Source organism: Puma concolor, chromosome F2 (genome assembly GCF_028749965.1).
Source record: "Puma concolor isolate L17-30 chromosome F2, mPumCon1.1.hap2, whole genome shotgun sequence".
Taxonomy (NCBI): domain Eukaryota; kingdom Metazoa; phylum Chordata; class Mammalia; order Carnivora; family Felidae; genus Puma; species Puma concolor.
The window spans coordinates 64,747,972-65,311,756 of record NC_141684.1 but is presented as its reverse complement, the minus strand read 5'-3'; the positions used below and the strand labels follow the sequence as shown (position 1 = coordinate 65,311,756).

Below are 563,785 nucleotides of genomic sequence, written 5' to 3'. Positions count from 1 at the left end.
GCAGATAATTTTATCATCAGATTATGTTATCATTTAGGATATACCAGCCTAAGGCAAAACATCTGTCGTGTAATAATGACAACACAATAACAGAAATAATGTGTTTATTCAAGTGATGCCTATTATCGTGCCATGCTATGCACTTCACTGTGCCAGGATGGGGGGCTACCGGGATCAGTGAAAACAGGAATTCTTGCTCCCGTGAGGGAGATGGCAACTGCGAGAGTAAACTCCTCAACAGCGAAGACAACACCACAGAGTGGTAAGTGCTTTGAACACTATACAGCCTGGTAAGGAGACAGCGGCCCAGAGAATCGCTGCTGGTTTGATAAGAGCAAGAGCAACGATAACTGTGATCACCAGGCCAGGTGGCTTGTGAGGAGCAGATCTTACAGGTCTGAGAATGTTGGGGTATTTTACATGGATGATCCTGTTTCCTTCTCACACCAAACTTATGGCAGACCTTTTCTTCTCTTCATTTTGCAGGTGAAGCAGGTGAGGTTTACAGAGGTTTAAAAACTAGTCTTTTTAAAAATCTTATTAAAATTGTATTTTTTTAATGTTTATTTATTTTTGAGAGAGAGAGAACGCACACAAGCAGGGGAGGGGCAGAGAGAAGGGAACAGAGGATCTAACGCAGGCTCTGCACAGACAGCAGAAAGCCCAAGGTGGGACTCGAACTTACGGACCATGAGATCATGACCTGAGTTCAAGTTGGACACTCAACCAAGCCACCCACGTGCCCAAATTGTGTTTAAAATACACATATAAAATTTACCATCGTAACCATCTTTAAGTGTACCGTTCAAAAGTGTTGAGCACATTCACACCGTTGTGCAACCGATCCTCGGAATTCGTATAAAACCGAAAGTCTGCACCCATTAGACACTATCTCCCCTTTCCCCCTCCCCAGCCCCTGGCAACCATTACTCCCCTGTTTCTCTGAATTTGATGACTCGAGGTACCCCCTGTAAGTGGAATCATACAGTATTGTTTTTTCGTGACTGGTTTATTTCACCTAGGACAACGCCCTCAAGATGTAGCATGTGACAGGAATTCCTTCCTTTTTAGGGCTGAATAATATTCCATTGTATGTATCTGCCATGTTTTACCTCTTCATTTATCTGTTGATGGACACTTGGGTTGCTTCCACCTTTTGGCTATTGCAAATAAGCTGCTAAGACCCTGGGTGTCCTAATGGCTCTTCTTGCTTGTTTTCAAAAGCACCAAACTCACCAAGGCCCTTCTTGCCCCAGGGCATCATTGTTGTTCTCTCTTCTAGGAAAGCTCTTCCTCAGATAGTCTCACAGTTCAGTCTGGCACTCGGCTCAAATCTCTGCTCAAATATTACCTCCTAGGGGAAGCCTTCCCTGATAACCCCATCTGAAATTCTGCTTCGTAGGCACAGCTCACTGTGCCCTTCCTTACCTTGCTCTATTCTTCTTCAGAACACTTGTCAGTACCTGGCATTATATTATGTGTTGAATTTATTTGTTTGTAGCTTGTCTTCCCCTTTCAATATAACCTCAAAGAAGACTGTTCCTATAATGCTCTATCTTCTTTGCCTAGGATACTACCTGGTAGTGAGGAGGTGTAAATATTTATGGATGAATCAATGAATGATGGAAGGAAGGAAGGCAGTGGTGAAATCTGGATTTGAATCCAGACCCTCTGTTTCCAAAGCCCTTACAGGGTTGCTGCCTCACCCAACCCCAGGGGTGCTTAAGTGTCTGATTGGATAGATAGAACATGGGAATGGAGTTTCTGGGTGGAAGAAAACTTGTGGTGGAGGAGGGTGGGAAGCAATCAGTGTGAAGTTCTAGAAATATTATCTGGATGCTGAAGGTAGAAGAAACAAGATCCAGTCATAACTGAAACAAGGTCTTTATTGGGATGAGTACTGACCCCCAAGAGATATGTCCATGTACTAACCCCTGGAACCTGCAAAAGCAACCTTATTCGTAGAAAGGATCTTTTTTTTTTTTTTTTTTTTTTTTTAGTGTTTACTTATTTTTGAGACAGAGCATGAGCATGGAGGGGTAGAGAGAGAGAGGAAGACAGAATCCAAAGCAGCCTCCAGTCTCTGAGCTGTTGCAAAGAACCTGACACGGGGTTCAAACTCACAAGCCATGAGATCATGACCTGAGCTGAAGTCCGACGCTTAGCCAACTGAGCCACCTGGGCACCCCTGTAAGAAGGATCTTTTATTTTTTTTTATTTTTTATTTTTTTAAATATATGAAATTTATTGTCAAATTGGTTTCCATACAACACCCAGTGCTCATCCCAACAGGTGCCCTCCTCAATACCCATCACCCACCCTCCCTCCCTCCCACCGCCCATCAGCCCTCAGTTTGCTCTCAGTTTTTAATAGTCTCTTATGCTTTGGCTCTCTCCCACTCTAACCTCTTTTTTTTTTTCTTCCCCTCCCCCATGGGTTCCTGTTAAGTTTCTCAGGATCCACATAAGAGTGAACACATATGGTATCTGTCTTTCTCTGTATGGCTTATTTCACTTAGCATAACACTCTCCAGTTCCATCCACGTTGCTACAAAGGGCCATATTTCATTCTTTCTCATTGCCACGTAGTACTCCATTGTGTAAACCACAATTTCTTTATCCATTCATCAGTTGATGGACATTTAGGCTCTTTCCATAATTTGGCTATTGTTGAGAATGCTGCTATAAACATTGGGGTACTAGTGCCCCTATGCATCAGTACTACTGTATCCCTTGGGTAAATTCCTAGCAGTGCTACTGCTGGGTCATAGGGTAGGTCTATTTTTAGTTTTTTGAGGAAACTCGACACTTTTCCAGAGCGGCTGCACCAGTTTGCATTCCCACCAACAGTGCAAGAGGGTTCCCGTTTCTCCACATCCTCTCCAGCATCTATAGTTGTAAGAAGGATCTTTTAAAGTGTAATTAAGTTAAGGATCTTAAGATGAGATCATCCTGAATTTTGTGGGTGGACCCTAAATCCAATGATCCATGTCCTTGTAAGATAAAACCAGAAGGATATGTGAGACAAGGCAGCCAGGGAACTTGGGGAGGGGGGAGGGGCACCAGAAGCTAGAAGTGGCAAGGAAGGACTCTCCTTTAGAGCCTTTGGAGGAAGCACACCCCTGCCAACTCTTTGGTTTCAGGCTTCTGTCCTCCAGATTTGTGAGTGAAAAATTTCTGTTGCTTTAAACCACCAATTTGTACAGCAGCACCAGGAAACTAATACCATGCTAAACTTAGCAGCCAAAAGAGACAGGAGAGAGGGCTAGAGTTTGGTGTTCCTGCTAGATCTAGGGCCCAGCTTAGACGCACTGAAGACACATGTTAGGGCACAGGGTGTTCTTACAATCCCAGACCCCTCATATGCATCTGGATCGGCTCTGGCACTGGTCAAGGCTACATCGGGCAACATCATCACTGTGTGCTTCTGGGTGGGGTAGGGTGTGGAAAGCCAGCAAGGGCTGACTGCATCATACAGTGGGCAAAGCAAACCAGATGGTAGAGAATTAAAAAATGCTAAAGATGCATAGCAAGTAACAAAATATTGTGGGTATTGGGAATACCTGCCCCCAAAATTTAATTCTTGTCCAAATGATAAAAAATGTTTCATTTCTAAGCCTTTATCAAATATACCCAACACTTTGCTAAAGGAAGATAGAGACTTTCTGTCCTTTTAGAGACTCTGAAGAAAAAATGTTTATTGGGATGAATTTAAATGAAGTCCTATCCCAAGGCTGGAAGATGAATTTAATAACCTACTATATGGTCCTGATAGCCTTATATTTGTAAAATTTTCTCCGTGCCCATTTGTCCTAAACCAATATTTTATATAAAAACTAAAGGCTTTTCAGAGCTGTAATCACATCAAATAAAGCTGTATATCTTGTACATAGTCTCGGTATTTCATGTAATAACTTTTAATTCCCAAACTTTATATTTACTATTAGAATTAAATTTTAATTTCCTTTTACACTTACATTATTTTAATAATAGTATTGGGATTATAAATCAGTAGCAAAAACTCATTACAATTTTTATTTTTATTCTCAGCTTGTGAAATTCTCCCAGCTTTTTCCTCTCTGTCCAGCCCTTGGGTTTGTATCATGGCAGTTTGCTGTAGACTGAATGCATCTCTCCAAAGTTCTTATGTTGAAACTTAATTCCCAGGTTTTAGAGGGAGGGCCTTTGGGAGTTGATGAGGTCGTGAGGGTGGAGCCTTCATGAATGGGGTTAGTGCACTCCTAAAAGAGACCTCAGAAATTTCCTTCATCTGTCTGTCATGTGAGACGCAGCAGGAAGAAGGCCATCTATGAGCCCGGAAGCAGGCCTTCCCAGACAATCAATCTGTTGGCTCCTTGATCTTGGACATCTCAGCCTCCAGAAATGTGAAAAATAAATTTCTGCTATTTCTAAGCCACCCATTCTATGGTATTTTGTTAAAGCAGCCTAAATGGACTAAGACACAGTTCTACTTGGTCAGGGCCAGACACACAAAGAAAGCCTTGCCCATTACCAACATAGTTCCCATATTGCCCATGTTGGTTCCTTGGGAAAATGGTCTATTTTGCATCTTCATGCAGACACTGTGGAATAGTGGAAAGAACAAACATACATAAATGCATTTGACAAGAACTGTCAGCCAGCACTCTCTACTACCAACTAACCAGATACTTTGGCCAAGTCTACCTCTTAAACAGACACTGAATAAATGACATAAATGACTTAATTCTTGGCACATAGCAGCATTTAATACATGCTACTTTGCTCTAATACATCCATTTTCCCTTTTCCATGATAATTTCATTGCCCTTTTCAACTTCTGGGAGAGTAAGTTGTATTCTTACTTATTTGTATATGAGGGGTGTTTTCAGGAAATCCAAATTTTAAGTCTTAGCCCAGACTTTCATTTAATATCAGCTAAGTTCTAACTTCTTGTTTATCAGCAATGTCTAGACTGTCAGCCATCCCCATCTTAGAACTCTAGTTGTACAGCATTAGCAATATTTCCTCTATTTTCTCCACATAGTTAAGTTTCAGCACAATAGGTAGCAGCAAAAGCAAGTTCCACCAACCCCAAAATATCTATGCTTATTCATGCTGTTCCTAGTGCAAGGGTCCATCCATCTCCTACGATGCAGCAGATGGAGCAGTCACGGTGGACCGATCTGAGTAGGAATTTTTCTGAGTCAGTTGTGAACTTGGCTGGGGCTTGAAAGATGAGTATGATTTTGCTAGATGTAAGTTGATAAGGAAAAGCAGACAGGATTTATGCTAAGATGTTCAGAAAATATAAACAGTAAGGCTCTGGTAGAACAATGCTGCCTTGACTCTTGTCATTATGTTCCCTTTTGTAAGGGGCTCTGAATCAATCTTTGCTAATAATGGCACATGAACAACGAAGTATGTTAACAAGTTAAAAAATAGAGCAGGCAGCAAGGTGGTAATGGGGACTTGGAAAGTACTGTGGGGGTCATGGAGAAAACATACTGCTGCAGAAATGCCTCTTCAGCCTTTATTAAATGCTTCTACCATAAAAGCTGTAGTTTAGTTTAGAAAAAAGCTTCTCTTTGGAGATTAATGTCACCATGATGTAATCAGCTTTAAAGTGCTTTACAAAAAAAAAAAAAAAAATCTAGAATCAGGGTGAATATATCCAAGTTGCAGGACAGTAAGAAATGTCTTCAAATATTATAATCATTAATACAGATGTATTTCACTGTAAACATCTGATACACGAATGCCCTAATTTATCAAAATATATATTCATATTTATATTTATATGTATATGGAGAGAGAGAGAAAGCATAAGCAATTCCTTATTGAAAGTTTGACAGTAGTTTGAAGTTCTAAGTATCCCTACTGTGATCATTTATATTTACTAGCATATCCATACATCCATCAGGTGAGTTAGAATTCACAGCTGGAAATGGTGAAGTTGGCCATCTACCTTAGGAAGGTGGCATTGTCCAGGAGAAAGAACACAGGAGACTTGCCTTGTAGGCTCAGGTCCTCCACTGAGTAGAGTCACCCTGGGGGATGCCCTACATGCTTTGGAGCCCTGTTTTCTCATGTTGAATCAGAGAGTTGGATCAAATCAAATATAAGGTAGCTTCTGGTTCTAACACTATATAAAAGAAAGTGATCTAATGTTCAGGAATCCCAAATGGGATGAGAAGACAAATGCTTCCTAGAGAAGGTAGAATTAGAAATAGACAATGAAGGATACATAATGGAAATCAGTTATATTGGGTTTGCGTTCTGGGGAAACAAGTCTATAGGTATGAAAGTTGGGAAATTTGGAGCCTTTAGAGGAATAACAAGTGGTCTAGTTTGGCAAGAACTGGAAGGACAGGTAGAGAACACATTGAACATGCAGATTGGGACCATACAGTTTCTTTATTCAGCAAATATTTATTAAACACTTAATATGTCCCAGACACCATCCTAAGTATAAGATACAATGGTGAATATGGTAGGCAGCATTTCTTTAGGGGAACTTATAATCTTTTGGGGAAGAGAGACTATTTAACAACTATGTTAGAAAAGCATATGGCAAGAACATCTAATCCAGTCTGGAGTGGGACAGTCTTTGAAGATGTCATATTTAAGATGAAACCTAAAGGTTGCATTGATGTCAGCTAGGTACTACTTGGAAGACTGTTCTAGGGAGTGAAGTACCTATCTTCTCTTTAGATCTAACCCTTTAGATCTAAATTCTGTTATCAGGGGTGCCTGGATGGCTCAGTCAGTTAAGCGTCCAACTTGTGGTTTCAGCTCAGGGCATAATCTCCTAGTCATGGGATCAAGCCCTAATCTGGCTCTGCACTTGGTGTGAAGCCTGCTTGGGATTCTCTCTCTCCTTCTCTCTGTCCCTCCCCCTCCCTTATTTGTGCTCTCTCTCTCTCTAGCAAACTAAGTAAATAAACATTTAAAGAATGAAAAAAATAAATCCTGTTATCAGATTATGCACCATGTGTTCAGTAGCAAATATAAATGAGTCACTGACACTCTAAGCAATTGAAGTTGCAATATTATACCAGATATAGCAAAGCGCCTCTTCATTGTTAAACACAAAAGTAAACTTATAGTTTAAAAGGTCTCACAAACGTGGGGTACCTGGGGAGCTCAGTTGGTTAAGCATCCAACTTCAGCTCAGGTCATGATCTCACGGCTCATGAGTTTGAGCCATACGTTGGGCTCTGCACTGCAGAGCCTGCTTGGGATTCTTTCTTTCTCCCTCTCTCTCTCTGACCATCCCCCACTTACATGCACACACTCTCTCTCTGTCTCTCAAAATAAATAAATAAACTTTTTAAACAAACAAACAAACAAATAAATAATAAAAGCTCCCACAAACAGTATTTGTGAAAATGAACAAATAGAACATTAACAGCAATCTATTCATTTAAGCTCAGCCAAATTTTAATAAAATCAGATAATTTTAAAAAATAATAGGTGGAACTTGTGTGGTAAAACAGTTTGTGATTATATGTTCAATGCTTGATGAAAACCCAGAGGTAGGAGGCTATAAATTTTAAGTTGTGAGTTTCTGTATCAAGATTAACCAGTTGGAGTATATAATGAAAAAGGGCTATTGGTTGAATTCATCCAAGGCTAAAGTTTGACAGACAAAAAAAGAATGACAGTTGTAAGAAGGGGTGTAGGCAAGATAAAAAAAAATGATAGAAAGTCAAAGGGCTGCTGACCCAATGGGGGAAAGGGAACTGACAGTCTCAGTATGGATGAAGAATGCGTCAGGAGTGAGGGGAGACAGCAGTGAAAGTGGTGAGGGAGTAGGATACTGAAATGTAAAATGTCAGAAAGGGGGATGGAAGGTTTAAGGTGTAGTCACGGGAGTAGGGGCTGAAAGAAATGGAAAAAAATAAACTAAGAGGCCATGATTTTGACTGAATGTTCACATGGATATTTAAGTCATCCAGAACAATAATGAGAATAAGAGTGGGGTCAAAACTTCAAGCCCTAATGCCAACATTTTCAAAGAATGTGGGTAATTTTTATCCAACCTGGAAACAAAAGGGAAGTAAATCCCAGTAACACCTGCAATCATCAACCTAAAAGCCCTGGGGGATGAGGAACAAGAGACTGTTGAGGAGTGATAGAGTGTGAGGAATACAGCCATGTGCTCCAGGATGACCACGTGTAGAGGAGGAGAGGTGAGGTGAGGCAGTGGATTGAAGAAGAGTTAGATTATACTAGTGGTGGGATTTTGGTGTGAGTATGGGACAAAGAGGTTAAAGGTGTAAGGTGGGCACAATGGAAAGAAACAGACATGATCAGGATGTCCTGAACATGAACTAACAAGCAAGAACAAAGATGGGTTTGGGAACTCAAGGCTGAGGATGAGAATTCAGAAGTGGGAAGGCTTGGACTTAGGACACTAGTGAGCGGCGGCAGGGATAAAGGTCTTGAGCTGATGTTAAAACTCTTGCTAGATTTTGGATGAAAAGATGTTTCCCGCTGATGCAGGCCAAGAGCACTCAGTTATGCCTGAGGCCAGACAACAATCTCTGCCCTGTGGCTGACTTCCTTAAAAGATCTTAAAAGATCAGCTGCCCTAGTTGAAAAGGTAGCATAGCCTGGGCGGAGCCACCATGACCTCACTCAGAGTTCTTCTGTGAAGACACAACAGGCTTATGGGGAATAAGAGTGGCATCTTATTTACAGATTACTAGGCAGGGTGAGTGTTGGCATTAGCTAAAGCAGTTGGGGTTCACAGGCTTATCCCAGTTAGAATTCAGGACTGGCCTCTGTGCTCAGCATAGAGCTGGGATGGAAGCAAAATTGACCCATCAATGGTAAAAAGGGGAAACTTGGAGTGCAGAAAGGGAAGCTAAATTGTCTTGCAGCTTCTTGCTCAACAGGACACTAAGACTTCCTCTAGCCATGGAAAGTCATACATGCAGGAACCAGAGTCCTGGCACTTTGGGCAAGATTTCCTTCAGCATTTCCAAGTGTAGCTTCCTTTGATTACTAACTGGGTGTGATGCAACAGGACAAGTGAATCATGGACCAACCCAATCATGGCTGTGGACACATCGAGAACGGAAGCCACTTGAGGGCAAAGCCCTTGGAGGATTACTTGTTAGTCAGTACGTGAATGTCAATGACAGGTTATGGAGCAAAAGAGGAGCAAGTTCATCCCTCCTCTGGAAAGTGAAGCCTAAAGCAGACATGTTTTACCTGTCCTCCTATATGCTTTCAAGAGCAATCTGAAAAGGCTGGGGGTGAACAGCAAATGTGAGCCATGTCCTGAATCAGATGAGGACACATGAGTGTTGTTTTCAACATATACATCAGTAGGGTCATCAAGACACATCTCTTTGAAGCATCCTTAGGATGGGTTTTCCACTCGGCGTAAAATCCATCAGAGCTCAGCAAACCAAACAAATGTCCTAGCTAACATTTCAAGAAAGAAAGGAAGGGCAAACCTGAAAAAAACTTAAATCAAAATTGACTTTGGAATCTAATAAAAGCTGAATGTGCAATATAAAGGCTAAATATTAAAGATGCAAATAGCAACCAATTGTTACCCTCTAGAGGACATTGGCGTCTGATATTAATAATATACATAACAGACTGGGAACTTAGGTCAGGTTTTCTTTATGAGAAGTGATTTTTTTCTTGGCTTTTATAATGCAAGAAGATGAGTTTGTAATTCTGTGTCTCGATGGTAGCTTTTCTTTCTGACTTAGTCGTTTAAGGCAATCTGCACAGGTACCAGTATTATTCCACCAATATTTTAAGTAGTAAAAGATTGGTGGGAAAAAGATGTGATCATAAAAGTCCAATAGTTGATGTCAGAATAAAGTTCACTTTCCCTTTTCTGGGACTATCTGTAGCTTTTAAATTTCAATTCATATTTTGGCTGTATGAAGTTTATTTTTTCAAACAAGAATAAAAGTATGTAGAGAGCTTTATGTTCTCTCTCTCTTTTTAAGTGTAAACTGAGAGAGGAAAGGCTCAAGGAAAACACTGAAGGGAGAAGTCACCACTTCTCTGTGCTCCTCCATCGTTTTTTTTTTTTTTTTTTTTTTTTAATTTTTTTTTTCAACGTTTATTTATTTTTGGGACAGAGAGAGACAGAGCATGAACGGGGGAGGGGCAGAGAGAGGGAAACAGAATCAGAAACAGGCTCCAGGCTCTGAGCCATCAGCCCAGAGCCCGACGTGGGGCTCGAACTCACGGACTGCGAGATCGTGACCTGGCTGAAGTCGGACGCTTAACCGACTGCGCCACCCAGGCGCCCCTGTGCTCCTCCATCTTGTAAGGTAGCTGACTTGCGTCTCCCTGCCCCCACCTGTCACTGCCCTTAAGATGGGCTTTCACTAGAAAAACTGGAACATCTTAGTGAAGTGAAATGAGGGTGTGGGTCAGGAGAGGTCCTCGGTCAACAAATAGGATGGATATCTGCCTTCCAAAGTTTCAATTCTGTGCAAAAAAATTATGGCAGCCAAAATTCTGACCCATTTTAAAACATTTCCATGGAAATGTGTTAAATATACTTCATATATATAAAGTTAAACATGCTTTATTTCATACAGAAATTTTCCTATATTTAATTTATATACTTCCTTCCCCTTATTCTTAATCATTTTAACCTAGTTCTTCCAGATGCAAATGAAGTCTATTTTCCTCTACTTGGGTAATTAGAGAAATTTCCTCTATGTAGGTAATTTGAAACAAGAAAACACTGCCAATGTTTCCTTCCTAGACTGCACATCTTTACTTACCAGTTTTTTAAATAATGTGAATGAGAACTCAAATGGGAAACTCCGCAAACACAGAATATTATGTGCTAACCTCAGTTTACTTCTGATGCATTACTCAAGTCTCTGTTTTTAAAATGTCAGTTAACTTAGAAACTTGAAAAATTAGTTCTAACTTCTATCAACTCTCAGCAAGGTTGATGTGTTAAGATCCACTGAAGCTAACGTTTTGACTACACAGATTCAAACGTAGCTCAATCAGACCATTTGATGCTTGACATAAAACTTTATTTAATACATTTTCCTTTTCCTACTGCCTCTTACAGTGCTATTTATTTTGAGGTCTTCAGGGATCTCAGGCATGTGTACTCCAGGCCCCAAAGCTAAGATATGCACTAGGGTTGATGTGCTTTTTGGAGACAAATCTTTTCTAAAGTCTGGCTTTATCCAAGATTCTTTGCTCCATGAAGCTGTAATCATGAAATACTTTTTCCAGTAAAAAAATCCTACAGTTATGTATCAGGAGTTTTACCACAGTTTATTACTATGGAAAGAGGTCATTGAAATCTAATAAAGCACCATCTTCACTTAATCTCTTTTATGATGAGCTGAGCTTAGCTATTATAAAATTTCTTTCCAAGTTTGCCCTTAAAAATAATTATGCAAACAAATAAAGATAGACCATTGGATAAGAGCATGGGATTTGCATTTAGAAGGTTTGAATGTCTCTTCTTTTCTTTACTAAGCTTCCTAAACTTGGGAAAATTAACTGTTAACTTCTCCCACTGAGAAAAGGAGGCCTATGGAACACCTAGTGGTACTTCTGAGGAATAAATGCCAAATGTACATAAAACACCCAGTGCAGCAGCACTGCAAGCCCCCATGGGGGGGGGGGGGGAACTCTTTGTATTAATTGAGTTATATGAATTTGCAGTTGCAACCTTTCCTCTTCTTTCCCCACTTCATTTATAAAAACAGGCCCATGCAATAAGAACTTAAGCAATGAAAATAGGAAAGGTTACTCTCTGAATTTGTAAAAGAAATCAAAAGATAGGATATTTATTATTTTATTGCATATTACAGACAATTATAATTACATATTTTACACATACATATTTATGTGTAATATATTAATAAAATTATAAATTTTATATATTTAGATATGTAAATGGTATGTTTTATTTAGCCCACAGCAATGTATTGATATTCAATTAATTTCCAAGTGGCTTCTCATAAATCAGATGACACCATAGTACTTCCAATTCATAATACATATTTTACATTTAAGATTTTCTGGACACAGAGTATGAAAACAAAGTAATAATCCTATGTGCCCAAGTTTGTACAAATTACAAATAGATAATTGCCCAAGACGTAAATGAAGTTTTCTAGAACATTGGAATTATTTGCATTTACCTCAAGACTCATTATTACTATGATAATCTGTGCTTCCCACAGCCACATGGATTGAAGAGATCAGGAAGCAAACTATAGCAGCTGAGAAGGCAGAACGCATGCGGTGGCTCTTCAAAAGTTCTCCCACAACCCCACACCAGGCTTTCTTGCTGAGATATCTGGGAGCTCTACTAGGGAGTGCTGGGGGTCAAACCTGGAAAAGCAAAATCTGTAATCAAATCCAAAGGGTGAGGTGCAAGCCAAACGGAGAGACCAAGGCTAGTGAGGGTTAAAAAATGAGCACCAGGAATGTGGCAATGAACAAGGTCAATTTGAACTTATCGAGTCCAGTCTAGCAAGCTCATTTACTGTAAGAAGACTGAAAAGCAACTTGCTTTTTTATTTTTCATTTTTTCTATACAAAAATTAAAAAAAAATTTTTTTGAAGTCGAGTTGACATACAATGTTACATTAGTTTTAAGTCTACAACATAGTGATTCAATCCCTGTATACATGGTGCTACCCTCACCACAAGTGTAGCTACCATTTGTTACCCTACAACACTGTTACAATACTATTGACTATACTCCCTGTAGTATACCTTTAATCCCCATGACTTACTTATTTTTTAACAGGAAGCCTGTATTTCCCTCTCCCCATTACCTATTTTGCCCAACCCTCACCCTTCCCCTCTGGCAATCATCAGCTTGTTTGTATGAATGGGTCTAGTTTGTGTTTTATTGGACACACTGCATGTTGTGTAGTGACACAGGGCTGCTCTTAAGGTAGACACTTTCAGAAATGCTCATCTGGCATCAAAGTATAGTGGGCTCAATTTCAGGCCAAGGTTGCTCGGTTAAAAGCAATAATTCTAGAGAGAAATAGTCAAAGGCTGACTCAGGGAAATAAATATAGAAATGGAAAAGAAGGGAAAATAAGGAAATTTATCTTCTTAGTAGAATTGGCATACATCGACAACTGGTTCGATATGAAAGATTTCTGATTAATCTATTTTTTCATAATTCTTAAAACCACATCCAGTAATTGTGAAATATACTCTAGGAAACTTTTCATCTTTTACCTGTTTGGCCAAATGCTCCCCTTCCGGTTTTGAGCCAAAAGCCAAGACTCTAAATTTTATGATATTGCACTATGGCCAGGTGGTAAGTATGCCACAGGTATCAGATACACAGGTATCAAATGCCATCAGCATAGAAATCTAGAAAGAACAATCAACATAATACACAATTTAATATTAAGTCAACAAAGTATATGTAGTATTTCCTCTATTTCCCCCTCCCCTTGCCACCACATTTTTGGTTTTGTGATTTATTTTGACATCATTTGGGGTGCCTGAGGCGAGAGCCAGCTTTCCACTCTGTTTTTTCAGCATTCCTGTTTACTGTCCATATCGTCACGGGCTCTGATCCCCACAACTGAGACCCACAGCTGTGCAGTTTCTAACTGATTTCAGCCGTGTCTCTCCAATACTTTAAGACACCACATGAAGCCCTTGCCAGTTTCTGACGTTGTGAGCAAAATGGTATCCTAGTTTTATTTTCTCATCATTGCTGTCATTTCTCCACCTCTCTCTGTGCAGCTTTTGCCCTTGGGGATGGAGTCTCTTCCATTCACTTTTCATAGATTTTGACCCCATTTAAGCTTTCAAAGATTTCTCTGCCCATAAACTCCATTCCCACTTCTTTCTAGCCTATATAATTCTTTACCACACTTAAAAGTAACCGTTCTCCTCCCCCCCACTGTCCCCCCCCCCCAACGCCCCTGCCATTTATAATAGTTTATCAAGCGCCATTTGGTTTTGGAACTGAAATCAATGAAAAACATGTCCTGCTTCATAGGGAAGTGAAAACCAAGTTCCAGGTTACTTAGAGGATGTGGTCCAGGGAGCTGGCCGTCCCCCAGGAAGGCAAGGCTGCAGGAGGCCAGAGGCAGCCTCCTGCCATTGGATCGGCACCTCTGTGGATGGTTATGTTGCTCACAGATGGTGCCTTGATAGATGCATGTTCACTGTGGTGTTGAAAATGTTGTGGGCACTGAACCACAGGCAAGTTTTCATTCTCCTTATTTCCAAAACAATACTGGAGATCCTTTGAGACTAGTTCAATCCAACTCTGACCACTTTAGATTTTCACTCTTAAGAAGTGTAACTACAAGTTTCAAGAGACCATTTTCTCTCCTCCCCATCCCTTCACCCCCCGCCCCCGTCTCTAATAATTTTGGGAAACCACAATACAGTTCTATTTTTATTATAACATTTGGCCTGTGGGATATTTTGTTTCCTAGGTGAATGGAAAAATGAGAATAAATGCATACATACTTAAAATACGTAAAGACATCATTAGTAGTAACTGGTTTGGATTGAAATGTAATTTCTATGGCCAGGAGCAAATAACCACCTGTCTCAAAGAAGTGATACCAAATTCTATTCTAGCAGAAATAGGTAGGGAAGCCTAAAGATGTATAGCTCTAAAATAGAGTTTATTTTCTTTGTTCCTTCCCAAGGAGAGCAGTTTGAAGAAGGAAGGGTTGGGCAACAGAGCCCAGGTCTTTTTCATTTGAAATATTTTGTGGATATTATTCTGCATAAAATTTGTTTCTCAGACTTCTTTTAAAAAGTTTTGGCAGCATGGGGCACCTGGGTGGCTCAGTCGGTTGAGCGGCTGACTTCGGCTCAGGTCACGATCTCGCAGTCTGTGGGTTCGGGCCCCGTGTCAGGCTCTGTGCTGACAGCCTGGAGCCTGTTTTGGATTCTGTGTCTCCCTCTCTCTGACCCTCCCCCGTTCATGCTCTGTCTCTCTCAATCTCAAAAATAAATAAACGTTAAAAAAAAAATTAAAAAAAAAAAAGTTTTGGCAGCAAATTATGGAAGGAGCCTAAATGTCTATCAACTGACAAATGGATAAAGAAGATGTGGTTTACATATACAATGGAATACTACTTGGCAATGAGAAAGAATGTAATCATGCCATTTGCAGCAACATGAATGGAACTGGAAGATAAAAGGTATTATGCTGATTGAAATAAGTCAGCCAGAGAAGGACAGATATCATATGTTTTCACTCACATGTGGATCTTGAGAAACTTAACACAAGACCATGGGGGAAGGGAAGGAGAAAAAACAGTTACAGAGAGGGTGGGAGGCAAACCACAAGAGACTCTTAAATACAGAGAACAAACTTGAGGGTGGATGGGGAGAGGAAAATGGGTGATGGGCATTGAGGAAAGCATCTGTTGGGATGAGCACTGGGTGTTGTAAGTAAGCCAATTTGGTAATAAATTATATTAAATCAATCAATCAATAAATAAAAATTTTTGAAAAGAAAAAAAATTGGCAACAGGGGCGCCTGGGTGGCTCAGTCGCTTAAACGTCCAACTCTTGATTTTGGCTCAGGTCATGATCTCATGGTTCATGAGTTTGAGCCCCCCAGGGGGCTTGAGATTCACCCTCTTTCTCTGCCCCTCCCCCACTCCCTCATTCAGTCTCTCTCAAAATAAATAAATTTTAAAAATTTGGTAGCAGCATAGTGAAGTATTTTATTTTTGCCTTCAGAAACCTTGGAACAGAATAAAGAAAGGATCAACAACTACAGATTCTGCCCCTTTGTAGCTTTATTGTTTATTTTGGGGAGTGTGGACCAAGTTCATGCATGTCCCAGAACTTTCTTCCCTCTCATCTGTACATAAAATGTTTTGTTTCTGCATCAATATTCTTTTAATGCTTCATACACATAAGATCCATCACATCATGTCCCAGTTATCTGCTTATACAGAAGAGCCTAACTAACTGCTTCGTGTAGCATGGAATTTATAAATGAGATAATTCTCTAGCCTTAAGACAGTATCCAAAATAATGACAGGAAAAACCATTTTTTATCCAGGGTTCAAGACTACTAACTGGCATTTGTCCATTCAAATTTGACTATAAGATGTGACATCATTCACTGTTAAGATATATCTATGATTTTAAGAGCATTTCTGTCCATTTTATAAAGTAAAGCACATAATTCAGAATTGACATCTGCCCTATAATACTGATTTGAGATTTATTAAAGAATCTCTATCACAAATAACTGTAGTTTCACCTGAAGAACACTAAAGTCAGTGGAAAAACCTGAATCCAAATCTCAGTTCTTCTATTTTGTGGCTTTGTAAGTGTGAGTGAGTTCTTGAGGCTTCGTTTGTTCACCTTTAGAAGGAAACAGCCATAGGATTAATATAGGGATTACATGACTTGACAGAAAGTGCTTAGAAACATAAAGTATTATACAAGTATTTGTTGTTAGAGCAGCTGAATAGGCATGGGTCTTTGCCATCATGCTTTGCAAAGGGTATCTAGCTCTTAACATCTCCTATGATATGCAAATAAAGTTAATCTTTCAGGAGACTACATCTCCAAAAAATAATTATTTCTTTACTCAGAAAAGTAGATAGAATTTTCAGAAGTAGTTAAGGGAATGTCAACTTTATTAAAATTACTAGGTAGTTGTGATAATTCAATGATTTATATATTCTACCTGTAGTTTTCTGCTCAGTTTCACATCCAAGCAGATATTTAGAAAAATGGAAGTATGTTTTTGTTTGGTTTTGTTTGTTGCTTTGGATTCTGTGTCTCCCTCTCTCTCCACCCTCCCCCACTCATGCTCGCTCTCTCTCTCTCTCAAAAATAAATAAACATTTAAAAAATTTAAGTATACATTTACCAAATTCAAAATCAAATGGTACCATAACTAAGAATCTTTCCTTAGGCATTCTTGGCCGAAAATGGATTTTACTATTGTGTGTGTGTGTGTGTATATATATATATATATATATATATATATATATATTAATTTGAATATGAGTGTCATTGTTAAACTCACACAATATCTTTTGTCCCTAAGCTCATCCAAAAGAAATGCTATTTGATTTTCATATAAAGATATAAGCCAAGTGGAAAGTGATTATTTTGAAATTATGTTTACTTTTAGTTTTGCTTTGTTTCATTCACAGCATTGGGGTGAAGGGCGTTCTTTTTGTCAGTTCAGCCTAATATTACTCTCCTTCAGCCTGGTCGATTTGCGGTGATGTGCTGTCTTTCTGTCCTCAGCAAGAGGGTGAAGAGCAACCACAAATTGCTCTTATTCAGTTTATAAAATGCTCAGTGTTGCTCTGAGCTAGGAATCAAATTACAAAGAACACAAAGACCTTCAGGAAAATTCTAGGACACAGAGCACAGTACCAGCACTGAACCAAAATGAAGCCCCACCCAAGATGCTAAGAGAGGATCCCATATCACCATGGCAATCTGGCGCCCCCTTTTCCAAGGTGACCACTACCATCCTAGACCCCTCCATCTGCAACCTTTCTCAGTCTTTGTTGTTTCTGATTTCCATGGGATAGGGCACTGTGGAACAACCTCTTTTTTTGAAATGACTTTGTCAGTAATCTTGCTGTGCATAAAGCTTAAACTTTTGCCTCTATGAAGACTTCCAAATCAAGCTGTGAGCTCCTGGAGAACAACTTCAGGGGGATAATTTTAAACTATAGAGTCAGAAATCAATGTACATAGTTTAGCACTGAGAAGTGCACATGGTACAAATAGTAATAGCTATAGCTCTATAAATTGTCACAAATCAAAAAGAGAGTTGCTAAGTACAAATGGCCACAAATCAGAAGATGATTTCTGTGTACAAACAGTGCTTACAGCTATTCTTCTGATTTGTCTATCAATAGTCATTTTCAAACACAAAAAAGAAGCCATATTCTTAAATGCTTCAGAGTGAAGGAGTGTTTTCTATCTTTTTATCCTAGGCCCAAAGCATAGGTTAAGGTCAACTTTTAGTATGAAGCCCAAGTTTAACTGATGGTGGGTCAGGGTGTTCAGTCGGTAACACACACAGAATATCCAACATGCAGATATTTTGTAAGATATTCTTTTTGTAATATGCTCCATGTGACACATATCTGAGCTCACAGAAATGATCTAGCTCTCTGACTTCTGACTTGAACTGAAAAATGGAAAACTTTTAGAAAACATAATATTATTCCCTCCAACCAACATAAAAATCCCTGTAATTGTGATCGTTTAATTAATATATACTATGTGGATAAATTCTAGCAACTTATATTTACAAGCTATGAAATTTTTAATGCCTTTAACTGAAAGGTTTTAAAATGCTGTTGGGACTGAAATATTCTCTGAACTATAATTCAGTTAGCTTTGATTGTTTATGTAAGGAATGTTGAGAAACTAATTATCAACCCAGATAATGCTTTTATCTCTAGGAAAGCATAAATTCCTTATTATTAAGCAACTGGAAACTCGTTTTATGTGTTTAATGATGTGGCTGTTGTAAAACTAGATTGAGTAAACTGCCCATGGTATGTTTTCTTGTGAGGTGGTTTCATTTAGAACAGTTATAATTGTGTGATGATGTGATCAGAAATGGTTCTCATTCAAATTAATTGTGAAGTGTTTGAGTAACATACTATTGGGGGGCATGGCACCTATATTAGAAGCCTGAGTTACCAGTGCTGGATTTTAAGCAAAAATATTTTCATTATGTCTTAATTTAACTTTGCATCTTTAACTTTTTCTGTAGTGTAGCATTTTTGAATTGGCTTTTTATTGGAGATGTGAGTTCTGAAAATCTGTGAGCTGCAAGTTCAAACTGGCCTTCAACATTAAGTAAATCTCCTATTTTTTTCTTCCACCAAACTCCCTCTCTCATTCCTCAGAGCTGTCTTTTCAGGACATCACCATTTCCTCAAGTTCCCTTTTCACTCATTCTTGTGCCAGTAGTTTGGTGCTTACTTTTAACCCATTTTCTTTATATTTAAGGTGTATATTTAAAGTGCAAGTTGAATCTTGTTTTAATTTTTTTATCCAGCGTAATAATTTGTGTCTTTTGAGTGTTTAATCTACTTACACTTTAAGTATTGATATAGTGTGGTACCTGGGTGGCTCAGTCAGTTGAGCATCCAACTCTTAATTTCAGCTCAGGTCATGATCTCACCGTTTGTGGGTTTGAGCCCTGTGTCGGGCTCTGTGCTGACAGCACAGAGTCTGCTTGGGATTCTCTCTCTCTCTCTCTCTCTCTGCCCCTCCTCCACTTATGGTCTCTCTCTCAAAATAAATAATCATTTTTTAAAAAGTATTGATATAGTTGGTTTAATTCTATTTTCTGGCTATTTGTTTTCTACTAGTTCCATCTGTTCTTAAGTTGATGTTGTTTATTTTTCTTTTCCTGACCTCTTTTGGATTAATCAGGTAGTTTTTAATTATTATCCTTTTTTCTCTACTGTTGAATTTTAGTACTACTTTTTTGTGCTTTCAGTAGTTGAATATACATTTCAAGATGCATCCTTGACTTACTGCACTGTACCTTAAGTAAATGCCGGTACCAATTCCTGAATGATACAAGAACCTTATGACAGTTTCTCTTCATTTGTTTTCTTTTGCCATAACTGGGGCGCTTTTGAGAGTAGAAACGTTCACTGTTAGTAATGACGTTGCCAGAATTGGCATAAACTAGTTGGACCAGTTCGACACATAGGAAGACCCTGTTTATGTAGCCCTTCTCTTCCTAGAACATACTCCCTCCGAAGCTGCTGCTGTTTAAAAAAAAAAAAAAAAGGCAGTGCAAGGTAATGATTAAGGAGAAGGCTCTGGGGGGTGGGGGGTGGGTCACAGGTCATGGGCCCAATCCTTGATCTGCCACTTTCTAACTGCATCATTTTTGGCAAATTAATTAAACTGCGCTGTCTTAGTCTTTTCATCTGTATAAAACAGAGGTAAAACTATGATCCAATGAGATCAAATTCATATGGATGTTATGAGGATTTAAAAACAAAATGCTGGAGGGCACGAGATGCTGCCTGGCATATAGTAGTTGCTGAAAAAAGAGCAGTGATTATTTTTTTTCCCATAATTTCCTTCAAAAACACACGCTTGCCTTGGCTCAAGTTTATACTTTGCGGTTTTTTTGAGAACCTTTTCTGATGGTTGCAATAGATGGAGGGTATCATCTCACCATCTTTGCAGGAATGGCCTCAGTCTGTCCCTGCAGCTAATCTTTCCAAATGCATGTGGAGCATTCCTTCAGCCTGTAAGTCTTGATGGTTGGTGATCACCCAAGAATCAAGTCCAAACTTATTAGCATAGCAAAGAATTTCCAGAGTCCTTCCCTTCCACTCCCTCAATACAGTCCCTTTTCTAACCCGTTCAACTCCTTGCTACTCTCTGCTCAAAAAAATCATGGCTTAGGGCCTTTGGTCAGGCTGCCTGCAAAATGCTTATTACTTCTTTACTCATCCCTTCTTCATTGTTTACGTTTCTCTGGTCTTTCACAATTGAGTTAAATTTTCCCTTTTTTTGTGTGATAACTTGCTATGTGTCAGCAGCTGTGAGCGCAGTATAAAGAGTATTTTAAGAGTTAAACTAATACATGACATCAGCATGACAAAAAGACTCTATCTAGAGAGAACACTTCCCCAACCAGAATAACGAAGAAACACAACAGTGGTTCTCATTCCCAGAGGGACGTTGAAAACATTTGTGGGATGTTTTTTGTTATAGCAATGACTGAGCATGCAGTCACTTCTGCTATAATGCCTGTTTTGAACCCATGAATTTGTTCCAAGACAATTAATATATCAGGGAACAAACTGAGTATAATGCAAATTTTGAGTTTGCTTTTTGCAAAATTTCATCCTCAGGAAACACTAAGGTGAATGCAGAAAACTGGGCCGAGATGAGCCCAACTGTGTGAGAATACACAAAATACGCCACTCACTGGGGGAAGCAGAATACACCACCACCACCCCCCCCCCCCCCGGAATGTGCCACTTTGCCTGTGTGTTATTTTGAGCTAAAGACTATCAGTGCCCATCAGACTAAGGAAGAGCTTTTTACCTCCCCATTAAAAGCCTAAAATGCCATTAAATGCCTAAAAGAATTTAGATAGGTGGTCTGTTCCAGGAGGAGAGCTATTAGGAGAGATAACTTTTATATCCACAAAGACTTATCTGTATGGCAAGGCAAACTTTTGCTTGCAAAACATTTGCTCTTTTCATCTTCCTATGAATTGTCTCCCTCCCTTTTGAAGCCTCAGACACCTACCTCCTTCCACTTAGCTCAGGATGGTATATAAACCTCAATACCTGACTGCTGGGGAGTCTCATATTTTTTAAAATATTTTGTTTATTTTTGAGAGAGCACAAGTGGGGAAGGGACGGGGGGGGGGGGTTGGGGGGGTGGGGACAGAGGATCCGTAGTGGGCTCTGCACTGACAGCAGCCAGCCCAATGTGGGGCTCGAACTCACAAACCACGACATCATGATCTTAGCTGAAGTTGGATGCTCAACCGACTGAGCCACCCAGGTGCCTCGGAGTCTTGTATCTTTATGGGGCTCTTGTACTTATGAAATTTGTTTTTCTCCTGTTGATCTGGCTTATGTCAATTTATTTATTAGACTAGCCAAAGAACCTAGAAGGGAAGAAGGGAAACGATTTCCACCCCACAACACTCTCTTTCTCTCTTCAAGCTATCTCAGCCCTTGGTGTGTGTTATCCTACAAAGTTATGTTTTATTATTCTTTTGTATTTGTGAAATTTTATACCTGAAACAAAACAAAACACTTATGCCACATCCCAAATCTATTTAAGAATTCTGGTTCAAAACACCAAGTAGTGCTTAGAAAAGAGAAAGCATGGAGGATCCTAATGGAAATCATCAAATCCTTCTAAGGATCCTTTTGGTGCTAGTAGTATCAGGTTTGTGGTGTCTAAATGGGGTGTATCTTGGTTGGATGGAGGCCCCAGATGTGGGGCGATGATGAGGTAGGAGCCAGAGGTGTGGGAGGTAAAGGAATTCACTTAAGCCAGAACAAAGGAGATGGGAGTTTATTGAATATGCCGCAAGGGAGTGGCAGGCAGGACAGCAGAAGAGAGGCTGTCTGCCAGGAGCTAGTGGGAGGGGGCTGCTTCTAAGGAGGGAAGGTGAGGAGGTAATAGCAACATATGGAATTTTCCCTTTTTTGGTAACCGTGCCTGGTTGTAAGTAGCCCATTGGTCAGTCCGGGCCTGTGGATATTTTGAGGCGGGTCACCCGATGGGCCTGTCTGTATTTAGCCAGGTGGGCACTGTGGGCCCTTTCTACATTCCGTTGCTCAAGCCTGTTTTCCTGAAAGTGGCCTCCACAAGGTTTAGTGGTTTCCAACATCACTACTATTTCCAACATCTTCAGCCACCAGGTGAAGCTCCCAATGCAGATGGGAAAGCTGAAAAAAAATGTCCAGCAGCGAGGCGGACGTTAATTGAAGACTAAGGTTACGCTATTGAATCAAAATTTCAATTTTGATGAAGTAGGTATCTAATATAAACGCATGCTCCGAAAGATCTACATTTCAAAGGAAAAGGACATGCCCCGGGGAAGTAAGGCTGAGAGAGATCACCAACAGGAGGACAATGAGTCATACTCATCCACACTTGATATTACAAACCCTCCCCCACCCCATTTTCAGAAAACCTTTCTTTGATCACTTCATAATAACTTGAGGGCTAAAGCCCTTCCCACCCTCACTTCCCCAAGCAAACTCCAGGTCTTTTGCAAGGCTAAGTGCCGTATTTACCCTAGAATGTATATACTTACTAACACTGAACACAGTTAAAATTTTGCTACCATTTTTATTAGGTTTCAATGTCTTTTTTAACACATTGCTGACAAAATTTTTGAGTGTATTGCCTCTAACTCCATTTTCCCGTGCCATAAACCCTGTGGTTTTTTAATTGCAGGACAGGTGTTTTTAGGAGTATGTCACAATCCAGAACTGACTCTACCACTGTGTTTAATGGGCTGGTGCTAGGAATGCTAGGCAGTGCCATGCGTGAGAAAAACCAAGAATTTTCTTATGTTGGACATTACTTTCCATGTCTCTGTTGGCATAAACATAGAAGACAAGCTATAATTAGCTAAGCCTAGAATCCAATTCGGTTTTACACAGAGACTCAAAATGTTTTTGAACGCTTTATTATTGAATATATACTGAAATCTCAGGAAAGGTCATTACCATGCAAAATTTTTTTCCTAAGAATTTTGGGGAAGGTAATCCCCTGGTTACAATGCTAATTAGGATATTCTAATCTCAAAAAAATAAATAAATAAACCTATACAAAGAAGTAATAAATGAAAAGCCCTACCAGCATCAGTCTGCTCTTATGCCATTCTCATAGTGATTCTATGTATTCATGCAAAGATCTGATCACTTCATTACATCTTCTAGTGTAGTCATGCCTGAGCATCTGTATATTGAAATACATACTATAAATCAAGTTCTTTTAATATTTAGGGAACAATGTTGTACCAACCGTGTCTTTCCATTTTCTATATTCTAAGACAGAGGGTCTTGCTGACCCTATTGGGATTGCCCCTCTCTGGCTTAGCCAATCGCTAGAGATAGTAAACACTTTGCCTGAAGGCATGCTTTTCAAATACAAACCAGCCAATTCCAGAGCCTACACCCCAACCGTCTCCTTTATAGGCTCTCCCACTTCAGGTCACTATCCATCTGCTCTAATCACCCCAGGACCAGGTACCAGACAACTAGGGGAGCCCCTGTGCTCAGGAGTCTGCTGAAATTATTCAAACTAGCCAGTCCTAAGTCTGCTTACCCTGCCTCACCTTTTCTTTCCTGTGGAAATAACAGTAAAGGCTCTTTCCCATAGTTCCCCACCCTCCACTTTCCTCTGCCTCCTTATCACACTGGTGCTCCCTGTGTGGCCCTCCATGACATTGTATGCCCCCTCCTCTTGGAAACTATGAGTAAAACGCTTCAGCCACAATTGTCTCCTGATCTGTTGGTCTTACTGTACCTTAATTTTCTATTAATGTGCTATATATTAAAGCAAGTATTTATTTTAAAGTATGGACAGAGTTTGGCTTTATTTTTCTATGTGTTTTATGATTATAAAGGGAGTATTACAACTAATTATTATAAAATAGTAGCATCACATCTGATGAGGTTGAAGGCTACCTAACCAGTACTCAACTACCTTATGAAGAGTATTAGCATAGTTTTAGAAAGACTATCTCAATCAGAAGTTAGTTAGCCAACTTTGAGGTGAAACAAATGGCACTTTTTTTCTGTGTCTCAGCAGGGTGAGTGGAATATTTTGACAAGCTCACGCAAAGTCTGGCTTTCTTCTGTGGCATATAGGGTGCATCTGGTGGAGTACAATACAACCAAAGACTCAAATCAGAGCAGTGACTCTCTCTGTCTGGGCTCCAGGATTAAACTTACAACATTTGGCCTCAAATATAATGTTTCATCAGAGAGAAAAAATGACAATCAGGAATGAAAATTCTTATTTTTTGGCAATTAAAATTTTCTATATAAATTAAAAGCTACAGTTGTGATTTAGACTTCTAGTCCTTGAGCTTCTCTAAAGAAGACATCCAGATGGCCAACAGGCACATGAAAAGGTGCTCAACGTCACTCCTCATCAGGGAAATACAAATCAAAACCACACTGAGATATCACCTCATGCCAGTCAGAGTGGCTAAAATAGACTTCTGGTCCTTGAGAGTCTAGTTAGCATAAGTCAGCTCCCCAAATTTGATAATCCCAAGATAGTACCAAAGCCAAGCAACTAATCCTAAAAGCCTTTGTCAAACTTTTAGGGGAGACCTAGACCTTTTAAATTTACCAGAAGACCTTGGGGCGCCTGGGTGGCGCAGTCGGTTAAGCGTCCGACTTCAGCCAGGTCATGATCTCGCGGTCCGTGAGTTCGAGCCCCGCGTCAGGCTCTGGGCTGATGGCTCGGAGCCTGGAGCCTGTTTCCGATTGTGTGTCTCCCTCTCTCTCTGCCCCTCCCCCGTTCATGCTCTGTCTCTCTCTGTCCCAAAAATAAATAAACGTTGATAAAATGCTTAAAAAATAAATAAATAAAATAAATTTACCAGAAAACCAGAAATAAATCACAACTGATACTGGAATTGTAATTCAAGTTCATATGTCTTCTTTTAATTTAAATTATCATTTTCTTTTGTTGATGTGTTTATTTTTTAAATTTAAATGTTTGTCTATTCTTGAGAAAGAGAGAGAGACAGAGAGAGAGAGAGGGAAGGGCAGAGAGGTGGGGAGACAGAGGATCTGATGCAGGCTCTGCGTGGACAGCAGAGAGCCTGATGCCGGGCTCAAGCTCACAAACAGCGAGATCATGACCTGAGCCAAAGTCAGAGGCTTAACCAACTGAGTCACCCAGGTACCCCTTGTTGATATGTTTCTAATTCTTATTATATTTACATAGCTACTATTTGCTCTGTTCAACAGCAGATTCTTGAAATTGTACCTTCTCTAGATTTAGATAAACATAACGCTTACTGACTGACAAATAGGAAGTGTTGAATGAATAATGTAGATAAAGCTATCAAGTTATCAATCATTACAGCTTCATTACTGGGAAGGCAGAATAACATATTGAATATCACTATGTCCTCCAAGGCTAGATGGTTCTGAGGTCAAGACCCAACATTGCCACTTAACAGCTGTGTGTTCTTGAGTATGTTCTTTAAAGTTTAGTTTCAACATCTCTGTAAACTGAGAATTAACATATCACTTACAAGGTTCATAATTACTTAAACATGTAAAATGTTTAATGAAAGGCAAGGTTTCATAAGTTGTCAGTAAACTTTAATTTTCATTACTATTATTGTTTCTGTTTTAATTATTCTTAACCCTTTTATCTTCTGTCTCATCAGAACTGATAAGCTGAATTATTTTCACCCTTACCTTTAGAATATGTGTAATGCAGAAAGTAAGACTGATAATTTGGATCTGGAATCTAGCATCTAAAATATTTAATAACAACACCAAATTGCCTCACCTCTGCTCTATTTTCTCAAATCTGATCTTTGGGGAAAATGGCTTTTGCCTGACATGATACTGTTTTAACTAAAGGAATTTTGTTCATATCATCTTGATAGTTTTGACTAAAAGGGTTAGCCATATGGATAATGAAGGATAATATTACATTATGACTTGATAGTAACCTAACTAAATGGGAAAATATCAGGTATGGCTTTCAGAGGAAACTTAATGAATAGAAGACTCAAAGGTAAATCACTTAACTACATTCATGTGCATAAGTGTTCTCCACTAGGATCTAGCTCTTTTCCTTCATTTATTTCTTCCTTTTGGCTCTAAGCATAGAAACAATCCATGGGAACAAAAACTTCCATGAATTCCCAATTCTAGGATTACTTAGGTAAAACAGAAGCATACAATTTGTGTTATTACAGAAAAATGTTATATAGGGACAAGTATTTTAAAATTAAGAGAAATTTACATGCCAGCAACAAAATTTTGAAACTTTTAGTTTCATATATTCACTGGAAGAGCACAAAGTCACAAATTTTGATTCCTGCTATTCTCTTAAACCACAGGGCCAATTTCCCTCTATTATATTCATTAAAGTTTAATGTAGGCTCAACAACAAATTTGGAGTTCTATGCCAGCATTTCCTAGTGGTGCTACAAATCAATTCCAAAAAATAATTATGTTGGAAACACAATAGTCAACACAAGCACAATCCAATATTCGCTGGTCATGTTGGCAGGTTTCCACATAGAAGTACCCTGTGAGAGTGGGGATAAACTTCACTGCTAAGCAGTCATTGGTCATTTCAGTCATTAGCTTTCAAATACTGTGACATATTGTAGAGAGAGATCCCCAAATTAAAAAAAAGGGTGAAAAAGACCTCAAAATATGGAAACAAGTGGAATACTCATCTCTATAACCTCCAATAAAATAACGTATTTCTGTTATACAGTGAGAAGAATCATGACCATGTGAGGTCAAAAAAAAAAAAAAAAAGTTGCCATGTCACTAAGGTTTTTGGTTGATTTCCTACAGCTGGTACATTTGTGATTTAAACCCTTTCCCTGGCCACTTAAATTGTCCAGGCTCTCAGTTTTTGTTTTTGTCTAGTGATGTTGGTGGAACACCTCTTAGATTCAGGAGGATCAATGAACTTACCTGAGCTGTTCCTTCTGTTGCTTAGACTGGGTATCAGGAAACACCAGGCTTAGGTGACTTTCTTCTGTTAATTATGGGATGAGGCCATTGTGTTATTCCTCCAGTCATGGGGGTCCCAAACCGGTTCTCCTTCCTCTTGCCACCTTTCAGAGTTCCCCTTTGGCTGCCTATTGTATTCTTTCTGGGGTTTATAATTGTACTAAGTCAGGAGGAGCAGAGAAAAATGAAATCTATGCCATCTTATCTGGGCTAGAAGTTCTAAACTGACTAACAGCATGAATTTTAAAATTTATGAGTGTTATGTTTCCAAATTAGGTGGCTTTCTGTGAGTGTGTCTCTTTTTGCACCCTATTTTGTTTCATCGCTCTGTGTTCTGATTAATCAAGTTTGCTTCTGTTCTTCATCGGTGCAAGTTATGCCTCTGCTCACTGCCTTGTGAAACACCGAGTTACAGTTTAGATATATTTTTGCTGCTATTGCTGTTGCTTGTCTATATTCAGCTGATATGTTCTTGAACAAATCAAATTGTTAAATTGTCTTCTGGCTCATTTTCCCATCTGTAAAAATAGAGAGATTCATTGAAAATATGTCTCTGAAAACCTGTTACCCAATAAACTACTGAGGACATGAAAAATGTAAACCAGCAAATGAGGCAAAGACTCTCATGAGAGTGAGAGTTTAAACTAGAGATTTCTTCACGTTTATTAAATAAATAAGTACTTGCTTAGAATGTTTCACCATGTGACTTTAGGCTTGGCACTTTCTCTCCTTGTTAATTTTCTATTCTGTAATTAAACTTTTTTTTTTTTTAATGGATCTCCAAAGATTCTTCCAGTTTTCTTTGACTCTTGTAAGCTCTATTCTGGGCATTACATTGGACACAATGATTGAGATAATCCTAGAAGTGTTTGAAATATAGTTACAGACGTACGATCTATACCTGTAAAAATATAACTACCAAGACATATTATTAGAATCAAAATATGATAGATTTACCCTATGACCCAGCACTAGCACTGCTAGGAATTTATCCAAGGGATACAGGAGTACTGACACATAGGGGCACTTGTATCCCAGTGTTTATAGCAGCACTCTCAACAATAGCCAAATTATGGAAAGAGCCTAAATGTCCATCAACTGATGAATGGATAAAGAAATTGTGGTTTATATACACAATGGAATACTACTTGGCAATGAGAAAGAATGAAATATGGCCCTTTGTAGCAATGTGGATGGAACTAGAGAGTGTTATGCTAAGTGAAATAAGTCACACAGAGAAAGACAGATACCATATGTTTCCACTCTTATGTGCATCCTGAGAAACTTAACAGAAGACCATGGGGGAGGAGAAGGAAAAAAAAGAGAGGGAGGGAGCCAATCCATAGAGACTCTTAAAAACTGAGAATAAACTGAGGGTTGATAGGGGGTGGGAGGGAGGGGAAAGTGGGTGATGGGCATTGAGGAGGGCACCTGTTGGGATGAGCACTGGGTGTTGTATGGAAACCAATTTGACAATAAATTTCATATTAAAATTTAAAAAAATAAAAATTAAATAAAATCTTAAAAAATTAAAAAAATAAAGATAATAAAAGCAGTAAAAACAAAAAAAAAAAAGAATCAAAATGTGGTCAAATATGTGAATGAAAGCCTGCTAGAATATAAGCTCCATGAGAGGAAACGCTGAGTTGATTTTTATGCACTATTTATCCTCAGTGTCTAGAGCAGAGGGTCAATGAATATTCATTGAATTAATAACGGGCAGCAGAAATAAAATGTGAAAAGTTAAAAATTGATATGGCATAATTTCCAGTGAATAAAAAAATATAGCTATGATCAATCAGAATGGATGCTGGCTGGTGTGTGGCACCATTGTGTGCTGAGTATGACCCGTGGATGCAGATTTAGGAGAGGGAGAGATTGTTGGGTGGCTGGGAGAGGTGCCACTGGAGCGGATCAGTGCTTCAAAAATTTGTAGATTTCAAAGAGGTGGGGAGGGGAGAGAATATTTAAGTGGGGGAAATTATTTGAGTAATAGTGCCAATGGGTGAGTTCTAGAGAATAAGAAGCAGACCCATCTGGCTTATTGGAAGAATAGGGCAAGGAATTTTTAAGGTTACTTATTTATTTATTTAGAGAGACTGAGAGAGAGCAAGCTCACATGAGCAGGGGAGGGGCAGAGAAAAAGAGAGAGAGAATCCCAAGCAGGCTCTGTGCCACCAGCACAGGGCCCAATGGGGGGCTCAAACTCAAGAACAATCAGACATGAACTGAGCTGAGGTCAAGAATGGAACACTTAACTGACTGAGCCACCCAGGCACCCAGGACAAGGAGTTTTTAAAAGTAGTTTGAAGTCCAGGGGCATCTGGATGGCTCAGTCAGTTAAGTAAGTGACTGGCTCTTGATTCCGGCTCAGGTCATGACATCACAGTTCTGGAATTTGAGCCCCATATTGGGCTCTGGGCTGCTGACACAGCCTGCTTGTGATTCTCTGCCTCCCTCTCTCTGCCCCTCCCACACACTCTCTTTCTCTCTCTTTCAAAAATAAATTAATTGATTTTAAAAAAAGTAGTTTCGAGTCTGGATATCAAAGAGTCTAATGGTTCATTTTTTAAAACTCATGTCTAAATATACAGGGCTCTTTTTTGCTTCAAAAAATAATAACAATAAAACAAAAATATCTGAGTATATTTTTGTGTCACCTTCCCTTTCATTATTATTCGGTTAACTAGTTCCACATAATTTTTAGTTTAGTTAAAACTAAATGAACCATTAACTTTTAATACATAGCATTAAAATGTAATAATGACAACAAAATGTAGAAATAACTTCATGCATTATAGCAATGTTTAAATATTCTCATAAAATCAAATGAAACCTATCACTGATTGATATTAAAAAAATGGAAAGAAAAACAAGGTATATCTTGACCGTATTTTTCTTGGAGCCTGTGTGTTTGGTTAAATCTTTTCTATAGGAGGAAATAAAAACAACTAGTAAATTTTTTATATGGCATGAGTAATCAGAAGAGCGAGAGGGTCACCTTACATGTGCATAAATAAATCATATTAAGATTCCTTCATGTGTCCTACAGCCTTCCTCCACCCTGTCCTGATCTGCGAAGCATTGATGAAAACAGGGAGTCAGAGCCATTATTTAGTTATACAAAAGAAAGGCTAATAAGTACTAAATCCACTACTCGCCTCTCTTCTCTCCTTATGTTTTCTCAGCATTATTTACTGGGACCCAGACTGTCTTCTATCAGAATCCGGAAAAGTGAGGGAGATTTAATTTCTGATTAAAAAACATGTATCTAAAGGAAATATTATTATTATTATGGAGAAACAGACAAAAACACACATTTTAAAATTTGATCGGAGCCTCGAATCTCATCTTATACACTGTGTCTACTGACAAAGAATGTATGTAACAATAAATGAGGTATCAGAATGCCATTCTGGCTTAAGCCACAGACAGGAAGAGATTCTAAGACCAGACCACACTATTGTGTTTACTCCACCCAATTGCGAAAAGCCTTCCTTCTAGGAAAATAAAAAGATAAAGGGATGCCTGCCAATGATGAAAATGCATATATGATATGAAGTCTTACAGAAACCTAAATTCCCTTGTCTTACATTGGCAAAATTTGACCCACTAACATAACACAAAGCATTGACCTTGAGAATTGGTTTTACACCTTTAAAATGTTAATTCATCACCTCCTAACTAATTCAACTTCTCCCTCTGAAGGAACATTGCAATTTATTGAAGGAGCACACCGAAACATTTAGAAGCCTCCCCTTCATTAACTTTAAAAGATGCTAATCTCAATGATCTCCATAGGCCAATTTGTTAAAAGAAAAATTAGTTTAACACTGGGTGAGTGGAACCTCAGAGTCTAAATTAATCAGTTCAGCACCGATGTCATTGTGGTGGGCTAATTGCAATCGTCTTCCCTTTTAAATCCTTCTCTTATCTCCTGTATCTTCCCAAAGCTCTTTAGCATTCTGTGATTTTCCACTTTTGGTTCATCCTTTCCTGCGTCCTTATATGCACTACCTGAAAACTTACGCGGCTCTTCATGTCGTGGTTACTTTTTAAATTTAATCATATTTGTATTTAACTAAACAAACCCCAAATCTTAATCATGTTAAAATGTAATCCACATAAAAATGAGTAATGTATTTTATATTCTTGATTTGGACTGAGTGTTCAAAATCCAGTTATAATTTTACATTTACAACACATCTTGATTTGAAAGTTAAATTTTATCAGATGTATTTCATCTGTATTTCAATTTTATTTTTTAATTTTTTAAGTTTATTTATTTTGGGAGAGACAGAGACAGCGTAAGTGGAGGAGGGGCAGAGAGAGAGAGAAAATCCAAAGCAGGGCCCATGTTGCCAGCACAGAGCCCGATGTGGGCTTGAACCCGCAAAGCTGTGAGATCATCACTTGAGCTGAAACAAAGACATGGACGCTTAACCGACTGAGCCACCCAGGTGCCCCTGTATTTCAATTTTATAACATTCACAGTTGAAAAAGAATAGTCACCTACTTAGGTTGTTCCAAAGATACCTTAAAATTTTTCAATAACTGAATCAAATGTCAGTTTTTAAGGTTCAATTTACACTAATGAAAATTAAATCAAATAAAAATTCCATTCTTTTTATTGCAGACTAGTATCCCAGTGTACCAATGGGCTACAGTTTGTTTATTGATTCGTCCAATAAGGATATTCAGTCTGTTTCCAGATTTTGGCAATTGTAATAGAGCTACTATAAATACTTGAATATAGGTTTGTGTGTGGGCATAATGTTTGATTCTTCTAGGGTAAATATCCAACAGAGGATGCTGGTATATGGGTAAGTCTATGTTTAACCTCATAGAAAATAGTTTTCCAGGATGGTTGTATTATTTTGCATTCCCACCAACAATATAGGCGTGTTCCAGTTGCTTTGGAACTGGAACTGGAACTGGAACATTCTCACCAGCCTTTGGTTTGGTGAGTAACTTTAATTTGGGCAATTCTAATGTGTGTGGTGTGGTGCATTTCCCTTATGGCTAGTGATGATGAACATCACTATGGGTTGAACTGCCTCCCACATATCCTCCTTGGTGAAGTGTCTGTTGGAGAGTCTACTCAGATTTCACAATTGATAATTTGCATCCCTGTAGGAAATAACTTTGTTAACTAGAGTACAGTGCTTTTGTGGAGGTCCCTTTGCCTTTGATCTTTCAGACTATTGATTTTCAAACTTACTCAGGTTATCTGACTTGTTTCATACATTTCAATCCCCAGTGAGTTTGTTTCATACATTGTAGAACTGTTAGACTGAGGCATATTAAACATCTTAAGAGTTTATTTGAGCAAAATCCATTTGAATTGGGTACTGCCAAACTGGAAATGGTTGGAAGTGGTTGAAAGTGCTCCTCCAACAGGAGCCAGGGAAACACTTGTATAGTGATGAGGTGGAAGCAGGGGCTCCTGGGTGTCTCAGTTGGTTAAGGGTCCGCCTCTCGGTTTCAGCTCAGGTCATGATCTCAGGGTTCATGGATTTGAACCCTGCATCCAGGTCTGTGCTGGCAGTGCAGAGCCTGTTTGGGGATTCTCTCTCTCTCCTTCGCTCTCTGCCCCTCCCCTGCTCCCTCACACATGCCCGCTCTCTCTCTCTCTCTCTCTCCCTCAAAATAAATAAACTTTAAAAAATAAAAAGAGAGATGAGGTGGAAGCAAAGCAAGGAAATGATTTGATTGCCTGTAGCTTAAGCAGTTGCCTTATTTGGGAAAGCCCAGTGGCTGTTTGTGATTGGTTGTCCTTAGGTTTTGATTCCTGAACCTTGAGGCATTTCAGGCTTAGATTTGGGCTTGCTGCCATGGGCTCCTAAGATGTTAAAGCCACCTCGGTTTAGTGGCCTCCTTGTTTAATTAATTTAACATTTCAGTTAGATTATTTTGTCATCATCTACATTTCATTGTGAGATCTCTGAACTGCCTAAATCATTTTCTAAACTGCATATAGTAAGGTGTGTTCTTTGGGCTGTAAAGTTCTAATAGGTTTTGACAAACATACAGCATGATATGCCCACCATTATATATCATAAAGAATAGTTTCACTGCCTTAAATAAATCTGTGCTTCACCTCTTCAACCCTCCACAGCCCCCATCCAAACCCAACCACTGATGTGTTTACTGTCTCTATAGTTTTGACTTTTCCAGAATATCATATAATTGAGATCATAAAGCACATAACCTTTTTGTACTGGCTTTTTAAACTGCGCAATATGTATTTAAGATTCATCCAAGTCTTTTTGTGCTTCATAGCACATCGCTTTTAATCATTAAATAGTATTCCGTTGAATTGATTGAAGAACAGTTTAATTACTTCTAGTTTTTGGCAAATGTGAATAAAGATTCTATAAACATTTGGATGAAGATTTTTGTGTGGACATAAGTTTTCAAATCAGTTGGGTAAATACCTAGGAGTACAATTGCTGGATCATACGGAAAGACTGTGTTTAGCTTGGAAAGAAGCTGCCAAATGGTCTTCAGAGTGGCTGTATCATTTTGCATTCTCAGCAGGAATTAATAAGAGCTCCTATTGTTCTGCATCCTCATCAGCAATTGGTATTGTCAGGCTTTTTTTGGATATTAGGCTGGAGCCTTACTCTGCTAAGAATGCTGTCTTCATAAGAAGAGGAAGAGACACTAGGGATACATGCACACAAAGAGAAGACCACAGCCATCTGCTCCCCAAAAGGAGAGGCTTCAGGCAAATCCAAACCTACCAACACCTGTTCCTGGCCTTTCAGCTTCTAGAACTATGAGAAAATAAGCAAATAAATAAATAAATAAATTTCTGTCATTTAAGCCACCTGATCTGTGGTATTTTGCTTCGGCAGCCCTAGCAAACTAATCCACTAGGTTCTGTTGGTTTTTCTCCTATGTTTTCTTCTAGAAGTTTTATATTTGTAAATTTGGTATTTAGGTCTATAATCCATTTTGAGCCAATTTCCGTGACAGGTATAAGATCTTTGTCTAGGGTTTTTTTTTTTTTTTTTTTTTTTTTTTTTTTTTTTTTTTTTTTTATGGATGTGGAATTGTACCAGCACCAATTATTGAAAAGACTATTCTTTTTCCATTGAATTACTTTTGCATCTTTGTCAGAGATCAGTTGACTATTTCTGTGTGGGCTTATTATTATTTTAATATTCAAATAAGTAAACGTGAATTAAAATTTAAAATTAAATATCTCAAAATACAGTAATGATCTACTTAGTTCAATATTGACTACAAGGCTATAAACTGATCTGTATAACTTATTGAATCACTCAACCTACCTTGATTTTTTTTTTTTTTTCAAAGAGAAGGTCAGACTGATCTATTCCTTAGAAGAGAACATTTTAACTTAGTACCAGTTATTTAGATTGGCATTTGGGGAATCTAGCTTCAGGCCAAAGTTTTATATGTGATCTTCCAGGTCCCACCGTAGGTGGCTGCAAAGCCCTTACCTGAGACACTTTATGGGAGAAAACTGCCCTCCCCACACTAGACTCTGGTGCACAGCCAGCGCATTCCGTCTTAAGGGGGTTGCAATCAAGGACTTGGTCAACGCCCTGCCCCCAATCCTGCCTCCTGATAGCTACCCACTTACTATATCTGCATATGTTCACCAATACAAAACTTTAGCATGTTATAGTTGTTTTGATCATGTTTTAATCATTTTTTCCTGTTTCTTTGATTCTTCAGATTCCATCTGGTTAGGTAAACATTCTTGTGGTTTTAAATGTTCATTTTCTTCACATGGGGTGAGGAAATTTGTAAGAATTCTCAAAAAATTAGTGGCACACTTATTTTCAGAGAAGTATTTCATTCGAGTGTTATGAAATGTACTAGATACATTTAAAGTGAAGACAGATTCCTTTATCATTTCACTTTTGTTTATTTCCAGCATGTCTAAAGTTGCTGCTTAATGTAATCTTATTACATCTGTAAGAGCATTGTTTTCTTTATCATGTCACATGTCTTGATATGATACGAGGTATTGCATCTATTCACAATCCTCAAAAGCTACAGAATTTTAAGCTAAATTTACTTGGAGAATATTTTTTCCTAATTCTTCAGTAGATTCACAGAACAGCTGCTGGGCCCTCCTGAAAACAGTTTAGTAACATGAAGATCTGGAAAAAGTGCTGCTCAGGGCCCACTCTATATACCAGGTCTGGGGTTTGTCACTTACAATTGAAACATAAGCTTCCGCAGATTATTTTATAAGCAGTGATTCCATGTCTATTGTGTAAAATCTATAATACTTAAAAAAGCTGTCCTATAAATTTATCCAGCTGACACCTGCACACATGAATACACAATATTCAATATTTCAAATGGAAACATTGCAAATTCACTACAGAAACAATCATCTCTCTTATATTAAATTTCACCATAGAAATCATAGTAGATAAAAGGGCAACAGACTCTGTGCTACCTGTAATGCATACATTTGAGTTTGCAGAATGAGGCTCTAAGTTTTCATGGGTTAGAATTTAAAATACTCGAATATAAAATAGCTCTAGGTAATACTTTTCTAAAATACTGATAATGACACACATACATACACACATGGCCACACGTGTGTGTGTGTGTGTGCATGTATTTTTTAACTAAATGCTATTCCATAATAAAAGAATAAGTTCTCATCTGGGGTAAATTGATTCTTGCCACAGGACAATATTAAATGTGATTCAGTATTGCGGACCTCTTTGGTCATTAGTGGAGATGCTGTTAGTTGGTAAGATGATTTCATTAAATCATGTGAGTTGTTGACCACATGGAGTTATAAACTAGTAGGGGAGACATATAAACAAAGTTATTAAAACAGAAATTAATAAGTATTTTAGTAGAGGCAGATGCACTGTTTCAGTTAGGTATAAAAGGGATGAAGAAGTCAGAATGTACATTCTGGAAAAGTCAGAGGTCTCACAGAAGAGATCACTATACTGGATATTGACGGAAAGTACCAGTTCCGCAACCAAACAGAGAGAGAAAAGGAACATTTGAGGAAGAGAGTGTACTCTCTGTCATGAAAGTCATGAAAGAGTGAGAGAGTAAATTCTGTTTGAAAGAATATAAATACTTTCGGTTGGTTGTAACATAGAATGCTTGTGACAAAGCCTCTCCTGCTGGAGATGAAATAAAATTCCTAATGAAAATAAGGGGTGATTGGAATATGATGCCATCATCCAGCACTTAAGCCAAACTTTTAAGATTTGAGGGAGTTCTGCTTGCCTGGTTTTTTTTCCTATGTAAACTGAAATATTTAATACAGCATTAGGCAAGTGTTCACTGAAAAAAGCACAAGAGAGTACAAGTATATTATATTATAAAGTATATTATATTTGAAGAAAGAATTTTTAAAGATCTATGTCTATATGATTGACTACCACCTGATTAATGTATTTTCAGAATGAAAATGATTTCTAAGATATTTGACTATATCACTGACCAGCCCCAAAGGAAAGACACGTAGATATGCACATTTGTTGGTCCATCATCAAAATGATGAAAAAATCTTGACAAAGTTACCTTTAGGGAAGTACAGCCAGCCACCAGTGTGGATCTTCTAATCTGCCTTTTAGTGGGGAACTGGGTGGCTCAGTCAGTTAAGCGTCTGACTTCAGCTCAGGTCATGATCTCATGGTCCGTGAATTCAAGCTCCATGTCGGGCTCTGTGCTGACAGCTCACAGCCCGGAGCCTGCTTTGGATTCTGGGTCTCCTTCTCTCCCTGCCCCTCCCCCACTGGAGCTCTGTCTCTCTCAAAAATAAACATTAAAAAAATTTTAATCTGCCTTTTAGCGTGTCACTGTTAAAAAAGAAAGTGCAACTAATGGTTAGTTAAGTACAGTTTTAATGTTGGGGCATGTGGGTGGCTCAATTGGTTAAGTGTCCAATTCTTGGTTTCAGCTCAGGTTATGATCTCATGGGGATCAAGCCCTGCAAGGGGCTCCACACTGACAGTGCAGAGACTGGTTGGGATTCTCTGTCTCTCTCTGTCTCTGCCCCTCCCCTGCTCTCTCACTCTCTCAAAATAAGTAAGTAAACATTAAAACAAGAGACGAAGAACAGTTTTAATGTGAAAGAAAGGGACCTAAACGAATAATGGAAGAATTCTTAGAAGAAAAGAGGGAAGTTAGAGAACAGTAGGAAACTTCAAAAATAAATTACTGGGGGCACCATTTCCTTTCCACTGACAAAATATGAGAAATAACTGTATCACTAACTAATGAGTGAATGAAAGCAAAAAGATTCTGGAAGGAAGTGGGCATTTGGAAGAAGGGACTCCTCTGTTTTAAAATGGCTTTTAGCCTACGAACAGCCTGAAGTTGGCACCACATTGAGTGGCTAAGATCCTGAGAGAAAACATGTACTTTTTCTGTCCTGAATAAATGAGAACAAAGTTCAGAGCTACCTGAGACAAAGGAGAGTCTTGGAGGCAATCCTGAAAAGGTGAGAGAAAGGGAGGGGGATCCTCTAATTTTGTGTTTAAGCTTTGCAGAAAATTCCTGGCTGAACCTTATCCATGTAAATGGGTAACAGACTCCAAACAGCATTGAGTTCAGTAGGAGACCAGCCAAGTTAATCAAAACAAAATTCGGAGAGGGAAGATGGTGGCGTAGGAAGACGCTGGGCTCACCGCGCGTCCTGCTGATCACTTAGATTCCACCTGCACCTGCCTAAATAACCCAGAAAACCACCAGAGGATTAGCAGAACGGAGTCGCCGGAGCCAAGCACAGACGAGAGGCCCACGGAAGAGGGTAGGAAGGGCGGCGAGGCGGTGCGCGCTCCACGGACCGGCGGGAGGGAGCCGGGGCAGAGGGGCGGCTCGCCTGCCAAGCAGAGCCCCTGAGTCTGGCTTGCAAAAAACGGAGGGGCCTGACGGACTGTGTTCCGACAGCAAGCGCGACTTAGCGTCTGGGAGGTCATAAGTTAACAGCTCTGCTCAGAAAGCGGGAAGGCTGGAGGACAAAGGGAAGGAGAGCTGCTGAGCCCCCGGACGACAGAGCTCAGTTTGGTGGGGAACAAAGGCGCTCGCCAGCGCCATCTCCCCCGCCCATCCCCCAGCCAAAATCCCAAAGAGAACCAGTTCCTGCCAGGGAACTTGCTCGCTCCGCGCAAACACCCAACTCTGCGCTTCTGCGGAGCCAAACCTCCGGCAGCGGATCTGACTCCCTCCTGCTGCCACAGGGCCCCTCCTGAAGTGGATCACCTAAGGAGAAGCGCGCTAAGCCTGCCCCTCCTGCCCCTGTGCACCTTGCCTACCCACCCCAGCTAAGACGCCAGATCCCCAGCATCACAAGCCTGGCAGTGTGCAAGTAGCCCAGACAGGCCACGCCACCCCACAGTGAATCCCGCCCCTAGGAGGGGGGAAGAGAAGGCACGCACCAGTCTGACTGTGGCCCCAGCGGTGGGCTGGGGGCAGACATCAGGTCTGACTGCGGCTCCGCCCACCAACTCCAGTTATACACCACAGCACAGGGGAAGTGCCCTGCAGGTCCTCACCACGCCAGGGACTATCCAAAATGACCAAGCGGAAGAATTCCCCTCAGAAGAATCTCCAGGAAATAACAACAGCTAATGAGCTGATCAAAAAGGATTTAAATAATATAACAGAAAGTGAATTTAGAATAATAGTCATAAAATTAATCGCTGGGCTTGAAAACAGTATAGCTGACAGCAGAGAATCTCTTGCTACAGAGATCAAGGGACTAAGGAACAGTCATGAGGAGCTGAAAAACGCTTTAAACGAAATGCATAACAAAATGGAAACCACCACGGCTCGGATTGAAGAGGCAGAGGAGAGAATAGGTGAACTAGAAGATAAAGTTATGGAAAAAGAGGAAGCTGAGAAAAAGAGAGATAAAAAAATCCAGGAGTATGAGCGGAAAATTAGAGAACTAAGTGATACACTAAAAAGAAATAATATACGCATAATTGGTATCCCAGAGGAGGAAGAGAGAGGGAAAGGTGCTGAAGGGGTACTTGAAGAAATAATAGCTGAGAACTTCCCTGAACTGGGGAAGGAAAAAGGCATTGAAATCCAAGAGGCACAGAGAACTCCCTTCAGACGTAACTTGAATCGATCTTCTGCACGACATATCATAGTGAAACTGGCAAAATACAAGGATAAAGAGAAAATTCTGAAAGCGGCAAGGGGTAAACGTGCCCTCACATATAAAGGGAGACCTATAAGACTCGTGACTGATCTCTCTTTTGAAACTTGGCAGGCCAGAAAGAATTGGCACGAGATTTTCAGTGTGCTAGACAGAAAAAATATGCAGCTGAGAATCCTTTATCCAGCAAGTCTGTCATTTAGAATAGAAGGAGAGATAAAGGTCTTCCCAAACAAACAAAAAACTGAAGGAATTTGTCACCACTAAACCAGCCCTCCAAGAGATCCTAAGGGGGACCCTGTGAGACAAAGTACCAGAGACATCACTACAAGCATAAAACATACAGACATCACAATGACTCTAAACCCATATCTTTCTATAATAACACTGAATGTAAATGGATTAAATGCACCAACCAAAAGACATAGGGTATCAGAATGGATAAAAAAACAAGACCCATCTATTTGCTGTCTACAAGAGACTCATTTTAGACCTGAGGACACCTTTAGATTGAGAGTGAGGGGATGGAGAACTATTTATCATGCTACTGGAAGCCAAAAGAAAGCTGGAGTAGCCATCCTTATATCAGACAAACTAGACTTTAAATTAAAGGCTGTAACAAGAGATGAAGAAGGACATTATATAATAGTGACAGGGTCTATCCATCAGGAAGAGCTAACAATTATAAATGTCTATGCGCCGAATACCGGAGCGCCCAAATATATAAAACAATTACTCATAAACATAAGCAACCTTATTGAGAAGAATGTGGTAATTGCAGGGGACTTTAACACCCCACTTACAGAAATGGATAGATCATCTAGACACACGGTCAATAAAGAAACAAGGGCCCTGAATGAGACATTGGATCAGATGGACTTGACAGATATATTTAGAACTCTGCATCCCAAAGCAACAGAATATACTTTCTTGTCGAGTGCACATGGAACATTCTCCAAGATAGATCATATACTGGGTCACAAAACAGCCCTTCATAAGTTTACAAGAATTGAAATCATACCATGCATACTTATAGACCACAATGCTATGAAGCTTGAAATCAACCACAGAAAAAAGTCTGGAAAACCTCCAAAAGCGTGGAGGTTAAAGAACACCCTACTAACGAATGAGTGGGTCAACCAGGCAATTAGAGAAGAAATTAAAAAATATATGGAAACAAACGAAAATGAAAATACAACAATCCAAACGCTTTGGGACGCAGCAAAGGAAGTCCTGAGAGGAAAATACATTGCAATCCAGGCCTATCTCAAGAAACAAGAAAAATCCCAAATACAAAATCTAGCAGCACACCTAAAGGAAATAGAAGCAGAACAGCAAAGGCAGCCTAAACCCAGCAGAAGAAGAGAAATAATAAAGATCAGAGCAGAAATAAACAATATAGAATCTAAAAAAACTGTAGAGCAGATCAACGAAACCAAGAGTTGGTTTTTTGAAAAAATAAACCAAATTGACAAACCTCTAGCCAGGCTTCTCAAAAAGAAAAGGGAGATGACCCAAATAGATAAAATCATGAATGAAAACGGAATTATTACAACCAATCCCTCAGAGATACAAACAATTATCAGGGAATACTATGAAAAATTATATGCCAACAAATTGGACAACCTGGAAGAAATGGACAAATTCCTGAACACCCACACTCTTCCAAAACTCAATCAGGAGGAAATAGAAAGCTTGAACAGACCCATAACCAGCGAAGAAATTGAATCGTTATCAAAAATCTCCCAACAAATAAGAGTCCAGGACCAGATGGCTTCCCAGGGGAGTTCTACCAGACGTTTAAAGCAGAGATAATACCTATCCTTCTCAAGCTATTCCAAGAAATAGAAAGGGAAGGAAAACTTCCAGACTCATTCTATGAAGCCAGTATTACTTTGATTCCTAAACCAGACAGAGACCCAGTAAAAAAAGAGAACTACAGGCCAATATCCCTGATGAATATGGATGCAAAAATTCTCAATAAGATACTAGCAAATCGAATTCAACGGCATATAAAAAGAATTATTCACCATGATCAAGTGGGATTCATTCCTGGGATGCAGGGCTGGTTCAACATTCGCAAATCAATCAACGTGATACATCACATTAACAAAAAAAAAGAGAAGAACCATATGATCCTGTCAATCGATGCAGAAAAGGCCTTTGACAAAATCCAGCACCCTTTCTTAATAAAAACTCTTGAGAAAGTCGGGATAGAAGGAACATACTTAAAGATCATAAAAGCCATTTATGAAAAGCCCACAGCTAACATCATCCTCAACGGGGAAACACTGAGAGCTTTTTCCCTGAGATCAGGAACACGACAGGGATGCCCACTCTCACCGCTGTTGTTTAACATAGTGCTGGAAGTTCTAGCATCAGCAATCAGACAACAAAAGGAAATCAAAGGCGTCAAAATTGGCAAAGATGAAGTCAAGCTTTCGCTTTTTGCAGATGACATGATATTATACATGGAAAATCCGATAGACTCCACCAAAAGTCTGCTAGAACTGATACATGAATTCAGCAAAGTTGCAGGATACAAAATCAATGTACAGAAATCAGTTGCATTCTTATACACTAACAAGCAACAGAAAGACAAATAAAGAAACTGATCCCATTCACAATTGCACCAAGAAGCATAAAATACCTAGGAATCAGTCTAACCAAAGATGTAAAGGATCTGTATGCTGAAAACTATAGAAAGCTTATGAAGGTAATTGAAGAAGATTTAAAGAAATGGAAAGACATTCCCTGCTCATGGATTGGAAGAATAAATATTGTCAAAATGTCAATACTACCCAAAGCTATCTACACATTCAATGCAATCCCAATCAAAATTGCACCAGCATTCTTCTCGAAACTAGAACAAGCAATCCTAAAATTCATATGGAACCACAAAAGGCCCCGAATAGCCAAAGTAATTTTGAAGAAGAAGACCAAAGCAGGAGGCATCACAATCCCAGACTTTAGCCTCTACTACAAAGCTGTCATCATCAAGACAGCATGGTATTGGCACAAAAACAGACACATAGACCAATGGAATAGAATAAAAACCCCGGAACTAGACCCACAAACGTACGGCCAACTCATCTTTGACAAAGCAGGAAAGAACATCCAATGGAAAAAAGACAGTCTCTTTAACAAATGGTGCTGGGAGAACTGGACAGCAACATGCAGAAGGTTGAAACTAGACCACTTTCTCACACCATTCACAAAAATAAACTCCAAATGGATAAAGGACCTGAATGTGAGACAGGAAACCATCAAAACCTTAGAGGAGAAAGCAGGAAAAGACCTCTCTGACCTCAGCCGTAGCAATCTCTTACTCGACACATCCCCAAAGGCAAGGGAATTAAAAGCAAAAGTGAATTACTGGGACCTTATGAAGATAAAAAGCTTCTGCACAGCAAAGGAAACAACCAACAAAACTAAAAGGCAACCAACGGAATGGGAAAAGATATTTGCAAATGACATATCGGACAAAGGGCTAGTATCCAAAATCTATAAAGAGCTCACCAAACTCCACACCCGAAAAGCAAATAACCCAGTGAAGAAATGGGCAGAAAACATGAATAGACACTTCTCTAAAGAAGACATCCGGATGGCCAACAGGCACATGAAAAGATGTTCAGCGTCGCTCCTTATCAGGGAAATACAAATCAAAACCACACTCAGATATCACCTCACGCCAGTCAGAGTGGCCAAAATGAACAAATCAGGAGACTATAGATGCTGGAGAGGATGTGGAGAAACGGGAACCCTCTTGCACTGTTGGTGGGAATGCAAATTGGTGCAGCCGCTCTGGAAAGCAGTGTGGAGGTTCCTCAGAAAATTAAAAATAGACCTACCCTATGACCCAGCAATAGCACTGCTAGGAATTTATCCAAGGGACACAGGAGCACTGATGCATAGGGGCACTTGTACCCCAATGTTCATAGCAGCACTCTCAACAATAGCCAAATTATGGAAAGAGCCTAAATGTCCATCAACTGATGAATGGATAAAGAAATTGTGGTTTATATACACAATGGAGTACTACGTGGCAATGAGAAAAAATGAAATATGGCCTTTTGTAGCAACGTGGATGGAACTGGAGAGTGTGATGCTAAGTGAAATAAGCCATACAGAGAAAGACAGATACCATATGGTTTCACTCTTATGTGGATCCTGAGAAACTTAAGAAAAACCATGGGGGAGGGGAACAAAAAAAAAAAAAGAGGTTAGAGTGGGAGAGAGCCAAAGCATAAGAGACTGTTGAGAACTGAGAACAAACTAAGGGTTGATGGGGGGTGGGAGGGAGGAGAGGGTGGGTGATGGGTACTGAGGAGGGCACCTTTTGGGATGAGCACTGGGTGTTGTATGGAAACCAATTTGACAATAAATTTCATATATAAAAAAAAAAAACAAAAAAAACAAAAACAAAATTCAACCATTTTGAAGGAATAAAGCAGAAACCAGAGTTCCTAAATTATAGAATTCATGATGTGAGGCTACAATACAGAATTACTCAGCAAAGAAGAAAAGGAAAATATTACCCATTCTCTAAAGACTGAACCCCAAATGTCCCAGCTGTTGGAAATAGCAGACAGGATTTTAAAATGGATTTTACAGCTATGCTGAATAAGGTAAAGGAAAATGTACTCATCACAAGTGAAAAAATAGAAATTATCAGCAGAGATATAAATTTAAATGAAAATTCTGGATTTTGAAATTTAATATTTGAAGCTAAAATTCAGTGACTGGATTTAGCAAAATGGACGTGGCAGAAGAAAAGGCAAATAACCTTGCAGATAAATCAATAGAATTTGTCTAATCTGAAAAAGTAGGAGAAACAGAGAGGAGAACATAGGATGAGCACCTCAGGAAACTGTGAGACAATAGGAAAATATCTAATATACATGTGTAATTGAGTCCCAGAAGGAAACAGAGTATAGGAGATAAAAGCATAGAGGAAAAATAATGGCTGTGACTTCCACTTCTGGCCCATATGGAATAATACAGACCAGATTTACTCTCCTATGAAAAGCAATAACAAAAAAAATTAAACAAGACACATGCAACACTTTTCAAGACACTGGACATCATACAATAAAGGACAATGATGCCTAGTGATAGGAAATGAGGTTAGTACTATGTTTGCTCCAGCTTACTGCCATAAGAGAGTTTCTGGGCTACACTGAGGGAAACAGAACCCAGTTAGGCCCAATCTCTCTGAGTTGATGAGACAGAGCTCAGAGTGTGAGAACAAAAGACTTTGAGTTTGTAAGACAGAATATTAAAGAGGAAAGCGTTACAGAGAGAGATTCCTGGAGATTGCACAGGGTCCTCTTTAGGGTGAGCAGAGAACTGATAGGTGCATGTATGTGGTGAGGAAACTATGTGAGGCCAAAGAAATGATCAGAAAGGGTTTAGAGGGAACAGTGTCCGATACTCACACAGAACCATGAATAGTGTCTGACCTTACCTCTGAGTTATACTCTGAAAAGGAAAAAGATGTTGCTGTGAGAAATTAAGGAAGACCAAAACACATGGAAAGATATGCTGTATTCATGGCCAGAAGACTCAGAAGACTCCATATTGTTAAGATGTCAATTCTTCCTGAATTTGCTTACAGATTCAGTGCAATCCCAATCAAAACCCCAGCAGATTATTTTGCATAAATTGACAGATTGACTCCAAAATCCATAAGGAATGTGAGTACCTAAAATAGCAAAAATAAATTTGAAAAAGAGGAAAATTGGAGGATTAATGCTTCTTGATTTAATGCTTATTATAAAGCTACAGTAATCAAGACAGTATGGTACTGGCAAAGAGATCAAAGGAATAGATTGAAGAGTCCAGAAATACATCCATACATAATTGAATAACTTATTTCTAGAAAGATGCAAAAGCAATTCAGTGGAGAAAAGATCATCTTTTAACATTTTTAATCTTTTAACATGCTGATGGAACAGGTGAATATCCACACATAAAAATGACTTTTTATCCATATCCTTCTGCCATATTGAAAAATTAACTCAAAATAGATCATAGACCTAAATGTAAAATCAAACACTACAAAATTCAAGGAAAAAAACTTATGAGAAAATCTTTGTAATCTTGAGTTAGGTAAATATCTTTTAGATATAATCCCAAAAGCATATTCATAACAACAACAACAACAACAACAAATCAGCAAATGGTATGGTGGTTGCCAGGGGCTGAGGGGAGGAGGAAATGGAGTTGTTAATTAATGGGCATAGGGTTTTAGTTTTGCAAGATGAAAAAGTTCTGGACATTGAGTATACAACAATGTGAATGTACTTAACACTAAATTGTGCAGATAAAAATGATTAAAATGGTACATTTCATGCTATATGTATTTTACCTTACCAGATTTTTTAAAAAGTGGAAACCTAGAATGAATCTAACAGTCCAACAATAGATAGCAGACATGAAATGAAGTATGGCATTGCCATATGATGAAAACCTTTATAGCCACTAAAGTTAAGACATTGTAGGAGAGTTTTTAATGACTTCAAAAACTCATGATTCAGTATTAAGGGAAAAAAGTGGCTTAGGAAACAATGTGTGAACTGGAATCCATTTTTTAAAACAAGCGTTTTATACCATTAGGTTCTTTTTTTAGTACTATAGCATTAGGTTCTTTTATTATTATTAAATAAGAAAAGACCTACCAAATCAAATGTTGATAAGAATATGGAGCAAATGGACTTCTCAATGACTTCTGGTCAGAATGTGAGATATAAAACCTGTTTGGAAAATACCAATAGTTTAGTAATTTTTTAAAAAGGGGTGCCTGGGTGGCTCAGTCGGTTGAGCATCTGACTTCGGCTCAGGTCATGATCTCATGGTTGTGAGTTCGAACCCTACATTGGGCTGTCTGCTGTCAACACAGAGCCCACTTTGGATCCTCTGTTCCCCTTTCTCTCTGCCCCTCTTCTGTTGCACTCTCTCAAAAATAAGTAAACATTAAAAAAAAGTTAAACATACCTCCGTGTGACCCAGCCATCCTAGTCCTAGGTATTTACCCAAGGCAGATGAAAAGATTGTGCATGAATGTTCATGACAACTTTATTTGTAATGGCCCCCAAATTGAAAGAATGTGAATGCCTATTAATAGGTGAATGGATAAATATAAAGCATATCATTATAGTAGATTACTACTCAGCAATGCAAAGCACTGAACTCTTGATACACACCATAGCATATGAATCTCAACATAGTTATGCTACTGAAAGAGCTAGACAAAAGAGTATAAAAAAATTCTAGGAAATACAAAGGAATGTAGAGTGTCAGGAGGGAGATCAGTGGCTCCATGAATGGGATGAAGGTGGGATAAATTACACAGGCAGAAGGAAACTTTCTTGGGTAACAGACATGTTCATTGTTTTGATTGTGTGATGGTTTCTGGAGTATGCATGTATGTCAAAATGTATCCCCAAATGTACACTAGAATATGCCCCGATTTACTGTATGTCAATTATACCTCAGTAGGCTGCTTTTGAAAAACGGGAAAATTCGAAATAAAACTCACCTTTGACTTATCATAATAAAATACTGAATATCAGATACAGAGAGAAAATCTTGAAAGCATCCAGAGAAAACAACACATTCTTTATATACAAACAAGATAGCAAAACACATATTTAGAGTTCTGAAAGAACAGAAAAAAAATCTGACAACTCAAAATTCTATATCCAGCAAAAATGAAGAAGGCTAAATAAAGGCAATTGTAAGTAAGGAAAAGAGAATTTATCACCAGCAGACATGCCCTTTGAGGGATGCTAATGGAAATTCTTCAGGCTAAAGGGAAATGACACCACACTGAAATTCAATCTTCAGGAAGGAATAAAGAGCACTGGAAATAAAGAGAGATTTTCACAATGCCAAAAGAGTCAGTTCTTCAGAAAGACATAATATTCATAAATGTTTTTTTCTCTCTCATAACACCTTCAAAATTCATGAGATAATAATGACAGAATCAAGGGGAAAAATAAACAATTCTATAATCATTGTCGAACTTTTTTAACACTATTTTTAAGCAATTGATAGAACAAAGAAAATCAATAAAGACATAGATGGAGCTGAACAAACTATCAACCATCTTGACCTAAATGATATTTAGGTATCATTTACATTTAGAACACTGGGCTCAACAACTAGTTTCATAATATATATTCAAGTGCACCTGATACGTTCACTGAGCTAGATCATATGCTGTCCCTTCCAACAAGTCTGAAGTACATTTAAAAGGATTGAAAGCATACAGGATATGTTTTATGAGTATAACAGAATTAAATTGGAAATCAATAACATGACATCTCGGAAAACCACTGAAGTTATAGAAAACCCCTCTTATTTCTTTAGTGAAGAAATCACCAAAGAAAATGTAAAAAATTCTGAATTGGATAAAAATGAAGCCCCTCTTATTTCTTTAGTGAAGGAATCACCAAAGAAAATGTAAAAAAATTCTGAATTAGATAAGAATGAAGCATAAAGCCAGAAAGCTTAAAAAATTTTTTTTTACATTTATTTATTTTTGAGAGACAGAGAGAGACAGAACGTGAGCAGGGGAGGGGCAGAGAGAGGGAGACACAGGATCAGAAGCAGGTTCCAGGCTCCGAGCTGTCAGCACAGAGCCTGTCACTGGGCTCAAACCCACGAACTGTGAGATCATGACCTTAGCCAAAGTCCGGTGCTCGACCGACGGAGCCACCCAGGTGCCCCTAAGCCAGAAAGCTTTTAAGGGGAAACATAGGGTAATATGTTTGTGATTTTTGAAAAGCAAAGTTCTGAAATGTAGAGCAATCACCATAATAGAAAAAAATTGATAAGTTTGACTTATCAGAATTAAAAACTACTTAACAAAAGGCATTAATAAACTGAAGAGGCCTGCCACAGATCTGAAGAAAATATATATTGTGAAACATGTATCTGATAAGGCACTGGGATACAAATATATAAAGAGCTCCTACAATTCAATAATAAAAAAAATAGCTTGAATTGAATAGACACATTAACAAGCATATGAAACAGGCATGTGAAACTGTGGTCAACATTATTGGTCATCTGGGTAATGCAAATTAAGACTACATAGACATACCACTACACACACATCAGAATGAAATGATTAATATTAGAAAGATTATCAGAACCAAATTTTGGTAAGGATGTGCAGCAACTGGAAATCTCATACATTTTTGTTGGGAATGTCAAATATGACAGCTATTGTGGCAAAAGATCTAGTATTTTCTTGTAAAACTAAATATACATGAACCTATGATCCAGCAATTCCATCTCTAGGTATTCATTTACTTAGGAGAAATAAAAACATAAATGCATATAAAAAGACTTGTATAAAAATATTCAAATTAGCTTTATTCATAATGGTCCAAAGTGGAAAATATCCCAGAGATCCTAAAATAGGAGAATGCATTTATTCATACGGTGGAATACTACTCAGCAATGAAATGAATCAACTATTGTCAGGCAACAGTATGACTAAATCTCAAAAACATTATGTTTAGCAAAAGAAGCCAGACACAAATTGTACATACTATATTATTTTATTTGTATGAAGTTTTAAAACAGCCAAAATCAATCAATGACGGAAGAAAAGTTGAACAGTGTTTTTCTTGGAGTGGAATTTGTATTGGTAATTGGAAGGGACTCGAATGATCTTTCTGGAGGGATAGTGATGTTCTATACTGATGGGCTTTGGGTTATACAAGGATTTGCACTTTTAGAACTCAGAAAAATCTGTGCATTACATTGTATGTAACTTTTACGTGAAAAGAAAAATAATATTGAACTCTAGTTAATGACAGAAATGCTGAAGTACTTAGGGGGACATACACTTATCTACAAGTTATCTTAAAATGCATAAAAGCATGCAATGCATCAATGTAGGAATAAATATGCAAAAAAGCAGGTATAGTAAAATGTTGACACTAGAATCTGGATGATGGGTATATTGGCATTCACTCTAAAATTCTTTCAATTTTTGTATGTGTTTCAACATTTTGCTAATAAATTTCTTGAAAAAAGTCCTATACCCAAAATTTTGAGAGAGAAGAGAAAACATAGCATTGGGGTATGCCTGTGGGGTGCTGGAGCTGGAAGGGTCTGTTCTGGCGGTTAAGACGATGTTATAGATAGATCTTAGAAGAACTGCCAACATGTCTGAAGTTCAAGAAACCACTAACTGCTTCTTGGATGTGAACCTTCATGAAAGAAACTGGCCTCAGAAGTGAGTCTAAGCATCTGCAAGTCACTAGTGGAGCCACTGAACCTACTGGTTTTGAACAAATGGCTGCAGATGAAATGAGAGAGAAATTGAGCTCATCATACAAACTCTGCAGAAATGAAGTGAGGTATATTCTGACATTTCAGTGAAAGTCTGGCTCAGGCTTATTGTCTGAGATCAGTTGATCACTTATTTGTGATTGTTCATGAGTTTGAAGATTACCAGTTCAAAGAAACAAAAGAAGAAGTGTTAAAGGATTTTGAAGAATTGGCTGGAAGCTCCCATGCTCAGACCCTTTAAAAATATGGAAAATTAACACCAGTTTCAAGGAAAAAAATACATAAAAAGATAAATCAGAATTCAAGTAAAGGTAAGATTGATAATGGATGAGGAGACAAAACAGATGACAGAGATGTTAAAAGAATTCGAGAACACTAGCTTAGATTCACATACCTTAGACTATTATGAAAATTCAGCTATCAAAAAGATACCAACATTAGTAGGTAATGACTTGGCATCTTGCAAAGATAAGACTGATGAAAGCTCAGAAGGAGAAACTGATCCTCAAGTGTTAAAGTTTAGAGTCATATGCAATAGGGCAGGAGAGAAACACTGCTGTACCTCAAATCAGGCTGCAAGAAATTCTAGGTGTGCTGTTCAGGATTAATTGAAGTAGAAAGCTGACATGACCAACTTTGAGGTGGAGATTCTTGAATATCCATGATAACCAAATCTTTGTAGGCATTGCATTGACAGAAGAGAGTGTCCACCGAAGAAACAGCTCACATCTTGGAGCTACAATTCAGATCTACTCTCACCTATGGGATGCTCAGTCTCTGTGTCCTCAACCTACTCATTTAATAGTTGAAAGGATGTATGGAACAGAGGCAATACCAATAGAGGGGGCTACAGAATGGTTTAATGGTTATATTGCCGGTGATAACAATACATTGGCTGTGAATAGGGCTGCCAATAATATCTCTTCTTTATTGACCAAGAGCTGTTCAATGGGATATCTGCAATTCCTCCCTGAGAAATGGCTCTGTGGATATTATTGTAACAGATATGCATTTGGAAAAAGGATAGCCTCCAAGAAGAGAAACTGATCTTTATCCAGCTTGCCTCCAGAGATAAGCGGTATCTGTAGACCTGAGACAGGCAGGGCTATCCTACTTACTCAGGACAAGAAATGCTCTCTACCAGGGCATTATCTCTGAAGTGACATGTGTGGCAGAAGGCACATAGTGTCTGGTTGAGCATAGAGGGTCTTCATGCAGTAGTTTATGTTCTGAAACATCTATCTCAAGCTGTTGATTATCCTTCAGGAGAAGATAGAGAAAGAGGAATTGTCTGGCAATGAAAAGAAGGAGGATGTTTAACAGTATTTGTACTTCCCAACACTGGAAATGTCAGCATCGAGAACTTACACTGAGAGAAAAATAGTATTAACAAAAGTGCAGTTTGTGCTATTTAAACCGGCCTAAGGCTCTTCACCCTGGTTAGCAGAAGATGTGAATGGAATGTGATGGAATTGAACAAAAGCATATGAAGGAGCAGAGCTTTTCTTTGGATCTGTTCTGAAGAGGGAGCTGGGTGTTTAGTACTTTCCTTAAAATGCTTCAAAAATGCCTATAGAAAAGCCTACTAAAATGCTCTGGGATTTGGGTTTAGAACAATTTATTTTCAGGTTTTACAGCAGTGGCTGTTTTCCATTGGCCGGGTAGAAAGCTACCCTGGCCTAAAGGAAAGGGAGAGAATATAATGAGAGCATCTGAGGCCATAGCTCATTGCTTGTGTAGCTTGACTATTTTGTTCCTCAAGTTTTCATTACCTCAACCTTAAAACACAAAGTCCATGACAAGGTGAAATCTCACAAGATCTATGGGAAAGTTTGCCATCTGCCTTGTAAATTAAAATAGGCATCTGTTATTCAGATTAATACAGAGAACTGAAATAGAGGACTGGATTCATCAAAGGAATTGCACACTTTACTGTCAGTATAGGACATTTCCATTTTTAAATAGTAGCAAATGTACTGATAGATGAAGTATGGGACCAATAAGCCAGATTAAAAGAAAATTTATTTTCTTTCAGTAAAAGAAGAGAGAGAAAACAGAATTAAAAAAATAAAGACAAGATGCTATAGACAATGAGTATTCAGATAGCAAAAATCTCTTAAATAGTAGATCCTATCTCCTAAATACAGACAAAATTAACAGGAGGATGGGAAGGATGGGAAGCGATCTCCCCCAAAGACTCCCCCAAAATCTACCCCAAAGTTGGAAAACTAGAACAAAGATAAGAAAATTATAGAATTAGGCAACATTAACTCAGTGGTATTTCAGGCAGTGAGAATTGAAAACATGTGACAAAGGAAATTATCAAAGGAGGAGGAAGAGGAAACGTGGGGGGAGAAGGTGAGGGAGGAGGAGATGACAGAAGAAAATTTCCAATAACAGGTTGAAAAGAATGTGCTTTCCTCAACCGAAAGACTAAGTGCCTAGCACAGTTACTAAGAGAAAAATAAGTTACCACTACCAAGAAATTTCAGAATATTAGGAATAAAGATACGATTTGGAAAACGTCTAAGCATAGTTCAGGGGAGGGGCTGGGGTACGGGATGGGATGAGGAGGGGATCAGAAGAAGTTGTCACAAGCCTGGGGACCACAATGGAATTTGACTCTCAACTGCAATGCTGTTGTCAGGAAATGATGGAATTGTGCCTTCCAAATTCTGAGAGAATTATTTCCAATCTAGGATTTTATGGTCAATAGTCAAGTGGTGAGATTAGAACAAAATATTTTAAAAGATGCAACATATTGACCTTCGTGCACCCTTTCTCAGGAACCTACTGGGTGTTCAAGTAAATTGAATTTGTAGACCAAGAAAGAAAAGATATGGAGTTTGGGAAACAGAAAAACCTAACTAGAGAGCCAGGTGAAGTAAATTCCTAACATGATGGTACAGGGAAATCCTAGAACCGCGGCAGGGAAGCAGGACCAGAAAGCACACTTGCCCAGTTAGAAAAATAACATCCTGGGATTCTGGAAAGATTGTTCTAAGAAACAAAAGAGCCACATTTACCTACTGTTTATGAACATATTCTGGGGAGCTTTATTCACACTAATGGGAGAGAGTTTAGGCATAAATCAGTGGAAGCTACATAAGAAATGAATTAAGCAAAGAGGAGGCATTGATTGAAGTCAGGGAAATAAAGTTACACAAGGAAATGCTTCCTTCATTAATGAGTACATGGTCCAGCTGTGATTATTATATGACAATATTAATGTCAAATTGAATATGAACCTAACATGGTACAGAACCACATTAGATAAAGAGAGAAAGGGTGTATTAGGAAACTAAATCCTCATCTTTCATAGTATGAAGTCAATAGATATTAGTATTGAAAGAGTCACACATTAGTATATGTGGCATAAATTAGGAATATAATGGTAAATGCCAGAAGAAAATGAATTTCATATCTTTCCTCTGGAAAGCACAGATCAGGGGTGAAAAAGGGAGCAGAAGACAATTTTTTTCCATTAAACTCTAAAGTCTTTTTTCCATAAACTCTAAAGTGACTTGACATTTTAGTAAATAAATAATAAAATAAAATTTATTATGCAGTGATATGGAATTATATCATTCAGATGACTCTGTTTTTTGAAAAAATGTATTCCTCTAGGTCAAAATATATACATACAGGACTACTGTATTTCAAGGCCCTTCCCCCCCACCTTTATTGAGTTGGCAGATACAATTATATTTAAAGTGTACATTGGGATGATTGATACATGCGTACATTTGAAAGGATTTCTCCCATCCATTTAATTAACCAGAACATTATTTTATCTTAACAATTAAAAATAATTAAATTCTTTTACCTTAGAAATCAACTGTCTGTTAACCTTACATCTCTTTCTGAATCATGAATGATATGTAGTAGGAAAACCATTGAATTAGTAATTGATGTGTCCATCATATAGATTAAACCTGTTTTGGTAAGAGATTTTTTTTTCCTCTTCATGCTTGAAATAAAGTAATACTCCTCCACTCCCCTGTAAAACTATAAGTGAGGTTTAAAAGTTTAGTCAAGTAGGAGCACCTGGGAGGCTCAGTCTGTTAAGCATCTGACTTCCGCTCGGATGATGATCTCATGGTTCCTGGGTTCAAGCTCCGCATCAGGCCCTGCACTGACAGCTCAGAGCCTAGAGCCTGCTTCAGATTCTGTGTCTCCCTGTCTCTCTGCCCCTTCCCCCTGCTTATGTGTATGCTCTCCCTCTCTCTCAAAAATAAATAAATAAACATTTAAAATAAATAAATAAAAGTTTAGTCAAGTAAAATGTGGGATTGCAAACAATATCGCAAACAAACTTTTCCAGTCAGTCTTTGAGTTATGGTGTGAAAAAAGGAAACAATGTCTTTTATTAACTATGTATTATTACTAGCAGAATACACAGTTTCTGGGCGTGATAAAGCCCATAGTGGTCATAAGGTAATCACCTCCCATCACTGCCCTCCAGAAGAGAAGTGAATTTGGGCCTGCCTTGTGGAGAATGGACACTGCAGAGAACGGAAGCTAACTGGTTGTCATGTTATATTCAAATCCATGTTATTGTGGGATGTTCTTCCAGGTTTGTTGTATGGGCTATATGGTGAGGCTTAATCAGTTTATGTCAATTTAATATGACGTGTATTTTGTATTTGCTTAGTACAAAATATTATGATGTGTGTATGGCATGCAAGAACGTATGACAACACCCAACATAATAGTGGAATAGATAGTGTCACATGGTTTTTTTCTTAAGGTTTCATTCTAGTGTGGGGTCAGATCCCTGAGGCACAGTTTCTCAGAGCTGGAACACCCTCAGACATGCAAATTGTCTAGACTAAGAGACAGCTTTTTGCAGTATTTTGCTCAGATTGCCTCTTTGAACCTAATCAAGCTGAGGGACCTGTGAGCTGAGCAGGCAGGAAGTTGTGTGGCTGAAGCAGGGAGGGCTTGGGGAGTCATGGGGGAGGGAAAAGTCATCCTCCCCCACCCCCTTCTCCCCCAACCCTGCCAGCACTCTGGCCTTGTTCCATGTTGGGAGGAAGAATGTATCTGCATTTCTTTTCTCCTTCCTCACGTTTATTTTCTTCTCCATCTTATCAACTCTTAACATCCTTGCTCACAGCCCATGTAAATGCTTGGTTAGGCAGGTAATTTTTTTCCTGTGCCTGGGGCACAATGGACAATGACAATTTTGCTTGTATTCTGGGGCACAGAGATTCTTTTTTTTAATGATTATTTATTTATTTTGAGAGAGAGAGGAAGAGAGAATGTGTGAGTGGGGGAGGAGCAGAGAGAGAGAAGGAGAGAGAGAATCCTAAGCAAGCTCCCCACTGTCAGCTCTGGGGCATAGCGAGTCTTTTAGGTAAAAACCATTTAGTACTAGAATCATTTTTAAACTTAAAAAGAAGAGCTATGATGTTGGCATCGTCAGATGGTCCTGCTGGGGACTGAAAGAAAAAAAAATCATTATTTAAATATTCATGGGTAATACAAAAAAGAATTTCTAATATTTATTATCCCATTTTTTATTTGTCACATGATTACATGATACATGCTGTGTGTCAGATACAGTTCTAAGCATTTTTATAAATATTAACTCATTGGATCATTATACTAACTCTACAGGGTAGGTTCACTTTACAGATGAAGAAACCGAGGCCCAGAAAGATGAAGTAAATTGCCCAAGGTCACAAAGCTAGTGAGCAACAGAGTTGGGAATCAAACCCAGGTAATCTGTAGAGTCCCTACCGTTTATTGTTATTCTGTGCTGCAGTGTGGTGACTACTGAATACATGTGAAGAGAGTTGAATGGCTCATCATAGTTGCTAACTTGATTTCACTTATTTTATTTATGATGTCCAACATCTGGGAAGTTTAAACTTTAAAGATTGCTCAGGTGCTCAAAATGTTGTCAGGCATATAAGGGTCTGGCAGTACAGATAACCTGAAAACCCTCCAGCTACAAACACCAGGAATTGCTCAATAAATTATAACTAACATCCTTATAAATGCATGGCTGAACTGCTAAGAAAGGCAGGGAAATTGCCTTGGGCCAGAAATGAAGAAGGAACTGAAAATCAGGACAGTGAACTGCGGAGTTAACATTGTGTCTGCCATGGGGTATTTATCGTATTTGATCATATAGGGGCTTGAATTTAATACCAGTACAAGGAGAGAGAGTTGGGGCTGAGAGCCCCATCTTTATGGTGCTACTCCTTCAGTATGAGTGAGGATTCAGGCAAAGGGAACTCTCAAAAGTTGTGGGAAGAATTATAAATTTATACAACCACTTTAGAGAGCAATGTGACAATGTCCCGTGTATTTGAATATGTGCATCTTCATGACCAAGGCAATTCCTTTGCTAGGTTTATATGCTGGAGAAACTCTAGACCATGGGAAAAATCAGACATGGATGAGAATTTTATTGCAATGTTGTTTGCATTAGTAAAAACTTGGAACAGGAGAGTGGATAAATGAATTGTGCTATATTCGTTTAATGGAATGCACAGAGCAGTGAAAATCAATGTACTGTAGACATGTATCATCAGGGATAATTCTCCAAAGCTTCACTTTTGTAAAAAAGAAAGACAAATTGCAGAATATTTGTGGCATTAAACCTAAGAGCTGAAATGCAGAGAGTCAGAAAGGATAAAAAATAAATTGTCATTTTTAACCTCAAGTCGGAGACCAAAAAGGACTTCTCTTAAAAATGAAAGTCACGCCAGCATTGCAGATGTCATTGGCTTCCATTTGGCCCAGTATCTACCTTGCAGACCAGACCTTCCAAACAGGGCCTACAGCATGACAAGAAAGATAAAGTGGTGGCTTTACCAAATAGGAAATATTTTCATATTCTCATTTATTTCACCAAAACTCAAATCAACTCAATATATCTGTAACTCTGCTTTCTCTCCACACTACATCTTTGCCTCTTTCTGGCCTCACCAAGTGTCTCTCATTTCCTGAATCCACACAGAGATGCACATGGTCTCAAATGTGGGCAAAGTCATGTAATTTCCTTCTGCTTTTAAACTTGCATTTTTAGGGGCACTTGGGTGGCTCAGTCAGTTGAGCGTCCGACTTCAGCCAGGTCACGATCTCGCGGTCTGTGAGTTCGAGCCCCGCGTCAGGCTCTGGGCTGATGGCTCAGAGCCTGGAGCCTGTTTCAGATTCTGTGTCTCCCTCTCTCTCTGCCCCTCCCCCACTCATGCTCTGTCTCTCTCTCTCTGTCAAAAATAAACAAACATAAAAAAATTTTTTTTAACTTGCATCTTTAGCCCATCATGCTATTCACCAAATAAAGGCAACCTTTTTAGAATCTGTTTACAACTGTGTGTCTGTTTTATAGCAATATTTTTCTCTGTCACAAACAATTAAGAAAACAAAAACACAACAGGAGTTCAAGAGGACCTTAGAGCCAACAAAATTTAACAATTATTGTTATTCCTTAAAATAACATCTTTATTGAGATATAATTCACGCAGCAAACAATTCACCTGTCTAAAGTGTACATTTGAATGGTTTTTAGTATAATCACAGCGTTGTACAACCATCAGCACAATAAGTTTTAGAACATTTTCATCCCCCTATGATAAAGCCCACATCCACTCTATTTCTGCCATCTACTTTCCCCTCCTCAACCCTACCTCCCCCTGCCCCTCCCTCACTGCCTCCTGTTTTCTCTAAGCCCTAAGAAACCATGAATCTACTTTTTGTTTGTATGGATTTGCCTATTTTGGATACTTCATATCAGTAGAAGCATACAATATGTGGTGTTTTGTGACTGATTTCTTTCACTTAGGGCAAATGTTTTCAAAGTTCATCCATGCAGTAGCACATATCAGTATTACATTCACTTTTATTTTTTTTATTTAAAAAAAAAATTTTTTTTTAACATTTATTTATTTTTGAGACAGAGAGGGACAGAGCATGAATGGGGGAGGGGCAGAGAGAGAGGGAGAAACAGAACCGGAAGCAGGCTCCAGGCTCTGAGCCATCAGACCAGAGCCCGACGCGGGGCTCGAACTCGTGAGATCGTGACCTGAGCTGAAGTCGGACGCTTAACCGACTGAGCCACCCAGGCGCCCCTTACATTCACTTTTATCACCAAATCATATTATAGTGTATGGGCATATCACTTTTTATTTAGTCTTTTGTCAGGTAATGAATATTGAGCATTTGGATAATTTCAGCTTTTTGGCTATTATGAGTATTGCTGCTATGAACATTCTTGTGTAAGTTTTTGCGTGGTCATGTGTTTTCATTTCTCATGAGTATACATCTAAAGGTGAAATTGCTGGGTAGTGTAATTCAATATTTAACCCTTTAAGGAACTAACTGCCAGACTTTTGTAAATTGGCAGCACCCTTTTCCATGCACATGAGCAGTGTACGAGGATTCCAATTTTTCGACATCTTGGCCAACACTTGCTATTATCTATTTTTGTGATTTTAGTATAGCCATGCTCATGGGTGTAAGTGATACCTCCTTGTGGTTTTGATCTGTAATTCCTAAATAGATAATGATGTTAGTCACCTCTTCATTGTTTATTTGCCATTTGTATATCTTCTTTGGAGAAATGTCTGTCCAGCTCCTTTAATCATTTTTTTTTTTTAAACTGAGCTATTTGTCATTTTTTATTACTGAGTTGTAAGAGTTCTTGATACACATCCTTCATCAGCTATATGACTTGAAAATATTTTCTCCCTTTCTGTGGGTTGTCTTCTAAATTTCTAGTAATAGTTATTTTTATGGTTTTAGATCTTACATTTAAGTGTTTGATCCATTTTGAGTTAATTTTTCTGTGTGGTGTGGTAGGAGTCCAACTTCATTCTTTTGCATGTGCCGTCTGTACCAACACCATTTGATGAAAATGCTGTTCTTTCCTTTTTGAATTCTCTTGACACTCTTGTCCAAAATCAATTCACCATAAATGTGAGGCTTTGTTTCTGCACTCTCAACTTTGTTCCATTTATATATATACACACACACACACACACACACACACACACACACACACACATATATATACACACATATATATACACACACACTCATATACATATATATATATACACACACATACATATACATCATATACATATATATATATACATATATATACATATATATATATATATATATATATATATACATATATATATATATATATATATTTGTCCTTATGCTAGTATGGCACCATTTTTATTATTGCAGAGCTTTGTAGTAAGTTTTGAATTCAGAAAGTATGCAAAATTCCAACTTTGCTCTTTTTCTTCAAGATTATTTTTTGTTATTCTGGTTCCTTTGCATTTCCATATAGATTTTAGGATCAGCATGCCAATTTTTGCAAAGAAGGCGGTTGGAATTCTGCTGAATCTGTAGATCAATTGGGGAGTATTACTATTTTAACAATGCTGTCTTCCAACCTATGAACACAAGATACCTTGCACTTTATTTAGGTCTTCTTAATTTCTCCAAACAATGTTTTATAGTTTTCAGAATATTAGTTTTATGCTTTTATTAAATATATTTATGTGCTTTATTCTTTTTTTATGCTAATAAATACAATTGTTGTGTTCATTCCCTTTTTGAGTTGTTCAGTGAAAATTTATTGAAATAGAATTGGTTTTTGTATTTTGAGTTTCAGTCTTACAACCTAGCTAATAAATTCATTTCTTAGTTTCAATAGTTTTTTTTTTTTAATTTTTTTTTTCCAAGGTTTATTTATTTTTGGGACAGAGAGAGACAGAGCATGAACGGGGGAGGGGCAGAGAGAGAGGGAGACACAGAATCAGAAACAGGCTCCAGGCTCTGAGCCATCAGCCCAGAGCCCGACGCGGGGCTCGAACTCACGGACCGCGAGATCGTGACCTGGCTGAAGTCGGACGCTTAACCGACTGCGCCACCCAGGCGCCCCAATAGTTTTTTTTTTTAAGTGGATTCCTTAGGATTCTATATGTCTAAGATCTGTCATCTACAAATATAGTTTTACTCCTTTTCTAATTAGGATAACTTTTATTTCAATTTCTTGCCTAATTGTGCTGACTAGAACTTCCAATACAATGCTGAACAGAAGTGGTAAGATGGTTTTGTTTTTTTTTTTTTTAAGGCTGTGTTTCTCTCTGATTTTTTTTTTTTTCTTATGATTAGTGGTAAAGTACTAAAATCAAAGAGCTTGTGTCTTTTTCTTACAAGCAGTAAGGAAGGAGTGAGTTGGAGGAAATCAAACACTGTCCCATAGCTATTGACTGAGAACAACTAAAAGAGAGAAAAAGCAGAGGTGACCATTAACAATATGAAAGGAAGAGAGCAATGGGCTCTCATGCCTCTTACAAGAACCAAAAAGAGTATGGAAGACTGGTCTGGGCCTGAAACATGGTCTTGGGTATTAACAGATGAAAGCTTGTGGAGGTTTCTTATCAAAGTATACACCTTATTTTTTTTATTTTTGTTGATTTATTTTTTTAATGTTTATTTCTTTTTGAGAGAGAGAAAGTGTGCACGGTGGGGGGGTGGGGGGCAGGGGGCAGAGAGATAGGGGGACAGAGGAACATAAGCAGTCTCTGTGCTAACAGCAGACAGCCTGATGCGGGGCTCGAGCTCACACACCTGGGAGATCATGACCTGAGCCAAAATCTGACACTTAACCAACTAGGCCACCCAGGCATCCCAAAGCTTATTCTTTTCAGAATATGTATCAACGTATGTAGGATTATCACACAATCAAGAGTGCTTTAAAATAATTGGATCTGAAAGTTTTGGCTGGAGGAAAAACTTCATTTAAGAAAAACCCTACACTTCTGTCAGTTGTTTTTGTATACTTCATGTACAACAAAAACCAAATCCATCAATATCAGGTATAAAATGACCTACGTACTTCTTACCTATGACAAGGGAATAGGATATATTGTCTTAAACTAGGCCCAGGCAGCTCATGTTATGTGAATTTTTCTTTGAGTTTGGTAATGAATATATGTCATTTAATAAAAATTTAATAAATATATGTCATTTAATATATTACACTGTCAACAACAAACTTTCAAGTTAGGGCTTGTTTTTTTCTTCTGCATTCCTTCCCTTTCTGTTTTTAATATTGATATTTGAAATCTATTTAAATATTAAATTCTGACTAATAAAAATAGATCATTTAAATCCCTAATTTTTCATAAGTAGCAGAATGGTGAAAGGGGAGCTATTTTAGACTAAAAGGTAAGGTTAATGAGAAAGTTAATTTAGTTTTTTTGGCTAGTCATTGCTTACCTTTAAAATGGGGAAAATGAGGGTCACCTGGGTGGCTCAGTCAGTTAAGCATCCACCTTGGCTCAGGTCATGATCTGACTGCTGGTTGGTTCAAGCCTCACATCAGGCTCTGTGCCAACAGCTCAGAGCCTGGAGCCTGTTTCAGATTCTGTACCTCCTTCTCTCTCTCTCCCCCTTCCCCACTCACACTCTGTCTCTCCGTCTCTTAAAAAATAAATAAACATTAAAATTTTTTTAAATAAATAAAATGGGGGAAATGAAGAGGAGGAAATAGGGATTATTTCTGAAATATCTTCTATTATAATCAACAATAACAATATAGTTAATATTTATTCAGTACTTATTCTTGACAGGTGCTGTGCTAAGTGCTTGACATATTCTCATGGAGCCTCATAACAACCCTATAGTACAGGTTTATTAGTATTGTTGATGGTATGTCTGAGGCAGACGATGCTTAAAATCTACAAAGTATGTACTAAAACCATGATTCAAATTCTTGGAAGTCTGTTCTATGTTCTTTTATGAGATTGTCAGTCAGATGCGGCCACAGGAGCAGACACAGAGAGGCTCAGGAAAACAAAGTTCATTATACTCGCAAGTCCTCAAGACTGGAGGTGTGGCATACCACACAGGGCCCTGTGGGGGTGCCACAGGGTGGTGAGAAAGCAGATAGGAGGAGCAAAGGGAAAGCTGAGGCTAGAACACTTATTGAGAGTTCCAAGGAAAAGTCAAGACAGGACAGGGTAAACAGTTTAGGACTGGCTAGTTTCAATAATTTCCTTGGGGAAATTACAGGGGTGGTCCTTAGTTGCCTGGTAGCTGGCCTTTGGATGGTTAAGGCGGAGGAATATTGCCTCTTGGGAAGGTCTGTGCCAGATTGAGAAGGTCAGGCTCTGGATTGGTTTGCATATCAAAGGCATGCTCCTGGCTGAGCTCTTTGTTATCTAGAAATGAATGGGCTAGCCCTGAGAGGAGCAGTCTCCCCAGGCTGAATGGTTTTTTTTTTTTTTTTTTTAATTCATTTTATTTTATTGTTTTTACATTTGGACATATTTTAAAATTTGGGACAGTAAAGAGAATTTTTTTTTACATTTATTCATTTTTGAGAGACAGAGACAGAGCACAAGCAGGAGAGGGGCAGAGAGAGAGAGAGAGACACAGAATCAGAAGCAGACTTCAGGCTCCGAGCTGTCAGCACAGAGCCAGACTCAGGGCTCAAACCCACAAACCGTGAGATCATGACCTGAGCTGAAGTCAGGTGCTCAACCGACAGAGCCACCCAGGTGCCCCCAGCCTGAATGGTTTTTAAAATGACAAAATGCCATAATATAAAGAAAATAAAAATACATAATGCAAAGTCTAACTCCAAGTCCATATTTTTAAACATTCTCCAACACTGCCTCTTTTATTCTAAAAACAGTTCCTGCAAAAAACTGTATTACCATGCTCAATCACATACCTCTCCCAGTTGTTAAAAAATATGAGTTGATCAGTTGCATTACAAGTACATTAAAAGACATTAATGAATATTTTCCAGGTAGAAAGTAAATAGAAAGCTTTGAAAGTAAAAACATTACAAAAATAATAGAGATAATTGAGGCGTTTACAGGAATTCAAAACATTCAACTGCAGTTGAAACTGGTCCCCAGAAATAAAATGCAAGAACACATGCTTTGGAATAAGATAGACTTAGATTTGTATTTTGGCTTTTCCATCAACTAATATATGTTATCCAACAGCTATTGGCCTTGGTGGTCCTCGTCTGTAAAATGCAGAGTGATAATGACAGGTGATCATGGTCACACAGTTGTCAGTAAGTAGTTGACCCATAGTTTAACTTCAGGTTTGACACCAAAGACAGTTTACCTTTGAGAAATGCACACTCTGAGGGAAACAAAAATGTCAAAGGACACTTAAACTTGTAGATAATACCTCAAATACTGAACAAAGAGACCATTTATCCTGGGGAGAAGATAGGACACATTAGAAAAATTTAGTCTTGCAAATTTCATTTCATAAGGTCCCAGTCCATTACTACCTAATTGTAACTTTTTATTGGAGGGAGATTAACATTTAACATCAGTGAAATGTACAAGCTTGGACATATATCTTCGTTGCCTGTTTGAATTCTGTAATATTCTGTCATTGCTTCATTAAGACTACAAGTTTTTGCTATGATGCTGTTATGCCCAGAATTCATGATCCCCAAAGACCACTAGGGAGCCGAGTCCGATGCAAAAGCAAAGAGCCTTTATTCGAGCTAGCTCGAGCTCAATCCCCTACCTGCACCGATGCAGCGGTGAGATACCAGGGAAAGAGAGCGAGTTTCAAAAGGACAAAGGTTTTATTGGGGCCTGGGGGCAGTTGGTGAGGTAATGGCTATGGCCTCAGCCGATTGGCTGGGGAAGGGTCCTGGGGAAGGGTCGAGTCCTGTTAGGCAGGTGAGAGGGGGTTACTCAAGGGGAGGAGGTGTGGTCAAGGTGAAGGACACAGAACAAGATGGAGTCGGCTGGCGTAGGCCCGCCCTTTCATTCCCCCCTTGTCATGTAGCTTAGGGACCCAATCATGGGACCGGCCGCATTTATGGTGACAAGGGGAACAGAGTTTGGAGGTTTATGCAAAGTTCTGGGAACCAAGTGTCCCTGGGGTGGCTCTGGGACGTCTGATTAAGTATTGTCCCCAAGCTGGTGTCTATGATCTGCCAGGTGATGTTTTGGGGGGCGTGGGGACTCCCGGCAGCATGAGCAATGACAAGCAGTTAACAGAGTTACCAATATTAGGTAGGTCAAATGCGCTGTAGCTTGAGGTTGAGCGGGCTGTGTTGGTCCCGACTGATGGCCCATCGCGTGACAACGTCCTTCCGGATCGAGGAGGGGTCCGCTGGCTGAGCGTGGGTGTGATGGACCCAGGTCGCGATGCCGTCTACCTTGAGAGCGGTGGGGGTTGTCAACACCACGATGTAGGGTCCCTTCCAGCGCGGCTCGAGAGTCTCTCGGTGGTGCCTCTTGACGTAGACCCAGTCTCCCGGCCTGTACTGATGAGGTGTTGCGATCGGGCCAGCCTCGTAGATGGCACGGAGGCGCGGCCAAATGTCCTCGTGCGCCCTCTGGAGCCCGCTCAAGGAAAGAAAAAGTTCTTGATCTTTAAACTCAGCAATAAGTTCAGCTCGAAGGCTGGGAATAACAGGGGGTGGCCTGCCAAACATGATCTCGTAGGGAGTAAAACCCAGAGTGTAAGGAGTGTTTCTAACCCGGTAAAGGGCGTACTGTAGGAGAGTCACCCAGTCCCCGCCAGTCTCCATGGTTAATTTGGTAAGGGTCTCTTTTAGGGTTCTATTCATTCTTTCTACCTGTCCTGAGCTCTGGGGCCTATAAGCACAATGTAATTTCCAGTTTGCCCCCACCGCCTTGGCTACTGCCTGTGTTACCTGCGAGATAAAAGCTGGTCCATTGTCTGATCCTACCATGGCAGGAAAACCATACCTGGGTAAGATGTCTTCTAGTAGCTTCTTAGCCACCGTCTGAGCCGTTTCATGCTTGGTTGGGTATGCCTCCACCCAGCCAGAGAAGGTGTCTGTAAATACCAGGTCCTCGTGTAGTGCCTCGTCGAAGATGGTGGGTGAATTTTTGAATCCCTGAGGTAGCCGTGTCCAGGTGAGTTGCCCATTGTAGCCCTCCTCCGGATCATGCCACTCGAAGGCGAACAAGGGTTGGCTCTGGGGTGCCAACGGCAGACTGAAGAAGGCGTCCTTTAAATCTAGTACAGTATACCAGACCCTGGAGGGCGCTAAGGAGCTCAAGAGAGTATATGGGTTGGGAACAGTTGGGTGTGTGTCCGCGACCCTCTTATTTACTTCCCGGAGGTCTTGTACCGGTCGGTAGTCATTTGTGTGAGGCTTTTTGACCGGCAGTAAGGGGGTGTTCCAGGCAGACTGGCAAGGAACTAGTACCCCTAGGCTTCGTAGTCTCCGGATGTGTGGCTGGATCCCCTTCCGGGCCTCCTGAGACATGGGGTATTGTTTGATCCTTACCGGACTCTTTCCTGGCTTGAGCTCTACCAGGACTGGGGTCCTGTGAGCGGCTAGTCCCATCCCCCCTGTCTCTGCCCAAACCGAGGGGAATTCTCGTAGCCATCTGTCTATATTATCCTCTCTCAGGAGCGCCTCCTGGTGGAGGAGGTATTCATCCTCCAGTTTCATGGTCAGGACCTGGATGGGGTGGCCCTTGCCATCGGTGACCTGAGGCCCCCCTTGTCTGAAAGTTATCTGAGCTCCAATCTTGGTCAGTAAGTCCCGTCCTAACAGTGGGTAGGGGCATTCTGGTATTGCCATAAAGGAGTGGGATACCCGGCCCGTTCCCAAATCTACTGTTCTTCGGGTAGTCCATGAATACTGGCTCATACCAGTTGCCCCTTGTACCCAGGACTTCTTGCTGGCTAGTTTTCCTTGTGGGGTGCGGAGGACCGAATGTTGTGCTCCGGTGTTGACAAGGAAGTCAATAGGGGTCCCCTCCACTTTAAGAGTTACCCTGGGTTCGGGGAGAGGGTCCGAACCCTGACTCCCCTAATCACTTAGTTCATCCAGCTCTAGGACTTTTACTCGATCAGTCTTGCTTCCCTTCCCGCCAGCTCTTTTTGGACAATCTCGGGCCCAATGCCCTATCTCCTTGCAGTATGCGCACTGATCCTTCTGCAGCCTCTGCTTCCCCCCCTTGGTGGTTCCTTTACCTTTTCTTGCATCGTCTGCCAGCTGCCGGAGACGGCGGTCTCGTTCCTCGGGGAAGTCAGCAGTGGTAGCTAGTAGTATTCTGGCCAGGTCTCGAGTCTGCTTACTGCTGGCAGCCGCCATGGCGCGAGCCTGCTTGTCCTCAGGAGGCTCCCGGTTATTATATACCTTTTCGGCTACCACCAGTAAGTCCTGCAGACTTTTTTCTCCTAGTCTATCTATTTTCTGTAATTTTCTCCTAATGTCTTTGGCCGATTGGTTTACAAAGGCCATGATAACAGCTGCCTTGCTTTCCGGAGCCTCTGGATCCATGGGGGTATAGGTACGGAATGCCTCCATGATCCATTCTAAAAAGGCAGCCAGAGATTCATCTTTTCCCTGTTGTACATTTCCTACCTTGGCCAAATTGGTTGGCTTTCTAGCAGCCATTCGGAGACCCCCCATTAGAGTCTGGCGGTAGACCCGGAGCCTCTCCTTACCTTCTGCCATGTTGAAATCCCACTGGGGCCGAGTTAAGGGGAAGGAGGCATCTATCTGAGCCTGGTTGGTGGTGGGATTCCTGTCTGCGCCTGGAACTAGTTTCCGGGCCCCACTGAGGATTCTTTCTCTTTCTTCAGTCGTGAACAGGACCTGCAAAAGCTGCTGGCAATCATCCCACGTGGGCTGATGGGTAAAAAGAACAGAGTCTAATAAATCAATAAGCCCTGCCGGTTTCTCGGAAAACTTAGGATTCTGAGCTTTCCAATTGTAGAGGTCACTAGTGGCGAAAGGCCAATAGTGATGGGGCTGATTCCCCTCCGCGTCTGGGGGTCCGGTGGCTCGCAGGGGCAGAATAGTGGAGTCGGCGGCGGAGGCGGATTGCCCCCTCTGAGCCCTTTGTCTGGTAAAGGGCGGGCTTCCCCCTGGAGCGTTTCCGCCTCCCGCTCTCGGAACAGCGTCTGCCTCCCCCGGAGGGGGAGGATGGTGTTCTTCCGGCATCCTAGAGGGGTTATACGGGGGAGGAAAAATTAATTCTTCTTCAGTACCCCCCTGTAGGACAGGGAAGAGGGGTGCTGAAGGCTGGGTAAGACTTTTCCTCTTCTCTGTCTCCTGCAAAGCAAGAATGGGTTTTGGCTCCGGAGGGAGCAGGGTTAGGAAGGGCTTAAGCCAAGAGGGTGGGTCTTCTACAAGGTCCTGCCAAGTGATAATGTAAGGGAGCTGATCAAGATGGCCCGCCTTAGGCTGAGAGATGATACTCCTGGCTCGGTGGATGGTAGGGAGGTCGAAGGTCCCCTCTGGTGGCCATCCGACATTGAAAGTTGGCCACTCGCTAGAACAAAAAAACTGCAACCGACCCCTTCGGACTTCCACACTGAGGTTGTTAGCTCTTCCCCTCACATCCTTAAAGTGATCAATCATAATACTTAGAGGAGTAGTCTGAGTCTGTCCCATAACGTCCGTCCAGTAAGTCCACAGAACAAAACAGAGAAACACAAAAACAGACAAACAGAGGGCCCCTAGAAAGTCTTTCAACTCCATGGAAGCAAAACTGCAAGCTAGCTTAGACCTTTGAGGGGATTCCACGTCCCTCCAAAACCGATGAGGGGATTCCACGTCCCTCCAAAGACGACGGCCTCACGCCGACCAGCGGGAGCGACCCGCCTCGTCTCAGACCTTTGAGGGGATTCCACGTCCCTCCAGAAGGGAGAATCGGAACGTCTTCCGAAACTCCCGGCCCGTGGTCCTCCAGTGCGTCCACTTAGACCGCGTCGGGCACTACCAGAATTCCAGAAATGAGCTCACACAGAAAAGACAGAACAAACAGACACTAACCGTGGCCAGTCAGGCTCTCCGGGTCGGGGGTCCCTCGGGGTTCTTGGGGATCCCGGGCCGAGCCCCCAAATGTTATGCCCAGAATTCATGATCCCCAAAGACCACTAGGGAGCCGAGTCCGATGCAAAAGCAAAGAGCCTTTATTCGAGCTAGCTCGAGCTCAATCCCCTACCTGCACCGATGCAGCGGTGAGATACCAGGGAAAGAGAGCGAGTTTCAAAAGGACAAAGGTTTTATTGGGGCCTGGGGGCAGTTGGTGAGGTAATGGCTATGGCCTCAGCCGATTGGCTGGGGAAGGGTCCTGGGGAAGGGTCGAGTCCTGTTAGGCAGGTGAGAGGGGGTTACTCAAGGGGAGGAGGTGTGGTCAAGGTGAAGGACACAGAACAAGATGGAGTCGGCTGGCGTAGGCCCGCCCTTTCAATGCCATTTTATTAAAGATAATGACATGAAAAAGAGAAAAATGTTTTTCTTTTGAGAATATTTTTGGAGCAAAACAGTACGCGAGTACTCTCAGTATATGATGAGAGTAAGAAATAAGTGTCCCAAGACATATGAAATCTTGGGTTCAGTGGCAATGATTTGACAATAAAATGTGTCTAGGGATATGACTGTCAATGGCAAGCATTTACAGACAAAAGGTTCTTAAAATATATTTTAAAAACAGGCGTAGCAGAAAACATTTGTTATCAAATCTAGTCAATTGGTTTTCACCGACCACTGACAATTGTTTCAGACCGAGGCTGCAAGATGAACAACATGCTTTAAGATTAAAAAATAATAATAATAAAAGACAAAAGAAGGAAAGTGGCAAATTGAAGAGGAGAGGCTCAAGAAATATGTAAAGGCAAATCAATGCTGCTATCTTATTGAAACACTATATTTAAGTACCTTATAAACACTTAGAAGAATATTCTGTTGAACAAAATCCATTAGACATTATTATGTATGTAGAAAGGGGATTTGATTATAGATGGCCGACAACCTGGTTATTAGATATGCTTCATGGTTACCTAATGAATTACCAGCATTTTATTCTCTTTTTAAAATTCATTTTTTTCTTTCAATTATTCATCTATTCATTCATTCATTCATTCATTCATTTAATTTTTGGTTTCCTAATACTTCCAAGCAAAATTAGTAAGTTTAGCTGTTGTTCCCCATGAACTCATCATAAATCTTAGTGTTAGATATCTAGTAAGTCAGTGTGATTCTTTGTGGAAGCTTAGCATATCCTTAGACATCACAAAATTCTGTCTCAGGACCAAAACTATCCAAAGATTGGAGGGTGGGTGTTATCCAGAGGAAATGGACCAACATTTGCTTTGGAAGGAGAGAACTTGATGACTACTGTTGGGCATTATAGTATCCACAGTGTTTTTGTAGAAAACTGCCATCCCACCTTTTTTTTTTTTTTTTTTTTTTAATTTAAATTCACTCTAGGTAATGGTGATTCTGTAACTGAACCAATGTGAGTTTGTTCCTTGGTGAGTCACAGATACAGTAGGTGTTGTCCCACAAAGTAAACTTTATTTGCAGCCAATGAAGAGATCTCAGGGGATAACTTCCACAGCCTGACTCCTCGGGCAAGGGGGATTCGATTCTTTTTATTTAGGATTAGGGTGAATATTTAGGAAGGGGCCTTATCATCCTATGTAGAGGCAGACATAGGCCATGCATATGTCTTAAGGAAACATGCCTATACATGCATTTTATGTTATGTAAGTGACGCTGTGCTCCTCTTTGGGCAGAGATTTTAGTATTATAATGAGGCAAAGGTTGTTGTTGGTCATTCTAGAGGTCACTTCATGGTCCATCTGAGCAGGTACAAGTCAGGGGTTACATTCAAACGGGTCTGGGTAGTCTGGGCTGGCCGGAGATCTTGTCCGGGCAGTCGTTATGAGTTGAGGGCTGATTTGGGTTTTCATTTGCCTAAGTTAAGAGATACGCTGGAAAGAAAACCTGAAGGCAAAACGAGGGACAACGGTTGGAGAGTATAAACAGGTAGGCAGTAAAAGCCAGGTCAGTTCCACTAATTCTGCTAAAATGTACTTTTAACCTTTAGTGCTGGGGTTGTTGAGATATGCTGCATGACTGAGCATTGGCTGGCATTTACAGAGATGCATGTTTGAGAAATAGGTCCCATGTTACTTACTCCTTGATAGCTAGGCTGGAGTCGTAGCACATCCCGCCCTAGGCCGAGTGCCTGGTTCCCCAGAGTGCCTAAGTAGAATTGTTTCTCCTTACCAGGTCGTCTTTTGTTTGCTTGGATGCTCATATTTTCTCCTTTTTTTCAATGCATTCAGTATCATGCTACAGTATTCTGTAACATTTCTCATCGTTGACGTTTTAGTTTTTTATTCCTAACAAAGACATTCAGTAATTGGGATTAAAAAATCAAGACAGCATCATTTTGGAAATGATAAGCAAAAAGCATGTCAGAGTTAACAGTTTATTGATGATTAATATGAAAGTTATCTACACAGTTTGATCTGTGTAGATTTCTTTGAGTGATTCATAATATAATTCATATAAACAAGTGATAAAAAGATATTGACAAACAGTACTTTAGATGATAATTGCTTATAAATATGCCACACTCTAAAAATTAAATATTAAAACCCAATATTTAAATGTGGAAATTGAAGACAGAGGAATGTCACTTGAGAAAGCTGGATGGTGAGACTTCACAAGCTGGCAGAAATATTTGAATTCTGATGGTCCAGTAAGTCATTAGTGCAGTCAGAATCAGTCCCAGTGTGATTGATTCTCGCTGTTCAAACTCACAAGAAAGACACATACATACAAGCCAGTTTGTCAGTGTATTAATTTCGTATGAGGCCAGAAATTTACCACGGTATCTCCCCCACCAACCTACCACCTTTCCCATATAAACACACTAGGGAAGTAAAATTCGTGGTCAAAATACCTCTTGGTTGAAATGAATTCAAAGCAAAAGGTAATTCAAAGCAAAATGTAAGCCTGGGACATTGGTAGTCAAGGCTTTGGGAGGTAAAATGATGTTTAAGAAGCTACCTTGGCTCCAATATGGACTCTGCTACTTATTAGCTGTTACCTTGTACAAGTTAACTTACCTCTGTGTGCCTCAGTTTCCTTACCAGAAAAAGTGGACCTAATAGTAGTACCTATTTCATGACAATGTTTTGAGAATTAAATGAGTTAGGGCAGTGGATAAAGTGCTTGAAACATACCTGGTATATAGTAGATGCTCTATATGTGCTCATCATTTGCATTGGTTGTGAGAGTCATTTCAGGCAGAAATGAAGAAAACTAACTCTCTGTGACCACCCTCATTCCCCTAAGGACCAGATTACTCATATGTGCTGGGTCCTATAGCTTTCTGTCTTAGGAGACAGGCTTGGATAATCACCAAAAATTTCTATTGTCTTCCATTTTCCAGACTTCATGTACAAAACTTTCTTCCCTTATTATGTAATTTCTTTATGCAGAGTAATACCATCGACTAGATCATTTTATGTTATACTCTATACTTATATTACAGCTCTCTTTTTGTATCTAGAAAACGTCCTTTCAATTAGGGGACTATTAACTCTGTCTTACTGCTTTGATTAGCAAGATACTCTCTCTACCAAGGACGTCTTCAGGTAATTGGTTTAACACAGTTGATGCGAATTTCGCAAGTCTAAGTCTGAAGGTATTGACAATGATGATGGTGATAACGATAATGACATGATGACAGTAATAACAATATTAACACTACCCTTTATTGAATCTTTTACTGTGCCTGGACCTGTACTGATTTCTGCCTGTATTATCTCATGTAATCTTCATGATAAACTGATGAAGTCAGTACCATTTATCTTCAATTTACAAATGAGGATATCGAGGATAGAGAGGTTAAGTAGCTTGCGAAGATTACACACCCAGTAAGTGCAAAGCCTAGATTCTATCCCATGCTAGAACTCCAAGGTCAGTATTCTCAATAATTCATGTACAATGGATTCCCAAACATGTCCCTCTCTTTCCACTGAACTTGAACTACCACCCAAGTAAACAAGAAAACACGTTCTAAATTTTCCTGAGGAGCTACTGAAAAAATAATCAGAGTTAAGGGACACCTAAATGACCCTTCACCCATACACAGATATGAGGCCTGGTGGTAATCACAAATCTAACACTATGTTGAAATTAGTATCTTTGTAACAAAGTATACGATATGAAATGATAATAAATACTCTTGCATTAGCATCAAAATGTATACAGGCATCTTCTGAATTGTTTCCTGAAAGATACATATTGAAAGTTTCCATAATAGAATAGCCCACTATGCTATCGTCAAAGGTGGTTTAAACCATAATTATCATTCATTTTTGACAATTCAGACTTGAAAATCTAAATACGTTAGGGAGGGAGGTCTGTCACTTGGGACTATTCCATGTTCTCACTTTTCTGCTTTATCTCTTCCAGAATCCCCTTTATTTCAGTCTCTGACACAGCCTCTCCACCCAATTGCTCAAAAATAAAAATCCTGGATGGTTCACTGAATTCTCTGTGAAGATACTTGTCCCTGTTTGTCGTAAAGTGGAAAGTGAAAGCGATACAGGAAAGGGGCACATATACTTCAGGGTTAGTAGTCTAAATTCAAGGAACCTGTATACATTTCTCTGCTCTCTGATTTTAATATTTAATTAATTTTAAGGGATTATATTGCTAATAATTCCTAATTAGGTCTACAGGCTTTCACTATTGTTCTCTTGTCTCATCAAAAATCGTTTCGTTAATCGGGCACCTGGGTGGCTACTTCGGCTCAGGTCATGATCTTGTTGTTTGTGGGTTCAAGTTCCACTTTGGGCTCTGTGCTGACAGCTCAGAGCCTGGAGCCTGCTTTGGATTGTGTCTCCCTCTTTCTGCCCTTCCCCTGCTTGTGCTCTCTTTCTCTCTTTCTCTCTGAAATAATACATGAATAAACTTAAAAAAAATCATTTGTTTGAGGAGCTGTGCAAGGTATCTTACAAACAGAGTTTGAAGAGAGCTTTAAGTACATCCCATAAACTGGATTCTGTATATTTGTAAATTATGCTGACAGTCAAAGACAATGGGTGCTTTTCAGGTAATCTTACATGGACAGCAATAGGATATTAATTAAATATGTATTTATGAAGAACATACTGTATGAAATAAATACTATGTTACATGCTACAAAGTGTAAGAGAATTATTAAGATATAGCTCATGATTTTAAAGGGTTTGCAATTTAAAAGAGGGACCAAGATATACATACAGTTAAATGGAATAAAACAGAACATAAATATCATGTATTTGAGGCAAAGTTTAGCCTGAAAGAATATAGCAGGATTGAATAGATCTACTAAGATTTAATTCACTCATTCAACTGCTATTGATTGAGTGCTTACTAGGTGCCAGGTCAAGACATACAGCCCTTCTCACTAAGGGATACTGATGCATGCAAATTAGACTCTTGACTAATTTTCAGGGTACAGGGTAGAGAATGGAAATAGCCTTGGCTTTGGAGTTAGAAAAAACTGAGTCAAACCCTATCCACTAGTCATAAGGTGACTTGGGCAAGTAATTTATAATCTTTTAGTTTCATTGCAGAAATCATAGGGTCATCTTTGATTCTCTCTTTCAACCTCATCCTTCCATATAGTTCATTAACAAATTAGTCTTTAAACATTTCTTGAATACATCCTATTCTCTCTGTCCCTGCATCTGCAGTCCCTAAGCCTGGCTCTCATGATTGCTAATGGATTCTGTAAACCAAATTGGCTTTCCATCTCCCTTTTATTCTTTTTAAATTGATCATGCATCATGTAATCACAGCAATCTTTCCAAAACTTTTACCTCACCATACACTTCTCTGCTCAAAATTCTTTAGTCACTTCTCATTGCCCAGAAGATGCAAATCTACACTTCTTAACAAAGCATTTAAGACTTTTTTTGATGTCTATTTATTTTTTGAGAGAGAGAGAGCAGGGGAGGGGCAGTGAGAGAGAGAGAGAGAGAGAGAGAGAGAGAGAGAGAGAGAGAGAGAGAGAGAATCCCAAGCAGGCTCCCCGCTCAGCTCAGAGCCTGATGTGGGGCTCAATCCCACAACTGCAAGATCATGACCTGAGCTGAAATCAAGTCAGACATTTAACTGAGTGAGTCACCCAGGAGCCCCAAGGCATTTAAGACTTTCAATGAGCTAAATTCTGCTCACATTTTTAACCTCACATGCCAATATTTTTCCATATAGACCCTATGTTTCTCTAACCACCAGCCTGTTGTGTGCTCTGTGCTTTTGCATATGCTATTTTTTTTTTAACACCAAAGCCTGAAATATTACCCCCATCCCCACTCTACCAATCCCATCTGGAAAACTTAAAAATTGAAAACTTAAAAATTTTAGTCTTCCTTTAAGATTTTGCTCAGACACCATCTCTTTTGTGTAGAATTCCTTGAGGATCTCAGAACAGGTAATTTTTACATCATCAGTATGTGTACAGCATGTTTTATATATCTATATTAGTACAATGAATTCAAATGTCTTATTTGTGTATATACCGATTGCCTCAACAAGATTAAACACCTGAGAGCAAAGACAAGGCTTTTCATCTTTGAATCCTCAGCTCTCACGTAATGTCTGCCATGGAGAGTCTGTGCAATAAATATTTATTGTAATAATGAAGTCAGGTTTGGGGATCAGTGGAAAGAACCAAGAAATGCTTTTAGGAGAAGATAGTATGTGAGGTTGGCCTTGAAAAACTTCTGAAATATTTCCTTAATTAAAAAAAAGTAATTTTGAGTGGCGCCTGGGTGGCTTAGTCGGTTGGGCGTCCGACTTCGGCTCAGGTCATGATCTCGCAGTCCGTGAGTTCGAGCCCCGCATCGGGCTCTGGGCTGACAGCTCAGAGCCTGGAGCCTGTTTCGGATTCTGTGTCTCCCTCTCTCTCTGACCCTGCCCTGCTCCTGCTCTGTCTCTCTCTGTCTCAAAAATAAATGAATGTTAAAAAAAATTAAAAATAAAATAAAAAATAAAAAAAGTAATTTTGAGATGTTCAGTGTTTTAACACACATAAGGTATATATCTTCATGATTCTCCCTTTAATATGTAAGTGTTTTGCCAGCAAAGCTTTCTTCTCTTTTCTTTTCTTTGGGTGTCTTCCTTCCTTCTTTTTCTTTCTTTCTTTCTTTCTTTCTTTCTTTCTTTCTTTCTTTTTCTGTCTTTTTTCTTTTCTTTCTTTCTTTTTTTCTTTTCTTTCTTTCTTTCTTTCTTTCTTTCTTTCTTTCTTTCTTTCTTTCTCTCTTTCTCTCTTTCTCTCTTTCTTTCTTTCTTTCTTTCTTTCTTTCTTTCTTTCTTTCTTTCTTTCTGTCTTTCTTTCTGTCTTTCTTTCAATTCAAGGCCCAACTGCAGTTGCTCTGAGCATGTATGTATGTGGTATCAGAAGTACTGGACTTTTTAGCCGGAGCATAGATGGCTCTACACCATACGTTCTAGCAAATAGAAATGCTGATGTTCATTATGTATATTTAACTTCTCCTGAACATACTTGGAAATATATAAGTATACCTTTGATCCATAATGGAAAACACATGAGATCCCAAGGCACGTCACTGCTTCATCCGGGCAGATCACCCAAGTCTGATTGTGAAAGCAATAACCGGGGGATCTTTTCATTGCAAATCCTGTCTGTTTCAAGTTATTGGTGGTAGTGAAGCTTTTAGGAGTTCTGGCAGATTTCTTACATGAATTATTAAATGGAATTAACAGTAACTTCTGGAATCTTCCACTCTTAACTATTGCATGTTTCCACATATGTAGTTCTGCTTAAGTAGTCACACAGAAGAAAAAAACATCGATACAATAAACAAATTATGAATTACAGAAATCCAGAACACGGAAAGAAAACTAAGTCTAGACTGTTGCAGTCTGCTTTAAGTACAACTATTCCCTTCATTCCAAACCTTCATATTTACCAACACAAATCTTTATTTTGGCAGCACGTCATGGTTTAGGAGCCACAGAGATCGTCTTTGGAGGCCTCAGTGCGTTTTTCTTTTCTCCTTCTCCTCTTCTTCTTCTTCTTCCAATGTTTGTTTATTTTTGAGAGGGAGAGAGAGAGAGAACATGACCAGGAGAAGGGCAGAGATAGAAAGGGAGACAGGGAATCCCCAGCAGGCCCCATGCTGTTAGCGCAGAGCCTGATGCGGGGCTTGATTTCACAACGGTGAAATCATGACCTGCGCTAAAATCAAGAATAGGACACTTAACGACTGAGCCACCCAGGTGCCCATCAATGTGTTTTTCAGGAGAACTGTCTGTAGATCTTCAACTTGGGAAATCCCTGGATAGTAAGAAAGGTATTATCTAAATTTGAGGATCTCATGAAGGGTCTAGAGGAAGCATCTTTAGGTGGAATAGAGTAGTATCTGGCGTGTAGCTACAGACATATTAAGAACATGTAGATTGTAATTCACATAATTATACGTGAATCAGGAATTCAGATTTGCAAAGGAGGGCTGGCTTGCTTTTATCTCTTATTCCTACCAAAAGCTAAAGGGTGGCTCCCAACCTTTGGGTGTCTGCACTTAGGGAGTTTTCATCTGGGTTCCCAGCCTATATATGGGCGCCAAGCCAGACATTCTAAAGGAAGACAACTTCATTTTAGCGGCAAACCCTCAGACCCACGCATCTTCCCATGACTCTGCCTTTCTCCGATTCTGAGCTAGTGTAGGCAGAGCACGAGGTGCCGAGGACAAGCTCCGAAGGGGCGGTGGGGACCATCCTTTTCGAACAGCGTTTGTAGCTGCCAAGAGTAGCCAACAAGCACCAGATTTATGTGCACTTTGAAAGAAGCACCTTCACCATTGGCTTTTTGAGCGGCGCTGTCGCTAGGGAGCGGCGGGCAGGGCGAGCACAGCCTGGGGAGAAGCCCGGGCTGTTTGTTCCTGCAAGGGGGAAAGGGGACGCACACAGTCGGGCGCGCGGACACACACGCACGCACACGCACGCTTGCCGCGAGTTCGAGCCCCGCAGCCCCCCACCGCCCGAGGGCGCCCCCGGCGCCGCGCCAGGCGGAGAAGCATCCGCCTCCTGGCTCCTGCTGCTGCTGCTGCTGCCGCCCAGAGGAGAGAGGAACCTGGAACCTCTGCCTCGAATTTCCCCCGGCGCCGCGCGCTGCGGAGAGCGGCGGGGGTGGGCGCCAGGAGGAGAACGCGATGAATGAGTTCTCCCCTCGCCTCGGAGTTGACTGAGTTGGCGGCGCCGCGCCCGGGCTTCCGGCTCTCGGCGCCCCACGCGCTCGCGGCTCCCGGGGCTGCAGCCCACGCCCGCGGCCGGGGCTGTGCCCGCCACGCCGGGGGAGCCGAGGCTCTGGAGCTCCTGTCCCGGCTCCAGTCCGGGGGAAAAAGGAAGGTTGTCCCCTGGCCCAGGCGCACGGCCGCGCGCTCTCCCGCACTCTCCGCGGCCCCTTCTGTCTCTCCATGGCGTCTCATCAACAATCCCGGATCCAGGCTTACCTGGAGAAGAACAAGATCGGTCCCCTGTTTGAGGTAAGGCGCTGTGGAGGAGGGCGGTCCCGTTTGTATCTGGGGGAAGGGGTTCAGAACACCCGGAGGGAAGGAGGGACCGCGAACAAATGCGCGGGAGGGGTGGCCGTGCGGCCCCAGTTCACTGGCATTCGCTCTGCCCGGGCCAGGGGGTCCGGAAACGCGGCCGGGCGGGCACCTTGCCGGTTACCTGGGCGCGGACAGGTGAGCTGGAGAGGGCCCAGCGTCAGTCTGGCAGGGGAAGTTTGAGCGGTCTGACTGTCCTGCATCTCTCAGCCTTATGCACAGGACCCGGACAGGCTGAGACCCACAGATGCACACACTTAGACTGTCTTACACGCTCACACTTTCTTCCTGGAATTTACACCGTATTGCATGTTGGATTTTTTTTTTTTTTTTTTTTTTTTTTTTTTTTAATGTTGGCAGTAGTAGAAGCCAGAAAGGTGGAAGAGGCGCTTAGCAATGGGGGAGACTGTGGTTAACTGGGAGAAAACTGAACTGGTAAGGAGTAGGCTTCGGTAGATGAAGGCGCCTTGAGTGAAATTGTCAAACTGAGACGCTGACATTGATCTCTGGATGAAGGAAGAGTCCTGTGCATTGCAGACCCTACATGTGTTAGGGTGAGAAAGGGGCGGAGAAAGATTCAGGAAAAGCATACACGTATTTATGAGAGGAGACGTGTAGCTCTGAGCTGCTTTCTCTCGCCATCAAAGAACCGATGACAGAAATACAGGAGGAGAAAGGAAGAGCGGGAGGACAAGAGAAAAAGAACCAGAGACTGAACTGGGCACTGGCAAAGCGTCCCGGCGGTAGCCAGCGCGCTGGGCAGATGCTAGTTCCCGCGGGGAGGAATGCCCAGGGTCCGTTCCCAGCCCGGTCCCACCATCCAGCTGGGCACGGGTGGGAGACGATCGGACGGACGTGGGAGGCTCGAGATCCTCCCTCCCCCACCAAAAGCAGCTGTGGTCACTATTGGCGGTTTACGTGTCCGCGGCGTGGGAGTAAGGCTGTAACGCGGCAGGGGGAAAAGATAGAGAATGGGGTTGTTCCCTAGTACTGAGGAGAAGAGAATAACTGCAGAGAGGGGTGGGGGAAGCGAAATAATGCCCTAGCACAAAAAGGGAGAGGTGGACAGGGATGTGATCAGATAGGTCTTTTCTCTGGGGAGGATGGGTTTCAGATAACCAAGATTTGCAAGATCTCAAGTTTTTCTGCCCAACTTTAAGTTAACGTTGTAGTGTCTTGGGAGCTATGGCTACTGTTTCAACTGAAACTCGTTGTATAGAGTCATGAAGTCCTATAATGCATGTCTTGATTCTTGTTTCTGCCCAAGTGTTAGCAGAGGAAGTCCATGTAGAATTGCTGGTGCAGCTAGGTTGTTTTATTTTATTCTAATGATTAGAGACCATGCCTAGTTCGATATCTATCTGTATAAAAAGCGGAAGCATAATAACACTTCGTGACACAGTGTATTAATTGTGTTAAAAGAAACATGAAATACTTTCACAGTGTTTCTACGCCCCTAGAATATAAAGTATAATTTACCAGGGAGATTGAGTTGTTTGTTTTAATAGATTTGTTAATTTATTTTAAAATTGCTGAGACTCTCTCCAAATGATAATGAGAGAGTTTGGAATATGTGTAAACTTTCTACATAATTAGGAAATAAATCCAACTTGATTTTTATCAAGTGCTTATTAAAAAAAACTAGCCCTCTAGATAGTTCTGCATTAATGAATTTTAAGTGAAGACGAAATTGTCTCATAAAATCTTAAGACCTCCTCACCAAAAAAAAAAAAAAAAAAAAAAAAGACAAAATTATATGCTATGTATTTTATTGATTTTTTTGGGTGACATATTACCTACATCCCTATTAGCTTGGATTGCAGTGGTGAGTAATTTTTAAGGGTTGATATGTGCTTTAAACAATTGAAGGGAGAAAACAGCTAAGTTTCTGCTTCTAAAAGCAGGTTTGTATGCAACAATTTTGATCATAACAGAGCTTAGTTTTGAATAGAATTATATATACTTCACAAAATTAGAAAATCTCACTAGCCTGTAGCGTCTGTCTCATGCTAGAGAGAATATAAAATGTATAGTGTTCATCTGGCATTCTCAAAGCCCCCAGGGCTTTGGTCAGTGCTTCTCATGAGAACTGCTTCAGGAGATCAAGGAGGAGCCCAGGAACCTGGACTTAGTAAGAAGTGGCACAAATGATTGTTACATATTTAATTTCTGGACCACATTGTAAGAAACGGTGTCATAAGTTAAACTCTTGTGACTCTTAAGTTTTAATATCTGTGCTATGTTGTGATTTTTTTGTGCCCTGGAGTTGGTGGACATAGGCTTACTTTAGTTTTGAAAATATACAAGACCTGAAAATGTGTTCCCTTTACAGATTTTCTAAGTTAGGAATGTTTTAAGAAAACTTACTGGAGTAAAGCACCTTAAAGAGAGCACAGGAATATTGTTTAAAAAAAAAAAGCAACGATAACATATACTGGTTGAGAATATTTGTATCTTGTTATTTTTTTAACTATACAGCTTAATTACCTAATTTAGTTACTTAGTTTATTTCTTAACTTAGTTTATTTGCTTATTTCTAAATTTTATCACTTGAGAAGTTTATAAAGCTATATACAATATGGTATTGTGAAACTATGTTAGATGAAAATTAATCTTGTTTCCACGTGATTGAAGGTATAAATTTATATTGTCTTTAAATATGATTTAACATGCTTAGAGGCATTACAAAACCATGTCTAGAAATCATTGCATTAGAGCTGGGTAATGATATTTTAATTAAATAATATAAAGAGGTAAAGTGAATATGGTAATAATGACATATCCCACAAACTCTTGAAATTTTTAATACTTTTAGTATTCTCATTGGCTTATTCAGGATAGGCTAGTATCCTGATAGCCTAGGCATCAATCTATGAGGAATGCTTGACATCGCTTCAATAAATTAGCACTAGAATCCTATTAATAAAGATTTCCACATGTAACTCCTTACTTAACTGGCGAGATATGAAATGGTTTGACTTTCACCAAAGTATGGTATTTTGTAGCACACGTAGGCAAGATTCATGGCACAAACACAAGACTTACTTCAACCAACTGCTTAATAGTTGAGGAGCTTGACAGTTAAAACTTTTGAAATTGAATAATCAACTGGCATATATCTGCTTTTTGGGATCAAGTGATCTACTTTGTCTATGTTGTAAGTAGTTAAACTTCATTCCCAAGAAATTGTGTATGTGGAACATCACAGTAAATTCTTTATTTTCAACAGAGAGAAGTTTATACTTTTCAGTTTCTCCCATTTCCATGAAATAAACAGAATAATTATTTGAATATTATTGGTTGGAAGGGTCCTCAGGGCAGTCATATATCTTGGTTTAGGACTGATTATGCTTACAAGAGAGTGAAATCCTAAACTATTAAAACTCAGGATAATGGGGTCCCCATTAAATCTTCATAGAATATTTAAATCTCTGTGTATTCACTACAAATTCACTACATTTTTTTCAAATGTGGTCTGACCCACTCCAAGTAGAATGGAACCACTTTATCACCTTCTCTGTTTAGTTCAAAGTACCTCTACTCACATGGGCTAAATTTGTGTTAACTGACTTGACATATATGTTATGAAGTGGACTCATATCAAATGTGTGGTCAACCATCAGCTTGCATCATTCATACAGTTACTACTGCGCAACTTGTTTTTTTCTGATACCCCTGGCCTACATATTCCAGCCATGTCTGCAACCTTGAACTCAAGTTGGCCTGGAGATTCTCAGGCAGTGGCCTGGCAGGATCAGGAGATTTGTTATATATAAGGTAGAGGACTGTTGAGAGAATAAGTAAATATATTGAAAATAATGCAGTCCAGTTTTCTTGCTGATAGAGACGGGATTCACAAATACAAAAAGGAGAAAATGTAGAATGCACCCTGCAGTGTTGGATTGAAATTGGAGGTACTGGTGTATCTCATAACTTCAAGAATAGAAATAGATATAAATGTAATAGAAGTAAATATGGATTTGTATGTAGTAACATATACATAAGTATATATGCCCACATTTATTTCCTTACTCTGTCTACTGTGATGGCCTAAAAAATAGCAACATCTCAGTAGCAGTGAGCACACCAAGTGACAGATTTTGAGTTCTAAATACCATTCTCCATCAAGTGGAACCAGATATCCTTGGAGAAATGGTTGATCCTAGGCTTGAGTCTGGGAAAGCACAAGATAAACCTGGACCATCTTATGCCAGGGAATAAGGAAGTGGTCAAAGAATTATAGGAACATGTCAAAAGCTTGAAGAGACTCCTGTTAACTAAATCTGGGGCAATTTGAGATTCAAAGTATGATAGTAACAGATTATCATACTATAAAATAGGAGTATTTTATTCCACTACAATATATTGGGATACATGAATGTATCTAATTTATGGGGAGAAGATAAAGCTTTACTTTATAGTAGAATGCCAATTAATAAGAGTAGAAGTGGTGCTGGAATTAGAGAATTACTACTTGGCAACCACTGAGCAATAATTGAGGCAATAAACATTAATTGTTGCTAAAAACTAATGGGTGAAAGTTGGAGGAGGAATGAGATGTTTACCTAATGTCTAGTATCTTTCCACAAAGTAGTTGTTAATTACAAAGGGAAAAGTAACTTTATAGTGAAGAAACCAGGCAGACTGAACTTTACTCAAGTGATGGGACAAATCAATATTGTGTGCTCCTGATAGTATGCAGCTAAAACAACTTTAATTCTTTAATATTTATGCCAATTACACATGACCTGAGCTGAATAATGAGAAAATATCTGATAATTTTGATAGGGAAATTCTGATTTTCTGATGTGTTCAATAATGTATAAAGTCATGACAGTCAAGGAAAGTCTCAAACTGATGGGACAATACAACTAAGTGCAGAATATGGTCCTAGAACTGATATGTTCACTAGGAAGGACATTATTAGGAAAGTTTTGCAAAACTTGAATGGGGTCTCTAGGTAAAGTATATATATGGAGTTATTTCTGCTCTTCATATACTTTTTCTGTAAGTTTAAAGTTCTTTTAAAATTAAAAAAATATTAAAAATAAAAAAGACCATCTAGGAAACAAGTATTTGCAAGTAGTTCACCCATTGGATATTTTTTTAAAGATTAAATTATGTGAACTTAGTTAAGAATTGTATCTGTGACTTACAGATACAATTGAAATCAGTAAGTATTAAGCTATAGTTTTGAGTATAGCTATACTTACAGTCATGGTCAACTAAGCATATGCATTTTCCTCTTCTCCCTCCAAACTTTTATTGAAATATCAACAAAAATGTTAAAAAATAAATACATAAGAGTGCTGGAACACAAGGAAAGGTGCTGAGGCAGAGAGACTGTTTCTCCCATATGAACAGAATTTCTTTATTATGAATGGTGGTATATCCTTTGCACCTATCTATGGTCAAGTGACATAGAGTCAATTATAAGTAGTGGAAATGTTATTTGGAATTCCCTGGAAGGTGCCTTAAAATAGTTGGATTCAGTTTGGACATGTTCCTCATATGCCTTCCTTCCTTATTGTTGTCTAGAATGCCTCTTTGTTCATTCTTCCTTTGTACCCTTCTTTATTCTCTCCACTTCCCCAGGCAACTACTTGTTTCCTTTCTGTTACCGTAGAATAGTTTTCCTTTTCTAGGGTTTTGTATAAATGGAATCCTATGCTATGCATGCTTTTTTTCTGTATATCTTCTTTCACTCAATATAACTATTTTACAATTCATCCATCTTGTGTCATGTATCAGTAATTTATTTCTTTTAGTTTCTGAATAGTATTCTATATGGATGTATGCATTTGCTTCTCTTGGGTAAATACCTGGAATAAATTGGCTGGATCATATGGTAGGTGTATATTTAACTTTTTAAGACATTAGCCACTAGTTTTGAAAAGTGTATGTACAATTTTACATTCCAACCAACATTGTATGAGGATTCCAATTGTTCCACGTTCTCGCCAAAACTTGGTGTTGTCTGTCTTTGTAATAATAGCCATTCTAATAGGTTTGTGTGATATCTCATTTAGTTTTAATTTATATTTACATTATGGCCCCACTCTTACCCCTATATTCTGAGACCAGTGTCAGTGGAGATCATGTGGGAAGCATGGCTTCTCTCACCCCTGGCAGTAATGAGGCATTTCTTTCCCTCCCCACCTGGGTCATGTCAGGAGAGGCCTAGAAAAAGAGTCAGGACTTTCAACATTGCTGAGTGGTAATGAGGCGATTCTTGCCATGAAATCCATGCCAAGATACATTATAGTTAAACTTCTGGGGAAAAAAAAGTCAAGATATATCTTGAAAGGAGCGAGAGAAATGAAATACCATACCTATACAGGGAAAACAATTTGAATAGCAGCAGATTCTCATCAAACCTATGAATGTCAGAAAGAAGTGGCACAATATTTTTCAAATGCTGAAAGAAAGAGTCTAGAGTTTTATAATCAGAGAAAATATCCTTTAGAAATGAAGGGGAAACCAAGAGAATTTGTTACCAATGGGTCTACTCTAAAAGTTTGGCTAAAGGAAGTTCTCTAAACAGAGAGGAATTGATAAAAGAAAAAAAACTTTAGAACATTAGGAAAGAAGAAAGAACATGGAAAGAGAAAAAAATATGACTAAATATAATACATTTTCCTTCTCCTTTTGAGTTTCCTAAATTATGTTTGATGGTTGAAGCAAAAATTATGGCAATGTCAGGTGTCGTTCTAAATGTATGTAGAGAAAATATTTGAGAGTTGTATTATAAGCAGGAGAGAGTAAAGGGGAGAAAAGGAGGTAAGGTTTCTATAGTTCACTTAAACTGGTAAAACAACAACACCTATTGATAAGTTGTGCATTTTTAATGTCATACCTAGAGCAACCACTAAAAAAGCTATACAAAAAGATGCCCTCAAAAACTCTGGTAGTTTAAAATGGAGTTCTCGGGGCACCAGGCTGGGTTAGTCAGTTGAGTGTCTATCTGACTCTTGTTTTTGGCTCAGGTCATGATCTCACAGTTCATGAGTTTGAGTCCCACATTGGCCTCCACACCCTCTCAAAATAAATAAATAAACTTAAAAAATAAATAAAATGGAGTTCTAAAAAATGTTCATATAACTCACAGGAGTAGGAAAAAGAAAAACAAAGCAAAGAACAAATAGAAAACAAAAAAAAATAACATGGCAAACTTTAGTCATAATATGTCAATAATTAAATTAAATGCAAATGGTCTAAATATACCAGTTAAAAGACAGAGATTGTCAGAGTAGATTAAAAAAATATGACCCAACCAGTAGGCAGTATCTAAGAAACTCACTTCAAATACAAAGAAACAAGCAGGCTAGAAGTAAAGAATAGAAAAAAAAAATATGATTGAAACATCCAAAGAAAGGAGGAGTGGATCTTTTAATGTCAGATAAAGTAGACTTCAGAGGATAGAAAATTACTAGAGACAGGAACTGCCATTATGCAGTAATATAAGGGTAAACCTACCGAGAAAAATAGCAGTCAACAGCAGAGCTGCAAAGTGTTTGAAGTGGAAACTGACAGACTTAAGCAGAGAAGTAGAGAAATCTACAACTATAGTTAGGAAATTCAAAACCCTTCTCTTGACAATTGGAAGAAAAACTATACAGAAAATCAGGAATGCTATAGAGGAACAAATGCACATCAAAGGATATAGTCGACATTTGTAGACCACTCAATGCAACAACTGCAGAATACATATTTTTTTTTTCAAGTGACACGGAATGTATACAAAGGCAGACCATTCCCTGAGCCACAGAACAAACCTCAGCTGAAATCATACAACAGGTTTTCTCCATTACAATGGAATAAAACTAGAAACCAGTAACAGAAAGAAAACAGGAAAATTTCTAAAACGCTGTGAAAATATACAGAATACTTCTAAATAATCTACTGGTCAAAGAAGAAATCTCAGGGAAATAAAAATCCATCAAACAATGGAAAGGAAGATATATCACAATTTGTGGAACACAGCTCAAGCAGTGCTGAGAGAATTTTATAGGGTAACATGCATACATTAAAAAAGTGGACTGATGTGATTGGTTAGAATAGGGCCCATGCTTTTTATGTCATTCCTCTGTGCCCTTCCAGTCATAGAGGACAATCTGTCCAGCTAGAGAGAGGGCTCTTCTACAGTGAAGGATGTGTGAGTATCAGTAATCCGCTGACAATGGGTGTTTGTCATGTTTTGTATCCAAAGTAGATCTTCAGTTCTTAAAGGTGGGAAACAAATATCTTGCCTCATTCTTTATTGTGCATTCACTATAGTGTCTAGTGGAGCACAGACAATAAAGCGCAGACAATAAAGGAGTTGATATCTGTTGAATTAAACAACACACAAACAAGACTTGTGTATTTTTTTCCTTCTATGGAAAAAAATACATTTAAGTCACAACCAGCTAGCAAATAGCGTCTTAATATTTATTCCTTTAAGACCTAGAGCAAAATATTCCCCGTCACATTAATTAGCCTTTATGTACAGTGAATAACTTTTAATTATGTACTTAACTATCTAATTCACTTTCAGCTATATTTTTTCCTTTTTAATATCTGCTTTCACGAGAGGGCCTGATAAATTAATCCACACCACTGTATAAGGCTTAATGTATACCCCGCCCCCCAGCACATTTGCATTTGAAGGGAGGAAGTTGCATGACACAGTTATATGGGATGAAGCAGGTGATCTTGGGAAATAATACGAGCTTAGCAACCATTTATTCTCTGCTTGACCCTGGGCACTTGATGATCTCTGTGAACATTAATGTCCTCATCTGCAAGACAATACCTAAGAGGGATTTTATGAGGACTATATGAGATGAAACAAAGTCTAAAGAACCCAATCCAGTGCCTGGCACTTGGTGGACACCCAATATTTTGACTGCCATCTCATTAGATGCTACTACTTCTCTTTTCAACGTTTTTTTTTTTTTTTTTTTTTTTTAATTTTTGGGACAGAGAGAGACAGAGCATGAACGGGGGAGGGGCAGAGAGAGAGGGAGACACAGAATCGGAAACAGGCTCCAGGCTCTGAGCCATCAGCCCAGAGCCCGACGCGGGGCTCGAACTCACGGACCGCGAGATCGTGACCTGGCTGAAGTCGGACGCTTAACCGACTGCGCCACCCAGGCGCCCCTCTTTTCAATTAATAGTAATAACTCAGTGACAGACCCTGTGGAGAGATGCTTTTGAAGGATGGCCTTCTAGTATGCTGAAATTAGAACTAATTCAAAGTGTGGAAAAAACAACAGAGTAAACATCTGCTTTTTAAGGTTGTAGCTCTGATATCTCTGAAAAAGCACTGTGGCACAGTTAGAAAGGAGAGTAGGCCAGTGTGTGTGTGTGTGTGTGTGTGTGTGTGTGTGAGTGTGTGTGTGTGTGTTCTTTGTTCAGCGGTGGGAGAAAGGGAGGTCTTGCTTGTTGCTGTATCACAGAAGTATACTTTACTTTGGCTAAATTTGGAGACATTATACATAATTAGAAAACAATCCAGAATATATCTTATTGTCTCAGAGAGGCAACCTGGATCACTCCCAACTAAAATAGCACACACAGATCCAATGTCCCTGTCACTCTCTGTAGCATGTTTTTTTTATATCCCTTATTGTATTTGATATTGTTTTATTGGCTTTATTCCTTTGATTTCAGTTTATATTCTGTTTATTCCACTAGAGTATAAATTTCTTATGGGAAGATATTTTGGCAGTCTTTGTAACTGTGTCTTCCTGCCTAGAAAATGTCTGGTATGTAAATGGTGTTCTACTAAATAGTTGTCAAGTACATTTATGAATGAAAAAAATCAGGGTCAACCTATCAAATTTGAAAAGTGTGGTTTGGGTATGAATAATCATTTGCCACTAGGAGTCTGGGAATATCTCAGCAGTTTATGAGAGATTTCACTTTCTTTAAAATTCATTATGACTTTGTTATCTTTTCAACAGCTATTAAGTTCTTTGGCACATGATGTTTGGAATGTCATTTACATTCATTTGGTACATATTTATTGGGTGCTGTATTATGTATTAAGAAATATAAATTGAAATAAAATATTTCCTGTCCTCAAAAACTCCTGCATATTTAGAAAAGACTGATAATACTTGGGGCACTCTCAAATATTATATTCTGGTAAATTTTACAGAAGCCTACCTTGGTTTTCTGTTTATATGTTTGGTACGTTTTCATACGTAGCAATACATTCCATTAATAGACTAATAGAAGTAAGAAATTAATATTTGAAGTTCAGATTTAGAGATTGGTTTCCAATAAATTTGCCATAGAATCAAGTATGTAAATTGAATAAGGTAAAGGGTAGATTTGTTAGTTTCTGTTGTTTTTGCTCCTGGGAGTTCTTAGCACCAGTAAGACATCTAAACATGAATTATTAAAAATACCTAAATGATCTGATTGTTGAGTAATGTTCTACATGAAACACACTGACAGTTTTCGGTTGTAAGTTGTTCCTTTAACATAAAAGAGAGAACTTTCTTTTTGAAGTATAGCCTGGAGTGTAAAGGGGTATATAACTCCTGCGCTTTCTTCGCTTTTTGAACATATTGATCTGAAATCAAAAAGTGACAAGCTATATTGAATTGACAGTACATTTGATTTGTCTGCACATTGAAATAATATATCTATTTGTGTGAAGTGAACTATATTGTATTAAGATTTATTGTAGCTGTATATTTCTGAGATATTATTTTTATTTTAATGCTATTTTACTCCTAGGATTCTCTCCAGAGGATCTGGTATTGTTTTGTTGATTTCATTTTTTCTTGTTATGTTTTTTATTTACGATATATAATAATTATTTTAGCATTATATAAAATGGTGATTAAAACCAGCTACAGTTTATTATGCACAGAATATTATTCTATTCTGACTAAAAATACTTATTGAAACATTTCTTATTATCTTTCCTCTTAGTGATATAAGAATGATATGAAAAACACTCTTAAAATATACAGATGACAAATACTCTGCTATGTGGAACCTTAAAGTCTTAGTTTTCCAGAATTTTAAAACTCTAACCCTTTCTTTATATTCAGGTAAGATGTTGAGGTCTGTGTACAATTAGCAACACGTCACTGCCATAGTCTATGGATGGTTAGGGAATCCAATGACAATAGTTCAATCTTGAGAAATAGTGAAGAATTCATGCAGGTCATGTACATCAAGTTCTTAAGTTATTAACAAGTATATTTTTGGATAAAGTTAGTTGAAGAGTGACTTGGGTGCCCATTCAGCTTTAGGGTGACCCACTAAAGAATTACTTTCACTGAGCTGTGCAGTGAGTGATTTAAGAAGCCTTTATTGAGAGTCATTATAAGAATCAGACCATGAAAATACGGTTTTGTCATCTATTAAAGGATGTTGTGGAGGGGCATATTCATTGCATTAGACAGCATCCTCTTATGAGAACTACTGTTCTCTTTTATAATGTCAAAAATAGGTTATGAACCTCACACCTTCAGAATGGCTAAAATAAAAAACACAAGAAACAACAAGTGTTGTCAAGGATGCCAAGAAAAAGGAACCCTCGTGCACTGTTGGTGGGAATGCAGACTAGCTCAGCCATGTGGAAAACAGAATGGAGGTTCCTCAAAAAATTAAAAATAGAATTACCATATGATCCAGTAGTTCCACGACTGGGTATTTACCCAAAGAATATGAAAATACTAATTTGAAAGGATATAGATACCACTATGTTTGTTGCAGAATTCTTTACAGTAGTCAAATTAAGGAATCTTCCCAAGATGAATGGATTAAAAAAGGTGGTATATATGTATATATAATGGAATATTACTTAGCCATAAAAAGAATGAAAGCTCGCCATTCGGAACAACATGGATGAATCTAGAGAGTATTATACTAAGTGAAATAAGTCAGTCAGAGAAAGACAAATACCAGATGATGTCATTCATATGCGGAATTTAGGAAGCAAGGCAAACAAGCAAAAAAGAGACAAACCAAAAGGTAGACTCAACTATTGAGAACAAACAAATGGTTACCAGAGGGGAGATGGGTGAGGGCATAGATGAAATAGGTGAAGAGGGTTAAGAGTACACTTATCATGATAAGCACTGAGTAACATATACAATTGTTGAATCACTATATCATACACCTGAAACTAATGTAACACTGGATGTTAACTATACTGGAATTAAATAAAAGATAAAATAAAAAATAAAGAAAAACTGTTGTATATGAATATTTTGAATTGTGTAATTCATAGCATTCCTTTCCTTTTTTTCTTTGTATAGGCTTCTGGAAAACTCATGGTAGCCAGAATGTAGGTCATTATCATGAACATTTTTTTTAATTGAAATATAATTAACATACAGAGTTATAGTAGTTTCAGGTATGCAATATGATTCAACAATTCTATGCATGTCTCAGTGCTTATGAAGATAAGTGTACTCTTAATATCTTTTATCTCTTTCACTCCTCCCCCTATCCACTTCCTCTCTGGCAACTACTAGTTGTCCTCTGTATTTAAGAATCTGGTTTTTTGTCTCTTTTTACTTTATTTATTTGTTTTGTTTCTAAAATTCCACACATGAGTGAAGTCATATGGTATTTGTCTTTCTCTGACTGAATTATTTTGCTTAGCCTTACAACCTTTAGATCCATTTACATTGTTGCAAATGGCAAGATTTCATCCTTTTTTTTAATGGCTGAGCAATGTTCCATTGTATATATACCACATCTTCCTTATCCATTCATCTATGGAGAGATACTTGGGTTGCTTCCATAATCATGGCTATTGTAAATAATGCTGCAGTAAATATTGGGGTGCATATATCTTTTTGGATTAGTGTTTTTGGTTTCTTTGGGTAAATACCCAGTAGTGGAATTACTGGGTCATAGGTAATTCTATTTGTAATTTTTTTGAGAAACCTCCATAGTGTTTTCCACAGTGGCCGCACCAGTTTGTATTCCCACCAGTAGCACATGAAGATTCCTTTCTCGTGAGCATTTATATCTCCCTTCTTTTCCCCACATTGTCTTCACTTGTTTTACTTTATGTTTCCCTCTACTTTTTATTTATGCTATTTGATCATAATCTATACTTCTTTGGAAAATACTTTAACTTCCTTCTGAAATAAGGATGAATATAAATATGTTATATAAATCATAGAATGACCTAATCTTGTTCCAGATAATTTGGGCATATCATAGGATGTATTGAATCATCTGTTTCCTGTTGTTACATGTTATAGCTGGCTTTCTTTCTGGAAATATTTATTTGGCTCATTCTGGATGTTTAGTGAGAATATGTTTGCAGGATTAGCCTCCCAGGGTTAGCCTTTTGAGTAGCAGAGATGAAGCTGCCTTAAAAGGCAAGCTTTGAGACTCAGGGCTTTTACACAATGTTTTCTCTGCTTAAAGGTTTTCCTTCACATGCCTCACATGGCCAGCTCCTCCTACTGTTCAGATCTCAGGTTTAAACATACTGTCAGAGAGGCCCTCACAGACCACTCAATCTCAGCAGCTTCCCATCAGCCCCTATCACACCATGTTGTTTTATTTCCACACAGCACTCATCAGGTGTGGCCTTTTCTCATTTATTTATTTAGAGATTGGTTCACTGTCTTAAATTAAGCTCCACAAGGAAAGTATCTAATTTGCCAACCTTGTTCTCTGCCATGTCTTCACAATGCACAGTAAGCCCATTTCCTGCAATCAGGTATTCATTCTCATTCTTCTTACCAAACATTCCTTAAAAAGGTTAAACAAGCTTTGCTCTAGATAGGATATTATATGGAACCATTAAAAATGTAGAAAATATGAATTCAAGATTGTATGTGTATGTAACTATGTAGCATATGCAAAAAGATAAGAATGGATAAGAATGGTCTATAGCTTTTATATGAAGTGCTCAGTGGAGGGGCTGTTTTTGCTCCCACAACCATTCTGATTTTCCAAGCTCTCTGTATTACTGTGCTATTGCTTTTAGTATTAAGTCATTTGTTTTAGATCATTTCATCTCCTTGAGGCCCCTACTAACTCCCATATGTGTACTATATTTGCATATTAGTACTGGATTTCTTGTAAACTAAAACCCTAATGGGGCCTATTGGCAGAGGTTGAAGGAAAACCCCTCATTCAGGAGACAAATCAAAAATGATGGTTATGACAAGCTAGAAGCAGGTGTCATGCAAATGAGCACCAGGTGATTAGAAATGGTGCCAGGTGGGCAAGTGGAAAGGCATAAGTCAACATTTTCAAATATAACCTGACTATCATGTTTTACCCACCCCTTTCTTTTTTTTAAACCCTTTTTAAAGAGTTGAAAAAACATTGAGAAGTGTGGACACACAACACACATGTGCGTGCACGCTTACACACACACACACACACACACACACACACACACACACACAGTTTCTCTACTCATTGTGGCCATGCTTCTTAAACAAGAGTATGTATTCATTATGACAAATCCTAATAACTGTGGATGATATTCAAGGTTCATGTACATTTTATTTATTTATTTATTTTTATTTTTTTTTTAACATTTTTTTTTCAACGTTTATTTATTTTTGGGACAGAGAGACAGAGCATGAACGGGGGAGGGGCAGAGAGAGAGGGAGACACAGAATCGGAAACAGGCCCCAGGCTCCGAGCCATCAGCCCAGAGCCCGACGCGGGGCTCGAACTCACGGACCGCGAGATCGCGACCTGGCCGAAGTCGGACGCTTAACCGACTGCGCCACCCAGGCGCCCCTCATGTACATTTTAAAGATAATCAAACTTTAGAGAATTTTCATGCTTGTACTTTGTCACTTTTAGCTCTGCGTCCATCCATCCAGGAGGATGAATTCACAGTCCAGGGTCATTAAAGATGCAAGAGTTTTGGAACATTGAATTATGAGATGAATTCCAAACTGGGGTGGCATTCAGGGTCCTCCAAAATCTACTTAACCATACTTCTCATTTTCCCCACACACTGCCTTCAGTGTGAGCAAGGTACTTTGTCCAATTATCCCAGTACATATAATATCAAGTCTTTGCTTGATATTCTTTCTACATGGAATATTTTCTCTGTTTGCTATAATGTCTTAGATGGGGTTCCTTGGGAGACAGACTCTGAGGTGGAGATTTGCATGCAGAGGGTTAACTGTGGCGTGCTTATGGGAGCAGCACCTTGAAGGGAGTGAAGGAAGTGGGTTTGAGTGGAGGAACAAAGTGAACTGTGAAGTAGTTATAATAGAACTCTCAGACGATCACAGGAGAGCCCTGCAAGTGCAGAGGTCCTGTTCCTTTGCACTTTAGTGATTAGAAGCAAGCTTCCTCCAAAGAATGTGACCTTGGATGAGGCAGCTGCCTTCCTGGAAGGACGAATCTGGACAAGACCTTAGGTGAGAGCCTCTAACAGCCAACACTCCTGGCAGCTGGCAGAATGAGCTTTTGTTTCTGAAGAAAGAATCTGGGCACATACCCCAGAATCTACATTTTCCTGTTTGAGTATCAACCACTCATTAAGGGATAGTTCATGTTTTGTTTCTTTAATTAAATATTTTTGACTTCTCTAGCTACCCTAGATTTTCTGTTTCTGTGAACTATTGCACTTAGGGGCTGTGCCACTCACTTTTGTGGTTAACCACAACGTTACTTAACTACTTTCTTCGTTATGGTTTGCTTTTCTAACTATACTGTTGGCTTATTTTTTTTTTCTTAATGTTCCTCCTAAGTATCTAATTTGTAGTATATGCATCATAAGAATTTAATTAAATACTTGTTGAATGAGTAAATGCATAATAACAGCATGGCTTGCAGAAACACAAGATAATCTTTGCTTTATCACAAAATAGGCTAAACCTTTCCACTACTTCTAAGCTTCATAAATGAAAAATATGCAGAAGATTAAAAGATGATCCACAAAGTAAAAGGAATTAATATCTCTATAGTCTATTACAGGAGTCAGTGGATCCGCTTTTGTGTGTGTGTGTGTGTGTGTGTAAGATGGACCAATTTGGATTTTCTGTTGTTTGTCAGAAAAGAGTCTTTAAGTTATCCATGTGGTTAAAAATATTGTGATTTGTAGGGTGCCTGGGTGGCTCAGTTGGTTAAACATTCAACTTCAGCTCAGGTCATGACTCATGGTTCATGGGTTTGAGCCCCACATCGGGCTGTGTGCTGACAGTGTGGAGCCTGCTTAGGATTCTCTCTCCCTCTCTCCCTCCCTCCCTCTCTCTCAAAATAAATAAACTTAAAAAATATTGTGATTTGTGGAAAGTAAAAACGTAATTATGTGACTCCATTCAATCTGTGCGAGCCTAAGAAAGATGCAGCTAAAATAAATGGCATCCTTTTTTGTGTGTTTAATTGATTGCCTTCTCTCTCACATGGGGTATACATCTGGGATTCTTAGATGGATGGTTTTTTTCTTGATGGCTCATTTTGACCAAATAATCAAGGTTTTTCATAAAAATCATATAGTTTGTAGAAATTAAGTCTGATTTTGAAGTTTTTTTTTTGTTAATACCAAGATCTTATTAAGTATGCAGCAGAGTTTTCATTTGTGAAAAATTAAGATAGAAAAATTGGTCATTTTAATCTTCTCTGGACCAGTTAAGATGCAATAGAGTCTATACGTATTAGTTTACTTTCTACTGTATTTTAATACACTTAAAATGTGATTTTTGGAGGGTCATCTAGCTCAATGAAGTCCTACTCCCAAAAGGTTTCAAATGCCACCTTACTCTATGAAAATGAGGACGTTTTACCCCAGATTATTCTGAGATTGGACCAGAAAGTAGATTTAATTATGATGAAAGGAAATTTATCATTTTGATTTTAAATGTGTGTTGAGAACCATGCTAAATTATCCTAGTTTATTTTTATTTAGCCCTAAATTATTTTGAATTTTTCCATGTAAAGAGCCATATTGTTTGTGAAAAGCACAGTGTTGTTTCTTTTTTCCAGCTATTATAGCTTTTATTTCCTTTTTTTAAAAATCATATGATGATATGATGGCTATTATTAGTGAAAAGTAGTAAAAATGACAGTTTTGTTTCTTTTCAGTGTCAATAGCCTTTTTGTCTTTTTTGAGGAGAAGAGGGACTTTACTCCTTTGGCTAAGAATTCTAATACAGTGTTGAAAAGAAATGGTAATACTTTGTACTTTTTTGAGTGGGTTCTGATTTTAAGAGGAATGATCATTGCAACATTAGTAGAGTTTAAATAAATGGATAACTTATAAAGTTAAAAAAATTTCCTTCTCTTAATAGTTTGCTAGAACTTTTAAAATTAAAACCTGAGTTCACTTGGAGTGCCTGGCTGGCTCACTTGGAAGAGCATGTGACTCTTGATTTCAGGGTTGTGAGTTCAAGCCCCACATTGGGCACAGAGAATACTTTAAAAATATTGACTTCACTTAATATTCAAAGGTCTTATTCATATATTGATATTATCATATGACTTTTCTCCTTTATTCTGTTAATTGGAAGAAGTACATTATTGGAATTTTAAAATGTTAAACCAGTTTTGAATTTCTGGGAGAAATTGATTCTGATCAGTTGCTGGGTTTGGATTGCTAATATGTTATTTAAGACTTCCCTCTTCAAAAAACCCCTCTGACCTCAGCCGCAGAAATTTCTTACTTGATGCATCTCCAAAGGCAAGGGAATTAAAAGCAAAATGAACTGTTGGGACCTCATGAAGATAAAAAGCTTCTGCACTGCAGAGGAAGCAATCAACAAAACTAAAAGGCAACCTACAGAATGGGAAAATATATTTACAAATGACATATTGGACAAAGGGCTATCCAAAATCTATAAAGAACTCACCAAACTCCACACCCGGAAAACAAATAATCCAGTGAAATAATTGGCAGAAGACATGAATAGGCACTTCTCTAAAGAAGACATCCAGATGGCCAACAGGCTCATGAAAAGATGCTCAACGTCACGCCTCATCAGGGAAATACAAATCAAAACCACACTGAGATATCACTTCACACCAGTCAGAGTGGCCAAAATGAACACATCAGGAGACTATAGATGTTGGAGAGGATGCACATCAGGAGACTATAGATGTTGGAGAGGATGTGGAGAAACGGGAACCCTCTTGCACTGTTGGTAGGAATGCAAACTGGTGCAGCCACTCGGGAAAACAGTGTGGAGGTTCCTCAAAAAATTAAAAATATATCTACCCTACGACCCAGCAATAGCACTGCTAGGAATTTATCCAAGGGATACAGGAGTGCTGATGCATAGGGGCACTTGTACCCCAAAGTTTATAGCAGTGCTTTCAATAATAGCAAAATTATGGAAAAAGCCTGAATGTCCATCAACTGATGAACGGATAAAGAAACTGTGATTTATATATACAATGGAATACTAGTTGGTAATGAGAAAGAATGAAATATGGCCTTTTGTAGCAACGTGGATAGAACTGGAGAGTGTTATGCTAAGTGGAATAAGTCATACAGAGAAAGAGAGATACCATATGTTTTCACTCTTATGCGGATCCTGAGAAACTTAACAGAAGACTGTGGGGGAGGGGAAGGGAAGAAAGAAAAAAGAGAGGGAGGGAGCCCAACCGTAAGAGACTCTTTTTTTTTTTTTTAATTTTTTTCCCAACGTTTATTTATTTTTAGGACAGAGAGAGACAGCGCATGAACGGGGGAGGGGCAGAGAGAGAGGGAGACACAGAATCTGAAACAGGCTCCAGGCTCTGAGCCATCAGCCCAGGGCCTGACGCGGGGCTCGAACTCCCGGACCGCGAGATCGTGACCTGGCTGAAGTCGGACGCTTAACCGACTGCGCCACCCAGGCGCCCCAAGAGACTCTTAAAAACTGAGAGTAAACTGAGGGTTGATGGGGGGTGGGAGGGAGGGGAAAGTTGGTGATGGGCATGGAGGAGGGCACCTGTTGGGATGAGCACTGGGTGTTGTATGGAAACAAATTTGACAATAAATTTCATATATATATATATGAATATATATATATATAATAATATATATAATAATATATATAATATATATAATAATATATATAATATATAATATATAATATATAATATAATAATATATATAATAATAATATATAATATATATATATATTATATATATATAAGACTTTCCTCTTCTACTTTTGGAAGTTTCAGACTTAATTGTGTGTGCGGTTTTCCCAGAAATAGTAGGATGCATGATGAGTAATATGTTTACCTTCCTCATGAATAATGCAGTAGCTTTAGAGTGCTTTCCCTCTTGCCACTACTTTTGCCAGCATATATGCTGTTGTTCATTATTTCAATTCATTTTTTTAAATTCCAACCCACAAAATAGACAGGTAACAAGTACCTTAATCTTTTATTCACATTTTAAGATGTTCTTTCACATACTTCTCCCTAGACATCCTTGAAACCAATCTTCCAATTCTGTTATTTTCAAATCTTCTAGCCACACTATTATCCACTGCCCATAAATCAGTGAATCCCTATTTCTGGCAATAGATCAATTACAAGGGTAAGTAAATATTCTTAAAGCTTTAGAGCCTTTCTCTCTTTCTTTCTAGAAGACTTCTTGGTGGACATATAATACCTTAATAGTCCACTTGATTCTATGCCAGTATGTCATACTGGACCAGGTCTAAACCAGTATCAAGTGTTTTTTTGTTTTGTTTTGTTCCTTTTTTTTCTCCTTAGTCATGCATCACTAATGAACTCCCCATGAGGATGTACATATAGGTTGAGGGAGAGGCAATGTAGCAGAAGCACATATTTAAGGAATCTGAGCTACCTGCATATGTAATTTACTGTGCTCTGGATTTCTGCTGTAAATGTCCAATCTTATGGTGTGGTAGTCAGAGAACGCCCAATTCATAACGGACAGCTCAGATCATGTCCAATAATCAGGTGTTCTTCTAGGGCCCAGTAATAAACCAAGAAGACTTCTGCTATCTGGAGAAGCACATAGGACTTTACTAAAATTCTCGTGGGACCTGTGCATCTTCTCCTGTGCAGGCTTGCTGGCCACTCAGTGCAGCATCCCACTTGGCCCAAGCACTTGGACTATTACTGGATCTCCTGGGACATAAGGATTTAGCGCCAAAACAGCATGTACTACAGCTGGATCTGCAGAAGGGCCTGATGTTGCTCTGGACCCCACTCGATAACAGCAGCCCAGGGGTGCCTCGGTGGCTCAGTTGGTTAAGTGTCCAACTCTTGATTTCTGTCCAGGTCATGACCTCATGGTTCGTGAGTTCAAGCCCTGCATCAGACTTTGCACTGACAGTGCAGAGCCGACTTGAGATTCTCTCTCTCTCCCTCTCTCTCTTCCTCTTCCCCACTTGTACTGTCTCTCTCTCTCAAAATAAATAAGTCAGTTTTAACAAATCCCAGCAGCCTAATGGGTTGTTCAGTGTATTCAGGTATTCAGTATGTTCAGTATATCAAAGGCATGCTCCTTTGTAGTGGTAGGTGGTGTGGGTACAGCAGCTTTGGAGAGGATAATCTTGAAGGATTAATGGGCCGTCAGAGACTTCACCTACTTGGGAAATCCCTAAATTTTCATGAGGCCAGACTCTCCATTGTGGTAACTCAAGTCATGTTTCAGCCTTCCACATCCAGTTTCTTTCTCTTTTTGTATAGATTGAGTTGTATTTTGTAGGCTGCCTGTCTGTTCTACTTCTAGGGACACCATGATTAATTTTTAGGCAATATGAAAGACTACTGCTGGTCAGAACATTTTGCTTATCATTTGGTTTCTGTTGCTCATTATCATAAATATGTCTGTCCTGTCTGTGGAAGTTAAGCAGTGCCACCTGAGTGGCTTCCAGAGAAAGCCATCATCCCAGTTGAAAGCAGAGTCTGTCTTAGTGGCAGGATTTTCTCTGTCTTCCCTGGTCTTTAGAAGACAGCCAACACAGAGTTTTTCAAGGATATTCTCTTGGTCTTCTCCCTGATGTATCTCCTAGTTCTTTTTTAAAAATTTTTTAAATGTTTATTTATTTTTGAGGGCGGGGGGGTGGGGAGAGAGAGAGAGCGAGAGAGCGAGCACATGAGTAGGGGAGGGGCAGAGAGTGAAGGAGACACAAAATCTGAAGCAGGCTCCAGGCTCTGAGATATCAGCACAGAGCCTGATGCAGGGCTCAAACCCCCAAGCCATGAGATCATGACCTGAGCTGAAGTCAGACGCTTAACCAACTGAGCTACCCAGGTGCCCCTGTATTTCCTAATTCTTTAGTGAAGAGAATGTCCTCATCCCAGTGTAGAGTCAGGGGTGAGTGGATGTGCAGTTTTCACGTGATAAATTTACTGCACTATTCTTATCTTTCTAAGTCTTTGTACTCTTTCCTTTGAATCATTCTATACTGTAGCGTCTCAACCTCGCTGAATTCAGGACTCTTGAGGCCCCATGTCAGTCAACCAACCTAGCAAACTGTTAGAACATGAAAACTAACACTTTACATAAGTAATGTATAGATTCTCCTGTATCAACCCAGCACAACCCAGTATTTTATTCCATTTGCTCTGATCTAACATCCTTAGAATTCATTTCTATACATATTTTTGCCAAAATAAATTAGGGAAATCTTACAGGGTGTAAGCTATCTCCTACAGGGTCAACCTTTTTACCTGTCTCCCAGGAAGAAGCTGATAGCTGATTCTGGTTATCAGTCTAAAGGGAAAACAAAGGGGTGGTTGGGTGAGTCTTAATGAGAAACGTATGCCATTGCAAGGCAACTTCCCAGGTGAGGTTACTCAGAGCCCCAAAGAAAGAAAGACTATCTCCTTAACAAGAAGGACATGATTTCCATAAAATCACCTAGAGCTTTAAGAAATAAGAGATTGTTTTATGGCTGCTGGCAAAGCTTTGTGGTTCTCTGTGAGTTGAGCTGAGAGTAGAGCTCTGAGCTTGCCATTATTTTTGTAAGCTGTCAGTTTAGGCAGATTCCCCCTTAAAGTTATTACTTGTATTCCTTATGCTCACCATTATTACAATAGTGGTCAAGTGTAGCAGCCATTCAGTTGCCCAAGACAAAGGCTTCTCCAGGCAATTTATCACAAACATGCATGTTAATATTTTAAAGTGTGATGTGTGTACATGTCACATATTTTTAGTATTATAATTCTCACTGGGTTCAAGCATATGACCAAACAAATCATAAAAGTTCTATCTCCAAGGATCTTGATCCTCAGTACTGATTAGGAGCAAGTTGGAAAACAGAAGCCACATTTCATATTTCAACAGAGATAATATATTATGGGGAATTGGCAGGATAGGGGTTGGAGGACTGAAAAAACAAATAGGGAAAAGCTGGGGTAACTCAAATTCAGTAATTTCAGGAAGCAGCTATATGGAGAGTCTTGGGAACAAAGGGAAGAAACATAGAACCAGGGGAGCACCACTGTCCAAGGTTGGGAGAAGGTGGATATTCCAGCTGCAGGGGAGAGAGCAAATTCCCCCTTTCTCTAGCTTTTTGTTCTATTCAGTCGCTCAATGGATTGGATGATGGCCATCTGCCTTGGTCAGGACAGTCTTCTTTATTGAACCTACTGATTCAAATGGTGATCTCTCCTGGAGACACCCTCATGGACACACTCAGAAATAGTCTTTTCAGCTATGTGGACATCTCTTAGCCCAGTCAATTTGACACATAAAACTAGTCATCACAGTATTCAATATGGTTTACTTTTGATCCACTGTTCTCCGCTTTAATGCTTTAGCCAAAATTTCTGAGAGAGCTGGAACTGTCTCATTCCATGTTCTACTTCACTGGTTAATTTGCTAGTAGAATTTATTTCCTTTTCTTAAGTCACAATATATTTCATTTATAGCAGCATATGGCCAAAAAATTAAAATATGTTTTTTTCTACATTCATTTTGAAATAAATATGTATTTTGGAGTTTATTTTTTAGTTAGTAGTCTTGGTATATCAGAGAATTAAAATAAATATAGCCACAGACATTAATAACAAAAGCAAAATGATATAACTCTTTCTTAAAGTACAGCTATACTTAAGAATTTTTTATTTGAAGATTATATTAGAAACATATTTATATGTCTTCTGGTGTGTTAAATAAACCTATAGCAAATACAAGATGCAAACTCTTAATCTTTGATGTTCAGCTTCTCTCTTCATGACATCAAACTTAAAATGAAAGTTTTCTCCCATTTCTGACTATAGCACAACAGATGTGAACCTATTTTATTATTCGTAGTGGATAGGATTTGTTGTAGTTCAAAACTGACCAGACATGGACATTGTTTGAGGGCCCAGCTCTCCACCAAACATAGATAAAAATATTTGAACTTCTTTGTAATTATTCAACTTGAGCTTTGAGATTCAGAGTGAAGCCTTGAGGACACCACGTAGCTCCTAAAATATTAGCCATATTTCTCCCAGTGCTACAAAGAATCCATATGTGAAACATACTAATCAACTAAAGGTAGTTATCTTTATCGTTATCTTTTAAAAAATAAATGATCAAGGCTAACAGAGTTTAAATAATTCGCCCTAGATCATGTCTAAGTGCTAAAACTAGGATTTGCCTTGGGGGAAAATGCTTGGTCTTTGCAATTAAAAATTGTTCAAATACCAATTTCCCCTTTTACTAAAAGTGTGACAGGAAATTACTTAACTCCCTTAACTTTCTTTTAATCAACCATAAAGTAGGGTAAATATTTCCTACCTTAGTGGCTTACTGTGAAGATTAAATAAGGCTATATGCTTTGATTTAGTGACTAGTGTAAAACAAGTCAATAAAAAGTCATTTTCTCTTCTCTCTTCATATAGGAAAAGATGTTATAGAATCAACATCAATAAGATTCTTTGAGATGCTTTCTAACTCTATCAGAGATAGTTCTGTGATGACTCATCCACATCTTAATTGGACTTAATTTTATACCTTTAAGAGAGAGATTTTATTTTTGTGCAGTAAGGTGACACAGGAAATTGAATTTTTGACATGAGCTTTGCCTATATCATGTTCTAACTCAGTAGTTTCCACATGACTTGTTTGTGCAAACCTATTCATAACAGTTGTTTCTTTATGTATCCACATTTATGTGTATGGATGAATTATAGGCATATACAACTGTTTAAAAAAATTATACATAATAAGACACATGTGAACAAAGACCTTTTCAAAAGATGAAATAAAAATAAATCTAAGTAGAAGTTCTAATATTTTCTTCCCATTCCCTAACAGACAGTCATGTACACTCCATGGAGAAACCATGGCTCCAACCATATAGTGGGCATGCACAAGCATTTTTAGAATAGAAACTCATTATATCGGATGTTCCTATGTTCCTTTCTGCTTCTGTTGGTATTCTGGTGTCTTTCAAACCCAGAAAACAAATAGGATGACCTAAGACAAGGTAGTCTTTCAATCATGAAAGATTGATTCATGAAGTGTGTGTTATACAGTGGGTCCCTGAGAGTATTATTTTGTTTAGAAAAAAAAGTACAGACTACCTAAAATACTCACATGTCTTGGCCTGTTGTAATCTAGGAATTAGCATGTGCCAGAAGTATGATTAGATTTGATGACACTACATATTATAAATAATATGTAGATGCATTCAGCAAGATAGCCAAGTAGTTAAGAGGTTGGGCTTTAGAGTTAGGCATATCTAGTTTTTAATCAGGTTCTGGAACTTACACTCCTAATCTCCCTCCATCAATCAAGCCATCATCTACCCTACCCTTCACACTTTATGCAGTGCCTGCAACATACCATTAAGTGTACTAGGTGCTGAGCTGTAGAGGACACACAATATTTCATGAGGCAATGTCAAGATCCCTGTCCTTCTTCTCTTCACATTTGTATCCCCAAGGCCTAGAACAATGCATATATTTGTTGTGGGAAGGAAGGAAGGACGGAAGGAGGGAGGGAGAAGGAAGGGAAGGAAGGAAAGGAAAAGATGGGGAGCACCTGGGTGGCTCAGTCAGTTAAGCGTCCAACTCAGGTCATGATCTCACAGTCCGTGAATCCAAGCCCTACGCTGGTCTCTGTGCTTACAGCTGAGAGCCGAGAGCCTGCTTCGGATTCTCTTTCTCCCTCTCTCTCTCTGCCCCTCCCCTGCTTACATTTAAAAAAAAAAAAAGTCCAAAGAGACTAAGACAGGAATGTACTGTTTTCTTTCGCCTTTTTTTTTTCTTATTTGAAAGTTTAAAAGTTTAAAAGCTGAGCCGAGCAACGCTCATAGAGGTCCACTTATGAGAAAGGCAGAAGCGAGAAGCAAGAGTAAGGAGTTGGTAAGCCTATCCTTAGGAGTAAAAGCATGTGGAAGAAGTCGAGGTTTTTAGTTACAATCTCAGTAAGAATCTTCTAAGATTCTGCTACTCACAATTGTATCAAATGTCATGAGTCTCATTGGACGCTGTGCTGTATGAATTGTGAATCCTCAGGAAACATTGACCTGTCCCCCCTCCCCCCCCACTTATTTTTAAAAGTAATTTAGTGATTAGTGTTTTTTTTTCTATGTCCTGGCGAGCCAATTTTTGCTTTGTTTTGTTTTTCTTAAACCGTATGTGTGAATGTGCTAAGACAGAGAACTGATAACATTGATTTGAAATCACACTATTTGTTTCCTAGTTAATTCATTTACTTGTTTTTCAACAAATATTTATTGATGATTCTATGTCAGTAAATTCTATGTCCAGGTTCTATGCTTGAATGAAATAGACTTCAGAATAAATTCCTTGTCCTCTAAGTTTCTCCATGTCTTGGTTTTTTGGGGAGGGTTAAGATTCTTCTAAGTAGTGGAGAGAGCCTATTTTAGGATGAAGCCCACAGTAGCGACAGCAAAGCAGAGAAGCAGAATGACCAGGTTCTTCCTGGACCCGTCGTGAGATTAATGAGCCCTTCAATCAGTCAACCAACTTGAAGTCTATCAAGCTGAGGACTTTATAGCTACATAAGCCAATCCTACTTATTACTTAAAGTAGTTAGAATTGGGTTTTCTATTACTTGCAACCCCAAACATCTTAAACAATTAGATATATATGATAGGTAAGTTGAGGGCGAAATAATAGAAAGGTTGGGGTGTCTGTGTTATGAGGAACATTTATTTTTAAAGTTTGAACTCTGGATCAATACATAAAGAATGATACTAAGAATATCCAACTAAAAATAGAAACCTGACACTATAAATTTCAAAAAGCAAAGCATTATCTTTGAAATGAAAAGGGACAATGAGGTACTGAACACTTATATGATTTCCTATTATTAAATGAGTCTTAAAGTTCTTTAGGGTTTTCAAAGAAAGAAGACTTGATGTGTGAACAAAGTAAGCACACTTTACATGCACTTATTTATATTAATAAAACACATGTGTTTATGTAAGTTAATTAAATGTAACATTAGTACTAATTTGTAAACAAGAGCCTATAGCTAACCATTGTTTGAAGAGAGAACAAGATGACGGAAGGCTTTAGCTGTTCATGGCTAGTTGAGAATCAGACTTTGCATCTCTGGGACATTCCGGGGTTGCTTCAGTTGTCCATCCCGTGCCTGTACCTGGTGACAAAAATCACTCTTAAGAACAAAACTCCAGAAAGCATCTGTTCCCTTTACCACAAAGGAAAAATGTCTAATGTTGTTTTCACATCATAACAGGGAAACTAACCAAGCAGGAACTTTACCAGCCTCTACCTCTACCTCCCCTGCTCCCTGATAGCATTGACTTGGATAGAATCTATTGGGCTATCATTAAAAAAATTGTTTTAATGTTTATTTTTGAGAGAGAGATACAGAGCATGAGCTGGAGAGGGGCAGAGAGAGAGAGGGAGACACAGAACCCGAAGCAGGCTCCAGGTTCTGAGCTGTCAACACAGAGCCCGACGTGGGGCTTGAACCCACGAAACGCGAGGTCATGACCTGATCTGCAGTCACTTGACAGATTGAGCCACCCAGGTGCCCCTGTTGGGCTGTCATTTTAACCATTGTTGCTACTTTGCTTTTTTTTTTCTGACTTTGGTCCCAAAGTTGCACCTTCATCTGTTCTCTTTTCTTCCATTGCTTAGATCTTTCCTTCATTTCTCTTAGCAATATTATCTGATTCCTTCCATAAGCTGTTGATGTTCAAACAAAGAGACACATACAAAAAGTCAAATAAAATGGAGCACCTGGATGGCTCAGTTGGTTAGGCATTCGACTCTTGATTTCGGCTCATCATGATCTCAAGGTTCATGAATTCAAGCCCTGCCATCAGGCTTCTTGCTGACAGCACGGAGTCTGCTTGGGTCTTTCTCCCCCTTTCTCTGCCCCTCTGCCGTTCTCTCTGTCTCTCAACAAAACAAAGAACCTTAACAATTTTCAAATAAAATTGGGACCCCTGGGTGACTCAGTCGTTTAAACACCTCACTTTGACCTAGGTCGTGATCTCCTGTTTTGTGAGTTCTAGCCCCTCATTGGGTTCTGTCAGCACAGAGCCCACTTCGGATCCTCTGTCCCCCTCCCTTTCTGCCCTTCTCCTGCTTGCTCTCTCTTTCCCAAAATAAATAAATAAGTAAAAACATTCAAAAAAATCAAATAAGATAAACTTGAGCAGTGTAGGCCACTTTTTATAAAATAAAAAATTTCACATGATTATTTTGGCCACAAATGATCCAGGACACCCTTCTGTTCTTCCTGAGCACATACGTATTACCATCCACCCTTTGTCTTGTTGAATGTTCCCCTGAGGCTCCTCTTATGGTTAGAGAAAATATCTTCAGGGTCATTAAGATTTGTAATATGGCTCAATCTGCCTTTAAATTCACTTGCTAAATTAAAAAAAAAAATAAGTAGCTGCATTTTCTCTGACAGGAACAAGATGTACTTGAAAGAGAAATTGAGTTCAGCCCAGAAAAATAAGTTGTAGAGAATGAAAGAAACTTGAAGAGAAATCCAGCATTTAATTATGTTTAATTGTCACTGTGGAAATTTCTGTTTACAGTATTGTCATTTTTAAAATATTTTTAGAAGTGACATTTTGATTAGGATAATTTCCTACTTCCAACATAGTGTGTTTTTATCAGTATTTGACTCCATGGCTGTCAAGCCAGCAAAATTGTTGATAGGTTTTTCAGATTGGATGAATGCAAGCCCCAGATTTCTTGGCTCTAATTGGGGCTTACTGAATGCGTCAATATTTTATTGACATAAAAAGCCCAGTTCATGTGACACTACTTAATTCAATTGTACCCCTTGGTAAATAGATACACACAGGACAGTGATGAGGTCAGCAAATGTTTTATTTGTGCAGACAATTTGGAAAGAAACTCAGGTTGAACCCGAGCTTGGAAAAATATATGTATTACTTAATCCAAGGCAATCAAGATTTATAACACATGCACTTCAGAAAATTCTTTTGGGAAAACATTAACTTCTTTTATGTGTTGAATTATGCCTTCAAGCTACATTTCAACTGAGAGTCCGTATTAATAAATTAGATAATAAAATGTAAGCAGAAAGATGAAAGCTAGTAAGATAAGTTGTCTTAGGGAAAAGAAGGCTTTGAGGTGAAGGAATTACAATTAAGAATTCTACAATAATTATGAACTAAAGCATGAAGGGTTTCAGTTATTTAGTAGAAGAACAGATTAATAAAAGAATACTTAAATATTTTTTTGACTATTTTAAGAAGTACAATAAGAAATTTGACTCTATGGGATTGGCTAGTTTGTCACATTATCTGAAGGAGGAAGAGTGGCTTACGATTCTTTAATAAGAAGGGGAAATGATAAACTTCATGAATTTGTATTCAAAAACCCTGCTCTCAGCTTAAATCTTCCAAAGGGAAGATTTATAGGTTAACTAACCAGACTCTTAATTAGTCCACTTAATCCCTGAATTTCATGTACAGTCAGTACCATAGTTTCCAATTTGCAAATGTTGCTTTTTGAATATTCCATCATCATTGGAAGACCTCCACCATTTATATCCTATGCTTAAAACACCAAAGCATCTGGGGCGCCTGGGTGACTCAGTCAGTTGAGCATCTGCTTCAGTCAGGTCATGGTCTCACAGTTTGTGGGTTTGAGCCCTGCATTAGCCTCTGTGCTGACAGCTCAGTCTGGAGTCTGCTTTGGTTTCTGTGTCTCCTATCTCTGCCCCTCTCCCACTCATGCTTTGCCTCTCTCTGTCTCTCAAAAATAAATAAATGTAAAAAACAATTCAAAAAAATTTAAAAAACCACACATTTATAAGCTGTAATATGCAATTAAAATAGGCAGTTACAAATTATGTATCTTAAGCATGATATGTGTGTGTTCCATTTAAAAAAAACTTTTAGGGGCGCCTGGGTGGCGCAGTCGGTTAAGCGTCCGACTTCAGCCAGGTCACGATCTCGCGGTCCGGGAGTTCGAGCCCCGCGTCAGGCTCTGGGCTGATGGCTCAGAGCCTGGAGCCTGTTTCCGATTCTGTGTCTACCTCTCTCTCTGCCCCTCCCCCGTTCATGCTCTGTCTCTCTCTGTCCCAAAAATAAATAAACGTTGAAAAAAAAATTAAAAAAATAAAAATAAAAATAAAAAAAAATTTTAAATACCATTGATTAAAAATAGAATTGAAAAATAATCAAAATTAAGTTTTATAACCTCATTATCAGAAGTAACTGTCATTAAAATTTTAACATATTTTCCATTCTTTCTTGTGTATATATGTTATTTAACAAAAGTGATTTATATTATACAAACTGGCAACTTGAAAATTTCAATTAGAAATATATCTTGTAGGGCATCTGGATGACTCAGTCAGTTAAATGTCTGACTTTGGCTCAGGTCATGAGCTCGTGGTTCATGGGTTCAAGGCCTGCATTGGGCTTTGTGTGGACAAGTCAGAGCCTGGAGCCTGCTTTGGATTCTGTGTCTCCCTCTCTTTCTGCCCCTCCCCTGCTTGCGGGTGCTCTCTCAATCTCTCTCTCTCTCTCTCTCTCTCTCTCTCTCTCTCTCTCTCTCCCCTTTCTTCCTAGGGTAAATTCTTGTTAATATATTTGCTATGTAAAAAGTTGTGCTCAGTTTAGGGAATTTTACATATATTGCCAAACTGTTTTCCAGATTTACAGGTTACAGTCTCAGCAGTGTTGTAGGCTACACTTTTCTTTATATTTTAGCCTCTATTTCCTTATTTGTAAAATAGGAATAATGATAATAATACAGTCCGTTCCCACTTTCTAGGATTGTTGGGAAGACACATTGTAATGACATGTGAAAATGGTTTCTATAAAGAATTAGAAGCTTGAAGTTTTAAGGTCTCCAGGGAGTTTTCTCCAACACCCTGCAGTTCTCTGTCTTCCTGTGTTTCTGTCAGCCTCTGTGGTTGCTGACTGTCTCTCTCTCTCTCTCTCTCTGTCACCAAGTTCTTATGTGCTAGATACCGAGCCACTCACTTTACCTTCAGTACAAATACAGTGGTCTGAAAAGGTGATATTGTGACCCACTCAATAAGTCAGCTATGCAGTTGCATTTCTTATGTACTTAATCCTTAAAGCTCCACATGCCTTACTAGTTACAAATGACATATCTCCCTCCTGGATTTCCCAGCCTGCTTTGTGTAAGGCCCAGGAAAACCCAAGGGATTATGTAATCTAAATGAGGGGGAGCCATCAGTGCATCTCTTTATGTGCTCTAAATACAAAATGCTTGATTTATAGACTGAGCTTTTTCTTCTGCAAGAGGCCATTCTCTTTGCCATTGTGTGAGTTAACCCCCACATGACTCCAAAGGGTATTTCTATCTATCTGCCCATCTAGAGAAGATTATCTTCCATCAGTCCATGTGGTCCTCTAGTTTCACATAATTTCCAAAATAACTTAATTTTTTTTCTTATTGAGACAATTTATAATGGAATCTCTGGCAGGGAACTGCTGCCATTAGATGACAACCATCACATAATGTCATCTTAGAAGCCATGAGATCTGAGCCTTAGCTTGGAAAGTCCAGAGACTAGCTCTCGATAACCAGCATTGGTGATCAAGCCCTGAAGAAAACCAAACCAAAACCAAACAAACAAACACCCCCCCCCAAAAAAAAACAAAAAAATCCCCAAAACCTCTCATTCTTACTAAAATACATACCGGCCGGGGGAGGACAGCAGACTGCCACATTTACGTTACAAAAAGAGATTGAGAAATGTATCCTGGACCACAATACTGGTGGGTGTGACCAAGAGTTTGTCTGGGAGCCAAGCTTTATGAAAACAAAGTTATTATTCTAATATATTTCATCAATTTTTTTTCCGTAAGAGATCTTCATCACTGGGATTGAGAATAGGCAAACTGTACCTTCCAGAATTTTCTCTCCATATGAATGGAGACTCAGGAGATTCTTTAGGGACATTGATTGGAACAGCAGGAACTGGATGTGTTGGCATCAAGCTAAGAAGTTCCATACGTTAATCTTACAAAAGGAAGGTTTAGTTTTTGCAACAAGATAAATACTTACAGACTAGTTATTAAGATCCTCCCCCCACCCCATGGGGCTTAGATGAGCACTGCCAGTGTTTGCCTCTTGACTCTACTTTTTATACTTCCATAACTGGCCATCGTCCCTCCCAGTGGACAAACTTGTTTCTTTTTAGCTTTGTCAAGTGCAGCCATATAGGAAGGAAGCCTCTTTTTTTTTTTAATTAAAAAAAATTTTAAAAATGTTTATTTATTTTTGAGAGAGACAGAGACAGAATGCGAGTGGGTTAGGGGCAGAGAAAGAGGGAGACACAGAAGCAGAAGCAGGCTCCAGGCTCTGAGCTGTCAGCACAGAGCCCGATGTGGAGCTCAAACTCAGGAGCTATGAGATCGTGACCTGAGCTGAAGTCGGATGCTCAACCGACTGAGCCACCCAGGTGCCCCGGAAGGAAGCCTCTTTCTCTTTTTTTCTTTTATTTATTTTTTACATTTATTTATTTTTGAGACAGAGAGAGACAGAGCATGAATGGGGGAGGGTCAGAGAGAGAGGAAGACACAGAGTCTGAAACAGGCTCCAGGCTCTGAGCTGTCAGCATAGAGCCCGATGTGGGGCTCGAACTCACGGACCGTGAGATCAAGACCTGAGCCAAAGTCGGACGCCCAACCGACTGAGCCACCCAGACGCCCCAGGAAGCCTCTTTTTAGATGACTTTTTATATCTATGCTTTCACCTCTTATGTGTGGTTATTACAGCTTTTTCCTTATTATTTCATTTATTTATCTCATAAGTTTTTAAGGAGTACCAAATCTATAACCTGCAACACTTAAACCACGAGTTGTTTAATGCTTTTAATGATGCTATTGTTTTTATCATGTCCAGTTTGCATGTGAAGGATCTTAGCTTTATAGAGTTGACATAACTTTCCCAAAATATACAGAGTACAATTAGAGGAGATGATATCAACCTGGGATATGTCTGAAGCCAAAGCCTGTACTTAAAAATTTTTTTTTCATTGTTACTTTTTCAGCTTTATTGGGATATGACTGACTTCAGACATTTAAGATGTACAAAGTGTTGATTTTGTATGCTTATATATTGCAACATAATCACCACTATAGTATTAGTTAACTCTAACTACAAAAGGTCGCATAAGTACTTTTTTTCTTTTATGGTGAGAACATTTAAGATCTACTCTGTTAGCAAGTTTCAGGCATATAGTACAGTATGTTAACTGTAACCACAAGCTGTATGTTAGAACTTACTTCTCTTATAAATGGAAGTTTATACTCTTCGACTAGCATCTCCTCATTTCTTTACTCCTCTATTCCAGCGGCCACCATTCTACTCTCTATTTCTAGAAGTTGGGCCTTTTTAGATTCTGCATATAAGTGAGATGATACAATATTTGTCCCTTTTTGTCTGACTTATTTGACTACAATGCCTCAAGTTTAATCCATGTTATTGTAAATGTTGTTTTTCTCATGGCTAAATGATATTCCATTGTGTGTATACACACTACATTTTCTTTATTCATTCATCTGTTGCTGGACACTTAGGTTGTTTCCATATCATATCTTGGCCATTGTGAGTAATGCTGCAAGGAACATGGCCATGCAGATGTTTCTTTGAGATCCTGTTTTCATTTCTTTTGGATATGTACCTGGAAGTGGGATTGCTAGATCATCTGATAGTTTCATTTCTAGCTTTAAATTTTAATTTTTAAATGAACCTCCATATTATTTTCCATAATGGCTGTATCAGTTTATATCTTCACCAACAATGCACAAAGGTTTCTTTTTCTCCACATTCTCACCAACACTTATTATCTCTTGGTTTTTTTGATGATCAAAGCTCATACTTTTAACTACTAGGATAGTTTGCCCTCTGTCTCCTTAGATTCTTTACACTGCTTATTAGCATCCACCACCCACATGTGGCAATTAAATTAAATTAAATTAAATTAAATTAAATGTAATTTAAATTAAATTAAAAATTCAGTCCTCAGGTCTCACTAGCTGCATTTCAAGAATTCAGCAGTAACATGTGGCTACTGTATTAAACGCAATGGACATAGGTTATTGCCCTTGTTGCAGAATAGTTTATTGGGCATTGTTGCCTTAGATTCAGAAGTATTTCTGTTTCTTCTCCTTTCTGGCTTCCCACTATTTAATACAGTGAGATGCCATCTTCCCTGGGCTCGTGAGACACCAGTTTTCCACCTGTTTTTTTTAGGCTATTTCTTCTCAGTCTTCTACCTCTACCAACTCTTTAAATGTTTTATATTCTCAGGGCTCAGTCCTATAGCTCATCCACCTCTATGGAGTCAAATGCTTTCTGTCTGCTGACAATTCTGAGTTTTATACTTTCACTTCATATCATGTCTTCTGATATGTCTACTTTATATCCTTGCTGCTTAGATTTGTTGACAGCTCCATCCTCCCGGGAAGGAAGAGGCTCCTTAGACAAGGACTAGGAAATGACAGCATGGCTCTAGTGAGCAGAAGAAGAGTGGACCAGATACTGAATTCCTATGTGCTCTTAAGTGTAGCAAAGTTGAATGATGGCATCAGGCCAAACATTTGGAAATGCACAAGACAGGGAAGAAGTAGCTGTCATCCTAGGTCCCGTACACACTTGAAAGTAAAGTTATCCAAGGCCATCATCATGACTTTGTTCATATCTGTTTTCTTACTTCCTAGTCTTAGCAAAATTTTGTTGAAAATTCTGAACTTACTTCAACTGTTCTATACGGAACATATTAAAGGAGAGAACATTTTGCCTAAATTTGGGGAAGATTGTTAACCGTAAAATCGTGTCCTCTGTCCCTCCATCCCTTCATCTTCTACTTGAGACCCATGGGATGGTGACCGTGATCATTCACAAGCTGCTTCAAGGATCTATGTCTTCCTTGTGTGGTTTAGACATTTCCCCATCATAAGATTTCCCTTTAAGTATTAACATTGAAATTTGTAGTACTTATGCTGCTAAAAATACAGATCCTCTTCAAACTGTATACTGGGAGGAAATATATTTGGGTCTCAAATGTTCCTTTAAGGTTTCAAGCCCAATATATACATCTACACTTGCAATGTGAAAATGATCAATAAGCTTCTCAGTTATCATATCCAGATTTATACTTCAAGCCGTAGAGTGTACAAAAGCACACCTTTCAGTAAAAAAAAATAAGGGAAAAAACTTCCCTACCCAACACTACAGCCCATCCTGATTCCTTAACTTGTGGTAAGAATTGCTCATTTCTTTTCTATGGCCATTGGCTATCTCCATAAATATTTTTCATCCATGTGCCTGGGAGATTATCTTGGTATGAGGTACCTTAGAGTTATGAGGTACCAAAAGAATATTTGTTGAATGAAAAAATCCAGGTTTGTATCATTAAGCAGTCTAACTGAACCTGTGCATCCTCTCCAATTGGGGGGAAAGACTATTTCTCTTCCACTAAAAGCAATACACAAGACTTTGGGATAGCTATGGGTGTATTTTAAGCAGTCTGCCATTCACATATGTGTTGTGTTTAGAAGAAGATACTTAATAACACTGTCCTTTCTCAGCAGTTATAATGAGAGGGAAAGTTTCACCTTTTTAAAATAACTTGAACTAAAGCTAAATGCTTTAGAGATGGAAATTTGGCTTGTTCCAAATATATTTTCTGAAACTACATTTAAAAAATTTTGTTTGCATCTGAAGTCAATGTCAATTTAGAGTTCCTAACCCTCTTGTTTGAAGTTTTAATAGGTCCTTAATTATAGAGGGAAAAGATACCCACAGCAAAAACAATGGATCAAAAGAACACAGATTCAAGGACTTTTGCCAGTTTAGTGTTCAAAATACAAATATATTGCTGTTTGCATCAAAAAAGATGCTTGGTAGAAGCCAGTATGAATTTACTGCATAAAGGCAAAATTTAGCCTCTGCTGTTGTTGATTACTATCAGATTAGTAGGCTAAAATTGGTTGTTTAAATACATAAAAAATACTTTGACAAGGAAATTGATTCAGCCATTATGTGTAGACATAACTGTTATTTCCCCTCAGCCAAAGGCATTGTTCTCTCTCTGCATATAGTTTGAAAGATTGGAAATGTAGGTTCTAATAATACGATGGCACAAAGCTCATGGTGGGAGCAGATGGTGAAATTTTAACAGATGACATGGAGAAAGTAGAATAATTCAAATTTTATTTTGCTAATATATTTTCTATCAAAGAGGATTATCTTTAAACACTTAAAACAAGATGTTCTTGATTAAGAAGAAGCTGAAGACCAAGAAATGAGAAAAAAATAATGCAATATGCTTTTAATGAGCTGAAAATCTTTTGGCTCAGAGTAGTTATATCTTTGTGAATTTAAACAATTGAGGTCATAGAACTACAGTGTACCTTCTTTAATTACTAAACTGACATCTAACTACAATTACTATGTGCCAGTCACTGTTTTAAGCACTAGAATATTATCTTATTTGATTGTCACAATAGCCCTATGTGGTAATTTTGTTAGTTCCTTTTTAGTGATAAGGTATTGAGGCATAGAGAAGTTAACTTGTCTACGGTCACACATGAATCAAGTGGAGGGACTAAGATTTCAACCCAGGTACTTTGATATCAGTATCCGTGGAGCTGATCCCCATACCTTCCTTGTCAAGCTGAAACACAGAAATGCCAAAAGACTGAAGATAGGAGAGAGATTTTTAATTTTCAAGATAGTAGACTAGATATATTCTGGAATCACCAGAAGACAAGATTAATTGGTCTAGAGTCAAATTATAGAATTTTTTTTGGCAGAATAATGTCTTTTAAAAAATTATTAAAATATAGTTGACATCATGTTACATTAGTTTCAGGTGTACAGCATAGTGATTCAAGAAGTCTATACGTTATGCTATGCTCATCTGTTGCCATGAGATGCTATTACAATAACATTGACTATATTCCCTATGTTGTACTTTTCATCCCCATGACTTCCTCATTCCATAACTGGAAGCCTATTTCTCCCACTTCTCTTTAACCATTTTTGTCCATCCACTACCCCCCCCCCCCCCGCCCCTTGGCAACCATCAGTTCTCTGTATTTGTGGATCTGTTTCTGCTTTTTTGTTTCTTTTTTTTTAAGATTCCACACATATTTTGTTTTTTAAATCCCACATATAAGTGAAACCATATGGTATTTGTCTTTCTCTGAGTTATTTCACTTAGCATACATAATGCTCTCTAGGTCTATCCATATTGTTGCAAATGGCGAGATCTCATTTTTTTTTTTTTTTGGTTCAGCAATACTCCATTGTATATACATTACACACACACACACACACACACACACACACACACACAAACACATACACCGCATCATCCTTATTCATTTATCTATCTATGAACACTTGGGTTGTTTCCATATCTTGTTTATTGCAAATAATAATGCAACACACATTAGGGTGCATTTCTCTGAGTTGTTGTTGCTGCTGTTGTTTTTAATTTGGGTAAATATCCAACAGTGGAATTATTAGATCATGTGGTAGTTTTATTTTTAATTTTGGGGAAATCTCCATACTGTTTTCTACAGTGGCTCTATCAACTTACAGTCTCACCAATAGTGTACAAGGGTTCCGTTTCCTCCACATCCTTGCCAACACTTGTTACTTCTTTTTTTGATTCTAGCCATTCTGACAGGTGGTTTTGATTTGCATTTTCCTGATAAATAGTGATAAATAGTGATATTGAGCATCTTTTCATATGTCTGTTGGCCATCTGTTTGTCTCCTTTGGAAAAAAAAATTCTATTCATGTCCTCTGCCCATTTTTTAAATTGGGTTATTTAAACTTTTATGTGTATTGAGTTGTGAAAGTTCATTATATACTTTGGATATTATCAGATACATCATTTGTGAATATCTTCTCCCATTCAGTAGGTCATCTTTTCTTTCATTTTGTTGATGGTTTTCTTCTTCTGTGCAAAAGCTTTTTATCTTGATGTAGTACCAATAGTTAATTTTTGCTTTTGTTTCTCTTGCCTGAGGAGATCTAGCTAGAAAAATGTTGCTAAAGCCGATGTCAAATAAATTAGTGCCTCTGTTCTCTTCTAGAAGTTTTATGGTTTCAGGTCTCACATTTAGGTCCTTAATCCATTTTGAGTTTATTTTTGTGTATAATGTAAGAAAGTTGTCCAGTTTTATTGTTTTGCATGTACCTACCCAGTTTTCCCAGCACCATTTGTTGAAAAGACTCTTTTTCCTATTGAATATTCTTGCTTCCTTTGTCAAAGATTGTTAATCCATATAACCGTGGGTTTATTTTTGGGCTCTTTGTTCTGTTCTGTTGCTCTAGTATCTGTTTTTCTTTCAGTATCATACTGTTTTGGTAACTACAGCTGTGTAGGATATCTTGCAATCTGAGATAGTGATATCTCCAGTTTTTTTCTTCTTATTCAAGATTGCTTTGGCTATTTGGGGTCTTTTGTGGTCCCCTGCAAAATTTAGGGTTATTTGTTCTAAATTTGGGTTCTTTGAAAAATGCTGTTGGTATTTTGATAGGAATTGCATTAAACTTGTAGACTGCTTTTGGGTATTATGGACATTTTAACAATATTAGTTCTAAATGAGCATGGACTGACTTTCCATTTGTTTGTGTCATATTTAATTTCTTTTATCAATGTTTTATAGTTTTCAGAGTACAGGTCTTTCAGCTCCTTTGTTAAGTTTATTCCTAGCTTGTTTATTCTTTTGGGGGCAATTGCAAATGGCATTACTGTCTTAATTTCTCCTTCTGCTGCTTTATTATTAGTGTATAGAAATGCAATGGATTTCTGTATATTGATTTTGTATCCTGCGATCTTACTAATTTATCAGTTTTAGTAGTTCTTTGATAAAGGCTTTAGGGTTTTTTATATATAGTATCATGTCATCTACAAATAGTGAAAGTTTTACTTCTTCCTTACCAATGTGGATGCATTTTCCTTCCTTCCTTCCTTCCTTCTTCCTTCCTTCCTTCCTTCCTTCCTTCCTTCCTTCTTTCCTTCCTTCCTTCCTTCCTTTTTCCCTCCCTCCCTCCCTTTCTTTCTTTCTTTCTTTCTTTCTTTCTTTCTTTCTTTTTCTTTCCTTCCTTCCTTCCTTCCTTCCTTCCTTCCTTCCTTCCTTCCTTCCTTCTTCCTTCCTTCCTTCCTTCCTTCCTTCCTTCCTTCCTTCCTTCCTTCCTTTTTCCCTCCCTTTCTTTCTTTCTTTCTTTCTTTCTTTCTTTCTTTCTTTCTTTCTTTCTTTCTTTCTTCTTTCTTTTCTTCGATTGCTGTGGTTCGGACTTCCAGTACTATGTTGAATAAAAGTGGTGAGGGTGGACATGCTTGTCTTGTTCCTGACCTTAGGGGAAAAGTTCTCATATTTTCCCCATTGAGTATGATGTTAGCTGTGGGGTTTTCTGATATGGCTTTTATTATGTTGAGGTCTCTATACTTACTTTGTTGAGGGTTTTTTTTTTTTTTTTTACCATGATGGATGTTGTATTTTATCAAATGCTTTTTCTGCATCTATTGAATTGATTGTATGGTTATCCTTTCTCTTATGATGTATCATGTTCATTGATTTGCAAATATTGAATCATACTTGCATCCCAGGAACACATTTCACTTGGTCATGGTGAATATTTTTTAACATATTGTTGGATTTGGTTTACTAATATTTTGTTGAGGACTTTTGCATCTATGTCCATCAGAGATATTGGTCTGTAGTTATCTTTTTTGTAGTGTCTTTATCTAGTTTTGGTATCAGGATAATGCTGGCCTTTCAGAATGAACTTGGAAGCTTTCCTTCCCTTCTATTTTTAGAAGAGTTTGAGAAGAATAGATAACTTTTACTAAAATGTTTGGTAGAATTCACCTGTGATGTTGTCTGGTCCTGGACTTTTGTTTAGGAATTTTTTGATTACTGATACAACTTAATTGCTGATAATTGGTCTGTTCAAATTTTGTATTTCTCCTTGTTTCAATTTTGGGAGGTTATATGTTTCCAGGAATTTACCCATTCCTTCTCAGTTGTCCGATTTTTGGCATAAAACTTTTCATAATATTCTCTTATAGTATTTTGTTTTTCTGTGGTGTTGGTTGTTGCTTTTAATCTTTTATTTCTGATTTTGTTTATTTGAGTTCTCTCTCTCTCTCTCTCTTTTCTTCATGAGTCTGGCTAAAGGTTTATCAGTTTGGATGATGTTTTCAAAGAACTAGCTCCTGGTTTCATTGATCTATTATTTTTTGTTTTTGTTTGTTTTGTTTCTGTTTCATTTATTTCTGCTCTACTCTTTATTTTATTTCCTTCCTTCTGTTTTTAGGTTCTGCTTGTTCTTTTTCTAGCTCCTTTAGGTATAAGGTTAGGTTGTTTATTTGAGATTTTTCTTGCTTTTTGAGATAGGCTTGTATTGCTTTAAACTTTCTTCGTAAAACAGCTTTTCCAAAGATTTTGGATCATTGTGTTTTCATTTTCACTTGTCTCCATTTTTTTATTTCTCTTTGATTTCTTGGTTGACCCATTCATTGCTCAGTAGCATTTTATTTAACTTCCATGTAGTTGTGTTCTTTCCAGATTCTTTCTTTGATTTCGAGCTTCATAGCATTGTGGTCAGAAAAGTTATATATAGTGTGACTTCAATCTTTCAAATTTGTTGAGACTTGTTTTGTTGCCTAATATGTCATCTGTTCTGGAGAACATTCCATGTGCACTTGAGAAGAACGTGTATTCTGCTATTTTAGGATGGAATATTCTGAATATATGTGTTAGATCTCTCTGGTCCAATGTGTAATTCAAAGCCACTGTTACTTGTTGCTTTGCTGTTTGGACGATCTCTCTATTGATATAATGGGGTGTTAAAATCCCCTACTATTGTTGTATTACTATCAATTTCTTCATTTATGTTTGTTATTATCTGTTTTATGTATTTGGGTTCTCCCATGTTGAAGTGCATAAATATTTACATTTGTGAGACCATCTTGTTGCATTGTACCCTTTATGATTATGTAGTGTCCTTCTCTTTCTCTTGTTACTGTCTATATTTTAAAGCCTATTTTGCCCTATATAAGTATTGCTACTCCAGCTTTCTTTCCACTTCCATTTGCATGGTAAATTCTTTTCCATCCCTTCTCTTTCAATCTGCATGTGTCTTTAGGTCTGAAATGAATCTCTTGTAGGCAGCATATAGGATTGGTCTTGTGTTTTTATTCATTCTTTCACCCTATTTCTTTTGATTAGAGTGTTTATTCTTTTTATGTTTAAAGTAATTATTGATAGGTATGTACTTACTGCCATTCTGTTACTTGTTTTGTGTAATATCTTTGTAGTTCTCTGTTCTTTTCTTCTTTTGCTCCCTCACGGTTTGCTGGCTTTCTTTAGTGAAATACTTGGATTCCTTTCTCTCTCTCTCTCTCTCTCTCTCTCTTTTTGCGTATCTATTACTGTTTCTGATTTGTCATTACCATTAGGTTTATATATAACATATGCATATAGCAGTCTATATTAAGTTGATGGTCGCTTAAGTTTAAACCCATTCTAAAAGCACTAAATATTTACCCACCCCCTATGTTTTAGGTATATGGTGTCATACTGTACATTCTTTTATTTTGTGAAGCTCTTGACTGGTTTTTATAGATAACTTAATTTTACTGCTTTTGTGCTACTTTTCTTACTTTGGGTTATTGTCTTTCCTTTCCACTCAAAGAGTCTCTTCTAACATTTTTTTGTAAAGCTGGCTTCGTGGTGATGAATTCCTTTAACTCTTGTTTGTCTGGGAAACTATCTCTCCTTCTCTTCTGAATAGAGTGCTATCTCTTCTGGATAGAATGCTTGGCTACAGGTTTTTTGTTTTTTTGTTTTTTGTTTTGTTTTTTCCATTAAGTGCTTTGACTATATCATGCCACTCCCTCTGACCTGCAAAGTTTCTGCTGAAAAATCAGCTGAAAGCCTAATGGGATTTCTGTATAAAACCGTTTTTATTTTTTCTCTGCTGCTTTTAAAATTCTTTCTTAAATCACTACATTTTGCCTTTTTAATTACAGCGTGCCTTGGTGTAGACTACCTTGGGGGCTGTCTGTGCCTCCCAGATCTGGATGTCTGTTTGTTTCCTCAGAGTCAGGAGGTTTTCAGCTATTATTTCTTCAAATAAGTTTTCTGCCCCCTTTTTTTCTCTTTTTCTGGGATCCCTAGAATGCAAATCTTACTACACCTGATGGTAATGCTGAATTCCCTAAGTCTATTTTTATTTTTTCTCTCTGTCTTGTTTAGTTTGAGTGCTTTCCATTACTCTTTTAGGTTGTTGTGTTTCTTCCAGTTTACTATTTATTCCACTTAGTGTATTTTCAATTTTATTTATTGAGTTCTTCAAATAAATAAAATAAATCTCTGGTTCTTTTTTATGTTTTTATATTTCTTTGTTAAAGTTCTCACTGAGATCCTTCACTCTTGCTGACTTCACTAGTCAGCAAGTATCCTTTTAACCATTATTTTAAATTCTCTATCAGACATATTATTTATCTCTATTTCATTTAGATCTTTTGCTGTGATTTGGTCCCATTCTTTCATTTGGGACATATTCCTCTGTCTCCTAATTTTGTCTAACTCTTTGTGTCTGTTTCTAGGTGTTAGTAAACTCAGCTACATCTGCTGTTGAAAGTAGTGGCCTTTGTCTTTTTCTGGCTGACAAATGCCATATGATTTTGCTCATATGTGGAATTTAAGAAACAAAGCAGATGAACATAGGGGAAAGAAAAAAAAGAGAGGGAGACAAACCATAAAAGAGACTTTTACTATAGAGAACAAAATGAGGGTTGATGGAGGGAAGGTGGGCAGGGGGATGGACTAAATGGGTGATGGATATTAAGAAGGGCACTTGGATATTAAGATGAGCATTGGGTGTTATATGTAAATGATGAATCACTAAAATCTACTTCTGAAACTAATATTACCTTATATGTTAACTAACTAGAATTTAAAGAAAGCTTGAAACATTAAAAAATAGTTTTAATAATAATAATAAAAAAGAAAGTAGTGACCTTATGATGAAGAGGTCCTGTAGTACTCTGCTGTGGAATGTCTCCTGTTTACCAGAACCTCATGCTTCAAAAGTGTCTCCTGTGTGTGTTGCCTACACTCTGTGATTGTGGCTGAGCCGTGTTTGTCCTCAGTGTGGTTATTTGCAATGGCTTTCTTTGCCTATTGCGGGCAAGGTTTGTTCCCTGTGTTGTTAGTGGGCCTGTCTGGGGCTGCCTGGGGATTAAGTTGAGTCAGACTAGGTGTTTACTAGAGATGCAGTAGCACAAACTATAGAAAAATGCAGGGACATGGCACATGGCACCACCAAGGTCCACATCAGTTACTGGGACTGAGGCGGCCAGAGTTGTAGGGGATGGATCCATGGAGGTATCCGGTGGTGGGAGGTATGGTGTTGGCACAGGTTGTTCAGTTAACTCTTGGAAGAAACCTGGAGCTAAGGCCTGGCTGGAGAGGGTGTGCCCGCAGAATATGTATGTTGGGGTGCTCTGTTAGCAAGTTAGGTCATCAGTATTGAGGCAGTATTGTGTTTATGCTGGGGCCTGATGGAGGGTAATGGCATCCACCAGTAGGGAGCTACTTCTTTATTAGTACCAATTGGATATTTCCCAGTAGTTTGTCACAGGGAATACTTGGTTGCTTTCTATTGTTGATGGTTATTTTCCACTGATCTTTTCTAATAGTGAATTCAATGAAGACTGCTTCTGACTTTTGTCCCCAAGACCAATTTTGTTTTTTTAAATAAACAGACGTTCAATTTACTGTTTTATTTTTTCTCTCTTACTCATTATTCCATGGAGAAAAATCTTTACAAAGCTTGCATAAAGGATTTGAAGATTAAATCCAATTGCTTATATTTTGTATTTAGCAACTTCTTTCATTAACCTTGCTAGCCTTATTGTTTTTCATTCCAGAGGCCCAGTGGAGTCTTAAGGTAGCTTTTTTCCTCTCCAGAGAGCATAAAAAGTCTTATCTGATCACCTCAACTATTCAGCTAGCTGGAACCACCCCTCCTCTCAGGTAATCTCATGGGTTACCTGAAACCATTTATCATTCATGTCATTATAGTATGCATTTTTATGTAAATAAAATTTACATCTCCTTGGGAATAGGGACCTACATTCCTTCCCCTCCCATCTCTCTTGACCACAGGTACTTTACCAGGCTAAAGTATTATGGTGTTATGATACTGAATCTACTGAGCAATGAACAAATGGGTATTTATTAAGGTGTTTTTTTTTTTTTTTTTTAGCTTATTCTTTCTTGACACGGGTCAGTAGCTTGATGCCAAAATGCAGTGCAGGCAAAGCAGTGCTACAGAGGGCCATGGGTTGTGCCATAGACTATTCAAAGAAGTAGAAAGTCCTCATATCCTTCAAACCATCTTCTATGGATGCTATTTCACTAGTCTGGTCTAGTCTTTCTCAGAATGTTAGCATATATGAAAATAATCTGGAGAGTTTGTTACAGCACACTGTGTGGTAGGTCCCACTGTCAAGAACTTTTGATTCAGTAGATATGAAATGAGACCCAAGAATCTGCCCTTCCAGCTCCTAAGCATGCAGCGGCAGCTGGTCGAGAGATCCCATTTTGAGAGCGATGGCTCTGAATTGGCTTTAGATGAGTATTATAAGTTTTACATTTTTTTTTTTTTACTGAGAACTGTACTGCAACCTTTTTGTATTGCCAGTTGATAAAGAATGCATGTAAAATACCAATTACAAGATATGGTACCCAGCAGGTATTCAGTGAATTGAAACTTTATTGTTGCTAATCAGATTTGACATCCACATTTCAGTATGCATTTATTCTATAGAGAGTTATTAAATCCCACCCCCTTGTAGGAAATGGAGGTAGATTAGTGAACTGTTGTCCTCATGGTAGATTAGTTAGTGAACTATTATGCTCATATTGAGGAAGAAGAATAATAAGGAGGCAATTATAAAATTTAAGGCATAATTTTCATTCACTGATCAAGCATGATCTATGATCTTGGGCATGCTCCTCAGTTTCGACATCTGTGAAGTAGTGATGATGCTAAAACTCACATAGTTGCCATGAGTTAAATGAGGTATCATAAGTGACTTGTATACTATCAAGGCTCCTTAGATGTGAGTTGCAAACTAAAAACAAAGAACATATATATAGGAGAGACCAAGAGCGATGGAAAGAAAAAGATTCTTGTAATGCGTTACAGTGATGACTTACAGGAACATTTCGAACACGTTCAGTACCTAAGTATACTTGTTACCCATGTTGTTGTACAAGCACATGAGCCTCTTTAAAGGTAAGAATTTATTTTGTAAGTATTGTATTAGATAGGGCATGGGTGACAGTCTCTTTTTGATTGTAGCTTAGGGACTCAGAATTATCAAGCACTCGGAGGCTTATTCATTCAAGGGGTTATATATTAAAAATCTGAAGGTGATACTGAGTAAAAGAAATAAAGTTATCTTTTGATATATAGAAGAGATGATTTGACAATTTCTTTTCTATTTATTTTCTCAAAGCCTTGGTGAATTTGTGTGGAGAGATGTATATTTACTTTTCACATAAGAAGTGAAATCTTGTTTCAAGGACAAGATAGAAATTATTTTTAGGCTTACATAATCCCAGTGATGACCACTTTTCTTTTAACCTGTTTTCTAAGGTGCTTATGTATTAAGGCATATGAGTAAGCATTTTGGTGAGCTACAGTTAGTTTTGAAGTGATCACCATGACCATTACTATTAGTGAAGAGGTGACTCCTTCGTTACCCTGGGTTTATGTATCCTATTTCAAATTTGAGTTTGTTTTGCCTTTTCTCTCACTGTTGTTATATCTTTTTTCCCCTTTTGGTGTGGCATCTTTTACTATAGAAGGGACTAGAAAGAATCAGAATACAATGGACATGCAGTTGGTCAGGGATAAAGATTGGGAGTTCTGTTTCTGAGTCTGCGGGTCTGTCCCCTGGACCAATCTCCGAAAACTTTAGCACATTGGGCTCCATGTTCATGAATTGAGGACCATAAACTGAGTTTATTCTCCTTGGAAAAGAAAAGTTTGAGGGCTAGCTGAATTTAACTAATGAAATTTGTGAAATTTTTTGAACTAAAAGGTGATAGCTGCTTGCTTTCTACGTAAGCCATAAATGGGTCAAGAAGAAATAACTAGCATTAAGATAATACAAATTCTCTGCTGGTGGAAGTTAATACAAATCAGAGGGGATTTTGAATAGAGGCTGTATCTCATAGATTCTTTAAAACTAGAAGAGGCTATCTTTTCATTCCTGTCATATTTTTCTTTTGTTTTTCTTTGGCTATAGGAAGTTTATCAAGTTTTGAATGTTCAGCCTGTGTATCTCCTCCAGGCCGTGGGCTTTGGAAACAGAGGATCTGGTAGAATTAAATTTTACCACTTAATAGCTCTGTTTTTTAATCTGTAGAATGGAGATGAAGGTTTTGAACCTGTGAGTATGTATATTTGTAGTATGTATCACTCAGGGTACTCCAGAGAAACAGATCCAATAGGAATTTATTTTAAGGAATTGACTCATGCAGTTGTAGAGGCTGGCAAGTCTAAAATCTGTAGGGCAAGCCAGCAGGCTGAAACTCAGACAGGAGTTGGTGTTGTAAGCTGGAGACAGAATTTGCTTCTCAGAAACTTCAGTTTTGCTCTCAAGGCTTTCAATTGATTGGATGGGGCCTGCCCACATTATCAAGGGTAATCCTTTTTACTTAAAGTCAGTTGATTGTACATAAAAACCATATCTGTGAAGTATTTTTACAGCAACACCTAGATTAGTGTTAGACTGTATGACTGAGTACGGTGGCCTAGCCACATTGACTTATAAAACTAGTTATCACACAGTTGTCATATTAGCTAAAATATCCTTACTCCGAGCTAAATGTTCACATGGATTACTTCACCTAGTTCTGATAAACATCATAGGAGGAGATTTTATTCTCTTAGAAAGGATAAAACTTGCCACTGTCCCACTGAAATTTGCAAAAGCATGGGAACCGTATCTGGTTCAACTAGCGTCCTGTCACAAAAGTTTTCAAATTCATATTGGAAAAGAGAATGCTTTTCTTTACCATCTCGTCACTCAGGCTGTCCTGACATGCTGGGGGCCATATTCTCCAGGCCATGTAACAGGCTAGTTGAAAAGTATTAGGCAAACGTGCCCAGAAAAGCAGTGATGAACATTAGGGAAAGGTAACCATGAATGTTACAAGAGGTCTCTTCTCTTCTACAGTTTGACCTTGTTAAGTAATTGTTGTTTTTCTTTGCTTAAGTAACTTTGAGTTGGGTGTTTGGCACTTGCTATCAGAGTCCAGTATGATACTGCCACATTACTATCAAAGTGACAGTTAACAAACAACCATCGAATCGCAATAGTTTGAGCTGCAAGTTTTATTTCTTGTTCACATTCTATGCCCATTTGGGTAAGTGGGAAATTCTGGTCTCTGTCATCTTCATTTAAGAGCTTCCACTTTCTGGGGCACCTGGGTGGCTCAGTCAGTTAAGTGTCCAACTTTGGCTCAGGTCATGATCTCACCGTTCATGAGTTCGAGCCCTACGTTGGGCTCTATGCTGACAGCTCAGAGCCTGGAGCCTGCTTTGGATTCTGTGTCATCCTCTCTCTCTCTGGCCCCTTCCCTGCTCATACTGTCTCCCCCCCTCTCTCTCTCTCAAAAATGAGTGCACATTTTTAAAAAATAAAAAAAAAAAAAGAACTTCTGTTTTCTGAAATATGGCTGGCCACCACAGCAGAAGGATGGAAGATGATAGATTGTGCACTGGTTCTTATAGGCCCAGAGTGACATAAGTCACTTCTACTCATATTTCCTTGTCCCAAGCAAATCACATGGCCATCCAAAAAATGCAAGGAACTGGGAAAGTGTAATCCTATCACATCCAGAAGGGCAAAACCAAGAAAATTGATGAACATCTCTAATAAATACTGAATGGTTTGCGTAACTTTTTTTTTTTTTTAAATTTTTTTTTCAACGTTTATTTATTTTGGGGACAGAGAGAGACAGAGCATGAACGGGGGAGGGGCAGAGAGAGAGGGAGACACAGAATTGGAAACCGGCTCCAGGCTCCGAGCCATCAGCCCAGAGCCTGACGCGGGGCTCAAACTCACGGACCGCGAGATCGTGACCTGGCTGAAGTCGGACGCTTAACCGACTGCGCCACCCAGGCGCCCCAAGGTTTGCGTAACTTTAAACTCATGCAAAACACATTGGATAATTTTGTTGGTGGAAGGTAATTATCTGAAGAGAATATAAATTCTAATTTCAAAATTATCAATTTTTTCATTTTTTTGCCATGATTTTTGTTTCTTATCTGCAAAATACTTTTCTTTCATGAGATCATGAAGATCTTCTATTATATTTTCTTAAAATAGTTTTTTTTTTTTCTTTTTTCATTTAAGCATTTAATAGATCTGGAGTTTATTTTTATGGGGTTTGAGTTAGGAATCTAGTTTTATTTTATTTATGTATAGAAAGGATACTGTCCCAATACCATTAATAAAATAGTCCATTTTTCTTCTCAGATATAAAGGATCATCTCTGAAATATATTAATTTTTCATATTGGGTGCATTGGAGATTTTGATTTTCCTTTGCAATGTTCTATTTTTTTATAGTAAAAAAAATCATACCAAACTGCAACAAAAATAATGTATGTTACCTTTGAGTGAGTATAAGAATGTTGCTGGAGTAGTCTTTGTAACTTTTTGTATGTTTTCCCAATTATAAAGAGGTAATGTTCTGCCAAAACTATTATTTTTTATAAAGTTTTTGAAGATTAGATAAAATTTCATTAGAAAATAGCTTTGTTTATCAGATACTTTCTATCCTCAATTATGCTTTACTTTAAAAAAATACTTAATGTGGGAATATTCCAATTTAATATATAAAAACTGGTAGCTGTTCAGAATCCACTTTAAAGGAGATTGACCCTAGTTCATCCTCAATCTGTTCTCAGTTTGAAGAATAGGCCTGTGTTAGGAACTGCAGTCCTATTTTCTTTTATAGGTTATTATGATTTTGAAAAGTGATAACATCATGTTCTTGGCTTCAGGGAATAAAGACTAAGCTTTGGAAAAAGCCCAAGGATTGAATGTTGACCTTGGAAATGTTTTGTAAGGGAATATATTAGAGAAACACATTACTTTCTTAATTTTGTTTGATCCATTAGCCAAAATTTCATTTCACTTGTAAAACAGTGCTGTAGTTCTCACTCATGCTTTAAACTAATTATTTGGGGCTGGTGAGAGAAGGAAATGCTGAAGACTGAGGTACATATATGTCTATGCATGTAGTAAATTTTCTACAACTGAATAGCCTTTTGTGAGTAACATGAGTTGAATTCAGGTATTCGTGGTGGTTGGTCAAGCCTAGCCCAATCAAAAAATGAGGGATAATCTCAGCCTCATTCCATATATTACAAGGAATTTTGTCTATGTTATATGATTTGATTTGATGAAATAAAGAAGTGTAGAGAATTGACACATTTTTTCTCAGCAGAGTTCTTTATTGTCACAGGAAATAGAGCTTGAAACAAAATAAAATTCATGACAATCTCACAAAATTTTTGGTAGCACAAGTCATGAGAATGTTAGCAGGTCAGTGAAGGATGGAGGAGTTTGCATTGAACCTTCTTTCCCACCTTAATGAAACAGTACTAGGTGGCAGTGACAAATTAGAAGCTGTATCATAGCCCCCAAATCAGGCTAATCACATAAGATTGGCATGGGGGAAAAAAATGTAGATCATGGAAAAAGTAGAGAAAGAGGAACCTTTAGAAGGTTTAGCAAAGGAAGCAAACTATTTCAGTGTAGTGTTTGAGAAGAGAGATGTGGAAAGAGATGAAATTAGAGAATTCAGCAGGAATCACTTCATGCTTGCCAGTATAACCATCATTAGGAGCTTGGGCTTGATTCTGAAGGTGATAGCAAACCGTTGAAGAACTTTGAACAGGTTAGTGAAAAAAACAGATGAAAGTAAACGTATACTCTCACTCTTCAAAATCTAGTCATCAATCATCAGTGTGTCATCAGTCAGGCTTAGTATTTGACTGTCTGTGGGAGTAAGGGTGAGGACTCTTTGAGAATAATGGGATAGGTAGTGAAATTGAGTGGGTAGGCATGCTATTTCTGGGGGAAGAAACACACATCCCTGGCAGTTATTGCCTTATTTTTAAGTGCCAAGTATTGTGCAAAGTAATTTTGTTCCTAAATGTATGCTATTTACTACCAATTTAATGATGAATTCTGTCTTGTTTTGGACTCGTGCTTTACAGTAAGCACATAATTTCTCATCTTAAGTGAAGGCAGTTATCTCAGTGCATAACTTAGTACTAAAAATAATGACATTCCTGCCATTGCCATCTAGTGGCCATTATTAGTTATGGTACCTTTCATTTAATTTTGTGCTCAGGATTTCATTTCTTGAATTATATTGCTCTTAGAGAGAAGGCTATGCACTACAGTAAATATTAGCTATTGGAGAATCAGTTTCTTTGAAAATTCAGTAGGAATCCTACAGCTGAATAAATCCTATTATGTAGGGTGCTAGTGATGTGAAGATTCTGTTAAATTTCATAGCATAAATTCTACAGTTTTTCTAGAGCAGAACTTGAAACAACTTACTTTAGCACTTTTGGGGAAAATTTACCAAAATTTTAGCAATAGTTCACATTCTTTCATATCATGTCAGGTAACAGAATGTCCCTCAATGGCAAGTATGTGGAAAACATACAAAGGGGTTTTTGTAACTATCAGTGTGTAAATACCTAGTAGACGGTTTTTGTGTGCCCAAAGATTAATGTTGTCATACTCTGAGGGACACAAATGAAGAGCAGAACATGGGCATTTTCCTGGAAATATAACTTTACTGGGCGAAGATAACAAAATATACTGTTTGTTTCCAGCCCTCTCTGAGTCCAGCTACACACACAGACACACACAGACACACAGACACAGACACACACACACACACACACACACACACACACACACACACACACACTCCAACCAATAATTCAAGATTCTGAACATCTGTAACGGGGCCTCCTATTTCTATTCAGTATCACTGGTCAAATACAAATGATGAGCTCCTTGATGTCAGTAATGTGTTGTGTTTTATACTTCTGTTTGCCTTACCATGTCAAACAAACAAAAATTAAAATAGTAATTTCTTTAGCCAAAATCTTATCAATAGACTTTTAGATTGTTTACAGTCTTTGTTATTTTAAATAGTGCTTTAAATAAATGTCCTTGTTTATTTGTACTTTTTAAATTGGCTAGATTGGGATGCACATTTTTGCTTTTGAAATGCCTTGCTGCATGGTACTGCACTGTTTAAGGCCATTCCTTTTGTCCTGTGAACTATTATTTTATATTTTTTACTGGTTTCTCTTAGTCTATTTTTTTCTTTTATTTATGACATTTTTTTCTAAGAAAAAACACAATATACATACCACAAATAATGCAATTTTAAAACCTGAAACACAGATTTCGGAAACACAAAGATACTAGATTACAGCCTATGATTTTTCTGTAGCCACTTTAACTATTAGAGGTCTGTAGAGCCTCTTAATTAATTTAAAAGTCTAAAAGTTATGCCTAAACAAAGCTCATGAAAATTCCCTTACAGTTGAACCAGTGATTAACATTTGTGAAGACTATCCCATTTATATTAAATGTGTAGTCAGAGGTTGATTAACGTAAGCCTGAGAGAATATGTAAGCAAACAATCATCAGAAGCAAAACATAGTATACTGAAAAAATATTTTGAAAATCTTAGTATTATCACCAAATAGAGTTATTCTGGCACAGAGGAATTCACTTACATAATCCAACATCCCTATGAAAGAAATGATTTCAAAGCAGTTTGAGAAAGTTTCAAGTACTCTTGAGATATTCATTCTATATTTGAATTGTTTTGCTAAATATGCAGTTTTAGCATTGGGGAAATTTACTGAAAAAGCAGTTTACAGCACAGCAGTATCTGACTCAGCATCTCTTAACTTTGCTTTAGAAAGGGCTGGCTCTGTGGGCCTGTGACCTGTGCCATCACACAGGCCCCCACGCTCAGAGGTCTCCACTCTTGGTTTAATGCTCTGCTATTGTTTTCTTAAAGTTCTTAATCATTTTTAACAAGGGGTCCCACATTTTCTTTTTCTGTTCTCCCCAGTCACAGAGAAGCATCAGGCATTAGAGCCTCCTCGATGAGGTTTTCTACTATTACAGGAGTTTCAAATCCATGCAGTTCAGTGCTTCTAAGGGCCAGGTTGCTTCTTGAAGACCCCGATTTGCCCTGCAACAAATATCAGTAAGGAGCTCTGTGGTGTACATTCCTCCCCCCTCCCCCGGGGGAGGCCATTGGGAGGTAGGAGTACCTGAAGACCAACAGCAACTCCTATAGCTGTCAAGTCATGTTGCACCTCCTGTTGAATAGCGGATTCTTCTTACCACTGGCCGCTGTTCTGTTTAGCCCTTTGTGCTTTCTTACCCTATCTTTTGGAAGCCTCAGAGTTACTACACATAACTGAGTCAGTTTGTGTTTTGACTCTGTAGATTGTCTTTTAAATATTTCTTTTTGAGGAGGGCAGGGACAGAGGATCCAAAGTGGCTCTGCACTGACAACAGAGAGCCCGATGCAGGGCTTGAACTCCTGAACCGTGAGATCATGACCTGAGCCGAAGTCGGACACTTAACCGACTGAGCCACCCAGGCACTCCTCTGGTGGCTTTGGTCTTAGTAAACTGAAACGTGGTTTCCAGCCTTCTTGTAGCATATTATCATAGAACGGTAGAAGGATCCAGAATCATAGAGAGGAGTTGAGATGTATTAGATTTGTGACTCCACAGAAGACCATAGGCGTGACATTCTGGGTGGTGAACTGAGAGATGTGTGTCTCTGCCAATGGCCCAGTTGAGAGAAATGTGAGGCATGTCAGGTCCACCTGAGAGCCTTATGGGTGAAGGAAAGTCAACCACTGACATGGCATCAGCAGCTTCTTGGGACAACACTGTTCTCCCCACAGCTCCTGGGGGTGATGGTTGTCAGAGGACTGCTTCATGGGTGGACTACTGCACAAGGGCTGCTAAGACATCTTCCTTCTGGTGGAGTTATGGTCTGGGTGGCTCAAGGAGAGGAAGGCCAACCTGGAGCAGGAGGCCAGGGCTGTTCCAGAAGTAGGGTGTTGAGGAGGGTAGAGAGTGGGGTGTGGAGGCCCTGCCTCTGCCTATGACTGCAGAGCCTTGTAGAGTGACTGTGCCCATAAAAATTAAAAAAGAAATAACCTCTTATTAAAATATTATCCCCTTAAGACTTTACAAAAGATCAAATTCATATTTAAATGTAACTTTTCTTTCTAGCATTTTACCACACTTCTGCATACCTGGCTGCCTCTGATTTTTATATTCATGCATATTTTTTCTTTTCCTTTTATCTTTGTAGAATATCTCTTATACTTTCTTTTATGTAGGGTGTGAGGGAGATAAACTCCTCAGAATTTCATGTCTGAAAGTATCCTTCCCCCTCTCTGACCCTACAGTTGATGATAACCCAACACATTCATAGAATCTAAAGTCATTTTCCCCTCTCATCCAAATCAAGGATCTTAAAAGTACTGCCCTTTCATTTTTTAACATTGAGTTCTACTGATGGGAAGTTTGTAATAGTCAGAATTTCTTTACTTTATGGATAGCATTTTTCCCCACTGACATCTTTTATTATTTTATTTTTATTTATGAGCTTTTTACATTTCATCACAATATTTTTAGCTATGGGTCTTTTCATTAATTCTGAGCTCTTTCAGTCTGATGCTTTGAGTATCTCTTCAGCTTGGGGAAATTTTATTGTATCTTATTCTTTATCTTCTTATTTGCATTATCACTGTATCCTTCTGAAGTGCTTCTTAAAAGGCTGTTGGGACTTCCATATCTCACTTCCATACCTCTTCATATATATCCCCCCCCCCTTTTTTGTATTTTTATTTCACTCATCATTAGATTTCTTAATCTTTCTTTAGGTCACTAAAATTGCCTTTAATTTATTGAGTCCTTCCACTTATATTTTGATTTTAGCCACAGTATTTTAAACCAAACCCCATGAACTCTGAATTTTTCTCAGATTTTTAACTTTTCATGGCAGCGAGTTCCTATTTTATAAATGCTACATTCTTTCCAGTTGAATTTCCTGAAATAGCTCTATTTCTTCTTGGCTCAGTTGAGCTCTTTGTTTATACACTTGTACAATCTTTCCTAAAATTTCTGGTGATTTCTGGTTGTTGATTCATATGTATGAATGAAAATGAGGTTTCTTATTATAGATACCTTTCTCTAGACTTGACTAGATTCCCCTCTCTGACCTCTTCCTTGACTGGGAAGGCAGGAGAGGGGATTGTCTGAGGGTCTAGCAATCAGGCTTCCTTGTATAATGCCAGGTGGAACAGCCAACTGCCTAAACAAGGAGGGCCGTGGTTTGGGGTGTAATATGCTTGCTTGTCTCTCACTCACAGGCATCTGCCCTCACTTTTCATGAGATATGGAGTCCAGTGTTACCTCATATTCTACTCTGCCGCTTCGTGGAGTCCAACACCATTCCTGTAGACTCTCTCAGACAGGTGGCATGGGAAGAGTTCTCTGACCTCATTATGTGGGAAAAAGTCCCAGCTGCCAACAGCACCTCTTAGAAGAGGGACATGGGATCCCAACCAGCCCAGTTGCTCAGAATGCCATTCTTTTATGAATCACAGCAAAGGCTTTCCCTTGGCCTTTGGTTTTGTGTGTTAGCTTGAATGTTCTCTCTAGCCTTCTTGGAAAGAATAGAACTGTCTTGGGCTGTAGTGTCTCTCCTGCTCTGCTGAAACCACTAGTCTTCCCCTACTTGCTTCATTCTTCATGTTAACAGAGTTTCTCAAACTTTCTAGTCCATTGATGGCACCCTTTTTTGCTTTCTCTTGAGAATGTGTTTTCACTCTTTAAATAATATCTTTTCTGTAACTTTAATAGGACTTTGGGGCATGAGGGAAGGGCTAGTCCATGTAAAGATGTATAAGATCATTCCACTATGTTATGTAAGAAACCAACAGGTTTTTAACTTGTTGCATAAATGTCAACCCACATGGCTTCCAAATAGTATTTGTGGTCTGGATTTGGGGTTGAAGGAATACGTTTTTGGTCAAATAAAAGTATATAAGCATACACAGCATATTCCATATGTAAAGCAGTCTCGAAAACAGCTGGCAAGATTATTCATTGCCTTAGCAGAAAATGGATTTTACTGAATGATTGTGAATCTTTCTAAATCACCTTGTGGTTTACCAGCTGCATTGAGCTCACTTGGACTCTGAGTGTTTGTTGACATTGATTGCTGTTTATTGTTCATTAAGGAATTTTAGTCTAAAGCACATGATGTCTGTTTTTATCACAACATATGTAACTAAACAAAACCTTATATAAAGTAATATAAATAGAGTTAAGTACATACATTGTGAATGGGGATATTAGGTATCTGTAAATTAAAAATGTGTTATCAGCAATTGCTGATGACATCAATATACTTTTTTACTTTTCATAAACCATAGGGAATATATGATTGTCAGCATGCTGCTAAATTAATTTATATAAGAATGTCTGTCTATGCCTAATGCCATGACTTTTGCTTTAATGTAGATTTAGTATTTAGTAGCAAATGCCTTATCAATTAGCTTCTTTCTACATCAACTTGGTGTTCCGTGTATTAGGTATAATATTTCTTCTAAAATGAGTACATAAATTTGAATATTAATGTATTGTTTTAAAGTTTTGGATTTTAATAGTACTAGTATAGTTTTTTTCAGCTGAGAAAATATTTCTAATAAAGAAGAAAGATTAGTACTTAACTGTTTCAGACTTGCTAGATTTAAGAGATATTTTAAATATAGTCCTATCTTTCAGCTCCATGTTATCAGATTGTATTGCCCACCACCCCTCATTGTTACTTTTATCTGTAGACCCTCGGGTGGTTCCCCATATTCCTTAATAGTGTTAATTCCTAATCATTAACACTCTTTCTAATACTACACATGTATTCATTCTTCACAGTTTTCACATGCATGTAGATGACCTTTCCCTTATCCTAGTGTTTTTATTAAACTTTTAACCAATGATTTTTACCTGACTTCCTGCCTCTACCACCCCTATTGCCATTACCAGTAACCTCAGGCTCTCCATAGTCTCACTTTCAAGCATCCTTCTCTCCGACCATCTCCTTCTAGCCTTCTAATTCACTGCCTCTAGTATTCCAATCCCAACTTTTCTTTTTTTAAATATTTTTTTTTCAACGTTTATTTATTTTTGGGACAGAGAGAGACAGAGCATGAACGGGGGAGGGGCAGAGAGAGAGGGAGACACAGAATCGGAAACAGGCTCCAGGCTCTGAGCCATCAGCCCAGAGCCCGACGCGGGGCTCGAACCCACGGACCGCGAGATCGTGACCTGGCTGAAGTCGGACGCTTAACCGACTGCGCCACCCAGGCGCCCCGAATCCCAACTTTTCTTTAACCCCACCTGTACATCCAGTCCATTGATCCTACCATGTTTTCATTTTCCCTTGCCTACTTGATGTCCTCACTCTGCTTCCTACTCAGCTTAAATTCTGGAATCTGTGAATGGGACCTGTCATTATAATTGCTCCGTTGCACATACCCTCAAGTGCCTTGCCCCTCTCTCAGTTCATCCTACTTAATTAGCAAAACCATAACCCTTTCTTAATTAAACATTTACCTCTTTCTTTTTTTAAAGTTTATTTATTTATTTTGAGAGAGAGAGGGAGCATGAGCAAGGGAGGTCCAGAGAGAGGGAAAGAAGGCTCCACACTGTCAGCACAGAGCCCAGTTCAGGGCTCAATCTCATGAACTGTGAGATCATGACCTGAGCCAAGATCAAGAGTTGAACACTTAACCAACTGAGCTGCCCAAATACTGCAACGTTTACCTCTTTCATGTCTATACCTATGCAGCTAAACATGGGTGGGAGGGAAACACTAACTTGTCTTGTTTTAAGTTTGTGACCACAAATACCAAGTGGCCAGGTAGCCCTCACAGTCATAGTCCAATCATTCCTATATCCTCCTGGGTCCCTACTTTACAGGTTTCTCTTTTTCCAAAACTCCCAGTCCTCATCTCCCCTGCTCTGTTTCTGCTGTTGACCTTGTTTCCTACCTTCCTAGGATAATTGAAGCAATCTGATCTGAAGAGAAAATCTACAGACCAACACCAGCAACTATAGAACAGGGATACCTTTCTCTTTTGTTCACTGACAATCTGCAACACACAGTGCCCGGTTTATAGTGGGTGCTTACTGGGCACCTGGGAGACTCAGTCGGTTGAGTGTCCAACTTTAGCTCAGGTCATGATCTCACAGTTCATGAATTCGAGCCCCACTCTGCTGTCAGCACAGAGCCCACTTCCATTCCTCTCTCTCCCTCTCTCTGCCCCTCTCTCACTTGTACACTCTCAAAAATAAATATTAAAAAAATAAATTGGTTTAGGTCAAATCCCTATTAAAAATATAAAACCAAACAAACAAAAATCAAATATAGTGGGTGCTTATTAAATACCTGCTGAACATATAAATACCATTGATATTCTAAAGGAAGGATTAAAATATTAACTTAAAAATTGCTATGAGTATCATCTATCTCATCTGTCTTGCTACTTCACAGCTCCTTTTATCAAACTGGCGCTCTTGGTCTTCTGCCCCTAAACCATCCCTGGCTCGTTTTTCCATATCATGGTGAGTGGTACTGACCACAGCTCAGTCATTGAAGCTCAATACCTGGGAGATTCATTCCTCAGGGTGCTTTTACCCACTCCCTCTCCCGATCAGCTCTACTTTTGGAATTTGTGTAAAGTCAGGCCACTGCTTTGCACCCTCAGTTATGCCTCCGCTATAGTAGTCTAGTTGTCCGTGAACAATTCTTCTGGCTTCTCCTCTTGATCTTTACGTAGTGGCCAGAGAACGCTTTTTAGAAGGGTAAATCAATGTCCCTTCCTTCCTTAACAGCATTCATTGACTTTGCACTCCATTTAAACTAATCTATGCCCTAGCTGACAAGGCTCTGCAAAGGTCTGGCATCTGCCTACCTCTTCAACCCACATACTACTCAATCCCTATTGGCATTCTGACAGCTCTTCAAAATGTATCAAGCTTTTCAATGCCCAGGAGACTTTGCATTTAGTGTTCTCTCTGCCTGGAATGTCTGGTTCTAATTTTACCTTAAAATCTTAGATCAAATATCACCTCCTCAGAGGGGTTTTCTTGACCACCCTATGTAATATATCCCACCCCCATTTTTTTCTAATATATTACTCTGCCTTTTTTTTCATAGAGCTTTTCAGAATTCATATTTATTTTATTTATTTATATGATTGTTTATTATCTTACTCTCCCAAAGAATGTAAGTTCCCTAAAGCCCTAGGACAAATCAGTATAATTTATTTTGAGACCCAGAGACTACCATAAATATGTGATATGAAAGTGAAAGATGTATTGAGGGAACTTTTGCTGTCTGTAGAATCTAGAGCATATTATTGTAAGAGGTGAAACTGTTGTTGGGAATGGTTTTTATATGACATAATGTATTCATTTATTCATTCCTTCTTGTAGTAAATATGCCAAGAACTGTTCTTTGATCTTGGGAAACAAAGATGTCTAAGACACGTTTCTTGAACTCTGCAGAGAGTTGCACTGGTAAACACATGATTTAATACAGTGGGATGTGTGTTGTCTAGAATTGTGTTCATAATGTTCTTCATACATTTTCTATGCCTAACTAACTCTGCTTTGGGCTGATCAGAGCTGGGCTATGTTTTCTTTTGTTTTTAAATTCCATGTGGTTCTTATTATGATAGTCACTTCTCTGAAGCTATATTTAGTAGACATCTGAAATATCACTTTTCCACCACTTCCTCTCCTAATAAACTGCCATTTCCACCATCCACATGGCTAGTAAAAAGGCTATGATGTTCTTCATGAGAACCTGATCAATATGTCCATATCTTCTCTGGAAATTTTATATATTTGAGACCCAGAGAGTCAAAGTTCACTTATGTCTGTTGACCTGATGTGTAGGAGCTAAGTTATGTTAGCTATATATGGCCATGTAACACACTACAGCCCCAGAGAACAGTGGGTTCAGAAGCTGAAGGAATTGTTACCCAACATGTGGAGAAAGCCAGCTACAAAGAAAGATAAAGTAAATGGAGAGAGACACGTGTTGAGCTTCAAGAGTCTGCCTCTAGTTGTTCCTGAAAGCCAACATTCATCGCTCCACTTCCCGTAGATTGGTTTTCAACTTGTTCTGGAATCTGTAAGCTAATAAAATGAATCCATATTTTTTGCCCAAGCTAGAGACTTTTGACTGAGTCATACATTTTTGGAGGGCGATAACTATGATTTTTTAGAGTTTTATTGAGATATAACTGACATACAGAACTGTATAAGTTTAAGCATAATGACATAACATATATATTGTGAAATGATTAACACAATAAATTTTGCTAACGTCCAACACCTCACATAGTTACAAAAATTTCTTTTTCTTGATAATGAGAACTTTCAGGATCTATTCTTTTAGCAGCTTTAAAATGTGCTGTACAGTAGTGTTAACTGTAGTCAGCATGTTGTACGTTATATCCCCTGGACTTATTTATCTTATAACTGGAAATTGATACCTTTGGACCATCTTCCCCCAATTCCCCACCCTTGGCCTCTGGTAATCATACTACATGAAATAATTCAGACAGAGAAAGGCAAATACTGTATGACCTCACTTAATGTGTGGAATTTAATAATTAAAAAACCCTCACAGACAGAGATCAGATGTGTGGTTACCAGAACATACATTTTAAAATATTACCTACGGGAAATTCTCCATCTATCTACTTTATACTTTACACAGATTGATCATCAAATACACGGCTTCATCTATCCTCTTAGCAGTGATATTAAGGAGAGTTGTTCTTTAGCATATGCTACAGCAAATGGTATCCACAGCTGCCAACTCTGCTCGAAATGGCTTCTCTATTTGTTCTGTTATATACATATGGAGCCTGGATTACATTCAAAAATGCTTCCTTTTTTAAAAAAATTCTTAAGGAATGGACTTAGCAATTATTTTATATGTATTGGGAAAATCATTTGAATTTTCTCTATCACAATTTCCTAATTCTAACACGAGCAAAAGAATACCCGCTTCATAGGTTACTGTTATGAACATGAAAAGAAATCATGTCTAAGACACCTAGGACTGTGTCTTGTAGATGGATTATTTTCTTTCTTCATTCTTAACTAGGCTGTGTGATTGTAGGGTGGTATTTTTTTTTAATTAAATTAAATTAAATTAAATTAAATTAAATTAAATTAAATTTTAGAGAGAGAGCAGGGAAGAGGGGCAGAGGGAAAGAGAGAGAGAATCTCAAGCAGGCTCCACACTTGGTGTGGAGCCCAACATGGTGCTTGATCCCAGGACTCTGGGATCGTGACCTGAGCTGAAATCAAGAGTCACATGCTCGACTGACTGAGCCATATCAGGTGGTATTTTAAACTTTAGGTTCCTAGTAGGAACGATAATGTTAAGGTTGCAAATAATCTTTAAGCAACTCCCCTAGCTGGTTAAAAACAAATTAACTTATGACATTTTCTGGGTAAAATTGTTAAAACATTCCCATTCCTGGTGCACCTGACCCCTTTCTCTGCTTTTTTTTTCACCACAGTACTCATTACCTATCAATATGTTATATAATTTGTATATTTATTGTCTTCTCCCTACCACTAGAATGTAAACTCCCTGAGAAGAGAGATTTTTGTCTGTTTTGTTCATGTCTGTATTCCAAGTATCTCAGAGAGAGACTGGCACATATCAGGTGGCTCAGTAAATATTTATTGAATAAATGAATGAATGAGTATTTTAGAGTAACATTTTGTCTATTATTTGCTGTATTTGTTAACATCAGTTGTGAAAACAGTTATTCATAAACTTTCATCTTTTGTGTTCCTTAAGTATTACATTATTGCTTTCCCCAGAGCCAACATCTTAAGACATGGGAGAAGGGAAGGATGGAGGAAAGATTTAGGTACCATATGGGAGCAGTTCCACTCTTGATAAAAATGGCTCATAGTTTTTAGCAACTGCTATTAAAGCTACTGTTCATATAAAGATTTAGTATACATAGTAATTCCTGAGATCTTTCTGGAGATCCCAACTGCCATTCTTTTAATTAAAATATTTCTAATTAAAGCTTTAAAAATTAATAGACTTTATTATTTTAAAGTAATAAACCTTATTTTATTAATAGACTAAAAAAATGCCTGATTTCATAGAGCACTTACAGGTTTTTAGAAAATTTTAATAGTAAGTAAAGAGATTTCCCATATACTTTTTTCCACATTAAATTTTTTTAAAGAGGAAGGAATAAGAACATATGTTGTTCTTGAACACATTTTTATAAATAATACTTAAAGAGTTTAGTAATGGTGTACTAGATAATTTGGACCACGCATTCCACTAAGGAAACCTGGAATAATTGGTCAGAATATAGAAAACATCTGTTTGAGAGCCTCAAAAAGCTAACAAATTAGTGAACGATGACTGGGCCAAAATCAAGGAGAAGATAAACATTCAGGGCGGTAAGCCATGTGTTTGGGGCTACTTTTGCCCTGAGAGCCTTGATCCTTTCTAAGAGGCCACTAAGAGGTTGACCAGAAAACCCCAACAGAAACCACCATATAGCTGAGGCACCTGTGTGCAGTTTGATCTGCCAGAAGTGGCATCACCAAAGCTCTAGGCCATTTTAGTCCCTTGCGCACAGAGAGCTAGTGAATCATCTGATGTTCCCACAGTGGCAAAGCTGTAAGCTGACCCAGTCCTGGCTCTACAAGTTGGCACATCAGTAGGCAGTTCCATTCCCCCACACTCTTATTCACTTGCTTTCTACCAAATGGCATAATAAGAACAAGGGCCAGAAGCTTCTTGCCTAACGCCTGACCATGATCACCCATTGATACCAATCAGCTTAAGAAAGAATTTTAGTTTCTACTGATTGCAACACCAGGGATTGAGCAGGAGTGCCAACAGCATTAGAAGAACAAAACAGACTAAATATTACAAGGGCTCCAAACATTAAGTTGTCTTTTAAATGAAAGCCCACAAAAATGGGGCAGAACGCACACACTAAACCTAAACAGGGTGACTACCTGTTAAATGATAGAATATCAGTAAGTAGAATCAAGAGTCTCCTAACATATTAAACAGAATATCCAGGATATATATAATATAACATATATTATAATAATATAAAATATAATAATTATAATATAATATATATGATGTATACATATCTACACACATACATATCTACACACATACATAATATACATATTTTATATATAAATATATATATGTGTATACAAAATCACTTGCCAAACCAAGTACCAAGAAAACCACAATTTGAATGAGGGAAAGATTAATCAACTGAAGCTAATATCAAGAATTGGATGTTGGAAGTACCAGACAAGGATTGGTTTTTGTTTTCCAGATTTATTGAGAAGTAACTGACATACTTCACTGTGTAAGTTTAAGGCGTATAGCTTGATGGTTTCATTTACGTATTTTGTGAAATGGTTACCACAATAGATTCAGCTAACATCCGTTTTCTACTATAGATTCAGTAAAAAGAAAGGGAAAGAAACCATTCTTCTTATGATGAGAACTCATAGGATTTATTCTCTTGGCAATGTTTCTATATATCATAAAGTGGTATTTGCTATAATTGTGTTGTACATTACCTCCCTAGTATTTATTTATCTTATAACTGGACATTTGTACCTTTTGACCACCTTCCTACAATTTACCTTTCCCCCACCGTCCACCTCTAGTAACCACAATTCTGATCTCCTTTTCTGTAAGTTTTTTTTTTTTTTTTTTTTGGTAAGATTCATATATAAGTGAGATCTTATAGTATTTGTGTTTCTTTGACTTATTTCACTTAGCATGATGTCTTCATGGGCCATCCATGTTGTTGCAAATTATAGGGTTTCTATGTGCTTTATGACTGAATGCTATTCTATTCCATATATATATATATATATGTTATGGTATGTGTGTGTATACATATCACACACATACCATAACTTCTCTATCCATTTATCTATTGATGATCACTTAGATTGTTTCCATTGTCTTGGCTATTGTAAATAATGCTGCTATGAACATGGGAGTGTAGATATCTTTTCAAGTTAGTGTTTTCATTTCCTTTGGATATATTTTAGAAGTGGAATTGTTGGATCACATAGTAATTCCATTTTTAATTTTTTGAGGATCCTCTATACTGTTTCCTATAGCAGCTGTACCAATTTACATCCTACCAACAGTGCACAAGGGTTTGCTTTTCTCCACATCCATGCCAGAATTTGTTATCTCTTGTCTTTTGGATGATGGCCATTCTAACAGGCATGAGGTGATATCTCATTGTGGTTTTAATTTGCATTTCCCTAATGACTGGTGTTGTTGAGCATCTTTTCGTGTACTTATTGGACTTTTTTCTTTTTTTTTTTTTTGCATCTTCTTTGGAGAAATGTCTATTCAAGTCTTTTGCCCATTTTTAAATTGAAGTATTTGGTTTTTTGCTATTGAGTTATATGAGTTCTTTATATATTTTGGATATTAACCCCTTATCAAGTATATGATTTGCAAATATTTGTTTCCATTCCATAGGTTTTCTTTTTACTCTATTAATGGTTTCTGTTGCTGTGCAGAAGCTTTTTAGTTTGATGTATCTATATGAAAAATTTTTTTTCCATACACAATTTAGGATGGGTGTGAACCCTTGATATTTTTTGCTGCCGCCCCATGGGATTCTCAAAATGTTTGTCTTTGAAGAATCATTTTATAAGTCAACATAAGTGTTCTACAATTACATTGAACCTTTTGTGGATGAGTAATCTAAATTTTGGTTACATTTTGTTCAAAATCAGTTGCAAATCTTTAAGAAGTGGAGAAACAAAATAATTCACCTTTGAAGATTCTTACAAACTGTAATTATTTTTTGTTTTATCATTTTTAAAAATTTTCTTTAAATCCAAGTTAGTTAACATATAGTATAATAATGATTTCAAGAGTAGAATTTACTGAGTCATCACTTCTATATAACACCAAGTGCTCATCCCAACAAGTGCCCGCCTTAAGGCCCATGACCCATTATAACCCATTTAGCCCATCCCCCAACTCAACACCCCCCCACACCAATCCTCAGTTTGTTCCCTGTATTTAAGAGTCTCTTATGGTTTGCCTCCCTCTCTGTTTTTATCTTATTTTTCCTTCCCTTCCCCTCTGTTCATCTGTTTTGTTTGTTACTTATGCTTTAGGTGTCATATAAAAAAAATGTTTCCAAGACCGATATGAAGGAGCTTTATTCCTAGTTTTATTCTAGGAGTTTTATGGTCTTAGGTCTTACATAGAAGTCTTTAATCCATATGAGTTATTTTTTGTGAGTGGTATAAGTTATGGCTTCAGTTTCATTTTTTCATGTGAATATCCTACTTCCTAGCACCATTTACTGAAAAGACTTTTTCCCCCATTGAGTATTCTTAGCTCCCTTGTCAAGAGACAAGCATTTTAAAGCAGCTGTCATAAAAATGATCTAACAGGATCATTACAGGAGTAATATTAGCAAGACAGATAAATAAGATGTCCTCCATTCACAATCTTCTCAACAACAATAATTTGACATTCATCCATAGACAAAAATGCCTTGGGGGAGCTTTGGGATCCTGGTAGGAGATTGTGAAACTTTGATGTGGTCCAAGACCAAAGAGAACCATTTTGTGAAGGCAGGCTCACACCCAGGCAGCTGACTCACCAACCCTGGTCCCAGCTACAGACCTACAAATAGCTAGGTACTCTCTGAGTATTCACAATAGCCCTATTTGGCTCTAATCCTGTCACCAGTACCTTACACCAAGGCACCCAAGAAGAGTCATGCCTACCCACTACCCATGCATTGGGTAATAGGCATACAGACTTCAGTCTTGGCTGTAGATCCTGAAGTGTGCCATGAGCAAGCTGCATCTTCTCTCTGTTGTGATCTGGGAGCTCCTTGAGATAAGCCTATTAAATTTGATCAGACTATAGATTTTGGAAGACCCTGTAACTGGGTTCCCATCCATTTCAGCTGCAGGCTGTGAAATGTCCTCTGGCATAGGGACCCAGCAGCAGCTACTCCCATCTGTGCCCTCCAAGATCCTGAAAGGGCCCTATATTTGGCTTCCTCCCCCTCATAGCCAAAATCTGCCAGCAGTCCAGTTGGCAGTTGGCACAGGGATCAGGCATGAATCACTAATGTCTGTGCTTCAGAAGATCCTGAAATGGCTCTCTACTCAGCTCCAGTCCTTCCAGTTGTGGTTAGGGAGTGATCAAGCATACCCTGGGACCTCCAGGAGACACACCTATCTGTATCTTCAGAATTAAGTATATAGACCTTAGTCTTGGCCGTGGGATCTGAAGCAGTACAGGGGCTTGGTTCTGGTCCCTCACAGCCATGATATATGGCTCATCCTCCTACCTAGGGACCCATCTAGTGACCTGGCAGGAGCTCTGCTATGAATCTGGTAGGACACACCCATCCATACACTTGGTAATAGAACCACTGTCTGAAGACAGACCTGAGGATCCTGATCCAGACCTTTTCTACAGTACCATCCTACCAAGAAAGGTATAGGAGGCAGTCCCATTTATCCAGGGACGAGGAAAAGATCCCATTTACCCAGGGACCAGACAAGACCCATTTCTGCCTAAGCCCCTGAGAACAAACCTGCCAACATGACCCCAGTACAATCCCGGTGACAGCTTTAAATCAGCTGTAACCCTGAAATTCTGAAAGTAAACTTATCAGCCTGGGAAATTGACAGGAGAATGTCTTTACCTGCCACAACCAGTCTTTATTTATTTTTTAATATTAATTTTTTATATGAAATTTATTGTCACATTGGTTTCCATACAACACCCAGTGCTCATCCCAACAGGTGCCCTCCTCAATGTCCATCACCCACTTTCCCCTACCTTCCACACCCCATCAACCTTCAGTTTGTTCTCAGTTTTTAACAGTCTCTTATGGTTTGCCTCCTTCCCACTTTGTAACTTTTTTTTTTTTTTTTGCCCCTTCCCCTCCCCCATGGTCTTCTGTTAAGTTTCTCAGGATCCACATAAGAGTGAAAACATATGGTATCTGTCTTTCTCTATGACTTATTTCACTTAGCATAACACTGGAGTTCCATCCATGCTGCTACAAAAGGCCATATTTCATTCTTTCTCATTGCCAAGTAGTATTCCATTGTATATATAAACCACAATTTTTTATCCATTCATCAGCTGATGGACATTTAAGCTCTTTCCATAATTTGGCTGTTGTTGAAAGTGCTGCTATAAACATTGGGGTACAAGTGCCCCTATGCATCAGCACTCCTGTATCCCTTGGGTAAATTCCTAGTAGTACTATTGCTGGGTCACAGGGTAAATCTATTTTTAATTTTTTGAGGAACCTCCACACTGTTTTCCAGCGGCTCCACCAGTTTGCATTCCCACCAGCAGTACAAGAGGGTTCCCATTTCTCCACGTCCTCTCCAGCATCTTTAGTCTCCTGATTTGTTCATTTTAGCCACTCTGACTAGCATAAAGTGATATCTCAGTGTGGTTTTGATTTATATTTCCCTGATGAGAAGCAGCGTTGAGCATCTTTTCACATGCCTGTTGGCCATCTGGATGTCTTCTTTAGAAAAGTGTCTGTTCATGTCTTCTGCCCATTTCTTCACTGGATTATTTGTTTCTTGGGTGTGGAGTTTGGTGAGTTCTTTATAGATTTTGGATACTAGCCCTTTGTCCAATATGTCATTTGCAAATATGTTTTCCCATTCTGTTGGTTGCCTTTTAGTTTTGTTGATTGTTTCCTTTGCAGTGCAGAAGCTTTTTATCTTGATGAGGTCCCAGTAGTTCATTTTTGCTTTTAATTCCCTTGCCTTTGGAGATGTGTCAAGTAAGAAATTGCTGTGGCTGAGGTCAGAGAGGTTTTTTTTCCTGTCTTCTCCTCTAGGGTTTTGATGGTTTCCTGTCTCACATTCAAGTCTTTCAGACATTTTGAGTTTATTTTGTGAATGGTGTAAGAAAGTGCAAAACCAGTCTTTAAAGATTGGAAGAGGTGTTTGCTCCTTCAGGTAAACAGACAACAGTGCAAGGCTACTTGAATCATGAAGAATTGGGCAGATATGACACAATTGAAGGAAACCAATAAAGCTCCAATAGCTTATCCCAGTGAAATGGAGATCTGTTATTGGACTAACAAATTCAAAATAATCTTTCAGTGAAACTCAATCAAATGCAAGAGAACACAAATAGACAACTTAAAAAAATTGGGAAAATAGTACATGAACAGTATGAGAAGTTTAATAAAAAGGGACATAAAAAAGAACCAAACAGAAATCCTGAAGATGAAAAATATAATGACAGAACTGGAAACAAAAAGAAGAAAGAATGAAAAGGAGTTAAGAAAGCCTACATGAATTACAGGACACCAAAAAGTGAACAAATAGTCACATCATGGAGACAAGGGAAGAAAGCTTATTATAAGAAATAATAGTTGAAAACTTTCCAAATCTTGGGACAGATATGAACACTCAGGTATAGGAAGCTCAAAGGATCCCAAGCAAGATCATACCAAAGCAGATTACTCTGAGGCACATTATAATCAAAATGTTAAAAGTCAAACACAAAAGAACTTCGAAAGCTCAAGAGATAACTCATTACATACAAGTGAACACTTACAAGGCTATCAGCAGCTTTATAGAAATTTTTCAGGCCAAGAGAGAAAGGATGATGTATTCACAATGCTGAAAGGAAAAAAAAAAAAGGCCTTCCAATGAAGAATACTATCCCTGACAAAACTATCCTTTAGACGTGGAGAGGTAAAGACATTTCCAGACAAAAACTGAGGGAGTTCATCACCACTAGACCATTGTTACAAGAATTGCTAAAGGGAGTTCCTCAAGCTGAAATGAAAGGATGCTAAGTAACAATATGAATACAAATACAAGTATAAAACTCATTTGTAAAAGTAAAGATATAGTCAAATCCAGAATACCCTAAAACTATAATGGTGATTTGAAAAATAAGCTTTATCTCTAGTAAAAAAAAAAAAGTTGTAAAGTGTGACATCCATTAAGATAGAATGTGGATGAGGTGAAGTAAAAGTGTAGATTTTTTTTTAAAGGCATAGAGTTTTTTGGGGCACCTGGGTGGCTCAGTCGGTTAAGCGTCCGACTTCGGCTCAGGTCATGATCTCACAGTTCATGGGTTCGAGCCCTGCATCGGGCTCTGTACTGACAGCTTGGAGCCTGGAGCCTGATTCGGATTCTGTGTCTCCCTCTCTCTCTGTTCCTTCCCTGCTCATGCTCTGTCTCTCTCTCTCCTTCAAAAATAAATTTAAAAAAATTATTAAAAAAAGCAGAGTTTTTTAATGCATTGAAGGTTGCTTGTTATCAGCTTAAAGTAGACTGTAATGTCTATAAGATATCTATAGAGAAAGGAATTTATATTGCTATATAAAATAAATCACAAAGAAAAACAAGAGAGAAGGAAGGAAGGAACAAGAAAAAGTCAGAAAACAATTAATGAAATGGTAATAATAAATCCTTACTTATCTATAATTACTTCAAATTTAAATGGACTAAATTCTCCAGTCAAAAGATAGAGTGCCTGAATGGATTAAAAACAAGATCTAACAATATGGTGCTTGCAGAAGAATCACTTTAGTTTTAAGAACACACATAGGCTGAAAGTGAAGGGATGATAAATGACTATGTTAAGAGAAAAGAAAAATGTCAAACAACGTAACTACACTACAAGAGTTAGGAAAAAAAAGAGCAAACTAAACCCAAAGTTAGCAGAAGAAATAAAGAGTGGAGGAGAAATAAATAGAGACTAGAAAGACAATAGAAAAAAAAAATCAATGAAATGAAGAGCTGGTTTTTGAAAAGATAAACACAATTGACAAACCTTTAGCTAGATTAACCAAGGGAAGAAAAGAGAGAGGACTCAATAATAAGAATTACAAATGAAAGAGATGCTGGTGGTTTAAAAAATTTTTTTTTAAGTTTATTTACTTATTCTGAGAGAGACAGAGACAGCACAAGCGGGGGAGGGACAGAGAGAGAGGGACAGAGAAACCCAAGCAGGCTCCCTGCTGTCAGCTTAGAGCCTGACATGGGGCTCGAACCCACGAAACACGAGATCATGACCGGAACTGAAAGCGAGTCGGACGCTCAACCGAATGAGCCACCAGGCACCCCAATATGCTGGTGATTTTTAGCAAACATTTAAAGAATTAATGCCAGGGGCACCTGGGTGGCTTAGTCAGTTAAGCTCCAACTTCGGCTTAGGTCATGGTCTCAGGTCATGGTCTCGCTGTTTGTGAGTTCCAGCCTGTGTTGGGCTCTGTGCTGACAGCTTGGAGCCTGGAGCATGTTTCGGATTCTGTATCTCACTCTCTCTCTCTAACCCTCCCCTGTTCACTCTCTGTCCCTCTGTCTCTCTCTCTCTCAAAAATAAACATTAAATTTTTTTTTAAAGAATTAATGCCAATCCTTCTCAAACTCTTCCAAAAAATTGAAGGGGAGGGAACACTCCCAAATTCATTTTACAAGGCCAGCATTACCCTAATACCAAACTCAGATAAGGACCCTATAAGAAAACTACAAGCCAATATACTTGATAAATATAGATGCAAAAATTATCAACAGATTACTAGAAAACTGAATTTTGACAGCACATTGGAAAGATTATAAACCATGATCAAGTGGGATTTATCCCTGAGTTGCAAGGATGGTTTAACATATGCATACCAATAAACATGATATACCCCATTAACAGAGGAAGGGGGGAAAATCACATGATACTCCCAATAGAGGCAGGAAAAACATTTGATGAAATTCAACTTTCATGGTAAAAAACTTCCAACAAATGGGGTATAGAAGGAATATACAATAAACTAAGGACTATGTATGACAATTCCACAGCTAACATTATACTCAGTGGTGAAATCACTGATAAGGGTGACCACACTCATCACTCCTGTTGAATACAGTACTGAAAGTCCTAGCTAGAACAGTTAGTCAAGAAAAAGAAAAAAAAGACTTCCAAATCAGAAAGAAAGAAGTAAAATTGTCTCTATTTGCAGATGACATAATATTATGTATAAAAAATCCTAAAAACTGCACCAAAAACCTGTTGGAATTAATAAATGAATTCAGTACAATTTCAGGATACAAATCAATATAAAAATCAGCTGCATTTCTATACACCAACAATGAACTATTGGGAAAAGAAATAAAATAATCTCCTTTACAACACCTCTAAAGTAAAGTATATAGCAATAACTTAACCAAGTGAAAGATCTGTACACTGAAAACTATAAGACTTGGATGAAAGAAACTGAAGAAAACACAAATAAATGGAAACATATCCCACGTTCATGGATTATAAGAATTAATATTGTTAAAATGTCTGCACTATTCAAAACCTCAATAGATTCAGTACAATCCCTATCAAAATTCCAATGTCATTTTTCACAGAAATAGAAAAAAAAAATACTACAATTTGCATGAAACCACAAGAAACCCGAAATGGATAAAGCAATCTTGAGTAAGAAGAGCACAGCTGTAGGTATTACAATTCCTGATTTCAAATTAGACTCAAAGCTATAGAAATCAAAACAATGTAGTATTGGCATGAAAACAGACACCGTAAATCAATGGAATAGAATAGAGAGCCCAGAAATAAATCCATGCATATATGGTTAACTAATATTTGATAAGGGGGCCAAGAATACTCAATGGAGAAATGACAGTCTTTTCAATAAATAGTGTTAGGAAAACTGGTTATTCATACGGAAAAGGAGTACAATTGGACCCTTGTCTTTCACCACTCATAAACTTTAACTTAAATGGATTAAAGATTCAATCGTAAGGTTTGAAGTTGTAAGAGTCCTAGAAGAAAAACAAAGGAAAAACTCCTTGACATCAGTCTTGGCAACAACTTTTGTATATAAAACCAAAAGCACAAGCAGTTAAAGCAAAAATAAAAAATTGGGTCTACTTCAAACTAAAAAGCTCTGTACAGCAAAAGAAATAATCAACAAAATGAAAAGGCAACCTATGGAATGGGAAAAAATGTTTGCAAACTAGATAGCTGATAAAGAATTAATATCCACAATATAAGAAACTCATACAACTCAATAGCAAAATAATAATAATAATATGATTAAAAATAGATGACCTGAAGAGACATTTTTACAAAAAACCCAACAACATACAAATGGACAAAGGATACATAAAAAGATGTTCAGTGTCATTAACCATCAGGGAAATGCAAACGAAACCCATAATGAGATATCACCTCACACCTGCTAGAATGGCTATTGTCAAAAGACAAGAGAGATATTAAGTATTAGTGAGCATGTGAAGAAAAGGGAGCCCTTTTACACTGTTGGTGGGAAGTAAACTGGTACAGCCACCGTGCAATTAAAACAACAATGAGGTATCATTATAAACCTATAAGAATGTTTAGAATCACTCATTTATTGCTGGTGTGAATGTAAAATACTCCAAAAAAGGCTTATAAGTTCCTTTTAAAAGTAAGAATGACCTTAGCATTACAGCCCAACAATTGTATTCTTAAGCATTTGTCCCAGAGAAATGAAAATGTATGTTCACACAAAAGCCTATACATGCATGTTCATGGTAACATTATTCATAATACTTAAAATGTGGAACTAACCAAATGTCCTTCAATGATTATTGATAGTTATTACTGAATGGTTAAACACACTATAGTACATCCACATCTAGGAAATAACACTCAACAATAAAAAAGAATAAACTATTGTTTATTCTTGTGCTTATCAATATAACTTGAATGAGTCTCAAGGAAATTGTGTTGAGTGTAAAAGTCAATTTCAAAAGGATATATACTTCATGATCCCTTTTATATAACATTGTGAAATAACAGAATTGTAGAAATGGAGAATAGAATGTGGTCGCCAGGGCTTAGGTATGGAGCATGGGAGTGGGAGGGTATGAGTATAAAGTGATAGCAAGAAGGAGTCTTGTGATGATGGTGCAGTTAACCATCTCCACATGTGGTAAGATTGTGTAGAGCTACACACATACACACACACACATGCATGTAAACTGGGGAATGTAAGTAAGTTTTACAGATTGTACCAATGTCAATTTCCTAGTTTTGATATTATACTATAGTTTTGCATGATGTTAACATTGCGGCAAGCTGGATGAAGGGTGCATGAACCTTTTTGTACATACCTTTGCAACTTCCTATGAATTTATAGTAATTTCAAAATATACTCCTAAAAACTGCAAATAAGTAATGAAAAGAGGAAATATTAAAAACATCCTTAGAAAATTCACATTTTCTTTAAAGAAATGTGGCTGAATTCTCAAAAATAATAATGGAAACAAGAGAAAATGGAAAGAAAGTAATCCCAATATATAGTTAGATTCAGTGAAAATATCTTTAGGTCTAAAAAAAAAAAGATGGCTGGTACAAAAAAACCCCACAGTATTTGGCACTACTAAAATAAAAGGTATTCCTTATGTTGCTGAGAATGATCCCAGATGGATGGTTGGAGATGAAGGAAGAAATATAGCAATAAAAATAGTAAATATGTGGATACATACAAATGTATGCTAATGCCAGGAGTGATAAATGGAATCAAAGTATTCTAAGTTCCTTGCAAAATCTGAGATGAGGGGAAAGGACCAATGACTTAATGCAGCTAAGTCAGTATTAATTTGTCATCTCTGGAAAGTCACAAAAAGAGTATTAAAGGTGTGTAAGACTTTCAGATTAGCATAAGGAAAAGTTGAATGAATTTTTGTTAATCCAAAGGAGAAAAATGAACAATCTTGACAAAATAAATAGAAAAGTGAGTGATACAAGATCGGATGAATTTTTCCTCAAGCTATCAGAATTTATTGTATAGCTATTAAGATATTGTAATGATGGTGAAGTTTGGCAAATAGATTAATGAAAGAAAAATGTAAGTTCTAGAAATAGGCCACTTGATTTATGACTCTTAGGGTGCTAGAATAGAGTTAGGACTTAACTACGTAGCAGTGTTCACCTATGATAGTCCAATCTATCTATCAACAATTTAAGGTTATGCTTGCCATAGAGACGGAAATGTGTACATTCTTTCCTTAGATGATTAGTTGTAAGAGGAAGTAATGGACACGTACTATTAAATTTTCTCATTATACTGTCATGCTGAAGACTCTGTTTTCGTTACATATTCTTTACAAATGATGAAAGGCTAAAACAAATAAATTCATACTCAACTGAGAGACATCCTTCTTCTTATCATATGTATATACATACATACATACATACGTACGTACGTACATACATACATCTGCTACTTCCATCATGGGTTGATTTAATTAATTTCTTTGAGTTTGGAAGTGCTTTATTATTTCTGCTGAGTATCCCTATATTTTACTCCTACAGCGGTATTTTCAAGTGAGATTCTAGAAATTCCTACCTAACACCAAATAAGTTGCTTTGATAGATGTTTATGTTGAACAATATAATACCCTAACTGAAAATATTTCCATGTGGTATGTTAATATTTTTCACTGGAAACCTTGATATTTTCCTGGAAATTTAATTATAAGCTTGTACTTTTATATGAAGATTTTCTCAAAGTAGATACTAAATACTCAATAATTTAATCTGAAAGGAAACTTGCGTATTAGAGGAAAGATTAGTAGACATTAGACAAAATATTTCATCACTTGTCATCATTCGATAGTTCCACTGGTTAGATTTACTTATTTGCCTATATTATGAAAAGGATTATAAAACAACTTACTTTTTACTTTCCCTAGATTATCTAGATTATATTCCATAATACACAACAAGGCTAATTAGATGCCTTTTATTACTTATTATAAATGAGTATTATAAACCTAATTGTATATTAACTTATATTTAAAAAGGGACAAGAGCCTTTTAAAATAGGAATACAGATTTTCTTTTTCCTAGTCCTGTATTGTTGTGTGTGTGTGTGTGTGTGTGTGTGTGTGTGTGTGTGTGTGTGTGTATTGGTTTGCATTGGTGGGTTGTTGATGAGGGGCAGGTAACCCGAAATACGCAAGGATTTAACAAACACCTTTGTAAAAGTGAACGTACACTAGTTGGGTTGTGCATCTTGTATACAAGCCTTAAATTTATAGTGAATGATTACGTAAAATACCTGACACTTGTACATATTGGATTCAATACATGATAGTTTAATCACTGCTATTCACTTTGCTTCCTTTTCTCTTGAGATCATTGTTCCAATGAAATCTTGGTTTTGATTGGGAATGAGGGAAGTGAGTTTAGGGCAGGTGTGGGCATGGTTCTGAGGTAGAAGAAGGTTGAATGACCAGCAGATAATTTGAGTTCTATGAATGGAAGGGTTTGACAGAAAAACATGAAACAGATGCTTGTCCCCTTCTCACTTGTGCATGGATCCCTAGATGCTGCATTGGAACTTCTTCCTGGCCAAAGGCAAAACTCTTAACAGAGCTTAAAGGTGTAACGAGGCAGGGGAAACAAAACAAAACAAAACAAAACAAAACAAAACAAAACAAAACAAAACAAAAACCTCCTTGTTCTACTTCCATTCAGATAAAATGAAGGAGAGAAAGGAAAGCATGGGTTCCGGTGTGGGTGGAAACCAAATGGGATTTGATCAACTAGGAATGGTGACATCAATTTAAAATGTTTCAGAAAAGTGTTTCTGGGACAACTGAATTTTAAGCGGACATTCTCTCATGAAGTTTTTGGTAGCCCAGTGTCCATTATCTGCCTATATATGACATTAGTTGGGTAGGGGGGTGGAGTCCGTGTTCAAAAGGTTGAGATTTCAAATGCAAATTTTAATAAGATCTAATTAAAAAGAAAAAAATTGAAACATGCAGATTTAGACTTAATTCAACCATCAGATCCTAAAACAGTTTCGAACTAAAATAACATTCTACATATAATAATGTTCCATATAGAATTAATATTTAAAATATTTATGGGTGTTGAGTAAAAAATATATCTGATTGACACCACCTCCATAATGGAGTATAATGTCCTGCATATTTACTGATTTAACAAAAGGACTATATAATGAGAAGGCTAGATTTTAGAAATGGATTTGTTTCTCGATAACTTTCTCCTGAGGTTAAGAGGAACAAAAGTAGTACTTACCTGTTAGGGTAATGAAATAAAATGTAACTTAATCCCAAGGAAGTAATTAAGTAAAGTAATTTTGGGGCAGAATGCCATACTGTCTGTATACTCTGGGACCCAGAGCAAGGATTCTTAATTTGGAGTCAGTGAAACCCATGGATGGATAAACAAAATATTATGTAATGTTATGTTAAATTTGGTGTTTGTGTGTACATATGTGCTTTTCTGTTTGTTTTTTGACCAAGGGATCCCATAGCTTTCATTAAATGAAATGATCTTTTATTAAAATAATTTCTACTATTAGCTGATTACTATTCCATTTTTAATAATGACTCTGTGATGAGCTACCTCCTCACTCATGATTTTGCTTGGACATTAAAATAAATAGTGTTTTGAGATAGTCATCATTAGTATTCATTTTCCAGCTCATTAATTTTGATAATGTTATATATAGTACACAGTTGTCTTATTATTAGTTATAATAGCCCTGAATTCCATTTGTCTTTACATGTTTGCATCCAGTAATTGCTTAATGATCTATGTTCTGTAGTTTTTCAAAATTTTTTAAAAGAACGTTATCTTCCTATGTATATTTTTAAAATTAGTGTATTTGAATTGGTACCAGTAACGAAATTGTAATTAACAAGGAAACAGCTATTAGTGCAGGGGACTGTCTCAATATATAGTATATTCATGAAGTTAAAGACTGTAGTTGATAATAAACTATATTAAGAGAACATCTATTAGTTTCATAACCAGAAAAATAAAGCCCAATAAAAAGATGCAATATGCATATATAGCATCAAAAATGTATGCTATAAAAATGTGATAGAAATGGTAATGATAGTAGTAGTAATAACATATAAACATATAAAATATTATGATGCAAATAGATCAAAGTAATCATAAATGTGAAAATATTAGCTAACACATCTTTTGGGTGGATCATTAAGGGTTCAGTCAGGAAAACAGAAGCCACTCTATGTATCTGGGTCTTACAGGGTTTATGTGATGGTGAGTTACAAGGCGGGGACACAGAGGCCAGGGAAATGCTGCTGCAGGTTGTGTGGCTTTCACCAAAGGCAGGAGGTGGTGACCCTGAAGATCTCTGCGTGGAACACAGAAGCAGGGGCTCTCAAATGCTCGCCTGGAAGCTGCTGCAGTTCTTCAGTATCTTTGGGAGCTTCCAGAGTGATCCCAGTCTGCAGTGGTTTCTACAAACTTGCTGGGAAACTTCTGTGAATCTCTCATCTGCCCCACATATGCTTGCATTTAACTCTGGAGAATAATTTCTTCTGCTTCTCTCTCCTGTTTCCCAAGTCTCCTATGAATTCCTCACACTAGGAAACTTTAACCCAGATCATATAAAGGAGATTCTGGGAGACAGTTTCCAGCCTATCAGTGTAGGCTACATATATCCCAAGAACTTTATGAATGCTTTGCAATCATTTTATTTAATCCTCTTGGCAACCCTATGATCTAGGTAGTATGTATTATCATTTACAATTAGTAGATGAAGTATTGAATGTTAAAGTGATGGTCTTACCCAAAGTCAAACAGCTAATAAGTAGAAGATGACTTAAAGTGTCCATCTGATTTCAAAGCTTTGGTGTGTAATCATTACCTTATCCTGTGTCTTTTGCATTTCGTTTACATTAGTAATATTATTGATATTAGTTAAGTATGAATGAAATCCTCCATTGGTGACAGTTAATACATTCTGTTTGTAACTTGAATGCCTCAAATTTAACTAAGCCTGTGACTGCAAATAGATCACATCAAAATTAATACCTATATTTTATTAATCCCCAGGTCCTTAGACTGAAATTTCCACAAATGTTTTTGTTCCAGGGCAGGAGTGCTATTACCACTTCCATTGTTATTTCAATTTTTATGTGCCCACAACCAACATTTCCCAGGGATCCTTGGCTAAAGGAAGACTTGAAAATCTCTGAAGCAGCAAATTAGGAGGGCGCCCCACACTGTAGGCCAGATTCCTGGGTGAAAAGGGGGCAGGCAAGGCCATTAGTAGAAGAGGCGAAGGCATGCCCTCTCCAAATCTTTTCCAAGTTCAGGGCAGCCATTGAGCTGTCGGCCTGAGCCCTAAGGAGGGCTTTCGTCATTGAGCTGGAAGGTGGGGCCTGGTGTATTGTCCTCAGAGCTGGAGAGCAATTCCACGATGTGGTTCGAGCATCCCCATAGGGTCTGAGGGTGGAGGCTCGCGGTATGTTTGTTGGGCGGGCAGGAGGGGTAGGTTTCTGGCAAGGGGCGAGGCTCCGGAGACACAGGGATATCCTGACACCGTGCAGCCAGCTCTGGGGCTACAGGACAGGGTGGTGGTGGTGAGGCGTCTTCAGGGTGTGCCCTGATTTCCGGCCTTCCAGGAAGCTTGCATCCCGGGACAGGTTTGGGGTGGCTCCCCCAAAAAAGCGTTGTCGGTGGCTCTCCTTTGGGCAGTTGCGAAGATAATTGCATCCCAAGGCAGTAAAGGCGTTATGTTACCCAGGGACTCTGCCCCCTAGGAGCTCGCGCGCTGTTAGGGCTCCCGGGTCGGTGGGTGGGTACGCCCTCGACGCCAGCTCGTCGGAAGGTGAGCGCTGCGGTGTGTCTGGATCTGCGCCTGCGCTGGGCCTCCATAGAGGTAGAGCGCGAAGCTTCGAGGGAGCGCCGTGTGCCTGCCTTGTAGGAGCTTGCGCTGCAGGCTCTCTTGGCCGCCACCCAGCACGGCTCACGGGTGGCCAGTGTAGTGCGGACAGCCAGGCGCAGCATCTCCATCTCGGTCAGGTTCTAGCACCCAGGGAATTTCATGTCACAGCTCTTGCACTGATGGTAAGAATTGTAGCTAAGCCCTGCCCCCCCCCCCGTACCCCTGCTGGAAGCACAGAACATTTCCTCCTCGTATTCAGCCTCCTTACCTGACACCGAATGCTGTTCTGGAATAGCTTCTTCCTTGTGTGAATAATCCTTGTGAAACTTTTCTGCAGTAGGGTTTCTATCTCCAGCCTGACATCACGTGCACGACTCCTTTCTCTTTTCTTCAATCTGTGTGCCCCTCTGTTCTCTTTGTATATAAATCTTGGGTGGAGGGGATCATGGTGGTGATCAACCTTTTTGTTGCCAGAGCATCTTTGCAAATACAAGGATTTAAATTTTCAGGTCTGAGAAGAGAGGTTTCTATCCAGTTCAAGTGCTCAAAATTATTCTTGTTCTTTGTTGGTGGATACATGGATTGAGTGGGAGGCTAATTCCTTTTATAAATACAATAATCTAAAGCTAGGCTATTGTCCAGCCAAGGTACTCAACATACCCTATTGCAAAAATTAACTATTTTCATTTTGTTTATGACTAAATTTATCCTGTGTCTTTACTATATATTCATTAATGGAAATCAAGGATATCCAAAATTAGTTATGAGACTAGTGATATTTTTAAAATTTAACAAGAATTACTTGGCTTATTAAGACTGTATGACCCATCTTCTAAAGACAATATAGGAACACTTTATTTTATTTTAAAAGTAGGAAAATAGACACAGAAACTTTCCATCTAAGTTGAAAGGTAAAAAGGAGTGCATGAGATCTTCAGAGGTTTCAGATTAGAAATTACTGTGGCTTTAAAGCTTTATTATCTGACCTGATTTTGCTTTATCTGAGTGCCCAGGCCTTCTGTGACAAGAGTAATCCAGTTGGTTCTTCTATTTCTTTTTCATTATTTGTAATGTATGATGTATTTATTTATTTATTTATTTATTTATTTATTTATTTATTTTTAAAAATTTTTTTTAGCGTTTTTAATTTTTTTTTTTTTTTTATTTTTGGGACAGAGAGAGACAGAGCATGAACGGGGGAGGGGCAGAGAGAGAGGGAGACACAATCGGAAACAGGCTCCTGGCTCCGAGCCATCAGCCCAGAGCCTGACGCGGGGCTCGAACTCATGGACCGTGAGATCGTCACCTGGCTGAAGTCGGACGTTTAACCGACTGCGCCACCCAGGCGCCCCTGTATGATGTATTTAAATAGAATATGATACATCTATAGAAGCAGAACTCAAAATATTTTACGTTACATTCCACTGATATATAATTGGGGTTTAAATGAACCCTGCATTGCTTTAACCACAGTATAGGAATGACCTCTTTAGTTATAATTAATAATTGAGATCTTAAATAAAAGAAAGAAGACCTGTGCCAACTGGTTGCTTGCTTACTTTTTCAGCGTATAAAAAAAAATCACAGTTGTCTGTTAAATATTTTGCTACATAGTATTTTTGTGGTAGAAATCCTTTGCTTTTTTTAGCTCCAACTCTATGTTCAATCTGCACGTTTTTGAGATACCGTGAATTATTTTATCCCTGTCTCTGAGATCACCTTGGAATCTTGTCATCTACAAGGTCCATTTAGCCTCTACTCGGGTAAATCAGTGTGTTCCTAGATTGTTGGCAATGTGAACAAATATCCCAGAGATATCATGACAGCAGTTTCTTGTATAGGAAATTTGAAGAGTGTTTTCTGCTGGGCTAAGAAATCTATGCATGCTTTAATTGTTGTTAATTAGGATAAAAAGAGACTTTAATTACTATTATGTACCTGGGGTCAGTAAACTAAGAATTCATTTTTTCATTCATTCATTCATTCATTCAGTACCAGCTATGAGCTCTGTAGAGTTATAGGCTCTAGGGAGAGAGTAGAGATCTCTCTACTCTCATGCTTTCAGTTCTGCGGTAGAGGATGAGCAGAGGCAGGCCCAAAAAGATGAACAAATATTAAATGAGATGATTCTGGAGAGTGCTAAATGATAGGAAGAAAATAAGATAATGAAGTGATAAAGACTTATGAAGATGGGTTAGGGTAAGCTTCTCTTAAGAAGATATCATTAGAGGGGCGCCTGGGTGGCGCAGTCGGTTGAGCGTCCGACTTCAGCCAGGTCACGATCTCGCGGTCCGTGAGTTCGAGCCCCGCGTCGGGCTCTGGGCTGATGGCTCAGAGCCTGGAGCCTGTTTCCGGTTCTGTGTCTCCCTCTCTCTCTGCCCCTCCCCCGTTCATGCTCTGTCTCTCTCTGTCCCAAAAATAAATAAACGTTGAAAAAAAAATTAAAAAAAAAAAAAAAAAGAAGATATCATTAGAGACAAATGATGACAAGCCAGGCACCTGAACATCTCAGAGAAGAGCATTCAAGGCAGAAGAAATAGGCCACCAATAAAAAAAAGACAATGGGATGGGGACTTTCCAGTATCCCTTCTGTTAGTACTCCTAATATCTGATCTTCTGGCCCACTCATAAGACCACTGTTTCTCACAGAATCTAAACTCAAAATAACAATTGACAGACTAGAATTCTGGGCTAAAACTAGCAAGGTGAAACGTGACTGATGTGAATGTACAATGGTGCATACAAATTCACAAACCTAGTTACACAGCACAAAAGATATCCACGTGGCTTGGCAGCTGTTCTTATGAGAACAGTTTAATTGACCACAAATTGGAACTTGCTCTTTGCTGTTCCTGACTAGAAAAAAAAAAAAAAAAACAATGTATAGATATCACCCTTCGGCAGCTTTCGGCCCAATTTAAGACATCATTATAGCTACCCCAAAATGGAACAGCCTGCTTCAGCAAGTAGAGAAATCTCCATTGCTTAACTCACTAAAAAAAAGAAGAATGATTACCCATCAGGGCTTTGGGAAAAAGTAAATATTGTTTGGAGACTAGTTTAAGACATTTTTTGGTTTCTGTGAGTCGGTGGCTTGTTAACTTGCTTCTAATGTTCATTCCAACGATTTTTTTTTTCATTTTGGGATATGGTTAAGAAGGAAAAAATAATGTTTGTATATAAGGTATATGGTGAAGTCTACCAAAAGTTTAGTTTGTAATGTATTTCTCAAAATAGTAATCTGAAGTTTAAAATTCTTGGGCTATAATTTAAAAAATTGGTTTTTTATTATGTTTCTTTATTTTTGAGAGGCAGAATGCGAGCAGGGGAAGGGAAGAGAGAGAGGGGGACACAGAATCAGAAGCAGGCTCCAGGCTCTGAGCTGTCAGCAGAGAGCCCGACGCGGGGCTCGAAGTAACAAACCAGGAGATCATGACCCGAGCCAACGTCGGACGCTCAACCGACTGAGCCACCCAGGAGCCCCTTGGGCTATAATTTTTAAAAGAATTTAGATCACAGTTGTAGTATTTCTTTGGCCAAGTAGAATAAGAAAAATAAATGTAAGTAAATATTTCTTGACTTTGTGTGTGTTAGCTGTGTAACATAGTTTACTCTTCTGTACTTCACTTTCCTCACAAGGAGGACAATAGCTTGTACCTGCCTGAAAATATTATCATTAGGATTAAATCATTTGGTGTATATAAAGTAGGTAGAGCAGTGCTGGCAATAGTAAGTACTATGTAAGTGTTCACAATTATTATTAGATACACATATATGCTGTATTTTGCTTTCAGGAATTAATGACCAAATTAATAACTGAGACACCTGACCAGCCAATCCCATTTCTCATTGACCATCTTCAGTCTAAACAAGGAAACCGCGGACAGCTTCAAAGAACTTTATCTGGATCTGCAGCTCTCTGGGCAGAAAGTGAAATAGCAGGTAAGTAAAAAAATATATTTTACAGTTGATTTTGTTACATTTAATTAAAAAATGTACAATAATCTTTCTGATTATAAGATAAATGTAAATGGTTACTAAGGGTTTCATGTATTCATTTGTAACTTAACCCATATGCTAAAGTTTCACTCATGTATGGAATTTAAGAGACAAAATTAACGAACAAATGAAAAAAGACAAAAAAGAGTCTTAAATGCAGAGAACACACTAGTGGTTGCCAGAGGGGAGGTGGGGGGAGGGGTGAAAAAGATAAAAAGGATCAAGAGTACATTTATCTTGATGACCACTAAGTAATGTATAGAATTGTTGAATCATTATATTGTACACCTGAAACTACTACAACCCTGTATGTTAATAATACTTAAATAAAAAAGAAAAAAATTTAATTTTCCATAAGATACTCTTGAATTTGAACATATTGTTATATATTATGCTATGTATCATGCTTCAAGATATGAGAATCTGTATATTCCATTTTAATAGAAGATTCAGATTTGCACAAAAAGGTTTCATTCCATATTAATTCAAACTAACTTTTCTTTCTTTTCATAAAGAATTTGAATTCAGGGCTTATAGCTTATCTGTAGAAAGGTAAACAAAGATTTTTACGAAGTTACCTTTCACTTTGTCCAAACTAATGATTATTCTCTATTTCCCGTGGCGCCCATTGTTATCTTATGTAGTAAGTTCACCCTTACGTGGATTCATTTACTCCGGTCGTTGGGGAACCAACCTTACCAAGTCTGCAATAGCCTCATCTCCCCAATAAGCACTGACTGAGAGAACTGGGTAGATTTGACTTTGATCTTCGCTTATAGAATGTGTCCGACAGTTTTTTTCTTCTACATACTGGCTTGTTGGTTTGCCATTTACTTATGAAACCAAATCCCCTATGCCTGTTGCATCAGTAGGCAACTCCTTGCCTAATTCCCATGGAAATCTGTTTGATATGACTCCACATGTTTTCCTGGAATGACATCTTCTTCACTTCTCTCATCCTTTTCATGCTCTATGAGATCCCATGAAAGGATTTTGGTCTTCTTTGGCTATATTCTCATACTGGTACCTTCTTGAGACCATGTTTCAAAGCCACACTCAAGTGGGTAGGGAATAGGGTATCCTCTGAAAAATGTAGAGCTCTCTGGTATCAGTTATCCATACAGAAGTATCTGCATTATATAGGAAACTAGGATATGAACTTTTGGCATATAAAAGAGAATCCTTGCTTTTTCCTGGCCTCACTTTCTTGGGTTTAGATTTTAAGTAGCATGGGTATATAGGCATGAACTTTGGTTTGTAGGTGCAAAGTTGGCACTCATCATGTAAAGGCAGACTATATGAAACTTACGAGCCCAGTGAGGTCGTATGAGCCCACATTTATAAATTGTAGTATCTGGAGAGATAGTAGTATGTTAAACTCTGCGGTTTTAATCATCACACATTTAGGATCTCATACTTTCCGTGGATCAGAAGTCCATACCTGGAGCAACTAGATCCTCTGTCTAACCTCACAAGGCTGGAAATTAAGATATTGACCTGGTTGCATTCTCATCTGGAGGTTGGAATAAGAAAGACCTGGCTTCCAAATTCATTCAGACTGTTGGCAGCATTAATTTACTTGTGGCTGTATGACTGAGGTTTCCGTTTTCTTGCTGGATTTTAGCCCGGGTTGCTCTCAACTCCTAGATGCAATTCACAGTTCTTTGCCATGTGGCTTTCACATCATGGAAGCTGACTTCCTTAAAATCAGCAAGGGACTTTCTCTTATTCAAGTCTACTGAGCATATATAATATAGCATAATCATAGCATTGACATCCTGTCATCTTTACCATATTCTGTTGGTTTGAAGCAAGTCAGAGGTCCTATCTACTACACTTAAGGGGAGGGAATTATATAGGGCATAATGTCAGGGGCAAAAATAATGGGAGTCATCTTAGAACTCTGACCAGCACAAGTACTGCTTGGAGAGGGTGAAGGAGGGGAGGAGATTTTTATAACCCCCAATTTACTGACATGCATATTTCACAAAGCAAGATGGGAACACAGGAGTAAATTTATGAAGGACAATAATAAGTCCGCTTCCTGTTGATCACTTTGAGTTTCCCATGGGGCATTTTAGTAGGTATTTCCAGCAAGCAGTTAGATATGAGTCTAAAACTCTGGGGACAGGTCAAGGCAGGACTCACAGAGTGGCATTCAGTATGATGCAAGTTATGATAACCAATGGAAGAAATTGTGGTCAAATTTGTAGGTAAAGTAGGAGATGGACTGGGGGAAGCAAGTGTGGGATTACATCTGATACCTAAAATTTTGTCTTTTTATTAAGAAGTGAGATTGTTTGATGGGAGTATTAGCAATCAAAAAGAATGAAATCTTGCCATTTGCAACTACATGGATGGAACTGGAGGGTATTATGGTAAGCGAAATTAGTCAGGGAAAGACAAATATCATATGACTTCACTCATATGAGGACTTTAAGAGACAAAACAGATGAACATAAGGGAATGGAAGCAAAAATAATATAAGAACAGGGAGGGGGACAAAACATACAAGACTCTTAAATATGGAGAACAGAGGGTTACTGGAGGGGTTTTGGGAGGGGGGATGGGCTAAATGGGTAAGGGGCATTAAGGAATCTACTTCTAAAATCATTGTTGCACTATATGCTAACTTGGATGTAAATTTAAAAAAATATATAATAATTTAAAAAACTAAAAAAAAAGAAGTGAGATTGTTTGCTGAGGACAACAGGATTGGGTATTGGATAGGGGAGATTAGAGTGAGTGATGCCAATTGTGAAAAGTCACCAAGGAGAAGAAAACAAGAATTGACAAAAGGAAAAAAAAAGACTATGAGGCAGTTCTGGGGCCTCTCTGAAGTTGAAGACATGAGTTAAACATAGAAACCACTAGCACGGTTGTGCTATTTCTCCAACAGTGCCCAGAAGTAGTGGGAAGCAAACAGGGCAGACAGTTGGAGGGACTGATTGAGAATTGTGGTTGTGGCACGGCAAGGGCGGAGGGCAAAATAACAGTTTAGCACAGCAATTGAGGACGTTTGGGAGCAATTTATGCAAGTGATCGAAGCACAAGGTCTAGTATGAGAAGGTAGTGAGCAAAGATAGGAAAACAATTAGACAAAAAAAGCAGATCAGAGAGCTAAAGACCTTTTGGAAGGCTGGTGCAGTGTAGGTGCAGTGAAAATATGAGAGATGTAGAAGGACAGGGGATTGTGATAGTTGAGATAAAAAAACAGGTGGAATGAGTCCCGATGATGAGAATGTCCTGTTGGTAGCTTTAGTTTTGGGGTGTCTTAATTATTAGGGAAGTGAAGCTTTTAGAGTTAGGGAGGACAGGAAGTATGAGGCTTCATGCATGATTTGTCTGAGGATTAAGAAGATGAAGCCAGAGTTTCATTCAAGTTGTTGAAAAGTTAAGGGAGACTGTGCCAAGGTCTTAAGTCGGGCTGTGGAGTAATCAGGAGCAGAAAGATGGTAACAATGAAGAGTGCTGAATAGCATAAGCAGGCAGCATATACTGCAAAAGAGAAGGGACTTCCCACTTAACATTGTTGGCCCAGGAGAACCCAATCTTTGGTGGGTACCACATGGGACAACGAGCCTTCCATTCCAGCAAGCTGCAGAGGAGGGAGCGCTCTTGTGGAAAGAGTGAGGTGTCTCTTCAGACATGAGGATAGAGAAATGTTTGTTTACCATGGAATGTATGCCCCAGAAGGTGAAAAGGAAAAATTTTAGAGAGAAAGAGTATGACAGGAGGGAGAAGTAAAGCATAGGATAATTCTTGGATATGAATATAAGTGGTGACGTTATAATTTAGGTGACAATAAGTAATGCCAGTTTACATCTTGACTACAGTTTTGAATTGTTTTCTTCTGGTGCATCTTCTAATTAGCAAGAAAATTTGTTAATATTCAAGGTATAGTGGTATAATACCTTTTGAAAATATCTGAGGTTGTCCTTTTATTGCCTTTAAATATATCTAGCAATGTGGGCCACAGCATCATCTAAAAGTCTGTCATTTAGCATTGTTGAGGAGAAACTTGAAACCTGCCTTATTTTTATTTCTTTTTCGATATTCTAATTATTTTTCTTAAATACTTATGGTTTTTTTTCTTTATTTCTGATATTGACAAGTTTTCCTGGGTCTATATCTAGATGATTATCTTGTTAAAAATTTTTATCTTATATTCAGTGAATCTTTTCAATCAGCAAATCTAGGTCTTCAGCCTAAAACTATTTTCCTCTTGTGTACTTAGATATTGCTTCTGTTATATTTGTTTTTTATTTTTTCTTCAGGAAAATCAACTATGTGTAAATTGAGTTTGCTTTACTGTTCTTCATTCCTCCCACTTCATTTCACATTATATTTGCCTTTTTTTATTGACCGACTTCTAGGGAAATTTGTCAAAGTGTGCTCTCTGTGTCACTGACTCCATTTTCTGCAGTATCAGTTTTCTCTTTCTGGCTTTGAAAACAAATTTAAATGGTGGTATTGCATTTTGGTTTATTGTCAGAATTTCCTTATCTTCTTTATCCATTTCTGTCTGAAGTTATATTTTATTGTAGGTTGGTTGGTTAATCTATCGCCTCTCACGTTTCTTTTTGTTTCATACGATCCATTTTCTTTTATTTTTATTGAGAAGGCAAATTAATCACATTCTAAAATTTTAAGGTTTTTCATAGTAAATATTTTCTAAGATTTATTTTTTGGAGGTATCACAATTCTGAATTTTATTTATTTTTTTAAAGTATAATTTATTATCAAGTTAGCTAATATACAGTGTATACACTGTGCTCTTGGCTTCAGGAGTAGATTCCCGTGATTCATTGTTTACATAAACACCCAGTGCTCATCCTAGCAAGTGCCCACCTCAGTGCCCATCACCCATTTTCCCCTCTCCCCCACTCCCCGCCCCCCTCAAAGTTTGTTCTCTGTATTTAAGAGTTTCTTATGGCTTGCCTCCCTCTCTGTTTGAAACTGTTTTTTCCCCTTCCCCCATCATCTTCTGTTAAGTTTCTCAAGTTCCACATATGAATGAAAATATATGAGATCTGTCTTTCTCTGACTGACTTACTTCAATTAGCATAATTCCCTCTAGTTCCATCCACATTGTTGCAAATGGCAGGGTTTCATTCTTTCTCATTGACAAGTAGTATTCCATTGTATATATAAACGATATCTCTTTTATCCTTTCATTAGTTGATGGACATTTGGGCTCTTTCCGTAATTTGGCTATTGTTGACAGCGCTGCTGTAAACATTGGGGTACGTGTGCCCCTATGAAGAGGTACTCCTTTACCCTTTGGATAAATTCCTAGTAATGCTATTGCTGGGTCATAGGGTAATTGTATTTTTAATTTTTTGAGGAACCTCCACACTGTTTTCCAGAGCAGCTGCACCAGTTTGTATTCCTACCAACAGTGCAAGAGGGTTCCTTTGCTCCACATCCTTGCCAACATATGTGGTTTCCTGAGTTGTCAATTTTAGCCACTCTTGACCAGTGTGAGGTGGTATCTCAGTGTGGTTTTGATTTGTATTTCCCTGATGATGAGTGATGTTGAGCATCTTTTCATGTGTCTGTTGTTCATCTGGATGTCTTCTTTGGAAAAGTGTCTATTTATGTCTTCTGCCCATGTCTTCACTGGATTCTTTGTTTTTCAGGTGTGGAGTTTGGTAAGATCTCTGTAGATTTTGGATACTAACCCTTTATCTGACATGTCATTTGCAAATATCTTCTCCCATTCTGTCAGTTGCCTTTTAGTTTTGCTGATTGTTTCCTTCGCTGTGCAGACACTTTTTATCTTGGTGAGGTCCCAATAGTTTATTTTTGCTTTTATTTCCCTTGCCTTTGGAGATGTGTCGAGTAAGAAGTTGCTGTGGCTGAGGTCAAAGAGGTTGTTGCCTGTGTTCTCCTCTAGGGTTTTGACAGTTTCCCATCTCACATTTAGCTCTTTCATCCATTTTGAATTTATTTTTGTGTATAGTGTAAGAAAGTGGTCCAGTTTCATTCTTTTTTATGTTGCTGTCCAGTTCTCCCAGCACCATTTGCTAAAGAGACTGTTATTGTTCCATTGAATACTCTTTCCTGCTTTGTCAAAGACTAGTTGGCCATACATTTGTGGGTCCAATTCTAGGTTCTCTATCTTATTCCATTGGTCTATGTGTCTTTCTGTGCCAATACCATACTGTCTTGATGATTACAGCTTTGTAGTAGGGGCTAAAGTCTGAGATTATTATGCCTCCTGCTTTGGTTCTCTTTTTTCAACATTATTTTGACTATTCAGGGTCTTTTGTGGTTCCATACAGATTTTAGGATTGTTTGTTCTGGCTTTGAGAAGAATGCCGGTGCCATTTTGATTGGGATTGCATTGAAAGTGTAAATTGCTTTGGGTAGTATTGACATTTTAACAATATTTGTTCTTTAAATCCGTGAGCATGGAATATTTTTCCATTTCTTTGTGTCTTCTTTAATTTCTTTCATAAGTTTTTTATAGTTTTCAGCATACATATCTTTTACATCTTTGGTTAGGTTTATTCCTAGGCATTTTATGGTTCTTAGTGCAGTTGTAAATGGGATCAATTTCTTGATTTCTCTTTCTGTTGCTTCATTATTGGTGTGTAGAGATGCAACTGATTTCTGTACATTAATTTTGTATCCTGAGACTTTACATGGAAAACCTGAGTATCATGTTGTCTGTGAAAAAGTGAAAGTTTAACTTTTTCTTTGCCTATTTGGATGCCTTTCATTTCATTTTGTTGTCTGATTGCTGATGCTAGGATTTCCAACACTATGTTACACAACAGTGGTGAGAGTGGACATCCCTGTCGTGTTCCTGATCTCAGGGGGCAAGCTCTCAGTTTTTCCCCATTGAGGATGATATTAGCTGTGGGCTTTTCATATATGGCTTTTATGATGTTGAGGTATGTTCCTTCTATCCCAACTTTCTTGAGGTGTTTATTAAAGAAGGATGCTGTATTTTGTCAAATGCTTTGTTTTTTTCTATTGACAGGATCATATGGTTCTTATCCTTCTATTAATGTTGTGTATCCAGTTGATTGATTTGTGAATGTTGAACCAGCCCTGCAGCCCGGGAATGAATCCCATTTGATCATGGTGAATAATTCTTTTAATATACTGTTGAATTCAATTTGCTAGTATCTTGTTGAGAATTTTTGCATCCATGTTCATCAGGGATATTGGTCTGTATTCTCCTTTTTAGTGAGGTCTCTGGTTTGGGAATCAAGGGAATGCTGGCTTCATAGAGTGAGTCTGGGGGTGCCTGGGTGGCTCAGTTGGTTAAGCACCTGACTTCAACTCAGGTCATGATCTCATGGTCTGAGGTCAAGCTCTGCTTTGGGCTCTGTGCTAATAGCTCAGAGCCTGGAGCCTGCTTCTGATTCTGTGTCTCCCTCTCTTTCTGCCTCTTCCCTGCTCTCTCTCTGTCTCTCTCTCAAAAATAAATAAACATAAAAAAAAGAATGAGTTTGGAAGCTTTCCTTCCATTTCTATCTTGTTGGAACAGCTTGAGAAGGATAGGTATTAACTCTGCTTTATTTTTTTTTAATTTTTTTTTTTAACGCTTATTTATTTTTGAGACAGAGAGAGACAGAGCATGAACGGGGAGGGGCAGAGAGAGAGGGAGACACAGAATCTGAAACAGGCTCCAGGCTCTGAGCGGTCAGCACAGAGCCTGACGCTGGGGCTCGAACTCATGGACCGTGAGATCATGACCTGAGCCGAAGTCGGACGCCCAACCGACCAAGCCACCCAGGCGCCCCTATTAACTCTGCTTTAAATGTCTGGTAGAACTCCCTGGTAAGCCATCTGGCCCTGGACTCTTATTTGTTGGGAGATTTTTGATAACTGATTCAGTTGCTTCTCTGGTTATGGGTCTATTCAAATTTTCTATTTCTTCCTACTTGAGTTTTCGTATTGTGTGGGTGTCTAGGAATTTGTCAGTTTCTTCCAGGTTGTCCAGTTTGTTGACATATAATTTTTCATAGTATTCTCTAATAATTGTATTTCTGTGGTATTGATTGTGATCTCGCCTCTTTCCATTGGTGATTTTATCTATTTGGGTTCTCTTTCTTTTCTCCTTGAGAAGGTTGGCAAGGGGTTTAGCACCCTCGTTTATTGTTTCAAAAAACGAACTCTTAGATTCATTGATCTGTTTTGTTTGTTTTGTTTTGTTTTTGAATTCTATATTGTTTATTTCTGCTCTAATCTTTATTATTTATCTTCTGTTGGCTTTGGGGTTTCTTTGCTGTTCTGCTTCTAGTTCCTTTAGGTATGTGGTTAAATTTTGTATTTGGGATTTTTCTGGTCTCTTAAGATAGGCCTGGATAATAATGTATTTTCCTCTTAGGACTGCCTTTGCTGCATCTCAAAGGGCTTGGACTGTCATGTTTTCATTTTCATTTGTTTCCATATATATTTTTAATTTCTTCTTTAATTTCTTGGTTGACCCATTCATTCTTTTTAGTAAGATGTCCTTTAACTTTCATACATTTGGAGGTTTTCCAAAATTTTTCTTGTGGTTGATTTCACATTTCATAGCATTGTGATTTGAAAATATGCATGGTATGATCTCAATTCTTTTGTATTTATTGAAGGCTGTTTTGTGACCCAGTATGTGATTTCTTGGAGAATGTTCCATCTGCACTCGAGAAGAATGTGTATTCTGCTGTTTTTGGATGAGAAGTTCTGAATATATCTGTCAAGTCCATCTGCTCCAGTGTATCATTCAGGGCCCTTGTTTATTTATTGATTTTATGCCTAGATGATCTGTCCAATGTTGTAAGTGGAGTATTAAAGTCCCCTGCAATTACTGTATTCTTATCAGTAGGACTGCTTATATTTGTAATTAATTGATTTGGGTTTGTTCAAGTTGGGGGCATAAACATTTATAATTGTTAGCTCTTTTTGATTGATAGACCCCGTAATTATGATATAATACCCTTCTTCATCTCTCATTACAACCTTTAGTTTAAAATCTAGTTTGTCTGAAAAAAGTATGGCCACTCCAGCTTTCTTTTGACTCCTAGTAGCATGATAGATGGTTTTCCATCCCCTCACTTTCAGTCTGAAGGTGTCCTCAGGTCTAAAATGAGTCTCTTGTAGACAGCATATAGATGGATCTTGTTTTGTTTTGTTTTGTTTTTATCCATTCTGATACCCTGTGTCTTTTGATTGGGGCATTTAGCCCATTTGCATTCAGAGTTATTGATAAATATGGATTTAGTGTCATTGTGTTATCTGTAGGTTTTATGCTTGTGGTGATGTCTCTGGCCCTTTGTAGTCTTTTCAGAATCCACTCACAGAGTCCCCCTTAGGATCTCTTGCAGGGCTGGTTTAGTGGTCATGAACTCCTACAGTTTTTGTTTGTCTGGGAAGGCCTTTATCTCTCCTTCTATTCTGAGTGAGAGCCTTGCTGGATAAAGGATTTTTGGTGCATATTTTTCCTATTCAGTACATTGAGTATTTCCTGCCATTCCCTTTTGGCCTGACAAGTTTCATTGGACAGGTCTTCTACTACCCTTATGTGTCTACCCTTGTAGGTTAAGTCCTGTTTGTCCCTAGCAGTTTTGAGAATTCTCTCTTTATCTTTGTATTTTTCCAGGTTCACTATGGTATGCCATGGTGAAGACCTATTCTTGTTAAATCTGAAGGAAGTTCTCTGTGCCTCCTGGGTTTGAATGTCTGGTTCCTTTCCCAGATTGGGGAAGTTTTCAGCTGTAATTTGTTCAATTAGTTCATTTCAAACCTTCTGCCCTTTCTTTCTCCTCTTCTTCTTCTTCTTCTTCTTCTTCTCCTTCTTCTTCTTCTTCTTCTTCTTCTGGAACGGAACTCCTATGATACAGATATTATTACATTTCATTGAATCACTTAGTTCTCTAATTCTCCCTTCGTGGTCTAGTATTTTCTTATCTTTTTCTTGGCTTCATCATTTTCCATAATTTTATCTTCTGTTTCACTTATTCTCCCTTCTGCTTCCTCCATCCTTGCTGCCACTGCATCATTTATTTTGCACCTCATTTACAGCATTTCTTTTTTTTTTTTATTTATATATGAAATTTATTGTCAAATTGGTTTCCATACAACACCCAGTGCTCATCCCAAAAGGTGCCCTCCTCAATACCCATCACCCACCCTCTCTTCCCTCCCACCCCCCTCAACCCTCAGTTTGCTCTCAGTTCTCAACAGTCTCTTATGCTTTGGCTCTCTCCCACTCTAACCTCTTTTTTTTTCCTTCCCCTCCCCCATGGGTTCCTGTCAAGTTTCTCAGGATCCACATAAGAGTGAAACCATATGGTATCTGTCTTTCTCTGTATGGCTTATTTCACTTAGCATCACACTCTCCAGTTCCATCCACGTTGCTACAAAAGGCCATATTTCATTTTTTCTCATTGCCACGTAGTATTCCATAATGTATATAAACCACAATTTCTTTATCCATTCATCAGTTGATGGACATTTAGGCTCTTTCCATAATTTGGCTATTGTTGAGAGTGCTGCTATGAACATTGGGGTACAAGTGCCCCTATGCATCAGTCCTCCTGTGTCCCTTGGATAAATTCCTAACAGTGCTATTGCTGGGTCATAGGGTAGGTCTATTTTTAATTTTCTGAGGAACCTCCACACTGCTTTCCAGAGCGGCTGCACCAATTTGCATTCCCACCAACAGTGCAAGAGGGTTCCCGTTTCTCCACATCCTCTCCAGCATCTATAGTCTCCTGATTTGTTCATTTTGGCCACTCTGACTGGCGTGAGGTGATATCTGAGTGTGGTTTTGATTTGTATTTCCCTGATAAGGAGCGACGCTGAACATCTTTTCATGTGCCTGTTGGCCATCCGGATGTCTTCTTTAGAGAAGTGTCTATTCATGTTTTCTGCCCATTTCTTCACTGGGTTATTTGCTTTTCGGGTGTGGAGTTGGTGAGCTCTTTATAGATTTTGGATACTAGCCCTTTGTCCGATATGTCATTTGCAAATATCTTTTCCCATTCCGTTGGTTGCCTTTTAGTTTTGTTGGTTGTTTCCTTTGCTGTGCAGAAGCTTTTTATCTTCATAAGGTCCCAGTAATTCACTTTTGCTTTTAATTCCCTTGCCTTTGGGGATGTGTCGAGTAAGAGATTGCTACGGCTGAGGTCAGAGAGGTCTTTTCCTGCTTTCTCCTCTAAGGTTTTGATGGTTTCCTGTCTCACATTCAGGTCCTTTATCCATTTTGAGTTTATTTTTGTGAATGGTGTGAGAAAGTGGTCTAGTTTCAACCTTCTGCATGTTGCTGTCCAGTTCTCCCAGCACCATTTGTTAAAGAGACTGTCTTTTTTCCATTGGATGTTCTTTCCTGCTTTGTCAAAGATGAGTTGGCCATACGTTTGTGGGTCTAGTTCTGGGGTTTCTATTCTATTCCATTGGTCTATGTGTCTGTTTTTGTGCCAATACCATGCTGTCTTGAGGATGACAGCTTTGTAGTAGAGGCTAAAGTCTGGGATTGTGATGCCTCCTGCTTTGGTCTTCTTCTTCAAAATTACTTTGGCTATTCGGGGCCTTTTGTGGTTCCATATGAATTTTAGGATTGCTTGTTCTAGTTTCGAGAAGAATGCTGGTGCAATTTTGATTGGGATTGCATTGAATGTGTAGATAGCTTTGGGTAGTATTGACATTTTGACAATATTTATTCTTCCAATCCATGAGCAGGGAATGTCTTTCCATTTCTTTAAATCTTCTTCAATTACCTTCATAAGCTTTCTATAGTTTTCAGCATACAGATCCTTTACATCTTTGGTTAGATTTATTCCTAGGTATTTTATGCTTCTTGGTGCAATTGTGAATGGGATCAGTTTCTTTACTTGTCATTCTGTTGCTTCATTGTTAGTGTATAAGAATGCAACTGATTTCTGTACATTGATTTTGTATCCTGCAACTTTGCTGAATTCATGTATCAGTTCTAGTAGACTTTTGGTGGAGTCTATCGGATTTTCCATGTATAATATCATGTCATCTGCAAAAAGCGAAAGCTTGACTTCATCTTTGCCAATTTTGATGCCTTTGATTTCCTTTTGTTGTCTGATTGCTGATGCTAGAACTTCCAACACTATGTTAAACAACAGCGGTGAGAGTGGGCATCCCTGTCGTGTTCCTGATCTCAGGGAAAAAGCTCTCAGTTTTTCCCCGTTGAGGATGATGTTAGCTGTGGGCTTTTCATAAATGGCTTTTATGATCTTTAAGTATGTTCCTTCTATCCTGACTTTCTCAAGGGTTTTTATTAAGAAAGGGTGCTGGATTTTGTCGAAGGCCTTTTCTGCATCGATTGACAGGATCATATGGTTCTTCTCTTTTTTTTTTGTTAATGTGATGTATCACGTTGATTGATTTGCGAATGTTGAACCAGCCCTGCATCCCAGGAATGAATCCCACTTGATCATGGTGAATAATTCTTTTTATATGCCGTTGAATTCGATTTGCTAGTATCTTATTGAGAATTTTTGCATCCATATTCATCAGGGATATTGGCCTGTAGTTCTCTTTTTTTACTGGGTCTCTGTCTGGTTTAGGAATCAAAGTAATACTGGCTTCATAGAATGAGTCTGGAAGTTTTCCTTCCCTTTCTATTTCTTGGAATAGCTTGAGAAGGATAGGTATTATCTCTGCTTTAAACGTCTGGTAGAACTCCCCTGGGAAGCCATCTGGTCCTGGACTCTTATTTGTTGGGAGATTTTTGATAACCGATTCAATTTCTTCGCTGGTTATGGGTCTGTTCAAACTTTCTATTTCCTCCTGATTGAGTTTTGGAAGAGTGTGGGTGTTCAGGAATTTGTCCATTTCTTCCAGGTTGTCCAATTTGTTGGCATATAATTTTTCATAGTATTCCCTGATAATTGTTTGTATCTCTGAGGGATTGGTTGTAATAATTCCATTTTCAATCATGATTTTATCTATTTGGGTCATCTCCCTTTACTTTTTGAGAAGCCTGGCTAGAGGTTTGTCAATTTTGTTTATTTTTTCAAACAACCAACTCTTGGTTTCGTTGATCTGCTCTACAGTTTTTTTAGATTCTATATTGTTTATTTCTGCTCTGACCTTTATTATTTCTCTTCTTCTGCTGGGTTTAGGCTGCCTTTGCTGTTCTGCTTCTAGTTCCTTTAGGTGTGCTGTTAGATTTTGTATTTGGGATTTTTCTTGTTTCTTGAGATAGGCCTGGATTGCAATGTATTTTCCTCTCAGGACTGCCTTCGCTGCGTCCCAAAGCGTTTGGATTGTTGTATTTTCATTTTCGTTTGTTTCCATATATTTTTTAATTTCTTCTCTAATTGCCTGGTTGACCCACTCATTCGTTAGTAGGGTGTTCTTTAACTTCCATGCTTTTGGAGGTTTTCCAGACGTTTTTCTGTGGTTGATTTCAAGCTTCATAGCATTGTGGTCTGAAAGTATGCATGGTATGATTTCAATTCTTGTAAACTTATGAAGGGCTGTTTTGTGACCCAGTATATGATCTATCTTGGAGAATGTTCCATGTGCACTCGAGAAGAAAGTATATTCTGTTGCTTTGGGATGCAGAGTTCTAAATATATCTGTCAAGTCCATCTGATCCAATGTCTCATTCAGGGCCCTTGTTTCTTTATTGACCGTGTGTCTAGATGATCTATCCATTTCTGTAAGTGGGGTGTTAAAGTCCCCTGCAATTACCACATTCTTCTCAATAAGGTTGCTTATGTTTATGAGTAATTGTTTTATATATTTGGGCGCTCCGGTATTCGGCGCATAGACATTTATAATTGTTAGCTCTTCCTGATGGATAGACCCTGTCACTATTATATAATGTCCTTCTTCATCTCTTGTTACAGCCTTTAATTTAAAGTCTAGTTTGTCTGATATAAGTATGGCTACTCCAGCTTTCTTTTGGCTTCCTTCCAGTAGCATGATAAATAGTTCTCCATCCCTTCACTCTCAATCTAAAGGTGTCCTCAGGTCTAAAATGAGTCTCTTGTAGACAGCAAATAGATGGGTCTTGTTTTTTTATCCATTCTGATACCCTATGTCTTTTGGTTGGCGCATTTAGTCCATTTACATTCAGTGTTATTATAGAAAGATATGGGTTTAGAGTCATTGTGATGTCTGTATGTTTTATGCTTGTAGTGATGTCGCTGGTACTTTGTCTCACAGGGTCCCCTTTAGGATCTCTTGTAGGGCTGGTTTAGTGGTGACAAATTCCTTCAGTTTTTGTTTGTTTGGGAAGACCTTTATCTCTCCTTCTATTCTAAATGACAGACTTGCTGGATAAAGGATTCTCGGCTGCATATTTTTTCTGTCTAGCACACTGAAAATCTCGTGCCAATTCTTTCTGGCCTGCCAAGTTTCAAAAGAGAGATCAGTCACGAGTCTTATAGGTCTCCCTTTATATGTGAGGGCACGTTTACCCCTTGCCGCTTTCAGAATTTTCTCTTTATCCTTGTATTTTGCCAGTTTCACTATGATATGTCGTGCAGAAGATCGATTCAAGTTACGTCTGAAGGGAGTTCTCTGTGCCTCTTGGATTTCAATGCCTTTTTCCTTCCCCAGTTCAGGGAAGTTCTCAGCTATTATTTCTTCAAGTACCCCTTCAGCACCTTTCCCTCTCTCTTCCTCCTCTGGGATACCTATTATGCGTATATTATTTCTTTTTAGTGTATCACTTTGTTCTCTGATTTTCCGCTCATACTCCTGGATTTTTTTATCTCTCTTTTTCTCAGCTTCCTCTTTTTCCATAACTTTATCTTCTAGTTCACCTATTCTCTCCTCTGCCTCTTCAATCCGAGCTGTGGTGGTTTCCATTTTGTTATGCATTTCGTTTAAAGCGTTTTTCAGCTCCTCGTGACTGTTCCTTAGTCCCTTGATCTCTGTAGCAAGAGATTCTCTGCTGTCAGCTATACTGTTTTCAAGCCCAGCGATTAATTTTATGACTATTATTCTAAATTCACTTTCTGTTATATTATTTAAATCCTTTTTGATCAGCTCATTAGCTGTTGTTATTTCCTGGAGATTCTTCTGAGGGGAATTCTTCCGCTTGGTCATTTTGGATAGTCCCTGGCATGGTGAGGACCTGCAGGACACTTCCCCTGTGCTGTGGTGTATAACTGGAGTTGGTGGGCGGAGCCGCAGTCAGACCTGATGTCTGCCCCCAGCCCACCGCTGGGGCCACAGTCAGACTGGTGCGTGCCTTCTCTTCCCCTCTCCTAGGGGCGGGATTCACTGTGGGTTGGGGTGGCCTGTCTGGGCTACTTGCACACTGCCAGGCTTGTGATGCTGGGGATCTGGCGTCTTAGCTGGGGTGGGTAGGCAAGGTGCACAGGGGCAGGAGGGGCAGGCTTAGCTTGCTTCTCCTTAGGTGATCCACTTCAGGAGGGGCCCTGTGGCAGCAGGAGTGAGTCAGATCCGCTGCCGGGGGTTTGGCTCCGCAGAAGCGCAGAGTTGGGTGTTTGCGCGGAGCAAGTTCCCTGGCAGGAACTGGTTCTCTTTGGGATTTTGGCTGGGGGATGGGCGGGGGAGATGGCGCTGGCGAGCGCCTTTGTTCCCCACCAAACTGAGCTCTGTCGTCCGGGAGCTCAGCAGCTCTCCTTCCCTTTGTCCTCCAGCCTTCCCGCTTTCTGAGCAGAGCTGTTAACTTACGACCTCCCAGACGCTAAGTCGCGCTTGCTGTCGGAACACAGTCCGTCAGGCCCCTCCGCTTTTTGCAAGCCAGACTCGGGGGCTCTGCTTGGCCGGCGAGCCGCCCCTCCGCCCCGGCTCCCTCCCGCCAGTCCGTGGAGCGCGCACCACCTCGCCGCCCTTCCTACCCTCTTCCGTGGGCCTCTCGTCTGCGCTTGGCTCCGGCGACTCCGTTCTGCTAATCCTCTGGCGGTTTTCTGGGTTATTTAGGCAGGTGTAGGTGGAATCTAAGTGATCAGCAGGACGCGCGGTGAGCCCAGCGTCCTCCTACGCCGCCATCTTCCTTCTCCGACCTGAAATTTGTATTCTTAAATCACTTCCCTGGACACTTCTAAGATTATCCAGCATTTCTTAATTTGTCGTGACTATTTCATAGTTACTTAATCTCTGCAGCAATAGATTCTCTGCTATCTTCTATGCTTTTTTCAAGCCCAGCTATTAATCTTATGGCTATTATTTTAAATTCTTGATCAGATATATTATTTATATCTGTTTTGAACAATTCTCTAGCTGTCATTTCTTCCTGGAATTTCTTTTGAGGAGAATTCTTCCATTTTGTCATTTTGGTGAGTTTTCTGTCTCTTATATGTTTTAATAGCTTGTTATGTGTCCTGCACCTGTGAGTACTACTGTGAGCCTTAAGAAGGGGTCATACCCTCTCCAGGGCCTGGCCCTTCAGGAGGTGTTTTTGGAGTGTGTTGTATGCTGTCTGTTGTTGTGACTCTGGTTGCTTTATCTCCCCAGTCATAGTGGTGGTTTGGACCTTCTACCAGGTGTGATTTGATTTGTTCATTGAAGTAACTCTGGAAAAAATTTTAAAAAGGGGGATGGTGGTGGAAGAAGCCTTATCCCATAGAAAGAAAGAAATGACAGGGGCAGGAAAAAAAAGGATAAATGATCAGGCAGAGAATCAGAGAAACTATACAGCTTAATCCAGAGAGAGAGAGAGAGAGAGAGAGAGAGAGAGAGAGGAAAATAAAGAAGGAAACAGAAGAGATGCAAAAAGAATAGATTAAAAATGTCTACTTAAACAAGCAACAACCAGAATAGAGAAGGGAAGAAATAAGAGGAAGAAAAGGAAGGAAAAAAAATATATAAAATAAGAATTGACCAAGAATCAATTAAGAAAATGCAAAACCACTGGACCAATATCTGATGGTGTCTTGGAACTGGTGGCTGCCCTGGTCTGGAGGAGGGGCCTTCTGGTTCGGTCAGTGTCAATCTTGCTCTGTTAGACATGCAGTTACCAGGCACTGAGGGATGTGGTTTGGTATCAGTGGGTGCCACATCTACTGTGGGCCCGTTTTCCATTCCCTGAAGCCCCACCTTGTTGGGGATGGGTAGAAAAACTGGAGACATCCGAGTCTCTTCTCCCCAGACCGGGTGTCCCAAACCACTCTGTTCAGGCTGCCCTCACAGTGCTGCGCGGGTGTGAGCGGGCCAGTTTGTCCCACTCCACAGTCTCCCGTGCTGCCCAGGTGCTTGGCTGGGATTCAAACCCTGATGTCTTAAAGGGTCCTATTCTGCCCACCCTGGTTCTGGGGTAGTGCCACTCCACCAGCCAGCCAACAAAGAACCTCTGACTGGCTGGTGCCTGAAGGGTCTTTTGTCCTTGGAATGTCTCTATACCTTCTTCTCACAGCACTCAGGGTAGGGGACTGCTGTCTCCCAGTGTGCCTCTGAGCTCACTACCAAGCTCCAGGCTGGCTCCCCTCCTTCCCAGGTGGGTGTACAGGGCAGCAGGCCCCAGTCTGGAGAAAGCCCCGCAACCCTGGGATGAGTTAGAAATTGGTTCTTTCTCCATTTTGTCTATTCCTCAGTTCATGGTTTTTCTTTTGTCCAAATACAATCCAAAATTCCAAGCCTCTCTTTCTCTTCCTTTTGTCTCCCCACGGAAGGGGATCCCTCCGCTCCATGCCTACTCTGCCCATTTTATCTCTCCCAATTGACAATCACACACCTGTGGCCTGCCAAGTTGTCCTCATGAGTCTCTGGAGACATTTCTGTCACTCTGTAGCACGGATTCCTAGAATTCCAAGTCTTCTGGCTTCAATACTGCTGTTGTTTGAGGGACGAGGGAACTTCGGGTCCCCCTACTTCTTTTCAAAAATTTTAGAGCGACAGAACAAATCATGACTGCTACTAAAATTTCCATTATCAGTTGAATTCTATGGGTCTCTGCTACACTCATGAGTAACTTTATGTTTCATCTTGTTTTTCAACTGATGAAATAAGAGTAGTATCATTACTAGATTATTTATGTTAATGTGGATTTTTCTCCTTGTCTGTAGTGGAAAAGTAAAAAAGCCACAAAATCTAATGTGCCATTCCTCCTTTGTTCTTTTTAATCTTTTTCTTTGTATCATAAAATTATGTATTTTATGACCAGGATCCTTTTTCCTTTAGCCATATTGCATTAGAAGATATTACATTCCACGGTGCCTCAGTGGCTCAGTCGGTTAAGTGTCTGACTCTTGATTTCGGCTCAGGTCGTGATCTCACCATTTGTGAGATTGAGCCCAGCTTCAGCTCCTTCTCAGCATGGAGCCTGCTTGGGATTTTCTCTCTCCCTCCCTCTCTGCTCCTCCCCATCTCATGCTCTCTAAATAAATATTTAAAAAAAAGAAGATATGGTCCTAGGATGTACACAAAGACAAATTCTCATTGAATGACAGAAATAGATGTAAGGGGAAGTATCATGGATGCCTAGAAATCTTCCAATTTCCTTCTGATTTTCTTTTGTCTTATTCATATCTGTGGAAATACATCTGTGTTCTGACAGACCACAGACCAGTATTTCTGTTCCTAGAGTTTTAAAATGTCTTTGCTTCTTTTGGTATTCAATGGCATATTGGAGGTGGAAAAATTAGGTAACAACTAGTTTAGTAAAACCTTAAAATATAAATTTGAGGAATCCATATAATGTTTCATGATGTCTAGTTGGTATTTACAAGTGGGTGGCTAGAGAAATATTGATGAGTCATTCATAAAGCTAAGATGATTTGACAGCTTATATATTTAAACAAGAGAGTAGAAGGAAACTCTAAACTCTAAGGAAGATCACATAGATGAAAGAAGATGGAGAAGCAGTGAATGAGACAGAGTAGGAGTAGTGACATAGGGGATATGGAGATGAGGAGAATGTCGTGCCCTGAGAATAAGAAAAAAACATATTCCATAAAGATAGGTATGTCTAAAAATATGAAATGCTTTGCAAAAATGTCAAGAAGGGTGAACTCTTGGAAGTGATTCCCAAATCATTTAATTTGGGAATTGGTATGACTTGGACCACCTTTGAAGGGGAGCTGTGACTTTCAACAAAATTGGCTGAATTACTTTCTTGAATAGAGAAGTGGAAAAAATGACTGATGCTAGAGAAGAAACGTAGGTGACTGTTGGTGGTTTAATGTATCTTAGTGAATAATGGATAGGGTAAAATCAGATGAGTAAAACTTACTTAAATGTTTAGTTGTTTTTATTTACTTTAGAATACAGTGCTTTATTCCATAATACCCATTTAAAGAATGTTATTTTAAGTATTGGTAATCTGTGCCTTAAAGAGTGTTTCCAGAAGCCTTTCAAAGTTTAGCATGATCTTAATCATATCAATATACAAATTGAATCATATCAAATTCAAAACTAAAATTTAAACAAGAAATATTTTTGAATATTTGCATTAGTTTTGATGTGAGATGACCTATAACTTTTTCGAGGTATATCTAATGACTTCATGTTTTTGATCAAACTTGAAAACACTTATTATTGAGTGTATGTATACAGACACAAATATATATTTTGTTTGTTTTAACAGAACATAAAGGAACAAGAAGGGATTTCAGAAGCTATGATAAGCCTTGGCAATTAAATGCAAAGAAGCCTAAAAAGTCAAAAAGTGACCTCGCTGTGTCTAATATTTCCCCACCGTCAGCAGAATCCAAATCATGTAAGGAATTTTGTCATTCAAATGTTACTTAATGTAAGTATGTGTTACTAACAAAATGAAGAAAAGGTAAGAGTTGAAGCCTAACTTTTTATCTGATAATTCTGGCTGTTAATCCTAATGAATGTCATGTTCATTTTAGCAGCAACATTGAGCTTTATTTATATATATCTACTCACTCATATTCTCAAGCATGTTTAATTGGTTTAGAGCTTTTTTAGTATAATATTCTTTTAAAAATGTTAGCTGCTTGGAGCAGCTTCCTTGCCTGTTACAGCATTATATCACATTCAAAGCAACAGTAACCCTATATTTAATAGTCTATAAAAACAAATTAAATCTTTTAGAGTAGAACGAAATAAAGGAGTTTTATATTAAAAAAACTTAGTAAAAATTTAAATGTTAATCCTTCTTTCTTCTGTTAGTACCCTCAGATTCTACTTCCTCAAAAATAATTTATATATTTTCATACCCTTTGAAATAGTTTGCATCTTTTATATCCTTTTCTTTGTACAGACTAGCGTATAAAATATGGGTGAGTTGATTTGCTTTATAAAACTGGTTTTAGGCTATACACATTCTTGAGCAATTTGTTTTTATTATTTTAGAATATACTGTGGATGTATTTCCATGTTAAACTTAGATCTAAGTTATGCTTTTTAATGAATACATGCCGTAGCATGCTGTGAATGTGCCATAATTTATTTATTCCCCCGCGGAAGGACAGTTAGATTGTTTACAGAGTTGTGCCACCACAAACTCTTCACTGAAATAAATGAATATCTTTCAATTTCTGATAAACAACCTTGTACATACATATATAAGTATAGGTGTTCTCATTTCTTCATGATAATTTACCAGACATAAGATCACTGGGTCAGAGGGTCAGTATATTTTTAGTATAGTAAATATTTCAGATTACTTTTTTATTTTATTTTTTATTTTTTTATTTTTTTTTCAACGTTTATTTATTTTTTGGGGGACAGAGAGAGACAGAGCAGGAACGGGGGAGGGGCAGAGAGAGAGGGAGACACAGAATCGGAAACAGGCTCCAGGCTCTGAGCCATCAGCCCAGAGCCTGACGCGGGGCTTGAGCTCACGGACCGCGAGATCGTGACCTGGCCGAAGTCGGACGCCTAACCGACTGCGCCACCCAGGCGCCCCTCAGATTACTTTTTTAAAAGGTAGTAGGAAAAGTATTTCAGAAGTCTGAGATTACCTTTGCTGTAGCATTACCATATAAATATTTTAAAAATTATTTCATTTTATTTTAATCAAAACGAAAATATACATGGTTTGAAAAGTAGTATTACAGGCTTCTAACATGGAACCACTTTGAATTCTTTCAGATGTTTCAGAGCTACACAAGTTTACATATCAAAACATACAAGTCATTTGCACAGTTCCCTTTTACTTTTTAAATTTGAGGCATCAGCTTTTGACCTCCTTGTAAGATTTTGTGACTTCAGACCTCAGGCCCACCTCATCCCCCGAATACAAACATGCAGATATTTCAAATGTTGAATATATACTGCACATCGATATTATTATGGCTATATTAATTAGTCTTTATTCCAACAGAGACATAGATGTCCAACTATTAATTTCTTTCTAGAACTAGTAATTGTTTTATTTTTGTATTTGCTTTGTTTTCTGTGTATCCCTCACTAATCCTTCCTCAAGCCTTGCCTTAAAGTACTGAATACTCAGTATGATCAAATTCTTCAAGTAATCCTAACTTTGATCTTATTTTATTTTATATTTTATATTTTATTCCATAAAAAAAAAAAGTAGAGACCTCTATTTTACAGCCCTGTGTCCTCTTGCTCAAATTTTGGCTTCTTGGTTTTGAGCCTTTTTCTCAACTGTCTTCTGAGACCATCCTTCTCTGCTATCCTGAAGATTCTCTTTTCCTTTCTCTTAGGGAGGGTCACCTATTTCCTGAATCCTAAGTCTTTCCACTTTGGGGTTTATTTATCCATTTTGTTAGAGAATCTCTACTACGAACTTTCTGAAAAAATGATTGGAAGATAAATGGTTTGAATCCTCACAAACTCTAAGAAGTAATTTTCAGTTGGAAATGTGAAGGAATTTCTCCTGTGTCTTCTAGGGCAAGAGTGGCTATTGAGAAGTCTGATGAGAGTTTGATTTGCTATTTCTGTCTCCGAAAGCTTTTCAGATCTTTCTTTATTGCCCGTGTTATAAAATTTTGCCTTGAATTGAGTTGAATTGATGTCTTGAATTGTTCTGGACATTTAATGGATCCTTCCAATCTGAAAAACAAGTTTTTATATCCTATTACCTTGGCATTTGTCTTCCTTGATTGATGCTTTAGTGTTAACTGTTATGAAATGTTCACCTTTTGGGGCATCTCTCCTTGGCATTAGATTTCAGTATTCTCTACTTTGCTGAATCCAGTTACCACTCCTCAGTTTTCTTTGCATCTTCCAAAAAAGATTTGCTATCTCTTGTCTAATAATGTCTTCTCTTCTTGTTCAACTAATTATTTGACAAAAAAATCTTTAATTTTAGTAAGAATTTGGGGGAAGTAAAGCTAGATGTGTTCAGTCTTTTGTTTTATCAGAAGATAGTAAAATTTCTTAAAAATATTTACTAATTGCTAATGAGGAAGTTAGTAATTATTTTTTAAGCTGCTAAAACATTATATAAAACATACTTTGCTTGTATATTTTCCCTAAATTATAGAAATTATTGGTTTTAAATTAGTACCTGAATTTTCTTTTTTTTTCTTAAATATTGTCATACTTTCCTTCACTAGTTCAGTGAAAACATTTCTTAAAACCCAGCTTTGTAATTTCCCTCTGTTTGCCCATAAGAAAACCATATCCAAAACATTTTTATTCTGTACATTGATCTTGACACAATCTCTCACATGATGATGAATAGTAAGTTTTTATCATTATGTAGCATGCTTATGGAGTAATCATTTTTTTTAAAACATAGTGCCAAGGTCAGTAGATCATCCTAAGTGGAACTGGCGAATTAAACCAGAAAGCCGTGATTTTGATGAATTGAACCACATCCTTCAAGAGAGCAAGAAGCTGGGAAAAGCCCTTGAGAATCTTTCTCGAAGTAAGTTCATTTACTTGATTATAATTGAAATTCCTAACCAGTATTAAAGTAGAAATATTTATTCCAATTTCCAGTAACCCATTTCCAACATCCTCATTATAATTACCTGAGAGCTTGTGATAGTGTGTGTGAGATTGGAAATGAGGATTGATCTTGCAATTTACACACATTCCTGGGAATACTGGCATATAGAGTAGGAGGAGCTGTAGACACTCCACCCCACCCTGTCTCTTGCCCTTGCTGTTTGACTCCAGTCTCTACAAGGTCTCTGTTACCCAAGTCAGCTGCACATGTAATGGTCTTACTCATTCTTCTCTTTTGAACCTCATTGTTTTATGTCATCCTAATTAGTAAACATACCATTTGATTTCATGAGTTTTTGATGTCTCTAAACCTCTCAGGGTAGCAACGGGGCAGATTCTTCTTAGAATCCTTTCAGAACCTAGCAACATATTTAAAAAAAAATGATTCTGTAATCCAAGGCCTAGGTTAGAGGTTTTGCTCTGCCACTTATGAATAACCCCAGGTAAATCATTAAACCTCCAGTGAGCCTTGGTTCTCTTGTCTCCAGAGTAGGAAGACATGGTCTGTCTCCTTTTGATAGGTGTGAAAGTTTAAAATTACATATTCCAAGTAAAAAACTTTAAAATATTACTGTCATGAGAATAGGCAATCAAATATTTTGATCTGATAAATGCTTTCTATATATGTAGATATACATTTATACCTTGTGGTTTTAGTAGTAGTGGGTTCAAAGTATTCCTGCCTTCCTCGGGTTCTTAAATATCTCTCAATTGTAAAATTAGGTGCCTTTAGAAGCCCACTAATGCTATGATCTTACTAAAATTTTCTTCTGCCATATGGAATATTAAAAATTCTTAAATAGAAGATAGGATACTAGCACATTCTAGTGGATTCTATTTTAGAATCTGTATGTTTCTTTACATAGCACAGTTTTACTAGCTTCATGACTTGTATCAAAGTTAAAATTGCCTGGGGGGATGAGCAAATTGGGTGAAGAGGAGTGGGAAATACAGGCTTTCATTTATGGAATGAATAAGTCATGGGAATAAAACGCACAGCATAGGGAGTTAAAAAAATTAAAATTGTCCCTTGGTATGTTTGGGGAGAAATAATATGTGTATAGAATATATATGCATTTGTATATTGTATATAATTATATATATTTACACTTTATATTTTATTGTATTATAATTTTACATATAGAGATTGAGTTTTTTTCATACCTCTTAATTCATAGCTCACTAGAGCCTTTTTTGGATTTTTTGTGCAGTGAACCCACATCACAGGTTAATTTGCCTTATCACAGGGTCTTATAAATTTTGAATTAATTTTTAAAATTTTAATTTCAGTATAATTAACATACAGTGTTGTATTAGTTTCAGGTGTATAGTGTAGTGATTGAACAGTACTGTTACTCGGTGTTCATCATGATATGTGTACTTTTCAATCCCCATCACCTAATTTAGCCCCCCTCCTACCTCCCCTTGGTAACCATCAGCTTGTTCTCTATAATTAAGAAGAATCTATATCTTGGTTTGTTTCTCTCTTTTTTCCTTTGTTCATTTGTTTCTTAAATTACACATATGAGTGAAATCATATGGTATTTGTCTTTCTCTGACTGATTTATCTCAGCATTATATTCTCTAGATCCATCCATGTTGTTGCAAATGGCAAGATTTCATTCTTTTTTATAACTGAATAATATTTCATTGTATATATATATATGTGTATACACACACACACACACACACACACACACACACACCACATCTTCTTTATCCATTCATCTGTTGATAGACACTTGGGCTACAGCTATAATTTGGCTATAGTAAATAATGCAGCAATAAACATAGGGATTCATATATCTTTTGAATTCGTGTTTTTGTGCTCTTTGGGTAAATACTCAATAGTGGGATTACTGGATCATATCAGAATTCTATTTTTAATTTTGGCGGAACCTGCATACTATTTTCCACAGTGGCTACACGAGTTTGCATTCCCACCAACAGTACACGAGGGTTCCTTTTTCTCCACATCCTCAACGACACTTGTTGTTTCTTACACTTTTTATTTTAGCCATTCTGACAGGTGTGAAGTGATATCCCCTTGTAGTTTTGATTTGCATTTCCCTGATGATGAGTGATGTTGAGCACCTTTTCATATGTTTGTTGGCCATCCGGATGTCTTTGGAGAAATGTCTCTTCCTGTCTTCTGCCCATTTTCAATTATTTGTTTTTAGTGGGTTTAGTTGTATAAGTTTTTTATATATTTTGGTATGTCATTTGCACATATTTTCTCCCATTCTATAGGTTGTCTTTTAGTTTTGTTGATTATTTCCTTTGCTGTGCAGAGGCTTTTTATTTTGATGTATTAACAACAGTTTATTTTTGCTTTTGTTTCTCTTGCCTCAGGGGACCTATCTAGAAAAACTTTGCTAAGGCCGATGTCAGAGAAGTTACTGCCTGTACTGTCTTCTAGGGTTTTTATGGTTTGGGGGCTCACATTTAGGTCTTTAATCCATTTTGAATTTATGTTTGTGTATGGGGTAAGAAAGTGGGCCACTTTCATTCTTTTGCATGTTGCTGTCCAGTTTTCCCAACACCATTTGTTGAAGAGACCGTCTTTTTCCCATTGCATAGGATCTTATAATTTGCTATTAGTAGAAATTCTCTGCTTGTGATTTAAGAAGACCTTACCTTTGGCTTTGGAAGAAATAATGATAAAGTGAATTTGGCTTATTACTATATTATGTTCATGAAGTAAGTCTTATTCTATTAATATGTCAAAGGTTTATATTAATATGTATAAATCTTACCTCTTTGGACAGAGCCTGTGGCTCTTTATAGTCTCAATTTATCTAAAAACATGAATTAAAAGAAAGATGATTGAAGAATGTGCCCAATTGTGGCACAGATATAGTATTTTTGTTCTTTAAAATATGATTAATTGCCTTATAGACACTTGTTATATCATTGTTAATTTGTAGGAAAACATTTGGCCTGTCCCTAAAGCTTTTTTATTTGATTTTATTTTTATGTTTTTAGAGAGAGAGAGCACAAGCAGAGGAAAAGGGCAGAGGAGGAGAGAGAGAGAATCTTAAAGTGGCTTCATGCTCAGCGCAGAGCCTGATGTGGGGCTCGATTCCAAGACCTTGCGATCATGATTTGAGCCAAAATTGAGTTGGACACTCAACCAACTGAACCACCCAGGCACCCCTAAAACCTTTTTTTAAAAATGTTTATTTATTTTGAGGGAAAGAGGGAGAGTGCACGCTGGAGAGGGGCAGAGAGAGGGAGAGAGAGAAACCTAAGCAGGCTACACTCTCAGTGCACAGCCTGATGCGAGACTCCATCTCGTGAACCATGAGGTCATTATCTGAGCAAAATCAAGAGTCAGACGCTTAACTGACTGAGCCACCTAGGCACCCCAAAAACGTTTTAATAAAGGACTTTGATTGCCTTTCAGTTACATGTTTGCCCAGTTGAGTGACAAAAATATCAAGGTTCAAGCTATGGTCTGTCTCAAGAAAACTTGGGTGTGGCCTTTTCTGAGTCCTGTGATCAGAGGCTATTGGAGGGCTATAACAGGGGACTCATTTAATTCTTTTTTTAAAAAAAAATTGTTTTTAATGTTCATTTTTGAGAGAGACAGAGAGAGCATGAGCCAGAGATGGGGAGAGAGAGAGGGAGACACAGAATCCGAAGCAGGCTCCAGGCTCTGAGCTGTCAGTACAGAGCCCAATGCACGACTCGAACTCGCAAACTGTGAAATCATGACCTGAGCTGAAGTCGTTTGCTTAACCACCTGAGCAACCCAGGTGCCCCAGGTGCCCCAGGACTCATTTAATTCTTGAAGGAAATCTGGAGAAACAAAAATGGCTAGAAGGCAGTCCTTGGTGGGAGAGTAGAAGAGGTACAGATATGGCACATTATTCTTGGGACAAAGTCAGGGCCAAGGAAGCAATCAGGTGAGTTAGTAGCTCAGCCAGAAATAAGGTGTAATGTTCAGCTTCAATGTATATGATGGAGAATTGCTTTTGGCTTCTCTTGATGATTTTAAGAGGGCTTTAATTTTTGTGGCAGTAGTGGTGGGGGGTGGGGTTAGAGAGCAGGTCTTCACATATGGAGGGATTGCTCTTCTCTCCCTTTAAGTGTTTTTGAGTCTCTTTTGGAACAAAATGCTGCTTTCTTGGAATGACCTGACTTTTTGTGATTTTCAATATCTGAGGTTTAATACAAACTTTCTGTCTTCGGCCCAACATGTGACTAACTACTAAGTTATTAGTTTGCCCGAGATGACCAGTGTAAATTAGTAGAAATGCAGCTTTACCGTTTACTGGTGTTTATTTAGCAGTCTGTATGCCCATTATTTAACTATGTAATCACCAACTTAGTTCTTTATCTTCCTGAAGCAGAATGTCATTAATTCTTATTTGATTTTATAATAGCTTCAGGTTGGTAACTCTTTCTCTAACCTAATCTCCCATCTCTAATGATTGTTTTGCATTGTTTTATTTACTAAGACATAGGAAATGGACTTTTTCTTCCAGGCATGGTCAAAGTGATTATTCGGTGTCATGTTATTGTGGACCTTTCTCTCTCCAGTGCCATAGCTGTTGATAGGAAAGTTTGAAAATTTTTAGTGATCTCTTAATTTTTGTAGTTTCTGATAGAATTCTCTCTGGCAAGGTTTGCTTTATCTCAGTTGTACTTTCCAAAAGATGTGACATATTTTGGAAGTATTTATTGTTTACCTCAGACTGACAGCAAAAAATCATTTATATCTCTCAAAATGATAGAATTATCTCAGCTCTGCAGCTGTCAGCTTATCCAGGCTTCAATTCTCTCTCTGTCTCTCTCTTTCTCTTCCTCAGTCTCTCTCTCTCTCTCTCTCTCTCTCTCTCTCTCTCTCTCTCTCTCCTGAAAGGATTTAAATAATAACGGGAAAGAGTAGGTATTCTCTTCAGTTTGCAAATGGGAATTTTGTTTCAGTAACAACTGTACCATGCTTTTTTTTCCTGGCTTTTTGCAAACCTTTCAATGTAATGCTTTATCTTAAAGTCAGTCAATAACTATGACTCTCTTTATGTTATGATTCCCTTAAAAGGTAGATGTGTTAGAAAAACTTGCAGTGTCTTGTAATGCTGCATAGTCATGATATGGTAGGCATAGTGGATTTTTGGTTCCTGGATCCCTCCTTTTGCCGCATTTCCAAATGTTCTTCAAACCTGACTTTCACAATCCAAGAGCCTGGACTCATGCCTTTTCCTTCAAGTGTTGGTTTCCATCTGACTTTCAAGTAGTGAGAAAATTGTTTTTGAATAGGGAAGTTGCAAAGATACAAGACCTTCACATTCCCAAATAATGTATCTCTTTTAGTGGCTGTGATTGAAGGGCCTTAGGGCAGCATCCTTCTCAGTGCATTATATTAGGGCCCATCATCATACTACTGGTGATACTAACCTCAGTCAGTTGGTTAAGGTGGTGTCTACCAGCTTTCACCATTATAAAGTTAATACTGTTCCTTTTTGTAGTTAATAAATATCTTAGGAAAGATACATGAAGCCTTCGAAAATATCATGTTTCTTTTTCACACTTTCACCCAGTAATTTCAGCATCCGTTGGTGACTCTTGCCTAGAACAATTATTACTGTGGTTTTCTAAAAGACAGTTTCTATCATCCCTTTTATTCATTGTAATTCTTCTTTAATGGAGAGAAGGGAAAATGGACTTACAACCACCCCCAACGTAACAGGGGCCTACTTATCTTTGCTTGTGACTGGTCATATTTCTGTTTAATAAATATTTATATATGCATATGGATATTAATGTGGGTATATATGTAGATATGGATATGAATGTGAGTATAGATATAAGCATTTTTCTATAGGTATTGATATAAAAAAAATAAAATACATATCCCAAAGTTAATTCATACTGATTTTTCTTGGGAATCCCAAGTGGGCATTGCACTGTCAGCACAGAGCCTGGCGCGGGGATCCATCTCTCACAGATCGTGAGGTCATGACCTGAGCCAAAATCAAGAGTTGGGCACTTAACTGACTGAGTCACCCAGGCGCCTCCCAGGTTTGAGTATATCATTTGACCTGCTTCCTCAAATTTCCTCTTTTGTAAAATGAAGTAATTTATCCCGGATTACCATCAAGACCTCTCCAGTTTTCACAAGTCTTTGTTTTAATGATCTATAATTTATATTCCAAAGTTAAATGTACTCACGGCTTACGGATTGTGGTTCCTCCTGCTTGCATTCTTTCTAGCTCTTTGTTATCCTCACTCTTGTTCTTCCTGAATTGTGACTTTCAGTACATTGGAGTGTCTGCAGTATATTTGCACTTCATTCTTTTTCATCTCATCTTTTTTTCTTGCTTCCCCTGCCCATACTGAACTATGGGCTTGTGTCACCAATATTCTTGTTCCCTGTTGTTTCCATTCTTCTGCTGTGTCTCTTTGTGAAATTCCCATCTTGGCGTAAGTGCTGCAGTCTTCGGTTCTTCACCAGTAAGGCTGAGAGCTCCAAGGAAAAATGGCAGGGTCCAGCTGAACCCTACATCTAGATTCTTGATTTTCAGCACTGTTACTTGTCTTGGTCAGTCCCTCCCTTTCTCCACTCTTCTGCAACTATGAAAAACCCACACAATAATCTTCACACCCATATTTATTCCCTGCCTCACTGTTTTAGCAATTAGCTTGCCTCCAGCTTCATAGAAAAACTTAATTGTAAAATGTGTAAAATGTGTTCCCCTCTACCCATCTGCATGCGAAAATACATCCACATCTATCCTGCCCTTCTCAATGGAGGAGTTGTTCCTCTTGTTAAGGCTAAGCTTTCCACCCATGATCTTGATCCCATTTCCTTCCCAGTCCTCTGAGATCTGATTCCCATTAATCATTTTGTCTTTTCTGTATGTGGAACTCTTTCTAATTCCAGTCCCACTGATACTGGTTTTATGATGCTGGGAGAATTTCTTAACTTCTCTGTGTCTCAATTGCCTTTTCTGTAAAATTGCAATATGTATCATTAATTATGATTAATTATGATACATAATAATTGCTAATTAAATATTAGATATTATATTTCTACTACCGTGTCACAGGTGACCACAAACTTAGTGGCTTTAAAAAAATACCAATTTACTACCTTATAGTTTCTGTGGCTCGGGAGTACAGGCGTAGGTTAGTTGAGTCCTCTACTCTGTGTCTAGGCAAGCTGAAATTAAGGTGCTGGTTGGTGCTGCGATCTCACCTGAGGCTTCGGGGTCTCTTTCTACGCTCATTCAGGTCATTGGCCAAATTTAGTCCTTGCTGTTGTAGTACTAAGATCTCTGTTTTCTCATTGGCTATTGGCGGGGAATTGCTCTTAGAAACAGAGGCCATTCTCAGGTTCTTGCTTTGTGATCTTCTGGTAATGGTAGTTCACAACTACTTCTTTGAATGCACTGAGGATCATCTCTCTGAAGCTTGGCCTTCTTTTAAAAGGCTCATTTGACTAGGTCAGGGCCATCCAAGATAATGTCTCTTCTGATTTACTCACTGAAACAGTTAGTAACCAAATCATGAGAATGATATCCTTTCATATTCACATTTATAGTCCCACCATGCAGACTCAAAGAGAAAGGAGTACACAATTGTGTACCTTGGGGACCATCTTAGAATTCTGCCTACCACATATATTATAAGTGTATTACTGCTTATCCCTAATATCCTGTAACATGCTCCAGCTGAGCATGGCCCAACAGAAATGTAATGTGAGCCACATTACATTTTATATTTTCAAACAGGCACATTACAATAAAGCAAAAAGAAACCTGTAAAGTTAATTTTAATAAAATATTTTATTTAGTCCAGTGTATCTAAGTTATCCATTAAACTTGTGTTCCATATTAAAATTATTATTGGGATATTTTTTTCATACCAGGTCTTCAGAATTAGTTGTGAATTTTAGTTTATGTCACATCTCAGTTTGAACTAGCCACATTTCGAATATTCAGCAGCCACATGATGAGTGGCTACCATTGGATACCACAGCTGTAATTAATGTTAAAAACAAACACCCATGAAAAATCTTCTCTTGAGTTTGAGTTACCTCAAGACGTCAGAATTTCTTCTTCCTCTTTGATACAAATTTTCAAAAGAAATGATGAACACTCATTATCTCTGCTTGTTTCTCCTCCTTTCTCCCCTCAATGTGGCTCTGTGATTGCACCTATCATTCTATTGAAACCTTTCTCACTGTGGTCACCAGTTGAACCCAGATGGTCAAACTGAATGAACACTTTTCCAGTCCTCATCTTACAAAATTGCTCTGGTAGTTTTAACACCATTGATTATTCTGTCTGTCTTCGGACTCTCAGATCTGCTTTCTGGGCCCAGGCCCTCATTTGATCTTCTCGGATGCCCTTCACACCATTTCTTACAGGTTTCACTCCGGCGCTCCTCTGTCTTCCTGGCCACTTTGAATGCTGTTCCCACAAGTCATCCTTTGTTCTCTCAAATGTTCTGTTTCCATTGTCATCCTCCCTCACAGTTACAGGGTCAGCCCCACACAGCTAACTCAATTGAGTATATTTCCCATCCAGACTGTTTACACTTCGTGGAAAATGTTTGAAGCCTATCTCCATTCGGATATCCCACTGCTGCACAAAACTCGGTGTGTCTAAGTAGATCATACACCTCTCTTCAAACATGGCTTTTCTTCCTCATGCTTCTTCTTAGGTGACAGCACCATCACTTTCCAGTTCTCACAGACTGGAACCTTACAGATTCCTTTCTCTTCCTAACTGTTCGTGAGTAATTAATTACTAAATCTTGCTCATCTTCCCTCTATCTTGGGTTTGATTCTCTTCTCTACCCCTAGTTCATACTCTCAACATCACTGACCAAATAACTGGTTTATCCATTTAACACGTTCTGTTTTGTTTCATTTCATTCCTGCCCCGTGATGGAGAAAAACAGATGCAGTCCCTGCCCTTACTAAGCTAGTGGCTGGCTGGATTGCCTAACCGGTGTTAGGGGAATCTCATGGCCAGAATTTCTGTGGCTGAATACAACGTAAGTATTTTCCCCTCAAAAAGTAGTTCAGTGTGGTGTGGTAGGGATGCAGACTACTTCCCTCCTGTTACTCTGCAATCTTCAGTACATGGCCTCCAACGGTCCTGCAGAAGGGGGAAGTAGATCTGAAGCCTAGAGGCAAAAGTGTAGTGCATTCCCTCTGACCACATTGCACAACTAGCTGTGAGGCTGGGAAATGTAGTCTAGCTTGTGGGTGCAGGAGAAATACAGAAATGGCTTGAGGAATGAACAACCAGTCTTGCCCACACTCTTGTTTCTCAGTTCCTCCAGTCCCTTGCTGTGATCAGTGTGATGGATCTAAAGTGAAAACCTGACACCAAGTTCTTACAGATATTCAGTGTTTCCTTAAAACCTCATAGAATGTGCCACTTGATCTGATCCGGTCTCCTGTATCATCTTTCAAGGCTTATCGTCTAGCCATTTATGCACCAGCGACACAGGAGTTTTTCACACTTATTGAAGGTCCTCTATTTTACATTTTTGCTTATGTTGTCCCTGTACCCTGAAATGTCACCATCACTTCTCTCTATAGATTCCATTTCAGCCAAGCTAAATCCTATTCCTCTCTCTAGGCTCAGCTTAAATATCATTTCTTCCAAAATGAATTACTGTTGCTGTCCTTCCTGGACTGGATTTGGTGCCCCCTTTTTGTGCTTCTATATTTTTCTCTGAACACACTTACTTGCTGTTTGTGCTTATCTATTGAAGGAGTTACACTTAAAAATAAACAGGTAAGTAAGTAGGTAAATAACAAACTAAAAGCTCCCTATTGTATGATATTGGTCAGTAGAATCTTTTCCTTAGCAAAGTTCTGTTTCCAGGGTAGCAGGGCTTCCAGCATTTTCTGAGCCTAAGGCTTTTGCTGCTCTTAGCATTTTTCCCTGAAGTGAAGCAGCAATAGGATGAGTATCTTTAGTCCATCCAGACATCAGTCTATAGATTGCAGTTCATGAGAAACACTGGCTGGAACTTTGCCACGGAAAAGAACCCAGCTGCTGAGAGGACGGAAGACAGATATTTATGTTCCGTGACTGATAATAGCAGTCTGGACTCAGCCAAGAAAAAAATAACAAATGACTTTTTTAGTTTGTTAATCATGAACATACCCAGAAAGTCTTGCCTGACAAACAGCCTGAGGAGTTGGAGAATGACAGCCTGGGAGTGAGAAGGAAGCAGATAACGCAGCAGTTGTTTATCCATTCATTGCCGCACGGATTCATCTGGTCCTCATACATGCCTGTGGGGGTACAAGATGGCTCACATGTGCACCCAGACCTCAAGTTCACTGGTTAGTAAGAGAGATAGGTGTGAGAAGCAGGATTTCAAAGCCTTGTAAAAGGCACCTTACGGGAGCTTATGGGAGCATCGAAGAGCCTCCAACAAGGGGGCTTAGGGCCAACCTGATGGAAACTGTATCTGAATGGAGTCTAGAAGGATGAAATGGTAAAGCTAGGGTGAAAGGAGAGTGAAGATACATCATGGGGAGGGAGGCATGTGTGTAAGAGGAAAGTTATTTATACTGTTGATGCACAAAGGATAAAGCAAGTAAAAAAGGCAATGAAGAAGGAAATCTAGGTGGCAGGGGAGTCAGGGGGTGGCGGCTTCTATGCTACAGGGATCTTGTAAGCAACGGCCATCCCATGCTTTTGAATAATCACTCTGGGACAGTGATTATGGTTCATGCCTCAAGGCAAAGATGAGATGAAAAAAGCCCAAAAAAGCCACGGGATAGAAAAGAGAGAATGGACTTAAGAAAATGTGGATTATTATATGACTAACAGTTTTTGGTTCTTATGAAGGAAGGGTGCACATAAAGAGAGAAGAAAGTGTTTGTTTTAGTTTTTGGTTTTGTTTATAATCAAGGTGCCTGGTGCTGTCTCTAGCTCAAATAAGAATTTGTTTTCTGTTTTGGTTTTGTTTATAATCAAGGTGACTGGGTGCTGTCTCTACCTCAAATAAGGTTTGGGTGTGAAGGAGGAATATTGTTTCACACCCCGGTTTCAGATACAGAAGGCACATCCAGGTGTTGTGGATAGCTCTTCTCTGGTCCCAGCAGACAAGCACATACATATAAAAGTTGCCTATTTGGAGATACTTGATTAGGGGTAAGGATGAGGGGATCTTCAGTGCATAGACAAAGACAACCACCAACATACCCCATCAGCATTTGAGATATAAGTAGACAAGTGATTTAGCTGAGAAGAATGGAAAGGGTGGAATGAAAACCAAGCTAGAATGTTTTCATAAAAATCAAAGGGGGAAAGTATTTCAGGAAACCGAGGTGTCTGAAGTGGCAGACAAGTTTATAAGAAAAAGATGGAAATGTATTCCAAATTGTGTGCTGCTGTCTTCAAGCTCTACTTCCATCGTTCACTGCTGTGAGACTCATAATAGTGAAAAATTGGAAATTAAATATTTTTTATTATTAGAGAAACGGATAAATAAATCATGGTGCATTCACACAATGGTACACTGTATAGCCATTAAAAATGATGTAGAAAATAGCAATATAAAATATAGTTAGATATGCTTTAAATAAAAAGTGGGTAACAAAAGTGTGTATGTTTTGTTTTAATTTTATCATATATATGCCTATATAGACATACAGTATTTATATGTATGCCTGTACATGTGTACAAAATTATTTGAAAGAATTCATAACCAGCTGTTATCATTAGTTGTCTGTGAATGGAGTCTTGTTTTCCTTTTTCCCCGTATTATGTCTTCTATATTTTTCTGTGATTAAGATGTACTGGCTTCATAAAGTGAAATAAAATAGGATCTCTTTTTGTAGTAGAAAGTATTCCATATGATTACATGATCAGGATGTGTATACAGACGTTTCAAGAGAATAGTGGAAGGAGAGGCTAGTATGTAGGGGAAGGAAGGGTTAATGGACAGTAAGGAAGAGATACAAGGAGTATAAACACTTGGAAAAGTTTTGATGAGAAAAGAAAAGGTGTGAAAGAGAACATTATAGTGGAGGAAAGTCAAGGATGTTAGGATTTTGAGTTATTTTGGTTTGGTTTCCTTTAGTTTCATGCACATGTGTGCATGTGTCTATGACAGAGAGAGAGAAAGAAAGATAGAGACAGACAGGGAAGAGGGGAGATAACAGAGTATGTGTGTGGGTGTAATGGGTTTTATGTAATGGGTTTTAGGGTGATCAGAGGAAACCAAAAGAAAGAACTTGCAGATTCAGGACAGAGAAGGAAGATAATAGATGAAGCAAATCCCAGAGAGGGTAGATGAGGACAGAGTCAAGAAACAGGTGTGGAAATTGGGCTTCTTAGGAGAGAGAACATATTGTCCTCTGTGATTAGAGAGAACAATGTAAATGGCTTGGGGAGGATGGGTCAGAACTTCTAAGGAGTTTAAATCTGATAGTTTCAAATTTTTCAGGATATTAGAAGTTGAAGTCCTTTATAGTGAGAAAGTCCTTTACAGTGAGGAGATGGGTAGGGGCCTGATGAAAACTCTTAAGGTTTAGAAATGTCCTTTGAAGACTGATGGAGCCAATAATGAAGGATAAAAATTGGCATGTGCTTCTAGAGCAAGACTCCCTCAAACTCTGACCAAGGATCCCGATCTAGCCTGTGGTCTGTTTTTGTGGCCCATAAGCTAAGCATGTTTCTTACATTTTAAAACATTGTTTAAAAGAAGAAGGATATTACATAGACCACATGTAACTTGAAAATCCTGCAATATTTACGATTTAGCTCCTTACAGAAAAGTTTTCCAACTTGGTTCTTTAGTAACCAAATTGAAGATAGAATCCCTCAGTTGGTAGCAGGAATTCCCTTTGCTCTAAAAGCAGTCAGCAGCCTATCTAAAGAGTGTTTAAAAAATGTTTTTAATCTTTATTTATTTTTGAGAGAAGACAGAGTGTGAGCAGGGGAGGAGCTGAGGGGAGGGAGACACAGAATCAGAAGCAGGCTCCAGGCACTGAGCTGCCAGCACAGAGCCCGACGTGGGGCCCGAACTCGCGAACCTTGAGATCATTACCTGAGCCGAAGTCAGGCGCTTAACTGACTGAGCCACCCAGGCACCCCTACTTAAAGCGTCTTTTAATTGACAGATGGTCAGGGGTAGGTCTGGAGTATCAGTAATGTTCTGTTTGTTGATATGTGTGATACTTACACAGGTATTTGCTTTAACACTATTTACCATATTTTTAACACAATAACCACCATTATACTCAGGGGTGTGCTGGGATGCTAACTCTAAGAATAATCCCTATTTGTAGCATTTGCCAATCTCCAGGGTGTAAATACTCCCACCATGGCTAATTTCAGGCTATCAGTGTGACATTACTGAATGAGGAGTTAGGAAGAATTGTGCAGAATTTGTGAGAACAAATGGTTCTCACAAGCCATTTTGGGCCAGTTTCGGATTTTTTTTCCATAGGGAAAAAATTTTCGAGAAATACCTAGTTCCATTTCATACCATGAGAATTTTCTGACCTACTGTTAGGAAATGAAATACACTGACTAAGCTGTAATGACTTCTGAAAAGTTGCTACTTCCATTTCTTGTAACTACAACTGAATTTGAACCGTAGGGCTAAGCTGATACCTGGGAAGATGAACATCTTGGTAAAGCAGATAGCTGTCGTTTCCTTGAGAGAGCAGAACTCAAATTTGGTAATGTGAGAGCTGTGTTTTAACATAAATTTCTGATACCACTGAGACCTCTTTGGAGATTTGAATAAATGGAAATGCCCATAAGTTGAAGGACACAAAGGGACTCCATCCAGATAGGTTTGCACTACAGCAGAATCAGGAAACCACCTCTGACATGGCTGTGGGAGCCCTTGCCTGTCTCTTTATCCAGAAGAGAAGCTTAGTTCTGCAGGAACTCATTCTCCCCAGTTTCTTACAGGCAGCCCACTTCTATAAGTTGCACACTATTGCTACCCTAAGCCAAGCCTCTTTGGCTACTCTGATAGGACAACGTTTCCTTTAAGGTTTCAGTTTGAGTTTTAGGAAGACCGTGTATCCCAGCCACTACCCACCCATAGTCAAACCCTGAGCCTTCTTTCCTTGCAACAGATTGTAGCAACGCACTATAGTTCTTCTTGTATATTTTCTGTGCCCCCTGCTTCTCAATTTCTGTGAACTTATAAAATATAACTTAAAATATAATGGATTTTAAGAGTTAATGAAATGGCTAAGCTGTACTTGATTGTCATTATAACATAAAGACAACGTCTCTACATCTGTCTTTGCATGTTTGCTCTGCATTTAGCGATCTACAAGCAGTATGTTTACTTGTTTTGTTTTTGTTGCACATTTGCATTGTACAGGCAGTTCATGCTGTAGTTGACTTAAATTCCTAATTTGTTTTTGTTAGTAGAGAAGGATGTACCACAAAGTGGTTAGTCTCCTGTCAGGGAATAGGTGTGAATGCGCTTCTAGGAACTAGGAGGAAAATCCTGGCTCCTCAATAGATACTGTTCTCATTAGGACTTCATGCTTCTGAAAAGGAACATTTCTTTAACATTCTTCCAACTGCTTTTAATCAGTTTAAGCTTTGATTAAAAATAAAATAATGTAAAGTGAAAAATACCCTAATGCAATTTGATATGAGTAATAGCGGAAAGAATTACATGTATAATAGAGGTTTGTCTAGATAATTTCTTAGGCAAAGTCATCAAAATATGTAAATGTTAGGAAAATATAATAATAGATATTTTAACAAAATATGTGAGACCGACCACACACTTGGAATAGTTAGAGGCATAATTCCTTTCCCAAATGAAGTTTCCTATTTAGCCAGTTTGAGTTTTATTCTGGGACCTGTTCCCAATAACCTTATGAAAAAAGAATTTCATAGAGTATTGCTACGGAGAATGTGTCTCAAATATACCTGTGATTCTCGTTTTATCTACAGGGGGAAGAGTCATACCATTTACTTAGATGAAGTAGGGCATCTTTTTCTACTTTGTGTATAATTGATTTATTAGGTCCACAGAGTACCCTGTACAGGCATTCTATACCTGATTGGGTGAGGAGATTTATACTCAGACATTTTCTTATTACTGTTTTCAGGTTCTCTTTTCCAACCCAACTCATTCTTTCTTGGGCTTTATAGTCGCTGAACTTTGGCTTCAACCTGTTTTTATTTTCTCTGTGTTTCCTTTGACTTCAAACCTGAGAACTTTCCTTGTCTCTTGGCTCATTCCACACTGTGATTGGACACCAGCTTCCCTTTACCCTAGGCCCCAAACCTGAGGGCTAGATACTCCTGCTATAGTACGTGGCCAGAGTACCCATGTTCAGCCATAGGCACACCATTGTTCAAAAAAAGGAGAAGTGAGGCAATGGGGGGAGGTAGTCCTTAGCCTGACATATTGAAATTGAAATGCCCACAAGGATTCAGCAAGTAGCTCAGGAAGAAGATCTATGCTGGTGATAAAGATTCACTAGTCATCACCATAGAGAGAAATAAAAATGTCAGTTTTATACGTTAGATTACCACGGGAAGTGTATTAAGTGAAAGACACCTCAGCAAAGAACCCTAGGCATTTCAGGGAAGGACTCCCCCCTCCCCAAAAAAGAGGATTCTTGTGAAGAAGACAAAGAGAATAGAAAAGAGAGGCATTTCAAGAAGGAGAGTGGGGTTAACAGAGTCTATTATCACAAATAAATTAAGGACTAAAACTTTTTACATTTCTGATTTAGACCAATTTTAGAGGAATGGTAAAGAGAAATTAGAGATATACAATGAGAAATATGTGGATTATTTGAAGGAGAACTGGTGAGGAGGAATCATTTATCCATTGACTCAAGAAACTGTCCATCTGAGGGAATAGAGGGCAAATTCCTTACGCTCTATAGTCTGTGTTTTCATCTGTAAAATAAGGAAATTAAAATAAATGATCTCCAACCACTATTCTGCCTTGATATTGAATCACTCTAGGAGTCTAAATCAATTCTTAAGAAGGAACAAAATTGTAACAAGCTAAGCTGTACTTGATGGTCATTGTAACAGACAATATCTCCACACCTGTCTTTGCATGTTTGCTCTGCGTTTAACGATCTGCGAGCAGTGTTGTACTTGTTTTGTCTTCGTTGCACATTTGCATTGTCTGGGCAGTTCATGCTGTTATAGTTGACTTAAATTCCTAATTTGTTTTTGTTAGTAGAGAAGGATGTACCTCAATATTCTGAAGCACTAATAAGAAGAAAAAATAGAATGTAAAATGTGCTAGTTTTACAAATAGAACTTTTATTTTTGTTTCTAACATTGGGTTATTAAAACTGCTTCTAAAACTTTTTTATAAATCTCTTTTGAATCCCAGGTATTGCAATTTCAGATGAACTCGATAAGGTAAGTTGAAAATAAAATGTAGAATTTACATTTTAACGCACTGTCTAAATGAAAAACTTTCCGAAACATAAAGTGTTCAAATATAATTTATTTGGTGCTAACATTTTTAAAACTTTCAGTGACATGCTTTGATTCTTTTATGAAAATTATTGCATGACATACATATATATATATATATATATATATATATATATATATGTATATATATCACCTATTTTTTGGAGTCAAGAGTTTTAGAATTTGGTTAGAGAAAACTGAATCACTGTAATCACTAAATCACTATACTAAAAAAAAAGAAAACATAATATTATATAAAATTTTTTTCTATATATGATGATGATTATTATATAGAAAACACTTGTACTTTTCTAGAACTACCCTTTGTACCTACACCTTACTCAGTAAGTTTTTGTTTTGTTTTGTTTTGTTTCAAAATTCCAAGATGCCAAGAAAATATGGTGCCCCAGCTGGGGTGATAACTGTGAAGGTAGTGAGAAGTGATATAGTTAGGGATATATTTTAACAGTACTGTCAGCGGAACTTGTAAATGTGTCAGATGTGAGGAGTTATAGAAGAAATCAGTCAATGATGAATCCTAGGTTTGGAAGATGAGCAACTAGGTCAACTGTAGTGCCATTTGCCAAAATTGGAAAGACTGGGGAAATGGCAAATCAAGCAGATTGCAGTAGCATTAGGAGTTCTCTTTGGGCTGTTTATTTTGAGTTGTCTGTTAAACATATTTATATGAGCTGTTACCCATCAGAGACTTGATTTAGTTATACATTTAGAAGTCATTGGGATAAAAGTTCATATTATTTTGGACTCAGGACTCCTTTACACTCTTACAAATGACAGAGGAGGACCCCAAGAAGCTTTGGTTTGTGTAGATGATAACTATCAATACTTACCATGTAAGAGATTAAAAACTCAATGTATGTTTTCATTTAAAAAGCAGTGATAAAACCATTACATTAACAATAACATTTTTTATGAAAAATACTTCATTTTCCAAAACAAGATATTTGTGAGAACATTACATTTGTTACTTTTTTGAAAATCTCTTAATTGGAAACTTCTGGATTTTCATATCTGTTTCTGTACTTCATGTGCTATGATAAATTGTCTCAGCTGAAAAAAAAAATCTGACAACAGATATGTAGTTGGAAAAGGGGAATGCACCTAGAAATAGCCATTAATATTTGGTGAGTGTTGGTCCAGATATCTCTCTAAACAGAATGCAGTTGATTTGATGGTTATAGATAGAAAATGATAGAAAGTATTATACAAAAAATGGGGTCCTATAAATCATTACCTTTTGAAATAATGAACTATAATGTAATAATTATAATTTTTTTACAAAAGCAATAAAATTAGTATTCTTCTATTCCAAATAAAATTAGACCTTTTGAATTTTGTACCATAAGAATACATTTCTGTTTGATTAAATATTAGGTAAAATTTATTAATATACTTTTAAGTATTAAGTTAATAGACTATTGCAATATTTAAAAATTAGTTTATATTGAGGTGCCTGGGTCACTCAGTTGGTTGAGCGTCTGACTCTTGATTTCGATTCAGGTCATGATCTCCTGGTTTGTGAGATCAAGCCCCACATCAGGCTGTACACTGAGAGTGCGAAGCCTGTTTGGGATTCTCTCTTTCTCTCTCTCTGTGCTCCCTCCCCTGCTCACACCCTCTTCTCTCTCTCTCTCAAAATAAATAAATTTATAAAAAAATTTAATTTATATCTATACAAACTCTATGCAAAACTAGACCTTGACTCTAAACAATAGCAAGTAGAAAAAGTGGCAGATGTGATCTTCTCGATTTGTCCTGCTTTTCTAGTCTTCTTCCTCTGTGTGTCCATCATTGTCTTTGGCCCATGCTGGTCTCCCTCTTACACCATGACCTTCCTTACAACTTGCAGAAATTACATAATCCGTGCTTCTTTATTCGTTCACTTTAAGTACAAAGCCATCATCTCTATTTCTAGGTTCATTTGTTCCTTCCAATATATTCTGCAAAGCCCTGGCTGCCTGAGTCATAAATTAGCTTTGTGTGGTTCTGCGTGGCCCTCATCCTTCCTTTCTTCCGGGTTCTGACTAGCAGTGGGGCTGTGTCTACACCTTTTTTGGTGAGCTAAAGAATGTACTGATTGTTCTTTGAACTGAAAATAGATTTCACCCTCGCCCTCAGTGGATGCCATGACACTTGGTTAGTGTCACGCTCTGGGTATAGCTTCACCCCAAACCCTCTCTCTTAGGAGAGAGAGTTTCTGTTTAACTAAATTGTATAGACTGATAATTTTTACTTACCAGACATTCCTGTTTTCGAAGACCTCATAGAAATTGCTGAAATTCATTGCACATTTATTATTTTTAATTTTTATCAAGAAGATGTCAACAATTGTCATAAATAAGCTTTTACTTAAAAAATATTGATGTCAGTACAAAGAAATTGTTACCACTCTCATACCCATTTTTTCTTAAGAGTACCAGGTAATAAAAGGCAAACACGGGCTGCCAGAGCCACAGACACCATCCTTTGCCTGCCCGGAAAGCAGCCTTGGTTGAGGAGAGAGTTGGCCCCATAGCGCTCTCTGCTGACCATGAAGCTCACAGTCCTGTATTTTTCTCAATAAGAAAATGTGAATCTCAGGCAGGTATAAAAAAAGCCAAATAGAATAATTTACAATTTGTGTTGACCTGACACCTGTGTCTTAAATGTAATAATAAAAATCAATTCAGCTTTTTCCTTTTAATCTTCATTAATAACTTTGGGGGCTTGCTAAAGATCTGTTTTTCTTAACCTTTATAAAGTACCGTTCCTTTACTCTCATATTCCAATTATATGCAATCATAATTTCATTGAAATGATTTTTTTTTGCAATTTCTAAAGTTAGTTTTGAATGATTAATTTTACTTTAAATGGAAACACTAATAACAGAGGCTGATGTTATTTTTAAGGCTTTATTTTTAGTTGTGGGAATTCTAACAACTTCTTATTCATCAGTTTTGTCCTTTCCTTAGCCAATGTATTGGTTTTCTATTGCTGCTGTAACAAATTAAAATAATGCATATTTATTATCTAATGGTTCTATAGTTTAGAAGTTCAACACAAGTCTCCCTAGGCTAAAATCAAGGTGTTGTAGGGCTGCATTCCTTCCTGAGTTTCTGAAGAAAATATGTTTCCTTACATTTTCCAGCTTCTGTAGTCTGCTCTATTTCTTGGTGCATGGAGCTTTTCCTGCCTCTTCAAAACCAGCAACATCTCATCTATCTTTTTTTTTTTTTTTTTTAATTTATTTATTTATTTTTTCAGTTTAAAAGGAGTTTTATTTTTTTTATTTTTTATTTATTTTTATTTTTTTATTTTTTTATTTTTATTTTTTTTTTCATCTATCTTTGACTGTAGCCAGAAAAAGCTTCCTGCTTCTGGGGGATCATGTGATTAGGTTGGGGCCACCTAGCTAATCTGAGTAATTGAATCTTAACATTTTTAACTTTAATCATGCTAAGTCCCTCTTGCCATGTAATGTAAGATACTCAAAGGTTTGGGGGTTAGGATATGGACGTTCTGAGGAAGCTATCATTTTGCCTCACAGCCACTATTCAAGTTCAGATGATATTACCTTTCAAATCTGTATCTAATTCTTCAGTCTGCTACCATTCCAATTCATCCTTCAAAATGCCATATAGTAGACATGGATGGTGCCTGCTCAGTTACCATTCCCTGCGGCAGTGTGACCAGTCTTTTGAATACTCTGAGGGTTGGGTCCTTATTGGCTCACTCTTCCTGAGGATTGCTTCAATCCATTAGGAGCCATCCTGCCCAGAGATGCCTGGGTTCTCAGCCAGTGATGGACTGAAATAAGACCCTGATTTGTCATTTACATTCTAGAGCTCCTTAGGAGATCAGGTTGTGAGTAGACTTTACCCAAACCCATATATTTGCCTAGCTTTTTCCCTGTCTTCTGCTTCCTTTACTGTCTTACAGGTTTGCTTCAGAGAACATAAGAATATATCACTTTTTAAGCCTTTGGTTCTAGGGAAACTTACTTAGGGAATCCCGCTAAAAATTCTCCGTGACTTCCTGCTACCTACCAAATTAAGTCCATATTTCTAACACCAGAATTAACAGTCTCCATTTTGTCACTCAAATCTGTATTTTATGCTTTGTTTCCCTCTTTTTCTCTATTCAGAGTCTGTGTTGTGCTCAACAAGGAATACTGTAAGGCAGCTAGACTATGGTACCTCCAAGTCACATTCTTGTTTATTTCCACATTTTTGCTCATTATCATTCCTTCCCCTCTCTCCAACTTTTCTATTTCTCAAGCTCCAGGCTTGCCTGATCACTCTTGCAGAAAGTGATCTCACCTCCTCTGAGTACTTAGAGGATATAGCAACCACATCACAAGTGATACTTCTTGTCTCATATTATGGAAATTTTTGTTCACTGCTTGACGAAATAGCCTGATATTTTGGAAAAATCCACAGAGTAAACCTTGTATTGAACCTTTCCTCCTGCCATTTACTAATTATGTGAACTACAGAGAGTTATTTATAGATGCTGAGCTTTAGTTTCCTTCCCTGTGAAATGTGATGGTTTTAGTAACTATTGAAAATAACATCAATTACTCTCCCACTCAAAAATAATTTTAGGTAGATTGCTAAAATATATAAAATATAAAACATTTAAAAGGAATATTTGGAGAAATCATTTCAAGGGGAACAGAGTATAGGAAAAATGTGAGTCCCCTGCACAACATGCAGTCTTGAGGCTCAGTATCCTCACCATAGTTGAGCCACAATTGAGATTTTTGTCATTTGGTATCCTCATCACCATAGGATTAGAGAAAAACAGTAGTTCACAGGAAAACTAACCATTCCTACTACTGAATCTCAAGAAAAATATCCCCCATTTATTGTCATGAAGTACATACATATAATGTATCAATAATATCCTCAAAACATTTTCATACCTCTGTGCACCAAAGGATATAATCAGCAGGGTACAAAAAATAGCTTCCAGATTATGAGGAATATTTGCAAATCATATGTATATGATAAAGAGGTTGATATCCAGAATATATAAATAACTCCTACAACTCAACAACAAAACAAATAATCTGATTTTAAATGGGCAACGAACTTGAATGGACGTTTCTCCAGAGATGATATACAAATGACCAAGCATATGAAAAGACCCCCATATCACTAATCATTAGACATAAATCAAAACCACGAGATACCACCTCAAACCCTCAGTATGGCTACTATCAGAAAAACCCCAGAAAATAGTAAGTGTTCGTGAGGCTGTATAGAAATTGGAATTTTTGCATACTGTTGATGGGAATGTAAAAGGGTGCAGTTACTATGGAAAACAGTATGACAATTCTTAAAACATTAAAGATAAAATTACCAGGTGATCCAGCAATCCTTCTTCTAGGTATATATTCAACAGAATTGAAAGCAAGATCTCAAAGAGATTTACACACCCATAGTCATCATAGCATTATTCACAATAGCCAAAAGATGGAAGGAACCACGTGCCTTTTGATGGATGAATAGATAAACAACACACACACACACACACACACACACACACACACACACACACACACACGCAGTGGAATATTATTCATACGTAAAAAGGAAGGAAATCTTGTCATATGCCACAACACAGATGAACCTTGAGGAGATTATGCTAAGTGAAAAAAAGTCACAGAAAGACCTAATACTGTGTGATTCCACTTATATGAGGTCTCTAAAATAACCAAATTCATAGAGGCAGAAAGTACAGTGATAGTTGCCAGGGGCTGGGGGGAGTGGAAGATGGGATTTGTTCACTGGGTATGAAGTTTCAGTTTCACAAGATGAAAGAGGTCTACTCCACATTGGTTTGCACAGCATCATGAACACACTATACTGAATTGTATATTAAAAATTGTATATTAAAAATTAAAAATATAAAAAATGTATATTAAAAATTTTTAATTAAAAATTAAAAATTGTATAATAAAAATTAAAAATACCACAATGTAAAAAACATATTCTTACAGTAAATAAGATCATTAGTTTCACAGGAGTTGTTTGAATAAAGTCTGCTGATCCAGGCAAATATCATAATGCAAAAGCAAAGTTTAGTTGCAACAATTCCACAGGAAGTCTCAATAGTGAGGTATAGGACAGGGCTTCCTGGTGTTCTGGCTTAAGTAAAAGATACATTTTATTTAGGGTGGTAGACAGTTTGCATATCTTTTAGACAACTTATCAGTATATTCTCTTTAACTAACTTTTGTTACCTATTGAATGATAACTTGAGTTTCTAGTCCTTGAATCTTTAAATAGATTTATTAATAAGAGATATAATAAAAATGGACTATTTAGTGCATACTCTATTCTAGACCTTGGGCTAAGCATTTCTTACAGATTACACCATTTTATCCTAATGAAAAATCTCTAACATTTTTGGAGAACTTACTGCATACCAGGCAGTGTTCCAGATTATTTACCTGCAGTATCATATTTAGTATTTACTAATACCCTGTGAAATTAGGGACTATTATTCCCATTTGACAAATGACAAATTTGGAATGCAGAGAGGTTATTAAACTTACCAGAGGTTATACTAATTCAAAATAGAAGTGGGGCACAAGTTCAGACCATTAACCTCAGAGCCCATGCTCTTAACAATGATGTCATATTCATGATATAGTTACTATTATTTACCAGTCTAATAAATGAAAAAATAGGAGCTCTTAGAGTTTCATATGTTCCCCCTTGGTCCCACGGTAAATGGAAGAACTGGAACTCAAACTCAGCCTGTTTATACTCCATAGTCTATACTCTTAGTCTCTCCAGTAGGTTATGCCAGTAAAGTCCTTATTACAGGCGCCTGGTACAGAATAATCACTCAATTAATAATTGCGATTTTTATTAGAAACTCTTTGTTCGCAGTATCTGCTAAGCCTACACTAAGCCTTTGGGAAATAATTGTGTAATAGCCAGAACTAATCTCTAATCCAGTTTCATTTTTTGTAGCCTTTTACCATATTTCTTACTATCAAGACCTTTCTTTGAGTTATTTCATTATATCAAGAGCTCTAGTTCTAATATGGTAGAAATGTAGAAAGAAGGGTAGCCAGTTATAGTGTTCATGCTCACAAATAATGTTTCAACATGGAAGTTAAATATATATGAGACCATGCAAAAGACTAACTCGGCAGGTACTAACAGATTGTATTTTATCAAGCATATAGTTTGCCAGGTACTGTGTCAGGTACTTTAAGTACACTTTCTTACAAATATTCACAGGAGCCCTATGAGAAAGCTCTTCTGTCCATTTTACACATAGGACAATTTACACATAGCCCACAGAGTTTGTAACTTGTACAAATGTACAGATATAGATAATATGCTGTAGAATTCAGATATGAGTACAAATTTAACTTTAAAACCCATTTTCTTAAATACTATGTTATGTTGCCTCACTAAGAAGTTAGGAAGCTTAAAGAGAGACTGTTGTTTTTGTTTTTATTATTTCAGACTGGCTATATGAATATAAGTAATATTGAAATCTGGTACAGACATAATATGCCATGGGCCTTCTAGCCACTTGATGATTGCCTCCACTAAGTATACCAGTGGAAGGACTGAAAAGTGAACTCCTTTAAAGATAAGGTGTTTTTTCGCTAGATAGACTTGTTTTGCTATTGACTTTTCATTTCTATTCATTTCTCTCCAAACAAATCTGGATTTCATTCTTTGTGTATGTGTGTATGCATGTCTATGTGATTATTTGGAGAATGGTTTTGGGATTTAGGGCATACTTATATTGTTATGATCCTTTCGTGTTGCTTCTGTGTTCCAGAATTTCTTGCCCACCCACATCTGACCTACATGTGTATCACATATTTTTGGCAGTAAAGGGTTATGTTGGTTATATGTTTGATTTATAACAAGCAATGATCCTAATATGCCAGTATGATTGTTCATGTTTTATCTTAAAAACCTATCTCTCAAAAATGAAATGTGGAAGATGACAATCAAAGGAAAATATTTGCAGTTTACGTTACAGGCAAAGCTTAATAACTCTAATTGTAGGGCACTTCTAAAAATAGAGAACAAAAGGCCTAAATTCCACTAAAAATGAGCCATATGAATGGATTGTTCACAGAAAATAAATGAAACTGCCTCTTAATGATATGAAAAGATGCTGGGCTTCATTTAAAGTAAGAGAAATGCAAATGAAGCACCACTGCTTACCTATCAAATTTACAGAAATCCCCAAGTTTATAAAAATATTCTGTTGGTGAGGCTGTGAGGAAATAGGTGGGAATGTACTGGTGGGAATGTGCAAACACTATGGAGGGAAATTTTTCAATATTTAAAAAACTTTATGTGAAATATTTTTTGATCAAATGATCCTAGTTCTATGAATCTATTCCAAAGACACACTGGCAAAAATATGAAAAGACTTATGCATTGTGATTATACCTTGCTGTACTATTTTAATAGCAAAAATTTAAAACAATTAAATGTCCATTAAAATAAAAATACTGGATACATTATAGTATATCCACACAACAGAATATCATGTAGCTGTAAAAATGAAAGAATGTCTCCATAGAGACTTCAGAGTAGTTCCCAGGATATATTATTAAATGAAAAAGGCAAGGAGCAGAAATGTGTTTATAGTATGCTACCATTTATCTTGGTAAGTGTAATGAAAGTATAGATACATATGTGATTATACTAAAGCCAAAACTACAAGAGCAAAATCTGTCGTACTGTGACACACACACACACACACACACACACACACACTCACACACACTCACACACACAATTGTAAAAGTGTAAAAGGGGAAGATACAGAAAGTTAGGAGTAAGGAAAGGTATAGAGAGGAGAGGATAGGGATAGTGGGCTGATTTCTTAGAACTTTGAATATATGCACTTGGAACCATTTAAATACAATAAAATCTTAAAACAGTAGTTTCTAATAATCATAAGTAAAGTGAAACAAATCGGGACAACTGTACTTCACATTGATGGCATAAACACACTGAGATGAATTTATTACAAGTCATTATTAGCACAGTGATTTGATTGTTCTTTACTGGGGTATACTCTAAGGACAGAGGGAACAGCAATACACTTTAAATTGTTTTTGGTAGTCGTGTCATTGATGGATAGTGTTGGTAGTATTATAAAGAGATTATTGTCTATGCTTTGTGTGATATAGCAAAGAAGTAATTATGTTGATATCCTTAAGAACCAGAATTTTTGGCATAGAGGAAAGGAAATACAGATGTGGGACTGATAAATTTAAGCAAAAATCTTATAATCCTGTTTTGAAGAGGAAGTATCGTTAAGAATTCATATTTTTTTTTATTTTGAAAAATAAAATTCATTCGGTGCCAGCACTGAGCACACCTAGAGCCCAGGTATTTTCTTCTAAATATCATTCTCTATTAAAAGGAACCAAGGCTCTTTAGAGAAATGGCTGAATCTAGGGCTGCAGTGGAGAAAGTATGCATTGAGTCTGGAATATCTTTTAGTGCCAGGAAGTAAGATGCAATCAAAGAATGATGGAACATTTCAAAAGGACATGGGAACCTACTTGTGGGAGCTCCTTCTAGGAATGTTAAAGCCTAAGCATCATGATAGTAATATAGTTCATTGAATGAAATAATAATTCATAATCCATACTGATATACCTACTTACATGCATACATACACATATGGAGGTGAAGGAGAAGCTCTTTCTCACAGTAGAGTACCAACAAATAAATTTAGAAGGAATGGTGAAATTATAAAATCACAAGTTGGCAACCATCATAGTAATTGATTCAGGGAAGGGCCTGCAAAGGATGTTAAAATTAGTACGTGAAATTTTGATGAATTACAGGTTATCTGCATAGTTTCAGAGTTACTCCCCAGAAGATATTTAATTATTAACCAGAGAGAAGTAGCAGGTTTACAGTGGAGAATCATGAAAGATACCACCTTAACCAAGTGGCCACGGTTAACATCACTAGCAATAAGACAAGTCAGTATCATGTGCCTTTTGAGAAGAAAGGAATACATCACTTCTGTGTTATTCTTGCCTCAAATGAGTGACTTGACTATAATCATAGGAAACATTGGAAAAACATAAATTGAGGGACCTCCTAAAAAATAACTGGCCCATATTTTTAAAACACATGAAGGTCAGGGGCGCCTGGGTGGCTCACTCAACTAAGCCTCCAACTTTGGCACAGATCATGATCTCACAGTTCGTGAGTTCGAGCCCCACATTGGGCTCTGTGCTGACAGCTCAGAGCCTGGAGCCTGCTTCAGATTCTCTGTCTCCCCCTCTCTCTGCCCCTCCCCTGCTCATCCTCTGTCTCTCTCAAAAGTAAATAAACGTTAAAAAAATTAAAAGAAGTAAAAAACTTGAAGCTCATAAATGTCAAATACTGAAAACTGTTCTACATTAAAGGAGATTAGGCAACAACAAGAACATGAGAATTGAATCCCATATGTGACCCAGGATTCTTTATTGCCATTAGCAACTTGATTCAAATAATTGATGAAATTTAAACAAAGTTGGTTATTGGTATTGTATTAATGTTATTCTGTAGCTGCATAAGAAAATGTCCTTTGACATTTGATAATTATTCTGTGACTGCATAATTATTCTGTGGCTGCATAAGAAAATGTCCTTCTTTGTAGAAAATACACTCTGCAGTGTTTAGGGATAAAGAGTATCATATTTGCAACTTACCTTCAAGTGGTTCTGGGGAAATTTTATATATCAATGTGAAAGACAGAGAAAATGATAAAGCAAAATATCAACCACCAATGTTGACATTATTACCTTAACAACATTGGGTAATCTGGATAAAAAGTATACAGAAATTCTTTTTTTTTCTTTTCTCAACTTTTATAAGCCTGAATTATGTCAAAATAAAATATTTAAGACATACATATTTCTTAGATCTGTCCACTCTTACTGGCTCAAAAATAATGAGTATACCCAGTGTCCAGAATATAGTCTTAAAATATATTTCCCACTAAAATGAATTGGAATAATGGCTGATTCTGGGTTGGAAGCAAAATGAATCTAAAATATCTTGTCATGCCAGAAAGCAAGAAGAACATGGGAAAGACCACTTGGCTGTGTCACAATTGATCATGAACCAACTTTAAATAGTTTCCCTCTGGAAAGAGTTGAGAAAATTTGAAGAATAAGAATAATAACTACAGTGATTTATATATAACATTTAAACATTTTTATGTTAATCCAAAAATTAATCATCTTAAGAGTATGTTAGGAGGCCAAAGTTATTATTTTCAAAAATCTGTAAAGGGGAAAGAATCAAACATTTAATTTGCCTTTTCTATATAAATTGTACTTCAGGGTAACCAAATATTTGAGAAAGTTTCTCTTTACAGAAGTTTTACAGCAAATAACAGAATTCCAACAAATGAATTATAAAATGAGACAATCACCATCTGGCAATCTTTAGTGAATTAATGGATCTAAGCGATAATCATGAATGCTGCCAACATCAGTAAAGAGTCGTCATCAACAGGACGTTATGTACCTCCAGATGGAACTGCAGTCATCCCTTCCTATCCATGGGGAGTACCTTCCAAACCCCAGTGGATACCGGAAACCATGGATAGTACTAAACCCTATATATATTATGTTTTTCCTATACATACATACCTATGATAAAGTTTAATTTATAAATTATGTACAGTAAGAGATTAACAGTAATATATAATAATAAAATAGAAAAGTTATATGAATGCAGTGTCTCTCTCTCTCAAAATATCTTATTGTACCTGTACTCACCCTTCTTCTTGTGAGGTTTTGAGCTGTTAAAATGCCTGTGTGATGAGATACAGTGAGGTGAATAATGTAGGCGTTGTGATGTACCGTGAGTCTACTATTGGCTTTCTGACAGTGTGTCCGAAGGATCAACTGCTTTTGGACTATAGTTGAGTGCGGGTAACTGAAGCCACGGAAAGCTAACCCACAGATAAGGGGTGGGGGACTACTGTGTAACCATTCTCTCAGAAGCAGTGTTGGCAGCAACAACAACAACAGCAACAAAAACTTTATCCAAAACTAACTACTAATTTCCAGAAATTACAAAGGGCAGAGGGACATTTCAAGCCACATCACAGGGATGTAAAGGGGAAAACCAGACTGTGGAAAACTCCCAGGAAGAACAGTTGAGGTTTTCTGAACAGCAGCAGCCAACAACAAAATTACAGGAGAAAAAATGAGACAGAGGAGGAAAATCTAGAGATTAAAAGAGACAAAAGTCCGTCACAACATGTTAAGTGTTGTGTAGAGTCTGACTTGTACAAACAGATAGCTTCCCTGAGACAGTCAAGGAAATTTGAAAACTAATGAACTTTTTTGATATTAAAGGATATTGTTACTTTATTGTTAAAAGTAATAATGGTATTTGTTTACAAAAGTGCTGTTACTTTTTAGAGATACGTACTTGACCATTTACAAATGACATGATACAGTGAATGGGATTTGCTTTGAAATCATCTGGGTAGGGGGACGCCTGGGTGGCTCAGTGAGTTGAGCGTCTGACTTCGGCTCGGGTCATGATCTTGCGGTTTGTGGGTTCAAGCCCCACATCAGGCTCTGTGCCGACAGCTCAGAGCCTGGAGCCTGCTTCGGATTCTGTGTCTCCTCCTCTCTCTGCCCCTCCCCTGCTCATGCTTTGTCTCTCTGTCTCTCAATAATAAATAAACGTTAAAAATTTTTTTTTAATAAAAAAAAGGAAATCATCTGGGTAGGAAAGAGGTGATGTGGAAGGGATGTGGATGGAGGTAAGGATGAAGTGAGTTTACCCATAAGCTGATAATTGATGAAAATGTGTGAGACTACAGATGGGTTTATTTTACTCTTCTTTCTACTTTTGTAGAAAATATCCATAATGAATAAAATGTTTTAGGTCACCGATAGTAGGGTGCAGAAGATAGTGGAGGAAAGGAGGAGGGATAACGTTGGCCTTTATTAGGGCTGGCAGGCATGCTAAGGCCTTTTTGATGTTATTTAATTTAGTTTTTGGACCAGTTCAATGAATGGTTGTATTTTTCCTGTTTTAAAGATAAGGAAACTGAAGGTAGAATGATTAAGTGGTTTGTTGAAGGTCTCAGAATTAGTACTTGGAGCTAGAATAAATACTTCCTTCTGGCTCATCTGATTGTTCATCTGATTCCAAATTCATGCTTTTCCCTTACTACTATATATTGTACTCCACCATGAAAGAAGACAAGCTAAAATAGGTTTAGTGTATTATTTTGACAACTTTATTGGCATAAATATTCCTATAATAAAATCTTCCCCTTTAAAGGGGTACAGTTTAGGGATTTTTAGGATATTCAAAGTATATTACCACAACCTAAGTTTAGAACGTTTTCTTCATCCCAAAAGAAACCTTGTACCCATTCCGCATCCCTCCCCCCCAGCCCCTCTGCCCCAGACAACCATTAATTTACCTTCTGTCTCTATAGATTTGCATATTCTGGAAATGTCATGGGAATGCAATCAAACAGTTGTCTTTTGTGACTGTCTCCTGTCACCGAGCGTAATGTTTTCAAGGTTCAGTGATGTTGTAGCTTGTATCAGTACTTCATTCCTTTTCATTGCTGAATAATATTCTATTGTGTGGAGAGGTCTGATTTTGTTTATTCACTCATCAATTTGTAGACATTTGAGTTGTTTCCACTTTTCAGCTATTATGAGTAATGTTTCTATGAATATTCACGTGTAAGTTTTTGTGTGGACCTGTGTTTTCATTTCTCTTGGGCATATATGTAGGGAATGGGAACACTGGATTATCTGTTCCTCTAACTCTTTGAGAAACTGCCAAACTATTTTTCACAGTGACAGCACCATTTTACATTCCAATCAGCAAGTATGAGGGTTCCAATTTCTCCATATCCTTGGTAGTCCTTGCTCGTCTTTTAGCTTCTAGTCAGCCTCATGGGTGTGAAGTAGTATCTTACTGTGGTCTTACATATTCTAATGACTAGTAATGTTCGATAATGTATTATGAGCCACTGAATCATATGTTACCTAATTTTGTCATTCTTTTATTCACTGTGCATATAGAGTACCTTCTGTATGCCAGAAAAAAAGAAATGACAGTTCATTCTTTGTAACTGTAGACAAGAATGCTCGTAGCTGGTAGGGTTTTGATGAAAAGATAAACCAATTCTCTTCTGATTGCTTTCATTTTCCCATTGAAATAAGAAGCAACATAATCCGCTAAGAATCAGGAGAGAGATAGGAAATGTTGAAGTTAACTGAGGAATGAAAATGTATCTGAACTGAAAGAAGAAAAAAATAACCAAATGAACTTGAATGAATCTATCAATGTGGCATGTGCATTTTTCACATTTCATAGATAACGCAGAATTTCTCTCTAAAGGTTGTATCATTTACACTCCCGCCAACATTTTGTAGTATTTTTTGTTCCTGATCCTTGCTCACACTGGCTGTCATCAAACATTTTAGTTAAAAAAATGGTTTCTAATACATTCAATTAGTGATTTTATAATTTTCAATAAGATTGAATGCCTGCCTGTCTCTTTTGCCCATATTTATTGTCATTATTTTTTTCTTTAGATTTGTGGGTTTATTATATATTCCAGACGTCAACTCTTACTGGTTATATATTGTCTCAAATATATTCGCTAAGTCTGAAGCTTGTCATCACTTTTTAAATAATGCTTTCTATTAACAGACATTTTTAACATTAACTTGTAATACTGTTTTAAGAAATCCTTTCCAGGGGCGCCTGGGTGGCGTAGTCGGTTAAGCGTCCGACTTCAGCCAGGTCACGATCTCGCAGTCCGTGAGTTCGAGCCCCGCGTCGGGCTCTGGGCTGATGGCTCGGAGCCTGGTGCCTGTTTCCGATTCTGTGTCTCCCTCTCTCTCTGCCCCTCCCCCGTTCATGCTCTGTCTCTCTCTGTCCCCCAAATAAATAAAAAACGTTGAAAAAAAAATTAAAAAAAAAAAAAAAAGAAATCCTTTCCTAGTTGACATCATGAAAATAATTGTTTTTTTATTTTCTCCCAGAAGTTCTATTTTTCACATTCAGGTCTTTCATCCACTTGAAATTACTTTTTTAATATGGTAAGAAGTTGGAACATATTTTCCTCCACATGGATGATATATTTCCTATAACTGTATATTGAAAAATTCATCATTTGTCCATCAGTATGCATGTTTCTGTCACTTGTCCTGTTTCTGGGCCCTCTTTTTTCTTCTGTTGGCCTATTTGCTTATTTCTGTTATTCCATTTGGTTTGCAGTTGTATTTTAAATTGATTTGAGAGGATTGACATCGTTAACATTTCTCTGTCATCCTATTGTGAACATGACATATTTCCATTTAATTAAATGTTATGATGTTTTGTGATAAAGTCATATAGTTCTATCCAGTAAAGCCATGTAAGTTTTGTTATATTGATTCCTAGATACCTTGTACTTTTAGCTATTATTATAAATGGTCTCTGTTTTATAAATTACATTTTAAGACTTGCTGGAATATAGAAATGAAAATTATTTTTCTAATTTTATCTTAAATTCCATAAATGTACCAAACCCATATATTATAAATTGCCTCTGAATCCTCCTGATTTTTCTGTATGGGGAAACATATGTGACTGATGATAGTTTTGTTTCTTCCTTTCCATTAAGTGATAGATGATATGGGGTAGCCACATTAAGTATTCCCATTAGAAAGGGAAATAATGAGAAGTTTATAGAAATTACTGATTCTTCTTTAAAATTTTTGAAAATTTATTTTGAGAGAGAGAGAGAGAGAGAGAGAGGCAGAGAGAAAGGGAGAGAAAAAAATCCCAAGCAAGCTCCGTGCTATCATCGCAGAGCCTGACATGGGGCTTGAACCCACCCACCGTGAGATCATGACCTGAGCCAAAATCAGGAGTCAGATGCTCAACCAACTGAGCCACTGAGGAACCCTTATAAATTACTGATTCTTATGGGCACATATCATTAGGTCTTCCTATCCAAGGGGTTGGGAAGTGTTCCTTAATTGGGTCCCACTTCTGTTTTGTGGGAGTGGGAACTGTGTTCCCTGGGAGTCTCCATCTTTTATTTGCCACAGCTCATGGCTTCATCCTGTGGGAGTTTCTTTCTTTTTCGTTAATGTCTTTGGCCACTTCTGAAGAGGGTGTTGGAAGAGATACCTTTGTGCAACTTGTTTTTCAGCTTCTTTTCCTGTAGAAAAATTGTGGCCCAAAGGAGTGTTTACATCTTGTAGTCTCAGTCCCTTTTACTTCAGATGCTTTTTGCCAATTCAACTGTCTTAAATAATTTTTGGATTTCCTTTGTATCTGATCACTCTCTCTTTCTTGTGCCAAAAACCACATCCACAGTTTTCTTTCAGGACATGCCTCTCTCTAGATTTAATTAGTGGTATTTCAGGTGTTGTGAAACATCCTTAATAGGCACCATCTTAATTTTTTAGAAGTCTTAATGAAGGGCCTTATAGCCACATCTTTGATTTCTTTTTTAACCTGAAGCTCTGTCTTTCTGACAGGGCCATGGATTTAATATTAGTATAAGGATTATCTTAATTTAAAAATCTTGAGGTATCAATAAATGCTGGATATAAAAAACTCAGCCAGACTCTTAGTATTTTTTTCTAAATTTTGCTTGCAAATTGTTATTTTTTCTACTCATCTATTTCTTGAAGAAACTTAGTATACAGCTAGAAGCAAGTAGGTAATATTTACATGATTTTTCCTAGAGAGCTTCTTGCCCAATTTTCAAACTTTCTACCTTACCATCACTTTCTACCTTACCAACTTATCAGAGATGATAGTTTTACTAAATGACTAACACCACGTAACACTGGCCTCCAGTGTTTCTGGCCTCTTATAATAATCTCCTCACCATTTTTATAGCCAATACCTGTCACTATATCCCAAGACCAATGACATATGTTTTAAGTTTTTATTTAGCAGTACTTTACTTCTAGGATCAGTTTGTTTCAGTTAGCTATAGCTGTGTAACCTTTTACCCCAAAACTCAGAGGCTTGAAACAATAAATATTTTTCCTGATTTTCTGGAATTCAGCTGACCTACACTGGATCTTGGCTAGATGGGCTCAACAGATCTCAACTGGAGTTTCTCATGTGGTCTAGAGGTTGGCTGTTGTCAGCTGATATAAGGTGGACTTGTTTGGTGTCATTCAGATCTGTTAGAAATGTTTCTTATCTTCATTTTGGGTTAGTGGACTAGCATAGGCATATCTTTTTCACGGGGATGGCAGAAATAGTAGAAACATGTAAGGTTTCCTAAGGCTTCGGCTTATAACAGGCATACAATAACTTGTGTCTGTTTCATTGGCTGAAGCAGGTCACATTTAGAGGTCAATATGTCCCACTTTTATTTTTATTCTTTTTAAGTTTATTTATTTTGAGAAAGAGAGTGCTTACATGTGGAGAAGGGGAAGAGAGAGAGAGAAGAAGAGAGAGAATCCCAAGCAGGGATGCTGTCAGCCCAGAGCCCAGTGTGGGCTTGATCTCACAAACTGTGAGATCATGACCTGAACCAAGATCAAGAGTCAGACACTTAACCCACTGAGCCACCCAAGGGGCCCCATATGTCCCACTTTTAAACTATAGGGGTGCCTGGGTGGCTAAGTTGGTTGAGTGTCCAACTCTTAATTTTAGCTCAGGTCCTGATTCCAGGATTGTGGGATTGAGCCCCATGTCGGACTCGGTGCTGAGCATGGAGCCTGCTTGAGGTTCTCTCTCTCTCCCTCTGCCCCTCTGTCACACTCACATGCTCTCTCTCTCAAATGATAAACAAATAAATAAAATTAAAATTAAAAAAAAAGAAAGAAACTTTAAACTCACATGATAAGGGGCATGGACACAATGAGGTTAAACATTTAATGATTAAGGGTCATCAATGCCATCCTACCATAGGGTAAAGGCATGATCACTAAGCCAAGAGGTGCAGGCTATTGGGGATCTGTCAAAATACTCGGACATACTTCAGTTTTACATAGTTTTTGAGAAAAATGTTTGCTAATATATTAAAGACTAAAACAAAATTTTTTGAATACTCCTTCCAGTTGCTGATGTACTGGCTTTCAGCAGTTTATACTGATTACTAAAGAGTCAGGGCTACAAAGTTAGCAGAAGAAAGGAAATAATAAAGACTAGAGCAGAAATAAGTGAAATAGAAAACAGGACAATGATAGAAAAGATTAACAAAACTAAGAGTTGGTTCTTTGAAAAAATAAACAAAACTGAGACACCTTTAGCTTGACTAACCAAGATAAAAGAGGAATCAAATAAATAAAATTATAAATGAAAGAGGCAATATTAACTAATACTACAGTAGCACAAAGGATCATGAGACTACTATGAACAATTAGTGCCAACAAACTGGTAACATAGGAAACAACTGGATAAATTCCTAGAAATATATAACTCACCAAGACTGAATCATGAAGAAACAGGAAATTTGAACAGACCAATAACAAGATTAGAGCAGGCATCAAAAACCTTCCAACACAGAAAAGTCGAGAAGAGGTGATTTCATTGATGAATTAACACTATCTTTCTCAAACTCTTCCAAAGATCTGAAGAGGAGGTAAGACTTTCAAATTCATTTTCTGAGGTCAGCATTACCTTGATACCAAAGCCAGATAGGGACACTGTAAGAAAAGAAAACTACAGACAAATATCTCTGATGAATATAGATGCAAAAATTCTCAACAAAGTACTAACAAACTGAATTCAATGGCACATTAAAAGTAGCAGATAACAGGATCACAATTGTCTGAGATTTATCTCTTGGATACAAGGGTGGTTCAATATTTACAAATCAATAAATATGATACATCACATTAATAGAATGAAAGATAAAAATCACATGATCATCTCAATAAATGCAGAAAAAATACATTTAACAAAGTGTTACATACTTTCATGGTAAAAAACAAAAACTTTCAACAAATTGGATATAGAAGCAATATAACTCAAGATAATAAAAGACATATATGAAAACCCTCAGCTAACATACTCAACAGTGAAAGGTTGAAAGATTTTTCTCTAAAATCTAGAACAAGACTAAAGGGCCCACTCTCACCACTCCTATTCAACAAAGTACCAGAAGTCCTAGCCAGAGCGATTAGGCAAGAATAAGAAATGAAAGGCATCCAGATTGGACAAGAAGAAGTAAACTTGTCTCTGTTTGCAGATGACATATTCTTATGCATAGATAACCTTTAAGACTCAAGCAATAAGCTGTTAGACCTAATAAATGACTTTAGTAAAGTTACAGGATACAAAATCAACATACAAAAATCTGTTGCATTTCTATAAACTAACAGTGAATTATTATAAAAATTAATAAAACAGTTCTGTTTACAATAGCATCGAATACAATAAAATAGATAGGAATACATTTAACCCACCAGGTAAAATACCTGTATACTAAGAAATTGAAGAAGACAGAAGTAGGTGGAAAGATATCCCATGTTCATGAATTGGAAGGATGAATATTGTTAAAATTTCCCTACTACTCAAAACCATCTATAGGTTCAGTGCAATCCTTATCAAAATTCCAATGGCATTTCCCCAAGAAATAAATAGAAAAAACATTCCTAAAATTTGTATAGAATCACAAATAGCCAAAGCAATCTTGAGAAAGAAAAACAAAACTGGAGGCATCATATTCCTGATTTCAAACTGTATTAAAAAGCTAGAGTAATTAAAATACTATGGTGCTGGTATAAAACATAGACCAATGGAACAGAATTAAGAACCCAGAAATAAACCATGCATACTTGGACATTTAATATTTAAAAAGGGATCCTAGAATGCTCAATGGTAAAGTATAGTCTTTAAGAAGAGGTGCTGAGAAAATTAGATATTCACTTGCAAAAGAATGAAATTGTATTTCTGTGGTATCTGTTGCATTGTTTTCTCTTCCATTTCTCATTTTGGTTTTGAATCTTCTCTCTTTTTTTAACGTAGTTAAATCATTGCCAATTTTGTTTATTTGTTTTGGAAAACCTGGTCATTACTTTCAATGTTATGTATGTTATTGTTTATTTTGGTCTCTATTTTATTTATTTCTGATCTTTCTTTGTTACTTCCTTTCTCTACTAAATTTCAGATAAATTTCTTCTTTTTCAGGCTACTTGTTATGTAATGTTTATTTGAAGAATTTTCTTAATACAAGCATTTATAATATTAAAAATTATAAATAGAATCATAAAAGAATGAAATTGGACACTTATTTCACACCAAGTACAAAAATCAACTCAAAATGCCTTACTCAAACTGTAAAACTCCTAGAAGAAAAATCTCATTTACATTGGTATTGGCAGTGCTTTAAAAAAATTTTGGGTGGCGGGGGGAGGTTTCCTGGGTGGCTCAGTTAAGCGTTTGTCTCTTGATTTCAGCTTAAGTCATGATCTCACAGTTCATAAGTTCGAGAGCCCCATGTCAGGCTCTGCACTGACAGTGCGGAACCTGCTGGGGATTCTCTGTCTCCCTCTCATTCTGCTCCTCCTCTGCTTGCTTTCTCTTTCTCTCAAAAATAAATAAACATTTAAAAAATATTTTGAAAGAAAGAGAAACAGAGTGCAAGCAGGGAAGGGGCAGAGAGAGAGGGAGACACAGAATCTGAAGCAGGCTCCAGGCTCTGAGCTGTCAGCACAGAGCCCCATGTGGGGCTCGAACTCATAAGCTGTGAGATCATGACCTGAGCCAAAGTCAGACACTTAACCTACTGAACCACCCAGGTGCCCCTAAAAAGTGCAAGCAGTAGGGGCGCCTGGGTGGCGCAGTCGGTTAAGCGTCCGACTTCAGCCAGGTCACGATCTCGCGGTCCGTGAGTTCGAGCCCCGCGTCAGGCTCTGGACTGATGGCTCGGAGCCTGGAGCCTGTTTCCGATTCTGTGTCTCCCTCTCTCTCTGCCCCTCCCCCGTTCATGCTCTGTCTCTCTCTGTCCCAAAAATAAATAAAAAACGTTGAAAAAAAAAAAAAAAAAGAAAAGAAAAGTGCAAGCAGCAAGTGGGACTACATCAAACTAAAAAGCTTCTGTACAGAAAAAGAAAAAAATCAGACTGAAAAGGTAACCTGTAGAATGGCAGAAAGTATTTGTAAGTCGTATGTCTGATAAGGGGTTAATATCTAAAATATATAAGAAACACAGCTCAGTAGTAGAAAAAAACAAATAATCTGATTTTTCAAAATTGGGCAGAGGACCTGAATAGACATTTTTCCAAAGAAGATAGATAAATGGCCAAGTATGTGAAAAGATGCTCAACATTACTAATCATCAGGGAAATGCAACTCAAAACTATAATAAGATATCACCTTACACCTGATAGAATGTCTCTCATCAAAAAGACAGGAGATATCAGGTGTTGGCAGGAATTTGAAGAAGAGGGAACCCTTGTGTACTGTTGGTGGGAATGTAAATTCATAGGGGTACTATAGAAAGCAGCATAGGGGTGTCTCAAAAAATTAAACATGAAGCTGATTCAGCAATCCCACTTCTGAGTATATATCTGAAGGAAATGAAGTCCCTATGTCAAAGGGAAATCTGAACTTCCATGTTCACTGCAGTATTATTTACAACAGCTGAAACATGAAAACAGCCTAAGTGCCTGTTGATAGATGAATAAAGAAAAATGATTTTATATATAATGGAATATTTTTCAGCCATCAAAAAGAATGAAATCTAACCTATAGAAAGAGAGAATAGAGTGGTGGTTGCCAGAGGTGAGGGCGGTGGGGGAAATGGTTGCAAGTGATCAGAGGTTACAGACTTCCAGTTATAAGATGAGGAAGATCTGGGGATCTAATGCACAGAATGGTGACTAAGGTTTACAACACTATATTGTATACTTGGAAGTTGCTAAGAAAGTTCTTACCACACATGTACACACACGTGCGCACATACACACACACACACACACACACACACACACACACACAATGTTAATTATGTGAAGTGATGAGTATGTTAACCTTATTATGGTAATCATTTTGCATTATATATGTATGTCAAATCTTGACAGCATACAATGTAAACCTACATAAAATATATCAATTATATCTCAAAGCTGGAAAAAAATTAAAAAAGAGACAGTAGGAAAAAAGCTTTTAAGTATTACTTACATTACTTCCTTTAAACTCTAATTCAAGTTCAATGTGTGGATTAGTTTAACAATGGCTATTAGATTAAACATTTAATATGTAATTATGTGTTTCATAATTTTCCTTTTGTGAATTGGTAGGATTAAAATAATTTACTCAAAAGCTTGAGAATTTGTACAGAATATTTAATTATTTTAAATCAGTCACATCTTGTAGACTTTATGCTGAAATGGCTTAAAAATATATTAATCAGTGTTGTCCATGAATCATTTATACGACTTTTAGTTAGACATAATGATACTTCATAATTTGTGATATGACATAATACTTCATAATACTACCAACATTTGTATTGGTTTTCCTTCTATGAATTTTTAAAATTCACTTAATACAAATTTTATACTTATTTTATGAAATAATTATGCTAGTTATTATGGGGAAAACCAAGGAATTTAAGATGTGATCCCAGCCTTTCATGAGCATCTTGATTTATTAAGAAGGGAAAGCAGACTTCTGGAGAAGATGGCAGAGTAGGAGGATCTTAGGCTCACCTCATCCCACAGATACATCTAGATAATACCCACATCACTGTAAGTAACCCAGGGAACAACCTGAGAACTGGAAGAACAGACTCTTCACAACGGGACTTAGAGAAGAGGCCACATCAAAAGTGGTAGGAAGGGTAGAGACTTGGTCAGGACCAAGCTAACTCCTAGAATTTTCCATGGCGAGGAGAGACCATAGACACGAGAGGGGAAAGGAGCAGATCCTGTATCAGGCACCCCAGGCATGGGGGACCCACCCTGGGAAGATGAATAGCCATAACATTTGGCTTTGGAAATCAGAGGGGCTTGACTTTGAGAGTTCTTACAATCAGTAGCGCTAAACACCTGGAACTTTAAAAAATCACTGGGCTTGGCTCTGGGAGAGACAACAGATGATAGGAAACTGAGTCCCACCCCAAAAGAGACAGAATAACTAACAGCCCTGTTGAGGTACAGCATAAAAGCAGCAGTTTGGAAAATGCCTGAGATTGATTTGCTAGTCTCAGAACATGTGCTGGAGAGGCAGGGATCTTTAGGAGACTTCTCCAGGAACAAAGTTGCTGGTAGGAACCATTCCCTCTTCCCCTGTCCCCTCTCTGGCCTAGATACATGGGAGCCAGCAAGAACACTCTCCACCTAGCTTGCTAATAACACTATGCCCTGCCCTCACATTCTCCTGTGGACACATTTCTCCAATTCACCCTCGGCAGAAGTCCGTGCAAAGTAGTGCCACAAGCCTGTTAGTGTGCAAATAGCCTTGACGAGAGCCATCACCTCTCCAACATGACTCCAGCCCCTGGGAGAGGGTAAGGTAACCACAAATACTAGTTTGACTGCAGCCCCAGCAGTGGGCTGGGGGTAGACCTCTGGTCTGACTACAAGCCCTACCCACTAACAAAAGTTTCTCAGGAGATAACACAGGGAGAGTACTCTGCAGTTCTGTGTGACCACAATTCTGGCAAACACAAGCCCAAGGTGACCCCACACTGCCCATTACCAACACAGGGACCAAACCCTGCTCACAAAGGGCAAAGAGAGCCATTGCACATGACAGGACTGAAGGCAAAAATGGCTCAGCCACAATAGAATTAAAAAAAATTTTTTAAGTTTATTTTTTGAGAGAGAGAGTGTGCACACAAGCAGGGGAGCAGCAGAGGGAGAGGGAGACAGAGGATCTGAAGCAGGCTCTGTGCTGACAGCAGACAGCCTGATGTGGGGCTCAAACTTACAAACTCTAAGATCATGACCTGAGCCAAAGTTGGATGCTTAACTGACTGAGCCACCCAGGCACCCTGTCAGCCACAATATTAAGGCACATGCAGCACACATAGGAGACATCCCTGAAGCGCCAGGGTCTGGTAAATAGGAGACATTGTACTACAGGGCACTGCAGGACCTCTCCTTCATAAGGCCACTATTTTGAAGAGCAGAAGATGTAACTGACTCTTCAGGCACAGAGAGACAGACAAAATGAGGAGACAGAGGGATGTGTCTCAAATGAAAGATCAGGACAAAAAAGCAAGACCAATCTATATGCTGCCTCCAAGAGACTAATTTCGGAGGTAAGACACATGCAGATTGAAAGTGAAGGAATGGAGAAGCATTTATCATGCAAATGGAAGTGAAAAGAAAGCCTGGGTAACAGTAGTTATATCGGACAAAATAGACTTTAAAACAGACTGTAATCAGAGACAAGGACACTATATAATCATGAAGGGAACAATGCAACAAGAAGATATAACAATTATAAATATTTATGCACCCAATATGAAAGCACCCAAATATATAAAGCAGTTAATAACAAACATAAAGGAAGTAACTGATAGTAATACAATAGTAGTTGGGGACTTTAACATCCTGCTTATATCAGTGGATAGACAGCCAAACAATCAGCAAGGAAACAGTGGCTTTGAATGACACATTGGACAAGATGCATCTAATAAATATATTCAGAACATTACATCCTAAAACAGAAGAGTACACATGCTTTTCAAGTTCATATGGAACATTTTCCAGAATAGATTACATGTTAGGTCACAAAACAAGTCTCAACAAATTCAAAAAGATTGAAATCACATCATGCATCACATCTGATCACAATGCTATGAAACTAGAAATCAACCACAAAAAATCTGGAAAGACCACAAGTATGTGGAGGCTAAATAAAATGCTACTAAACAATGAATGGGTCAACCAAGAAATAAAGAATGTATGGAGACAAATGAAAATGAAAACACAATGATCCAAAATCTTTGGGCTGCAGCAAGAGATGTTCTAAGAAGGAAGTTTAAGAAGCAAGAAAAATCTCAACATTACCTTATACCTAAAAGAGTTGGAAAAAGAAGAACAAACAAAACCCTAAACCAGTAGAAGAAAGGAAATAATAAAGAGTAGAGCAGACATAAAGAAACTAAAAAAAGAACAAAAAACAGTAGAACAGATCAATGAAACCAGGAACTGGTTTTTTGAAAAGATCAATAAAATTGATAAAACTTTACCTAGACCCATAAAAAAATAAGACAACTAAATAAAATCATAAATGCAAGACAAGCAATAACTGACAGCATAGATTATAAGTGAATGTTATGAAAAATTATATGCCAACAAATTGGACAACTAAAAAGATGGATAAATTCCTAGAAACATATAACTTCCCAAAACTGCATCTGGAAGAGAAAGAAAATTTGAACAAAGTGATTACCAGCAATGAAATCGTATCAGTAATCAAAAAGCTCCCAACAGACAAAAGTCTGGGTCCAAATGGTTTCACAGGTGAATTATACCAAACATTTAAAGAAGAGTTAATATCTGTTATTCTCAAATTACTCTAAAAGAGAAGAGGAAGGAAAGCTTCCTAATTCATTCTGAGGCCAGCTTTCTTCTGATACCAAAACCACATAAAGACACTACAAAAAAGAGAACTATAGGCCAGTAACCTTGATGCACATAGATTCAAAAATCCTCAACAAAATATTAGCAACTGAATCCAACAGTATGTTAAAAAAATCATTCACCATAATCAAGTGGGATCTATTCCTGGAATAGAAGGGTGGTTCAATATTTTCAAATCAATCAATGTGATATATCAAGAGAAAGGGTAAAAATCATGTGATAATTTCAATAGATCAGAAAAGTATTTGAGAAGGCACAACATCCATTCATGATAAAAATTCTCAACAAAGTAGGTTAGGAGGGAGCATACTTAAACATAATCAAGGCCATATGTGAAAAACCCACATCTAACCTCATACTCAGTTCTGAACAACTGACAGCTTTCCCTTAAAATCCGAAACAAGACAAGGATGTCCACTCTCACCACTTTTATCCAACATGGTATTAGGAGTCCTACCCATAGCAATCAGACATGAAAAATGAATACATACATACATACGTACATACATACATACGTAAATAAATAACTCATCCACATTTGTAAGGAAGAAGTAAAACTTTCCCTATTTGTAGATAACATGATACTGTATATATAAAACACTAAAACCTCTGCAAAATAACTACTAAAACTGATAAATGAATTCTGTAAGGTCGCAGAATACATCAATATAGAGAAATTCATTGCATTCCTATACACTATGGACTAATAACACTACACTAATAACAAAGTGGCAGAAAGAGAAATTAGGAAAACAATCTCATTTACAATTGTACCAAAAATAACAAAAGACCTAGGAATAAATGTAAGCAAGGAGGTGAGGAGACCTGTACTTTGTAAACTATAAAACATTGATGAAAGTAACTGGACACAGAAAGATGGGAAATATTTCTTGCTCATGGATTAGAAGAACAAATATTGTTAAAATGTTCATACTACCCAAAGTAATCTACAGATTTAATGCAATCCCTATCAAAATACAAACAACATTTTCACAGAGCTATAACAAATAATCCTAAAATTTTCATGGGACCACAAAATAGCCAAAACATTCTTGAACAAAACTGGAGTAATCACAATCCCCAATGTCAAGATATACTACAATTCTGTAGTAATCAAAACAGTATAGTAAAGGCACAAAATAGGCACGTAGATCAATAGAACAGCATAAAGAACCCAGAAATAAACCTGTGATTCTATGGTCAATTAATCTTTGACAAAAGAGGCAAGAATATTAAATGGGAAAAAGTCAAGAAATGATTTTGGGAAAGCTGGACAGCAACTTGCAAAAGAATGAAACTGGGCCACTTTCTTACACCACACACAATATAAACTCAAAATGGATTAAAGACCTAAATGTGAGTTTTTAAACCATAAAGATCCTAGGAGACAGCTCAGGCAGTAATGTCTTTGACATCATGTGTAGTAACATTTTTCTAGATATGTCTCCTGAGGGAAGGGAAATAAAAGCAAAAATAAACTATCAGGACTACATGGAAATAAAAAGCTTCTGTACAGCGAAGGAGACAATCATCAAAACTAGAAGACAAGCTATTGAATACAAGATATTTGCAAATGACATATCTGATGAGGAGTTAATATCCAAAATATAAAAACAGTTATACAGTTCAAAAAACCAATAATCCAATTAAAAATGAGCCGAAGATTGAAGCATGAAAAGATGCTCAACATCACTCATCGTCATGGAAATGTAAATCAAAACTACAGTGATACCACCTCACACCTGTCAGAATGGCTAAAACCAGAAACAAGAAACAAGTGTTGGCAAGGAGGATGTGGAGAAAAAGGAATGCTTGTGCACTGCTGGTGAAAATGCAAACTGGTGCAGCCATTTTGGAAAATAGCATGGAGGTTTTTCAAGATTCAAAATAGAATCACCATATGACCCAGTAATTCCACTGCTGGATATTTACCTAAAGAACATGAAAACACTAATTCGAAAAGGTATATGCACCCCTGTGTTTACTGCAGCATTATTTACAGTAGCCAAATATGGAAGCAACCCAAGTGTCCATCAATAAGATGTGGTATATATAGATAGATAGGCATATAGTGTAATATTACTCAGCCATAAAAAATAATGAAATCTTGCCATTTGCAGCAACATGGATGGATCTATGGGTATAATGCTAAGTGAAATAAGTGAATCAGAAACACAAGTACCATATGTTTTCACTCATGTGGAATTTAAGAAACAAACCAAACAAAAAAAAAGACAGAAAAAACAAGACTTAAATATAGAGAACAAATTAGTGGTCACCAAAGGGATGTTGGAGGGGGAATGGACAAAATAGCTGAAGGGATTAAGAGTACACTTATAATGAACACTGAGTAATGTATAGAATTTTGAATCTGTATTGTATTATACACCTGAAATGAATATAACCCTGTATGTTAATTACAGTGGAATTAAAAAAATAAATAGTTAAAAAAAGGAGAGAAAACAAATAATGTGGAATATGATCACATGTACTGATAACCAGTGGTGAGAGCAGTTGGATTCATTGTGGATTAGCCAGTGGGAACGGGCTACTTGGACAGAGTAGGCCTGGTTTACTGTAACTTCTTCTTGGATAGGTTAGCTTTCTGCTGATTGGAAATACTAAGCAAATTTGTGATCTTGGGTGAATTTTTGGCCATAAATGCTTTTCTTATTAAATTTAAACAGACTTGCTTAAGAATCTCAACTCTAGAGACTTCTGATCTTAGGGAGGGCAAAGGAATATGTACTTATACATTTAGAAAAAAAATTTTTTAACATTCATTTATTTTTGAAAGACACAGACGGAGCAGGAGCAGGGGAAGGGCAGAGAGAGAGGGAGACAGAGAATCCGAAACAGGCTCCAGGCTCTGAGCTGTCAGCACAGAGCCCGATGTGGGGCTTGAACTCACAAACCGTGAGATCATGACCTGAGCCGAAGTCGGATGCTTAACCGACTGAGCCACCCAGGTGCCCCAGTACTTACACATTTTTGAGGAATAATTAGTATTTACATTGTTTAGAATTGACATTTAAATTATTTACCATGTACTTAAAATATTTTCAAGAACGTACTGCTTTTAATGTGCATCTTAAAATGTCTTTTGCTATGTAGTGATATTTGTGGTACATTGTATGTAGTGTTAAGAACTGCTTTCTTCACTGAAATCCTTTCATAAAAATTTATGTTTATTATGCTTAATCAAATATAAGTGATACATCCAAGGAAAATTTGCTGTTTTAATCTATTACAAGTAGATAGGTTACATTCAAGAATTTTTATAAATGTAACATTTTAAGAAGGCATAGATATAAAAAGAGCTTTGATCATTCTAATAAATAAGAAAAGTAGAGTTCCGGTTTTTTCACTTGTAAAATGCTAACTTCCTAACTCCTCTGACCTTCTTTGCGGCTCTTTGTATTTCTTTGCCCATCAGCTATTTCCCACCGAATTTCTGCTTTCAGCTACTGTTAAAACAATTTATCCTTCTCTCAGTGCTCTACTCTCCACAGCAGTGACATCTATCATTTTATTTAATTTCCCAGTAAGCGACCAGGAAGTTATTTCTAGAAAATTCTCTGCAGCTCTCAACTTTTGATCACACTCAACTCTAAATTCTATTTCACATTTCTCATCGATAGTGCCCAAACCCACACCTTTCTCTTGCCCCCATTCTTCTCTGTTGAGCCTATAACATAAATCTCCAAGCCCAATTCTGCTTCATTACATAAATGCAGTTAATAACACTGAACTAATTATCCAACCTTTTTAATAGTCTATCTATAAAATAAAACTTCATAGGATCAAAATTTGCCCCATCAATCTCTGTTCTGTTACTCCGCGCATTTTCACAACCAAGCATCCACTCTTCCTCAACTTGCTCATTCTTGCTGTTCTTTTCACCTTTTGCTTCACATTTATATCACAAATATGGAAGTGGTTTTAACGTAGTCCACATCCTTAAATAATCGCATCTAGCATATGTACAGAAAACTGTGGTTTAACTGTGCTACCTACTAATTCATTTGATACAGTGGGTTTTGTAATACCCATCTGCACTGTTTTACATTTGGAGAAAGTGAAATTCACAAAATAAATAACATTTCAGACGCATAGATCAAAACTGGTTCTGAGGCTGTGAATGTATTTATAATTTTTTAAAATTCTAAAACAGAACTTTGCCTCAGCTTGCTTTTAAAAACAAATACAGTTTTAAAATTTAACAATATTGCTGTTAATTTTAATTCTTTTGCTTCAAAGCGTATTAAATTGTTATACCTGAATGTGCCTTTCTTGTAGTTTCAAAACAGTAATTTGATTACATGATTTCACAGTTGACAGCCATAATAGTTCCTTGATTTCCTGACTATGGGAACATAAATACAGAAGGAATTCTGATTATTTGTTAAATTACTAAAATTTATCTGGTATATTTTTATGTGAGCTAGAGAATCAATATTAAGATATATAACTACTTTCTGTCCCTTTATATCACTTGGATATTCATGAAATATGTCCTAATCATATTTCACATGTTGCCTTTGGTATTGTATTCGCAGATTAATTAATATTACATTGTATATTGTTATGCCATATTTTTATTGTATTATATTTGTATAATATTTTGGAGAATTATAAAAACTCAGAAGGCCAGGTCTGCATCTTTAAGAAATTATTCAAAACTTTTGTCATACTAAAAACTATAGCAAACATAATTTAATGCAAGCCTGTTTCTCAGATCAGGATATTTTTAATACTCATTCTTTTGGCAATGAGTTCCTATTAATCATAATATTGCAAAGACATGGAAGGAAGCACCCAAAGAAGAAACTAAAATTACCTGTAGTTCCTCTTTTTAGATAAATCCACAAAATTTTGGTCTTACCATTGTTTCCCCAACAAATCAAGCTGTTTCAGGCACATAGTAGGTCTTAATAAATATAAGAAAATGAATAAATGAGTAGGATTAGTGTATGAATGATGAATTATAGTATAAACTCTGACAATTGGTTTTATTTTTCCTTTTTGTAATGCAAATGCTGTACTTAAACCTTGATTGTCAAAGTGTCCACTTCAAAGATGACTGTCTCCAGTAAACACATTGTCAGTCACAGTAGACTAGATAAAGAGCCAGGCCACCTCCCCTGACTGAAGCTCTTTGGTGTTAGAGATCTTGGTTGATTTCAAGTACTGACCATTTGGGCCTCTTGTTTTTTCTCTCCTTGTGCTTTAAATTCCCATTCTTCTGTTTTAAATTCACCAATATAGAATGAGCCCACAAAACCCTAGGCTTCCACCCTCAACCCCAATAAAAATGGAACCCCAACATTCTGCTAGCTCTCTCTCTCATCAACCTGTGACCTCACAGTGTGGCCCCAGGTGTGCTGCGTAATTTGCAGGCCTTATAAACAATAAACTTTTAATTTTTCTGAGCTTCCTGATGGTTATTGATGAAGGGCATCTTGCAATCATAATAAGAACCACAACATTGGTTATTGATAGGCTGAGATCAGCACAAAACATTGATATACACCCATATGAATTTTTAAAACAAAACTAAAATCATAGAGTAGGCACTGCTTTTAACTGGCCTTTTTTTCTCACTTACTGAGATATCTCTAGCAATGACTCACATCTAGTATTTGAGTACCTTTCAAAGGTTATTAATTTATTTTTAGAGAGAAAGAGAGAGTGAGAGAGAGAGTGAGCGCACATGAGTAGGGCAGAGGGAGAGAGAAAGAATCCTAAGCAGGCTCTGCATTGCCAGTGTACAATATGTACAATAGACTGCACAGAGCTCCAACCCAGAAACTGTAAGAGCATGACTTGAGCTGAAGTCAAGATCTGGAATCTTAACTGAGCTATCCAGGCATCGCTTTTTTAAAATTTATTTATTTATTTTGATAGTAGAACCTTTCAAAATATTAAATGATTTAAATGGTTAAAGTATCATTTAAAGAGCCACATCATACCCAAGTCTATGAAAAAAGATCACTTTAACGTGTTTTGTTTAGCTAGCATACCTGTTATTGATTTTGCCCTGCTTCTAACCTACACTGGATGGCTCCCAGTCCAAAATGTTTCACAGTTGGAGACAATCCATCCTTCCACTGCTGTCTCTTGACTTTATTCCCTTACCTCACCCCAGTTTCCTCCTAAGAAATTTTTATCATTTCCCAGTAACACTAAGCTCTTTCACTGTGTGCGCCTTACTGCACACTTTTCTTTCTGTCACAAATGCTAGTCTCAGCTCGTCCTTCCTGAGAACACACATGCAGCCTTCTGATTCCAAATAAAAGATTTCATTCCTGGATCCTTTGTCACGGTGACCTAAAGGAGTCAGCACAAATTACAAAGAATAAGTCATCTAATAAAAATGGAAATTTTTAGTCAATTCAGAAAGAAAAAGAACATTTTGATTTACGGAAGTAGTTGAAACTGTAGACAAAATTATTTCCCTGCCGTCCTATTAATAAGAATAAGTGATCTGAGTCAGTATATTCTTTTCTCCTCTTTAGGAAACAGTGGCATTTAATTCTTCTCTTCTGAGACCCCGTGTGATTGGAGAATGGATTGGTCGAGAAGAGAATGATGCTGACCCACTAGCAGCTGAAATGCTACAGCCCCCAGTTCCAAGAAGTAAAAATGAACAATGGGAAAATGAAGACACTAGCTCCAGCCCTGCAGGAAGGTGAGATGAGATGCTTTCCAGGATTCTGAATTTGGTTAATCGTTAAAAGCTAAAGGGAATATAAATCCAGGTGCATGATTTTGACGATAACTTAGCAATTTTGTATAGAAAATTATGTTGGGTTCCACATAAGATAAAAGTTAATTTCTCTGTTTTAAAATTAAAGTTTTACTAGATTTGCTTTTAGATTTTGGTTTTGATTTTTTCTTTATATCTAAGAATGTCACCATCTCTTTGCTACTAAGACCAAATAGAGAAATAATTTGAAATACATAGGCTGTCAGCCGAGACCCACTATAATGCTGGGCAGGGAGTGACTGATTGTTAAGAACTGGAGATGGAGGGCTTCTCATTTACCAGAGAGATGTAGTTGGTTATTAGGGGAAATAAAATTATTAAATGTACAATAGACTGCACAAAGCAGAAGAGAAAATACAAGAGAAAATACAAGAGAATACAAGAGAAATACAAGAGAATACAAGAGATATTAAATACAAGAAATTTACAATACAATACAAGAGGAATACAAGAGAATACAAGAGAAAAACCTTAGTTTAGAGCCACTTAGGTTTGGAGCTGGTAACTATGTTTGAACATAATTCTTTAAAAACATTTTTTTTATGTTTATTTCTTTTTTGAGAGAGAGAGAGAGAGAGAGAGAGAGAGAGCAAGCTGGGGAGGGGCAGAGAGAGAGGGAGAAGGAGAAAATCCCAAGCAGGCTTTGCACTGTCAGTGCAGAGCCCAATGTGGGGCTCAAACCCACAAACCCTGAGATCATGACCTGAGCCAAAACCAAGAGTTGGAATCTCAACTGACTGAGCCATCCAGGTGCCCCTGATTGAACACAATTCTTTTCATTTGCTGTGTTTAATTTTTGAAGTATTTATCATTTGTAAATTTGTAAGTCTGTATTTCACTTACTCAGTCCTATGATGACTCAAAATGGTGGTGGGAGATTTGCCTTAACTTTCCATATGCTAGTAGAAGTAGGGTAGTTTTGACACCTGGGTAGTCCAGATTATATTTATTAGAAAAAGTGCATTCAGAACAACCTTTTTTTTTTTTTTAATAGCAATTGCAGTGAATAAAACCCGAAATGAAAACTTCCACTAGGAAGTTGGAGTGAAAAAGCATTATGGAGGCAAGACTTACACGAGACTGAGAAAACAGATTTAAATACTCCTGAGTTAAAATGTGACAGAGCTAAAACTTTCTTTGGGTGCTACTAGCTGACCACCACAGAAGAGATTTTCCTATTGATAGCATGGCCACAGTAACTTTGTATTTCCTACATTAAATTTAGCAGCAACCAATAACTATTCTTTCTCAAGGAGAAAATTGTATTTTCTACAATGTAATAGCTTTCAAGGGTTTTTTATTTTGACTTATCACTTGACTAGAAGGAAGGAAATTCAGAATTCTCATTAATGTGCTTCAAGGCATATAGAAAATTGATTCTATTTCCATGAGAAATAACTTTTAAATTATTTAAATAGTCCTATATAAGGAGAAGGAAACCATTTTTAAAAATCCATTTACCTTCTTTTGTGAAATGCCAGATCAATTTCACCTGTCAATGAGGGTAATTTTATTTTTAATACCAGACTTATGAAACCCACTAGACCTTTATCTTTATTCGTTGCCAGGTCTTTAATGTAAACTAGAGAAATGTCAACTTTCATTTTGCTTTCATTTAGTCATAATAATAATCGGAGCTATTTATTGCAAATGTTAGTGCTTCTATTTTCTTCCCAGCTTCAGTGAGCTCCGATTCCCTCTTGAATACCCAATAAAGGGGAATCTTTCCTTCAATACTAGTCAAATTCCTTACCCAGAAAACTCAATCCATGAAGCTCTCTTTCAAATATTTGTTATGAAACGTCATGTTTAGTTTTATTATTCTCTGTTTTTAAATTATGAGTTGAAGTATTACCTGTAAAATGAAGAAAGGTGAAATCCTGCCCCGATGCCCCAGCAGAGCAGAAAGAATGCATGTGTGTCTGAACTTGGCTTAAAAAATAGTGACAAACTATGGGTGGGAAACTATGTCTCTCCTATCTTCTAATACAAAACAGGATTTTGAATTTATACCAGGAATTCACATAGCATTAGATTTTATTTGGAGGAATAAAAATGGATTGGGGGAAATTTTTTAATGACTCTAGAGGCTATAACTAGAGTGTTAGCTTTTGTTTTTAGTAATGAACTTGTAGTATAACTTACCAGTCTTAAACATTAACAGACTAAATTATATTATAGACTTCGGTAGGAGATTTAATTTTCAAAGATGACTTCTTCCATTTTTCTCTCCCCTACTGGGCCTGGATCATTGTCATTGCCAGTAGACATCTGTTATGTGAGTGAAGGAGGCACATAGAAGGCTGTTAGTAGATATCTGCTAAATAAAGCTTATTTATAAGAAGGATTGTTTATAGTCTATCTGAACTTTTTGCCCCTTCCTATCACAGTTTTTCCTGTTGTTAATTGCTCAACTCTTATTTGAGTGGCTGTTATTATAACACTCTATCTTTAGTACATAGCCAATTTTTTTCCTAAGGTCCTGCATACAGAACATTGTATGAAGGGGGTTAGCAACTTTAGCATACACATTTGTCACCTGAATGGTTAAGTTGGCGAAAATATGAAGGCAGTTATAAGGGCAATATGGAGAAACTAATAGGATAAGACAAGAGCTACCGACCTGGAGTTCATGACCCCTACATGGTCTCTGATGGACCCAAGAGATCTGTGAATCTCTTTATATTTGAAAAAAATTAATGTTTATTTATTGTTAAGAGACAGAGACAGATCGTGAGCATGGGAGGGGAAGAGAGACAGGGAGACACAGACTCCGAAGCAGGCTCCAGGCTCTGAGCTGTCAGTACAGAGCCTGACGTGAGGCTCAAATCCACAGACTGTGAGATCATGACCTGAGCTGAAGTCAGACACATAACCGACTGAGCCACCCAGGTACCCCTGTGAATCTCTTTAAATGAAATTATGTGGAAAATGGGGGCACCTGGGTGGCTCAGTCGGTTAAGCGTCTGACTCTTGATTTCGGCTGAGGTCATGGTCTAATGGTTTGTGAGATGGAACCCTGCATCCAGCTCTGCACTGACAGCGTGAAGCCTGCTTGGGATTCTCTCTCTCCCTCTCTCTTTCTGCCCTTCCCTGCTTGCATGCGTGCTCTCTCTCTCAAAAGAAATAAATAAATATTTAAAAAAATAAATTATGTGGAAAGTGTTCTGTGTATGTGCAGATGGGCATTTTCTTTCTTAGATTCTCTAAGGGTCCTATTAAGGAAGGTTAAGAAACAAATTAAAACATCTGAACAAGAAAAGGAACAGGGATTTATAAAAGAGAGAGGTGAAGGCATTGGGAAATGATTGAAGGCTTTCTGAGATTGTTAGATACTACCAGTTGGCATCAATTGTTATGGCTTGTCTAACCATTTAATGGGAAAGCCTATGTGTTGATTGCACATTTAGAGTTATTAAAAAATAATCACACATTGATAATACAGATGTAAATAAAAATTGAATGTAATAAACATATAATTGTATGTTAAGCCATTTTAATTAAACGTTGCAATAGCTGGGTAATGGATTTCCTAAAATTACTAGCTAAATCGTAACATGCATTTGTAAATAGGCTTCTCAAGCCTTGAAAGCTTAATGAAACTCCTCTGAGCTGAATCACTTTATTAAAACAAGAATATCAATACATATTATAAGATCTGGTAAATTGACTTTGTTAAGTGAACATTGCTATCAGACGGTAAATATGCCATAAAATGAATAGAAAATCTTACAATTTAGAAATATATATTAAATATTTTTTAAAAAGCTAAACTCACTTTCCATTAAGAAATGTTTCTTTTCATTAAAGCTCATAATTGCTTGTGAGATCTCTGTTAATGAAGCCTGAAAATGTTCCCTTCCTCTTGGAGCTTCCTCAATTGGCAGCAAGAGACAAATAATAAACAAGTAAATAAGTATAAAAATATGTACCATACGTTCAAGCAGTGATAAGTGACAAGATGGAAAATAAACCAGAATAGGAAGGAAGAAAATGGACAAAGGACACTCTTTTTCATGAGAAGTCCAAGAACAAAGAAATAACCTTAATATTGTCAGATTTTAGCTGTTGTAGACATGATAGAAAATATGTAATACATATGTCAGAGACTAAGTCAAGCTTAGTAATTTAGGGATATTCTAATGTAAATTTTAAGCGGAAAGAATGTTGATTAATGGAAAATTAATCTTTCAAAGGAATCAAAAACAGAAGCCTTAAAAATACCTAAAACAAATGTACCTTATGACTCACTCATTTCTTTTTGAAAGCCAAAATGGCATATAACTAAATCACACATTTATTACAGAATGTTGATAGGGCATTTTGATAAGTTCAAAATTTGTTATTTCTCATTTATTTAGGAATTCATTCATTTATTTCTTTAGGAAATACATATCCTAACTCAAGTTATTCTTTTATGAAACTCATTACTAGTCACCTGTGGAATCATAGACTCATTGGTGGACTCTTCCTAGGCAGTCAACACGTAATCAGTGTCTGGGATTCATAGCCTAGCAATGTCTTCATGACCAAACCATGTATTTTAATAAGACTAAAGGAAACACTTCCTTCAACCTTTATGAAAATTATCTTGGTCATTGTTGTGTTGAATAGGAATTACACATTTATAATCTGCCCTTTGTTCCTCATCTTTGACAGCCCAATCTACGTATTTTTCCTTATCCTGTTTCACTACCAATATATTTCCTGGATTTTTGTATCTCTCAAGTTGGAAGACTCCTATAGATCTGCTTAAATTAATTCTTACTTTATTTAGTGTGTTTAAAAATGGAGTTTAAAAGAAAAAGTGATTTATTATTTATTGAGCATTAACACAAGGTAATGTGCTAGATACTGCATGAGACCAATATGAAAAAGAACATCTTAGATTCAAAATACAGGTATTTACTTTCAGATGAGTAGAATGACAAGGAAATGTGTTTTATTTCTGCAGCTCAGCACCCACAGTGCCTGTGTATGTATATATATATAAAACACTTAGTGTCTGCTAAAGTAATTATGAAAACTTCATATAGGGGCGCCTGGGTGGCTCAGTTGGTTAAGCATCTGACTTCGACTCAGGTCATGATCTCATGGTTTATGAGTTTGAGCCCCATGTTGGGCTCTGTGCTGGCAGCTCGAGCCTGGAAGCTGCTTCGAATTCTGCATCTCCCTCTTTCTCTGCCCCTCCCCTGCTCGTGCTCTGTCTCTCTCTCGAAAATAAATAAACGTTAAAAAATTAAAAGCATCACATCTAAACATTAAAAAAAAAAAACAGAACTCTTACGCATAAGCCAAAATGCGACAATGAAGTGTGAAACTTTTTATGATCTCTTCAACAACCTGGACGTTAATGCAAAGAGAGTCCTTTAATTTCTGCCTAGAGACAAGAGAAAGGGCACAGATTCTGCCTGCGAGGCTATAGTGGCGAACTAAAGAAGCTTAGGAGGTAGGTTAAGAGAGGAATAATCTTTTTTTTAATTTTATTTTTAATTTTTTAAAATTTACATCCAAATTAGTTAGCATATAGTACAACAATGATTTCAGGAGTAGATTCCTTAGGGCCCCTTACCCATTTAGCCCATCCCCCTTCCCACAATCCCTCCCATAACCCTCAGTTTGTTCTCCATACTTAACCCTCAGTTTGTTCCCCATCTTCTGTTTTGTCCCCCTCCCTGTTTTTATATTATTTTTGTTTCCCTTCCCTTATGTTCATCTGTTTTGTCTCTCAAAGTCCTCCTATGAGTGAAGTCATATGATTTTTGTCTTTCTCTGACTGACTAATTTCACTTAGCATAATACCCTCCAGTTCCATCCACGCAGTTGCAAATGGCAAGATTTCATTCTTTTTGATTGCCGAGTTATACTCCATTGTATATATATACCACATTTTCTTTTTAAAAAAAATTTTTTTTTTCAACGTTTATTTATTTTTGGGACAGAGAGAGACAGAGCATGAATGGGGGAGGGGCAGAGAGAGAGGGAGACACAGAATCGGAAACAGGCTCCAGGCTCTGAGCCATCAGCCCAGAGCCCGACGCGGGGCTCGAACTCACGGACCGCGAGATCGTGACCTGGCTGAAGTCGGACGCGTAACCGACTGAGCCACCCAGGCGCCCCATATACCACATTTTCTTTATCCATTCATCCATCGATGGACATTTGGGCTCTCTCCATATTTTGGCTATTGTTGATAGTGCTGCTATAAACATGGGGGTGCATGTGTCCCTTTGAAACAGCACAACCTGTATCCCTTGGATAAGTGCCTGGTAGTGCAATTGCTGGGTCTTAGGGTAGTTCTATTTTTAGTTTTTTGAGGAACCGCCATACTGTTTTCCAGAGTGGCTGCACCAGCTTGCATTGCCACCAACAGTGCAAAAGAGATCCTCTTTCTCCGCATCCTCGCCAACATCTGTTGTTGCCTGAGTTGTTAATGTTAGCCATTCTGACAGGTATAAAGTGGTATCTCGTTGTGGTTTTGAATTGCATTTCCCGGATGATGAGTGATGTGGAGCATTTTTTTATGTGTCAGTTGGCCATCTGGATGTCTTCTTTGGAGAAGTGTCTATTCATATCTTTTTCCCATTTCTTCACTGGACTATTTGCTTTTTGGGTGTTGAGTTTGATAAGTTCTTTGTAGATTTTGGATACTAACCCTTTATCTGATATGTCATTTGCAAATATCTTCTCCCCTTCTGTCGGTTGCCTTTTAGTTTTGCTAATTATTTCCTTTGCTGTGCAGAAGCTTTTTATTTTGATGAGGTCCCAGTAGTTCATTTTTGCTTTTGTTTCCCTTGCTTCCAGAGACGTGTTGAGTAAGAAGTTGTTGCGGGCAAGATCAAAGAGGGTTTTACCTGCTTTTTCCTTAGGGATTTTGATGGCTTCTTGTCTTACATTGAGGTCTTTCATCCATTTTGAGTTTATTTTTGTGTATGGTGTAAGAAAGTGGTCCAGGTTCATTCTTCTGCATGTTGCTGTCCAGTTTTCCCAGCACCAGTTGCTGATGAGACTGTCTTTATTCCATTGGATATTCTTTGCTGCTTTGTCAAATTAGTTGGCCATAGCTTTGTGGGTCCATTTCTGGGTTCTCTATTCTGTTCCATTGATCTGAGAGTCTGTTCTTGTGCCAGTACCATACTGTCTTAATGATTACAACTTTGTAGTGTAGCTTGAAGTCTGGGATTGTGATGCCTCCTTCTTTGGTTTTCTTTTTCAAGATCGCTTTGGCTATTCAGGATCTTTTCTGGTTCCATACAAATTTTAGGATTATTTGTTCTAGCTCTGTGAAGAAGGCTGGTGTTATTTTGATAGGGATTGCATTGAATATGTCGATTGCTTTGGGTAGTGTCGACATTTTAACAATATTTGTTCTTGCTATCCAGGAGCGTGGAATCTTTTTCCATTTCTTTGTGTCTTCTTCAATTTCTTTCATAAGCTTTCTATAGTTTTCAATGTATAGATTTCTCATCTCTTTGGTTAGATTTATTCCTAGGTATTTTATGTTTTTTTGTGCAACTGTAAATGGGATCGTTTCCTTGATTTCTCTTTCTGTCATTTCATTGTTGGTGTATAGGAATGCAACCGATTTCTGTGCACTGATTTTATATCCTGCAACTTTGCTGAATTCATGAATCAATTCTAGAAGTTTTTTGGTGGAATCTTTTGGGTTTTCCATATAGAGTGTCATGTCATCTGTGATGAGTGAAGTTTGATCTCCTCCTGGCCGATTTGGATGCCTTTGATTTCTTTGTGTTGTGTGTCTGATTGCAGAGGCTAAGACTTCCAATACTGTGTTGAATAACAGTGGCAAGAGTGGACATCCTGTCTTGTTCCTGACCTTAGGGGGAAAGCTCAGTTTTTCCCCATTGAGGATGATATTAGCATTGGGTCGTTCATATATGGCTTTTATGATCTCGAGGTATGCTCCTTCTGTCCCTACTTTCTTGAGGGTTTTTATTAAGGAAGGATGCTGTATTTTGTCAGATGCTTTCTCTGCATCTGTTGAAAGGATCATATGGTTCTTGTCCTTTCTTTTATTGATGTGATGAATCACGTTAATTGTTTTGTGGATATTGAACCAGCCCTGTATCCCAGGTATAAATCCTGCTTGGTCATGGTGAACAATTTTTTTAAATGTATTGTTGGATCAGGTTGGCTAATATCTTGTTGAGGATTTTTGCATCCGTGTTCATGAGGGAAATTGGTCTAGGTTCTCCTTTTTAGTGGGGTCTCTGTCTGGTTTTGGAATCAAGGTAATGCTGCTTCATAGAAAGATTTTGGAAGTTTTCCTTCCATTTCTATTTTTTGGAACAGTTTCAAGAGAATAGGTGTTAACTCTTCCTTAAGTGTTTGGTAGAATTCCCGTGGAAAGCCATCTGGCCCTGGACTCTTGTTTTTTGGGAGAATTTTGATTACTAATTCGATTTCCTTACTGGTTATGGGTCTGTTCAAATTTTCTATTTCTTCCTGTTTCAGTTTTGGTAGTTAGTGTATATGTTTCTAGGAATTTGTCCATTTCTTCCAGATTGCCCATTTTATTGGCATGTAATTGCTCATAATATTCTCTTATTATTATTTTTATTTCTGCTGTGTTGGTTGTGATCTCTTCTTTCATTCTTGATTTTATTTATTTGTGTCATTTCCTTTTTCTTTTTGATCAAACTGGCTAGTGGTTTATCAATTTTGTTAATTCTTTCAGAGAACTAGCTTCTGGTTTCATTCATCTGTTCTACTGTTTTTGTTTTTTTTTTTTTTTTTTGGTTTCGATAGCATTAATTTCTGCTGTAATCTTTATGATTTCCTGTCTTCTGCTGGTTTTGCGTTTTATTTGCTGTTCTTTTTCCAGCTCTTTAAGGTGTAAGGTTAGGTTGTGTATCTGAGATCTTTCTTCCTTCTTTAGGAAGGCCTGGATTGCTATATACTTTCCTCTTAGGACCACCTTTGCTGCATCCCAGAGGTTTTGGTTTGTGGTGTTATCATTTTCATTGACTTCCACATACTTTTTAATTTCCTCTTTAACTGCTTGGTTAGCCCATTCATTCTTTAGTAGGATGTTCTTCAGTCTCTAAGTATTTGTTACCTTTCCAAATTTTTTCTTGTGGTTGATTTCGAGTTTCATAGCGTTGTGGTCTGAAAATATGGACGGTATGATCTCAATCTTTTTGTACTTACTTCGGCCTGATTTGTGTCCCAGTATATGGTCTATTCTGGAGAACGTTCCATGTGCACTGGAGAAGAATATATATTCTGCTGCTTTAGGATGAAATGTTCTGAGTATATCTGTTAAGTCCATCTGGTCCAATGTGTCATTCAAAGCCATTGTTTCCTTGTTGATTTTTTGATTAGATGATCTGTCCATTGCTGTGAGTGGGGTGTTGAAGTCTCCTACTATTATGGTATTAGTATCAATGAGTTTATGTTTGTGATTAATTGATTTATATATTTAGGTGTTCTCACATTTGGTGCATAAATGTTTATAATTGTTAGGTCTTCTTGGTGGATAGACCCTTTGATTATGATATAATGCCCTTCTGAATCTCTTGATACAGTCTTTATTTTAAAGCCTAGATTGTCTGATATAAGTATGGCTACCCTGGCTTTCTTTTGTTGACCATTAGCATGATAGATGGTTCTCCATCCCCTTATTTTCAATCTGAAGGTGTCTTTAGGTCTAAAGTGGGTCTCTTGTAAACAGAATATAGATGGATCTTGTTTTCTCATCCATTCTGTTACCCTATGTCTTTTGATTGGAGCATTGAGTCCATTGACGTTTAGAGTGAGTACTGAAAGATATGAATTTATTATGATGCTTGTAGAATTGGAGTTTCTGGTGGTGTTCTCTGGTCCTTTCTAATCTTTTGTTGCGTTTGGTATTTATTTATTTTTATATATATATTTTCACCTTTTCTCCCCTCAGAAAGTCCCCCTTAAAATTTCTTGCAGGGCTGGATTAGTGGTCACAAACTCCTTTAATTTTTGTTTGTCTGGGAAACTTTGTATCTCTCCTATTTTGAATGACAGCCTTGCTGGATAAAGAATTCTTGGTTGCATATTTTTCTGATTCAGCACACTGAATATATCCTGCCACTCCTTTCTGGCCTGCCAAGTTCTGTGGATAGGTCTTCCCTTGTAGGTTAGGGACTTTTTTTTCCTTTGCTGCTTTCCCTATTCTCTCCTTGCCTATTTTGTGAATTTGACTATGATATGCTTTGTTGATGGTCTGTTTTTGTTGAATCTAATGGTGGTCCTCTGTGCTTTCTGGATTTTGATGTCAGTGTCTTTCCCCAGGTTAGGAAAGTTTTTCGCTATGATTTGCTCACATAACCCTTCTACCCCTATTTCTCTCTCTTCCTCTTCTGGGACCCCTGTGATTCTGATTATGTTCCTTTTTAATGAGTCACTGATTTCTCTAATTCTTAAATTGTGCTCTTTTGCCTTAATCTCCTTCTTTTTTTCCACTTCATTATTCTCCATAAGTTTGTCCTCTATATCACTGATTCTCTGTTCTGCCTCATCCATGCTTGCTGCCACTGCATCCATCCGTGATTGCAGCTCAGTTACAACATTTTTAATTTTATTCTGGCTATTTTTTACTTCTTTTATCTCTTAGAAAGGGATTCTAATCTATTTTTGACTCCAGCTACTATTCTTGTTATTGTGATTCTAAATTCTGGTTCAGACATTTTGCTTGTATCTGTGTTGGTTAAATCCCTGGCTGTCGTTTCTTCGTGCTCTTTCTTTTGGGGTGAATTCCTTTGTTTTGTCATTTTTAAGGGTGAAAAGGAATTAATGAGGTAGAAAAATTAAAATTACTAAAATAAAAATTAGAAAAATATGAAAATTAAAAAATTATACACACACACGCACACACACAAATCGAATAAATGATGCTAGATTCTAGGTGTGTTTTGATCTGGGTGTTGAAAGTGGTTTGACAGATTAGAGAAAAAATGAGGGGGGGGAGAAAAAAAGGGAAATAGTTTGAGAGTTTGAAAAAAATGAATACACTGAAGTAGACTAAAATGACATGATGGGAGTAAAATAGAATTTGAGAAAATATACACAAAAGTAAAGAATGATGTGGAAAATAATTAAAGAAAATCAATGAAAATTAAATATAAATTTGAATCTTTTTCTGTATTCAAGAAAAAGAAAAGAAACGAAAAAAGAAAAAAGAAAGAAAAAAAGGAAAACGTTTGAGAATTTGAAAAAGTGAATACACTTTGGTAGACTAAAATAAAAGGATGGAAGTAAAATAGAATTTGAAAAAATTTACACAAAAGTAAAAAATATACTAATAAAATTAAAGAAAAATATTTTTAATGAAAATTGAAAATAAAAATGAGTTTTTTCTTTTTCTGTATTCAAGAAAAAGAAAAGTGTAAAGAGAAAAAAAAAGAACATTGAATAGGTGGACCTGCTAACAGATTGAAGTAGGACTGAAATTACTTCATTTTCCCCTAGAAGTCAGTCTATGTAGCGCTTCATAGTCCATAAACTAAGCTGGTGGTGAGACTTGTGTCCTTGAGGAGGGAAGTTGGCCCAGTTGGGTGGGGCTCAGTGTAATGGCTCCGCTCTCCAATAGATGGCGCTGCTATCCTGCTGGGCTGGATTGTTGCGGCGCTGGTAGGTGCATATGCGCATGCGTGGGAGCCGTTAAAATGGCACCACCCAGCTATCTTGTCTGCTCTCCTGGGTCAGCAATCGCTCACCCATCCTCTGTCTTCAGCTTTCGTCTACTCACCGCTTTTTCACCGTTTGTGACCAGGCCCCAGGCAGTACCTTTCTCCCGAGTTTTGTCTCAGATGCGGCTGTTTTCCCCGGCCCCTTGCTTCTGAAGGACTGCGGCTTTGACCCGTTCCGTCCCTCTGTGGGAGGGTCTCACCGAGCATTCGCCAAATATCAGCTGCACCCAGGAACGCTTGCTAGACCCTGCTGCTGCCGGTGCCCCGAGACTACGGCCAGGTGCCAGCCCGCCCCAGGAAGAGTTCGCGAGATACTGTAGCAACAGCATTTCAGGGATGATGGAAAATCACAACACACATCTGGCACCAGGCTTCAGCCTTAAGGACCTTGTTCCAGCACCAGCGAATGTGGCTGTTTTCTGGGGTCTGCTGGGACCAGGTGGCTTCAACAGTCTCTACCAAATGTCCTTCCGCTTCTCCCCGTGTGTCCCGAGAACCTCCCGGACCCCACTCTGTTCCTGGGGATTCTCCCCTCCCACCAGAGCACCACCAGGTATCGAGCTGTGGAGTTGCAGCCTTTGCGCTCCCCTTGTTTACAGTCTTAATGGAATTTAAACCCTCTCCTTTCTCCTTTCTCCCTTTTTAGTTTGGTCCCTGCGGCTGTTTCCAATTTTCCACTTTCTCTCCAGCTGCTTTTTGGGGAGGGGTGCTTTTCCCGTATTCCGCCCCTCCCCCCGCCCGAACTGAGCTCTCTCAGCTCAAAAAAGCACCTCCCTTCCTGCACCTTCTCACTCTGCTCCCCAAGTTCACTTCTCTGCGCTGCGTACCTGCTGAATTCTGTGGTTCAGGTCGTGAAGATTGTTGTGTTAATCCTCCAGTCAGTTTTCTGTGTGTAGGATAGTTTACTGTTGGTCTGGTGGTATTTCATGGACATGAGACACACAAAAAACTTCCATGCTATTCCAGCATCTTGGCTCCTCCCCCCAGGAATAATCCATTTTTCCACCAAAGAGAGCAAGCACATGGGGTCAGATAAAACTAATACCAATCTTTGTCCAGAAACAAGCATATAAAATGCGATGCAGGAGGGTCAGGCACCCAGGGAAGGGTGGGGTCAGGAGGAAGAGAACAAATGGTAATTCAGAATACAGGCCGTCAGGACGGGAAGGAAGGTTCCACCTGGAGAGAGAGGCTGAGGGAGGCAGGTGGCCACTTTAAGCCATCCTTTTCCCATTGATCTGGTTTAGAATTCATCTTTTTAAACCAAAGTAAAATGGAGTTTTGGAGTATATTAACATCTCATTGAAGTATCAACTGTTGTTCTTTTTCATAAAGCCTCTTTGTGGTTCCGTTTCCTTCTCTGTGGGATGATCCTGCTGAAGGAAGCATGCAGATATCCAGGATGCTGCCTGTTGTATTCTCTGAACACATAATGGTATTAATTACTATTTAGTGACTGCTCCAGGTGCTTTATACCTCTTAATTCATTCCATCCTCATGAAAACATTATTATCTGTAATTTAGGAAAGAGGAAACTAAATCCCAGAGTAGTTACGTCACTGTCCCAAGATTGTACAGCTATTAAGTAGCTGAGCCAGTCTGTCTTCCTCCAAATTCCATGCACTTCAGTGCTGTATGCAACCTCCCTTCAGGAAGGACTTCTAAGAATCCCCTTATCATTCAGGTTTAGGTTCGAAGTCCAGAGTAGAGGGGGCCCAGGACCCTACATGCTGTCAGAAGGACCCTAATCCCACCTTTCCCCATCTCAGTCACCACTTGTCTGCATTACGAGCTCTGCTTCCCAGTAGCAGGGTACTCTTTTCTCTCTAATGGTGCAGTTTTCACTTCTGTAGTCTATAGGTTATGGAGTTGGAAAAGAGGAAGGTGTCATCCTTGCTCCCCTTTCGTGCTTGCAGATCTTGCTGTCTCCTTTCCCCCTAAAAAAGTCTCCAGTTCTGTATTTCTTGTTTCCAAACATGCTAATCTTACACCACCTCTCATAGCAATCATTTACCAAATCCCAGGTCATTCCTCTTTTCCTAGATAATGCATGCATCTGGCTCATTGTCACATTCCCCAGCCCCCTCCCTATCTTGGTGAAGTTAGTATCCACATTAGTGATTCTTTCCCAAACCTAGCCTCTCCTTCCTTAGTCTGCTCTTCACCACTGATCTTGAATTCCACCCTACTTTAGTCACTTATCTTCTCTGTCCTATCTAAGCCTCATTATTATTAAGTGCTAACCCATAGTGTCAATTTCAGGTATTTCACTCTCTGACTATACCTCCTATCTTTCTAGTTTGTTCCCACTAGTACCCAACTTTAACTGGGACCTAGATATACTGGTTCCACTCAGTTTTTCTTGCCCCTCATCCACCTTGTTTTCCTCATTTTTCTCCTTATACAGCTTCTGGCTTGGACCCATTATTGTAATCTATTTATTGGGTATAACCCTATTTCCCCTACCTCTCTTTTCCTTTGTTTTACTTACGTGGTAAAACTCTACCCTATTTAAATCTAACTCTGACTATTCCATGGCTGAACCGGCACAGGCTAGAGAAGAACACATGGCCACACCGGCTGGTATCACTATGAATCCATGACCACCAAACTCTAGGAGGTCACTGGTCCTGCCCAAAGATACTCTGGGTTCATCCAGTCTGTTCACATGTCCACACTCCTCAATGACGATTGCATGCCTTGTCTTGTCTCCTCAAACCTCCATCCTTCCTCCCCAGTCCTTCTGTTCAACTGATGACACTGCCAGGAACGTAAAGGTTCTGGTCACTCTGGAAAACAGTTTGGGGGTTTTATATATAAAACTAAACATGTAAATACCAAACTTGTCTCAGGTAAATGAAAACTTATCTTCACACAAAAGCAAGTATATGAATGTTCATAGCCAAAAAACTTAACCCCTATGTCCTTCAATATCTGAATGGTTAGACAGATTGAAGTACATGCATGCCGTAGCAAAGAAAGGGAATGGACTCTTGATACATGGAACAGCATGAATGAATCCTTAGGTAATTAGACTGCCCGAAAAAAAATACTAAAAGGTTACATAGATACCCTTTGTATAATATTCTTGAAATGAGAAAACTGTAGGAATGGAGAACAGACTCGTAGTTGCCAGAGATTAGGGATGGGGGAAAAAGGGGTATGGAGTCTGGTGGGAGTGGCGGGAAGGGCAGGTTGAGGGCACCTGTGGTGTTTGGAATGTTCTGTTTCTTGATTCTGGTGGTGGATACATGATACGCAAATCTACACAAATACTGAAAATATCGGGAACTAAATACACACGCAGAGGCATACGCACACAAATGAGTACAGTTAAAATGGGAAATCTGAGTAAGATTAGAGAATTGTATCGTTGTCAGAAAACTATTGTACAGTAGTTTTAGAATATGATACTGTTGAAGGAAACTGTGGAAAGGGAGGGTGCACAGGATCTCAATGCATCATTTCTTAGAACTTCATGTAAATCTGTAATTATTTCAAAGCAAAACAAATCAATTAAAAATGTTAGTAATCTGTTAAAAACACCTTGAGATTTTTGACAGTCCGTCTCCCCCCAACTATCTTTCAGCGAAGGGCATTAGTATCCACTGATGGGCCTTGCCTGAACAGTTACTGTGTTGGTGGTTGTGAAATGGTGATTTTGTGATTCTACCATTCCTTCTACATTTATTAACTAGCATTAACCAGGACAAACAAAAGGCTTTTCTCTGCCCCTCTTTCCCCTGACCTTCTCTTTCATATCCACCCTAACTTTGAGGTGAACCAATGGGGTGGGACCGATTGATCTTTGCCCACTGATGACCTACAAAGTCATTTTGCTGTTTCCATCCTCTTCTTAGACAATGTCGAACCTAGTACGGCTGTTAAGAGAACTTGAAATGTTCTGATCTGTGCCATGAAATTTATCTGGTTGGTTCTTTATTTTTGTTTTTTTACCACACTCCTTCTACATTTTGGCCTGGTGGCAGTGGGGACCAGGCATGTAACCCACTTGCCTTATGGACTGTCCTTCTGAATACCTTTAGAAAGGTTATGTTTTCAGCTTGCCTGGGAGAGATTTCCTCTACATCATGTGTTTTTCTTTCATGAAGAGACATTTGCCATTTCCTTCCTTTGGGCAATAATATGAAAAGAAATTGGATTATAGAGAAAAGATGAACTTTGGAACAATTTTTTAACTATATGTGATTGTTGTTTGGACTTGTAAGTTGTCCAGTCAGATACTGTCTTGAGAAGTTGGGGGAGAGGGAACCATGAAAGACAGAGAATTTACCCAAAGGAGCCTGGCTTTATGACAAAGAAACTCCTCCAAATTTACAAAGACTCTTTAAACTCAAAGAAACTGAGAAACATTTAATTGCCAGTTTTGGTTTCATCTTTTCTTCTACCTCATCCTAACCCCACATCTAGGCAGCCCGATAGGAATAGTGAGGAAAGTTATTTCAGTTATAGAAACTAGCGTTTTCATTTTAAAATAGTCTTGTGATAGTATAATAGTTATCCCGTTACATGTGTTTTGCTTGACATGCATTTGTTCGTAGATCAGGGATTTTTACATAATAATCTGGACTTTCTGCCTCCTCTTTTTAAAAAAATCAGAAAAAAATGCATCAACAGTGGGCTTTAATAGTGACATGGCTGATTAGCACCTCCTCCCTTAAAAGGGGCAGGAGTTACAGTTTGCCATGTTTCTCACCAATACCTACTTGGAAGATTGTTTATGAGGTACCGAAGGATGTCTAGGAAAGAAGATAGTCTATATTTCCCTCATCCTTGGGAAAAATTTTACTAATATGACTATAATTTTGCATAGCAAAAAATTGAATGAAAGTTTGGTTGCAGATTTTCTTTATTTACCACAGCTAATTGATAGTGTTGTCATCATTGAAAACTAACATTTAAATATTTCTTCAGCTTAAAGGTGGAGCCCAAGACTAAAGGATTAAAACAGCAGCAACAGCAACATAAGAAACTTCTGGCAGCAATGCTCTCTCAAGATTCTTTTGAGTCTCTCCATAGCCCTACCCCATCTGTAACAGAAGAAGATATTGATAATGAAGATGATGCAATGGAATTGCTGGGTAATTTTAAAAATTAATAATTTCTCTCTCTCTTCTTCTCTGGCATTGTAAAAATGTGTAGTGATTTAGAGATTTTAAAGTTTTTGAATAGTTTTGTCCTGGGGAAAGACACCATTTAACACATATTTTATTTACATTAGACTTTCATGAAGTTGCATGTAAGAATGAAGTTGAAATGACCTAAGCATGTGAAGTATTTATTAGACTGTATTTTGTCTTTGTATATGCAGCACTTTACCTTCTGACTCTTTAATCAAGCTTTATTCTGTGTGCAATTGTGATAAAAATTCAAGTCTGTCTGCTTTATTCTCTGATTATGATTGCCTTGATCACATCTTCTGTCTATAAAATATATCCAAAATACATATTTCAGCCCTCATTCCAGAGTGTCCCCTATTGTTTCAAGGATGTTTTGGAAAAATAGAGTAAAATTTAAAGGGACAGATAGTAAATTAGTGTTTTGTGTCTTCCATAAATGACAGGAAAGTTTGCAAGATTTCAGTGTTTTTATAGGCTCGTTACTTTCATGAAAACCTTATTAGTGTTGTATATGTAGGGAACCCTTTATATCTTAAATGAAGTAAATGTATGTTTTTATTTCACCATAAATCTCTGGATAGTAGTTTTTTTTTTAACTGAACTTTCCTTTTATCCTAAATAATTAGAATAATTTTTGAATACTTTGTAACCATATACTAAAGTGAATAAATAATGTAATCATTCAAAAATTGCAAATAAATTTAACATAGAATAAGGAGTCTCAGAAACATACAGACATTTAAAATTTTTTTTTTTCTAAATGAGCTTCCTGGGTTTTAAGTGTTCATGGCAGCAAAATACTATGATTTAAAAAAAAGATATGTCTCCTTGCATATACCTACAGAGGTGTTACTTACTCAATGATGGCAGGTTCATCACTGTTTTCTGATAATACTGAATTCATTCCAGCATTGAGGAGACTGTCATGGCATTTTCACTTTATATTGTTCATCTTTTTTTTTTTTTAAGAACAATTAAGTCTGAGTATTTTTTTTTCAAGGAATCTCATCTCCCCACCTCCAAATCATTGATGTGGCAGATGTGCCAGATGTTGTGGTACCTTCCCCAACTTCAATTCAGGAAATGTTTTTCTAAGCATTTGACCTCATGCTAGGCACTGAGCTCTGTCCTAGGATCATAATAAAACAATCATGGATTCTGTTTGCAGGAACTTTGCATTTCTTAGTGTTTGAGATAAAAAATGTAACTACATTCATGTAGTTCTTGCTACAGGTGCTAATGTGATTAAGCACACAGTTTAAATAGGGATAACACTTAATGCAGAGGTAGAGGATGATGATCAGGGAATGTTTCATAGAGAAGCTGATTCTAGCGGGGAGTTGAGTCCTAGAGGACAAGTGGATGGAAGTTCAGCAGGCAGAGTGTAGTCATTAGCCTTGTAGGTTTGCTCTTGTACAAATGGACTCTTTTGCAGTTGTGCTCCATGACTGAGCTTGTAAATTGTTCCTTTGCTTTGGTCGTTAACAGTGAAGGGGGCAAGGCCTGAACAGTGACTGTCACTGGCAGGGCCAGGACGTTGTTCATATAACATCAACGTTGGCTTTTTGGTACATTGACGTTGAATAGTACAGGTATTGTTCTCTCTCCCATCCATTGCGTGACTGACGGCTCTTGATCGGTTGATATCCACAGGAAAGAAATTATACTTACCTTGCAAAGATAATCTTTTGAAGAAATCTAGGCATGCTCAGAATCACTTTGGATTTCCTGATAGCATTGGGAGTATCATGTTAGAGTGGAGGAAATCATAAACTTCAGTGACGATTGAGGGGTTCTTTAAGGAAACTCAGGTGTTAGTGCTGGTACATCCTAGATCTCAGCTCCTTAAAGTTTCTAGTCTCCCAAGCTGAAGACCAGAGGGTTGGGTTTTTGAGACTATCTAATGTGAGCCATTAATAGCTGGTCCTCATGGGTTTTTTTTTTCATTTAGAGGTTGTAGCCTGTGGTCTGAGCAAAGTGAAGAATGAAAACTAGTTGACAGTTTGGGCTTTCTCCATGGAACTCCATATATCTTAGCATAGGCAGCTGGTAGTGTACTAATGCTGGTCTCTAGATTATGAGATTTGTCTGCAATAACATGGAATGTTGCAAGTGTGCCAGGCTGTCCTCCGAAATAATGCCATATGCAATCCTGTTGCCCCGTTGTCTCAGTGAACAAAGGTCATGTAGCAGAAAATTGTACCTGAACGATTGTTTTACCCAGAAGTTCATTAATTACGTAAAATGTTATTTAGATATGAAATATTTGTCTTTAAGACGCAAATACACTTATCCATTCAGTCATTTAGAAAATATATATTTAAAATAGAGACTCAGTTTTCTTCAAAAGTAGTGTGCATAAATTCATGACTTACAATGTTACATGTGCCTGTATCTAAGATGATGGTTCATCTCTTATATGAAATCAAACCAGGTGTACATGAAAAATTTCAGTTGATGTAAGTTACAAATTTTTTGCAGTCGTGATGTAGTAATGGATGAACTATTAATATGGATGAATATGGGTATAAAATAAATTGATAATTTAGTTATTCAGTTTTAAGACTTGACATCTTCAATAGCCATGTATGTCTCTCTTAATATTCTGTTAGATATCAAGTCCTACACTAATCAATTGATGTGATGCTGATAAATCAATTTAGACACTATAATACTTACTTTTCCAGTCCTTTTAATATTAGATTTTCATAATTTTGTTTATTATTGAAGAATTTTAAGACAATATTTTTTGAAACCCTGATCCTAGAAAAGCATATTATATGTATATATTTGAGGAAAATACAAATGCTGAGTTCCTGAAAATTTATTTGAAATCAAATTTTAGTACATAGAGTCATTGTAAAAGGCAAGAGACTATTTACAATATCTTTTGCACATCTACAACATTGTATAGAATGAGTTTGCTATAGCTTATGTGGTTTCATTGTCTTAACTTGTTTTCTATATCAGGGATTAACTGGCTGAAAAATCTATATGCATGAAAAGTAGTATGTATTCTTTGTGAAGTGATAATTAAATGAGAAGTATAATTATTAGTTAATATTAATGGAAACAAAGGATTGTTGTTAAGTAAAATTGGTTGAAGGGGAAGGGGGAAAAGAGCCTTTTAGTTGAAGAAGTAGAGGTCAGTAAAACTTCTTACCTTAATTCATTTGTAAAGGAATCTAGCATTATTAATACATACTGATTAATATTTAACTCTCCACAGTTGTTTAATTGTATGTTGTTAGATTTCTACTCCCAGTATATTGACATGTGAAAATATAGTACATACGGCATCTATAAGTTTTTAAGTAGATTAAATATTTACTGTAAGATTGCTTTAAATCCTATTTGTAAATTCATAGCACAAAAGTAGCTTAATATGGAATTAATATATACCAGAGAACAAAATATCCAAATTTCTGGAATTTTAAGAACTAACAAATTTAAGCACCAGTGAAATTGGTGCTCTCATTGCAGAAGACATAGAATAAAATATCTGCCAACTCACCTTAAATATGTAGTTCTCATCTTCAAATATAAGATATTCTGAAATATTTTAGTAACTGCTGGAAATTAATGATCACGATTATTAAATTTGCATATTTTTGAAAGTTATTAAAATTAATTATTTTTCAAAAATGGAGAGACAATTTACAATGGTACAGCAAGAGATTTATAAAAAATGCATATATTATCTTTTACTCCACTAACTTTCACAGAAAATTTGAGGAACTTCACTAATTTCAAAGATATTTCAACTTGTAAATGTAAGTTCATTTTCACTATATGCATTTTTCATTTTATTTCGGATGAAAAGCTAATCGCAGTTATGTGCTTGATTACCATGAATATAATTTATACTTATTTGAAAATATCAGAATTCTTTGAAAGGCACAGTGTTATTCTTACATATTTTGGTATAGGATATTACAGAAAAAAATTTTTTTTTGGCTTTCTCAGAATTGATGATGAGGCAAATATATAAAAATCAAATTTCAGAGATGCTACAAAAGGAAAACAGCATTAGTCATGATTTATACTTTCTGATCTTAGCTCATAGCATATAAAAATTAAAACTAACATTGTATTACCAAAAAAAAGCAAGGTGGTTGTAAGTATATTTTATTTGCTTTAAACTTAGTAATTAAGAACAAGTATAATTGTACTGGTATTCTCTGCAGAATACAGTAAATTATGAATTTCTAAAACCCCAATATCTTATCAAACTATGTAACACATAAACTTAATTTTCAAGAGGGACTCATTGCATTAAGGCAATCTTTTGACAAATTCTTTTGCATGTGACCAATATTTATAAAGTAAACATTCATATTCTGTTCCTTTTTTTTTTTTTTTTCCAGTTGGAGTCTTCTTAGCAGAAAGCATCCATTTCACTTAATTAATAGAAACAGGCATTTCACTTAATGAAAAATGGATGCTGTCATTCAATGATGTTGGATAAAAAAAGGGGAGAGGGCTTTAAATGTTAAAAAAAAATCTGTCTACCTACCTATCTATATACCTATATTTTAATGTTATTAAGTATGTGAAATAGTCTAAAGCATACACCATAAACTTTGTTTCCTTTGGATATTGGTATTTGGGAATACCAGGACAATGGAAGAGTTGTCACTTTAAAATGAAGATTCTTTGTAGAAATGATTCTTTTAAAAAGTCAAAGACTTTCCAAAATTTATATTATATGTAAGGTTGCTTTAAATGCTGCATAGAAATTCATTCAGCATAGTACTAAAATAACTTAATATGGTATTAGTACATATTAGAGATTAAAATATTCCAAATTTGTGGGGTGTTAGGGTATAGCGATTTTGAGCACCAGTGAAGTCAGTGCCCTAAATCTAGAACATACTGAATAAAATAACACCCACATCACCTCAATCTCAGTAGCTCTCATTTTTAAATACAGAATATTGTCAGAAATTCCAGTAATTACACTGCAATTGATGACCACAATTACCTAAACATTATAGAAAATCTACACATATATTCTTAAATGTTCACTAAATGAATTAATTGAAAAACTAGAACTTCACACAGATGTATGAAAATATCTTTCACATGCCAAATAATACGTATTAACTCCTGTTGAACCATTTGATGTATTGTAACAGAGATTCTATGAAATGTCTCTGCTATAGAGTTTTGTCCTATATTGCTGAATTCTAACGTCACCTTGCTTTAGAGCCATCATTGTTTGCACAAATGCCAAGTGGGATCAGGTTGAAGTGTTGTCTGAGTGGAGTTGAATAGCACTTTTTGTCTCTCTGGATTACAGTGACAACATTTGAGAAAATCCACTCAGACACTTTTTTTTTCATTCAGCAAATATCATGCACCTGCTATGTGAACAGTGCTAGTTTGTATTAATGTACAGCTCTAGGATTATTGTGTCTTATATTTTTCTAATTACTTGACCTCTTTGGACTTTGAGAGAATGGTGAATCTAGTGCACATTGGCATCTACATAGAACCAAACAATTTGTAGGTTTTTCCTTCAGCTCTCAGTTAGTCTATTGATTAATTCATTCATAGGTTTATGAATTTCTCCACTTATTACATGACTCTGCACATCCCTGGGAGTTAAAGTTTGCATAAATCTGGGCATGTTTCATGAAGTATTAACTATTCAGGGATGATTCTCAAGATTTGGTTTGCTTAAGAATCATCTGAGTAGCTTATTTTAAGTACAATCTCCAGTTCCCTCTGTCCTCAATTTTTGGTTTGTTAGATTTGAATACAGCCCATGAATCACCATTTTCCAACAGGAATGCTCTTCCTTCAGTCTTTCAACAAATTCTGTTGCAGGTGATCTGTACAACATACAATGAGAAACTCTAATCTGGAAGGTATGGTCAATGAACTTCTTTGTCGTTTGATCTAAGATATCCTGAAGCAAGAGAAATAAAATTGCAGAAAGTATGATTTTTATAATAAAAATAACATGGAATAGAGGCTTCTGAGTTAATCTAGCTTTTTTGAAATGTCTCTTGAAAATAAGGAAAAGTCTTGCTAAGAAGCTTTGGTTACTGTAGTTTGTATGACTAATTATTGCTGTCTTTCTTCCTGATATCATATTTTTCAGGAGCACTGCTAGAGTAGAAAAATTACGTGTTATGAAATGATTCTAGCATAGTCCTGAGGACATGGCTTTGTTGAGATTCTACTTTATCATATTATTCTATTAAACTTTTGTTTAGGATTCTTACTTTGCTTTTGTTAGATGTGATTTATAGCCCCCTTCACTGTCTTCTACAAGTACTCGTTTCGTGCTTGGAATTACATTTGTGATTCACTTTCTTTATTCTTCATTTGTGTTAATTTCCAACAACATATTGAAATATTTACAAATGATAGCCAGTGTTTACATGTAGAGGTTGCCTTTTAAATAAATATAAGCTTGTATGCCACCAAAAACATACATCATCCTACATTTATGGCATTTAATAAGAAATGTTATTTTTTCTTAAAAAAATTTTTCCAGTGGTAAAAGTAGATCAACATAGCAGAATAAAGTCAATAGTTTGAAAATAAAATCTAAACCCACAAGTAAATTATTGACAGTTGTCCTTCATCTCAGTGGTATAACTGTGTGAAAATTCCTTTATTTGAGAGATAGCTGTCTTCAGTATACTTGTAGGTAAGTTGTTTCATACATATTTCTCACTTTGAAATAAGTTACAAGTTCTTTGACATATAACAGTAATATAAGTTAATGTGCTTTTTCATATTTAGGCCGTAGCTTTTCACTGAGTATCTTGCAAAGGTGTGAGCCACATTTATGATGTGATTATGTGGTCTCTGGCCAAGGCACTGAGATAAAAAACTCTAAGACCAGCTCCAGCCCTCATGTTGCATGTTGCCTTTTGTCACCTGAGCTAGGAGTACTTAATTATAAACGCTGGTAACAATATCAGCCTTCCTATTACGTGGGGATGTTGTAGGAAAAAAACGGGATATTCTCTGAAAATGCTTTTATTTTTATTTGTCGTGCCTAACAGCAGGAATATTTGAGAAAGGACACTAGAATTTATAGATGAAACTTTCCTTCCAAATAAATTTAAATCCTCCAACCCCACATACATTTTGTCTAGTTATAAGCACAGAAAAAAAACCTAGCTTTCTTTAACTTTGGAAATACCTACTAAAGTAAATATTGACGTTTCCCACAAGATAATACAATCAAAGACTTGAAGAGGAAGGAAGTAAAGTTACAAGGGTATTTGCAAGCCAATACAAAGCATTATATTTTTATTTTTAACATGGATATTTAAGCAAGGGCAGACATCGATATGATTTGGTTAAGAATATAGAACAAATTACTCCACTGTCTTTTCTTCCATATAAATATATAACTTCTAGGATGAAAAGAAAAATATTTTGTGCATACACATGAATGTTCACTAGCAAAAGCTGAGCTGAGAGCAGGAATAAGAGGGAAAATAAAAAATGAGATATATAAGAACTATAAATTTGTATTGTATGTTTACATGCGTCTGTGTAAATAAAACCTTAAAAGTGTTGAAAAATTTATAGGCTTTAAAAACTCTTCAACTACATTGATAACTATGAAAATATTGAAACAGCACAATTTTGATGGTTTTACATTAAGTCATTGTATAAACAAATCACAACCAAGTTGAAAATCAGTATTAATTATTATTAGGGTTTTATTGTTTTTGAAATAAACTTTCCTCTTTCAAATACTTAATAAAATGGTGGTGTTATATACTTCAGGATGATTTGTTTAGCTGCGGTAATGATTTTCATATAATTTGACTGAATTTGAATTAATTTTGTACTCTTTGTAAGAGCCATTTGAAAGTGGTACAAAGTCAATATTCTATTGTATTTTTTTTGTGGTTGAAAATATGCAACAGAATGTTATTAACTCAGCAGTTATTTACATTTTAACATCAAAACCAAAAGACATTAAAGAGGTATTAAAACTGTTCTTCTGAATTGTTTAAAACTTCTTGTGTAACTCACAGTAATCTGTTTAGATTTCTATATGTTACAATATCATTGACATCTTATTTAACCATCTTAAATAGAAAGCTAAAATTGTTGAAGTTGAATACTGAATACACGGTAATAATAGTGATCACAGACTTGTCAATTAGTTTCAATATCAGAAAACAATAATTTTTGCAAAGTAAAGCTTCATTCAAGATTTTTTAAGGTTTTTTAGAAATACATTTTTCAAAATCTGAAATGTTTAAACTGGTTCTATATATATGAATTTCTTTTAGAATGAAAATATTATGATTTTCTTTTTTTGATAGTCACATGTTTTATAATTTCAGAAAATATTCTTAATAATGAAAAAAATATTTTTTAAATTGCTCTAATGCTTTTATACATGCACTAAAGAACACAATAAGAAAAAAATATGACAGTGTTTTAAAGGTGGTAAATTAAGAGATTTTATTTTACTTTTTAACATTTTGGTTTATTTCTGCAACAGATGATTCAATGACTGAAATTAATATGGAATGAATTTACTTATATGAGACTATAAACATAAAATTCCATGTAAATTTTTAATTTCTTTAAAATTTACTTTTTAAGGAATTGTCAGAAGGGTGTTTTTAGGCCAGCTGTTTTTCATGTTTTAAATGCTGTCATATTTATTTTTTTAATTACCTACATTTGTTTGGATATAGTCTACTTCAGGAATTTAATGTAGAGTATTATATATATGGTAAAACAAAATTTAAATTAATCTAATGAAATTAATTGTATGGAAGAGAGTATATATAATATTAGAAATAAAAACAGCATACATGAGCTTTCTGTTCAGGTAATCCTAGATGCAAGTTTCACCATTGCCTCTTACTAATTCTACAATTTGAGAAAATAACTTGTTACTTTCTCATGTTGGACCCACCATCAGAAAAATGGGAATTTGGCAACACTTACAGGGTTTTGTGAAGATTAGGTAAAGAGTTTGGTGAAGATTAGGTAAAATAACCCCTGTGAAGTGCTCAGTGTATCTCATAAAGGATTAGAGATAGAAAAAGGATTTGTTACTATAATTCATACCACTTTTATACCAATTCCCTTCCTGTCTCCATCTAGCCCATGAGATTTAGTACATGTGAAAAAGAAAGTAAGATCGTGGGAATTTGGCCTTGGGGGTTTAAAGTGTTTAGTGTTTTGTCATAAATGTCTCATCTAGGTATGTTCTACATACATGGAAATTATTTCAAAAAATACTTTCCACTTGATATTTAAGTCCTACTTCTAATTTTTTCCCTTTCCTTTAAAAAACACAAACAGGGGACACCTGGGTGGCTCAGTTGGTTGAGCATCTGACTTCAGCTCTGGTCATGATCTCACAGTTCATGAGTTTGAGCCCCATGTCAGGCTCTTCTGAGAGCTTAGAGCCTGGAGCCTGCTTCAGATTCTGTGTCTCCCTCTCTCTCTCTGCCCCTCCCCTGCTTGTGCTCTCTCTCTCTCATAAATAAACATTAAAAGTTTTTTTTTTTTAATAAAAAATCACAAACAACATTCTCAAAAGAAAATGCCACATGAGACTAAATCTCCCCCAATGTGTTAAAAAGAATCTTGCATTTAAAGACAGTACCCCCATTAGAAAAGAACATTATAACATTCAAATTTTTCTAATACTTTGAAGAAACTATTTTCAGCAATTTGAAATATTAAAACTTTTTTTTTAAGTACCAAAACTTTTTTAAAAAGTATCAAAATCTAGGAAATTCTGATTTTTTAATATGTATTTGGTTTTGTTGCCATGTTGCTGCCTCCCTGATTTACAGTCATTGACATCCGTAAGTCCTGTGGTATAATGAAGGTGATACCTCGTTTGTAGAAACGTGAAGATTTTATTGGCCTCATGAATGCCGACTTATCATGGGAGTAAGATATGTAGCATTCCAAGACTAGCTCAAAGAAGTAAATATTTTCCAAAGCTTGCGTAAGCTATATGCATTTTCATATTATAATGCGTTCTTTTTTTAAGGCATTCTTTTATCTTCTCACAATTCAGAGAATCCATATCCAATAACAAGCAAAAATATCAAGAGAGGAAGGGTAGAAATTTTTTTCAGGCTACAATATGGTGTTCTTATCTTTTTTTTATGGACTTTTGATGTTCATAGTCTGAAACTTTTTCAAGCAGCATTGTTAAGATTTTGATACCACCTGATTCCTCACATCTCCGTGGCTGAGTTAAGGACGTCTTTTACTGGAAGTAGTAGTTAAGATAAGAAAGGTGTCTCTGCTCATATATAGTCTAAATATAAAAGGACCAAGGACCAAATAAACTCCTAGCCACTCTATTTTGATAAAGAAAATTAAGAATGTGAACGGTTACTCTCCAATATAAAAGCTTTTAACTGAAAGAAAATTCAAAAACCTATTTTAAAAAAATCAAAGAAGCCCCCCCTCCAGTCAAAAATAAAGATAAAAAAAAATTAAAGGTGGGGTGCGCCTAGGTGGCTCAGTCGTTTAAGCATCCAACTTCAGCTCAGGTCATGATTTCCCAGTTGATGAGTTTGAGCTCTGTGTCAGGCTCTGTGTTGACAGCTCAGAGCCTGGAGTCTGCTTCAGATTCTGTGGTCTCCCACTCTCTCTGTTTCTCTCTCTCTCCCTCTCTCTCTCTCTCTCTCTGTCAAAAATAAATAAAGATTTAAAAATTTTAATAAAAAAGCAATTTTTAAAGAAAACTTAAAGAATCAACTAAAAAAACTTTTTTAATTTTAATGTTTATTTTTGAGAGAGAGAGAGAGAGCAAGCAGGAGTAGGGGAGGGGCAGAGAGAGAGAGGGAGACACAGAATCCGAAGCAGGCTCCAGGCTCTGAATTATCAGCACAGAGCCTGACGCGGGGCTCCAGCCCATGGGCTGCAAGATCATGACCTGAGCTGAAGTTGCTGCTTAACCAACTGAGCCACCCCGGCACCCCAGAAGCAACTTTTGTGTGTGTGTGTGATAAAGTCAGATTATTTGCTCATTATTCCACCTAGAAACAAACATGTTGTTCCTTTGGAAATGCTTTGTTTAATATAAACTTTCCAACCATAAAGAGAAATGCCATCAAATATACACATTTATAAGTTTATTTTCTAAATTGTATCATTATTTCTCATAATCAGGTGTTAAATCTCAGTTTGTGGGAGGGGAGGGAAAGGCATGAAAATGCCTATGTGCTCATTACTGGTCTTCTAATGGCTTCAGGATTTTGCATTCTTAGTTCTCTCTTCCCCTGAATGTTCAAATGTGTATACTATCAACTTATTTCATTGTTTATTGCCCTCCCGATAAGCAAAAAAAAAAAAAAAAAAAAAAAAAAAAATTGGAACAAAGACTAATTTTTCTCTGGAAAAATGTTGGCAGCCTTTAGCAGTATAAGCTAATTTAGGAGCTTTTAATATCAGATCTTCTGGAAGTCAGTTGTCCTTTAAAATAATATTTATTTTTGAAGGCACCTGGGTGGCTCAGTCAATTAAGCATCCAACTCTTAGTTTTGACTCAGGTCATGACCTCACAGTTTCATGAGTTCAAGCTCTGCATGGAGCTCCGCATTGGTGTGGAGCCTGCTTGGGATTCTGTCTCTGCCTCTCTCTCTCTTTCTCTCAAAATAAATAAATAAACTTTAAAATAAAATAATATTTATTTTTGATTATGAAAAGATACATATTCAGGGCACCTGGTAGTTCAGTCAGTTAAGTGTCCGACTCTTGATTTCAGCTCAGGTCATGATCTCATGTTTTATAAAATCGAGCCCTGTGTTGGGCTGTGTGCTGACAGCGTGAAGTCTGCTTGGGACTCTCTCTCTCTCTGTCTCTCTGTCTGTCTCTGTCCCTACCCTGCTCACCCTTACACATGCTCTCTCTCTTTCTCTCTCAAAATAAATGAACTCTCCCCCCACACGAAAAAAAGATATATATTCAATGTAAAGAGTGTGAAATTACAGAAGTCAAATAAATGTTACCCAGAAATAATTACTGTTAGAATATTTTGGTCACAGTTTAGATACTTTCATATATAATGTAGGAAGAATAGTATTATTATGTAGATTTATAATATGAAATGAACTGTCCTTAGTGCTTTCTGTACATTACTTAATAACCACACAATACCATGGAGCAGGCAATATTACTATACTCACAACATAGAAAAGGACCCAAATCCTTGCAAAGCAAAAGTTACCTAGATTACATAGTTGATACTCAAGAATCACATCCCTAAGCCTCTGAATCAAACACTAACTGTGCAACAATGCACATTAAAATTCACATTCATATTAACATGTTTATAGTTACTTGCTACATACATGCAGTTTTCACACAATAACCGAAGTTTAAAATTTAACATCAGGGGCTTCTGCTTCCAGCTATGCTGGAATAACTGGTATTGGCCTTATCTCTTCACATTTAACAATTATAAAACTAGACAAAGTATATGAGGTCAACTTTTCAGGCACTGGACAAAAAGCAGTACAGGACTTTGAGTCTTACGAGAAGAGAAACAAGTAAGGTGAACCCTATGTTTTACACTGGCTTTTTTCATGGTGACACTTCCCTGCCCATCTTGTGTGGATGAGGAGCTCAAGTGGAGAGTGAAAAGTGGCAGTCTCACTGATTTGAGAAGGAAGAGATTGAAGTTTGTGGCTGTTGAAGCAGCTGGGATTTATGGGACAGTATGCCAACAGAAGGAAACTGAGCAAAGGGTTTGGACATAAATCAACAGGTATGTTCCCTTAAATCCTTAACTGAGACTGTGCTGTTCTTGCATGAAGCAAACTGAGTCTGAGAACTGAATAGAAGAGAGGTCAGACAGAGCTGGAATACGTCAGAGTTCCATCCCAACCAGAGAGGGTAAATGTTCCTAAGTTCATTTATCATTCAGAAGAGACCTTAGAAGCATCAACCATTAGCAGTAATGATCACACACTGAATTGAGAGTCACTCATAAGAATGAAGGAAAAATTGAAATAGCCCCAGCTTAACAAAGCATAAAACCATGCCTACAAAGGTGAAGTAGGTCTGCCAATAATTTAATTCCTGGCAGTAAATTCAGTATCATTTAGAGAAGACAGTGTAAGCCAGACTTCTTAAAAAGAATCAACCATAATGTCTACCATATAATAAAAATTATAAATAATGCAACACAGTAAGAAAATGTGACCCAAAATCAGGACAAATCAATAGAAGCAGACCCCATTTTACTCAAATGCTGGAATTAGCTGACAAACTTTTTAAAAGCAATTATTATGCATATTTTGTGGACTTAAGAGAACTCAAGGAGTAAACAAGAAATTCAGTAGAAAAATTGAAATGAGAAGAAGAACGAAAAGGAATGTCTAGATGTAAAGGAAAATCTAGAATATCTGAGATTTTAAAAATTAATAGGATTAACAGCTGATTGAACAATATAGAAGTAAGGTTCAGTGAACTTGAAGATGGGTTGACAGAAATTATCCAAACTGAAGATCAGAGATTTATTTTTTTTTATTTATTTTTTTATTTAAAAAAATTTTTTTTCAATATATGAAATTTATTGTCAAATTGGTTTCCATACAACACCCAGTGCTCATCCCAACAGGTGCCCTCCTCAATACCCATCACCCACCCTCCCCTCCCTCCCACCCCCCATCAACCCTCAGTTTGTTCTCAGTTTTTAACAGTCTCTTATGCTTTGGCTCTCTCCCACTCTAACCTCTTTTTTTAAATTTTTTCCTTCCCCTCCCCCATGGGTTCCTGTTAAGTTTCTCAAGATCCACATAAGAGTGAAACCATATGGTATCTGTCTTTCTCTGTATGGCTTATTTCACTTAGCATCACACTCTCCAGTTCCATCCACGTTACTACAAAAGGCCATATTTCATTCTTTCTCATTGCCACGTAGTACTCCATTGTGTATATAAACCACAATTTCTTTATCCATTCATCAGTTGATGGACATTTAGGCTCTTTCCACAATTTGCCTATTGTTGAGAGTGCTGCTATAAACATTGGGGTACAAGTGCCCCTATGCATCAGCACTCCTGTATCCCTTGGGTAAATTCCTAGCAGTGCTATTGCTGGGTCATAGGGTAGGTCTATTTTTAATTTTCTGAGGAACCTCCACACTGCTTTCCAGAGCGGCTGCACCAGTTTGCATTCCCACCAACAGTGCAAGAGGGTTCCCGTTTCTCCACATCCTCTCCAGCATCTATAGTCTCCTGATTTGTTCATTTTGGCCACTCTGACTGGCGTGAGGTGATATCTGAGTGTGTTTTTTTTTTTTTTTAATTTTTTTTTCAACGTTTTATTTATTTTTGGGACAGAGAGAGACAGAGCATGAACGGGGGAGGAGCAGAGAGAGAGGGAGACACAGAATCGGAAACAGGCTCCAGGCTCTGAGCCATCAGCCCAGAGCCCAATGCGGGGCTCGAACTCACGGATCGCGAGATCGCGACCCGGCTGAAGTCGGACGCTTAACCGACTGTGCCACCCAGGCGCCCCTGAGTGTGGTTTTGATTTGTATTTCCCTGATGAGGAGCGACGTTGAACATCTTTTCATGTGCCTGTTGGCCATCCGGATGTCTTCTTTAGAGAAGTGTCTATTCATGTTTTCTGCCCATTTCTTCACTGGGTTATTTGTTCTTCGGGTGTGGAGTTTGGTGAGCTCTTTATAGATTTTGGATACTAGCCCTTTGTCTGATATGTCATTTGCAAATATCTTTTCCCATTCCGTTGGTTGCCTTTTAGTTTTGTTGGTTGTTTCCTTTGCTGTGCAGAAGCTTTTTATCTTCATAAGGTCCCAGTAATTCATTTTTGCTTTTAATTCCCTTGCCTTTGGGGATGTGTCGAGTAAAAGATTGCTACAGCTGAGGTCAGAGAGGTCTTTTCCTGCTTTCTCCTCTAGGGTTTTGATGGTTTCCTGTCTCACATTCAGGTCCTTTATCCATTTTGAGTTTATTTTTGTGAATGGTGTGAGAAAGTGGTCTAGTTTCAACCTTCTGCATGTTGTTGTCCTGTTCTCCCAGCACCATTTGTTAAAGAGACTGTCTTTTTTCCATTGGATGTTCTTTCCTGCTTTGTCAAAGACGAGTTGGCCATACATTTGTGGGTCTAGTTCTGGGGTTTCTATTCTATTCCATTGGTCTATGTGTCTGTTTTTGTGCCAATACCATGCTGTCTTGATGATGACAGCTGTGTAGTAGAGGCTAAAGTCTGGGATTGTGATGCCTCCTGCTTTGGTCTTCTTCTTCAAAATTACTTTGGCTATTCGGGGCCTTTTGTGGTTCCATATGAATTTGAGGATTGCTTGTTCTAGTTTCGAGAAGAATGCTGGTGCAGTTTTGATTGGGATTGCATTGAATGTGTAGATAGCTTTGGGTAGTATTGACATTTTGACAATATTTATTCTTCCAATCCATGAGCAGGAATGTCTTTCCATTTCTTTATATCTTCTTCAACTACCTTCATAAGCTTTCTATAGTTTTCAGCATACAGATCTTTTACATCTTTGGTTAGATTTATTCCCAGGTATTTTATGCTTCTTGGTGCAATTGTGCATGGGATCAGTTTCTTTATTTGTCTTTCTGTTGCTTCATTGTTAGTGTATAAGAATGCAACTGATTTCTCTACATTGATTTTGTATCCTGCAACTTTGCTGAATTCATGTATCAGTTCTAGCAGACTTTTGGTGGAGTCTGTCGGATTTTCCATGTATACTATCATGTCATCTGCAAAAAGCGAAAGCTTGACTTCATCTTTGCCAATTTTGATGCCTTTGATTTCCTTTTGTTGTCTGATTGCTGATGCTAGAACTTCCAACACTATGTTAAACAACAGCGGTGAGAGTGGGCATCCCTGTCGTGTTCCTGATCTCAGGGAAAAAGCTCTCATTTTTTCCCCATTGAGGATGATGTTAGCTGTGGGCTTTTCATAAATGGCTTTTATGATGTGTAAGTATGTTCCTTCTATCCCGATTTTCTCAAGGGTTTTTATTAAGAAAGGGTGCTGGATTTTGTCAAAAGCCTTTTCTGCATCGATTGACAGGATCATATGGTTTTTTCTTTTTTTTTTATTAATGTGATGTATCACGTTGATTGATATGCGGATGTTGAACCAGCCCTGTATCCCAGGAATGAATCCCACTTGGTCATGGTGAATAATTCTTTTTATATGCTGTTGAATTCGATTTGCTAGTATCTTATTGAGAATTTTGGCATCCATATTCATCAGGGATATTGGCCTGTAGTTCTCTTTTTTTACTGGGTCTCTCTGGTTTTGGAATCAAAGTAATACTGTCTTCATAGAATGAGTCTGGAAGTTTCCCTTCCTTTTCTATTTCTTGGAATAGGTTGAGAAGGATAGGTATTATCTCTGCTTTAAACGTCTGGTAGAACTCCCCTGGGAACTGGTCCTGGACTCTTATTTGTTGGGAGATTTTTGATAACCGATTCAATTTCTTCGCTGGTTATGGGTCTGTTCAAGCTTTCTCTTTCCTCCTGATTGAGTTTTGGAAGAGTGTGGGTGTTCAGGAATTTGTCCATTTCTTCCAGGTTGTCCAATTTGTTGACATATAATTTTTCATAGTATTCCCTGATAATTGTTTGTATCTCTGAGGGATTGGTTGTAATAATTCCATTTTCATTCATCATTTTATTTTATTTTTTTTTTAATTTTTTTTTTCAACGTTTATTTATTTTTGGGACAGAGAGAGACAGAGCATGAACGGGGGAGGGGCAGAGAGAGAGGAAGACACAGAATCAGAAACAGGCTCCAGGCTCCGAGCCATCAGCCCAGAGCCTGACGCGGGGCTCGAACTCACGGACCGCAAGATCGTGACCTGGCTGAAGTCGGACGCTTTAACCGACTGCGCCACCCAGGCGCCCCTCATTCATCATTTTATCTATTTGGGTCATCTCCCTTTTCTTTTTGAGAAGCCTGGCTAGAGGTTTGTCAATTTGGTTTATTTTTTCAAAAAACCAACTCTTGGTTTCGTTGATCTGCTCTACCATTTTTTTAGATTCTATATTGTTTATTTCTGCTCTGATCTTTATTATTTCTCTTCTTCTGCTGGGTTTAGGCTGCCTTTGCTGTTCTGCTTCTAGTTCCTTTAGGTGTGCTGTTAGATTTTGTATTTGGGGTTTTTCTTGTTTCTTGAGATAGGCCTGGATTGCTATGTTTTTTCCTCTCAGGACTGCCTTCGCTACATCCCAAAGCGTCTGGATTGTTGTATTTTCATTTTCATTTGTTTCCTTGTATTTTTTAATTTCTTCTCTAATTGCCTGGTTGACCCACTCATTCTTTAGTAGGGTGTTCTTTAACCTCCATGCTTTTGGAGGTTTTCCAGACTTTTTCCTGTGGTTGATTTCAAGCTTCATAGCATTGTGGTCTGAAAGTATGCATGGTATGATTTCAATTCTTGTAAACTTATGAAGGGCTGTTTTGTGACCCAGTGTATGATCTATCTTGGAGAATGTTCCATGTGCACTCGAGAAGAAAGTATATTCTGTTGCTTTGGGATGCAGAGTTCTAAATATATCTGTCAAGTCCATCTGATCCAATGTATCATTCAGGGCCCTTGTTTCTTTATTGACCGTGTGTCTAGATGATCTATCCATTTCTGTAAGTGGAGTATTAAAGTCCCCTGCAATTACCACATTCTTCTCAATAAGGTTGCTTATGTTTATGAGTAATTGTTTTATATATTTGGGCGCTCCGGTATTCGGCGCGTAGACATTTATAATTGTTAGCTCTTCCTGGTGGATAGACCCTGTAACTATTATATAATGTCCTTCTTCATCTCTTGTTACAGCCTTTAATTTAAAGTCTATTTTGTCTGATATAAGTATGGCTACTCCAGCTTTCTTTTGGCTTCCAGTAGCATGATAAATAGTTCTCCATCCCCTCACTCTCAATCTAAAGGTGTCCTCAGATCTAAAATGAGTCTCTTGTAGACAGCAAATAGATGGGTCTTGTTTTTTTATCCATCCTGATACCCTATGTCTTTTGGTTGGCGCATTTAATCCATTTACATTCAGTGTTATTATGGAAAGATACGGGTTTAGAGTCATTGTGATGTCTGTATGTTTTATGCTTGTAGTGATGTCTCTGGTACTTTGTCTCACAGGATCCCCCTTAGGATCTCTTGTAGGGTGGTTTAGTGATGACAAATTCCTTCAGTTTCTGTTTGTTTGGGAAGACCTTTATCTCTCCTTCTATTCTAAATGACAGACTTGCTGAATAAAGGATTCTCAGCTGCATATTTTTGCTGTTTAGCATACTGAAAATCTCGTGCCAATCCTTTCTGGCCTGCCAAGTTTCAAAAGAGAGATCAGTCACGAGTCTTATAGGTCTCCCTTTATATGTGAGGGCACGTTTACCCCTTGCTGCTTTCAGAATTTTCTCTTTATCCTTGTATTTTGCCAGTTTCACTATGATATGTCGTGCAGAAGATCGATTCAAGTTACGTCTGAAGGGAGTTCTCTGTTCCTCTTGGATTTCAATGCCTTTTTCCTTCCCCAGTTCAGGGAAATTCTCAGCTATAATTTCTTCAAGTACCCCTTCAGCACCTTTCCCTCTCTCTTCCTCCTCTGGGATACCAGTTATGCGTATATTATTTCTTTTTAGTGTATCACTTAGTTCTCTAATTTTCCCCTCATACTCCTGGATTTTTTTTATCCTCTTTTTCTCAGCTTCCTCTTTTTCCATAACTTTATCTTCTAGTTCACCTATTCTCTCCTCTGCCTCTTCAATCTGAGCCGTTGTCGTTTCCATTTTGTTTTGCATTTCGTTTAAAGCGTTTTTCAGATCCTCGTGACTGTTCCTTAGTCCCTTGATCTCTGTAGCAAGAGATTCTCTGCTGTCCTCTATACTGTTTTCAAGCCCAGCGATTAATTTTATGACTATTATTCTAAATTCACTTTCTGTTATATTATTTAAATCCTTTTTGATCAGTTCATTAGCTGTTGTTATTTCCTGGAGATTCTTCTGAGGGGAATTCTTCCGTTTGGTCATTTTGGATAGTCCCTGGAGTGGTGAGGACCTGCAGGGCACTTCCCTTGTGCTGTGGTGTATAACTGGAGTTGGTGGGCGGAGCCGCAGTCAGACCTGATGTCTGCCACCAGCCCACCACTGGGGCCACAGTCAGACTGGTGTGTGCCTTCTCTTCCCCTCTCCTAGGGGCGGGATTCACTGTGGGGTGGCATGGCCCGTCTGGGCTACTTGCGCACTGCCAGGCTTGTGGTGCTGGGGACCTGGCGTCTTAGCTGGGGTGGGTAGGCAAGGTGCACGCGGGCAGGAGGGGTAGGCTTAGCTCGCTTCTCCTTAGGTGATCCACTTCAGGAGGGGCCTGTGGCAGCGGGAGGGAGTCAGATCCGCTGCCGGAGGTTTGGCTCCGCAGAAGCACAGAGTTGGGTGTTTGGGCAGAGCGAGCAAGTTCCCTGGCAGGAACTGGTTCCCTTTGGGATTTTTCCTGGGGAATGGGCGAGGGAGATGGCGCTGGCGAGTGCCATTGTTCCCCACCAAACTGAGCTCTGTGGTCCGGGGGCTCAGCATCTCTCCCTCCCTTTTTCCTCCAGCCTTTCAGCTTTCCGAGCAGAGCTGTTAACTTATGACCTCCCAGACGCTAAGTCGCGCTTGCTGTCGGAACACACTCCGTCAGGCCCCTCCGCTTTTGCCAGCCAGACTCAGGGGCTCTGTTTGGCTGGCAGGCTGCCCTTCTGCCCCGGCTCCCTCCCGCCAGTCCGTGGAGCGCGCACAGCCTCGCCACCCTTCCTACTCTCTTCCATGGGCCTCTCGTCTGCTTGGCTCCGGAGACTCTGTTCTGCTAATCCTCTGGCGGTTTTCTGGGTTAGTTAGGCAGGTGTAGGTGGAATCTAAGTGATTAGCAGGATGCGTGGTGAGCCCAGCATCCTCCTATGCCGCCATCTTCCGCTGTCTCCCAAGATCAGAGTTTTAAAAAGTAAAACGAAAAGAGTTTCAGCGACTGGTGGGACAATATAAAATGATAAAAGATTTAATTAGAATTCCAGAAAGAGTAAAGAATGAGAAAGAAAAAAGAAATATGTTAAGTAATATTGCCCTTCCCCCCCAAATTTGATGAAAAATATGAGCCTACAGTGCAAATTTAGAAAATATTGGGCTGACAAAGTAAAGCAATTAAAGGTAAACAAAAGCCCACTGAATATGTTACTAGTTACACATTCACTATAAAATTGTTAGGCTCTTTCAGGCTGAAGAAAATTAGATGGAAAATAAGATTTACAGAAAGGAATAAAGTCACTGGAGATGAAAAATATGTGAATAAATATTGCAGACTATATTCCTTTTATTAATTTGGGGGAAAACAACTGATTGCTTAAAACAAAAATGCAAACAGTACAGTATAGAGTTTACAACATGCAAAGAAGTAAAATCATATGAAAAATAGCCCAAGCAGATGAGAGTAAATGGAATTACAGTGTTGTAGTTTCTACATTTTTACAGTAAATGATGCAGTATTAATAAGTAGACTGTATTGCAGGTACACAGTAATAAGTCAGGGATGCATTGATTTAATCCCAAGAGCAATCTCTAAGAAAAACATTTTTTAAATCGTCGGGCGCCTGGGTGGCGCAGTCGGTTAAGCGTCCGACTTCAGCCAGGTCACGATCTCGCGGTCCGTGAGTTCGAGCCCTGCGTCAGGCTCTGGGCTGATGGCTCAGAGCCTGGAGCCTGTTTCCGATTCTGTGTCTCCCTCTCTCTCTGCCCCTCCCCCGTTCATGCTCTGTCTCTCTCTGTCCCAAAAATAAATAAATGTTGAAAAATAAATTTAAAAATAAACAAATAAATAAATAAATAAATAAATAAATAAATAAATAAATCGAAAACCAAAGAAGTTAAATTAAAAAGATTTGATTAAGGAGAAATGAATCAAAAGCAGTTGGGGCAAATACAAAACCAATAACATAATGATAAACTTTAAACCCAAACATATTAATAATTACATTAAATATAAATGGACCACACACACCAGTTAAAGGGCAGAGATTGTAAGCCTAGATAAACAAGCAAGATTTATATATGCTGAATAGAAGATTCACACTTTAAGAACTGGTAAGTCTTAAAGTAAAAGTAAAGGTAAAAGGATAGAAAATATATTACATTCAAAAAGTAGTCATAGAAAGTATAGCACAATGATCAAAAGCACATTCATCAGGAAGGCATAATAATTATAAATGTTTATGCATTTGATTTTAAAAATATAAACTGACAAAACTAAAATTAGACAAATAGGTATTCATAGTTGGATATTTTAATACATTTCTCTCAGTAATTTATAGAAAAAGTAGAAAAATCACATATATAGAGAAGATTTTAACAACGTTATCAATATTTATTGCAAATTGACATTTATAGTACACTCAACAATGCAGAAAATAGATTGTTTTCAAATGCAGAAGAAATGTTTATTGAGAAACACTATATGCTGGGCCAACTTTCTATACTTGGGTCACAACAGGATTAACTTAGAAATCAATAACAATAGGGGTGTGTGGGTGGCTCAGTTGGTTGAGTGTCCAACTTTTGTTTTTGGCTGAGGTCCTGATCCCAGGGTTGTGGTATTGTGCCCTGCATTAGGCTCTGTGCTGAGCGTGGAACCTGCTTAAGATTCATTCTCTCTCTCAATCTCTCTCCCCCCACCCTTTCTTTCTGTCTCTTTGTCCCTCTCCCCTGCTTGCATATTCCCTCTCCAAAAAATAATTTAAATTTTTTTAACGTTTATTTATTTTTGAGACAGACAGAGACAGAGCATGAACAGGGGAGAAGCAGAGAGAGAGGGAGACACAGAATCTGAAACAGGCTCCAGGCTCTGAGCTGTCAGCACAGAGCCCGACACGGGGCTCAAACTCACGGACCGTGAGATCATGACCTGAGCCGAAGTCAGATGATTAACCGACCAAGCCACCCAGGCGCCCCCCAAAAAATAATTTAAATAGAAAAAGAAATCAATTATAATATAACATTTAGGAAAATCCCAAAATTTGGAAATTAAACAGTTTTTGTAATACATGGGCTAAAGAAGAATCAAAAGGGAACTTAGAAAATAATTTAAACCAAATGATAATGAAAATGCAACATACACAACATACAAATAAATGCTTAAAGAGAAGCTCAGAGCTTTAAACAAAGGTTATTAAATAATTGATGCAAGTTTCTACCTTAAAATTTTTTTTAATGCAAATTGCATCCACATAAGAAAGGAAGAAATAATACAGATAAAGAAATCAATGAAAACAGACTATAACATAAAGAATATTAGCAATGCCAAAGCTGATAATTCTAGTAATACGGAAAAAAAAGTAACAAAAATTACCAATATTAGAAATGAAAGACAGACTAGACTTCACTACAGATCTTATAGATGCAGTGGATAACAAAAGAATATTATGAACAACTTTATGCCAACATATTAGTCAAATTAGGTATAATGAAAATAAATTCTGGCAAAATATCATACCAGGGATAACACAGGAAATTGTAACCCTGAATAGTCTAATATTTATTAAAGAAATTGAATTTGTAAGCAAAATCCTTCTTAAAAGGAAAACTTATGATGCAGTTGGTTTTATTGGTAAATTCTATCAAATAAATATTTAGAGAAGAAATAATGTCAAATGTAACAATCTCTTTTAGTAAGTACAGAAGAGGGAACACTTCTCAGATTGTTTTGAGAACAATGTAGCTATAATGTCAAAACCTGACAAAGACATTAAAAGAAAAGAAAATTACAGATGAATGTCCCTTATAAACATCGAAAAATATGTTCTAAAAATATTATTAAATTTCTATGATTAATACATTGTTAATCAGATTCCTAATGGCTTTTAAAAAAAAAATTGAGCTAATTTAAAAATTTTTTTTTTCAACTTTTATTTATTTTTGGGACAGAGAGAGACAGAGCATGAACGGGGGAGGGGCAGAGAGAGAGGGAGACACGGAATCGGAAACAGGCTCCAGGCTCTGAGCCATCAGCCCAGAGCCCGACGCGGGGCTCGAACTCACGGACTGCGAGATCACGACCTGGCTGAAGTCGGACGCTTAACCGACTGCGCCAACCAGGCGCCCCGAAAATTTATTTGGAAATAATAACCTTGAATGGTCAAAGTAATCTGGGAAAAGAACAGTATCAGTGGAATTACAGTATCTGATTCTAAGGATCATTATTATAAGGCTACAATAATCATAACAATGTGGTATTGACATTAGATAGGCAAACAAATCAATGGAGTGGATTAAAGTCCAGAAATGTATGTGTTCAATTAGTTTTCAACAAAGGCACCAAAACAGTTCCATAGAGAGTGGATAATATTTTCAACTTGTGATGTTGAGACATTTGGATAAATTAAAAAAAAAAGAAAGAATTTTGACCCTGTAATTCATATGATAACAAAAACTATTTTGAAATGATTATAAGCACAAACATAAGCACAAAAGTCATAAAACATCTAGAATAAAAAAAATGCAGAATATATTAGGAATCCTGGAGTGGGCAAAGATTTATTGGAGATAACAAAAATTAATAAGGATAAAATAAAATGTTATAAAGTGGGCCTTATTAAACTTTCAAACTCAGAAAATAAAAAGAAAGTAAGAAAATAAAATGTAAAGGCATACCACTGATTGGGAGAAAATATATGTAATATGTCTGACAAAAGACTTGTATCCAGAATGTATACAGATCTCCTACAAATCAATTTTTTTAAAGGGTAAATAACCTAATAAAAATAGGAAGAAGATTTCAATAGATGATTCACAGAAGAACCTAAGCAAGTGATAAATAAGCACATGATAAAGTATTCAACATCATTAGCCATCAGGGAAATGCAAATGAAAACAACACTGAAATAAGTTAAAAATAGGGAAAGGGCAAACAAGACAAAACAAAACAACAACAACAAAAACCATTGAGATATCACTTCACAACCAGCTAGAATGGATAACATTAAAGACTCAACACCAGGGGCGCATGGGTGGTTCAGTTGGTTGAGCATCGGACTCTTGGTTTCAGTTCAGGTCATGATCTCACAGTTCTGTGGGTTTGAGCTCCGCGTTGGGCTCTGTGTTGGCAACATGGAGCCTGCTTGGGATTCTCTCTGTCTCTCTGTGTCCCTCCTCTGCTCACGCTGTCTGTCCTTCTCAAAAATAAATAAATTTTAAAAATTAAAAAAAGAAAGACTCAACAGCAAATGTTGCCAAGGATGTGAAACAGCTGGAATCCTTAAATATTGGTCATGAAAATTTTTACACTTTGGAGAAAATGTCTGGCAATCTCTTAGAAAGTTCCATATGTACTTGCTGTATCTACTAGCAATTCTTAGATATTTTCCAAAGGGAGGTAAAATATGGATCCACAAATATCTGTATATAAAAACAACTCTATTCAAAGTAATCCAAAAGAAAACAATCAGATTTACAATCAGGAGAATTTGTAAACAAATTGTGGCATATTCACACAATGGAGCACTCTTCAACAATAAAAATGAATTAAGTACTGATACATGTAGCAAAATGGATAAATGCCATTATGATGGACTAAATTGTTTCCCTTGAAAAATTCATATGTTAAAGCCATAATTCCTAGTGTAATCGTATTTGGAGATAATGTTTGGGGGAGGTAACTAAGGTTACATTTGGTCATAAGCGAAAAAAAAAAAAAAATCCTACCTAATCCAGTAGGACTGGTGGCCTAAGAAGAGCAAAAGTGTTCTCTCTCCTCTCCTCTCTTTCTCTGTCTCTCTCTCTCCCCCTCTCTCTCCCCTCCCCTCCCTCTCCCTTTCTCTCTGTCACTCATTGTGGGTACTGTGGAACGGCCATGTAGGACATAGTGAGAAGTTGGCTATCTGCAGCCCAAGGAAAGAGCTCTTTCCAGTTATTGATCATGCTGGCACTTTGATCTTGGACTTTCGAGCCTCCACGACTGTGAAAAAATAAATTTATGTTGTTTAAGACACCCAGTCTAAGATATTTTTGTATGGCAGCCTAAGCCAACTAAGATACGCATAAACATTATGTTGAACTAAAGAAATCAGACACAAATGATCACTTACAACTAATTTAATCATAAGAAATTCAAGAACAGGGAAAACTAATCTATGATGATAGAAATCAGAACATGATGGGCCGCGTGAGGGATTAGCATGAAGAAACCTCCTGAAGTGATAGAAATATTTTATATCTTGAGTGGGTTGTTCATTACATGGGTGTATACATTTCTCAAAACTGATTGCATTGTGCAGTTAATATCTGTGCATTTAACTAAAATTTGGATTAAAAGATAACATAGCAATTTTCACATATAAAAATTGTGGCTGCACAATGTTACATCATGAGAATACTCCAGGAGTCAAAATTAAACTTGACATTTGTTATTGTTTCTGAAATGAAATGATGGTTGAATTTCATGTAAAAGCATATGAGGTATGAAAAGTAATTCAAAACAATCATATGGGCACTTGCTACGGAAATGTCTTATAACCATGACCTGGTGATTTGCAAAAATGTGTGGCTGTTGTAAGCATGATGTTTAAATAATCCTGAGCAAAAACAGAAATTGTCATTTTAATTTCATAGTAGCATTTCAAAAGGCAGAATTTGATCTTTGATGATAAATTTTCTAGTTTTGAAAATATGTACTCTTCCAATGTGGTTACACTGTCATTTTTTTTGATATACTGAAATTCCCTTTCCCACCAGTGTGCCTGTGACATAAAGAATGAAAGATAGGGAAATTTGGCCTGAAAATGTACTCATTGTCATCTGAAAATGTGTAGTACTATAATGTGAATGTGATTATATTCTTTTTAAAACATCTTTATCAAGATACACAACATGACATAAAATCCACTCATTTGAAGTGTACATTTCAGTGGTGTTTTACAGTATTCAGAGTTTTGCAACCATCCCACAATCCGAGAACATTTTCTTACCCCAAAAGAAACCCAGTTAGCAGTTCACTCCTTGTCTCTCCTAGTACTCACTCCCTCACCTTAGTCAAGCATTCATCTATTTTCAGTACCTACTGTCAACATTATGTATAAGTGGAATCATATACTATGTGGTCTTTTGGGGAGGCCTTCTTTTATTTAGTATAAAGTGTACAAGATTTATCGATGTTGTAGCATTTATTAGTACTTATTCCTTTAAAAAATAGATTTTAGGTTCTAGAGCAGTTTTACATTCATAGAAAATTGAACTTAAGGTACTTATTTCCCATATATTAACCCATACATGCACAGCCTCCCTACTGTCAACACCGTGTACCAGATTGATACATTTATTATAATAAATGAACCTACATCGACACATTACTATCACCCAAAGTCTATACTTTATACCTGGGTTCATTTTTGGTGTTACTGTACATTCTATTGGTTATGAAAATGATAATACATGTATCCACCATTATAACCATACAGAGTAGTTTAACCACCCTTCAAATCCATGCCATTTTGCCATATGCCATATTTGTGCCTACTCCTCCATAAGCACCAGCAACCAATAATTCTTTTACTTTCCCCATAGTTTTGTCTTTTTGCCAGAATGTAACACAGTTGGAATACAATACAATATGTTTATAGAGTTTTGAGATTGACTGCTTTCACTTAGTAATATAAATTTAATATTCCTCCAGGTCTTTTTATGTCTTGATAGCTTATTTCTTTTTGACACTGAATAATACTGCACTGTCTGGATATAGTACAGTTTATTTATCCATTCGCATACTTGAAAGACATCTTGGTTGCTTCCAAGTTTTGGCAGTTGTGAATAATGCTCCTGAAAATATCTTTGTGCAAGTTTTTGTGTGGACATGGATTTTTCAACTAATTTGAGTAAATACCAAGAAGCACGATTGCTAGATTGTCTGATTAAGAGTATGTTTAGTTTTGTAAGAAACTGCTGAACTATCTCCCAAGGTAGCTGAACCATTTTTTATCCCCACCAACAAGGAATGAGAGTTCCTTATGCTGCACATCTTCACCACCATTTAGTGTTGTAAGTTTTTTTGGATTTTAGCCATTCTATAGGTGTGCAGTGTTATCTCATTGTTTTAATTTGCAATTCTCTAATGATATATGGTGTTGAGCACCTTTAATATGCTTATTTGCCATCCATATATCTGTCTGTTCAGATCTTTGACCTATTTTTTAATTGCATATTTGTTTTCTTTTGTTGTGTTTTAAGAGCTCTTTGTATATTGGTAACAGGCCTTTATCAGATGTATCTTTTGCAAATATTTTCTCCTAGTCTTTCATTCTCTTGGCATTGTCTTTTGCAGAGTAGAAATTTTTAGTTTAATCAAGTTCAGCTTCCTAATTCTTTATTTTCTTGATTCATGGATCATACCTTTGGTGGTGTATTTAAGAAGGCATAAGCTCCAACTCAATTAAGTTTTTTTTGTGTTATCCTTTAGGAGTTTTATAGTTTTGAATTTTGCATTTAGGTCTGTGATCTATTTTGAGTTAATTTTTGTGAAGGGTGAAAGGTCTATGTCTAAATTCATTTTTCTGGAGGTGGATGTCTGGTTATTTCAGTACTATTTGTTGAAAACACTATATTTCTCCATTTTGCTGCCTTTGCTCCTTTGTCAAAATGAGTTAACTACAGTCAGGTGGGTCTATTTCTAAGCTATTTTGTTTGACTGGTCTTTTTGTCTGCTCTTTCATCAATGCCACATTGTATTGATTGTTTTAGGTTTATGGTAAGTCTTGAAGTTGAGTACTGTCAGTCCTCCAGTTTTGTTCTTCTGCTTCATCATTGTGTTGGCCACTTTTGCCTTTCAATAGAAACTTGTGAGTCAGTTTGTAGAAATCCACAAAATAACCTGCTGGGATTTTGATCTGGACTGCAATTGAATGTGTAGATCAAGTTGGAAAGAACTGACATTTTGATAATATTGAATCTTCCCATTTATGAATATAAAATACCTCTCTATTTAGTTCTTTGATTTCGTTCATCAGAATTTTGCAGTTTTTCTCATGTAAATCTTGTACATACTTTTTAAGACTTATACCTAAGCATTTCATTTTGCAGGGGCAAATGTAAATGGTATTGTTTTTAATTTCAAATTTCACTTGTTTATTGTTACTTAGGAAGGCAGTTAACATTTGTGTACTGACTAGTATTTTGTAGCCTTGCTATAATTGCTTAGTAGTTCCACATTTTGTTAGTTGTTTCACATATTTTACATAGATGATAATGTCTGTGAACAAAGACAGTTTTGTTTCTTCCTTCCCAATCTATATACCTTTACTTTCCTTTTCTTATTTTAGTAGCTAGAATTCTAAGTACAGTGTTAAGGATTGATAGTAGAGAACATCCTTGACTTGTACCTAATGGTAGTGGAAAAGCTTTGAGTTTCTCACCATTAAGTATGCCTTAGGCTATACGTTTTTGTAGATATCCTTTCTCAAGTTGGGGCAGTTTCCCCTCTAATCCTAGTTTATTGAGAATTTTTATCATGAATGGTGTTGGATTTTGTCAAATACTTTTCTGCATCCCTTGATTTGATCATAGACTTTTTCTTTTTTAGTCTGTTGATGTGATGAATTATATTGATTGATTTTTGAAGGTTGAACCAGCCTTGCATACCCAGGATAGACCTCCCTGGTCATGGTTAATAATTCTCTTGATACATTGTTCGATTCAATTTGCTAACACTTTGTTGAGTATTTTTGCATCTGTGTCTATGAGAAGTATTAGTCTGTAGTTTTCTTGTAATATATTCATCCGTTTTTGGAATTGGGGTAATACCATCCTCAAACAATGAATTATGAATTCCCTCTGCTCCTATCCTCTGGAAGAGATTGTAGGAATTGGTGTAATTTCTATCTTAAATGTTTGATAGAATTCACAAGTTAAGTCATCTGAATCTGTTTTGGAAGATTGTTGATTATTGATTCAATTGTTTAATAGATACAGGTCTACTCATACTGTCTGTTTCTTATTTCTGTTTTGTAAGTTTTGGCAATTTATGTCTTTTAAGTAATCAGTCCATTTAATCTAGGTTACCAAATTTGTATTCATAGAGTTATTCTTACTATTGCTTTATTATTATAATTTATATTATTGCTTTATTATCATGTTCATAGTTCCTGTACTGATGTCCCCTCTTTCATTTATGATTTTAGTAATTTGTGTCTTCTTTGTGGTTTACTTTGTTAGCTTGGTTAGAAGCTTATCAGTTTTATTCAGCTTTTCAACAACCAGCTCTTGCTTTTGTTAATTTTTTTTCAATTTATTTCCTGTATGAATTTTACTGGTTTCTGCTCCAATTTTTGTTAATATTTTTTCTTTTCCTCACTTTGTATTTAATTTGCTCGTCTTTTTCTAGTTTCTTAAGGTAGAAGCTAAATTATTGATTTTAGAGCTTTCTTCTTTTCTAATATATGTACTAAATACTATAAATTTTCCTCAAAGCACTGCTTTTGTTGCATCCACAAATTTTGCTAAATTTGTTTTCATTTTCATTTAGTTCAACTTATTTTTTAATTTGGGGAGATTTCTTCTTTGACCTATGTGTTATTTAGAATTGTGTTGTTTAATCTCCAATTATTTTGTGATATTCCATTGTTTTTCAGTTACTCATTTCTAATTTAATCCCATTGTGATCTGAAAATGGACATTTCATTTTTTTATATTTTAAATTTGTTATGTTTTATGGCTAAGCATGTCATCTGTCTTGGAAAATTTTCATGTGAGCTTAAGACATTGTTGGATGAAATAGTTAATAGATGTCAATTATATACAATTGATTGATGACACTGTTGAGTTCAACTATGTCCTCACTGATACCTGCCTGCTGGATTTGTCAATTTCTGATAGTATGGTGAAGTCTCTAACTATAACAATGAATCCAATTATTTCTCCTTGCCATTTTTTCTATTTTTACCTCATCTATTTTGATACTCCATTGTTAGGCATATACATATTAGGGACTATTATGTCTTCTGGGAGAATTGGCCCTTTTATCATGATGTAATACACCTCTTCATCCCTGATAACTTTTCTTGTTCTAGAGCTTGCTCTAGGTTGGTGAGTTTTTTCTCTCAACATTTTATTTCACTTCATTTTTTTCTTGCTTATGTGGTTTTTGAGAAGTGGGAAGTAATTCATGTCTTTGCTCTTCTCTAGGTAATGGGTTTTAGTTTTCCATCTGCATACATTCAAGATTTTTTTCCTTATCTTTGATTTTCTACAGTTCAAATATGATATGCCTAAGTGTAGAGTTTTGGTTTTTGGTTTGTTTTGCTTTGTGTTTTGGACATTTATCCTGCTTGATATTCTCTTAAACTCCTTGGATTTGTGGTTTTGTGGCTGAAATCAGTTTTAAGGAAATTTTCAGCCATTAGTGCTTTAGATAATTCTTCTGTTCTTTTTTCTCTTTCTTCTGGTATTCTTGTTATGCATATGTTACACTTTTTGTGGTTATCCTATAGTTCTTTGATATTCTGGGGATTTTTTTCAGTCTTTTTTTTCCTTTAGTTTTCTGTTTTGGAAGCTCCTAATTGACATATCCTCAAGCTTATAGATTCTTTCCTCAGCTATGTCTGGTTTATTAAGGAGCCCATCAAATGCACTCTTCTTTTCTGTTACAGTTTTCAATCTCTATCATTTCTTTTTCATTCTTTCATATAGATTCATCTTTGCTTAAATTGCCCCTCTGTTCTTGCATGCCATTTTCTTTATCCATTAAAGCCCTTTGCTTCTTAGTCATACTTGTTTTAAATTTCTGGTCTGATATTTCCAGCATCCTTTCATATCTGAGATTTATGGTAGGCCTTAAAGTTGGGTATTGTCAGTCCTCCTTTGTATTGTGTTTAGTCTAGATCTGATGCTTTTTCTATCTCTTGGGATTGTGGGTTTTTTTTCCTTTTTAGTATGTCTTGTAGTTTTCTCCATGATGCATTTAGTAAAAGGAACTGTGGTAAATAAGCCTTTAATAATGTGGTGGTAACTTTTGGGGGCAGGAGAAATATTCTATAGTTCTCTGATTAGATTTCAGTTTTTTAGCAAGACTGTGCCTCTGGACTATGAAATTTACAAGCGCTTTTCTTTCCCCTTGCTGCCCCAATCCATTAGATGGGGACAGGATGGCTACAGGACACTGGAGTTTAGTATTTTCCGTTCTCCATTTAGAGGGCTAGAGTGTGCTAGAGTTGGGATTTCTCTTCCCTCCAGGACAATTAGACTCTTAAAAAACTTAATAGTTTAGGTTCTGGCAAAATATTTCTTCCAAAGGCAAGCCTTGTTAAGAACAGAATACTCTGGCATATTTCAAGATGGTTACTTTTCCCCTCCCCCTGCCAGAAGCCTGAGGGGATTTTTCCCATGGTATTAGCTGTGAGAAACTGGTAGAGCTCCTGGAAATAAAACTCACAAAAGTGTTGGTGCTCCCTCTTGACAGGGTCCCCCTGGAGTTTTTAATTTTCAGACTTGTCCAGCCAGAGCCTCAGAAGTTCATCAATTACTCATCAAGTACACAGGTTAGGTATTCCTGTGTAGGCATTGTTTCCCATAGAGGCTTCTACTTAAGGGTTTCTGCTCCAGAAAAATTGTGATTCTGTGTACCTGCCTGTCTGTCTATCCAATTCTGGGGGCAGTGGTGCCATACACACACAAAGACCACACACACACACACACACACACACACACACACACACACACACGCATAATTTTTTTATCACTTTAGTTCAGTATTTCTGTGCCAATATTTTTTTTTAGTTTTGTCCCTTGTTTTTAAAATTTAAGTTCAGAGGCTTTTTTTTTTCTAATTGGACTTACTCTATTTACATTTATTAGATCTGAAAATATTTGGATTTATTTTGCCATGTTGTTTTGTGTTTTATATTTGCTTTGCTACTTTTTCTTTCTTTCTTTCTTTCCTTTTTTTTAGTTTTTGTTTGTTTCACTACTTTACTTCCCCTCCAAAAGTTTTTACTGGATTGTCAGTTTTTATTAAACAATTTAAAAGAGGTTGCATGGTAAAGAGAATGGCCTGTGGAGTTAGAATGCCAAGATTTAAGACTCCCAAATTCACTACTTAGTAATTGTGCAACCTTGACCCAGTTATTTCAGCCTCTCTTTTTTGCAGTTTTCTCATTTGCAAATCGAAGATGACAGAGAATTGTTGTGAGGGTTAAAAGAGTAAATATGTAAAGTAGTTCTTAGTACATAGTAATAGTAAGCCTTATGTGAATGTTTGCTATTATCCACCTCTCCTTTTTTTTTTTTTTTCTTTTATCCTTTATTCTGGTGAGATTGATGCATTCTCTTTACGTTCTTTAGAATTTTTAACATACATTTTTGGCATAACAAAGTCCAAGTATAATCAGCATCTGTAGCCTTCTGCTTAGCAAAACTAAAATTTTAGAACATTTGCTATTAATTTTCCTCCTCCATATTCCACTTTATTGTTTTCTAGGATTTTAGCTCTACCCTGTGTTTAAATTCCCCAAAGCTTGTCAGTATTTGCTTTCATAGTCACTGCTTCTTTAGATTTGCCAACATATTTTCCATTATCTTTGCTCAGCTTTGTTTCTTCCTTCTGGATTCAATTTCTTTCTTTCTGAACAAGATTCTTTAATGGTTGTTTTCCTTAAGGTTCTTATAGCTGCACACTCACTCTTAAATGATAGTTCAGTTAGGTGTAGACTTCTAGGGTAGTGATCATTTCTTATCAGGATTTTGAAGACATTACTTTGAAGACGTCAGTTTGTCTTTTCTGTATGCGTGGTAATGTCTTTTCCTTTCAGTGACTCTTGAGATTTTTTCTCTTAGTCACATTCTATCTTCCACATATCTTAATCTCTGTCAAATAGTTTTTAAAATAAAATGTAATCATGAAATACTTCAAGCATACGAAATTCTGGAAAGTAATCACACATACATAATGTATTCATCAATAGATTTAACAAATTTCATCATTTTGTTGTATTCACTCTAAATAGTTTTTAAGAAACAAAAATTGCATATACACAGCCAAGTCTTTATCCCATCCCCATTGTTTCATTTCTTCCCCCTTCTTCTCCAGAGGTAACTACATTGATAAAGTTGGTCTGTATTCTTTCATTCCATGGCTTTATATTGTAAAAGATGTACCAGTAATAATGTGCAATTTTAAACATTTATGTCTGTGGTGTTATATTGTAAATACAATTCTGATAGTTTCTTTTTTTTCAATTAATTTTATGTTTTGAAAATGTATCCATGTTGATACACGTAGATATAGTTCATTCAGTTTAGCTCCTGCATTCTATTGTATAAGTATTCCAAAATTTATTTACCCATTTCTGTATTCATTGGTTTCTGGATTTATGCTATTACCCTCAGTGTTGCTATGAATATCCATATCCTGTCTCCTTGGGCACTCTCTCTGGAGTTTCTTTGTGATACACATCTAAGACTGGCACTTCTGGATCATGGGTGTTCGTGTATATGCAATGGTTTGTATTTTACTTAATTTGATGTTAATTTCTCTGGAGTCTGGGAGAGTGGTGCACCATTTAGGTCCATTTCTGAATGTGCAAAGGCATTTTACTTGTCATAACATCTAGGGGCACTACTGGCATTTAGTGTGCAGGAGCAGGAATGTGAAATATCCTGTACTGTACAAGATTGTCCTGGGTACTGAATAATTTTCCTACTTAAATTGCAGTGGTGCCCCTATTAAGACTTATGTCATTACTCTAGGGTATGCACCTAAGAGTGATATTGCTGTTTATACAATATGGTATAAACATCTTCAATTTGGCTCAGATTGCCTTATTGAACTCCAAAGTGACTGTACCTATTTATTGTCTTAATAGCAATTAATAAGTGTTTCTAGTTTTCTACCACTTTTGACTATACATGATGTTGTCAATTTCAAAAAAAAAACTGTTTTTTGACTATATGAGGTAGGTGATAGATTTGTTAATTAACTTAATTGTGCTAATCATTTCACAATGTACACATACATTAAATCGTCATGTGGTAAACCTTAAAAAATGATGTACTACCTAAAAAGTTTTGTTATTTTGATTATGAAATAACTCACTACTTCAAAAATTTTCATTTTTCTGATGATTAATGAAGTTGAATTATCATATTTTCTATTTCCTTATTATCTCTTTTGTGTTGTGGATGATTTCTTTAGATATGTTGTCCCATGCTGTCTGTCTGATTGTAATTATCTTGTCCTTTGGCATACTTACTTTCAATTATTATATTTTTCATACCTAGTAATTTTATTTTCTTTTAATTCAAATATATTTGTTTTTGTCATTTTCCCCTGTATTTACCACTCTTTTCTTATAGTTCCTGAATGTTCTTTTTCTTTCTTTCACATTTAAAAGAAACTTCTATTTAGTCTTTGAAGTTAATCCATCATCTCCAGTTTTTAGGGTATTAATTCTCCCTTTGTTTTTGCTTGTTTTGTGCTCCCTCATGGTAAATTTTAATAGTTTTATAGTTTTTAATTGTGACCTAATTTGGTAGGGAATGCAATCCATTTAGCATCGGCTGTGGAAGCACTCATACTAGTGCTATTTCATTTCTCTTATAGGACTGTAGGAGGATTTCTCTGTTGAATTTTCATATTAATTTTTCAACTTAGGCTTTCCTCATACTTTGGACATGTAAACTAGGACTTTACACCACCATGTGGTATATGTTTGTGTTTCCATTTCTTTTTTTTTTTTAAGTTTATTTGTTTATTTTTAGAGAGTATGCAAGCACATGTGTGCAAGCAAGTGGAGGGACAGAGAAAGAGAAGGAGAGAGAGAATCCTAAGCAGACTCCATGCTGTCAGTACAGAGCCCGACATGCAGCTCTGTCCCACAAATGGGAGATCATGACCTGAGCCAAAATGCTTAACTGAGTTGATGCTTAACTGACTGAGCCACCCAGGCATCCCTGTGTTTCCATTTCTAATGACTTCTCTTTCGCTGATTCCAAGAAGAATCAGTGGATGACAAGTTTCCTTGCCACTTTTATGGCTAAGCAGGAGAATTTTTTTGTCCCTGTTTCCGGTCACAGTTTAATGTAACTTACAGCTCTTTGGAGTTCTTAACTTTATTCAGAAGACTCCATTCTAGCTCCAAAATTTACATGAGCTGAAGGCTTCATCCCTTTTTTTCATAAATTCCTACCACTGGCCTAATGGCCTCCCTATCCAGTCCTAGAACTCTGTAGGCTATGTCTTTAGAATAGATTTTTTTGTTAGATTTGTTCTTCTTTATTTCTGCTACATGAAGACTTAATTTCTTTTAGAATATATATGAAGTAATTTTATTTTTTATACTTTACTTAGCATTTCTGTATTTGGGATGACAGAAAGCCTTTTGTAACATTCAATTAGCCAAATTGGTGGAAACTCACATTGTCTCATTTGAATGAAATCCAAATACTAGTTTTTAAATGCAACAAAAATACATAGAGAAATATATAAAAATTATTAGTTTTTATCAAAAAAGTAGCGAGCATTATATTTGTCATTTAATTTTTGAAAAACAAATTGTTAAAAAATTGTATAAATGTATATGAGCTATAAATATATAAATTAACATACAGGTATCTATCTCTACTTCCATGCCTTAAACCAAACCACTATCTATGGTTAATTAAGGGGGGCAGAATTAAGGAGGGAGGGAAGTTTTCATGTTTCTACTTTATATAATTCCTTATTGTGTGATTTTGTACATAGGTGTTTAAACGAGCAAAAGATGCTAAAACTACTAGTAATTATAAGATGAAGTGTTCTGTAATTTTCCTGATTAGTATTTTGATAGTTACTAACAGTGAAAAACCCTGTAAGTCTAAAAGACAGATTGTGAACTTGTTTCACTGACTGCTCTGTAATGGGGAAGTCTGGAAGTGCAGGCAGCGTCAAAACTGACCCCAGGATCTGGGTGCAGGAGCAGGTGGTGGACCAGGAGGAGACTGGGTCTTGGATGCCTGCTGGAGACAAGGACCACATGAATCAGACTGAGTGTGACCACCCACGGAGCAAGTCAGTATCGGCCTGTGTCCTCTCTGTTATGTCAACCTTATGGCATTTTGAGCTTTTTATACAGGGCTACAAAGTTCTTATGAATTCTAAAACATTTATAATAATGCAGGTTGTAGGTATGATAGATACCATCCACAAATGGCATTTAAAGGTCAATTGAATTTCCCTCTCACAGCACACTCTGTTCAAATTTGGTAGCCACATACTCTCTTTGTAAAGTTTTCATTCTTATTCGATCTTCCACAAGCCATATTTGACTTATCATAAAATAAGGCATAAGAATGCTCACAATAAACTTTCCTAAACCTAAATTTATTACTTTGACTCTATTTATAGATCATTTCTGCCACACATACAACCTACGTTATTCACATCAACACACAAAATGTGTGTTTTATTGAATTTCAGGGCATTGATTGATAGAACCAGAGGAAAAAATTCTTCTTGCTTTCTTTACCTACTAATTGAACAGTACTTTAGACTACATTATTTCCCTGAGGGTAAAGTAAAGTTTGCTAGCTTCTCTGTTTTGTAATTAACTCGTTACCCATTTATATTTGGCATTTGCCTCAGCACTTAGTTCTAGGCAAATAATTTTACACTGAAAAATCCATTAACCTTCTCTGTGGGGGAATCATTTTCTTGCAAATTAAATTGCCTAATTAGCTGATCCTTTGGAAACTGATTCTGAACTTGATCCCCAAAAGGTTAACCAAAATATTTCTACTTTTAAAATAAGGTACTTAAGATTACTTTGTGAAGATACCATATTCAAATTACTATTAGACTAACAATGAGGTATTTATCCTGGAATTAAGTGACCCATCAAAACAAAACAATATATTTAGTTATCTAGTTGGTACGTATTTGCTATATGCCCACCCCACCTAGATCTTGTATGAGTAGAAAACCCCAACCTTGCATGTGGACTGTCAGAGGTGCTTTGATGTCCTTATAAATGACCTTGCCATAGAACAGCCCCCATAACAAAAAGTGTGACTTTATGATATCAGCTTTCTACACCAATAAGGAGTAAATACACTTCCCAGGGTGTGATTGAGAGGCATTGTTATTCAGGGAATATTGTGACTTTTCATCATGGTTTCCACTTAGTATTCAATCTAGAAACAGGGATATTTTCCTATATGCTGTTTTATTCTAATGGATATGAGTGATGGTGCCTTTCCAGACCAGGTGCTCATAGCATAAACATAAGAATATGGATGGCAGGGTTGTTGGCAGTCAGAGATAAGAGGCTAAGAATTAACAACAGATGCGGGTTAGTAATGAAATGTTTTAGAGTGTTCTCTACCTTGGTTTTTGGCCACTTGAATAAAATGCCCTTATAACTAGAGAAAAAAGAAGTGGAAATTTTCCACTGAAAATATGAACAGATGCTAAAATGCCTGTGGTTCAGAAGGTGCTTCTTTAGGAATCTGGTTCTCATCTACTGGTCCACATTTCTGAGTTGTGAAATTTTTATAAATGAAAATTATAGGAGAGTAGATGAGAATTATACATTAGCCCTCAGTATTTTTATTCTGAGTCGACACAGAACAAAATGAAGTTGTTCATTATTCAGCAAACATAGGTTGTTTTCAAAATTTTTTAAATGTTTATTTATTTTTGAGAAAGGGAAAGAGCACAAGTGGGGGAGGGTCAGAGGGAAAGGGAGATTGAGGCTCTGAAGTGGGCTCTGTGCTGACACACATAAGCCATGAGATCATGAACTGAGCTGAAGTCGGATGCTGAACTGACTGAGCCACCTAAGTGCCCCCAGCAAGCATAAGTTTGTGTAGACAACTAATTTAAGAGTGAAGTTAGGGGCGCCTGGGTGACGCAGTCGGTTAAGCGTCCGACTTCAGCCAGGTCACGATCTCGTGGTCCGTGAGTTCGAGCCCCGCGTCGGGCTCTGGGCTGATGGTTCAGGGCCTGGAGCCTGTTTCCGATTCTGTGTCTCCCTCTCTCTCTGCCCCTCCCCCATTCATGCTCTGTCTCTCTCTGTCCCAAAAATAAATAAACGTTGAAAAAAAAAAAAGAGTGAAGTTAGAAACTAATTATTCTTCACTTTATTTGGGCTTTGAGTCTAATTTTGATGAGTAACCTGAAATGTAAAAATCAAAAAAATTTCTGTTGTTTAAATTTTAGAAAGCATATTAGTTTTTAAACTAATTAGTTTAAAAAATAAAAAGCTATTCATTTTTTAAAAATTAATAAAATGCACCTGTTTTACAATAAGTCATTTTCACCAAGCTGAAAAGAAAATTTCTAACCATGTGGTTTCTCTTTTGTCCTTCTCATAGAATGTAACAATGTGTAAAATTTAATTATTTGAAAATTTTTCATAATTGTTAGGAATATGGTGGTAAGGGAAGAATGAGAGAGAAGAGGGGGAAGGGAGGGAGAGAGAGATAGATCACACCAGCACAGGAAAATTTTGTCTTCTAGCAAAAAGAAACTGTTAAACGTAAAAATAAACTAATTCTCTTTGTGATTGTGTTTGGATAACAGTGCCAGTCAAGGTTTATGATTGCATTTCCAGTTACCTATTTAGGCCATTGACTATATCATGCCCTGTGTTAGGTACTGAAAATACAGAGCCAAATAAAGTGCAGCTCCTACTTAAATGTAACCGTGGAGATAAAGACAAAAAATTTTTTTAATATATAGCAAACCCATGCGTTATATACAACATCAGAAGCATGTACAAGATAAGATGTGATTCGTGGAGGGGACAATTGACTCTTTTAGTGGGAGAATCAGGGAAGGCTTCACAGAAGAAGTGATAGATGGACAGGGTTTTGACTGATAAAGCTGGGGTTTCTTGTAAGAAGATTGAGTGGCAGAGGTTACACCACTAAGAGCAAACACTAAGTGCTGAATTAAAAGCAGTGGTGTGTAAAACAAAGTAAGATTACATTGGCATGTTTGAAGTTATTCTGATGGTTATGGGAATTAATTGATTAAAAGGAATTACTGCTTTTGGAAACCAGAGGTAACATTGCAAGAATCCAGATGAGAGATGATGATTATACTCAAAAGGTGAGGAAGGTAGAAGAGTCTGGAACAATTTCCATATATCTGGCCTACATGAATGTTGGTGTCACCAACCTAGAAAAGGAATATAGGGAAAGTAACTAATTTTAAGTTTTTGAATGAGAAATAATTTCATGTTAAAACAAGTTTTAAAGTGTTTTTTTTTACATTATCTGTAAATTAAAAGGCATATGGGTAAGTCTGTAAGTTGACGGTGGGGTCTATGAAGAAATAGGATAGGAAATTTAGTTTTGCAAATTAAAATTGCTTAGAGAGAGCTTTAAAGTAAAAATAGGAGGGATACTAATGCAAACTTGAGAAATGACAACATTAGTCTTATGGCTAAATACTCATTTTTCCTTAGTTGTCACAAGTGACCTGTCTTAATGCAGAAGAATCATGTACACGAAAAGATCTGGATTTATTTTTATTCTTACATGTCTACAAACATCTCAGCTTAAAGAATTAAGCCCCAATGTGATTTAGGTAGGAAATTAAACACATAGCCAGGAACTTTGAAGAGTTAAGAAAGTAGTAGCTTTAGGTGAACAGTTAAAACATGCTTAGTGATATATTCTATCATCTAGCAAGAATGTGATGCTATGGGAACATCTGGGTGAGCTCCACATGAATGGAAGAGGGTGGAGTGCAAAGAGGAGGATTCATGGAGCTGATGATGGAACAGAGTCTCTGAAAATCAAATAGTTGCAGAGAGAAAATTAAGTTTTAAATGAGGACAACAGAGAACAGGGAAGTATTCACACTGGGTTGTTCACAAGGCAGGAGACAGATCATTGAAAGTGATGAAGCAGACAAGTTGGCTGAGATCAGATAATGAAGGACTTTGTGTTTCACATCAAACGGTGTGGATTTTCTCCTGCACTTATTGGAAAATTATGGAAGGTACATATATTTTTTTTCATGAAACTTTAGTAATTTGTTGGAAAAGCATTATGACCAGAGATGAGGAAAAATACACACATACGCATACATCTATAGAGAGAAACACTTCACACATACACACTAGGGGAAAGGAACATGAACTTTCATTTCTTATGTTCATTTAGTTTCATATCAGAAAAAATGCACTAAGTTTTATAGTCCTACTTTCTGAATACTTTAATTCTAAATATTTGCCTTCCACTGTCCTGTGCTATTTCCTACTTTGCCCTGACACTGGGACCTAAATTAGCAATAACAGACTTATCTTCATTTAACTATTTGGTAGGGTGAGAGCATGATACAAAAATGAATCTGGTACTTGGGAAACATATTCTCTTTTGTGACATTTTATCATGTTTTAGCTGCTCTTTTAAGTCACTAAAAGGATTTATTTTTATTCCGCATTCAATAAATCATTTCTGCAGTCTCGCCCTATGGCATATATTGTGCTAGGCACCATTTGTCAAACCTCTGTGCCCCTGATCTTTGGAAATTGGAAGGAAAATGTATAAAGTTCAAACACATATAGAAACATTGGTGGGGAAAACAGAGGAGACTATGAGGAAAAATAACCTGATTAACCTTAAAGATACTGGGGATACATTGTGTGCCATTTCTTGTAAAAGGCTTTATTACATAGAGATGGAGGAAAGGGGAGGGACAGCATTTGGAGCAAAGTACCTTGATGCTTTACTATATTGTGTAAGTTATTTGTTCATGTTTTTAAGTGCCTGTGTCCAATCAGATTGAGAGCTCCTTCAGGGTAAAGACTTGATCTTTGTTGTTTTCCTATCCAGTAATTTAGCATGGCATCTGAAACGCCATTGGTATTCTTAAATACCTGTCAAATGTTGGCACATTAACATTTTCTTAAGGAATTTAAATTTCTATTCATACCCTAAACTTGATAGTTATGTGTAATTGCTGGACCTGTATCCAAAACTGCATTTTGGGGCAAATCACTGTAACTTTTTAAAAGATACATTTCCTGAATAGCACAGTCCATTTTGGTTTCTACAGTATTAGCAAAGTGATGCCTTTTAAAGCTGTGTGAGACTGTTGTTTTGGGACACTGTTTAGCCTACACACAATGGCCGGTATCCGTCTCATCTACGAAGACTGTTTGACCCATTCTTATACCATTTTAATCCTCTACTACCGCTGCCACTGCCATGTCCTCCATACTGCCATTAATAAACCAGGTTTCAGAGAACTAATCTAACCCGGTTAGATAGTCAGGGAAATGCTTATAAACAAGAAACTTAATTAAAGTACTATTGATTCCTTATTCAAAGAAAGAAGTATATCATCACATATGAAATGAGCTCTAGGGCCCTAGCTCCCTATATTTTGAAAAGCTTGTCTTTCAGATATTACTCTTGTGGCATCTCTAAATATTCCCAGCTGTATTTACAGAAGGGATTGAAATTGAGTCAGGAAAATCAAAACAGTAAAGAAATGCTATGTTTATTGGAGCCATAATAAGAAACGGTCATATCCATGACCTTAACAAAAACCTGTGGAAGTTTAAAAACACAAGGTTTAAAGAACTTTTTACAAATGTTTTCTTTTTCTTCAATGGGGTGGCCTGCAGATCGCAGTGCCACAAAGGGAGAAGGAGAGCTCAACTGGAAGCCAGGTGGGAGATTTTGGAAGGCTCATGTTTCAGGTTTGAGATTATCCACTTGAGAGAGCTAAAATTAAAAAAAATAATAATAAAAAAGACATATTAGCTCCATCAACACTCAGTATGTGCCTGATGTTATATTATTGTACATTGATACTTAAACAATAAAACAAAGTTTCTATCCTTAAAGCTTCTGCGGATTAGTGAGGAAATGGGTATGTAATTGAATAATTCTATTACGTGGTGAGTGATATAACAGAAGCATGTGCAAATATCTAGGGGGAATTGAGAAAGGAGTGAATAACATTGTCTAAAAGAAAATGAAACAGATATACAGAGGAAAGGAGAATTACTAAACACAATTTAGCTTCAGAAAATCTGCTAGGAACTTTCTACACATTATTTAGTATGGACTGGCTAAGACAAAAGCATATCTGAAAAAGAAGTACCTGTAATTTGTTTATTTAAATTTCAAAGTAAAATTGCTATGTTATGTAACTACGGAGACTGCATATCCTTAACTAGATAAGTTTTCTGTTAACAGTTTCTTAGTAAGAAAACATCTCTATGCCATACATTTTGTTAGTGTGATAGAAATGCCATGTGTATATTTTTTTATTTCTGAAGTTTTTTTTAAAAAATGAACAAAAACTCCAGTTTTCATAAACTTTGCAAAATGGCATTTGCAGACAATATCCTTCTCTTTGAAATAGGGACTATGCTATTTTAAAAGAATGAAACTAAAACAAAATATAGTTGATCTAGTTATAAACTCAGTCAACTGAAAAAAATGATATCTTGATTACATATTTTGTCATCTTCTCTCTCTGGACTGCTACCTTTGAAGTTAGAAAAGATCCCAGAAGGCAAAAAGGAACATACTCCCTCAAGATGCACCCTGGAAAGTGTCATGTTTACATGATAGTAAACCTTCTGGTTTTATGTGTTTTGTATGTTAGGCCTAAGTGTGGAAGTGGGCCTAGCCTAGAAATGGAAGCTGGGAGCTAGTGGGCTAATTGACAGTCCTGCCCTTGCCATGGGTCCCGTGGCCTTAGGCAAGTTGTCTCATCCCGGGACCAGCATCCTTAGGGTCCTTTCCTAACAGAAGAGGATATTGTTATCTGAGAGAAAATGGTACCAGGAAAAGATCGCTTAAAATGAATTCACTTAAGATGGTGTGAACAAATTCAGAGTTAATACTGAAAGTTTGACTAGAATATTTCCTAAAAGATTAACAATTATCTTTAAAATTATGTTCTATTTTGCTTATAAAATTTAGGTTGCTGGCCCACTGTGTATTCATTCTTAAAATAATAACTGAGTTATATGGACTTTTTTGGCATGGTCACTGTATCCTTCATTGACATTTAATTTTTAAGCACTTTCATAGAAATGGCCGGTTTTGCCAGATTATCGGGAGGCTTCAGTACTTTTTCTAAGGTTCTCTTCCAGTGTTTTGATTTTCAATTACTCCTCTTCTGAAGTCCCTACGATCTCACCTTTCCTATCTGTGTTTTCCTTTTCCATTGTTTAACTGGTCCAACTCTGCCCCACCCTCATTTCTCAGTGGCTGAGCACAAGACTCCAGGTACCCTCTAGTCCACTCCCAGCACTTCTCAGTATACTATATTTCTTTCAGGATTTTCAATTTGCAATTTTTCACTGCATTGCCAGGTTCCAGCAAGACTGACTGTGATTGAAAAGATGAGAAATGAGGTGCCATGGCTGGCTCAGTCAGTAGAGCATGTGACTCTTGATCTTGGGGTGGTGAGTTCAAGCCCCACATTGGATATGGAGCCTACTTTAAAAAATATAGGGCACCTCAGTGGCTCAGTTGGTTAAGCATCTGACTCTTGGTTTCAGCTTAGGTCATGATCTCACGGTCTGTGGGTTTGATCCCCATGTTGAGCCCTGTTCTTAGCTGACAACATGGAGCCTACTTGGGATTCTCTCTCTCTCCCTCTCTTTCTGCCCCTCCCCCACTGTGTACTCTCTCTCTCTCAAAATAAATAAACTAAAAAATGAAAGTTTTATATGTACATAGTATTTTTAAAAAGAACAAGGGAAGAAGGATGACAGGGATTTTCAAGTGGGGGTTGATTTGTATATGTAGCCACTTAATTGACAAGTATTTCTTGAATTACAGACTTTCTTCTGTGCTGAAATGTGTGAACTGATACAATGAAGAGTTAGATAATGCATCCTTCTCATATGGCCTTCTTTGACCCTAGTTCTTGTGTGGCTAGCTACAGGAGTCTTAATCCTGGATCAGGCTGCAGGTTTTGGGATTGGATTACTTTTTTTTTTCTTTTCTTTAATCAAAACAAGGCACAGGTCCAGGTGGCAGCATCTTCCAACCACCTCCCTTGCCTTTCCTCCTGAAGCCTGTTTTTCTCATTGATCACCAGCTGGTCTCTGATCTTCAGCCACCAGGACAAAAGACAGAGAAGGTGACAGAGTCAATATTGGATCAAGGCAAAGCGGAAGAAAACAGAGAGGTTTGTCAGTGGAAATAAATTCCATAGAAGTTATAAAATATAAGCTGAGTGTTGGGATGTCATAGACTCTACAGGGATAGGTTGTTGTTCTGGAGGGAGAGAGTACACACAAGTGAGACAGAGAAGAAAGGGGAGGTAGAATAGGGGGTGGGGAGGGAAGGAGCGAGACTTAGAGAAAAAGAGAGACCTATAGAGAAATTGAGACTTCTAGATTTTAGTAAGTACATTGAAAAACAAATATGCAAAGGAACTGAAGAGTGTGGTTTCTCTGCCTACCCCTGAAGGAGGTAGCTGACTGTTCTTCACGTGCTCTTGGAGTGAGTCCCTGGCCATTTCTAGTCGCAGAACCACGCTTGTCCCAAAAACATCATCTCAAGTATCTTTTTTCTTCCATTTGGCCCACTGGGGGCAAGTAGGAACCACAGTGGATTATTCCTTCATTTTCCTTTCCTTAATTTCTTCTCGTTGCACTTTCAGGTATCTTTTTCTCTGCTTTCATTGCATCCAATCCCTTTCGTTTTTGTCCTTGTCTGTTCATGTTGGCCTCAGTGTTTCTGTGCTTTGGGGTTATTTCTAGCACTGTTGTCACAATGTTTTCAGAACTGGATCTCTGCTCTTTAAAAGAACGGGCCTTTGTACAAGATAGGTCCCTCTCAGATTCAACTCGATTACCTTATATACCCTACATTTTAGGAGGCAAATCAATTTCTGACAGATAAAGCTGCTAGCCCAATGGTTAGAAGTCAGGGCAAAGCCAGAATGATTCAGTGCCATCATTCCCTGAATAGCCTCTGAACATACCTTGCAAAACAAGAATTTCTTCAACTCTGTTTGCAGGGGAGAAAGGAAAGGAAAAAGAGCACGGTGAGGGAAAGGAAGAAAAACAGGGAATGAGCATTTAAAGGGAAAAATAGAAACACAGGGTACATTTCAAGAGCTAAATAGTGCTGATAGCAGAATGGGCCCATCATCTGTACCCCAAAGACGAGAGTTTTCTAATCTCAATCAAGATTAGTGATGAGCTGCACAAAACATATCATAAAATTTCTTAAGCTGGTATGTTATTTGGCAGCATGGACTAAGACTTACTCAAATTTTATCTTAACCTTTAATTTTTTTTTTTTTTCAACGTTTATTTATTTTTGGGACAGAGAGAGACAGAGCATGAACGGGGGAGGGGCAGAGAGAGAGAGGGAGACACAGAATCGGAAACAGGCTCCAGGCTCTGAGCCATCAGCCCAGAGCCTGATGCAGGGCTCGAACTCACGGACCGCGAGATCGTGACCTGGCTGAAGTCGGACGCTTAACCGACTGCGCCACCCAGGCGCCCCTTTTTTTTTTTTTAATTTTTTTTATTTTTTATTTTTTTTTTAACCTTTAAACAGAATGTTGAAAATACGACTTAGTTTGTTATGAGACAGTTTTTTAAAAAATGAAATATAGCTATATATCAAAGATGTTTTTGTAATTAGATAATGTACTCAAAATGGACAGTCATTGTAAGAAACTGGAACAGTTGGAAGAAGCTACAAATTATACATGAACAGGTAAGAAGTCAGCAAATAAGAGTCTTACCCAAGGTGCTGTTATTAAATATTACAGCATTGTTTTTATATGCATTTGAATTATATTTTTATTTTATCTGTGAGCATTTCAAAGACACAACTTCTTATTTATGATAGTTATTTGTAAAGTTGTGTTTTTTTTTTAAATTTTTTTTTTTCAACGTTTATTTATTTTTGGGACAGAGAGAGACAGAGCATGAACGGGGGAGGGGCAGAGAGAGAGGGAGACACAGAATCGGAAACAGGCTCCAGGCTCTGAGCCATCAGCCCAGAGCCCGACGCGGGGCTCGAACTCACGGACCGCGAGATCGTGACCTGGCTGAAGTCGGACGCCCAACCGACTGCGCCACCCAGGCGCCCCTGTAAAGTTGTGTTTTTTAACTTTACTTGTAATTCTGTCAAATCCTACTTATTTTTATTTTTGTGAAGTATTAGTTTACTGAGCTGTAGGCAGTAGTAAGACTCCACTAAATATTTAACATTAATATTCCCAGAGGAGAATTTAGGGTTAAAAATTAGAATAGAATTTGGGTTTCAACTATGTCACTCTAGTTGTGTGCTCCTAGGAAATTTAATAGGCTCTTCAAACTTGATTATTAGTTTGTAAAGTTGGAGCATTTGTAGCAATGTTTTTATATTCAACAATGCCTAGCACAAAGTAGATGATTAATATATGGTAATTTACATTATAACTAGATCAGTAGTTTTTATAAAGGCCCCAAATCCTTTGTTGAAAGGTCTTTATATAAGAAATGCTAATGACAGAAAGCTTTTAAAAATAGAAACTGATAGTATTTTAATATTAAACCTGGTATAATTCCATCTTTAAGGTTAAGAACAGGGGTCATTAAACTTTTTTCTGCGAAAAGTCAGATAGTAAATATTCTAGGTTTTGTAGGCCATACCATCTCTCATTACACAACTCTGCTGTTACATCATGAAACCAGTTATAAGTAATAAGTGAACAAATGGGCATGGCTGTGTCTCAATAAAACTTTACAAAAACAGGCAGTAGGTCAGATTTAGGCTATGGGCTTTTATTTGTCAACCTGTGTTGTGAACCATCTTCTTTTCCTTTCACTAACTTATCTTTCAAAAAAAAAAAAAAACAACACAGAAACAAAAACAAAAAATACCTGGGTTATTGGCTCTCAGAAGTAAGGTGCATGTTTCTATGCCAAGATCTTCAATCCTTACATACTGACCCTTACTAAGAAAAGATAATTTGGAATTAACCCCGCATGACTTAGGGTTTGCTCAGAGAAACAAAAGTTCTAAGAGTGATACAGAATAAGGGGTTTGTAGGATTGACCACACACATGAAGGGAGCTGGTTAAATAATCTGTGTAAAGCTGTTGCTGTTGCTGTTGCTTCTATGTCTGCTGTTGGGCTGATGTCAGTTGAGCAGCAGGTGAAGGAGGAAAGATGGGCATGGGGTAGGAAAGAGCAAAGACAAACTAAACCCACTAGGACTGACTGGAACCCACATCAGCCCCTCCCTACATCACCCCCCAACTTCAGCAATATAGATGACTCCCAGAAGCTTCTTCTCCAAGGAGATGCATATGCTCCTGGTTGGGGGGGGAGGGTCACAGATCCCCGAGGCAGACCTCAGGCAGGAGCGGAAGTGGGTGTGGGCCCTTCTGCTGCACCCAACACAAGGGCACCTGCCCCTACACCTGCCCCTGCTTTCCTAACTCAACAGGGCCACTGCTTCACTTCCTCGTTGCAGATCTCCTACATAATTCTTAACCATTACTGAGTAGTACTACAAACCCTCTCGCTGAATTCCAGTGTCTTTTACCGAGGAATTTAGAGGACATTGCCAGTCGGTGTCATTAATGTTTAAATATGCTTCCCTTACCTTGGCTTTTAAAATAGGATTGAGGATAAATATTGCCACTTTAGTACTTGAGTTGCCTCTGTAGAACACCTGTGTTCCCTCCATACTTACATCTTATCTATATGAATAATTGAATAACTTCAAGAAAAGATGAGGTGAGGTCATCAACTAAGTTATTAACACCAAAGCCTCTGTTCAGTTTGCAATTTGATTTCAGCTTTCCTGAGACCAAGTCTTTTCTCATTGCTCATTCTCTCCTGTCCCATTCTCTCATATTTTTTATTATCATCAAAATAATTGTCTAGAAGCCCAAATATTTCTGTGTCAAAGACAATTTTCTCTCTTCAAACTATCAGAACCACTACCAGAGAGTAAACTTGAACGTTACTTGAACATAGAGTCACTAGCCAGCAGACACAGTTTTGAAACTGAATCTGGCTTGAGAACATTTAAACAAATTTTGAGAAGATCTTCTTTATCGTATTTCCTACATTTACTCTCTCCTGCTCATCCTTAGAAAGCCTCCCATCAAGCACATTTCCTAACTGTATCATGAAACTAGTTAATGCCCAACATACTCAACCATGGGAACCATAGGAGATTCATGCCCCACCTAGATAAAACAAGGCAGTGATATCAGTATTCAACATAAGCCTCAGAGCTCTCCTTGTGGTGAGGAAGGCAATCCTCATGCTAGTAACAATAATAATTTAAAAAAAAATACAGGGGCACCTGGGTGGTTCAGTCGGTTAAGCATCCATCTTCGGCTCAGGTCATAATCTCACAGTTGCTGGGTTCCAGCCCCATGTCGGGCTCTGAGCTGACAGCTCAAAGCCTGGAACCTGCTTCAGATTCTGTGTCTCCTTCTCTCTCTCTGCCCCTTCCCTGCTTGTGTGCTTGCTCTCTCTTTCTCTCTCTCAAAAATAAATAAGTAAACATTAAAAAAATATAAACCAACCCAGAAGGAAATTACTGTGAATGTTTGTGAAGCACCCAAATTTGTTGCAGTTCCCCTACCTAACTTACACACATTTTGAAATATACCTTCGACCACTGTCAATGGCACAGACTTTTCCTCTGCTAAGTATAAGCCCTGTGGATTCAGTCATTAACCCCTTGCTACTCAAAGGGTACCTGTGAACAAGCAGCATAGGCATCACCTCTGAGCTTGCAAACAATGTGGAATCTTAGCCCCAAACACAAAGCTGCTGAATCATAATGTACATTTTAACAAAATCTCTTTTCATATATTTGCACATTAAGGTATGAAAAGAGTCAGCTTAATTCTTGGAGTCTTCTCATTAAGTTGGAAATCATAGTGCGCGAATGGTCAAAAGGATTAAATGAGATGGTATGTGCTGAGTGTCTGGCACAGACGCCTGGGGCAAAAGGAGTTTCCTCTATTAAAGAGAAGGCAATGGTGATTTTGTTGCTCTCTGACTGATCCTGAAGGCTGATGGAGGAAGTTTTGACTCTTCAAGGGAGACGTTGAGAAATGGCACCCTCCCTCAGAGAAGAGCAGGGGCCTGCAGAAACTTGTGTACCTTTGGGAATTAAGCATTGAGACCATGTATGCGGTGGACCTCAGCAATCTCAAGAAAGCCATTCCAGTGAGATCCTTCCTCTCTGTAAATGGCGTGCCCTGGGTGTTTGGCTAGACCTAGATTCACTTGGTAACAGGGCCACATTTTTGTTGTTGTTGGTATATCTGCTTCCCACATAATGAGGCTTGTAAATCTTTTTTTTTTTTTTTTTAACTTTGCTTAATTTGTTCTTAAGTATATCCCCAGAAGGAAATTACCCCTTGGGATCTTTGTAATCAGTCTTCTAACCCTGAAGTCAAAGATAACTATAGCAGTGGATGCAATGTCAAGTCCATCAGGAACTAGCCATCATTCCTTTCATCTAAAAATTAGTGTCGTGCACCCACAATCTGTAAAATGCTTTAAAAGTTACTCTTAATCTTACTGTGTTTATTGTGCTGGTGGTTGAGCTTAATGTAGGCAGAAGCCTGTGTGCCTGTGGAGAGTGTGAAAGACAAGGAAAAATACCTTTTGTGTGCAAGCTTATTTATTATGACTGATAAATAAATAGCACTAATATCAAAGTAGGAAGAAGCATAGAGAAATTGCAAACTAGCCTTCTTTCTATATTTTAATGCCAAAGATAGCTAGGTGTGCACTTATATTGCTTACATCGATTTCAGTATATGAACATATTGACAGCCTTCTAACTGCTTTGAGAAACAAGCATGTGTGTTTGTAATACTAACAATAGTTATAAATGGAAAATTATGTATATATGTAGTATTTCAAGCAAATTGTTAAACAGTACTTTCAGTGAATTTGATCACTGGTTTTCCCCAATAAGATCATTTGTCTGCTTTAATGTTTTCTAACTGAAGACATCATTAAAACTGTATATTAGCTCTGTATCTATCTTGCACTGTCCATCTGACACTTTCACACTATAATACATAAAATATTTTTGAACAGTGTTGTGATGTTACCATAATTACTATTTCCGGATATGTATGTGCGTGTGTGTTTCCAGAATATATATTTGATATGATTTCCAGTATGTATATATGTATACATATATATAACTTCATATATATGTGTGTGCATGTATTTCTGTGATGATCCAGAAAAAATTCCATTTCATTTATTTACATCTTCGATCAGTGTGTATGATGACTTTGTTTCTTATCGGGTTGCAGAAATATTGCACTACTTTCGACTATTCTTAGGGGTACTCTGATATCCATTTTACTGTATTTGTCCAGATTTGATTACTACACTTTAGTGCACCATAAACAGTATGTTTGGGTTTTATGGCTGCTGTCTGGTTCCAGAAAGTGCTAAGCCTAGCGAGATAGCACTGTGACGATCATTGCTTTGAATCTGACAGATTTTATGTGTTTCAAAACAACATGGGTAATGGTAATGCATGACCTTTTTTTTTTTACATAGGGCTAGAATTTGCCTTTCTATTATTTTAGTCTCCTGGAGCAACCCTGAATAATTCTGGGCTCTCTTTCATACTCAACCCTTAGTTGAGTAAAATTATCATCGATGTGCCAAATCTTCTTTTTGTTTGGTAAACATCCTCATTTTCCTCAACTGCTAAATACTATGCTGGTTTTTAGGGCTTTTTCTACCCTGGCATCTCTTCTTGATGTACTGTAGTTAAATGTGTGTTAATGAGGATGTATCTTGTATGTTGTTTAGTATTGCGTTTGGCTTTTTCCATTTCATTTTTCAAACATATTCTTGGCTCATATAGGACAGCTATGGTAGATTTCCTTGCTTTTTACTCATTTGGTTGACCTTTTGACTATAAACATGTAATTTTACTTTGACCCCTATTAAATTTCAGTTTAGTCATTTGGCCATCTATATTTAGCCACCAAAAGTTCATATCATGATCTCTATTCTGTTCTATAGATCTAAGTGTTTTGTTTTTATACCAGTATCATACATTTAATTACTGTAGCATTATATTATAGTTTGAAATCAGGGAGTGTGATGCCTCCAGTTTTGTTCTTTTTTCTCCTGAAGATTGCTTTGGTTTCTTTTGTTTGTTTGTTTCTTTGGTTGGTTGGTTGGTTGGTTCCACACAAATTTTAGGATTATTTCTTCTATTTCTCTAAAAAATACCACTGGAATTTTGACAGGGATTGCATTGAATCTGTATAATTCTTTGAGTAGTATGGACATTGTTGACTGTATCAAACTCAAATTCTGATTGTGATATTGTCTTACTTTCTTGGAAGATGTTGGGGGAATCTAAATAAAGGGAACAGAGGGGGGAAAGGTGCCTTTTATCACATACTGATCCTATAGAATGTTCTCTTGAGAAAGAAATTTCTGTGGTCAAATAAATTTATAATATTATTCATACTGTCTTCCTGTCTTGAAGATTTTCAATGACCATTAGATAATCAAAACTTATGAGAAGTTCTGCAGTTTAGAAACCAATTTAAACTCTACTCACATTTTCTCAAATTTGATTACCGAATTATTTTCAAGTAATGCTAGTGACATATCATAAAGCTGGTGTGTTCTGCTTAATTTATGAATTGCTAACTTATTCTATTGGATCTATTTAATTTGATTTGAATTTCAAATAATATTAGCTGCTATTTCAACATCGGTATAAAAATGTAAGTTTTGTAAAGTATTTATCTTCATCTAAGATACTGAGAAAAATGTCAACAAGTGAGTATTATGGTAAGCTGCTAGAGATCTTAGCTTATGGTTATGTGATATTCCCTGATTATCATTGTTCAATAGAAATTATTCATAGACCTGACATGTCATCCATCTTACACTATTTCACCTTGTTCACAAAATTGGAATAAAGGTACTATCTAGTGTCTTAAAACCAGGATATTTCTCTAATTTTAAAAAATCGAGTGTATAGCAAAGGTCATCTCTGTTGTACTTCATTGTGCTTTAAAATTTTGGAATTGCAGAGTAGACAATACTTCTTATAGATCACATAGAATGAATTAGATAGTTTATAACCCATTGAGGATACCAGAGTAAGAGAACCCTAGTTATATTTTTGTCCTCTGTGTAATAATGTAGGACATGCATTTGTTTTCCATTTCATGTAAACTGAAAACATACGCATAAGGAGCTACTATTCTACCTGATGGAAGGTCTCACTTGAAATTCTACTAGATTTTATGATTTTATTTGTCAAAAGTGTGACAGAGTGGTGATTTCTTCACAAGTAGAAATAGACCAAATTAGTCCATATTGGAACATTTTCTGTGCTTGCTCAGGCTTCCTCAATGAAATATTTCTTTTTCCAAAGTGGGGGGGGGGGGAAGGGAATAGGGAGATCTGAATTCCTTACTTTCATATATCTAGAAATTTGAATAAATATTAACTCCACAGCTGGAAAGTATTCTAAGTAAAATCATAAGTTTATGCAATATCTAAACTCTAAATGACATCTCCATGTTAATTTTATTATGTCTGCAAAGAAAGAAATACAAATATAAACCATTAAAAGTTGGAAAAGTCATTGGGAGAGAGGCAAAGGAGTGTCATAAGTTTATAATTTTTCACTTATAAATATGACTTGTGTTTAGCTAATGTATACATTCATATTCTGGCAAATTGTATTAAGATGCCGATAAAATAGTTATATACCTAAGTCAGTATAAACTAAATATCTAAAGCTAAAAATAATGTATTACAGCTGCTTCTTTATCACTCTTTCCATCAAGCTGTTATTCTTTAGTTTATATTGCTACTTTTGGCACTGTCCACAGCATAGTTTTCTAATCCCTCATATTGTCACTTCCTAAAGTATATTATATAATTACCTACTCATATGCTTAATCCCATACGTGTTAAAGACTACAGTGGTATGTTGGAAAGAGTTTGCAGTTGGCATGGGAGAGGGATACTCTTTGTTCATCTTATGAAATAATTGAAATAGGAAAAAAAGATATTTTGTCATTACAGAGCTATGCAATATGTAGAACTGTCACACAATGATGACATCCTATATCTGTCTCAAAGCTACAAAGTGCTCAGCCCCTACCATGATCACTGACTACCCAATAATGGATGGGCTTTTGATGGGGTTCTGTGTTAAAAGGGACACAATATGATGAGACAATATGATGAGTCTTCCATGCTGTGTGTCCTAAAGAGTCTACATACATTAAGGAGCGGTAGTTCCTGGTCTTCAGGAGCATAGTGTTTTTATTGGGACTTAAGTGTTATCCTTGGTTCCAAGTGACAAGGTAAGTTACTTACCTCTTTTTAACTTTGATTTTCTAATTTGGGTAAGTTGGACAATAATACATGCTTACTACTTTTTTATATAATGGACATATATGCTACGAGGATTTGTCCCCTATTTATTTTTTAAATAAAATTGTGTTATTTAGACATCAAAAATGACTGTCATTCCCATTGTTTCCTAGGGCCTGCACAATAATCCTGCTTCTACTCTTATCCCAAGATTCAAAGCATTAGGGCATTTATTTATTTCCAACTTAATGTTCACACACACACACACACACACACACACACACACACGCATGCACACCCATCATTCTGTATGTTATCTCTCTGCTTTTATGGAAATAAAAATTATTAGAATAATATTATAAGTATATGGAAATATTTTAGAAGAAATAATAACCTTTTCCTGAGGATTTAAACCTTTCAGTACTCTGTGATAAAGTATAAAAGACAAATAGAAAAATGAATTCAGCTAACATTCAAGTCGTTTTTTTCCTCCTTCTAAGTATGGTACTAAATTAGGGATGGAAGATTATTGAAAACAAGAACCTATGAAATAGCTGTTCAATGTCATAGGTAACAGGTTATGCATCCCTTAACAGGAGGAAGCATCACTACCTAGTTACTTTTGCTTAGCCACAGTCCTGTCAGTATAATTGTCTACAAAAACATTAATAAATGTATTATAATCAGAAGCTTTGAATATTGTATTTGATGGTATCGTATAATAGTAGCTAAAATTTACAATGTTCTCATTAGATTTAACGTTAAACACGGTGTGGAATGCATTGATCTTTGACATTTGGTGCTGATAAAAGTTCTATGATTAAAATCCATTCTTCTAATTGATTTTTAATTCAAGCAAAGATTTCTTGAAAATCTGAAAGTAACAGTTAAAGTAAAATATATATCAATATAGTGTTTACACGTTTGCAAATCAAAAAGGCATAAAAGAAATCCACAAATACAGTTTGGGAGTTTTCTGTGAACTTATTAATGTCAGCTATATGAAAGTAATATAAAATAATATAATAAAGTAATATAATAAAGTAATATAATAAATATAATAAAGTAATATAAAAATAATATAATAAATATAACAAAACTTAATGTAAAGTATAATTAAAATGCACACAAATCAATTAGTTTATTGAAGTGTTACTCTTTTTAAAGTGCCATCGTATTCCAAAGGATCGTATCTTTATATTTCTTGCTTAGTTGGTTGTATAAAGTATTTATAAAGATTTTTAAATTCCTTAAACAAAAAACTTAAATATTTTCTCCACTTAATTACTTCTCAAAGTGTGCTATTTGGACCAACTACATCAATATCTTCAGGGAGATTAGAAAATGTCAAGCTCTATCCAAACCTATTGAATCAGAATTTGCATTTTAACAAAAGCCCAGCTGATTCATACACACATTTGACAAGTTTTGTCTACTTTTAAAAAATACATATAAGTGGTCTTAAAAATGCTGTTATTATCATAGGGTCATAGAAAAAAAGCACATAAGGTATTAACAAATATGTAACAAAGCATTACATTTTTCTTTAAATCAGTAATATTGCTTTTAACATTTTTTAACTGATTTATGTTGTGCATTTGCACTTTGAAATGATTATAATATATTTAGAATTACATGTTTTGAGATTTTTTAAATTATTTTATGCATTATTAAAAACAGGGAAAGAAAACTTTTGAGGCAAGTTTAAGGAAAGCATTCATTTGTGCTTAAAATTTGTTATACCACAAGGGGGTGCTAATGCTTTTGATTTGCAATTTTGAAAATTTACATCTAGATGAAGTTTTCAAAAAGAATGTGTTACATATAAGTAAACTCGACACAGGGCAAAATGGTGTTATTAAAAATGGAAACATGGGTTGTAAATTAAATTTGTTTTACAAGTTTATTTTATGTACAAAGAATAATTTAGACAACTTACTTCATATTTCTATTCTTTTTTGAACTTTATATAGTATATAAAGTTTAAAGAAAATGTTAGCATAAAAACAATGAAGAAAATATGCTGAAATACGAACAGTGGCTACTTCATGAGACTAAAATTACAGGAGACTCTCATTCTCTTCACATGTTTTTGTGTATTTTTCATTTCATCTTCTACCATGGTCATGGGAGATATATTTATAACTGGAAAAAAAAATTAAGAAGGAAGAAAGAAATGAAGGAAGTTATGGAGGAAGGACGAAAAGATTAGCAGTCATTTGCCAAGATATTTTGGGGCTAATACTTAAATTGTGCTTGAAACTTACAAATGATTTAAACATATTTAGGACACAAGAAGCAAAGAATTTGAAGTCTTGTGAACAGGATTAAATAATATTACAACACTAAGATACCCCCTGAACTTTCTTGTCTTCATGTAGTACATACCGAGGCTACAGGAAAGTAACATGACTTGAATTTGATTTCCTGCTTACATCAGCACAACATTAGATAGTCTTTCAATAGAAATGTCTTACTGAGTGAGAATACACCTAAACTAGTACAAGTGTATTCCTCTAGCAGGATATACTGATTCTCTTTAAATCAGGAGAGTAACTTTGATGCCTTATTAAACCTAGAACAAATTTGGTGGCCATTGGAAGTAGGTTTCTTAAGAGTCTTCATTAATGCGATAATAAGTAATTTAGCCCCAAGGGAGGAAAAAAACTATAGCAAAATTTTTAGTGAAAAATATGCAGTTTCACTGTAGATAAAATATGTAAATATGTATCTATTCTCCATACTTATCTACAGTCTGAAGAAGAAGTTAGTTATTAGCAATTTTTATTTGGTTTGCCATCATTTTGTGACTAGTATATAAAATAAACTTGAAACATAAACTTGAATAAACTAATTTTTTGAATTTCATACAGTTGCATTGCTAATAAAATTTTGATCTACTGCTTTTCTACTTTTGGCAGAAGTCCTTGCTTAGAAGAAATGCCCTATTGTTTAAAAATTAAAAGCAAACAACCGATCACAATTCCTAAACATGCTACTTTTACTTTGTTATTTGGAGTATTTGCCAGTATCAGCCCTCAGTAAGTTAACATGTAAAGTAATTAAATCTGTTTCTTTGTTGAGGGGTAGAGGTTTTTAGATGTTCATAAAGCACAAGCTGACCTCCTTAAAGGAAGACAGCATAGGTCCTCCAAAATTGTGCAGAATATATGTGTGTGTGTGTGTGTGTGTGTGTGTGTGTGTGTGTGTGTGTGTGTGTGTTTAATGTCCAAATGAGAATTAAGGAATAACACCTATTTCGGTGGCTGGTGTTCTAGACTCTGCCCCTCTGAATTCTTGTCCCCTTAAAGTTCTGGGATTTTACATTTAATGCTCATAACTGTGCAGACACTGTTCTTGCTGCTCTGAGGTGCAGAAACTTGTTTGCCTTGGTTCTTAACACTAAGTGAGAGAATTCCTAAATAATTTTTCTCAGATTTTATGTGAACACAAAATGGAAATACTTGATGAGAGCAGAATGTAAAAAATTTTCATTTTTCCAAAGCATCTCCATTCTTTAAAATGCAATTGGGAAGACTGAACCAGGTATACTTAGACCTGATTTAGTTTTTCTTATCATAATATAAAGACACATTAGTTCCAAAGGACCTCGTAGTTCTTCAGATTCATTCTTCTTGGCTTTGTCCCTTCTCAAATAATCCCATTCTCTCAGACAGGTAAACTTTGATTACTTTCTTTTCCTTTATTGCCTTCAAGAACTAGTCTGAAGGTTTATCTTACCCCTTAAAGAAAAGTTGTAAAGTAAACTTTGTTTGTTTGTTTTTTAATTTCATGAAGCTCTCTCTACCTTGCTTTTCCGAGTGTGTTCTGTAGAGCAGCAGCGGCGGGAGCATCACCTGGAAGCTTGTTAGAAACGCACACCTGCATCCCATTACCATTTGTGGTCTGAAGGCTCTGCCTAGCTGAGTGCTTATTCTAAGGGCAACGATGACTGAATAAATGAATTTTAGATTAAGGATGGCAAATATAGGGCACATGTGCTACTACTTTCCTCTGTTCCAGCCAGTGGTAATAACAGTCATCACTAAACGAACATGTCAGTCTTTTCCCTTGATCCCAGACTTTGCCTGAGACAAATTCTCAAACCAGCACTCCAAGTAGCCCTTAACATAGATTCACATTAAGTCTATTCATTATAACTTATCTAAGCCCTCTGGACAAAGATTATCAACTTTGTTCACCGCTAGAGAAAACTAAGACAGAGAAATGATTGCATAATGGCTGCGTATAAGAGTATTACAATATAAATTCATAGGAAGTGCGGAAACTAGAACAAATATATAATGAATGAGTGATAAGAGTTGACAAGTATATAGGAAGTGAGAAAGGATTATTCATTCCGAGAACTGTAAAGAATATCTTGGACGAAGTCCCTATAGACCAAGAACTAATTTTTTCTTAAACAGAGAAACAATGTCAGAGCATTAAAGGATATGAGAAATAACCCAAGATCTGCCTTTTAAATTTATAAAAAGAAAAAGGGGAAGGAAGAGAAAGAAGAAGAAAGGAAAGGAGGAAGGAAGGGGATCTAAAGTGCATATTTGACTTGTTAATAGTTACGTTCATTAATATTATATTACTATTACATTAATGTATAATCACTAGAATTGGGATTTTTACTTCTTCAGTTAAAAAAAAGTAAAAAAGAAAAAGATCTAGGTGATTTTATAATAAATGCTATCAATACACTTGTGACAATATACTCTTGCCCCTGATCAGGTTAATTCAAATAAGTTGGTTCTGGCTTTAACATTTAGATTGCAAAGGAGAACAGAGGTCATGAAAATGTTAAGTGGTTAAAAATGTGAGTTACTAGCTTATGTCTACCAGCATAATCAGTACCTAATACTAATAAATCATAAGAAGATAGGCTTAATTACTTCTGAGAAAATGAGAAGTTAAAGGATTTATATCAAAGTAATTAATATACAATATAATGTTTTCCAGGGATTACTTTTAATGTGAGTAATGAAAAGATAACTGATATTTCTGATGATGGAGTTGCTTACTCCCTAGACTTTCACACTGTTGATAACAGGAATAAAATCTTTTTCTACTCTAAACGTTCCCAGTGTCTAGAACGTGTTTAGAACCTAGTCAAGGTTCAGTGCAAAAAGCCATTTAGGTATTTCAAGTGAAGAGTGATTTAATACAGGGATTAGGTACTAACAAAATTATTGACAGGATGAAGGAGCAAACGTCAGGGTTTCAGGTTTTGAAACCTTTGCTTCTATTGCTGATCCAAAGTTTCTGGAGTGGTTGCTACTCAGGAAGCTTTAGGAAACTGCTGCCGAGTCAGACCTGTCCTGCAATGCCAAAGCTAGTAACTAGCTGAGGAGGCCAGCAGTGGAAGCCTACCACTGAAAAAAAATTCACATTACTGAAGCATGTTTGTCTGGCATTACTACTGCATTACTATCACCCTCATCTTCCAATTTCTTGCGAGTGCATCTCATGACAGAACCAAATTGCATCCATAATCCTAGCTGCAAGAGAATCTCAGGGAAGTAATCCTCAGTTTTCCAACTCCTTTGGAACTCGGAAAAGCACATAAAAGGATAGGAAGGGTTGCTGAGCAGAAATAGACAGTGGGGGAAACATATGGAGAGAAGGATTAGTTAGCAGGAAGGAAAAGAATACATATATTAGATGCCTACTATGTATGAGATGCTATAAAGGGCTTTACTTTTAAGGTACTTAATATTTCAAACAGTTTTTAAATTATTACCATAATATTTCAAACAACTTTTAAGTTATTGCTCTTTATACTGAAGCTTCAAGAGTTTAAGTAGCTTGTCCAAGTTCACATAACTAGTAAATAATACAGCATATGTTTAACATTTGAAATCATTTTTCTTTGAGTAAAAAAATCATTCCCTATTCATCATATGGTGCTAATGTCAATGAATTCTTCAGATAAATAATGACCCAGGTATATTTAAATTACTATGCATTTCCAAATCCCCACAGTGGTATTTTTCAATGTGTTAATCCAATTTCATTTTTTAAACTATTTATTCATTTTTGAGAGAGGTAGCAAGGGAGGGGTAGCGAGAGAGAGACTAGGAGAGAGAGAATTCCAAGCAGGCTCTGTGCTGTCATTGCAGAGCCCGACGTGGGGCTTGATCCCACAAACCATGAGATCATGACCTGAGCCAAGATTGAAAGTTGGTCTCTGGACACTTTACTGACTGAGCCTCCCAGATGCCCAAGTGTCATTTTCTTTTGGGTCAATAGGTCACATATATAAATGGTTCTCAACAAAAGTATAAATCTATACTCTTAGGCTGTCGATAGCTGAGAAGAATTTTATAATTTGTATCTGAAAATACTTAAAGAACCCAAGATTACAAATGATGGCCTTTTTCACATTAGAACAAATTCAGAGTTTTTGTAAAACAAGGTCATTATCTCACTTCCATTCCAATTTGCATTCTGGAGAGGTTGAGATGAAATGGGCATCCTGGAAATGCTATACATTATTTAACCAATCCCGTGCTCATTACGAATGGCTCTTACTGATGATTATGAATGCTAAAGCCTGTTACTTACAATTAAGTAAAAAAAAAAATTAAGTATAGGAATTTTCAAAAATTTATGGATATACCAATAGGAATATGCCATCTATGTGAATGTGATGTGTCATGTGAGGGTAACTATGGAAAAAATTCACATTGCTGAATCCTGTTTGTCAGGTATTACTGACATGAGATTAAAAATGGTGAGGAATTGCTCATGTGAGATATTGAAGACAACTTTTCTTTATCTGTGGATTCATGGGCAGTCAATGCATTAATTCCTTTTCCATTTCAACAAATATTTATCATATGCCTGCTGCTTGTAATGCATTACATAGGTAAAATTACAAAATCTGCCCCTGATTCTTAAATGATACCTTCAGACAGATCAGATCTGCTCCATTTTGCCCCCAAAAGTCACGTGAGAGTGTTGCCAAAAGCCGTCTACCCTCGGAGAATTCTCTAGGAGAGAAAGAAGTCTGTGGAACCTGATCAAAGAGTGAATGAAAACAAGGAGGGATGAGCAAAACAGAGTATTCATATGGCTGTCTGTTTTCCTCAGTTGGGGAGCTATTTTGTCCCACCAACTGAGATGTATATATCTTTCTGTGGAAATCCTACTTATATGCATATAAATATATATGTCTGTATCTTCAACGTCTAATCTCTTAGGCACCAAATGCAGGGAAAGAGCAAATGCAGCACAAAGAGAACAGCTGGGAATCATTAGTCATAAGCATAGCCAGGATCAAGGTAAAAACCCTGCAGGTGGAGTGTTCTCTCCGACAACGTAGTCCAGAAATCTGGAAAGAGAAACATTGTTTAAAACATAGATCTTAAAATAAATCATGCCTGTAACTTCCTTTGGTCTTGGTTTTCTTTTCTTTTCTTTTTTTAAACCTGGTTCTTATTGCTTAAAAATTGAATATTTGGCATGATAAAAATAATAACCATGAATTGGGTTGTGATGGGGCTTAAAGGATCCCATAAAGAACACAGAGTCAGATATAACCCTTTTTCCTCTGCCTCTGCAGTTTATTAACTGTCATACCAACATCACTTTTTGTTTTAACGTGGTCTTGTCCAAACAGAACTAGATGGAGAAGTAGAATTCCTACAATCTAATGCAGACCTGTCATTATGTAGGTTCTGGGAAAGTTCCTTACTATCTCTAGACCTCAACTATTATGACTTGTGAACTAACATCCTTTTTAATTAACTACATTAACTACAGTCCTGTCTGTGAACTTGATGCTCACTGTTGGCTTGTAGGCAGAAAACTTAAAAGCCTGAGATGTGAATTTAGATTGCCCTTAGGATGCTTATAATTCTCCTTAGAGCAAAATGTGGAGAAAATAGTGTGGTGAGTACATCTGTAGAAGAGAGAGAGAAAGAAAACTATAATGTTTAATGTAGCTTCTTGGAAGTGATAGAACCATGATAAAAGCTTTGAAAGGTAGGGAGGAATTTTATGGGGATAATCTGTGAATTCAGTTTGGTCAAGAATGGGATGACGTTTTTGGTATATGGTTAAACAAAAAAATTGGATTCTCATATTGGATAAAAAATGTATATTAGGCAAAATATTGAGGAGACAGGCAGTAGTTTGGATTTTGTTTTACCTTAAGTTACAAATACTACATTAGTTATCTATCACAGCCTAACAAATTATCCTAAAACCTAGTGGTTTAAAACAACAAACATTTATTATCTCACATCTTGATGGCTCAGGAATTTGGGATGAGATTAGCTGAGTGGTTTTGACTCAGGGTCTCTTAGGAGGTTATAGTCAGACTGTCAGCCAGGTTTGACATGGGTGGGTGGTGGTGTAGATTCACAACCCTCTCAGGAGCTTTCCTGGTATAATACGAATCTGAAATTGGTCTCCTGTGCGAATGAGGGCAGGAAAAGGCTGAAAAACGAGGCCGGCAACTCCATAGTGATAGGTGACAATTTTAATAATAACAAAAAGAACTTAGATGCAAGACTTGCACTGGGCAGCAGCAAGACGAACAGATCCCTGCCCCGACCTCCAAATCTTAAAAGTTTATAAACAGGCCTCAACAGGGCTCAGTCACATGTAGCGTGCAGGTGTTTTCAAGATCACATCACCATCTCAAGGCAATATCCTTGGAGCAGCCTCTGGGAGCAGGAAGGGCAAGTGAAACCCACATTTCAAGCAGGTGAGAAGCCTCTGAGGGCCTGGATCCAGCTCACTGTCAGTCGGTTGGTCAGGTCTTTTTTGGTCACATTCCCCAGTGAGGGGTGGAGGGCTGGGGAATGCGCTTCCAAAGAGGCTCACTCACCTGACTGTTGGCAGGAGGCCTCAGTTCCTTGTCATATAAACTCCATAAAGCTGCTGAAGTGTCCCCATGACATAGCTGCTAACTAGATTCAGAGTGAGCAATCCAGGAAGCAAGAGGAAGAAAGAGTGAGAGAGGCAGACAGACAGAAGCATGAGCCACATGTCTTTTATAAGCTAGCCTCAGAAGTAATGCACCATCACTCCTGGCATATCCTTTATGTCACCTAGTTCCATCCGGACACAATGTGCGGAAGAACAGAGTGTGAATACCAGGGGACAGGATCAACAGGGAACAGCTTGGAGGCTGGCTACCACAAATACTAAAAATACAATACTAAGAACTGAAAATGGATGAGAGTTTGCTTCTAAGTATACATATTAAAAGAAGAGGAAGGATATTACAGAGCTAGATATTTAATATGTCTCTTTGTGTGCATTTTACTATTTGTTGAGAAGAATGCAAAATATTACCAAATCAAGCTAATCTATAGTTAAAGAAGGAATCTTAAATGAAATATCACTGAAATGGGCTACATTTTCAGACGTACTCTATAGCTGACCAGTTTAGGTATAGATCTAAAAATTAAGTGCTTTAAATGCTGAGAGCTATAAAATACTTCTGAAATACTACAGAAATCTTTCTAAACTGAGAAGACTTAAAGTTTCTTTCCACTATATGACATTAACATTTGTTTATGGAATCTAGGTGGTTATAGCACATCTATTCTCCTAAAAATCTTGTATCTTTTTATTTACAAAAGTTTTTTTTTTTAAGTTTATTTATTTATTTTGAGAGAGAGAGAGAGCAGCATGAATGAGGAGGGGCAGAGAGAATTCCAAGCAGGCTTCATGATGTCAGTGCATGGAGCCCAAAGAGGGGCTCAAATGCATGAACTGTGATCATGACCTGGGCCGAAATCAAGAGTCAGACACTTAACCGACTGAGCCACCCAGGCACCCCTATTGCCATAAGTTGTAATGATGACTTACAGGCTTAAATACAATGTTGTTTAAGTTTCCATATGAACAACAAATACAAAATGCCCCTATTCACCTTGGAGTCATCGGACCCCCATGATTTTGCATAGCTGACTTGATATTCCCAGGAATAATTTCTTTCTGTATAAGTAATCCTGTATTACCTCCTTGTCTTTAACTTAAGAGTTAGAGAATAGAGGGGTGCTTGGGAGGCTCAGTCAATTGAGCGACCAACTGTTGGTTTCAGCTCAGGTCATGATCCCAGGGTTGTGGGATTGAGCCCCACATTTGGCTTTGTGCTAAGTGTGGAGCCTACTTAAGATTTTCTCTCTCCCTCTGCTCCTCTCCTCTGCTTGAGCTCAATCAGTCTCTCTCTCTCAAAAAAAAAAGTATATAAATAATTAGACTAAGGTTGTATTATTGAATTAATTTCAACATTCATTATATATTTTGAAATGCATACTCTGTTCTAGGCACAGTGCAAGGCATTGGATGTGTAACTGTGGCCCCTGCCCTGAAGGACCATTAAATTCTAGTAGGACAGTGGCCTCCAGCTGTTTTTAATTGTGTCTCTCTCTACATAAGAGGGGGGGAAGACATCAATGCATGTATATGTAATTATTTTCAAATTATCTACATGTTCTCTATCATTAGTAATATTTCAATGAAAAATATGTACTTATGTAAAAAATTTATACTTTTTATCAGATGTGACTAGATGATTTTTTTTTTTTTTTTACTTCTGACTGACACAGATATTGTATTATATGAAGAAGGGCCAGAATGCCATTTTCTTGTTATTTCCTTACTTTTCACTATTAGTGTTATCTTTAATCTGTAGCTTGTATTCAGAAACCTTTTAAGTTATATATATCTTTTGTCAGGGCTACTTCGTTAAAACTGGATAATAAAATCTATTAATCCACTTAATCAGTCCAGATACACTGTAATACCTTTTAACTCACTGAGAGTGCATGAAGAAAGACAAAATGTTGACTGCTGTGGTCACGAGAATCCTACTGACCCTCAGGACACCTCACGTTCTTTCTCTGAAGTGTGATCATAAGACAGAGACAAAGGGCACTAGCATTAATTTGTAAATAAAATAAAGATTAATGTCTTATATTTCTGAAAAAACAAAACAATATAGCATGTTTAATATTTTCTTCTATATTTAACCTATTACATGGCTAAAGAGTTTCTGAAAACTGATTTTATTTTGGAGAATGAGTAAAGAAATATGGGCCAAGGACTAAATCTGACTCTTTGCCTGGTTTTGTAAATAAAGTTTTATTGTAATTCAGCCATAGACATTTGTTTACACTTTTTCTATGGCTACTTTCATACTACAATGGCAGAACTTACACAGTTGTAAAAGAGACTCTACAGCCTGCAAAGCTGAAAATATTTGCTATACAGCTCTTTACAAAAAAAAGTTTACCAGCCCCTGTTCTGAGTACTTTGAGTGTGCAGAGTAAAGGAGTGTCAGGTAAATTTGAAGACAGAGGAGTCTAGTGATTAAAGACACAGACTTTGGTTTAAATCAGCTCTGCCCTCTCTGGTCTTATGACCTTGGACCAATTGCTTAATTTCTTGGAGTCACAGTTCTATAACCTGTCATAGGATTTTTTTTTTTTTTTTTTTTTTTTTTGAGGATGAAATGTTAAGTGTGCAAAGTGCCTAATACAATCCAGTATGTAGGTTTTGAATGATGGTAAAACTTTAGGACATATTATTAAACAGATGACTTATAAGTCATAGAAATAAATGAAATGAGAAATGCAATGCAAATACCTTTGAGTATAAGCATTTAACTGGCGTCTTCATTATGTTATGTTATTATTTTATAGAATCTGTTGGTTAATTGATTTTAATCAAGACCTTCCTGGTAATTACTCTTTGATTAGGGAATATTTTTACTTATCTTGTTTTAAATTTTCTGTTTATTTTTTTCTTCTTTCATAACTTCAGTAGGATCAATTTTACTCTTACTTGTTTAAAATTTATGCATTCTACTTTTACCCTCTGGCATTTTCCTGAATTTGTTAAGAATAATGCATTATTTTTATCTTTCCCCAATGATTTTTGAGCTAACACAGTTATGTTTGCTTACTTTCAGTTCCCTTTGAGCTCCCGGCTCTCCTCATTGGCTGGTTTTGTCTACAGTTCTTTTTAATTCTTGATTTTTACAGTTGTACTTTCTGTTTGTTCATTTACAAGAACAAACTCTTCTAAGTGATTAACTTATACTCACATCCCAAACACTTTTAGCATCCTCTTTGATCCATGTCTCACTTTATAGGGTATTTTCTATAACAGTTCTTTCAAAGAAGATCTCTGGTTGATAAATTGTAAGGACTTGTATATCTGAAAATATTATTTAAAATTTTTTTCTGCTCTTACATTAAATTAGTGATGGATATAAAATTTTAGTTTGAATGTTTTCTTCAAAAATATGGGACTATTGTTGCTGTTGAGAAGTGTGGGCTACTTTAATTATTTCTTGCAGATAATCCATTTTTGTCTGTCAAAGCTTTTAGAGTTTTCTTTCTCCTTGGGGTTTTTACATTTTTCTGTAATGTTTCTATATGTGGGGGGATTTCTTTCCCTTTACCTATTTCTTTTTAGATACTCCCTTATAATTCATTTGATTCTGAGGATTTGCATGTTCAAAGAAAATTTCAGGCAATATTTCTTCAAATATTGGCTCCTTTCTATATTGTTTTCTCTTCAAGTGAGAATTCCATTTTATATAAATTGATGCTTTTGTTTATATTCTCCATGTCTCTTAATTTTTCCTTATTCTTTCCATTTCTTTATCCTTTCCTGAAACATTTTGGCAAGGATCCTAAAAATTATTTCCAGAACACTGATTATCAGTTGTGTATTCCAAATTCTGTGTGCTTTGTTTTTATATCCAATATTTTCAAATGGTGTTCTTTTTTCTTATAACTATTTGTTTTTTCTACGTGTTTTCAAGATCTCCCTTTATTTCTCTGTGGCCCTCCTTTATGCTCTTTATGAATATTGTTCTTTTTTGATCTTTTAATTCCACTTACTTTGGTATAGATTACCTAGTTTGTGTCTTTCTCTCTATTGCACTTATGCCCCTTGGATGCCATAAGAGCAATTTCTCTGAGTATATATTCCCTTTGACTAACTTGACTGAGACCTAAGACAAAATGGCAAAAACCCAGTCCCCATGTCCAAGTAAGTTTTAGGTTGTTGAGGATAGAGGTAGGATAAAGAACCTTGGTATTATAATATGAGCTCAACTACCACCCTGATTAGATAATCCTATTCCTTGGATACTTCATTTTCTAAAGCCTCTTTCATCTAATCTTTAAATATGATGGCCTTGCTCTGAACGCATTTACTTTTACTCATTCATATATGTGTTGTTAAAATGAAAACATAGATGTCAAAAACTATGAAGGGTCAGTGATCTTTGCCCTGCTTTCAAGCCAATAAGATAGTCTGCGACAGTTTCATGGATGCTGGTAAAAGACACAACTGTTTCTGAACATGGGTGAGTAAATTATCTTAATAATCAACTCAAAGAATTTCCCAAAATATGGATAGATATGGATCCTCAATGTACATATAGTTGCTATGAATCATTTAAGCCTTTGAAATATTTTCTACTAGGGGGCGCCTGAGTGGCTCAGTCGGTTAAGCGTCTGACTTTGTCTCAGGTCATGATCTCACTGGTTGTGAGTTCGAGCCCCGCATTGTGCTCTGTGCTGACAGCTCAGAGCCTGGAGCCTGCTTCAGATTCTGTGTCTCCCTCTCTCTCTGCCCCTCCCCTGCTCATGCTCTCTCTCTCTCTGTCTCTCAGTAATAAATAAACGCTAAAAAAAAAAAAAAAAAATTAAAATATTTTGTAGTTGAGAGTTGAAATTTGATTTCTTTGTTTTTAATTAATAATATTTTGCTGTCATCTTGCTCCATGAAACATGCACACTTTCAATGCCACAATTTATATGGAGGTGGAAGTTTATGGCTTTTCTAGGAATTCTTAACTAGACTACCATCTTCCTCAAAGAATACTATGTGCCTATAGAGTAAAACTTTGAAAAACTTAGTCATTGCCTAAAAAGCCAAAGATGAATGAAATCCGAATCATTTCAAAGATAATTTTGCTTGTGCTCGCTTCGGCAGCACATATACAAAGATAATTTTGCTTTTCAAAAAGTGCAAGAAAACACAAAGGAAGCTCAAAGGGAAGCTCTCAAATTAGAATCCTGATGTCAAAACATCAGAGATGTCAGGAGATATCCCTCGACAGGATTTTAGGTGAATCTACTCTCATGAGTATGCTCCTGAGGTCAGAATACTCCCCATGGAAGAAGGAGTGAGCATCAGACAAAGAGAAGTATTGTCAGTCTCAGTGGAGTGGCAGGCATCTGGTGTCTCAAATGAGAGAGTGGGTCACGTGCACGCTCTCATATGGCCTGCATATTGGCTTTCTGACTGTATTCTAATGGCTAAAGTTTTTTTTTTTTTTTTTTTACATGTATGAAATAACAAGATGTTTATTTTTAAATGATTTATTAGGAATATCTTTATCCTTTAAACAAAGGATCTCATCCGTGTGCTTTGGAAAAGTGGTTGAATTATAAGGGCACGAACTTTACATTGAAAACTCATCTGTCTGTTTTTCTAAGTGCAAATCCTGGGAAATCAGAGGAACTTAAATAAATTCATCCTGCAGTTCAGATAATACATATGCCAAATCAGTGTGCATATGTGTGTGCATGTGCACTGATAAGGGAAATTTAAATGGATTCTTTCCCTCATTATTTTGGCATCCAAGGAAGAACCCCAAAGGGAGTCTCTTTGCTAGAAAATTGATACTGTAAGAGCGATTTTTCTCATGTTTCAGATAATACCTTTAAACCCACTTTAAGCCTTAAAGTAATGTAACTACTAGGAAAGAGTAACTTTATTCCTGTTTCTTGTCACAGTCTGACAGCCAGTAGCACATATGTCTTAGTTTTAACTTTGTTTATACTGATAAAAAAAAAAAAAATGAAGGTGGTGAATATTTTAAAACCAGAAAGTATCTTCCCCATAATTAGTTAGATTTAACCACTTGGAATTATGACTGTCCCTTTTTTTTTACTACATTCAAGAAAATTAATATTTTGACAGATCTCTGATAAGATAACCCACAAATTCAAATTAATGTTAATAATTCTTTTTGAAAATTGAAACATACTGTTAGGCTAAGATTACTATTTTAACATATTTAAGCAACTTTCTTTTTCCTTAAACCCTCACATACTAATAAAAATAAACTGCATTGTAACTGACAACCAAGGAAGATGGCCATCAATTCCATAATTTTTGAAGCTAGAAGCTTGAAGCTAGAAATAATGCAGCAGAGATCAGACTAGAGACTCTGCAGATCAGCTTCAACTCTTCTCCCTGGGCAGTATTACACTCTTCTGTTAATATGCCCAAAATGTTTGGGGTACCTGCATGGCTTAGTCAGTTGAGTGTCTGACTCTTGGTATCAGCTCAGGTCATGATCTCACAATTCATGGGATCAAGCCCCATGTTGGGCTCTGTGATGACAGCCTGGGGCCTACTTGGGATTCTCTCTCTCCATCCCTCTGCCCCTCCTTCACTCTCTCTCTCAGAATAAATAAATAACATTAAAAAAATATGCCCAAAGTGTTTAAAGGGAGCACAAGATGTATGATATTCTAGCAGCATACCATTTGGGATTATTTTTGTTAGTGGATAATGGGTCAAGGTTTATAAGATACAGGAATTAACCCTAGTGTGGTATAAGGTTAATTACTGACACAGCAAAAAGCACCAATGGGAAGAATCCCTGGCACAGCTAACTTTGCTGACACGGATAAAGAAATCTGGATCATGGCTTTAGGGTGTTAACAAACAAAACAAAGCTAGAAACCTGATGAAGAGATTCTTCTCTTAGGCTTCCTATGACTCCAGCCTCCTTACAAATTCCAAGATTGTTGGTTCACTGAATATGTTCTAGAAATTTTCTTTTGTAAGATGTTCCTTTTCAGATGTGAAAAGAGGATTCTTATAATAACTAAGTAGAGAATGAAGGAATATAATGAAAACTCACAAATTCTCTTCCAGAGAAAATGTCAGATCTGAATAGAAAATCTATAAAACATTAACTTCAAGAAAAATGAAAATATTCCAGATCATAAATAAGAGAGTCTGATATATAGAGGATGAGGATTTTCTATTAATGAATTGACAATATTTTCTATATAAGAGATAGGTAAAATTCAGATATTTGCTTTGTAATCTCAACATTCAGAAAATATGGTGTTTATGAAACAAAAGATAAAAACAAAACTATAAGAAGATAACATGGTGAAATTTAACTGGTAGTTGAGAAGAGAAAGGAACATTAAAATGGAAGTAAAACAAGATGAGGTCAATATACAGAGAACAATCTTAGCTCTATATACTAGTAGCAAAAAATAGAATAAAAAACAACCAAAAACCCACTTAAGGTAGCATTAAAGGCATAAAGTACTTAGAAATGTACATTTCTGAGGGATAATAAAGAGAACTCAAATAAATGGAAAGATACATTATGATCATGGACTGGGTGAGTCAATCTTATTAAGATGTCAGTATAGTTTTAATGCAATCCCAGTGAAAATTCCAACAGCCTGTTTATAGAAATTAACAAACTATTTCTAAAATTTGTATGGAAGCACAATTGTCCTATATAGCCAGAAAACAATATGGTAAAATAAGAACAAAGTGGAAGATTCATACTACCTAAGTTTAATATTTACAAGCTACAGTAATAAATACAGTGTGGTACTAGAATAAGAATAGAAAAATGGATCAATGGAAAACAAAACGGAGAGTTTAGAAATGGACCTTTGTGAATATAGTCTGAAAGGAAAGTTTTTCAATGAATTATGCCTGATAAAAATGAAGTTGCACCCCTCTCTGTAATATATAAAAATGAATTTAAAAATAAATGCAAAAGCTAAAACTATAAACCTTCTAAATGAAAACATAGGATAATATATTCATGAACTTGAGGTAAACAAAGATTTTTTTGGACAGGACATGGAACACACCAATCATTTTAAAAAGTGATAAATTAAGTATCATTATACTTCTGTTTATCAAAAGTCACCTTTGGAGGTTGGAGGAAAATGGCAGAGCCACATGGACACCCTCAGCTTGTCTCATTCCTGAAACACAGCTAGATCAGCACCAAAACATTTTGCACACCTAAGAAATTGATCTGAGGATTAACACAACAATCGGCATAACTTGAGCCACAGAACTTGGCAGGTATACACAGTGCAGAGAGGTAAAGTTGGGGAGAGAAAAGCTGTGGAGGGTAGAGAGCTGTTTTTTGAAGAGAAAGGAAAGAGGTGGAGAGTGCAGCACATCTGGAGAGTGCAGGAAAAACACTCCCCTGAAAGTAGTTGGAGAGAGAGAGAGGGAAAGAGTGAAAACACAGGGGACTGAATAAGAAATATGTTCCCAAACCACTAATGGGAAGAAAAGAGAGGGTTTCAATACCATCAGGATTCTATAAACAGTGGAATGCCGAGTCTGAAGTTCCAGAGCTCAGTGCCTGGTGGTGCTCTTGTGAGGAAACAGGGCGAATCCCCAGAGGCAGGCAGTGGGGTCTGAGGGGTCCATGGGCCACACGGAGAGAAGCAGTCCCCCTGCTTGGAGAGCATTTGGTAAAGTCCACAATGGCCTCCCCACAGGCAAAGGTCCCAGTGGACCTCCGAGAGCAGCCATGTGTGCTGGTATTGGGACAAAGACGCCAGAGTGCAGTGAAACCTGGTGCTGGCTGTGTGTTGTGTTTTGCCCTAATATCTGAACCTTGGCTGCTGCGTGATCACCTGAACGTTTCCTGGGGCAAACTGGTACCGGCCATTGCTCAGCGATAGCCTCCCCCAGGGAGTTCACACAGGTCCAAGCTGCAGGGGTCCTTGAAGTGCCCCATCTGAGATAAAATCTAGTGCCCCATCTAGAAGGAGGTGACACCTGGCAGGCAGACAGCTTGCACATGGACAGCATAGAGGTGGAGAGTGGATGGAGGCCTGAGACAAAGGAGAGGTGCTTGATCGCAAGTTAGTGACAGCGCAGAGTTCCTGTGCCAGAGACTAGGGAGGTGGATGAAGCCATTTCCACACAAGGTCATGTGCACTACACTGATCCACCCCAGTACATGCGCTACACTGATCCACCCCAGTAAGCTAAGCAGTGCAACCTAGTGGAGCACAGAGCCATTACACCAAGCCCAACTATGCCCTCCAAGCACATAACCTAGAAGACCAGCACAAGCCACTACATCTGCTCAGTGTACAGACCAAGTGCTCCATAGTTCCAGTTCTAGGGGAAGCTGTATGTAACTTAATTTGGGTTTCATTCTGTTTGCTGATTCATTTATTAGTTTGGGTTTTTTTGCTTGTTTTTGTTTATTTTTTTTCTTTCCTTTTTCTTGGATACAGAAAGAGAAAATTTTATTATTGTTCTCTTTTTTAAATTTATTTTTATGTTTTTATTATTTTTTACTTTCTTACTCTATTTCATTTTATTTCATTTTATTCTATTTTATTATATATTTTTTTTATTTTTAAATTTTTTCTTAACTTTTTATCTTTTATTTTCATTCCCCTTTCTCTCTATTCTATGAAGCTTCTCTTGATAAGCAGACCAAAACACACCTAGGATCTAGCTTCATTTATTTGATTTTTTGTCCGGTTTTTAATTTTTTTAATTTTTAATTTGTATTTTATTAATTTTTTTCTTCTTCCAAAATGAAAAAACAAAGGAATTCACCCCAAAGGAAAGAACAGGAAGAAATGACAGCCAGGGGCTTAATCAACACAGATATAAGTAAGATGTCTGAACTAGAATTTAGAACCATGATAATAAGAATACTAGCTGGGGTTGAAAAAAAGCATAGAATCCCTTTCTGTGGAGGCAAAAGAAGTAAAATCTAGTCAGGACGATATTAAAAATGCTACAACCGAGATGCAATCATAAATGGATGCCACAATGATGGATGAAGCAGAGCAGCGAATCTGCAATATAGAAGACAAAATTATGGAGAATAATGAAGCAGAAAAAAAGAGGGAAACAAAGGCAAAAGACCACAATAAAAGGCTTAGAGAAGTCAGTGACTTATTAAAAAGGAACAACATCTGAATCATAGGAGTCCCAGGAGATGAAGAGAGAGAAAAAGGGGCAGAAAGTTTATGTGAGAAAATCATAGCAGAAAACTTTCCTAATCTGGGGAAGGACACAGACATCAAAATGCAAGAAGCAGAGAGAACTCCTATTAGATTCAACAAAAACCCATCACCAAGGCATATCATAGTCAAATTCACAAAATACACATACAAGGAAAGGATTATGAAAACAGCAAGGGAAAAAAGTCCTTATCCTATAAAGGAAGACAGATCAGGTTTGCAGCAGACCTATCCACAGAAACGTGGCATGCCAGAAAGGAGTGGCAGGATATATTCAATGTGCTGAGTCAGAAAAATATGCAGCTGAGAATTCTTTATCTAGGAAGGCTGTCAGTCAATTTAGAAGGAGAGATAATGAGTTTCCCAGACAAACATAAATTAAGGAGTTTGTGACCACTAAACCAGCCCTGTAAGAAATTTGAAGGGGGACGCTTTGAGTAGAGAAAAGATGAAACAAAGCAAAACAAAAAAGGCCAAAATCAACAAAGACTAGAAAGGACCAAAGAACATTATCAGAAACACCAATTCTACAGGCACCACAACAGCACTAAATTCATATATTTTAGTACTCGCTCCATTAGTCAATGGAATAAACACTCCAATCAAAAGACATAGGGTATCAGAATGGATAAGAAAACAAGACCTATCTATATGCTGCTTACAAGAGACCGATTTTACACCTAAAGTCACCTGCAGATTGAATGTGAGGGGATGGAGAACCATCTATCATGCTAATGGTCATCAAAAGAAAGCTGGAAGAGCCATACTTATATCAGATGAACTAGATTTTAAAATAAAGATTATAATAGATGGAGAAGGGCATTATCTCATAATTAAGGGGTCTATCCACCAAGAATATATATCTCATAATTAAGAGGTCTATCCAAGAAAATACAATTGTAAATATTTATGCCTCAAATGTGAAAGCACACAGATATATAAATCAATTAATCACAAACATAAACTCATTGATACCAATATAATATTGAGGACTTCAATACACACTTAACAAGTGCTGCACACTTACAGCAATGGGCAGATCATCTAAACAGAAAATCAAGGAAACATTGGCTTTGAATTACACACTGGACTGGATGGACTTAACAGATATATTCAACATGTTTCATCCTAAAGCAGTGGACTACACATTCTTCTTGAGTGCACATGGAACATACTCCAGAATAGATCACATACTGGGCACAAATAAGCTCTCAACAAGTTCAAAAAAGGTCTGCATATTTTCAGACCACAACACTATGAAACTTGAAATCAACCACAAAAAAAATTTGGAAAGACCATGAATATTTGGAGATTAAAGAATATCTTATGAAGGAATGAATGGATTAACCAAGAAATTAAAGAGGATATTAAAAAGTACATGGAAGGCAATGAAAATGAAAACACAACAGCTCAAAACCTCTGGAATGCAGCAAAGGTGACCATAAGAGGGAAGTATATAGCAATCCAGGCCTTCCTAAAGAAGGAAGAAAGGTTCATCCTAACCTTACACCTAAAAGAGTTGGGAAAGGAACAAGAATTGAAACCCAAAAGACGAAGAAGGGAAGTGATAAAGATTAGAGCAGAAATCAATGATACTGAAATTTAAAAAAAAAAAAAAAAAAAAAAAAACAGAACAATGAAACCAGGAGCTTGTACTTTGAAAAAATTAACAAAATTGCTAAACCCTAGCCAGACTGATCAAAAAGAAAAAGGAAAGGGCTCAAATAAATAAAATCAAGAATGAAAGAGGAGAGATCACAACCAACACAGGAGAAATAAAAACAGTAATAAGAGAATATTATGAGTAATTACATACCAATAAAATGGGCAATCTGAAAGAAATGGACAAATTCCTAGAAACATATACACTAACTACCAAAATTTAAACAGGAAGAAATAGAAAATTTGAACAGATGCATAACCAGTAAGGAAATCGAATTAGTAATAAAAAATCTCCCAAAAAAACAAGAGTCCAGGGCCAGATGGCTTTCTAGGGGAATTCTACCAAACACTTAAGGAAGAGTTAACACCTATTTTCTTGAAGGTGTTCCAAAAAATAGAAATGGAAGGAAAACTTCCAAACTCTTTCTATGAAGCCAGCATTACCTTGATTCCAAAACCAGACAGAAACCCCCCTAAAAAGGAGAATTACAGACCAATTTCCCTGATGAACATGGATGTAAAAAGTCTCAGCAAGATACTAGCAAAACAGACTCAACAATACATTAAAAGAATTATTTACCACAATCAAGTGGGATTTATTCATGGGATGCAGGGCTGATTCAATATCTGGTAATAAATCAATGTGATAAATCACATTAATAAAATAAAGGATAAGAATCACATGATCCTCTCAATAGATGCTGAAAAAAGCATTTGACAAAATACAGCATCCTTTCTTGATAAAAACCCTCAAGAAAGTAGGGATAAAAGGATCAAACCTCAAGATCATAAAAGCTGTATACAGAAGACCCACCACTAATATCATTCTCAATGGGGAAAAAACTGACGGCTTTCTCCTTAAGGTCAGGAACAAGACAAGGATGTCCACTCTCACCACTGTTATTCAACATAATGTTGGCAGTCCTTGCCTCAGCAATCAGATAACACAAAGAAATAAAAGCATCCAAATTGGCAAGGAGGAAGTCAAACTTTCATTCTTCACAAATGACATGATACTCCTTGTGGAAAACCCAAGAGACTCACCCAAAAACTGCTAGAACTGAGCCATGAATTCAGCAATGCTGCAGGAAATAAAATCAATATACAGAAATCAACTGCATTTCTATACACCAATAATGAAGCAGCAGAAAGAAAAATCAAGGAATTGATCTCATTTACAATTGCAACAAAAACCGTAAAATACCTAGGAATAAACCAAACCAAAGAGCTGAAAAATTTTACACTGGAGACTATAGAAAGCTTATGAAAGAAACTGAAAGACACACACACACACACACACACACACACACACACACAAATGGAAAAACATCCCAGGCTCATGAATTCAGAGAACAAATATTGTTAAAATGTTGATACTACCCAAAGCAATCTACATATTCAATGCAATCCCTATCAAAATAACACCATTCTTCACAGAGCTAGAACAAGCAATCCTAAAATTTGAATGGAACCAGAAAAGACCCCAAATAGCCAAAGCAATCCTGACGAAGAAAACTAAAACTGGAGGCATCACAGTTCCAGACTTCAAGCTGTATTACAAAACTGTAATCATCAGGACAGTATGGTCCTGGCACAAGAATGGACACATAGATCAATGGATCAGAATAGAGATCCCAGAAATTGACTCACAAACATATGGCCAACTAATCTCTGACAAAGCAGGAAAGACTATCCAATGGAAAATAGTCTCTTCAGCAAATGGTGCTGGGAAAATAGACAGTGACATGACAGAAGATTAAACCCAGACCACTTTCTTATACCATACACAAAAATAAACTCAAAACGAATGAAGGAACTAAATATAAGACAGGAAGCCATCAAGATCCTCAAGGAGATAACAGGCAACAACCTCTTTAACCTCAGCTGCAGCAAGTTCTTCCTTGACATTTCTCTGGAGGCAAGAGAAACAAAAGCAAAAATGAACTGTTGGGTTCTCATCAAGAGAAAAACCTTCTGCACAGTGAAGCAAGCAATCAGCAAAACTAAAAGGCAACCAATGGAATGGGAGAAGATATTGACAAATGATATATCGGATAAAGGGTTAGTACCCCAAATCTATAAAATATCAAAATCAACACTCAAAAATCAAATACTCCAGTGAAGAAATGGGCAAAAGACATGAATTGACACTTCCAAAACCTCCAGATGACCAACAGACACATGAGAAAATGCTCGTTGTTACTCATCATCAGGGAAATACAAATCTAAACCACAATGACATACTACCTCAAACCTGTCAGAATGGCTAAAATTAGCAACCAAAAAACCAACATATATTGGTGAGGATGTGGAGAAAGAGGAACCTTTTGCATTGCTGGTGGGAATGAATTCTGGAAAACAGTATGGAGGTTCTATAAAAAACTAAAAATAGACCTACTCTGTGACCCAACAACTGCACTACTAGGTATTTATCCAAAGGATACAAAAATGCTGATTCAAAGGAGCATATGCACCCCAATGTTTATAGCATCTCTATTGACTATAGTGAAAGTATTGAAGGCCCATCGACTGATGAATGGATAAAGAAGATATGGTATATGTATTTATATATGTATACACACACACACACAGACACACACAGACACAATGGAATATTACCCTGCAATCAAAAAGAATAAAATCTTACATTTGCAACAACGTGGATGGGACTAGAGTGTATTATACTAGGCAAAATAAGTCAGAGAAAGACAAGTATCATATGACTTCATCAAATGGGGAATTTAAGGTACAAAACAGATGAACATAAGGGAAGGGAAACAAAAATAATATAAAAACTGAGAGGGCAAGAAACCATAAGAGACTCTTAAATACAGAGAACAAACTGAGGGTTGGTGGAAGGGTGTTGGGTGGGCAGTGGGCTAAATGGGCAAGGGGTATTAAGATGGGCACTTGTTGGGGGTGAGCACTGCATGTTATATGTAAATGGTGAATCACTAAATTCTATTCCTGAAATCATTATTACACTATATGTTAAGTAACTTGGATTTAACTTAAAAAATGTTACCTTGAGGAAAATTAAAAACCAAAAGTGTTATCTATATCCACATAAAGATATATGTCAAAAGAATATCTAAATAACTTTAACATCTTAATAATAAAAACATAACCCCAAAATGGGGGAAAACTTAGACATTTTTCAAAAGATAGACTGACCATTAGGACATGAAAATATAGTCAATATCATTGGGTGATGCTAAAATTTTTGGTTTAACAAACATAATTTTAAAAACTTTTGATAAAGATAGTCTATTAGTTTGCCTATTCCAATGTTCATCTTTCCTTTTTGAAGTTTTAATTCTTCTTCTGTTATTATTTTCTTTCTGTTTAGAGAACTTCCTTGAACTATTCTTTAATGGTAGGTTTGCTACCAACACATTCTCTTAATTTCCTTCACTTAAGAATGTCTATTTCACCCTTATCCCTAAAGTGTGTTTTGACTGATGTAGATTGCAGTTGACAATTCTTTACTTTCATCACTTGAAAAATGCTGTCACTTTCTTCTGATAATCTGTGGTTTCAGAGAAGATGTAAGTTGGTGTTCTCCTATAAATGATGCAGCATCTCTCTCTAGCTGCTTTCAAGATTTTTGTCTTGGTCTTTTGTTTCCTAAATGGTACAAATGGTTTTCTAAATGGTCTGCAATGGTACACATATTACCTTTTTGTTATTGTTACACAGAATCGTCCTGAACTCTGTTCATTCCCTCCCCCCCCAATCTATTTTTTCTCTCTGGTATTGAGATTAGATAAATTCTATTGATCTTTCTTCATGTTTGTTTATTTTAGTTGTTATTTATTTATTTTGAGAGATAGAGAGAGAGAGAGCAAGGGAGGGGAAGAGAGAGAGACAGAGAGAGAGTGAAGATCTCAAGCAGGTTCCTTACTGTCAGCATGGCTCAAACTAAGGAACTGTAAGATCATTACCTGAGCCGAGATCAAGAGTCAGACGCTTAACTGAGCCACCCAGGTGCTCCAGTCCTCACGTTTACTGATTCTATACTCTGTAGTCTCCACTCTATTATTGAACTCATCTAGCAAGTTTTTTATTTCAGTTATTATATTTTTCACTTTTATCATTTTTGCTCAATCTCCTTTACTATTTCTTGGCTGAAATTTTATATTTTTCCACTTGATTCAAAGGAATATATAATTGCTGTTGAAACATCTTTATGATGATTGCTTTAAAATCCTTGTCAGATAATTCCAGAATCTAATACATCTTGGTGTTGGAGTCTGTTTAATGTACATCCAGGGATTTTTTAGTTTTAAGTGGAAGGACCTAGAAGGAATGCAACTACCTCATCTCGGCTGGAACCAGAAGTCTCATTATTACTGTTGAAAGCATAAAATGGTAAAACCACTTTGGAAAAAGGCTTAACAGTTTCCCCTTAAAGTTAAACACACTTACCCTATGACCTTAACAATTAAACACTTACCATAACTATTCCTTTTCTAGGTATAGGCCCCAAAGAAATAAATTATATCTTTCTTTTTCTTTTTTTCTTTCTTTCTTTCTTTCTTTCTTTCTTTCTTTCTTTCTTTCTTTCTTTCTCTCTTTCTTTCTTTCTTTCTTTCTTTCTTTCTTTTTCTTTCTTTCTTTTTCTTTCTTTCTTTCTTTCTTTTTCTTCCTTCCTTCCTTCCTTTTCTTTCTTTTCTTTCTTTCTTTCTTTCTTTCTTTCTTTCTTTCTTTCTTTCTTTCTTTCTTTTTCTTCCTTCCTTCCTTCCTTCCTTCCTTCCTTCCTTCCTTCCTTTCTTTCTTTCTTTCTTTCTTTCTTTCTTTCTTTCTTTCTTTCTTTCTTTCTTTCTTTCTTTCTTTCTTTCTTTCTTTCTTCTCTCTCTTTCTTTCTTTCATAGTTCCAAACTGGAAACAACCCTGATGTCCATTACAAGAAGAATGGTGTATTCATATAATGGAATATTACTTAGCAATTAAAAATCCAATTACTGGAATACTCAATAATATGAGTGAATCTCAAAATTCTGTTATATGAAATAAATCAGATAAAAAAAGAAACTTGTATGATTCTATTTACACAAATTTGAATAAGAGACAAAACTAATTTATGGGGATAGAAAATCAGAATGGGAGTGAAGATAATGGTTGCTGGCTGGAGGGGCAAAAAGAAACTTTTTTGGGTGGTAAAAATTTTTTGTGCTTTGATTGAAGTGTTGGCTACAGACTAAAATGCCAACTTTTCAATTACATGAAAGATCTGTGCATTTCACTGAATATAAGTTTTACCTCAATTAAAAAGAAAAAAACAAGATAATAATGTTCTAAAATATGGGGGGAAAATGATCTCTGCACCCTCCTGACTAAGAAATTGTAAGGCAGAAAATGAAATAAGACTAAGAAAGAATTTAGGAAAACTAAAAAGTAGACCTTAAAAATTGAAATTTGCATTGGAAATAGTCAGAAAAGGACTATGGAAATTCAAATGATTACATGAAAGTCACTGTTTAGAAGCATTTCACAAAATGCAGAGCAAAGAGAAAAAAACTGATTATGATGAAAGAAATGTCATATATGAAGAAGAAATAAAGAATATATAAGATGAAGAAGATGCCAGAAATAAATGGACGCAAAGTAAGAATAAAAGATCCAAGAGTAGTAAAATAATTTGCAGACCTAATGGGCTCCCTATGTACCATGCAACATTGAGTGTTTAAAAGGTCAGCATAGGGGCGCCTGGGTGGCGCAGTCGGTTAAGTGTCCGACTTCAGCCAGGTCACGATCTCGCGCTCCGTGAGTTCGAGCCCCGCATCGGGCTCTGGGCTGATGGCTCGGAGCCTGGAGCCTGTTTCCGATTCTGTGTCTCCCTCTCTCTCTGCCCCTCCCCTGTTCATGCTCTGTCTCTCTCTGTCCCAAAAATAAATAAACGTTGAAAAAAAAATTTTAAAAAAATAAATAAATAAAAGGTCAGCATATGCACAAATTTAACAGCACTTTTTACATTTCAGTTATAAAGGATTGTATTTGACAAAGATAAAGAATGCATATTTGTTAGCAAATGAAAACAAATCGTTCTGTTAGAAAAAAAATAAGTAAAAATAAGTTACAAACAAGTTCTAGATTAAGAAGACATCAATGATGACAATAAATGTAAATTTATGACAATAAAAGTAAATATTTTTTATGACAACAATTTTCATGTGTTTTGGAATCCTCATAAAGTCAGGAATAAGATAAAGGTATTATATTTTTCTGTAACTGTCAACCAGTGCTATGTGAAGAGCATAACTGATAGAAAAAAACAAAATCACGATTATTTAGATTCAAATCTATTATCTGTTGAGAAAAATCCCGGAAACAGATTATTATGATTACTAAGTATTTGGCAAAGTGACTTGTATTTGGTAAGTTGTCCTATATTAGTATTATGAAGAAACATGACTTTAGTAACTGAGTGCAGGAATTGTGTTTTACTCTATTTCATATTCCAGTTCCTGAAATAATGTATCCAACAAATATATTTTGGTGGAGAAAATAGTCTCTAATATATCCTGACCAGCTATTAACAAAATCATAAATAAACAAAATAATTATAGATAAAAGGTGGGCCTTTTTGGGAAAGGTAACAGGATAAAGGATTATATCATCCACTAAGTAACTCTTTAATAATCAGAAGTTGGCTGTATTTTAAGAACGTTGATATCAATTATTACCTCAGGTTGTAAACTTTTGAAAGAAACTCAATTGTATTTGTTGGTATTTAATTTGAATCTAGTGAGATTACTGTGATGTAGTACATCTGTAGCTAAGTCAGAGCAGGCAACCTGATATCCTCCCTCCTAATCTTTACAATTTGTTGGGAAAATGTTGTAATGGAAAAGCAATGGTCATGGATTTTTTGTAGGACAGAGAAGAGGGGGGTGGTGCAGAGATTGGGTAAAGGATGATATAGTTGAGAACCATGCATAACATCGAAACTAAAAATGCTTTTGTACCACGTTTAATTAATTCCTGGTATTAAGATAGATTTTTTGGTTGAGTTTTACTTGTTTCGTGTGTATCTTGAAAGGAAAGTAAACTAGTGGAGCTAATTTAAGATCTCCATGTGTCTACCCTCAAAGCGCTCTGGCCAAAGGAGTAAAATTTTGCATAGTGCCATCTCTCAGGAAACATTCACACACAGAGTACACATCTCCAGATGTTTACCATTTGTAAGTATTTGAAGAAATGAAAACTACCATCTGTGCTTTCTTACTTTCAATCAGTGTATCACCAACAGCTGAAGGTATTCCTAAGGCTTTCTTGATCAAAAAAAAGCAAAAAAGAAAGATTACTTTTTTTCTTCCCTGCTGTATGGGTAGCAAGATTTATGTTTCCTGTAATAAATTTATTTATTTTAATAAAATATTCAAGATTAATATTGTCTACTGTATTAGTTTACTAGGAATGCCATAACAACATACAGACTGGGTGGCTTAAACAACAGTTATGGAGGCTTGAACTTCCACGTCAAGATGCTATAGAGTTGGTTTCTTCTGAGTCCTCTCACCTTGGTTTATAGTTGACTATCTTCTCTTTCTCTTCTTTATATCATCTTTCTTCTGCCCATGTCTATGTGATATTTCCTCTTCTTGTAAGGAAAGCAGTCATATTGGATTAAAGCCTTCCCTATAGATCTCAGTTCCTCTTAATTACCTCTAAAAAGACTGTATTTCCAAAAATAATCATGATGTGAGCTACTGGAAGTTAGGACTTCAAGATAAGAATTTGGAGTGGGAGGTTGCACAATTTAGTCCCTGAGATCTACTTATTTACACTGAGGCCTGAAAATCCAGATTTATTGGAAAGTTAGGAATCATTCCTGATGCAATGTAAATTAACCACCAAGTTTGTTAAATCCCAAAATCTGCAGAATCTGCAAAATACCAGAATCTCTCTTCTATTACTTCTCACTTCAAGTTTTGGGCATCAAAGAGAGCCAATGAGTAATGTCATTTAGAGGGTAGCACATATCATGATCAAGACTTGACAAACTTTAAGGCTAAAATATGTTTAAAAGGATATGGTTGAGATGTTTAGCAAGATTCCAATGAATATGAGTTATAAAGCAACTTTGGAAGTCTGTGTGGTCAGAATGGTCAATCAACTTCTTAATGGGGAAGTAAACAGGACTTTCTGGTCAAGAATATGGACAGATGGTAGCAAGCAATAGAGTGCCTTTTTATTAATTTATTCATTCTCTCATTTATTCAACAAGCTTAATCCATTATGTGCTAGGCAGTGAAGTAGACACTGAATGCAGAAAGAACAATAAAACATGGCCTCCCTACTCAAATTTTTCACTGTCAGAGAGAAAGACACACCAACCAAAAATTATAATACTATGTGGTAAAGACAGGAGTATAATAGGAACATAGAGAAAAGTAAGCCAGACCACCCTGGAGCTGAGGACAGGGTTGAACTGCCTTAAATTATGGATAGAATTCATTTGGTAAAGAGGATGAAATGATGAGAAGCTGGAGAGGACTGCAGACCTCAGGGAATTACATGAGCAAAGGCACAGTGCTAAGAAACAGCATTGTATATGAAAGCAAACCAGAAGCAGCTATTCGGGGAAGCTAGATGATAGAAGCAGGAATACAAATTGAGAAGAGAGCTGGGTATTACATCACGCAGGGTCTCCTGTGACACTGAGTAAAGTTGAGATATGTTTTGTAGTCAGGGAAGGTCTGGGCATGACGTGAGCAGATGTGCATATTATTTAGATCATGTGGAAGATGTGTGTGTGGAAGATGATCTGAGGGGACAAGGCAAGAAGTAAGGAAAAGAGTTGAAGGCTTTTGCAGCAGTCCAAGTGCTTTAACCCTTAGTGCATCCATAGTGAGGATAGAGTGAAACAAGTGAGTGTAAGACATACTCGGGAAGTAAAACCAGCAGACCTTGATGGTAAGTTAGAAGATGGAGAGGGGAGTTGAGGGTGGAATAGGAGTCAAGATGGATTCCTAATGTCTGAATTATGAATTCAGGTGCCCATTGACTATATGGGGCTCAGCAAACTGGAGATATGCTTAGGGGTTTTTAGCATGTCTGTGATAATTGCAAGCCATGGGAATTAAAGTGCTCTTCTAGAAGAGAACAGAGCAAAAAGAAGAGAAAACTAAACATGTAACTTGAGGAATCTCAAAATGAAGTCCACAAAGGGAAGAATTAACAGAGCTACAAAGGAAACCAGAAAATGGCATGGTCACAGAAGCCGAGTGTGAAGAGTTTGAAGAAAAATCTGGTGACCACTGGTGTCTAACTAAGATGGAGACTGGGTAGGCTCATTGGATTGGACATCTGGGAAATCATTGGCTCTACTGACGATAGTAGTAGTGTGGTGATGGCAGCATCCAGATTGCAGTAAACAGAAAAATGGTGAGTAAGTAAATAGAGAAAACTCTCCCGTATAGTCTGAATGACTCTTTCAGGGAAAGTGTTACGTTCTCTTTATACCATTAATCTCCCTCTTCAGCTTTGGAGGCCTGTGGACCTCAAGGGAGAGGCAGGCTGGATAAGTACCAGTTATGGGCCAATCACTAGTTTCCTGGAAGGTGGAAAGTGAAAAGATCATACAACACAACTAGGGAACTGGAGCTTGATGGAGGTAATGAAGATGTAAAGAAGGTGAACTAAATAACTGATCAACAATTACCATACTTTACTGGGAATATATGCCATTTCCCAGCTTCTTCCAAATGCAATTAGGGATAAAGAAGGGCTGAAAGGTTGAGCATGGAAACAAGTGCACTGTGATCTATGCATTAACTCCAGAAAAAGTACAAGAACATAGAATTGAAGACCAATTTCAAGCATGAATTTCCAATGTCTGCATTCAAATATAGTTATGTAATGCTTCATATATATGACTATGGGAGTTTTTAATTAACAAAAATAGGCCTCTTAACATAAATTTTTGCAGGAATTGTTAATACAAAATTCAGATATTTCTAAGAGTTCTAGAAGAGTGAATACATAAGAGAGGGAGGTGGGCAGGAAGATAGTAATTCATTAAACTAATAACATGAGGCATTACTTTGAAGAATGTTACTCTTTGTGGCACTAAATGTACCAAGAGTTGGGTGTTTATGCTTGTATGTAAACAGTGGTCATGTTATTTATGTAGTGATTCTCTCTAATGAGACACTGCCTAGAAGTTCTCTGATTTATTCCTAGGGAATAATCAAATGTATGTTAGTGTTGTAAATCTATATTAAGATCTAAGAAATATATGTATATTAAGGTCTAATGTAATCATATTTGGACTTAGGTCATTAAAAATAACTAGGCAAACTTTCATATATTCTTGCCTTGATTCACATACTCAGCAAGTCCTCTTAGGTATCTACTAAGCTTTGGGAGATAAGTAGCCATTAATCCAGAGCAATAGGAGGAAGTAGAAAATATTATTGTCCCTTTCTCAATTATTAACTTAATTGAGTTAGTTTAACTTAGTTTGACTTATTAACTTAATTTGAGGACACCTGAAAACTATAAGAAAAAAAGTTAAACATTAACTTAAAAGTACCCAGTGAGGGCATATTGCTGTGATGTACATATTATTTATGTGTTCCAATGATGAATAAATAAGAAATTTATTTGAAAAACTTTGGATCAAAGTTTTATGGTTATAGTAAATCTTTAGGCATGTCTTCAAGGGAGTGATTAATACAGAGAGACAGGGAAATAGCATGAGCTAAGATGTGGAAATGGAAACAAATAGCAATGTTTAGGTAGAAATGAGGAAACTGGTGAGCTTTTTACAAGAAAGATAAAACGAGAATATAAATAAATATCTTGAAACTTTTAGAGCCAATTATAGTTTAAACATAAAGTACTCATAGAAATCAATATACAGCATTATTTTAATTTAGATTGGAAGAAAAGCTGCTAATTAAATATCTTAGTCTTTAAAATTAAATTGAAATATACTCTTTTCCTCCAGTTTTACAAATTTTCATTTTGTAGTGACATGAATTTAAGTCAGTATCAACGAATTTATTGATATCTTCACTTTAGATTGCTATGTTGCTCGGTACCCACTGTTTATAGATTTTGAGTCTGCTAACAATTTTGATTATAGATTGAACATGAAAATGCATGTTAGTTTAGTCTCTGACTTCAATTGTCCATGTAGTTACAAATAACAAACAGTAAGCAGAAGGCCCAAGAGTAAAAACACCAACAATGAAATCTTGTACTTCAGTGATTCAGAAGAGAAAAGCTTTGTTTTTCACATTAATTTCAAAACTTGTCAAGGGCAGCTTTGAAAATGAAATATGCTGGTCACTTTTACTTTTGAAATGAATATGAAGGATGATGGAATGTTCTTCTCCATAGCTTTAGGGAAGTAGGATCATCATCTGGTACCATTCTCTGCAGTGTCCCCACTTCAAATTGATTTTTATCACTTTTCAAACCAATAACAATGTAAGAACCCTTTATTGACTGCTATCTATGTGCAAGACACTGTTTGCACTTCTCGTGTGTTGAGAACTCAAAGCAGTTCTGAGTTAGCCACTGCTTTTCTTCATTTTACTTATGGAGGAGATGATGCTTTGAGATGTTTAATCATTTGTATAATTTGCCCCAGATCACACAGCTAGCAGCTAGTAGGAGGTGTAATCAGAATTTAAATATTGGTAAGTCTGGCTCCAGAGCTGATACCGAACCACTAAACCATTTCACCTTTCCAGTGTTCTGAAATCCTGTAGAAATTATATCATATCCTAGCTCAGCAAACCTCTTTTGCCTGTCTGATCCTTTTAACCAATATTGCCATTCAAGACCTTTCATAATTAAATATCACTTTACTCATCCAATTGTATTTCACATAAGGACCTCTTATTTATGTATACATTCAACAAACTTTGATTAAATATATGCAAAGAACTATGCATGGCTCTAGAGAAACAAAGGTGAATATCTATGGTTTCTGATTTTCAGGAACTTAAAAATTAGGAGAACCTACAGATAAATCAATGATTATATCTCATTACTTCTGCTAAGTTCTTTCTGTGTGGGTCTGGACTTTTGCTAACATGCTTCTTCCTGTGAGTCTTATAGATCTGTTTGAATTAAGTCAATATCTAGAATAAAATGTCCATGTTTAGAAAATGTCAGATTTCTGGCTACCTCATAAGATGTTGGCTAGCCCACAATTGGCTGACTTTATTTCTAGCACTATTTAATGCTTCATCCAGTTGAATATGTATCAGTGGTTTTGCAATATGCAAAGTATGGCTATGCTCTCATATTGGAACAATTTTAAATATTTATTATATCTTCCAGAAAGTTGTACCTGCAGGCATTACCTATTATAAATGGGACAAAAATCATTGGTTGGATAATTGGCTTTGAACCAGTGGATTTCAGTGAGACTGAAAGAAAGTAAGAATGGTGGATGTTTTTGGAATTAAATTTCAAAGTACGATGAGGAGAACGCTGTAGGAATTCTTGCCCTATGGCCCAAACTTTTCTTATTAAAAGAAAGATTTTTATGATTGTTTCCATTTTTATGCCTGTTTAAATGCTGTTTTCTTACTTAGACCCCCCTACCCCTTCCTATTTACCAATCTAAAAATCAATCTTCAAAGCCTACTGTAATGTCTCAAACTGGTATTGATTTTATTGAAATAACTGGGAAGGATATTTAAACTCATGTTCTCTTTATTTTTTTTAAATAAAATAGCAGGAGTGATGATCAAAATTACATTCATGAAGTAAATATCTAAGGCCCTTAATTCCAGGGAAAAGATATTTGCAAATGACATATTGGACAAAGGGCTAGTATCCAAAATCTATAAAGAATTCACCAAACTCCACACCCAAGAAACAAATAATCAGTGAAGAAATGGGCAGAAGACATAAATAGACACTTTTCTAAAGAAGACGTCCAGATGGCCAACAGGCACATAAACAGATGCTCAACGTCACTCCTCATCCGGGAAATACAAATCAAAACCACACTGAGATACCACCTCACGCCTGTCAGAGTGGCTAAAATGAACAAATCAGGAGACTATAGATGCTGGAGAGGATGTGAAGAAACCGAACCCTCTTACACTGTTGGTGGGAATGCAAACTGGTGCAGCCACTCTGGAAGACAGTGTGGAGGTTCCTCAAAAAATTAAATAGATCTACCCTATGACCCAGCAATAGAACTACTAGGAATTTACCCAAGGGATACAGGAGTGCTGATGCATAGGGGCACTTGTACCCCAATGTTTATAGCAGCACTTTCAACAATAGCCAAATTATGGAAAGAGCCCAAACGTCATCAACTGATGAAATGGATAAAGAAGATATGGTTTATATATACAATGGAATACTACTTGGTAATGAGAAAGAATGAAATCTGGCCATTTGTAGCAATATGGATGGAAATGGAGAGTATTATGCTAAGTGAAATAAGTCAGGCAGAGAAAGACAGATACCATATGTTTTCACTCTTATGTGGATCCTGAGAAACTTAACAGAAGTCCATGGGAGAGGGGAAGGGGGGAAAAAGTTACAGATAGGGAAGGAAGCAAACCATAAGAGACTGTTTAATACTGAGAACAAACTGAGGGCTGATGAGGGGTAGGGGAGAGGGGAAAGTGGGTGATGGACATTGAGGAGGGCACCTGTTGGGATGAGCACTGGGTGTTGTATGGAAACCAATTTGACAATAAATTATATTTAATATTTAAAAAAGGCCCTTAATTCCACTATAAGGATGCAGTTCATGTGTTTGTTAGACTTTTTAAAATCTCTTTTCCATTTCTTTATCTGGATATAGTTCTTTACCTCTGCCAAAGGTTGAACATCTGTTACTTCATTTAAAAGGTCAAAATTATATGGATGAAATAAGAATATAAAATTAAGTTTGCAGCTTGGAGGCTTTCTATCAAGGTGGTGGGAGTTGAATGGATATGGTGGGGAATAGGCAAATGTGTCAGTTCCCAATAACAGATGTATAAGTCAGTGAATGAAGAGACAAATTTTAAAAATTAGATAAGGTTTCAAAGCAATATATTAAGTTTCAAACACCATGGGTAATATGTTACTGAAATTCAATGGAAATAAATCATTACTGTGAACTAGGGTGATGAGAAAGACTACATGGAGGAAGTAACCTTGGAGCTGAACTGGAAGGAGAGGTTGGATTTTTATTGCTGGAGAAAGCATGAGAGGACTTTGCAGATGAGACGAAAATTTGAGTGAGGACATGTAGCCTACAATAAAAAGGGCACGTGGGAAACAAGGTTTTCATGAGCAGTAGGGATAATATTTTTCCATGTAACCAATTTTTAAAAATTTTAAATTATTTTTTAATTTTAATTTTTTTAACGTTTTATTTATTTTTGAGACAGGGAGAGACAGAGCATGAACAGGGGAGGGGCAGAGAGAGAGAGAGACACAGAATCGGAAACAGGCTCCAGGCTCTGAGCTGTCAGCACAGAGCCCGACGCGGGGCTCTAACTCACGGACCGCGAGATCGTGACCTGAGCCGAAGTCAGCCGCTTAACCCACTGAGCCACCCAGGCACCCCTTATTTTTTAATTTTAAATTATGTTTTCCTGCTGCCTTTGACCACCATAAAGCTATCACCTCATGGGAAAAGAGGTACCGCCTAAATGAAACGTTTTTTCTTGATTATCTTTCAAAGCTAACTGCTTTGAGGGTAAACAGAATCAGACATCTTAAAGGAAGACCTGGGGAGAGAGAAACGTATTTTCTAAAGTCTAAAAGGTCTCCCTTTGCGTCTTAAAGCAAAGCTCCTCAGAGGTTTAATCATGGATCATATATTCATAGTGAACATGAGAAAGTGCCAAGCTGACAAAGTGAAAGAGGAAAGCTCGTACTATCCTGGATAGTAGGAAAAGACATAAAAAGTCCAACTTAGGAAGTCAGAAACAAAAGTCCTGGTTCACCTCTCAGGACAGAAATCCCAGTTGTGTAGGGTGTAGAAACATCCAGAAGGATTAAGAATGGGGAGGAAGGTGACAGAATCTTTACTCAAAAACCGTAGACTGGTTGATGTAAACTCCGAGCGCTCTTGGACTGTTGGTTCCCATTCTGTGTTTATGTAGCCGGAAGTGTAGAACAGAAAGGAGTGGAGAGAAGGGGACTTGCAAGATAGGAGTAGGAGGACACCACCAGTCCTCCCAGCTCCTCTGTGTTAAGGGAGGCCCAGCAGCTCCTACCTGCCCTGTGAGGGACATGGAGGAAAGCTGAGAATTGTGGGTGATGAGGGGCGAAGGGACGCCGCAGCAGAGATGTGATGTCCCAGCCTAGGCTGAGTGAAGGTGGAAGCCGGAGGTGGGACTCAGAGGATCCCAGAATGGAAGTGGAGCTGAATCAGTGGTGTGGAGGGATGATGCCCAGGCTCCTGACCATACTGAGAACAAGCCATGCCCAAACACCAGACTGCGTAAGCACAATCTTCTCAGAGTCCAGCAAGGAACACAGAGGTGGGCGTATGGGTCTGCACAGAGTAGCTGCTTGCTAGCCATTGTCCTGAGGACATACACTCTTCCCTTTGTAACCAGATCCCACCTTATCTGGCAAGGGAGAAAAGTGAAACTTGAAAGAAGGAAAAAAAGTCCTTTTTGGGAATTTGAACTTAATTTGACTGTATCTAAATTAAAAAGAGACTAGACTTATTGAAAAAGAAAGCTTAAGCCAGAGGAGATTAAGATACCTTTAAAAGGCAAATGTAAGGGCTTATTATTATTATTATTTGTTTAATTTTGTTTTATTTGCCCTCTTATGCAAAAGGATGGATCACTTACAGATAATATATAAAAAATAAAGAATACTACATTTTTTTACTCATCTTAGTTGTAATTAGTTCTGGAACGGTCTGCATGTGTTTTGGAGGCTGTGAATAAACCAAACCTCCTGGAATGGAGTGTTTGTGTTGGGAAATAGTGATCCATAGACTGAGAAATATATAAATATTTGCCTGAATGTGGGAACACCAATACACTGAAGTTAGATCTAGAAATATGTTCAATGTGTTTTATATGAAAAAGTGCTTTCATTTCAAAAGTTCTGAAATATGAAACACAGAAGAAATATTGGATGACTTTTCCTCTGGCTCTGGCTTTATCTAAGCCATGGCAATCATCCATTTGGAGATTCTGAGCTAGGACAGTGTGAAATATAATGGGTCATGTGGCGCTTGAGTCCTCCAGCAGTGTGTGTGTGTGTGTGTGTGTGTGTGTGTGTGTGTGTGTGTGTCTGTGTATGTATATGTGAGTATGGGTGTGTATGTCTGTATGAGTATGAGTATATATGTGTGTCTGTATGCATGTATATGTGTGTATGTCTGTCTATCTGTGTGTATATGTGTGCACCTTCTATGAAAAGCTGCTACAGGCTGACTCCATTTTTTTTGCCAGAATGTATTCATGAAAACCACATATTGGATCTGAGACTCATAAAGTAGATCATATTTTTCCTACCCAAATGATGTTATAATTTTGGTTTAAATTTAAGATACAGTATCAAATCATAGCTATAATCAACACTGCAACTACAAAGGGAAAATTCAGTTACTACAAAACTTTATAATTTAAAATAACAAAATTACATCATGTTATTTTATTAACTATGGGTGAAAGTATTATATTAAATAATTATGGGTGGAACGCCAATATACTATAAACTGTATATAAAGATACTTTATATACAACCTAGCTCTGTGTATGATAAATTTGGCCAAATGTTAAATTATGATAACTATTCATCTTTAATTCATAATTTTGTTTGCCATTTTGAAACTGGGAAAACACTTTAAGGAATTATTTGAATGACTAGGTCTCTTAAAATAAGGCGGTTTGAAATTTTAACTGTTTTGTCTTTTACATACTTTGATAAGTTCAACTAATCTTCAAGTCAGGCTATTTAATGTAAAACTACCCACTAAAGTAATTCTTTCAGACTTCATTAAGAATTTTATTCTAAATAATTTGGAGAAAAGAAAAATAGCTTGAATGTAATATTTGTTATCTATGGCTTTGCAACAGATTACCATATACTTAAACATCTTAAAAAAATACGCATTTATTTCACAATTTCTTTGGGTCAGGTATGTAGGCACAGCTCAGTTATGTCTTCCACTTTAGGATTTCTTACAAGGTTGCAATCAAGATGTCAATCAGGACTCCTGGAGTGTCTTCTGGTGCTCAGTTGGGGAACGATCTCCCTTCAAGCTCAAAGCATTGTTGGGAGAATTTAGTTCCTTAAGGGTTATTGGACTGAGGTCCTCAGTTCCTACCTGGATGTTGGCAGAAGCCACCCTGTGTTCCTTGTCATGTGGGCCTCCAAAACATGGCAACTTGTTTTGTCAAAGTGTGCAAACCAAAAACAAACAAACAAACAAATAAAACAATAGAAAACATGTGCTAGCAAGATTAAAGTCACATTCTTTTTTTTTTTTTTTTTTTTTTAATTTTTTTTTTTTTTCAACGTTTATTTATTTTTGGGACAGAGAGAGACAGAGCATGAACGGGGGAGGGGCAGAGAGAGAGGGAGACACAGAATCGGAAACAGGCTCCAGGCTCTGAGCCATCAGCCCAGAGCCCGACGCAGGGCTCGAACTCACGGACCATGAGATCGTGACCTGGCTGAAGTCGGACGCTTAACCGACTGCGCCACCCAGGCGCCCCTAAAGTCACATTCTTAAAAAACCTAATCACACAAGAAACTTGGCTTCATTCTGCTATTTAGAAGATAAGTTGCTATGCTCAACCACACTTTCATGGGAGAGGATTATACAAGGGCATAAATACTGGAAAGCAGGGATTATGGATCATCTTAGAGTCATCGTGACACAGATGTGTTCAGCATATTAATCTTTATGTAACTCCTCTTGTTTTCTTTCTCATGTATAGTGCTGTTGAAGGGCAAAGAAATCAGTGTTGTGAGTCGAGAAGGGGCCAGAACATATGTGCTTTTTGCATTATTCATATAGCAGACTTGTAGGGTGATGAATGGTGCAACTATAAGCTTGGGGCTTTCATTATACTAAAAGACCTTGTAGTAAATGGTCATGGCAGAAACTTGTTTTATAAGAACAAATCTCAAGGTGAAATCTTTGTTTTATTCATCATGGTGTTGAGTGGGGATGCAAACTGAGAGTGAGTTCAGTTGTACACCAGAAGGACTGTGGATGAGGCTGTAGTTAAGAAAGGAGGGAAAATAAAAAAAAAAGATGGGATGCAAAATATGAAAGAGCTTTTGGGAACAAAAATTGGTAAAAGCCCCAAGATGTTTAAAGACGGTTTAGGGGAAGTTTTGCTGTTCAAAGTTCAATTTAGTCAAAATAAATAGTCAAGAGACTATCTCTTCCATAGTCCTATGAAATTTTCAGGGAAAATATCCATTAGATAGATATCATTTGGAGTGAGGGTATATGGTGAATATGTTGTTGGTTTCATTGGTGTTAAGGTAAAAGCAGAGTAGCACCAGCAGACTAAGCCATCTTTGTGTAACAGAGTTAATCAGTAATGTGGTATGAATAGAGTATTGTGCTATGGTTGGGAAAACATCACCTTAGTCAGGCTGCACAACATATTAATCGTGTGACCTGATCAAACTAGAGTCTAACTCAAATGTCAGAATCCATAGATTAAACTTATTTGGCCAAACACTATTGTTTGGCCTATACTTTAAACTCCCAAAACTGCTTAATCTCCTGCCAATAGTCTGTTTTTTTATACCTATCCATTTTATTCATGTAAGGTACCTGCCTGTAATGCAGGTAAATGGGGAATAAAACAAACCTTAGAGCTGGGGTTCTCAACCTCAGCACTATAGACATTTTGGATGTTATTAACATTCTTTGTTGTAAGAGGCTGGCCTCTACCCACTAGATCCCAGTAATGTCCACCACCCCCTTCCCTCACCTATGACAACAACAACAACAAAATGTCTCCAGACATTGTCTTATGTCTCCTTGTGGTGGAGAGGGAAGAATAAATTACCCATGGTTGAGACCATTATGTTGGAGGGTTGTTATGTGGGGCAAAATAAGGTGTAACATCTGAAAGCACCTAAAAGAGTGATTAAAACATAACAGACACTGAACAAATGATAGTTTTCCTCTAAATGTTTGACATTGGAGAGTGGTATTATATATGGAGTTAATGTGATACAAGTATACTGAAACATGGAAGGCAAATAATACTATTAATAACTTATATGAGCACTAATTTGAGAAATCATTTGTTGTAGGTGTTTATGTGTATATATAAAAGCTGATCCTCACCTCTGAAGTCAAACCAATCAATCTTCAATTGCTGTCTCTTCCAATTAATACTATATGCCTTGGGGAAATGCTTCACATTTTCTGAGGGACCTTATCTACAATATACCTTGTCAATGAAATGGAATAACAATGGCATGTATATCATGGTGTTGGGATGATTCATCCACTCATTCACTCAAAATATATGCATAGAACATCAATTATGTTCCAGGGACTGTATAGGAAATGTAAGACACTCTCTACCCTCCTGGAAATTTATTAGTGGAGAATCAAATGATGAACTGATAAACATAAAAAGTAATTACAGAATGTCACAAATGTTCTGGAGATAAAGAAAGATAAAAAGGATAAATATGATAAATGATGCTCTCTTAGATAGAATAGTAAAGGAAATCCCCTCTTGGAGGTCAATATTTGAGCAGAGATTTGAATGAAGGGAGAGAAGCCCTGTATGGTCATATCTGGGGAAAGGGCACCCTAGGTAGGGAGCACAGTAAGTGCAGAGACCTGAAAACATGGACATTATTGGATTGTTCAAGGCACAGAAAGAGGCTAAGGATGCTGTAGAAGGAGTATATTGTATAGCCATTTTGTACATTTTTTGATTTTTATATTTTTTTCTTTAAATATCCATTTTTAGTAAACTCAAAATGTTTCTATAATTAGGGTATGAGATGGGTTCTTAGGTGATATCATGCTGTATGACATGGTATTAAAGAATAGTTCCATAGAGGCCAGTATCCAAGAAAATGGAACAGAGTTGAAAATGGTCTTGTAAAATTTCATTTGGGGTTGCAGTGTTTTGTGGCTTGAAGTGTAAAGGATGAGAACAGCATATGAATTCCAAGAAAGCAACATGGAATGGAAAGGGAACATACAGTGTGTCAGACAGGATGGCAACGTCTTGTGGCATGTGGCTCCCATCTCAGTGATGGGAAAGGTATGTCCTGTGCTTGCTTCTTGCCTGTGGCACACCACAAGGGAGAATGAGTTGGCAACCACAGCCAAAATACATCAGTAACAATTTTAGTATATGGCCAGCCATGGTCTTCTTTTTTTATTTTCCAAAAATTTGATTCTTTTAAAATGTATTCCAAAGGACTGAGCAGAAAACAGAAATAAAGGGAGTTTGGAGGGAATAGGAAGATGGGTAGCTATGATACTTAATGCTATTTTTGAATTAGCCATATTGGATTTAGAATTCCAACAAATGTGACAAGCATAATGAAATACGTTTTTGTCTAACTTTTAAAAAACTTTTTAAATGTGCATGTAGTGGGTTAAAATTTGCCTAACTGAGAATATCACATGATGAGATGAAAATCTCAATATCAATAGCACAAAGTCGAGAGAAGGAGTAAAGCAAAGTACAAAGGAATTAAAATGGAGGACTATTGGAGCAAAAGAAGTCTACAATGTCTAGTATCTAGTAAGAAGAATACTATCAAAGCTGGAGACTTAAGCAAAAATAAGGATGGAATACAAGAAAAGAAAGAGGAAAGAAGGGTAGTGATGGAAGATGTCAACCACCAAAGACATATTACGCTTGAAACCCAAGAAAAAAGTAAACTGACAATAAATCCTGAGTTTAATCACAAATATCACATTAATTTACCTTCCTGTATTTGCATCATGTATATAAAATAAAGTGACTTCAGGTAGAGTCAATTCTACTAAAGATAAGTTTAGAGAAGAGATACAGAAAATTTAACTGCTGGTCTTGGGACTGTAGCAATTAGTGTATAAATTTATCATATTCTCTCCAAAAGGCTTATTTTGAGTTAACAAATTATGTAATCTCCATGCAGAAACACTCTTCAAAGTGATCCCAACTAATACTTGTGGTCTGGCAAAAATCAAAATATCATCAAATATGGTGCCGGCTATATATGTTAGGTTGATGGTCAATGTTCACTAGCAATCAACAAATTAATACCTTATTTATTTAACATAGAGCCTGTAGGAATGTAAAAATTATTTTAAATAGGGTTAACAGTTTAAAAACAAAAAGAATAGATGTATATATGTTGTATCACCCGTAGAGGGTGAAACAATGCTTGCCGTAACATAATGGTGGCTCATCATTCTGTAACTAAACCATTGGGATGAGAAATGAAAAGGCAAGATTTTGCAGTGATTTTTATATTTGAAAAACCTACACCTTTTTATTCATCACCTTATGAAAATTAATCATTTACTAAATTCCAGTCTTTTAGATTAATCAACCTTTCTCTGTGACTACCTGGATACCATTAGTTGTCATGCTCGAGTCTACACTCTAAACACTTTGCCTGGTTTGCCTCACTTAATGTTTTCCAGTTTTATTCCTCTACTTCTAAGCTCTTTTTTGATCTCCCTTCTCGAGCTTCCCCCTACTGTCCCTCAAATCCAGTCCCTGATGCTACCCTTCAGATATGGTCCCTCATTCTGTGTTATCCACAATGTGTCATCACAGCAGTTCAGAAGGTGACAAAAGTTTCAGGAAAAAGTCAAAAAAAATTTTTTTTGTTTATACAATATAATCTCTTAAATATGTGGTGGGTGAAAATTAAGAAAAATAGATACCCTCTGATGCAGAAACCAGTCTTTGCGAGTAGTGTCTGGATTTGAATTTGCTAGAAGCAGTAGTATTTTCTTGCAGACTGGAAAGAGAAAACCATTCCCAGATGTCTTAATTTTTCTGACTAACAGTAAAGCCTTCACAATTTACATCATGATTGGTTCAATTAGCACAAGACTTGTGATTCATTTGCAATCTAAGTGAACAAATTCTAGCCTATAAATTTTTACAAATGTTTGTGGTCATGATGTGTTTGGCTCTTGAAGGTCAAAGAAATTAAACAGGAACTGATAGCTAACAAAGATATCTCAGGAAGTTTCTCGCTCCTTTCAGTTAATAGTAGATGATACAGAATACATGTAAACTTAAATTTCTGTAAACAGTTTCCCTAACTTACTGGTCTAATCACTTTCTTTGTTTATTGATCTCATGTGGTCAAGGAAAGTAAATACTCTTTAACCTGCTCTCATGTTACTAAAGAGGGAAACCAGCACAGCATTTACTTCCACAAGACATTTTTTCCCCGATGCAATTCTAACTTAAAATTTAAAAAAAATTTTTTTTTGATGATTATTTTTGAGAGAGCTAGTGAGTGAGCAGGGAGGGCCAAAGAGAGAGGAGGACATAGGATCTAAAGTGGACTCTGTGCTGACAGCAAAGAGCCCAAGGTGGGGCTCGAACTCCTGAACCTTGAGATCATGACCTGAGCTGAAGTCAGATCCTTAACCAACTGAGCCACCCAGGCACCCCTAACTTAAATTTTTTTTTAAACTAAGGTCATTCAAAAAAATTATAGCCTATAATTTCTGATATCAATCACTTTGTTCTTAACTATTTACAAATTTGGTTAAGTTGTGATCTTCTGATATATGGAGAAAGAATGCTGAACTCCTATTTCAGGCATGACTGAAATGTGGGAGGATTTTTTACCACAATACCTGAGATTCGTTGTCTGGCCACTTCGAAGAATGAAGAGGTGGACACAAAATGAGCAGCAGGCAAAAGTTTATTAGAATATAAGATTAGGAAGGAAGAAAATAGTAGGAAAGCTCTCTTTACAGAGAGGAGACATTCAAAAGTGAATGCTTGTCAACAATAGGCAAAGGTGGTTGTTTTTTAAGGTTGTGGTCGCCCCACCCCTTCCCTTCTCCCCAGTTCCTTCTCAGGTTTTATCCTGATTGGCTGGATAACTCTAGGTGCTCCGTTGTCCGCTCCTGATTGACTCATTTCCATTGTATGAGGGGTGGTCTATGGCCATACCAGTTCCTCGTGGGTCATAGGTTTTATGGTCTACTTATTTTTGGTCAGGTCTTTCATCAAATTGCTGAAGGAAACTTGAGGGAGAGTCGCCTGAGGGGGTTTGCTGTGGTCAGATACCCCCAGCATTGTTCCAAAATATGTCTTTCCCCACCAAGGATGTCAGGTCCTAATCCTTTCCCTCTCTGCCTATTTTATCCTTTTTAATTTTTTTTTTCCTATCATAGAAACAGAGAATCAATAGAATCATGGCCTTAACATTTTGCCTCCACCTTTTAACCAGAATTTATCCCGGCAAAGTGAATTATGTTTTGCTCTCCATTGTTTCTTTCCCCCTTATAAGGAAATATAGCTGTCTTGCATAAGAAAAAAGTTTTCATAAATATTTTACTTAAACTTGTCTAATTTCTTATATATTTTCTTAACATTTGTTTTATTTTTAATAATTCACTCAGAATATATAACATCTGCTTAAAATATTTGACCAAATCAGCACTATCAACGTAAATCAACAAACCAATAGCAATGCCATATAATTCTTGGGTAACCCTTCGCTGAATCACTGTGAAGGGACTTATGTTTGGAAAGCTTTTAATTTTTGTTATAAAGTTCCTAGAAACAGATGTGAAAATTCGCTCAGATCCCACATTGTCTAGTTCAAGCAGCTGTAAATTATTTCATGGATTACACTTGAACGAAATGAAAGTCCTGAGATTATTTCATCTAGGCAGCTGTTATTTCCTTAAATTAAATCAAAACAATTCTTTGCTTGATTACTTCTTGGTTATTTAGATTGTATAAAGATAAAGTGCTCAAAGTCTTTAGTCATAAATTAGTTCATTTTTCTCAATAGTGTCCCTGTGAGTCAAAGGATGCATCACTATTTTATAGGCTACCTTTAAAAATATGTTACTGCTTCATGCTTCCCCCTGTGGGAAAAAAAATTTTTTTTACTCTCTTCTTTTAAATATAACATGAATATAATGTATCATTTCACTTATAGAGAAAGTTAACATAAGAAGTGTCACTGCTTAGTTTTAACTGCGGGGCTGATAATTTTATCAGTTTTTCTCAGCCATATGGTCTGTAACTTCACTCCACTCCCACTTCCAGCCCTAGACTTGTCCTTCTGTCTATCAAACATCCCTATGGATATCCTGAAGACAGATCCATCTCAGCACGTGCCAAACCAAAGACATTATCTCTTCCTATATTCCCCAAAAATGTAATGTGGAGAAACCTGCCAGGATTTCACATTCAATCGTTCACTAAACCTACAGAGTCTTCCTCGGAAATTACCTCCTAACACATTTCTCTCTCTTTTTATTGTGGCTTCCTTACTCCAGGCTGCCAGAAGCTTATATATGCACTACTGATATAGACTCCTTCCTCCCTCATCTCCTCGCTTCCAGTTTTTACTTTTCCAAATGGCTGTAGGCATGTGGAACACAAATGTATGTTGTCTGTTTGTGTGTATGTGTGTGTGTGTGTGTGTATTCAGGTATATATATATATATATATATATATATTTTTTTTTTTTTTTTTTTTTTCAGGTAGTGAGTGATAAGGGCTAAGGGAAAAAAAATAAAGCCAGAGAGCAGGATAGCAAGTAATGAAAGTAAATAATCTGGGGCGCCTGGGTGGCTCAGTCGGTTGGGTGACCGACTTCGGCTCAGATCATGATCTCACAGTTTGTGAGTTCGAGCCCCGCATTGGGCTCTGTGCTGATGGCTCAGAGCCTGGAGCCTGCTTCGGCTTCTGTGTCTCCTCCTGTCTCTACCCCTCTCCTTCTCACTCTCTGTCTCTCTCTGTCTCTCTCTCTCTCTCTCTCTCTCAGTAGTAAATAAACGTTAAAAAAATTAAAAAAAAAAAGTAAATAATCTTTTGAATAGAGTCAATGAAAATGATTATATTGTTCTCAGGAATATTCTCACATATATTTCATGACTATATTCTTATTTGCATCAATTCAAGGCATATTAAGTTAGTCTAAAGCTATAGGATATAGCATAGTTTAGTTTGTTTAAAAATATAATTTTAATTAATATATTCATGAAATATATGTTCTAGAACAGCACTGTCCAATAGAAATACAATATGAGCCACACAAATTGGAGCAACTTATGTAATTTTAAAGTTTCCAGTAATTACATTAAAAAGGAAAAAGAAATAGGTAAAATTAATTGTAATAATAAAGTTTATTTAGGAGCGCCTAGGTGGCTCAGTCTGTTAAGTGTCCGACTTTGATCTCAGCTCAGGTCTTGATCTCAGGGTTGTGAGTTCAAGCCCCACATTGGGCTCCATGCTAGGCATGGAGCCTACTTAAAAAGAAAATAATAATAAAGTTCATTTAATGCAGCATATCCAAACTATTATTATTTCAACACATAGTCACTATAAAAGTTATAAATTAGATATTTTGTATTATGTTCTTCCTAAGTCTTCTAAATCCTGTGTTTACTTTACTCATAACGGCATATCACAATTCAAACTAGCCATTCTGAATGTTCTGTAGCAACATGTAGCTAGTAACTATTAAATTAGATGGTATAGTTCTATAATAAATTGATCATATTAACTATATCAAATATATTCTTGATATTTAGTTGAATGTACAATTGTATGTTCTTATGTAAGAACTTATTAATGAGAAATGCATTTATAGGGATGAGTAATATATTTATGAGCTCATTTACTAAATGTAATTGAATATATTCATTTCAACGAAGAATATTTTATTGAGATAATATCTCTATATTATAGAGATCATAGCATTGTCTATGTTCAAAAAGAAAATTTCTAAACATTGTATATAACTCTAGAAAATTGGTTTTTTTAGTAAATACACTTACAGTTATCTTTTTAAGACACAGATTTGATAATTTTATCTCCCTTCATTATCTGAGACTAGGCTCTTTTCCAGTATTACATCCTGATATCCCTGTACATCTCAGGTTATAGTCGAATAGCTGCATAAAATCCCCCCAAATACTATATACTTTCAAGTCTATGTGCATTTTCATGTTCTTCCATCCCTCCAAAAAGTCATTTCCTACCTGGTCTGGCTTATATACTTTTACTCACTTCTTACTTAATGTATTCAACTTTCCTAAATTTTATAATTTTTTTTAATGTTTATTTTTGAGGGAGAGAGACAGAGCATGAGCAGGGAGGGACAAAGAGAGAGGGAGACACAGAGTCTGAAGCAGGCTCTAGGCTCTGAGCCATCAGCACAGTGCCTGATGTGAGGCTTGACACGAGGCTCTAACCATGAACCATGAGATCATGACTTGAGCCAAAGTTGGATGCTTAAACACACTAGGCCACCCAGGCACCTCAGTGTATTCATCATTCTAATAATTACTTTATCATTTAGATTTCAGTTAGAAACTGAAAATATTCTACCTCATTAAAATAGAATAGTGCCAAGCATTAATAGATAATATCTGGCAGGTTTTGTTGTTGTTGTTGTTGTTGTTGTTGTTTTTAAAAAGCCTCGGTTTGTTGCTTTCTTATTTGTTTTCCATAACATTTAAAACATTTATATCTGTTTTGTCTCTGGGATAAAACTGATTATATCGTATTATAGTTACCTACCTTCTTAAGTAGACATTAATATCCACTAGACAGTTAGACTTCAAAGTATCAAAAAAGAGCAAGAATATTTTTAAAAATTCCCACCAGATTATTTGTACATAATCTTACTCTACCATTATAATCTTTTTTTTCAATGTTTTTTTTTTTTTTTTTTTTTTTTATTTTTGGGACAGAGAGAGACAGAGCATGAACGGGGGAGGGGCAGAGAGAGGGAGACACAGAATCGGAAACCGGCTCCAGGCTCTGAGCCATCAGCCCAGAGCCCGACGCGGGGCTCGAACTCACGGACCGTGAGATCGTGACCAGGCTGAAGTCGGACGCTTAACCGACTGCGCCACCCAGGCGCCCCGCTACCACTATAATCTTAAGAATTATGAGATTCTCTGGTGAAAATGTATTTCAGATTGCTTTACAGAAAATTTTAGTTGGCTAGAGTCTTTCCTTAATAGACTGAATTTGTATCTACTTACTACCAAAGATGGTATATGGTATATCTACCTATCTACCATAGTTACAGCACTTGGCTGCATACTGTGGAGGAATATCTTGGAGAACATTTTATTTAGAAAAAAAAGCCCAAAAAAGGGAAGAGAAGAAGGGAGGAAGGAAGGAAAGAAGGAAGGAAGGAAAAAAAGAGAAGGAGGGAGGAAAGGAGTAGTGAGGGAGGGAGAGAGGAAGGAGGGAAGGAAGAAAAGGAAACACTGATACCATCGATGTTCACAGAACCTAAGTTTTCTATCTTTAGAAGTTCTCAGCATTTCTTGCCTTGACTTATCCAATACTGAAAATGCCTTGGACAGGATCTTACTCAAATTCTTTAATTTGTTTTTCTCCTTCTCTTTCAATTTGTGTAAACTTTCCAAATTTTCAAAGTTTAGGCATTTCTGTTTTTTTCTTTGATGATTTAATCCTAGACACCTGCTCCCTGTAATAAGGCTGTTAAGGAAATGGAATTATGGATACCTAGATTTGTATTTTTTTTTTCCTTTGCAAACTAAACATAGATTATTAGTAGCCTTCCATGACTAAACAGGATGCAGGATTCTTTATAGTTGCATCACCCTTTAGAGCTTTGGTAAGTACTCTATAGTTTTTAGGAGCTTATTGATCATCTTTGGCAGAACTAATATTGGTAAGGAATAAAAGGATCAGTATTTCTCAGAGTAAGCCTTCTCCCAAGACTTTAAGAGCCAACCGCACTACATCATCACAGCTGCATTGGACAGTCCACAGCCAATGCAGCTGGCTGAGGTGGTCTTAGCTTGCAGCACCCCGAAGGCTCCAACGAACTAGCAAGTGAATTCCAGCAAGCTTCTCACTCTAAGGTTCTCTTTTTCTGCCTCTGTGTGATAGTTATTCTGAGCTAGAAAGAAAAAAAAAAAAAAGATCGTACTCAGATGGGGATGGGGTGCCTAGGCTAACTTCAAAACACCTTGTGAAATACATTTCTTGAATTTGCAAGTAGAAAGAGAATTCTGGCATGGAGATTCTACTGTTTGTCGGGGGAGGGGGATGAGGTGGAGAGAAGGCTTGAGCTATGCTGTGATTGGAAGCTGTTGGCATGAGGAACCTGGAAGCAAGCTAACTAGAAGCAGACGGCCTTTGCACTTGGTTTGGGTAGCACATTTGACTTTCTCTGGTTGGTTCTGAGTCGGAAATGGGCACAAAAGGAGGGAAGCCGGCCTTTATTCACCAAGTCCTGAATGTTTGGGGCTAATTTCTGCTAAGGTTTCACAGGGTTGTTCCAGCAGAGGTGTGGGACGTGTTCTAATGTCCTCGATGATCTTTCCTCCCTCTGTTTGTGTGTTCAATCTCTAAGTCCCCTCCTTTAGTCATACTGTCCATGCAAAAAGTTGGCCAGAAGATGACTAGAGACCCAGATCTTCACTGCTTGATGATTGTTCACTTGTCTCCATAATCGGTTGCATCCCAAGGGCTTCTTAATCTTTTTGATGTTGTATCCTCATGGTGACCATCTGATAAGAAAGTGGCTGTGTAGAAGCATTTAAAACTTGCATGAAGTATTAAGATGGTATAATTAAATGGGCTGGTATCATGACCCCTGTGACATAAACAAGAATAATTAAAAGTTCATTTGAGATACTTCAAAAACAACAGCCTGAATGTCCGAACAAGGCCAAGAGAATAATTCTGTAGGTCATAAAGATCAATCTTAGAGAACCAAAAAGCTTTTTTTCCTTAAAATGATAGGTAGCTTTTTCTAACTTATCTGTTCCATTGACCCAAGTACAGCACGAAATGTTAGCAATGAATGGCAGAGATACTGTCATGACTAGTGAACAGGAAATCTAAACTGTCCATTATTACCCTTGCCAAGGAATTGAGACTGATCTATAATCCATCTAGGTTATGAGTGGTATAATTTATAACTTATGCCAGAGTTAAAATGACAGGTCTTACAGTCTTTTGTTTGTATGGTTTTTACTATTGGAAACACTGCTTTGCTTATTTGTGGGAGTACTGAATCGGTAACACCTCCAGGTAATGTGTCTGAATAATCAAGGGTAGCCTCATTTTGGAGCTTAGATCTCAATTGGAATTTTCAGATTTGATGATTTATAGAATTAGAGTGTCTATGTACAGATAAAGTTTGTAATACTATTCTTAAAGTGTGTAAGATAGTAGTATAAGGCAAGCAAGGCTAGCTATCCTGGCTGCAAAGGAAGTAGTATCTGTTAGGAACACATGGATATCCAGGAAAAAAGAACCTCGTGACTTGAGGTTGGAATCCAGACCTTCTATTAGCTGGATTACATATTTGCATTTCTATTGGTCCAGGTGGCGAATAATTGGCCCAACATCTTAGGAAGGTCCCTCTCTTTTTCTGAGAAAAGGATACTAGCAGAGTCACAAATGGATCTATTTAAGGTCATCTGTCCCCGTAGGTGCAAGTGAAGACACCATTGGTTATAATTCCCTTTGATCTCATTTCCCCTAGATTGGAATTTGCCCTAGATTTTCATCATTAGGGTCTAGTGGGAAATAGTGTATCTAGCAACCAGTGAACTTGAAGGCTATTGTTTGGGATAATCAAAGATTGGTGTTACAATAATTATACTTTGATCTAAGTTTAGTAAAAGGAGAATAAAAGAAAAAGGGTCTTTATGCATAGGCAACATCCATGGTCTCTAGAAAATGAGAAATGATTATAAGTAAGCAGATAAAAAACAAAATAGGAATTAGGCAGAGGTTTTTATCCAGCATCTTGTACAGAAACTGTCCACTATCTGGATTATTCTAAAAGTTGGGTCTTGGATCATCTTCTACTATGAAGATCAACTGCTTCTAGAGAATCTCTGAGAATCTTCAGTTGAGGTCCCCTACCAGGTCAGGCTTCCACTTTTGTTGATTCTGGATTACTTCTTTAGTTGTGAAATGTGAGCCCAAGTATTTACTCCAGGGAGTTTTACTTCTGTATCTGTTGTTAACAGTATCTGATAGAATCCCTTCCAATTAGGTTGAAGAGCAGTTTTTCCCTGATACATCTTCTGATAGATAAAGCATCATAGTTGAAAATCATGAAGAGGCTATTTAAGAAGACTGTTTGAATGCACCCTTAACCTGTAATATTTTGTGATGTCTGTGTGCATGAGGATAGTATCATACGTAAAATCTTTAAACACATGGGCCTTCCAGTTACCAGTTCATAGGGAAGCAAACAATATGTCCCTGACAGAGCAGACCGTACTGCATCAAGGGTGGGTAGGAGTACCCTTGACCAAAAGAGGTCAAGGGTTTCTGAAAGTTTTGTTAGTTTTATTTCAAGGGTATCATTATTCTTTCTACCTTTTCAGAAGTATAGGGGCGCCTGGGTGGCGCAGTCGGTTAAGCGTCCGACTTCAGCCAGGTCAGGATCTCGCAGTCCGTGAGTTCGAGCCCCGCGTCGGGCTCTGGGCTGATGGCTCAGAGCCTGGAGCCTGTTTCCGATTCTGTGTCTCCCTCTCTCTCTGCCCCTCCCCCGTTCATGCTCTGTCTCTCTCTGTCCCAAAAATAAATAAACGTTGAAAAAAAAAAATTAAAAAAAAAAAAAGAAGAAGTATATAGATGGTAAGAGTGACATGGTTTCTGAGTAAGGGGTAATACTTACAGAGTTCTTTTATCATATTTCTTGTGAAAAGTGTGCCTGGGTCACTTGATAAAAATTTATATTCCCAAGGCTGGAAACACAAAGTTGAGCACATTTTTAGCAACTGTAAAGATCATAGCTTTTTGACAAAACAGTGTTTCGACCCATCCTGAAATTATACAGGCATACAATAGCTAAATCATATTGAAATCTCATGGAAAGTGAAAGCTATTTAAAATCCATCAGAAGGGCCCTTGAAGCTTTAGTTTCTGGCCATGACTCACATTTACAGTTTTTCTAGAATTATGCTGGTGATAAGTACACATGACTTAAATATTACTTCAGCTATCTTTTTAAAGTTAACCCAGCCATGTTAATTTAAGATAATAACCAATTTATCTGTACCATGATGAGTAGTTTCATGAAGAAATTTAGCTAATATCCATCTGAAACCACCTAGTGCCACCACGTAGCTGTCTTGAGGACACCAGAGATTATCTAGTGAAGCTAGAACCACATTTTTTCCCTTTTATTTTTTTCAAAATGAGGGGCTAAATGTCGACATTTTACAATGGTCTCTTTGAATTAATTTAAGGATTTATCCTTTGAGTTTAATAGTGTCAAAATCCTTGTTAAGGCCACTTGTTTGGCAAAATGATCTGCTAGAAATTATTTCCTTTAGCTCCCATATTATTTCTGTTTTCATGAACCCCAACTTTTATAATTGTTACCTCTTTTTGAAGAAGGAATGCATGTAAACATCTTGTCCATTTTTGATGGGAGTTCCAACAGAGTTGACCCCTTTGTTTCCAAAGCATCCCAAATTCGTGTATTCATGTATATATATACTCTGTGGTCTTTGTCTAGTTGACAAGCTCAAGTAAGTGCAATAATTCTGCCATCTGGGCTGATTTTACTTCACGTAGAGGATTGTATTCCAAAGGCAAGCTTAAATTGGTAAGACATTTTCTACTCCAGTTTGAAGTTTTTAGGTATGATCTATCAACAAATAATATTAGGCCAGACTTTTCAATGGGAGCCCTCAAAAAGACTGAATGGAATATAGTAAGTTCCCTGAGCTAAGAAAATTGTGAAGTTCTCTTCTTCTGGTAGGGGCAGGAGAGGGCAGATCAGTCATGTCTCAGTGGTGAACAGTACTGCGAGGAAGAGACATGAACAAAATCTCATGGAGGCTAATTAGCTATAGCTGAAAGGTGCTGTGTTTTCAGACAGTAGTAATGTCTGTGTTGTATGAGGAACCATAAGATCAAGAGAGAAATCTATATAACTATTTCAGCAAAAGCACCAAATTTTCAAGTGGTGGTTATTGCTCTAAAACAAGGGGAATGCGCCTTTTCAACCAGGTCAAAGTGATGAGTTTTTATGACTCCCATGAAATTGAGTTAAAACTCTGTGGGCTTGCCAAATTGCTCATGTGCAAGTAGATGAAAAAATGTTAGTTGGGATTGCCTGAGGAAGGAGACAAATAGACTCCTGTGACAAGCCTTCTTCAGATAATGGAAAGCCTGTTTATGACTTAAACTGAAAGTTGTCACAATCTCAGGAAAATTTGACACTTGTTTACAATATCCATTTAAACCCAAAACACTCTTGATTGTTTTGGGAGGGGTGTCAGATGTTCAGATAGTCCTATAACCTTATCAGGAGAGAGTGATTTGCCTACTTATGTAGGTTATAACCTCAAATGATGGATTATGTTTTGGCAAAATTATAATTTATCTTTTGAGACTTTATGTCCGTCTTTTGCTAAGACTGAGAACAAATAAATAGAATCCTTTTTACAGGAGTCCTTGTGCTATGAATAAAGCAGGGGATCGTGTACATATTCCATCAGGACTGAATTACCAGGGAAACTTAGATCTTTTAGTCTTTATTGAGAACCTGGGAAAAGTAGGCACAGGCTTTGGTGAACCTTGGGCATGACTATTCAGGTATATTGTCCTCCCCATGTGAAAACAAAAAGGAAAGGTTAAGAGTGAAAAGAGAAGCCTTCACACATGCTCTTATTGGAAGCTGTTGGATAGGAAAGTTGTGAAGGCAAGTTAATTAGAAGCAAATGATCTTATATAATTAATTTGGAAGACATATAGTCTTGTCTTTGGTTGGCTCTGAGTTGGAAGCAAAGGCAAAAATTGAGAAACTGGCAGTCATTGACTGAGTCCTGACCATGTGAGGCTAATTGCTATAGAGATTTTAGGTTGGTTTCTTTGACCAGTTACAGAAAGGTGATAGACCCATGTTCTGTAGGCATAGATGGTCTGCCCACTGTCCAAAACAGACTCAGTCTCTTACCATTTTTCTTCTGTAAATCTTCTCATGTAATTTGTCTCCAACTACATCTAGAAATGATTTGAAAAATAATTGAAACATGAAGTAATTATTTTTGCAAAGTGGAAATATAATGTTTTGCTTAACTATTGGCAGATATCTGAAAATATGGACTTTTCTTATTAATTCCATTAGGGCTAATTTTTTCTCTGCAATTGTTTATGTTGTTACAGAGGATCTCGATGATTTAAGAATGGAGGGAGTAACTACCCTTGTACCTTCTGGGAGCAAATTTAACCAAGGTCGTGCTACTCACCCTGCCGAACCTCAGGCCAAGGTCACGTTGAACATCTGTTCAAGGTGTGCCAGGTAAAACAAATAATAGGTATGGTATATAAAAATATGATCTTAATTTTTAAAATCTAAGTTTTTGATGCAAGGGGTGTACTCCTCTATGTTAAGAAAATCATTTACTTCAAATTACCTTTTGTGCTAACATTGGCAAGGGAGTTAGTCGTGCAGTGTATCCTTGTATTCAGTGCCACTCAGACCAACAATGAATCAAAGAGTTTAGCTTGCCCTCACTTCACAGTTTGAGAAATTTTAACTCTTTCTGTCTCTGAATTTCATTTGCTGCCTTCCCTTCTGTTCCCTTTCAAAGGCAGACTCTAAGGGCTTTAAGGGTTCAAAGCCACTTTTAAAGCACCCGCATAAAAACGAGTTTGCCCAGGTATCCTTTAAGATCTGATATTATTGGCCTCTTAACCTGCTCCTCATCTTGTTCACCTCCTGGAAAGAATTTAATCAGCTTGACACTTTTCAGTTTTGGCAGCTGGAAGCAATCTTTGCATAGACTGTATGTGGCCAAAGAAGTAGCTTAAGTTACTGCCAAGTCAGCTCCCAGTGCTGGTCTAGCAGAAACTCACCAAATAGCTAGAATTCATTCTTTTGTAGGAACTAAATCTCATTTGCAAAGAGGCTTTTAAGCCTGTTTAAATGATAAAACAAGCCTTCTAACCCTTATGTAAATGGTGCAGATTAGCAAGAACAATGCACTGGCTGGCCAGTCTTATCTCCTTTTCTTTATGTCTAGCTGTTCTATTGTATTGTTTGAGAGGGGATTAGCCGCTGGGAAATGGGGGGCGGGGAGTGTAGGAAAATCAAATCAGATTTTTGTAGTTTTTCCTCTTTCCTTTTACCCTTTTGAAATTTTTATTTTAATTGTCACAGGCTTAGAAAAATAGAAAGGCAGGGATGTTATTTGAGACCATTAGGAAAAATGCCATAGCACAGTGGAAACATCAATGGAAGTAATATTTGGGTGAACTGACTTTGATTAGGGCTGTGAAGAAAACTTCTAATGTTTATGTGATGGTATGTAGGCATCTTGAGTGTACAGGTCACCTATGGGAAAGTTTTGTATTTTTTAAAAAAAAGCCTTTATAGTATTGTTAAATAACAAAAATTCAGCTGGGTAAATTTTGAAGATGGAATTGGCTTTATCAAACAATTCCTGAATGAAGCAGCATCTGAACTGAAAAGAGTTCCACTGAGCAACAGGAAAGAAAAGGTTTTTAAAGGTAAAAAGGCAGAGGAATGAGGGGGAATTGTTAGCAAAGAATCCATTGTTTTAGGCTGATGTGGCCTGGCCCTCCTAGGTGGAAAGGAAGGGGTCTATCAGTAAATTTCCTCGTGCTGACCAGGAAATCCCCATGTTGACTGGTTAAAGGTTACACACTCCTGGAGAGTTGAAACTGCAGTTAGGTTAAGTATTAAGTCTTGGTTTACTGACTTGGGGGCTTAACTTAAATGGCTCCATTATGGCCCTGTGGTTTCTTTTTAACAGTATATTTGTTCATTTATACTTTGACTTGAGAGGGATTAGTATTTGGTCCTTCATATCATTCGTAGAAGATTGTTTTTTTTCAAAAGCTTATGAAAATGATACCTTTCTAAACTATTGAGAATTTGAATTGAGAAAAGACCAAGCACATACCTAACCCTAAATTACCCACCATTCAGCTTGCCAATAATAGAGTTAGGCTATTATAAGTCACAACCTGCGTTTAAAGTTGAGCCCTTGGGGCGCCTGGGTGGCGCAGTCGGTTAAGCGTCCGACTTCAGCCAGGTCACGATCTCGCGGTCCGGGAGTTCGAGCCCCGCGTCGGGCTCTGGGCTGATGGCTCAGAGCCTGGAGCCTGTTTCCGATTCTGTGTCTCCCTCTCTCTCTGCCCCTCCCCCGTTCATGCTCTGTCTTTCTCTGTCCCAAAAATAAATAAATGTTGAAAAAAAAATAAAAAAAAATAAATAAATAAAGTTGAGCCCTTAACTAATTTATTAAAGAGATTCGATTAAATAAATAATCAGTTATATTATTGCTTTCTCACTATGTACTACATACATATGTACTATTTTAAGCACATTAAATATATAAATTTATTTAATTCTCAATTAACACTGGGAATTAATTACTATTGTAATGTTAGGTTATGTTATTGCGAAGCACCAAGCTATTGTCTGAGGGCAAAGACGGAAGCCTCAAATAGTTAAAAACAATGAGATAGGAAGAGATTTGGGTGTTAAAAATGATGGGAGCTCATGACTCTTTTGATGGAGAAGAGGCAATGTTGTACTTTCAAAAGCAAGATAAGGATATATTGATTCAGGGAAATGTGTTAAAGAGTATGGAAAGAAACATAAGGCTGTTGATTTTAGAGTGGATACCAGGTCAAAATTCAGAGTGGAGGAAAAACTTAATATCGGTTATCAAGAACCTTTAAAAACCCGAGACTTTACCTTATTTGCAATTGTTTTTATCAATGCTGGAAGAAGACAGTTGTCAGAGACAGAGGACTCCAGGTGTTCGCATTTTCACTGGTCCCCAAAGCCACAAATTTCACAGAATGACACAAATAGGATAGAAAGTTATAGTACTCGAGAGGAACCCTGAGTTTAGGAAACCTGAATGTTTTGTAATGGGAAGCTACCATAGCTCTACAGGGAGACTCCATATTTCTCTTCCAAGGCTGTTTGTAGTATAAACATTCCTGAACAGATTGTCTGAAACAAAGGTTGTCAGTGTCTCTGCTCACAAAATAGGTAGTAATTTGAGAGACTCATGGAGAATTATCTCCCGGTACTACTTAGAGTGGATTACTTTTGTAATGCATTGATATGGTAATCAAATTCCTCCATAATTATTTTTCAAACATAAATTAATATTGTTGGCTCACCTCTCCTTGTTGCAAGTAAGACTTTTAAGACTGTGAGAATTATGCTTTTTAAGCCAGGGCTGAGCAATTACCTGAGGCAGAAGTCATTAACTAGAGGACTGTGGGCAGTGTTCATTTGTATTGTGTATCTCCATAATATTTAGAAATACAATTGGATTAGTTGCCAATATTACATAAAATATTGGGATTTCTGTCTTCTTGTAAAAATCTGTACAGGTGATAATACGAGGCCCACATTCTCAGATGATTACATAGTAGCGGCTTCCCCAGCCAGACGCTTAGACTCCACAGTGGTGCTCCATTTCATCTTGGATTGTCTGTCCAGCTTCACTCATCTACACTACCTGCCTAAGTCTGCAGGCCTTTGTAACCTCTCATTTGTAGAAACGTATTTGCAGAAATGATAAACAATGAATCAGGACTGGAAGAATGCTGACTGAGGTTCCTAGCCTGGCCACAGGAGAAGATTCTGGTGCCCAGAAGAGACAGCTGATACTACAAGGCTATGCACAGGAGTTTATAGTAGGCAGGTAGTAGTTTTGGAGTCACCAGGTGATCCCTCAGAACTCAGGGTGAGTCAGTAAGAAATCCAGTGCTGTAGACTAGACCAACGTGGAGAAAATGATTGCTTCATTTAGACAACTGTGCCCATTCTCATTGTTCTTCTTGAGTGGGCACTGGTACCCAGCCTAGAAGATAATGAGGGATAATGGGGGCTTTATGGAGGAAGCCTGGGCATTAGATTTTGGGCCTTTTGGGATCAGGATTTAATTCCAAATCTCACTGGATTGGAGACAGTCTGGTGATAATGGATAATAAAGTTTTGGATAATTAATGTTCAGTTGTAGCACATAATTACCAATACTTTTCAAGGCTTTACAGCAAAGATAAAATAGATAGACAACCTCCTTCAAAGTCTGGCAAAGGGATCTAACATACGTACCCTAAGTTACCTAGTGTGTCATCTTGGGAAAAATTATGCAAATATTCAGTAAATCTGGTCTCCTCTGTGAAATGGAGTTCTCGAAATCCTGGAGATAACCTCTAATGACAATTAAGAGGTCTGGACAGGATAATGTATGCAAAGGCAGCTAGCAAATTGTTCACAGTACAAGGATCTCAAGGAACAGAGGGTTTCCTCTTCTCTTTCTCTCACTCACTGGGATAATTACCATGTAAATACTTAAACAGTTCAAAATGCTTTGAGTTTTTTCCCATCTTCTTGAGAGGGTTGGATTAAAGTGCTCAGGTATTGAAGAAAAAAGAGCCTCATTTTTCTGACGTTCAGGAATTTTCTCCTGCCTTAGGCTTCTAGCTAGCTAGGGAAAAAAAGTACATCCATCTTCCGGGATTTCTGTATTTAATAAGAGTGTAAGGTGGCAATATTTTTGTTGGTTATTAGTTTGTTGTTTCTTCAAGTTTTAAGATCAAGAAATCACTTTTTTCCATAGAACTGGAGAGGTATAATGCAATAGGTGAACTTAATGGTTTTGTTGTTATCTCGAAGTAACACCATAGCTGCAAGATACTGTCAATAAGCTCAGGACAGGGTCAGTGAGACTCAGTGATGTTCAGAGTTTCTGCAAAGAGCCCATCAATGAGCAAGTTGGTGGTAAGAGGTTGAGTCTACTCTTTAGATTGCCATTTTTCTCAGTCTTTTTTTTAGATATGACACCACTTGTGAGCTACTTAGGGGGTTAAAGTATCTAGGAGTGAGTTTGCATATGATATGTCCAGAACGTTATTGCCTTTATCAAGTTGAGGGCATTCAGCCAATGGCCACAGAGCACTTCTCATTCAGAAACTGATTGGAAGACATCATCTGGAATGAGACATACATTCTCCTGGAATGATTGAGGGGTATAAAATACAGGTGACCACTGGAGGGACTTCCACTTTCCAAGACATCAGGAGAAGAGGAATTCACAGTAAATTGCTCTGTAAAGTTTTATGTGGGACAAAGTGACTAAAATATCAATAATTTCAAAAGTTTATTGATTTAACCTATTTACAAGAAATAAGATTATAGAATTTCTTTTTTTCATAAATATATCACTCATGGTTGGGAAAGTGCAGATAAAACAAAGCTGTGTTTCCAAGCTGGAAAATTATTCTGGAGTAGTGTTATTCCTATAGGTCTGAATGGCCTTAGTCTGATGTGGGCATTGCTGCAATTGTGTGATTTAAACAAAGAGATGACATCATCCAGCAAGTGGGAAATGTTGGCTAGTAGATATCTGACCACCAAGATATATTAAGATTCTAACCCAGAACATCTCATTTTCCCCCTCAGATCATAAAGTAAAGAAACCATTATAAAAGCAGCAATTTTAAGTAAAGAATTTTCTGTGTAGGATGTTGTAGTGTCCTTATAACTGCTGATTTTACTCCTTACAAAATAGATTTTTAATGTATTCATTGTCTTGGTTTGACTTTTGGAAGATTATACCAATATAACTACAAATCCTTGAATGGTATGGGCAAAACAAGTTTCATTTGTTGTCTGGGAATCACACTAAGTAGTATCAACTAAAAAGCAAAGTGTCAGTAGGTCAATAATGCAAATAATCAGCAACACTTCTGCAGTTTTAAAAAACAGTAGTTTGCCAGATTTTGAGTTTCAAATTAAATTTTTAAATTCAATGTCTTGAATTTCTGTTGTAAGATAACAGTTAAGATACCGACAGCAAGTAGACAAATGTGGATACCAAGGCACCAGATGACTATTTCAGTGAAGTTTATAAGACATTTTCCTGGAAAGACCACCCATTAATTCTGTCTACCCACTGCCATTCTGAGGAGTTAAATCTTGTTTTCTTGGACTCCTGCCAGGGCATTCCGGGTGGTAAAATGCTATTTGTTTTTGATGGTGCAAGTGTTTGCATTCATTCATGCTTAACATCAATAGTGCACACACAAAAAGAACTGAAGCCATTTCAAAAGAAATTGGATTCAAGAGAACATACAGTGACACCGGCTCAGAAACCACAGCATGAGAATGCTGGGGGAAATTTGTTTCCAAATAGCCTGCTGATTTTTAACTGATCTGCTTCATGTCACTGCACCAAAACTTGTTCATCATTTTCCCTACACATCATGACATTAAAATGCTGTTTGGTTGTGTGTTGACTTGATAAGGCAGAAGGAGATCGTCCTTGGTGATGGCACACTGCAGTAAAGATGAAGGGGAAAGCTTGTTAAGTGTGAACGAATATCCAACTGTCTCTATTAGGATTTACTCGCTGACTTGAGGAAACCCGCATAATTAATCATACATTATATTCTGTTTCACTTGCCTAGGCATTTTTTCTTTTTTTCCCAACTATTTTTAGAAGGCTTAAATTCATCGTTTCCATTGGAAGGAAAGGTGAGCAGAACTGACATAAAGAAAAATGGGTAAGGGCCATAAAGAAAAATGCTATCACTTGGTTAAAGTTAAAAATTTTTCATAAAAATTATAATTTCATAAAAATATGAAATTATACATCATATTTATATACAGCTTTAGCTTTACATTAAATTTAATGCAGAAATCTAAACTCACATGGAATCAAATGACATTCCCCAAAACCCCAGTATTACATTCAGCCATAACTATACCAGTTATGACAAAGTGAAACACATAATAGCTTTCTTAAAATGAAAGTAAACCAACAAATCACTCAATTTCATTATCAAATAATCTTTTCCTTTTGCAAATTAAAAGGCATTTAAATTCCTTGATTTTAACTATATAGAGGGAGGAAAAAAAGAAAACTCCACAACGACAGCAATAAGATTTAAAACTCATTGTTAATCTGCTATGAAGGAGAAAGATATTCATTCTACTCGTATTTTCTAGAATTTGGGCTTTGGCAGGTTAGACCCTTAAACTTTAGTTAGACCCAGGGCAGGTTATAATTCTTTGCCTGTGACTTTTTTCTTATTAACCTAAAGTTAAATTGTTCTTTTGTAGCTTAAAACTGCTAAGGGGAAAATAGAGTTATAGGTTTGAAAAATTTAACTCAGATGGGGTCATGTCAAAGGGTCCTGTGTCCAGTGTCTCCCAGCTTCCTGAGACCCCTCAGGCATTGCTACTTAGGTGCTGCAAAGCCAGCCTGAGAAACTGTAGAACTCCAGCTATGTTTAGCAGTGCTAAATCCCCATGCATCCACTGTGACTGTTCATTTCTATAAACCCACAAAGGCTGTGACTTATTGCTGGGGGCAGTTGGACAACAGTGAGAGCAAGTTAGAGGAATTCATGTTGGACACATTCTATAAGGAAGCTCTTTCTCTGGAAATAGCACCCAAGGTAAGTGCACACAAGCAAAACACTCTTGTGGACCTACTTCTTATCCACTCTTAACATCCTGTTGCCCGAAGTGTGTACCATTTGACCCCAGTATCAAGAGCTGATGAGAGGAGAAGATGGAAAGGATTCAAGTGACTTAAAATCCCATAGCATCCTCTCTGAACAAGTGTGTCCAGAAAAACTAAATCTAAAACTGTTAGCCTTTTGGCAAGAACAATTCCTCAAAACGTTGAGGACATTGGAAGCCACACCGATAGTCCGTTATATAAGAATTCAAATTATTTCACCCAGTTTCCCCAGCGCTTAATGAGTTTACAGATGCCACTGTTGCTGTTCAGTTGTTTATTCATGGAGTAATTGTGAGGTTTAAAGGGACTGAAGAATTAGCTTCAATGAATCGCCTGCTTGGAACAGCTACAGGTACTTTGTGGAAAATATTTGAATCTCTCATATGTTATTGAACTAGTAGTGTCAGTGATGAATTTTCACTTCCTGTTGTGGGCTTAACCATCAACAGTTCCCTGAATTTTTGTCAAAACAGAAGCTGAATATTCCGACTTGCTCTACCACACATTGGTTTGGTGACCTGTTAGTGGTAAAGTTTTCTTGCAATTTTTTTGAGCTAAAGGCTAAGTTTAAAGGTTTTCTGAATGAGAAGAATCACCTTCAACCACTCTTATTGGACACTGAATAGTTTCGGAAATTAGCTTTTCCTTCAGACTTGATAACGTTTCCTCAAGAATTCAACCGAACATTACAAGGCAAAGCAGTGCTTATATGAAAACCTTATATTTTGTAAAGTCATTTTGATGACAACTAATGTAGTTTGAATTAAATCACATCAAACTGTTTTATATGCTTGCGTTTTATAGGCTCGTGAATTAATATTAGAATTTGGTAGTATCTATCTGTGTAAAAAGACATTTTGAAAAGTGAAATACATAAGATCTCATTACAGAATCAGCATTAACAGGTGAAAATTTGCTATCGATTTTGATGAAGGGGGAGCTCAATTTTGGGAAATTTTATCCTCTCCACCCTCTAACAATTCATTCTCATTAATAGATCTGTATTACAAAAGACTGTAATTGGTTATTATATTTTGAATTTAAGCACTAAAAACTTGTGGAAAAATTAGCATCATTTTTATTTACAGATATTCAGGTATTCACCCTGTGGCTCAAAAAGTCAACATGCTGTATTCAAACACACTGTTTTAATTCACTTATCAGATTTCATGGTTATCACCTTTTATATTTTAATTGCACCTTTCCAAACAGATAATCCTTGACACACTCAGATCTCTGTAATTGTTTTCAATAAGATAGCATTATAATTAATTTGTAACACAGGAATCAGTCCCTTGATACAGTATGAGGATGTGGATGTGGTCTTTTACTCTTATGAGCATTTTAGAGTTTTCTGAGGATTCTTCTCGAAGTTTTCTGTTTCTTCCCTCTCGAAGTCCTTAATGAGTTTCTGCAACTTCTACTGGGTATTGGTGAGGATGATTCTTAAATTTTTTTAAATGATTATTTATTTTTGAGACAGAGAGACAGAAAATTACTAGGCGAGGGGCAGAGAGAGGGAGACACAGAATCTGAAGCAGGCTCCAGGCTCTCAGCTGTCAGCGCAGAGCCCCACACAGGGCTTGAACTCGCTAACTGCGAGACCATGACCTGAGCCAAAGTCAGATGCTCAACCGACTGAGGCACCCAGGCGCCTGAGGATGATTCTTAAAGAGCTTTGTTTTTCTTCTTACAGCTTTACAGATACCATGATTCCATCTTTCTGAGATAGGATGTGGATATTTCAGGACATCCTTGTCCTGGGTTAAACCAAGGAGGTCAAATAAATTAAAGACAAATAAAGGAAAAGAAAGAAAAGGCCTTGGATACTCTCCTGACCCTAGAATTGAGGAATACATCTAGAAACCTCAGTAGCCTAAGGACAAGAATAGTAAATTTCTGTTTCTGTTTGCTTGTTTGCTTGTTTTTTTTTCCCTTGTGAGAGGAATAACACAGGTAATAGAAAGTCAAAGAGGCACACAGGTTCAGTATATGATTTCTGCCTGAAACAACAACAAAGTCTTTTTGATCAGAAAACTTCCCTAGTACGAATCATAGCCAAACCTTCCTGAAAATGGAAGAAAATAAGGAAGAAAATATGAAAATAAGAACTTGTCCATGTCCTATAGGCTGCCTGTTCTCTTCCTAGTGTGTGCATTGCTCAAATCCTACCTGGAGCATGACAATTTCTTATAGATAGATAGATAGATAGATAGATAGATAGATAGATAGATAGATATGACTATGAACTCAGTATCAGTATCTTGAAATATGGCTTATGTCATTTCATCAAGATCTGCAGGCAGGAGTAACTGAGAGAATGTTCTCACCCAGTTTCCGGTGTGAAGATCTTGAGCAAATGAGACATATGTCTACATTTCCTAGTCTTAGGGGGGTAGCAGTAGAGATGGTGAGAAATTTTCAGAATTAGAAATCCTTTGAAAATAGAGCTGACAGAATTTGCCGTTAGACTTAAATGATGTGTAAAGGGATAAAGGGAAGAATCACTGATGACTCCACGTATTTGCCCTTTACTGGAATATGGTGTACCATTGGTGAGATAGAGAAGATAGGAGGAGCTTGTTAAGGATGGGAGGAATTAGGAGTTTTTGCACATGTTAAATTTGAGGTTCTTATCGTACATATGCGGTTAAAATCTCTCTCGGCAACAGAATGGACAGTTAATGAGTGAAAGGTTATATTCTCTTTCAGCAGTATGAAAGAAATGAAAGAGTTTGCATGTCTTTCCAGTACAGGCTTTGTGATGGATTGTCACTGGCATTGGGATTAATCAGCTGCCTTTATCAGAAGTCACCTCATGTCTCACAACTCTTCACCTATCCCAGCATGGCTGGTTCAGGACCTACCATAATCTGCTTGACTTGCATATCCTTTTTTTTTTTTTTTAAGTTTATTTATTTACTTTGAGAGAGAGAGAGAGAGAGCACATGCATAAGCAGGGGAGGGGCAGAGAGAGAGAGAGAGAGAGAGAGAGAGGGAGAGAGAGAGAGAATCCCAAGCAGGCTCCACATTGTCAGTGCAGAGCCTGACTAGGAGCTCCATCTCATGAACCTTGAGATCATGATCTGAGCTGAAATCAAGAGTTGGATGCTTAACTGACTGAGCCACCCAGGTGTCCTGCATTTCCTTTTTTTAAAAGCATTTATCATTCTTTCAGTCTTATTAGAGTAATAAGTCTATGAGAGTAGGGACCAAGTCTGTCTTAGATAACTGATATAGCCCCAATATCTTAAATAATTCTTGATCCACATGAGATAGTCAATAAATACATGGATGAACAGAAGATTAGAGGAATACCAACTGAATCTCTATTTCTTTCTCTCTGTGTCTCTTTCCATTTGTATTTCCATCTCTATCTCTAGATTCATCTTTCTTTCTCCCTAGCAACATCTCTGTGTTTACCCCCCAGATTCTACCATCTGTTGGGCAGACCAATGTAGATGGTCCTGGTACCTGGATGCCCCATGTTTAAAATATCCTTAGAGCTTATGATCTTTCTCTCTCAGAGTTCATATTATAGTCTTTAAAAAGACATTGGTAACTTCTACCCAAGTAATGTGCTTACCAGAGATTAGTCATTGAATTGGGGTAATGAGATCTATAATTAACTTCTGGTCATGGGCTCACCTGAATGTTAGGGGAAGAGACATCACTTATTTGAAAATTTCAACAGTGTCATGAGAAGTCGTGGAGAAGCATTTACCAAAAGAAAGAGATTTAGCACAAAATAATAGCATGACCATCATATTAAAATAAAATCAATAAAATGTTCTATTTATAGAGAGCTTTAAATTATAGAAAGTATTTTGAAAAGCATGAATTCATTTAAAGACAATCCTCATAATTTTTATATCAACTGTACAAGTGATGAAACTTGATCAAGAGAATTTGAGTAACTTCTCACACAGCTAATAAATGTCTTTGGTGGGCATGAACCCAGGGCTTTCGAATCAATATTCAATATTCTTTCAGCTATAGTACACTGCTTCTGTAAAACACTCTGAAACTCAGTATCATTCCTAATCTTCCATTTTCTACGTTGGGATTAACAATAGCCCTTTGTGATTTTCTTGCCACTAACATTGTATCACCTGGGGCCTTCTTTAAAGTTCCTTTTGCATCCAACACAGTTGAGTTGCTATCCATAGCTACCTTGGTAATGCTTTCCTTCTTCCTGTCGCAGTGCCCAGTGTCTTTACCTTGACCCAGTCCCTGGAGGCCCTGGATTCTTCTCCCTTCCTGGATCCAATCTCTATTCCCAAGTAGTCTTCTCCCCTTCCAATGTGAAAATTCATGTAATGTGACTCTAGATTCTTTCTGTACCAAGTCAGCATGACAAAAGTTTAGCAGTTAAGTCCTGAAAAGTGGAATCTTCTTTTGGAGTTTAGTAATAAGAGTAAAAAGTAGGTATGGGACAACAGCTTGAGGAAATAGTAAATTTATCTCCTTATTTTTTATTTTTTATCTTCTGCCCTAAACCCCAGCTAAACTGGGCTTCTCTCTTTTCCCATAAATGTTCTGTGTGTGTACCCCATATTCTTTCTTCCAAAATAAGGTCACCACACTCTGCATGGAAGACTTCTCCCTTACTCACAACCCACAAACATAGCCAAATACTCTTCTTCCAGCACAGCTCATGTTTGCTTCCTTCCTTTTAAAGTTCACTCAGTACTTTTAAATCGAAAACAATTACCTTTGTTGTCCTCCTGCTTAATTGTTTTTAAGTTTATTTAAAAGAGACAGAGAGCACCCAAGTGGGGATGGGCAGAAAATCCCAAGGAGGCTCCACACTGTCAGCACAGAGCCCAAGGTGGGGCTCAAACCCACAAACCGTGAGATCATGACCTGAGCCAAAATCCAGAGTCAGATGGTCAGCTAACTGACTGAGCCACCCAAGCACCCCACTCCTGCTTACATTTATCTTCACTTCTGCTCTTGGTCACTTTCTCACTAATTATTATCTACTTTATTCTCCTCTCTTAGAGAAGAAGTTGTGGCAACATATACATTAATTCATCTTATATCCAATTTGGAGTTCCAGCAGTTTACAGGGGATATGTTTGGAATGACTATCATTCCTGTCACATTGCCTACATGCTTAATAAAAGGTTGGGTCCATGGTTAAGAGCAGAAATAAATAAAAATTTTGTAGTGAAGTCTGAAAGTTGTCGACAGTTTTCCATACTGGGTAGTCTAGTGAGTATAAATTTCTAATCTGATGGTTTGAAATTGTCTTTGCTGTCTTCTCAAATTTTTTTTAATTTGTTGTTTTTATTCACCTGCTTCCAGCATTTTTTTTCTTTAAGAGGAAGTATGCATTATGTCCACCTTCTCCAGCCCACATACATTTTTTTCCATAATAACAGTATCAAAATACTTTTCTTTGAATCTTAGTAAGTTAGGAGATTTTACCATTTAAAAAAACATCACTTTGTAAAACTCACACTTTTCTTATGATTTACTTTTCTTCTTACTGTAATAAACCACTTAATGGTTTCTTCAGAGACGCCATGAGTAATAAATTTTAGTTTTTGTGTCTGAAATGTCTTAAATACTTCCTTCCCTTTGAATAATGGTTTATTTAATGATTAGTGTTTCATTCCACTTGTGGGTGTTTCTGTATTGTTTCTCTATATAATTATTATTCCTTCATAGGTAATCTTTATCTCCGGAAACTCTCAAATTCTTTTCTTGCTTGATATTCAGCTCCCATTTAATGTAAGACCATCAAAATTCATGTTTTCCACCTGAGACTCATGGCTCTCCTATTTTGGTAAGGTGCTCAGCCAACTCTTTCTGTGAATATTTACTCTCCCCTATTCCTTCTTTTCTCTCCTTCAGGCATCCATCTAGAGCTTCTCAATCTATTCTGTACATCTTCTTATGCCTCTTAGATATTTTTAGATCTCATTTTTCTTAGCTTAATTCTCTTCTAATTTCTTTTTCTTACTTTCAAGTAACCAAATTGTCTCTTTATGTCCAATTTAGATTAAATATCTCTATGTTCTTAGAATTTACTCTTTCCCTCCCTTACCATATATGGTTTACAATCTTTTTTCTTTCTTTCTTTGAGATCCTTAAATATACATATTTAAAGTCTTGGGGTTTTTTGTTCTGTGTTGTTTTTAGGCTGGATATATTCTTAACATCGTATTTTTAGTTGGTTGGTGATTTTTCATGGCACGCATTTTATGCATAAACTTTAAAGTTTTTGTAAATTCATCAAGAAAGGGAGGCCCCTCGCTTCCTCTTCCTTACCCCTGTCTGTTTTGCTGGCTTTTCAGTCTCCTTCATCCACCCCTCTCTGGGGTGACCAGTGTAATACTACTATAGTGTAATACAAGACCTTACATTGGAGGCTCAGGGCTCCAAGCCAGCAGATGGCTTGGTTGGGTTTCTTGCTGGTGGCTGTTTCTGCTTCCTTGAGTCATCTCTAGGTCTACAGATGTACAGTGGTTTACAGATAGGGCATCTCCTGCAGTAAGCCTTCAAGAACAGGATATTTTGCATACGTGTCCAGCCTCTTCTGCTTCTTGCTGGTACTGGGCAAGTGGTGAATTTAAATGCCTCCTGTTTGCCAACTTAATGTGTTTCCATTTAAGTCCATGATAGTGCTTTATCTTGTACTGAGCATGGTTCTATCTTTTAAAATGTTTTAAAGCTTATTTTATCTCTTACCAGTGTATGTGTGTGTGTGTGCAGACAGCAGATTTTTATGTAAATTTACTCTATCATCTTCACTTCAAGTTATCTCATCGATTAAATACTTCCCTATCCATACACACAAACATTCATGGAAGTAGGTGAATGGGGTCATTGGACAAATATGCTGAGAAATAAAACTAAGATTTTCTTGTAGAAAATACTTATAGGGATAGGAGGGAAGCAAATCAGAGCATCTTTAATATGACCACGTATATAATTAAAAATATTTTTTAATTGTGCTAGTCATAGACCTTCATGTTATAAGAATCAGAAACTTCTGTGGGATTTACTTTAGTTAATGAGGATAATGAAGATAAGGATGTTTGGGAAGAAATAACAGAATAGTTTGGTCTCACTGACATTTGGAATATTGCTCATGACTATTTTGGATACATCAGCTTCACTAGTAGCCCAACAACAGCCCAAACAGGACACCATTCTCTCTGGACTTCTCCAAATCTGCTTCTATGTCAAGGTACTCTGTTAATAAGTAATTGATTTCAACTTTTGCAGTCTGCTTCCTCCTGGATTTTAATGCCTCCTGGCATCTGCTTATCGTCTCCTTGTGCCTCTCTATTTCTACTGTTATAGAATAAATATTTGTTACTCCTGTAAAATGCATGTGTTGAAGTTTTAAACCTCCAACGATGTTTAAGAGGTAATTAGGTTTAAATGAGGTCATGAAGTGGTACCCTCATGATGGGATTAATGCCTTTATAGGAAGAAGAAGGAACAGGAGAGCTCTGTCTCCAAATGCACACAAAGAAGAAGTCATTTGAGAACTCAATGAAATGGTGGTCGGCTGCAAACCAGGAGGGGAGCCCTTACCAAGAACCAAATCTAATGCCACCCTTACCTGGCACCCAGCCTATGGTATTTTGTTATAGCAGCCTGAGATAAGAAACCTTTAGGATCATGCCTTTCACTAAATCTTACCTACAGATTCCTAGAGAGGGAATCTGATGGGTTACCACCAAGCACCGTTTGGTATTGTGTCTACCCTTGAAGAGCAGAGTTCTTATTCTATACCATTTTGACACCAGTGCCTCAACTTTAGTGATCCCTAGTATAATCTTCTGGAATCAAGGGATCTAGAGCCATTTTGTATAAAATGAGGGTATATAGGTTTCGGTAGCCTTATGAGCACCTTGCCCAGACTTCTAAATTTAGTGACTTAGACTTTTTGTGCAAGAAAATGAAAAGTATTGCATTACCGTTTTTTAATAATTTGTCATTCGTTTGTAACAAGATTAACCAGATGCCCCTTCCTTCCTCCTGTAGCTTGCATGCATTAGTGTGCCCCAGTCCATACTCAGAGAAAGCACCATGGAAAACATAGCATGTCATGTCCTGTTGCATTCACGGGAGGATGTGCTGATGGCAGAGTAGCTGCTGCACTGGGAGATTCCTATTTTAATATAATTCACAATGCCCATTAACCATAGAAGTGTTACGTGATGGGCTACAATTCACATTTTAAACCATGCAAAGTAAGAATCTTTCTCATGGAGATCCTAGACTATCTTAATATGTTTATAATGGAGAGAATACCTAGAATTTAGATTTATAAAAACATAATCTAATATGATACTCAAGGAACAGGCTATGCTGTAAAAGCTAATTCTCTACCATAGCTTCAGCCAGGAAAATGTGGGTTCAATTTAGTAATGTCATAGGGTTGGAAGAAAAATCATTGCCGAGATGAAATTCACATTTGTGTGGAACAGTCCACTCCTTCAAGTGAGTTAATATAGAGGTATTTATGGTATGTCTTAGTAAGTCCATTTTGATTTAAAATACAGATGGAAATAAGAAAGGCAACTTCCAATTGTGGAGGCAGGCAATGTGCAGCAGTGAGTATGTCCAATTATCTGGATATTTTAGTAAAGTACCTATTATGGCGAGTGGGAGGATTGTCCTTTGGGTCCAATCACCCCATTTTATTACCTTCCCTGAAAGGAATTCATGAGATAATTACCTGACTCTCTACTCAGAATTCTCTGGCTCTTGGAGAAGTGGGTAGGAAAGAGAGCCACATTCTTTTCTGCACAGCTGCCTCACCTCCATCCAGCCGCAGCTCTCCTTTAGTGTTGCAGAGAGGCAGCTGGCTGATATGTGTTGCAGCTAAGTCTTCCTTCCTACATTTGCCAGAAGCATTGAATCCTTCTTACCTGTGAATACAGTGCCAGCCCTTTCCACCTTTCTCTCTTAGATCATTTATGCCATTTTTCCCTTGCTCCTGACCAGCAATCACACTGGCCTTCTGGCTTTTCCTCTAACAGGTGAAGTGCATTTCAGTCTTGCTCTGGGACACTTGCTATTTCCCCTGATAGATGTGGGCTTCCTCAGACCTTGCATGGTCTACTCCTTCATTTCCAAATGAGAGTGGCCTTTCCTGATCCCAAATCCATCACTCTCGCTCTCCTTACCTGATTTTTTTCTCCAAGTTTCACACTTATTTCTTTCACTGCATGCTTCCTCTGTTTTCCCCTGCTAGAAGACCAGCTGCATGAGGCCAGGAATCTTGGCTGTTTTGTTCACTGCTCTAGTTCCAGCACCAAGAATAGTGCTCAGAATACATATAATTATTGAATGGTTGAATAAAATAGTGCATAAGCTATATTACTTATTAAAATTAAGAATAACTGTTCATTTTTATCAGTCAGGTTCCTTATGAGGTATTTTTTTTTCTAAACACTTTGTATGCTTTAACTCACTCAATCCTGACAATATCAGAAAGGTTAGGTAATTTACCCAATGATGCACAGCATGTAAGTTGCAGCAAGAAGTCTTGCTCCAGAGTAAGGACTCTTTCTTCCTTTGCTGCCAACAATGGGGAGAGGTAGGTAGGTGTAGGGGGAGGCTGGGAAGGGAGGGAAAGATGTGGCTGCGTGGCCTGTGCCTATTGCGGTGAGCCAAATTTTCTATATGAAGTTATTCTGTCACTTTCTCCTTGGCATAATAAATATTCAGTAAGAGTGAGTTGGTCAGTGTTACTTCGCTGCTGTGGTCCTAGTCCCCTTGGCGTGTACAATCTAAACACACTGACGTTTAAGCTAGAATGAAGGCATACTAAGAGTAATCAATAAGTTTGAAATGCTTCCAACCAAGTAACTTCACTATAATTATTTAGTCAGGGATCTGTACATGAAAAAGAAAATTTGGACTTCAGATTCACTATGTTAGAGTTTGTGGTGGTAGCAGGATTCAAAAGACCCTGAATCTGCCTCTCATGAGGTGACCAGAAAATCATCACAAATAGACACAGATTGCATTTGACTCATACAGTTTTGAAATAAAAAATTTGTTCTCCTTGAGAAAGTTTATCCCAAATTATATTTTCACTTGCCTACAAATAGAAACAAATTTAGAAAAAATAAGCTGATTACTGTTTTTCTTGGCTTTAATATGATTTTTGCTTTTTAAAATAGCTTAGGGGCACTTAGGTGGTCAGTTGGTTGAGCATATAACTCTTGATTTCAGCTTAGGTCATGATCTCACTGTTTGTGCTGACAGCACAGAGCCTGCTTGAGATTCTCTCTCCCTCTCTCTCTCTCTCTGCCCCTCCCCTGCTCATGTTCTCTCTCTCTCAAAATAAATAAATTAATTAAAAAACAAACAAATAAAGTGAAGTGGCTTAAATTTGGAATAAGAAGCGGGCCCTGGGTGGCTCATTTTGGTTAAACGTCCAACTTCGGCTCAGATCATGATCTTGTGGTTTGTGAGTTCGAGCCCCACATCGGGCTCTGTGCTAACATCTCAGAGCCTGGAGCCTGCTTCAGATTCTGTGTCTCCTCCTTTCTCTCCTCCTCCCATGCTCATGCTCTGTTTCTCAATAATAAATAAACGTTAATTTTTCTTTTAATTTGGAATAAGAAAATGCCACTTTTTATCTTTATTATTTATCATCTTTCCATGATAAAAATAAAATAAACCTCTATCCAGGCTAACTAAGAAAAAGGAGAGAGGATACAAATTATTACTAACTCAGAAATGAAAGAAGGGAATAATTACAGATCTGTAGACATTAAAAAGATAATAAAGGAATACTATGACAACTCTATGACCATAAATTTGATAACCTAGATAAAATGGACCAATTCCTTGAAAGATGAAATTTACCAAAACTCAAGATAGAAGAAATAGATAATATGAAAAGGCCTTTATTTATTAAAGAAATGGAATCAATAATTAATAAGCCTCCAAAACAGCACCAGACTGAGATAGGATCACTGGTGAATTCTACCAAATATTTAAGGAAGAAATGCCACCAATTCTCTAATCAATTTCTCCACCAATTTCTTTCAGAGGATAGAAACAGAGATCTCATTCTATGAGGTCTGACTTACCCTAATAACAAAATCAGGCAAAAAATATTATTAAAAAAGAGAACCACAGACCAATATTTCTCAGGAACATATATGCAAAAGTCCTCAAAACATATTAATAAGTTGAATCCAACAATGTATCAAAAAAAATTATAAACCATGACCAGGTGAGATCTGTCCTGGATGTGTAAAGCTGGGTTCAGCCTTCAAAAATCAATCAACACAATTAATCACATCAACAGACTAAAAATGAAAAATCTCATGACCAAATCAAGGGATGCAGAAAAGCATTTGATAAAATCCAACACCCATTCATGATAAAAACTCTCAGTAAACTAGAAATAGAGGTGAAATTCCTCAACTTGAGAAAGAATATCTACAAAAACAAAACTTACAGCTAAAGTCACACTTAATCTGAGAAACTCAAAGCTTTTCCACCAAGATTAGGTACAAGGCAAACATGTTCTCTATCATCAGTCCTTTTCAACTCTGTGCTTCAAGTTCTAGCTAATGTAATAAGGAAAGGAAATAAAAGGTATACCAATTGGGAAGGAAGAAATAAGACTGTCTGTTCATACTGACATGATCATCTATGTAAAATATGTGAAACAACTGAGAAAATCTCCTGGAACAAATAAGCAATTATAGCAAGGTTGCAGGATACAGATTGGTATACGAATGTCAATTGCTTTCCTAAATAATAGTGATAAACAAGTGAAAATTGAAATTAAATACATAATATCATTTACATCTTCACCCCCCAAAATGAAATACTTAGGTATAAATCTAACAAAATATGTATAAGATCTATATCAGGAGAACTGCAAAACTCTGATGAATGAAATTAAAGAACTAACTAAATGGAGAGGTATTCCATGTTCATGAATGGGGAGGCTCAATATTATCAAGATGTCAGTTCTTCCCAACTTAATCTATAGATTCAATTGTAGTCTCAGTCAAAATCCCAGCAGGTTCTTTGTGGATTTCTACAAACTGATTCTAAAGTTTACATGGAGAGGCAAAAGATACAGAGTGGCCAACACAATATTGAGAAAGAAATATAAAGTTGGAGGACTGACAGTAATCTACCTCAAGGCTTAACCATAAGTCTAAATTAATCACGATAGTGTGGCATTGGTGAAAGCACAAAGAGATCAATGGAGCAGAATGGAGAACCCAAAAGTAGACCCATATGACTATAGTTAACTGATCTTTGACAAAGGAGTAAAGGTAATAAAATGGAGCAAGATGATTTTCCACAAATGGTATTGGAACAACTGGACATCAACCTGCAGAAAACAAGTTTAGACACAGACCTTAAACCCATCACAAAAATTAACTCAGAATGAATCATAGAGCTGAATGTAAGGTGCAAAACCATAAAACTCCTAGAAGATAACAAGGAAGAAAACCTAGATGACCTTGGGTAAAATGATGCCTTTTTAGGTACAACACAAAAATACCATCCATGAAAGAAATAACTGATAAACGGGACTTCATTAAAATTAAAAACTTCTGCTCCATGGAAGACAATGCCAAGAGACAGAAAAGGCAAGCCACAGAGAAGACAAGCCAGAGTAAATACTTGCTAAGGCATATCCAATAAAGAACTACTATCCAAAATACACAAAGAACTATTAAATCTCAACAATAAGAACACAAATAACTGTATTAAAAAATGGGCCAAAGACTTTAACAGACATTTCACTAAAGAAGATACACCGGTGGCAAATAAGCATATGAAAAATGCTCCAGGGGTGCCTGGGTGGCTCAGTCGGTTAAACATCCAACTCTTTTTTTTTTTTTTTTTAGCATCCAACTCTTGATTTCAGCTCAGGTCATGATCTCACAGTCGTGAGAACAAGTCCTGCATTAGGTTCTGTGCTATTTGGGATTCTCTCTCCCTTTCTCTGCTCCTCCTCCACTCACACTTGCGTGTGCTCTCTCTCTGTCTCTCAAAATAAATAAATTTTAAAAAAAAGAAAGAAAAATACTCCAGAGCAGATGTTATTAGGGAAATGCAAATTAAAACAGAAATATACAATTACCTACCTATTAAAAAGGGCCAAAATCTGGAACACTGAACACCAAATGCTGACAAGGATTTGGAGCAACAGGAACTCTCATTCATTGATGGTGGGAATGCAGCATCGTGTGGCGACTTTGGAAGATAGTTTGGTGACTTCTTACATAAGTAAACAGTCTTACCATATAATCCAGCAATTGTGCACCTTAGTATTTCCCCAGATGAGCTGAAAATTTATGTTCACACATAAACTTGTGAATGGATGTTTATAAGAGCTTTTTTCATAATTGCCAAAATTTGGAAGCAACCAAGATGTTCTTTAGTAGGTGAATGGATACATAAACTGTGGTACAACTAGACAATGGAATATGATATAGTGTTAAAAAAGAAATGAGCTATCACGCTGTCAAAGGCATGGACAAAACTTAAATGCCTATTGCAAAGTGAAAGGAGACATTCTGAAAGACTAAACGCTGTATGATTCCAACTGTATGACATTATGGAAAAGACAAAACTATGGAGACAATGAAAAGATCAGTGGTTGCCACGGGCGAGGTGGACTGGAAGGAATGAATAGGCAAACCACAGAGGATATTAACTCAGTGCAAAGTTTTTGTATGATACCATAATAATGGATACATGTCATTATACATATATTGCCCATACACATGGGCAACACCAAGAGTGAACCCTATTGTAAACTATGGACTCTGGGTGAGTATGATGTGTCAATGTTGGCTCATCAGTTTTATTAATGTATCACTTTTGTGGGGGATGTTGATCACGGGGAGGCTGCACACTTGTGGGGACAGCAGTTTATGAGAAATATCTCTACCTTCCCCTAAATTGAGCTGTGAACTTTTACCTGTTAAAACAACAACAACAACAACAACAACAACAAAAACAAAAACAACCCACTAAGCTTTAATAAAATTTTAATGAAGAAAATAAAATAAAATACATCTATTATTTGTGGTAGGGGTTGCTATACCACTATCATTTATGTTAATTTGCTGCTCATTTGTTTCAAGATTTATTTTTGCATGTAAAAAAGAATAGTTTTAACTGTGAAAGAACAGATCTCACAAAACTCATAGTGATAGTTATCACAAGATCTAAGAAGCCTCTCAGAGCCAAAATATGATTAATTTTCCTTGCAAATAAATCAAGTGAATTTTGTCTTCCGTATTTGTTTTATTAGCTTATTAAGTAGCATGTATATAATAAAATAACAAACTAAAAATCTTATAATCCCTTTGTTCCATCAAAATATGTGTATTTCTTAATGTTTACCAAATGATTTTATGCCTTAAAAGTAAAATTAAAAAAAAAAAAAACTTTGTGGAAATATTTTTTACTTTCTCTTTTTAAGATGAATCAAATGAGGGGCGCCTGGGTGGCTCAGTCTGGTTAAGCATGTGACTTTGGCTCAGGTCATGATCTCACGGTTTGTGAGTTTGAGCCCTGTGTTGGGCTGAGAGCTCAGAACCTAGAGCCTGCTTCAGATTCTGTGTTTCCCTCTCTCTCTGCTCCTCCCCTCCCACTCGTTCTTCCTCTTTCTCTCTCTCTCTCAAAAATAAAACATAAAAAAATAAAAATAAATAAAATAAGATAAAATAAAATAAAATAAAATGAATCAAATTAGGTAAGAACCAAAGTTGCCCAAATTAGATATCCCCTGCCTTAATTTTCAAATCCTTAATTTTAGGAAAGACTCATTAAACAGACGATTAATGTCAACAGTTCAGTTATTATCTCAGTGGTTATAGAATTGTTTTCTCTTCTGTACCAGGTTTTCCTGCTGAGTCAGGTCCGGGAGCAGCTGTTTTTGTAGCAACTTGGCTAAACTTAATCAACATTTTTTGAATGCCTACCTTGTTCAAGGAACCATGGTACTAACTAAAGAAAAAAATAAGACTTCATCTAGGATGCGGTCTCATGAGCCAAATGTGATAAATACTTCAATGACTATGATTCAAAACTGGCCTAATACTGTTCATTGTTCTGGACCCACTTTAAGTCATTTTTTAATTTTAATTATTTTAAATAAGTTGTTTTCCTTTTTTTAAATTTTTTTTAAGTTTATTTATTTATTTTGAGAGAGAGAGAGAGAGAGAGTGAGAGCATGAGTGGGGGAGATGAGGAGAGAAAATCTCAAACAGGCTTTGCACCACCAGCACGGAGCCTGATGCAGGGCTCGAACTCACAAACCTGAGCCAAAACCAAGAGTCGGAGGCTTAACTGACTGAGCCACTAGGCATCCCTAATCTATTTTTATTACTAATGAAAAACATTTATACTAATATTTTAGCCAATTATCCTAATATGTGAATAGGTGCTTAAAAATAAGCCAATATTCTAATTACTAGGGGATAAATAGGTGACTGAAAAGAACGCTGTCCAGGGTAAATGTTTCTGCCTAGGATAAAGGAACCTGAATTACTCTATCACAACTGATCAACAAGCACACTTTGAAAGAGGCTTCATAAAGACACGAAATCAAATCCCTTTCTAACAGCTTTAATTCAGCAAAATAAAACCAGAAGAGAAAATGAAATGCCCTTATGAAACATTTAACAATGCAAAGCAGAAATTTTAGGTAGGAGTTACCTAATAATTTAGAAATAGTGGAAAGTTCAGATATTCTAGAAAATAATAATCTTGATATTAGATAATCAAAGAAGGCCCTTATATACCTTTATTTTATAGTATAAATTTACATAAAAGACACCCATTTTTTTCCACGTCAGTACAAAACTACTATATTTAGTCTCAAAAATGCATGATTTTATTTTTTAAAAAAAATTTTAAACCTCCACTAAAAACTGCCTTTAGATCTAAATACCAAGTTATCCAACACAGGAGAAATGTAAAATTTTCCTCGGTTCAATGGTTCAAGAAAATAGGTGGACTTAGGGAGTTTATATTGGAAAAGAATAAATGGAGCTATGCATATTTGAAGGGCAGTCCCATGGAAGAAAAAATAGACTTATTTTTGTCCCTCCAAAAAAGCAGTACTGGCAATAAACTAAAGGACACACAGGCTTTGCTTCAACTTAAGGACAGTTGGAACAACTGGAGCGGTAGAAAAATGAGAAGGTCTGACTCCCAGCAAGTGTGAGTGCTTGATTGCTTGAAATAGAAAGATGCTAAATAACTCTCTAGTGGAAGGTCTGCGGGCAATAGGATGACCTGGTAGGCAGAGCCTTCAGAACTGTGAGAAGTACATTTCTGTTGTTTGTAAGCCATGAGTTGGTGGTAGTTTATTTTAACAGCCTGAATGGACTGAGGCAGTATTGTAGCCATCTTCCTCAGCTCTGATTAGAGCTCTGAACGAGCTTGAATTCGTACATCTATCCCTTGCCGAGCCAGTTCCTCCAGTCCGACCAGGTGGGAGGCTTCGTGGATTGGCAAGGTCTTTTAGAGTTCCCAGGAAGAGATGCAAACCACTAGTTGGAGTGATGGAGCTTTACTTCAAGGTGAATTATCATCTCAGGACGCTGTCCATTTAGGTCCCCTTTTCCCAACACTGGGATGGGTTTCTGCCTCCCCAAATAATTGAGAAAGATGCTTTTCATTGTTGAGGACAAGTAACATGAGCTTGATAGCCTGCCTACCTCCATTCACTGAGCAATCGTGCCTCCCAGATAGACGGTATGATCTGACTGCCTGGGCACCATTCATGACGGTGAAGCTTCTGTATAGACAGTACACTGCCGTTCTCCCTAGTCAGCAGGAGTCTCTTCTGTCTTGTCTTTCATAATCTCCTGACTAGGTTCAGTGGCCCAGTTATGTTAGGTAGACTTAGCACTAGGACTCCAGTGCTCTAAGGGGCTCTAAGGCTGTTTTGCTTTGCTCCTCTTGATACTAAACAGAAAGAGAAACAAAGAAGCAAAACACTGTGACATATACAAGTTTAAAACATGGGTAGAGATCAAAATGACATATTTGATCAATCTGGAAAGAGGTTTCAGCTTCAGAAAGAAAATGTATCTCCCAACAGCTTTTAAGTTTTTATTGTAGTGCAAAATCAGAATCTATACATAGCTTTTTGAACTATTACAAGAAAAAAAGAGATGGTAGTTCTACAACCATAAAAAAAGATGTTATGGATATTATTTTTCCATACCCAGCTTTGGGGAAACTTTTCACATTCAAATTACGAAAATAATCAATAAGCATTAGAAGTGCACAGAGACATTTGTACAAGCCAGCAAGTGGCTGAGTGTAGCCATAGTCCGTGTTACTTGCAGATAGCAGGTGCAGACATGGAGTGCCACTCTGCTTACCTTCAGGACTGTTTTAAAGGTTGGCTAATCATACAGAGAAAGACAGATACCATATGGTTTCACTCTTATGTGGATCTTGAGAAACTTAACAGAAACCCATGGGGGAGGGGAAGGAAAAAAAAAAAAAAAGGTTAGAGTGGGAGAGAGCCAAAGCCTAAGAGACTGTTAAAAACTGAGAACAAACTGAGGGTTGATGGGGGGTGGGAGGGAGGGGAGGGTGAGTGATGGGTATTGAGGAGAGCACCTTTTGGGATGAGCACTGGGTGTTGTATGGAAACCAATTTGACAATAAATTTCATATATTGAGAAAAAAAAATAAAATAAAGGTTGGCTAATGTCTTTAAATTGACTTTTTAAAGCAAACTAAAAAAATCCCCATAAAAACAGTAAGCATTATGTGTAACATCCAAAGGAGGGGAACTTTGTTTATTTCTCTGTTTCTTTCATCTGCTTTATTTCATTTGTTTCTACTTCCTGTTTCTTTCACCATCTGAATGAAGTTCCGTGGGACCAACCAAATATTTGTTTATTTTAAAATGTTCAATGAGCTCATAAAAATACAGCGTGATGGGGTTTTCTTCTGAGAATCAATGTGTGTCACTGTTGGCCTGGGATATGTCTGCTTCATGGCAAAAATAAAACACAAGATTACCAGTCAAGAAGAGGAAGAAAATTGGAGAGGGCCTAAATACGTTCTCTGTAAAATGACTCCACATCGCAGAAAGACAATTTTTGATAGACATAACTAGGATTTAGGGGCCAGTTTGGGTAGGTATTGGCATTGCAAAAAAATTCAAGTTGTAAAAAATATTCATATGCTCTATAGAGGAGCATATTGTTCTAAGTAAGAGATAACCATTTAGATAACTTGCCATTCTTCTTTCTCCAAAGTCATGAATCGTCATTACATCTTTCTACTGTTAAGTTTAGACTTGAACAGGTGGAACTGATTCTGTCTGAGTGGCCAACTTTAGTCTGTGGCATTATATGTGATTTCTGAGAATGATTTTTAAATTAGCGGAATAGTTAGCCTTTAATGTATAACCAATAGTAATAAGAAACACTAAATGTGCAAATCGAGTTTATTTCTTTAAAATGCTTATCCAATTTTGTTTACCTTTCTGGAAGAATTTTAGAAAAAAAGGAAGCATTATAGCCTGTTTGTAAAAAAAAAAAAAAAAAAAAAAAAGAAAATTAAAAATTCATATGATAAAAGGAAAACAGTGTTAATGTTGAATTCAGCAAAATAAGTGATAACAATTTAGAGTAATTACTCTTGTTATGTATTATTTACTATATCGCATTAACTGTGTATGCTATTGAAATACAACAGTTAAAATGAGAATATGATCATTTATGTAAATAATTATATACTTATCAAATATCTTATTTTAGTAAATCTCAAAAATTCAGTAATTTGTACCAGTCGTTTTATTATTATAGCCTTTTGAAACTAAGGTGCTATGTAAGTGACATAGTAAACACTTTTCTGGATGAAAATGATCTCTAATAATGGAAGTGGTGAGAGAGTCCATGAATGAATACACATATATTTAATGTGTGAATCTATTGTTATCCCAAACTTTCCACTCTATCCTTTATTTATTTTATTTTCCACAGCCAGAGCTCCTCACTATCACTTTCATTGCAGTTAACATGAAGAGTTCAGAGGCATAAAGAGTTCAGATTAAATTCAATAGCCTGTTAAATTCTCCAAGCGCAATGGTCAGGAAAAAAGGTGGGGAGGGACACATAAAGGATGTAGCAGTTCAGAATCAGAACTGACATTTACCAAATAGCTAAGACTCAAACCTCCTTTGTCTGTAAAGTGCTAGAACAGATGATCAATGCAGTCTAAGTTCCCTGTGAATGAATTCAGCCAAATGATCAATTCAATGGCCTCATATGTAATATTAAAACAAATATGTACATTGAATCATGGATTTGGAAATTGCTTCCAACGCAAGGTATCCCTTGCTCCAATAGCATTTTGAAGCTATGGTTGATACGAAGTACCAGCTGTGTACCATCCGCCACTTGAGGCATTCGGAAAGATTTCTGATCCCCACAAACACCTCCTCCAAGTGCGTGCTTTTTAGCCTTATTTTGCAGAAGTTCAAAGGGACTCAGTCAACTGCTTGAGGTCAAAAGGCTAGTAAGTAGGACAGGTGGAATTTTAACCTTGCTGAGACTTGAAAGCCCCAATTCTTGCTACTATATAGTGCTGCCTCCTAGTTTTAAAGCAATCAAACTGTTGGTCCAATTTTGGAATTAGGCATATTTTTCAAATAATTTATTGTACTACCTAGGTCCATTTTGGGGATAAAAGGCTAAGGGGGTGGACTCAGGAATGTTATTTATAAGAAATTGAAAACCTGCTTGTCAGGTTACAAAAGTACAAATAGAGCAGACATAAATTTTTGCCCATGTTATTCAGATGAAATACTTATCCTGTTTTTGTAGGTTATGAGCTTTGTGACTTAGATGTTATATTAGAAATGTAGAACCAATGTAGTAATAACTTCAAACTGAGATGTCAGTTATTTAGATATCTGTTTTCTAGCTATGTTTTAAGATAAAATTATTTAGTTGCTCTTGTAGAATGAAGACCCTACAAGCATCATGAATTTTATGGGTATCTTGATTCTAGTTATAACAGTGCTTCATATCAGGGGCCTTCTTTCCAGCTGTTAGTGAGTTTATTTAAAGTTCAAATTCTATTTAAGTTTCTTCGCATAAATATTAGCTTGTCAAAAGAATATTTAGATGCTCTAGTTGAATGTTTGTGTCTCCTCAAAATTCATATGTTGAATCCTACCCCTCCAGGTGATGGTATTAGGAGGTGGTGATGAGGTCATGAACCCTTATTTTCAGATTGAGTTGCTATGATTTGATAATTGATTCAATGAAATAATGTTTCATCTTATTAGTTGAGCCTGTGAAAACAAGAACAGTGTGTAGTTAAGGCCTTGAACCTCAGAGTCTAACAGTGTCCTAGTTTTGCTACTTACTTGCTGAGCGTCATTGAGCAAGTTAATTCCCAGCGACTTGCATACTGGACGTGTTACAGCTCCCACGCTGCTGTCGATGACTTTTAACATTCATTTAGGAAGGAGGTACAAATTGGGAGGAGGCAACCACAAGAGTGGAGGAATGTTGCGATGTAGAAGATGCTATTTTGTTGTTGAAATGAATAATCTCCCTCAATACAAGCAATATCCCCAAACATCTACTCATTTCCTAAGTAGATGGCCCTGAAATTCCAATTTTTATAAGCCTGATTTTTTAAGTGCCCCTAACTAAAGTTTTGTTTGTTTGTTTTATTTTACTGGGTATTTCCTAAGGGCTATACTTTTGGACATAGGATAGCAACTGTTTCATCACCAAATTAATTATGTAAGAAAAGCAGATGCCTTAAAAAATCTTAGGAAAATAAGAATAGGTCTTAAGTGCATTTGGCATTTTTTCCTTTCGGAACATTAAAACAAGGTGTTTGACAGAATGACACATGATAAAAACATGTTATTCAAGTGATTTGATATATGATGATTGGTTGAGAAAGGATTCTTGTCTAAATGCTGCCTCTCTGGATGAAATGGTTATAGAAATTGCTGTGATAGAAAACCATGAGTTCCTCAGCTTTATTTATGTAATTCCTTAGTTTTTATATGTAATGCATATATATACAACCATGAATACCAAGCATAATGTGAAAATGGTAAATTTTGAAGGCATTCTAACATGTAGTCTTGCTTAAATACACTTTTTAATGATTTTAATCCTGCTCACACTTGAAAGACCCAATTCTTGCTACTATATAGTGCTGCCTCCTAGTTTTAAAGCAAAGTTGTTGGTCCTATTTTGGAATTAGACATAGTTTTCTTTCCTTTTTTTTTTTTAACGTTTTTATTTATTTTTGAGACAGGGAGAGACAGCGCATGAACAGGGGAGGGTCAGAGAGAGGGAGACACAGAATCTGAAACAGGCTCCAGGCTCCAAGCTGTCAGCACAGAGCCCGACGCGGGGCTCAAACTCACAGACCGCAAGATCATGACCTTAGCCGAAGTCCGCTGCTTAACTGACTGAGCCACCCAGGCACCCCGGAATTAGACATAATTTTCAAATAGACATAATTTTCAAATTTGTTGTCATAATATGGGAAGATTGATTTAAATGACTCTTCCTATTTTTTTTCCTCATTTTTGTTTCCATAGTGACAAAAGATGTGGTATCTTATGTAAGAAATAGGAACAAAAGTGAAAAATTATATTTCAAATCATTATCTATATCTGAAAGATTCTTATTTATTCACTTGCTTGACATTCTGGACCTCCCTAGACACTTTGTAGTAAAATTGAAATTGCAATTACTTTCAATTATTTGTTATGCTAATTATCTTTATAATTGGGTCACAATTCCTGAATGGCCTGCATAAGTCATATCAAATGTATAATTATATTAATTTTATCTCTATTAGTATCTTTTATTAATTAGTTCCATAATCACTGAACAGTTAATTAGCCTTACTAATATAAAATAAATATTTTAGAATCAAATCAGACTAGAGACATTATTACTGTTAAAACAAAGAATACTGTCATTAAATTCTGAATTTTCTGATGACATTTCAGAATAAAAGTCAAAATTTTTAGAGTATGTATTTATTTTCAATTACAAACATTAGTGCTCAAACCAGAGCATGAAATTCTCCAAAAGAAAAGCCAATAATTTTGATATCAATGCACTATAAACAAATTCGGTGATCATTGCAAGAGATCAATCGATATGCACATTGGAAAAAATAAATTCTAGACTAAGATAGTTATATTTTACAAAGCAGTATTTATATTCCCTAGTAAGTCACTGAATGTATTTCTTCTTGTAGAGTATTATGTCAGAAGATGAATTTTCCTGGTATATTTATTCCTTATTGGCTTTTCCAATTATGCAGACGTTTGTATTCAGTGTTGTTCCTTCCTAAGAATTTTAAAAAGATTGTTAATAAAAGAATGCCTTTATCTTTTCTGTTCTAATCTCTTCAAGGACGCCACATACTTAACATTTTCTAAATGGATCTTGTTTGCCAGATCACCAACTTGCTTGTCGGAAAATTTTATTATGCTGCCCAAATACTAATAAATATGGCAGCTTAATATTGAGTCATTTGAAAAACATTTATCATCGAAGGTTATATTTATTTCACAGGGTTATGCTAAAAACAAACTTAAGCCAAGCTTTCTGTCCCACAACAGGCTTAAAACATAGAAAAGATCTCAAACTTGGAGACAGTGCTAAAGTAAGACTGACTCAATTAGCGATTGTTTATTGCCTGTTGTGGGTGCATCAGTGCTACATTAAAGCATGGAGGAAAGGGGAACCGTGTTTGCATGTTTAAATGTCTTGTATTCTACTGTCCTTTATTGGAACATGGAGAGTTACCTTTATGGGGAAGTCAGATCATAAAATCCCCAGTTGGTACAGCCTTTCTGTTTGATGTAGAAGTTCTCTAAGCTCACCTTTCTTAGGCTATAACCTCAATACACAGTGGTTTCAGATTTCCAAGTGAATCTTCTCAGATTTTCCCTGTCCTCTTTCCACCAACCCTCCTAAGTAGATGGAACTTGGTAGGGTTTGCTAGGACTTCCTTTATTTCCTCCTCCCCAAAATGTACAACATTATCAAGAAGGATTGCTATGAGGCAGCCCCTGGTTCATTCCTTAATGCTGGTTCCATGACTACTAGCAATTTCTCAGGTTGTGATACTGCACATCACTGGCAATGTTTTCTCAGTTGCCATCAGCAGATAGAGCCCTACTAAAACATTACCTCTCTCTGACATAAAGTAATACCACTCATGATTTGGGAATTTCAGTATACCTCATAATTCTGCTAGTTACCGCAACTGAATTCCAATTATTCCAAATTTTGTGTAACGGGAAAAGCAAAGAAAGGAACATAAGCCATCTGACTAAGGCAGCAAGACACATTATCTCTCTCAGTGCTATAGCATGAAAAAGTCTGACAGTGTTGAGTTTGTTTTTAACTACCAGAGAATGGGAGAGAGAATGGCTACATAGAGAAGGACTCAGCAATCTCACAGATGCTTCCAGGGGATCTGGGAAAGAAGGGTGGTCTTCTATCAGGTACATATGTGAGGCAGCCTTCTGTTTTAGTACTGTAAGGGGTCCCTGATTAAAGGAAGGAATGGCTAAGGAAGGAACAAAAGTTTTGGCAGTTTTCCAAAAGGGTGTTTTGGCTCCCCACACAATCCCATTTTTCAACCTGTTAGAAATCAGCCCTTTAAAAAGACCTCTTACAGCTGCTCCTGAGCCAGATGCCTGCTGACCTGGCAGTTCTCTGAGTTAGGCTAAGTACACAGCATCCTGAGCTCAAGAGGAATCTGACTCAGATTTTTAACCCATTGAGATGGAATCATACATACTTGGGAATAAAATTTAGAGGTCAGCTAAAAAAGTCAATACTTAGCAATTTACAGAAAGAAAATACTAACATCCTCTGGTAGATCTCTCTCTATTTTTGGTGTTCTAGTCATGGCAACATGCTATGACCGCCATCAGAATGGATGGGAAAAATCCATCTCCTTGCACAGCTGTGAAAAAAGGAGGCACTACAGAGGCACTTCCCTGGCCATGAGTATCAGCATTACCTGGGAATTTAGTAGAAATGCAAATCCTTGGGCTATATGCCAGACCTTCTGAAGCAGAAACTCTATGGGTGGATCCCAGCAATCAGTGTTTTATGTCCTCTAAGGGATTCTAATGTATACTAAAAATTGAGAACCACTGGTCTACAATGTCAAGTAAGCACCTATTTCTATTTAGATAGATTTTTAAAAGGGTCCTCTCTAAGAATGATGGCAGACGCTGAAAGGATACCTCCACTTTGCCAGATTATCGACATGAAATCAGGTTAAAAATGTACATGATGCTTTGCTGGAGGAAGCTTGAGGATTTCGATGCCCAGGGCTGCCTCTAGCTCAGGCATTCTGTGTTTGGCTGTTTTCTCTTGAAGTTTCTTTAGCTCCACGCAGTCTGGCAATTTGATCTTAATCCTTTCTCATGGCCACCTCAGATTCAGGAAGGTTGGAATGCCACAAGTGTCGTCCTTTGTGCACGTAATCATCTGGCCAAGGTATGTGAGTCAGTGGCCCACGTTCTGGTCATATCTGCCTTGGTCCTAAAGCGTGCTAAGAATCAGTCCTGCTCCATGCCTGATCTTCCCTACCTTATTTTGTGTTGACAGTTTTACCTTTGAGCTGAGATAAAGCAGAAGAGATTGAAAACAAAACATCTTTTTCCGTGTGTGCTTTCCTTAGATTTAGCTTTAAAATTCTTAAGCCTCTGCCAGGAGAGTAATTAGCAGCCCAGATAAGAGGCCACCTATGGCAGCTATATGTCTGCAAGGGGCCCTGCAGGAGAGAAGGATGATTTTCATTAGAGAGTTACAGATAGTTTGCAGGCCCATATCTCACTCTCAGGAGATAGGAAGTTAAAAGGAAAATTTAGCAGGGAAGAGAGTGGCTTTTTATCTCTGTGTTACCATCAATCACTATATTTCAGAGGTTCATGATCAGACACACTTGCGAATGAGGGAGAGAATTTAAAAACCAATATTCAAGGAAAGCCTTCTGGTGAAGGAGGAGGTTATTCTATTCCATTCTGCTCTTAGGAAAAAGTTGCTTCATCTTGATGCATTGTTACTTATCTTCAGGTGACCTCAACAACAATAGATGAATGCTGGAAGGAAGATTTTTAAAATGAATATGCTAAAATAAGAAGGGAAATCGAAGTGCTGGAAGTAGGATTTGCTGGAGGCTCTGGAAGGTGGATCTGTGTTGAGGGTACACAGAATGCTGCTAAGGAATCTGAGAGATGACATGAAAGGGCCAGAGTCAAAGTGAGCAGACATTCACCAGAGGGTCAAACGAGAATGGCCAGGGGAGGGAGAGGCTGAGGTGGTGTCAGTGGGTTTGGAAAGGAGTGTGGGAGGAAGAACGTCCAGATAATTTCCTGAATTATTCCCGGAACTGGGGCTGAGTGAGGGCAGGAAAGTTCCATAGAGCAGCCACTCTAGGATAGGAAAAGAATTAAAATGAGTGTTTAGTGAATTCAGATAAATGCCATTTAAATTACATAGCTATTTCGAAGGGGCACAAATGTAAATGAATACGCCATAGTGTCCCCATAGTGTCAGCAGTTTCAGGCCTGATCTCTGACTTCAGGAAAGCTTGCTTGCAAAGGATTTAGATCGTGCAAATACCATGCAGGTCTTATGCCAGATTGCGGGCTCAGGGCTCAGTGGAGAGCTTTGTCTTTGAAGCTCTCCAATAAATTTTTGGTGTTGATGACAATTTTGGCTTTTTTAAGACTTCAAAATTGAGTGAGTGACAATAAGTTGTTAGAATTTTTCTCAAAAAATAATCCTGGAGAAACATACTGGTATCCTAAAACGGAGTATTAACACTCACAAGGAGACTTAGAAATAACTCAATGACTGATATTATGAAAGAGGCTTTGTGAATTAAAAGCAGACTTTGGAAGGGGAAGATAAGTTAATTTCTAGCCGTTTAAAGAAAATGGTTCAAAAGTTTTTAAAACTAAAACTGTTTATTGTGGTTCACTTGCTCCAATTGACATTTATTATGATATGTTATTTATTTTCTAGTGAAACAGAATATCTTATTCTTCAAAACAGCTGCCCTAACTAGCAGTATATCATAGTCTGAAGTTCTCTGTAGAGGTTTTAGAATCCAGAAAGGGCAAGCCTCACTCCACAGCTCCATCCAGTCTTTTCAGCATCTCCACATGGATATCCAGCCACCTCTCTACACCTCTACCTCCGTGTCTAAAATGCATTTTAAACTTACCATGTCCCCGATGAAATTCCACTTAATCCCCACCAAGTTTGCTTTCCCCTCAGTTTTCCTTAACTCAGCAAATGGTGACATGATGATTTCAGTTGCTCAGGACAGAAAAATGACATTGTTTATACTTCTCTCTCTTTCCCTCACTCTTTCTCTCTCGCTTTCTCTCTCTCTCTCTCTCTCATACACACACACACACACACACACACACACACACACACACCTAATTTATCATGTACTCCATTGGCTCCCGCTATAGAATTTATCCACAATCAGTCCACTTCTTACCATCTCCACTATTGCCGCCCTTGGGGAAGCTCAACTCTCAACAAAATTGGTGGAATAGACTCCTCAAGAATTTCTCTGCTTTCATGCTTCTCCCCTACAGTCTATGCTCAACCGAGCACATCCTTCTCAAAGTGTACGTCTGATCACATCACTCTGCTTCCCACTGGCTTCCATTTTCATCATGGAAGAGGACTAGATATTTCAGCATCAACGTTCTAGATGACACAGTAGAAAGTCCTACTCCATCCAGCTCCAGCTATTCCCCTCTGTCAACATATCCTCCTAATCCCCTCCTCCTCCACTCTGCTTCAGTCCTTGGCCTCAGGACATTTGTGTGTATTATTTCCTCTCCCTGTGATGCTCTTTCCCAGACATCTATTTGCTTACTCCCTGACCTCTTCAAATTTTGGGTCAAATATTACTCACAAGTGGGGCCTTTCCTTTCCTTGACACACAATATAAAATTGTATAGTACTCTTTCTCCAGACCTTCTCTACATGCCTTCCTGGCTTTATTTATTTATTTTTTCTTTTCTGGCTTTACTTTTACATCCCCCATTTTGAACCAGATTTCTTACCAACACTTGATTCTGTGTATTTCACTTGTTTATCCATCATCTTTAGTCAGTAGAATGAAAGCTTCATGAGGATGGGAATTTGGTTGGCCATGTTTGCTGCTTCACCCCCCCCCCCCCCCCCAGTACCTGGCACTCTCATAGACCCTCCTTACTTCATGCTGTTGATCTTCTGCTTTGGGATTATTACAGTCATTTCCCAAATGGTCTTTTAGATTTCACCAGTCCAAAGATGAATATTTTTTTGTCAGTGCAGCTTTGGTCATATTAGGCATATAATCAAAACTTTCAAAGGTTTCCTACTATGTTGTCTAATTTCTCCTGTTTGCTGTGCAAGATCTCATATGAATCCATTTTATAACCTAGATGTGCTGTTTGTTGCTCTCAAAATACTTCTCTCACTGAAGCAATCAGTCAGTTGTTTTTATACTTGGTGTTCTCTCTCTGTCATTATTTACTTTATTACCTTCCTTCCCATCCCCGAAGGGCCCTTCTTTTTCCAAAGTAAACATAGTCTATTATCTCACTGCTCTTTATCTGGAACACTTCTCTCTCTCTCTCTCTCTCTCTCTCTCTCTCTCTCTCTCTCTCTCTTTACCTAATCAAACTTTTGCTTTTTCAAAGCTCAGTTCAAGTACCACCTATTCCATTAATGTTTCTTCAGTTAATCCTGATTTTTTTTTATCATTTCCTCTGAAGTATATATACAAGCCAGAACTGTTAGCTTGGCACTTAATATCATGCATACCATAGTGTATTCAATTTGGTTCAAAGAAACATTTAATAAGTGTCCATTCTAGTTAGATACTGCTTTCTTCCAGAAAGTATTCAGGAAAGATTAAAATATATAATATGTTGCATGATAAAATAAAAACAGCAGGATGAGTGCTCATGAATTTGAATGTCTTCTAGGCCAAAATGAAAAAGTAAGAATTCACTTATTTGAACCTTCTCTCCTCACATCACATAGTTCAATCGGATTGACAATACCAGAGATTTAAAGGAAGGGAAAATATGTCTCCTTTTTGAGTGTTTTGGATTTTTTTAAGTATTAAAAAGAAGTGGCACTAATCATCTCTCTTCTCCCACTGCTTACACTATTCAAAACTTCCTCATCTGAATGGAAATGGCTGGGAGGAGTGTGTTTCTACTGACCATTTTGGACTGGGACTGGACTGCTACTTGGCCCCATTTTTTGGTTTCCTTGCTTCTTCTTATAGAATTAGACATTGGGATCAGCCAAATCTCAAAACATCCCCAAACAAGCAAAATTTGAACCAATACTGTACCTACCAATCTCCTGAATGAGCTTCAATCTTCTTTCTATTGACTGGTACATTGTTCTTAAGTCTACCTTATAAGACCCCGGAACTTTCTGATAACATATACTTAACAAATATCTATTGATCATATACATGTGGTACCATGATAGGCTCTGTAATAGGCATTACAACAGTCTCTGAGGATGCTCTTTTTCATGGCTTAGTTCACTGCTAAGACTGACTCAATGGAAGCTGATTGTTGACTCACAAACTTGGAGAAAGAGTTTACTTATATTTATAATAGCCTTTCCTTCAGTCAGGTCTCAGTGGTCAATATAAAATTAAATCTGGTTGATTTATCTTAAACCCAAACACATTTACTGTCGTTATCTGCCCCACTTGTATGCCATTTCAAATACCTCTTATTAGCAACTGTATCTGCACATGTTTCTAATTGTGGCAGCCAGCTTTGTGCAGGTGTAACCCTCAGCATCTCATTTTCACTAGTATCTTTTATGTCTTATTTCCTGCCTTGGGATGGCGAGTGAGGATCACTCACAACCAAGTTATGTGCAGTTTAAAAGTTCAGGGTTATCAAAGCTCATAGACCACCCTTGACCAGGAACCTATGGATAAATTCTTTACCCTTTCATACTTCAAATGGACACGTTTCATAAGAATCCTCAGAATTCTTGTGGGATTATGCAGAAGCTGCCTATACAGGGGCTGGCTCAATAACCCATCCTTATATTGGCTTTCTCTCCTTTTGTGTTTTACTCCCATGTCCTTCAGTCCTGCCGCCCAGATCATACAAACACTTGCACATAAGCCTCTGTCTCATGCTCTGCATTAGGGTTAACTAGGCTAAGAACTGCTTAACCCTAAATATACACAGGATATTTTTACCTCTTTTCAAGAAAATATAACTCTATTATCATATTCTGTAGAAAATTCCTCATATATACAGGGTGAGCTCTATCTTCCTGTCATTATCTCCAAGGTGAACTAATCACTAGTTAAGAAATAACTTTTACAGCTTACAATGTATCAAGTTCAACCTAAGCTAGGTTTTAGGGACAGGAAAATAAAATTCCTGCCTTTAAGACTTGGAATTTATTGACAAACAGACATCTGAACAGACAATTAAAATATAGTAAAGAAAAAGCCATGGTAAAGATGTGCATAGGTGCTAAGACTTCTGGAAGAAAAGCTTCTGAAAAGATAAGAATCTAGAATGAAAAAGTAGGATTAAGCCAAAAGTAAAATGGGGAAAAGTAAGTCACATCAGAGATAATTATATAATAACACAGATACTTAATAAAAACATCTGCAAAAAAGTAAAAGCAGTGGTGTTTATGGAGTATAAAACAAAAGAAGAATTTGCAGAGATAGGTAGGAGTTGTGTGATAGAGAAACTCAAATGACTTGATAAGGAAGCCATAACTCATCTTGCAGGTGATGAAAATCCAGTAAAAATGGTAGTTCTTAAACTTTTGTGAGCCAAGGATTATTTTGAAAATCTGGTTGAAGTTATTGTCCCCCTGTCCAAAAAGAGCACATCTGCCAAAAACTTTTCATTCCATTTCTTGTAAATTATTGTGATTCTCATAAAACCTGCCCACAAACCCTCTAAAAATACTAATGTTAAGATCTCTTGCACTAAAATACTTAAATCATTAGAGTAATATGGTTGGATTTGTTTTGAGTATGCTGGTAGCCATATGGAAAATGTATTTTTGGAGGGCCAGTTTCTAAGTATGACTATCTGTGAAGACATGATATAATAATCTAGGTAAATCAAAATAAGCAACAATATTATAGTAATGTATAAAGAAGTGATGGATTCAGGACATCTCCTTAGGAGGTGTAATTAGCAACACTGCAACTGATTAGCCATGTGGGATGCAAAACAGGGTGATGATGAAAATTAGTTTGCTTTTGGATATGTTGCCTTTGAGATGCTCATGGTGCATCCAAGTAAAATGTCCTTACAAAAATTTGAGCTGAGGATTCTAGATAAAGATTTGAAAAATAGCGATCTCTCTGTGGCTAAAACCATGAGTAGACGAGCTGATTCAGGGAGGTGGTGTAAAAAAGAGTGGGAAAAGAGTGTTCATACAAAGTACAGTTGAAAGTTAAATAAAAACAAGGTGTGAAAAGCTCCTGTTTTATATGACAATTAGAAGGTTAGAGAGTCATTTCATTTCAGAATGGTAGAGACACAAACCAAATTAAAATAAGTTGAGGGATGAATGAAAACGGTGGAAGCAAAGACACTGAATGAAGAATATTTAGGGAGGTTGGCTCAAAGAAGGATGACCAAGAAAAAGCAGCTGTTAAATGTTTGGGATAACTATGGGAGGGATTTTGTTTTGTGTTTGTTTTTTAAGGCTGAAAGACAAATGAGCTTGCTTCTATGCTGTGGGAAATGAACAGTGGATATGAACAGAATCAATTGTAGTGGATAAAATAAATTAAGGTCCAAGAGAGAGATGAGTTGATGGGATTCAAATCACCAGTCTAAGTGGATGGTCTAAGCCTTACACAAGAGAGAGAGCTCCTCACCCTTTGTGAATTGGCAAAGTGGTAAATACTGGTTGGGGTGAAGGTAATTCTGTAGGTGCTGTGTGAGGGAGAGTAGCAGATCTTTATTCCTTAACATACAGTTTTTCTAGGTGACCTAAAAAAGAGGTTATAGTTTTGTAAAGATTTTGAAAGGAATGGAAGACCAAGTTTAAAGTTGGGGACCATTGACTTGTAACTCACCAATTCTAGAGTGTCCGATTTTCTCCAGCATTGCCCCAGGTGCACATGTGTAGGAAAATGATGGATTAATACAAAATTAGGGTCTGGTTGGTCAGTAATGACAGGAGGATGTAGGTTCATGGGAACTGAGGACCACAAGTCCCAGCTGCGTAGCGCAGAACTGGAGTCAGGAGAGGCCAGATACCTCGGAGAAAATAGAAACTGGAGACCTGTATTTGATTGAAGAGAAAGTGTGAAGGATAGCAAGTTTGTAAAAGAGCCTAAAAGAGGCGAGTTTGTCGTTAGAAAACAGAACATTGGATTTAAATATTGCTGATACGGACCGATTTGGGGTTGTCTGTCCTTGGGCTAGGGAGTGAAGTAGAAGGAAAGATCTCCAGATTTGAAATTAGGGATTTGAAATTAGTGGGTAGATACACAAGAACATGAAAAGCATTCAAGATAATAGTGACTTGAGTTGAAGAAGAAAAGTTTGAGTCTGAGCAAAGTCTTTACAGGGAGAAAGAAGGAAGGTTAATATTTCAAATTCTGTGTTATCTGAGGTCAAGGGATTAGGCAGCCTCCTTTGGAGAGGAGGCGCTGTCATGGTCTTAGAGGAAAAAAGGGATGTAATGTTCTGAGAAGACAAAAGGGTTTTGATGATGACAAGAAGGAGCAGGAAGCATTTTGTTTAGGGACTGAGAATGCAGAAGAGTGTTTCATATGGAAAAGGTTTTAGAAAGCAGAGAAAAGACTTGGGAGTATAAGTAAAACTCTTGTAGTGTAAAGAAAAAACAGATTGAACTTTTATTAAGACTGTATTTCCCGGACTTGCCCACATAACCCTTGTTTGCATAGTGCCTATTAACCTCTTACAGAAGTAGTGCTGTGTGGATTACAGCTCGGGAAACATTGGCAGAGCGCTCAAGGATAGCAGGGCTGTGAAGCATTCCACAATGCAATTGCTGCCAAATCACGGTAAATCCACCTCTTAAGGTATCTGGAGGGCAGTGTTTGGACAAAGATGAGCCAGCTCCAAGGCCACCCAGTTTGTTGGGTTGTTTGCATGGCCATTTATCTTTTCGACTCAGCTAAATTGAAGTCTGTGAAATCAGGGTCATTTGTAATTTATTTACATCTCTACAACATTAGGCTTATTACGGAGTATGTTAATAAATACTAAATATTTTTATGGAAGCTTTCAATAAGCAAAAAAAAATTACAACTTAGTTTTTATTTTTTGTTTCTTTCTGCCTTTGTTGGATGTTTATTTTCAATTAGGTTTTTTGAGATACCTAAATCGAGATACCTAGATGTGTTGACGTTCATTGCCAATTTTGAATGATAAATTTTACTTATACCTTTCATATCATTTGTTTCTACATACTTTCTCTCTTTGAAACTTTGATGAAATGGTGCTAGATAAAGAAAATGCAGAAAAGAATATTTGATATTGTAGATTAGTAAAGTATTTACTCTAATATTGGAAATAAACAAAATAAGAAGAAATAATTGGGCAGAATTGACATGTAGTTAAATCATTCATTTAAAAGTGATGCTGCTCTTTCAAAGTAAAATTTAAAACCTTCATTCAAAGTAAAGTCAATCAAAAAATGTAAATTCACATATATTTGATCAAAAAGTGTTATGACTCTCAGGAAATTACCCTTGATAATTCTTTAATTAGCTTATGTAATACAGTATATATGGTTTTGTGTATAAAAGGTAATATGTGAGTATTAATGTGTACTATATACAAAAATGTACAAAATTTAATACTGAATAAAAATGAAAATATAATTTATAATATTTATAATTACACAAAACATAAAGAGTCATACATATATGCTTTAAATTGCAAAAGTAAAATGCAAATTATTTTGTGATTCCACTGTGGTATATAAAAGCAAAGATGTAAAATAGTTGAAAAGTTGAACTTTTGAGCATGGTGCAGGTGTGAATTGTACTTAAGTTTGTATTTTTAAAAATAGTAATGCTATTTGTTATGCCTTTATTAATAGTCTCCCGTGAGGGCACTTGCCTGTAGCTCAATGCAAGAAAAAAGTAAGGCACTGATAGAAACTTCCAATCTCTGGATTATTTGATATATTGTCCTCCAACATTAGCAGACCTTATTTTAGGACAGAGTTCCAACAATGATGGATAACCACTCTTCTGGTAGAGTGGTTTCATAGTATAATATAAATCCAGACTGTTTGAATTAGGTATTGCTAGTCTCACTATAGCAAGGTGCATACAGAAGCTCAGAAATATATTGCCCTGAAAGTATCCATGGGTCTTCCCTTCCTGAAGACCCAGTGTCTTGGAGAACCCCGGGCAGTCATACATATTAGGAATCTTCACTGCCAGTGTTGAGACTTACCTTGATGTGCAGGCCTTTAAGCTCAAGTTTGGTTAATGTGGAGAACTGTGTTTGATAAGCCGCTATGTAGAAACCCTCTTCTGCCCCTGGACCCAGAAGCCAGGAGAGTACTCTGTGTGGGACTCTTGCTCTTCTTCCACTCACTTCCCCGTTGTAGTTTCAGTGAAAACATTTGCTTACAAACCTTCCTCCAGTGAGGCTGAGAAAAAAAGCAGATTCTGCCTACACTAATCTTGCCATGAACATAGGAGAAAAGATGATGAAAGACTTATCCTTAAAGGTTAGAAAAGCAAAAACACTGTATGACAAATGCTTTAGTAAAACTTTAATTCCCTTGTGAGGAAGCAAGTCTGATTTTAAGTTTAGAAGCGATGTCCTCGTAGTATATAGTTCACATTTCACAATTCAACACTATTTGAGGTTTCAATGACCATTTTTAATTATTTAGGCTTCAAGGAGATAACCTGGCAGAAAGGACAGAAGAGACGTCACAAGTACTTCTTTCTCCAGATGAAATAGTCCCAGATTCTTTGGGTAAGTTTTAAATCCAACAATATTTACTGTAACTTTAGTGGCACTTGAAGATTAGAAAGAAAGAAAGAAAGAAAGAAAGAAAGAAAGAAAGAAAGAAAGAAAGAAAGAAAAGCTAAAACCAAAGATCTCACCCCACACCAAATCATGGTAATGGCCATTCACATGTCCACCATTCCCTCAGGCTGTGTGCGTCAGGAGGTTAAGGGCAAAGGAGAAAGGAAGCAGGATGTGTGGATTCTGAGGAGCAGCCTCTCAATGTCTGTGCCTGTTTTAGGTACAAACAGGTCAACTATATGTTGGCTACTCGCCAAATTTTGTCCCTAATTTCAGCTTGCTTTTGTAATGTACATTGCTTATTCTCATTTTCACATCACTGAACCCTTCAGCCTTGCCCGCCAGAATGTCAACATCATACTCGGTTTTCCTCCCTCTGTCTCAGCCCTATATTAAGTTGGCCTCGAATCAGGTCAGTGTTACCTCAGAATTCCCCCTCCAAGCCAGCCTCCTCCTCATTTCCCCTGACACTGCCTAGTCTGTGTTTTCGTCCTCTTCCTCCGCCAAGGGTAACAAACCTGTAAATAGGCACTCCTTGTACTATCTTATCTCTTTTTAGTTCATTAGCTTTCTAAATACGAAGATGCTTATTTCATTCTATTTTCTATGGGACAAAATTCAAACTCCTTCACACAGGATATTAAGATCATGTCAGGGCACTTCAAAATGTTGCCTGAATAAGTAAATAAGTAGATGTAATGCCATGACAATGACGTCTAAGATAAATCACTGCATCGTTATTCAGTATTCTAACTAGATGCAGTTGTTAAATCCAATTGGGCTAGTTAGAAAAGAAACTATAGAAAAATATTTTCCTTACATTTGGATAGAGAAGGACATATTAAAGAAGATGGGAAAACACGGGATACAGGAGTGCTGATGCATAGGGGCACTTGTACCCCAATGTTTATAGCAGCACTTTCAACAATAGCCATTATGGAAAGAGCCTAAATGTCCATCAACTGGTGAATGGATAAAGAAGTTGTGGTTTATATACACAATGGAATACTACGTGGCAATGAGAAAGAATGAAATATGGCCTTTTGTAGCAACGTGGATGGAACTGGAGAGTGTTATGCTAAGTGAAATAAGTCATACAGAGAAAGACAGACACCATATGTTTTCACTCTTATGTGGATCCTGAGAAACTTAACAGAAGACCATGGGGGAGGGGAAGGAAAAAAAAAGGTTAGAGAGGGAGGGAGCCAAAGCATAAGAGACTCTTAAAAACTGAGAACAAACTGAGGATTGATGGGGGATGGGAGGGATGGGAGGGTGGGTGCTGGGTACTGAGGAAGGCACCTGTTGGGATGAGCACTGGGTGTTGTATGGAAACCAATTTGGCAATAAATTTCACATTAAAAAAAAAAAAAGAATAAGGTGGGAAAAAATCCCTTAACATTAAAAACAGTATTTTAATTCAACTACAGAGTGTTAAGAACTCCTGTTCATCAAGAGATGTCAGAAATAAGTAAATTGATAAGCCATAAAATAGCAAAATACACTTACAACATATTTGTCACTGATTAAAGATTAATATTTAGAATACATGAACAATGTGCAATTTAATAAAGATCAACAAACCAATAGAAAAATAAGCAACAGATACAAATAGATATTTCACAGAAGAGGAAACACAATTGCCAATGAGCACATGAAAAATGCTTGACTACTTTAGTAATCAAGGAAAGGCAAATTAAGACCATAGAAGGATGCTGTTTTACAATCTTTGGCTTGATGTTAATTAGGAAATCTGGCAAAGGCAAGTGCTAGTGAAGACAGAGATCAAAGGAAACTCATACACTATAGGTGGGGGTATAAACAATTTTGGAAACAGTTTTCCATTATATTAAAATCTTGAATATTCATATATTCTAAAGCTCAGAAACTCTACTTCTGGGTGAATATCCTTGAGAAACAAGTCTCCTGTACCATAAAATGTGAACAAACTTTGTTGATATGCTGGTGGACAGGAAAATGGATACACTGTGGAATTATTGCATTATAGGAAACTGCGTTTCAAGTACACACATAGGATGAATGAAATCAGAAGTGTGCTGGTAAATGTGAACACAGCTTTCTTTGGAAAGAAAGCCCTGATTTGTAGAGATTGATGCTTTCGATGATGTAAATACTCTCACCATATCTGATTTAAAGCAACTGATCTGAAAATGACAGTGGGTCTTCCAATTCAGTATGGGCAAGTCACAGCTCACAATTGAACAAGTCTTAAAAGCATAATATTGATTGAACAAAAGTAAGTCATAGAATGCCATTTTTGTAAAGCTCAAAACTAGCAAATCTAAATAATATCTTCTTTAGGAAAATATACATAAGTGATAAAACTATATTTAAAGAAGGGAATTAAAGACTCAAGATGATGGATGTCCTCAAGGGATAAGGGAAACAAGGAGATGGGATAAGGAAGGTGCTCACAGGTATATGTAGGTTGCTGGAAATGTTCTAATTCTTAAGTTAGGAGGTGGGTTTGAGGTGTTTATCACTGTGCTTTGTAACCTAAATATACTATATATATATATACACACACACATATATATATACATATATATACATACATATATATATATTTAATCTACATATATATTGTATACAATTGGCCCTTGAACAATGTGGGGATTTGGGATGCTGATCCCCTGAACAGGCAAAAATCTGAATATAACTTTTGAGTCCCTAAAAACTTAATTGCTAATAGACTACTGCTGATCAGAAGTCTTACCGATAATATAAACAGTTAACACATATTTTATACGTTGTATGTATTATATACTATATTCTTATAGTAAAGTAAGCTAGAGAAAAGAAAATGTTAAGAAAATCATAAGAAAAATACATTTATGGTACCGCACTGTATTTATTGAAAGAAATCCTGTGCAAGGGGACCCATACAGTTGAAACTCATGTTGTTCAAAGGTCAACTGTATATACTTTTTTACATGTCAAATATTAACAACATTAAACATTAAAAAACAAAAAAACAGGGGCACCTGGGTGGCTCAGTTGGTTGAGCATCCGACCTCAGCTCAGGTCGTGATCTCACGGTCCATGGGTTCGAGCCCCACATCAGGCTCTGTGCTGACAGCTCAGAGCCTGGAGCCTGTTTCAGATTCTGTGTGTGTCTCTCTCTCTGACCCTCCCCCGTTCATGCTCTGTCTCTCTCTGTCTCAAAAATAAATAAACATTAAAAAAATAAAAAAAAAAAAAACACAAAAAAACACAAAAAACAAAGTATTGTGGAATATAAACCAATGTGAAGGTAGCACAATACAGGAAATGATAATAGTTTCTATATATCTAAATCTCTTGCAGTACTGATGAGATTACACACTACCATGATAGACCTTTAACACTGACAGTGAAAGTTGAACAATGTGGTGGTACTAGGAACATGGAGGACCCAGGCTGGCCATTTGGTGACACTGTAGCTTTTGGAGTATCTGGCTTCTTCTCACTGGTAGTCTTGCATGTGTACCTTTACGTAAGCCATTCTTTCCTGATTCATAGTAAGTTCTTTCTCCTTCCCTCTGCCTATTCAGATCCTATGTTCTAAGATCATGTCAAGTCTCCCTGGTGACTAGCCCCCACCAATGTTGTTTGTTTGTTTGTTTGTTTCCTTTTTCCTTAATAGTTTTTTAATTACTTCCTGTGTTTTCTTCTCACTCGATTGGATTATATGCTTCTTGAGGTCCTCTTGTGTTCCCCATTATGCCTGATATAAAACAACACAAAACAGATATTACTTAATTACTGGCTTTTTAATTTTATCAAAACCACTGAAATCCACTAATCCACCAAGGAGATATATATCCTTCCACAATCACATTTGCATAATAACTGAGTATTGTAGGGATTTAATTTTTTTTGGAAAATTTAATGATGCATCATCACTAATATGTGGTTGATTATACCTATTTGCATCCACTGGAGGAAAAATATTCATTAAGTTCCTTTCTTGAATTTCTTACACCCTGAATTTTTCACATTCAAATATTCGTAGACCTAATCAGCAAATGACAAAATATAAGTTTCTGATTCAGTACACTCTTTTCCAATTAAGTTAGATCATTAGATTCAGTTATTAAATATTTTTGGCATTATCCAAATGTGCTGATGTGATTTTTATGTGAACTGTACCTCCAAATTGAGCTTGGCTCAGTAAACATACATATTTTTATGTGTAGGTATAACTTTCTGCATAAAAAACCCGTTGTGACATAAAACAGGAAGAGTAAAACTAATGAGAGGAAGAAGTTGGATATACCTAAACATTGTGATAAACTCTACAGATTTCTAGGTTCCTGCCTGCATGCCCAGTCAACCACACTGGCTAAGCTTCTATTCTGAGTGCTGCCAGATACTCTTAGATTTTGAAAAAAATTACTTTATCTTCCTATGCTTTGGCTTCTTCTTCTCTAAAATGAAAAGACAAGACAAACTCTAATATTGAGAAACTTAGGTACCCATTTTCCCCTCCATGTGATTGAAAAAGCTCAAAGTTCATTGTTTATATTTTGAAAATCATTTATACTTTATTAGTAAGTAAGTAAGTATACTTTTATACAGAAGTTGTTCTGGAGCAGACAGAGCAAAAAAGCTTGCACATATGTACCCACCAATTATTGCTAATAAGCAGTGAGCTCAGAACACTTAAAAAATAGAGTGTGCTCCTCCATGCATTAAATGCTAAGATTTTATATTCATGATGTCTATTGTCCCTACTGGTATATTAGACTGATATTTTGGCACTGGATTTGGACTATTTACAAGGGTCCTTTCAACTCAATACTGTTTAATATGGTCAGATATATAAATTTGCAAATATTGTGGTAGCACTTCATAATTGTTCCTCTGCACTAAGTTGAATGGGCCTCTCTATATTGTAGATCTCACTGGATATGGCACCAATAACCAGGCAGAATTCAACCAAAACAAGAACAGAACAGAATGTAAAACCAAAGAAAGCTACCACTACCTTCCCTTTATAAATACTAATTTCTCTTTAAAAAATTAATACTGTAAAGGTATTCAAATATATTCTGAGAGAGAGAGTCATAGAAAATTATCTTGCTCAACTTGTTTTGAAAGCATGAAGTTGAATACCTGGCACAGAGGTATTTATTGAATTTAAATGAATATACAAATACACAAATAAGTGGATGAATGAATTGATTAGTACATACATGCATCAAAAATCAAACAGAATGGCAATACTCTTTAAAATTAACTCACTGAGAAGAACTTGAGAACTCACTTATAGTGTGGTATTTCTAAATTTAAAAATCAACAAATTCACAAGAGGGTTGGTTTTCTTTGTCTGTATATGAAATAATTTGCTTTGTAATATTGAATAGAACATTTTAATATTATTTACTAAGTCAATATTCTACTTACATAATAATTTCAACACATAAGTGAAACAAAAATTAGTGAGTGAATACCAAAATTACACTATTATTTGCTCTCACAGTTATGTAGAATATAATTCATCTTTGCGGGACTTAAATTATGCTAATTTATACATTCTAATTTAAATAATCTACCCACTGTCACCCTTACAACTGGGTTTTAGTAGATAGAGGTTCAAGTACTCATCATAAACGAATTAATATTTTTGAACTTGGTGTAATTCTCATCACCTATGTTGATTTTATCAACAAAAACTTGCTTCTTTTTTATGTCATTGTTCTGTTTGGAAGGGCAGTAGATAACATTTTAAAATTCATCTACGACTGGAGAAAATATGTCATTCTCCCAAAGTTAGTTTTATGTTGGAAAGAATTATGTGTTCTAAAATGAAATCTACATTTACATCTAGATAAACTATGTGCATTGGGATTTAGTAATTTTTCTTCTTGAACCTAAAACTCTGAATTATTGGAGACAGAGCTCCATGGTTCAAAAGCTATGATTATGGATTTGTGCTAAGCTTTCCATGGTCTCCCTGGTCTTAGGTGACCGTTAAGGGTTTGAAGGATTTAATGCTCTGATTTTTTTCCCAGAGTGCACATTTTATGCAGCAGACAAAATCTGCCTGCATATGTATGTGAATCTAAAGGAAAGTCTTTAGGGAATCATGGCTCTTTCAAATATTAATAAATATAAGAAATCAATTTTAAAAGTTTCCAGTGATTTAAAATACCCTCCTCTTAACTGATTTTTAAAATTTGAATAGAAGGTTATTAAAACACAAAGTCTTTCTAATGCTCCACATATCTATCCTTATTGCAGAATTATTTACAACCCTTAGAATTCCTTGTTATCATTAACTTAACTCAGCAGATATATGGGAAGGCTTGCCATCATTTTATTCGTGTATTTGAAAGCCAATACTCACTCCTCAAGGCGAGTCAGGTTAAGTAATTACAACTTCTCGCTTGATACTTAAAATGGAAAACCCACCACCATTTAATAGTATGTGCCTTTCTCCAAACTTTTCATAATTTGCGATCCCATTTAATAAGGAGAACACAAATCTGTGCTTAAGTATAGCACCGATATATTTTGGCTTAAATATAGCCAAGAATAAGGGGAGAAAAGATAGTTGGTAGATAAAACAAACAAATATAAAATTATAAGACAGAAAATGGACATTAAATAAAAGTTCCAACAATGAGCTGAATCATCCACGAAAAGAAAGCTCGCTCTAACATAACTGTAGCTGTTATACATTTTTGATTTCATTGTGCCATTCTAAATTAGAAATACGGAACATTTTTCGTATATTGTCTTTAAGCTAAATAAATAACATTCTACACTTTATTCTAGCTCACAGACACTACAATTTTTCAATAACCAATTCAGTCATTTTAATATCCTTCTCATAATAGGTTCATGTATCACAGTGTTAGTAAGCAATATGTGACAATAATATATTCATTCTTTTTGTAAAAAATAGATTCTTTACCAGGGACTGAAGAAGCACTAATGGAAGAGGGGGAAGAATTTGAGAAAGCGTCTAAATTGACAGGACCTGTAAGTACACTCATTTACTTCCTTTTTTTTTTAATTCCTAAAACTAATGTATATTACCAATAGGAAAATCTAAAAGGAATAGGAAATAATATTCTTTAAATTGAGAAGTATCTTCAGATGTGCATCTGGTATATCCCACATAGTCATGCTGAGTGCTTGTATCAGTAGGTGGTCAGCTCGATTACAGGTATACAAGTGAGGCTGGACTTAGCTCTTTCAGCAATTGGGGAAAAAGATTTGAATAAGTTAGGAAAAACTAAGTTCTGCTTATTAACTGCTGGTTTGTGCACGTGAATATTCTAAAAGATTATGAGCTGCCATGCTAACTGTCATTATGTTTAACTATACACATCTTGATAAAAGTCAAATGTTCTGCATATCCTGAATGTTTACATATAACATAAGCTTACTATTATTGGTGTGAAGTCTTTGTGATAGTTTTTGCTACACTGTGTCTCTTCAATAGAGTAGATTGGGAGAAAACCATTAGGTTTAAGATTTTCAATCAAATTTAGTGTTAAAAGAATAAACACAGAAAACATAAAATCTGCACGTAAATTCCAAATATAAAGTTCATGAAAGACTTTAAGTTGCTATCAAAGTCTTGCATCATCTTAAATTTAATATTTAAACTGGGTTTATACACTACAATATTCTCCTCATTAGCCTGTTAGAGCAGCTGTAACAAAGCACCACAGACTTGGGAGGCTTAAACAACAGAAATTTCTTTCTCACAGCTCCGGAGGCAAAAGTCTGAGATCTGAGTCTTAAGATTGGTTTCTTCTGAGGCCTCTCTCCTTCCTCTTAACTGATCTCCAGATATTAAAAGCTGGTAGCATCTCTCATCTGAGACTTTTTTTTTCAGCCAAAACACAATCTGTTCTTTCAACAAATTCTTACACTGTAGTTTTCAAAGATTTCAGTACCTCTGATACTTTCTCTGAGCATATTCCTGTTTGCCAAGCTCCACTGTAAAGTGTTGGTTCTGCCACAACCAAACCCAGGGTTCTGAATAGTGTTCCCACATCAGCAAGTATCACTGGGGACGTAGTTGATACAAATATTATTTTTGGATTATAATCTGGGGTTTTATTAACTTTTTAAAAAGGAACTTTCTGGCATTTATAAAATTCAGAATGTTTGGATAATCTCATGATGACAAAGGCATGTCACCATTCAGGTGGTGGCAATGTTTCATTCATTACTGTTTGCAAACAGTTTTTAATCATCTGTGAATTTTGCCAAAGTCCAGGTATCTCCCTCATATGTAAAAGAATGCCACTAGACTCTTTCCCTAATCACTTTCTAAACTCAAGATAGATCCTGTCCCATAGTATTTGGCTTGCCTACTAATGCCTAATAACCCAAAGGGGTTACTACCCAAGTGATTTCAAACTGACCCTGAGAGATTTTCGCTTTCTTTTCACAGTGCTCACAAAGTGCTTTCCTAATGCAAAGATTTGTTCTAAGCCAATTTAGCTTGTTTTCACTTATCAGTTATTAGACTTTGGATTCTTAAAGATTCTACGATTCTATTTAATGTCAGAATAACTAATTCTTTTGAGAAGTATGCCGAATATAAATAATACATGTATAAATTTATATCGGGACCCTGAACATAATTTCTACTTGACAGCTGCTTTTATTATGAAGAAAACATGGATTACAGAAACATTCAGATGATACTTTAGAAGCAAAATCCCTAAGGAATATTTTTTAAGATTGTATTTTTGGTAAATCAAAGAGAAAATTGTGGCTTTATCTAAATATTAATGGAGAATTGGAAGGAAGCTAAACTTTTTTCGTTATTACCGTAAGAAATGCAAAATACTTCAAAGCAAATTTTGAGTCACATCCTGTAAAAATATAAACATGCCACAAATGTTGAAATCCATCTAGAGTAGTTTCAACACATGCTGTCTTATTTGCTAACTTTCCATGTTGGGCATTGGATATTAATAAGTAGGTAAAAGACTCTTGAAAACTGTTTTCCCCAGTGGCTTAACTTGTGTTTAAAATATTTTGTGAATATTTGAATGAGGTAAAGGCAACATTTGGATTTACATTTTTATCCTCCCCCAAATAAACAGGTCATTTTTTTGAAATTTCCCTTTCCTCCTCCTCCTTCTGCATTCTGAAATGTCTCTTAGCATATGTACATGTTATGAAGTTTAAAGCTAGATGTGTCAGATAAATCTATTTATTAAAAATGAACCAGCAAAAAGAGACTCTTAGGAAGAAAATACCAAGCAGCAGATTCTGATTATGGCCTTTAGCTCACAAATAGAGTACAGACATTTTTTTTAGATCAATGATCCATAAAGATTTAATATCAATGATTTTTTAATTTCACAATTTCTATATCTTTCTCAATCTTAAAAATTCTATTTTGTTTTGAAAGTATGAAACACATATATGAGTCTAATAAGAAGATGAAAAGATAATTTAAAAAGGCATTTAACATTCAACATCTTACTTTTTTTTTCTTTGTAAATCTCTTCTTTAACTTATTCATTAGTCAATACCGATCAGCCCATCATGAGCAGATTCCCATAAGATTTTATGTAAGTAGACATCATTTCCTAAAGTAGAAGAAAAATTTTAGAAAGGATTCCTGTAGGGAAAGTTTTCAGGAGGTACTAAAAGTTCTATTTTTAGTACATTTTCCTTGTGAAGAGCTTTATCTATTGATGAGTTATGTTTAACTACAATGGTAGTAGTAATAATAATGCTACCACATATTTCTACAATATTTTTTGTTAAGCATTTTTACATACTTAATATCAATCATCTCTGAATTTTGCAAGTCCTTATGTATGTAGGATTGACAACCCTTCAGTGAAATCAGTAGTACTCTAAGTTTTAGGTGAGTATACTGAGCTCCCAAAAGATCTGGTGATTTGTCCCATGTCACACAGAGAAGACAGAACTGAGACTCCTATTTCCCAGTGCCTCAAACTCTCACGGAACTTGTCGCGTCCGTACAGTTACTAAGGCTCTAGGGTCACTATTAAATAGCACATATAAATATAGAAAAGATGAAAATTAGGCCATTATCAGCCACCAATATCAAAGGTAGAATTATTCATTAGATTAAGTAGATAGTATAAAAGTAGAAGTTTGAGGTACCGGATCATGACAGGTAGATTTTTTATAATATTTATATTTTTTAGTTTATTTATTTATTTTGAGAGAGACAGAGAAAGTGTGAGCAGGAGAGGGGCAGAGAGAGGGACAACCAGAATGCCAAGCTGAGAGCATGGAGCTTTGATATGGGGCTCGCACTCACGAAACTGTGAGATCATGATCTGAGTCGAAATCAAGAGTGGGTCGCTTAACCGACCAAGCCACCCAGGCGACCCCATGACAAGTAGATTTTTATGAGTGGAAAGGATCAGTAAGTTTGGAACATAAAAGACTAGTTTTGCTTGGGTCCTTACTTACCGTAGGCGTCTGAGAAACCATTGCAGCATGATAAGAAGCGGGATCTTAATATTAGCGGGGGACTTGGAAGGAAAGGGAAAGGCAAAATAATAACACGTTTCAGAAAACATACTTATGACAAACTTGATTCAAAAGTGACACAGATGATTCTGGAATCATCTGGATTAGAGGCAAACTTTGATTACTTTTGATCTTGACTAATATTGTGCTTTGTTGGTTAGTAAATAAAAATTTTTGTTTAGTGATGTAGCAACAAGTGGATGGTATCTGTCTCTTTCTCTTCACTGATTCTTTCTACTTGCACTCACAAGTAGTAAGGTGTAGACTTGATTGTCTGAAGTTGAAATACCCAACACATACCACATTTTCCCTATATCTCGTGAATATGAAGTTTAAAAAGAGTAAGTTTGGGTTAGATGTAAATATGATTCTCTTTTGATAACAACTATAATTGGAAGGCATGAAGATAAACACATGCAGACTTCTGGTAACACAGACAACCGATGTACAAATTCGGAAAAGAATTTTGATAAGAAGAACATTGTTCTAAATGAATTTCTTTTTACTGGAAAAAAAATTAGGTGAATTAGTTGTGGTCAACAACACTTTATTCAGCCAATGAAGTGCATAGGTAGGCAGAGTTCTACCAGCATTTCTAGTCCCTGTCTGATTGTTAATTAGTACCATGGAATCTTCTTTCAATAAATCCTGGGTGCCCTTGGGAATTACGTTAAAAGAAGAATTCCACTACATACACGGAGCACTGATTGCTGAGAATGAAAGGAAATTTTGCAATCTGCTAAAATCTTATGACTTTTTGCAATATACAGGTTGCACAAACACCTTTTATTTCTCCACTCTAGAAACCAACACACTGTTTTCAAGCCAAATAGTGTGTGTCCCCATGGAGATTCATTCCTTTTATCCCATTTCTTCTTGCCAGATCTTTATTTCTTCTCTCATAAGGCATGCCAAAAAAGACATAGACATTTAAAAGATATAAAATTATAAGATTATCATGTAGACTTAACAAGAATTGTACCAGTAGCTTTCCAGTATAAACCACAGGTAAGAATATTTAGGGGACCGTTAGACAATTTCTTTATGAATTTTTATACTCCTACTTTCTATCTTGTTTCTGACTAATATTCTTCCCTGCATGTAACCCTCCCCTCAGAAAAATTTTGTCTTTTCATTCTTTTCTCAACTCGACTATTTAAACGTTTCCAGTAAACATCTTCCAAATTCTTTTTCATACCCAAGTATAATTTCATGATAAATAAATATTGTTACACATATTTCGGAAGGTTTATAATTCTGTGTACACTGATTTAAACGGCTGGTCAATGGAAACAATGTTGAATGAACTGGCTAATGAACATGTTGCAATTTTTTCTCTTATTATGTGTGGAGAAGAAATAGACACCAAGTAGCATTTATGGAATTAAGACTAAGCAAATTTCAACTGTACTCTTGCAAAGTAATAAAGAGAAGAAATGGATGTCATTATCATCTCTCCAGATAGAACTAATAAGTTAGGGTGGATTTCGTCTCTTGAAAGATACTGTGGACAAATTGCTGGCAGCTAATTGTAGCAACGAATTGTCTGCTAAGTAACGGCAATTAGTACGCGTTTTGCTCAACTCTGTGGGATTTTTACCATTTCTTTTTTCTTCTAGCCTGGGGAATTTTGTTTGGTCTGTATCATCCACAGATCTAGGACGCCAAAAATACTGCTTAAAATTAAGTACTATAGTAGGAAAGTTATCTGACTACATTTTGGAATCTAGTGTTATTTTTTCCTTTTGACATTTCAGGTCTGTTGATTTCTAACACATTGAAGATGGAAATATTTGCCTAAACCTATGCAAATATTATTTTTTAAAAAACTTCTATGAATTTTTAAAATGTAACTTCTAAATGTTACATTGGCATTGGGGAAAAAATGGCCTAAGATGATAAAGTATGACATAATAATTGTTAAAACATTGATTGTTTTAATTGCTTAATTTTGTTTTTGAGATAGTTGGAAGGAAGAATGACCTAATATGCACTGATGTAGAGCAAGAACAATTGATTTCTAAGCAAATCATAGGCATGCTGTTAATATCCTGAGGTCCCAACCCTTGTTGAGTCCACTAATTCTTATAAATATGATGGGCAAAAGAGAAAATACATTTTGGCATTTTCAGTATTTTGACTTTATTGCTAATTCTTTTTTTAGGGTGAGAGTAATTTATAAAGTAGCTAGAAATAACTCTAAATATAACATCTACATAGAAAAAAATGATAAAACTTCACTAAAAGATATAAAAATGACCTAAATATATATAAAATGTTGAGTGAGAAGATACTATAAAAATTAACAATTTTCTTAAATTTTTACATTTAATGCAACTTCAAAATCTCAGCTTAATTTTCATAAACCTTGATAGATTCATTCTAAAATTCATAGAGGAAATACAAGGCCCAAATAACAAAGACTGTATGGACAGAAAAGAGTGATGAGAGTTGACCTGCAACACCAGAATTAACTACTGGTTCAGGAATAGACAAGAGGACCAATGGAACTAACAGACAGACAGCCCAAAAGGCTCATAGCAATATAGAATTTGCTAAGTGAGACGGCTGACATTATAAATCAGTGAGCAAAGGGTAGAACATTCTACAATGCTGAGACAACATATATACAGGGAAAAGATGATACAGTTTAGAAATTTACCATACTTAAATCAAAATCCAGAGAGATTAAGGGCATATTATTTTTATTCTCAAGTTAGATAACTAGTGCTAATTATTTATTAAAATGATTGCCAACTACTGAAAATTTCATTTTATTGGGGTGTAAATAGACTGAAGAGGAAAAAAAGCAATATGGATTATGTTTGTGTAGTGAGGTAAAAACCCTATATATACTCTGATTAGGAAATGTGCAGGGTGTGTGTTGAAATGGCCTATTTTTGTGTGAAACATATTAAGTTAATATTAAGTCACTTAGTGGAGATAAAAAAAAAAAAACAGGAAGATCCCCCAAAAAGGTTTTCATTTACATATCATCTTCTTCTTCAGCTAAGAAAACTACATAGATTGCATAAAAATGATTGGATGCAAACTGCTTCCTACAAAAGCTTAAACATCTGTGGGCTTCCTTTCCCTCTGAACCACAGTGATCTTACCAAGGTCATTTTTTTTCTTTTTTCTTTTCTTCTTTTTTTTTTTTCATATTATAAGAAGTGGTCACATATAAAGTTTGAGTGTCAGGAATGTGCTGATTCAAACTGAAAAAATACTATATATTTTGCTATTATGTTGACCTAACATGATGTGTATTAAAAGAGCATTAGGAAAAAAATTTATTTTAGGCATTACGTTTGAAAGGATCTTGACTGTTGGGTCATACTGAATGACCATCCCTTTTTAATACAGTGAACTCTTTTTCTTCTTTTCCAAGCATCACAGATTTTAAAAGAGATTTCCAAATGTTAATAAAATATGAACATCAATCTCAGCATTCAATGTGCAAAATATTTTTCAGCTACAATTTGCTTTAACTTTCTGGCATCTCTGTTACAGTTTTCTTTATTTCAAACTTGTTTATTTTTATTACAAAAATATAATACTATTTATTGTATAAATTCTGGAAAACCCAGTAAAAATATAACTTAAAATCCAAAATCATGACATATAATGATGAATTGTTATGTTTTAGTTTTCCAGTATTTTTAAGCATGTATATGGGTAAACATGTCCTATCATAATAGGACTGTAGTCAACAAGCAACATTACATTCTTCTTTACATAACATAATGACAATAGTCTCACATAAAATTCTTTGTAAACCTAATTTTAATACCTGTATATTACTGTATGCTTACCTGTTAAAAAAATTTTTTTAATGTTTATTTATTTTTGAGAGAGAGAGGGGAAGAGGCAGAGAGAGGGAGACAGAATCTGAAGCAGGCTCCAGGCTCTGAGCTGTCTGCACAGACCCCGATGCAGGGCTCAAACTGTGAAATCATGACTTGAGCTGAAGTTGGGTGTCTAACCAACCGACCTACCCAGTTGCCCCTATTCTTAACTGTTTTGGTATCAGATCAATATCTGTATCTTTTTAAAGTTTAAGACTTTAATTTTAGTGTCAGACCATAACACAGAGATGTTATATTTGATTTAATGTTAGATTTTTAGTCTGATTATGCCCAACTAGTTTGTCCCAGATTGATGATGTTCACAAACTAGTGATAGATATGTAGGGATGTAGGCATTCCAGGCCCCCTGGTAACTGTTTTGAGGCCCATTCAGCTGCAAACAGACTATTGCAGACTCCACTGTGTGTTGTACAAGTATTATTTTCTATGTTTGGTTTGATGTGAAAAGGACTAAAAACACTGCTTTGGGTCACTTCTGAGATTTTGGGCTTGGACATAATGCTTTGGAGACCAACCATGCACAAAATCGTCAGTGTCTCAGTGTTTTCTTCAGGCTAGATTCTTTTAAAATTTTTTTAAAAATATTTATTTATTTTTGAGAGACAGAGTAAGACAGAGTGCAAGCAGGGGAGAGGCAGAGAGAGAAGGAGACACAGAATCCAAAGCAGGCTCTAGGCTCTGAGCAAGCTGTCAGCACAGAGCCCGACATGAGCTCATGAGCTGAAGTCAGATGCTCAACTGACTGAGCCACCCAGGCGCCCCTAACTGAGGCTAGATTCTTAAAAGAGTATGAACTATTTCAGGTTCTTGATGCATAACCAGAAAAAGTCCATTTGCCATTTTAACCAGAAATCTCCAAAACCCTTAATAGAATTAAGTATGCTCATGAATAAACAACAAATTCACAAAATCTATTTATCATACTGATAAATGTAAAATGTAAAATGGAACATCTTTGGTCCTTAAAGTTAGATTTCTTTGTTTACTAGTAAATTTCTTTGATTACTAATGGATAATTTTTACGCATATATGTTAGACACATGTGATTTCTATTTTTTATGAATTATTTTTCTTCGCCATTGACTATACTTCTTTTGGGGTGTTTGTTTTCCCGTTGACTTATTAGTATTTATTAGACATTAAAAATAATGACTTGTTCCACCTTATATTTGTGGTAAATATTTTCAGTAAATTTTTTTGCCTTTTAATGTTTTCATGATAGTTCTTTAAATTATATTGAAGCTATACTTTTTCTTATTTCTTTCATTCTTTTTAGACATAGCTCTCCATGTCAATATTAGATAAATATTTACCTAAAAGTTATTTACATTTCCCCTGAAATTCTTTTTATCAATTTTGAGTTCATTTTGGTGGTTGCTGTGAAGCATGGATCTAAATATAGTCTCAGACAACATTTGCTAGTGTCATTTGCTTTTGAGAACCATCCCTTTCTAATTAGTGTGAATTTTTTCTTTTCACTTAATTCACTAGGTATAATAATATCACAACTAGTATTTATTTAATTTTAATTTTTTACCAGGTACTTTATAAATATTATTCCTCATTCTTTTCCAATAAGTCTTAATTATTTCCCAGCTGACAGATGAGGAGACTAAAATTTCAGATGTGATAATTTGCCTTGGGTTTCTCAGTTTGTAACCCAGCAAGCCAGGATTTTATTTGCCCCAAATCAGGGTCTGCTCACAACTATTCTACCACCTGGGCCGGGGAGAGTTGCCTCCGTTGACTTGCATACTATTTTTGTTTTAGTTATTGTAGCTTTACATGTTTTAATATCAAATAGATAATCCCCTCACCTTCATTCTTCTTTTCCAAAATCAAAGAATTTAACCATCATATAATAACTAGCTACTCTTTATCACAGCTCTGAAACATGCCTTTTGTACTTTTAAAAAGTACAGATTTAGGGTTTTGATCTTTTGAGAGAAGTTTGGTGTATCCTTTGCCAGAATATAGGAACCTACCAGTCAGTTTCTGCAGAATACTTAGTTTGCTTATATAAAAAGCATTTCACCAATGATTTTTGCTGTTTCTGAAAAAAGCTTAAATAATGTTTATGAAAATCTTATAAATTAGAGACAAAATTGATATCTTAACATCCAGTTCTTTTGTTCAGGATATTGGGACATTTTGATTTGGAAATAACACAAGTTTTTTTGGGAAAAAGGGAAGCTGAGTAATTCGCAAATAAATATCTCTCTGTGATGTCACAACTATAAAAAGGTATTTGTATTTCTTAAGCATCATGAGTCAGATGCCTGTATTTATTTTATTTAAATCTGAATTTCTAGAAATTGTCATTTTCTTTTTAAGCTTTATGGCTTTTAATATTTATCAAGAAAGTATTTGCATTTCAATAGTAATACAGCACACATGTCATAACGGGAAATTTCTAGAAAGATTGCTTAATCAAAGAAGAAATATAAAGGGTTTATTGCCTAAGGAGACAAACTTCAAATGACGTCAAGAAAACATAATCAAGAATTAGCAGGCATCTTTACTTGGAAACCACAAAAGTTGAGAAATATCCATGTAGAGTCTACTCTTCAAGAAGGGACAAAAATATCCCAGTCTGGAGGAACTGCAGGCCAAGGACAATAAAATGAGAGTGGACAGTACTTCAGATCTTAGATATACAAGTCATTTATCTCTGCCAGGGACGCCATTCCTTTCCATTTGTCTCTTTCCTGTGCTTCCACCACTTGAGATCAACTTGGGGGAAATCCATAATGCTTTGGTGGATTTGCCTCACTAGATTGCATTTCCGGTGCATCATAGGATGCATGAACTCTTCCTGACTCCATTTTGCTTGCAGTCTTTTCCGTGCTCCACATATCTTCCACCTCCAAATCTCTTCTCTTTTCATTTCTTTCTTTTGACCAACCACCCTTGTCCTTGGTAGAGATTTCTTGCTACAGATTGCCACCACTGTTTCTCCCAGTCTAATCTAGGAAGCTGGCAACCATTCTAGATTCCGCTGTCTGCATCGATCCTGGGTCAGGGAAGTCACACTCACCATCTTAACATCTCTGCACTACTCGGTGTGGATTTATTTGTCCACATGAAAGTCCATCCCAAGAATTCTCCTCTGGCAGGCAGTGGACTACAAACCCTCGAGGAGGCCAGGTCTTTCCACTTGAGACTCACTGCTATAGATATTGACTGTTATGTAGAAGGGAAACTGGTTGAAAAAGGCTAGCAACTCTCTTAGACTGTATTTCCCTTGAGAGCAGGGACTCTGGCAATAACCATGTGAAATGCTTCAGCTTTATTTACATTAGCTTACTTAAAATTGTATAGGGGTGCCTGGATGACTCAACGGGTTAAGCGTCCAACTCTTGATTTAGGCTCAAGTCATGATTTCACTGTTGGGAGATTGAGCCCTGTGTAAAGAAAGCTCCATGCTGGGTGTGGAGCCTGCTTAAGAATCTCTCCATCTCCCTCTGCCCCTCCCCTGCTTTCTCTCTCTCTCAAAAAAAAAAAAAAAAAAAGTGTTAGAATTGTATAACCACTCTGGGAGGTAAGTTTATCTCCATTTTTAGATGGAGACACTGTCTTATTGAAGGTAAATAACTACCACTAACGATGGAAGTACGATTGGAACCTCCTATAGACTAAATGTTAGTATCCTCTCAAAATTTATATGTGGAAGCCTATTCCTCTAATCCCCAGTGTGATGATAATTGGAGGTGGAGCCTTTGGGAGGTATTAGGTCATAAGAGTGGAGACTTCATGAATGGGATTAGTGCCCTTGTGAAAAAGACCCCAGAGAGTTCTCTTGCCCATTCTGACCTATGAGGACACAACAAGAAGACAGCCATCTGGGAACCAGGACATGGGCTCTCACCAGACAACACACAGAATCTGCAGGTACCTTGATCTTGGACTTACCAGTCTCCAGAACTATGAGAAGTAAATTTCTGTTTATAAGCCACCTAATCTATGATGTTTTATTAAGGTAGGTCAAACAGACTGAGACAGGACCCAAAAGTGGGTGACTGGCACTGCTGGAATTCAAGTCATTTCTTTCCACTTGTTTTTGGAGGCCAAGGAGCAGGCATTAGTTCTTAGGAGAGGACCATTCTGGCCCGGTCTCCTCTCTAGTGAGAGCAGTTCCAGGATTATCTGTTTTATACATAAAACTTTGGTGTAACATTTGTTTTGAAAATGTGACTTGTCCTGCTATAAACAAACTTTGAAAATTACTGTTTAGATTATTCAGAAACTTGAGTATTTATTTTCTCGTAGAGCACTAACATTAACATCGAGCTTTCCTTTTACATCACGTGAATGTTTTGTCTTTTTTATTAAACACTTTTGAGGGCTCAAGGATTGAGAGAATTATAAAAGCTTTTTCTTCACAAGGAAATTCATATTAGAGATTTTGAATGCTTTTAAAGTCCTGGAAAAATCATGTTAGGTTTGGTCAAGTAACAATGAAACACATTGAATTACATTAAGCAGGAGGATCGTAAACTTTTTTAAGACTGATAAAATGGGATATGGGGCAGTTATAATTTCTTATTCTTTGCATTATTTACAAATATGTCTGATGAATTCAGTCTTCATAGAGTTAATTATTTGACTGCATCTTTGAATTAATCCTCAATTTGAGGGAAGGAAAAGAAATAAGACCACATAAATGCAGTAAGTCATGAACAAATGAAAATGGTCAGAAACTCATGAGGAAGTGTTTTATACTTAGAGACTGACCCTCATCAATCTTATCAGTTTTGTTTTTAATGACATTAAATTTTAACTATCTTACTCCTGATCCAAATTTTTAAAGCACCAAATTTCCACTTTACTTTCTTTTTGTGATACTGCTTATTTATTCAAATTTTGTCCATGGGGGCTTTTTCTACAGAGTGGTTAGTTCGTGACCTTAGAGTCAAGAACAGCTCTGTAGCATTTAGGAAAACCTCCTTATTCCACTGTTGATGGGTTTCCTGCTGGACAACAGAATACTGATGTTCTCCATTTCTTAGACTAGTGACTTTTCCATACAGCTGTTGGCATAAAAGGAAAGCAAAGAAACTTACTAAATCCTCTTTTATATACTGGAGAGTCAAGCATAACATATTCATTTTATCTGTGGTTTTTTAGTCTTTGCTCAGCCATGATGTGCAAATGTCAAATAAATAGTTGACTTTTGATGTGTTTTCACACAGCAGTAAAACAGACTGTAACAAGGCAAACTTTGTCTTTACACATCTCTGTAGCTGGATTTCAAAAATCAGTAACTAACATTTATATGTTTATAAAATGCTTTTATATTATTCCAGCAATCTTGGAAGTAAGCAGTGTTGTTATCCCCATTTTAAAGATGTGAAAAGAAGCTCAGACAGAATAATTGCCCCAAATCCCATAAAACTAGAATTTCGTTTGGCTTATCCTGAATGCCTTTTAGAATTTGAGCAAATAGATGGCGGTGTAGCTTGCAAAATCACCCACCAAATTAGTTCAAGATTTTCATGGTATGGATTCTGAGATTATCAACATTATGATATTTTTACCAAGAATATAATAAGTAGAAAGTAAAATTTCTATTATAATGATTCATATTTATCTAAAGATATTCAGCATCTAGCACAGTGCTGAGAGGAGGAGATGCTCAATTAATGGTTGTTGGATTGAATTAAGGGAAGGAAAACCACTCTGCGAATATTTGGGTGTTCTTTTATTTATTAGCCACTTTTTCCAAAGGTCTGATGTCCTAAATAGAATATAATGGTGTGCTAGGACATAACATCACAACTCCTTTAAACGCATGTGAAGCCGCAGGTCTTCTGTCTTGCGTACCCTCCAATTTGCCAGAGCAGGTTGCTTAGGCTGAGGGTTGTAGGATGATGTGGGTCTGAATAATTTCCATTTCGTGGCCTTTACCCTCTTTTGAAATTTCTCCTTTTGTCTAAGTAGGTAACAGTGCGTCCTAATCAGATGTTTGAATGTGATGGGATATCATTACTATCATCATGGTTATTATGTCAGCATAACTTTAAGTAGTGCAGTTGTGCTCAGGGTGGCATTAGAGACCAGGAGGCCCCAGTACCTTCAAGACATGTCCTTTCTTCTAAAACAGGCTTGGAAAGTGCTCCCTAAGCAGAATGCCCTTAAAACTGTCTTATTTTTGAGCTCTTATCTTATGGAAAAATAAATGCCCAATGTCTTCAACCTCTTTACCTATTGGCGCTTCCACTTTCTGTCCTTAGTGGAAACATTATACGGACGATCCCCTACTTAGGATGGTTCAACTAACGTCTTTTTGTTGTTTTGTTTTTGACTTTACCGTGGTGCAAGAGTATTATGCATTCAGTAGAAACTGTACTTCATATTTTGATTTTTGATCTTTTCCTGGACTAGCAGTGTATGACACGATACGGTATGGTATAGCAGCGGTGGCTCCCAGTCAGCCATGGAATCACGAGGGTAAGCCACCCGTGCACTTGAAACCATTCTGTACCTGTACAACCATTCTGTTTTTCACCTTTGACACAAAAGTCAATAAATTTCATGAGATATTCAATGCTTTACTGTAAAATAAGATTTGTGTTAGATTATTTTGCCCAATTGTAGGCTAAAATAAGTGTTCTGAGCACATTTAAGGTAGGCTAAGCTAAGCTATGATGTTTGGTAGGTTAGGTGTATTAGATGCATTTTCAATTTAGGATATTTTCAAGTTACAATAGATTTATTGGGATATAACGCCATTGTAAGTCAAGGAAAATCTATACTTTCCCAGGCATTTCCTCATTATTCATGCTTTTATGCAAATACCCATTATTTTGTTAGACCAGTTAGTTATAAGAGGCACTATTATGTTTATCCTGGTTTTTCATTACAAGTTACTAAAACCATTCATTTTCAACTCTAAATAACAATTCTGCCTCTGAGGTTTGTAATGTCTGATACAATGTCAGTTTGCTGCTCATATTCCTCATTAAGGACTTTGATATTTATCATAACCAATCTATCCAACATGCTATCCTCAAGATTATTTTACATTCTGGTCTTCAATAGCTTCCAGCTAATTTCTCGATAGATTAATCCTCATTTTATTTGGTCTCTTTATGGAAATTGGTAGAGTTGACTACAACTTTTTTGTTCTTAAAGTTCCTGCTCCTTTTGTTTGCCAAGATACTATTCTCTTCTGACTATCTATCTCAGTCCTCTTTGCTAGGTTCATTCCTCCATCTGCCCCCAAAAGTTTGGTGTTTACCAGTACACCTTCTTGTCTCTTGTCTCTCATCTTGCATATTCTCTCCAAGTAATGTCATTTGCACCCATGACTTCTGTTGGCTTTCAATCTAGTTCTGTCTTCTGGATCTGTCCCTACGATTCAGAGTCATATATACCAAATCAAACCAAACCAAGCCAAACACCACCACTATCACAAAAAGAAGAAAAACAACAACACGGAACCTATTCACCTGAGGGCCAATTGAAATTTCAATCTCAAAACATTAAAGCTGAAATCCTTAAAACGAACTTGTTTGGCCTCAATCCAGAATCCTCACTATCTCTCTGCCGGGCTCTTTTGAAAAATTATCATTATGTCTTCAGTCTTTCACTCCATCAATCTATCTACTGAAAACCAGGGAGCTTTTTCTGAAATAAAAATCTGATCATGGTACTGTTTCTGGTAGGGTAACATTCAAACTAGTTGTTGGTTTGGTATACACGATTCTCAATAACCTGGCCCAGCTGTCTGTCCACCTTGTGTCCTACCCTTGGAAACATAGATGTTAGTTTCAGGTTTCAATATATTCTGTATTCTCGCTTCATGGAAAGCCTGTTTCTCACTTCTTTTATTTAAAAAAAAAATTTAATGTTTATTTATTTTTGAGAGAGAGTGAGAGAGAGAGAGCGAGCACATACACGCACAAGCGGGGGGAGGAGCAGAGAGAGGGAGACACAGAATCCTAATCAGCTCCAGGCTCTGAGCTGTCAGCACAGAACTGGCAAGGGGTTTAAACCCAGGAGCTGTGAGATTATGGCCTAAGCTGAAGTCGGGCACCTCACCGACTGAGCCACGCAGGCACCCCGCCTCTTTTTCACTTCTTGAATCACCACGAAACTCCTATCTTCTATTAGCGTTAAGCCTTCTGAAATCGTTTCTTGACTCCCCTTGTTTACTTCCGGAGTGCCATTTGCCGCTGCTTTCCTGTGTCCATCTCAATCTCATGTGCTCTAATTCTTTAAGGAGTTTTATTACCCTATTTGTCTCAGTCTATTATATTCTCACCTTCTGAGGTTAGAAAGTGGTCTTATTTCTCTTTATCCAAAGGTATACTTATGCAGACAGAGGAATGAATGAATGAGTGAATGATTCCACTTTGGCCCTCAGAGAATAAAAATTGGTTATTTTTCTGTTTACTAATGACGTGATGCAATGTGTAGCTTTGTGTTGCAGTTGTTCTCTGACTGTTGTATCTGAGTGCAGAAAAACTCAAGAGGATAGTCATTCAGGTAGAGCTAGAAAAAAAAAACAAAACCCCCAAAGTTCCATAATGCCCAGCATAAATACAGAAACTCTGTCCTTAAGGTTTTTAAACCAATTAGTCGGTCAATCAGTAATTCAAACAATAAATAGTTGTCTACTCATTGTGCCTAGTGTGATAGAGAACACACAGACGTGTTGGATATAATTTATATTCTTAAATGTATCAGCTAGTCATATGCATTAAGGCATTCACTAGAAATCATGCTAAAATTTTATGTAGAAAATAATAAAAATTGCAATAAGAACTGACTTTTATTGATTTCTTTCAAAGTTCCAGTTGCTATGCTCAGTGTTCTCACACACAACATACAATTTTTGTCACACATTAGTTACAAATTATCTCCGTTTCATTAATGAGTAAATTAATTAAAGATTAATTAGACTTGCTCAAGGACACAACGTATAAATTGTCCCGTGATAATTCAAACCAGGTGATCTGGTTCCCGAGCTTTCTATAGCCCAATAGCATCTCTGTTTAAGGGTACAAATTAAGGAGTAAGACAATTATTACTACAGAACACTAAAGTAGGCTTAAAAGCATAATACGGAGCTCTTGAATGGAATAAAACTTGAGGGAAGTCTTAAAAGTTGGGAAGGTTCCTATGCATTGTGAGAAGGGGTAAAACCCAGTAGATGAGAAAGACATGAAGAAATCTTGAAGTTTAGAATAGGCAGTCTTTTTCCAAGGGCCACAGAAGCCTGTAATGTTGTAGCAGATTATTATTATTGTTGTTATTTTGAGTAGTAAAAATAATGGTGGATTGTGGGTCCTGAATACTAGGTTGAGGGCAGTAGAGATCTCTGGATACCCCTGAGCTTGTTTTATTTATTTTGGAATATTTTTATTTATTTTGGAAAGTAGCCCTGATGGCTACTTGATTTGGTAAAATTAGAATGGAGAACATTATAGAAATGACAAGGGCACCAATTGGCATCTTTGTAATCCTTCAGTATGATGATGAATTTGTAAACCCAGAATAGCAATGAATAGCAAGAAGGAATAGCATGTTTTTTACCTTGCACTTTCCTGTATGCACTGTTTTTACTTTAGGAGATATAATTTATGTATCATAAAAATTCAACCATTTCAAAGATACAAGTCAATAATTTTTTATTAAATATCATGAGTTGTATAACCATCATCATAATTTGGTTTTAAGACATTATCATCATCCCAGTGAGATAACTCATGCTCCATTTACACTTACTCTCCATATCCACTTCCAGTCCCAGCAACCAGTAATCAATCAACTTTCTGTCTCCAGAGATGATTTGCCTATTCTGGACATTTCATATAAATGGAAATATACAGTATGTGGTCTGGCCTCCTTCAGTTAACATAATGTTTTTGAGATTCATCTATGTTGTAATATGATCAGTAAATTCATTCTTTTTCACTGATGAATCGTAGTATTCCATTGCTAGATACACCATATTTTGATTATCCTTTCATGAGTTGATGGACATTTGAAGTGAGTTTCCAATATTGGACTATTATTAATATACTGCTATGAAAAGTCACATGCAAATCTTTTTGTGAATATGTTTACACTTCTTGTGGGAGATTCACATGAGTGGAATTGCTCCTTTGTGTGGTAAGTTTATATTTAACTTCTAAAATTTTGCCTTTGCAACTTTTTAAGGGCACAAAATGAAAGGTGTGAAGCATAGAATTACGATATGGCCTAGCAATTCCACTCATAGGCATAGACCCCCAAAACTGAAAACAGGTGTTCAGAGAAAAACCCTTATGACAGTTTCACAATAGCAAAAAAGTATAGATAAAATAAATAGAAAAAAAAAACCAACCCCATCTCTATCAACTAATGAATAGATAAACAAAATATCATACATCTACACAAGAGAATATAATTAATCCATAAAAAAGCGAAGTTCTGATATATGCTACAATGTGGGAGAACATTGCAAATATTACACTTAGTGAAAGAAGATGGACACAAAAGTTTACATAGTGTTCCATTTGTATGAAATATCCAGGATAGACAAATTCATAGAGATAGAAAGCAGATAAGGGGTTCTCAGGGACTGAAAGGAGAGGAGAAAGGGGAATCATTGCTTAATGGGGTGGGGTTTACTTTTGTAACTTTTTGTAATTTTGTAATTACGTAGTGAGGATGGTTGGATAGCACTGTGAATGTACTTAATTTCACTGATTCATACACTTTAAAATCGGTAAAATAATATATATTATGCATATTTTACCACAGTAAAAAGGATTAAATCTTTGTATGCCCCACAGACTGAAAATTTTTAAATGCACATGAATAAATTGATTTGCTTTGGTACATTGCTCTGGAGAGTCAGAAAGCTAACTTTCAAAGAAAGATTGTTCTTTCTTACGATCAATTAATCATTGTCATTGTCATCATCACTCGCTTATTCAGTGTTTACTATATCCGTACATTGGTCTCAGGGCTTTACAGACATTATCTCTAATTATCATCATATTCCAAATAAGCAGGAATTATTCCTAATTTTCAAGTTTAGGAAATAGAAGTTCCAAGGGGTTAACATATCCATAGTTACCGAGTTAGTAAATGCTGGATGTGTGAAAGAGACATTCTCTTTTACTCTAACGACTTTGAATTTTATACTATATTTTGTTCTTTCAAAATTGTTTGAGCATGTACTAGCTGGAAGGCATCATGCACAAAAGAATAGTAAAACAAAGCGTTGTTATTGAAGAAGGCAGAAGACCTGAAAAGGGACTCTAAATTGGAAACCTCAGTGTTTTAGGAAATTCACATTGTATTTTATGCTAGTGGACTCCTGGGCAAACTGGAACAATGACCATAATTTATCCCACATTGTAACATGACAGTTCCTAACTCAATATATGCTTACTATGAGCTGATTTCAAATATTCTGGCTTACTTCCAAGAAGAACACAGAGCTTATAACTTCAATTACATGGCATTTCAAGCAGAACCACGTCCTAATATTGGACTGAGGGATTAGAGTTGACTGCTGGGACAGCAACACAGTTCAGGAAAGAATAATTATTTTTAGATCACTTTGAGGACCAAGTGGACCAGCTTACCCTTGTGCTTAAAAACATCACAAAGGCTAACAGGCTTAATACTTGGCCTTAGTAGAAAAAGTAGGTTATGTGAAGTTGTGTACAGGATCTCAATGGAAAGTTAAAAGTCTCACACTCCACATTGTATTGAGGGGTTAGAGGCTTGAATCACAATCAGCCTCCTAGACGGCCAGTTAGGATTTATTTGACATAAAGATTTAACCAATAGTTACTAGAAAAATATGAAATTATTTTGAGAAATATTTGGTTACACTATAGCTTGAATAGATACAATATAACAATTAGAAGAGTTATATGAGTTATTTTATTATGATATTGCTTCCTGAAATTATTAGTAAAACCTATATTGGATTGAAATCTTAAAAATATTTAATATCTTTGAATTAAAAAAATAAATTGTATTATAAATATAATTATAAATTTTGTCAAAATCTCTTGTATAAATTTAGATATATGCCCACAATGCCATGAACTTCCTTCAAATCACAAGGTGAAGAGGCTAAGCTTCCTAATGTGTACGTTTTAGTTTAATTGCAGTCCCAGCTTCATAGGCTCAGTGCGTATAGAGGATCCTAACAGCAATTCTATTCTCAAACATTGATGTTGCGGACATCAAACAAGATGTTCCAATCTTACCTCAACTTTTCCAGGTTAAAGGAAACTAAACTCAGGATGAAAAACGTATCTCTCTGTTAAACCTGTTGGAGAGCTCTTTATTATTTACAGTGATCAAAAATTGATCCTTCGGACCTCCCACAGATGGTTTGTGTTGATGTCCCCTTAAACTCAATTTCCCTCCCTTTGAATTCTATGAAAGGATCCCTCCTTGAAACCTTTCTAAGGATTTCTCTGGCAAGGCTTATAACTCTAAGTTCATTCCTCATCACCTAGGATGTACTCTTCCTTTGACCAGGTTGTTAGAAGCTGCTGCACTTTGAGCAGCGTGCTGGAGCCGGCTCGCGGTGGCTTCCTGGAGCTGGTAGTGCTGTCCTTTCCGGACTCTGTTCAATGACATCTCATTGGTAACCTGACCTCAGTGCTGAGGGAGTATTTACATCACAGAAACCAGGAAGTGCTGCATAACAAGAGCCTTAATTTTTCCCCTAGAAAACTAGTTGTTCATCTTTTTTTTTTTTTAACGTTTATTCATTTTTGAGAGACAGAGAGAGACAGAGCATGAGCAGGAAGGGGCAGAGAGAGAGGGAGATGCAGAATCTGAAGCAGGCTCCAGGCTCAGAACTGTCAGCACAGAGCCCATCGCGGGGCTCCAACTCACAAACTGCGAGATCATGACCTGAGCCGAAGTTGGACGCTCAACCGACTGAGCCACCAAAATACAGATGAGTGAAATAAGTCAGTCAGAAAAAGACATATATCATGTGATTTTACTCATAATATGGAATTTAAGAAACAAAACAAATGAACAATTTAAAAAAGAGACAAATAAAAAACAGCCTCTTGAATGTAGAGAACAAACATGGTTGGGGGTGTGTGTCAGGGAAGTGGGTGGGAGGATGGGTGAAACAGATAAAGGAGATTAAGAGTACAGTTACCGGATGGACAATGAGTAATGTATAGAATTGTTGAATCACTAATTTAAACATCTGAATGTAATATAACACTGTATGTTAATTCTACTTGTATAAATATACATAGGTAAGTAAGTAAGTAAATAAATAAGTAAAGCAAGCTTGAGAACACACACACACACACACACACACACACACACACACACACACACACACGAAGAGAATCCAGGTGAGAAATGTAGAGAAGGATGCCCTAAAAACTGATAGGTCACTTCTTTTGGGTATCATTGGCAAACTTTATTGTGATTACACAGTAGGGGCTCCAGAGCATGCCTCCCAGGAACTTATACCCTTATAGAGACTTCCACAGAGTTGTGTATACAGTGGTGATTAGGATTTCCAAATTCAAAAGTGGGGAAATTTTCTCCCATTCTTACATAAAATAGCAGTGCGATGCCATACTCTATGGATCAAAGGCAGAGTGGTTGAGTTAGAAAATATTTCTTAATTTTAACATTATGTGGTATGTTTCGACCAGCATTTCTCTTTAGTTAGCTCTTAAATCATAGTGGTTTTGTTTTTTTGAATATCAGGAAAGTCCCCATAAATTTGTAGGTAGTTCTTTTTGAGAATGGTATGGATCCAATTTCCTACCAATCCACCAGAGAATCTTGATGTTTTAAAATGATAGTATCTTGTGAAGTTCTGTACTGCTGCACATTATTTTGTTCTTGAAGCAATACTTAAAAGAAAATGACAAATAGCATATTTTATGGTTATAGCACTGGAATATTGAAAACATGTTCTCTCAGACCAAATTATTACTGTTTTGTAAAAAGAAATGAGTGCCCTTGGATCGTATAGATGTGTTTGTGAACACTAAATATAAAATTTAATGCACTATTAGAGCATGTATCCTGCTTTGTTAATCAACTGGGATTTATTTACTAAGTTTTTAATATGACCCCTTCCACCATAAAGCCTTGTAGAAGAAAAGTGGAAAGTGAAATCGTTTTAGACCTAGTCTAATAGTTTAGACTAGATAGTCTGGTTCTCTTAGGAAAATTTTCTAAATGCACCAAGATGAAAACCATTAAGTAAATTATATGATACAGACTGCATACATAATGTCAGTTTAGAAACAAGAGAACTTTCTCTTGGTTAGAAGAGTTAGATAAGATTTTAAGGGAGATTTGAACTTGATCTTTGTACCACAAAAATCATTTTTGAGCATCTGTTCTACTAGTTGACACAGTATCTCTTTCTGTCTCTGCAAAGTAAAGACATAAAGAAGATAGAAAACCAGGATCCTCAAGGACATTTTATATGACCCTCCTTTTGTAATTTGAGGGTGTAGTTTATATATGACTCAAGAGGCCTTGTCCTACAAGTTATACTTTCAAAAATATTTTTTTAGGAATATGGTTTGTAATATGGCAAATAGGATTCTGATGTGTGAATAACATGCCTCATATTATTGAAATTAACTAATAACTTTGATATGTCACACGTGGCCTCTACATGACATTTCCTGGTGTATGTTCTTTTCCTAGCATGGAACAGAGCCGTAGTCAGTGATACCAAACTCTTTCTGTGGCTGCTGGAGGGGTCAGGTCATGCTCTAGTCAGGAGCAGGAGGCTCTGAGAATGAGCCTCCCTCATTCTGTGCAAGTTCCCATTTCTGTGGCTATCTAGCATTTGGTTACCGTGTTCTTTCAAACAATTCTGTGTCTATATTAACTAAAAAAAAAATCACTTAAAAAATGCCAAGAGTGATTTCATTAACCAAATGGATTAAAAGATATAGTGTTACATACTATGGGAAAAACCAAACTAATAAATCATACTGTAAACTAATAATGCTTACTGTTGACCTTAGAAATGGAAAAGTATATCCGGAAGGTATATCCTGAAAGTGTTACTTTTAAATTTTTTCTAAAGCTCTGTTAAATTGCTACCTTAGTTCAAAGTGGGGAAAAGAAGCCAAAACCTGCTACTGGGAGTTAAGTTGACAAGTATGTTCTTTCATGATTACTTTGTGTTAGGGCGTAAAATTCCCTTTCGATGTAAACAGGGCTTTTAAGAATCTGGAAAGGAATGTTAAACAGCAGGTGAAGGTTGGAACCTTGAGGCCAAAGAAGACATTAAGTAAACTTAACCTATCCACTTTACCCTGGAACTTGAATAAATCTAGAGCCTGGAAAAGAATACCTAAGGCTCTTTCTGGTCACAGTGAATTAATGTCTGAGTTAACCAAAGCTGTACTATTTGCATAGAGAACTTCTGGGATTTTTAAGAAAACAGAAATGCAAAGACAACTCTAATAGGCTCTACCTTTGAAACTTTTAAGGGGATATGAACGTCATAGTCTAGCAATCAGAGTAAAAAGTACACTTAGAAATGTTTACATAAAATGTCTACTGTTAAAAGCCAAGGTAAGGCAGATTTCTCAGAGCGACCACACTACATATGTCTATGTAATTCGGCTAGTCAGAGGATAGGCACATCAAAACTTGTTTTTAATGGTTACTTAACCTTTACCTAGTAAAAATAGTACATTAACATATTTTTCTGTATTCAGAAACTTTTTGGAAATACTTACCCTACAGGAAACTCCTGAACCTACAAAAACTAAAAATTCTACAGCACAAGTGGAATGCGTGTTGGGGTTGCTTATTCTGATGAAATAATGTGTGTTAGTTATGTCATTATAAATATTCACATCATTTTGAATGTCTTCCTCCCAACTTGCAGCAAAGATTTCTTACCAGGCAGGCAAAAGAGATATTTCTAGAAGATAACAGGATCATTCAGGGTCACTAGCTTCAAAATTGAGCCCAAGTCCAACTCTGGAAACACTGTCATAATTTCACTGTCAAGGAGAAGTTGTATCCCAGATTCGTGAGGTCTCCTGTTGAGAGTTTTTCTGACACTAAAACTATTGAATCTTCTGTAACTCCCAATGAACTCTGACCAAAGAAACAGGCATAATGGCAGTGTCAGGAATAACAGTAATAGAATAATAATTTGGCATCAGATTAAGAGTTACCTTTATATTGAAAATGTGTTATTTGCTATTGATTGCCATATTTTCACGGGTATTATCTTATAAAAATCTTCATATTCAATAAGCATTGTTATACCAGTTTCACAGCTGTAGAAATTGCTGTCAAGAGGCTCAATAATCTCTCAAGATTACAAAACTGGGGAATAGCAGAGCAGGCTTTGACACGGGTCTGCATGGTTCCATAGCCGGTACACTTACTTCTGGTAGATAGAAATGCACTTCCTAACTAAGTGCATTTGTGGCTTAAAACTAAGAGTGCCCCCAGTGTAGACAGTGCATGTGAGATCGGCAGCCTTGCCCTTTCCATTAAACCCTCCAAAGTCCCCTGCATCAAGTACAATACCCTGACACAGAGTGTGTGCTCGCTTAAAGGAATGAGGCAGGCTGGGGGACTTTATTCTCCCTACCTTCATGGCCTACGAGAGATAGAAATACTTGGATGCTGTAGACCACTTGACAGAATTAATTCAATTAGGAGCCAATTTATTCTATCTTGAAAAGTGTAATTCTAGGGGCGCCTGCGTGGCTCACTTGGTTTCATGTCAGGCCTTTGATTTCTGCTGACAGCACATAGCCTGCTTGAGATTCTCTCTCTCCCTCTCTCTCTCTCTCTCTGCCCCTCCCCCACTTGTTCTCTCTCTTTCTCTCTCTCTCAAAATAAATAAACTTAAGAAAAAGTGTAATTCTAGTAAATTTCTGGCTTATTATTCATGATAAATGTAGAAAATGCAGTTAGTTTTTTTCTCAAGAAATTATAATGGACCCTAACTCATTCATTCATTATCATCCATATAAAATTGATTTTTCATATCAATATTCATATCAAAGTACCTAAATATTTGCTAAGCAAGAATGCTGGGCGTTATGCCAAGTAGAAGTGTGTAGTGCTGAGGTGTTGGGTATGGGTGGGAGGACTATTTTGGTTCTAAAGTGAGTCCTTAAGGATAAAGAGAAATTATCTATGCTTAATGGAAAAGAACTTTTAAAAAGTAGGAAAATTTAAATGACATTTTAGTCAAGGATCCTATACTTTTGGGGTTTTGTTCATTTTTTATGCTCAGTAACGTGTTAATTGGAAGGATAGTAAGGAATGTTAATCTAAGCAGGACTAGTATGGAAGTGAATCTACACCACACTCCAAAAAGTCTATGTAAATAAATATCCTGATCAAAATCTTGGATAACTTAAATGGTGTTGATTGATATGATTCTGAATAGGACTAGTTCATTTCTCTGTGAAAATCTGGAGTTTTCACATATGGATATTTCTTCCTATAGATGAAAGAGAACTCTTATTTAGTTTAAAACAGTTGACAGGAGGCTTAATAAATGATTTACACACAGGGTGATCAGATGCGTACCAAGTATACTATTCGTGAATTGAAATAATTCCTCCTCCATAACAAAAAAGGCTTCTCATCGGCACACTTGCATTTATAGTCAAAATGTGATTGTCAGAGTAGAAATGAATTTGATTTTATTTTAAAGTATTGCTGTGCAATTGATTGAACACAAAACATTATTATTATTATTATTATTATTATTATTATTATTATTATCATTTGCATTTTTATTACAACTGAGATCCTTTAAGCCATCTTCTAAAGTGAAGGTTAAACCCTATACTGTTCATAGGAAAGTTTGTAATGTCTGTGTCCCTGCACATTATCTACTATTAGCCTCTGGAGGCAGTGAGACTCAGATGCTTATTACCCAGCTCACTTTAAGAAGTTTGCAAGATTGAAAATAAAAATATCACCTGCATTGAACATTATGCTGAGTCTATGTGGAGTTTTTCCAAAATTTAAACCTAGGCCATGCTAAATCTTATATATGTTCTGAGAAGTAAAGACAATGCACATTGGATGGAACATGGACTCAGGAGTTCTATAAACCCAAGGTCAAATCTGGTGTTAGTAGTTTTTAGCTCTAAGATACAGAACAAGCAATGTGGTCTCTCTGAACTCAGTATTTTCACTCATAAAAGCAACTTTATACAATTGCAGGAAGGGTGAACTGAGATCATTTATATGTAAAGTGCTAAAAATGGTAGCTTTTGAACTTGTTCATAGTTGCTTCACATTATTGTGGGTTCTTGGGTTGAAATAGTCCAACAGGGTACCATTTGATTGGTCAGCAGATATGCACAGTATGTCTACTGGTGCCAACCATTCTGATGGCCCAGAGAACACAATGGTGCTGAGGCCCAGCCTTTGTCTTCCAGGGGCTTCCTGGAAGGGGCTCCCCTTTGCAGGGATTATGAAATGCTGTGCATTTTGGCCAACCTGGGATGTGTGCTGTGATGGCAGGAGGGAGAGTCACAGAGATAAGGTGACTTATTTTGATTTTTGTTTTTCTTTTTAAATTCCCTCTCTCTCTCTCTCTTTTTTTTTAAAGTTTATTCATTTTTGGGAGAGAGAGAACAGAGAAGGAGCAGAGAGAAAGAGAGAGAGAATCCCAAGCAAGCTCCACTCTGACTGCAAAGAGCCTGATGCGGGCCTCGATCTCACAAACCATGAGGTCATGACCTGAGCCGAAAACAAGAATTGGACGCTTAACTCACTGAGTCACCCACGCACACCTAAATTCTCTCTCTCTTTTTCTTTATATATTTTTTAACATTTATTTATTATTGGGAGACAGAGCATGAGCAGGGGAGGGACAGAGAGAGGGGAGACACAGAATCTGAAGCAGGCTCCAGGCTCTGAGCTGTCAGCACAGAGCCCGACACAGGGCTGGAACTCACAAACCATGAGCTCATGACCTGAGCCAAAGTTGGATGCTTAATCGACTGAGCCACCCAGGCACCCCAAAATTCTCTCTTTTTTATACAAACAATAAAACTGGCTTGCTTCCCCCCCTCCCCCATGTGGATGTATTTGTTTTTCTGTTAGCTCAGTGGTTTTGGGTAGGCCTACCCTTTGTATCACAACAGCAGATTCTCAAGCTAAATTAGAGTCAGGACAATAACACAGGATGACTCCTTTATGAAGTTGAATTCAAGCCACACTTCTTAGAGGGCCAGCAGTTGACTTGGCTGGGATTGTCAGGCTGGAATATCCTCTCCTAAAACTAGTGATATATGAACATATTTACGTTAGTTCTGAGAAATCAGGGAGTATAGCATCATTATTAAGAACTATCTATCTTTAACTGAACTTTGCAAGTCTGTTAACTTTATTCCAAATTCAGGCAGGAAGAGTTATAAGGGGTTTGGCGGCTTGCTGTCTGCGTGGGAACCGGGGGTCTTTCAGAGCTACACTTCTTTTCAACTCCAGCAAAGATAATGTAGAGGATGCAAATTATCCTTAGACTTATTTTCTTGTACTGTTCTTATAGGTTCACCCAATGAAGTGGTGGATTGTATTTAATAGATAGGCTTCCTTGCCAAATGGTCATAACTTTCCTCAAAGGTTGGAAGTTTCTCTAAACTCAGCAGTAAAGGCTATCAAGCTTAGATTTACTTTTCCTGTAACTATTCTTAGCAACATTGGCACAGCTATGACCTTGGCACAGCTATGACAATAATGATAAAAATAAAATTTAATTATTTTAGCTTTAACTATTTGCATTTCCAAGAAGAGGGCCAGAGCTTTTGAAGAAATAAATATTTAAAAATTTCTATATAGATGTACATATGTACACACATGTGCACGTGTGCACAGTGTATATTTCTTTAAACCATTCTAACCAAATTTTTGCACATGTATAACCAAATTCACATTTTTTACCCATTTTATCCATTACACATCAGTTTTGCCTGGGGAGGAAAAAACATTTAATTATCAGCCTAAAGTTAACATCTACTAAATTTACAAGAGAATACTTCACCCTTTACATATACATGTAGAAGTAAGTGGTATTTTAATTTGACTATCGGTGGAAAATGTAGAGAAATGTATCTTTGATTTTTCTGAATGCCTTTCAAGTTACCTTGTTGCTATGGTCTGAGTGTTTGTGTCCCTCTAAAATTCATGTATTAAAATCCTAATACCCAAAGTGATAACATTAGGAGAGGTGAGGACTTCGGGAGGTGGTTCTTTTGGGAGATGACTGGGTTTAAACCCGGGAGTGGTTTAATACTCTTATAAAAGACCCCAAGAGAGCTCCCTTGCTCATTCCACCATGCAAAGATATAATTAGAAGTCTGCAACCCAAAAGAAGGGCCTCACCTGGCCATGCTGGCACCCTGATCTTGGACTTCCAGCCTCCAGAACTATGAGAAATAAATAGTTGTTGTTTATAAGCTGCCCAGTTTATGGTATTTTGTTATAGCAGCCCAAATGAATAAAAATGTATGTAAATGCACATTTGTTCTAAGTCATCTGAATTCTTAAATAAGATTTTAAGAAGATTGACCAATAAAGCTATTCTTAGAAAATGATTTAGTCTAGCCCTGAAATAAAATGCTATCCTGACCTTCTGGGCTTACTGCATCCATTCTTTCAGGAAACATTTATGGACCATCTTCTATTGTAAAGCATTCTCTGAAGTACTGGGAATCTAGAAATGAAAGATACACTTCTTGGCATTAAAGAACTTACAGTGTGATGGGAAGGGCAGTTGAATGAACAGACTTTGTGAGAGCAGAGAAATACTCTGACATATATACACAGAGCGTACATGGGAGGGGGCAGCATTTAATGGAGACTGCAGGGTGAAGAGTGATCAAAGACAGCTTCCAAGAGAAGGCGGACTTTGGGTTGGTGAGCTGAGTTACTGGGGAGCTTCACTACCACAGAGGGAGAGAAAAATCTATCTAAAGCCCACATGCAGTTCAGCACAGCTGGAGAATTAGATGGGGGAAAGGAAGGTGGGTAGAGTGAAGGCCATGATGTTGGAGTGCTGGGTCATAATCAAAGTGGGAAGGATTTATTGAGTGCCTAGCACCATATGTTATGGATATTACCCCTAATCTTTCAACTGAAAGCATTCTTACTCTTTCTATTCTCTCTTCACAACTGAAGAGAGACTTAGGGACTCTAAGTGATTTGACCCAAAGGCCACATGCCTAATGAATGATACACATACACAAAAAGATTCAGACCCAATCTTGTCTCCAAAGCTACGATTCTTTCTATTGATTTGGAGGCTTGGCTTCCCAGGAGTATTGAATAATGCATTTATATCCTGAATGCCTTGAGGATACACTTACCCATACTTCTTTCTCCTGGCAGAAACGAAATAATTTATCGGGACCTGGAGTTTTTGCAGCATTATTTATTAAGTTCTTATCAGAACCTAACATAAGCTTTGATGATTCACATTAAGTTTTCTTCTTTAAGTTACTTTACATATACTTGAATGAGTTTGTTATCCACAATAATAATTTATGTTCAGGTTTAGTGTAAATAATTTGTTGGGTTGACTCTAGAATATCAAAACCAACAAGTAGAAAACCATAGGATAACATAATTGATAGAGAACTGGATTAGGAGTCCAGGTAGGGGCTTAAATCAACCTCACAGTTTAAGCATTCAGTTTGACAAATGAAATGGTTGATTTCATTCTCTTCTAGAAAGATCAAGACTTCAAAAAACATAAGATTCAAAACCCAGCCCTACTTTGGAATTTTCTTAGTCTCAGTTTCATTATTTGTCAAATAGAGGTAATTATTTCACAGGAATATTGTAAGGATTGAGCACAGAGCTAAATGTGCTTGGTCTATAGCAGCTACTAGATAAAGGCCATTTTCCTTACCTTTATTCAGATAACACAGTCAAAAACAAGGCTAACTATTGAAGGTTTTTCCAGCTCATTGTCCTGAGTTAAATGCAACAGGGTTATAATTGTGGGGAAGAAAGCCAGTCTGATTCTATCCCCTTACTATCTCTATGCCTCAGTTTAGATACCCAACTTGGGAACTTTAGGAAGAGATCAAGTTTCTTAAGAGAAGGAAGTATAATGCAAACTCAATGTAAGAATATAAGGCAACTTCTTCCTCAACAAAGAACCTCTACTATAGGTCACTGCCTGATCTTGCTCCCAAGATTTCAGGGAACAGTCTTTCCTGAAGCTTCCTGCTCCCACCCATATTTTATTACTGCTCTACAGCAACACCTCCTCACTTTGAGAGAAAAATCTGTCCCCATGAAACTTTCATCTATATGCCCTAATTTTGCTCTCTGAAACAAGAAAGAACTCTAATTTCCTCTCCATCTTTTAAATCTTCATCTTTAAACATCTCAATCACTCTTTCTTCTGTCCTTATGATGAAAGTGAACAACTTCTTCAGTCATCCCTTATGTAACACTCTTCTCAGACTTTTCTCCCCTTGAGTCATCTCACTACACATGAGCACAATACTCTAAGCTGGTCAGCAATGTACAGTTCAACTATTAACAACCTGATGGAATTTATTGTGCTTTTACTAACCATGTCTGGTATTGAAATAGCTTTTCGGTAGTTTCCACTGCACTGCTATACACACCGATGTTGTTGTTACTTGAAAGCTCCCTCTTTTGTTTTTTTTTTAATATGAACTGCTACCTGGCTATGTTTTTATAATTCTATATGTGATTTTTTAAATAACATAGAATACTTTACAATTAGTTTCATCAGGTTAGTTTAAGCTTCTTGAGATATTTGAAAATTTGTGTTGTGTATCATTTTATTTCACTTGCCATTGAAACTTTTCTCCTCCACAAAAGTGGCCAACCTGTGTCTCCATCGCCTCCTTGGCTGGGGCATTATGCTGCACAATTGTGTGTCGTGGTCAGCCCTGAGGCTGGTGCTCAGCCAAGTGAGCGATTAAAGTCTCCCAACATGCTAATGCAAAACTCTGTGTGGCAAGTACTTTGATTAGCTTGATTTGTTGTGTCTCTGGGCTTCAAAGGGCATTCTGCAGGAGTAAAGAGAACCGTTTCCCAAGAGACTTGTGATCTTTAAAAATACTGAGGCTGCCTTCTCTTGACTTGGCTTTATTAAATTGATATGTTTAACTAAGTGGTAGTGACCATAAGATGAGTTACATTTAACTTCTAACCTGCAGTATTGCCATGGGTTTGAGACAGGGCTAAATAGTTTGGCTCTGAAGTTCACTGTCAAAAAGTATCCAGGATTTCAGGTGTTCATCTCAATTAACGTGGAGTGTATGTAAAATTAGGCTACACATATTATAAGAATTATTTTTTCTCTCGAAATTTCTGGCTTTTAGATTCCCAGACCTGGCAGGAAATCTTTTTGGCTTCTCTGCTTCTGATCCTAGCTGTTTTCACAAAATGCAAACACATGCAAAAACATTGTAATAAACCTCAATGTTCAGTCATGTTCAGTAAGACTTCAAAAGATGTTTGCTTTGAACTTGGTTCTAAAGATGGGCATACCTTCATGAGAATGGAAGATATCTTCTTACTCTCTATGATGTGGTTTGGCCCTTTTCAGGGCCCCAAAGTAAGCTTTGTTCTGTAAGGCACATTAAATTTACTTTTTAGGCTAAGAATTAACATAGAAATTTCTTCTTATAGAACACATTGGAGCTCTACTCCCCAAAGGGGCAAGGGTTTTAGACCACAAAGGAAAAACAGTACTGCATCAAAGAGACTTGGAGCATCATCATCAGCTCCACATTCTGTGCCCTGTCTTAGATTTAATCAAGCATTTGAATTGTGGTTTGCGGCATTGTTGGGTGTTGGGTGATCCACATAAACTCTGGTATCACTTCGTAGTTTATAGAAATGTGAGACTAGGCTGAAGAGGTGTGGTACACCCTGTAGTTAGCAAAATCTGATTGCAAAGATACGTTCTGTAAACAGGTCCTTCCACATCCTTTTTCACTTTGTTTCCATTTTAAGTTTTATCCACCTTCCTGATAATCACAGTGCAAAGCACTCTGCCTCTCCTAGAGAGAACTGTGCCTTTGATCTTTACGCAGATAGACCATTTGAGCTGGTAAGACTGAAGGTCTCTTTTTGGTAGGTACTTTCATTGGATCTCACTCATTGTTATTTTTATATTCTACCTTTGGGTTATTTTTGTTCATCTATGTTTTAAGGCCATTTTCCAATTCAGAAAAATAGTCAATTTTTAAAATATCTTTCTCTAGTTCCTATTTGAACTATATTTTCTGTGGATCCTACATAGATCTAAAACATGACCTGTCTCCCTACCTCTTGCTACTAGAATCTCCGTGATTCTGTTATTTCTGAAATATTCAGAGATAAAGTCTGTGTCTTCCTAGATTTCTAACCACACCTTCTAACTATCTTTTGATTGTTTGGGACCTTAAGTTAAAAAGTTGTGCCTTTTATAATAATCCTCATTCATTCAATAAATATTTTGGATTGACTCTTAGATGCCAAGCCCTGCATTAAGTGCTGTAGCCAGTAAGGGACAGAAATGTTTACTGGCAGAGAGCTTCATTGGTATTCTTAGTCCAGCCCCAGGCTGTGCCCCTCTGCATGGGATGAAGAATGCCTCAGTCAAGGGGATATACCTACCTGGAACCTGACCATGTGCGAGGTACAGGATCTTAAAATCTCCTTCCCAAATGATTTGAAGCCTGCTTCCTGAACTTTCATGGCCTTCTTCTTTTGTCCATCCCTTCCCAAGAGCTCAGTTCCAGGCCTGAGGTGTGGGCAAGCAGTCACCCTTCGGGAGGATTAAATGAGCCTCAAGATGCAGGCAGGGATATTTACACATATGCTCACAAAGCCCCTTGGGGTACAACATGGGTGGGGCAAAAAGAGAGGCAAGAGTATGGCTCTGGGGTCAGCACTGCCTTCCTCCTCTCCCTTTCTGCCAAATTATGGTGCAGAACTTGAAAGAATATTAGAATTCTGAATTTGAAGCTGACCTTCCAGGTCTGTTTGCAAGTCAGAGTTTATTTTATATAATAGCTTGTTGACAATGTGGACCTCTGACCGCTCACCTCAAGTCCTGCAAATGTTAAAGATGTGTCCAGGGAGGTATGCCTGGGTGGCTCAGTTGGTTAAGCATCTGACTCTTGATCATGATCTCACGGTTTGTGGGATCGAGCCCCATATCGGGCTCCTATTGACAACGTCTGTTTGAGATTCTCTCTCTCTCCCCCTTTCTTTCTGCCCCCCCCAAAATAAATAAATAAACTTAAAAAGAGTAAGAGGTGTTTAGGGAGCTGACAATGTAGTGGAGACTATGTCAGGCCAAAGCAACTGGTGTAGAAAATTCTCTAATTGTATAGAGAGTCATGGGAACACATGAGGAGGGCAACACAAATGTTGGGAAGTTCTCGTGGAACAAGGGGGCACTGAACTTAGACTTAAGAGTAGAATCTTACTAGGTGAAATCAGGAAGAGGGCATGGAATGCACAAAGGAATGGCCTGAGGAGGGAAGGAGGGGCAGACAGAGGGACAGGGAGACAAAGAGACAGAGACACTGACTGTAGGAGGAACTGGAGGTTACTCAGTATGACTTGAGTGTTGGGGAGGGTCTTGAATTGAAGAAGGAGAGATGGTCAGGAATAAAGTCCTGTTAAGGATGCATTCTTACTTCCCTTTCTCAATAATTTCTCTTGACTTGTGTCATTTGCTTCTTTCTAGTTCTTATGTCCAGCCTCTTAAAAGTCCCCTTTCCCTTGCCATCCATCCACGTTGAATGCACTGCTGAAATCTGATTTGTATGGGAAGCCATTCAATAACTACCTGTCACTGAAGGTGCAAGATCCTTGTAATGAAAGTGACACCCAAATAAGACTGGATAAATGAAAAAGCAGCATCTAATTTCCCTGCATCAGGTCCCCCTTCCAGCTACATTCTTAAAGAATTAAGCATATCTCTAATTCTCCTACCTTACATAGTGTGAAGCTGGCTTTCTCTGTCTTTCATTCCCTGAAAGCCTCCTGATACTAGTACTAGTACTTATTATCCTGATAAATAATGATGACAGCCAGGCTTTCATACTTGTCTTCTCTGCTTTGCAGACATTGTTTCATGTAATCATTATAATAGCCCATGAGGTGCTCATGTTGTTATCACCATTGACTGAAGGAGAAACCAAGACCCGGGAAGTCATATAATTTGCCCAACACACATGTGCATACGTGACAGAACTGGGGTATGAGCCCATAGCTGCTGGACTCTAAAGCCTGTACTCTTGCCTCTCTAGGACATCATGTTTCCCACTTTCTGACAATACATCGAATCAAAGCCAAGTCTTAGTCCAGTGACCAAGTCATATTAAGCAGAAGAAATAACTGTACATAAACACAGGTGGTGAGTTCAGACATAGTAATGGACAATTGTCTTTTCAAAACTTCAGAGTTAGTAATTGTGATACTTGGATAAACACCATCTTTATCTTCCCAAGTCACTTTTCTTATTTATTTGGAGGTCACCTCTTCTTCTTGGAAAATTGATTAGGCTTCAAAATATTTCCCCCAGCCAAGTCCGAACTCTCCTAGCGGCACTGTTTATGATATCAGCTGCCAAGTTTGTGACAGGCTAGATAATGCTACTTCATACATTTTGTTTATTTCGTTTGAAACTTAATTCTACAGCTAGCATTCTCTTTGGACCACTTAAGGAATCAATTAGATAAAAGATCAGGGGCCCCTGTGTGGCTCAGACGGTTAAGCATCTGACTTCAGCTCAGGTTATGATCTCACGGTTCATGAGTTCGAGTCCCGCATCAGGCCCTGTGCTGACAGCTCAGAGCCTGAAGCCTGCTTAGGATTCTGTGTCTCCCTTGCTCTTTGCTCCTCCGCCCATGCTCTGTCTATCTCTCAAAAAAAAAAAAAAATGAAAAACACTAAAAAATTTTTAAAAATAAATAAAAGATCAACCCCCTTTAAGTAAATATTTTTTTAAGTAAATATTTTAAAGCTTAAAAATACACTTTTAATGCAGGACTTCTGCCCTGGACTGCCTATATTTATTTACATTTACAAGTCAATGAAAAACAATTTTTCTTATTAAGTTTAAACTAGTCTATAGCCCTTTAATGTCTATTAAATAATGCAAGGGTGTCTGAAATGTGAAACTGGTCTTTTTTGTTGTTGAAGTTAAAAATCAGAGATATATGTTAAAAGAAGCACTAAATTATTTGTGTCCATGATCTGTTAGAGAAATATGTTTCATTCAATGTAGAGACATGTCTAGTATTGTTACTTATCTAAAAAATCAATCATTTTTTTAAATTAAGGAAACATGGGCTGAGAACAGAAGAGACATAAAAGTCTTGGTATTTCATGACCATTGGGTATCAGCTTTCCTGCATGCTCCCATCTGAGTCACAGTTCAGGAAGTTGGTCACCTTAGCCATTTAGCCATTTTGCTAAGACACGAGTTAATTTAATTTTAAAAGAATACATTGTATGTTTGGTTTAAATTATGAGACTGACATTCATATTTCACTGACCTTAGAGAATTTATACAAGTACTTTACAGATTCCAAAGTGACATCTATTGATTTTTTTAAAAGCTTAATGGAAGAAAATGTAAAGGTTTAATTATTTCAAATGGTAAAAATCAAAATTGCCAACTGATTTTTATGAGGTCAGTGCTATAATTAGATTAGTTTAAGATCGAATCAGAACAATAAGAGTGTTCTTTAACTACTTTTCTAGATATATAACCAATAATTACTTTGTTACATACACCAAAAGATTTGGATCAATGAGAGATTAGATATGTGACCATGGAGATGTAGCTAATAGTAAATAGAGCCTTGTAATACTTCACACTCATTTTTAAGAGCTGCCTTTGTACCTTACAATTATGCCTGTAACTATATAGTTTAATATTAGAAATGGCTATTTGTTTACTTTGAAATATATTTTTTGTCACAAAATAGAATACAAATATAGAAAATCACCCAAATCAGGGGTGCCTGGGTGGCTAAGTAAGCTAAGCACCTGGGTCTTTTGATTTCAGCTCAGGTCATGATCTCGTGGTTTGTGAGATCGAGCCCCCCAATCGGGCATCACAATGACAGCATGAAACCTGCTTGGGATTCTTTCTCTGCTCCTCCCCTGCTTGTGCATGCACACACACACTCTCTCTCTTTGAAAATAAATATAAAACTAAACATTAAAAAAAAAAAAAAAAAAGAAAATCACCCAAGTCAAATGTATGGCTTAATGACTTATTTATGGTGACAACACTACTCAGTTCAAGAAATAGAATTTTGCTAGATAACCGAGAAGTCCCTCCAGTGTGCCCTGTCCCAGTCACAACCTCTGCCCCTCCCCACAAGTAACAGTTATTCTAACTTATAATCATCCTTCCATTTTGAAAGTAGAGTTATCATTCAAATATGCCTCTGTCGACATTATTGTCAACTTTGCCAACTTTTAAAAAATCAGTCTCTTTTAATCTACAGGTTCCTCTGCCATTTCTTGCATTTTCTTACAGTTTATCTGTTGAAGAACCCTGCCATTTGATGTGTAGTTTTCTGCAATCTGAATTTTGTTAACTTCATATTCCTGGTATAATTCAACATATTCTTCAGTCTTCTTCAGTCCTTCAGTCCTTCAGTTCCTGCAAATTATCCAGAAACTGGGTAAAGCTCCTCTTTGGCAAAACTAAAGGGGACATGTAATATTTGGTTGTTTCTCATGTTACCATCTTAGCAGCCATTGAGGCTTAATGCCAAACTCTGTTGATTCATTGATAGTTGCAAAGTGGTGATATTTTGATTTTATGAATTATTTTGTGTTTATTTGTTAGAGTACTTTTGTTAAGAGACCCTTTCCTTCACTTACCATTTGATTAGCCAGTAATACAGTTCCCATAAGAAAGGCAGGATGCCTGCTTGATTTCTCTTCCTTCTTTACTAGTTTTCAAGATAATGAATACTTTCCCTACTATCTTCAGAAGAAGAACCAATTCTTTCTTTAAACTTATTTGATATGTTTCAGCCTATGGAAGTTATTTTCACTGCTAGATCTCACATTGTCCTATCTTTGGGCTGTGAGAGCTTCAATTTTATTTTTGGGTCACTTTGTTATGCCCCTGGTAGTCTCTGGTAGCTTCCTTGCTATTGGGTAGCACAAGATATTCCAAGCTTGTGTTTTACATAGCCTGCCCCAAATATGGAATAGGCCAGTGTTTTTTTTAAAAGGCCCTAGTTCCTTTTAGTGAGAAATGGTATTTCAAGATCACAGTCTGGACACTAGAGATAATCATTGCTACCGGATTGGTCATTTTTTCTAGCCCCTTTGAGTGGACAGTTCATACTGACACATTCAATTCAAATTAGAAAATACCAAGACTCATTTTCAATTTTTTTTTTAATGTCAGATAGAGAGAGAGAGTGAGAGCAGGGGAGAGGGGCAAAGGGAGAGAGAGAGAATCCTAAGCAGGCTCCACACTCAGCATGGTCTGGGTCCCATGGCCCTGGGATTACAACCTGAGCCAAAATCAAGAATCAGTCACTCAACCAACTGAGCCACCCAGGTGCCCATATTGAATACCAAGTCTTTAGTTTAATTTTTTTATGGTTATATCTTTGTCTGCTTTTTCCTATACCCACAATTTTGATCTTCATTGAGAAAAGTGATATTACAATTAAAATATTCCATAATCACTTAACAGTTTTAAAACATTATACGCAGAGTCTCAAGATAAAAATGCCAATGCATCTACCAATATAAATACTGAAAACTAAAAAAAAAAACTGCATTTGCTTTCTCTATTCTCTCCCAATTTTTTAATAGTTGCACAAAATCCACATTGTCAGACTATGTACCCTATGTATATACTCCCCTTTCAAACTGCCGTATGGCCTCAGGACAGGTGACTCTGTAGTCAATACCCACCATCTGTTCTTACATGTAAGCATGGTTTTTTGAAGGTCATTCTCCACTAGTTAACTGGGCTCACATTTTCTTTCCTTCAGTATCTTAAATATATTAATTCATTTTCTACTGGCATAAATGGCTGCTGTTAAAATCTAATGATAATCTAAATATTTTCCCCTTATAAGTCATGTGAGCTGGTTTTCTAAATGCCCAAAGTATTTTTTTTCTTTTTCTTTAAAATACAATAAATTTGCTAGAATTTGTCTTGTGGTCGTCAGTCTTTCTGGCTAATTATTGTCAGGCATGCAGTGCAATATGGAATGTATTATTATTATTTCAGGGAGGTTTCCTGGAATTATAATTTTTTGTATCTATTCTCTTCCCTTGCTTTTGTTTTCTTCTTTACAGTCTTCTATTATCCATATACTGTTGACCTTTGCACAACATAGGTTTGAACTGTGTAGGGCCAGTTATATAGGGCTTTTTTTTTCCCCATAAGCACAGTACAGTACTGCAAATGTTTTTCTCTTCCTTTCCACTTTCTTAATATCACTTTCTTTTCTCTAGCTTACTTTATTGTAAGAATACAGCATATAATACATATCATATGTAAAATGTGTGTTAATTGACTATTTATGTTCCTGGCAAGGGTTCTGGTCAACAGTAGGCTCTTAGTAGTTAAGTTATGGGTGAGTCAAAAGTTATACATGGATTTTCAACTGGCGTGAAACTGGGTTATAACCGTTAACCCCTGCAGTGTTCAAGGGTCAACTTTGTTTCCCCTTCTACTTATCTTCAACATATATCACTTTCCCTAAAATACTTTTAAAAATTCGTTTATTAATTTCTTTTTGATTAAAACAATTTCCCTTAAAAATTGTTTTTGCCTCTTTTTTTGTTTTTTTTTTTTTAAAAATTTTTTTTTTCAACGTTTATTTATTTTTGGGATAGAGAGAGACAGAGCATGAACGGGGGAGGGGCAGAGAGAGAGGGAGACACAGAATCGGAAACAGGCTCCAGGCTCTGAGCCATCAGCCCAGAGCCCGACGCGGGGCTCGAACTCACGGACCGCGAGATCGTGACCTGGCTGAAGTCGAACGCTTAACCAACTGCGCCACCCAGGCGCCCCGCCTCTTTTTTTGTTTTTTTAACCTTCTGGTTCTCTTAAGGTGTTGTCTTTTGTGCTTGCTTCATCTTGTGCCCCTTCTCTTTTAGTCTTTACCCCTCAAAGTTTTTAAAGAACTTCTCTTTCTTTAATTCTGTATCTCTTCATATTTTTTAAAAGGCCAATTTTGGGGGCACGTGGGTGGCTCAGTCTGTCAAGCGACCAACTCTTGGTTTCGTCTCAGGTCGTGATCTCACGGTTTTGTGAGTTCGAGCCCTGCGTCGGGCTCTGCGCTGACACCATGGGGCCTGCTTGGGGTTCTCTGTCTCCCTCTCTCTGTCTGTCCCTCCCCTGCTCATGCTGTCTTGGTCTCTCTCAAAAATAAATAAACAAAATAAAATTAATTAAAAAAATAAATAATAAATAGAAATAAAAGGCCAATTTGGAACATTTCCATTTTTCATTATTATGAAAATAATTGTTCATAGCAGTAGATTGCCAAGAAATGATTAAAATATACTTACTAATACATATTTTTCATATTTCAAGGTGGAAATTTTATTCAGTAACTACTAACAAATCCTATGATCAGCAACTTCTTCAGTGGGTTTGTTGCACAAGCATTCAATAATAATTCACTGATTTTAAAAGTGACTTAAGGGCCAGGCTCCTGCATGGCTCAGTCGGTTAAGTGTCCAAATTCAGCTCAGGTCATTATCTCACAGTCCCTGAGTTCGAGCCCCATATCGGGCTCTCTGCTGTCAGTACAGAGTCCACTTCAGATCCTCTGTCTCCCTCTTTCTCTTCCCCTCCCTGGCTTGCATTCCCTTTGTCTCTTTCTCAAAAATATATAAACATTAAAATTTTTTTTTAATAAATAAAAGTGACTGAGTTCTTTTATCCCACTATTTATAAATTTTGACTTGTATAGGATCTAGAGCTATGTAAAATCTATAAATTGATTGTTTGTCTGGTTATTCATTCATTCCAGGTCTTTTACCAGGACATGGGAGGCAAAAATTAATAAAAATAATTTTTGCCATCCAGCAACTTAGAGTTAAAGGGGAAAGATTGAGCAAGTAACCAGGATTATAGTAGAATGTGACAGGTGTTTTGATAAAGATATCATAGTGTCAAAGGAGCACATAGAAATTTGAGTAGTGGGGCCAGGGTAGGAAGCAGGAAAACCAATAGGTGTGGGATCAGTGGTGATACAGGCATTTACAAAATAATTATATTGCACTTTACAGTGGAAAATTTCCATACTCTTACACATTCACCATCTCATATGAAACACAACCATGTGGTTCTCTTGTCCATACTTTATGTATGAAGAAACTCTGCTTCAGAAGAAAAGTTGACTCTCCAGGATCTTACGGCTGATAGTTTGCTGTTTTGGCACATTAAACCATTTTAGAGGAATAAATGACTACTACTTTCTGCAATGATAATAGTGAAACTATTAATTAATGATATGGTAAATCAGTCAACACATCAGAAAAGACACACATAAATAGTACAATGAATAGTTCAAGGTCAAATGGAGTTTTCTAAAAATCAATTGACCAATAATATGTATCTCTGTCCATTCTATAAGTCAACGTAATTAAATATCATTAACACTAGCATCCATATAGCCCCACCCTTTCATTCTGTCTCTTCTCCAATATCCACGGATAAAAGTTAGCACTCTCCCAAACAAGAAGCCTCTCATTATTAGCTTTACACTGCCCTCCTTTTTGTTTTACGTGGGATTAAAGGAAAAAAACATTTTTTTTGCAACAGCAAAAGTTACTTTTCAGAAAATAAGAAGGAACGCTAAAATGCCTTAAGTAATTTAAAATTTAACACTATTAGTGACAATTATTAATCCCATAATTGCTGCTGCCCTTTTTCATTCTTTTAAGGTGAGTCTCTAAGGCAAGGGCATTACCATAAAGGACTTATTTAGCTTAACATGAAAAAATTGGAAGAAACATGTAAATCGTTTTCATTTTAATTTAACCGTCAGTTATGTGCTTAAGGATTGAATGTTATTTGTCCTTTGTGAGGGTACAAATTTGGCTTCTGATCATGCCTTAGATTGCTGGTTCCTAGTACAAACATAAGCTGCTTCAGGGGAACTTGAAGGCAGAGTGAATCATAACATCTTATTTCAAAATGTCACTGTTTTTTAGCTCTTAGAAATGCTAAGGCAGTAAGGATAAATGTGCTATTTTCAGAAAAGAGAGGTGTCTGTACTTCTGCATTATTGCAACATTTATTCCCAAGATCGTGGATGAGTTTTCAGAAAAATTTTAACTTAATATGAAAAGACATTGAGGCCAATTAGAAACAGCACTTGTTAATATGCATGGTCTGCAAACAAGTGTAACCCTTTATTGACAACATCGACGATTTGAAAGACTTTTGAGCTTTCCAAAAGTTCTGAGTTACAAACTACTGCACCCAGCTTTTTACTAATTGAAAATAGATCACTGCCTATTCTCTTGGACATCAGTGGTAATTGCTGCCTATAGAGTTTGCTAGAGTTTGGAAAGCTGAACTTCAATTTCTATAACATCTGCCACAAAGTCGGCAATGCTGTATAATAATGCAGTTAGAAAACACAACATATAACCATCGTGTCAACAGCTATATTACAGGAAATTATAGTATAGAATTAGGAAATGATGCATGATGTTAATATCTCTATATCTAAAAATATAGTACACATTTATGTGCATAGTATAATTGGTGCTCTTCATTGAAATATTTGTGGTTTCATATATTTGCTATATTGTGTCTGGGGTCTTGCACAAAATTTTCCTTCTGCCTCGTATGAGCTCTTCTCGTTATTCAGCCCCTTCATCTGGCTAATCAAGTCTTTAAGACTAAGATTAAAAATAATTTCCTCAAGTTTTAATTCCTCTACTTTGTCTTTTCGATCACATGTATACAGTGGCTCTAACAGCTTCTAGCACATGAGAGTTGTCAATACATGCTTGTTGAATAAATGGAACACTAGGAGCCCTTTCCCCGTATTTTTTTACTGTAGCACCGTGGGCTTGCTGATGTCGAGTAACATTTGTTTTATATTCTCATAACTGTTTTCTCAAGGTAAACTTTTTACGGTAGGATTTGTTCTTACTACAGTAGTTCTTTTATGTTAGGGATTGTTCACCTCTTTGTCCCCACACCTAGCACAGTATGTGGCATGCGATAAGTGCTTACTAAATACTTGTGGAATAAATAATGGGTGAAGTTTTATTAGTCCCTTAGGTTCAGATATGCCTTGGCCATTCCTATCAAGCTCCCATTCTTCTATGCGTTCTTCTTAAGAGGGTGCTGTCTATGTTAGGATTATTGTTTAATTTCAGTTGAAAGGTGGGAAGAAAGAGCATTCTCGTGGAAGTAGGGGTCTCATGAAACTTTCTTTGGAAGAAATTCATACCAGAGGCCTTAGACGTAAAAGATTTGTGAATAAGTATATTCTATGGAAAAATACAAGTCTATATGCATTTTACATAAGGATTTGTAAGAGATGAATAGAAAATACTGATTTAAATAAGACAAGCATGGAGTGCCTGGGTGGCTCAGTCGGATGACCGTCTGACTCTTGATTTTGGGTCAGGTCATGGTCTCACATTTTGTGAGTTCAAGCCCCACATCAGGCTCTGTGCTGACAGATCCTCCTCCCCACCCCCCCCACCCCCAACTGTTTGCATGCACGCTCTCTCTCTCTCAAAATAAATAAACACTTAAATAAGAGAAGCCTGGTATAGTGAAAGATGCTATTGAATTCAGGAGCGTGGGCCTAGTCCTAGCTCTGTCTCTAGTATATTCCCTCTCACTGAGAATATTTCCTTAGCTGGAAAATAACTAAAGGAGCAACAAGAGCCTTCATCCCTAATAGTCATAATCCCATGCCAAATGGTAAACTGTAATCATGTCAGTCTTTATTTTCTCTTTCTCTGAGTTTATAATATATTTTATAATTCACATTTAAAACATTTTTCATCTCAAGTGTGGTTATATTAAGATTCATGATAGGGGCGCCTGGGTGGCTCAGTCGGTTAAGCGGCCGACTTCAGCTCAGGTCACGATCTCGCGGTCCGTGAGTTCGAGCCCCGTGTCGGGCTCTGGGCTGATGGCTCAGAGCCTGGAGCCTGCTTCCGAGTCTGTGTCTCCCTGTCTCTCTGCCCCTCCCCTGTTCATGCTCTGTCTCTCTCTCTCTGTCTCAAAAATAAATAAAACGTTAAAAAAAAATTAAAAAAAAATAAAAAAAAAGATTCATGATAAGTGAAACCACATTTCAGGAAATACATTTTCTTTCTTCTCTTCTCTTCCCTTCCCTTTTCTTTTCTTTTCTTCTCTTCTCTTCTCTTTTCTTTTCTTTTCTTTTCTTTTCTTTCCATCTGGCATAATTTCCACGTATTCTGCTCTTTCCCTCCTCCGCACCCCGCTGGGTGCCTTGTATCCCTTTTCTTCTCTGTTTTTCAAGCGATTTTGCATTTGGGTAATTTTTATTTACTTCCGGGTGATTATCAAAATATTATATTGTTAGAGAGACTTGATATTTAAAATGCCACTTCTTTTAAATTTAGAGAAGGATGACGGAAGTTGACAGCTTTCTGCTTTGAAAGGGATTTTATTTCATTAGCGCCCCCAGCAGGGGGAAGGAGGAAAGGTCAGCATTTCAACAGCCCCAGGTTAGAAATGGGGAACCTGAGACTGACATATTGAATCAAGCCTCTTGATTGGTGCCATCTATTCTGACCCTAAGATCAGAGATCCTGACATTTTGTTCTTTGTTTTGTGCATTCGGCCCTATGCCAAATTTGTAATGCTCTATGCAGTGTTTGTTTCCTCTGTATTTTCCTCCGGTGGTCTTTTTACTTCATGCTCCTCATTCATCAGTGCCACCAATGTCAGTGATTTATGAACGGTAGCTACAGCAAAACTCCAGTCTGTGTGGCCTTTGAAACGAATGATGTTGTGTGGGTTTCTCCTCTTCTATGGTATAGGTATTGAAAAGGACCTGACACTGTGGGAAGAAGCAAGCCTGTTCAAGAAAGCCCTGTAGCCTACACAGTGCTTTGGTTACATCTGACCATCAAGAAAACCCTCAGTCATTAGCAGGTCTTAGCATAAGACTGCAAGTGTCCAGATGAATTGGGAAAACCATTGCAGTCTAGCTCCAAGGAAACAAATAGCCTGTTCAGCGAGTGCCCGGGGGCGGCCCTGGAGCGCCTCACTCTTAGCCCTCAGATGTTCAGAGGCCGGCCAGGCAGGTCTCCAACGCTGGCCCCTCCAGAAAGCAGATCTTTACCAACTGCAGTTTGCCTCGCTATCTTCTTACCCCGGGCAACCCAGGCGACGGGGAAGGGATTACTAGTACACAAAGGAGTAGTTCTGTCACAAGGAAGAGACAAATTGGAAGATCCCGCTGTATTCCCTCTCCACGAATTATCCAAATAAAGGGAGATAGTATAGCAAATCCAACTAGAAAAAGCAGTTTATCTGAAGAAAATTTCCAGCCTCCTCCATATGCTTTGAGTTAAATTCCTCACAGTTTGGGGGTTTTATATGGATTTGATTTTTCCTAATAGTTTATATTTTAGCTTAAGTAAATATAACTGTCCTATCTCTTTGGCTGTCATATCCGTTGAAAATCCCACAAGCTTGGAAGCATTTGGAAACAGTTAAACTACAGCATACTAATTTTTCACTAGTGGAAACCATGATTTGGGGGGGGAAAATATTATACATCTGTGATTTCTAAGTGCTTAAGGAAACCAGTACTTTATTTCTAGCTTAACTTTTGTTTTGAAATGAGCATTCTTTTTTTTTTTTTTTTTAACTCGCTCAAAGTGCTTTGGAGTATACATCATAAGTTTTAAAAAATAAGGTACATTTAATTTTTTTATGTTTTAAACTTTTCATTTCAGTGAGGGAAAGGAATGTCAGAGTTGAATCTGGTTCCAGCAGAGCTTTGCCCATACCTAGCCACTTGAACTTAAGCATTTCCCTGAGCCCCTCAGGCTTTAGTTTCTTTATTCATCAGATTCGCAGAGGATGTCTTGCCCTCTGGTTGTAGTAGAAAACCAATTAAATGAGATAATATATAGAGAATCTTTGAAGTGTTAAAAAGAATGTCCTCCAAAAGTTAGGAACAAATGTAAGCTTTATTCACACGTATTTAGTTATCCTTTAAACACACATGTTCTCCTAGAATTAATAATTTCATGATATCTCAGGATTTATTTCCAAATGTCTCTGGCCATGTAGTATAAAAAATATAACTTATCCAAACTAATGAGTTGTTTGACAATTTTGACCACCAATGTTTAGATGAATTTGGGATGTATGTTTAATTTGATGTTAAATTTCTATGATTTAAATCTCAGTGATTACGAGTGCCTGATAAAGGTCTCATGAAAAGCACAAATAATGGAGAATTTACTAATAATGTACAAGCAAGGTGAGAAAGAAAGGCTGCATATAAACACTGGGAAAAGACAGGTTAATGAGCTATACTCTCTCCATAAAATATTTTGAAGTCCATGTGTTAGATCTTCATACAGATTTATAGAATACAGAATTAGTGACCTTTTTCTTAAACTAACATATTTATAAAATTAGTAACAAAATTTTACGGATCTCATTTAGCATTCTGTCCTAAGTTTTAGTTAGCTATTCCAGGTGGTTATTCATTTATGTGACTTAAAATCCACTTAAAAGAAATATTGTTGCCTTGAAAAAATGATCTCCTTCCGAGGAGAAAGTCACCAGACTGACAACCCCAATCAGCATGGTGGGAGCATAGTAACGATTTGGTGTTATTCCCAGGTTTCAATACTCTTCATGATTCATCTTCTGTCGTTCTTTCTTTCTCCTTCCCCTGACTTTTTCAACTTCTATTCCTCTTTGCCTCTAGGGAGAAGCCTCCAGTGGAGGACAGTCACTGAAAAACTACCTGGAAGAAGTGAGTTTTAAGTTAGCCTTGTAACATAGTCTGAAATCAGTCTATCATATAGGACGAATTTCGCTTGGGTTTTCTCGATCTGCTCTACAGTTTCCAGTCTGGGGTACACCCAGTCACACTGGTCATGCCCAACAAAACAGGATGATAAATAATATTTCATCAAAATGTTGTTTTTTTCCTTGTTGATAGAGGGATACCTTATAATAATTTAGTCATCCTGAAAATGATATGTACAACTGCACAGGCCTAGGGCTATCATATATTTTACTCACAAACATTTGTTGATATCCTAAAAAATGAGAAACACGTGCACAAAATAATAAGACATGATCATTGCTCTTATGAAAAGAACAATCTGTACCAAAATTGGTGTTCATTCCTGTGATGAATGTTCATCAAAGACATTACTTGTACAAGCCATTAAGCAAAGTGCTGTCTTGACAAATAAGATATATGGTAGATTTTTGTTGGAAAACCATTTAGATGTCTGGATTTAGTTTGGAGATATCCAAGCATGCTCTGTGTCACAGGACATGTCTTTGGACTTTCTACAAATGGTATTTGGGAACTTGCTGATAAACCCGTGGATAGAATTCACAAGACTTGATCTGAAGCCAAACCACAGTGGTCACTAAATTAGCTATCTGAATCTGTTGTAGGTGAAGGGGACCGGGAAATAATCTGGTGATGATGTCAAAGAAGCACCAAATATTTGGTTTGAATATTGCTCCTCAGAAAGATAGAATATCTTTATCTCTAAATATTTTATTCTTGCGCGCATGCATCCATTTAAGATCCAGTTTGAGTGGCCTACTGAATGTGCCACTCAAAACTTCCTCAGAACAGTGTACCCATACTTAAATTCACACTTGCTTCCAAATACCACTCGGAGAGGAAAATGAGAGTATATAGCACCCCTTTAAGTCCCTAACATCTCTGGTTTGCAAGCTTGGAGCTGATTGAAGTTTTGCCAAAGTCACCTGGAGAAGAGATAACGAAAGGAGAAGACCAGGTTGGTTGTCTGGGTTCAGGTTAGAAAAATCAAAATATATGGTGCAAAAAATCGGAGGGTTAGAGTACCAACTTTAAATTTCAGTTTAATGAATTTGATGCAGAGATTGACTAGAATACATTAAAGCCATTAATATTGCCAAAGAGAGGTAGACACTGTTTTCGGTGTGTACCCAAGTAGAATTTCTCTTTAGGATTCTGTGGTTGCTAAAGCTCTTGGCTCAGCATTCCCTACTTGGTGGTGGCCTAGTTGGTGGGCCTGGGATGGTGGGCCACCTCTACAAGAGGGGTGCCTGATACCCTTTGTAATGTGTCCTGCACCAGTCTAGCGCTGTTGGAGGAAGAAGAAAACTGAGGTGCCAGTACAGGAAATGGGCCGCATACAAGATGATGGAACTTTAATTTGTGCAGTTCTCATCTGAGAAAAAGATCCTTATGTGCAATCTAAGCATACATGTTCTACACGATTATAAATGCTTAATGTGATAACAAGGTTGAGGATTTGTGCCATTTTGTTGGAGGTTCTGGCAGGGCATTGCTTCTCATTGTGGTCCTCTGACTAGCAACACAGACAACACCTGGGGGCTTGTAAGATATGCAAAATCACACCAGATCCAAAGAATCAAAATCTGTATTCTAACAAGATCCTCATGTGATTTGAAGCACCCTAGAGTTTGAGAAACACTGCCCTAAAGTGTGCTTTCCATGTTATTTCTAGAGAGTAACTACATACATCATGCAAACCCTTCAATTTTGTATAATATGGGTAAAGAGGAAAATTTTATTAATACATTTATGAGTTTTGTTTATTCATTTACTCTCAAGAACAATATTTTTGGTTGACTAGGGCTATAAAATCTCCCCAGCTTATGAGATTCGTTACCGATTCTCAGTTTGAATTTATAAGTATGTTTATGCCATAAGCATTTTTTTAGGAGCTCAGTATCACGTAGCTTTTTTGTGTTTTGTTTTTGTTTTGTTTTTTTGTTTTTATTTTTAGAGAGGGAGAGAGAGAGGGAGAGAGAAAGAGTGCAAGCAGAGGAGAGGGACAGAGGAAGAGAGAGAGAATCCCAAGCAGACTACATGCTCAGCACAGAACCCAATGTGGGGTTCAATCCTAAAACCCTGGGATCATCACCTGAGCTGAAATCAAGAGTTGGACATTCAACCAACTTGTCACCAGGTGCTCTGACATAGTGGTTTCATCTAATATTGTTTTATATTTAGATTTAAGCTCTTTTTTAAACCAACATGTGATCATTCTTTACAATAAAACTCTAAGTGTGATCTTTAAAAAATTTTTTTTTAATCTTTCATTTATTTTTGAGAGAGAGACAGAGTGTGAGCAGGGGAGGAGCAGAGAGAGAGGGAGTCACAGAATCTGAAGCAGGCTCTAGGCCCCGAGCTGTCAGCACAGAGCGGGGCTGGAACTCACGAACCGTGAGATCGTGACCTGAGCCGAAGTTGGACGCTCAACCGACTGAGCCACCCAGGTGCCCCATCTAAGTATGATCTTAATTAGCGAGCTCTTAACTTATTACTAGTTCGTTTCTTTTTGCAGATATTAATTCATTTGGTCTCTAGGAAATATATACTCAAATTCTTCTCCATGGAGAGCATGTTGAGAATGTGAGCCATAAAATGATAATTTTTTTCTCTCACGTCTACTCTTTTTTCACGTTTGTTCTCTTTCTGCTTCTTAGTAGAGTCACAAACGATAAGGAACAATTTTTATAAATGTTAGAAGCATTGAAGTTAAAACTGGGCTAGCAAACATTTGCTTTTATGTAGTATATACACTAAAACTTGAATAAACCACAGTGTTTACATTTTTAAATATATCTAACATTTCTTGTTAAAGTTTGGACAACTTTTTGCAGATCAAAGTCTGCTTTTTTTCAATTTAGTCTTATAATTAGACAAAATTATAACCACATGACACTAAGTCAATATTGTTTAGACCTAAATCGAACTAAAGAGACAATACGGTCTCTTCTACAAGCAAAATTAAAATGGAATTTCCATTCAACATTTTTTGTTGTTTAATATATTATTTTTCCAGAGTAGGATTTGCATTTTTGAGCAAATATAAAATGAGATATTTTTAAATAGTCTACTTTTCCTAATCTTCAAAATCATTCTTATGGTCAAAATTTTTAAAGAAATTATGTGTTCTTCACTTGTAAAACACTTGGTAACTCAGGTAGGAATAAGAATTTCAAGTCACAGAAATTTCAGTTTTGAAATAATACTAACAGCTATTCAAAAAATGTATAGAATTTGAAACAACTTATCAAAATCAACTGCTTCCAAAGCTTGATTGTCACACTTTTTACAGAAAAGCTAATGTGTTTAAAACATCACATTCCCCCTATGTGTTCACTCTTATGTGGATCCTGAGAAACTTAACAGGAACCCATGGGGGAGGGGAAGGAAAAAAAAAAAAGAGGTTAGAGTGGGAGAGAGCCAAAGCATAAGAGACTCTTAAAAACTGAGAACAAACTGAGGGTTGATGGGGGGTGGGAGGGAGGGGAGGGTGGGTGAGGGGTATTGAGGAGGGCACCTGTTGGGAGGAGCACTGGGTGTTGTATGGAAACCAATTTGACAATAAATTTCATATATTTAAATAAATAAATAAATAAATAAATAAATAAATAAATAAATAAATAAATAAAAAACATCATATTTCCCATATGAATAATTGGAAAGTAGCATAGTGCACTGCTTACAAATCCCCTAATCATGAGAGATTTATTAATTTAAATGTATATGCATCAGAAAAGTATTGTCAACCTAAATGGGTGAGAAGCTATAAAGAACTAAAGACTGAAGTTAATGATTTTTTGAAACTTTGTAAAGAGCAATTTAGAGCAGCTCCTCACGTCTGCAGGAAGCTAGCTGGTGAAGGCCGGAGGCAACACACACAGGAGTGTGAACTAACTCAAGGTGTCAAATGGCAGATTGGCAATTGCTAAGGGTGTCAGACAGGAAAAAAAGCATGTAGAGCAGGCAGGCCCTTTTCCAAATCTGTGGAGGTTGGTTTTGCCAGCTCTGCGATCTGAACCGGAAAGGAGGCCGATTCTATGCAACACAGTATCTTAAAATCACTTCTCATGCCTATTTTGGCCCGTCTTGTTCTCTGAGTTGTACTATTGCGTGATGGCGACTGTCATGAAGTTCCAACTACACTTCTGTGGAAAGTGCATGCCCTTATCCTGTCATAGATAAGATACAATTTACTTTTTATCATGCACAGGGATTCACTTTTCAAAAACCAATATTTGGGGCGCCTGGGTGGCGCAGTCGGTTAAGCGTCCGACTTCAGCCAGGTCAGGTCACGATCTCACGGTCTGTGAGTTCTAGCCCTGCGTCGGGCTCTGGGCTGATGGCTCAGAGCCTGGAGCCTGTTTCCGATTCTGTGTCTCCCTCTCTCTCTGCCCCTCCCCCTTTCATGCTCTGTCTCTCTCTGTCCCAAAAATAAATAAACGTTGAAAAAAAAAAAAAAACCAATATTATTACTTGTGACATAGTTTCATTCACTTAAGAAAGGAGGAAACAATTTTTTTCAAGGAAACCCTATTTTGTCTTTGACATTCATTTAGAACTGATACATTTTGTTAAAGGATAACTTGTTTTTGTTTTTTATTTTTTTAATTTTTTTCAATATATGAAATTTATTGCCAAATTGGTTTCCATACAACACCCAGTGCTCATCCCAAAAGGTGCCCTCCTCAATACCCATCTCCCACCCCTCTTCAACCCTCAGTTTGTTCTCAGTTTTTAAGAGTCTCCTATACTTTGGCTCCCTCCCTCTCTAGCCTCTTTTTTTTTTTCCTTTCCCCTCCTCCATGGGTTTCTGTTAAGTTTCTCAGGATCCACATAAGAGTGAAAACATATGGTATCTGTCTTTCTCTGTATGGCTTATTTCACTTAGCATCACACTCTCCAGTTCCATCCACGTTGCTACAATGTTTTTTTTTTTTTTTTTTTTAAGTCTTAATCCTGGTTTTCATACAGGTATAAAATGAACATATATCAAAGACTTACTCAATTCATTAATTAGTAAGGGGACCAGTAAAGTGTTACAACCAGTTCAAAGGACGGTTAAACCCTTAGATATACAGTCAAATAGGAAATGCTGAAGTTATAAAGAGATGGAAAAACTGGGAAAACTGACCAATATCTGTAGGGTACCAACCAATCACGTTCAAATGGATACAATGTATGGGCTAGAATCATTTGCAGTACTGGCAATTTCTATAAACAATGTCCATGAAAAGTCCATGAAAGACTCAGAACCTCCACAGAATCAGGAACTAGAAGGACATGCTAGGAAAAAATGATTTATTTTCCATTGTCTGTACTCAGTAATCTCTCCTCCATTTCAAAACCTTGCAATTTTATCCCATAATTTCCTTGCAGAGAAATGTCACCAAATGGCATGAATTAGGACATAAAATGGAGCGCGGTCCCAGTGCACAGTGTAGTATAGCAAGTTTGTCACATAAATTTATTTTAGCCCCTTGCATCTATTTTGTAATGTTTTTCACAATACACCGTATTTTTCTAACTTCATCATTGCTTTTTTCTGTTTTCTTTTCCCAAATTCTATGAGTTCAAACTTATAGCTTCCTAAACTTATTACTTCCCTCTTCTTAGGTTTTAATTGACCTTTTACAATTCCCAAAAGAAATGGGCTGTAAAAGTATAATTTACTAAAAAATCATGGATCTCAGTCTGAGAATACAAGACATTTCATTAACAAATACGAAAAGAAAGGTACTTTCAAACTTTACTGCCATACCTTGGTGATATTGTGGGTTCAGGTCCAGACCACTACAGTAAAGCAAATATTGCAATAAAGCTGGTCAATGAATTTTTGCTTCCACAATGCATATAAAAATTTTGTTTACGCTGTATTGTCTATAAAATGTGCAATATGATTATATCTTTTAAAAGTATACACTTTAATTTAAAAATATTTTATTGCTCAAAAATGCTAACCATTACTTGAGCTTTCAGCAAGTCATAGTCACTGATCACAGATCTCCATAACAAATAAAATATTAATGAACAAGTTTGAAATATTGAGAGAATTAGCAAAATGTGACAGACATAAAGTGAGCAAATGCTGTTGGGGAAACGGCACTGATAGACTTGTTGCACACAGGCTTACCACAAACCTTCCATTTGTGAAAAACACAATTATCTGGGAAGCACAATAAAATGAGGTATGCTTGTATTAATTTACGTATGTAAGTTATAAATGGAGAAATTTGTTTCAATGGAAGTGTAGAATTAATTCTGCGTCAGAGAGAGCAGTCTATTAAATGTACCTGAAGAGGAGGGTAATTCTGTTTCACTTTACATGCAACATGCTTCCGGGATTTTTATTTTATGTGGATCCTATGGTTATAGAAGGAAAAATGAAAGCGATTAATCCTTTTTGGAAGATAGAAGCTGATGTTTTGTGCATTGTTTTCATATTTATCCAAAGGAAGAGGGATATTCAGTTGTCTCAGGATTGGAGTATCCAATGGGGAAAGTTTAAGCAAAAGAGCATTTTTTTTTTCTCTAAACATACTGAACTTCCATGGCCACAGATGACATAAATCACTGATTGATTGCATTTAGAGAATCCAAAAATAGGCTATCCATGTGGAATAATACTACTGCTGAAGTTTATAAAGCACTTCCTCTGTTGGCAGATACAATGATATGCTGACATACGGCTGGCAGCCGGTTTCCATGTGATGCATATCACTATTCCTCAGCACTCCTAGTCCCTGGGTGTTTACATACTTACGGTGGAAGTGTTTTAGAAAAAGGATGAATGGCATTTCTTCTAAAAGCAACCCCAGAACTTGCTCTTGGGTGTATGAAACAGTTTGTACTATGGTTGAGACATAGTTTAATATTCCTCTAGAAAAATTGTTGAACAAGTTGGCACAGAACATATCAGCTCCTGTTTTTAGAAATGTTCAAGATTTCAGCTTCTTGTCCCCCTCAAAAAGTCTGATGGGTTTTAGTTTGAACATACATAGTATTTCCTGTTGACATGGATAAAGCAAACAGGTGCATTAATATTATTAAACCCTATTTTAGGGAAAACCAAAGTAAAACCTTTAAATGATCTATTAATAGTAATGTTTGTACTATCTCTATGATTCCAAAAACTTACCATTTTAGAGTTCTTCCCAAACTACATGTTTTACTGAGCTAATGTTCCATTTTTACTTTATATAATTTACAATAAACAAAGGATAACTGAATGTTTATTATCTTTTCAGGAGTAAAGCCATTAAATCTGGAAACCAATCATTAGGATTGCTTAATATTCTGAACTATTATGGGAAAAAGTAACACAATTGACTTATTAGCTATGTCTTTTCTTATGAAAGCAGGTTTTAGTATTTGGGACCAAAAGGTAAATAACCAAAATGCTTTTTTAACTAAAAATATTTTTTCATGGTCACTTTAAAATTTTATGTTTTAAATGAGTAAGATTTAGCCATTTTGATTTTACCTTACAAAGCCAAAAGGGTATTTTTCATAGTTCTTTCTTAAACATCAGAGATTGTGTGTTCTATTTTTGGTAATTTGCAGGGATGTGAGTTCCCTCTCTATTACACAAAAATTTCTGAAATTATATTTCTGCTGTCCTGTATAGTGTTATGGGGTTTTAAATCCAAGACTTTTTTTTTTTTTTTTTGCATTTATGCTGTTTCTTAAGGTATGGCCCTGCAAAACCAGATACAATAATTGAGAAAATTGAACAAAAAATAAGTTAAATTCCAAAAATAAACACTAATTTACACCTAAAATGTATATTTCAGGATTAACTATCTTTATTTTTTTCTTTGCCAGCTTTCCTTACAGTAGTTCATCTAGTGCCTCTCACAATCTGCTGGCTGTCTAAAGAATCTAGACCCAGCAATTTACCACTTGTGAAATAATAGAGGTCATCTTATCTAGTATTTTCATCTACTCCATTCCATCCAAAGAAGAGAAGTGACATGTTCTAAATTAACTATGGTAAAAGACTGTGACTCTCAACCCTGAGGCAAGGACTTTTCAGTGCAAAGCCCATCTCTTCTATTATAGCAATATAAGTTTTGTTTTTATTTTTCCCAGTTTTATTGAGAAGTAATTGACATGCATCCTGTTTAAGTTTAAGGCATACAGCGTGATGGCTTGATTTATATATATTATGAAATGATGACCGCAATAGGTTGAGTTAACATCCATCATCTCATATAGATGCAATAAAAAGAAAGAAAATATTCTCCTTCTGATAACAACTCTTAGGACCTACTGTCTGGAATTTAAGTTTTAATCTGATTAACAGACTATTTTCAAGTTGTTGGTACTAAAAAAAAAAAGGTGCTTTTATTTTAAGATTGAAAATCACTTAAAAAAGTTATTTTGCTTATTTTAATTTTTAAATAAACCTTTTTATTTTAGAGCAGTTTTAGGTTCACAGAATTGTTGACAAGGTAGTTCAGAGGGTTCCTATGTACCTCTCACCCAGTTTTAATTGTCATTAATACCTTATATTAATATATTTGTCACAATTAATAAACCAATACTGATACATTATTAGTAACTAAATCCATACTTTACTCAAATTCCCTCAGTTTTTGTCAAATGTCTTTTTTCTATTCCAAGATCCCATCTAAGATATCATATTACATTTAGTAGTGATATCTTTAGGCTTTTCTTGGTTGTGACAATTTCTCAGACTTTCCTTGTGTTTGATGATGGTAAGAGTTTTAAAGAGTACTGGTCATATATTTTGTTGATTGTTTCTCAGTTGAGATTTGTGTGATATTTTTCTCATGGTTACACTGAGATGATGTGTTTGAGAAGGAAAACCATAGAGGTCAAATTCCATTTCATCACCTCCTATCAAGGGTATATACATACTATGAATTATTGCTATTGATATTCACCTTAATCACTTGTCTGTAGATAGTGTTGGCCAGGTTTCTCCACTGTAAAGTTAGTCTTTTGGCCCTCCTTTCCATATTGCACTCTGGTAGAAAGTCACTACCCATAGCATGCGCTTACAGATTAGGAAGTTATTCTCCACCTCCTTAAGAGCAGAGTATCCATATAGATTATTTGAAATCCTTTTGCATGGTATATTTATCTATTCTTACCTATTAATTTATTTAGTCAAACATTTATTTTTGTCGGAATGGATTCATAGATATTTATTTTATATTGCATAATAACCCAATGCTATCTTATTTATTTTGTGGTATAAATTGTCCTAGATTCTGCCATTAATAGATTTTTCACTTGGCTCCTTTATCCCTTTGATATATTCCCATTATTGTGTGTGTGCGTACATGTGTGAACACTTTCTTGCTTTCTGGCACCACAAGATGCTTCAGGCTTATCTTGTATCTTTCCTGCCTCAGTCCTAGAATCAGTCATTCCTTCAAGAATTCTGGTTCTTTCATTAGAGAATGGTATTAGGAACCAAGATATGGGTGGTAGCTGTGTTCTTTGCTATTGGGATGTCATCGCTTCTAAGCCCTCTCAGCTGCCAGAGTAGGGAGATATATGTGTCTGTAGTAACCCATGTATATATCAATATTCATAAATATTTCGATATTTGGCCTTCTGTATATGTAGTGAGCTCAACATGAGTTCATGCTGACGTCTCCAACTCTAATAATACATTATACATGGATCAGTCTAGCCTTGCTTTCTATAAACTGCCACTTCAGCAGTGAGAAATTTGGCTCCCAGCATCTGTTATCCATTTGCTTCATTGTCCAATTCCAGAATATATGTAGCTTTAGATTTGTTAACCTATATGTACATGGAAAACAACTTTATCAGTTAGTATACAGTATTTGTGAACAGTTCTTTTTGGTTTTGGTTTTACAGACTCCATTCATTTTCAAAGTTACTTAGGTTAGCACCTTATTCCATCACCCCCTTCAGTTACATTTCATACATCTGTAATGCATCTAGATGCTTTGTTAGTGTTTTGCTTTCCATCTTGGGATCTTCCAACCTCTAATTGATTTTTTGTAGCTGTGCACTGAAGAAAGTTCTCAGACAGACTAAGCGGACGTGCAAGGTGCCTCTGCCAGCGAAATAACAGTAGCAGCAAACTGTACATAGTCTTTATTTCATGTTCGCCAGGTATAAACATCAAAGAGTGTCAATGCATGGGAGGAAAACACAAAGAGCCTCCAGACATAGACCAAGTACACATCTGGTGTTTACGGGAAAGCAGGTAGGGAAGATGTGCAGTTTCAATGACGGCTAGGCAATTACAATGGTCTGTTCCCTGATTGGCTCCTGGGAGATCATGGGGCTCTGTTCTCATAGTGCTATTGCATTCAACAGCCTTGAGACCAGAACATTGCTGATGTTTCAACAATTACCCCATTCCCTCTCCCAGGGCTTGCAATACACTCTGTAGAAATAACTCCACAATATTTTTTTTCATTTGCATACCCTAAGTTTTACTCTATTGTGTGAAGTTCTATAGGTTTTGACAAATGCTAGTGTCTTGTATTTATCATTATAATATCAGAATAGTTTCACTTCTTTAAAATATCTCCTCTGATTCACTTATTCAAACCCCTGCCCCCCTCCCAAACTCTAGAAAAAATTGTGACTTTCTGAAATTCTAGATTGGGACTCAATATCTCTAGAGTTAACTACCATAATCAAGGGAGGGCAGATATGATGTTTCTTTCATACAGGAGTTGTTGTAAGCAAAGTGGAAATTTAATATATAGCGATATCCACTTTCAGGAGTTGTGGGCCCTTATTTTTATCTTAATAGTATTTGTCTGAACAAAATAAACAAAATACCTCAAGTTACAGAAAAACATTACTAAAAGAGGGGAGAGATGATGGATGAATTTGAGTCATCAAGAGAGTAAATCGACAGGTCGTATTGATTTTGTCTTAAAATTTCAAAATATGTTTGAAAAGATTTTCTTAATTCATGGCTCAATAAATTTGAAACTGAAAGGTGACCAAAGTTATCCATGTCCTTAGGGACCTCCCAGATTATTTTTGAGGGAGGGGGATATGAAAGGACAATTACTATGCAGTAATTATTATGTTGGTACAGTAGGCACACGGCAGAATACAGGAGTAGTTCTGTCTTCCCTGAGGAAGACTTTCAGTAGAGAGGACATCTGAGCCCTGGGAGAAGTGTCAATGTCTGAAACAGATAAATAAATGTAGTGTATTCTAGGCAGGAAGTGAAACCTCTTGGCATATCAGACAGTGAGAAAATTGAGGAGCTACCTGTTAACTCTATCTGAAGTGCAAGGGTTAACTGAGGTGAGCTGGAGATGAAAGTGGTGGTACATCAGGGTGGACCAGGATGGATCATGAGGGGCTTTTGAGTTTAGATTTTATCCTGGGAATTGGGAAACCACTGTAGGACTATGGAAAGGTAACGAGTACCTCATATGACATCTTAAAAAGCCCACTCTGGCAGGAAACTGGTGGGGAGAATTAGGAAGGGTATGAAACTTGACCCTAGAAAACTCATAGATGGTGATTACTGCAGTCAGGATGGGAGATGATGAGGGTCTGGTTGAGGGCAATGAAAGAAAGCATAGAGCAAGAAGGAATTATGGGAAATATAGTGACAAAAATAAGGAAGTAAGAAGAGAAAGAAGACAGTGAAATAAGTAGCACTGAAAGGTAAAGTTGAGAATGTTCTCTAAATCCCACTAATCTTTATTCTCATTAAAAGGAGTTTGAAACTTTGATGGCAAACAGGCACATTTTGTGCAATATTATATTGAATATTTCATTGTTATATTCCTAGGCATGATTGCCAGGATCTCCATAAAAATATTAATTCAGGAAGGAACAGAGTCTAGATATTTCTTCTTATTAAGACATTAAATCTTATTAAAAGGGGAATATAAAAAAATTCGTTCAGAGTTAATGGCATGTCTTTGACATGAAAATGAATTTAAACTTAGGACTCTTCTCTGTTGTGAGGAAATTCTTCTCTCTCTCTCTCTCTCTCTCTCTTTCACTCTCTCTCTCTCTTTTTCTTTTTTTGGACATATAATTCATAAGACTAAAATGTTCACCCATGTTGGTATTCATGATATGCATCTAGAGTTTAATCCAGAATGAAATTTGTCTTTGGCAGGATGAATCTTTAAAGCAATTGCAAGTAGTTCATCAGCCATGGATCTTGCCAAGTGACACAGAAAGTGAAGGAGTAGAAGCAGAACAAGATAAACGTGAGTAGACGTGGCCGTTTACTGACAAATTGTCTTCAGCTAAAGGAAATCCACAGGCAGGCGTTTCCTGTTCATAACATTACACGTCTGCAAAAAATGCAGGCTTGTTTAGGGAGACCATGTAAAGATGAGATCTACTTCAGGTTAAATGTTGATTCTGTGATGTTTTCATTGTGGTGCAGAGTCCTACACGCTGACCCTGCAAGGAAGAGTATGTAACACCTCAAAGGAAGTGAACTGTTTTTCCTGAAGACCAACGCAGAATGTCTGTTTTGCAATGTCAATCTTCTTTGAATATTGTGGAATTATAGCAGTGATAACTTGTGATTATCAAACAATTTTGAAGTGTGTTGGGATCATCTCATCATCATTATATGTGAGATTATCATTATTGGTTAAATGAATAAGTGCATGGACAGAGAAACCGTTGCTAAGTTCGCAAAACAAATAATAGTATCGCAATATTTAAAGCATATAGAATATATAACTCTTGATTTAAATCACTAGGTTATAATCATAACAAAAAATGGATTACTACACTTTGGCATGACTCAGTGTGTGCTTTCCAGGGGTTTACTGACATTGTCAGATATATGGGCTCAGCAATCCAGATGAGAGGTTGGAGTCTGGACTATATGGAAATAACATCACTTAAAAAATAATAACATATCCAAATTTACTTTTTTAAATCAACAATAGCCTGCAGGGTGGAATAAAAATTGTAATTGATAACGTAGCTCTCATGATAATTGGTATGAAGTGATTCATTAACAATTCCCCTATGCCATAGCTACCAGAAAGACCAATATGTTACATGGCTAACATTACAATCCTGTACCCAGGGGGATCTAGCAAATTACTCTTCTGGGTTAAAAGGCCTTAAAAAAAATTCTTATCCCACTTCTGTAGCTGTAAGCTTATGTGGCCAGAGGAAACGCATCCAGGAGAGGGATTAAGAGCAGAGTGCTCAGGTGAGAACAGGCATACAGTAGAAGTGTCACTCAGCTGGCACATTCAGAAACACAGTGAATAACACAGTGACATTTTACAGATTCTATTGGAATCTGTACACCTCCTTCAGACAAACAACTGATGAGACTCAGAAAGTGGGCTGTCCTTGAACCTAATACAAAAATAAAGAGACTATTTTAAAGATCTTCAATGCAAGGGATCCTAAGTGAAATGACCTAGGATAAAAGCAGCATGAGATGCAAAGAGGAGAATACCCCCATGTAGGAAAGCATTAACAGTGGTCCCAAACTTTTATGCAAACAAATGCAAACCCAGTTATACTCCCTGTCTACTCTCCACTCACTCAAATGTACATAAACTCTCATTCTACACTTTGGATCACTTTGGTGATCATTTTCACCATATCCTCTTGAGGCCTTAATAAGTTTTGTGTTTAAAAAAAGCCCTTCATGGTAATGTGTGTTGTATAAAGACAGTATATATAATTTTGCTCTGACTGTTAGAGTCAACACACAGGTGCCCGAAGTGAGGAAGTCAAGGTGAACAACATCCTTGCAGGATCACAGTGTGTTAATTTTATGAGTGGGCGGTAGCTTACAATGAGCTGGAACTTAAAAGAACACAGCTGATCAAAAGAGTCTATTTAATCCATGTGCAAATTTAGACTTACTTTTTGTCCTTAAATCCATGTATCTCCAATCAATATTAAGTCTAAAAAATAGCTTAATAATGCAAAGGAGATAAAAATCCCCCCAATTGTCTTTAACTCTTGTCATCTAATCATATTGACTTTCTGCATATAGTTTCACATGATTTTGGTAAGTTGCAATAATTTCCTCTTCCCCTTGGATGCGAAGTCTTTGAGAGAAGGAATCTATTTTCTTTACCACATTGAGGTACATAATAAGAACTCAATAACTATCAGAAGGATGAATGAATGAGTGAATATATTTCTTTGATACTTTCTAATTCATTTATCAAGACAGTTAGAAATTTTAACAAATAAAATAAATAATAATTGTGACTGAATACTTGCAATAAACATTATTTATAGCTTTTTAAATTTTAATATTGGATTTATAGTTTAGCCATGGCTTTTGCCATATGGTCTATCAATCACTCTTAAAAAAGCCATTCCTAAACTCTCCTAACCATAGACCTAGCACCAAAAATATTTGATTTCAGCAGTGTTGTACTTGGAGGTGACCCTTGACAATGGTAAATTGTTTGAAATAAAATCAGGGTTTAAAAGTAATTAGGTAGTAATAAGAGCCATCTGGAAGTGGAATGCTAGCTAGCATTGTAGCCAAGTTCCGAGCACAGAGATGCAAATACTTTTCAAGAGCAGCATCCAACATTCAGGTGCGGGGACAAGTGTGAGATGAAGCCACTGAGGCACTAGCATCTCCACTGGTACTTGTACTCAACGCGTTTGGTTTGTGAAAGAGCTGGCAAGGTAATGTATCTACCTCTTGATTTCCTCAGTGAAAGAGAATTAATGACATAAATACATATGAACCCAATATCTGATTTAGAGTCTAGAGGCTCGTATATTAGAAATTTATGAGTGAGGAAAAGGACAAGATTCATCATTCCAAAAGTAACACCTGTTTCTTGACTCAGCTTTCTATAAATTATACCTAGGTAGTTTTATAGCATTTTCTCATTTCTCCTGAGACAAAATTATCATGGCAGAAAGTTTCCAAATAATGTCAGGATCTTTGTAGCAGTGCATATTTCCTATTGCATCATTTAAAAATAAGACAGCTCAAATAAGTTTTATAAAAGAACACCTTTTAGGAAAAGATGTCTTGAATAATTAAATGGGAAGCTTTAAAAACTTCTATTGTAAATAAGATAAACAGAAACCTTAATTAGATTTTTTTATTCTGCTTTTTTTTTTAAGGTATAAATCACAATTTAAAAAACCTCATGTTAGAAGTCTGTTTGTTTTTAATCTCTCAGATTATAGGGTGAAGTCGCTAAATAACTCATGTCACAGGGGCTCCTGGGTGGCTCAGTCGGTTGAGCGTCTGACTTTGGCTCAGGTCATGATCTTGTGGTTCATGAGTTGAAGCCCCGCGTCAGGCTATGTGCTGACAGCTCGGAGCCTGGAGCCTGCTTCAGATTCTGTGTCTCCCTCTCTCTCCCTGCCCCTCCCTGGCTCGTGCTTTCTCTCTCTCTCTCTCTCTCTCTCTCTCTCAAAAATAAACATTAAAAAAAATTTTAATAACTCATGTCACAGATATTTGAATCTACTGGGATACTGTTTGGTGTTCATATTACTGGGCTTCACTTCAGACATATTGAATCAGAATCTCTGCATGGGACTCTGAATTCTGCATTTTTAATAAACTCCTCAGGCAGACCTTGATTATTCTAAAGATTGGGAACTACTGGATGAAAAGTCCAATGAATCAGAGGGTTGTGAATTGTTTCCATAGTGTTGTTAGATTTTAGACCTTATGTCTCTAGGCTACTTTTCCCATCTGTAAGTTAAGTTTGGATGTAAAATGTGACAATGGAGAAAGAAGGCGGAAATTTGATGGAACAAATGTGGAGTGAAATTGAGGTACAGGCCATCTAGTCGGTAGATTCATTATCTACATGGATATAAAGTCATAAAATAGCTATCGCCAACACAGCCAGTACCTTCTAATTATGTTGTGAACTTTTAAAACCTGAAAAACTAAGGTAAAACACACAAACAAGCTAAGAAAAAGAAACAAACAAACAAATGAAATAGTAGAGATGTCCAAAATAAAGAAATAAGAGTCAGAGTTAGAGGTGCTAATGCAAGTGTGACTTGTTGAGACCTAAGATACGGATTCAGGTTTTAGACCCTGGAGTCTGAGGTCTTAATAGCTGTAACAACTGGTGATTTGGCACTGGGTCTGCCTAAGGCAGGGAAGCTGGTATGAGGGGCCTGTATAAATAAAGCCTGACACCTGGGGGAACTGCCACAGGTATGAAACAGAAACAAAATACCTGTACTCTCCAACTGTGCAAAACAGGAAGAAGTTGTCTATCTGTTCTAGGCTTTGGATGAAAAAATGTAAATGTGTTCATCAGAAATCAAGATCTCAGGTCTATACGTCGGTGGTTGGGTCCAAATTTAAATTATGTATAGTGTTAGGAACCCAAAGATATAATAAAAAACAGGCAGCATTATTAGAATTCATATCTTCTCATGTAATAATGCAAGAACTGGGGCATTTACAACTCTCAAAGTTTTAAACATTGACTCCTGCTTAAGATGAGCTCTCCAGCAAAATTGAAGATCCTTTGTATATGCTGTGTTGTTTCTCTCTGCTTTCAAGATTCTTCCATGGCCTTTCTCTTTTGATAGAGTGATATGTTAGTGTGGATATCTTCGACTTTATCTTACTGGAGTTTCTTGGATATGTAGATTAGTATTTTCATCAGATGTGTGAAGATTTCAGCCATTATTTCTTCAAATATTTTTTCGGACTGTTTTTTCTCATTGCTCCTTTGGGGACTCTGATTATGTGTATTTTGGTACACTTGATGGAACTGTTCATTTTTCTTCTTTTTTTTTTTTTTTTTCTGTTCCTCAGACTGGATCTCAATTGACCTATCGTAAGTTCTTTGATTCTTTCTCATGCAAGCTCAAATCAACTGCTGAGCCCCTGGAGTGATTTTTGTTTTCATTTTAAATCCAGAATTTCTATTTGTTTCCTTTATATTAATAGTCTTTAGTTGGTGAGAATTTATTCTCATAATTTCCTTTATTTAACATGATTTATTTTAGTCCTTCAAATATATTTATAGTAGTTAAGTCTTTGCTGAGTAAGTCCATCATCTGGGCTTCTGCAGGGAGTTTCTCAGGGCTGCTTTTATTTCCTATTTAGGGGCCACAGTTTCATGTTTATTGGCATGTATGATATGATGATTTATAAAGCATCTCACTAATTTTTTGGTTTGTTGCAAACTGGATACTTAATATAATATAATGTGGAAGTTCTTACTCTGGAAGTTAGACCCTCCCCCGACAGGGTTTGTTGCCGCTGTTTTTCCTTGTTGTTATTGTCCTTACTACTTTTTATTTAGTGGCTTTTCTGAACTAATCTTACAGAGTCTATATATTTTTTTGTATACAATTACTTAAGTTTCTACTCAGCTTAGTAGTCAGCTAATACAGGGTACTGAGGCAGGCTATGGACACTGCAGCACTTCACAACTTTGCTTACGTAGAGCTTCTAGGTTAAGCAGAGGTGAGAGACAGAGCTTTATCAGGTTTTTTTTTTCCTGGACAGGTGCATAGTACTACACATGCATGTTGTTTTCTAGATCCTCAGGAATATGTCAGAGCTTTTGAAAGCTTGTTATGGGCGTCTCATCCACTAGATTTATTATTATTATTATTATTATTATTTTATTTTTATTTTGTAAACTCCTTGGTTGCCCCAACTGCTATCACTGCCTCAGGCAGCTGCTGTGTAAAACTATTGCCCCTAATTGTTCGTGACAAATGTCATAGGGACTGACTTTCTCACTGCGTGAACTCTAATCCAGGGCAACTAAACAAAAACACTCAAATGAGGATTTTGCAGACAGCTTCTACATAGGTCAAATAATGGCAATTCTCTAGATATGGGACATTTGGGAGGAGCTCCAAACCCATTCTGCCCCCTCTAGTAGATCATAGCCTTGTTTTTTCATAACTCCCATCACTGTTCTTTTTTTTTTTTTTAATTTTTTTTTTCAACGTTTATTTATTTTTGGGACAGAGAGAGACAGAGCATGAACGGGGGAGGGGCAGAGAGAGAGGGAGACACAGAATCGGAAACAGGCTCCAGGCTCCGAGCCATCAGCCCAGAGCCCGACGCGGGGCTCGAACTCACGGACCGCGAGATCGTGACCTGGCTGAAGTCGGACGCTTAACCGACTGCGCCACCCAGGCGCCCCACTCCCATCACTGTTCTTATGCACAGCTCTCTGTTCTTATTGAGATTCAGCTGCTTTTCTTTTAAAAATGTTCTGAGCCACCTGGGTGGCTCAGTCAGTTGAGCGTCTGACTTCAGCTCAGGTCATGATCTTGCAGTTAGTTTGTGAGTTCTGTGCTCACAGCTCGGAGCCTGGAGCCTGCTTCAGATTCTGTCTCTCTCTCTCTCTGTCTCCCCCCCCCCCCCACCCACACTCTGTCTCTCTCTCCTTCAAAAATAAATAAACATTAAAAAAAATTTTTTTTTAATGTTCTATGGATTATTGCAAGCCTTTGGTTACTTTCTAGAGTTGTGAAAAGTTGATTTTGGTGATTTTTGCTAGTGTTCTCATTGCTTTTTAGAAGGGGAGATTTTTGGAGATCCCTACACCCACATTCCAGAAGTGCTTCTCCTCTCCTGTTTTTCCAATTTCATCAACATAGTTTTCTCTTTGTTCGAAGAATGGTTCATTTTCATAATGAACTATGGTACAAGATGTCTGCTTCTTTAAGTTCCAATATCATGATAAGCTATTAAAAACAGTTTTGTAGTAAAATAAGTTTGGGGAATTTATACATATCATTATATTTCAGAAACTCTCAGGTGTAAGAACCTGTTCTACCGCTGACAGAAAAACTTTTCAAGAGGAACAAAACAGCTCTTCACTTTTAAATGAACAGATCAAATATAATCAGCATCCTGGCTTAAAATGAGAGAAAGTATTGTCCATTGTTGACTTGAAGAAATGCTATACAGTTTTGTTTTTTTTTAAATGTCGCTGCGTGGTCTTGCAGCAAGATCTGTTTGTGTACAGTCCAAAGTTTTTTGCATATTTACTTGAGCTCTTTTTGCAGAATGCCTTTTCTTCTTAAAGTCTGTTTGTTTGTTTGTTTGTTTGTTTATACAGCATGTGTGGAGGGGGGAGGAGCAGAGAGACAGGGTGAGAGATCCCAAGCAGGCCCCAAGCCGTCAGCAGAGAGCCCCACAGGGGGCTTGAATCCAGGTACCATGAGGTCAAGACCTGAGCTAAAACTAAGAGTCTGACTCTCAACCAACTGAACTACTCAGGTGCCCTTGCCAAATGCATATTAATTCCTATTTTCAGAATGCTTATAATTTCCAGAATGCCTATTAACTGCTGGAAGACCAGATGTTCTGGGATTTTAGCAAGGGCTAATCTAATCTAATCTAATCCTCTCAATCTCAGTTCTCTTAATTTAGTGAGGAAGTTGGTTCTCTCAGAGATCGTAGGCTTGTTCATGTCATGTCAGTAGCAGAGGCCAGGAGTACAATCAAGTGTTCTTGTTTGGACCCAGTGATGTTTACTCTTATTGCTTCATCCTTTACTCATGACTTCCCTTAATCCCCCTTACCAGGGGATGACACAGTTTCTGCTGGGACTCTTGAGAGCCAAAGTGCTTGGGGAAGTAAGTGGAGCTACACTTACTGTCCACTGTCCACTGAGGATGGACACTGTCCACTGTCCACTGAGGATGTGGTGTGGCCTTTATTCTCCTTAATCTAACCTCAGGTTATTTCTTTCCAGGTAGCCTCCTAAGATTTATATTTGAGCAATGCTTGAGTCAGTGGTGTTATTGTACCACAGCTGATTATCTCACCAGGCCCAAGAGAAGGTACTAACATCCTCTCAACTGAAAGAGTAGAAAGGGGTGTGTTAGAGGGCAGTGGTATATAGATAACACAAAGACCAAAATGAGTTAAAAGCCAATTAAGTCAGATGGGTGTTAGGATTTCATGACCCTTGGAACTCAAATTTTAAATATTAGGGTTATGACATAGAAATAAGGACTAGGAATATATACCTCAGGAGATAAACAAGACAGGAATTCAGTATTCTGTCCTTATTTAAAGGTCAACTAGGCTATCCTACACAACACATGTCTTTGTAGAGAAAAGACCCACATGCTTTGGAAACAACCAAGAATAAAAGATAGTAATAGTAACAGTAATACATAAAAATAGCTCAAGAATAACTAGAAAGATGAGCTCTTAAAGTAAAACAGACAAAAACATCTGACAAACTGTATTAGGTTATTTTTTTTTTTATTTTTTTTTTAAATTTTTTTTTTTCAACGTTTATTTATTTTTGGGACAGAGAGAGACAGAGCATGAACGGGGGAGGGGCAGAGAGAGAGGGAGACACAGAATCGGAAACAGGCTCCAGGCTCTGAGCCATCAGCCCAGAGCCCGACGCGGGGCTCGAACTCACGGACCGCGAGATCGTGACCTGGCTGAAGTCGGACGCTTAACCGACTGCGCCACCCAGGCGCCCCTGTATTAGGTTATTTTTGAAGACCAAAAGAAATCTTGATGACTTTTAATCTCACTTTTCACATTCAATCTTCTATGAGTGTTCAGAAAATTCTAAAGCTTTTCTTAAAAAAGTCAAGGCATCTGAACTCATACGAGGCAATAAATTCTATAAATTAGGCATTTGCATGTTTGGTACCTGTTATTATCATAAATATTTAAGGATTGACCTTTAACCAACACATATAATAGTAAGTTAATAATTACTGTTAATTATCTGTTACATGCAAAATAGTCTAATGTCAAATTGTAATTTTCCATTATAATACTGTTAGAGAATTAGTTTGATTATAAATAAGTTTTTGCAATTTCTTTTTTTTTTTTTAATGTTTATTTATTTTTGAAGGAGAGAAAGACAGAATGTGAATGGGGGAGGGGCAGAGAGAGAGGGAGACACAGAATCGGAGGCAGGCTCCGGGCTCTGAGCTGTCAGCACAGAGCCGGACGCGGGGCTCGAACCCAAGAATTGTGAGATCATGACCTGAGCCGAAGTCGGACACTCAACCGACTGAGCCACCCAGGCGCCCCAAGTTTTTGCAATTTCTAGAGGACACATGTCCCTGAATTATTCATGTGCCATTCTTACTTTGAAATGTTTCCCATGTCTGTGGTAAAACCCTGATATTATGAACGTTTCAATTGATTTCTAAGCTCCTACAAAAAATGTAATGGGTAATATTTAATAACATAAAATTTAATCTCACCGAGTAAACTATTATTAAGTGTAATGGAAAAATGTGTTCTACAACATATAAGGTTACATGCTTCAGAATAGATACAAAGCTTACCTGCTTTATTTATTGAAATTTCCTTGTCATATGCAATAATAGTAGTCAGAACATTCCATAGCAAGTATCAGAGAAGACTGTATTTAAACAACAGAACTGATCTTTTGTGATACAAAATTCTTTGGATTAGAGTATTATATGAAGTTGAATTCTTTAAAACTGAAAGTAGGAGATACATGGTCCAATTTTAGGTTATTTAAAAAAATCAAAGTTATAAATGAGTAGCATATGTTTTTAATCCTCTTACTAAATACTTTTTGTTTGTCTTGGAATATTCTTATAGTTGCTCTAGATATAGCCTGAAACTACAAAATATAATAAAGAAAACGAAATGAAGGGGAATCTAGTTCATTCTTTAACCTTGATGGATTTAGATGGGATGGATTTACATTCCATTAGATGGGATGTATCTTTCACAAATGAGAAGAATGTATTGGCTGGTTGCAAGTAAAACCTGTTTGTTCTTAATGAATTTTGTTCTGTACATTTTCAGTAACTGCAAGAACTTCAGCATGTTTATATCAGGCAAACTGTTCTGTTATTTCTCCTGGCTTGTTTTGCAACATTGACCTGCTTCACCTTCACAAATTAAATGGACCTTGGCATTTTTGTCCCAAACCAGGATTTTTATAGTTAAGATTCTCCAATGTTACATATGCTCCATAGACCAGCTTACCTCCTTAGAATGTCCTTAGAATCACATGTACGTATCTTAAAACGCACACATATAATGAGAAACTGCTGTGTTGGGTTCTATTGCATGGGAGATACAAAAAAAAAAAAAAACAAACAAACAAGAAAAAGGTTATGATCTCTTTTCTCTAGTAAGTTAAATAGAAGTGCATAATAGCATAAGGTATACTATTTAAGAGATAAGTAGAATGTTAAGGAAGCCGAAGGAGGGGTATATCACATGGAGTTAGCAGTAGGAACATGAAGAAATGGTGTTTGAACTAAGAGATACGTAAGATTTTGAAGTACAAGATGGACAAGAATGTCATATGAGCAAGAAGAACAGCATGGGTGAGGACACAAAGATAGGAAGAGCATTGGTTATGTTTGGTGAACTGTCAATTCATACTTTCAGGGGAAGACACTAGACACAGGGGATCAGGGAGAAATAAATCTAGAAAAGTAAGTCATGAAAAGCACATAGTGGGTGCAAATTATAAGCATAAGAATGTGAATTGGTAAAATAAACAGCAGAGAAATCTTTACATAGGAGGGAGCCCTGATAAAAACATTCATATTCCTAACTTTGGATAACACTAACACAAAGGAGGCCCAAGTGTTTAACCCTTTACATATTTCTTAACTTGAGAAGAAAATGAGATTTTTTTCTTTTAAAATTTTATAATGTTTATTTACTTTTTGAGAAAGAGACTGCATGTGTGTGCAAGCAGGGGAGAGGGAGAGAGAGAGGGAGAGAGAGAATCCCGAGAAGGCTCTGCACTGACATCACAGACTAGTTTTCTTGGGGCACCTGGGTGGCTCAGTTGGTTAACCATCAGACCCTTGATATCGGCTCAGGTCATGATCTCATGCTTCATGAGATCACACCCCACATTGGTATCAGGAATCAGATGCTTAGCCAATTGAGCCACCCAGGTGCCCCAAGAAAAGTAGTTTTTAAACTGTCTGTGCACTGGTGCTATTTTAACTAGAGATCATCATCTCCCCAAGACATGCCATTTAAAAAAAACTGATAAAGTTGTGGTACACACACACACACACACACACACACACACACACAATGGAGTATTACTCAGCCATCTAAAAGAATGAAATCTTGACATTTCAATGACATGGATGGAGCTAGAGTGTATTAGGCTAAGTGAAATAAATCAGTCAGAAAAAGACATGCCATATGATTTCACTCATATGTGAATAGAATTTAAGAAACAAAATAGATGAATATATGGGAAAAAAAGAGAGGCAAACTATAAAACAGACTCTTAACTATGGAGAGCAAACTGAGGATTGCTGGGGGGTGGGGAGAGATGGATTAAATGGGTGATGGGTATTAAGGAGGGCACTTGTGATGAGCACTGGGTATGATATATAAATTATGAATCACAAAATTCTGTTGAAACTAATATGACACTGTATGTTAACTAACTGGAATTTAAATAAAAACCTAAAATAAAAATAAAATAAAATAAAATAAAATAAAATAAAATAAAATAAAATAAGTCTCTTGTAGGCAGAAAAAAAAATAAATAGCTTTTAAAAAAGTTATCTTCTTTACTAGGAAGAGATGGTAAACAGGAAATACACTACAGCACAACTTGTTGAAGGAAAAATAAATCATTGTTGAAGTGCATTTTAAAACTTTGTTTTGAGTGTTGTTAATCTGTCAATTAAATATCAGTAAATATACATAGCCCAAGTTTATAATTTTAGTTCTTTAAAACAAATGTTATTTTTTAATTTTACATACTACACCCAGGTCTCATCACAAATGCCCTCCTTAATGCCCATCACCCATTTAGCCCATCCCTCACCCACTTCCCTTCCAGCAACCCTCAGTTTGTTCTCTGTATTTAAGAGTCTCTTAATTGTTCTCCTCTCTCTGTTTTTATCTTTTTAAATTTTTTTAAAAATATTTATTTTATTTTGAGAGAAAGAAACAGACCATGAGCAGTGGAGGGGCAGAGAGAGAGGGAGACACAGATTCTGAAGCAGGCTCCAGGCTCTGAGCTGTCAGCCCAGAGCCTGATGCAGGGCTCTAACTCACGAGCTGTGACAGCATGACCTGAGCTGAAGTCAGATGCTTAACTGATTGAGCCATTCAGGTGCCCCTCAGTTTTTATCTTATTTTATTTTTTCTTCCCTTCCCCTATGTTCACTCCGTTTTGTTTTTTACATTCCACATATGAATGGAATTATATGATATTTGTCTTTCTCTGACTTATCTTGCTTAGCATAATATACTCTAGTTCTATCCACATTGTTGCAAATTGCAAGATTTCATTCTTTTTGATCACTGAGTAATATTCCATCAAATATATATATTACATATATATATGTGTGTATATATACAAATATGTATATATATGGGTGTGTATATGTGTATATATGTATATATATGTGATATACATATACATATATGTGTGTGTATATACATATATATGTGTGTGTGTGTATATATATATATACACACACCATATATATATACATATATATATATATATATATATATATATATATATATATATATATATACCACATCTTCTTTATCCATTCATCAGTGGATAGATACGATATGTGGGCTCTTTCCATAATTTGGCTATTGTCGATAGTACTGTTGTAAACATTGGGATGCATGTGCCCCTTTTATTCAGCATTTTTGTATCCTTTGGATGAATACCTAGTAGTATGATTGCTGATTGGAGGGTAGGTCTATTTTTAATTTTTTGAAAAACCTCCACAATGTTTTCCAGAGTGGCTGCATAAGTTTGCATTCCCACCAGCAGTGCAAAAATGTTCCCTTTCTCTGCATTCTCACCAACATCTGCTGTTGCCTGAGTTATTATTTTAGCCATTTTGACAGGTGTGAGGTGGTATTTCACTGTGGTTTTGATTTGTATTTCCCTGATGACAAGTGATGTTGAGCATCTTTTCATGTATCTGTTAGCCATCTCGATGTCTTCTTTCAAAAAGTATCTGTTCATGCCTTTTGCCCATTTCTTCACTCTATTATTTGTTTTTTGGGTGTTGAGTTTGACAAGTTCTTTATAGATATTGGATACTAACCCTTTATGCAATATGTTATTTGCAGATATCTTCTCCCATTCCATTGGTTGCCTTTTAGTTCTGTTGATTGTTTTCTTTGCCGTCAAGAATTTTTATCTTGATGAGGTTCCAATAGTTCATTTTTATTTTTGTTTCCCTCACCTCCAGACACATGTCTAACAAGAAGTTGCTGTGGCTGAGGTCAAAGAGGTTGCTGCCTGTTTTCTCCTCTAGGATTTTGGTGGTTTCCTGTCTTACATTTAGGTCTTTCAACCATTTCAAATTTATTTTTGTGTGTTGTGTAAGAAAGTGGTCCAGCTTCATTCTTCTGCATGTTGCTGTCCACTTTTCCCAACAACATTTGCTGATATCCATTGGCTATCCATTGGATAATATTTCCTGCTTTGTTGAAGATTAGTTGGCCATACGTTTGAGGGTCCTTTTCTGAATTCTCCATTCTGTTCCATTGATCTATGTGTCTTTGTGTCAGTACCATACTGTCTTGATGATTACAGCTTTGTAATAGAGCTTGAAGTCCAGAATAGTGATGCTTCCAGCTTTAATGTTCTTTTTAAGGATTGCTTTGGCTATTTGGGGTCTTTTCTGGTTCCATACAAACTTTAGGATTATTCTAGCTCTGTGAAGAATGCTGGTGTTACTTTGATAGAGATTGCATTGAATGTGTAGATTGCTTTGGGTAGTGTAGACATTTTCACAATATTTGTTCTTCCAATCCACACGCATGAAGTGTTTCTCCATTTCTTTGTGTCTTCTTCAATTTCTTTCATAAGCTTTCTACAGTTTTCAGTATACAGATCTTTCATCTCTTTTGTTTGTTCCTAGGTATCATATGGCTTTTGGTACAGTTATAAATGGGATCAATTCTTTGATTTCTTGTTCTGCTGCTTCACTATTGGTGAAATGCAACTGATTTCTGTACATTGATTTTACATCTTATGACTTTGCTGAATTCACATATAAGTTCTAACAGTTTTTGGGTGGAGTCTTTCCGGTTTTCCATGTAAAGTATCATCTTGTCTGTGAAGAGTACAAGCTTGACTTCCTCCTCGTCAATTTGCATGCCTTTTATTGCTTTTTGTTGTCTGATTCCTGAGGCTAGCACTTCCAGTACTATATTGAACAACAGTGGAGTGAGTGGACATCTTTGTCATGTTCCTGACCTTAGGGAGAAATCTCTCAGTTTTTCCCCATTGAGGATAATGTTAGCTATTGATCTTTTATATGTGGCCTTTATGATGTTGAGGTAAGTTCCAAGAAAGTATCCCTATTTTTTGAGAGTTTTTATCAAGAAAGGATGCTGTATTTTTCAAATGCTTTTTCAGCATCTATTGAGAGGATCATGTGATTCTTATATTTTCTTTTCTTACCATAATATGTCACATTGATTGATTTGTGGATATTGAACCAGCCCTGCATCCAGGAATAAATCCCACTTGATAATGGTGAATAATACTTTTAATGAATTGTTGGATTCAACTTGCTGGTATCTTATTGAGAATTTTTGCACCCATGTTCATCAGGAAAAATGGTCTGTAATTCTCCTTTTTTAGTGGCATCTTTTTCTGGTTTTGGAATAAAGGTAATGCTGGCCTCATAGAATGAGTTTGGAAGTTTTCCTTCCATTTCTAGTTTTTGAACAGCTTCAAAAGAATAAGTATTAACTCTTCTTTAAATGTTTGGTAGAATACCCCTGGGAAACAGTCTGGCCCTCGACTCTTTTTTGTTGTGAGGTTTTTGATTACTGATCCAATTTCTTTGCTGGCTATGTAAAATATAATTACTTTTAGAGTGAACTCTTACCTGAAGTCTCAAAACATGCATTATTTATGTATTTTTTATATTAAACTCCTTTTCAACAATATGGTTTGCAAATGTTGTCTCCCAATCTGTAGGTTACCTTTTTATTTTGTTGTTTCCTTTGCTCTGCAGAAACTTCCTAGTTGGATGCAGTTCCACTTACTTATTTTTGCTTCTGTTGCCTGGGCTTTTGTCATATTTAAAAAATTATTGCTAAGACCAATGTCAAGGAGTTTCTCTCTGTTTTCTTCTAAGTTTTCTACAGCTACCAGTCTCATATTTAAGTCTTTAAAACATTTGAATTGATTTTTATGTACATTGTGAGTTAAGGATCCAATTCCATTCTTTTGTATGTGGATACAGTTTTCCCAAAACCATTTATCGAAGAGACTATGCTTTTCCCGTTGTGTGTTGTTAGCACTCTTGTTAAAGATTAGTTGACCGTATATGCTTGGGTTTATCTTTGGACTCCCTATTCTATTCTACTGGTCCATGTGTCTATTTGTATGCCAGTACCATATAATTGATTACTATAACTTTGTAATATAATTTAAAATCAGGAAGTGTGATGCCTCTAACTCTATTCTTTCTTAAGATTGCCTTGGCTATTAAGAATCTTTTGTGGTTCCATAAGAATTTTAGAATTGTTTTCTATTTCTGTGGAAAATGCCATTGGAATTTTTACAGAGATTGCTTTGAATCTGTGTATCATTTTGTATAGACATTTTAGCAATATTAGTTCTTCCGATTAGAATTAAACAAGAGTCCAGGCCAGAGGGCTTCCCAGGATTATTCTACCAAACATTTAAAGAAGAGTTAATACTTATTCTTTTGAAGCTGTTCAAAAACTAGAAATGGAAGGAAAACTTCCAAACTCATAATATGAGGTCAGCATTACCTTGATTCCAAAACCAAAGACTCCACTAAAAAGGAGAATTACGGACCATTTTCCCTGATGAACATGGGTGAAAAAATTCTCAATAAGATACTAGCAAGTCGAATCCAACATTAAAAGAAATATTCACCACGATCAAGTGGGATTTGTTCCTGGGATGCAGGAATTTTTTGATTGCTGATTCAATTTCATTGCTGGTAATAGATCTGTTGAAATTTTCTTTTTCTTCCTGATTTAGTCTTGGGAGGTTATATGTTTCTAGGAATTTATATCTTTTAGGTTGTCCAATTTATTGGCATATACTTTTTCATAATGTTCTCTTATAATCATTTGTATTTCTGTGATGTCAATGGTTTTTTCTCCTTTTTCACTTGATTTTAATTCCTCTCTCTGTCTCTCTCTCTTTCTCTCTCTCCCCCTCTGTTTTTTCATGAGTGTGACTAAAGGTTTATCAATATTGTTGATCTTTTCAAAGAGCCAGCTCCTGATTTCATTGCTCTAATCTTTTGTTTTCTTACTTTCCACTTTTCAAAAAATTTCTGCTCTAATCTTTGTTATTTCCTTCCTTTTACTGCTTTTGGGTTTTGTTCGTGCTTCTTCTTCTTCTTTTTTTCTGGCTCCTTTAGGTGTACGGTTAGGTTGTTTATTTAAGATTTTTCTTGTTTCTTGATGTAGGCCTGTATTGCTATAAACTTTCTTGGAATGGTTTTTGCTGCATCCCAAAGATTTTTAACTGTTGTATTTTCATTTTCATTTGTCTCCACATATTTCTCAATTTCATCTTTGATTTCCTGGTTCACTCATTCATTGTTTAGTAGTATGTTAATTAACCTCCATATATTTGTGTTCTTTCCAGATTTTTTCTTGTGGTTGACTTTTAGTTTTATAGAGTTGTGATCAGAAAAGATGCATGGTTTGATTGTAATCACTTTGAACTTCTTGAAACTTGTTTTGTGGCCTAGCATGTGATCTATTCTGGAGTATGTTTCATGTGCATTTGAGAAGAATGTGTATTCCATTGTTTTAGGATGGGATGTTCTGAATATATCTGTTAGATCCATCTGGCTGAATGTGTCATTTAAGCCATTGTTTCCTTGTTGACTTTCTGTGTGGATTATCTCTCCATTGATGTAAGTGTGATGTTAAAATCTCTTACTATTATTGTATTACTCTCAATGTCTTCCTGTATGTTTGTTATTACCTGTTTTACATATTAGGGTGCTTTCGTGTTAAGGTACCTAAATATTTACAATCGCAACATCTTCTTGTTACATTGTCCCCTTTATGATTCTGTAGTATCCTTCTTTGTCTCCTGTTACAGTCTTTGTTTTAAACTCTATTTTGTCTGACGTAAGTATTGCTACCCCAGCTTTCTTTTCGCTTCCATTTGCACGATAAATGTTTTTTTCATTCCTTTCTCTCAATCTGCATGTCTTTAGGTCTGAAATGAGTCTCTTGTAGGCAGCATATAGATGAATCTTGCTTTTTTAGCCATTTAATTAGTTCTTATGCTTCCTCTAGTCTATTATTTATTCCCTCTAGTGTATTTTTAATTTCAGTTATTGAACTCTTTTCTCTCATTCGTACTTTTTTATGTTTTCTCTCTTTTTAAGCATCTCACTGAGGTGCTCCACTCTTTTCTCCACTCCTTTCCCAAGTCCAGTGAGTATTTTATGACTATTACTTTAAATTCTGTATCAGGCATATTAATGATCTCTGTTTCCTTTACTCTCTTGCTGTGATTTTGTCCTGTTCTTTCATTTGGGACATAGCCTCTATCCTCATTTTGTCTAATTCTCTGTATCTGCTAAGAAAGTTAGGAAGTTCTCTGTATGTTAGGAAAGTCAGCTATGTCTCCTGCTCTTAAAAGTAGTGGCCTATTGAAGAAGAGGTCCTGTAGTGCCCTGCAGTGCAGTGGCCCCTGTTCACCAGGACCTGGTGCTTCAGGGAACTCTTCTGTTGTTTTGGCTGGCCGCTTTTTCCTTCAATCCAGTCATCTGCAGTGGTTTGCTTTGCCTGCTGTGGTCAGTGGTTGGTCCTGTGGGGTTAGTGAACCAGTCTGGGCCACCTTGGGCTTGAGTTGGGTCAGACCCAATGTTGCCAGAGCTGTGGTATCACCAAACTGCAGGATGCTCTCCCTATGTTGGCCCTTGATAAGCTTTTGCTGGTGGGTAGGGCCTGCAGTCAGACCCCAGCCCACCTCTGGGGTTGCAGTTGAACTGGTATGTGTGGTTTACTTTTCCTCTTCCTGGGGTAGGAGTCAGTTCTGTGTGGTGTTGGCAGACATGGTCCAAAGGAGAGGGTGTGGGCAGGGTGAGCTGTTAGCCAGTTAGGTGGAGAGTATTTGTATTGTGCTGGTTCTGACAATTGTCTGTATTTCTAGGCTGGGGATTAGGGGAGGGAAGTGACACCTGTCAGCTCTGTTGTTATAGGAGAAATCTTTCAAAGATCCCCACCCTTTTAGCACAGGCTCTGAGATTCGTAAACAACAACAACAACAACAACAACAACAAGAACAAAAATCTTCCTGTATACCCCAGGTGTTTTTTAAACTGCTGTTTCTATGCCTATTCTCAGTGGGGCTGTTTGTTATGCTGTCTTTTTAAGGGTGGGGGCTAAGTTTCCACTTGTTCTCCGTCTCTCCCAGACCCATGCCTACTGATTTTTAAATTTCAGCTGTTAAGCCTCATTGATTGTAATAACTTGAGAGAGTAAGCCCCTTTGGTTTTCAAAGCCACATGTTGTGGGGATTTGTCTTCCCAGTGTGGGTCCCCTGTGCCTGGGATGCCTGGTATGGAGTCTGTTCCTCTTTCCAATCTGCACCCACTGTGCCCCTCCCACCCCCGAAGAGTCCCAAGGGTCTGTTTGGCCCCCGACTATATCGCTGCCCTTTCTACCCTCTTCAATATGGCCTATTCTCTACATTTAGTGGTGGACAGTCTGTTCTACCAGTCTTTGGGGCATTTTCTGGGTTATTCACATGATGTGGGTGTTATCCAGGTGTATCCCTGGTAGAGGTGAACCTAGGATCCTCATACACTGATGTGGGGCTCTTTCCTGGAAGTCCCTGTTGATTGAATCTTGACTCACATTTCTTTGACCTAAAGAGTACCAATTAATATTAATTTTGATTTGTGATTCTTGGGATGAATTATCTTTCTCTTAAATTTCTTTATTTCTTCTTTATTTTTGATGGGTATTTTCACTGGGTGTAAAAATCAAGGCAGCTTTTTTTTTATTTCAGCATTTTGAAAATATCCTTCCATCAGTTTATTGTTTATTGTTACTTCTTCAAGTGTTTTTAAAATTTTCATTTTGTCTATTTTATTTTTGCAGCTTTACCTTGAGTAACCTAGATGTGACTATTCTCTGATATACCTTGGATTCTTTGTGTTAAACATGAGTGATAAGAATGCTTCTAAATCTGTAGCTTTCGTACCTTTGGCATCTTTGGATTTTCCATATTCTTTTTCTGCCAAGTCTTTGGCTTCTTTTCTAGTCAGCTGTTGCTGCATAAAATAATCACCCAAAACATTAGTATCTTAAAATAACAATCATTTAATTCATTCATGGGCAATTTGGTCAGGGTTTAGTAAGAAAGGCTTATATCTTTTCTATGCAGCATCAGCTGGAGTGATTTAAGCAGGGGTGGAGGATACATTTACAAGATGGGTAACTCACATGCTTAGATGTTGATGGTCACTGTTGCCCGAGAAGTCATTCAGGACTGAAGTTCAAGGACCTTGATTTCTCTGCATATAAAACTTTCATCATGCATCTCTCCATGGCATGTTTAGGCTTCCTCACATTATTGTAGCTGCCTTAGAAGAGTGAGCATCCCATAAAACAGGAAGTGGAATTTTTCCATTCCTTAAGGCCTGAGCCTGGGAACTCACAGCACTACTTCTGCCATTTTGTTGCATATACAGTCAGATATTTTTTTTTAATGTTTATTTTATTTTTGAGAGAGAGAGAGAGAGAGAGAACATGAGTAGGCAGGGAAGAGAGAGGGAAGCAGAGAATCCAAGCAGGCTCCATACTGTCAGTAGAGCTTGATGTGGGGCTCCATCTCACGAACCGTGAGATCATGACCTGAGCTGCAATCAAGAGTCAGACACTTAACTGACTGAGTCACCTAGGTGCCCCTGCAGTCACAGATTATAGATTCAAGGTTAGTGGACATGGTTCTAGCAAGTTGGGAAAAATACGAAAGAATTTGGGCGGGGGGAATGTTTTAAAATTGCCACAGCCACCTGTTAACATGTGTTAGATATGCTAACTGTATGTAAAATGTGCTCCACTTCTGTTTTCCATCCATTTGTTTCTGTGTATCACCAGGGATATTGTATTCTGATCTATGCTCAAGTTTATTATCTCTGTCATTAATGCTATCAAATCTGCTATTTAACACATATATTACAAAATTGAGAAGATTTTAAGTGGGTTTTCTTCATTGAGAGGGCTGGTTTATTTCTATTTGCCCTTACTCTTACAGTGTGACCCTTCAGTGTAGCAACCCCAAACCTAGGGAATTAAACTGAGTCACCTTCCTCAGTAAGCCTGGGGCTCCAATTTTTGTCCTGTCTGCCTATGAACCTTTTGCAAGTTGCCAGCCTCTCAGGAATTTCTTCTGCAACTGGTAGCTACCTTTAGAGGAATTGTGTCCCCAAATTCCATGCTCATTTCTATTTATTTCCTTATTCTTCTGGATATTGACCGTTTAATACCATATTATTTTGCTAGCTCCCTGATGCCTTCGCAGAGGCTTTAAAAATATTTCACCCAGCTGTTATAAATGTTTCTAGTAGCTGCTTTATCTGAAAATTTTACACAACCAATCCTGGATATTAAATTTCTTACTCTGATATATTTCAGTAAATGTGGGCAAAATCAGCACATTTTCAGATAATTTCCTTTAGTTTCCATAGACTAAGAAAACATTTCTTTTTCATTACTTTAATTTGTGCCAAACATAGTGCCAGATACATAGTATATGCTTGCTAAATATTAGTAAGTTCTAAGGTTTTACTTTTAGGCTAAGCATACATCATATAAAATGGTTTCTATTTATGCAAAAAATGATGATTTATCTTCTATCCCACCAGGACTTCTTCTTGCTTCTTATTAGGTTTCTATTTACCTTTGCTTATGTTATTATTAATGACATTGTGTTTTTACTCCTGTGTGGAATTTGTTCCCAGACACTTGCTAGGTTCTCGCTATGACTGACTATTGTGAGCATATGCATGTGTCATTTAATTTTCTCAGTGGGAGGCTAATTTTTTTTCTAGACATTATGATGGAGTGAGGAAAAAAAAAACCTAGGAGTCAGAAAACTCTAAGGTCCTCCTTCTTCCCTGTGGTTCCCAGGCTAGTAGACTGCAGAAAAGGGCTCACACTCAGATGCATCTACAGTTGCCCAGTTCTCAGACTTTAACTATCAGAGGTACATTAACTACATGGGAATAATACAGAATGCTTTCCCTCAAGTTTCTCTGTCAAACAATCTTTGCCTTTTTCTTACTAACCAAAAATAATTTATCTTTTCACTTAGGAAGCCACAGTTCATTTGTCTTATTTTTCTTAATTATTCTATGGTTTTTGCATTTAGCTTGCTGCCTCTAGTATACCTTGGAACTAGCAGAGGAGAGAAGGATTTTATATTCCCATTGTGGGGCCAAAAGCGTGACCTCTCCCTTAGGTGGGTTCATGGGTGGTATGATCATCTTATGCAATGTGCTTTCTTATGTATTCTCGCAGGCTGGAAGAGTTCATTTCCTATCTACTAATTGGGGCACCTGCATCATTGATCCCAGCCTACCTTATTATTTCCCTCTCCTTTTTCCTCCTACTTCAAACTTAAGTGCTTATTTACCTCAAACTGAAGGGGAAAAAAATCAAGGAACAAACTATCTCCTCCAGAAGATGCTATATTTCCACTGTGTGAGCTAGACTAAAAGTTGACCAGCATAGTCTCCCAAAAGGTAGTGGAATATTTGTTATAAGGATCTGACAGGAAATTGTAGCCTGAAGATAGGCATTGTGGGTGAAGAAACTACTTGTGTAGGCATAATAAAGATGGTATATGAGAAAAAAGTGGAGTTCTACGCATGGAACTTCAAGAATGTGGCAAAATAAATCGTTTCACTGAGAAAGTTAGTATATATTCTAATAGATATATAATTTAATAATGAATTAGGAAAATTGTCACATTAGGCTAACATAAAATAGAACTACAAAGTCTATTTGAGTCATTAGAATTCTATTATTCCATTTCTCCTTAAAGCCTAGTATGAGTAATTGACATTTTAGGCTTATATAGAAATACATGCATCTTCAAAAGAAGAGAAAATGAAAGAGAACTGACACTTATGACATTTTTGCTGGTAGGGGCTATGTAGCATCTCCTTTAATCCTTGTGACAACTTAATATGTAGGTGATATTCCTCTGCTTTTACAAACTCAGATCTGTTAAGTGTATCCTGTCCCAAGGATACATAATTAATAAGTGCAATTTACAGTCTAGCTCAATCCAAGGCCATATGTTCTACTCCAAAATGTCATTCCATCTCTATAAGCTAAAAAAAGGAGGGAGGGGGAGTGTGTGCATAGAGAGTATCAAGAGAGGAATTATTTCACCGGACACAGAAAGAGTTTGTATCATAAAGTGCTATAAAGCTTGAAAATAAGAAAAAGTGACATATAAAGAAACAAGCAGTAATACATTTGGCCAGAAAATCTGCTTTTAATATAAACTTCAACCTTGATTTAGTTAAATTTACGCTGTGTTCCAAATTGTTATCCACAGGCAAAGTCATCCAGAAAATTAAGGGAGGCATACGTGATAAACATAAAAATTAAAATTTTGACAGAATAAAATAAATAACGTTTAGTAACTACATTAAGCGTGTTTAAAATCTCATAGTTCGATATTAAAAATAGAACAACTGTTCAAAGCATGCTGCCAAATTTCTTCAGAATGAGTTGTTTTGAAATGTTGACTAAATATCCCAAAACTATATATCAACTGCAGTATAATTAAACATTCTTCAGACCAAAAACATAGCTTTTCTTTATATTCTTAAACATATGTTATATGTGACTTTCTCCTTCGTATTAGGACACAAGGAATTATCCATTTGTTAACATTTAAAAAAAATTCAGCAAGTTTCTACTAGTTATGCCAGGCTTTATAATTTATAAATTGCTTCCACGTATTTAACCTCCAAAACTAACCTATTAGGGAAAATTTCTTCTTAATGTTCCTATTTTATATTGTAATTATTCAGCACATATTTATTTAAAAAATATTTGTATATTCACTGTTGATTTACTTAACAAATATTTACTGAATGAATTGGAGGAATGAAGGAATGAAGAAATTTAGTTCGTCTTGGTTAAGTGATCCTTGAAGATCCCTTGAGGAGTAGCCAAGCCTAAATCTCTATCTTCTGATTATTCAGGGAGACCACAATGTCTAGCAACACAGACAAATAATAAGTGGTTCATCAGTCTACACAACAACACATGATGTGTTCAATGACATTCCATATGTTCAGGGTGTTGTTCCTCAGCAGTAATGCTAATTCAATCAGAGTTGCAATGAACACAGAGCATTAATGCAATATTTACATCAGTCCCTATGTGTCATGTGGGATCACTGCCTGAGGTGATTTGTGTGGCTGTTTTTCACCGAATGAACCTGTGCCTATGGCATTTAAGAAGAAAATAAGCAGGTTCTATGCTGTAAACAAAATATTATCTTTATTTCTAGACTTTATGGCTACTCTTTTGCTTGCTTTTTCTGCCCCCACCAAAGGAGCTTCATTTCTTACCTCCCCGTAGGTATGGGGAGTAATGGGCCATCCTCTGGATAAGCTGTGCTGTTTCACAGAGGGAAGCAGTGTAAGGCTGGATACCTAAGTCAGTTGCCATATAAGAGTCAGGGTCATGCAAAAAGTTCAGTTCAGAAACTTGAGATCAGTTAATTCTGTCTTTTATTTCTGTTATCCTTGGCCACTTTGCCTTGCCCCCTGCCCCTTATCAAAATAAAATCTCCTCATGTATTTGTTTTCTTAAGCACTGTGGATGTATTTCCCAGATTTTTCCACTGTGCCCTATGGAACTGGAATTTTATTTGCAAACTGATTGTCTGGCAGTGCTATCCAAAGAACACTCTTCATGCCCCTCCTTATTTATATTTATTTATTTATTGGCCTTATTCAAAATGTTTCCTGGAAGACACCGCTTCCCTTATAGCCTTTCCCAGGGGAAACTCTCTTTCTTTCAGTTGCCCTGTGTTAAGCACCATGAGGTAGCATTACCATTCTACCTGAAATTCCCCTCCTTTATAGGCACATGCTATTTGTCTAGCTGTCCTGTTTCTTTCCTTGTCACTGTAATCCTACCAATCACGCCTGTTCTTTCATGTGGGGTGCTTACATTTGAGTCATTGCTTTTCTCTCTGCCCCAATCTTATCATTAAGAAAACTTAACTCCTACTTGGGAGACTTATCCACTGTATTACTATTATAATTCTTTGGCCCTCTCAAATGTAGCGATCATCTAAGGCAATGTATTTTTTTTCTTGTCTAATGTGAAATAGCATCCAACTCTAAAATCTTAGACTACTGTAATGCATTCTCTGTCCCAAACCTTCTACCCTTAAGATTATCTATTTCCTACTAAACCTACACTTCAATTTTATTTTCGTACTTAGACACTTTGCTACTCCTTCTCTTCAACTATATGCAACTACATCTGGCTTCATCCTTCACCCAAAAGTCCATGCCATACAGAACAGTGATACACAAAGTGCGGTCCACAAACCAGCAGCATCAATATTAGCATCCGCGTCTCTTTGGAAATTACAAGAAATGCAACCCACAACAACTAAGTCAGAAACTCTGATAGCAAAGTCCAGCAACCTGTGTTTTAAAAAGTCCTTCAGATGATTCTGATACACTTAAAATTTGAGAACCACTAAGAGAGATCATTAAATGCATCATTATTTTATTCAAAACCCTTCCATGTGTAAGATTTCTAAAAGTTTATCAAGTTCTCCAGCTTTATTCAGCATCCATTTTCCACATATAATCACCACTTTAGATCCAAATTTTTCTGTAGTTCCTACTTATCTGAATTTGAATACCGCAAAACTATGAAATGCCTACTGCTTAATGACTCTTGCAAAGGTGTTTCCCTTATCACCATCCTCCGTGGGGCATCCTGAGCTAACTTGCTCAAAGGCATGTATATACATAAGAGTGAAACCAGAATTGGAACTCAGGTGTGTCTGAGTACAAAACCCATGCTTTTTCAATTTTGAAACAGCAACTGTACTGATATGAGTCTTTCACTCCAGTTGGAACAGAACTTACCAATGGATCTCTACAGATGTCTTAAAAAATGAATTATATGAAAATCTATTATCAACCGATAAATATCAAGTTATGTAGGACTTCTAAGAGCCGTTGATATGGTGGTGTATAAATTTCGATCCTCCAAAAGCCAGATATGGTATGTTTCTGTCCCAAATTCCTTAACCAAAGAACCATTTTTTGTGGATCATTCATAACAACACCATGCAGGGCGAGCATTCCAAGATTTGCTTTAGAAAACTTGGACTTAATCTATTTCCTTTCTCTTCAGGAAATGTGAATTGCTCATGTCCCTTAATCCCTTTATTTCATCTGCTTTTATCCTCCATTCGATTTCCCCACTCTTTTAAACTAGAATACTCTTTGCCTTTGTCCCACAAGCCACTGCTCTTTTCCCTCAGGGATGCATTCAGAGGAATTACATTCAGCATGTGATGTTATGCGCCAGGCATTATGAATAGAGTGTATATGTATTTATATGCACAACTTTTATACATTTCATAATAATTTTGTGATGATGATGATGTAAAATTGCAAATGTGATCGCGTAACAAATCTGTGATGTATATATACCCAATCCTGACTAAGTTGTGTGAGGATAGCGACCGGAATAGCAATCCTTTCCTGCCTAACCCATGCTGGCCTTAAGAAATGAATGTGATTTATGTGAGATCTTCTTGAAGTCCACATGTATATTCACAACACTATCTGGAGGCTGGAGGGCATCTTGCCCTAGAATTTATTTCAAAATCAGCAGAAGTTTAAATTGAAAATGACCAGTGTATGGAATAAGAATATACATACCATGAAGCAAGTTAACTTATATGTAATTGCAGCTCACTATATACTGTAAGTGTAGTTTTTTGATATTAATTTTGATTACCCTGCACTAGAAATTGTTTAAACTGCTAGGAGATTGTGTTTAATAGATTTTTTTTCCTGGTCCAGCATATTCTCTCTTTTTCTTTCACTGTGCAGGTTCTGCTGATCTTCTCCTTTGTGTCCCATGCTCCTCTTGTCCTACACTGGTCTACTCTGGTATGTTTGCTCAGGGCACTTAATACCAATGTCAGGTAATTATCGGTGCTATCTTCAACTGCTCAAAGTTTGGATTTGTTTAATGTACAGTTCTCATGGCCTATCATGAGAAAGAGGCTTCCCTCCTACTCTGCATAATGTTTCCTTTTTCTTTTTGTGATATTCTATGGATCTCAGGCTTCTCACGAAGTCTGTATTCTCCTATGCTGAAGTGAATTGAATCCTTCCTCCTTGGCAGGAAAATCCACTTCAGATATATTTGAGATGAAAACATGTTCCCTCACTGTGAAGATCATGAACTTTGTGACACCATTAAATATATCTTGGAGATACAGAATCTCAGAACAATTTTACATCCATGGGCATGAGGTTACTGTATGAACTGGATATGTAAGATGAAGAATTTGCAGTTTCTTCTCCCACGTATGTCACAGAGAGAAGTGAAAGGTTGAGTTTGTCCTTAGCAATAACAGAATCACAGAATATCAAATTTAGAAAGAACCATCTGCTTCTCTCCCAATTTAATGCTGATCTCTTCTCCAGAATGCCCCTACGAAATGACCATGCAATCTTCACTTGAACATCTTGAATAATAGGAAGTATTCTACCTCCTGTGGCTGTTCATTCAATTTTATTCTGGTCTAATTGCTCATCAACCTAATATTGAGAAATCATCTAAAGAGATAATTTCTGCAATGCATTGCTGTGTAGTTAGCAAAATATTATGTTCATTGCACATGTTTTATAATAAAACAAAAAATGTTTTATATTAAAACATGGAAAACATGTAGAAAAATGTGGACAGCCCAACGACCAATAAAAGATGATTTATTTAAAAAGTATAGCAATCTATATAATGGAATACTGTACATCTTATGAAGGTTGAGATATATATTCATTGGATAAATACATATATTTATACTGATAGTAACTGGATCCATCTATCTATATCTATATATATTCTGTTGTGGAAACATTTTTATAATACTGTTACATGAAAAATGAGTTACAAAACAGTATATTAAATATAATTCACTTTTTGTTATATACAATGGATAGACGCATACATGATCATATATTTACATCTGCAGAATACTGTCTGGATGGTTACAAACAAAAACGTCTTGAAAAGATATCTGTATCCCCATGTTCAGTGGTATTATTTACAATAGACAAGATATGGAAAAAACCTAAGTGTCCATCGACAGATGAATGGATAAAGAAAATGTGGTACACATATACAATGGAATATTATTCAGCCATAAAGAATGCAATTTTGCTAATTGCAACAACATAGATGGAACTTGAGGATGTTTTACTAATTGGAATAAGTCAGACAGAGAAAAACAAATACCATATTATCTCACTTATATGCGGAATCTAAACAACTGAAACAACAAACACTAAGCTCATAGGTACAGAAAACAGATTGGTGGTTGCCAGAGTCAGGGATTGGGCAAATAGGTGAAGGTGGTCAAAGAGCACAAACTTCCGATCATGAAGTAAATAAGTCATGGGGATGTCACATACAGTATGGTGACAAAAGCAGACAGGTAGGCAAATAGTAATGCTTAAGTTGTACAAAATGTTCAAAACCTACTTTAAATGAAATTACTTTCTGTTGCTCCAAAATCTGGATCCTTGTAGTTGCCTTATTTCTGGTTCTTTCTGTAAAACAGACAAAAATGTTATCTCTCGGGGCGCCTGGGTGGTTCAGTCGGTTAAGCGTCCGACTTCGGCTCAGGTCATGATCTCGCAGTCCGTGAGTTCAAGCCCCGCGTCGGGCTCTGTGCTGACAGCTCGGAGCCTGGAGCCTGTCTCAGATTCTGTGTCTCCCCGCTTCATGCTCTGTGTCTCTCTGTCTGAAAAATAAATAAATGTTAAAAAAAAATTTAAAAAAAATTTTATCTCTCTTCCACATAATAATTCTACCATTGTAGGAACACAAAAACCATGTTGTTCTCTTTGTTAGTCCTTTACGTGTTCTTTGTATGACTTGCAGGTATACGGCCCTTCTACCCAAGAGATCTGAATAAGTAAATCATTCATCCGATTCATATTTAATAAAGAGCTCCAATGAAACAGGAATTACGCCAGAGAATGACATGTCACTATCATGTGACGAAATCACACACTGAACATTGTTTACATAAAAGACTCCTGATTATCGTTATATAGGCATTAGGGTGAGATCAGTGCACGCAGCAGGAGAATTCTACCTTGACTAGTGGTTGAAGGGGACTGAGAAAAGTGGTTTTTAAGGCTAAGTCCTAAAGGAGTAGGAGTTAGTTAGATAAAGGAGTTAGCTGGGGTTGGTTGGAATAAGTAAGGCATTCCAGAAAGGGAAAAGTATGTGCAAAAATAACTGGACTCCCTTCTTTCCTCTCTTTCTTCCTTTCTCCTCTCCCTCTTTACCATCAAACAAATACTTACTGAGCAAACACCATGTGCAAAGTATACTTTCAAGTCCTGTAAGTAAGTTGGAGATTCATATTTTTCTTTCAAAGTATTTATGGTCTGGTGAGTGAATCAGAAATATTAAATATAGCTCAGGTATGAAGCAGAAGAAACAGGTATTATCAAGTATTCTAGGAGCATGGATATTTCCCTTGCCCTCCTAATCATAGTCTCCTGGGGAAAAAAAAAAAAATAAAGGAATTATTTTCAGTCAAGAAATATGGGCACATAGTTCCAGTGCTGAAGAAAGGACTTGTGCAGCCTAATCTATCTTATGCCTCTCTAGCCTTCTAAATTCAGCTTTCATAATTCCTTTCAAGACAGTAAATGTGTACACACCTCACAAGTATTTCTCATTGGCCATATTTAGAGAGCAACCATTCTATTTTAACCGTCCAAGATATCTGTAGAATATCTACTTCTAATTATATATACACAAAAAAGGTTTATACAGATTCCAGAAATTGACATCCTGGCAGCAAAATCCAGTTGATAAAGGTAGGACCTAAGGTCAGTGCCATGGTAAAAGTTCACACAGGTTATAAGAAAGCATTAAAGTCCCTAACTTTCTTTTTATGCTGCACTGTAGAAGTATTATTAAGCACATTATCCTTTGTTTTGTTTCTCCCCTACAGGTCTGTGAAGCAGGCAGAAGTTCCAGGTGGTCCTTAAAGAAATTGCAATTATTCAAATCCTTATGTATAGTTCTAATTTTATTTACTATGTGTAATCACTTAGAGAATGGTTATTTTTATAATATCAATAATAAACAAGTACTCTTGTAACCAGGGGGTGCCTAAAGGTGTAATCAGAGAACACTAACCCTGGCAAAGGATTCTGGGGTGGTCAGGATGTCTGCTGCCTTTTGACATGGTTAGTGTCCTGGGTTTAGATTACTTTATACCCAGTTATTAAGATTACTATTTGATACATTAAATATTGCCTGATTCAAATAACTTTGCTTAAAATTTTTCTGTATTTTAACTTGTGTGGGGTTTTCTACTTCTTATATTTTTATAATATTTTCTCATTTTTTAGATTAATAAACATTATACTTATCCACATGTGCCAAGATGTGCCATTTAGGTCTCTCTGGGAGTTAGCTGTCTGGTATCATCACCTGCCATGTGTGTTTTGTGCAGCAGCAAGAAGCATATTCTCTACCACTGCTCCTTCCTATGATTATCTTCCCTGTTCCTATCAAACAAATAACTGATATGTTAATTTAATAAAGCAGATCAATAAGGAATGAAATGCATGCCCCAGATCATATGCAATGAAAATTGTTGGACCATTTATCCAATTATTGAACCCAATTAAGGTTATCCATTTTGCATTTGATGTCTGCTCGCTTCTGGAATATATTCTGCACTGAAGCTAAGTGAATGGATCTAAGTAAATCTATTGAGTATCTCTATTGTCTGTTTTATCTTATTTGTCTGAACAAATACCTTATCTTATGTTTCTGAACCTTTAAAGGCATATGGTTAAATTATAAAATTGCCTGTATTACTGTGAAAGAAACAATGTTAAAGGCAAGAACATGGCTAAAGAATAAACAAAGAAGTTCTGATTGTATGAATGGAGTTACATTCCTAAATCAACTAATATAATAAGTTTTCTTACATTAACATTTTCATGTGCATAGAGGCTCAAGACTAATTTTCACAAACGTTACCGGTTTTTATAGGTAGAAACAAATTAAAGGCTTAAAACACAGTACATTTTTGCGCAGAAAAGAAAGTAGGCAAGAGAGTAAGTTTATGAGAACAGAACACTCCTCTATTTAAAAATCCTTGTGATAAAGAATATCTTCAAAAATATTTAACTGAGTATCGAAATATTTTCTCTATTAGGGATAGCCTTTCTTTAATATACGTCATCCCTGATGCCCTCATCCAAGCCAATTTGCCTCCAACCTTCACTTGCTCAGCTTTTGTCCGCCTCTTGCCTCCTAACATTTTCCTGGAGACAATCACTCTCCTAAGTGCCACATCAGCCTCAGGAATCAGATCAGCCAGGATATCAGAATGTATATTGCTAAAAATGCTACCAAAGACCTACGAACCTGGGCACTAACTAAAGTAGTAAGCGGATAGATTTTAATCCATGGTAAACTATTGCAGCAGATAAGAACTCTGAACTGAACTCATCTTTGATTTGTGCAGAGGTGACTGCATGTTCAAAGGAAGAGAGGGAAAGTAAGGATGCGAATTGCCAGAGCTTGAGAAGAGTCGGGGAAATGGAAATTTATAAAAAGCAGACAGGGGAGTTAACCCATGCGAAACTCATTTGGGTTTGCTAACTGTGCTTATTGAAGTTTGACTTTTGTCCTTCCACTGAGACTGGGAGACAGGGGCTCTATCTTCAAGTGTTGGCTGGAAAAAAAAGTTGGCTGCTTTTGGCAGTCTTGTACTTTCCCAGGAATGAACTTGATGGGGCTGGGGCCATCATCATGGAGATGCTGCCTTGACTGTTAGAAACTAAGTTTGTGTTTGTTCATGTCTTCTAACGTGGGAGTGGGTTGGAGTGGAGGAAATCATTTGTACTCAGAGTCTGCAGTATTTATAGGCCAACGTTGAGGTCTGGTCAAGAAAAGAGCTCAGAGGAGCCAGGCTAGAGTTTGGTCCAGAAGAGAATCTTCATCGGGGCACCTGGATGGCTCAGTCAGTTGAACATTCAACTCTTGATTTTGGCTCAGGTCATGATCCCAGGGTCATGGGATCAAGCCCTGCATCAGGCTCCATGCTAAGCATGGAGCCTGCTTAAGATTCAATCTCTCCCTCTCTCTGCCCTTCCCCTGTTCATGCTCGCTTTCTCTCTCAAAAAGAAACTTAAAAAAAAAGAAAAGAATCTTCATCAATGCCAGTCACACACACACACACACACACACACACACACACACACACACAACCACAGTATCTGCCCTGCCTTCTTTGTCAACTCCTATAACCACTTTTGGAGGACAAGGACAGAGGCCAAGGCCAGTAAACAGCTCGAGCCCATATCAGGAGATTTCTCCAGGTTGCTTTTCTATCTCCTGTTTTAAATTTCACACATGAACTCTGAATCTCTTGGCACTCACTTTGATTCCCCTTACTCATTTTACTTTATTTGTGTTTTTCTCTTTCTTTCTTTCTTTCTTTCTTTCTTTCTTTCTTTCTTTCTTCTTTCTTTCTTTCTTTCTTTCTTTCTTTCTTTCTTTCTTTCTCTTTCTTTCTTTCTTTCTTTCTTTCTCTTTCGCTTTATTTGTGTTTCTTAACACAGCCCCAGAGTTATTGCAATTTTTAGGGCTTGAAAACCCCTTACAAAAAGGGCTTCTAGAAATGCTCTTCACAACCCCCACTTTAACGTCACTACTATAGACAGATAGCTTTCAGCCCTAACTCATGCCACCACCTCCAGGTGTCCCTGATTGATAATCTCTGCCCTCTGGACATGGAAGCCAGACCCTTATTCTCAAAGATATCATAATCTAGTGGGGGAAATATGCATATGAACAGTTAATTTAAATAAAATGTGGTAATGCACAATGATGAAGACATTTACAAGCTAGGATACTATGGGAGCACCAAAGAGCAGTTGGGAACCCATCTGAGATCTGGTCTTGGATGAGGATCAGTGGTGGGGTGAGCAGAAAGTCAAAGAAGATTCCATGGAAGAGATAATGCCTCAGCTGGTTCCTTAAAGATGAGATCAAGTCAACTGAGAAACAAAAACAAATAAGAGGGTTTTAGTGGGAGCAACAGAATAAACCTAGTATAGAACTCTGAGTGGGCAGAGTGTGCATGGGGATAAAAAATGTATTTATTATTAGAACATGTAGAATATGAGATGATGTGGCAGTTGATGGGGCAGAGAAGTGGGTATATATGGGGCTAGGAAAAATCACATGTTCTATCCAGTGGTCTTCAAGTCTGGTGGCTCATCAGAATCACAGATACAGATACTTAAACCCTACTCTCTGGGATTAAGATTCAGTTGGTTTGAGGTAGACCCCAGTACTTACTGAAAAGCTTTTTATTTGATTCTGAGGAATATCCAAGGATGAGAGCCATTGCTAAAGAGAGCTAAAAATTTTCAGCGGTGGAGAGTAGAATGACACTATCAGATTGATGTTATGATAGCTTGCTCTGGCAGCCAGTAAAACTGCAGAAATAGTAGACACAGGAAATGAGAAAACCTAGAAATGGGGAAACCAGTTAGGAAGTTGCTGTAGGAGTTAAAAATAAAAATAAAGTCTTATTTAGATTTATTAAGGCAAAAAAGATTCACAATCTAACTATAGTTGGTATACTCTGGAATCGAGGGAACAGATAGAATCAAAACTTATTTGAGGGCTAGAATTGTCAGCTCTTATGGAATTATTGCACATAGATGAGGACAATAAAGTATTGCCAAGAATGCCCCCCAGGCTCACGGCTTGGGTCTAGGGGCGGCTATAAAACAATGAAAGGAAGAACAGGGGAAATCAGCTCTTGGAGATGATAACTACAGTGTAGATATGTTGAAGTGTACTTGCCTATTTGATCTCAAATGTCCAGAACACATTGAGGCCAAGTACAGGGCTAAAGATACAAACTTGTCATTCATGTGAATATATGGGTTTACAAAAACTATAAAAATGGGTCACATTGCCTGAGGAGAACCTATGGATGCCTCTAAAGAAGCACCTAAGAACACCCAAGTTAAGGGGCAAGGCCAAAGAGACTGCAGGAAGGAGACAAGAAAGAACTGTTGCGAAAGATAAGGGATAAAACCAAAGCAAGGGGTTGCCGATTACAAGAGAATGGATAACCATGATTTTCATGCTGTTTTCATGGTAGCTTTCCCCACTTAGATTTAAATCTTTCATCTGACCTTAGATGCACTATACATTCCCTAAGATATACTTCCTTAAGCAATGAGCTATTCTTCCTTTAACTTTTGGAAGGCCAGGAAAATGTTTGCCTTGAGTGGAGCCTCCAGGGATGAGACAGGCAGTACATCCTCATGTGATGTCAGTCCAGAGTATGATAAGAGGCAGAGTATGATAAGAGAAGAGATATACCACATGAACTGGTAATTTTTCTACCTCCTTTAGGAAAAGGGGACATTTCCACAGGCTTTTGAATGTCAAACCTTCCACCCAGATTCATCTAACACTTACTCAACAATGCTTAATTGTCAAACACCCACTCTGTAATACCAGATTAGACTCTGAGGACTCAGCAGTAGTGGGACAGTGTCCTTGCATTCTTGAGCTTTGGTTAACCTGCAATCTAAAGGAATAGGGGGGTTATTCAGGTGAAATTGGGGAAGGTGGAAGGGAATTAGGGATAACAATGGAGAAAGGGGTTGAAGACTATTTTGAGACAACAGCATGTGTAAAGATCCAGAGACAAGGAATAACAAGGTGTATCCAATGAAGTGAACAATTGAGCATGGCTGGAATAGAGGGGATGCACAGTATTGTCTGTAATGCAGATGAGAAGTAAGCAACAGCCATACCACATGTAGTCAAACTATAAAGAGTATTATAAGATATCTTACATTCAGAGGGCAGTGAGACACATGGAAGAGTTTTGAGCAGGTAAATACTAATATTTGCATTTGAGAAAGGTGGTGTTTCACTTCACTGTGGAAAATGGATCATAAAGGAACAAGGCTGGCGGCCAGGAGAATGGTTAGGACACTGTTGCAGTGGTCAACATGAGAAAGGAAGGAAGTGCATGGATAGAAGAGGAATCTAGATGGGTAATAATTAAAGACGAGTGGGAAGTGTTTCAGACAACGGTCAGGTTTCTGGCCTAAACACCTGGTAATGAACTATGTTTGGAATGAGGAGAAGATGTTGAGTTCATCTGGGGGCATGTAGAATTTAAAAAGACTGAGACACATCGGAGACGTTGAGCACCATCAACATAAAAATGATTCAACAGCACACAACAGAAATCAAGGCAGTAGATGGCATCACGCAATGAGAATGGGTGCAGTCAAAAGAGAACGGAGCCCCAGGAACACACCAGCACTTAATGGACTGGAAAACTGATTTCAAAAGCAAAGATTTTGTGTACACTGGACAGAGTGGGTGGCCCACACAATGTTTCTAGGAAGTAAAAGGTCAAAATCAATGCACTTCAAGGTCCCTGGTTCCTGTAAGCACAGCTGGATTTCAGGAGTGAGACAAGCCTGGGCTCATTTGTTGAACAACCTTTGGTAGTCTAGTTTAATGAGGCTGTAGAAACTTCCTGTGGGTGGATAGATGGAAAAACAGCTCTATGTGTGTGTGTGTGTGTGTGTGTGTGTGTGTGTGTGTGTGCGCGCGCGCATGTGTGTATGTAAGGAACATAGAGTTTCCCCTATTTAGGAAGAAAAATTAAGGCATTACCAATTTGAGGTCTCTTCAGTCAGTGTATAGAGGCACCTACTTGGAAAATTTATTTCCTTGGTCAATAGGGATCAAGAGACAGCTAAAGTCTTTAGGAAAAGCTCAAGAATTAGTCCAGCTGCAGCATTTTTACCTTCCCTTTTTTTCCTTCAAACTAATCACACATAAGTTTTGGGTTGATTTTAAGGAAAATAACCACTGCCAACTGCTGAACTCAGAGTCTTTAAACATCACTCCTTTGAGGGAACATCTTTCCTGAGTCCTAGGGACAGAGCACTCCCCTGCTGCAAATTGTGGCTTGCCCATACTATCAATATTTGTTGGTTTTTCGACTTGCAAATGCTCTCTTACCACTGTTTTTTCTATTTTTTTGGATTTTTAAAAAAATGTCTATGGTAATTTCTTGTCTCTTTCAAGTCTTTGATGTTTATAGAACCCATCTCTGTGAAGCCAACGTAAGTGACGTTGGATGTGAGCAGAAGCCATGATTTGGCAACTCCCTTCACCATTATAAGCATTTAAAATTTGCCTGAAAATCCCCAAGTGTTACATGCATAAGACCAGTGGTAAAATGATCCACTATCTGAAAAAATACAGTAGTCACACAGCAATTTTCTCTCAGAAACTGCCCAGCTTATAGCAAGGGGAGTGAATGGCTTTGTGGTTATACAGTGTACATGTCTTCTCAGGGGAAATGGCCAACCTATAGCTTAAAAATGGAGGCTTTGAAAGAACTTGCAACTAATCTGATACACTTGCATTTTCCAGCAGAGTGCATTATAGCTGTGACTGAAGGCCCCTTTGTAAACTTGCAACAAGCATTGGCCTGAGTGACCAGCCCAGGGTTTACCACCTGGATTCTGAGTCAAAGGGGAAACTGTTGTGTTTGTAGAAGTTTTATTACTGTATTTTGCAAAACTTTTTAGACAAAGATACGTGATATATAAGAATAAAGATACATGATATATGAGAATATAAGGAAATATTCCTTAGAGCATAATCAACCTCATATTGTCAGTGGCTCAAATTGAACTATGGACATTTATATTTCATTGCGGAAAACAAATATGTTTATGTCTTATGAACCAAGGTTTTAGCATCTTTTATACACTTATTGTTTGAATTTCCTGTGAAATATCTTTCCTGAGGTCTGTATTGCTCAACCTCTGTAGTTCTCCTTATCTTCCTGGACATCTGGGAAGATTTCCCAGCCCCCTATAGCTAGGGAGGGTTACGTGATCAATTCTGACCAATGGGCCATCAGTGTAAGTGATTGTAGCTTCTGGTCTGGAGCAGTTAGCAGAGGTGTGACTTCTCCACACTCTGTTTTCTTTTGCTGCAGTGACCTTGCATGTTATAAACTGAGGTGGATTGAGATGGCAGTGTCTAAAAATAAGCTCCTGAGGTTAGGAGTTCATTTGTTACTACTACAGCATAGTAAGGCTCATTTTGGTAATATTAGATCAATTCTCTACTTGCAGAGGATGATGGCTCCAAAATTTGCAGTACAAGGTCATGTTCACTTAGGCTTTGTAGGAATTCCTGAGCTTAGAGTAAGTATAACTAATCATTATCATTATCCTTTTAAAGAAACTACCAGTTATACTTTGAGAAAAGGAGATTGCAACTAGGTGCATTCATAAAATAAATTAAAATGTCCATCTAAAAGAAGTCTTACCTTGACTTTTTCTTTTTTGTTTATGGTATTGCAGGATTTGCCTCTTGTATACATCAACATATATGCAAGACAGTCATATAATTTCATTTAGGATTATATTTCATAAATCTTTCTGGGATTTTAGATTTAAATGACTCTAGAACTTCGAGATAGAATCATGTTTCAGATGTCAGATAAAGGAGTTGGCTTCCTAAAGCTATAAAGTTTATCAAGTACAGTCAAGGGGATATTACATTTCCATAGGCAGATCCAAGCCATAGACCAGGTTTTGTGGAACTGATTGTATAATTTCATGTGTATTACTGATACGTTTTTAACACCCTACTTTTTATCTTTGGTTTATTTTGTTCCCAAAACAGAATCAGATGCCTTGCAAAAATCTTTTGTTCCTGACAGTAATAAAAGTCCTTGGAAAATTAAGTTTACAGCAGGGATCTTTGCCAATGGTAGCCAGATTTAGACATAGCCTTCATATTAAAAGAACTATTATGTGCCAAACAGACATCTGTTGAAGGAGCAAGGCAAGGATAGTGTATTATAGTAATAAGACCATGTGGTTTGTTGTTAAGGATGTATCTGAAAACCGCCCTACATTCCTCAGAAGCTGTGTAAATTGGGTAACATAACTAACCTCTCTGAGGGTCAGCACAATAATAATGTTGCTGTTGTGGTTGCGATACCTCACAGGGCCTTCTGCTATACCTGGTATGCATTTTCTCATTCAGTCCTCGCCACAGTTCAAAGAGGCTTACAGGAGTTGAGGCTCACACCTCTTCTCTTGCCAGCAGTGTGGACACAGAAGCGCAGCCCTGGTGTGCCTTCGTCCAGTGCTATTCGTCACTTTGCCAGGAGGGTTATTTATCTCCAAAATAGTAATAGCCACACTTAGATGAGACTGTGAATTCAAGATTGGGGTGCCAGCATGATCTGGCCCTGGGGAGAGTTTTTGCCTGGTGTGCAGAAGACCGCATTTTTACTAAGTCCTGCAGAAGAGGGAAAGACTTCTGGTGTCTCTTCCTCGTTTTGTCAAGGCACTAAGCCCATCATGTGGGCCCGACCCTCATGACCTCGTGAAAACCTAATTGCCTCCCAGATGCCGCACCTCCAAATACTATCACGACAGAGGATAACGCTTCAGCATATGAATTTCAGGGCTGGGGGACACAAATTTTCAGTCCTTAACAGATAAAGTAGTAAATAGTGATTGTAATTACTGTTTTTTTTATAACTTGTTTTATTTTTAATTTTTTTAAATTTACATCCAAATTATTTGGCATATAGTGCAACAATGATTTCAGGAGTAGATTTCTTAGTGCCCCTTACCCATTTAGCCCATCCCTCCTCCTTCACCCCCTCCAGCAACCCTCAGTTTGTTCTCCATATATATGAGTCTCTTCTGTTTTGTCCCTCTCCCTGCTTTTATATTATTTTTGTTTCCCTTCCCTGATGTTCATCTGTCTTGTCTCATAAGTCCTCCTATGAGTGAAGTCATATGATTTTTGTCTTTCTCTGACTAATTTCACTTAGCATAATACCCTCCAGTTCCATCCATGTAGTTGCAAATGGCAAGATTTCATTCTTTTTAATTGCCAAGTAATACTCCATTGTATATATATACCACATTTCCTTTATCCACTCATCCATTGATGGACATTTGGGCTCTTTCCATACTTTGGCTATTGTTCATAGTGCTGGTATAAACATGGAGGTGCATGTGTCCCTTTGAAACAGCACACCTGGATCGTGTGGATAAATGCCTCGTAGTGCAATTGCTGGGTCGTAGGGTAGTTCTATTTTTAGTTTTTTGAGGAACCACCATACTGTTTTCCAGAGGGGCTGCACCAGCTTGCATTCCCACCAACAATGCAAAAGAGATCCTCTTTCTCTGCATCCTTGCCAACATCTGTTGTTGCCTGAGTTGTTAATGTTAGCCATTCTGACAGGTGTAAGGTGGTATCTCATTGTGGTTTTGATTTGTATTTCCCTGAGGATGAGTGATGTTGAGCATTTTTTTATGTGTCGGTTGGCCATCTGGATGGCTTCTTTGGAGAAGTGTCTATTCATGTTTTTTGCCCATTTCTTCACTGGATTATTTGTTTTTTGGGGTTTTGAGCTTGATCAGTTCTTTATAGACTTTGGATACTAACCCTTTATCTGATATGTTGTTTGCAAATATCTTCTCCCATTCTGTAGGTTGCCTTTTAGTTTTGCTGATTGTTTCCTTCACTGTGCAGAAGCTTTTTGTTTTGATGAGGTCCCAATAGTTCATTTTTGCTTTTGCTTCCCCTGCCTCCCGAGATGTGTTAAGAAATTGCTGGGGCCAAGATCAAAGAGGTTTTTTCCTGCTTTCTCCTCGAGGATTTCAATGGCTTCCTGTCTTGCATTGAGGTCTTCCATTCATTTTGAGTTTACTTTTGTGTATGGTGTAAGAAAGTGGTCCAGGTTCATTCTTCTGCATGTTGCTGTCCAGTTTTCCCAGCACCACTTGCTGAAGAGATTGCCTTTATTCCATTGGGTATTCTTTCCTGCTATGTCAAAGATTAGTTGGCCATAAGTTTCAGGGTCCATTTCTGGGTTCGCTATTCTTTTCCATTGATCTGAGTGTCTGTTCTTGTGCCAGTACCATACTGTCTTAATGATTACAGCTTTGTAGTATAGCTTGAAGTCTGGGATTGTGATGCCTCCTGCTTTGGTTTTCTTTCAAGATTGCTTTGGCTCTTCAGGGTCTTTTCTGGTTTCATACAAATTTTAGGATTATTTATTCTAGCTCTGTGAAGAATGCTGGTGTTGTTTTGATAGGGATTGCATCGAATATGTAGAATGCTTTGGGTAGTATCGACATTTTAACAATATTTGTTCTTCCTATCCAGGAGCATGGACTCTTTTTCCATTTTTTGTGTCTTCTTCAATCTATTTCATAAGGTTTCTATAGTTTTCAGTGTATAGATTTTTAACCTCTTTGGTTAGAGTTATTCCTAGGTATTTTATGGTTTTTTGTGCAACTGTAAATGGGATCGATTCCTTGATTTCTCTTTCTGTTGCATCATTGTTGGTGTATAGGAATGCAACCGATTTCTGTGCGTTAATTTTATATTCTGCAACTTTGTTGAATTCATGAATCAATTCTAGAAGTTTTTTGGTGGAATCTTTTGGGTTTTCCATATAGAGTATCACGTCATCTGCGAAGAGTGGAAGTTTGAGCTCCTCCTGGCTGATTTGGATGCCTTTTATTTCTTCGTGTTGACTGCAGAGGCTAAGACTTCCAATACTATGTTAAATAGTGAGAGTGGACATCCCTGTCCTGTTCCTGACCTCTCGGTTTTTCCCCATTGAGGATGATATTAGCATTGGGTCATTCATATATGGCTTTTATGATCTGGAGGTATGCTCCTTCTATCCCTACTTTCTTGAGTGTTTTTATCAAGGAAGGATGCTGTATTTTGTCAAATGCTTTCTCTGCATCTGTTGAGAGGATCATATGGTTCTTGTCCTTTCTTTTATTGATGTGATGAATCACATTAATTGTTTTGTGGATATTGAACCAGCCCTGCATCCCAGGTGTAAATCCCACTTGGTTGTGGTGAATAATTTTTTTAATGTATTGTTGGATTGGGTTGGCTAATATCTTGTTGAGGATTTTTGCATGCATGTTCATCAGGGAAATTGGTCTATAGTTCTCCTTTCAGTGGGGTCTCTGTCTGGTTTTGGAATCAAGGTAATGCTGGCTTCATAGAAAGAGTTTGGAAGTTTTCCTTCCATTTCTATTTTTTGGAACACCTTCAAGAAAATAGGTGTTAACTCTTCCTTAAGTGTTTGGTAGAATTCCCATGGAAAGCCATCTGGCCCTGGACTCTTGTTTTTTGGGAGAATTTTGATTACTAATTCAATTTCCTTACTGGTTATGGGTCTGTTCAAATTTTCTATTTCTTCCTGTTTCAGTTTTGGTAGTTAGTGTATATGTTTCTAGGAATTTGTCCATTTCTTTCAGATTGCCAATTTTATTGGCATATAATTACTCATAATATTCTCTTATTATTGTTTTTATTTCTCCTGTGTTGGTTGTGATCTCTCTTCTTCCATTCTTGATTTTATTTATTTGGGTCCTTCCCTTTTTCTTTTTGATCAAACTAGCTAGTGGTTTATCAATTTTGTTAACTCTTTCAAAGAATCAGCTTCTGGTTTCATTGATCTGTTCTACTGTTTTTTGGTTTCAATAGCATTAATTTCTGCTCTAATCTTTATTATTTCCTGTTTTCTGCTGGTTTTGGGTTTTATTTGCTGTTCTTTTTCCAGCTCCTTAAGGCATAAGGTTAGGTTGTGTATCTGAGATCTTTCTTCCTTCTTTAGGAAAGCCTGGATTGCTATATACTTTCCTCTTATAACCAGCTTTCTGCATCCCAGAGGTTTTTGGTTGTGGTGTCATCATTTTCATTGACTTCCATATACTTTTTAATTTCCTCTTTAACTGCTTGGTTAGCCCATTCACTCCTTAGTAGGATGTTCTTCAGTCTCCAAGTATTTGTTACCTTTCCAAATTTTTTCTTGTGGTTGATTTCAAGTTTCATAATGTTGTGGTCTAAAAATATGCATGGTATGATCTCGATCTTTTTTGTACTTACTTAGAACTGATTTGTGTCCCAGTATATGGTCTATTCTGGAGAACGTTCCATGTACACTGAATAAGAATGTATATTCTGCTGCTTCAGGATAAAATGTTCTTAATATATCTTTTAAGTCTATCTGGTCCAGTGTGTCATTGAAAGCCATCGTTTCCTTGTTGATTTTTTGATTAGATGATCTGTCCATTGCTGTGAGTGGGGTGTTGAAGTTTCCTACTATTATGGTATTACTATTGATGAGTTTCTTTATGTTTGTGATTAATTGATTTATATATTTGGGTATTTCCACATGGTGCATAAATGTTTACAATTGTTAGGTCTTCTTGGTCTATAGACCCCTTGATTATGATATAATGCACTTCTGCATCTCTTGATACAGTCTTTATTTTAAAGTCTAAATTGTCTGATATAAGTATAGCTACTCTGGCTTTCTTTTGTTGACCATTAGCGTGATAGATGTTCTCCATCCTCTTATATTCAATCTGAAGGTGTCTTTAGGTCTAAAGTGGGTCTCTTGTAAACACAATATAGATGGATCTTGTTTTCTCATCCATTCTTTTACCCTATATCTTTTGATTGGAGCATTGAGTCCATTGACGTTTAGACTGAGTACTGAAAGATATGAATTTATTGCCATTATGATGCTTGTAGAGTTGGAGTTTCTGGTGGTGTTCTGTGGTCCTTTCTAATCTTTTGTTGCTTTTGAGATATATATATATATATATATATATATATATATATATATATATATATTTTTTTTTTTTTTTTCCATCTTTTCTCCCCTCACAAAGTTCCCCTTAAAATTTCTTGCAGGGCTGGTTTAGTGGTCACAAACTCCTTTAATTTTTGTTTGTCTGGGAGACTTTTTATCTCTTCTTCTATTTTGAATGAAAGCCTTGCTGGATAAAGAATTCTTGTCTGCATATTTTTCTGATTTAGCACATTGAATATATCCTGCCACTCCTTTCTGGGCTGCCAAATTTCTGTAGATAGGTCTGCTGCAAACCTGATCTATCTTCCCTTGTAGGTTAGGGACTTTTTTTCCTTTGCTGCTTCCCCAGTTCTCTCCTTGCCTGAGTATTTTGTGAATTTGACTACAATATGCCTTGTTGATGGTCAGTTTTTGTTGAATCTAATGGGAGTCCTCTGTGCTTCCTGGATTTTGATGTCAGTGTCTTTCCCCAGGTTAGGAAAGTTTTTCACTATGATTTGCTCACATAACCCTTCTACCCCTATTTCTCTCTCTTCCTCTTCTGGGACCCCTGTGATTCTGATGCTGTTCCTTTTTAATGAGTCACTGATTTCTCTAATTCTTAAATTGTGCTCTTTTGCCTTAATCTCCCTCTTTTTTTCTGCTTTATTATTCTCTATAAGTTTGTCTTCTATATCACTGATTCTCTGTTCTGCCTCATCCATCTTTGCCGTCGCTGCATCTATAGGTGATTGCAGCTCAGTTACAACATTTTAAATTTCATTCTATCTTTTACTTTTATATCTGCAGAAAGGGATTCTAATCCTTTTTTCGACTCCAGCTAGTATTCTTATTAATGTGATTCTAAATTCTGGTTCAGACATCTTGCTTTTATCTGTGTCAGTTAAGTCCCTGGCTGTCGTTTCTTCATGCTCTTCCTTTTGGGGTGAATTCCTTCATTTTGTTATTTTGAAGGGAGAAAAGGAATTAATGAGGTAGAAAAATTAAAATTAAAAAATTAAAATTAAAAAATATTAAAATCAAAAAATTAAAACCACACACACACAAAATATAATACATGATGTTAGATCCTAGGTGTGTTTTGGTCTGGGTGTTGAAAGTGGTTTGACAGATTAGAGGAAAAAAAGGGGGAAAAAAGGAATTCATTAGAGAATTTGAAAAATGATACACTGAAGTAGACTAAAATGGGATGATGGGAGTAAAATAGGATTTGAAAAAAATTACACAAAAGTAAAGAATATGGTAGAAAAAAATTAAAGAAAAATATTTTTAATAAAAATTAAAAGTAAAAACAAAATTTTGTCTTTCTGTATTCAAGAAAAAGAAAAAAATGAAAAAGAGAAAAAGAAAATAAAAGAAATCATTTGAAAATTTGAAAAAGTGAATACGCTGTAGTAGACTAAAATAAATGATGGAAGTGAAATAGAATTTGAAAGAATTTGCATAAAAGCAAAAAATATAGTAAAAAAGTTAAAGAAAAATATTTTTCATAGAAATTGAAAGTAAAAATGAGGTTTTTCTCTTTCTGCATTCAAGAAAAAGAAAAAAAATGAAAAAGAGAAAGAAGAAAAAGAAAAAAAAGGAAATCATTTGAAAATTTGAAACGGTGAATACACTGAAGTAGACTAAAATAAAATGATGGAAGTAAGATAACATTTGAAAAAATTTACACAAAAGTAAAAATATAGTAAAAAAATTAGAGAAAAATATTTTTAATAAAAACTGAAAATAAAAATGAATTTTTTTCTTTCTATATTCAAGAAAAAGAAAAGCGTAAAAGAGAAAAAGAAAAAAAAAGAAAGAAAATTGAATAGATGAACCTGCTAACACATTGAAGTAGGACTGAAATTACTTCGTTTTCCCCTAGAAGGTCTATGTAGCACTTTATAGTCCATAAACTAGGCCCGTGGTGAGACTTGTGTTCTTGAGAGCAAAGTTGGCCCAGGTGGGCAGGGCTCAGTGTAACAGCTCCGCTCTCCACTAGATGGCGCTACTAGCCTACTGGGGTGCATTGTTCCGGCGCTGGTAGGTGCGTAAGCGCATGCGCGGGAGCGGTAAAATGGCACCACCCAGCTACCTGTCTGTTCTCCCTGATCAGCAATCGCGCACCGGTCCTGTGTCTTCAGCTTTTGTCCACTCCCCGCGTCTTCACTGTCTGTGAGCAGGCCCCAGGCAGTGCCTCTCTCCCCAGTTCTGTCTCAGATCCGGCTGTTTTCCCTGGCCCCTTACTTCTGAAGGACTGTGGCTTTGACCCCTTCCGCCCCTCTGCGGGAGGGTCTCACCGAGCACTGGCTGAATGAGCAACGGCCGAATGTCGGCTGCACCCAGGAACGCTGGCTGAACCCTGCTGCTGCTGGTGCCCTGAGACTGTGGCCAGGTGCCAGCCCGCCCCAGAAAAAGTTCGCGAGATAGTGTAGCAGCAGCATCTCAGGGATTATGGAAAATCACAACACACATCTGGCACCAGGCTTCACCCTCGACGACCTTGTTCCAGCACCAGCGAATGTGGGAGTTCTCTGGGGTCTGCTGGGACCAGGTGGCTTCAACAGTCTCCACCAAATGTCCTTCCAGCAGTGGAACCGCTTTTCCCCGTGTGGCCTGAGAATCTCCCGACCCCACTCTGTTCCTGGGGATTCGCCCTTCGCACCAGAGCACCACCAGGTATGTTGCAGCCTTTGCGCTCCCCTTGTTTACAGTCTTAATGGAATTTAAGCCCTCTCCTTTCTCCTTTCTCCCTTTTTAGTTTAGTCCCTGCGGCTGTTTCCAATTTTCCACTTTCTCTCCAGCTGCTTTTGGGGAGGGGTGCTTTTCCCGTATTCTCCCAGTCTCTGTCCTCTCTCTGCCTGCAAAAGTGGCTCCCTGCCCGCCTCTGGCTTCTCTCTCCCCAATTTCACCTCTCTGCGCCACGTACTTGCTGAATTTTGTGGTTCAGGTTGTGCAGATTGTTGTGTTAATCTTCCAATCAGTTTTCTAGGTGTGTAGGATGGTTTAGTGTTGGTCTGGCTGTATTTCATGCACACGAGACACACAAAAAACTTCCATGCTGTTCCGCCATCTTGGCTCTTCCCTCTACTCTTTTTTAATAGTAGTGCTATTACTGATATTTATCTTCAAGAAATGACTGGAGAAATGTAGGTGTCAGCTATGGGAACCTGAGTCTTCAGCAATCTCTGAGAGTCTAGCAAATAGATGTGATCGATTTAACACATCTTATGTCAAAAAACTGGAATTCAGGGGCGCCTGGGTGGCTCAGTCAGTTAAGCGTCCGACTTCAGCTCAGGTCACAATCTCATGGTCTGTGAGTTCGAGCCCCGCGTCGGGCTCTGTGCTGACAGCTCAGAGCCTGGAGCCTGCTTTGGATTCTGTGTCTCCCTCCCTCTCTCTGCTCCTCCCCTGTTCATGCTCTGTCTCTCTCTGTCTCAAAAATAAATAAACATTTAAAACAAACAAAACAAAACTGGAATTCAGTTTTAGTGCCATGTCTTTCAGCATAACCTAGTTGACTGTGGCTCCCTTTGTCACCCATAGCAGCTGGACAACAAAACAACGTCGGACTGGAGCATGTAGGTCCCACTTAACTCGGTATGGACCAACTTGTACTTTTCGTGCTTCTAACCCAAATTGTTCTCAAAATGAACTGTGCCTACTGATTGCATACAGACAGCTTTTTAAAATACTTGGGGCCCGATCCAATCCCAGAACAATTAATCAGAATATCTAGGGGCGAAGCCCAAACATGAGCGTTTGCAGTTCTCCTCAAATGATTCTTGACATGCAGCCAAAGCTGAGAAACACCACAACCCGAAGTACTGTTAACAATGATGTTGCTTTTTAGAGAGTTGAAGTCTCCATTGTTATTTAAGCAAAAATTAAGCATACCTATACTATCTTCATGAAACAGATTTGTAGTTACACATTTAAAAATAATCTTTTATAGGGGCGCCTGGGTGGCTCAGTCAGTTAAGCGTCTGACTCTTGACTTTGGCTCAGGCCGTGATCTCCCAGTCTCCAATGGGCTCCGTGCCGGCAGCGCGAAGCCTGTTTCGGATTCTGTCTCCCTCTCTCTGCCCCTCCCCAACTTGCTCTCTGTCTCTCTCTCAAAATAAATAAAAATAAACTTGAAAAAATAGAAATAAACTTATAAAAATATTATTTTTTGTTAGTAATATGTACTGGGGGCTTCTCACATATCACCGTCTTCCTTAAGCAGTCTGAGTATTATCTAATCTTCGCAGCAGCCCTGAGATGTAGTACTATGATTATCCCTATTTTATAGATGAGACAAGCGAGATGAAGGGAGATCCGAGTTAACTTATCTGGGATGACACCGTAGGTTTTGGGGTGGGGTGGGTCTATAAACCTCAAGTCTCCAAAAGCCAAGCCTTTGCGCTGTGCGCCACCGGGATGAGGGCGGAAGCTTTCCAGAGCTTATTATAATTTCACGAAGTTGAGTCACGGAGAGACTGTTGACTTGACAATTCTGGAAAACAGCCTCTGAGAGTTATGTCATACTGCTATTTATACGGGGTATGTTCCTGTTGTATATACAGGGTACGGCACGTTGTGCTTCTCCTGGAGTTAGGTACAGATGAGCAGGTGGTATCAGCCGTGGTTTTAAGAAACTTCTCTAATGACGGTGTCTAACTCATTTCCTAAGGTTGGCTGTTTCTTGAGGGAGCAATCAGGAGTTTCTACCCACTCCCCCAGAAGAGTGGGTACCACATTTTATCACCTTAAAAATCTAGCAGCTAGGTTTCAGGCAATAGGTTTTCTCATGTTGGAAGGGCTAATGACAAGAACAAATAAAAGGGTATTAATAGTAATATTAATAGTCCGGGTGTTAATTAAAAACAAATAGAATTAAACCAAAGAGCCAGAGCTACAAGGGCTACTGCTGTTTGTTGACGGGATGAGCCAGCTTTTCTTGGGAGCACCAAGAAAAGAAACAGGTTGGGATTGTGAGTAAGCTGCAGCGATGTCCGTAAACATTTGAATCTAGCCTGGCATCCTGAAACCTGGGCCTCCACTGATAGGAAACTTTGTGGCCTGGAGGCATTTTGTTTCAAAAATATATTAGGAGCAGCTTCATTTGATATGTTTAGGAAAAAGAATAGCTACCCACATTTATTACTTACTGTGAGACAAACATCGTACCGAGTCCTTCACATGCACCAACTCACTTATTTCCTCAGAGCAAATCAGTCAGTTATTATCTTCCTCATTTGATGGATGAGGAGACTGAGACTTAATGCTCAAAGGCTTAACGCCCATGCCAAGACGTGGTAGAGCCACGATCTGAACCCCAGTCGTCTGATGTGCGTAGCCAAGGATGTGACCATTACACTCTGCTTTCTCTTCAGTAGTGTGTGAGTACATTGTCTTGGCTACAAAGAGCAAATGATCAGCTGTACGACGCACCGAGATGTGACCTCAGTTTTCCCGTCCCCTCCTGGAAGACCCTACTACATGATTTTTCCCTTTGATGAGGCTGAATAGCATGGAATTCAAAGTAAAGATTGGTGATTGTTCTCTGGTCTTTAAAGAGAGAATTCTTGGTCCTCTCCATCTTTTTATTTCAGAGTTTCTGTAAGACTTTGAATACGTGTACAATTCAAGGCAGGCCGAAGTTGTACAGGTATTCAAAGGCAGGCTGTGGCTGAAAGGTATGGTCGGTACCACTCTGGAGGCCAGGAGGCCCAACTCTGCCGTGCAATGAAAGCAAAGGATTTCCCATGTGGAGCCACAGCCAGGCATCTTTGAACTTTGATGCTTCCAAAGAAAGAGATTATGGTTAATCCTGGCCCATCTCCCAACTTGGTACCTCATTCCCTGACATTCCTGGCTGCCTCCATCCAGTCACACCTCATTTTTTTTTTCTTGAAAATTGTGGTAAAATGCTTAGGAGTTTTTGTTTCCAGGTGGAAGTTAATGGTACATTAGAAAGAACTTTTAACTGGAAGGAGACGGAGTGACTCTGTGAGTTACTCCTGCTATTCTGTTCTGTTGTACGTAACCTGCTATGAGATGAACATCTTTGGCAAAAGCAGGATGAGCTAATAGATTTGCCCTTTGATTATTTTTTAAGTTGCATTTTCAACAGAGCAGATAATCTTCAGGGAGAAAAAAAAATGTCTTGTATGTTCTGATCACAGATGTATGGGAAACACACCAAACTTGCTTTCACTACAAGTTGAAGGTCTTCATCTGCCAAGTTGATTGGTTCCAAAAGCAGGTTCACTATTGCCTGCCAGTGTTCCTCATCTGAGCTGACAGAAGCCAAGGCAACATATTTATGGCATCAACTCTGTATCTCTGCACTGAAATCTTGCCAAGTAGAATGTGAGGGGATGAAAAGGAACGGAGGGAACTTGAGTTGGCCTAAACTACATGAGAACACTTGCCATGAAAATCAAACCAGATCCTTGCTGAGGGTTAAAGTCATTCATCAAATTCCCTTCCTGTTTTCTTTTTCATGTACTTTTGTTTGTCTGATCCTTTGACTTCATGGTTCTTATGGAATCGGAAGTTAGGCAATACCGCAGAAGAAAGTGAACCAAGCTTGTGGTGTCTCTCCCTGAGCCAAACCCAAGAAACACTGGAAATATCCATTGCCAGTTTGAGTTTGTGAGATTTCCAGCCTGATAGCCAGACCAAAGAGGTTTGGAGTGATGTGTGGGCCTCCTCAGTATAAACCACTGCAAGGTTTGTGTTTATTATTTCACTCATCTGTCAGCGACATTGACTTTTTTGAGTTAACTTTTCTTTTTCTCAGAGCCATTAAGTAAATATACTTCCAGTAGTCCAAAAGAGAGAGCTTTATAAGTTGTGAAGTATTCTATTAATTCTTTCCCCTCTGGCAGATATCAGAGTTCAATCGTAACCGGTCTGCACGTGTGATCCTGCGTTTGTTAAAGACCCTTAGGCTGGTAAAAGTGCAGGGGATGAAGAGGTGCTAAGGTCGTACTCAGTGGTGTATTAGGAAACATTTCCCAACCTGATCTCCCCTAACAAAGGGCCCAAGTTTGTAGTGTATGTCCTCCACACCGTGTACCCTACCTACACCTGATTCCTAGCTTTACTGTGTCATCACTGACCGTGCAGTAGGGAAGAGACGTTAATAATAGGCCCTTACCAAGTGCTGTGAACTGGCTCCCAAAACACCAATCACACATCAGGCCTGGCTTGGTCTCGATAGCAGATGCTTGGAGATGTTAAGTTCCTTGGCCTTCTTGTGGGCAGATTGGGGAAAGACCTGGGGCTAGGAGGGGGAGGCATGATGACTTCATGCAACCTATATATTCATTGTCTATGATGTCATATATACTCACACTGTGTTTTCTGGGTTAATACATGTAGCTTATGGAAACTTGAAGGAGAATCAAGATTTGAGTCTCTATTTGTTTTGTTTGTGTGTGTGTGTGTGTGTGTGTGTGTGTCTATTAAAAAGCTAAGGAAAGGTTTCCAATTTGGGGAAATGAAAGTTGACCACTTGAAGTTAAACTGGGTCTGACTTCTGATGTGCTCCCTGGTCCTGAGGACAGGGGGGATGGTAACTAACCTAATATTTCAGTTTTATTAGCCATGAGACTACAACCTTTCTCATTACTCTCTGAGGCCACTCACAGTGGGAGAAAGAATTTCACAGCCTGTTTATCTTCAAGTAACCATGCTACTAGGCAATATTCCAGTCTCTTAATGTACGTTATCTCTAACCCTCTTTCAACTGTGTAAGGCAAAGATTATCTGCATTTTAGAAATGAAACTGAACCCAGAGAAATTAAGTCCCCAAGGTTTACATGGACATACCAGAGCTGGGATTCAGAGCCAGTTTTCTCTGAAGTCAAAGTCTTTCTGTCTCTTTCTAAGAAGGTGTTGTCTCTTGTGTATATTTATTTGTATAAAGTGCTCTTTTAAGCCAAATACTGGGCCAAGAATAAAGATGACAATTTTTTCCATGAGTCTGGCATCCTTTTTCCAAATGTTTGACTCTGGAGGAGACGAATTCGAGGCAGTTCAGAGTCAGTGGGTGCTGCTCATTGAGCAGTTCTGGCCTGATGATGTTCTGAGCACTCACAGCCTCTCTCCCCTGGGAGGTCTGGCAGGAGGCTCTTGTTCCTGCTTCTTCCTGGCCTGATGCCCGTTGTCACAGTCAATGACATGAGAAGGATACTGCACAATCAATTCAGGGTCAGGTTCTGTGTCTGAGAAGTATAGTTATCCAGACCTGTGAGATGATGAATGATCATTTATCTGAGGAGAGAGGAGGCCTTGAGTTCTCAGCTCTGGGGTAAGCACCTGAGCTCTTAGAGTCATGAGCCTTTCAAATACTAGCATTGTATTAAGAGATAACTCAGTGGTGTTATATAAAGGCACGCAAGCATGGCTTCTGCCACACCATGATTCAACTACTCTTTATTAAAGATCAGTCTAGGGGCGCCTGGGTGACTCCGTCGGTTGGGCATCTGACTTCAGCTCAGGTCATGATCTCACGGTTTGTGAGCTCGACCCACGGTTTGTGAGTTCGAGCCCCACGTCAGGCTCTGTGCTGACAGCTCGGAGCCTGTAGCCTGCTTCACGTTCTGTGTCTCTCTCACTCTGCTCCTTCCCTGCTCACACGCTCTTGGTCAAAAAAAAATAAATAAAGAGTAAAAAAAAAAAAAAAAAGATCAGTCTACCTTGGGTGGGTCGATGTCCTTATTTTTGTGGTTAGATTATTTGAGCAACAGCTAAAGAAACTTGTGCTACTGAACAGAGTTTAGTAAACATGGTTGTAAAAAGATCTGAACAAAGAATCAAACTAGAGCTCAGCCCTAGTGCTTTTGCTAACCTGTGTTATTTTGGATAAGTTACATGGGTTCTCTGAGTTTTCATTTCATCTTTAAAATAGGATTATGACCTATCAACTAATGAGGCTATCAATCATGTCAATCAAATTACCTACAATATAATGAGATTCAAATTAGTTATTATACATCCCAGTGTTTTAAAAATTATTAATAGCTATGAAAAAAATGAAATTGGTATATGTGTGCTAAATGCATGCTAGGTGCTTATAAAATATGAAGATCTATGCCACAGTCCCTGAAATCAAGGACCTTACAATTTAGTTACAAAGGAATGATATAAACATTTAAAAGGTTAAGGAGATAAATAATATCAAAACACTAGCAATGTCAGGCAGTAGTCGTGATTAATTTACAAATAAATGCCCCTGACAGTTGTCATAGGAGCTCAAAGGAAGACCAAAAAAAAAAAAATCAATGACTTACATGTAAACTGTTTTGGGGAATAATTTGGCAGCCTATAGAAAGAGAAAGACATTGATAAGTCAAAGACAACCCAGAATGGATACACAGGTGCTATGGGACTGAACTATGTTCTTCCATAATTCATACGTAAAAGCCCTAGCATGGGGCCCTAATCCATTAGAACTGTTCCTTTTATAAAAGAGGAAAAGATACTATCTCTCTCTCTCCTTCTCTCTCTTTCTCTCTCTTTCTCTCTCTTTCTCTCTCTCTGTCTCTCTCTCTCTGTCTCTCTCTCTCTCCCCGACATAATGAGAAGGCAGCTGCCTGCAAGTCAGAGAGTTTTTACCAGAAACTGAACCCTGTCAGAGCCTTAACCTTGAACTTTCCAGCCTCCAGAACTGTGAGAAAATAGATGTCTGTTGTTTAAGGAACCCAATCCCTGAGTTGACAAAGACAACAGGAACTATGTAAATAAAAGAGAGGGAGAAGGGATGTAGAATACTCTTACAAAGTTTTGTAATTGACATTTTGACCAGTAAATAGATAATATTAGAGTTTAATATTTAGAAAGTTATAGGGTGAAAAGGACAGAGAATAACTTGGAGTCAGGTTTAAAATGACTTTGAATGCCACTAAGAAGTTAACACTTTATCCTGTAGCAAATGTGAATGCATTTTAAGTTTTTGGACAGGAGACCATGGTAATAAAGTAACATTTCAATAAGTATGATCCTATAGGAATGAGAAAGATGAATTTTATAGAGCAGAGAGACAAGATATAAGATTGTTGTAATCATTCCTTTAAAGTTTGGTGCTAGACAAAAACCATTTTTAATCTACTTCAAAAGTGACCTTTCTAACTCATCACATTCCTGCAGTTCTGCCAAGAAACTCAGCAAACACAGCAATTCTTTTTTCCAACTTATTTGTTTCTCTTACTCCAACACACTGCTTACCTGTGTTTTAGTAGTTTTTCTTCTTAATTCAACAAACATGTAATAAAACCTACTAAATGTCACACACTGTTCTAGGTGAACAAAACAGCAATACAAAACAAAGACTTCCTGCTCCTATGAGCTTACCTTCTAACAAAGAGAGAGGGACAGACAATGATTGTAATAAAAAAGGAAGCAATGTCACATATCAGAGGTTATATAGTACAGAGTTTATAGTACCTAATTTTGTTATATGCTTCTAATATATATTAGAGTGCGGTCGCATAAATTCTCAGGGGGAAAAAGAAAAAAGAGAGAGAAAAGTAAGAGCAAGATAAGGGAGATTGGGTAGTGTCAGGGGAAAGTAAATGGCAATTTGGTGGTCAGGGCAGGTCTTCCTAAAAAGGTGACATCTAAGCAAAACCTTGTGCCTGTATCTCATATTGCAAATCAATAAGAACCTTCCTTTTAAAGATGGAGAGTTTAAAATAATACATAAAAGGAAAATTTCAGTAGTCAAGCCTGCAATGATAAAAGCCTAGACGAGTGTTTTAGTGGTGGTGAAAAGAGATCAATGTAAGGGAGATTGTTGAAAACTAATTGACAGCTAAATGACTAACTCAGCCTTTGCTTTTGCTCCCCATAGTTAGAAGGGTGGCTGAGCTTTTAGACTTAGGTGAAAGAAAGACTTACAGCTTCATTAACAAAGGTAGGGCTCTCAGGGAATGATGGTAATGTACTTGTGAAATCTATGACCCTTGTTGAAACCAACCCAAAAGAACAGAAGGAAGGAAGGAAGGAAGGAAGGAAGGAAGGAAGGAAGGAAGGGGAGAAGGAAGAAAGGAAGGGAGGGAGGGAAGGAGGGAGGGAGGAAGGAAGGAGAGAAAAGAGAGAAAAGAAAGAAAAAGAAAATTCTGTTTGCAGTGAAGATGGAAAAAGTCTACTTCCCTAAACCACATTCTATGCAGAATATCTGCCAAACATTCTGAAATTCAGATGAATTGAGGAAGGTTGCTGAAAGCCAAAATAAATGAATATCTTCGCATTTTGAATGAGGTATAAAATTCTCTAAAAATAAGTGAGAATCCTAAGGGAGTATGGGTGGACTGAAGTAATAAACATCTCTGTGAGATGCAGGTTTCCTTAAAATCTGGTCTCCTATATGGGAGGAGTCTGGGTATGCAGTAAAGTTAGAAATAAATAGAAAATACTAGCTTCTGATCAGAGTCAGTAGAGCATCAGTAAAATAAATTCAATAACCTAACAAAAGATAAACAGGATGTTTAATTTTGAGCTATATCAACCTGCCTAGATGATCTGTTCACTTCAGGACAAATGAGCTCCCAAGACATAGGATTATGTTTGAGATAACGCATCTCATTTAAACTGACAACAATCCCAGATTACTTCTGCTACTCTGTAAATTATTCCTATTATACAAATAGTAGAAATAGAACTTTCTCATTCAAAAATGAGTAATAGGACTTCCACTTCTAGCTGGTGTGGGATAACAGGGACCAGATTAACCCTCCAAACTAAAAAAAATAAAACAGTGGACAAAGTATAGGACATAATAGGGCTTAATGTGTTAGACATCAGGCAATAAAAGATAATGCTCAGCTAGAGTCAGGAAACAAACAAACAGTTGTTCCAGTTTACTACCTGGAGAATGTTTCCAGTTTCCAGACAGTGACACAATGAGGGAGAGAGAATGAAGGCAGAATGTGTTCATTTCTCTGAGCTGAGGAGACAGATCTGGGAGTCTAGGAAGGTTGAGGAAGCTTGAATTCACAGAGAAGAAGACGGATAGAAATTGGAAAGAGAAAATTCCAGAGAATCCCAGACCATTTCTATGTTGGATTGTAACCCAAAGTAGAAAATAAATATCCATGAGTCCATACGAATGCAAATAAATAACTGAATAAAATGATAAATCAGAGAGAAGAGACAAACCTCCTATGAAAAGAATTCCAAATAATTTATGTAGCTACTCTAGCCTCAGGATTTGGTTCCCCACTCAGGTTTGGGCTGCACATAGTGACTTCCACCCAATGTTTATAGTATGGAAAAGGAGGGAAATAGAGTAACTTTATAGTAAATAAACCTGGCAACTACTACCTCAGCCAGGTGATAAAGGCCAACACCATAGACATAAATCATGTTGGTAGGATGAACACTTGATATGATGCAATGAAAATGGCACTTTACCTCTGTGGTCTCCCACCCAGTAACCCCTGATCGCAGTCTTATCATCAGGAAAACATTAGACAAATCACAACGTGGGGCATCCTACAAAACACCTGATCAGTACTCCTTGAAGCCATGAAAGTCACCAAAAACAAGGAAAACCTGAGAAATGGCCCACAGCCAAGAGAAGCCAAGAGACAAGACAACTAAATGTAATATGGAATCCTGGCTAGGATCTCGGAACAAAAAAAAGTTGATTAGTTAAAAACTAAGGAAATACAAATAAACTATGGACTTAGTTAATAATAATGTATCAATCAATATTGGTACATTTAATTAGAACACATGTATAATAACAATGTAAGATGTTAATAATAGGGGAGATTGTATGTGACTATATGGGCACTGTCCGGACTCCGAATTTTTCTATAAATCTAAAACGGTTCTAAAAAAAAATAAGGTCTATTTAAAAGTAGGGGAACCTGGGTGGCTCAGTCAGTTGAGCATCCGACTTTGGCTCAGGTCATGATCTCGTGGTTCGTGAGTTTGAGCCCCGCATTGGGCTCTGTGCTGACAACTCAGAGCCTGGAGACTGCTTTGGATTCTGTGTCTCCCTCTCTCTCTGCTTCTCCCCCACTTGCACTCTGTCTCTTGTTCTCTCTCACAGATAAATAAACATTTAAAAATGTAAAAAAATACAATAAAATGAAAGTAAAAGCAATTGATAGCACAAATTACATGAGAAGAGGAAGAACGTAGAGTTGTAAGGTTCTTATACTATACATCTAAGGCCACTTGATAAAAATACCACTTGAATATACACTGTAGTAAGCTAAAGATGTATACTACACATGCAAAAGGATCCACTAAAATCACATAAGGACATACAACTAATAAACCAACAAAGGAGAGAAAATGGAATCAGTTTTTTAAAAAAAGTCAGTAGAAGAAAAGAAACAAAAAGGAGAAAATGGAACAAATAAAGAATTAACTTAAAAGTACTAGACAGCCAATTGGACAAAAATCATGTTCCAACTATATGCTCCTTATAAAGGGAGCATTTAAAATGTAAATAGGTTAAAGGCAAAAGTTGGAAAAAGATATATCTATGACATTAATTTCAAAAATGCTGGTGTGGTTATATTAATATCAAACAAAGTTGCTTCTAAAGAGAATAAAATGACCAGTGATAAAGAGGGACATTTCGTAATGACAAAGCGGTCAATTCATCAAGAGGACATAATGCTAAGTGCTGATGGACTTAATAACAGCTCAAAATGTATCAAACAACAAAAAAAGTGAGTTTTCAACCAATATTTTTTGACCATTTTTTCAGCCCTGCCCACTTTCTTCTCTCTTTCTGGGACACAAATGACATGACTATTAAATCTTTGTTATAGTACTATAGGTCCTGGAGGCACTGTTCAATAATTTTTCTTTCTATTTTTCTCTGGTTGTTCAGATTGGCTAATTTCCATTTTCCAGTTCACAGATTCTTTCCTTTGCTGTCTCTGTCCTGCTTTCCAGCCCATTCACTGAATTTTTAATTTTGGTTATTGTATTTTCCAATTCTAAACTTTCCATTTGATTAACCATACAATTATAGACAGAAGATCACACATATTTTTACTGCACATTCACAAATTATTGTAAATAGTTCTGACATAGTGACGATCACACTTTGAGAGTCACTATGTCAGAACTATTTACAATAATTTGTGAATGTGCAGTAAAAATATGTGTGATCTTCTGTCTATAATTGTATGGTTAACAATTATAGAGACAGAAAACTTGTCAGACATTCACACTGAGTTCCCACCCTAGACCAATAGCGTCAGGAGTTCTGAGGTTGGAACCCAGCGATTTTGTTTTAACAAGCCCTCTAGTAATTCTGATCTAAGCTAAAGCTTGCTTCCATTCTCCTGAAATCGATTTCTAATATTTTCTTCCTACTCTTCCTGACACATGTGCACATGCGCACACACGTGTCATGGCTTCCGCTGGACCTTGAGCAATGTCCACTTGTCTTCAAGTCAGACAGCCATGCCTAGCCTGAACTAGGGCACAGGGTAGCTAGTGGAAGCTTCCTAATGGGACCATAAACTGGTTTGGCTCACATAAGTAATGGCAAATAAGAGAGCTTTTATTCCTCACTCACTTATACTATTAGTGGTGCTACACACGCTATTGACAACACTGAGATTTTTGAAGGGGCTGAATGGTTCTTAAACCGTTCTTTGAATGGTTCTTCCTCTGATTGCTTCCTGCTCCCAGGTTCTGTGTGATTTGAGAGATCTGACAAGAGCATGAACAGCTGGAGCCTCAAAGTCAACTTTACAAGAGACCCAGCCTACTGAGTACAGAAATGCACGTGTTCACACCCAGCCCCCCCCCCCCCCCCCCCCCGTACAGACCTGGAACTTTCCACCCAAGTAAAAGTTCCAATACACAGAGCATGCCCATTAGTCAGCAATTTGCCTCCCACCAGACCTGATGAGGAAGAAGGAGAAAAGAGCCTCAATGGCCATGCTGGGAATTATTGCTACTTCGGCCTTCCCATATGAGAAGCATAAGCAATGGCTGTTACTCACTTCCTTAGTAACAGTGCTTCACACCATAGACAGGAGTAAAGAATCGGAGAATCGGGGAAAGATCCCAGAGTGTTTAGGAAACCAAGATAGCCTGGACAGCAATAATAATTGTTGACATTTACTGACAGCTTATCAGTAACTACTCTTCTTTGTGGCTAATATATGTTTACCTTTTTGACACTTATTCTTTTAAAAATATATCAATTTAGGTGAATGTACTATTAAACCCATTTTGCAGGTGGGGAGACTGATACTAGGAAGTTAGAAATGGTTCCTGCATTGGTTTGGAAGTTGAGCTAATAAAGGGAATCCAGTAGCCTCTGCTTTTATGGCTACCTTAATGTTATAAATCAGCATGCATAAATCATGGAAACCAAATAGTCAAAATAAGAGTTTCTTAGTAAGGGTAAGTGGCAATTTGAAAAACCTGATAAAACTTGGTAGAGAAAACATTAGCAGCTTGAAAGAGAGTCGCATAAGCTTTTATTTTATTTGAAATATCTTATCGCTCCTGGATATTCTTTTGCCTTTCTTCTCCCTGAAGAGCCTTAGTAGTTACAGGTATAGATATTCTCTAGTTTTGTTTCTGTTGTCAATCCATGAGTATCTGTGAAAAGACTGAGAGCCTTGGGAGAGAAGGATATCTGTCCTCAGTTTCCTATTTCCAGTGTCCAGAATATACTTACTGATGTTTTCTTGAAGTGTTCATATTTTATACAAAAATAAGAGCTTCTTATAGAGTTTATCTTCATAGGTAGCCCCAGAAACTTGTTTTCTCTGATGAGCCTAATGCAGCCACTCTATACTGAAGATTTCAGCTAGATTCAATGCTAAGGCCCTTCTGTTATAATTAATTGAACACAATGTCTGAGGCCTCAGACTTGCCTAACCTTCAATTCCCTTTATTGCCCTTGCTTTATTGCTTCTAGAACAACTATCTCTATGTGCTCCCCCACTGGGAGTGCTCTCACATAATTTAGCTCTCCCTTCCCAGAACTACAAGTGCTGAAAACTGGAAATGATCTTGTCTGGGGCATGTGAATATATGTGCTCATGAGAAATCAACCGAGCTGGGAATATCCACTCAGGCCATAACTTTAAATCCACTGTGTGCTAAGAAAAACAGGCTCCATGGAAGGGTGAAGCCTGCATATGCTAACAGAGCCATTGTTTTTCCAAATTTCTGATTCTTATCCAAGCAAACCCACTCTGTTCTAATATATTACGTTGTCATAAGAAATGTGCAACATTACAATCTGGTTCATCTCTAAGTGTCTTTAGGGTATTCTTTGTTTCTCTGTCAATTTCTTGGCTTTTTCCTAGAAGTCAGATGGATATAAATACCCAAAGCAGAACTCCTTGGGAAATGCCTCCATGACCAGACTTGTGGGAGAGTTCAGGACCAGATGGTATTAAAGAAATTATGATAATTTCCCTCAGATACCCTTTAAACCAGACCAGCCTCCTGGAATACACGAAGAATGGGATTTGTGTCCCAGAGCTCCTAAAGCCAGATCTGTACCTCTCGTTCTAGAAACATAGGGTGTGTGTGTGTGTGTGTGTGTGTGTGTGTGTGTGTGTGTGTGTGTTTCTGGTACTTAGGACAATTAATTCAGCAAAGAATCTCTTCTCTTGGGTTCTACCTGCTGTCCTCCAATGAAATATACATACATATATATATATATATACATATATATATATATATATATTTAATATGTACATGTGTATATATATAATATATATATATATACACACACAGCTTTGTAATTATATATAGCTTATCTCTGAAAGGTCCTATGTTGCATTTCTAAAAGGTCAGTTATGTAGGGAATTAAAAGAAATTTTTTATGAGATCTATTTGCTATAATGCCAGATTAGAGACTTCTTTTTCAGTCAGGTAGATTTAAATATTGCTTGGCTTTGCACACTCCCTTTAACCCCTTCAACAATAATATTAATATTACAATGAACTTTCTTTTATCCAAGTAGGAAAATGGAAATGTTGTTTTCTTACTAGAACTTAATCATGGAAGATTTATTCACAGATGCACAGGGATCAGATTATGCCTTTCGATCATGCAAAGATGTTCATCTTACATCCCTTAATGTCTTAGAAAGACAACCAGTCTGCTACCGGTTCAAGGGCAAAGCTGATGTGAATCTCAAGTAAAAAGAAAACAAATTCTGGGCCATCTGGGTGGCTCAGTTGGTTGAGCATCTGACTTCAGCTCAGGTCATGATCTCATGTTCGTGGGTTTGAGCTCCACATCGGGCTTGCTGCTGTCAATGCAGAGCCCAGCATGCTTTAGATCCTCTGCCCTCCTCTTTCTCTGCCCCTCTCCCACTTGCACTCTCTCTCAAAAATAAACACTGAGGGGCGCCTGGGTGGCGCAGTCGGTTAAGCGTCCGACTTCAGCCAGGTCACGATCTTGCGGTCCGTGAGTTCGAGCCCCGCGTCAGGCTCTGGGCTGATGGCTCAGAGCCTGGAGCCTGTTTCCGATTCTGTGTCTCCCTCTCTCTCTGCCCCTCCCCCGTTCATGCTCTGTCTCTCCCTGTCCCAAAAATAAATAAACGTTGAAAAAAAAAAAAAAATTTAAAAAAAAAAATAAATAAAAAAAAAAAATAAACACTGAAAAAAACCCCAAATTCTAAAGCTGGCCTGATGTTTTACAGATCTGCCTAAGTAGGTCAGAAGGAAAGATCTATGGATAATCCAAGAAACCTAGGATTTGGTTCTCAGATGAGTATGTCTATGAACCATTCACCAGCTCTTGTTGTTCAATAGCCACCTCTGGTTACACTAGCAAAATATCTATCTTATCTATCTATCTATCTATCTATCTATCTATCTATCTATCTATCTAATCTGCCCATTCTCTCTTACCAATTGGCTAGAAAATTCTCATTAACTCTTTAAAATAGCTTTTCCCTCTTCACTTGAACTGCCACCCCCTGAGTCCTTGCCCTCCCACCCATCTTCTGGACTGCACAGCCTGCTTCCTCTCAGTGCTGTTCCAAGTTCTCTTTCATGGAATTGCCAGTAACTTCCTTCAAGCAAAAAAAGAAACAGAACAGAACAAAAAATCAAACAAACTAGCCATGTTACTTCTCTAAGAAACACTCTCAGCAACCTGTTGCCAATGCCTGTTGCTCATCTCAAAAGGAAAAGCTTTTGGTTCTCCAGAAACAAAAGCCAGAGAGTCTGTGACTTAAAGCCTGAGAGGCCTTCCTGGAATGTCAGTTCAGCCAAAATGCAGAATCAGGATATTGTCTACCTCTTGTGCCTCAGACATAGTAAATGTCATCTCAAATTATCATCTCAAGTTTTCAAATTAAAAAAAGATAACATAAAATTTTAAGATAAAACACATGAGTCTAGATTAACTCAATTTTTTCATCGAAAAACACAGGATACACACTGAGACTCCCTGAAGCATTGAATGCACTTCCTCTACTATGAGAAATACTTCAGAAAATCATAAAAACTCCAATCCTTTCACCGGGACCTCAGAATTGTTCCAGACAAGACTCTAAATTACATTGTCATTGCCATCCCACAGCTCTACACTGCTGTGCAGATGTCAAACAAACCCTTGCACAGCATTAGCGCCATAGATGTTGGGAAACGTGCTTTACATGTCCTTCACCTACCTCTTCCTAGCTGACTCACTTTCGTTCTTCAACATTCATTTCATGTATCACTTCCATGGGAACTTTTTATAATTCCCTGAATCAAATCTTGCTTACTTTTTATCTTACAGGAAAAAAAAAAAAAAACTTCATCATGATTTTTTTCTGCAAATTCATGTCAGGAAAAACCAAGACAGACCTGAAATGGGGGAGGGGGATGATCACTGGTATCCCTTAGAGTGTACCTTTCTAGGTTAGCTGTGCTTTGCACTGTCTCTGAACTATTTAAGACTGATCATAATGTAAATGATTCTTTTTAAAAATTTTTTTAAGTTTATTTATTTTTAGAGAGAGAGTATGTGGGAGGGGTAGAAGAGAGAGAGAAAGAGAGAGAGAAAGAATCCCAAACAGGCTCTGCACCATCAGTGTGGAGCCTGATGTGGGGCTCGAACTCACAAACCATGAGATCATGACCTGAGCTGAAATCAAGAGTCGGCCACCTAACCAACTGAGCCACCCAGGCGCCCCTGTAAATGATTCTTTTGGGAAATGCAAAGAAATTGGGTCCTAGTGGAATGCAGTTGACTATTGTCCTATGGATAAACCAGTTTGCACTGATTCATAGGTTTTAGCATTCTTTGTTGCCTGTATTTGTGTATTTTTGAAAATTCCACTCTGAACTGATTGTAACATCTTACTGATTCCCCCATTAATGAATTTAATAAAATGTGTTCATTTTACGTTTTTTGACAACCATGCATTTTTTATCTCTTAAAATACATTATCCTTTAAGGTGCATATAACCTTAGTATTATAATTACAAACTGTTGCACTAAATTGCAGTTTCCTGATGAAAGGGGTGTCATGGTAAGTACTCAATAAATGTTAGATAAATACAAAGCATAAATACACTGTTTTTGTGCTTTGCAATGTGCCTTGAAACAAGAAAAGTCAGCAACTCGGCTTTTTGCCACATTTTTGAAAGTACAGATTTCTTTTGAGAATCTGTTCTAAGTGTGGAACTTTACCAGAAAAGTACGCATATGTATAGACAAATACAATACAGCACATGTGATTTTAGTGGCTTAGTGGTATTTTCACACCCATTCTTCTTTTAAAAACTGCTTTAAACATTGTGTTTTGCCAGTTTTGTAAAATGAGCCATATTTTGAACCCCTCATCCTCAGTTTTCTCTCTTCATCTAAGAAAAACAGTTCAACAAAAACAAAACAGTAGCTTCTGTCTAACTTTAAAAACATCGTGTGGGGCGCCTGGGTGGCGCAGTCGGTTAAGCGTCCGACTTCAGCCAGGTCACGATCTCGCGGTCCGTGAGTTCGAGCTCCGCGTCGGGCTCTGGGCTGATGGCTCAGAGCCTGGAGCCTGTTTCCGATTCTGTGTCTCCCTCTCTCTCTGCCCCTCCCCCGTTCATGCTCTGTCTCTCTCTGTCCCAAAAATAAATAAACGTTGAAAAAAAAAATTAAAAAAATAAAAAAATAAAAACATCGTGCTACAATAGTCATGACAACAATGTTCTTTAGAGCAATTTTTCAACAGTCCTGTCCTCACTCAATTCCTCCACAATTGCTTAAGACCAAATGACTAGATATGATTCAAGTACATGGATAAACATGATATATGCAGAATATGAATGTCATAAAAAGATACAGTGACAGCTTTTGGAAAGGAATCAAATGCCTCAGTGAGAAGGGACATTTGCCTTCTAAAGATGTCTCAGTTTTGTAAGAAACATATTAGGGGTCCTATGGACACTGTTGTAGAAATTATATTATCTGTCAAAGAAGAAAACAAGAGCCTAGTCTCCCGGGGAACTTAGAATACAGGCTCTGTTCACTATTAGCGCCTCCACATGGTATTCTTGTGTAGAAAGGTGAATGTGCGACATGCCAGGAATAGTCTAAACCAACACAACTCCATAGTAACCACAAGGTTTAGTTCATTGTTCTCCTGATTTTCAAAAAGAATGCTAGGTCTTTTGGTATAGTGGAATCGACAAGATTCATTCCTTTTTGTTGGAAAATAATTCTATACTGTTAACTTTATAATATGGGGTTACTTTTTATTTCCTTTTATTAAAATAGAACAAACATGTATATACTAAACATCATCCTGAGCGTGGCACTGTGGCATCATTTTCCCTTTCTGAATTAACCTTGATCGTATCTGTGGAGCTGACTAGAAACAGTTCAAGGGTAAGATAAATGCAGTAGTTTTGCTTGGAGAAAATGTCCACAAAACAAACACCATTTTAGAGCATTTGATGGGATACAGGAGTGCTAATGCATAGGGGCACATGTACTCTATTGTTTATAGCAGTGCTTTCAACAATAGCCAAATTATGGAAACAGCCTAAATGTTCATAAACTGATGAATGGATAAAGAAGATGTGGTTTATATATACAGTGGAATACTACTTGGCAATGAGAAAGAATGAAATCATGCCATTTGCAGCAATGTGGATGGAACTGGAAGGTATTGTGCTGAGTGAAATAAGTCAGCCAGAGAAGGACAGATATCATATGTTTTCACTCATATGTGACTCTTGAGAAACTTAACAAAAGACTATGGGGGAAGGGAAAGGGGAAAAAATAGTTACAAAGATGGAGGGAGGGAGGCAAACCACAAGAGACTCTTAAATACAGAGAACAAACTGAGGGTGGATGAGGGGTGGTGGGGGAGAGGGGAAAATGGGTGATGGGCATTGAGGACGGCACTTGTTGGGATGAACACTGGGTGTTATATGTAAGCCAATTTGACAATAGATTATATTAAAAATATATAAAGCATACTATATTCTTTTAGCAAGATCTATAGCTTTAGAGCTTATTAAATCATGCATTTTTCTTAATTGAGTTTGAATCTGTCATATCACTTATCGAGTTCTGATTTGAATTGCTATGCTCATGTCAGGGAATACATTCAGTGATAGAATACAGAATTAGATAGAGACTGTTCACTCCTCAGTGCCCTTTAATACCTAAGGAGCCAATGAAAAGATCTTTCCTTTCTAGATTATTTACTAAACTTTTATAACTGAAATATAAGAGTTAGTAGTACTTTTATTTATATGCATAAATGATCAGCCAATTGGAAATTTTATTTCTATTTCCCCTTCTCTCCCAAATGCTGATGAGTTCAAGCAAAATCAATGAGAGATTTTTTTTCCCCCTCTTTGGAGGAAGGTGAGGAAGGTGTTTGTTTGTTTGTTTATTTATTTATTTCAGATGCATAGGATACCAGAGATACTCAGGCAATTAGCTCACACTCCAAGTTTGGATCAGAGGCCATTTTTAATAAAAGGCCTCATGAAACATATATTCTTATGATCCTTCATTCTTTGTTCTTCTGTATACATTATTACTTATATCCATTCTTAACTACTTTTCAGGAGGCCGTCTTCTAGGTTAGCATCTGTCCTCAATACTTAATTGTTGTGGTAGGCACAGTAATATGTTCTTATTAGTTTAGTAACCAACCAACCACGCAATTTGTGGCATTCTAATAGTACAGCATTTTATCATCATTTTTGCCCCTTTGATCTTCAAGTATTCTTAGATTTCTAATTTCTGGGTTTGTGTAATTTATTACATGGGATTCCCAAGTATTAGCCTTTACCTATGTTCTTTTATATTTATTCTCTTAGCAATTTCTTCCAATTTTATGTTTTCAACTGATACCTTATATTTAGGTGATTCCTAAAACCTCAGTGTTATGGACTGAATTGTGTTTCATTTTCCTCTCACTCCAACGTTGAAGTCCTGACTCCCAGAACCTGAGAGTATAATCATATTTAGAGATAAGATCTTTAAAAGGGTGGTTAAGTTAAAATGACCCTGTTAGGTTAGGTCTCTAATCCAATCGGACTAGTTTTTGTAAATCTAGGAAAAAACACCAGGATGCATGGTACAGAAAAAAAGTCATGTAAAGATGCAATAAGAAGGTGGCCATGTGCAAGACAAGGAAACACACCCCTCAGAAAAAGCCAATGCTATGCTCTGAATGTGCCCCCAACCCAGCTTCCAAATGAATAAATTAAAATCCCAACCCCAAGGCAGTGATATTAGGAGGTAGGGCTTTGGGGAGGAAATTTGGTCATGAAAACAAAGTCCTCATGAATTTGGGATTAGTGCCCTTAAAACAGACTCCAAGGGCACCTGAGTGGCTCAGTAGGTTGGGCATCCAACTTTGGCTCAGGTCACGATCTCACGATTTGTGAGTTTGAGCCCCGCATTGGGCTCTGCACTGACAGTGTGGAAGCCTGCCTGGGATTCTCTCTCTCTCTCCCCCTCCCCAACTTGTGTGCTCTCTCTCTCTCAAAATAAATAATAAACTTAGAGAGATCCCAGAGAACTTGTTTACTCCTTCCACCATGTGAGGACAAAGCAAAAAGTCAACATTCTGCAACCCAGAATAGAATGTTTCTCAGAACCCAACTATGCTGACACCAAGTTCTTGGACTTCAATTCACCAGAACTGTGAGAAACAAATTTCTATCATTTATAAGTCACCTAGTCTGTGGTATTTAGTTATAGCAGCCTGAACAGACTAAGAGAGCGCTGATACCCAGATCTTAACACTTCTTTTCTCCAGGACTATGAGAAAATAAATTCCTGTTGTTTAAGCCGCCCAGTCTATGTTATTTTTTTTTTAAGCAATTCCTAGAAAACCAATACTAATAATAAGTTTTAGCTTTCTGTTTCTAGAAATCTTTTAAATACCTTCAATATCTTAGAGTGGAATTCCAGATGATTTCCATATTTTCAGTATTGTCTTTATCATTGTCTTCTTCCCGATTAGACGTAAGATTTCTGAGCAACACTCTGTCACCAACTGGTATACTGAAGTACAATTCCAATACTACCTACCTGATATAACCTGTGTCAGACTCTACAGGCTAAATGGCATGATATCCAATAAGAGTATCCTCACTTCAAACACCAGCTACATTTTAAAGGTCCCCAGGTTTCATACACTTCTTTCCAACTGCAACCCCCCCCCCCCAGGTTCAATAATTTGCTAGAAAGATTCAGAAAACTCAGGAAAGCACTATGCTTACACTTTTATTATAAATTATATAAATCAGGACCAGCCAAATGAAGACTCAAAGGGCAAGGTCTAGGAGGGTTCTGAATGCGGTCTCTGTGCTGTCTTGTGGAATCAGTTCATGACACTTTCCTGCAATGTGTTCACCAGCCGGGAAGCTCCACTGATCTTCAGCATCCAGAGTTTTTATTGGGATTTCATTATGTAGGCATGATTGATTGAATCATTGGCTGTGACTGAACTCACTCTCCAGTCTCAACTCTGTTTATGTGGTTGATCTTTCTGGTGACTAGCCCAAATGCTGAATCATCTCATCTCTTGGCATAAATTCAAGTGTGATCCAAGAAGCTCACAAATCACAAAGATACTCCCATTACTTGGAAAATTCTAAGGATTTAGAGTTTCCTTTCCAGGAAAAGGAATAAATGCCAATCAAATTCTTTATTATACAACAGCAACCTTTGACGTTATCCTCATTTTGTGAAACAATACTCAATTAGTTTCCGAATTACCTGATCGTTTTTAAAAAATAATCCAGTAATTCTTAGATAATGTGTATTATTTTCAAGTTACTTCCTCTATTATTCCTTGCTTAGACTACTATAATAGCTTCCAAAATAATTATCTTTAATTATATCACTGTCCCTAATCCAAACACCACAGATTAATATTCAAGGCAAATTTGCAACTGTTTTACTATATTTCCAAGGGTTTTCTTCATTTTAAAGATAAATCCTAGTTTTTTCAATCAAAGCTTTCTTATCCCTGACTTTACCACACAGTTCCAGCCTTAACTTGAAAATGAACTACTACCTCATTTCTACAGACGCACCGTACCTACTTTCAGTCCACCTAGTGCGGTGTTACTAGAGTGACTTTAAAATCAGACAGACCATGATTCAACAAGAAAGACTAAATTTATTTACTAGTTGTCTGACTTTAAGTAACTTACCTTCTCTAGGCCTTGGTTCTCTATTTTATTAAACGGATATAATGTTTACTCCACAGGAACACTTTAAGGATTAAATGATTAAAAATATTTATTAGAATGTCTGGCACATAGTATAATGTCAACATTTTATTTTTATTTAAATAGAATAAAATGCTCATAGAATTCTTTTTCTTTATCTCTGAATGGAGGTTTGCTACCCATCTTGCTAGATCCAATTCAAAAATCTCCTCCTTTCTGATGTTCTTAATTTTTTCCTCCAACCAGATATGGATTAAATTGCAAAGCACTATTGGGGTGCCTGGGTGGCTCAGTTGGTTAAGTATCTGACTGTGGCTCAGGTCATGATCTTGCAGTCTGTGTGTTCAAACCCCACATGGGGCTCTGTGTTGACAGCTCAGAGCCTGGAGCCTGCTCCAGATTCTGTGTGTCTCTCTTTCTCTCAAAAATAAATAAAAACATTTAAATTTAAAAAATAAAAATAAAAAATAAAAACTGTAAAGCACTCTCAATTCCTCTCAGGTAGTTTTCATGATGTTGTGTTTATAATGTCTTCATTGTATAATGTCCTTATGCTGTCCTCTCACAACATTGGAACATATGGTCGTTGAGGGCAGGGTCCTTCGAGTACATCTTGAATTTCTCATGACACTCAGTGTAGTCTTCACACTTGAAGGTCATGGTTGGGTTGAGTCATCTGTAATCCAAAATTTGTGAAAATTTTTTCATATGAAATATATTAACTTAAATGTTACGACTAAAAATTCCAGGAATATCTTATTCCCTTCTCATAATCACTATTTTTCCTTTCCTTTCCTTTTTTTTTTTTTTCCTTAATAGTACAGACAACAAGTCACAACTATTTTTTGGTGACTCTTTTGCTTTAAATGCATGTATACTCATAAACAAAAGAGCTATTTTTTTTTTTTAAAAAACCTACTAGATGGATGGCTTTATTTCTAATTTTCAAAATAATTATTTAATTTAGAGTATGGTATGTACACTTACATATGTAAAAATAAGATTTTGAGGAGTTAAGTAAACTTTCCTAGGTTGTTCAATAAGTGAGTGGTAGAGCCAGATCCCAAATACAGCATGTCCATCTGACCCTAAAACCCTTCCCATTTTCAACATTCATTATAATGCCTCTTGGCAAAATTCCTACATGCTTTTGTATAACACATGTAAAGGAAACAGCCTTTAGGCTAAAGGCCCAGTTAAACCTCTAAAAACAAACCAGTCAGGGGAGTGAGTGACAAAATAAAAACAGAAATGCGGTAATGCTTCCCAGGGCTCACAGTGGTATTGTGTGGACAGGAAGTGATGAAATACCTGCATCCCATAAGAAAGGCTGAATTCACTGAGGGGACATAAGACTAATGTCTCGGGCTTAGCCTTGGCTGAGAGCCAGCCTGCAGGAACTCTAACACAATGGATATATTGATTGAAAACCATCTCTGCATTGAAAGCACCGAGTCCAGCGACAGCATGCTGGAAGGAGACTGGTTTTCTTAGGATGGTGATTTGTTGAATGTTATTGGTATTTATAACATTTCAAGCAAGGTAGTTGAAGCTCACGACTTGCTGGGCAGATTATCACAACTATGTCTATCTCTCTGGTTATGAACGGTTGAGCTACACAATGAAACATCTAGGATTCTTTTGGGGTAGTGTTAGAGAGCCAGTGGGATATGGCATGTCTACTACATGATAAAGTCAGTTGGAAATATTATTTATGGTTATACATGTATGAATGAATAATAGACCAATGAAGTTAAGATACCCTTGTGATGAGAACACTTAGAGAGTGGATGATAACCCTTGCCTAGGAACCTTAGGTAATCCGGGGGGATCCAAGAAGTAGGCTGAACTGATTAAGTGCATTTAAAGCTCTTCTGGGGACTGCCCATATGGGACCTCATAAGTAACTGACTCTGAACTCCTTCTGTGATAGCCACAGTCACCTAGTAGACATTTCATTTTCCCTGACACAGCAAATACAACTCACATCCAATTCTGGTGGTCCTAATTCCAATCCAAGTAACCCCAGTGGTATTTTCTCCTGGGGTTATATGAGACATAAAGAGGTTCTCATGCAAAAGACAAACCCATTAGAAACTGCCTCTTCTACTTAACTCAAATTGAAAAGTTTGCATAGTTAGACAAGTAGTACAGACTGTACCTCTTGACTGTATGTCAAACTGTCCAGAGAATGTGTATTCAACTAATTCTTTCTAGTGAGCAAACAGAAATGTGTTTATATAAGGCACTACGCAGGTGAAGCTAAAACAAACCATTCTTATTCCACTTCACAAATATTATCTTTGGCTTGCAATATTTTCATGCAACATTATTATATACATGATAACTACTTTCATGACACAATTTAAATTTACGCACTGAAAATATTCTGTAAGAATTGAATTATCTTATACTACTCTTATACCATTCAACTTAATTCTCTTATGTGTTGTACAGGCATCATTCTGTCTAAATTCCTTCTTAAAATCCTTGGTTAACTCTTAAATGACTATGGAAATATATCCTCACCTTCTAAAATGTATTTGCTTTTAGAGAGATATAAAATTCTTTTTGGATTTCTACTTTTGAGGATATGATATATACACAGTTCTACCATTTGAATATCTCTTAAAGACTACTCCTAAAACCAAGAGAATGGAAACACACATACACACAACATAGACAAAATTAAAGAAGTTTGTGGAGGGTTGGGGGTGGTATAAATAAAGTTGATTCCTCACTTTATATCCAGGAATCAATCCATTAATTTAAAAGCTGGCAAATCAGGTAACTAAAGTGTGTCTTCTTTTTTTTTTTTAATTTTTTTTAACGTTTATTTATTTTTGAGATAGAGAGAGACAGAGCATGAATGGGGGAGGGTCAGAAAGAGGGAGACACAGAATCCGAAACAGGCTCCAGGCTCTGAGCTGTCAGCACAGAACCCGACGCGGGGCTCGAACTCACGGACCGCGAGATCATGACCTGAGCCGAAGTCGGCCACCCAACCGACTGAGCCACCCAGGCGCCCCCTAAAGTGTGTCTTCTTAATGTTGTAAAGCTAAATACTACAAGAACCAAGAAAATAGCATCAACTATTGTATTGGTAGCAGTGAGAAAAAAGAAAAAAAAGAACTGAGAGGAAGTAGGTAGGATATGTTAATTTCTTGTGACCTCTTAGTGGAGAGTCAGTTGATACTATCCAAATAAATAAAATATTAAATATAGTATATTCAGTTACAGTTACAGAAGAAAGTGCTAAGTGTTCTAAAAACAGAAAACAACCCTCCCAAATTATAGGGTCATCATACAAACTCACAAAAGCATAAAGACACATCTAAAACAAAGCAACATAAAAGAGTGGAAAGTAAAAAAGATGAAAAAAACATTTTAGGAAATGAAGAAAAAAAACCAGCAGTGGCCACAATTTCAATACTAGGCTAGTAGAATTCAGAGTGAAAATATCAGACAGGACAAATAAAAGCACATCTTATGATACTAATGGACATAATCTGTCAAGATTTAGACTGACCACATTAAGATATTAAGGGCAGAAGACTTTTGCTTCTTGTTTTATAAGCCAAATGAAGATAATAGAGAAGACCTAAGTAATGCAATAAATTTTATATGCATACGTATAATTCTATAATCTAAAATAGAGAATGTACCTTCTTTTCATCAACTATTAATACACATTGACCAAATATTAGGTCACAAGAGATCTGAGGAAATTGGAACAACTTATGACATAGATAACATTCTCTGATTATACTTCAATTGGCTGATGGTCTCATATTAATTAAAATGTAGAAAAACAAAGCCCTGTCAATTAAATAGCTCATATCAAAGATATAAACAGGGGCGCCTGGGTGGCGCAGTCGGTTAAGCGTCCGACTTCAGCCAGGTCACGATCTCGCGGTCCGTGAGTTCGAGCCCCGCGTCGGGCTCTGGGCTGATGGCTCAGAGCCTGGAGCCTGTTTCCGATTCTGTGTCTCCCTCTCTCTCTGCCCCTCCCCTGTTCATGCTCTGTCTCTCTCTGTCCCAAAAATAAATAAATGTTGAAAAAAAAAATTAAAAAAAAAAGATATAAACAAAATTTAAATTTCAAATATATAGAAAAAAAAGCCATTATGAAAGCAAGTCGAACTATGTGTGCTCTGTAGGGAAAAGTCTTAAATAATCACATTAATAAATTAAAAAAAATTAAAAACTAATAGATCAAGCATTTAATTAAAGTGGTTTGAAACATGAAAAATAACAACCAGTGAGTATAAAGAAGACATTAAAGAATAAGAACAGAAAAATGGTAGGACTAATACAATGAAGGGTCAATTCTTTGCAAAATAAGTATCCATATAATGGCAAGGTTATTAGCCAGTTTAATCAAGAAAAAAGGGAACAAGTATAAAAATAAATGTAAGAATAGAAAACAGCCATAGATACAGAAGAATTTACAGAATTATGGATGAAATCTTTGCCTAACTCTAGGAAAATAAACTTGAAAACCATGATAAAACATATTTTTCTAAGAAAATGTAACAAATTAAAACTGACACAAGACAAGTTTTCCAGAGGAAATAATGTTTGCAAAAAAGTCTTACTCATCTCTAAGGCATCAGCATCATAGTTTGCTAAGAGGACTATGTAAAACCTTTAAATGATAAAAGAGAAACAGCTAAATATTTAAACTGAGGCAGAAGATGGACAGGGACAGCTCTCAGTCCTTTTTATGAAACCAGTATAATGTTAACCATAAAACTCAAAAAGGTACTACATGGAAAACATTTATGGATATTAACTTAATCTGAAATATTAACAAGAATAATAGCGCCTGTCCAAGAGAGGTTTATATAAACATTTTTACCATAGCTCAATATTAGGAAATCTATTAATATGATCATCTCCAAAGATGTTGAAAAGGCATTTTTTCCCATTTTTGTATTTATACTTTATTTGGAAAAAACATCTTGGGGAGCTTGGTTGGCTTAGTCGGCTAAGCATCCAACTCTTGGTTTCAGCTCAGGTCATGATCTCACAGTTGCAGGATGGAGCCCTGAGTCAGGCTCTGTGCTGGTGCATGGAAGCTGCTTGAGATTCTCTCCCTCTCCCTCTCACTCTCACTCTTCCTCTCGCTTTCCCTCTCCTCCTCCTCTGTTCACTCTCTTTCTCTCACAATAAATAAATAAACATTAAAAAAAATCTCAAAGAAAAACAGGAATAGAGACAAAGTACTTTAATAAAATGTACACTTTGTCTCAACCCAAAAATATTGGAAGTCTTTCCATGATAATGAAGAATAGACAAGAATTGCGGGGCGCCTGGGTGGCTCAGTCGGTTAAGCAGCTGACTTCGGCTCAGGTCATGATCTCGCGGTCCGTGAGTTCGAGCCCCGCGTTGGGCTCTGTGCTGACAGCTCAGAGCCTGGAGCCTGTTTCAGATTCTGTGTCTCCCTCTCTCTGACCCTCCCCCGTTCATACTCTGTCTCTCCCTGTCTCAAAAATAAATAAAAACGTTAAAAAAAAAAATTAAAAAAAAAAAAAGAATTTCACTATCACCACTACGGTGTAACATTATTTTGGAAATAGTATCTGATATAGTTCATGAGAAAGAAAAAGGAGGAAAAACTGGAAAGGAGGAGACAAGAACTACCATTGTTTGCAAATAATGCAGCATGATATCTTCAAAACTACATATCTGAGGGGCGCCTGGGTGGCGCAGTCGGTTGAGCGTCCGACTTCAGCCAGGTCACGATCTCGCGGTCCGTTGAGTTCGAGCCCCGCGTCAGGCTCTGGGCTGATGGCTCAGAGCCTGGAGCCTGTTTCCGATTCTGTGTCTCCCTCTCTCTCTGCTCCTCCCCCGTTCATGCTCTGTCTCTCTCTGTCCGAAAAATAAATAAATGTTGAAAAAAAAAAATTAAAAAAAAAAAACTACATATCTGAAACATTATTCAAATCAGAGAATTCAATAAAGTTTGAGTATGAAATTAACATATAAATCAGTAGCTTTCTTATTTATAAATAATGTATAGTAGAAAAGATAATGCAAGAAAAATCTTATCCTTAATAGCAAGTCAATGTATAAAGTGCCTGGTAGTAAGCTTGAAAACAAATAAGGAATATTGAAATAAATTTAAACTTCCCCAAACCTTTTAAATGCATTCAATTTATACAAAGAAGATTAAATATAGAAAGGGATATACAGTGCCCTGTTTTCAAACAAGAAGAACCAAAATTACTAGGAAGCAAAGTTTTTTTTCTAAATTGATCTGTAAAAGTAATGCCATATCAATGAGATGAAAGGCATCGTGTATGTATATTTGTATTTTAAATCCTACAAAGTGACTTTGCAGTTCTGTGTATATATTTGAGTTTGTATAAATATATATGTATATATGTGTATATATATTTATATATTTTATACAGAGTGGGAAGACCTCTTCCCTTATGACTCAAAAAACAGAGGCATAAGATCAATAAATTTTGTCCTAACATGAAAAATCAGAATACAAATGACCAAGTCAGGAAAAATATCTGCTACACATAAAACTAAAATGACTGCTTTAAAAAAAAAAAACGTTTGGGGCGCCTGGGTGGCGCAGTCGGTTAAGCGTCCGACTTCAACCAGGTCACGATCTCGCGGTCCGTGAGTTCGAGCCCCGCGTCAGGCTCTGGGCTGATGGCTCGGAGCCTGGAGCCTATTTCCGATTCTGTGTCTCCCTCTCTCTCTGCCCCTCCCCCGTTCATGCTCTGTCTCTGTCTGTCCCATAAATAAATAAAAAAAAAAAGTTGGAAGAAAAAAAAAAAAATTAAAAAAAAAAAAACGTTTATTTATTTTGAGAGAGAATAGAGTAAGAGAGCATGTGCATGAGCAGGGGAAGGGCAGAGGAGAGAGAACACCATGCAGGCTTCACACTGTCAGAGCAAAGCCCAACGTGGGGCTCAGTCTCCCCAACGGTGAGACCATGACCCTAGCCCAAATCTAGTCAGACGCTTAACTGACCGAGCCACCCAAGTGTCCCCAAAATGACCTCTTTTTGTTTATAAAAATGTTCCTTTAAAAACTAACAACTGAGTGGAGAAAAATGACAAAGAGCAAGAGAAGGTAATGAGATGAGGATGCAAACTTTGCTGCATAGTAAGTAACAAATTATATACACTTACTAAATGGCAGGATATTGTGAATATTATATAATTTACCGTACAATGAATAAAAGGAAAAACAAAACAAAACAAAAAAGCCGGGTAGGGAGTGGGGATTGCGAGGCATTAATGCCGGAGGGAAAACTTCAGTATTACAGGTTATTTAGGGTGACTTTCATTGAAGAAGTAAAATTTGAGTCAACATGTGCAGCGGGTGAGAATTAGCCAGGGAGATAGCTGGGAGAAGCAGGACAGCCAAAACAAACTTTCTAAAGCTCTCCTGGCAAGCTTCGAAGACAAGGCTAGAGCGGGTGGGGGGACTGGGGGGGGGGGGTAAGGCAAGGGAAGGAGCAGCCAGCGCGCTGAGGCCGGAAGCGGAAGTGCGCACGCGCAGAATGGAGGAGGGCTCTGGGACTCACCTCAGGGAGGCGGCTTTCTGCTCAGTGAACGAGATACTCAGTGGGAGGTTTGCTGAAGCCCGATGTCACGTGGACTTAGGTTTACCTCGGTTGGCTCTGGCAGTGAGGTTTCAAATTGACTGTAGGGAGGGAAATGCAGGAGCAGAAACCACAAATGACTCTAAAACGAAAATTTAGAGAAATATAAACTTAATAGTTAATAAACCATTGTCATTCATTAGATTGGCAAACAGGTTTTTTTTTTTTTATGGTAAATGACCATGGTTTGTGTAAAGAAACAGACATTTTTTTTTTCTAGTGCAAGGTAAATTGATTTGACAGAAACTATACAAAAAAATACAACATAATTCTGCGTCTATGAATCTAGCCTATAGGTTTAGAAGAAAATGCCTGAAATTATACATAATTACACATAAATATATGTAGGTAATTATACACACATACACACACACACACCCCTATACAAAGATATTACCTGTGTTTAAAAACGTTAGAGTCATTCAAGAAGTCCATGAGTATAAGACTAGTTAAATAAATTACAAAAATATATCCAATAGAATATTTTACAGTAAAAGAAATTATGACTATTGGTATATTTGCACTTAGTGCCACAAATTTTGTTTGTGTGTGTGTGCATCTTCTTCTCACATTTATTTCCTTTGCTGCTGCTTTTTCTTTTTTGTTTTTCCTCTTTTCCCTTTCTCTATTAGGTTAAGCTGATTTTCTTTATTACTTCACCCACCCCATGAGTTTGTAGAATATCCATTCTACTTCTGTCCTTTTAGTGGTTTCCCTTAAAATTTAAATTAGATCCTAAAACTCTAGCCTCAAAGGACTTAACCCAGATCTACTTTCTCTGCAACTGTAGCTTTTGGTTTGCATTCACTCTTCATTTCTGTAATAAAGAGATTTTTCTTTCCTTCTTTTTTTCTTTTTTTTTTTTTTTATTTTTTTTTTCAACGTTTATTTATTTTTGGGACAGAGAGAGACAGAGCATGAACGGGGGAGGGGCAGAGAGAGAGGGAGACACAGAATCGGAAACAGGCTTCAGGCCCTGAGCCATCAGCCCAGAGCCTGACGCGGGGCTCGAACTCACGGACCGCGAGATCGTGACCTGGCTGAAGTCGGAGGCTTAACCGACTGTGCCACCCAGGCACCCCATCTTTCTTTTTTTCTTAAAGTGTATTTATTTCGAGAGAGAGAGAGAGAGAGAGAGTGCGCGAGGGAACAGGGGAGGAACAGAGAGAAAGAGAAAGAGAATCCCAAGCAGGCTCCGTGCTGTCAGCGCAGAGCCTGACACAGTGCTCAAACTTACTAACCGTGAGATCATGATCTTAGGTGAAATCAAGTCTGATGCTTAACCTACTGAGCCACTCAGGTGCCCCTTCTTCTTTGGATCTTGACTGTATATTGAAAATTATTTTTGTGTTATATTTTATCTAACAGTTTTGTTTGTCTGGAAGAGGTGCCACCTAGGTGATTTCTACCTATGACAGTATCTGGAAATCAATCACTGAGATAAAGATTTTTTAAGATCTAGAAGTTGATAACATCTAGTCTTTCTTAAAAGAGAAATATGAGTATGTTTTCCTGAAATCTAATTTTTAATCACAAAACAAAAAGCAGGAAGACAACTTAAGAGAAAGGAACAAAGGAATACATATCTTATAAACTGAAAACAGCCAATGACTTGCCTAGATTATAGAGCAAGATAGAATATGAAATCATTTGTGAATATAAAAATTCACTTAAGAAAATGGAAAAACATATTTAGCCAATCCCTGTATTAATGTGCCAATCCCTATATTAACCCCACTAAGTTCAGAATATTTAAATAACTTGATAAATATCATAGATCCAATAAGTATTTGTTTTGAGATACAACGCCAGCCATAGCTGAGCTGCACTTTTTCCATTTTAATATTCAGTATTAATATTCAAGCTTGGGAGTCTGCAGATGTATTCTGAAAATCCAAGAACATATAAGTTGCAAATACTGACTATGATAATTCAAAATTGAAAGCTATTTTCATGGAATCCATTCTTCCTTAAGTCAGTGTTTCTGTAGCTGGAGTCTGAGAAACCTTGAGAGTAGAACTGTCCTTAGATATACTCAGGGACAGGACAGAAATATCGACAAGCTTTTATGGGCTTCTTATTTTATGTTCCCTGAGAATTTTTTTTTTGTTTTTAATTCCAATCTTGTTGGTGCTGCAGTAGGTTGAAATGGATTTTCTCACCATCTTTTTTTTGGGGTAGGAAGGGAGATCAGTGTCCGCAGGGACTGGCTGGCCTATTTACAGAAACTCTCAAGAAGGTCCTGTGCTGGGTCCAATCCAGGCCTGTGGGAATGGGGTTGGGGGGGGGGGCGGTGGTGGGCAGCCTAGAGGCTGTCCTGCCTCAGCTTGCCTCCTCATGGCTGATGTTCTGGCAAAAAGTGCAATCCTTGTGCCCTCTTCCCTCTCCCACTAAGATCCAGCATATAAATTTTTGAGGCTCAGAGACAAGGCCAACTTTGTCAGTACTTAAGTATTTAATCTAATCTTTATCTAAACTCTATTTTTCTTTTTTAGTCTTTCTTTCTGTCTGGTTTCCTTTTCATGTGTTGAATTATTGTGATAACTTGCCTCCGCACCCTCTTTTTTTTTAACCATAAAGATATTGATAAGATTGGGGGTGTTTAAAAGGAAATAACTAAGATAACTGAGGGTGTGGACTTATTTGTGTGGGAAAACTAAGCCAGGAAGGAGTCTTGTCACTTAATACTCTCAAAGCCCCTCAGCTCTGGAGGAGGGGGGGCTTAAGATATTTTAAAAAGCAATTTTATTTTTGTAGTTGTTTTTGAGGATTTGTAGATTTTTATACAGAGATCAAATGTCTGTGATTTTCAAAATGCTATAACTTACATTTGCAATCCTTTTGTTTCTTTGTTAGTTCTTTTTCTAAAACATGAGCTTTTCTGATACATGGAAGAAATGGACACTTATGCCTACCAGTGAGTTTATGATAATGAGCATCTGTGTGGACTGTGGCCAGGAATGACGGACACACACAGGTTTGAAGACCTCCTAGCCCACAGTTTTAGTCTGTGGGCCAACTGGACTGCAGCCCCTTGCTTCTGGAGTGAATAGGGAAAACATGGCACTAGACCCAGATCCCACTGGCCTATTCAAGAGATAATCAAAATGACTTTGCCACATAAGACTCACAGCTGACAGAATGTCTAAATACAATTTCATTTAATTACCACAAAGATTATGTCATGCAGACTCTCATATGTCACATTGACTTTCATCTGAAAATAGAAGACTGAAACCTCAGGAGATATGTGCCTTAGCAGACTGTATAAGTATGTAGCAAAACTGAAACTAAACTCAAGTCTTCTAAATCCATATTCAGCTTTTAACTACAAAGGAAAAAGAAAATGTGAATTTACTCTTATTAGAAATTCAGGCTGCTGAAGCTGATTGTAGAGTATGTGCACTGCACAAAGGTTCTCAATTGAGGAGCCAAGTCCAGCTGAAATTGTACTCCATCCTCTCCTGTCTACACCTCGCACCTTATATTGGCACAGAGGACTGCATCTATCAGAGAAAAAGGTAACTATTTCTTCTCCAAATGTGCCCTCTGATCTCCCAGCCATGTGCTCAGAATCATCGTTTTCCCAAAAGAGCTGTATTTATTTCTCATCAAAGGGGCTCCACATAGACTAGAATAAGCCCTGGTTAGAATTCTATTAAAACGTCTCTCCTGAGTGGAAATTTTGAGGGCAGGTATGGTAGCTGCCAATTTCAGTCAATGATGTGGTCATTCTACAGATTGTACTTAATGGAAGAAATTCAATACATTTGTGTGTGTGTGTGTGTGTGTGTGTGTGTGTGTGTGTGTTTAAGTGAAAGAAAATCTCTTAAGGCTGATGCTGTATCTAGATAAGGGTTCCCAGATAATGGCTATCCCACCACCCCATTTTGTGCTTCTCTTTTCTTGAGTCTACGGGGTTGCTTGGATCTTTGAATTTTCCCGCTGGTTAATACTTAACTTTCTATTCCCTTCTTGGTAATCCAAGATCTATATTGCCCTATGTACCAGGATCTACTTCCCAAATTACTAATTACATAGCAAAGCCATGTAAGATGTTATCATTCCCACAGTTGAATCATTTTGGATAATGCCAATTTTGAAGTGCCAATTTTTGAAAGTTAGGACTTACCTAAGAAAATGAATCTCTGATGTGGGAAATATAGGTATTGTTATATGTAGGTATAGTAGGCAGACTTCTAAAATAGCACCCAGTGATCCCTGCCTCTGGTATTCTCACCATCGTGTAATCTGCCCTTGAGTATGGATTGGACCTACTGAGTTAATTTATAAAAGATTGTGGCTTTTTCTCTCTCGCTAAGCTTGGGTGCTTACCCTGATGGAAAGGACCACTTAGCAACAGTCAGTGAAGAACTGAAACCCTCAGTTAAACATCCTACAAAGAACTGAATCCAACCAACACCTCATGAGTGAACTTGGAAGCTGATCTTTCCCCCATCCACCCTTGAGATCAACTACAGACCTGTCTAACACCCAGGCTGCAGCCTTGTGAGGAACCTTAGAGCAAAGGACTCGGCTAAGCCATGCCTGGATTCCTGACCTAACACATTGTGAGATAATAGATACATGTTGCTGCTAAATTTCAGAGTAATTTGTTATGCAACAATAGATAACTAATCCAGTTGAGTGCTTAGGGAATATTTTGATAAATGGAGTTTTTCTGACATCCTATCATTTAGAAAGAAACTACCTGGATGGGGGCAGGTAGCCAAATTCTTCATTCATATAGGAAATTTCAGATAGCTCTCCTGAGGTATATTTGAAATTGGAATTTAAACTATGGCAGCTTCTCAGTGATTTTTATCAAGATTAGTTGAAACAAGACTGTTACTTTAGAATTCCAAGAGTTCAGATTATGCCTCAGAGAAGGAAGATAAAATGTGTAGAGAGAACAAAGAATTAATCATGTGTTAGTGGAAAAATTACTTAACATTTTAGAAGCTTCAGTTCTCCTATGTTACAAAAGGGAGCAATTGGACTAGAAGATCTCTAAGGCTCTTCTGAGTTTAAATTCTGTGGATGAATCTTAACTGCTTCTAGAGTTACTGCCCCCAACCTCCTCAAAAAAAGACAGAAAGACAGAAAGGAAGGAAGGAAGGAAGGAAGGAAGGAAGGAAGAAAAAAGGAAGAAAGGAAGAAAGAAAGAGGGAGGCAGGGAGGAAGGAAAGAAGGAAGCTTTACACCAAAGATCTAATTTTTCTGTGTAGTATTCCCCTATGGATCATTTATTACCCTTGGAAATTGAGGCTTCCCTGGAATAACCAAATACAAAAATCCATGAATTGGATAAATGAGATATTAGATGGCCAAAACAAGATCACTCTAGAGAAGGGGTTACTTCTAACAAGACCTGGAAAAAATTACATACACGTAGGAGAAAATCCTTGTGCCCATTGAGAGAGCCAAAAATGCTGAGACAGCATGAATGCTTAAAGAAGGAGTATGTAAGAAGCATGAATCATAAAACCAACACAAAATTGATAAATTAGACTATTAAAATAAAAAAAATTGATCTTTGAAATACATTACTCATAAGTGAAAAAGCAAGCTACAGAATGGGAGATAATATTCACAATATACATTCTGAAAAAGGACTGATAGCGGAATATAGAAAGAACTCTTACAACCTAGTCATAATGAGACTAACAACCCAATAAAAAGATCAGCAAAAGATTTTAATACTTCTCAAAAATAGATACATTAATATAAGCACATGAAAAATGCTCAATATGTAGTCATTGGGGAAACACATATAATACCCACATGAAATGTCACTTCACACTCATTGGAATGTCCAAAATGAAAAAGACTAAGAATACACCAAGTGATAATGAAGATTGGGAGCAGATGAAATCACACATTGATAGTGGGAATATAACATTATATGGCCACTTTGGGAATCTTTGGCAGATTTTCAAAAAGAAAAACATCTATTCACCCCATGAACCAGCAATCTCACTTACAGGTAGTTAACCAAGAAAAATAAACATGTCAATACAAATCTTTATTTCCAAAAGTCAAAACCTAGACATGACTCATAAGTTCATCAGCAAGTGAATGAATAAACAAAAGCACTATATCCACACAATAGAATACTACTCAGCCATAAAAAAAAGAAAAGAAAAAAGTATGGACATATACAAAATTAGGCAAACCTAAAACTTTAAGTTGAATGAAAGAAGACAGGCACAGAAATGTACACATTGCACAGTTCCATTAACATGAAAAACTGAAAATATAAACCAAAGTGACAAAAAACAAATCAGTGGTTGCCCACATCCAGAGGCTGCAAAAGGGATGGCTGGTCAAGGGACATGAGAAAACTTTTTGGATAATGGATATAAATATTTTGTATTTTGATTGCAGTATATGTATGTGCCAAAGCTCTTTGAATTATACATTTCATTAAAAATTTTTAAAGTTGGCTTTTATTTATTATTTTTAAAATATTTTTTTTCAACGTTTTTTATTTATTTTTGGGACAGAGAGAGACAGAGCATGAACAGGGGAGGGGCAGAGAGAGAGGGAGACACAGATTCGGAAACAGGCTCCAGGCTCCGAGCCATCAGCCCAGAGCCCGACGCGGGGCTCGAACTCACGGACCGCGAGATCGTGACCTGGCTGAAGTCGGACGCTTAACCGACTGCGCCACTCAGGCGCCCCAATTATTTTTAAATTTTATTTTAGAGAGAGAGAGCATGAGCTGGGGAGAGCCAGAGGGAGGAGAAAGAGAATCTTTTTTCTTTAATGTTTTTTTTAAGTTTATTCATTTTTGAGAGAGAGAGAGCATGAGCAGGGGAGGGGTAGAGAGAGAGAGAGGGAGACACAGAATCTGAAGCAGGCTCCAGGCTCTGAGCTGCCAGCACAGAGCCTGATGGGGGGCTCAAACTTACGAACTGCAAGATCATGACGTGAGCCAAAGTCAGACACTTAACCAAGTGAGCCACCCAGGCGCCCAAAGGAGAAAGAGAATCTTAAGCAGGCTCCACATTCAGCATGGAGCTTACATTGGATCCCCGATGTGGGGCTCAATCCTATGACCCTGGGATCATGACTTGAGCTGCAATCAAGAGTTGGATGGTTAACCAACTGAGCCAGTTAGGCGCCCCCGAATTATACATTTTAATTGGATGTCATTTATTGCATGTAAATTATACTTCAATGAAGTTTATTTAAAAATGACCTAGGGGGTGCCTGCATGGCTCAGTTTGTTAAGCATCCAACTTCAGCTCAGGTCATGACCTCATGGCTCATGGGTTTGAGCCCTGAGCCAGGCTCTGTGCTGACAGCTCAGAGCCTGGAGCTTGTTTCAGATTCCACGTCTCCTTCTCTCTCTGCCCCTCTCCTGCTCACACACACACACTCTCTCTCTCTCTAAAATATAAATAAACATTGCATTTTTTTTAATGATCTAAAAGTAGGACAAGAGGGGAAAACAATCATAAGATGCAAGGTTGGTGACTGAGTGGGATTTCAGATGAAAAAGGCCTTGTTCAACAGGCAGTAAGATTGAAATGGATTTGGTTTTGAGTTTTCAAAAGTGCTTCTCAACTTCCATTTAAGACAGGTTTTTCCTTACTTCTCAAATGTCTTTATGTGAAGCTAAATTCTATAGGTCTGGGTTACTTATTCTACCTTTTTTTTTTTTTTTTTTTTTTTTAACTGATTTACTTTCTACATGAGAGCCTACTCCTGAGGGGCTTCAGACTGTTCTAGATCTGTAAATGGTTGTAGTCTCGGGTTTACTATATCTGACATTAACAGTGAGAGACATAATAAAGCCACCAGGAAAGACAGGTAATTTTCCAAGTACTTATGATTTTTCTGTTTGAGACAAGAAGACAAATTGCCAATATATCATAAAGGGGAGAGTAAGAGAAAAAAGATATTAATATCATCTCAGAGAAGAAGTCTTTTGAAACTTATCTGGAGGATTGGATCAATAAGTATATAGCATTCACCAGGCAGGGTGTTTGGCTCTGAATCTGGAGATGATCCAGATATAGATCGTGAGCTAACAGAAGCCTTGTTGGCATCGTCGTCATATGAGGAAACATCAATTTGCCTTTCAAGAATTCAATTCAGGGTGCTTGGGTGGCTCAGTCAGTTAAGTGCTAGACTTCAGCTCAGGTCATGATCTTGCAGTTTGCGGGTTCGAGCCCCACGTCAGGCTCTGTGCTGGCAGCTCAGAGCCTGGAGCCTGCTTCAGATTCTGTGTCTCCCTCTCTCTCTACCCCTCCCCTGCTTGTGCTCTCTGTCTCTCTCTCTCTCAAAAAATAGGTAAACATTAAAAAAAAAAAGAATTCAATTCATACCAAGCATCACAACAATTGAACATTTTGAAAAGAACTTAACCCTTAGTGTAAGGGTGGGACAGGGGGAAGGAGTCTGTGCGTATTTTAGTACCAGTTTCTGTCTCATCATTTCACTGCCCTTCTCCCATCTAACATGTCTGGCCTCTTGGACAAATCTGCCTGATTTAAAACCTGGTTCTATGTGAATGGTATTTAGACAGGAACCGCCCATTTCAAAATAACGGCTTTTGTATAAATAGAGCAATAAGGACAGGTAATATTTTATCACTGCTTCTAGTTCACACTCAGTTCATAAAACTACTTGCTGAGAGAGCCAGCTTCTTGAGTCATTCAGATTCAATAGGGCTACTCACTGGGCGATCTTGAAAGAGTAGGCTTGAATTAATTAGGCAATGGAAAACCTTGCTGGGAATAATGGGGTGCCTATGTGCATTTGGATAGCTTTGATAGGCAGCCCCTTACCAGAGAACAGGAGCTCCAATGTAAGCCAAGAGGTGCAGGTCCTGACCATACAAAGCAAGCATGAGCCTTGCTTTTCTAACCTGCAACTTTGTAACTTTTAATCAGTCCCTGGTTTAATGAGTTCTATGTTTTTAGCACTCGGTAAGAGGTTGATGCAGATTACAAAAAAATTATAAGATATGGTTCTATTAATGATCTTATGATTGCAATGATATGCAAGAAATACAAGCATTTTAAACTATAAACATAAATATAAGGGCGTTCGTAGGTGCCCAGTGAGTATTAAGACTGTTCAAATGTTTCTGAGAGCTGAGTGAAAGTTGCCAACATTTAGCTCCTCTTCCTAGGCTAGGAAGACAGGGACCAAACTCTACTAGAGGCTTGGGGGCCACTAGAAGGTATTTTTTTCACCCTCTTTCCTTTAGGCAAAACAGGTCTCCCAGACCTATAACATATTTGTCTCCAAGTTGTAAGTGTTCCCTGGTTAGTTATAAAAAGTGCTGCCAAAACTGATTGCGCCTCCAACTAAAGAAAGTAAATTATAGAATACTTTGCACAAATAGACATAGTGTGAAGCTGATCTCTTATGAAAGAAAATACTTAATGGGAAATTTGTGGATTTGTTAGAACTGTGCATGACATTTGTAAATAATTTTGACTCATGACACATGACATTTGAAAGTTTCAGGACATTTATGATAATATTCTCTTCAATATTCTTTCCATTCTGTTATCCCCTGTTGTATCTCAGAAAATCTAGATTTTGAAAATGTGAGACGTATTTTTTTCTTCAGAAACCACAGGATCACTCGTGGCCTTTTATGTAAGGATTCTCTGGAAGGTGGAGCTCACACTGTTTTCTCTCTTTTCCTCCCTTTCTGAGCCCAGGTAGCCATACTTAAAAGAAAGGATCCCCTCAGCTGACCTTTCCAGGGCCTTTAAAAACCACCCACTATGCTTCTCCATGCCTCTTTGATCCTTCCCGATGTGCAGTGAATTTTCATATCAGAATGTTCCCTGGAAAATAAAATTTTTATTACCCTATTGTCTTTTAAAAACTATCCCTTTGAAGTCCATGCCATTGGGCTGTACTCCCTCTCCCCTTTTCCCATGTCTGAGGACATTTACCTCCACTCCAACACTTTGGTCACCTTGTGTGACTCATTCTCCACATGGATGACTCATGCAGGACCCTAGATCTTTGTCCCCTTCACTTCACCACTTTAGCCGAACAGTCCCAGTCACATCTGGATCTGTAACTCCTTCACAGCAAAACCTTCCATAAAGCTTCTTGGCTTACCTGCCCTGTGACTATTTCTATGAGGATATTGAGATCTTCATCTGATGGGGTGCTTGGGTGGTTCAGTCGGCCAAGCATCTGGCTTTGGCTCAGATCATGATCTCACTTGGGCTCCGGTCATGATCTCATGGTTTGTGAGTTTGAGCCCCACGTTGGGCTCTGTGCCGTCAGTACAGAGCCTGCTTGGGATCCTCTGTCGCCCTCTCTCTCTCTCTGCCCCTTCCCCACTCATGCACACATGCTCTTTGTCTCTCTCTCAAATAAATAAACATTTAAAAAAGTATTTGTTTATTTGAGAGAGAGAAAGAGAGGGAGGGGCAGAGAGAGAGGGAGACACAGAATCTGAAACAAGTTCCAGGCTCTGAACTGTCAGCACAGAGCCCCACACAGAGCTTGAACTCACGAACCGTGAGAGCATAACCTGAGCAGAAGTCGGATGCTCAACCAACTGAGCCTCCCAGGCACCACCCAAAATAAACATTTTTTCAACAATAAATACAAAGTCCTCATTTCTTCCAAATCCTTTAGCCTTCTCGTTTCTCCACTTCTGTCTTTCTCCAGGAAAGAACTCATAGTTCATCATTTCAGCAAACTTTCTTCAATACAGCATTCCCCCCTTATCTGTGGTTTCTGGTACCTGTGGTCAACCATGGTCTGAAAGCAGATGAGCCTCTTTCCAACACTTTGTCATGTCAGTAGCAGCCTAACGCTGCATCATAATGCCTGTGTCATTCACCTCACTTCACCTCTTCACATAGGCATGTTGTCACCGCACATCATCACAGGAACAGCGAAGATAGTACAGTAAGATATTTTGGGAGAGACAGAGACCAAATTCATGTCGCTTTTATTATAACGTATTGTTATAATTGTTCTATTTTATTATTAGCTATTGTTTTAATCTCTTCTTACTGTGCATTATTTATGTTAAATTTTATCAGAGGTATGTATGTATAGCAAAAACATAGTGTATATGTATATATATACACACACTATATACACTATGTATATATTATATATAGTACTATATACACTATATACATATACTATATATATATATATACTACACTATAGTATATATATATAGTGTATATAGTGTGTGTGTATATATATATGTATATAGGGTATATATATAGTGTATATAGTGTGTGTGTGTGTGTGTGTGTATGTGTGTATATATATATATATATATATATATATATATATAGGGTTTAGTACTACCTGTGGTTTCAGATATCCACTAAGGGTCTTAGAATGGATCCCCCACAGATAAAGGGAGGTACTATACTCCAATCTCCTTGGTTTTCAGGCTTTTAGTCACTTATGTTTCATTTAAGTTGGAATTTTGTGGGTATAACTTTGTAATTTCAGTCTTCTGTACATGAAGAAAATATCGGGCTGGTAGGCTTTTGATGTACATTTGTCAACACTATTTTTCTTGACAGCAAAGAGAAATCCTCATGAGTCTGTCTCCAATATTTTCTGTTAAATGACCTTCTAACTCAGGTGGTTTTACCCTTCTATGCCATGGAACGCTTTGGCCAGCTGGTGAAACCCACAAGTGTCTTCTCAGAAAAAGTTGCTAAATTCCCCATATAAAATACCTAGGACTACAGAATAAAACAAATTACACTGAAATGCAATTATCAGAACCATAAAAAGCACATTTGTGATATGGTAATCTATGGGCTTTTTATTAACATATTAAGTAACAAGAGGTAATGTGAGGTCAAATAATTCTTAAGTGTATTTCAAAAGATCTGCAACAGTGTATTAATAACAACAATGATGGCAATAATAATAATAACAGCAACAACAACAACAGACCATTGCTAACAGTATGATGGTTTGTTGCCTCCATGAATTTGAGTTCATAAAACTTCCTGATCCTCTACATGGACTTCCAGTGTCCCCAAGTTACAAATGCTGAGCACCTGGGTTAAGTGCCACTGCAGTAACTGGGGCTAAATTTGACCCTTCGAATCTGTAGCAGATCGAAATGACCAAAATGTAGAAATTGAGAGAGAAGCAGCACAGGTCTGCAAAATCAGCCAGCCAACAATCATATGGTGCTGTGTCCAATGGATCAATTTGAGAACTTAATCTACATTTTTTCCCCCAAACAGAAAACATATGGTAAGGGAACGGTGAAAGGGGCTAGCTAGCTGCTGCTGACACGTTCCATAAGGAATTCAGAGATCAGAACTGGAAGACAAAAACGTTAGTAGCCCAGATACATCTTATGCTCAGAAAATACTCATTTGGAGCTAATACGCTCTGTGTTCTGGATGATGACCACACTACTGGGAGCTTAATTACAGCTTGACAAATGTTCATTGAATGTCAGAAACCTAATAATAAACTTATCAATAAGGCAAATTAAGATGAAAAGTAGTGAACAAATAGCCTTATGAGAAAAAGAATAAAATCTGACATCATTTGATGCAATCCAGCCATCTCATTATTCAAGAGCTTGAGAAGAATAGGAGTGGGAAGAAGTGAGATGTCCGGTAGACTACAAAACTTTCTACGATCATAATCACAGGAATTTTTAAAGATCTCTAATGATAGTTGTGTTTTCAACATCCAAGAATCAAGCTGGAAAAGCATGTGCTTGCGTATAGAATTTTTCTTAAAAGGACTATTTCAAAGTTGTGTTAAAAACTGGTTATGCTATTTCAAATAGCTGGAGACTATCCAGAGAACCTTTTAGCTAATCTTTTAGCTCATGAAAAAATTTTTGAAGTAAACCCACGTTAAGATACTTTCAGCTGATTGGCAACAGGTAAAGTACTTCTATATTTACTTCTATCTCAAGGAAAAAAGAAGACTGTTTCAAAGTCAGATATTTATTTCCATTGAAATCTGAAGGTGACTTACAATTGCCTGGTTCCAAAATGATCTGCTACATGAAAGTGCTTCTGATATTTTATCTTCTGAAAGGAGATACCCACGCTACCGTCATTCGTAAGTGCCTCAAAGACAGAGAGCATAAACACATTTAATTTCTGCATTAAAGATACTGCTTGAATGGGAATAAAATGGGATCACTTATAAACAGCCATTTCCCTTTTGGTAACAAGGTATCCAAAACCATTCCCCAGTCTTCAAATCCAAAATAATTCCTGTGTAATACTTGTCTTTGGTCAAAAATAAAATCAATCAGTCAATAAAAGAAAGTTGTCCATTACTTATCATATCATACCTGCCTCTATTCACTTATTAAATAACTTTTTTCAGTTGGGATGAGCACTGGGTGTTATATGTAAGTGATGAATAATTAATTCTATTCCTGAAATCATTATTATACTGTATGTTGACTAACTTGGATTTAAATAAAAAAAAAATAAAATTAAATGCGTAAAATAAAAAAGAACTTTTTTCTTATAAACCCTAATAGAAAAAATAGCCAGAGTTATAGCCATTTCTCTTGCCTATTTTCTTAACAAATCAAGAAAATTAGAGAAACCTTACTTTTACTAGCATAAACCATATCAAGAAAAAATCAGTGCAAATAAGAGAGAAAGCAGTGGAGTAATATTTCTTTTATAAAACGTTACCTACATTAGTTACCAGTCAAATGACATGTTCAACAATAGAAAAAAAGATTAACAAATTTGTAGATGTAGTGTAGGTTGTCATTCTTTTCTCAAAGTAATAGTTTTAGAATTTAATAAGAGTTCTATGCTTACTAATAGCCTCTGTGAAGGAAGGCATCATTTAGCCTAGCTAGCCTGATGTAAATTCACAACTTAAAAATTCAAACAGCTTACTTTACTGATTGTCTTTAGGGTTAATGTGTTTTCATTAGAAAGCCTCCAAGGTAGAGAGCAAGGTGACTTATACACAACACATAAATATCTTCTGCTGTAGTGTTAGAGGCATTTGTTGTGGATCATTCTGAAGGATTCAGAGCAGCATTGCACATGACCCCTCAGTTCTAGTCTCTAGGATTTTCTCATGTTCTGCAATAAATTTCTTAAAAATATAGTTTATTGTCAAATTGGCTGACACACAGTGTATACAGTGTGCTCTTGGTGTTGGGGGTAGATTCCTGTGGTTCATCGCTTACCTACAACACCCAGTGCTCATCCCAAAAAGTGCCCTCCTCGATGCCCATCACCTATTTTCCCCTCCACGTCATCAACCCTCAGTTTGTTCTCTGTATTTAAGAGTCTTTTATGGTTTGCCCCCCTCCCTCTCTGTTTGTAACTATTTTTCCCCTTCCCTTCCCCCATGGTCTTCTGTTAAGTTTCTCAAGATCCACATATGAGTGAAAACATATGATATTTGTCCTTCTCTGCCTGACTTATTTCACTCAGCATAATACCTTCCAGTTCCATCCACATTGCTGCAAATAGCATGATTTCATTCTTTCTCATTGCCAAGTAGTATTCCATTGTATATATGAACCACGTCTTCTTTATCCATTCATCAGTTGATGGACATTTAGGCTCTTTCCATAATTTGGCTTGCAATACAATTTTGAGCATTAGACTAGATTTAGCGATATTGAATGGCCTGCCTTGCTTTCTGAAAGTGTGTGAAGCATTACAAAGAAAAAGATACGTATGGACTATGAGTACAAATGAAGATCTATGTGTAGCGTTTCAAATTATTGTAATTTCTGTAAATAGTGTTAAAAAATGTTTCCTAGAATACAAAGAGGGGAAATATCGTAAGATTTCAGTTTGTGATCTGTCTACAAATACTATAAAATTTAACTGTTAGTGGCAGCAGTGTATGTCTGGTTTACTTACACTATTTGTTTTTCTTTGAAAACATAGTGTGTGCAAAAGTTTTTCGGTTGGATTTGGCACAAACATAAATGAAACTAGAAAAAGAGCTTCCAGTGATGAATGTTACAGTGTATAAATTAAATTCCTAATGACATAACTTGGGGAGTTCTTTTCTCTTTCAACAAGCTTGTGTGATGTAAGCTTTATTCCTGTGGAAACTTAGCACATTCGGTAGTTTGCTCATTTGATTTTACCTTCCAATAACTGAGAAAAGATGAGCACTTGGATGTGGGTTTCTATTATATAAATGTCTAGGTAAAGTTAGCTAATGGCAGCTGCTGATGAAACCTGGCTGTATACAAGGAGATGTTGTTCTTTCATAGAAATATACCCTCATTTGGAGTTCTTGATAGCAATTTCTCCCACTTTTATTGTGCACATAACTATGCCTCTTAGTTTTTTCCACAAAGATATTCAGCTCTTCTAATTTTCTCTTTTTGGATCCTGTTCTGAATAGTAGTTCTCTGGGCATCAAGGATAAATGCAGTAATTCAGGCTCCAGTTTTTCTTGAAGGACAATGGCATTCTCCATAATATATTTAATAGACAATCATGTTCTCATGTCTAAAATAAATATAAATCATCAAAGGATAAGATGGCCTACTGAATGATTTTACTCATAATTCTTCTTTCATATGATTTCTTAAGGACTTAGAAGTATCAGGTTTTAACTGCTCTGTAACTTAAAAAAAAAATCTGTGAAAATTCTTCTAGTTCTTCAAACTCCAGGCTGAGACATTTTATAAGAACTTTGTAAATGTCTATGAACTATGTTATCCAGGCCAGTTTTGTTTTATTTGGAGAAAATGATTCATCCAAATCCTATATTCACTAGCACAAAATACAAATACTCTCCTTATTGTTGTCAAACACTTCACAGAGCCCCATTCCATTGATTTGTTGAGCTCAGTCAATAGCAGATTCTATGTTCAAAGTTTGATCACTCATAGACCTTATGATTCCTACTTTTTGTGGTGTGGTCTCAAATTGTCCTATAACTCAGGCAAATTATTTGGCAACTATGTCAGGAAAGAGGGCTAAACATTTCAGATGTTCCATCTGGATAGTATCACCACTACTAGAAGAAATAAATGCAGTATGTATCCACTGATAGGTCAGTGAATAACTTTTGCTTCACTTACATAGCCTGATATAGCATGCACATATTTATTGATACACACACTTTGCTATTCAAAAATTACTGGAAGCACTTTATATTAAACTTGGAAATATAATAAGCTTTAATTCATATATAAAGAACAATGCTTAATTAATTTTATCTTCTTTCCACTAATAGAAAAAATTACCTAAAGAAAACTATCGCACTACATATAAAATGTAATTGTAAACTTTTTGCAAGCTAAAACAAAACAGAAAATTCACAATGTTGCATGAAGTTCATTGCATCAAAAAAGTAAGAATGAGTTTAATTAATGTCTCTGTAAATGCCACTATGGACTCACTGTTTAAGTACACTGTAGGTAGAAAAGCTTAATATATATGAAAATATGTCCATAAATTAAATAGGCTTCCTTACCTTATTTTTTTTTCAAAATAATTTTAAAAGTTCATTCTATGAAACAATTTCAAAGGATATTATTCCAAGAAGCACACACCTTGTGGGGATGGAGTTTCCACTTTCAGATACTACATGTATCTACTCAGAATGATCTTACAATTTACCACTGAAAACTTTCAAAAGTGTCAGAGATCATAGATAATTTAAATGACTGGTTGTTTTTGCAAATAACATGCTTGGAATAGTTTTTTTTTTCATGGTGTCACTAGAATGCTTCACTTGTTCTGATGTCATTTCAAAAATAGCATATATTTCTATAATAAAGTATTATTCATATTTGCATATATATAATGTATAAAAATATATGCATATATGTGTATTTTTCATAATACTATCTGACGTTTTGTCATTTAAAATAGGGCATACTTCAAAAATATGTAAGGCTAACTATAAACTTGGAAAAATGATAATTTCAACAAAAATTAAAGTAAATATAATAATAGTTGCACTTTAAAAATAAGGGCTTATGATATTCCACTTACATATACTTATTGATTCAACCTTCACAAAAATGCTATGAAATCTTACTATATTTTAATTTTTATTTTGTATTCTGATTTTTTTTCTAAATAAAAAAAACTGGAAGCTCAGAATGACCAGGTAACTTATTCAAGGTCACGTACCCAGTGGATCTAGAATTTGAATCCAAGTCTGTCTGATCCTAAGTCTCATGTCCTTCCCACTATGCTTTACTGTCTCACCATACTTTCAATGAAGTGCCTGGAAAATAATGCAACACTTTCACACTGACTACTTGACCTGCATTGCAAATTTGCCTGACATTAATACAGTTTTCCTACTTGTTAATGCATTTGGTTTGAATTTATAAGCTGACTACCTGACTCTAACTTCCTCAACTTTTCTGATTTTGTTATGGGAAAACAACAACAACAACAAAAACTAATGGTGGTTCATGTGCGCTATACCTGCTGGATGAGAAGAGATGCTGTAACCAGGGAAATAGTGCCTTAGAATGTTGTCCCCAAGCCAATGGAGCAGATAGGCAAGTAAGGAAGAACATAGGCAACCTCATACACAATAGAGTCTCTCTAGACACTCCATTCTACTGAGCAGGCTAAAAACACACCCTCTTTGAAGCTAGGGCAGGTATTTTTGTGATGTCATAGACGAGGTGTATGGAACACCTCTTCTCAGAAAGACTTCTTCTATAACTACTTTTGGGCTAGATGGAATACCAACATCCAACATGGTCTTGCCTAATTCTTATTCTTTGATATCCACTCTCTGATCAAGTAATATATTCTGCTACATTTCTTTCTTGATATTTAAATATCTTAATCTTATGTGAGCTTCCTAAATTTCAGCCTATATCATCTATGGGGAGCTTAAGTGGGCAGGACAGCATTAGTGCCTAAATTATTCTGCATCTGTTGCTTCATTTGGAATCCCAGTAGGTGACTTATAGACCCCTTAGTTGTTCGTGTACTCCAAACCCCATAGTCATGAGTGATCAAAATGGCACCCAAAGTCAACTCAGCAATGAAATTAAACCCCATAGTCTTTATTGAGTTGTAATAAAATGTCACATAATAATCTGTATCCCATTTTATTATAGTGATTTGTCAAACTACAAACAATACCTGAATTAATATATTAGAAATAAAAAGTGTGATATTTATTTAACACAGAACTTTGTTAATAGTTATTAATACTTCCTTCTATTAGGCTATTGCACATTATAATAAAATAATTGATAATGTAGTCATCCTTTTAGTCTTGGCATTTCTAAATATTTTCCATTTTCACCAGATATCATGTCCAAGTCTACTTTTATCAGCCATGGATTCTAGGCAAGATCCCAATTATCTCTTAACGATCTTTCTTATATAAAATATAAAAAGTTAATTTGACAGCTAACTTGAAGAGGATTATCTGCAGTCCCAAGTAGATTTGGAATATAAAAATCTCGTTAAATGTTTCTGTTTCTAGTTACTCTATATTATATATCAATGTAGTTTAATAGAACAGTCACTTTTTCTTTGTGGAATACAGACTTTGTTCTTTGTGAGTATTAGGTCTGAAGTGTTGGAAACATAAACCAGCATTCTCACTGCGCTGCTTTTGCTCAATTGTGACATTATTCTAAGATTTGCCAAAGAAAAATGTGTAGTAATCATAGGAAAATTGAGAATGCTTGTCTGGTTCCCAGCTATCTAGGGTAAATCTCAGGATGTCTGTGAGACTGCATCTGTATCAAAACTTTTTTTTTTTTTTTTTTGGCTGGACAGTCCTTAACTTCCAGTCAGACTGTTCCTGATAAGAAGGAGAGACCCAATTATCTTGTACGTCCATACAGCTATATTTAGGATTTGTCCCTGCTTCAGAGGGATCTGTCGAACCTGTAAGATTGTTTTGAAGGATTCTAAGTTCATCTTGAGAATTTGGATATCACTTGAATGATAACATAGCTCAAACTTCCACCCACCTTGGTAACCCTGTAATGACAGGAATGCCACCCTCTTCTCGTTATCACCAACACATCACAAAGTTTTCAATTTTTATGCACTCAGTATACTATGTGTTGCACAAAGGAGGAAGGTTGCTTTGAATGGAGAAGGAATCTAGTCAGTCTGCTCAATCTTTTGTTCAAAAACATCTCTTACATACATTCTATAGGATAGGCTCTAGGCTAGACACAGACATACAATGCTGGATAAAACAAATATGATAATGTCCTTCATGTTGCTTTTCCAAAGGACCCTGAAGAGCTCTACTTAAAATCGAGAGTCTCCCTTTGATTTCCCAGGCCAGCCAGAAACAGTTATCCTTACTCTCAATGGGGTCTGGGTTCCCCTCTGCCCATTGCTCAGACTGAAATATAATCCAGATGTTGTTTGGTGTTGCAAATTTTGAAGGGGAAATAAAGCTTCGCAGAGAATCCGGGAACATTTGTGCTGTACTATAGAATGTTCTGGAAGCTATTGTGGCAAAATAAGACCTCTGTAAGATTCTGTTTGTAAGTTGCATCATCCTAGCTCCAGTACCAAGGGCAGGGCATGACCAGTTTAGCATGCTTTCAAGTAAGGGTTCATAGAACCAATTTTTCAGACACTCTAGCTCTGGCCAATGTCTCCTTTGTGCTTGTTATTTGGCTCTAACCTATTGACTTCAGAATATCCTGATATCAAGCTTCATGCATCTTCATTCTCTGGAAAATTATTTATGACCCTCAATTCAACTGCTCCATCTGGTTTGTGGACTAAAAATAAGAAAAAAAGGACATCAGGAATTCATTAAGATCTTTTTTTTTTTTTTTTTTTTTTTTTTTTGCAACTGGAAATACTGTAAATGCTGTGGGCATTTTATCTGTTTGAAAAGTGTCAAGATTTGGTTAAGTGAGTTCATTTGTATTCTCCAGCCTTCCTTTGCTCTCTGTAACTGCTGCTTTACTATGAGCACCCATAATTTGACCACACACTGCCAATTTCCTGACACTACTTTAATATAAGTAAATGTTCAGCTTAGCCTACATAAAAAATACAAAATCACAGGAGTAAATAAGTTCCAAAGATACATTTTTAAATCTTCCAAAATGAGGTTGTAAATATAAAAACATAAGCAACAACAGCACAGACTAAGGTAAGTATTTTTATGTAGTAATTTAAATTACCAGAAGCAAAAACTTAAACTTGATCTTAAAATTAAGAATTAAATAATAAAGATGGATAGGTACTAAAATTCTTAAGGAAAATTGTTTTTAAAATGTGAACAAGAAAAAAAAAAAGAAAGAAAATAGGTGTAACAAGGAGCAGCATTGATGAAGTCCAACTAACATTCATAGTGATTTGATAAGCCATATATGATCACAATTAGCCATTGTTAACAGCCTGAGAAATATGAAAAGAACCTAAATAAAGACATTGGTTTTCTTCCTGAAGTGATCACCTGCTGATTACATCATTGTAAAAAAAAATGAGTAAAAAAAAAAATCAGTTTTGAGTGAATATGTTGAGGGTAGGGGGGAGAACAAGTCATAAAGGCTAATTGAGAGTATGAATCAGTGCTTAGGGAAAAAAATCTCCCCAAATTCCCTGAAATTTTATTAATATCCAAGCCCAGATCAAGGCCTTTTTTAATGCAATAAGAAGTACATTTCAAATAGATTAGTTTATTTCTCTACCTCAGTTTAATTTACAATTGGAAATTATAAGCATTTCATTAATCAGTTAACAAGGCATATTTATAAGGCATATTAGTTCATAAGTTACAAGAGTAAACTGACTTATTTTAAAGGCAACCCTGGTGTTTTAGCAAGGAAAGACTAATGCTGTTTATTCCAGGGGTCATATGTTTTTGTTTTTGGTTTTGGGTTTTTTTTATGTTTTATTTATTTTTGAGAGCAAGAGAGACAGAACATGAGCAGGGAGGGGCAGAGAGAGAGAGAGAGAGAGAGAGAACTCGATGCAGGCTCCAGGGTCCGAGCTGTCAGTGCAGAGCCTGACACTGGGCTTGAACTCACAAACTGCAAGATCATGACCTGAGCTGAAGTCAGACGCTTAACTGACTGACCCACCCAGGCGGCCCTACAGGGCTCAGTTTTTTAAAAAAATAAATCTTGTTGGGATTTTATGGGATACTGTGTTTTGCGATGGCCACAGGTGAAACACAATGAAGGTAATACCTCTTTGAAACAATACTGTAAGGAAACAATGAAGAATATGGGTATAAAAGTAATAAATTGAGAACCAAAATCTTATTTGTGTTCCTGCTGATAGAAAAGCCACAGGTCCCACGTTGATATTATTTGTCATTTAAGAATATGCAAATGGATCATATGAAAATGATCCTTGCTATGAGAACTTGCTAATAAGGGCAAGGACTCTGTGGCAATGACCTCTGTCATGGGGGGCAGACTACCTGGGCTCTTGATATCTAAAGTTTCTTGACTTTTCTGGCTTGTACCTTTACCTTTTCCAAAACTTATTTTCCGGTTCACTACTTCTTAATACATTGTCATGTTTTCCAATGATGGAGAAATGGGATTAAATAAAGTTGGTAGATAAGAAAGAAAAAAAGTGGCATCCTAAGAGAAAAAAAATGGTATGAACAGTGATAAAATGGTAATTTGAGAACTGTCTATAAGTAGGCATTGAATATCAATTCACTATGTTTCTGTGTCTGTTCTATCTATTACAAATGCTTTGGGAAAATTCTAATTAAAAGTATGTAGAAATAGAGAAGCCAGAAATAAGCCCTTATATTTATTGATTTTTTTTTTTTGACAAGGGTGCAAAGACAATCCAATGGCAAAAGAATAGTTTTTTTCAAGAAATAGTGCTAAGACAGTTGAATACTCATATGCAAAAAAAAAGAAAAGAAAAGAAAAAATCATTTAGATGCATACCTCACACTATATACAAATATTAATTCCAAATGTATTATAAATCTAAATATAAGAGCTAAAATATAAAACTAAAAATGAGAAAATAAGGTAACCTTAGATTTGCCAAAGATGTCTCAGTTATGTCCCCCAAAGCAAATTTCATAAAACAAAAAAATGGATAAATTAGATTGCATCTAAATGAAAAACTTCATCTTTCAAAAGACATAATTAGGAAAATGGAAAGATAAGACATACACTTGGCTAAGATATTTATAAGTCATATGTCTGGTAAAGGACTATATGCAGAGGAACTTTTACAATTCAATAAGAAGATAATTAAAAATTGGTCAAAATATGTTAATGTCTATTAGTATATTCTTAGTCCAAAGAATATATAGGAAAGACTAATAATAACCACCTGAGAAAATGCTTAATATCATTAGTCACTAGGGAAATGCAAATTAAAACTAAGATGCCACTTTTTACACCAAGTAGAGTGGCTATAATCCTTAACATTGAAAATACCAACTGTTGGTGATAATGTAAAGAATCTAGGAACATCTAGGAACATAGAATCTAGAATACATTCCTTCTAGTGGGAATACAAAATGGTATAACTGCTTTGGAAAACACTTTGGCAATTTCTGAAAAGTTAAACATGCACGTACCATATGACTCAGCAATTCCTGTTCTAGTTATCTACCTGAGTTATGTATATGGATTGTCCTAGCAGCATTATTTGCAGTAACCCCAATCTGAAACCAATCTTGATGTTTATCAACTAGTGAATGAATATATAAAGTGTGATATATTCATACAATGGAATTTTATTTACTAGTAAAGAGGAATGGACTCCTTTTACACACAGCAACATGGATGAACCTCAAAAACATACTAAGTCAAAGAAGCCAGACACAAAGGAAAACACAGTGTATGTTTTTGTTTATATGAAATTTCTAGAAAAGGTAGATTCATGGAGACATAAAGGAGGTCAGCAGTTGCCTAAAACTGGTAATAGGAGCAAGATTGATAGCAAATGGGAGTGAAAGAAACTTTTGGGTGGTGGAAATGTTCTAAAATTGTATTATGGGGGTGGCTGCACGTTTATATAAGTTTAATAAGAATCTTCAACTTTTATACTTACAATTGGTGAATTTTATGTTGCATAAATTATACCTTAATAAAGATACTACAATTTTTAAAGGTATGTGAAAGGCAAATCTCCACTAACATACCTATTTTTTCATACTGTTAAGAATAAGCAAACCATTGAGCCTACAAGGAATGTAATGTTATAAAGGAAAAGTGAGTGATTTACTTCTACCTGTAAAAGTTATTTCAAAGTTTAAGGTTGTCATTGTTTCCTCAGTAGACTATTTTCACAGAAACTAAGTCCAAGGAACATTGTCCTTACTCTGGGTTTTCTGTAAATACACACCGTAAATCCAGGAACTTAATAAGATGAATGAGGTTTTTCCCTTCTATTGGGTACCAAGGACTACTTGGCATCTGTCAATGTTACTGAAGTGCTACATGCAAATTACCTGCACATCAATTGCTGAAGAATCTTGAATAAAGACTAGAGAAGACCAAGGATTATAAATAAAGTCTTAATAAAGCTTAAGCAGAGAAAGAATTTTTTTTCCTCCTCAGATTTACATTCTTTTTGACTCATTACGACAGAGGAGCTATCAAGGAAGATGTGAAGAAGGGAAGGAAATGAGAGATGGGGGCTATACTTTGGATAATGTTCAACAATAAAGAATGCAACTTATTTTAATATCCATTACTGATTCCTCGACATGTTGCTTTACTTAGTTGTCTTAATTCAGTAAAACAAACTATATCCATTTTCAAATATCAGGCTATTGTTTTGTCATACCCATCATCAAATGATCCTTTCACTATCTTTTATTTGGTTTTAACTAGCCAAGGTCCATTGAAATTCAGTTCAACTCTGTGTTAGTGGAGATTGCAAGACAGTGTTTATGGGAGAGAAGGCAGGGTGTGTTATTCTATGTTTAATGTAGATCCTGCTCCAGTTAAGAAAAAAACTGTATTAGTACGAAGAAATTTGCCAGCCTGGAATCCACTAAAAAAGGAAGGAAGGAAGGAAGGAAGGAAGGAAGGAAGGAAGGAAGGAAGGAAGGAAGGAAGGAAGGAAGAAAGGAAAGAAAGAAAAGAAAGAAAAGAAAAGAAAGAAAGGGAAAGAATGAAAGAAAGAAAGAAAGAAAGAAAGAAAGAAAGAAAGAAAGAAAGAAAGAAGAAAGAGAAAGGAAAGAGAAAGAGAACTTTTTATGACATTGTTTCAGTTTTGACATATAACCTGATGGGAGTTATAGGAATAATAGAAAAAGTAAGGGAGTATCATTTATAGAGTCTATGGCTAAAGTTTCAGAGTAGGGAATGTTCACATTTGAAGGCTATGTCCTAAATTAGCAGCGGTATTTGGAGGCTTTGGAAAATATGGACTTTGTCACAGGTTCAATCCCTAGACTGGAAGAAACTAGGATATTGCCTCCGTAGGAATGTACATAACTGGGGGGTGAAAGCTTAGAAGTACAATCCTGTGGGTTTTTTAAAATATGACCAGCCTTAGTATTTATATAATTGTGTTTAAAATTGACACAAGATTTTGTTTGTAAAGTTATTCTTTATTTCTCTAGAGACTATTGGGGAAGTGATGATTGCCTTGATCTAAGTCATTTTCCTTTTGATTATATTTTCAATGAAAATTTATGGTGGAATATGAACTTACTGTTGAAGCTGTCATCACAAGTACATTATTATCATGTGGTTAGAAATGTATGTCTGATATAAACTCATTAAGTAATTAAATCTATTAACTGTTAATAATGACTTCACTATTTAAATTCCATATTGCTTTTTAGATTCCTAAAATGAGTTTCCTACATCCTAGTATCTCATGTAGTTAAAGAGCAGAGTATGGACAAAAGAGTTTCCAAGTTGTCAAAGACATCTCTATACCTCTCCTCATTTTTTTACTAAATCAAATTAATTGGCTTTTACTCTCCTAATATATGAGGAATTATATTTTTTTACATTTATTTATTTTTGAGAGACAGAGACAGAGCACAAGTGAGGGAGGGGCAGAGAGAGAAGGAGACACAGAATCTGAAGCAGGCTGTCAACACAGAGCCCAACGCGGGGCTCCAACAAGCAAACTTCAAGATCATGACCTGAGCCAAAGTCGGACACTTAACTGACTGAGCCACCCAGGTGCCCCCATATGAGGAATTATATTAAACATAAAACTTGAGAGAAGCTTTGTCTGGTATTCATAATTTAAACTCCTTAATCTGTTTTAGATTTTTCTATTGCATTCTTCTACCTGGTTCTTATAAATCAGCCTGCAAAAGAACATATTCCTTATTAACTTGCACATTAACAAATCCAAAGTTACAAACTACAGGTAGGCTAGCCCACGTTGTACAGGAGCAATTTTAAATACAGTTAAGAAAACATTTTCATTCCATGCCAGAACTGTTCCCAAACATTCATTAGTAGATCGAAATGTGCCTTCTAGACCCTATGTGACTGATCAGGGTTCATGATGTCTGAAGAAAAACAAGGAAGACTCATGGAAGCATAAACACCATTTTGAGAAAAGACTGTTCCTTTTATTTTCAAAAGCATCTACTGTGCATTGTAGAGGATTTTGTGACTCATTAAGTGAAGATGCAATAATTAGGATCAAAGTATATATTTTGTATTGAGATTAATTACATTTTGAAAACTGGCTTATGGACAATAAACATTTTCTTACATGAAACACAGAAAGGATCTGAAAGGTCCAAAACTGAATTTTACTCCACAGCAGTTGGGAAATCATTCAGTAAAAGGGAAATGGTAAGGTAATGCAGGATATCATAAAGGTTTTCTGGCTCCATATAAACTTTCTCTTTGGTCTCAAAAACATTAACCAACATAGAGCTGACTGCGGCTGAGCTGGGTGTTCTTCCTCAATGCTTTATTACCTTCTTGAAGCTGACAGCAAAATGCTTCAGCAGTTGATTCAACATTAGACTCTAACGGTCTTAAGTCTAAGGGAAGCTGGTAACTGCTTTGCAAATATTAAAGATGGAAATGGCATTTTCAAAACCTAGATTTTGTTCTTTCTGGTTTTTATGTGTTTTTCCCAGAGGTAGATTTTTTAAGAAATATGAAAGTTGTATTTTGTAATTTTGCCAGGAATGTATTCATGAACGTAAATAGAAAGAGACGGGATGATAGGACTGTGTTTGGATTTTAGGAGAGTATAAAATGAAAGTATGTGGTGTCTGTTTTCTTCGGGATACAATATGTCATCTAGTGAACAATTTTTATATATGTTTTGCCATCTATCATCCTCATCCTACTTAAGAATAAAATTAGAGTTGGCTGTATCCCAGTGTTGTTTTAAACACACAGATTCACAAAGGATACTGTCTTCTTGGATGTGACCTAGGCAGATGTTGTTCATGAAAAGAAATTAGAAATAGAGAGATGGGTGTTAGAATTGAAAGGAAGGTGTTTTATTTGGTCCATCCAGTCAGGACAGACTAGATTATGCTTTGGTGATTAAAAACACCACCTCAAATTTTATCATGTCAGAAGTTTCTGTCTCATGCACATTACCCATCTAATATGGACCAGCAGGGAGTTGGACCCATTGTGGTTACTTAGACATAGGATGACAAAAGCTTCATCCTGAAGCAATTCCACTTGACAGTAAAAAAGGTTTGAGGCAAATCTCAGCCTGGCCTTTAAAACATCTGCTTAGATTTCATTGGCCAAAGCAAGTTACTTGGCCAAGTCTAACTTCAAAGAAGATCGAGAAGCACAGTTTTATCGCATGCCCCAAAACAGAGAGCCAGAAATATATAATGAACAGCACAGAGGACTTAAACAGTATTATAAATAATATTCAGGGAATGATTTGTTGGAGACTGAATTGATCACAACTTAGACAATCAGTTTTACCCGCAGTGACTTACTTCAGTTTCTTCAACTAATCTATTTATTGGTAAAACAAACACTGTTAAGATTTGAGAAGTCCCCTCTGGTATATACCATTTCCATGTGGTCTTCTTGTCATCAAGAACTATTTTGATTTCTATTTGAAGAAAAGAAAGTGATTTTCAAAGATATTGGTCTTGCCCTAAATAATATTTTCATAAAATTTTCTGAAATAAGTCCAAGGCACATATTTCAGTAGGCATGAGAAGGCTCTAGAACATTTTGCTCTGCACAGATAACCCTTATAGAATATAAATCATTCTCATTATGTTAGGAGTGGTGACCTGCGGCCAGGTCTTGATCCTTGAAACTAAACAAAATTATAATTAACAATTATACTCTTATCAGTTGTATCTGTTTATTAAATATCACATATCATATCCCTATTATGGATCATTGAACACAACCTATAGGAAATTATTGCTTCACAGCCACATACTTGCACCATGCTCTAAAACATGGTTACTAGAGGTCAAGGTTTTGAGGTATGGATATTTTGACACTAACTAAAGCTACCATATTTTTCACCCCAATTGTTAGAATACTTTTTTTGGTGCCACTTTTATGCATAGAAAGTAGTCTATAAGACAGAATTTGGATGTTAAGAACACAGTAGTTCCTCAGTAGAGATATGAAAATAAATATAAGAAGGCTTAATTTTCTGAAACATTTTCTTTACTGGAGAAAGCTGTACTTGAAAGTATGTGATTATCTCCAAAGTACATGACAAATACATGTTGCAACATCCATCTGTCAGCATTGCTAGCAAAGTAAAATGTAAAGAACATATTTTATTTTGTTAATGGGTCAGTATTAAAAAGAAATCTGAAGTCATTTCTTCCATACCTTTTCACAATAGTTCCCTAGCATCAAGATAGGATGGACTAATTTACCTCAGTTGCTTTAATGTAGGAAGTACTTAAAAAAAAAAAACAAAAAAAAAACAAAAAAAAAAACAACGAAAACCCTTCAGACATTGAAGAGAAAGAACATACCCTCAAATAATTAAAAGAAAAAAATCAGACATCTAGGGGCACCTATATGGCTCAGTCAGTTGAGTGGCTGCCTCTTGATTTTGACTCAGGTCATGATCCCAGGGTCATGGAATGGAGCCCTGCATGGGACTCCACATTAAGCATAGAGCCTGCTTAAGATTTCTCTCTCTCTTTATCTCTTCCTTGGCCCCTCCCTTTTGCCCTGCTCACACACTCCTCACATTTTTCCTTTCAAATACATCAATAAATCAATACATCAATAAACAAACAGAAAAAGAAAAACCAGAGCTCTAGTCAGGAATAAACAGGATATCATTTAATGATATAGGATGGCAGGGTAATTCACTGTTTTTATAGTAGAGTTTTTAAAATCACAAGGCCCCCTATATTGGACTAGAAACTGAATAGGAAACACAAATTTCTTTTGATTTGGGAGTCAAAGGAGTCCTAAGGCTGAGATTTTAAACTCCCCAACAGATTTTTGGTTTTACAGTAGTTGGCAAAGTTATTTGCATATGCCCCCTGAATTAATAGTAGTATGCTTCATTTGAAAAATAGAGAAAAATAAACATAATAGAAAGTATAAATCACTCATAGACTTAAAAATTTATGTAGACTCTGAGGTGCCTGGGTGGCTCAGTCAGTTGAGCATTTGACTTCAGCTCAGGTCATGATCTCCCAGCTTGTGGGTTCGAACCCTGCATCGGGCTCTATGCTGACAGCTCGGAGCCTGGAGCTTGCTTTGGATTCTGTGTCTTCCTCTCTCTCTGCTTCTAACCCACTTGCATTCTGTCTCTGTCTCTCTCAAAAATAAATAAACATTACAAATTTTTTTTTTTAAGTTATGTAGACTCTGAAGTAAAAGTCCCTTTGTCTTCTTCAACCTAGTATTTTTTTCTCTGTGTTTATGCATACATGTGACTCATAGCTGTGTAACTTTTAAAAAGAGGAAAGGTCATATTAAACACATTGATTTTTAAGTTTTTTTTAATAGAGCATATCATGTACACTTTTAGTCCATACATCTCAAGTTACCTAGTGAGATAACTATTTAGTATATCATTGTACTATTTTTCCCTGATTTACTCAGTCGTTCTCCTACTGATGGACATTTTTGTGGTTTCTAATTTCATATTATTCCAAATAAAGCTGGAGTAAGTGTTTTAAATATTGTGAATACTTTTTAAATGTCTTAAGTATAAGAATCAAAATATCTTAGCTAAAAGAAAATGTATTAATTACAAGAATCATGGGATCAATAGGAAGAAAACAGAAAGACAAAAGGTGGCTAACAAAGAATCTCTGTTGATTAACAATCAGCTGGAGAACTCAGAACATACTGCTTCTCTATGGAGTCATTTTCAGAAAGTCTGTACGTGATATTTTTGATGCATTGCGATATTACTGAGGTAATGCATTCTAACATCATGCCACTGATTCTCTGGGATCCTAATAAGTGTCCTAATTCAAATTTCAATGAGCACTTTCAAGTACCACATGACCTGGGAATGAATGTAACAGTGGGAGTTGTTGATTAGGTGAGTTACCCTAATGACAGACAGTCAAGGCTATTTACTGTCACACTATAAGATTTCTGTTTGGTTGTAAACCCAATGAAGAAAACTGACTCATGTCCAGATGCTACTGGAGAAACCATAAACTTTATATTTTAGTGTCCGACGTGTAAACCCAGATGATATGTACTTCACTGTTAATCACCTAAGGTTTATATTGGAGAGACTTAGTTAATTTACATGGTATAATTATTTTCTATATTTTCCATGAAGTTTTCTTTTCCAGTAATTTGCAAAAACAAAATGAAAAATCAAAACTCAAACTGAAACTTTGTTGCAT

At 37.2% G+C, this 563,785-nt stretch overlaps 1 protein-coding gene and 1 pseudogene across 8 annotated transcripts; both read left to right on the top strand.

The window, feature by feature from the left end:
• The first annotated feature begins 49,507 nt into the window (after positions 1-49,507).
• Positions 49,508-50,935, top strand: LOC112859335 (tRNA (guanine(6)-N(2))-methyltransferase THUMP3 pseudogene; annotated as a pseudogene).
• Positions 50,936-76,726: 25,791 nt separating this feature from the next.
• On the top strand, positions 76,727-490,042 carry CF2H8orf34 (chromosome F2 C8orf34 homolog). Of its 8 annotated transcripts, none has more exons than XM_086696037.1 (14): positions 76,727-76,958; positions 158,172-158,319; positions 177,857-177,988; positions 180,950-181,078; positions 197,494-197,522; positions 229,665-229,837; positions 246,535-246,701; positions 354,058-354,193; positions 395,372-395,457; positions 402,425-402,501; positions 447,797-447,844; positions 460,011-460,104; positions 485,948-486,042; positions 489,100-490,042. In XM_086696037.1, the coding sequence occupies exons 1-13, from the start codon at positions 76,890-76,892 to the stop codon at positions 486,028-486,030; spliced, it is 1,371 nt and encodes a 456-aa protein (XP_086552163.1). In that variant the 5' UTR covers positions 76,727-76,889; the 3' UTR covers positions 486,031-486,042; positions 489,100-490,042. The 8 variants fall into 8 exon arrangements, with proteins under 8 accessions (XP_086552163.1, XP_086552159.1, XP_086552161.1 ...); XM_086696033.1 differs by having other exon boundaries at positions 76,875-76,958; positions 485,948-486,007; XM_086696035.1 differs by lacking the exon at positions 180,950-181,078 and having other exon boundaries at positions 76,875-76,958.
• The last annotated feature ends 73,743 nt before the right edge of the window (positions 490,043-563,785 follow it).

Excerpts from the sequence above, each read along its gene's own strand:
- CF2H8orf34 (XM_086696037.1), top strand. The coding sequence starts at position 76,890 with ATGGCGTCTCATCAACAATCCCGGATCCAGGCTTACCTGGAGAAGAAC. Across the intron at positions 246,702-354,057 it reads TGATGCAATGGAATTGCTGG|AGGATCTCGATGATTTAAGA; the intron begins GTAATTTTAAAA and ends ATGTTGTTACAG. Across the intron at positions 395,458-402,424 it reads AATAGTCCCAGATTCTTTGG|ATTCTTTACCAGGGACTGAA; the intron begins GTAAGTTTTAAA and ends TGTAAAAAATAG.